This window comes from Abramis brama (assembly GCF_963993115.1).
Source record: "Abramis brama genome assembly, chromosome: 7".
Lineage (NCBI taxonomy): Eukaryota > Metazoa > Chordata > Actinopteri > Cypriniformes > Leuciscidae > Abramis > Abramis brama.
This window is the reverse complement of record NC_139969.1, coordinates 22,352,917-22,929,632: the sequence shown is the minus strand read 5'-3', so window position 1 is coordinate 22,929,632 and position 576,716 is coordinate 22,352,917. Positions and strand designations below refer to the sequence as shown.

At 38.1% G+C, this 576,716-nt stretch overlaps 27 protein-coding genes across 66 annotated transcripts; 11 read left to right on the top strand and 16 right to left on the bottom strand.

Annotated features, from left to right (window-relative positions):
• Positions 1-2,029: 2,029 nt before the first annotated feature.
• On the bottom strand, positions 2,030-50,778 carry tgfbr1a (transforming growth factor, beta receptor 1 a). Its single transcript, XM_084118937.1, has 9 exons — positions 50,623-50,778; positions 23,794-24,027; positions 18,790-19,029; positions 17,908-18,138; positions 15,636-15,803; positions 14,196-14,352; positions 7,422-7,546; positions 6,739-6,869; positions 2,030-4,959 (listed from the first exon to the last, which is right to left on the bottom strand). Exons 1-9 carry the CDS (start codon positions 50,744-50,746, stop codon positions 4,834-4,836), a joined length of 1,536 nt encoding a protein of 511 aa, XP_083975063.1. The 5' UTR covers positions 50,747-50,778; the 3' UTR covers positions 2,030-4,833.
• A 1,541-nt stretch (positions 50,779-52,319) lies between these two features.
• col15a1b (collagen, type XV, alpha 1b) lies at positions 52,320-104,410 on the bottom strand. 4 transcript variants are annotated; one of them, XM_084118929.1, is made up of 42 exons: positions 104,146-104,410; positions 103,986-104,056; positions 83,147-83,694; positions 80,550-80,624; positions 80,256-80,354; positions 74,308-74,416; positions 73,498-73,538; positions 72,593-72,766; positions 72,355-72,381; positions 69,880-69,933; positions 69,680-69,766; positions 69,444-69,506; positions 69,196-69,327; positions 67,086-67,139; positions 66,933-66,968; positions 66,414-66,551; positions 65,760-65,822; positions 65,532-65,567; positions 65,366-65,407; positions 65,180-65,242; positions 64,971-65,006; positions 64,682-64,765; positions 64,530-64,595; positions 64,231-64,266; positions 59,092-59,145; positions 58,907-58,996; positions 58,793-58,828; positions 58,647-58,700; positions 58,502-58,558; positions 58,360-58,419; positions 58,210-58,251; positions 57,626-57,650; positions 56,707-56,732; positions 56,257-56,355; positions 56,004-56,148; positions 55,766-55,830; positions 55,536-55,664; positions 55,332-55,433; positions 54,046-54,108; positions 53,757-53,954; positions 53,528-53,643; positions 52,320-53,439 (listed from the first exon to the last, which is right to left on the bottom strand). In XM_084118929.1, the coding sequence occupies exons 1-42, from the start codon at positions 104,175-104,177 to the stop codon at positions 53,223-53,225; spliced, it is 3,744 nt and encodes a 1,247-aa protein (XP_083975055.1). In that variant the 5' UTR covers positions 104,178-104,410; the 3' UTR covers positions 52,320-53,222. The 4 variants fall into 4 exon arrangements, with proteins under 4 accessions (XP_083975055.1, XP_083975056.1, XP_083975053.1 ...); XM_084118930.1 differs by lacking the exon at positions 58,210-58,251; XM_084118927.1 differs by lacking the exons at positions 103,986-104,056; positions 104,146-104,410 and adding an exon at positions 87,878-88,313.
• Positions 104,411-113,864: 9,454 nt separating this feature from the next.
• On the bottom strand, positions 113,865-139,792 carry slc12a7a (solute carrier family 12 member 7a). 4 transcript variants are annotated; one of them, XM_084119032.1, is made up of 26 exons: positions 139,452-139,718; positions 134,461-134,546; positions 134,168-134,299; positions 133,891-134,037; positions 127,442-127,496; positions 127,218-127,348; positions 126,789-127,009; positions 125,563-125,774; positions 125,187-125,351; positions 123,868-123,966; positions 123,692-123,749; positions 123,370-123,544; positions 123,041-123,159; positions 121,449-121,547; positions 121,088-121,207; positions 120,880-120,984; positions 120,622-120,790; positions 119,640-119,835; positions 119,155-119,324; positions 118,929-119,060; positions 118,660-118,767; positions 118,322-118,429; positions 116,619-116,788; positions 116,491-116,505; positions 114,953-115,086; positions 113,865-114,751 (listed from the first exon to the last, which is right to left on the bottom strand). In XM_084119032.1, exons 1-26 carry the CDS (start codon positions 139,573-139,575, stop codon positions 114,660-114,662), a joined length of 3,342 nt encoding a protein of 1,113 aa, XP_083975158.1. In that variant the 5' UTR covers positions 139,576-139,718; the 3' UTR covers positions 113,865-114,659. The 4 variants fall into 4 exon arrangements, 2 of the variants coding, with proteins under 2 accessions (XP_083975158.1, XP_083975159.1); XR_014607028.1 differs by lacking the exon at positions 116,491-116,505 and having other exon boundaries at positions 116,615-116,788; positions 139,452-139,792; XM_084119033.1 differs by lacking the exon at positions 118,322-118,429.
• A 15,645-nt stretch (positions 139,793-155,437) lies between these two features.
• kcnh2a (potassium voltage-gated channel, subfamily H (eag-related), member 2a) lies at positions 155,438-203,755 on the top strand. Of its 2 annotated transcripts, none has more exons than XM_084118932.1 (15): positions 155,438-155,911; positions 156,462-156,692; positions 170,700-170,867; positions 173,070-173,504; positions 173,710-173,918; positions 195,986-196,408; positions 196,706-197,102; positions 197,587-197,786; positions 197,924-198,176; positions 198,856-199,049; positions 199,147-199,267; positions 199,349-199,603; positions 201,806-202,001; positions 202,096-202,288; positions 202,390-203,755. In XM_084118932.1, the coding sequence occupies exons 1-15, from the start codon at positions 155,836-155,838 to the stop codon at positions 202,789-202,791; spliced, it is 3,753 nt and encodes a 1,250-aa protein (XP_083975058.1). In that variant the 5' UTR covers positions 155,438-155,835; the 3' UTR covers positions 202,792-203,755. The 2 variants fall into 2 exon arrangements, with proteins under 2 accessions (XP_083975058.1, XP_083975057.1); XM_084118931.1 differs by having other exon boundaries at positions 199,346-199,603.
• A 1,033-nt stretch (positions 203,756-204,788) lies between these two features.
• On the top strand, positions 204,789-244,048 carry map4l (microtubule associated protein 4 like). 16 transcript variants are annotated; one of them, XM_084119351.1, is made up of 17 exons: positions 204,789-204,893; positions 212,528-212,712; positions 217,752-217,841; positions 217,935-218,024; positions 218,139-218,333; positions 220,938-222,026; positions 229,267-229,700; positions 229,927-230,118; positions 231,917-232,031; positions 233,244-233,288; positions 234,348-234,604; positions 235,814-235,867; positions 237,747-237,839; positions 237,997-238,078; positions 238,182-238,288; positions 240,153-240,333; positions 240,994-244,048. In XM_084119351.1, the coding sequence occupies exons 2-17, from the start codon at positions 212,532-212,534 to the stop codon at positions 240,996-240,998; spliced, it is 3,210 nt and encodes a 1,069-aa protein (XP_083975477.1). In that variant the 5' UTR covers positions 204,789-204,893; positions 212,528-212,531; the 3' UTR covers positions 240,999-244,048. The 16 variants fall into 16 exon arrangements, with proteins under 16 accessions (XP_083975477.1, XP_083975480.1, XP_083975478.1 ...); XM_084119354.1 differs by having other exon boundaries at positions 217,731-217,841; positions 238,182-238,213; XM_084119352.1 differs by having other exon boundaries at positions 217,731-217,841; positions 238,182-238,255.
• A 35,328-nt stretch (positions 244,049-279,376) lies between these two features.
• On the bottom strand, positions 279,377-308,273 carry LOC311086281 (myosin-7-like). Of its 2 annotated transcripts, none has more exons than XM_084119084.1 (39): positions 290,947-290,999; positions 290,725-290,759; positions 290,336-290,547; positions 289,901-290,044; positions 289,597-289,753; positions 289,368-289,395; positions 289,175-289,280; positions 288,980-289,072; positions 288,462-288,525; positions 288,247-288,345; positions 288,063-288,166; positions 287,843-287,981; positions 287,616-287,734; positions 287,390-287,539; positions 287,115-287,285; positions 286,698-287,007; positions 286,515-286,591; positions 286,134-286,339; positions 285,924-286,047; positions 285,665-285,801; positions 285,312-285,567; positions 284,970-285,212; positions 284,676-284,852; positions 284,421-284,566; positions 284,247-284,337; positions 283,767-284,156; positions 283,558-283,684; positions 283,356-283,474; positions 283,067-283,263; positions 282,649-282,832; positions 282,399-282,564; positions 282,063-282,187; positions 281,594-281,902; positions 281,278-281,481; positions 280,494-280,790; positions 280,305-280,409; positions 280,092-280,187; positions 279,866-280,000; positions 279,377-279,621 (listed from the first exon to the last, which is right to left on the bottom strand). In XM_084119084.1, exons 3-39 carry the CDS (start codon positions 290,534-290,536, stop codon positions 279,601-279,603), a joined length of 5,817 nt encoding a protein of 1,938 aa, XP_083975210.1. In that variant the 5' UTR covers positions 290,537-290,547; positions 290,725-290,759; positions 290,947-290,999; the 3' UTR covers positions 279,377-279,600. The 2 variants fall into 2 exon arrangements, with proteins under 2 accessions (XP_083975210.1, XP_083975211.1); XM_084119085.1 differs by lacking the exons at positions 279,377-279,621; positions 279,866-280,000; positions 280,092-280,187; ... (34 more) ...; positions 290,725-290,759; positions 290,947-290,999 and adding exons at positions 296,483-296,998; positions 297,303-297,437; positions 297,530-297,625; ... (34 more) ...; positions 307,980-308,039; positions 308,146-308,273.
• A 5,731-nt stretch (positions 308,274-314,004) lies between these two features.
• On the top strand, positions 314,005-317,016 carry fitm1l (fat storage inducing transmembrane protein 1, like). 3 transcript variants are annotated; one of them, XM_084121062.1, is made up of 3 exons: positions 314,005-314,088; positions 315,116-315,197; positions 315,955-316,918. In XM_084121062.1, exons 1-3 carry the CDS (start codon positions 314,070-314,072, stop codon positions 316,652-316,654), a joined length of 801 nt encoding a protein of 266 aa, XP_083977188.1. In that variant the 5' UTR covers positions 314,005-314,069; the 3' UTR covers positions 316,655-316,918. The 3 variants fall into 3 exon arrangements, with proteins under 3 accessions (XP_083977188.1, XP_083977189.1, XP_083977187.1); XM_084121063.1 differs by lacking the exon at positions 315,116-315,197 and having other exon boundaries at positions 314,011-314,088; XM_084121061.1 differs by lacking the exon at positions 314,005-314,088 and having other exon boundaries at positions 314,431-315,197; positions 315,955-317,016.
• Positions 317,017-317,142: 126 nt separating this feature from the next.
• Positions 317,143-326,050, bottom strand: trnau1apb (tRNA selenocysteine 1 associated protein 1b). 2 transcript variants are annotated; one of them, XM_084121059.1, is made up of 10 exons: positions 325,889-326,050; positions 325,171-325,268; positions 323,876-323,975; positions 323,397-323,449; positions 322,347-322,388; positions 319,302-319,433; positions 318,759-318,878; positions 318,192-318,429; positions 318,044-318,086; positions 317,143-317,960 (listed from the first exon to the last, which is right to left on the bottom strand). In XM_084121059.1, exons 1-10 carry the CDS (start codon positions 325,922-325,924, stop codon positions 317,818-317,820), a joined length of 1,005 nt encoding a protein of 334 aa, XP_083977185.1. In that variant the 5' UTR covers positions 325,925-326,050; the 3' UTR covers positions 317,143-317,817. The 2 variants fall into 2 exon arrangements, with proteins under 2 accessions (XP_083977185.1, XP_083977186.1); XM_084121060.1 differs by lacking the exon at positions 322,347-322,388.
• Positions 326,051-326,270: 220 nt separating this feature from the next.
• mrpl34 (mitochondrial ribosomal protein L34) lies at positions 326,271-327,559 on the top strand. Its single transcript, XM_084121064.1, has 2 exons — positions 326,271-326,424; positions 326,893-327,559. The coding sequence occupies exons 1-2, from the start codon at positions 326,366-326,368 to the stop codon at positions 327,209-327,211; spliced, it is 378 nt and encodes a 125-aa protein (XP_083977190.1). The 5' UTR covers positions 326,271-326,365; the 3' UTR covers positions 327,212-327,559.
• A 2-nt stretch (positions 327,560-327,561) lies between these two features.
• ano8a (anoctamin 8a) lies at positions 327,562-336,001 on the bottom strand. The gene is made up of 17 exons (XM_084121058.1): positions 335,587-336,001; positions 334,037-334,147; positions 333,666-333,798; positions 333,372-333,510; positions 333,152-333,248; positions 332,932-333,048; positions 332,324-332,451; positions 332,038-332,199; positions 331,560-331,712; positions 331,298-331,424; positions 331,042-331,097; positions 330,881-330,955; positions 330,152-330,793; positions 329,795-329,986; positions 329,550-329,681; positions 328,970-329,080; positions 327,562-328,722 (listed from the first exon to the last, which is right to left on the bottom strand). The coding sequence occupies exons 1-17, from the start codon at positions 335,603-335,605 to the stop codon at positions 328,093-328,095; spliced, it is 3,024 nt and encodes a 1,007-aa protein (XP_083977184.1). The 5' UTR covers positions 335,606-336,001; the 3' UTR covers positions 327,562-328,092.
• A 4,576-nt stretch (positions 336,002-340,577) lies between these two features.
• plvapa (plasmalemma vesicle associated protein a) lies at positions 340,578-343,720 on the bottom strand. The gene is made up of 5 exons (XM_084119594.1): positions 343,082-343,720; positions 342,651-342,723; positions 341,735-342,447; positions 341,067-341,568; positions 340,578-340,945 (listed from the first exon to the last, which is right to left on the bottom strand). Exons 1-5 carry the CDS (start codon positions 343,466-343,468, stop codon positions 340,893-340,895), a joined length of 1,728 nt encoding a protein of 575 aa, XP_083975720.1. The 5' UTR covers positions 343,469-343,720; the 3' UTR covers positions 340,578-340,892.
• Positions 343,721-347,216: 3,496 nt separating this feature from the next.
• Positions 347,217-354,459, top strand: nr2f6a (nuclear receptor subfamily 2, group F, member 6a). Of its 2 annotated transcripts, none has more exons than XM_084120405.1 (5): positions 347,217-347,334; positions 348,310-348,912; positions 349,005-349,099; positions 350,338-350,898; positions 352,076-354,459. In XM_084120405.1, the coding sequence occupies exons 2-5, from the start codon at positions 348,641-348,643 to the stop codon at positions 352,348-352,350; spliced, it is 1,203 nt and encodes a 400-aa protein (XP_083976531.1). In that variant the 5' UTR covers positions 347,217-347,334; positions 348,310-348,640; the 3' UTR covers positions 352,351-354,459. The 2 variants fall into 2 exon arrangements, with proteins under 2 accessions (XP_083976531.1, XP_083976530.1); XM_084120404.1 differs by having other exon boundaries at positions 350,335-350,898.
• Positions 353,570-361,515, bottom strand: LOC311087140 (occludin). 2 transcript variants are annotated; one of them, XM_084120402.1, is made up of 8 exons: positions 360,885-361,515; positions 358,404-359,162; positions 357,413-357,577; positions 355,838-355,971; positions 355,543-355,749; positions 355,241-355,412; positions 355,055-355,096; positions 353,570-354,827 (listed from the first exon to the last, which is right to left on the bottom strand). In XM_084120402.1, exons 2-8 carry the CDS (start codon positions 359,145-359,147, stop codon positions 354,681-354,683), a joined length of 1,611 nt encoding a protein of 536 aa, XP_083976528.1. In that variant the 5' UTR covers positions 359,148-359,162; positions 360,885-361,515; the 3' UTR covers positions 353,570-354,680. The 2 variants fall into 2 exon arrangements, with proteins under 2 accessions (XP_083976528.1, XP_083976529.1); XM_084120403.1 differs by lacking the exon at positions 360,885-361,515 and adding an exon at positions 360,220-360,864.
• LOC311087138 (MARVEL domain-containing protein 2-like) lies at positions 361,406-366,389 on the bottom strand. Of its 3 annotated transcripts, none has more exons than XM_084120397.1 (6): positions 365,091-366,389; positions 363,593-364,981; positions 362,238-362,449; positions 361,770-361,941; positions 361,642-361,692; positions 361,406-361,544 (listed from the first exon to the last, which is right to left on the bottom strand). In XM_084120397.1, the coding sequence occupies exons 2-6, from the start codon at positions 364,655-364,657 to the stop codon at positions 361,425-361,427; spliced, it is 1,620 nt and encodes a 539-aa protein (XP_083976523.1). In that variant the 5' UTR covers positions 364,658-364,981; positions 365,091-366,389; the 3' UTR covers positions 361,406-361,424. The 3 variants fall into 3 exon arrangements, with proteins under 3 accessions (XP_083976523.1, XP_083976525.1, XP_083976524.1); XM_084120399.1 differs by having other exon boundaries at positions 363,593-364,720; XM_084120398.1 differs by lacking the exon at positions 365,091-366,389 and having other exon boundaries at positions 363,593-365,080.
• A 480-nt stretch (positions 366,390-366,869) lies between these two features.
• Positions 366,870-399,123, bottom strand: kcnn1a (potassium intermediate/small conductance calcium-activated channel, subfamily N, member 1a). Of its 4 annotated transcripts, none has more exons than XM_084120396.1 (9): positions 398,966-399,123; positions 385,098-385,547; positions 383,053-383,148; positions 379,487-379,905; positions 372,921-373,062; positions 372,666-372,776; positions 372,377-372,504; positions 370,516-370,585; positions 366,870-369,945 (listed from the first exon to the last, which is right to left on the bottom strand). In XM_084120396.1, exons 2-9 carry the CDS (start codon positions 385,461-385,463, stop codon positions 369,661-369,663), a joined length of 1,617 nt encoding a protein of 538 aa, XP_083976522.1. In that variant the 5' UTR covers positions 385,464-385,547; positions 398,966-399,123; the 3' UTR covers positions 366,870-369,660. The 4 variants fall into 4 exon arrangements, 3 of the variants coding, with proteins under 3 accessions (XP_083976522.1, XP_083976520.1, XP_083976521.1); XM_084120394.1 differs by lacking the exon at positions 398,966-399,123 and adding an exon at positions 393,610-395,379; XR_014607173.1 differs by lacking the exon at positions 398,966-399,123 and adding an exon at positions 393,610-395,379 and having other exon boundaries at positions 369,866-369,945; positions 370,516-370,755.
• Positions 399,124-408,694: 9,571 nt separating this feature from the next.
• Positions 408,695-409,245, bottom strand: insl3 (insulin-like 3 (Leydig cell); the record flags this gene model as incomplete). The annotated part of the gene is made up of 2 exons (XM_084121139.1): positions 408,695-408,954; positions 409,059-409,245. 2 exons carry the CDS (start codon positions 409,243-409,245, stop codon positions 408,695-408,697), a joined length of 447 nt encoding a protein of 148 aa, XP_083977265.1.
• Positions 409,246-410,210: 965 nt separating this feature from the next.
• LOC311087171 (potassium voltage-gated channel subfamily V member 2) lies at positions 410,211-415,259 on the bottom strand. The gene is made up of 2 exons (XM_084120444.1): positions 413,637-415,259; positions 410,211-412,213 (listed from the first exon to the last, which is right to left on the bottom strand). The coding sequence occupies exons 1-2, from the start codon at positions 414,954-414,956 to the stop codon at positions 411,914-411,916; spliced, it is 1,620 nt and encodes a 539-aa protein (XP_083976570.1). The 5' UTR covers positions 414,957-415,259; the 3' UTR covers positions 410,211-411,913.
• Positions 415,260-416,270: 1,011 nt separating this feature from the next.
• rps28 (ribosomal protein S28) lies at positions 416,271-417,744 on the top strand. 2 transcript variants are annotated; one of them, XM_084119384.1, is made up of 4 exons: positions 416,271-416,372; positions 416,651-416,698; positions 417,111-417,233; positions 417,624-417,744. In XM_084119384.1, exons 1-3 carry the CDS (start codon positions 416,334-416,336, stop codon positions 417,231-417,233), a joined length of 210 nt encoding a protein of 69 aa, XP_083975510.1. In that variant the 5' UTR covers positions 416,271-416,333; the 3' UTR covers positions 417,624-417,744. The 2 variants fall into 2 exon arrangements, with proteins under 2 accessions (XP_083975510.1, XP_083975511.1); XM_084119385.1 differs by having other exon boundaries at positions 417,621-417,744.
• Positions 417,745-435,095: 17,351 nt separating this feature from the next.
• On the top strand, positions 435,096-441,678 carry angptl4 (angiopoietin-like 4). Its single transcript, XM_084118762.1, has 7 exons — positions 435,096-435,676; positions 437,038-437,148; positions 437,256-437,346; positions 439,228-439,341; positions 439,481-439,576; positions 439,864-440,142; positions 440,231-441,678. Exons 1-7 carry the CDS (start codon positions 435,191-435,193, stop codon positions 440,413-440,415), a joined length of 1,362 nt encoding a protein of 453 aa, XP_083974888.1. The 5' UTR covers positions 435,096-435,190; the 3' UTR covers positions 440,416-441,678.
• A 2,000-nt stretch (positions 441,679-443,678) lies between these two features.
• Positions 443,679-449,245, bottom strand: cnn2 (calponin 2). The gene is made up of 7 exons (XM_084121057.1): positions 449,003-449,245; positions 448,167-448,288; positions 447,993-448,059; positions 447,043-447,180; positions 446,837-446,953; positions 446,537-446,683; positions 443,679-445,188 (listed from the first exon to the last, which is right to left on the bottom strand). The coding sequence occupies exons 1-7, from the start codon at positions 449,060-449,062 to the stop codon at positions 444,913-444,915; spliced, it is 927 nt and encodes a 308-aa protein (XP_083977183.1). The 5' UTR covers positions 449,063-449,245; the 3' UTR covers positions 443,679-444,912.
• Positions 449,246-451,173: 1,928 nt separating this feature from the next.
• Positions 451,174-457,506, bottom strand: crsp7 (cofactor required for Sp1 transcriptional activation, subunit 7). Its single transcript, XM_084120780.1, has 3 exons — positions 457,162-457,506; positions 455,143-455,217; positions 451,174-454,529 (listed from the first exon to the last, which is right to left on the bottom strand). The coding sequence occupies exons 1-3, from the start codon at positions 457,231-457,233 to the stop codon at positions 452,901-452,903; spliced, it is 1,776 nt and encodes a 591-aa protein (XP_083976906.1). The 5' UTR covers positions 457,234-457,506; the 3' UTR covers positions 451,174-452,900.
• A 4,805-nt stretch (positions 457,507-462,311) lies between these two features.
• crtc1a (CREB regulated transcription coactivator 1a) lies at positions 462,312-490,628 on the bottom strand. Of its 5 annotated transcripts, none has more exons than XM_084118919.1 (14): positions 490,368-490,628; positions 487,849-487,965; positions 486,651-486,776; positions 486,450-486,511; positions 484,537-484,625; positions 484,312-484,397; positions 484,184-484,227; positions 483,700-483,911; positions 482,644-482,783; positions 482,348-482,524; positions 480,845-480,949; positions 474,137-474,223; positions 466,728-466,908; positions 462,312-464,116 (listed from the first exon to the last, which is right to left on the bottom strand). In XM_084118919.1, exons 1-14 carry the CDS (start codon positions 490,584-490,586, stop codon positions 463,965-463,967), a joined length of 1,797 nt encoding a protein of 598 aa, XP_083975045.1. In that variant the 5' UTR covers positions 490,587-490,628; the 3' UTR covers positions 462,312-463,964. The 5 variants fall into 5 exon arrangements, with proteins under 5 accessions (XP_083975045.1, XP_083975046.1, XP_083975047.1 ...); XM_084118920.1 differs by having other exon boundaries at positions 484,312-484,376; positions 486,651-486,788; positions 490,368-490,615; XM_084118921.1 differs by having other exon boundaries at positions 486,651-486,788; positions 490,368-490,561.
• Positions 490,629-496,225: 5,597 nt separating this feature from the next.
• On the top strand, positions 496,226-497,989 carry LOC311086175 (uncharacterized protein). The gene is made up of 3 exons (XM_084118924.1): positions 496,226-496,348; positions 496,540-496,913; positions 497,247-497,989. Exons 1-3 carry the CDS (start codon positions 496,346-496,348, stop codon positions 497,368-497,370), a joined length of 501 nt encoding a protein of 166 aa, XP_083975050.1. The 5' UTR covers positions 496,226-496,345; the 3' UTR covers positions 497,371-497,989.
• A 3,757-nt stretch (positions 497,990-501,746) lies between these two features.
• Positions 501,747-503,824, bottom strand: gdf15 (Growth differentiation factor-15). The gene is made up of 2 exons (XM_084120471.1): positions 503,460-503,824; positions 501,747-502,971 (listed from the first exon to the last, which is right to left on the bottom strand). The coding sequence occupies exons 1-2, from the start codon at positions 503,776-503,778 to the stop codon at positions 502,223-502,225; spliced, it is 1,068 nt and encodes a 355-aa protein (XP_083976597.1). The 5' UTR covers positions 503,779-503,824; the 3' UTR covers positions 501,747-502,222.
• An 8,461-nt stretch (positions 503,825-512,285) lies between these two features.
• mast3a (microtubule associated serine/threonine kinase 3a) lies at positions 512,286-537,476 on the top strand. Its single transcript, XM_084118912.1, has 26 exons — positions 512,286-512,777; positions 515,172-515,248; positions 515,519-515,588; positions 516,834-516,909; positions 518,948-519,102; positions 520,240-520,315; positions 520,488-520,697; positions 522,930-523,031; positions 523,455-523,587; positions 523,723-523,787; positions 524,691-524,776; positions 526,796-527,004; positions 527,127-527,265; positions 527,361-527,493; positions 529,002-529,167; positions 529,407-529,508; positions 529,784-529,906; positions 529,996-530,099; positions 530,234-530,409; positions 531,576-531,700; positions 531,817-532,014; positions 532,292-532,518; positions 534,129-534,251; positions 534,354-534,490; positions 534,580-534,758; positions 535,150-537,476. Exons 1-26 carry the CDS (start codon positions 512,695-512,697, stop codon positions 535,947-535,949), a joined length of 4,074 nt encoding a protein of 1,357 aa, XP_083975038.1. The 5' UTR covers positions 512,286-512,694; the 3' UTR covers positions 535,950-537,476.
• A 578-nt stretch (positions 537,477-538,054) lies between these two features.
• pik3r2 (phosphoinositide-3-kinase, regulatory subunit 2 (beta)) lies at positions 538,055-571,227 on the top strand. 2 transcript variants are annotated; one of them, XM_084118913.1, is made up of 16 exons: positions 538,055-538,418; positions 543,207-543,910; positions 555,513-555,605; positions 556,173-556,244; positions 557,109-557,249; positions 557,409-557,607; positions 557,711-557,796; positions 558,708-558,813; positions 558,908-559,006; positions 559,112-559,292; positions 559,573-559,698; positions 559,784-559,926; positions 560,055-560,231; positions 561,126-561,197; positions 561,770-561,943; positions 566,984-571,227. In XM_084118913.1, the coding sequence occupies exons 2-16, from the start codon at positions 543,592-543,594 to the stop codon at positions 567,171-567,173; spliced, it is 2,178 nt and encodes a 725-aa protein (XP_083975039.1). In that variant the 5' UTR covers positions 538,055-538,418; positions 543,207-543,591; the 3' UTR covers positions 567,174-571,227. The 2 variants fall into 2 exon arrangements, with proteins under 2 accessions (XP_083975039.1, XP_083975040.1); XM_084118914.1 differs by having other exon boundaries at positions 538,079-538,331.
• A 2,832-nt stretch (positions 571,228-574,059) lies between these two features.
• On the top strand, positions 574,060-576,146 carry ifi30a (IFI30 lysosomal thiol reductase a). Its single transcript, XM_084118915.1, has 7 exons — positions 574,060-574,300; positions 574,561-574,743; positions 575,024-575,098; positions 575,228-575,320; positions 575,423-575,575; positions 575,659-575,727; positions 575,838-576,146. Exons 1-7 carry the CDS (start codon positions 574,166-574,168, stop codon positions 575,901-575,903), a joined length of 774 nt encoding a protein of 257 aa, XP_083975041.1. The 5' UTR covers positions 574,060-574,165; the 3' UTR covers positions 575,904-576,146.
• Positions 576,147-576,716: the final 570 nt, after the last annotated feature.

Sequence of the window (576,716 nt, the reverse complement as noted above, 5' to 3'; positions counted from 1 at the left end):
AAAATAAAATTCAAGTGCCCTCGTCTTTAATTAAAATAACTTGCAGCGATGTCTCTTCTCTTTTCTGATGTTGTTTACTGGCGCGAGGGCGGGACAACCTGTCACTCACATGACATCTCAGCAATAGCAAACCACAACCACACAATCAATTCCCGATGGATAAAATCAAGTTAAGCTCTACATTTTTTTTTTTTTTTTTTTCAGATATGTATCACAATAGGGAAGAAAATACCATCGCAAATTGCGTTTCATGCCGATTCAAGGTACAGCATTTAGGTTGTGTTTTCAGGTGCATGGGAGTAACGGAAAATAATGAATGAAACGTGCTTCGAATTTCCTGTGAGGACAACCTTATTTGACCTCCATCTCCTCTAACTTATTTGTAAAGCATACTTCATAAAAGTTTGAGCACAACTGAGTCCACAGTCCAGAATGTGGATGAGTTTATTCTCTTCACTTTCAAAGCACACAATATGAAGAGAGCTCTGAAAACAGACGGAACGTGAAATGTATTATACATCTACAAATGTTCTAGATGGAACAACAAAGGAAAGGTTTGAAAAGAAAATGTTTAAAAAATGTTCTTGTTTACCTGCTTGTCTCTGCAATTAATTTCTTTCATTTAAGCCCCTTTCACACAGCGCTTTGAATTGCCAGAGCTGCCTTCTGTGTGAATGCAAACACGACCCGGGATTTATGTTGGCGACCTAGTAACATTGCCGTGTTCAGTCCCGGAACTCGCGTTGTGTGAACAAAAGCCGTAATAATGCCGTGTCGTAGTGATGACGCTGAAGCCAGGATCGTTCCCCAGCTGTGAAACGGTGCGTAATGCGCAAGTTTATGATCGAATCAGAGAAAAAATGCACAAGCGTGGTTTTTCGAGAGAGAAATCGCAGCTCATAAGCAAACTTAAGACGCTGCTGAGACATTAAAGTCACATCGATGTCACATGTCTTTACGGGATTTTTATGGGTTGTGTGTGAACGCACTCTCTGATTCCGTAAAATCACTGGCAGTGTGAATGAACCAAAATCAAACGAACCCGGGTCAAATCCCGGGTCACTTTATCCGTGTATTTTCCGGAATCTCTGTGTGAAAGGGGCTTTATTGACATTAAATTGTAATGGTTGTTAGCAAAGAAAAGGGAAAAAAAATATGTCGGCTATATAGACAATAATCAGGACACAAGTGTAAGCAAATCCTCAGTTTGTGGAACATGAGACAGCACCATAGACTCGCACACAGTTAAATAGAGTCCGCCGGGATTAAATGAACTTGACTAGATGTTTACAGTGTAGCGAGTCAGCTTTTCAGATATGCTGTTTCTTTTTACATGCGATACATTTGTTCTGCTCTCCGTATCCTTGACTGTTGTGTTGTGTAGAGGTGAAAGCAGGAGATGGACTTTGGAAGTCTATCAGCTTATTTGTTTGTCTTCCACAACACGTCAGTGCACCAGAGGACCCCTAAGACAAGTGCAACACCTGAGAAAGTAAAATAGACAGTTACCACAGCTACACTTTACAGGAATCAGGCCCAAGTGCTTCAATGTATGTAGCTGTTAGATACACTCCCGTACAAATGTTGTTCTGCGGTGCTGCTCAAGAAACATTTCTTATTATCAATGCTGATAACAGTTGAGCTGCTTAATATTTTTGTGGAAACCTTAATGCATTTATTCAAGATTCTTTGATGAATAGAAAGTTCAAAAGATTTTTTTTTTGTAACATTGTAACCTTCACTTTAGATCAGATTAATGCACCCTTGCAGAATAAAATCTTACTGACCGCAATCGGGTTTGAGCGGTAGTGTATGAATGCTTTTCCTCAGCGGTATATTAGTGGAGAAATCTTAGTGGTTCACGTGATCCTGAACAATCGGAGAAGAAGAAAAACTGTGACAATTCTGCACATGTTCTCCGAGATGTTCAGCGCTGCAACAGAGAAATAAAACTACAGACATTCATACGAGAACATCGAGAAGACAATGTGTTGTCAGCTTTCATTACAAACAACACCAAACTCTTTTTCAGGTAAAATAAGTACCTATTTATTAACATGTATTCCAAATTTACAAGTTTAACAGACAGAAAATAAGACATATCCATTACAATTCTTTGAGCATTCATATTCTCGTCCAAATACAGCGATTCATCTCAGTGTGTCTTACAATTTTTCAATCAAACCTGTGAACACTACTCTGAATGATAATATGACAATGAAGAAGCAAACAAGACTCAAAAGCCTTGCATTTGTGTTTCAAATATTAAGGAGAGAACTAGAATACTAGCACTGACCATTTCTTCCAGAGAAACAAATAAAACAGAGACTTTTTTTCAATGCAAGCACTTTGTACAAATCAATGTCACATCTAAATGAATAAACCTTTATATACACTGAGGTAAATGATCACATTGGTCCGAAGAGGTAATATGCTTTGACATGAATCATGTTTGAGTTTTGCACAGTAGTGTTTTTCAAAATTATGTTTCTGGCTCTTGTAAGATGCTTCAACGTGACCCAAACTAATTACATTTACACCAACTGTAGTCGAGTAGGCACTCAATATAAAAAGGCTTCTGGAATGACTTCTATAGAGCTGAAGAGCAACATTTGTCTGCACATAAACAAAGACCTTGGAATGAACAGAGAAGGACAGAAATATGATGACCTTCAAATATCAGCAAATAGTTACAAATACAGAGTCAAGTTACATTTGGGGGCTTGTGAAAACTAATAGTTTGTGACTCCACAGAGAGCAGAACAAATCTTTATAAAATTGAGGCACTTGTATTGCATCATGCACTGGAGAACACAGTGAGATTGCATATCACAGCGAAAGTGTTCCTGGCTGTATCCTACATCATTTCCCACCCTTTCGTGCAATTCATTCATTCATTAAGGAAATGCCAGAGTCGGGAGAGTGATGAGAGAAACGAAAATTCTGTCATTAATTACTTACCCTCATGTTCTTCCAAACCTGTGTGACTTTTGTTCATCTTCGGAATACAAATGAAGTTCATTTTAATGGAATAAAATTCCTTTTAGTCCATTGGAAGTCTATTGCACCAGAGCTTTAATGCTTCAAAATGTTCATAAATACACTGTAAAAAAAATCCGCATAAATTGAGCGGTTTAATTCAAGTCTTCTGAACAGACACAATCACTTTATATGATAACAGCTCAATTCATATGGATTTTTTTAAATGATCCTTTTGTAAACTTTGAAGTGTCAAAGTTTTAATTACATGGACTTCATGTTCATTAAATCTCATTAAAAGTATCTTCATTTGTGTTTTCAAAGATGCACAAAAGCCTTATGGGTTTGAAATGTCACAAGGGTGAGTAACTGATGGCAATTTTCACAATTTTCTTTACATCTTAATCTTTCAGTGTCTTTGGCGCAGAGAATTTGAGATTTCCACCTGACGTAACTGAAGGACATTCCCAAAGATTTCATATTTGAATTTCCAAATAAAGACAGATTACTCAACAAAAAGTTTCGAGATCACAGAGATAGTTTGATAAGAGACAAAGCACATTCATTGACTCTCAGCACTCTTACTCTCCGGCTATGAAATAAAATAATCAATAATCAAAGGAGCACTTATTGCTTAACTTGATACAGACGCAGAGTTACGCGATACATCCACGAGATACACTGCAGCTCAATGACTGTTGCTCAACTACATGTGTGAGGTCACACTATTTAAAACAATCAAAATGGTGTCTCCATTAAAACAGTGCTTACAGCTAAACTACTAAGACTGGATAACTCAACCCAATGAACATGAACAGACTATATGCACAGAGAAAATACAATACAATACAATACAATAGATAGGTTTGCGACTTTCTGAGCTACATGTGTCAGTATTCTCTTAATGCCTCAAGGAGCATGAATGGAAACAGTAAATCGGACTACAGAAACGTATAATCGGATCTTCATCACAACAGTACCGTCTTTTCAAATGTGTATAAAAAAACGCACACTTTCTTTTTACATTAACACGGATTTGCTGTAGCTGGGTTGGCCTTTGTACAAATAGCTTTAATGACTAACCCAGTTTTGTGCCTGGGTTCTTTAAGGACTGGTCCCTTTAGGCAACACCACAGGCTGCTTCTAATATGCAGTATGATTGTGCTGAATGTGCTGCCCTCGCTTGCTCTGTCTGGAAAGCGAGTACGTCGGTGAAGTCACATTACAAAACCACTTCTGCATACTCAAGCGAGACTTTTGAGTCAATGTTACAGCAGAATATGATCCTTTAACTGCTGAGCTGTTTGCAAACAAGTGCTTGTGGTGAATCCGATGTCCACTGTAAATAGACGTAGTACTTGATACCTACAAAGATCCTTTTTTACCAAATATGGTAAACATGAATGATTCAGAGCAGTGGCACTTTCTGGGACAAAAAAAAAAAACACAGCACGGACTACATATACATAGTGTGTGGTTCTGTGTAGTATACCAGCATACAAATAAACACAAGCAAGTCCAGTCACATATGTACATCTATAGACAACAGGCTATATACAGAAATAAGTCCATAAAGGCTCAAGTCCAGCAAAGCGCATCAATGACACCGAATGGCTGTCTGTTGTTAGTTTGGTGACTCACCAGTTGAAGCATGGGTGACTGACTCCTGGTTAAGGTTGTTTGAGATGGTTTTGAGATATCTTTTCATGGATAACAGGGAACAGCACCAATTGCTTCTGGTTCCTCAATATCCCTGATTGAAGTAAACCTCCACAGAGGATGTAACACCCTCGCTCACCCCTCTAGATGAGTGGAGGGAGTGGATAGGTAGTGTAAAGATGATGAGTTGTTGCTCTATATCTTGATGCCCTCTTGTTGACTCAGCTGGGATAGCGACTTCTTCACGCGCAGCGCAGTGAGGCGAGCCCCACCGTTGGCGTACCAGCATTCCCTCATGATCTTTGCCATCACACGCAGGGCCTGCGGGCAGGAGGACATAGATGCTATCACAGATATAATTGCTATGCTACACACTTCCATTACCTTTCTTCTGCATCCTCACTCTCTTGCATACAAGCACAACTCTGAGCTTTTCAGGCAACATATTTCTGTTGTTGCCAATCGGTTAAAATCTATTTGCCATTGGTTACACAGAGAGTCAGGAAATCTTTGTGCACGTCCATATGAGTCAGATATCATCTTGTTGGAGTTCCTGCACATGAAGACATGATGTCCGATACTGGGAGTCAGTCTCACAAAACTGCGCTCGCTCATGAGTTAGTGGTTTGAATCAGACTCAATCATTCAGAGCCATTACAACGAACTCCCTTCACAGAATGGAGTTAAATAAATAAAACTAGAAAAAAACAACAATTATTAAGTTAAAGAAGTTATTAACTAAATCAACCAAAGCGCTTTATCAAGAAATTCTTTAATTTGTCATCTAAAAAGGTAATTTTGCTCCTATTCAAGTAATGAATGACTCCCTCGTCATTTTCATGACCTACATTCATGACTTGCAATAAGAAAGGTCATATAAAGAAATCAATGTAAAGCTAAGACGTGAAAGAACTCATAGCATTTAGCTGCTTCTGAAAACTCACCATTTAACAACGGTTGGGTTTGATATGTTTTCATTGTAGGACCTTTAAAGCAGAGAGCATGAAGCGTCTTGCCTGCTGTGGCCTTCTCTCGTCCTTTTCATTAAACAGCACAGTCTAGACAGCTCTTTATTTAAACATACGTGCAGACAGGAAAAAAGTTCAATTTTTTTTTGAACTCGCTATGAATTCGCTATGCTTTTGAAACTTTGTGAAAGTAATTTACGTGGATCAGTTCTCTGAGAGAGTGAGATGTGCAGGTTCTCTGGGTCACATCAGAATCGAAGGTTAGGGTGTCATGTGGGGCGTGGCTTTTCTCCACTGACTTACTATGATGTTCAAAGCGTTTCTAAGGATGCTGATTTTTTTAGAAAGCAGCTGTCTGACTCTGAGATGGCGAACGGGAACATAGTTTGTTTAACATTAGCATAACATTATTAAATGTTTGATAACAGTCAAGCCAAATGCTAATCATATCAATTACCGCTGTGTGTCCAACGCTGTAGAGAGCGATACATAAAACTCATTACCATTCTCTTACGACTTGTAGATGAGCCTGTATAATTTGTTCCTCCTCCTCTTCTTCTAAATCAGTTTCTGGTTCAAACATATGGCTGAATTAAACCAATTAAACCAATATTTCCACTTAGGTAGTCCGAGATGGTGTGATTGAATGTCATCAGATCTTCAACCAAAACCAGTGTCCAGACTGGTTGCCAGACTGACAGCATGTCAGTTCAGGCCTGATCTAATAAGCTTGTTCTCTGCATCTGCTTTCCCACAAATAACCATTTACAAAGTGTGAAAATCAGAGAGCAGCCATTTAATATTGGGCTACACAGTAATCAAATGTGTCTTTTACATCGGCAAGCTGTGATAGCTGTGCAGACAGATAGTTAGATTAGAGGCTTTTTAGGATTGCAAATTGAATGCAATTGAATCTTCCCTTTCACAGCAGTAAAAAGCACATCAAGATAGAGTGAGGAAAGAGTGGTGCCTCCACTTATGCTGATGGCATAGAAAAAATGATTGAAGAAATGAAAGAGGAAAAGCAATCTAAAGGAGATCAACAAGATTAAAATGGGCAGTTTTGGATGAATGCATTATCTACAAAACAGTCATCTATAAAAAATTTAAAAAAACCTGAAGGAATGCTCACCTCGCAGCTCTGCCACCTGTTAGGGATGTTGGCACGAAGCTTTTGGTCACAAACTACACGCTTCATATCCTCTACTGACGGATCGGATGGTACAAGGTCATAGTAGGGGAGCTGGTAGTCCTCATGGATGCCTGAGTGGAGAATTTAGCCCACAAGAGCACATATTTAATGACTTGTTACCATAAGAGGTTATTATTTCTAAGATTATTGTATGTAGAATATTGTAAGTGGGCTCCAAAAGTCTGAATCCAATCTGGGATTAATTATAATACATTATAATACAGTCACACTTTATATTAGGTGTCTTTAACTATTATGTACTTACATCAAAAAATAAGTACAATTGTATTACAAAACACTTTTGCTGCTATTGCGGTGGGATACAGGTAAGGTTAGGGACAGGTTTGGTGGTATGGGAAGGTTTAAGGGTGGGTTAAGGTGTAAGGGAAGGGTCAACAGTGTAATCAGATAATATAATTCCCAATGTGCTGTTTTAAAATAAAAACATTAAAGAAAATAATTTTAAATAGTGGTCTCAGACTTCAGGTCCCACCATAATTCACTAAACAAGTTGTATTTTTGCAATATACATATATAAAGATATATGTAAATGTTACCCATAACAATGCTATTATTATCATGCAACGGAAGGACAGAAAATAAATATCATCACAGTGTCCTACCTCCAATTGAACACCTGCGAGCAATCTCCCAGAACACCAGACCCAAGGCATAGATGTCTGCCCTTTTAAAAGACTCAAAGTGCTTCATGTTAATGGAGTCATCCAGCACCTCAGGGGCCATATACCTGTAAACATGACATGTCAACAGACGTCCCTCAGCGTAACATTATTCACACAACCTTACACATCTCTGTCCACATCTAAACATCCATTTCATCCTCCTTGGTTATGGCTGTTCATTTTGACAAGCTTTGGATGTAATTGAATTTTTCTTTTCACAGCAGTAAAAGAACATTCCACAGGAATGAATGGGACTTTTTGTCCTGTTAAGAGCAAGATTTACAGTAAAATGTGCTGATGAAATTTCGACATTTTCGCAATTATTCTTGCATGGGCATGATTACTACATAATTCAACAGGATTAAAAGCTGTGGAGAATGGGAATCAGAATCAAGGAAATCGCAGTCAAAAGAATAGAGATACTATTTAAAGCAATTATGAGATAATATTATTAGTGTGAGCAGAAATGTTCCCAACTTATCCAAATATGTAAATGAATTAACATTAGGTTATTAACAGTAATTTACCTTTGAACAAATATAGGCACTTATGATGTTATACATCAGTCCCTCCAGGATTTTCACAAGAATTAATGCAAATTCAAACAATTTCTTCATTATTTGCAGCAGCTTGAATTTCTTATTTATGCAAATGTTCTGCAAAAAATATAAACCTGATGGGGAAAAGCAAAATCCATAATTCTGATCGTGCAAGTGATCCTTTTGTGTTAAGCATTTTAGATGAAATTAACATTTATAGGCTACAGGTTTAATGATATTATTAAACTACTATATATATATATATATATATATATATATATATATATATATATATATTAGGGGTGTAACGGTACACAAAAATCACGGTTCGGTACGTACCTCGGTTTTAAAGTCACGGTTCGGTTTATTTTCGGTACAGTAAGGGAAAGAAATGCAAACATTAAACTGCAGGTTGTTTATTACTATAAACTTTTTTTTTAACAATTTGTTTACACTTTTTTTAAACACTTTTTAATAAAATATATATAAAATAAAAAAAAGAATAAGAAATAAAATACTGCTGCAAAGTTCTCCACTTAATAAAATACTCTCAGTCTCAAACCAATATCACATAATAAATTTAATGAAAAATATAAATAAATAACTATGATTACAGTGCAGCATTACCAATCCCAGCTTGTAGGCCTGCTCATAATTAATATAATAATTAAACTTAGAATCACCTAATTAAATGAAACACCAGGGAAAAAAGGAACAGAAAATAGCCCTATATTAAAATAATATTAAACATATATATCAATGTATTATTCTTTTTCAATAATCAATCAACAATCAATTTAAGATTTTTTTTCCCATTTTTTTTACTAATTATCAAAATAAAATATATTCCTACAAAGCTATTATTACCAGAGCATGTGATCAGAGCAGGTAATTTTACCATTGTTGCTAGCGTGACTATATCAGCTCAGCAAACAGAAGAAACTGAGAAACTACTACTAAGAAATTTCACCTTATTTGAGGGGACTTTGCTTTTCCAGTGCGTGATCGGTACATGATTGGAGTGTTTGGGCCGTTAACGACAGAGCAGAACGCGCAGCGCAAACACGGAGTCGAACATTGAGAAGAGAGCGCAGCGCGCAGACACACACACACACACACACACACACACACACACACACACACACACACACACACACACACACACACACACACACACACACACACACACACACACACACACACACACACGGAACGGAGAGTGCGGCGGCGCACACGGAGGCGGAGCGGAAAAGCTTTTTTTCGCCCTGCAGTCGATTTCATTGGTTTAGGTTACAGTGACGACGGGTAAAACTAAAACCAGACGGGCTCTGGTAAAACTTTAGAATCAGCTGCAGGGCGGAATTTGCGCTGAACGCGAAGGCTTCCGCCACTTAATATGTTCGTGTGGAAACACGAAAATGTACCTATGTTCCGCACACAAAATATTGCATTCAGTCATTCGGTACACACGTGCACCGAACCGAAAGCCCTGTACCGAAACGGTCCGGTACGAATACACGTACCGTTACACCCCTAATATATATATATATATATATATATATATATATATATATATATTAGGGCTAGGAATCGATTTAAAAAAATTAACTAATTAATTGCACAATTTGCTGTAATTAATTGCAATTAATTGTATTTCCCCCAAGCTTGTAATCATCAATATTTAAACTTAGAATCACAGAAAATAGCCCTATATTAAAATAATATTAAACATCAATACATTATTGCTATTATTACCAGAGCATGTGATCAGAGCAGGTCATTTTACCATTGTTGCCCAGCATGACTATACCAGCTCAGTAGGGCTATTGCAAACAGAAGTCTACTACAGAGAAATTTCATGTTATTTGAGCGGACTTTACTTTTCCAGTGCGTGATCGGTACATAATTGGAGTGTTTGGGCCGTGAACGACAGAGCAGAACGCGCAGCGCAAACACGGAGCGGAACATTGAGCAGAGAGCGCAGCGCGCCGACACACACACACACACACACACAACACGGAACGGAGAGCGCGGCGCACACACAGCCTTTTTTCTCTTTCAGTCAAAAACTCTTTTGGCCAAAAAAATGCCATTCGGCGGCATTCAAAACCAACTGGTATAGTATTTGAATTCAGCTTTGCTAATTGTAACGTACACAGCATCTTTGTTTTGTCAAACGCGCCATCAGGCAACTTTTTAAATGCAAACATTCCTCTTAAAACTCCATCCTTGTACTTCTCCATCATGACAGGGTGACTTGGTTTGGTACACTAGCAATAGGAGCCGCAACAGAAAGTCATTAAAACGAGGCAAAAAAAAAAAGAAAAAAAAAAAGAGCTGCGTTAATTGCGTCATTTTTTTAACACGTTAAACATCTCAAATTAATCGCAAAGATTAATGTGTTAATTCCCCCAGCCCTAATATATATATATATATATATATATATATATATATATATAAAATACTGAATATAATGTGGGGTTATTGATGATCATATTTTCTAGGACCACAGTTGTTTTCAGAAATTAAACAAAACATTTACTCTAACGGTCACTAATACTAATTATATTAAATTTATATTTTGCCCCTTTTCACAAGATGTAATATAAATCTATGGTGTCCCCAGAATGTGTCTGTGAAATTTCATCTCAAAATATCCCACAGATAATTTATTATAGCTCGACAAATTTGCCCCTTTTTGGGTGCGAGCAAAAACGCGCTGTTTTTGTGTGTGTCCCTTTAAATGCAAATGAGCTGCTGCTCCCCGCCTCTGTTCAGAAGACTGACGATTCTTTACACGCGCTTCAGATACAATAACAAAACACGCGAATAATCTCACTCATACAAAATCTCAGAAATAACCAGTAGCAGAGTGCAGCCTTACAGGGAGACTCAGGAAGAGGTTGCCACTTTTAGACTGCACCTGGACGTTTCTGAATGGTTAGTGGATACATTTATGTAGTTGTTGTGGATTTCCATTGATTCATCCGTTTCTGTGGGATTTCCGTTGAAAATAAAATTAATCCACGGCTCTCGTCTCATCTGAGGCTGGGACTCTAAATAGTCTCTTCTGTGCTTGTCTGTGCAGCCAACAACAGAACAGTTTGCATGTTTTGCTCGAACTTTTGCCATTGCGTTAGAACTGTTACACTGTTGTAAACCAAATGGCGTCGCCATGAGTGGAAACGTGCAGATTAAGGGGCGGTAATATTATAATAAGATCCCCTTCCAACAAGAAGGAGAGCGAAATATGATTGGCTTATTTTTGACATGCTTGCAGAGAAAGGCTTACCAAAACAAAAGTTACTGGGTTGTCACTTCACGTTTTCTGGGTTGGTAGATGCACAGGGACCAATTATAGCACTTAAACATGGAAAAAGTCAGATTTTCATGATATGTCACCTTTAATACATAAACAGAGCAATTCAAAGAGTGTCCTCACACCATTGGTGCTCGGGCCCTAAATATCAACGATTATTGGTGGGTTTTCACTGATAATCAACAATGCTGCAAATATCACCAACATTTTTTGAGAAAATCCGCAGCAAATTTAACAATTTTGGTCTGCAAAAATGTGACTATTTTTTAGTCGTTTATGCAAAATTCAATATAAAACCCTAATTCCAATAATATGGTAGACAGCAACAGTTGCTGAGGTAGGAATGCTCTGTCATGTGTTAAAGATGGAGCTTTAAAGGTGCAGCTGTCTTGTGGGTTGCATAGTGGCCTAAAACATGGTTTTCCTTTAGAAACCGAGACAACGTCACTCAAGTGAACGCAAGGGGGATAAGAAGGCTGTGAGGAAGCACCTTGACATTCAAAAGTCACATTCAGTTATGGTCACAGCAGGAGACGATGTACTGTATACTGGAATACTTGAGTGTCAGTGAGTGGGTGTCACAGCCTGTTACACCCGGGAGTAGTCTAGGGAAGTGTGTGTGCAAATGGTGTCCAGGGGGCACAGAAGCGAATGGGCGCACCGCTGAGAGCCTCTCGCTGTAGATGAGATGTGACACACTCCTGCAATAACAACAGGGTGAGTGGCGTCCCTGCAGCATTGTCCTTCACAACACACATCTCACCCTCTGAGTGTCCTCTAAATCAACTCAAGACTTCAGAACTGTGAGGGTGCCCGAGGAGTGAGGTCCCACTCCCAACAGAGTATGTCAAGAGACATGACAGTTTAGCATCAAGGAATGATGGGTCAACAACAAATAAGTGTCTTTAATGAAGGAAAATAAATTTTATTTGTAATTCTTTTTGTTTAGAACAATGCTGAATTCTTAGAAATGTACTCAATAGCCGCTTTCCGACCAAGTAGTTACAGGAACTTAGTTCTAGGAACTGTCCACTTCTAAACAGTTCTAAGAACTACTCTCCCCCAAACTCGGTTTTGCTGTTTGCGTTCGCACTGGCCAAGTGGCCATAGGAACTGGTAGGAGGGGTAAGGGAGTGATGCAAGCACGGTGACTTTTATTTTGACGGCGCAACGGACCTTTATTTTGGCGGCGCTGAGAACGCCAGAGCAAACAATGCTCGCATTCTCTGTGTTTATTAGTTAGCGATCTGTCTAACAGTACTGTTTAATATGTTATTAGATAGAACTGTTATAGAAAGTAGACAGTATATGAAAAAAAGGTTATTAGCCTATGCCGTGTGGTTGATGTCCAGTGTTGCTAGCTGGGCAGATAAACATAATCATGTTTGGCTTGGTCCCCTCAAAGTTGCGTTAGAGGTTTAGAGACCCATCTATCACTGTTTTCCATGTTTGTATAGTTAGTGTCTGGAGTAAATATATAGGCTATAATCTGTGTGTTTACATTATAGCTGTTTTAAAAATGGCGGGTGCTTGTGTTCCGCGTGCGTTCGGCCAATCAGCGTACACTAACGTCACGGGTAGTTCCTATAGTGCTGGTTTAGACCCTACTCTGAAGTAGGACCTAAATTTGTTCCTCCAAATGGAGTTCTTAGAACTAAAATCATTCCTAGTTCCTGCGGTGCGAACACGCCGACATCCGGGTACTTTAGCCAATAGTTCTAGGAACTGTGAAAAGGTTCCTCCGGACAGAAAGCGGCTTATGTATTCATGCTGGTTTCATATGGTATTAAAAAACTTCCAATACAATTTTTAAGAAATGTTTAAAGATGTCCTGAAATGGAAGTTGCATTAGTTGTTTCTTCCCTACTGTGGCATATATCCGAGTTCTGTCACGACAACTCTTGGGAGTGATTGGCATGGTAATGGGTATGACAATGTTGTATGTTTGGTCTTGGCGAAATAGATCTGCTACGCAGCTGCTGCTGTAGAGCTAGTACAGGACTTGCTACTGCCAATACATACACGACACGCCGCTTTGAGCAAGTAAGACATGCTGCTGCTGTACAATATAGCGTACATGAATTACCCGTAGCAGATCAATACAGGTAGAGCTGGGGAAGGTGGAGGGTTTCTGAAAGTGCGCTGCACTGCTAAGGCAAATGCTACCCAAGTATTTGAAGGTTGAGCAGCGAGCTCATTGGCTCCTGATACTGATACGGCAGCTATCACAAATGATTAATTCTTATACCATGGTCTGAATACTCAATTCTGATTGACTGGAAGGAGTGCAATAAAACCACGTAATGCAGAAACATTCAAGAAGACCACAGAAACTTGTTGTCAACGCTGTCCCAATATAAATTATGATGTAATAAATGAGCTTTATAACATTACATTTCTCAGCAATGAGACAGTCACATCGCTGTTTTTGAAGTAATTAATCTTGAAAAACAATCTCTTACTGCACTACTTTATCTCTAGTTGTGTCTCAAATGATACAGCAAAGCAGTTTTGTTGATTTTTCCCACAAAAAAATTATTACTAAATAAAAGTATTACTATTATTTTTACCCTCTACTTCACAGGAAAATACAGAGTAGACACGAAAGTAGGTGTGAAATTGACAATATGAAATTGACAGTCACTGAATTGCAACAAACAGCCGCAAAGTGCTATCTTATGAAATTACTCGCATTTCACTCTTGCATAAGCTTGAATCATTGACTGTTTCACAACACTAATATTCACAGGCACACAAAGCCCTCATCTCATGCAAACACTGTGGTAGAGCGCGAGTCTGTTAGCTGGATCTAGACATACGTCGCTGTTTGATGGTGCAGAGTGATGAATTACTGACCTTTTAGTGCCCACTCTGTGGTTGGGTGCAATGTCAATTGTGTCTGTGGCTGAGTCGTGGCGCACAGCCAATCCAAGGTCAGCGATGCAGCAGGAACCATTCTTCTTCACTAAAATGTTTTTGGATTTCAGATCACGATGGGCAATGGCGGGCTTACCTGAGGATTGGACAAGTTATAGTACAGCATTTACTCTATTACCATTCTCTTCCATTTAATTGAGTCTTTTTCTTAAACAGCAGGACATTTAGGGTGTGTTCACACTTTGCAGGTTTGGTTCGATTAAAATTAACTCTGGTGCAACCACTTTGTTAAGCCTAAAGTATACTTCGTTTTTTTATGCGTACAGTACGCGTACACGTAGCTTTTCAAATTAAACTCCATTTGATAGCGTGCACGAACGCAGGTGGTCGACACATGCGCTCTTGAAACTTTCATCTTTGTCCAGTGACTGCACTATTTTTCTCCAGAAGTTACGACCGATAGAAATGTCTTTGTATTCTTGTGTTCTTTGTACTACTGTGAAACAATGGCCCGGGTCAGTGTTGACACCTTGTGGAACAACTGATTAGGGCTAAACAAATTCAATGCACATGTGTGATCGATCTGCGCATACAAAGTATGCGTGGTTACAAAAATCAGGCAGTATGCATACTATTCTGGCGACGAAATTTGCATCACGTATGTGGACCCTAACATACCCATAAAAACGAAGTGTACTTTGGGCTTTAATACGGTTCATTTGAATAAGTGTAACCACTGCCATCCGTACCCTGGTGCGCACCAAACAAGATAGTCCGTGTTGCATTCATATTTCTGTTTAACTGCACCAGAGTTTGTTTGGAAGCAGACCCCACAAGAGAACCTAAAAAGGACAGAATGCTCAAGCATACCTGGTTCTTCTCCTCATAAAAGTTATGATGCCCATTATGGTTTGTACAGGCATCAGAAACAACATCGTCTCTTTTCAGCAGATCTTCGATTGTGTATGTGACGGAGTTTTGTGTTTTGACTCCTTTACACATTTTATAAGCTCTTCATGAGTTCTCAACAGGTAAAAATACCATTATATTTAGCTTAGCACACAGCATTGTTATACACATACATAATGAAAGCTGGGGGTTTTTGTATCTTAAGGTTTGGTAAAAAAAATGACAGTGTGAACGCTTAAGCGAACCAGGACTAAATGTATCGTTTTCTTTTTTGGTCCAGACCAAAAGAACCGAACTACAAGTGTGAACACACCCTCAGTCATACACTTTGTTTCTGTTACTGTCGTGTCACATTATATTACTGTATATAAAATATCACAAATTTGATTTGAGGAAACAAAGTGGACAGCCTAAAGCAGCATATTTATATGAAAATGTTTGCATGTTCATGTAAAAATGTCTGTGCTTCAGAAAGTATCAAAGAAAAGTGACTTCTGTATTGTGACTTACCCTGAGTCCCCACAATCTCCATATGCAGATGAGCAAGACCGCTGGCAGCGGAGAGAGACAGCTTGATCATGCCCTCCACTGTGACCGTGTACCTGTTCAGGTAGTCAAACAAGGAGCCGTGCTCATGGTAATCAGAAACCAGCCACAGCTGAGTCCACGTGCCGTTATCTGAGATGAATAGAAAGAGCAGAACCCCTCAATGCTTTAAACTTCTAAATACATCAATATCTGGCAGCTCAAAACACTTTTTGCTGAATGTTGGTTGAGTGGTTTGAGATCATTCCTGCATATTTTTCATGGACGAATCCAATGGCAAATTCTACATAGTAGAGCAGCTGATGTCTGATGCATGTAAATTATATAATTAGTGCGGTCAATCGATTAAATAAAATTAACAAATTAAATCGCAAATTTTTCCATAATTAATTGCGATTAATCACACCTAACATTAAAGTTTTTTAATATATTTTTTAATATTGTAATAATTTTGAATCAAATAATGAATCTCCATTATTGTTGAAACAACAAAAATTATATTTTAAATATTTGGGGCCCTATTTTAACGATCGAAGCGCATGGTCTAAAGCGCACGGTGCAAGTGCACTTAGTGCCTGTCCGAATGCAGTAGTTTTGCTAGTTTAACGACAGAAAAAATGGTCGGCGCGCCCAGCGCATGGTCTAAAAGGGTTGTCCCTATTCTATTTATGAGTAATGGGTGTGTTTTGGGCGTAACGTGCAAAAAAAACAGTCAGAGTCTGATCTTCCATTCCCTTTAAAAGCCAGTTGTGCTCGCGCCATGGCGGATTGCTACTTACATGGCGGAATTTGCAAGCGGAAAAACTGAACGTGTCTCCAGAGAGCAAACGGATCTGCTCGTGCGCGGGGTTAAAGCGCGCAAGCAGACCATCTACGGGACAAGCCGGATTCCATCAGAAGTTTTACTCTACATTGAAATTCACAAAGAGTAATATCTAGTTGATAAAAATTCTGCTAAAAATAGCAGAACTAGAACATTCCTTTAAAAATAACCTAAAATAATAATAATAATAATAATAATAGGAAAAAAAACTTCTATTTGGTACAGAAATTTTCCAATAATTTTTTGGGATTCCAATATATTTCTTCGGGCCTGGAAATCAAACTTTTAAAATTCCCTGATATCCTTTGAGATCCCTGACTGTAAAACATTGTAAATATAATAGAATTGACCAATAACACCACAAACAGAAATGTGAAGTACTACCTTCCTAAACGCACTTATGCTAGAGAGCAAATAATGTTAGGGCTGTAATCTCCCAGTTGATTAGTCGATTATTTGGTCGATACGTTCTTGCTCGACTAAAATTCTGATTGGACGATTTTTTGCCGCGTTCATTTCATTAGTTTTGCCGCGTTCATTTCATCAGTTTTTACCTATTTTTTGCCGCGTTCATTTCATCAGGTGGAAAGCACTAATTACTAATGGGGGTGTTTTCAGAGCACCCCTGTTTCACAGGTAACAGTCTGTCTTCAGAACACCCCCCTTGTTTTCACTTCTTTTGGATTAGCCCAACCCACTGGAGAAGAGAGACAGACAGATTGAAGAAAGTAGGCTACTAGAAGGTTTGCTGAATATTATTACTTGATCTGGTTTGTTTAATAAACATTCTTTTTTTATTATAGTGGACGTGACTTTTGTGTTTAAGAGTAAAAGCTTTAAGTTAATAGTTTATTCGTGTCTCAGCCGCGAAGCTGAGCTCCTATGTTCAGCCTCGCTCTGTGCGAGCTGCAATGAAATGATAGTGTCTGTCAGTTATTATAATACATATGACAAAAACAATTGTCTAAATTATGTTGCATATTCCTCAAAAGTTCTTGTGATGATATCACTAGTTGACAACATAGTACTATTTTCGGAAATCATAGGCTATGATATTGCGCGCAGATGCACGTGATGCAACGCTGCAGAGCCGACAGACTCGTGTGTCAGACTCATTTCAGTGCAAAATAATTAGGTCAAAAACAATTTAATATACTGCAAATAGCCTACTAGTTTTTTATGTATATTTATAATTAATTTAGGCGGACAACAAGCCTACCAAGTACTGCGCACATTGCGCAGCTAATTAATTTAAAGTTTTTTTTCCCTAACGTCATTTTTAGTCGATTTTTAGTCGAAAATTTCAGGACTTTAGTCGACCAAGATTTTCTTTGGTTGATTACAGCCCTAAATAATGTACAGTACAATAAAATGCAACTTAATGCAACTGAAGTGCTTTCAGTGTTGTGTGACCTTTGTTGTCTGCAGCAATAAAGCCCAGGATGTTCTCATGACGAAGCATGACAGTCTGGTAAATCTCCGCCTCACGGAACCAAGAGCGCTCCTCTCTGGAGGAGAAGATCTTCACTGCCACCTCTTCTCCACGCCAGCGGCCCCTCCACACCTCTCCAAATCGCCCCTTCCCTATGCTCTCCTGGAGAATGATGGTTCTGGCGATGGTCCTTTGCACTAGCAGTGGTAAACCTATAAAAGACAAGAAAAAGCAGTCAGGGAAAAATATTAAAAAAAGTAAAATACAAGCTTACAAATTATTACAACAAATTTTTTTTTTGTCAGAATACACAACAACGTCTAATGTCAATGTAGAAAGTTGCTCTTTGCCCTCAAAACAGTGTAGTTACGGCATCTGCCAGCAGGAGATAATAGAGCCATGCAAACAAGTCAAACCTTGAACCCTTGAGGAAGACTCACTGTCATGATTTCATAGTCATGCAGGTGCTAAAAACAAATATTCTATCTGAGACACTGCCAACAAAACCAGCTAGTGCAGCTTCTGGACTAAAATCCTAGACTAAAGATAAAGCCTAAAAGCCTACCAGCTTGGCGTGAGGCTCATAACTCACGGAAAGCATTAAACTGTCAATTTACACATCCTCAATTGCTCCCAAGGGGCTTTGAAAACAAAGTTATGGAAATGACATTGGCTTGAGCGTACTTTGGGGCTTATAATGGGCAATACAGGAAAAACATCCTGTAAATACATAAAAATGAAGGGGAATGTAATGATTTTAATTGAATCTTTGCATAGTAAATGGCATTAAAAAAACGGTACAGCTGGATTCATAGAAAGAAGAAAGGCAAACAATAATGTGATAATAATAGTATGTAAAATACCTGAGCCTGATCCAGAAGTGGTCATGTCATAAATGAGGTCCTTTAGCGTGGTGCCGTTAGCGAGGAATGGGTGGTTCATAGTGGGGTCTTCCTCACTTGGCACACGATGGTGGATGATGGAGCGATTATGGCACATGTAGAAGAGAAGCACCAGCATGAAGCTCAGCACGCAGATGGGGACGGCAATCACTGCAGCCAAAGCTACAGGACTCAGAGACTGGGGTTCAGTATCAGGCAACTCTGAAAGAGGAAGCAGCAAAGCACATGTTTTAAGCTGTAAACCAGTGGTTCCCAATCAGGGGACTGGGGCCCATATGTGGACCTCAGCAAACTTCCAGGGCCCCCCAATCGGTCTTAAACCCCACTAAAAAGAAACATGTACAACATTAAACGGATTGCTCATAATGTTGTTTTTATTACAACAGAAGTACCATCAACTTACAAGGTATATATCAAATTGTATAGGGAGACTTTTGAATATTGTCTCAGACAAAAGGGGGCTTTAGAGTCAAGATTTGAGAACCACTGCTGTAAACACTAATACAACACAAGTAATAAAAGGCAGTATTCACCTAGAGCCTTAGTCATCATGCTGAAACTATTTTCTGGCAAATGCGGATGACATTGAGAAAAAATAGCCTTTTTCATTTTTCAATAAGCACCATAGAATAGTGAGCCATTGAAAGTCATTCTTTTGAATTACAAGTCTAAAAGACTAAAAGTTTTAAGAGAGTAGCTATCCGACAATCAATTTGTCTGTGATGTTCATCCACTAACGCTAATGTCAGTCGCTGCTCCTCTGCATATTAATCTGAACTAACACCAGACAACTATTGAAACTCTTTAATATTAACATTTAAAAGCAAAGCACGTGAAATCCAAACTGTGTTGACGGCTATTATTGTTGTATGTTGTTTTATACGTGATATTTCCTCTGTGTTATTTGTCCTTTGTAAGAATGTTTTGAGCTCCCGTAGGGAAAAGTGGCTGCATCAATTTATACTAACAGCTTGTTTTGATTGATTTGTGACTTAAATACATTTAGAGAAGTGCAGTATTTTCATCTAGCCCATTTCTATTGCAAGGGATTTTTTTTGATATGTGGTCTAAAAGACCGATCTCAGGCAATTCTTCTGGCATGCACTAGCATAAAACAAATTAAATAATCGCCATTTGCGATACGGCATGGATCAGATCAGAAAAAAAAAGAAAAAAAAAAGAAAAAAAAGTTGTATGCTTAATTTAAAGGGCACCTATTATGCTACTTTTTACAAGATGTAAAATAAGTCTCTGATGACCCCAGAGTGTGTATGTGTCAAAATACCCCACAGATCATTTTTTATAGCATGTTGCCACTTTTGGGAGCGAACAAAAACGAGCCGTTTCTGTGTGTGTCCCTTTAAATGCAAATTAGCTGCTGCTGCCAGCCCCCTTTCAAGAAGAGGGCGGAGCTTCAAGAGCTCATTCTCTGGCACACCAGCAAAAAAAAACAGGACAATCTCACGCAATAAAATGTCTCAAACTGTACTAGCGGTGTTCAGTTCGAACCAGAGTCAGACAATGATGCCTACAGAGCCAGAGAATATATGCTGTGCATGGAGATAGAACAAGTATGGTTTAGTTTAATTACAGTTATAACTTATGTTGTCACCTTGCTTTTCCACTACAAGCCTGTTGTAGCAGAGTAGACCTCTGAATGATGGCCAAAACTTTACTACTGAGTTTTATGACGTTTATTGTACATCACACAAAAGATGAAGCGTCTGTTTTCACCCCAGAAAATCACCATAAGAGCTGAATAAAACTGTACAAGAAGTGTGCATAAGAGTATTATCCATAAACACTCGTTACAACTAACAGTAAACAAATATAAACAGACGTTATGCCTTTTCAGGGGGTGCTCAATAAACTGGTTAACAGTTATATCCGTAAAACAACTCCTAACTGTAATAAAGTGCGCCCTCTACCTTTCATTACTGCCTTGACCCGTAACGTTATAAGCTGGATAGTTGGTACTGATCCATCCTTGAGTAGCAACTTTTTAGCAAAGCCTGCCTTGTATTGCCCCTCGTTCACAAAGCAGTCTGGAGGGAAATGATTTGCGCAGACATTTAAACGAATTTAGGTATATTTTGGGGCACATTACCTTCAAAAGTAAAACTAATCCACTGCGTCCTCAGTGGCTCAGATGTTGGGAGAAAATGAAGACTCTTGTTCAATCTTACATCCAACAACAGAACTACAGCTGCTCCAGCGCAGAGAAAATACAATAAGCGCGGATAGCGTACAACTCGCTGAGGGTGGAAACTATGGTAATGCAGGACTGTCAGTCAGCGGCCATGGGCGGGGCCTGTGCAGTATGATGTCACACTGCTCAGATAATCAAAAAGGCATGCCTAATGAGTCTGCTTTGGTTTAATGGGGATTAAAAAAAAAAAAGAGTGGGTTGATTTTGATCATTGTAGGGTGATTTGTGTTCACACACTGGCAACACACATTTATGTCCAAACACCATGTAAAAGTGGATTTTGCATAATAGGTGCCCTTTAAGTGAATTTATGTATAGTATAGAAGATAAATGTAATAAATATTACTTTTGTAACCTGCTATAAAATAAGAGCTCATAATAAATGCTCATGAGGAGTTTCAGTAACATTAAAACAACATTAACAAACATTAATCAAGCTTTAGTACTATTTTTCCCCCAACAAAATGTCAAATACTGACTGATAAATATCCAATAACCGTAAATAAATGAATGATTTTTTTTTGTTTTGTTTTTTTGTGCTGACATATTGTGAATCCCTACTATTCAGAATTAATAACTGTGATGACAATAAGGGAAATTCACAAGTTTTTCCACAACTGTGCAGCCCCTAGTAAAAATCTAAAATGGAGACAGCTAAAATGATTAAGAGTAATAAGGGAGCTCAGGAGCAGGTCTGTGCAAAAGCAAAATAATAAAAAACACTGAGTTAGGCCTAAATGAGTTCGCTGAGTTTGTTAGCTCTGGTACATTACTGTAACTGTAGGCTACATCAAAGTCTCACATCACAATTTCTTTTAATCTAAACATATGGTTCAAACTAATGAAAAAATTAAGCAACAAAGCCAGCTTTGAAGAACCAAGCACTTGTGTCCCTAGCTTCATTGTAAAGTGAGAGCATGAGAGCTATATATTCATTCCTAAATGTCGCTATCTGTGACATATTAGCAGAGGTGGGTAGTAACGAAGTACGTTTACTTCGTTACATTTACTTGAGTATTTTTTTGGAAACTTTTTACTTTTAAGAGTAGATTTGAATGTGGGTACTTTTACTTTAACTCGAGTACATTTCTAATGAAAAAACTGTACTTTTACTTTGTTACGTTGGGCGACGTTCCTCTCGTTACTTTATTTTAATGCAATATGTGTTGTTAAATGCGTAATTTATTCCGAGCGCGATGTATCTTTTTTCTGGGCTTGAGCGATGCTCAATTCACAAATGAATCACTCTTTTGAGTCGATTCTGTTCAAAGACTTCAAACAAGTTGGCAGATCTGTCTAAATCGGTTCGCGAATCAGTTTGAATGATCTGTTCAGTTCCCTGCACGCACTGAATCGTCTGAAGCGATTTCAATTCACACTCGACTCGGAGTCGTAACAGGAAGATTTAAGAACATCAAGAGCGTTGGATGAAGTGGCCGTGGACCTAGAGTACAGTCAAGTGAGAGCAAATCTGCAAATGCATCATATTTTTGCCAGCGATGAAGATCTTTATTAGTTGAACATCTTCGTATGCTGTCTGTGAATGAATGATTCCACAAGACGATATATTCGATTTCATTTCATTATTTCAGGTAATACATTTTACAAACCAACAGATTATTACGCCACGATAGCACTACTAGAAAGTATGACATTACCCGTTTTTTGGACATTAATTTATACATTAAATAAGCTACCATTGTTCACAGTTTATGAACACCCGCCATCCCGCGGTAGTTTGTGTGTATTGTTGCGCAGTGGCGTGCGAACTCGACTTGAAAACGAATGCCTTTGCCTGCCGTAGACACAGTTAACCAGTTTAAACATGCTTGCAGAAATATACATTTGATTATATTTTGTAGAACAGACAGAAGAAGATCCGTCGATGTACTTTTGTTTGTTTTTTTGTGTTCAGATGTTCAGTCGCAGTCATGAGCGCGAGCACATGTGAAGAGTTTTAACTCTTCTCTGTGTCAATTACATGCCTTTGAATGCAACACTCTGCAGATTCACTTTATTTCGACATTGTCTAATAATCCAAATGTAGTTGTATAAAGTTACTATTATACAAACCAAAGGACAGGCAATGATTTTCGGACTACAGATGGCAGAAATAATGCTTGTCTCTTCTGTTTTTGTTGCAAAGATAGCCTATCTACTTATGATAATAATAGTCATTTAAATAAAAAAAAATCTAAATATATATGATGACTTCAGATGCAAAAGCCTCTAAGTACCATCTGAAATTTTCTTCTAAAATAGCATTTTTATCAAGCTTATATGTTTATGTTCAGTTATTTCACTTAAATGGCAATGAAAAGTACCTAATTGTCATTAAAGTGAAATTACTGAACTTAAATATACGAGCTTGATAAAAATGCTTGTTTTAGAAGAAAGTTTACCTCTGCATATTAGCCATTGTGCACTCCCAAGGTTTTCAGACTACTTCAGGAGGACACTATCTTTTATATACAACAGCGACATGGAAATAATTGACACAATGGGCCTTACGTCTGTAAGCTCAAGGTCAGAACAAAAAATTTAATTAAGCTGATGTAAAGCCATGTGGAACAAAGGATTTGGATGCCGCACTACAAAAACAGTCATTGTAAAATCATTATATTGTGCCAGACAAAATAACCCCAACCCAAATATGAACTTGGGTATTGTGACACTTTTATGACATACTGACGTTATAGAGTCACAAACTCTTGAAAGCCAACTCAAAAGTCATCATGATCACATTATTCTCTTACCTGGGCTGACTTTTGGGTTCTTGTTGCACATGTAAGTGTCGCAGCAGTACGGACGCCGGCCGTTGTTGGAAGAGGCGCACTGGAAAGGCCTGTCCGGTGGGTAAAGTTGATCTTGATTAATGCACTGACCCTCTTGTATTACGATCTGTCCGGCAGACTTTGTGACGACCGCAAAACACAGGCCGGTTGTGTTACATGTCCGATTCACACATCGCTCACAAAAACACAGCAATCCTGATTGAGAAGAGAGAGAAAGAGACTCCAGGTTAGGATACATTTAGATAGTCAGATTGTTAAACAGTACAGGAAGTGTCCTAGGCAGATTAGTGTTGGGTGATATGCTCCATAGTCATATCGTCAGCCTGTGAGATCGGTGATGCACTATAGAGAGCCTAAGTCCCTCCCCTTCCGGTTGACCACCATGGGACCTTACTTCGGAAAAATATTGTATGGTAGTCAATGGCGTGAGACAACAAATATTTTGATCTCGTTTGAATTGTGCCCTGAATTACACATATGATGTTTGTCAATTTAAAAGATACATTTTAAAGTCAAGAAAGTCGCAGTATGATGTAAAACTGTTGAGGTATAAGACTGTGAAAATACGTAATTACAGAGACTACAAACCCAAAAGGCGCACGTGTGACGCCATATCTTTTCTCTCAATGAATGAAGCTAACTTTACTGAAGCTAATGTCTGTCATTTTTTCTATAGTCTTACGTTATAATCGTAACGTTACGCCATCATGCCTGAGTGTTTTGTACCACACTGCACACATACGAGCAACGGATCTTATGACGTACATAGTGCGAGACGAGAGATGTAGTTCATTGAGCGATTTTCACATAAAACTAAATGTTACTCTTCTGTTTTATGACAAACTGCGACTTTCTTGACTTTCATAATTATCTTTTAAATTGACAAACATCATATGTGTAATTCAGGGCACAGTTCAGACGGAATAAAAAGATAAGTTGTCTCTCGCCATTGACTACCATACATATTTTTTCCGAAGTAAGGTCCCATGAGCCAGAAGCGGAGGGGAAGGACTTAGGCTCTCTATAGTATCACGCGGGGCGGGGTCTACAATAGTTTACATCATTTTACATCATCATCGTTTTGATCATTAATTAAATTTATTTATTTAATTACTTTATTTTATAAATCGCTGAGAATGATAATCTTTTCTATCATTTTGCAAGCAAAGATGGAGTTGAAAAAAGATGGAAAAATGTCACGTTGCATAAATATTTTACCCAGAAGGCGAGCCCGTGGATATCACACATGCAATTTGCCAACTTTGCACGAGAGTTACGCTGGTGAAGGAGTCTCAAACCACAGTCAATTATTCCCTGAAAGTGAAATCAAAAACTTAAGAGCTTTCGGCATCTGTCGCTGTACTAACGCCACATTCTCTCAGACACGACGAGAGATGAATTTGCCTCAACATAAGCTGGCAACGGTATATCAAATGTTAATTGACTGGCTTAATATTTCTCCTGTGGACCATACATTAATGATGGTAGCCCAGGTATGAGAAGCAGCAATATTTTTTGTTAAAGTTGTTTTTTTAAAAGTCTGTGTTTGAAGCTGCTTTTGATTTTCATCGATGACTGATTTGTGCTGTGTTCGGACCTTAAGACTTAAGTCATTAGGCCTATATAATTTTTAAAAATGTATTAATAATAATTTGTAATTGTATTTTTATTAGTGTTATTAAAATGTTTTGTTAATGTGCTGTGGAAACAAAATGCTGACAAACAAATCGCCTCGGCTTAAACAACAGCTATAAGAATGTATAAGAATGAATGATGCATCTCTTTTATAGCAAGCAGTCGTGACAATTTGTGAATAGATCATCTTGCAATTCAATTTTGATGTGGGATGTAGTTTTGTAGTCTCTTTTAAAAAATGTTTTCTTTGAGGAGTCCTCAGGGACGGATTATGGTGATGATGTGCCCTGGGCACAGATGTCTCAAAGGCCCCCTTCACCAATTTTTTGGGCAACAGTGTTGCACCTGTATGCACAGGCGCGCAATAGGGCATGCAAGCCAGGCATTTTAAGGGGGCTGATCATTTAAACAATCAGAAATGTTAATATAAAGATGCAGCAACATCTCTGCATCCCCCTTAGTGGGGCCCCTCTCTCGTTACGCTCGTTATGCTTTTACCTTTTTCAGACTGGTGTAGCGCTTACTCGCGGTAGGTAGAAAATGCATGATTTGATTTGTTAAACATGAAAAGGACTTATCCGTCTGGCATGGCAGCTCGCTCTAACTTTAACCTAGATAAATGCATATCCAAAGTGTTTGTGCGGAGTGTGCAGCACACTGCATTGCAGGCGTCGGCGCGAACACTTGCATTTTCCTATCAACAGTGGAAACAACTTGAAATACTTCTGGTCATATACAGAAAAGAATAATGCATCAGTCGCAAGTAGCTACTTTTATTTTTGTAAACTCACAATAACAAGAAAACGTTGTGCTTTTGTAAAATAAAAGAAAACAAACAGGGCGCGCTTTCATGGTCTCCGTGGCATGAACTGGAGCGCGTCTCAAAAAATGAACTGAAACAGAGTGTATAGCCTCACATGATGAATATTTCTATATAAAGCTTGAAATGTCCACTTTTAATCGAAAAAATTCGAATCGAAAGCAAATACCAGCTGATATGATATGAAAGGTGCATTTCTCTCTAAAGGTGCATCCACTTTACAGCGGAGATATATACATGTTTGCAGCCGACACTGATTTAGAAATATATATATTTTATTATTAAACAATTAAAATGCATATTATCATTAGCCTGATAGCCAGACATATTATCATTAGCCTGCTTTTGCCGGTGCTTTGCGGCAAGATTTATGCATGCGCTTGAGCGCGGAATAGGCTATATGCCTCCATGTACTCAGTATTTAAGCAGAAATTAATATTAACGTGAGATTAGTCGACTAATTGCTTAAATGAATGACTACTAGTCGACTAGAAAAATCTTTAGTCAATGGCAATTCTAATCAATGCATTTAGGCTAGCTGACATTTATTTAATTAGTAGTTCTAGTATCCAGGTCTTTACGTTAAATTAGTTGAGTTAACAATTAGTTAATGAACTAAAATAATAAAACAAAGATTAAATTAAGATGCTATATAGCATTGCTTGTTCCACCCCAAAAGACACTTTTTAAGGTGACAATCCGTTACACATTTGAAGATTTACTGTATCTTGAAGATTGTTGTATTGTATTTTATCGTCTGTTATAAAGATGAAGATTGACATTTCGTTAAAAAAAAGCTTTTGTAGTAATTGAGCTTCTCTTGCTTCTTTGTCATTTTTGTGCTTTCTTTTCATTGATCCACTTGGTTGTGGTTTTAAACTCATTTTTGTTTTGTTTTTTGAGTAACCGTCTTTTACGCGTGACTTTTATATTACGCAATGCTTTTCAGTCGCCTCTAGATGTCCCTCTCAACAGCGCAGCAATACATTCAAATTATTTATTTGATTTATTTACTAGTTAATACTTTGCAACTGCAAAAAAATAATCACATTATTCCTCAATATTTAACACAATTTTACTGAAAATAAAATTAAAATTAAAATAATTATTTGAAAAGAATAGACACAGTAAATTTGACAGGGCCCCCTGCTGGCCCAGTGCCCTGGGCAAGTGCCCAGTAGGCCCGTGCGTTAATCCGTGCCTGGGAGTCCTCAATTCTCGTACATGATTATCAATGTCGCAAGTGTGGTGATGTGGTTGAAATTACAGCACATGTCCTGTTGACCAGATTACACAGGAAGAGGAGACTGACAGCATAGCTCCCAGTTGGGCTTATCCATACCAGTCGAAGTCTGAAGCCTAGTGCTATGGAGATGCAAGGGCACAAACCTGCAGCGGCCAAACCTCAAGCAGCCCCAGGCTTCAAACTAGAAAGCGAAAGGTTTCTGCCTGGCGTGTTCTAGTCAAAACACACATGTACCGATTCAAAGTCTTTAATAAGAAATCCAAATCGCCGGAGATCACAACACACTCTACATTAAGACGACACGGAAAACAATGAACTGAGGAAACTAAGGGCTTAAATACACAAGGTAATGTAATGAGGTAACTAAATGAACAACAGGTAAACATAATCAGTAAGTAAGGGAACAAACTGGCACACACTACGAAACTAGGGCAGAGGGCACACAGGCAAACAGGAACAGGGAAAACAGATCCAACACACAATGAAACTAAACTTAAACAGAGCATACATGTTACAAGACAACTCGGAAATGAAATAAGCTGAGAGATGCACATTCTGAGAAAGCAACAACTCGCTGTGTGATTTAGCCTATAGAATGCTCCAAAACTTCAAGATATCAGTGCAAAAGTGCCCCTGTATGAGTTTTTGTTTCATGATATTTATATCATGATTAAAGGTGCATTGCGCAAGTCTCTGAGTTTTTGCAGAACTATGCCCCCTCTGGCGACAAGCGAAACTGCAACCAGAGGTGTGCACGCTCATGGACCACACGCACACGCACGCTTGCACGAGCTGTTCATAACCAAAGGAGCATCAGCCGCACAAATCTTTTGTTTACAGTCATAATGTCTTCAGAGGTAATAAAGTTATAAATCTGCAAGTCATTTTAAATATGTGAAAGGAAAGGCATTTGAGTAAATTACACACTTATGTGTGAGGGGAAAACGGGGGTAGTAGAAAACTTCGGTTTTTGTTTCCATCTATCTCCATGTTGAACTGTTTTATGTGTTTACTGTATCCACTTATGATTGTATTATTATGGAAACACGTTCATGAACAATATAAGTTATTACTTTGTTATTACTTTGTAAAAGCTCAAAATAATAATCATACCATACACAGTTGGTCAACAAAGTACACTCAAATGTCTCAAGGTAATATTCATAGATTATTACATCATTTGTTGTCATAGATTTGCCGTATCAGACATTAGAGACTGGGCTATATCTTACCGTTTTATCAAGAAAAAAGCCAACTGAGGATCCCGTTTGAGCCCTAGAGCAGACCGGAGATTCCAACGAACAGTATTTATATCGTTTTTACCTTTTGTACACAGCCACGTCCAAGTGATCTGAGGGCGCGGGCGCTTCCTAGTGTGTGCAGCAGACCGAAGATCTCTCCATTTGTTGAAAGCCTTCCCGATGTTGACTCTCGTCTTATTCCGACGCCTGTGGCACTAGACAAAAGTTTTTCTTTTCTTTGTCTTACGTGGAGTTTGCGTTGGGGTTTGGAATGAACTACAAGCCGGTCTCTTTGAATCCATCTTTTACTTTTGTCGAAAGTTGACTAAAGTTTTGTTTTGTCGCTCGAGTTTTCTTCGCTGATACGGAGAATGGCGGCGAATACACAAACCTGCCAGACATTACCAGGTGAGCGTGAGTCTCAAATTCCGTCCCGAATCCCTCTTATTTATTTTACTGTACAGGATTATAGAGGCAATCGCAGTGATCAAAGAAGGGCTCATTCAGCCCATCAGGCAATTGTTTAAGCATGTATGGGTTAGAAAAACGGGTATTTTTAACATGAAATGTTGCGCAATGCACCTTTAAGCAATACCACACGAGTGCTGTTTGTGTCCCGAATAGCACGAGTGCAAATGTGATATTCATTTTATACAGTTGTTCAATAAATAAGTTAATAATATTATAGTTTAGACACAATATTGTCTGCTTTTGCTCAATTTTGCTATTGAAAATATTACCTGTTAAGCCAGAGCAGAACTGTTGTGCATCTCGGAGCAACACATAGCAGTGCTTAGTTTCTGAATCAAAGTTTTGATTGAATCAACCGGGCTAGGCAATGATTCAATGGTCCATTCATAAAGAGAGACATTTACTTAATTCCTGAATGAATCAGCCGTTTGAATGAATGACTTAATGATTTAACGACGTACTAATTTCGAAATTTACCGCCACCTACTGGCAGTTTTAGTTTCGAATTTAGAGTATCATTTCATTAAAAAAATATTTAATATTTCCATATTAATAAAAAAACATTAAAGGTATAGTTCACCCAAAAATTAAAATTATGTCATCATTTACTCACCCTCACGGCCTTACATAAAAAGAAAAAAAAGAAAAAAAGAAAACAGTTACTTGAAATTGAAAATAAATGCAGCCTTTGTGAGCACACGATACCTCTTTCAAAATTATTAAAGAATGGTAGCGTATGGTTAAGATCTAAGTGAATGCACCTAGATACTGCTCTATTAAAGGTCCCGTATTATGCCCCTTTTCACAAGATGTAAAATAAGTCTCTGATGTCCCCAGAGTGTGTATGTGAAGTTTCAGCTCAAAATACCCAACAGATCATTTTTTACAGCATGTTTAAATTGTCATTTTTTGGGGCACAGAAAAACACGCTGTTTTAGTGTGTGCCCTTTAAATGCAAATAAGCTGCTGCTGGACGACCCAGGGGGCGGAGCTTCATGAGCTCGCGCTCAGTCTCTCAGGACAATTTCATCTCACGGAATGATGATAATATCAGAAACTCTCAGTAACGGTGTTCATTTCGAGTCGGACAATAATGCCTACAGAGTCAGAGTGCTGTATAACAGGTATAGTTTAGTAGTTTAATTACGGTTATTATAACGTATTTGTCATCTGCTTGTATGTATCCATTATTTATTAATAGCCTACAAGTCTGCTGTTTCTGACCAGGTCCGAATGATGATCAAACATATACTGATGAGTTTAATAAAGTTTATTGTACATCACACAAAAGATGAAGCATCAGTTTTACTTCAGAAAATCACCGTAAGAGCTGAGTAAACACAGTAAGTTATAAGAAGTGCGCAAGTACATAAACGAATTTCAGTAGAGTTGAGGGAGCATTCCTGTGGGCGGAGGTTAGTCAAAAAACGGTTCTACTGACGTCATTAAAGAAGGAAGTAGAGGGATGTAGTCCAAACGGGCCGTTCGATGTAGGCGACTTCTGTTAAATAAAATATCTCGCTTGGCATTGAACTTTGAGCTTTATAATTTTACAGATATTATTTATGCTCTAACAGCAACATTACACACTAACTAAAGTTTGAAACATGGGATCACGAAGAACGGGACCTTTAAAGAGATCATTCTGTCAATGATTCCAAACCTATGACTTTCTTCTGTGGAAAAAAATCTAGGGATGTCCCGATACCACTTTTTGCAGAACGAGTCCGATACCGATACTGTAATTTTTGGTACTCGCCGATACCGATACCGTAACCGATACCTGAATTTTCACTGCATTTGTAATTTTTAAATGTATTAGTAGATAAACCAAAATATTATAAATCATATTAGTTGGCTTAATTTGTTCATCAAATATATATATTTCTTTCAGTTATTTTCATGCTTAATTAAGCCTGCTAAAATGCATTGTATGAGCTTCTGTACTGTACTTCTGTACTGTCATTGTTCATTCTATTGCTCTATCATATTTTATCTTTCATTTAATAGCACAGCACATATTTAGAGCTGCTTCAGCAGGGCTCAGTGCTGAGGACTGGGTCAGCGGTTCAAATGTTTGTCAAAACCAGTGAAATATCAATTATTTAATCCAATTTTGAGACTACAACAAAAACTAGCAGCCTAATTAATGTGAATTTAAAACAAGTAAGCAGTCAGTAACAAAATAAAAACAATCAATCGAATTACAAATAGGATAAATATATACAATACAACAAAGAAAGGCTACAAATGAAATAAACAGTGTTTTTAGAGTTTTTTCAGGTAGATCTAACAGGTACAGACATTTGAATAAAGTAATCAAATGTGAAAAAAGCATATTCATTACTGTATAAATTATATATAGATGGATATTTTTGTAAAGTTGAAAAGGGTAGCCTATTTAGTCAAGAGCAGTCAGTATTTCTTTGTCCTTTGTTTGATTAACATTAAAACACAGAAGCAGGTTTATCAAACTGCTGCCCCTTTAAGACCGAGCGCACCAGAGCTCATTTGAACATGCTAAGTTCATTTGAGATATAACCGACTTTGTTTACTATAGGATACTCACCAAGACGGGCGTTATTACATAGTTGTGTGTGAATTCGTCCGTACAAGCGCAAGACGTGAAAGACAATTTAATTCAGTATTCGCGCGCTGAGACGCTGGTTTGTGAGGCGCGCGCTTCGGATGTTTGCGTTCATGAAACTTCTTAACCTGCACACGTCCTGTAATTATGTAGGGAACCACTCGTTATACTTCAGTCAGGTAACAGTTCATGTTTTACTTTACTTACATATACGATTTAGTTTTCATCCAAATAACATGTGCTGAGTGAGCCTGAGTCGATCAGCAAAGAGCATTCAACAGAAGTGCGCTTCTCGCTCTCTCTCTCTCTCTCTGTCTCTCTCTCTCGTCAGTTAACGTCAATAATAAGCTAAAGCTACATGCCTCGTTTAATTTCGTTGCCATTGACATCCGACTGAACAAACTTTCCACTAATGTCTGTTTAAACTAAGGGATGTGCTCGACCAGCTCGTGCGTCTTTGACTCAGTTCACCTCGACAAAGCACTCGCGGCGGCCAGTTTCGTTTCGCAAAATGTACGTGGTATCGGTGCGTGGTATCGGTGAATTTTTATGAGTACGAGTACGAGTATATGAGGACAGTATCGACCCGATACCCGATGCCAGTATCGGTATCGGGCCATCCCTAAATCTGTCTGTTTTTTTGTCCTTACAGTGAAAGTCAATTGGGTCCAATGTTGCTTGGACTTGAGGGTGAGTAAATGAGAGAATATTCATTTGTGGGTGATTTATCCCCTAACTTTACTTTTAGGATGTTATGGTAGTCACAAGTTATGCAGAGAACTAACAATACATTTACAGATTTCATTTAAAAATCACATCCATCCCTCCCCTTACACACTTTCCTCTCATCAGCTTAATCTCCTGATGCAATTTTGTTCACACCTCTGAAATGACTGACAAGCTCCTTAGTCCTTAACTCAGAATAATAAAGATGCAGCTGAAAAGCAGCAGAAGGGTTGAATAAAAACAATTTCACTTAGTATAAATGCAGTTCAAAATGGTTACGTTTTTTGCACAGGCTGTGCATACCGTATAAACATCTAGTGCCATCTTTGACTTCTGTTGTGGTTTTATTAAGAATGTAGAATGAACATTCTTCTTTGGTGTATTTGATATGACGCTCAGCATATTATGATAAACGTGATCTCTGGAGCACCAGCAGGATGTTGAAATGACTTCTATTAAATGCACTGAAGCTCATTTGTTGCAAGTGATTCTCTTTTGCTTGTTAACATGCCACAGGAAATAATCATAGATTCAGTCATAGATTCATGATGCACATAATAGCTGGTTTAGAAAGAAAAACAGCAGGAAGAAAATAAATAAATAAATCATACTTCAGTGGTAATTGGACCAACATTTCATGAAATGGAAAAAGAGACAAAGCTTCAAAACAGCACTTCATTTACCACTATGAGAAATTCACCGTAAGGAGGATGCATGTGGTAAAATGACTGGCATTTAAAAGAGGCAGAAAAAGATAAAAAAAGAAAAATAAATTTAAGGGTAGCACACAAACAACAAATTCTGTCATTATTTAACTCATTACTTTTAAACCTCTACGACTTTCTTCTGTGGAACACAAAAGGAGATATTTCGAATAATGTGCTGGTTGCTCTTTTGCATTTCACTGCAACGAATCAGAACTGTAGCTTTCAAACTTCAAAAAGGACACAAAACAACCATCAAAATATCATAAATGTGGTTCATACAGCTTATGACTTCCATAGCTTTGCGGAGCGAATGCAGAAACGTTTAAGTTGTTATTCACTGACAATCTTCCTTTTGCTATTTAGCAAAATTAAAGATATTTAGTAGTGATGCACCAAAATGAAAATTCTGGGTCAAAACCGAAACCGTTTTGTATAACTGTATTAATATAAGACTTTTAAATTAATTTCATGAACTTTACATAAACTGAAAAAATCTGCAATTGAAACACTGATTGAGAGATTAGGCTACATGAGTCATTATACATTTCATTAAGTCATTCTAAATCTTTCAACATACTGTTCTGAAGTTTATTTAGTGCCATAATGTGCGCTTGATCCGTGCTGCCGCTTGAACTGATGTGGCTACAGCGAGTGATCTGTCACGCCGTATTAAAGAGTGCCAAAATGACATTTATTCATTGAATTTCGTGATCAAATCTGTAAAACTGTTTCATATTAAAAGTAGCAAAGCACAAATCTTACTGCGATTATTGGATGGCAGGTAATGTTTAGTGAATTTTTATTTCAATCTTGAGATTTAAAATCAAGGAATTGATATTGTCACCCCAGCCCTACACAGCTGACATTAACTTGCAGTTTATCCACTTTGTGTGCACGAATTAGACTCTGAACAGTCAAAATACAGCATTGGAGAAGCGCTAATTAAATGTCAATGTTTCGGCCCTTCAAAACAATTTCAACCCAAAACCAAAAATTGTTGTTTCGGCAGGAAATTATCGGTAGCCAAAATTTCAGTGCATCTCTAATATTTAGTGAACTACAACTTAAATTTAAGTCTGTTTCTCACACAAATCTATCATATGGCTTTAGCGCATGAGTCATTAATGCATTTGTCCTTTTTTCACTTTCATTATTGGAAAGAGGATATTCTTCAAAATATCTCCTTTTGTACTCCACAGAAGAAATGTTTAAGAACTCCATGTAGGTAAGTAAATAGGGCTGGGAGACAAAACGATAACTATTGTGATATTATTTCCCTCAATACAACTATAACTATGCATGTTAATGTTAACACTATTAATTTTAATATAAGAGTCCTAACTCAATGTAATAAAGTATCCACTGAAGGCAAGCGTAAATGAGAACCCAAGTGCAGTTTATTATAACTAAAACAAAACATGGCATGGCATGGCATGGCGTGGCGTGGCGTGGCGTGGCGTGGCGTGGCATGAAAACAAAAAACAAAACATGCACTTACACAACAGCAGGAAACAATACTTGACAAAGACACATGGCAAACATGAGGGCTTAAATACACAGACTAATGACAAGACAAGGGACACCTGTGAACAATGATCAGACAATTATAGCAGGATCACATGACAAACAGGGAATCACATGACAGACATGGAAACATGACATGAACAAACCCAAAACGTGTCACTCAAACAGTCAGAATAATTAGTTAATAATTAAATAGGCTAGTTCTATTAAGATATTTCTCTTATCTCTTAAAAAAGACTGAAAAAGGATTTAATTTAGATCTGACTTGAACTTTAAGTTCTGAGAAGATAATGCATCAAACAGAGAAACAGTTGCATTGCCTTTTTATCACCAGCAAGTCAAACAAACATTCTCAAGAAAAGTCATTTTAAATGTTTAATAAAGTTAAAAGTTGTTATTTTAGTATCACTGAGATATTAGTATAGCTTTTATTAATATTTTCCAATTTCATTTGATTTTTTTTTTGTGTCATTTTGTCATTTGTATTATTTAATGTTTGTAAATGTCTTTATAGTTTGTAATGTTTTTTTTCTCAAATAAAAAGTAATTTTTTTACATTTTATTTTAAGTTCATGTTAATTTCATTTTCAAGTAACAAATAAGGATTTTTTGTAACTGGACTTTTGTGAATATGACCCAGAAAAAAAAAGAAAAAAAAAATCATTTGTATATCGGACATCAGTCTGACACACAAGAATTTCACAAGTATGTACCATTTTACCTTTTTCAAAATACAAATATAAATCACCTCCTTTGAACAGTTTTGTTGGCCTGACTGGAGAAAAACCGTGTCATGTTGCCAACTTTTACATTAATTGATTATAGGTGAGAGATTTTACATCACACAATGTTCCAATTAAGTGATTCCCTGAGAGAAGAGAAAAGGAGCAGAAAAGTCGAACAAAGTCTCACTCTGCACCCACTGGGGTCATTATGTATGCAATATATGCTGTGGGCTGTCACAGTCACTCATCTAAATGAAGCTGTAAGTTCAGTTGAGAGATTCTGACTAACCAATTTCAAAAGGTTTAATCAAAAGCTGCCATTAATAATTGCCATAATACACTATGGAGGCCTCTGCAGTTTTCTGCATTAATGGATGGGAATTGGTAGGCACCTTTATACAACACATTATGTATTATTGATTCAATTTTAATTAACACGCACCTAAAGAACAAAACAAATGGTGAATTCTTTTCAGCAAACAACCTAGCTAACTAAAGGATTGGTTTAGGTTTACATTGTTAATCTGTTTTCTGATGGAAAGCCCATGACACAATTGTTGTTGTTTTTTTGGTCCATCTCCATACTTACAATGCAACGAAAAAAAAAAAAAGAAAAAGAAAAAAAAAATCAATTACTTTTGTCGCTTAGCAACAGCACATGCTAAACCCATTGCATTCAGTTACCTTTAAAAATCCTATTAATCACTCTAATAATAGAGTCACCTCACCTCACCACTACAGCAATGCTTATAAAACATGGTAAAATATTAATGCAGGTATGTAATGTATTAACATTTTTGTTTGTTCTTCATCTTATATGGCCTATATTTCCACTCTTGCTTTTAAATTGTCTTTATTCAAGGTGTTTTTTCATTTAACCCTCATGTTGCGTTTGGGTCATTTTGACCCGAATATTTTATTTTTCCCGAAAATACTAGTTAATGTTATTGCATCGGACTAAAACTTAGTGACTTTGTTCACAAAGGATATAACTACTTCTCAAATGTTTTTTTTTGACAATTTACAAATAGTTTACAAAAAATAGCTTATAAATCTCTCATTATACTATATTATCACCCAATATTGGATTCAATCTTTTTGTCAACTTGTTTTCTTTAAACTTGCTCTGTGCCATTTTTTTTACAAAATAAAAGTTTTTCAAAACAAACTTCCTGGTGAAACATTTAAGTAGACTAGTGTGATCAACAGTGCAATTTTTTTTCATATTTATTTAATATTTCCAAAATGATTAAAAAATAATGCTTTTTTTACTAAAAAAGAAAAAGAAAAAGATGTCTACTTTCAGATAAATGAGGCCTACAATTAATCAGATGCAAATAGAAATATAAAACTAGTCCTAATTGAAAGAAAACAAGTTGCCAAAAAGAATGAATCCAATATTGGGTGATAATATAGCATAACAAGTGATTTATAAGCTAGGGTTAGGGTTTTTATAGGCCAGCCAAGTGTTATTGGGTTTTGAACAACACAAGGGTTAACATTGGATGAATGATGATGTTTGTTCAAATGTACTAAAAGACTAAACAAGATAAAGAGCTCATGTTATGGCTAGGCATTCTCTCACTTGCGATAGGATTGAAAATGCATCAGGCTAGAAAAAGAATAAGTGGGTGTGTCCAGACAGCCATGCCAGTGTAATGAGTAATCACTGAGTGTGCTGGCATTTCCATTAGTACTAAACACTAAATTAAAGCAAGTTTCCATTCTGGGTGACTGGAAAGGAAGGATCACATTCTTTTAATAGCACAGGAAATATTTAAGATGGTAAACAAAACAAAACACAACACAGACATGCAGATCTGAATCAGACTGTCACAGGTTAACCTGTTGACTCTATAAACTTGGACTAACAAACATACACCCATTTCACTGGTACTGTGCATCTGTGTACACATCAGGAAGGTGTTATGGAGTTTTTGTTTTGTTCAGTTTAAAGTTTGTTACTGCTGCACTGTAAAAACGAACTTTTTGGTATAGTAATATATATTAAATTAACCATCATAATTTTTACTTTATAAAATTAAAATTCAATGAGAACTAGAATTTTCTAAGTAAAATTTTAAATATCTACACATTTAATTCATGTAATAAATTAACTGGTTGGAAAGAGTAAATATTATTATATATTTGCTTGTAATATTTAAACATTTTATAGTCACTTCACATAAACATAGTAATTTTAAGTAAATTTTAATCGAAAAGTATAGCGCGTTTGAATCCGCACATGCGTGTTTGGACAAGACAGTCTAACTGCCACTTTGGGTCAGACGGATTGGTGAGCTGCTGCGTGGCTGCTTTTTGTCGTGTTTGAGGTAAGTTTGTCTTTATGTTTTACATTTAATAAAACATGGGTCTGTGTGGATTTTGATTGATGATTCTTGTTTACGTGACTCAATAAACATTAATGCTCATCTTATAACATGACCTCATATTAGTGTAACGCGTCTGGGTTATCCACAGTACATTAACGTTATAACATAAGTTACGTTAACCCTTACATTTCACTTCCTAAGTTACATTAGTTAACGTATATTTAATCGGAAAAGTTTTCAATAGTTTTATAGATAAAACACTGTTTTTCGTGTAAAAATTTCAAACTGATTGGATACCGTTGTAACTGCTAGTAGCTTGCTAACATGATTAGGCCTTAAAATTAACGTTAACCGCTTTCCTGCTGAAGTAGGCCTAACGTTACGTTAAGTTAACGTTATAAGTTACCGTTGACTGTTGTATGGAAAAGTTTGAATTTTCTTACTGAATACGGTGAAGTGGGAGAAAAAAAGAGAGTAAACTTTATAGTTACCTACACAATGTGTGTGGTAACTATACTTAGGTGTATTTAAATGCCTGAAATGCACTATATAATCACACCGGTTTAATCGTACGCATCAAAGGGTTAACATACTAAAAAAGACCATATGGTTTCGATTATGTATGTGTTCATTCTGTTATGATAATGAAGTCACTTTATATTTTTGTTTCTCAAAATAATTATATTTTTTCTTTTTCTAAACTGTATGCAGGAGGACAGCAGCAGTGACATCACTCAGCACATCATTAAAATACTGGTTGTCCATGGTGCTGATGGAGAAGATCCAATCGATGTATCCAGCCTTCTTAAAGGACAAGTTCGGTATTTTACACTTAAAGGGTTAGTTCACCCAAAAATGAAAATTCTGTCAGTAATTACTCACCCTCATGTTGTTCCAACCCCATAAGACCTTCGCTCATCTTCGGAACACAAATTAAGATATTTTTGATTAAATCTGAGTGCTGGATCACTCCTCCATAGGCTTCTAAGACACTATAACTTGCTGGCCCAGAAAATGTATTAAAGACATCGTTAATATAGTCCAAGTGACTACAGTGGCTCAATCTTAAGTTTATAAAGCGACGAGAATACTTTTTTCGTCACCACGTATCACACACATGACCAGCGTCGCCCAATAGTGAGCCTACGTGTGACATACAACACAGACGCACTGCGCTTAAACACTACGTGAAAAGACCCGAGGCCCAGAGAGAAGAAAATGAAAAGTGGAATAAAGTCGTTATTTTTGTTTGTTTTTGCGCACAAAAAGTATTCTCGTCGCTTTATAAACTTAAGATTGAGCCACTGTAGTCACTTGGACTATATTAACGATGTCTTTAATACATTTTCTGGGCCAGCAAGTTATAGTGTCTTAGAAGCCTATGGAGGAGTGATCCAGCTCTCAGATTTAATCAAAAATATCTTAATTTGTGTTCCGAAGATGAATGCATAGGTGCACTGGAACAATCCTTCCTAAAACGCATTAAACTTTCGTTTACAAAGACGTGAAACTCACCGAGTGGTCAGGGGTGTTCACTGATGTGCTCACACAAAAATCGCTGTAAAATATGCTTTCCAACAGGTTTTATCATAGTTTTTGTCTAACTCCATTGACTTGTATTGGATGTGCTGTGAGGTACGGTATTACTCCGCCAACGGAAATGTTTTTTTTTTTTTTTTGCTACCACAGAAACCGAAAATTCTCGGGCCAGAAGCATGTGTCCAAATTTCAATCTTAACCGTTCTATTTAATCAGAAACGATCTGAAAACAGGGCTTTATGTGTAAAATACCAACCTCGTCCTTTAAACTCTCCCCAAAAGTTCAAAGATTGAAGATGAAGTTGTATTAAATGCTATGGTATGATAGAACTGTTTAAACTTTCATTTGTTTCATTAAAGTTGTAATGGTATTCTTTAAAGTTCACTATTTCAGAGTGCTGTTTTGAATGTTGAATGTTTTGCATGAATTTTTTTTAAATACATTTTTATGTTTAAAACAAGGGTTACAGTATAATTCTGAAGTTTTACTGAATGCACCTGTGTCAAGAGATGACTGTGAATGTCCATTTTTGTATGAAGAATTTTTTGATGACTGAAAAATAAATAAACTGTTTAATTGTATTTTAATTGTGTGATTTGTGAAAAATATAGAGAAAATGTTAATTTATGTTCATGATTATTTATAAAAAAGAAATTAGCAATGTTTACATAATTGTGGGGAGTATTATAATTTCATAAAACTAAGTAAATGAAAACAAAAAAAACTTAAATAAAATCTACTTATTTACTTCATTAAATGGTAAGATTTACTTCATAATTTCATAAAAGCAAGCTTCCTAATTATAAAACAATAAATAAACTTTACTTAATTACTTTAAATAAATATAGCTTCTAAATGAAATGTAAATAGGTAATTTTTACTTAATTTCTTCATGAGCGTTACGTTCAATACTAAGTAGATTTTACTTGATAATGACACGTAAGTTGTACTTGATATTATGGCAGTAAAATTTACTTAAAATTTACTTGTGCAAATTGTTACGAGGATTTTATTAAGTAAATCTTACAAGTAGTTTTTTTCAGTGTGTGTTTTGTTAATAGTTTTCAACTCTTTATAGTTTTTCTTAAAGTTTGTCTTCTTTTTTTTTAAAGAACAGAATTCCAGAACACCTTTTATCAGAATGACCTAGATTATGGGTTTGGTTGTACAGAGTATGAACTGGGAAGTTTAACTGCAATAAGATTTGTGGGAAAAATAAAGGTAATTCTGATAAAAGGTGTTCTGGAATTCTGTTCTTTAAAAAAAATAATGACAAACTTTAAGAAAAACTATAAAGAGTTGAAAACTATAACAAAACACAGCAGTAACAAACTTAAGTAAACATCACTTCCTGTGGAAGCTACCTTTTAGGTGTTATGTCAGAGGGGGGAGACTTCAGAAACAGTTGTTTTTGCCATTTAATTTGTTGTTATACTCTTTCTCTGTTAATGGTTGTTGTATTAGCTGTTTGGAAGGAAGTGTTGTGTTGGGTGTTTATATTATTTAATCTGATCGTTACAAACTTTTTAGTTTGCTCCTGTTGTTGGTATGCCCTGTAGGTGGGGCTTCAGCCTATAAATAGACTTGATGGCTGAAAGGAATCCAACCGCCAATAAAAACAGAACAACAAGAAGAAGTAGAAGAAATAATTCAGTTCTGGGTATGGACTGTTGAGAACTTGGGCCATTTGGTTTAGCCAAAATTAGCACATTGTTGCTGTTTTGTTTTGGTAAAGTTTTTATTATTTTTGTAAATATTTTAGCACCTTCCAATAAAACTTTTTGGATTTTGCATCAACTTTTTGTACAGCATGTCATTTCCCTTTTCCACTCCAACTGGTTTGCCTCACTGGTCACTACACAGACAGTCTCCACATAACCAAGATAAAGGAACCTCACCTGACAAACACCTATTCTCATACACTACTGTCTGGGATTAGTTGGATTTAAAAAATATATACTTTTACTCAGGCGTTACTTGATCAAAAGTGAAAGTAAAGACATTTATAATGTTACAAAAGATTTTTATTTCAAATAAACTCTGAGCTTTCAAAGAATCCTGCTGTTTTCAACATTGATAATAATTAGAAATTATTCTTATTTAGCAACTTACAAAAAAAATCAGCTGTAGGAATACACTACATTTTAAAATACATTAAAATAGAAAACAGTTATTTTAATATTTCATCATATTACTGTTTTACTGTATTTTTGATCAAATAAATGCAGTCTTGGTGAAAAGAAAGCACTCGTTTCAAAAACATTAAAAATCTTACTGACCTCAAACTGTTAAACTGTAGTGTTTGGGAGTGTTCAATCGCTTTGATGCATGGTCTGGGTTTTCTGAAGTGAGGTATTATTATACTGCTGAAAAACATCTTAAACCAGCCTATGATGGTTTCCTGGTTTAATTTGATCTCCCAGCCTGGACAGGCTGCTCTATCCCATACACAAAAGAAATGTATTTGAAATATATTTTCAGAATATATTTTTAGAATATATGCAAATATTTGAAATTGGCCCAATAAATATATTTTAGTTAAATATATGTAAATATATTTTGAAATTTAAAAAGTCAACATTTTCACAAACAAACAGCACATTTTCAATTTATTTTTTAGATAAACCACTTCAGCCGTGGATGTGGGAGAGCAGTGCTCTACTTCACCCACCCACATTTTTCCTACTGGTCGGGAATCGAACCGGCAACCCTTCGTTTACAAGCCCAAAGCCCTAACCAGTAGGCCACAGCTGCCCCTTTAAATGACATTTACGTAGGAAACAACACACAAAATGCAGTTTCCCCCCTATTTTTACAGAATTACTATGAATTACTATGATCAAAATACATTTTCAACCCTTTTTTAGCAAGCTAAACATTTTATGACCATATATTTTGTCATATATTTTACATTACATGTTATAAATGTAAATATATTTCACACTTAACATCATATATTTTTGTTATATTTCAGAATATATTTCAAAATGATAAATATAAGTGGACAACGTCAATGTATTTGGAATATATGCCACATATATTTTTGACACTATAAAATATATTTACATATATTTCTTTTGTGTATGGGATTGCCTGGTTTTAGAAGGGTTTCATACACTTTTCAGCTGGTCAGGCTAGTTTCAGCATGTCTTTTTTTTTCAGCAGGGCGTGCAAGTAAAGTTTTTATTATTCAAACTTCCAACTCTGACATATGTTCTGCTAATATTGTGACAGAGATAATAAAAATACTTCAAGGGGTGGAAAAGACACTAAATTGTGTTATGTTGTATCAGAGAACACATATCCTTAGTCATTCGCACATTCAGCTTGTCTGGAGGAAAGAGTCAGACTTGACAAGCTGCCAAGTTTGGAGAACATTACGGGGCCAAATCAGTCGCCTGCTGTGAGTCACACTCAGAAAGACAGCAGCGCAACGCCACCAACTTAATTCAGATTACTGCAACAAACTGACACTCGATCCTTAACCATATGACCAAAACAATGACGAGGGAAAGAAACAAAACACTACTTAGAAGTCTAGAATTTATCCTACCCCAATTCTGGCCCACCGACGACTATCTTTTCAATCAGTGTAACCTGAAAAGGCATATTTGCTGACTGAATGGAACAACAATCATTGGCTGTTAATTTGTTGAATGAAAGGCTTTCTGAGAATTCAATTTCAGTTTATTTGCTGTTGTCTGAAGCATGGTACGAGTCAATAACCTGCTCCGTAAACATTCATGTTGACCCTCCGCTGCTATTTCTACATGAGAGAATATGCTCAGGCACGCACGAATCTCACTGTAAACCACAAACCAACTCCGCTCTCTATGGATTTTTCTTAGCAAAGGTTCATATCAGTCCATCAGTGACAGTGTTCATGGAGGTTACTCATTAATCACTGGATTTGATGTTAACTGGGGTGTGTTTTTGGCTTTTGGGGTGTGTTTAGGTCTGAAATTTTAGCACACATTCCATGATAGACTACATTTGGTCAATACCTGATGAATACCCAATTCACATATGAGTATGGATGGGCATTTTTGTCAATTTTTCATTTCGAGTACTGATAGATCTCAAAAATGAGTACTTGAGTACTCAGTATCAGTCATGGCGATAATGAAAATATTTTTAATTGAGACACTGTTATGAAAATTATTGCAGACAAATACAAATATGACATGGAATGTCTATCAAAATATGAAAATATGACTAGAAAAATAACTGCTAGATTTTCAATAACGCAATGTTTGCGAAAAAGTAATAGCTGCATGAAGTGAAGCTGAAGAGTGAATTAACAGGTAAACTGAAGCCCGTTCTATATGACACATATGAGATTAATCAGATGTCTTAGATGGACAACATAAACATACCATTACTGTAAACTCGAATAAGTTAGCAGAACTCAAAAAATGTAAGGCAATCGATTGCCTCAATTTTTTTAAGTTTTGAAATTCAAAGTTTAAGTAAGCAGAACTGGCAGATTTTAAGTTTGTACTTAAACATTTCAAGTTAAGAACAATTAAAATCAGAGTACACTATTTCATACATTTAACTTAAAACCTTCATGTAATCTCAATGTGAACACTTTCATTAGTATTAACTTATAGTTTTAACAAGCTAGTTTGCTAACATACTATTATGTTATCATGCTAACAATAGTATGTTATACAGCACTTGCTGTATGAGTGCAACAATATTTTTTTTTATTTGCTCTCAAATCAAGCTCATGCACAACTTGTCACCATGATGGTAACTATCCTAAAACCAGCATTAACAGAAATTCTTCTAAATTAGCATAACAAAACATTAATCAATACTCAATCTCCCACTTAACATTAATCTTGCACAAAAAAAACACCATTATATTACACTTAATTTTAGCATTTACTCTCCCATTCAAGTGCCATCGGCAAAGCATGCTGGGAAATAGACATCCCAGCCGTTTCAGTTAAACTTAAGTTTGTTTAAATTAAAATAAATCATTTTATAAAACTCAAAACAATGAAACAGTTCAGTTTACTTAAAATATATCAGTTCTGTGAACTTGAAAGAAAAATAAAGTGCTAAATACTCATAAAAGTTAATTTGACTGAACTAATTAGTTTAATTTAAGTTTGTCCTACTCAAACCAATTAATTATTTTGAGCGTTAGGGTTTACAGATATCTGCACTAAAAGGATGCAAAATTGAGTGAACTTGAACAAAGTTAGGCCTACATGCTAGCCCCGAAAGTGCACACTTCCTGTAACAATGCGCTAAAATTCAATTACAAAGAATTCACAACATTCTATAGTGTTCTCATTATAATGTTTTGTATATGATAGATTGGCATTGCACATCTTGCACTTAACTGTACTTTCATCTACTTTATCGAGTGATTCCAGTAATCCCTGACCGTTTTCGAAGTCATGATGAGAAACGATTTTAATTGAAACATAGGCCTATTGTAATTTAATGGCATCCCGGATCACGCTGAAGGGTTATATGTTTGTTCGGAGCATTTTGTTTTGAAAGCGAGGCGCAGTGTAATGGAGAGTTCGCAAAGAAACATTTGTTGAAAGATGAAGCACCCAACTGTAGCCCCTTTTTACACAGAGATCCCGGAAAATACACTGATAATGTGTCCTGGAATCGTTTGATTTTGGTTCATTTACACTGCCAGTGATTTTCTGGAATCTGTGTGTGCGTTCACACACATCCCGTAAAGATCCCATAAAGACACATGAAATCAGGATGTGACGTGAAATGTCTCGACTCTCCACAGCGTCAAAGTTTGCTTTTGTTCTGCGATTTCTCTCTCTCGCTCGTGCATTTTTTTTCTGATTCGATCATAAACTAGCATCGCATTGCGTACCATTCCACTAAGCTGACAACATCACTACGACACACCCCTTTCGGCATTGGTCCTGCCTTTTGTTCACACAGGGCGTGCTCCGGGACTGATCCCGGCAATGTTATTAGGTCCCCAGCCAGGGATTTTTCCCGGGATCAACCCCGTGACGTGTTTGCCCATACACAAAAGAAATATATTTTAAATATATTTTCAGAATATATTTTGAAATATATTTTCAGAATATATTTTGAAATATATTTTTGGAATATATGCAAATATTCGAAATTGGCCCAATAAATATATTTTAGTTAAATATATGTAAATATATTTTGTATTTTTTTGAAAATATATTTTAGTTAAATATGTGAATATATTTATATGTCAATATATTTACTAACAACATATATGTTCATATATGTTTTAACTTTTGCAAATTGTTATACTTGCATCATAAATATTGTGCATATTTTCAATATTTAAATGACTTCAGGAAAGATGTCAATAAAACACAACAATTAATCTAATAATTGCACTTAGTGTTAGGTACATGCCACCTAATATGGCCTAGTAAAGCAACTATCTGTCATTTTACATTGCAGTCATTTAAATGTAAGTACAGTATTTATTATAGCTGTGTGTCATAATACAGTAGTGAAATATGGTAGCCTACTGTTGTGTATAGGGGAAAAGGTAGAGGAATTACTATGATCAAAATACATTTTCGACCCTTCTTTAGCAAGCTAAACATTTTATGACCATATATTTTGTCATACATTTTACATTACATGTTATAAATGTAAATATATTTCACACTTAACATCATATATTTTTGTTATATTTCAGAATATATTTAAAAATGATAAATATAAGTGAACAACAATGCAAATATATTTCAATATATTTTTTTCTGTATGGGTGTGTTCACACAGAAGACACTGTAGCAATTTTATGGCAATTTTCTGGGATCAACGCTCTGTGTGAAAGGGGTTTATTGGATCTGACAGCACCTGCATCACAAACCTTAAGTAAATTATTTCATCATGCTTTATATGGATAACGTTTTCACAACACTTACTGACGTGCAATAGCGAGTGGGCGTTGATAGTTTCCCATGCAATGATGTTAGCCAATCAATGAGCCGCCCCTTAAAAATGGATCATTCCTGACAGAGGGTCAGAATGAAGGTTGAAAATAATTGTTTTTATCAGACTGTATAATGAAACTGCCACTGCCAGACACATCTGGTAGTCAAACGGACCATTAGTTTGTGAATGGCGGCCTGGAGTCATCTGATGTCTGTGTACTGTTCTGTCCCACACAGGTGTGCTATGGGGTGGAATGAGCAGAACCACACAGTAATTCACAGAAAAATGGGTAAAAATAGGGGGAGTGTCCCACTGAACCCTGTTTGCAATGGTAACCCCTGTGAAGTCAAAAATGAAGGAAACAGTATGTTGTGCACATTTCATTTGTAAAAATTCAAATGCTTAAAAGTCTAAAAAGACTTGTTTTTAATACTGCAAGAAATAATTTACAATAAAGTTAAAACAATCTGCTAGTGGTGTGAGAATAATAGAACTAATCAAGATACATTCTCTGAAAACAAGTCTTAATATATTATACAATTCTGCCTCCTTTTTAAAGGATATTCAGATAATTTACAGGAAAAAAATACATAAAATATATTTAAAAAAAATTTATATAAAGAATTTTTTTTTAGTACCAGTATCATGTGTCTGGATGGCAATATGCATATGAAAATTATATACAGATGAGATTATGCATAATAAAGATGTGAAAGAGGTGTCGTAAGCTCCATGTACGGTCATTTCTAGGATTTCAGAGTAAAAAATAAAGCTTGTGCATGTACGCATAATCTCCAGCTGGGATTTATAAAGTGTAAACAGACAGTTTAATAAGAAGATACTTTATAAAGACAGTACATTACGCGTTTATAGCCATTCGTCATCTTGGAAAACAGTCTCGACTAATCGAGTCACGAACGCCGTGCTAAGTGAGCTGGTCGATAGGAATTACGTTTGTGAAATCTAACGTAGCACGGCGTTCGTGACTCGATTAGTCGAGACTGTTCCAAGATGATGCCTGTAAACACGTAATGTACTGTCTTTATAAAGTATCTTCTTATTAAACTGTCTGTACACTTACAAAGTTCTCAATGCTTCGGTTGGCATGTAAGGACCCTCATTATGCTACCGTGTTAGTGTGAGGCTATTTTGAGCCTTGTTAGTGGTATTAACTAGCGATTTACTTTTACTTACTCTGTGCCCCATATACTAGCGTTATAAGCTAACGTTAATCTGTTTTTAGAGATAAAACTCTTTACATCCGATTTTCATGAAAACGCATCCCAGGGAATGATCGACTCGGTAACCATGTGTTAATTACCTCACATAATGTATTTAGTGCATCACTAAGTCATAAATTTTAGAAGGCAGGCAGCAAATGATGATTGAAAATGGTTTGTTGTAGCTTGATGGAATAGATGGATAGAATTAGGAGTGACCTTTGTCTTGTTTAATAATAATACAAATGATGATGATAATAATAATATCATCATCATTGATTTTTTAAAATTATTACTGTCAATATTAATAATAATAGTTGATTTTTTTTTTTCAAAGGACTTTAAGTTTCATATCTTAAGTTTGTATTTTTAATATACATTATATTTATCAGAACTTTAATATATTCTGTTCTGTTGTGACAAAGTTAATTTGTAAAATAATAAGTTTATTTTTAAACTGCATTATATTATTTTAGTAAGGCTGAGGACTCTTAAATAACTACAAATAACTGATGTTAGGGAAAATCTGTTCATGTTTTGTTACACGTTTCTGGATTTGTAAAAAAATATATATATCGGCCGATATATCGGAATATCGGATTTTTAAATCACCAAATATTTATATCGGTATCGGCCTTAAAAATCCTTTATCGGTCGGGCTCTAAAAACTAGGTCTCTCACAAAGACAAATCTTTAGAGATGCATGATGTGGTACAGCATGTACTTTATGCTTTACAATTACACAAGACACAAAAACAAGTAGACAAAAACTTTAGTATATTAATTTGTATTAATTTAAGTATATTTAGTATTAATTTGTATCGTACAGATTAGAAGTCGACCGATTGATTGGTTTTGCCGGGGTTTAGAATGACCCAGGTTAACTATTTCAAGTGTGAAAAGCCCTTTGGAGTATTTTGTTGTCATTCAGTAAAAAACTATCAGTTGGTTAACCGTTATCTGCCAGTGCGGTCCAACCTTATCATTATCAGTAAAAACTACTATCGGTCAACCTCTAAAACAGATGTACAGCTCACAAAGGGGAGGCCAAAATGTATGCATTTGGCATTTTATAAGTACAAAAGCGTACTAACAATATTAAAAGTTTGGCTGATATTTTCATGTTGTGGTCAATAACTAATAAATGGCCGATATTAAAATTAGCCTATATACTATTTTGTGGAAATTGGTGTTAAATAAAACACTAGCCTAAATACTAAAATCAACCAAATAAAATGCTACAGTTAAGGCAGCACAACATAATGCACAGAACTATTGAAAAATAGATATTCATTCTGAGATTTGCTAAATATTACATTTAATATGGGTTATTGAATTATGCGTGTTTTTAAAGATGAACTTAAATTCTGAGCATTTACATCCCTATTATTATGTTTAAAATATTGTACACCAATTTCTATAGATCAAGCTCAAATTTTGCCATGTATCGGGCCAGGTGATACTACCACGTAAGAAGATCCATTTCTTCTCTTTTGACTTTCAATCTGTTTTTGCGAATCTGCACAAGAACAAAAAATCTACATGAATGGAAGCAGGTAAAAGATTCAGACAAACACTACCTGTAATTTAAAACCACAGTTCACACAGCTCCGCAAACACAAACTAAATTTTTTTTCCTTCTGATATTTCAGGAAGAGACTGTATTATTAACAATAAATCTTTGTGTCAGAGGAAGCTCGGTGATGGAAGAGGAAGGGAGAGCTGGAGTAAATATAGGATGTTTCCTCTCTGCCTATCACAGTATGTGAATAGAGGACATCTCAGTTACATGCATGCATCACACAGGTAACACAAGAACAAATTAACCTTTATGAGTTTTGGGAAGTTTTACATTTATGTCTATGAATAAGAAATCAAAACACCTAGAATACCATGTTTGACATTATTTGTTAACATGTTTTCATCATTGCTTGTATACCCATCTCCCATTTTCCTCCCTTCTTCTTCTGTTAGGTTACCATATCCCTTGTTTATGTTGGATGTAGGAATAAAATATGTTTTATGTTGAATTTGCTTTAGTTAAAACTCCTTCATGCTTTGAATGAATGAAAAACAACAGGTTGAAGTAAAAGGCATTTGTTTGCGTGAAGGAACGCAGCTGCATTTAATCGAACAGTCTGAATACAAACTAGCCTCGTCATGTTATAATAATAAATACACATAAAAATCACACAAAAACATTTGAATGGCGTGTGTTCTACACAAAAGCATTCGTGAAAGGTTTAAAACGTAAGTGTCATTTTGTATCCTCGCGTGTATTGTTGTGGGACACGAGAAAACGCCTCTGAACAAACAAACTGTTGCATCCATTGACGTTCAGTCATATTAAATTTACTTAACTAAAAATAATGGATGGAAAATATCAGCTGGTATTCTGTGCGCCATCTGTTAAGAATAGCCTATGATATTTTGTAACGTACAGAAATAGTCCGATCTGTTATTACAACTCACGTAAACATGTAAAACAGGGTTTCTGTCAGTCCACAATCTCCACATAACTTAGATGCCTAGACATGAATCATTCGATGTCACTCGTGTGGGTTTATCGGTCTAGCATGTCCTAAAACTAAGAAAGAGTCTGGCATTTTACGATAGAGTTTTTAAATGTCGTCAAATGAAAAAAAAAAAATGTCGATCATCACAAAACACATGCGGAACAGGCGTGAAATAGAAACAGACTGAAAGTAAACTGCAGCTCGTCTCGCTCATGAAAGCAAATCTTGTCAACAGTTTCAGATGACTCAACATTTGATCTAGAGGTTGTTATAAATTAACAGGAGCTTTGAAGTATGGTAAATAAATACTGGGTCGCGATATCCAAACCTCGCGCGGTGCTCCGATTGCATGCGCGAGTCACTCCATCTCCCCGTCCGAAAAACGCACACTCTCGCAAACTGATGTCACGGCACAGAAAAAACAATAAACGTTCATGCCAGCGCGGCTTTCTAAGATCTGCGCCATATTTGAACACCCCTAGGTAGTATTGTGAAAAAAACGAAACGCGCGCGGATAAAACTTGAGAAATGTAGACGAGGGGAAACTAAGAAGTGTTACAGCCCCACGCACTTACCTCGCGCCTCTTGAGTCACCGAGAATACAAGTACAGCCAGCAGCAATGAGCGGCAAAGTAACGTTCCCGCGTCCATCGTGGTATAGATCATTCTTAAGGACTGGTCAGTTTTTTCCTCACACATTCAAGTAGTCGAGTCTCTGCTTCGAGAAAGGGAGCGCTCTGATTGGTCAGCACGGAAAAATAGGCCCCGCCCATATTGATCACTCGTCGTTACCCTGCCTCAGTTTAGCCGAGTTCAGCTTTATCTCAAAACTACTGCGAATCTGTCCTGTGAATGTTGTTACAAAAATGATCTGATCTGATCATCCCACATGCAGCTTTCATGATCAGGGATTCAAAATACTTAAGTCAATCTAACCGTAATCAGATATGTCATTTTTCTTTCTTTCTCTCTCTCTTTTTAACATAAAAATAAGATAACACACACTGAAAGAACATCTTTTAGCAGCCGAAGATTGTTTGCTGGCCTTAGCTGGTTTATATATAGTATATACTGGTCTCCCATTCTATTCTAATGTATTAATAGTCTAATAAATAATAACAATGCAATTAACATTATTTCTATATTAGTAGGCTATATAATACATATAATTATTATGTAATAAAATAAATAATACATTTACATCATTAATACCATAACATGCAAATGTATTTGCATTTTATGATGCCTCTATGCAGAATTAAACAGTTTAAACACTGTAAATGCACATTTTTGTGATACTTATGCTGCTTCGGATGCATCTTTGGTGGAGTAGTGTAAAGACATAAGAAAGAGAAAGATTTTTAATCATTATTGTGAACGAGATGAGGCTGTATATGGCCAGAAATGACATAACTATATGTCCTGAGAATGAAACAAGCCAGGGCAGACAGACAGCCTGAAGGCAGAGACTGAAGAGCAGCTATTGTCTGTGGTTAGTGCTCTATAGCAAACTCCTCTTTCCTGTTGGTAGAACTGAACCATTTGAATCAGGCTGACAGAGCATTTCTATTTGTCTGACTGCTCAGTAAACTAGTCTCTTTGGCGGACATACAAAACAGGCAATGACATGATGGAATGCAATAGAATGAGGCCAATGATGATTGGTTATTAAGACTAAGCTAAAACATTTTAGATACATTTTAGAGAAAACTTGGCATCAGCAAGGTTCAGCTTTGCAAAGAGTAACACTAAAATATTATGTGTGCCAAGCTTAGCGCAAAATCATATTAAAGTCATATTATACACATACAGTGAATCAAACTATGTGCTTTTTGATGATCACTTCCTGCTTTAGGTGTCTCCACTCTGCCCCCTTGTGACCTGATATACACTACTGTTCAAAAGTTTGGGGTCAGTAATATTTTTATTAAAAGAAATTAATACTTTTATTCATCAAGGATGCATTAATTGATTAAACGTGGCAGTAGGAAAACATTTTTTTTATTTTCTTCTTAACTTTTTATTCACCAAAGAATCCTGAAGAAATGCATGTTTCCACTTATAAAATATTCAGCATATTAGAATGATCCGATGTGACACGGAAGACAGGAGTAATGATTCTGAACATTTCAGACCCCAAACATTTGAACGGGAGTGTACATAGTCACATTTGCCCTTGACGAGACATCAGATTCATCAAATCTTTATTTTCCTCGTACAATGTCTGTATTGTTTTGAAACCTGCCACAACTTAGAGAAACAAAAGACATACTTATAAAACAAAACATTTATTCACTCAGCACCATTGAAATATGAAAAAAGAAAGGGGGAGGGTTCTCTCTATGATTGTTTCATACTCAAATCTGACTTCTAGAAGATAAACAATGTAATTTATTTTCTAGTTTGTCTTTCTAAATATGTCATTGAAAGTTTAAACACAGTGAAGACTTATAACGTGGTTGTGGCCACTGTCAACCTTTGAAATTAATGCCTATTTAAGTATGTACTTGGCACTGGGTTTTAGTTTTTATGTGCTTTTACATTATAAATTAGACATATTGCCATTAAATACTAGTTTAGATGCAAGTTCACAGAAAGTAGCTTCATGGGTGTGAAAAAACCTCTAAACAAAAGAAATTATTATTAGAAATTATTATTACAGTGCATTTAAACAACTTCCAAAACTCTGTGGTTTGATTATATCCAAATACTGACATCTAAATATTGGTATTTAATCTGATTAAAAGAAATTATCTTGTGTGTATCTATGTTTATGGTTTTAAATTTGCAGTTAATATTACACGCACAAAACTCTGTATTAGTAATTGTAAGGGAGGGACTAAGACCATCTGAGAAGACACACAGTAATGCAGTGAATTCAAACAATGGATCTACACTTGCTCGATGTCTGGCTGAGGTATTCTTTGGTATTCTAATAGTTGAATAAATGTCGTGGGTCGTCGATTGAACAATTTCAGTGGGTGATTTATACATATTTACATCATGCTCAGAGAAGCACTGAAACATGATTGCAGTGCCATTTTCCCTGGCTTGTCACTTCTCACAGGAACTCTCTCCCTAAAAATAACAAAGAGTAGATTGGATATTTCCCCTAGCAGTCCAGCTACTGCTGCTCCCTACATCTGCATTACTTTACTTTAAAATGGTCAGCTTTCTAGTTCCTTCCAGGGTCCTGGATGTAACTGTTCTCAATGCAAAGCACAATGAAGTGGTTTGAGCAGCTACGCGTGTGCTGCCCGAGCAATCTGCCGGTCTGCAGAAGAGATGCCTGTCCGGTCACCGCCATGTCACCCGTCCGCCATGCCTCACAGTAGTTAGTTGTCATTCGGATGCCCACCGCACTCGAGCCGTGCCACACCAGTTTCTGAGGCCTTGAGTCATAGTAACATATACAATTATTCACACTGTTAGAATTTAGTTTACATGTCTAAAAAAATTCAAAAGGAAAAAGCTGTTTACCAAGCCTGATCTGTCATGACATTTCGTCCATCGAAGGAGTAAATCGGAGTAAGTGGATCAAAAACAGCCCCGTTGCCGGAGAACATAGCCATCCAGCTGCCGAATAGCACTTCTCCCTAGAGAGGATGCACAAGAAGCTTAATTTAGACAGGCTAAACTTAGGCAAACTACATATAATGAGAACACATTGATCAAAAAATCTATCGTGCAAATATGCTCCTTTACATACTTTGAGGTTCACCACTGGCAAGTTGAAGCGGTCCCCTTTCTTGACGATGGTGGAGAGGTCTTGTAGGTGAGAGGAGAGGAAAGCTCTGTAAGTTGATGTCAGGCCCCTGGCACGGGCTTGCTGGTAACACTGATAATCTGCCCCTCGGATTCCGTGCATGTCTCCTGAAAATGGGGCATTGAGTGCCACCAGGTGCAACTGAGAAGTTCAAAGGTCAGAGGTCATGTCAAAGTGCACACCATTTCACATCAAACATTAAAACATGCAACAAGGTTTAAGCAATCCTTACCGCAGGCATCGAGTGTGCAGTGTGTGGAAGAACATTGTAGTCTGGCAGGAAGCTCTTTAACTCCTGCAAATAACGTTAGATGTTCACATCAGACACTAAGGTACAGTATATACCATTATTACTGAAATGAACATTTGATTCCAGAATATTTTAACATTTCTCTAGATCTTATAAATGGTACTGTAGACAAACGATGATCCTAAGGCCATACTAGGGGATATATTGGTACCATATCTGTCACGTTCTGGGTTTTGTTTCCTGTTCCTGGTTCTCGTCTTGTCATGTGAGTCCCTGTTTGTCATGTGATCCTGCCATGTGTCTTGTCATTGGTTAATCGTCTGATTATTATTCACAGGTGTCCCTTGTCTTGTCGTTAGTTTTGTGTATTTAAGCCCTCATGTTTGCCCTTTTCCTTTGTCTAGTATTGAATGTTTCTATGCATTTGTGCATTTGTGTTTATGCCATGTCCAGGTTCTTGTTTTGTGTTACCAGTTCACAGCCTTTATGTTTGATTTTCTTTATTATAATTAAAGTTGCATTTGGGTCCGCTCCATCTTGCCTCCAGAGGATTCATTCATTACAATATCGGTTTTCGTCGGATGTTAGGTATTTTATTATTTAACTATACGATATTGGATATTTAATTTTTTAATTTCCTTTAATTTCCCCTTTTTTTACATTTAAATTACCTTTACCATAATCTAACAATCTCTTATACTGAGCTTTCAAAAGTTAATTTAATAACATTGTTGAATGTAATCTTTAGCATATCTCAAATAGTGGTAACTAAAATTTAAAAAATATTAAAATAGCTTTTGGTAACTGAAAAAAAGTTAAAATAAAATACAATATAAACGTTACATGAAAAATGTAAACTTAAACTAAAATTTAAATAAAAAATTAGAGCTAAATAGAAATATTTTTAAAATAATAATAAATAATAATAATTAAAAAAAAAAAATCACATGGCAAAGATCACTAAAACTTAAACTAAAATTGAAATAACTGAAAATATAATTAAATTAAAAATATTAATAAATACTGTAGTACTATAGCATATAGATACTGAAATAACACTGATCTCAAAATGAATATCCATCTTTCAAACTACATTATAATTATTGTGATGCCTAAATTCACTTCTAACATTTAAAATCATTGATTGTAATTATTTATTTAGACAAAACAGCATAGAATTTTTTTTCCAGAAAAAATATCAGTTTATTAGAATCGCACACAATTTTAATATCTGTGCATCCCTAGACTACTGGATATGTTTGACGCACCTGGCTGTGAAGTCTGGGTACACTGCGGTCGCTGGGTCTGCTCAGGCCTTGTGACAAAGCAGATGAGGAACTGTCTTGGGGAACTGGGATAAGCTCTCCTAGCTAAAAACACAGTTACACATCAGAAAACATTAGAATAAGAAGACAAGACATCTTACTCTATTTATGTTTGTTTAGAAGGAAAATGTGAAAATAAGTAAATACCTCAACTTTCTTCCAGCCCCCTTGTACCCTGATGTACAGTTCACTCTTGTCTATAACAAATCCCAGTGTCCCTTCTGCAGCTTGACTGGTCTCTCTTATCATGGTCTGAATGTTTTTGTATGTGCTCACCTGGAAAGGCAAAGTAAGCAGTCACAATAAAAAAAACAAGGCACAATTCATCCTTTATGAGCTTGCTCCCCTACAGCTGAGCTCTGTGCCATCTGACTTACAGGGTTTCCATGGCCAGAAGCGCCGGGCGGCCCTGGAGGACCTGGAGGTCCAGGGAGACTCGCAGCTGAGAAAGAAAGTAAAGCAGAAGTTTGATGCCTGAGTAAGTTGTTGATAAAAAGTTCTTTGCCTCGATAAAGTCACTCAAAATAACTCTGTTTAAGAATGCCCTCAATCTAATCGTCTAAAAAGTTTGGAAAAGTTCACTATTTGAAGTCATGATAGAGTATTTGTTGTCACCTGAGCCATATGCCGATGGGGTACCTGGTGGCCCAGGTGGTCCTGGTGGCCCTTGTGGTCCTGAACTTCCATAACCAGGCAGTCCTGGCAGGCCTGGGGCACCAGTGTCCCCAGGAGGGCCAACAATAGAGTCCCCTTTAGGTCCCTGAAATGCAAAAATGCATGTCATATTAGGACTTAATCTTTATCTTATTAAAAAAAGGACAGACTTAGTTTATATTTGTTTTGAATTGATTATTTATTGTAGACTTACCACAAGGCCTGCTCTTCCAGGGATCCCTGGGGGGCCAGGCAAACCTGGATCCCCTTTCTCTCCTTTTTGTCCTTTGTAGCCATTCTCACCTTTAGCACCCTTAGAGACACATACTCAAAATCATACAAAATCATACATACATTTTAAGTTAAAAAAAACAAACAAAAAAAACAGCGATGGCAATTGCCTAATGAACAAGCACTTTTAAAAAAACTTTTTCCTTACTATTTGAATTTGAGTTTTTAAATGATATATATAAAAAAAAAATAATAATAAAAAACGCTCTTGAGGCCCCTTGGGCATCCCTGGACCCCAGTTTGAAACCTCCTGACCTACCTTACACATTTTGTGTGCAAAATTTGCCCATTTTAAGTATTTAGTGTGCTTCTATATGCAAATGCTAAAAAACATATTTTTCTGGGATATGTGAGATATTGAACAGGTGCTTACCACATAATCCTGAGGAAACATAGGCACTGTGAAGAAAGAAAACATAAAGATCAATTCAGCAGATATAGTTGACTACTATATACAGTAGTCAAAAATGGTTGATCTCTAGACAAAAAGTATTGATGTCTAGTCATTGGACTGTCTGCCAATCAATGTGTGCTATACAGAGTATGTGAGCAGAGCGGGGATCGCCTTTCTGAAGACTGCACTCCGCTCACTTGGTACACTCAGGGCCACTCGCTCAATGCAGAATGCCCTTTATGATATGCTGGTTCAAGAATCTGTGAAATAATCAATAGGTCTAAGCAGGTTATGGAGTTCAAAAATATTGAAGCTGTGAACCTTATACATAAATGCAGACTAAACATCCAAGTTAAGAATGAAGGAGGAGAAAAAATTGAAAGGGAGTGTGGAGAAACTAAGTTAGCAAAGATTTATTTAAGATATTTTTCGTTCTTTGCTTAGGGGTAAAAAGAAGTTTGAAATACCTTTGCACTGGTATACCATTAGTGAACTGCTAAGAGTTTAGATGAACGTAAATATTTGCTGTGTGCTTTCCACTCAATAACAAAACACAACAGAAATGACAGCGGTGAGAAAACAGCAGTAAAGAAAGCATCTGATCATGTGGATGTCGATGTGGATTATGTTTGCACAATCTCTGCAGTTCGGCACTCCAGTCAAATCACGTCATGTATAGTTATACCACTTTATACAATATATTGCTTTAAAGCTGCAAATATCATAACTGCTATCTATAGGCCTACTATCTGCTGTAAATGAGACATTTATTCAAGAAATTCATTACAAACAGAGAAATTTAGATATTTAACCTTTTAACCTCAAAAGTTATTTATTCATTAACTATTAAAAACAAATTGTTGAAAAAGCTGCTACATATAAAATCTGCTACACATACCTTGTTGTGAATTGTTGTTGTTGACCTATAAGACAAACATTTTTTTTGTATAAAATTAGACAATTTTGGACAGAATAGAAATGATTACGAAAATAATGTCTGATATGAAATAATAAAATTAATATGAACCCATGCCAGCTAATGTCAGCATATTCAGGAGTGAACAGTTTTGTTAGTGTGACATTTTAAAATGTACACAGCACACCAGATCCTACAATACCATGGAATCACTGCTGAGCCCAACAAATGTTAGAGCTCATGCAACATGCTTTGGTGAGCTTAGGAGAGCACATCAGATGAGATGAGATGAGATGAGATGAGATACTGGGTTAAAGGACCATAGAGAGACATTCCTGAATTTGTAAATGACAGCATAAGGCAGGCATAAATCAGTTGACAAAAAATAAATAAATTCTGTTTTGTAAATTAAGTCTATTCTATACTGTTTTGAAGGCCATGAACCCATGCACCTTAGAGAGCAAAGTAGGCAGGGCTAGTGTATTAGGGGGAGGAGCCGAGCCAGAATGACATGCGCCACACCCAAAGCCAAACCACCGATTGGAGAATTTCACTCATTAACTTACTGGTATTTTGCAGTGTGGTCTAGGAGGAACTGGGAAAACTGTCTTCAAGATTCAGAGCATAATCATTTCATAACTTTTGTGAAAATTGCACATTTTAGGATAAACCACACTGTGGTGCTCAATTTAATTTCGATATTTTACATAACTTACTCCATTGAGGCCAATCACTCGTCCTGGTGGCCCTGGAGATCCAGGTGGACCAGGTGGACCCTTGAATACAGGTAAGTTGTTATAAATAATTAGATAAAAAAAATTAAAACATAATGGAAGCAAAAAAAAAAAAAAAACTTACAGGGGGACCACTAGCATCTCCCTTGTCCCCTTTCCTTCCAACTACTCCAGGCCGACCCTAAAATAAATTTTTAGGGAGTGAGTAGAAATAAGCATTTATGAAATGTAAAACTATAAATAAACAGATAAAAATGAATAAAACTAACTGGTCGACCAGGAATTCCATATCCTCCTTTTAGTCCCGTTGGTCCAATCGGCCCCTAAAGATCGTAAAAAAAACATATATATTCTTAGTAGTATATATATATATTTATATGAATGCTTTTAGTTTGGTGTGAGAGATGCATCTCACCATAATCCCAGGCTGTCCAGTGGGACCGATATCTCCCTGCAAAGTACAACGACATCAATGTCAGACCACTGAGGAACAACAAAAAGATCAAGGTCAAAAGTAAATAGTTTCAACCTTGATTCCTTTCGGTCCTCTGGGTCCTCTCATGCCTGTTATTAGTGAGCCATCAGCAGCTATAGATGTGCCTGGCTCCCCCTTTTCTCCCTTTCAGACAATACAATAAATTGATGGTAGTTTAATTGAGTTTGTGCTTCATTATGGTACATCAGGTCACTTCTAATCACATGTTAAACCCATACCTTCAGTCCTAGAGGTCCAGGAAACCCAATTTCACCTTTTGGTCCCCTTGGGCCCTGAGCATGACAACATTCATGCAAGTTATTTCCACCAGTATAATGTTTTATTTATGAGTTTATAACCCCAAAAACCAGAGTAAGCACACATAATTTTGATTACCACAAAAAATTATTTAGACATGTTTCTCCTATTCTGTAAAAGCAGCAACAAATTTAAGTTACAGTGAGGAACTTCCAATGGAAGTAAATGGGGCCAATTTGTAAACATGAAAATACTCACTGTTTCAATAGTATAGCCAAAAGACATAAACGATATGCATTATAACAATTTTAGTGTGTTAAGTTATATCCAGTTTTCATTACCATTACAACGTAACACTGTAAAGATTTAAACAGATTTAAAACTCAAATAATACAGATGTCACGATCCCGGTTCTGTGTCTTTTGTTTTGTATGGACATTTATTTTGAAATGTATTCTCTGTTCTCATTGTTTTTGTACTCCCTACCAGTGTTTGGTTTCAGTTTCTCCTTGTTTACTTGTTAGTTTCTATAGTTACCATCATTAGTTACACGTCTTTAATTATCACTGATTTTGCCTTTTGCTATTAAAGTCGTGTATGCTTCTCTCTCCGCCTTGTCTCTCAGAACACGTAACAACAGAATGCATACTTTATACATAAGTCTGAACAGAAGATTTGCTATAAAAGTTATTTTATAATTACTTTTAAGCTTCATTTTTGCTTTTTGCAAACTGTCCCCATTTACTTTCATTGTAAGTGCCTCTATGTAACCTTGCACTGATTCTTGGGAATTTGGATAAAACAGGTTTTAATTTTGAAAATAAAAAGTTAGTAAAATTACAAAATCTGAAGATATATTATTATAGACCAAGGTCTTGGCTGTTCAGCAATATATCGGTGCAACCTCCTCATTTAGTATTTTTTTCATAAAATAGGCGTTTTTCCAGTTATTACTTTGTTTTTGTCAACACCGTCAGACACAATAAAAAGCAAATAATTTTTTATTTATTTGGTCTAATATGTATTTAGAGTTTTTAAATCATTATCTGGAATTCTTAGTACACATATTTGCTGTTAAGTGTTAAATATTCACTTTTTTTCATGTTTTATACTGTTTCACGTGTACTCCTTTAAAAGATCTAACATCATACAACGTTTACTTTAAGCCTAAATAGAAAAAGTTATGTTTTTTTATTTAACAAACATATTTTTTGTATTAAAAGATACCATTACTTTAATAACTCAACAGCACTGAAGAAACATATTGTAAGCATATTCATTTAAAACAAATAAAACTCCCTCTGACGGTGGTGACACTAATCTGACGGTGGTGACAGTGTCCTCATTACAACATACAATTCCAAAATTTATACAACTCAAGTCAATGGCTTCTTGCTTAACAACTTTATTTAACTATTTGGTCCAAAAAATAACAATCCTGAGCACTGTGATAAACATTTAGCCTGCCTACTCCGAGCTGGATCGTGTATGGCCTGATCCACCGGACTGTTTGGGGGAGTTTCTAGGTGATCTGAGCCCTTTCTCTTACGTTCTCTTGATACTTGTTGTCTATGTTTCCAAGCCTTTCTCTGACTTCTCTTTTCCCTTTCATTCAAGTCATTGCAATTTTTTTAGCTTCCCTTCCTCCACCCTCTTCTTCCATCTTTGCCTTTCCGTTCTGAGGTATTCCTCCTTTAAAGGAGAACTTGGCAACTTTTTTAACTTAATAAAACTGTCTAGAAATAATTTGGATGGTTAAACAACCTGTTCTGGTGATATTGGTGACTTTCCCCGCTCCCCCCAGCGTTCCCATGCGGAAAACCAACCTTGCAACTTGGGGACTACCGTCCCGGCAAGATAGAAATTGGAAGTCTTGTGAGAAGCGAGAACGAGAAGCGAGAAACACGAACTGCTTTACAGCAATTCGACATAAACACATGCCATATGATACTGTGTATGATGTATTACCCACCTCGGCCGGCTACGATAATAACATATGCACATGAGCAGTGGTAGAAAGGGGGAGGAGGGTGCCTCAAGTGAGTTTTTTTTATGACTGTGTTGTGAAATATACGGCCCACAGCTGTAGGGGGAGCTCTTTGAGAAAACACGCGACAAAAAAAGTGAAGATCAGTGAAGAAATTACTAGAGTTGCCGAGTTCTGCTTTAACTCTTCCTCACTGTGTATTATCTCTCTCCGCTTCTTTTGATATTCCCTGTTTCTTCTCCTCCACAGATAGCTGCTACCTAGCCATAACTTCCTAAAATACATAAAGTCAAAGTTGACCTAAAGTAATGACTATGAAATTGGGGGGGAATTACAGTGAATGTTAGATTTAATTAAATGTTGTCATGCCATTTTCATTTGGCTTTAGTCATGGGAGATGCATAGCCTACAAGGGATATTGTATGTGCTATATAGGTAGGTAGTAGGTGCACTATGTGCATTCCAAATGACGTAAGCCAAATGAACATGGCATAATAGTGAATTGAAAGAATGGTTACCAATGGTTATACTGCAGTTAGGTCCGGTCTAATTACACTGAACAAAATTATAAACGCAACACTTTTGTTTTTGCCCCCATTTTTCATGAGCTGAACTCAAAGATCTCAGACTTTTTCTATGTACACAAAAAGCCTGTTTCTCTCAAATATTGTTCACAAATCTGTCTAAATCTGTGTTAGTGAGCACTTCTCCTTTGCCGAGATAATCCATCCACCTCACAGGTGTGGCATATCAAGATGCTGATTAGACAGCATGATTATTGCACAGGTGTACCTTAGGCTGGCCAAAATAAAAGGCCACTCTAAAATGTGCAGTTTCATCGCACAGCACATTCCAACAGATGTCGCAAGTTTTGAGGGAGCCTGCAATTGGCATGCTGACTGCAGGAATGTCCAGCAGAGCTGTTTCCCATGAATTTAATGTTCATTTCTCTACCATAAGCAGTCTCCAAAGGCGTTTCAGAGAAACTCGTGTTCGTGAGGATGTTCATGGATATCCACGAACATCCTCACTCTCACTCGTGCTATATTGCTTAATAGTAGCATGCTGTGTAGGCCTGTATGGAAGAAATATAGGGAGAATTACATAAATACAAATATAAAACAGGTTAATGAAACATTACAGGCCATATTGGTATTTATTGTGATCAACAATTATATTCTAGCCTTTGTTGAGGACCATTTGGAGGTTTTTGTCACCACCGTCAGACTGTACGTCACCACCGTCAGACAGAAAACCTGACGGTGGTGACGTATGACGGTGGTGACAAAATCTACTCTTTCACATGATATGCATGAGTTGTTCACATTAGCCATCTTTTTTTCCCTCTGTTGCTATCTACTTCAGACCTCTTCTTAAAAAGTATACATTTATGTCATAATCTAATCTAATATTTTTTTATACAAAAGAGACGGTGTTGACATGTTATGGTTGTGACAGTAGCAGTGTCCAAAAATATGAACAAGTCTAAGAGAAATTAGCAAACTTACAGGAGCTTGAGTGATCTTGAAGCATGCAGAAGAGTTGAAGGTTTGAAAATGGGGTCCCCAGGAATTAAGTTGACCTTGTAGTTGCCTGATTTTATTGCTTTTTATAAATATCTGACGGTGGTGACGGATATGTGGGACACATTTTGAGCAACCACAAAATAATTGTAATATGTATTAAAAACTACAAACAGTGAGTTTTGAACAATATTTACTATGTACTCTTTCATGTGGTAAAGATATTTTTCAATTTAATTATTACGTTTTGTTTTTTTAATCAAGTTGAAATGATTATCTCCTATCCGAGGACAACTGATTTTGTAGGCAATGGGCCAGCATATAATCATTAAATTAATACAAATTAAAAATAAACCTATAAAATAACCTTACATATGTGCAAAGGACCCCCTGATTATAACCTTGATTCTTTTTATTCATTAAAATGTTATTAATTTCCAACAGAATTAGCACTTTTCTTCGTGGGACATGTTTTATCCAAATTCCCAAGAATCAGTGCTTGATTTCTTTTTTTTCTTTCTTTCTTTTTTAAATTGTACTTTTACTGAAACCAGAATCTTCCTTTAGTAGTGGTTTGTACCACACAATTTTAAGGTGAGAAAAATGTCAAAACCACCAAATTATGACCATTTTAGGAAACTGGAGTAAACTGGCAAAATCAAACACAGATAGATCATATGATAAGACTGAAACTGGTAAATACATGCACTATGATGATGGATCAATCCATCTCAAGTAAAGTTGGTTGCTTGACCTTTTTTTTATGATTATACAACTTTCTGTACTGCAAACCCTGCATGTTTTTATTTTGTATTTAATTTTACTTGGTTTAACCACAGCATCTGTATTTAAAATAAAATAATGGTCAAGCAAACTCTATTGGACCAGTTGAGATGGATTAACCCATGGGATCTGTTGCCCTAGGGTGTTCACATTTGGCAGGTTTGGTTCAGTTAAAACTCTGGTGCGATTGATCAGTTAGTGCGGAAGTGTGAACGCTGCCATCCGAAATTTGGTGTGCACCAAACATGCGTACCCACTGAAAAGATGGGTCTCGGTCTGCTTACAAACAAACTCTGGTGCAGTTCTGAAATACTGAAATATGAATGCAACACGGACCAAAGACATCTAAACGAACCAAAAACAGGATGTGATGTCACAAGATGTGAACCTAAAAAGGGCAGAATGCTCAAGCATTCTATTGCCCATTACAGTTCGGTACAGGCGTTGGAATCGCGTTTTCTTGCAGCAGATCTTTGCTTGTGTGTAAAGAATAAATTCCTGCCGCTGTTTTGACTCCTTTAGAAATTTTCTAAGCTCTTTGTAAGTTCTCAGCTGAATACCATCATGATTGAACATACATAGAGTGCATTTAGCCCTGCACACAGCATTTGTTTTGGATGTTGGTAAGTTCCATCGCAAAATATATGTCACAAAAGTGTGAATACTAAGCAAACCAGGACTAAATGTATAATTTTCTTTTTTGGTCTGGAACAAAAGAACCAAGAGAACTGAACTACAAGTGTGAACACACCCTTTTAGTTGCATCCTTTTATCGCCACAGTATATCATCTTGAAATAGTATAAAGAAAGATGAAGGACATTCTTACAGGGAATCCTGCTCTGCCAGGCAAGCCTTCAGGGCCCTGCAACATGCACCCCACACACAGACGCAAGCGAAAAAACATTAGTGATTATGTGATACATGATCAAAGAACAAACCCATTCCAGATCATGTGGACACGCCAAGCATTTAGCAATGTTGTGCCATCAGGCGCAGGAACTGTGACTGCTCCTAGACACGCTTCTTGCAAATTATAGTTTAAAAACAAACGTTTGTACTATCCATGTTAAACATGCTGCATCTTAAAAAGCATTTGAGGGGATAACAGTGAGCTGCTTTACGTACCATAGGGCCTGGCGGTCCTTGGATCTTAGTGAGGTTTAATTTGGCTGCTGTATCATTAAAAAGGAGCTAGAGGGGGGAACATCATTATCTTTTTAGGAACTCAGACATAATATTGTAGCAAAGCAGGCAATCACACTTCACACAGTACTTACATCCCGGAAATTAATAATTGGTCCAGGAGGGCCAGGGGGGCCAGGAGGCCCTGTGATGCTCAGCCCATCAAGACCTTGCTCACCCTGAGTAACAATTAATACAGCAAATTACAGAATATACACACAAACTGAATTTCTTCTCAGACTGCAAAAATCCCACAGTGTGCATTCGGCTTTGGGTGAATATCATCATCTATTATTCAATATCTGGAGTGAATAATGTGGGCCAAAGGTCACATCATCATGTCACATAACTGCTCAAAATATTCTCAGATAAAAAATGTAATACCTTCTCTCCTGGACTGCCTTTGTCTCCCTTTGGCCCCTGTTTACAGCAAGGTAGCAAAAACAACAGCAAAAAACATTACACGTTATATTGTGCCACAGCTACTACAATAATTTGTATCATTTTCTCGCTATGTATAAACTAACCAATCACTTACCACTGCTACAAAACTTATTTAGTACATATGATTTTGCAAGAAACAGAGAACTGACCCTGGCTCCCGGTAAACCAGCTAATCCGGGTTTTCCATCAGGTCCAGGGGACCCAGGTTCACCCTGGATAGAGAAGAGACAGGGGTCAGGAAACACACTCATGACATTGTGAAATGAATCAAACTCATTTGACTTTGAGGTATTTATAGTGTTTATATGTAGTGACTATAGTGGAGTCTGACAGACCTTTACAGACAAACCGGGGGCTCCGTCAGCTCCAGGAAGTCCCTACAGGGAGAACACAGAGCATGTATATTAATATATATATATATATATATATATATATATATATATATATATATATATATATATATATAAAATGCATATATAATATTTCTAAAGATAAAAAGACCTGAGATCCTGGTGGGCCAGGAAGACCAGGAGGCCCCTTAAATTGTAGGAGAGGAGAGGAGAAAAAAGGAGAAATATGAGGAAAAAACCTCAGAATAGGTCCATACAACAAATAGCTTTTGAGTGCACAATGTGGCATGCAATGATGCATCCAAGGTTGATGAAAGACCTTGATATGTGAATAGCATTTGAGAAGGACATAATAGTTGTAATGGTTTTGTACACTCACTTGATAGCCTTTTGAAATTCCGGCTCCGAGAAACAATCCGCTTCCCCCAGAACCCTCCAAATCCTGTCAGAATAAAACAACACCTATCCTTAGACTGACTATAAAAGACAGGCCAACTCAAAATTAATAATTAAGAGTTTTAATTGACTAAATGGTGCCCTGGCCGTGAAAAGTGATTTTTGAAGAATTTCAACCTCAAAGAACTGCTATTATGTCAAAAGCAAAACAGCTCTCTTTTAAGGGATTCATTCACATTTTAAACTAAAATTATCCTGTTCATGTCACGTGAATGTAGCTATTGAAAGCTTTTTTGCTTTGGACTCTCTTCATCAAAAAAGGCCTTCGACATGAAGTTTGTTTTCCACTAAATCATGCACTGAGTACATAACCCACTGAGGCTAAGTCTGACCAGTATTTATGTATAAAAGAAACAAGATGATTATCTCTGTACTCTTATCACAATAATGAATATGAATGAATATCAAAGTATTTCAGCAGGATCATTTCAAAACAGTAGTCTGTTGTTGACTGTAATATCCTGCATTTAGAATTTGAAATTCCAAAAAGGTGGTTAATCACAAATCTGCCTCTAAAATACCAAAAATGACTTCTGGGATATATATTGTTAAATTAATTGCTAGTAGATTTTCATACCTTCAAAGTGTCCACCTTAAAATTGTTGCTCGAGGGCCCTGGTGGGCCAGGAGGGCCAGGTGGTCCAGGTACACCCCTCGGCCCCATATGTCCATTAGGGCCAGGTGGACCTCTCAGGCCAGAGTCACCCTTTTCACCCTTTAGGAAAAGTAGGAATGAAACAAACAATACAATGAGAAATAAAATTTATCATAATGGTTGTTTCAATTTTATGCAGCTTTAAGGTGCAGTCACATTTTGGCAAAATTTCACAAGGAAAAAAAGGTCCATTGTCTATAGTCAATAGTGTAGCAATGTATGAAGCACAGCTCACACAGAAGTCACTTTTAAACCAAACAGGTTTCTGTTGATCAATGCAGCGAACCTGCATGACCAACTTGAACCTATCTGCATGGGGAAATCTTTCGCCCTCATGCGGAATTCCCAATTACTGGATTTCATCCGTGAAACATTGCCTGAACAGCGGTAAATGTGACCATACCTTTATACATCATATATTGTATATCATAAACATTATACCTTAAGTCCAGTGGGCCCTCTTATTCCTTGTTCACCCTATGAAAGAAAGTCATGAAGTGTAGAGTTCAAACTGGAACTTTTCTGAAGGATTTTATTTTCAGTTTTATATGACATTGAGTGAGTTCTTTCATCAAGATTGGGTCATTTTCATACCTTTGCTCCTTTCAGACCCTGTTGTCCATTTAAGCCCTTCTGACCAGGAACACCCTTTAAAGGTGAAACAGATCAAAACGCCAGCTTACGACATGACGTAACATCAATAAAACATTATAAAGGTCAGTATCTATACATGGGATGTCCAGTCCTGCTCCTGGAGGGCCGCTGTCCTGCAAAGTTTAGCTCTAACCCCAATTAAACACACCTGAACCAGCTCACAAGGCATACCGGAAACTTTCAGGCAGGTGTGTTGAGGCAAGAACAACTCTGTAGGACCGTCTTTGACACCCCTGGGGTCCGTTTTTCGTACCTTTCGTATTCGATTTCGTATTTGCATTAATAAAGTTTCTTAAGAGTCAAGAGTATTTACATGAAATTATGGACCTGTTGCTATGACAGCAACTCTGGGATGAGCTTCGAAGAACCTAACAATCCTGGATCAAATCAAATCATCAACAGTAAAATCCAGATAACTGAGTAATCCACGTACGAAGAACGGACCCCTTGTCTATACAGATACACAGCATTAAAAAAATTTTGCAGCAAGTATGAATTAAATATAGTATACATTTTTTGTTGAATAAAACTATTCATTACTTCAATGAGCTCATTGTTTCTGCCTTTAATTATTTCATTGTTTAAATTAATACATTTTTAGGTAACTGTGTATCTAATTTTGTATTTGTACATTTCTGAAATATATAACTTAGACAGTTACCTCTGATAACAGATCAAATTGTAATGTGGATGCATTTTCTGTAAAGCTGCTTTGAAACAATGTGTATTGTGAAAAGCGCTATACAAATAAATGTAATTTGAATTGAATTGTGTCTTTATATGACAAATATGATTATGTTGTTTCAACATAATGTTTTAAGTTGCCATTGCTGTTAGTACAAGCAGACAGTTCAAAATTAAAAAGACAGATTTTCTCCAACATTCAGAAAAAGGCAGCACAGTTTCAAGCTGTCCTGAAATGCAACCTTGCATGGACCACATAAACTAAAACCCCTGAAAAATATATCTGACAACTTCTAGAACATCTAACAGCAATAAGCTTGTCTCCAATAAGCTTGGCCACAGAATAAAAAATAAAACAGATAATTGTGACATTTATATATTATCTATCTCACAATTCCGACTTTTTTATATAAACTCACAATTGTGAGAAAAAAAGTTGCAATTACCTTTATTAATTGTGATTATTTTCTAACAATTCTGATTTTTTTATTCTTTTTTATTTTTATTCTTTATTTATTCATGAGTTTATATCTCACAATACATACATTATAACTTAGTTAGATAGAAACTCGCAATTGCAAGAAAAAATTTCGCCACTGTGAGATAAAAAGTCGCAATTACCTTTTTTAATTGCAATTTTAGATCTAGTTTATATCATCTCACAATTCTGTGGAAAAAAAACTCAAATTTGCAAGTTAGGTAATCGGAATTGCAAAAAACAAACAAAAAAAAATCTACTCAGAATAAACTCACAATTGTGAGAAATAAAGACAGAAATGGAAGATATAAAAAGGTTAACGTGTGACGGAAAGCCATGGTGAGTTTTTGCCTGGGTAACGGAGAAAATACATGCATAAATACAACACTGTAACCTAATCCAAATCTCAGATTGCATTTAGGCAAATGAGGAAAAGCAGAAATTGTTGGAGAGAAAATGCTGCCTTTTCCAACCTACTAGTTCAGTGACCTGAACGAACCAGGGCACTGCCTGTCCTTTACCAAAACCCGAGCCAAACCCTGAGTCAAACCCAGAGTCAGTGCCAGACCCACTAAACCAGTCCTCAAACTGCTGGGTTATCGAGAGAAGGAAAGAAGACAACATGAATCAGCTAAGGACTGTGGTTCAACCATTATTTACCAACTCTAGGTCTTGAGAAGTGCTTGATGGGGAATTAATCATTTATCTGCTGGCCTGCATTACTTATTTTACATAGCTTCATTTTAAGTTGTCTGAGTGCATTAGACATCAGAGGTAACTTGAGATGACAGTCACAACATAAGTACGTAGATGGGATATGAATTCTAACAAAATGTAAATTGAGACTTTCTTCAGCAACTGATTTAAAAGAAGAGAGAAAATACTCACAGGAAGTCCAGGTTGCCCATCTCTGCCATCCTTGCCAGGGGCACCTGGAGGTCCAGGGAGCAAACCCCCAAAGCGGCTGTTGGGACCAGGTGGGCCAGGTTTCCCAGGAGGGCCTGGAGGCCCAGGTGGACCCTAGAATACGACATTATCATATATAGAGATGGATAAACATTGACAATCCTTACTGTTAATTGCCATTAAATACATTATGTAACAATGTCTTCAAAACATGGTCAGATTTTACTCACTCTAAGACGTTCGGTATCAATGTCAACATCTCCAAATCCAGAGCCGAGAGCATCAAATCCATACTGTCAGTAAAAATTTAGATACATTTTAATAAACAAGAATCACAGTATGTGCACAGAATTGTACATCAGATTTAAAGTAGCCAAAGATTTGAAATATGCATGCTTTAGCAACAAATTCAGTTTTTCACCCAATATGAAGAAATACTACCACACATTTTGTTCAATGTACTCACTGAAACTTTAGTTGGGTTGGATGGCCCTGGTTGTCCGGGAGGCCCTGGTGGACCGGGCAATCCAGGTCGACCCATCCCAGGATCACCCTAAAAAAGATAGAAATACAGGATAAGAAACACAAGAGGGCATAGCAGGAAGTGCTTTCTACATTTTGGATAATCACATGTTTGGGAGGCAACTCAACTGCATTATCCCTCACCTTTTCTCCTTTAACTCCAGATTCTCCAGGTAATCCTGGAAGTCCTGGTGGTCCCTGTATTAAGATCAGCGAAAACAGATGTAAACATGAATCCATGAAACTTCACATAACATTCTATCCACCTTATTTTTTTAACGTGGAAATAATTCCTGTGAATGTATAAGACTTCTTATTCATTTATATTTTCTTTTTTATTAAAATATTAAAACAAAAATAAACCACAACATACAAACAAGGAACAAATACTGTCAGCACTATATATAAATATTGCAAATATCCACATAAAGAGACTTCTGATTTATTAGCCATTAACTAAAGACTAATAAAGTGCAGTAAAGCATTACAAAACAGCACGTTTATGATTACGATAATAAATTAAAATAATATGATAATAAAAAACAGTTAACAACATCAAGCAGCTGACACCGGAAGCACATTCAAGTTAAAAATGGTAGCGCCTGCTCTAACATTAAAAATAAGATGGATTAAATTCAAATTAGTAAATATTTATGCAAGCAAACAATGTTTTAAACGAAACAAATATGGGTATAAATCACAGGATATGAAACTATCAAATATGAAATATTTTTACTCTTTTTTTACATTAATTTTTATAATGATTTCATTTTATTTGGTTTGTAAATTGTAGGAATCAAATGATACTTTTCTTCTCTGTAATGCTAAAAAGACCAAAAGAGATTTCATGTGCTCTATTTGAATGTCATCTGGTTGAAAGATGTATGCTCTCTGTCCATGTTCATCCCCTCGTTTAGTTAATTATCCTGTTCACCTGTGGTCTCCTTAATCCTCTCATTAGTTCCCTTTGTGTGTACTGTACCATGTATTTAAACCCTGAGTTCTTCTTTAGGGGCTGTTTACACAACACCGTTTTCAACTAAAAACGTAAAACGTTTTTTCAACTAAAGCCCGCAACACTGTGCGTCGCCGAGGGAGTGTTAGTGAAGTGCAAGGGCTGGAATGAAAATCCCCAGCCACAACCCCACCACTGTGGATGTGATAGACATGGCCTCCGGAGACTAGAGAAATTGATGGAGGTGTTTGAGGATGTAAATTCCCTGTTTTATCCTACACCCACTGGTCCCGCCCAGCCCTTAACTTAATATTACCCCATTGGTTCTGCCCAGCCCTGAATATCCTGTCTCTCTGCTGGTTCTGCCTAGTCCCTTGTCACCTGTGATCACTCCCAGCGTTCCTCTCCCACCTTTTCTGACAGCCAGTTCCTCAGCTCCGCCTCCGCTAGTCCTCAACCCATCTGCATCTCCTACACCAGTTTGTGAGGAACTACCTTGGAGCTTCAGTCCTCCAGCGCCGCCTAAACCAGAGGATCTCCTGGCTCCACCTCCAGCCTCTGAACCCAACACTCCACCATGGCCTGTCAACCTGTCGGCTCCACCTTGGTTCCTCCCTCCGTCAGCTCCACCAGAAACCATCATCCTTACAACTCCACCGGGCTCACTCGCCCCACCGACTCCGTCTTGGTCAGACATCGTTCTGCCTGCACCTTCGGCGCCGCCTTCGTCCTTGGTTTCTCCAGCTTCGCCTCAGTCCTCTGGTTCCCTGGTTCCACCTCGGACGCTCATCGCCGCGGCTCCACCTCAGTCTCCAGTGCCAGGAGTGTTGCATGGGCTCTTCGGCTTCTCAGCTCCACCTGGGTCTCCATCTCCGGTAGGGTCTCTATCGGTCGTCCCCAGGTTTGCCAAACCTCCATCATGGCTCCTCCCTCCCTTGACTCCTGCTGCTCCTGGCTCCCCCCAGACTCCTCCCACCCTCCACTCCCCCATGGACTGTTTTGGTTTTCATTGACTAACTGTGTTTTTACCTCTCCTATTCCACGCCCTCATCCAGAGCCCCCTCCCTCTTCTGTTGGACAGTTTGCAGAGCGAGGACACGCCTTCCCGGGAGGGGGCGAACTGTAAGATGTATGCAATGTGTCATGTTTTTGTTTCAGTCAGTTGGTCAGTGTTCATGAGTTCATCCCCTCATTTAGTTAATTATCCTGTTCACGTTGTGGTCTCGTTAATCATATGTTCCCTTTGTTTGTACCATGTATTAAACCCGGAGTTCTCCTTTTATCACTGTTCGTTTTCATCTATGTTTTACATAGTTGTTTTCTCCTGTGTTTGGATTTGATCATTAAATACAAGTATTAAAAGTAAATAAAAGTATTAACCTTGGACTATGCATGTAGTGCACTTCATTCAACACACTGTATCGTGACACTGGTCATCTCAGAGCAATGCTAAGGTAGTTTTCTTTGTTCTTATGTTTCTAAAGAATCAAATAGTTATCATATATTGAGTCCTACCAGAAAGGATTTGTTCAATTAACAACAATAATGTGCATGATAATGTCAATATATTAATTCAACAAACTGTACTAAATGGATGTCCTTCATGCCTACATTCAGTACATATCAGTCTAATACTCTCTGTATCTAAGCAAATTGTTACTCACTGGTTTTCCATCTTCACCTTTGCTTCCCTGTAAAACAAGCAAGAGATTAATAAACTGTTAGCTCACTCAATCTGCTGTATACTACTGGGATATGAAATGTTTTATAATACTATGTTTACAGATAAAAGGTTAGACATCATTATCATATCCTAGTCTCACAAAGTAGCAAAAGTGTAATCAGTGCATATTCAATAACGTCTTATCATCATAGAGGAAAAAATACAGGAAATAATCATACAGGTTGCCCATCTTTCCCTGTTCTGCCTCGTCCTCCTGGTGGACCCATTGGTCCTTGTGGGCCTCTCTGTCCAGGCTGACCTGAATGTCTCGGTGGAAGAGATGGTCCAGGGGGTCCGGGGGGGCCTGCAGGTCCAGGTTCTCCACGCTCCCCTTTTTGTCCCTGGCCTGAACCCTGAGACATTTCAAGAGGAACCACTGTACTTGAACATGCAGGATTATTGCATAATTTTAAGAGCATTACTTGTATTCAAAAGTAAATATCCTTTTTGCTATTACAACCAGGGTTTGAAATGAACTTTTTCAGTACAAAGAACATAAAAAAATTAAGGATGTTGAAAAATAACAAAGACTGACAGTCATTTGTAGTGGTGTCCGAAACCATACTGGACATTATTGAGTGCACTCATTCTTTCCCACATTGCACCGCAATAACGAGTGTACAGCCGATGTACGCTCAATGGCTGTCCGAATTCGCTCACTCGTTTTCATTCACCTCTTCAAGTGAATTGTATTAGTGAACTAACTTGAGGGTTTAGGGGGGCGATTTCGGATTCAGTCCATGTCTTTTCTATCAACCAAATGCTTTGTAATCTTTGCTATTGCTTCAATGCAAATGAACAAGCATGCCGTTATTTGTTGCGTAGTGTTTACATGTTTAAGTAAGCCAGATATGCACAGATTCTGCGCAATACGTTGTATTTAATATATCATGATGATCCACGAGTTAGTCTGCGCAGATTTGGCTTACACGTACTTCCCCAGCAAAGTGAGTAAACATAATAAGTAACACGTCAAATTGGCTACTGATTTGACAGCGTTACCTGGCACAGTTGATTTTTACCCGCATTTGGCGGGTGTTAATTTCAAACCCTGATTACAACATAAATTAAGTGTATCACTTACATCCCCTGTACTCTCCCCCGTTCCATCTGTGTGGTAAGTCCCTGAAAGAATTTACAACAAGCACTTTACATAATCAGATATAGACCATTTTAATATTAATATTTAATTAGTTTGGAATAAAGATTTTGCAATATTTATGAAACTCTTATGCTCACCAAGGCTGTCTATTTAAATATATTTTAAAAAGTAAATTATCCTGTGATGGCAAAGTTGAATTTTCAGCATCGTTACGCCAGTCTTCAGTGTCACATGATCCTTCAGAAATCATTGGAATATATTTTTGGTGCTTGAGAAACGTTTCTTATTATTATCAATGTTTAAAACAGTTGAGCCGCTTAATATTTTTGTGGAAACCATACATATTACTAAGAATTCTTTGATAAATAGAAATTTCAAAAGAACAGCATTTATTTGAAAAAGGAATCTTTTGTAACATTATAAATGTATTTCCTGTCACTTTTAATCACTTCAATGTGTCTTCCATCCTTTCTGAATAAAAGTATTAATTTGTAAACTTTCTTACTCCAAACTTGTGAATGATGTAGTATAACAGTTTCCACAAATATATTAAGCAGCAAAAACAATGTTTTCAATATTAATAATAAGAAGAAATCAAATGTCATAATGAATTGTAGTTTATACTGATAAATAAATGCGGTCTTGGTGAGCATAAGAGACTTCTTTCAAAAACATTAAAAAAAAACTTTTGACCAGTAGTGTACTAATATCTAGAAAATAATCAATATGAACACTCACAAAAGAGGCAAAACAAAGCGAATTGTTTATCTTATTTAAAGAGTGTCCGCTCACCTCTAAGCAGCCTTTCGTCTTTAGGGGTCACATGTCCTGAGAACTCCCCCTCTTCCTCCTCAGGAGACACAGTGGGCGGGGCTTGCACAGGAGAGGTGGGTCTATGTATCTGTATGCAATAATACACCAACTGATACATACACTCTTACAACATAAACTGGAAATAATATATGTAGACTACACATCTATTTATGATGATTATTGTTTTTTTGTGTGGTAAAAAACACTTCATTAAAATTGTATTTAAAGGTCAAGTGTGTAATTTTTTCATGAGTAGTGGTACCACATGGAATTGCAGGTTTCTAAACACTCCTACCACCCCTATCTGATCCACGTCTTCCATCGTTTGAACAAACAAGTATCCCAGCCCTAAACACTGGCTATGAAACACCAGCGTTGCACTAGCCAACTTGAAAAAACTTAATAACAGTAAGAGAAGTCTCTGCCAGATGCTGTCAAACTCATTGATTAAAAACTTTCATGTCTCTTGTGACCAGTCGGCATTATTTTTACCCCTCTGTTTTGGAGTGCCATATTTGAATGTACAGTATGTGAATTTAAAGCAATCATATTGCTTCAGAAGACTTGTATTGAACAAAATTTATAGTGTTATTTGATCATGTGGGGACATATTTTTTGGTCCCTATCAGAAAAACAGCTAATAAATCATACTAAATTGTGTTTTTCTGAATGTAAAATGTAAAACAAAAGAATGTAAGGTAACACTTTATAATAACTGCACACTATTAATCATTAGCTAAGCATTAATAAACAGTTAATTCATCATTTATAAAGCATTAATATACATTAATAAGCTGTTTATAAATACAGCTATAAATGCTTTATTCTTGGTTTATAAGCATATATATAATGTTTAATAATTGTATTTTCATACTTTATTAATGATCAATTAATAACTTTATGAATAACTTTATATTAATAACTAAATGAAGTATTGCTTTATTTACAAACCAGTTATTCATGAGTTGTCTGATTCATAAGATCACTTAGAAAGTGTAAGTAAATTATTAATAAACTATTTAAATGTACATTCATACATCTTAAATATTTAAATGTTCTGTATCACTGTGTTATGTTTGTTTCCTTTTTCTGTTTAGAAGATAACTGAGCCTTTACATCTCCTTTGTAAATCTTAATGAGGCATAAATAGTCCTCACTTTAGATTAGCTCACATAGTAAACTGACCACTACTAAATGCTTTATAACTTTTATTAACATTTAGCATTTATTAACACACTAAGTGACTACTATGTCTGAATAATAAGATGTATGAATGTACATTTAAATAGTTTATTAATAATTTACTTGCACTTTCTAAGTGATCTTATGAACCACTGACAACTCATAAATAACTGGTTAGTAAATAATGCAATACTTCATTTAGAAATGATAAATGATTATTAATAAAGTATGAAAATACAATTATTAAACACATTATAGATATGCTTATAAATCAAGAACAAAGCATTTATAGCTGTATTTATAAACTGCTTATTAATGTTTATTAATGCTTTATAAATTATGAATTAACTATGAATGTTTACTAATGCTTAACTAATGATTAACTGTCAAATGTAATGAGTTGACTTTACTTAGAAAAAGTGAGGAAACTGATTGCCTTAAAATTTCTAAGTACAGTAGTGTATTCATTTTTAGTTGGCAAAATGTATTTAATTTAGCAAAGAAAACTTGTTGATCAAGTACTGTTAACTCAAAATCATTAGTTGTGTTAACTTATTATTAGTGTTCACATTACTAGGAAAATCTTAGGAAACCGATTGCCTTACCGTTTTCAAGTAAACTGAACTAAAAAAATAATAAAATATGTTAAGACAAAAAGCAACCACAGATCTTTGGTAAAACATTATTTATTTATTACTCATCAATTTTCTTCAGGCATTAAAATGTACCAAACAATGCCATTCTGGAACCCCTTACATTCGAAAAAATGTTAATTAATGTAAAAATATGCATTACAACAAATCATGACTGATGAATAAACAAAGAATACTGATAATCTTTTGACAAGAAACTGAATAGCTGACCCTGTAAAAATCAATGTTTGCTTAATTTTGACACTTAGAAAAACATATTTAACAGAAATAAGTAAAACGGTGCTGTTTAAAAAAAGAAGAAAAATTTCACCTAAGGTTGACGGGTGACAATTTAACACTTTAATTAAAAAGAATGTTGACTTCAGTGCAACAACAAGCTTTAAGGGTTAGTTCACCCAAAAATGTAAATTCTTTCATCATTTACTCTCCCTCATGACGTTCCAAACCCATAAGACTTTGGTTAAACTTTGAAATACAAATTAAGATACTTTTTAATGAAATCTAGGAGATTTCTGTCCCTCCATTGAAAGTCCAGGTTAACAAAACTTGAAAGATCCAAAAAGGTTATAAAAGGCATTGTAAAATGAATCTATTTGATTTTAGCATATTAATTCTTGGATCTTTTAAGTTTTGGTTACCTGGACTTTTAATGGAGGGTCAGAACAAAAATATCTAAATGCGTGTTTCAGAGACTAACCAAAGTCTTATGGGTTTGGAATAACATGAGAGTGACAAACTGATGACAGAATTTACATTTTTAGGTGAACAATACCTTAAACACAATCTCAAACAGCCTTCGCTTACATCAACAGAAGGTTTTTAAGTGAATGTAGGTTTGGTTTTAGAGATTTGTGTCCAAGGGAAAGAAAAACTCTGAATTTAGCGCATAAATCAACATGGCACCTGGAAAGTTTTCAAGATCATCCATGACTATGGCTCCGTCTAGAATAATGCTGTGCAAGAAGACTCCAAATACCGATAGTGCTTGTGGAGGGAGAATCCTGGCTGTTGTCCCTTGTCACGGTCAGAATCCTGATTAAAGAAGTTTTGGGTGTGTCAATCACAGTCCTAATAAAAACAGGAACAGCAACATTAAAATTACATTACAAATGTAAATCCATATCCAAAATACAAATAACAAAGTATCGGGTCTACATACAGCTAGCAGAGATGAATTATGCTTGTTTAAGTACTGTCTGAAACAGACAAAAAAAATAAAAATAAATAACAACAGTATAATAATTAAGAACTTGCATTCGACAAAATGTTGGAATAAAAAAAAGGAAAATAAAGATGCAGAGTTTGCATGTCTGATCCAAGATAAGAGAGTTGAATGAAGCATATTGAATGCCTATATGTAATGTGTGGAGAATCAAAGTTTTTAATGAAATATACAGAGAAAGTTACCTGTAAACATTTGTTTAAAAAAAAAAAAAAAAAAAAACAGGTTTCTTTTCCAAGAATGAGAGGAAGGCCATGAAGAACTGGGCATGTAGCGGTGATGATGCTAAAAAAAAAAATATTAAATTAGCTAAAAAATATAGTAACAAAAGAATTCAGTGATGTCAGCACTCTGATAAATATGTTACAACATAGAATGAAATAAGAAAAACTGAGCTAAAACAGTACCAGAGTTTTAAGAAAGAAGCATTGACAAGCTTACCATTTAATTTGCGCAAGAAACTCAGAAAGTCTCTTTTCAACTGCCACTTTTTTTAGTTTCGAGCAGCATGTTGATCAAGCGCTGAGAAGAATTATTGCTTGAGGCTTTTGATTGTGATGCGATTAAACTCTGCATTGATCTGTGAAAGAAAAAAAATAGTTAAATATACATTGGGTTTTTGGTTAATGTGTTAAAGGGATAATTGTTTGGTTTGCATCAACATGTTGGGAATGATTTCTTGTTAAATTCATCTTTAATGCATTAAATAATTTGAAGGAACACAAACAGTTTGTGTGAAGACATGGAATTGGACTAGTTCTGGTGCAGCTTCCATGTTTTAAGCGACACTGCCACAAAAACAAACACAATACTCACATTTCCATTGTATATCTCATTCCATAAAACAATTCCTGCAAATTAAGAAAATAATATTAATCTACATGTCTCATTCCACAAAATAAGCTCTGCAATTTAAGAAAATAATATAAACCTACTAAATTCTTACTATAAAGATTTATATTTTTTTTTATTACGTATCACTGCGTAGTGTTCAAACATATTGATCTAAAGAAATCTAAAAAAATTAAATAATATAAAATATAACATCCCTGTTCAACACATCTAAACATCCAATAGCTATACAATCAGAATAAACATTTTCCTCAGTCTAAATTGTACGCACAATAAAAACATCTAAAACATAAAAAAAGTTTCTTTACTGAATACATGCAGCCAAATATCAGTGACTTGCAAATGCTAGACTGCTAATTTCGATTAGCACAATCCAACAATTTCAATAAAATAACATCACATCCAATATCACCATGTAATGCTAAGTCATTTAATCTGATTACTACACGATCGATTAATGTATATTAGGCAATTCAGAAATAAAAAAACTGACAAACAAGCACCAACTCACCTTTCCATGTGCTTCTCCCCTCAGAATCCATTGTGAATTGACTCCACCTACATGTAGAACTGCGCATTGACCATTCGAAAATTTCACAATACTCATTATTTTAAGTAGAGGATAATTTAATCTATTAAGTTTAATAATTTTCCATGCTAAAAAGTTGTCGTTACTTAGTTAAACTCAGTAAGGTCAACAAACTTATTTAAAATAAGTTATAGTCACTAAATTTTATTTGTAAGATCATCAGTTACATTTGCAGTTATTATAAACGGTTACCGAATATGTAAATGCAGAAAGTTTTCTGTGAGGGTTGTGTTTAGGGGTAGAGTTAGGGTTAGGGGACAAAAAAAAAAAAAAAAAAAACAGTTTGTACATTATACAAATGTCTATGGAAAATCCTCATAAAACATGGAAAGCCAATAACATATATTTTGAAACAACATGATTTTTTTGTTTGTTTGTTTTTTGGGTGAACTATCCCTTTAGCATTAGAAAGAATGGCACACTTTACAAAGTGTGCAAAGAAAATAAAACTGCAACACTTTTGGCTCAACCCCGATGGATACTTCGAAGATTTAAACCCTTTTAATGTCTCTGAATATTGTAACAAAACTTAACCCCCTGGAGGGAGAATGAACCTCTTTGTTTCCTGTTTGGCAAAGATAAATAAAGCAAAATTTGTGCAAATAAATAATTACATTGACTAAAAACACACATTTAAAAAAAAAAAGAAAAAAAAAATACAACAATTATTCCTCCGAATGTTTATTTTGTTTATTTAATTTGTATCCTTTTTCTATTGTATTTGTCCTATTGATTGTAATTTTTTTAATGGTATTACAGACTGTTTCAACTCACTGTTTTTTGTTGACAGTGAAATTGCTCTGAAAGAACAGATTTAGGGGTTGGGGGTCATTTGGGGTCTTTTATGAACGCATTGACAGGGGACCCCTTACAACATTTTGCTTAGGGCCCCCAGAAGTCTAAGACCGGCATTGTGTGCTGCTTAATATTTTTGTGAAACAGGCGATAATTGTTTTTCAGGATTGTTTGATGAACAGAAAGTTCAAAAACAGCTTTAATTAAAAAAAAAAAAAAAAAAATTTTTGTAACAATATGTATTTACAGTAACTTGTGATCAATTAAATGCATCCTGCTGAATACAATTATTAATTTATCTCTTTTTAACTTACTGACCCCAAACTTTTTAACAGTAGGGTAAATGAATGCCTAATAACAAATAAAATCAATTAATTGTTAATGGTATTATGGTCCAGGATAAAGTATGGATTTAATAAATTACACCTTAATTTTTTTTTTGAAAGTACACAGTAAGTGCTAGTGATGGGAACACATTTTTTCATGACAAAACTAGGTAATTGGATTAATATAATTTATTTGTTTTTCTAAAAAAAAAAAAAAAAAAATCTAAAAATTAATTAATTTATATTTAATTTAATCTGGTTATTAGATAATATGTTGTAATGTGTGCAATGAGGTGCTTCTGTCTAACCTTTTCTTTATCTTCTTTCTCATTTGTCCGACCAAAGACTTCTTTATGTCTCCCATGCTCTTCTTCATCATCATAATCACCATCACCACTTCTGTCCCCCTGCAAAACATTCAGCAGTGAGTCTGCTGTGCACATCACGAACACCTCCACCACAAGAGGGAGTGCCAGCTCAAGAATCATCCCCTTTCAATCTACTATTAGAAATTTGCCTGTCTAAAAATGGTCCAAGACAGTGTCATTTTATTCTGAGATGAATAAGAGTAAAGAGACAGAGAGTAACGAAAATGCGCTCACGCTGGGGTCATCCTCCTCACATTGCTCTTCTGCTGGCCTGGGGTCTGGTTTTATCACCAGCTGTTGGATAGAGCCCTGACAGTACAGGAGAGAAAGAGAGAGACAAATGTGGGGGTTAGTTGTTCAGCCATTTAAAACAAAATCAAGTTGCTTGTGTAAAAGATTGCTGTGTACATATACCAAGTAACCAAGTGGTTACTCACAAGTGGTTACTCACACGGCAATCATAAGCGCTGCCTGGAGCTGTAAGAGCTCCTGTCAGAAGGAAATCTGTTATGTTATTTTCATTCTAACAGCACTTGCAGATGTGCCAGCAGCGCTTAAGGGAAGGTAATCAATTTTGTACAGTTATCAGCAGGCTTTCAGATGAAGCACCTCCTACTTTACTCATTAGGATAATGGGTTCTTTCGGCCATGCACATTCATTGAAATACAGCAGAGAATTATGATGGCCATTAGCTACTTTCATTATTAAAGACATTATGAAATGTCATGGTCCAAACAACCGTGAAACAATGACAATGACTTATTCAATTATAGCCATTACAGATAACACAATAACTTTCATTAGTATTACCTCCGATAGGAAATATGAAATAACAAAAGCTCAAGAACAAAACTGACAAACCTCACAACAAGGGCACAACAACAATTACAACTCTCTAGAAGTTTGAACCGGAGACATTTTGGGGTATACTAGCCATGTTTAAAAGTGTCATCATTTCTGTCTGCAACTGTACAGAAGTGTATGTGAGAGTTTCATTGTTCGTCGTGGTCTTCTTTTCCTGAGGGAGGCCCATTGCATTATACCATTCAACACAAAGGATTCTACCTTCCCGAAGTCTTCTCCATGCCAACAAGCCTCCATAAACACAATAACACACTCATGGGACAAAAGCTCCTCAGCTGGAATAGTTCAAATCATATGGGGCAGAGGACAAAACTTCTGAGAACTTTTTGAAATCATGTTTGATATGGTCGGTGTGGTAGAATTCGAATGTGAATAAATTAGGGAATGTTTTTTTATTTATAGTCAACTAATGATTTTGTAAAGTAATATTTTTAAATGTTTCATTATTATGTTATGTGTTATAATATATATATATATATATATATATATATATATATATATATATATATATATATATATAAATGCAATCAACAATGCCAACAAGTCAAAAATATTAAATTATCAAATTACTAAATGATTCTCCTGAAAGCTCCAAACAGGTATACAGTATGCACCAATATTAAAAGTCTGGGCGATAATGGCTAAAAAAAACTATTAAAGCTTAAAAGAAATCCAAGTTATGACATAAACAGGTTTTAATGTCATAATTATGACTTTTTGTCTCATAATGTTGAATTTTTAGTTCTTTTTTTAAAACTTTTTGTCATAATTATGATTTTTATCTCATAATGACTTTTGTTATTTAATCATTAATCAACTTTTTAACACATAATTTAAACTTTTCATGTCATAATAATGATTTACCAAAATTTTTAATGTGGCAGAAATAGGCTTCCTTAGAAAACCGATAGATAAATACTATTTAAATTCTGTACTATTTCGTTTAAATATACAAAATAAAACACTAAAACTAAAATCTGAGTTGGGCATCACAACATTATAATGTACAGTATGAGAAATGGATATTCAATTTGAGATTTGCTAAAGATTACATTTAATTTATTCACAGATTTAATTTATTTTACAGATTCACTTTGAGTGTTAGATGAGGGCAAAGGGAAAATGAGCATGCACAATTAATCCAATATCAACTGATAACAATAAATTAAAATGTCCCATCCCATTTCAGATTATAATCACAGTAAACATCATCACTCAAACAAATGACAGAACACTGCCTCTTTGAACAGTTCTTACTTCTCCCTGCCTATACAGTCTCATGTTGCTCTTCACTCTTAATAATAAAAGTTCCAAAAAGAGGTTTTCGCAGTGATGCCATTGAAGAACCATTTTAGGTTTCCCTAAGTTCCCTAAGTCCCTAAAAGAACCACGTGGCGAGCAGGACGAGGCCGAGGGCCGTGAGAGATACGAATCACGCCACCGGCCTCGCGCCGCTCTCTCGCGGCCCTCGGCCTCGTCCTGCTCGCCACAAACCATTTTTTCTTAGTGTGAAGAACATTTTAATAATCTGAAGAACCTTTTTCCACTAAAGGCTCCAATATGTTGAGCGTTTTGTGCAATGGAAAGGCTCCATGGAAGCTAAAGGTTCTTCATGGAACTATTGATGCCGATAAATAACCTTTATTTTTAAGTTTGTAGGTGGCTGTGAATAACCTCGAGCACCTTTTTGATCATGGATCAGTGATAGATGAAAAACTGTCAAGGTGAATGTGAATGTCATTGTGCCCCAGTCAATTTACTAAAAGCACATCATATGCATGAAATGCACATTATATCCCCAGTCAAAATCAAAACAAATTATGAGACTTAAAAGCAAAGAACAAGGTAAATATGCAAATTTGACTTTCAGCTCATCTTTTATCATCAGTTATGATTTGTGAGGTGTTTAAACAGTATTTCCTAAATAATGTTTCTGAGTTTTGTGAAAATGTAGATGGTGACATACCACAAATCTCTCCAGGCCAGTACTGCCCGCATTTGCCACAAAGATGCCTGAGCCCGGCTTAAAGCTGAGGGGCTGCTGGCTTCTCTTCAGGGGTGCGCTGTGGAACTGCTCACAGTCCATGTAGAGCCGAACTTCCTCATGCTCGACAGTCAGCGTGAAGCGGTTCCACTGCTGTGTCATGTCAGGCACTTTAAAGGAAGCCACCTCCACGGTGGCAGCAAACCCTGGCTCGCTGTAATACAGTACAATCCTCTGGGTCTTGTCCTCCACGGGCGTCAGGGCCAAGCCCAGGTGTACGATCTTCTGGGAGGGATCTGTGATGGCAAACACGACCCCTCCTCGAGAGCTGGAGGGCTTGAGGGTGATAATAATGGCAAAGTCCATGAAGAAGGGCTCAGGTACAAAGGACTGGGTCAGTCGACCTACATTAGCATTAGGCCCAAAATTGTAGGCAGGGAAACCCTCGTAGCCAGTGATGAAGGACACAGAAGGAGGAAGAGGGACGCCAACTAGCTCAGTGAGCACTAGATGACCCTTGGAACCTCGCTCTGAAAGAAATCACCCAGTAACAAGGGGAATGATTAAAATGAAGGACAATACACACAGTCATAATATTCCTTCTCACAATTTTGAAAATATGTCTCCTAATAAATGAACAGTCTAAAAAAGTGTTGCAATGAAGACTAGAAGGCCCTACACACACATATATAAATTCCATTGTTCTTTTAAACAGCATTTCATGTTTATTAAAGGAAAAGTTCACCAAAAAATGTACAACTTGTTTAAAATTTTCTTTCTTTTGTGGAACACAAAAGGAGAAATTCTGACTGTGCTGATTACTCTTTTCCCACTAAAAGAGTCATGAAAAAAATGTTTTTTGTGAGAAACAAGACAGAAAATTACAGTGATTTCCTGGTATTTTTTACCCTCCTGTGAGCTGTTAAACATTTGAACATTTGAGCTCATGAACTGATTTTTTTTTTATATTTATGATCAACTAAATTATTGAAAAGATTGAAAGTACGACTAGTTTCTGAGTACATTTAATCCTCCATGATTACACCGAGGAGAACAAGAGATGTTAACGTTCAATGACTGACAACTTAAAAATAATTTTAAAACTTAAATCGCATAGATTCAAAAGATTTATGAATGCAGCATACGAGTTGCATAAACAGCTTTGACACATTTTTTATATATGCTGCTTTTGCTTCCTTTTTAAGCTTTAAAGATTTAGCCCTCATTCATTGTAATTGCATAAAACAGAGCATGGAAATTAATCTTCAAAAATTCTGTTTTCATTGAACTGAAGTGCATTGAAGTGTTTTAATGACAGAATTTTACATTTAAAAAACTGTATGGTTTTTCAATTACAGAATTTTTATTTATTTATTTATGCATGTTTTTGTACGGTTCTCGGTAAAAAAATAACCCGCACCATTCTCAACCCATGGTTCTACTACCCGAATGACCTACTACTTCCATTAGTACATTAGACACTTTACTATCCCATAAGGCCATGGGAGAGGATTTATGAATGGCAGTGAAGCAACGCAACTGACGCAGGTAGCTCATGTGACAGTAACAAAATGGCAAATTTAGTACGTCCGAATTTCATTCATACTAGCCATATTCATACTATATAGAATTTTTTTTTTTTTACATTTCAATTGCATTTACATTTCAAATTCAAATGTAGTACCTACTCAAACAGTATGCAATTTCAAATGCACAGAGAGTTCTGCTAATGTATGTTTCTGATGATGGATAAACTCAGCATGTGTTTCACATGAGAGTTGCTGTCCAATCAATTATTAGTATGTAAATCTGTTGCTGACATCACTGTTCCTCACATTTTGGTGTGTTGCACACAGTTCAGCATGGCAAGCGAAATATCCTGTCTGGGAACTGGCTTCCCAATACATTACAACAGAGATGGTCAAAAAAAAAGTGGTCAAAACACGCTCTTTGTAAACTTTGTTAATTGTGAGTGCCATATGCAATGTACAACTATTATGACTAATTATTTACGGCATCATTACCCGGTTGTTGATAGCGCACAGGCGCACGTGAGACCAAGAAAGCACACCTTGCCTTCTGTGTACAAATAAAACATTCATCGCTAATTCGGACATACGCAAAACAATAACGAAAGTACTGGGCAGGGCTCGATGGCCCGGGGCCAGCGTAAACGACGCTCGGGACAGTGCAGCATCGTCACAATAGTTTATCATTTGCTCATGCTTCTAAGCCATGCCAGTCTAAACATTAATGTGCAAGAAGACGTGAAAGAGAACTTTTCTATGCGCAAACATCCTAAGTGCACACATGAAATGCTGCGCCTCAGTCAGCGTGCATATACTGAATTGAATTCTCTTTTACGTCTTCTTGCACTTAAAACAGACAAATTCACACAAAATGATGTCAACATCACCGTCTTGGTGGGTATCATAGCAAAACATAATTGATTATGTCTTAAATGAATGTAAACAGTTGAGAATGTGTACAGTATATTGGATCCGTGCATTGTCTTAAAGCGACAGCAACATATTATTCCTTCTGCTGTCTGTGTTTTTAATGTTAATCAAACAACAAAAGAAAAAGAGAAAATATCTCACTGCTCTTGACTTTTCACACCGATTTTGACAACATCCTTTGTCTAAATCCTAAATCCTTTGTCTGTTTCACATTATTATTATTATTATGAACACATTATATAGACAGTAAAACATTCTCATTATGGCAATGTCAAAGCTAAAGACTCCTCAAACTGACATTAAGAAATAATTGCTGTTTCAATCTGACATGAGTTCTAATGATGATAATGAGGAACAATAGCAAATAAACAGCTCTACAGGGCTGCAGGGCTTCTAGCAAATGCTCTATCTGACTGATAGTAAAGAGTTTCAGAACTCAGAACAGGAGATTAAGAGAGAGGATCCTCTTTATATATGCATATATCAGCCGTAGGTAATCACAGTCACACTGGCTGCCGGAGCTCATATAAGAGTTGCGAAATTGTTAGATTTGATGATGCATGTGGAATTTTGTCTGATCCTTGACGCTGATCCTCTGCGCTAATTTGATCAAATATATATATATATATATATATATATATATATATATATATATATATATTTAAATGTTGTAGATTTATGAAGCAAATGAGAATCTATAAAATTATTCACTAGGTATTATAAAAAGCTCATATCTTATAAGCAATGTGTAGCCTATAGGTAGCGGCGTAGTGCAACTCTATTCTGTGGCTGCTGGTCTGGGGCTTCTGTTCTGAAACTGCTGGCACAGTGGTTCTGCAGCTGGATATATCCCAGAACGTGCAGAGACAAGCGGAGTGATACAAACAGTGAACAGTCCCAGACAGTGCTTAAGATGCACAAATCTTAAGGAATAAATGAGATCTTAATTAAGGAACACGTCTGGACCCCAGGGTTAATTTCCCAATCTTCCTCTATGCCTGTAATCAGCAGGTGGACCTGTAACCGACGCCACCAGCGACCCCAATTTCCAGAAAACCTCCTGCTGCTAATCCTATTATTGTAATATCATGTGATAGGGATTTAGCGTTATTCTTTGAGAAAAGCGAGCTCATCAAACACCAGGCTGATCTCTCTCACACAACGGCACAATTAGAAACATTTTAGAGTTGGAGTTTCGAGTAAAGTTGCACTTATCTGTTAGCCTCATGGGTGAAACATTATCTCAGTAATGATTCAACTGCACAGTAAAATCCAAATTACATTTGAATAAGTTAAACTAACAAGACAGTAATGATACACAATAACACCTTGCGTAGAAAATCTCTCCAGTTGGTTTATAACAAAATATATTATGAAATCCTCAATAAAACTAATTACATTTAGTCAACGAGGATCTTTGAGTCTTTGGGTTAACATTGAAAATGGCCGTTCACTAACATGTTTCAAAACTTTCCACTTCCCTTCATCTCCCATTCCCACACAGTAAAAAAAAACATCTAGTTAAATTTACGGTAAAAAACTGTCAGCTGTGGTTGCCAGAAATTCACTGAAAAAATACTGTGAAAATGTTTCTAAACTTACAGGATGCCTGTATATTTGACAGTTTATAACCACACATTTCATTAAGTGATATCATTTTAATATACCTACCTACTTGAACTATAAAAATCTGCCTTTTTACCTTAAAACATACCGATAACCACAACAATACAGAAAGCCACAAGATGAATCAGAGTTCACTAAATGTGAGTTCAGTAAATGGCCTGTCCACTAAACATTGCCAATATTCATATGGTGCACAAGATATAACACACATCCAAAGATAAAACACCATCAGGGTAACACACAACACTAAAATAATGCAACAAACATTAACTTAACATAAAATGTAACACAAAACATACTAATATACATTAATGATAACAAAAATAAGAAGAAACCAAATTATTTAGTAATAAATTATAAATTATTTAAATACAATCATATTGCGAAATGCAGGGACTTCTGGGAATGTTCTTTTACTGTTTTTCACCATACATTTTATTTTTTTTTTTACTTGCAAAAACTTAAATTTTACAGTATTTTACAATTAAATTAAATATTATGCAATAAACTATGTACATTTTTCACCATATATGGTAGGGTGACGTACAATCAACAGGATTTATCGTAGCATTTTACAGTATTTTTCGGTAAAAATTACAAACATTTTTTAAAGCGCACCGACACTCACCACTCCACATTCTGAGAGTTTTCTTAGCTCTGGGTTTGCCGGATCCCTCTGTGGGCTGAGGAGGGGAGGTTGGGAGGGCTATGCTCTCCTCTGGTGCCATAGTGATGGGTGCTGGTGTTGTGACAGCAGGAGTGGGTGAGATCGTCTCTGAGGCCCATCGAATCCTGAACCACTGGATTTGAGAGGAGACACTGACCAGGCTCAGGAGCACCAGACAGGTCAGCGGCAGCACCGGGACCGCCATGCTGCTTGGCCGAGCAAGGTAGATGAGCGTTGCAAAACAGCCAGAACGTGCTATGTCGCTCCTCCCGCACGACTGCTCTCTGTACCCCCTAGGAACCCCCTCGGTACCCCAGTGCACCACGCAGACTTTGGTATTCAGCAGGGCAGCCAAATGTCCGATTCTCTACGCCATCATAATGGGATTGTTGAACACACACACAGGGAGAATGCACAGCCTTTGAACCCCACCTCGGCCCCCTCCTAAAACCCCCTCCACCTATTACCACCTCTGACAAACATTCAGCCCATGGCAATGAAGTTTGCTTACAAAAAAATTAGGATTTCACAACAGTGTGCAGCTATGGAGAGCTTTAAAGCTTGCTAAATGTTTTTCTTCATCTTATAAAGATATAGTGCAAGCAATGTCACACTGAATACAGGGAGAAGCACACTTCCATAAGAAGACATGCTGGTTGAATATTCAGTGCCACTAGGATTCAATTCTAGTAAAAGTTCAGGAAAGTAAAGAAAGTAATAAAACAGAGCAGCAGTGCAAGGATTCATTAAATTGATCAAAAGTGACAGTAAAGACTTCTATTTCTAATAAATGCTTTCTATTCATCAAAGAATCCTGGGAAAACTATCATGTTTTAAAAAAACAACAACATTGATAAGAAAACATGTTTCTTGAGACACTAAAGACACGGGTCAGTACAATTTTTACATAAGTCTCTTATGCTCACCAAGCCAGCATGTATTTGATCAGAAATACAGTAAAACAATAATATTGTGACAATGTCAATTTAAAATAATTGTTTTCTATTTGAATATATTTAAAATGTAATTTATTCCTGTGATGGCAAAGCTGAATTTTCAGCATCATTACTTCAGTGTCACATGATCCTTCAGAAATCATTCTAATATGCTGATTTAATGCTCATAAAACATTTATTATTATCAATGTTGAAAACTACGGAGCAATAGGGACCTTTGCAAAAATAAAAATATACAGACAAAGGTCCCTTTAGAAGCTCCATAGAAAACAGTTGTGCTGCTTAATTATTATTATTATTTTTTAATTGTAATACATTTATTTCAGGATTCTTTGATGAATAAAAAGTTTAAAAGAACAGCATTTTTTTTTATAAAAATTGTTTTTAACACTATAGATGTCTTTACTGCCATTTTTTAATCAGTTTAAAGGTGACATATTTTGCCCCTTTTCACAAGATGTAATATAAATCTATGGTGTCCCCAGAATGTGTCTGTGAAATTTCATCTCAAAATACCCCCCAGATAATTACAGCGCGGCAAATTTGCCCCTTTTTGGGTGTGAGCAATAACACGCCGTTTTTGTGTGTGTCCCTTTAAATGCAAATGAGCTGCTGCTCCCCGCCTCTGTTCAGAAGACGGTCGATTCTCTACACGCGCTTCAGATACAATAACAAAACACGCGAATAATCTCACTCATACAAAATCTCAGAAATAACCAGTAGCGGAGGGCAGCCTTACAGGGAGACTCCTGGGTTGCCACTTTTAGACTGCACCTGGACGTTTCTGAATGGTTAGTGGATACATTTTTGTAGTTGTTGTGGAGTTACATTAATTCATCTGTTTCTTCTGTGCTTGTCTGTGCAGCCAACAACAGAACAGTTTGCATGTTTTGCTCTAACTTTTGCCATTGCGTTAGAACTGTTACACTGTTGTAAACCAAATGGCGTCGCCGTGAGTGGAAACGTGCAGATTGAGGGGCGGTAATATTATAATAAGATCCCCTTCCTACAAGAAGGAGAGCGAAATATGATTGTCTTATTTTTTTGACATGCTTGCAGAGAAAGGCTTACCAAAACAAAGTTACTGGGTTGTCACTTTTCACGTTTTCTGGGTTGGTAGATGGACATGGACCCGATTATAGCACTTAAACATGGAAAAAGTCAGATTTTCATGATATGTCACCTTTAATGCATCCTTGCTGAATAAAAGTTTTAATGTTTTTCAAAATAATAATGATTAAAAAAAACTTTAGCCATCAGGCAGCTATCAGAAGGGCAGTCATATTCTGGAAGGCCTCTATGTCCAGGAACATGGGAAAAATAGGAGTTTGTATTCTGCAAGCACAGGGAAAAAACAGGGCATGGAAATATTGAGCCAAACTCATCAGCCAAGTCTCCACAGTTCAGTGATCACAGCACATCAATACAGTGACAAAGAGAGTCTGTTCTGATCCATAGAGTGACAGTGTGTGCTTGAGATTGTTGCAGATTGTTAAGGTTACAATCGCGTTGTTGGGAGAAGAAATGGATTCATCTTCACGTGGACCTGAAGGACCAATGGGGACATTTCCACTTAAACTATAAAACTATAACGATAACAAGCATATAGTGAAACGACATCATTGGAATCACTTTCAGAATATTTTTTTTCCAGCTGGTGATGAATGATAAAAACATTGACAGCCAATCAGAATCTGAGCTTAGGCATCTAAAGCGTAACACGACGAAACTGCAGAACGCGCTTAGAATAGACAGAACGCTATTGTTATAGTTATCTTTATGGTTCTTGGTGTGAATGGGCCTTAATACTTTAAGACTTTTATTTTTACAGTAAAACATTAAAGAGTGGACAACTCTGAGCTGAACAAATAAACTAGTCAGATTTTATTAACAGTTACTTGCCTTAATGCCCTTCAGCCTTTAAATCCACTAAATATATCCGATGTAATTTACCAATCTGATGCGTCTCTACATTCCTGTTCATCCCAGTATAATACATCCTGCTGTGTGTCAGCTTTTTATTTGGAGTGTAAAGGTCAATAATAAGGAAGGCAGAGGGTCAGCTTGCCATAGCGTCCCATAGGGCTGGGCGGTATGACGGTATATATCGTTACCGCGGTAGAAAATGTCAACGTAACAATTTTTTTTATTCCGTGATACCGCGACATGTAAATAAGTGGGCGTGGTTAACTCACGTGCAGCGTGCGAGAGACTGAGACACTGAGATTTGTCAAAGAAACATGGAGAAAGCAGATCAAGAGGATCCACAAAGGAATTACGTTTTCTAAAGGGTTGTTGTTAACGTGATATTTTCGGGGGGAAAGGTGCAGCAGTCAACTAGAGCAGTGCGGCACCCGTAGGCTACAGTTTAGAGGAGTGCACGATCGCAACGGGGAAAGCATGAAGCTTACTTGACAACAACAGTTCATATATCAATATTGTAACGAATAGAAATAACCTTAAATGATGTATAGTTATCTATCTGCATCTTTCTGTCTCTTATGTTTAGTTACTTTTTAAACACGAAAGCATTCAGTATGACACGTGAGCGGTTGCCGTGGTAATGAACAACCTGCTTGTTAAAGCAAATGTATAAATTATGCTGTATCTGAGGCAAAATTACTAAATATGCAGCGCGAGTTATACATTTCTAACTCCAAACAATTGGCCACTGAAACAGCTGATAAAATCTTGCTTCGACTCAATGCGTGATTACAACGTGTCACTCAAATTCCGATCGCATTTTACTGATGCAAAAGACGCGCGCGTGCACACGCACTGAGAGGAAGCGCGGTGTGTCGGTGTTCACCGAGCTATGTAAAATAATGACGCAGTTACAAGGTGTGTATAATTTACACTAACTTAGTCAACACTAACAGTAGCTGCTGTTCGGTTTTCATACTGCTGTTCTCAAGTCACTTCTGTTCTGAACTTGATGAACTTGAGACTTCTGAACCTCTCTTGATTAAAGCTTTAGGTGACGGGTTGCCAGATATCACAAAAAGAACAAAACAAGCCCTTTAAAAGCAGACATGGCAAAAATGTACCGGGAAAACATTTAAACATAACTAGTATCTACTAATATCCTACCAAATTAAAAGGAAGTAACTGAATAGAATAGTTCAATATAAAATATTTAGATATTATAAACTGATTGGTGAAGTAAAGCAATAACATGAGATTGAAAAATTATTCAGCAACAATTTAAAGTTTAATTGCACATATGAGTTGTATTTAATATCAATCAGTTGGGGGCAGTTCATCTAAAAGTTGATGAGAGTGTTTTGTTTAATATATTTAGCTATTAAAAATAGATTACCAAAGAAATAATTTACCAAATAAAAGAAAAAGAAAATTCAAACAAAGTGAAGTATACTTTTCATTTCTAAAGTAGCCTATTTGGGTTTATTTATTATACAAAGCCCTTTTTGATGATTTTTCGAGAATAACTACAGATATAAATAACTATATCGTGAAATATATCGTTACCGTGAAATAAAATTAGTCATACCGTGAAACAGAATTTTGGTCATACCGCCCACCCCTAGCGTCCCATCATGTGAACATGAAGGAACTCAAACTGTTAGCCTTTATTTGAGACCCAAAGGTTAAGCAGGAGAGATGATGTTCCCATCCAACCAACCACACTCTACCCTTTCCTGTACCCCAATAACATTCAGTAATTGGTTTATTGTCAAAAGCCATCAGCTGTGCAATACTGTGAATTTCTTGTCTATAGAAAAGTCTCAATTAGCAGCCGTGGCCTCCGCTCAAGGGCATTATGCCTAATAGAGCAATTAGACAGTACCGTCCTCTAAATGCCAGAGCCTGAATTAAGAGCTAGACACAAATTAAGTCCTAGACACCTTAATTGCATCACATTTCTCTTACTGAAAAAGCCAGTATTTATACAGATAAAATATATTCTAATAGCCAATTACTGCAAAATTCAACCTCGCAAAGCACTTACTGTGGTATTCAGGCACTACAGATTATATCACATATTGTGAAGGTTCTGTGAATGGAATGGAGCGAACCCTTTCAACAATCAAACTGACTAGCATGTCAGAAACCTTGTAAGATCACAAACAGTGATCATCCAGCTCTCCCTAGTGGTGAATTACAGAAACTCACCACTAAAGATCTAACAAGTAACTCAAACAGACTTACTGAAATGACACAAAATGGCTCAAGTATCAGTGTGGTGGTCCGTCATGTCGACTGATTGGTCGTAAATGCATGTGAGGGTCTTAGTGCTGAGGGATTAGCATCAGCACTAGTGAGAGAACAGGAGCTGACAGTAGTCGGGCTTCAGTAATCAATTAGCAAAATGAAGGAGGCTTTGTGGGTGAACAAAAACAGTGCTTAGCCACATTAAATCAAAATCACACTCCAGAGGCTTTTCAGTAAAATCTGCACTCGTCTGTTTTTTAGTGACTCCATGGGCTGTTACTCAAGGGCAGTAGCATACTGATGTCAGACAGTATTTTGTGGCCTGTTGTCTGATTAGTTGTTTACATCTTCATCTCCAACTGTTTAAGAGTAGAAACCACACACTGTAAAAAATGATTGTGGATTATTATTATGTGGAAAAATACTGTTAATTGGTTAACAGAAAAGAAAGTTTCCAAACTATATACGGTGAATAACTGTGATAGATCTAACCATACCTTTTACAGTTACCTTTAAATGTACAGTTTTTGGACGTGAAAAAGAACAAATCATTGTATAATTTACAGTGAAAACACATAAATTAACACTACCACAATTCCCTCCGTGACATTTCACATTTGATGTATTTTTGTTGAAATATCTTTTCTGTAAATTTAACGCATCTATATATATTTTTTTTTATTTTTGATTATTATTATTATTATTTCTTTTTACAGTGCACAGTTATAACCTGGGGAAACAATCAATGGGCACTGGCTGTTTGTGAGGTACTGAATTAGGTATTAAAAGGGATATCTTTATATCCTATACACTTAATGTCTGAATGTCATTGCATAGAAATACCAAGTGACAACTGCAAACAAATGACAAATGAGCTTTTCGCACAACTAACTTCACTTTCTGAGCCTTTTTTGTAATGACTTATAAGCAACTGGTTGCAAGGTGATTTTTTTTGTGAATATATTAAGTCAGTTCCTCTTAATTTGGTTTAATCTTAATCTTTGGTTTAATTTTTGTTCTCTCAAAAAACTCCTGTTTGTAAAGTGCTTTTAAAGTGTACTTTTGCACTCATTCTTTAATAAATGAAAGAAATACTAAAAACACTAAAATACTAAAAATAAATAAATAAACAAATAAAAAGCTACTTCAGTTGTGCTGTTTTATAACAGGCAAATTCAAGCATGAACTGAATCAGAAATAAGTAGCTAATGCATCCACCCACCTAGTACAGTAACAGTAAATTCCTCCTCATAGGCAGTGTAAGCACTGCCCTTTACTCTGAACTTATTTAAGAGAAAGAACTTTCACTTAAATAATGTGCCATGAGATGAATCCTTTACCAGGTACACATATGTTTGGACACCGTCAAAACGGGCACCTCCTCACTAAAGTGAGATCTTGCCAAATAATTTGGTAGTCAAGCCAATCTTTATCTTGCAGCAATATGTATTTGTGGGTGTTTTCTTTGGTACCATGACATAAGGCACAGCGTGACATCACAGAAAGTCAGTTTTTTTTAACCAATCAGATTGAGCTTCTGGGTGGGAGGGAGGAACTGTGTCCGAGCAGACAGTGGCCTAGTGTTCTTAACTCTGACTCAGGTCATTATAACCTCCTCACACACCTATAAGAGTAGAAAGAAGCTCAAACTCAATGCTGCTTCTGTGTAATATTTCCTTTACGGCAACAGTCCCCACCCGTTTTTTTCTTGTTGTACATATGCAAGTAAGCACAGCTTGTTGAGAGCAGGAAATGTTCGGTTTTATGCGTTTACAGTGACCAATCCATTCCTCCATTTAACTGCTTAACTTATATAACTTATTAAACTATGAAACATTTCAAATAACAATGAACCACTATGTAACTGTTTGCCATACATGGATGGTGTAGCATCAGAAAGTTACACCTTGTTATACAAATATAAACAGGAGTTCAGCATGAATGTGGCAACAGCAGGACATGTTATACATTATAACTCCCTCTTATGACTGAGTATCAGTGAAGTCTGCACTCAGCAGGTATTGTTTTAAGGGAGTTTACCATGCTCAATGTAATGCAGAGTTCCTAACGGTCAGTGATAGGCTCGACTCCTGGGCAGAGAATGATAGGAATGTCCAGGCCCCCACGATCTGTCCAACCTAAATCTTTCAATCACCCACCTGGAGCTCACAGTTGATTGACAATAGAGGAGGAGGCTCCCCAAAAGTAATTACAAACCTGCATGAAGAAGGAAAGCAAGGCAAAGAATATTCACAGAGAGAGAAAAGGTGGCCCTCAAAAGGTTTTTTGGGGTGGTCACTGATTTAAAATATATTAAATAAATAAACAGCTTCCATGTTTTCATACTGAATGGACATAATGTCTTGATCTATATTTGGTTTATTATTCTTTCTTTCTTTCTTCTTTGAAAGTTCCTCTGTGGGAGGACAGATGTGAAGTGGAGCAATTTTATGTGATGCTTCATGTTGAAATTAATTCTGGGAAACGGGGTTTGTGACTGGATCAACCGAGACGGATGTTAATAGGGTGTTAATATCAAAATGCTAAGTTAACATTAGAGTCTAAAGTGTGCATACGATGGACACTTTACTATCCCATGAGGCCACAGGAGAGGAATTATGAATGGCAGTGAAATGACGTAACTGACGCTGCTAGGTCACATGATAATGATAACATGGCGAATGTAGTATGTCCAGATTACATTCATATTACACACACTCATACTATATAGAACATACTTTTTTAGTGGTCGTGAAGTAATTACTACTTTAAAAAAAATACCTACAGTACTCGAGAGTATGTGATTTTGGACGCAGCCAATGACTTGATCTCTTTGAAAAAGTCCACTATATAGTGCACACGTGCCGAATGAGTCTCTTCACACTTTTTTTTAGACTCATTATTATTATTATATAAAGTAAAATCATTTATTTATTTGGTCATAGCGATTCTACTCCGCATTGTGATTTCATACAAACACAATTGCAAACTCAGACTAACATGCATACCTTTATTTCCAGGATTATTATACTGTGTCTGTAGAAATTAGGTAATTACGTAAATCAGCAAGGAAGAAAGCACAACAGTGGGCAACGGCTATCCATTCAGACCATTCTCAAACTCAGTCTGACCCTTACCCAGACTTCCCTGCACTGCAAAAAATGCTTTTCTTACTTAGTATTTTTGTCTGGTTTCCAGTCCAAATATCTAAAAATTCTTAAATCAAGATGCATTTACTAGATAGGCCTAAGTAAAATTAGATAAGATATTACTGGTATGTCTTGTTTTCCGGGGGAATTAATCAAAATGAAGTGAGTTTTTGCTTAAAACAAGCAAAATTATCTGTCCATGGGGTAAGAAAAATAATCTTAATTCAAAATGAAACAAGATTATTTTTCTTATCCCATGGACAGATAATTTTGCTTGTTTTAAGCAAAAGCTCACTTAATTTTTATTTATTTCCCCAGAAAACAAGACAAAATATCTTATGGTATTACTACTTTAGTAAATGCATCTTGATTTAAGAATTATTTTGATATTTGGACTGGAAACAAGACAAAAATACTAAGTAAGAAAAGCATTTTTTTGCAGTGTGGGAAAGATGAGTTTGATGGGGGTGGGGGGCTGGAGGGGTGATGTGTTTTTTCCATGCTGTGTATTTTCCGATGTGTGTAATATATCACTGTAAGGGCTAAATGGATGTATTGTATATCAGAAAAACTGCAGAGCGGAACTTCCTTGTAAAATGATGATGTCACTTTTAGGGTCAATGTGCTTTTTCAGCGTATTACAGTATACAGTATCTGTATCTATTACGTATTACAGTATCTGACTCATTTGAAGGAAACAAAGGAAAGATGCAACTAACTCTTCTAAGGTGATCCGTCTGCTGCAGTGTTGTGGCCAGAAAGATCCATGAACAGAGCCATTTACTCAACAGAGCAAAGTGTGACAAGAATAAGCAACAGACCACAATGAACACATGGTGACAAACAGTGCAAAACAGAGAAAAGCATTATATTTTATATTTCTCTTATCACTTGGCTAAAAATGTCACATTCTTTGCTTTGCTTTGCTATATTTAGCGGACTTCCCCGGCTGGGGTTATCATAGCAGGAAAGAGAACAAAGATTCTCCACTAAAGAATTGTGTGTGTGTGGCTATTGTGAGTGTTTGATTGAAGCTGAATTTGATTAATGCTGGTTTTAGCTGGGTTCCTTCCTCTCAATTCAGTGACGACCCCCAGCAAATAAATTATGCCAACAAATCCAAAACAAGCCACGGTAAAAACATACAGATAACCATCTTTACATAACTTACTATATCAGGTAGAGGACAAAGCCATGTATAACATGCACAGTGCAAAAATGAATCAAACTGCAGCAGCAGCACCAGCCTTCACTTCAACAATCTCTGTATGAAATTTAAGTCACGCTGAAAAGAATATGTGGACCAGTGAGAAAATGTCAAGAGGTCATTTTACTAGTGGAATAGTGGCTAAAAAAAGAGTGCCTGATCTCTCCTCAGACAGCTTCACTGCTGAAGCGGAACTTAAAAAAACACAACATTCAAAAGCCTCTCTTTTAATGGCTCAAATTCCACAAACACAGAATATGAAACAACTCATCTTCATGGGATATCACAGGAAAACGATAAGTATTTGGCCACAAGTTAGTGAATGTTCTCTTAACCAAGTTAGTAGTTAGACAATCCCAGACAAATGACACAGATATTCTATATCTTTATATATTTATTATCTACTACACTATACAAATATTCTGTCACTACTATACTAATACTTTTAACCCTTACCTTCATTATAAGGTGAATGGGAGAGATCAACCCATGTACGATATAACAAACTTAATATGAAAAGTTTTTGAACCAATAGGAACTAAATATGTTTCGATTAGTGTGTATTAAAGGCACCCAGAAAATTAAACATCTAAATAATATTCAATATAACCAGATTGGAGGAGAAATTAAGTACAATTAGCTTCCTAAAATAATGAACAGAATGAGGAACAGCATCTCACACTCTCTTTCTCTCAGTGTTCACTTACTTCCAATAAAAATTAAATATTAAACAGATGTTTAGCTGCTTGTTTAAAATTGCTCATTTTCTCTCTCATTATTTTTTGTCCTTTTCATCTGAGGATTTAATCTATGATCTGAAAGAGCAAAACAATTTTTTGCAGCATCAAATGTAATTTACAATCTATTTTTGTTTCATCCATGAGACAGTAAGATTATTTTTTTATTTTTTTTATTAATACTTTTATTTTGCAAGGACTCCTTAAAATGATCAAATGTGATAGTCAAGACATTTATAATGTTAAAAACTATTTCTATTCAAATAAATGCTGTTCTTCTTAACTTTCTATTTATCAAAGACTCCTAAAAATGCATATCAAGGTTTCCACAAAAATATTAAGCAGCACAACTGTTTTCAACATTGATAAGACATGTTTCTTGAGCATCAAATCAGCATATTAGAATGATTTCTGAATGATAATGTGACGTGGACAGCTTTGCCATCACAGAAATACATTATATTTTAAAATATATTCAAATAGAAAACAATTATTTTAAATAATAACTTTTCACAATATTACTGTCTTTACAGTTTTTTTTAATCAAATAAATGCAGTCTTGGTGACCATAAGAGACTTCTTTCAAAAGCATCACAAAAGCCTCAACGACCCCAAACTTTCAATAGTACAATTTTTTTTTTTTTACAGTTGCGAACATTGCAATCAGTTGAAGTAATGAAGTTGTCATGGTCATGTCTAGTTTCATTGTCTTGTTTAGTTTCTAGTTATGGTTTTCTTTGTCTCTTGAGCCGTTTACACGACACCATTTTTAACTAAAAACAGAAAACTTTTAATGCGTTAGCCATTCATTTACACAACAATGGCATTTGGGGATCTGAAAACAAACTTTTCAAAACTTTTCAAAGTGCAGGTTTTTGAAAAGGATACCGTTATTGTCTCCGTGTAAACTACAAAAACGTGAATTTGTGAAAACGGTGACGTCATGTGTTGTCATGCATAATACAGCATTTTAATCAGTTTTGCAGATTAGTGTGAACAGGGATACTTTTGACAACGTTGTCGTCTGTACGTGAAAAACACAAACAAAAAACCTTTTCCATTTTAGTACATTTTTTTCATGTAAACACGCTCTGTTTTGCCTGTTTTCTAGTTCCTTATTAGTCGTCATGTTTTCTGATGAGTACACACCTGCTCCCTGTTCTGTTTAGGGGTGGGGGAAAAAATCGATTCTTCGATGCATCGCGATGCGGACGTGGACGATTCTGAATCGATTCACAAATGTCAAAAAATCGATTTTCTAAAAAAAATATATATTTTTTTTTTCTAATAACGTAATATTGACGGAACGCAAAAGGCGGAACTATAAAGCCGCTTGTCCACCAGCGTCGAGATTTCTGACGCGACGCCAAAGCCCATTCATTTCCTATGGAACTACGTCAGGCAGCAAGAACGCCCCCGCAAAGCATGATGGGTCGCGTCGCGTCGATTTGGTCAACAGCGGCGCTGCAAAAAAGTATCTCGGTGGATACTTTATGCAAATGAGAGCGTCAAAACGCGGGGCAGCAGCCAATGGAAACTCGGCGGCGAGAGTTTGTGTATGGCCGTTGCTATGGTTTCACATTTAAAGTACACACAAACCCCCGGCCCCAAGCAGCGAAAACGTCACAGGCGTCGCGTCGGAACAAAAATTGATCGGACGCTGGTGGACAAGCGGCTTAAGCGGACGTGCAGTGCGCGGACAGTCTGTGGCGTGCACATAACAGAGTCGCGCACATACATAACAGACTCATGATGGCTGAGCGCCAAATTCGAACGGCACCTTCTTCGTTAAAAGCTAACGTATGTAAAATTGGCAATTTCATTGTTACCTATTTAGTATTTTTGTATGAGAGCTGCTTTCTGTATTGTTTAGTTTTCACATCAGTACACTGTGTAAACCGATCTGTTATATGTACGTTACAGTAACTTACTACTGACGTTTCAGTATTATGGTTTACACATGTAATGTTCATGTTGTTTTGTAATGTTCATGCACTTTTATCTGTCTAGATGTACAGTGTTTACATTTAAGACCAGGAGGCAGTGAGTTATTATGCAAATGCATATTTCTTTGCACAATGTTGGAAATGTTGGCATTAATAAATGCATAAAATTTCCTTATTTCCTTATTCCTTCTTTTTCTTTTCAGTCACATATATCGTGATATATCGTTGATGAAATTTCTTCCAATATATTTAATATCGTAGACAGTGTTTCCCCTTGGTTTACAGGTTTGGGGGGGGGGGGGGGTTGGTGAAAATTGACACAGACACTATCTATCTATCTATCTATCTATCTATCTATCTATCTGTCACATTAATTGGTTGTCTGGGAGGGTAATGCTTTGTAAAAGTTAACATAAAACACAAATGTTTAAAAAAAAATTAACATAAGATATCTCTTTAAAAAAATAAAATAAACATATTTAAATCTTTTTAAAATTGACTTTTGCAAATAACCTTTGTTAAATTTATAGAAGTATTTGTTAATATTAATGGACCAGAGCTTAAATAGTTTTATTTTTTAACTAACAACTAAAAAAAACAAATTTTAAATGGGCTTTTTTTGTGAGAAGTTTTTATTTCTATGATGCATTTATTGGAGAGAATAATCCTGTCAGACGCAGCACTGCTGTGAACGCGCGTTCACGTTTAAACACAATTTAAACAATGTACTATTCAATGCATTACTTCTATATAATTAGGCTATATATTAAGTTGCTCAAGCAAGTGGTAAAATATTTAACCATGTATTTATATTAAAATCTTTTGCATTTCAATTTTAATACAATAAATCTTGCATGTCACAGAGAACTTGTTTTTCCACCTCCACGAATGTCATTATGTCGCCTTGTTAAGGTAAATTGTAGTTTTCCTTGCTTTACCCCGTTTTTAAAATGAAAAAAGTAGTATTTAATTAAATAAATTTATGGTATAAATACATACATTTTATTTAATTAATCGCACTTATGGTGAAATGACTACATTTTCAGGTCAATCTGTGTTCATTTTGACCACGAAACATGCGCTGTCACTTTAATTCAGCGTTTGCAGCACAGCAAAAATCATAGACAGTATATAAACGGCAAAAATAGACTCGGTGCGGAAACGATCGCTGCACTGCTGTATACGCACCGCAACTGGAACGGATCGATCATCGACGGACTGCATCTGCGTGCAGTGTGAAAGCTCTGTAAACATGGGTACGGAAAACAATACTCACCGCATACACACTGCAAACGAAATATGTGTGAAACGGGCATTAGACTTGGAGCAGGAGAGCTACTCCGGCTGCTACTCGCAGTAGAGTGAGTGTTGCCATCTTCAGTTCAGCGACATATTTCCCGCCGCGCGCTCTCTGTCCGCTAGTGCTCATCTGTATTTGACGCAAGTGTTTGTTTGTGTGCGAGTGTGCGCGCTTGCGCACTCATTGGAATAATTGTAAACGCGCAAACACAGACAGAAAAGACATGCCATCGTGGAAATAAGATAAATAACATATTACTTAAGGGCTATTTAGTTTTTGTAATAAAAAAAAAAAACTTTAATCTGGCGCTATAAAGAAAATCAAATCAAATTTACTTGACCTTCAAGGGGGGCGGGGGGAGCCGTTAGGAGGGCGGGGCGCCCCCCTTATATAATGGTAGGGGAAACACTGGTAGATATCGCGAATCGTGATATTATCATATCGTGGACCACATATCGCCACAGAATTGAATCGTGAGGTACCTGTATCGTCCCACCCCTAGTTCTGTTAATGATCTTCCTTTGTGTTTTAAATCCTCAGTTCGAATTAATGTTGTCTTGAATGTGTAGCTTCTGATATATCTTCTTGTTCATTAAAAGTTGCTTGTTATTCGTTCATTCTGCGTCACGCATTGTCTGTTGGACTTAAACTACACACACTCTGAAAGAAGTAATATGATCTAACAATGAGCAATAACAATAACAGGACTAATAAATGCTGTTCAAAAATGGTATTGTGCAGTCATGATACTTAATGCAATAACTAACATTAACAAGTAAAACCTTATTATAAAGTGCTGAAAAAATGTTTAGACATTTATTACTTAAAATTACTAAGGATTTTAAAAGTGCTAGCAGTTAAAAGAGATAAAAAAATCAGACTGATGAGGTTCTTCAGGTCAGTGGAGAGCATCTAAAGTTACACGGCTGTTTGGATGATTGCCTTTTGAAGACAGTGAGCTCTTTAACTAACTAACCTGCACAGAGAGGATATGAAGGATTTACTTTATTCTAATAGTTTATCCCTCAATTTTCGGCCACTCTAGATGTCTGAGCACATAATTGTGTTGAAAAAAAGTAGGCCGTGATACTATTCCAAGCTCGATGGAAGCATATGCAAAAATATCTCCATAAAAGAGAGGTCACCTGCCTTCTACGAACAGTTCTATAGGTGCTGTCAGAAACTGACATCAGACAACACAATGTTTACCTATGCATTTACCCGTGCATGTCACTTAATTCAGGGTTTTCACAGCCGGCCACATAAAACCTGATGACAAGCAGACACACACAGACACTTTGTTCTCTATACGAAATATGCTGTTAAATGGTTGGTGGGGCACTGGACCGATATGCAGGGACAGATTATGATGCTGTCGTAACGGACCTGTCTAAAGGCTCCCTGGCGGTCCGATGATTTTTTTTAAGTTATGGGGTAGGGAGATGCGGTGTGGTGCGGCGCTCCGATTTCTTGTTGCATACGTGTTTAGCTAAGCGGAGCTCTGATTTCTCATCTCAGCTTGTCTGGGCCAACCTCTGGTCTAGTGCCCTGGGCACGTGCCCGGCAGGCCCGTGCATTAATCTGTCTGCCTAATATGCACTATAACCTCTACAAGTGCTTCCATAAGACACATACAAAGTTTCTTTTAACTTAAATATTTACAGTACAAAAAAAAAAAACTTTTTTTGTGTAATCACAATGTCTAGGCCTGGAGAACAAAACCTGCATACCAAAAATAAAATAACAGAAGCATTTGCTTTATAATACAACACTGGAAAAATACCTGAAAGATACATCTATCTAGATTTAAAATCACATGCATGTCCAGGAATTCAATAAATGTATTGATCTAATAGGATTTTAAGATCTGATTAGAATTTTGCCAAGTGTCCATAGGTGATCATAAGAACTAACTGATGTAGCATCTCTTTCTCTCTCACTCACACAGACACACACACACACACACACACACACAGACACACCAGCCAAAATGTCCTCACTTTACTCTCTTTGTCTTCACTCCGATGGTCCAAAATTCAAACCGGTCCTCACAAAGATAGTTGTACAAATACACACAAAAACACAGGCACACACACACATTCATTTAAGCTTAAGCATGGCTGGTTTCGTTTGATTTTATCTATTCTAAATCATCACTAAAAATTATAAGTAAAATAAATAAATCATATCAAGTATGCATGGTGACCTCGGTCATCATCTTAACTGTCTACAACTGCCATGTTCTTTACATCACACAAAGGCCTACAGGTGTTGGATTTGCCAGTTTTTCTGTAAAGTCTGATTTCCCATTAACACTGTAAAACTTTGTCAAAAACCTTAAGGCTACATATACTTCATGTTTGATTTAAGTCAAATATATTATTTAAAATGACTAAATCAACCAAAATATATATTGTACAACATCATTAAAAGTTATTTTAAGGGTCATATCAGGTATAGTTTAGTGGGCTATAACTGTACTGTGGGCTATTTACTTTTTACAAACAAAATGCTGAATAAGTTCAACGCTATGACCTACATGATAAATGTGCACTTAAATTTAATTACATTTTTTAAATATATGTAAAAGCATTAACCTACCTTCCATCACATGAAGCGCAGATGAGAGACAACTCAAGGCGAGATGCGCACCAACGAGCCACGACAGGAGGCTAAACGAATGCAGTGATGTTAAACGCAAATACAGTACATATCCATATCTGTTTGCATGATGAATTATATATTCATCCCATCAACTTACCGAAGATTCATTTTCTTCAGAATTTTGAGCATAATATTAGCGCAAAAACGTGGATATCAACACTTCCAGAGTGTTGTCACCCACTCTCTCTCTCTCTATCTCACTCTCTCCTCCTGACTGACTCTCCAGTCTCTCACTTCAGACTGGCTGAACAAAGACTGCCTCAGTCTCCGCACTATACAGCGCTGCGGACTGCTGAAATCCGACCCCGAAAATTCTCCGAGAAGCGACGGTCTCCACTCTTTCAAATCCGTTTTAGTGCAGTGACCCCATAAACAGCTCGGCTGTTCAATCCCTTTACAAATATGTTTTTTTTTTCTTCCAATCATCCTTGGCTGTCAGAACACGCGTCGGTGTTGCTCACGAATTTTCTCATGTGGCACCGCTGAGGAAAACATTAAATGTGTGGGTTTTTTTAGGACAAAATGTTTCCTTAGAGTATATTTAGCCTACGAGGTGATTATCGACGAAATGCTCACATCTATAATAAATATCTACAATAATACTCTTTAGGGAAACAATTCAACGCCGTTCAAAAAATTACGTTCAATATCAACGCCAAACCGGAAAGAAAGTTTTTTTTAGGCCTTTATGCTGATAATAAGTTGCTAATGTTGTCTAATCAGTCTAGTAGGTAAACGCAATTCCTTGTGACCTAGTTGTAGTAGGCAATATTTACATTATACCGTTCAAAAGTTTGGAGTCTGTAGATTTTCTGCAAGGCAAAGCTGAATTTTCATCATCATCACTTCCAGTCTTCAGTGTCATATGATCATTCACTTACAGATATCAATCAATGCTGATTTTGTGCTTAAGAAACATTTTTTATTAATGTCAATGTTGAAAACAGTTGTGCTTCTTAATATTTTATATGTATACTGTGATATAGCCTACTTTTTAGGATTCTTTGATGAATAGAAAGTTCAAAATAACATTTATTTGAAATAGAAATCTAACATTATAGATGTAGGCCTTTACTGTCCCTTTTGGCCAATAATTTAATGCATCCTCCTTGCTGAAATTTTAGTTTGAACAGAAGTGTATGTTTACATGAACAACAGACCTAATTGCATTTGGCAGATGCTTTTAACAACTTGCATTACATTCAAGATAAATTTATTTCAATTCATGCATTCCATGAGAATCGAACAATGACAAATGAAGTTTTATTTATTTTACTCATAAATAAAACTGCTATTCCAAAAACCCATTGGAAATTCCCTGGCTCGAAAATGCTAATTCACTTCCGGGTTTAAGGACTGCAGTTTCTTATGATAGATGTGATATTTGGGACAGATTCAATTTAGAAGCCTTACTTTTTGTATTCATCTTCCACATTTCAAAATGTGTAAGTTACAAAAGTTAATATTTTGAGTTATTGGCCTATAGTTAATATTTCCTATTAACATGCAAGAACAACTATCTATTGATTTATCAAACAAGAGTTTAACAAAAGTTAAAATGATTTCCTCTTTATTCCCTGGTGCTTTAAAGACAAGAGTATGCTCAGGGAATCCATGTACCATACTGAGCAAACTGCTGAGAGACCAACTTAAAAAAAAACTGCAGATAACGTCCATGAAGGACCACCCGGGAAGCAAAAGCTTTTCTTTTTTTTTTTGACTTTCACCAGGGGATTTTAAACCCCATACTGTCCCCTCAGAGACTTGCAGAGCTGCCTCAAGGCACTCATACCTCTCTCTGCAATGCAAGAAATCAAGGACACAGATCCGGTGTCAGACAAAACATCTTTGGAAGTCCTTGGTCCCGAACAAAAGATCCTGCTCCACAAGAGACCTTCCTATTCTTCACCAGCACACTCTTTCTGTTATCATCACAAGAGTCCTCATCCCGGTACGGTTAAGCTCTCACATTTCAGCCCACAAAAGTCTACACGATAAAGCGTTTTGTTAAGGTGATAAATTAATGGGTGATTATTGTCAACAGCCTGCAATTAGCTAGTCTTGAAATGATAATGGTTTAGTGGGAAAGCCTTTGATATCCTGGAGAATGCAGATGACCTGACATGACCCAGCACTAATTGGAGAACTCATGCTCGGAGAATGAACAATTCCTGTGTTACACATATTCAGTTATGTTTGTTCTTATAGTTTCGTTTTCATGGACTTTTAGTTTGTATTCGGTAGTTCCTGTCTTCCTTTGTTTCAGTTTCCCGCTTCTCATTTGTTGTCATGGACATTCATTAATCTTCACAGGTGTTAATCATTAGTTCCCTTATTTGCCCTGTATTTAAGTTGCTCTGTTCTACTCTTCAGTTGTTGGTTGTTATTTGTGTTATGTGCATTCTGTTACACCTTCTGGATTTACCTGAGTTTATTTAATTGTTTAATCAATTGTATTAGAACCAATTGACTCTTCTTCATCTTTGGACTTTTATCTTTGTAACAGAACAACCAACCTTATAATAGAATATGCAACAAAGTTTGCTGCCATGGCTCATATGAGCCACAATTTACTGGATTCATTGGAATATTTCTGCAACGATGAGACCCTGAAATCATTGTTCTGGATTTGGATGAACTACCACTGTCCAAGCGACCATCAGGTGTCTGGAGAGCATCTGTCCACGATCTAGGACAGATCCAAAGCCCAGCCTACCACCACCCTCGGTCGCAGAGAATTTGCTAGAGCGCCCCGCAGATGGAGAACGACCACACGCTGTGATGAGTGAGCCAGAGCCAGAAGAGGAAGGGACAGCGCCGACCATCGCCCTGGAACCCCAGCCCCAGAGTGAGTCTGACCAGGAGTGTGAGCCAGTTACATTAGCAGTTTTGGGGGTAATTCATTACAAGTAACTTGTATAAGTAATCAGATTACTTTTTCAAGTAACTAGTGAAGTAATGCATTACTTTTAAAGTTTACAACAAAATATCTGAGTTACTTTTTCAAATAAGTAACGCAAGTTACTTTCCCATTTATTGACTGACCGCTCTCTTGTCCCCATGTTGAGACAAATCGAAGTGCAGAGGTGTTCTGTGTAAACATGATGGTTATTGTAGTTCTAGACTAAATGTGAGCGTGCATTTACTCATCTCCCTTTTGAAAAGATTCGATATTCCTCAAATCAGTGAAATGTAGAATAAGAATACTATGCAAACCTCCAATAACTAAATGTTAAATAAAACTTAAATTTGTATGCATTTAATCTCACTTTATTGACCAATGTACTTTTTTCTGACCCTCGATATTCCATTAAACCATAAACAAAAATTTACATTTATTAATTTAGCAGATGCTTTTATTCAAATCGACTTACAAATGAGAACAATAGAAGCAGTTAAACTAACAATAGGACAACAATATGCAAGTGCTATGACCCTTCCCAGTTTAATCTAACGCAGTACGTGTTTAAAAGATAATAGATCTAGAATAGAAGATAGTGTTAGTATTAATGGATCAAGTGGTGCCGAATAACTCCAAGTCGAACCTTGGAGTAATGATGACGAACCTAGCTGAATGAAGGTTGTGGTGTAGTAAATGACTGGTTGTTTTGTTTTTATTGGTAAAGTGAGTGTTAAACTTTTTTTTTTTTTTTTTTTTTTTTTTTTCTTCTCCTGCATCCTATTCTTTCGTTATCCATGGCAGCAAAGCTGAAAGGTTTGCTTGAGCTGCACCCTCTACTGTACACACGTGAATTTGCATTTCCTTCAGCCTGAGGCTTATTTCACTTTTGGTGTGAAAAGGTCTTTACATTTGCCAAAAAATAGAACCTTTTGTTATTAAAAAAAACAAGCCCAGCCCAGGTGGGAAAAAGTAATGCAAAAGTAACGTAAAGCATTACTTTTCTAAATAACTAACACAATTTACTTTTAAGGGAGTAACGCAATATTGTAATGCATTACTTTCAAAGTAACTTTCCCCAACACTGGACATCAGTGGCAGAGGGATTTCTGGTGGAATTGGACAACGAGGACTGGCTGATGGATTTGGACATGGAGTTACTGCCTCCCACTCGGTATTTTCTGTCTGTTCTGAATCGTCTCTTTTTCAAGACAGCACTGACACTGTTGTTGACCTGTTGGGAACTGGCCACCAACTCTGTCACCCTTACAGCAAAGCTCCTCCAGTCTTCCAGCCCCACCTCTGATGGATGCCTGCAGCCCTTTGTCTTCCCTGGGAACGCCTTTCTGCGACGTGAAGCTTCAGTTCGTGCAGCCACCAGCCTTCTCTGTCGGGTGTCGCACGGATGTCTTCGGCCCCATCTACATCTTGGATCCTCCCACCCTCGATTCTGCAGTGGGCTGTCATCTCTGCCATGCTCTGGGTATGCGTCAGCGGGCATGTTCAATCTTCGCAGCTGGGGTTTCGTCGTCCTCATGTCACCTCTTGTCCTCCGACGCAGTCTCCTTCTCTTTATGTCGCACATCTTCAGTTGTTTGTTAATTTTGTTTTCATGGACTTTGGATCTTTGGAACTTTCTTTGTAACACCCTGTAGTGTATACTTTTGCAGTTTAGCTGCTCTTAAGTTTGTTCTCAAATGGTAAATCCTCCAGCTTCACAATCATACATCAGTACATCCATGTTTTACTTGGCTTTTTTTACTTGTGAAATTTAGCCATTTCTGAGGGATTTTTTTTTTTCTCTTTTTTTTGTGTATGTATTGTCTTTCAAGAACTTGAATACGTTAACAAACAATTCATTATTTTATAGTTCTTAATTTCAACACGGTTTAACCTAGAATGTGTCTGTCCAACATTATCCTAGTGCTTTGGTTTGTTAACCCAGCCATTTTGAGTTTAATAAAATTAATAAGCTTTGGGATCTTAAATTTATAATGCGTCTAATGATATCTGAAGATATATTGTTCAAATGTGACCCATGACCAGTTTGACCAATGTGTGTAAATTGTACCTAGGTTAATCTCTGACAGAACTCAAACATACAGTAATCTGTTGTTGACAAGGTCAGCTGACCTCAGCACTAGTACACAGACGCCAAGTTTAGATGACCTAACACTGTCTAAGCCTTGCTGCATATACAGCTTGTACAGGCTCCCCAAAAGAAGGTAATGTGCAACACCAAAGCATCCAGTATTCTTGTGAGAGTGAGAACAAGATTTTAGCATGATCTTTCAGTCATCAGATCAGTATTGAGGGGAACAGTTAACCCACAATATTAATCTTTTTACCCAAATTTCTATTTTCCCAAGTTATGTAGATTAGTGGAACAAAATGTGGAAGTCTGGTCTCAGAGCAGTCAGTTCCTCGATTTGTTAAAGAAAACTCATTTTCATTCATGTTTACAAACAAACACTGATGGATGTGTTTCCCAGCCTCCTGATGACTCAATATGTTTGATGACTAACATGAGATTGTTATGAGATTGAACATTTTTATGTTGATATGTTGTCTGATCAACTTCCACATCTTCAAAGTCAGTGTCTCTCATCTAAACATGGGAAACGGATGCTTTCCTTGTTCTCATAAGTCTCTAGTGACTAACTATTGAAAGCTTTGACATGGTTTTCATTTAAATTCATCAGCTTCAGAAATTAATTCAAACTTAAATCTCATAAATGGACGCCAGGGGTATTTAGGCATTCAGTGTTGACATTATATACTTTCATACTCTTAACACACATAAACGTTGGTGCATATATCATTATGAGGACATTCCATAGGCGTAATGTTTTTTATACTGTACAGACTGTATATTCTATCCCCCTACTACACTAACCCCCAACCTACACACAATCACAAAAAACTTTCATTTTGTTTAATAAAACACTTAGTATGTTTGAGGACTCAGGAAATGTCCTCACAAACATTTACATTGTAATACCAGTCTAATAGCCATGTCATTATACAAATCATATTTGTGTCCTTATAAATCATATAAACAAGCATACACACCCTCATTAATTCTAATTATTGATTAACCTTTAACACTAAATGTTTGTTGTTTAATAAGACATAATTTCGTGCCTTTATAGGGCTGTTTTTTTTTTTTTTTTAATGAAGCACACATTATGATTTCTGTCAAAATCTGACAGACACAAACACAATAGGAACATCTATTAAATAAAATTGTCTTAGATTTATCATAATGTTAAATTGGACTCTCATTATTTGAGGTGTCTAGGTTATTCTTTAGATATACAATACAGCACAAAAGTTTAAGGTCGGTAAGATTTTTTGTCATAGATTTTCTCCAAGGATGCATAAAATTTACCAAAAATTTAAAATGTATAACGGTTTCCACAAAAATATAAAGCAGTACAACTGTTATCAACATTGATAATAATAAGAAATGTTTCTTGAGCACCAAATCAGTATATTAGAATGATTTCTGAAAGGATCATGTGACACTGAAGACTGAAGTAATGATGCAGAAAATTCAGCTTTGACATCACAGGAATATGACAGTTATTTTAAATTGTAATAATGTTTCACAATATTAATGTTTATTTGATCAAGTAAATGCAGCCTTGGTGAACATTCATTCATACAATTCATTCTAACGGACTCTAATGGTAACACTTTACAATAAGGTTCATTAGTTAGCTACATTAGTTAGCATGAACTAATAATGAACAGCACTTACACAGCATTTATTCATCTTTGTTAATGTTCATTTCATCATTTACTAATACTTAATTAAAATCTTGTTAACATTAGTTAATGCACTGTGAACTAACACGAACAAACAAAGAACAGCTGTATTTTTGTTAAGTAATGTTATCAAAGAATAATAAATACAGTAACAAATGTATTGCTCATTGTTAGTAAAAGGGATGGTTCGGAGTAAAATCAACCTAGGGTCCTTTGCACCATGACCTCGAGCCAAACACCCCCCCAGAAGCCTTTTTCCCTTGGTTGAACATTAACTAATGTTAACTAATGAACCTTATTGTAAAGTGTTACCAAGTCATTTTATTTTCATGCTCCAGAACTGCTCTGCTGATGTGTAACTAGGAAGCCTTTAGAAACACTGATGTCCCAATGGTGCACCAGGCTGTTTAACTAGCTTAACTAGCATAAAGAGCAGCATGGTCAACTAGCTATAGGCTTTGCTGGAGCACCAAATCTAGTCCATCAGCAGCGCTAAACCAGCACAAACCCTTCTGGCCCTCTAAGCTGATTTTCTTTTTTCAGCATTGCATCTGAACATTAAGAGATGTTGTGTACCTTGCACTGTTTACTGCTATAGTAACAAAATAATATCATAAGTTCAGAAGAGGGAACAGACTCTGCATTCACAGGGCTGGAAGCACTGACACAGTGTGACTCGAGAGGAATTTCATTTCGTGGGATGTGACTGTATTGGCTGCATGAGGGCTGTGTATAGGGCAACACGAGCTATGGTGAGGATGTCAATTACACAAAATACTGACCTCACGCAGCATGCACCATTTATTACCGTAGTCAAGCCCAAAATGTAGTCTATAATCACAGAGGAGACCTTGTGTCTTACTGTGGATTAATCTGAAAGAGTGGTCTTAATTTAAAAATATAAAATGCAAATTAAGTCAAAACATCCTAGTGAATTGGGGAATGTTATTCACTGATTGAATCAGAGCTGTTGAAGAATATAACATGCCAAAGAATGTAAATGTTTTTTGTTGTAAAGTTGTTCGAGAAGCCGTTTCACTGGGATATCTGTACGTCACAATAGGGAAGCGTTTCTTAGTCAGAGTGAATAGTCACATGGGCTGCGTCTGAAATCGCATAGGCCTACTCTCATGATTAAGTACTTATTTTGAATAAGTAATTACTTCACGACCGCAAAAAACTAAAAAAGTATGTTTTATATATAGTATTAGTGTGTAGTATGAGTGCAATCCGGACGTACTACATTTCCCATGTTGTCATTATCATGCGACCTACCAGCGTCAGTTATGTCGCTTCACTGCCATTCACAAATCCTCTGCCGTGGCCTCATGGGATAGTTAAGTGTCCATCGTAGGCTATGCACACTTCAGAATCTCGCCGGAAGTAGGTCATCCGGGTACCTTTTGCCTACTCTTTTATGAGTACTGTGAATTCAGATACATGTGAATTTTTGTCACATACTGTTTTTCTACTATATAGGGAAGTATGTGATTTCGGATGCAGCCATGGCCTTTACAGCTCGAGTGATTAGCGCAAAAATATTTAAAATCAGAAAAGCTAATGATTTCATGAGGCATTGAAACCTTTTTATCTCATTAGACAGAATTTTCGAGTACTTATGAGGTCTTTGTTGTAATAGAACCTTGTGAAAAAGTATAATGGACTAAGGCAAAACAAACAAACAAACAAACAAACAAACAAAAACCCTAGAGAATAAAAAGTTCATTACGGGACAAAGTGATGCCTATTGCATCAGTGGTGAAACACTCTTTAGCTCTATTTATATCTTTTATTTTTAAGACTATTCCACCTACATTTTACCCTAGCATGAAAGAGACAGATTGTTATTATGTTCTGACTTTGTGGACTGGGAAGAAAAAGACATTCATGCCACAGCTAGTGTGTTGACCCTGGTCAAATCTAGGATCTTCAGTGTGACATTCACTTGACACCTATACAATACCTTTGCTCATTCTCAAGAAGATCAAAGAAACGAGGGGAAAGGCACAGGAAATGTGCTAAGATTCCCCTTTCTTTCTTTCTTTCTTTCTTTCTTTCTTTCTTTCTTTCTTTCTTTCTTTCTTTCTTTTTCTTTCTTTCAATGACTTTCAGTTCAGCATTGCTATGGACTTATAATTAATAGAATTATAGAATTATGTTGCAGAATATTAATATATGATATTGATAAAACTATGTGGCATAATCATTAAATCATTTTGAATGTTCAATATGAAAAGCTTGAGAGGCTTTGGCACAAGGAACCATCTTAAAACACTTGTATCCTTTAGTGCTGTGAACAGAAAAACCATTGTGTTGAGCGCACATGGTATGTGGAAATGACTGGAAAAGTAGATGCGGAATCCTGGATGAATGTTTTTATTCTTTTCAAAATAACAATTAATGGCACAAAAGTTGTGAAAATTAATTTTATTAATTGAGTAACCTTATCACCATTTAACTTAATTATTTTGAAATTTTGAAACTTTTGCATGTTCTTGCTGAATACCACATGAATTAAGCAGAAAGCTCTATTGGTAAAGTTCATGTTAAAGATATAACTACCCCTACATGAAGGCACAGTGAGATATATGGATAGCTTGGGATACTGTGTCTTTTTGTACTGGGGTGCATTAGGACTATCACTATCAAGCTGTTGAAATTAGTCATTTCAAACCACATGACAAGAAAACTTGCCAAGGGAATTAACTGAAAATAGAGCCTCGTGTGAAACACAAGAAGCATATCAAGCAAGAAGTTACGGTTTTACAGGGTAAAGGGATTAGTTATTCCCTAAAAGTATATTCTACCATGGTCAGTATTCTTTGGTAAGTGTAGACAATATTTTGTGGTTACAATAAATCTTTGATACAGTGTCTAGGACTGCACCTACAGAAAACTAAATATAAAACATATCAAGTATTTCAGTCCTGTCTGGCAATAGTACTGACAGCTGAGATGTCACTGTCAAAACAATGCATCACAATGGGAGTGTTTAATGGTTTGTGTTCATCCCCCTCTACTGGAGAGGAGGGTGTGCATTGTACATCAGGCCTGTCTGCAAGAGTTGATTGTAAGCTCCATGTTTGTTGATAAAAAAAAAAACATTAACAGAAATTATTCAGCAACACATAGCCTACATATATATATATATATATATATATATATATTTATTTACACTTTTTCCAACAAGGAGTGTAATCATTTAAGAGAGTACATGAACTCTGAATTTACCTTTAGGACGGACACTTGTGAAAGCCTTTTTAATATAAAATATGTAAAAAAAAACATTCATATAAATTATACATGTTTGTTTTGAGAAAAATATTGCCAGAGTCATGAAAAGAATAGCAAACATTTTTAGGGGAAAAAAAGTAGTATTAAAACTATGAAATATTCAATACTGACAGATTTAAGGTTTGGCTGATGATATATCATACTGCACTGTGAGCAACATTGATATCAAAACTTCACAAAATCTAATGAATCAAACTAACATCACACATTACATAAAGCTCAGCAGAGGAATGCGATGAGATGAAAAGCTACATATTTAACACATATAAATTACAAATATAAACACTTTAATGATTCAAACACTGTCCCTTAGAGTTACATATCTCAGCAATAAGACAGCTGATGCCACTCTCTTCAAGTCTTATTGGATAAATCTAGGTCTTTGGCCTGTGTCTATTTAAATGATTAAAATGGACCGCATCCAAGGGCTCCGTTTACACCTGGTATTTAAAATGCATTTTCATCGATCTGATCACAAGTGGACAACGTTAAATGAGAAGGAAAAGAGAAGAATCCTCAAATGTGCAGTGCTGGCCTGTAGCTGGAGTGGGACTTCCTGCCTTGAGCCCATTTGTACAGGATCTGCGCAGCTCTGGACAGCTTCTCCTTACAGAAATGCTCTCCTCAGTGTATGTTCCTGCATGATGCTACGAGTAAATGGTGATGACCTCCCTGCCGCCACCTCGGACCAGCAGCACCCGCTCCAATCCCTCTGTGAGCACCTCCAGGAACTCCATGTCTGAACTCAGAGTGAAGGAAAAGTGTGGAGAACTGCAACTGCTCTTCAAAAGTATATGAAGGTGACATTTAAAGAACAACTCTCAGTCTGAAAGAAAATGAGAGACTATGTTATCATGATTCTCTCCATTACCCTTCAGCTACATAACAGCCCCTTTAAGTAGATGTGCCACTGTCTGCATTTCAGCTGATGAAAGGATACAGTTCTCATCCCCGCCCTGGTTTTTGGGTGGTCCTGGCATGTTCAGCAGCACCAGTTGGGCTCCCTGGGATTTGTTAACTACAACTTCATTCAGTTTCACTGCAGTGTGCATTCTTCTCACATTAGTCTGATCCCTGTGAAAAAATCAGTCATTCACATTTAGCATCAAAACTTTGTTTTTAAGACTTCACACTTTGATAAATATGATAAATCGTATATATATATTGTACATTATATAATGAAAAGACCAATAACAACTCAAAATGCAAATAAATGTAAGAAAGAAAGAAAGAAAGAAAATATTGGTATATGTCATTTAAATATTTTTTACAAGCACTATCATTCAAAAGTTTAGGGTCAGTAAGATTTTCCTATGAAGAAATAAGAAGTCTCTTATGTTCACCAGACCAACATGTATTTGATCAACAATACAGTGAAAGCCGTAATATTGTGAAATATTATTACAATTTAAAATAACTGTTTCCTATTTTAGTACATTTTAACATTTTATTGATTCCTGTGATGGATCAGTGTCACATGATCCTTCAGAAATAAATCTAATATGCCGATTTGCTGCTCAAGAAACATTTCTTATTATTATCAATAGTTGTGCTGCTTAATATTTGTTGTGGAAACTGGTGATTTTATTCTTCGGGATTCTTTGATTAATCGAAAGTTAAAAAGAACAGCATTTATTTGAAAAATATTTTTTTTTGCAACATTATAAAAGTGTTGTTACTTTTTATCAATTCAATTCATCCTTGTTGAATAAAAGTATTAATATCTTAAAAATAGTAATACTATTAATCCTATTGACCCCAAAGTTTAGAGTTTTAGTGTATGTTTGTAGTTAGTAGAGTATGTCTGAAGAATTCATTGGTAAAGTTACTTTAGCAGAGATTCATACTTGTTTGTTAATGATATCAGTGAGTATATTTTGTTGCATTTCCTTTGAAATATGTTTGAAATATGATGGGGATCCATTGCTAGGAATTATTGATAACCTCATTGACAGAGATGTGAAGAAGTATTAGACTTCAGAATTCTCAAAGGCTAGTTTTTGCAAAGGAATATATGAAACAACCATCTTCTCCTAAATGAGTGAAATGTAAAATCCATGTACATGTTAATATTTAACATGAATTAATAACCAAAAACATCTCAACAGCAAAAAAAAACAAACAAATGGGTTATTCTTATTAATACAATTAAATGGACTTAGCACTAAACATAATTAATAGCACAACGATAGCTGACAAACTGTAGATGTTATCTCTAGTAAGCACAAAGTTATTGTTGACACACATGCAAACAGAAACATCTCTGTCACAATTCTTCATGCTGACACATGCTGTGACTATGACTCACACTGACTTAAGCAGGCCACACACAGAGACGCACACCAACTCATGCTGCATGTTTAGTGTGACACACGTGCAACACATCCTGTTTACATCTACTACAGTAACACAGACCACACAATTAATGCAGACCCTTTAAGTACATCAACCACTTGCATAAGAGTCAAAGTAACTTACAGATTCTCCCACTCTCTGGAAGGACAAAACAAAATATCTTGGTGTGAAAAAAACGAAACCATTTAATTATGAAACATGATAAAACCGTTCAGATAAACTGCAAAAATGGACTTGATCTATGAACTCACGGTTTCATATTGAAGATGTCCCGCACAGTCATGTTGGCCTCCCGAAGGCGGTTGCGCTCACTAATCAGCTTCTCTTTGGTCCAGGTCATATGGACCCGGTCGGACGTGGGCGTGGGCTTGTCGTTCTGAACTGCATGTGACTTAGTGTTCTTGTCATGAATCAGCTGAGGCTGAAAGAGCAAGACACACACTGCTTACAACAATAAACTGCATTAACATTAGGTGAAAATGCTGCTGGAAAGCAGGTTGACGGGACCTAGATAGACAAACTTTGTTAAAAGACTGTGCTGAAAAGATCAGCTTGGGCCAGTGTGAATTTCCATGGTGGTCCAGGCTGGTTTATGCTGGTTGCAGATCAAGGTGGTTGAAAGTAAGAAAGTTTTGCTCAATAAGCAATCAGTATTTAAAACCAGTTGTGCTGATCTTTTCAGCAGGGGAATGAGTGTTGCAGGAAGGTTGCGATACCCACAAACACAAGTTATGGATTAGTAACCAGACTAAGAGTCACTGACAGTCAAGACCAAACACTCTACAGTACATAATATACAATTAAATAAATGTATACACTACTAATCAAAAGTTTTGGGGTCAGTATGATTTATTTGAAAGAAATGAATACTTTTATTTGATAAGTATGCATTTAACTGATCAGAAATGACAGTAAAAACATTTAAAAGTCTTTCAAATAAATGCTGTTCTTTTGAACTTACTATTAATCAAAGAATAAATAAAAAAGTTCACAGTTTCCACAAAAATATTAAGCAGCACAACTGTAATAACAAGAAATGTTTCTTGAGCAGCAAATCGGCATATCTGAAGACTGGAGTACTGGCTGCGGATAATTCAGCTTTGCTATCACAGGGATAAATCACATTTTAAAATATGTTCAAATAGAAAACAGTTATTTTAAATTGTAATTATATTTTACAATATTACGGTTTTACTGTATTTTTGATCAAATAAATGCAGCTCTGGTCAGCATAGAGACTTCTTTCAAAAACTTTAAAAAAATCTATTCAACCCCAAACTTTTGAATGGTAGTGTAGTTCGATTAAATACACAATCTTATAACAAAGCAGTATAATTAGTGGAGCTGCATGTTTTCACTCAAAATTCAAAAGACGACAGACTCTCTTAACTCATGCTCTATAATGACATGCAGACATGCTGTAAACAAATAAAATCTTGACATTTTCAGGGCCACAGTCATTTTCATTGCCCTGCTTTGCTTATTGCTAAATAATAAGGAATTTTCAAACATATGATGTGAAAACCATAGTAGAATTATAGTTGCAAAAGGCAGCTCTTGATGAAAGCTGTGGCTCTGTCATGTCTTACAATGTAAATGGTTTACCACTTTTCAACTGGGGCTGGTGCCAGAGCCATTGCCCAATCTGGAACAGAGATGCGCTTTTACACACAAAAACCCTGATGTACAAATCCTAGTCTCTCGATCAAGAGAACCTGTGATGTCAGTGGGCAGAAATTCCACAGCTCCCAAATCGGTGGAAACACAAGTCATTTCTGAGCAAGTACCAACCATAGTCAAGCACCGGCTCCAGCTCAGGCACCAGCCCCAGTAGAAAAGAGGAGGTTTGGATGGAGCAGTTCAGCAGAGTTATACAGGATGGTTATCTAATGGTAGTAGCCTTGACAGAGAGTGAAAATAGGTGATCAGTAAGAGTTAAACTCCCGAGCTATACCTCATCCTGATTTACAGTTGGCACATGTAACTTATTCTTGTGAGATGTTTTCTGGCCGCAGGGCTTCCTCCTGATGGAATTCCGGGATTCATCTGAGATGCTTTGAATCTGGCAGTCACCACAGAGCAAACAATCCAAAATTGTTAAGTAGGAGGAAGAGGCTTTATGTAAAACAGTGCTCTAACTTACTCTAATGCAAGTAATGCCTTAAAACTGCATCTAAAACTTATGATTCTGTGTGAAGTGTATTGACTGCAACCATACTGATTTATTCCTCGCATAGTCCCATAATAACCTGACAACAATGCCAAAAGAACAGATTGCTAAAGAAATATTACCTCTCTCTCCCGCTCTGTCTTAGAAAGCTGCATCTGCTTCAGCATCTGAGAGCGTTGTTCCATCACAAGGGTCTTCTCATAGGTGAAGGCCGAGATATCGCCTGCATGCTACAGAGATAATGACATAGTGGCCAGTGAAGTCATACCTAACAATGCAATTCCAGTATCTTGCAAACATTCCATCATTATAATATAATATATATAATATAATATAATATAATAATTAAAACTATATTAAAACATGATAATGGGTCAAAATTGTATCCCACCATTTCCACAACTTCCACCTTCGCTTCAAGACGCAGGTGGTACAAGAACGTCTGCAGGTCTTTCTTCATCTGGATGCTGTTGTCATCCATCTGAGCCACTGTGAAGATCCTCATCTTACACTTTCTCCAAACCTACATGATTTCAGGGCAGGGAAAAGCACTGTGTGAAATCTCTAGGTGAATAAAAGAGCAGCGCTGCTGTATCAGACATTCTGTCGCCTTCTACCTTGTGCTGGCGGAGCAGGAACGGAAGAAGCATGAGTAGACCACCATCATGGACAATCCACCAGACATCAATGGTACCCTCAGCTAACCGGTCCTGGTTTGTGGGAAATGTATCAATGTTTTTCGCCACTAACAGTGCCTGGTGGGCAGCTGTTGTCTCTCTGATGGTTTCTTTGGGGGAAAAATTTTTTAATAATTTTTACTATTCTGTCAAACTGATTGATATTTCATGCAATGTTTTCACACCATTGTGAACAACATAATATTTCACAAACTGATCTGGAATTATTTGAATTACTCCTCTTTAACCAGCTTTTTTTTTTTTCTCGGTACTTTAAGACCTAAAGCCTTCAACAGTTCACTCATAATAAAGCTCAGCTACCGTCTCAACTCTTATAATCATCATCAATAATCCCTGACCTCATTGCCTTAAGCTGATTATCTGACTTTCTAGCAGCTTAGTATCAGAAAATGTCAAGTGCACACCAATGAAGTTCTTCCAGGAGAGGGAGCTCTCTGACTGTTTCCAGTTGGCGGGCCAGGCCACCAGCACAGCATTGTGTTTCATGCCACCCAGGCCTGCGGACTGGATCAAGTGAGAGAAACCATCCCGCTGGTTAGAGGATACCACCACATGACAGAAACCCTTAGTTTTCTCTTTTGCCATGGCTGCTTTGATATTCTGCGAAGTACAAAAACAAAAACATGGATATATGTTAATAAAACTCAATGTGTAATACATTTGAATACAAAATATGAATTCAAAATGTACTGACTACCAAAAATGGGAGCTGACTGAGAGCATATGCTGTCAGAAAGGCATATGCATAAGCATATGTCTAGTTTAATTACTACTAATCTCCAGAACTTTGTTTAACATAAAGACAACATTGACTACAGGTAGATTAAAAATGACTTAAAGGTCAGGATTCTAAAGGGGAATTTGTTTTTCTGACTGTCATGCCCTGTCACCATAAGCCATAAACTTATTACAAGGACTCTTGTGCAATCTGCAGAGGGTTAGGTTAGGCGAAGTGTCTTGCTCAATGGCACAATGGTCATGGGTTGCTTCTTGCAGAGTTTGAGACAGCAACCTTCTGGTAACCAGCACTGAGTATTAAAATGTTCCATAAACTGTGTTAATCTTTCATGTGATAGTAAATTGGTGAAAAAATGTTCAACAAATAATATTGTCAGCATTTTTTAATGGAGAAATGTAGTTATCTAGGAAAGCCCTGACATGCAAGGTGACTTTTTTTCTGCCCTGTGAAAAAAAATCCCAAATGATTATTATTATTTGTCTTATGGTTGGAAGGTGACAAAAACTATGCAGTAAATTAGAAGAATGTAAGAATTCTTTTATTTCCCCCATTTGCTGACAATAGTGGTACAGAAATTACACACTTAATTGGATGACAGAATCATCTCTGTATTTGACAATCATTTGGCTTTAAGCTTATGCCTTCACCTGTTCAGAGAGCTTAGCATCTGCCCCACGAGCCATGTAGGTGCCCTCCAGCACTGAGCAGACGATAGTCAGGCCTTTCCCAGCCTTCAGTTGTGAGGTAAAGGAAAGCAGACATGGATGCTTTACCCCCAAGTCAGAGTCCAACTTTAGGAGCACCAGCAGCTGAGGTCTGGAATATGAGTTAAATGATATTTGCCTTAGATTTTTTCAAGTTTGTGGATGTTTATATAGCACTGAGGATGTGCTGGGAATGCTTGCCTCCAGTTCTTTGTGTGAGGTGGCGCCTCCTCCAGTTTTATTAAGGCATAACGAGCTGCGTTAAGGGATAATCCTCGAATCCCATCTCCCCATTCCTTCTCTGCCCTGAGGGGTGTTGGGGAAATGACATAGTCATCAATCATCTCTTGAGTTAGTTTAGAACATTTAACCTAAAAAAAAACAGTGAGTCTGATGGACACTTGCTTACCCTCTGTATTCAATGTACTTGTAAATGCATCCAGCAATCAGTATGACAAACAAAGCATAGAACCAAGATGAGACAAACATGAGGGAGAGACTCAGGCTCATCCCAAGGAAAGAGAGGGACCTGCAGACATCCAATGGTGCATTTAATGGTAGTTAATACAAGCAAACATTAACTCTGACTGCTCCAGTATACCTCAATTCACATGTAGATGGAACTAATAACCATTACACTACACCTATTTGGTTAATGAAAAACCCATGTCCATGTAACAGCATGACATTGTTAGCATGTAGGAAAACAGAATGTGCACTTCTAACAAAGCTGTTCATTGTTCCTTTGGAAATCATTAAGTGTGACTTGCCAGTGGTAGAACTTGAATCTTGGCCTCCAATTTGGGGTGCGTAGAAGTGTTTGGACAGCACAGGCCAGGTTTACAAAGAGGTAACACATCAAGAAAAACCTATAAAGTAGACATTGAAACCAAGGTTATTATAGTTAGATAAAACTAAAACCATAAAAAACTTGAATTAAATACTAGCTGAAATAAAATAAAATTAAAAACATGTATTTTATTTCAGCTAGTTGCCAAGGAAACATTTCTTATTTTCATTTCGTATATCTTGATGTACAAAACAACCAAAACTAAAATAAAAATGCATGAAAACTATAAACTATATAGACATTAAAAGAATAACATGGTGGACAAAAATTTAAATGAAAACATTCCTCAATGATACTAAAACACGAAATTCACAAACTGAGTAGCAAAACTGCATGTAATGGCCACATTTAGAGTGCAGGCACAAGTACTGTACAGAATTTCACTGACACACATTTTTATAATTATTCATAAAAATGATACATATTTATAAAATATATTAAATTATACATTTTAAAATAAAAATCACTTAAAAGTAATGGTGAGTCATCAAACATAATTTTGACACAAATCTCTATTTGCCTAAAAGCTAAAATGATATTTGTGTAATGGCTCAACGCTAAGGATTTTTTTCTTCTGGCCTGGTCGGGCCAGTGGTTACAATTTTTACTTGACCTGCCAAAAATGTTAAAAACCACAAAAAAAGTTATATAAAGTAATAATCAAATTACGACCAACAGCACAAATAATTACAATAGAACAAATATACAAATGAAATAAACAGTGCTTTTCAGGTTTTTCAGGTAGGTCTAACAATAGTTTTAAGGTAGAGAAATTTAATAATCAAATGTAAAATAACACTGCAGTCTTCACTGAATAAATTAAATATAGATTAATCCTGTTATATACTGTAATATACTGTTACACATGCGTTTTACTTCTCAACTGTTTATGTTCACTTAAGACATAACCGACAATGTTACGAGGATACTCACCAATACGGGCATGTTGACATATTTTTGTGTGAATATGTCCATTCAAGTGCACAAAGACATAAAAGAGAACTCAATTCAGTATTCACGTGCTGAGAGGCGGCTTTATGGGCAAGAGCTTTGGATGTGTGTTGCGCACAAAACTTCTCACACAGCGAGTAGCTACCGAATTGAGTTCTCTTTCGTGTCCTTCTTGCGTTTGAATATTTAAAATGGCTTACAAGACTTAAAAACACATGCAAATGATAAACTTTTGTGATGATGCAGCACTGGCCCAATCGGGACAGATGACGGATGTCTTTTACGCTGGCCCCGGGCCATCGGGCAGTCCTTGTCGAGCCCTACACATAACTATAGCCTTTTTTACACTTTTTTTGAAATTGTAATTTTCCAGCCAAAATCAGAACATATTAAAAATAATAATAATTACAATAATCCCCCCCCCCCAACACACACACACACACACACACACACACACACACACACACACACACACACACACACACAGATTCCGCCTATAATGTGATATAACTAGGGTGGAATATTATAAGTAAAAAGTGAAAGCAAGGGGAACACACTCACATTGACAGGATGGGAGCAACATCATCTAGGGAAGCGATGAGGATCCCAATCTCACAAATGGCTGCAGTTAGGAGTAAGGCCCAGGTTGGCTCACCATTAGCTTTACTATGACCAAACACCTGCCAGTGAGACATAGGTCATGTAAGTTACATCACAGGATTATAGTCAAGAAGACTATTCTCTCAACTGTGTTGCACACTTTCTCTTCTTTCTTTGTATACAATTTTTATGAGCAAGAACATTTCAAACAAACACCTGTGCCTCAAGACACGTAAAGGTCCGTTCAACTAATACAACATAACAAAAGGAAAGCCAGGGCATGTTGTTACCTGTAAGAATGGCATGATACCATCTCTAGCTATAGCCTGAAGGATCCTGGGAGCACCAGTGAGGCTCTGTAGGCCCGCCCCACAACATGAGAAAAATGAGCCAATCACAATCACCCATGAAGAAGGCCAAGCTAGTGTTGAAACAACTAGAGTGTTCTTAACTGAGGCTCCATACCTATTACGAAAGCAAGCATGCAAAAACAAGAAGAATGCATTACATGCGAAAACTGTGACTGCAGGTCTTATCTGAATGGATTTATAAAGCATTTTTGTAACCCACTGTTATTACATATTATTATTATCATTACCAAATAGCACTTACTTGTCTCGCAACACCACACCTTCAATACATGCTCCAAATAACACTACACAGGAAATGTCTGTTTAGCATAATTAAGGGGGTAATCTTGTTAAATAGTAAATTATAAAATTGTTTATAGAATGGACCATTTAAAATGTTTTCCCTAGAGGCTTTATTTTTTTGCAGCAAAAAGATACAGATTAAGGAGGTGGTTACAATAGCCAGAATTGTGCCAGTGGGAATGGACCTCTGAGGGTCTCTAAGATCTCCAGACCTGTTCGATCCAGCCATGATTCCTGTGAAAATCAGAGAAAAACATTTTATATGTTTCATAATACTTTTAAAAGACCTTTTCCACAATTACAAATGGTGAAGCCATTAATTTAACTACATTTTTTCAGTAGGGTTTTTAAACCACATCGTTTTTATACCACATAGTATTTTAAGTAGCGAAGCTATTTGACTTATTTTAGGTAGCCAGTTAATGTTGACAGATTCTATAATGTCACATTTATTCCTTGACAATATTTCAGCAATTCCTGCCAGAGATGCCCAACTAATGAATCACTTCCTTTCAAAGGATCAGCCAAGGTATCTTGAAATAAGTTTGCGATTCAGTCTGAATCTTTATAGATCACTCATATACTGAATCATTTGGAATGGTTTCTAACTCTGTGAAAAGTTCTAATTTTGAAAACAAATAGAGTGCTAGATGAACTGGATATTTACCCACAATCCTTTGAAACCAAAACTACAGATGCATCCTATCGTTTGTAAGTGGTGAAGATCTTTGTTATGTTTAACACCTGCATACACTTTGAGGACAACCCTGAGCTGCAGGTAAATGTGATTTGCAGCCAATAGAGTATAAAACACTAAAAATCCCAAAAAGCACAAGTACAAAGCTGTGTTCCCTTTCAAATGGGAACTCGCACTGCCTCCTAAGACGCTACTGGGAACGCCTCAGAATGACTGGTGTCTGAAGCACGCAGGACACAGTGTCTCATTCCCCTTCTCAGGGAACCAAGGTTACATTTGTAACCAGAGACGATTTGAGACATGAAGATTACACATTTAAGATATTTCTACCAACACAAAAACATGCATTAGATCAAAAATAACCTCAAAATGAAAGTTCATCATTCAAACACATATTACTTTCTTTTTTCCATGTGTAGCAAAATAATTTTGAGTCACATAGGCCCTCTGGTCACTTTCCCATGCTCCATGTGACCGTATAATTTGTTGAACTCATGAACCAGACCAACTGAACTGATTTATGGAAAAGATCTGTGGTCACCACTATTATGGGGCTTTTTGTCATTTTGGAAATTGAAAATCATAGTCCACACGCATCTTCATTATACTGAAAATGGGCAGTACTAAAAAAATTTGCCTTTCTACAGAAGAAAGTCATAAAGGCTTGGAATGACGTGGTAAAGGTGAGTAAATAAAATACATTTACGTTTTCTATTTCTATTTCTATTTCTTTCTCCTTTTTTTGTGTAAACTATACCTGTAACTGAGGGGAAGTAGATTCCAACCAGAAGGGTAAAGAAGGTGGTGATGTCATTGAAGACATAAGGCATTGAAATGTCCATATTGTTATCTGAAGCCCCTTCTGATTTCTGTTCCTTCTCCACTATCTCCATGTACTGTCCATAGTGTCCCCACATGTTATCTAGGAAGGACAAACATCAATACTTAGCAACACTTGATTACCACTGAGTTACCTGACTGAAGTCTTATGTTTGAGAAAATGCATCATATGATAAAACAAATCAGCTGACTTTGCTTAATTTTGTTATCATTAAATGAGGTGGTGTATAACTACTTGTTTGAGTAAAATAAGAAGTGTATAGTTTGCTGTGTATTTGTATTTGAGAATTCACCTGATATGACCCCACTGAGCAAGCCAGGAACAGCTGGAATCTCTGTCAAATTGTTAAGGGTGAAGTACTCATCACAGGTTTCATTTCCTAACATACCGTTGCAAAAATAATTCCTCAGTTTGGTAGAGTGGGTTACGTTGTTGATTACCTCCGTCTTTAGACACTTGTCAAATTCAGAACTTTTCAAGGTGCGGTTGCCTAGTAGACAGATTCTGTTGATGCACAAGAGAGCATGGGCTAGTTAATTGTGTAATAAAAGATGCTCCATAACATCTCATATAGGCTATCTTAAAATTTTAAACACTTTCATCATATTTCAATCAAATACTAAGGCATAGGCATTTCTAGTTTTTATTTAGTTTTTTTGGGTTAGGTTTTTGTTGTAACGTCACGCCAGGTAGCCCCGCCCTCAATGACGATCGTGTATACCAACATCAAACATGGACGTTGAGAGAATGAATGTGGAAGTTTCGAATCGGATATTTGACAAATTTCTCAAGTTCCTCAAGGAAAACCATAAAGGCCTATCGTGTCTTCCAGTCAAGCCTCAGGGACGTCATGAGAATACGAATGTGTTCTGTTTTGTTTTTACACTCTTCAACAGCACCACTGAGGCTCCTGTGCGAGAGAGCACGCACAAACGGCGAGAACTGCTCTGATTGGCTGTTTTGTGATTGATTGCATTGCGTCGCTCTCAGTGGAGATGGACAGATTGCTTGTACACTTATCGCTTATTCGCGTCACTTTTGTTTAGGACACAACATAACAATTTTGCTTTCCACTGCGCAGCTTTTATTTATTTATTTTCTATATAAATATACGCTAGACAAATGTATACGTCTAAAACGCCTCTGGAGACTGTTAATCTTTACCATTTAGCTGTGCTGCGGATAATATTGTATTGATAATATCATATGTAATCTCTTTATATTTAGAGAGTGTGCGCAAAGCTAGTCTGTAGCAAATGGTCTTCTTTCACCGTTTGCTTATTGTGATAACATAAATGATAGAAATTGATATTTTTCATCATTTTGATTTTAGATGTATTTATTTGGGTTTATTGTTCAACATAAAGAAAAAAAGTTTCTATTTCCATGTAGTTTTGATTCTATTTCTATGTAATATTTCGGGCTTGAATGTGAGACATAATTTGTACTTGAAGACAACATAACGTTTTCCACCATTGTGTTTAAATGTCCATGTAAAAAAATCACTGCATTACTCACTGAAAACTGGGAGGCTTGATTGCGCTTTGGATGACGCCTGCGTAAATTGCCATAATTGACAGCACCACACAGGACAGGAAGATCAAGGCCAGTTTGTTGACATATTTCACTCCAACAAACACTACCAGGGTCATGATAGCTAAACAGCATGTGCCATAAATACGCATGTTATTTTTCATCAATTCTTCTTCAAACACTTTGGCAGTGGGCATGATGTATATCTGTAGCAGGGTATAAAAGGAAAGAGAGAAAAGTTTTTAAGTTAATCTGATTTTTGAGTTTATGTGACTAGGGCAATGAAAGGGTAAGTTGATCAAATCTGCTGACTCGAGTTAGCTCAGTGCTGACACAAACTCTTCTGCAGTGCCAAATGAGCACTGTATTTGCTCACAAGAAATTGTTAGTATTGGTGCATAAGGTTTGACTCACCAAAAAAATTTCCATGGTTCCTAATATGTACATAGAACCTGCAAATGTGGTGCCCAGGTAGAAACACAGACCCACTGCTCCTCCAAACTCTGGACCTAATGCTCTGGAGATCATGTAGTATGAGCCACCAGCTAAAGTGGGAAGAGAATCAAGTTGACTTGAAACAAATATGGAGCAAATAAAAATAACATATACAAGAGTGACATAACAGATTGAAATCATACCAGGCACTACACCATTAGTTGCAATGGCACTCATTGAAATTGCAGTCAGCATGGTCTATGGATGAAGAAAAAGACTGATGTAAAACAAAACTTATATATGCTTGCTTGCAGGGTAATTATACTTTTTAGTTTCGTTTTTATTTTCTATTTTACTCACAATTTGGTTTAATTGTTGTTAGGTTTCACTATCGTCAGTTTTAACTGTTTCAGGGCTTTCTAGTTTCAGTTTTTGTTTTAGTATTAGTATTTTAGGGCTAATGTTAAGTTAATGCAAGTACATTTTTCAGCAGGGTCTAATGTTATTGCTATCCTATGTAACTTTTCACTCTAGTGGTTAAAAAAAACCCTTCATCTTGCAGAAGAACATTGTTAGATTATTACATTATTATAGTTTTATCAAAGTTTATTTAGGTAAAGACATGATTAAAGATGGATATTTTTACACTCACATTAATACAATTTTGTTCATTTTTATAAAAAAGTTACATAGTATAGCTTTAATGCATACGAGTTGCAATTGTAATGATACAGGAGATTGAGAAGGATCCATTTGCAGCTTTATTGAAGGAACGTCAAACAGGCAGGGGTCAGAGAACAGCAAACAGGGAAATCAGAGGTCAACACAGAGAGAGTAGTCAGGTAACAGGCAGAAGATCGGGGCAGGCAGCAAGAGACAATAATCCAAAGGCAATCCAAGTCAAGACAGGCAGCAAGCAGGCAGAAGTGAGGTAACAATCCAAGGTCGGCAACAAGATCAGTAGACTAGGGTAAACGCTCAGAAATTACAGGCCGTGGCAATGCAATACTTCGCACTGATCTTCTATTTGAGTGTGGTTTAAATAGAGAGTCTGAATGAGGTGCAGGTGTGTGCGCAATCAGTCCCAGGTATGAAGCATTATGGGGATTAGAGTTCCCGAGAGAACTAGTATTCCGGTGAAGGCTCCCTCAGGTGGTGGAGAGGAGGCGGTGCGGGAGCCCGCTCTGTAACAGAGCCCCCCCCCTGCGAGCAGCTCCTGAGGCGAGAAGGCAGACGACGCCGGGGTCTTCCACGGGGTCTAGGGGCCGGTTTTCCCGGGTATGTTTGATGAAACTCTTCAGTGAGTGATGGGTCCAGGATATCTCCGGCATTGACCCAAGATTGTTCCTCCGGACCGTACCCCTCCCAGTCCACCAGGTATTGGAGGACGTTACCCCGGCGTCTGGAGTCCAGCACTTCGTGCACCCGATACGCCTCCTCGCCGTCAATCAGGATGGATGAGGGGTCTGGAGCTGCAGCTCCCACCTCCGACGCTCCTCTTGGCCCACCGGCAGGTTTCAACAGAGATACATGAAATGTGGGAGAGATGCGGTAGTCAGCAGGCAAATCCAAACGAAAAGATACAGGAGAAACTTGTTTTAATATCTGAAATGGTCCAACATACCTGGGGCTGAGTTTGCGGCAGGGAAGTCGAAGTCTCAGATCTCTTGTGGAGAGCCACACCCACTGACCAGCGCTGTACTTCGGAGCAGGGCGCCGATGACGATTGGCCTGTTGTTCTTGTCGTCTGACTGCATGAAGGAGATGTATATGAGCCTGATCCCAGATCACCTCGCTCTTGCGTAGCCACTCTGTGACAGATGGTAGTTCCGTTGGTTCCCCTGTCCAAGGGAACAATGGTGGTTGAAAGCCCAAGACGCATTTAAAAGGAGTGATACCTGTGGCAGGTTTGATCAGTGAATTTTGTGCGTATTCGGCCCAGAATAGATACCGGCTCCACTCGGCTTGTTCCCTCTGGCAGTAGGATCTTAGGAAACGTGTGACATCCTGGTTCAGACGTTCTGTCTGTCCGTTGGATTGTGGATGGTACCCTGAGGTCAAACTGATGTTGACATTTAGATTTTTGAAGAATGCAGTCCAAACTCTGGATGTGAACTGAGGACCCCGGTCGGAAACAATATCCTCAGGTAAACCATACAAGCGGAACACTTGGTTGCACATAATTTCAGCTGTTTCTAGAGCAGTGGGGAGTTTGGGTAAAGGTATGAGACGGCATGCTTTGGAGAATCGGTCGACAATGGTGAGTATGGTGGTGTGTCCTTGCGATTTAGGTAGATCTGTGATGAAGTCAATTGCAATATGGGACCAGGGGCGGCGAGGTGTGGGAAGTGGTGTTAACAGCCCAGCAGGTAATTGTCTGGGTGATTTGGACGTATTGCAGCTGACACAGTTCTTTACATGTATAGTGGTGTCGACCCGTAGCGTCGGCCACCAGAAGCGATTCTGCAAGAGATGAATGGTAGCCGTGATTCCTGGATGCCCTGAACTGGGATTGGAGTGCACGTGATCAAGGAGCCGGGAGCGGAGAGTTTCTGGAACAAACAGTAAATTATCCGGACATTCAGAAGGGGGTCTCACCTGACTGTTCGCTTGTTGAATCTCCGTGACCAAATCCCACTGTACTGGAGCTAACAGTAGATTTGTCTGAATTATGTTCTCTGGAGTGTGGTTCTGAATTGTACCTTCTGTTTGACGTGATAGAGCATCTGCTTTGATATTCTTGGTTCCTGGTCGATATGTGACAGTGAATTGAAATCTAGTAAAGAATAGTGCCCATCTGGCTTGTCGTGGATTTAGGCGTTTAGCTGACCGGAGATACTCCAGGTTCTTATGATCGGTTAGGATGACAAAGGGTTGGTTTGCTCCTTCCAGCCAGTGTCGCCATTCTTCCAGTGCCAATTTCATTGCGAGCAATTCTCTGTTCCCCACGTCATAATTTTGTTCAGCTGGCGAAAGTTTGCGGGAGAAGAAGGCGCATGGATACATTTTTTCTGGGTTACCCTGTCGCTGTGATAGTACAGCCCCAACTCCTGTGTTAGAAGCGTCTACCTCCACAATGAATTGGCGTTCAGGGTCTGGATGATGGAGGATGGGTGCAGAAGTAAATCGGGATTTGAGTTCCTTGAAAGCCTGTTCTGCCTCCTCTGACCACTTTAATCTAGTCGAATGACGTTTGGTCATTGCGGTTAAAGGAGCCGCGATGATGCTGAAATTTCTAATGAACCTTCTGTAGAAGTTGGCGAACCCCAGGAAACGTTGTAATTCTTTGAGGGTTTGAGGTAGCGGCCAGTCCAGAACTCCTTTTACCTTTCTTTCGTCCATAGCGACCCCTTCCTGACCGATAATGTAACCCAAGAAGGATGTTCTTGTCTGATGAAATTCACATTTCTCAGCTTTGGCGTAGAGTTGATGTTGTATGAGTCGCTCAAGGACCAGCCTGACCTGCTGAATGTGTTCCTCTATGGAATTGGAATAAATTAGAATGTCGTCAATGTAAACGATCACCCATTTGTCCAGCATGTCTCGGAAGACGTCGTTCATGAAGGATTGAAACACGGATGGACTGTTGGATAAACCGAAAGGCATGACCAGATATTCGTAGTGCCCACTAGTGGTGGAAAACGCCGTCTTCCACTCGTCCCCCTCACGAATACGGATCAGATTATAGGCGTTGCGTAAGTCCAGTTTAGTGAAATACTGGGCTTTGCGGAGTTGTTCAAGTGCCGCGGGCACGAGTGGTAGGGGGTAGCGGAACTTGACTGTGATATCATTTAGTGCCCGGTAGTCAATGCAGGGTCGTAGACCACCGTCCTTCTTCTTGACAAAGAAAAACCCAGCGGCAGCAGGGGAAGTTGAGGGTCTGATGAAACCTTTGGATAATTCCTCATGGATGTAGTTTTTCATGGCTTCGGATTCAGGTTGGGATAGAGGAAATATCCGTCCACGAGACGGAGAAGCACCCGGAAGGAGGTCTATGGCACAATCAGTAGGGCGATGTTCGGGGAGCTGGGATGCCTTCTTCTTGCTAAAGGCTTCGAGGAGGTCTGTGTATACAGCAGGTATGTTAGGTTCCTTGTTAGCTGAGGATTCAGGCTCTGTGTTTTGCAAAGGAATGTGATTCACCCTAGGTAGTCGGTGAGTTGGGCTGGTGGGATTCGAGGGCTCACTTTTCGTCTCTTGAAGCGATATGCGAGTCACAGGAGTCAGGCAGCGGTTCTGGCATGAAGCATCCCAATGTATGATTTGACCCTCCTTCCAGGAAATGTGTGGGTTATGAGCGTGTAACCAAGGATGCCCCAATATGATGGGATGATGGGGTGATTGAATGACATAAAAACTGATGATCTCTGTGTGCAATGTGCCAACGTGAAGTTTAATCTCTTCGGTGATGTCCTGAATCCTTCCCTCTCCGAGGGGTCGGCCGTCTAACGCCTCCACTGCCAAGGAGGAAAGACAAGGCGTTAGATTGAGTCTGCATTGTTCAGCAAAAGTACGGGACATGAAGTTTCCAGCAGCCCCGGAGTCAATGAGAGCTATGGTTCTAAAAATCTCTCCTCTTATCGTGATAATTACTGGCAATTGGAAACTGGATGGATTCATAGAAATCTTAATGCGTGGACTCACCGCACGGGAACTGGCAGAAGGACGGGTTGGGCATGCAAATTTCATGTGTCCTGATTGACCACAATACAAGCACAATCGGTGTTGTATGCGGCGCTCTCTCTCCTCTGGAGTGATGTGAGTAACACCAATCTGCATGGGTTCATGTTGAGTGAGTGTTTCGTGATGATATAGCTGCAAGGGTCGAACTGATCGTCGTGAGCGAATTAGATTATCCACTTGGATAGCTAGATCAATGTATTCTGTCAGAGTTCTCCCTTCATCACGGCAGGCTAGTTCGGACTGGAGTTCCATGGTGAGACCTTTGCGAAAGAGAGTTTTCAGAGTGCTCTCGACCCAGTCAGTTTGTGCTGCGAGTGTGCGGAAAGTTAGAGCATATTCGGCTGCAGTTTTATTCCCTTGAGTGAGAGATAGTAGTTGTTCCCCTGCGTCTCCTCTCTCAGTAGAATGTTCGAAAACCTGGCGGAATTGTTGCAAAAATTCACTAAATGAAGCGAAGGAAGACCCATCAGTTCTCCACACAGCTGTAGCCCATTCTAGCGCTCGCCCCGTGAGCAGTGAACAAACAAACGCAATCCGGCTTGCGTTGGTGGTGTATAATGACGGTTGCTGCTCCACAAAGAGAGTACATTGAAGCAGAAATCCCTTGCATTTCGTGGGGTTTCCATCGAACTTCTCGGGGAAAGCCAGCCGTGGATTTACTGAGGAAGTGGCAGCCGGTGGAGGATTTTCTGGGAAAGAACTGGCAGGTGCAGCAGGAGGATTTGTGATCGCAGTTTGTAGTTCTTGCAGACCCTGAACCAGTTTCTCGGTGAGTGAAGTCAAATGACTAAGTTGATGGTGATGTAGATCCAGACGAGATGCTTGAGAGGTAAGTTCAGTGGATATCTGCAGAACAGCTGCTGGATCAGTTGATGGCGAAGTATTCTGTAATGATACAGGAGATTGAGAAGGATCCATTTGCAGCTTTATTGAAGGAACGTCAAACAGGCAGGGGTCAGAGAACAGCAAACAGGGAAATCAGAGGTCAACACAGAGAGAGTAGTCAGGTAACAGGCAGAAGATCGGGGCAGGCAGCAAGAGACAATAATCCAAAGGCAATCCAAGTCAAGACAGGCAGCAAGCAGGCAGAAGTGAGGTAACAATCCAAGGTCGGCAACAAGATCAGTAGACTAGGGTAAACGCTCAGAAATTACAGGCCGTGGCAATGCAATACTTCGCACTGATCTTCTATTTGAGTGTGGTTTAAATAGAGAGTCTGAATGAGGTGCAGGTGTGTGCGCAATCAGTCCCAGGTATGAAGCATTATGGGGATTAGAGTTCCCGAGAGAACTAGTATTCCGGTGAAGGCTCCCTCAGGTGGTGGAGAGGAGGCGGTGCGGGAGCCCGCTCTGTAACAGCAATTATTTAATTGTCTTAATTATTAAGTTTTATAGGATACCAGGCATAGACAAAAACTCAAAATGAAATTAATTTGTGATCATTTATATTTTATAAAATTAGCTTGAGTTTATCACTGTCATGTTAATCTTCAATTTTAAAAACCCAACACCAGGCTTTGAGCAGGCCAGTAAAATTCTTCCACACACCAGACCCTGTTAGCCATATCAATCTAGATCTGGATTTGAGTCATGCTGAAACTGTTGCCACAATGTTTGAAGCACATAGTTCTGTAGAATGTGTGTGTTCTATAGAATCAAGATTTGTCTTCACTTGAAGAGGAAGTGTTGACATACTTTGGGCTATGTCACATTTTTCCTTTTGTGTGTGAGACAAAATGGCATTAAAGCAATGATCTTTAAGAAATGCCTTCATGTGCCTTTACATACAGCCATCAACTAACACTTATCGCCAGGTTGTATAGCCCTACTCCTCTACGCCTCCCCTGACATGCCATCGTCTCGCGCCAGGTCCACCCCACACTTTTGAACTTTGAAAACCCCTGATCTAGGTAAACCAGGTTAGTGTGTCCAAAAAAAGATCTTTTAAATTGTCAATGGGAAAAACTCACACAAGAACAGCACATAAAGATGACAGCAAGGGCCTCCATGATTCCCGCGGTACCCACTATCCACGTGAGCCGCAGGAACAGAATCACACCCAGAATGTTCTGCATGCAGGGCAGGAACACTCCTATAAATGTGCCCATCTGAGGGCCCTTCAAACAGATTGACACACAAAGCAAAAAAAAATTAAGCCATGTAGGGCAAAATGTCTGTTGAAGCTGAATTCAATGTGTGTTTGAGTCTCCTATAATCATCTCAGTGTGAGTCTGGTTGGAGACTCACCTTCACGGTGACTCTCTGAATCCCATCCTCACTCTCAGCCTCCTCATGCTCGATGACCCCCTGGGTTATGTTGGTGTAGTTGGCAAGTTTGTTGAGGAGGGATGACACCATTGGAGTGCTGTCCATCTCGTCCTGTGAGTAAAGACATGGAGGAGCTAAATAGTTTAATATATACAGCAGTGTGTTGTAACTTGGTGAAAAAAATAAATTCATCTCATAATTTGAAGCATTTAATTTTAATATAAAGTGCTCCAACAGCGATAGAGGTGTATGGGTTTCAAGCAGTTTGTTACCTCATAGAGAGCCATATTCTTGCCGTAGATGCTGTCATCATGATCTGTACTGATTAAGGAGCTGGTTTCCCTGGGGGTATCCTCACCTGGCAAATGACAGGAAACATATATTTTAGTTTTGAGATAGGTTGATTTTCAGCGTAAAGGCTAGAATATGCTATAACACTAGCATAATCGCTGAAGAGATTTTAAAACATTAGGCAGAATGCACTCACTGAAAACTGGCGATCATATGAGGATCATACTACCAGACTTTCAAGTTGTTCTAAAACAACAAACTCATGTAAACACATTCCTCACTTCTAGATGCAATACAGATGAAAACAATAAGTGTTCTAAAATAAAAAAATATGTTTCTGAAGCTTAAAAAACCCAACTCTGTGACCATCATAGAACTACCGGTATGTGATTTTCTCTGAAATCTGTCAACTCCAACTGGCCAAAAACTTGCTCTGACTTTCAGCAACTAAATTCGACTCGCTCATTTAGACTGCAAATCTGAGCAAAAGACATGAAATGTAGGCCTACAAGTAAAAAAAAAACAATAAAACCGAAAGTGTCAACTGTATTAGACAAGACATGTTTATTCTTGTCTTGGAAAAAACATTACAAAACCAGCATATTTTCACATAGGCTATCTCCTTATCGTTTTAGTCAAGAAATAAAATTAAAACCTTTAATTTACTAGATGCAGTTGATATGTTTAACAACCGTATGCTCACGCATAACTCTTTTAATATATTTTAATTTGTTTATATCTAAACCTAAACCCTCACAGAAGCAAGTCTGTGAGCTGTACACGTCTACCGCACATGTGAATACCTCTGCCTGAAGGTAAGAAACTGTAAAAATGAAATTGATTGAAACGTTTTTCCACTATATAAAATCCCAAACGCTCAACAAAACACTAATGCAAAGTTGATTTAAAATTTTAAGCTTATTCGTGACATTTTAGTGATCTTTTGATGATCCACATCAATGAGATTTAAACTCACCTATCGTCTCTGCATTCAACTCTGATTCGCCATCCATGCTGAGAGAGGGCGTGAATGTGTCTGACGGACTAGTGAGAACCTTTTTACCTAGTCTCTAGTTTAATTAAAACAGGATACACTGTGCCTCAGCAAAATTCCGTAGTCTCCTCTGATGTAAAGCTGTCTTTTGAACAGCACTACCGCAGCTGATCTCATTTGAATTTCGATGCACTGCTAAACGGACGTTGGACCGTCTGAGTGGGATTTGTGTTCCAGCAGTTGTCCAAGTCTTGTACTTCTCGTATCGGATTGTCTCACTCTCTCTCTCTTCTTTGCTCATTTTTTGGCTCTAGTATGCTGTAGGCTATGGTGACATCAGCCTCTCCCTGCCCTCCAGTTTGTTTTGTGCTTTCTGAGGTGTAATAGCAGACTGACTGGTGGCACTGAGCGCAAGTCTTATAACTAAGCTTAACTTGCGATATGTGATTGCACATTATTTAATGCGATACTCGATATGCGATACGATAATGCTTAAAGTGAGTAAAATAAACTTAAATTATCTTTAAAATATATTTAAAATGATATAACCTACATACTTGTTTCATTTTTGTTTTGCTGCAGTGTTTTACTGTAGCATAAGAAGTGTTATTTTAACATCAGTGTAAACCACGGGGTTTAGGGTTTCAGGTAGGCCTAGATTTATTTAACAACAGAAATTGAATAATCAAATGTAAAAATAAAACAGTGCTTAGTTTTCACTGTATGAATTATACTGATTCTTATTAAAGCTACAAAAGTTATTCAGCCAAGAGCAGTGAGTGATTTTCTCTTTCTTTTATTCATGACCCCAGTTATTCACTGTAAAAAGTGAACAGTTGGATCAACTTAAAAAAATTACTTCAATTGGTAACACCTAAAGAAATTAAGTTTTCTCAACTTAAATTATCACATTTTATCGTGAAAAACGTGATAATTTAAGTTGAGAAAACTTAATTTCTTTAGGTGTTACCAATTGAAGTAATTTTTTTAAGTTGATCCAACTGTTCACTTTTTACAGTGTTGCAAGCTGTTGGAATATGCATATCGTGATATATACATTTGCGATATTACGATCATTTCGATATATTGTGCACTGTGCAGCCCTACTAGATAATTTGTGTTATTCCAGAAACATTTGTGGAATGAGAGGAAGAGTCTCAAGTGTCTCAACATTTAAAGATTTGAATGATGAGCATTTAAAGATTTATATTTAATTCAAAACAATCTGTATAAAATAATTATATTTATTAGTTTATAAGAAAGCAGATTTTAAAAAAGTAAATTGGGAAATAGGCTATCTACAGTATTTAATTTCAGTATTCTATTTTCACATCTTTTTCCACAGTGAGAACAGAACAATAACAGCGAAGGTTCATCAAAGGCTTTCAAGGCTTATATCCTTTTCCTGTGAATTCCTTCCGTGTGGCTTGTAAATTGTGTTTATAATCCTCTGCGCAGATAGTTTTGTATATGAATGATGAAATCCCAAAGGGACTAATTTGTGATGTTTTGGAAAAGCTCATATATTTATCAAGACCGGAATTGAAATCTATAACAGATTCAGCCAAATCCAGCTTTGAAAACAGGGTATACACTACAGTTCAAAAGTTTGGGGTCGGTAAGATTTTGAAATGTTTCTTAACAAGGCTGCATGTATTTTGATCAATACAGTGAAAACCGTAATATTGTGAAATATTGTTATAATTTAAAATAACTGTTTTCTATTATTTATTTTTTTTATATTATAAATGTATTTTATTCCTGCAATAGCAAAGCTGAATTTTCAGCATAATTATTCCAGTCTTCAGTGTCACACAAACCTTCAGAAATCATTCTGATATGCTGATTTCATGTTTAAGAAACATTTCTTATTATTATAAGCTTCAGAAGTTGCTTCAGTCCAGTATGGCTGGTATAAAGCACGTGATGTGGGAAATACTATAACACCTGTCTTTAATATCACACTTAGGAAATGACAGGAGAATCAACTAACACAACCACTTAACTCACAGACGACACATGCAGGACAAAGAACTAAGGAGAACTCAGGGCTTATATACAAACTGGGTAATCAAAAACAGAACCGGTGCGGGGAACTAATTAACCACCTAGGAGACTAACTAGTGAACTAATGACCGAGAACTTCAGCAAACAGAACCAGAAACTGAACAGAAACAGAACATACACACTACAATGACCTGAAGGTGTTTTACAGTACTATTGTGTTAAAAGGCCTTTTACATGTTAAAAACATATGAACTTTCATATGAACATATGAACTAATGACCGAGCACATCGGCAAACAGAACCAGAAACTGAACAGAAAACAGAACATACACGCTACAATGACCTGAAGGTGAACATTTTTACTATTGTGTTAACAGGCCTTTTACATGCACATATGCACTTTCAATCAGAGGGTAGAAAGCATGTAGAAAATTGTGTACAACAGGTTTTTCAGCAATGTTATGTCCATGTTGATGATATATAGGCCTTAGAAATTCATGTACTGCACCAGAAGAAAAGGTTCTATATAGAACCTTAAAGGGTTCTGTCAGGTGCCTCATATACAGAACCTTTAATAATGAGATTTTTTGATGGATTTAGTTTTAATTAAATAATTTAGTTTTAATAAATGTTTTATTTTGATTCAATTTGATGAATTAAACAGCTTGTAAACATACTATATCACTAAAGGAAATGAAACATGAAAGTATTATGTGGTCATTTAAGACATTTACTCCTTATACAGAGCCTTTTTGGCATAAAGGGTTCTTTACCATTGAGTCTAGAACCCCACTGAATCTTTTTTTCTAAGATATGATAAAGTAAAATATTTGATAAAAAAATTATACAGTAGGCTTTATAGGGTTAATGAGGGTTATATCAACTGATAACGCAATCTATACAAAACGCCTTCACAGCACGAGAAGGTATTTTCGCCAAGCTCCGTTTATTTTAAAAAAGGGAACGGCGTAATTAAACTTATTTTTGTCATGGAATGTTTTAAATAGGCCAATTTATAGGAAGAGGACAAATTTCATAATGATGAGCCACAAGCTCTGCTACACGCCTATGTACACACATAAAAGAAAACATCTGGATTATGCAATTCTTATGTGAAAGTAAATGGATAACTATAAACTTTAAAATGATTACGCCTGTTCCAATTGTGTGCCAAAAACAGAATATAAAGGATCATTGACCAATTGGCTCTTGGCACCAGACCAAAACTTCTACTTTTTATGTAAATAATGATACAACACCACAACAATGAGAAACCGGATGCGGCTTAAATACCTTATGAATAAACTGACTCTCATTTAGCTCTGATTTAAATTCTGTCATCATTTGCACCCTCATCAAACCCGTCTCACTTTCTTCTGTGGAATATAAAATATAATTTTCACAATGTCTCAAGGTTATTTATTTATTTTTGTCCATACAATCAAAGTCAGTGCTCACCAAAACGGTTAGGTTACCAATATTCTTTAAATATCTTTTTTTATGTGCTCCAACATGAGGATCGACACGAGGGTGAATAAATGATGACAGAACTTTCTATCTCTTTAACTTTGAATGTAATCCACAAATTAAAGAAGTTCAGAATATCCAGAATAGAAGAATACTCTAGAGTAGTACAACGTGGCTTTAAGGTCTCTTTTGTTATGCACAAAAAAGTGGCGGAACAGTGTGTTGCAATTTATCTAAAGATAAACACTGAAAAGACGTCAGAGTAAGAGAGAAACAGGAAAGTGGAAAAAGGGCAACAGGAAACTGCCACTTGTTTACACTCCATGAGGATATGATTTCACAAACACATGTCAGTAAACAAGACTCTCATTTGCTTTTGAGGATGCACTTACAAATACACTTGTGTTTAAAAAACCAAGCCTTTAACAGGAAGCCTTTAAAAGTTCTGCTCTTCTGTTTGCACATGTCTAGGCAGGATTTTTTTTCCCCCCAGAAAGCTCTCACCTGAGTAGGGTTCTGCTAAAATATCTGGCTCCTCCTTGTCCTCTTCTTTCAGTATCTCTCCATCATAGTCTGCATCTGATAATGGGGTGTCCTCCACCGGCACCACTGTAAAGTTGGTGGGCATTTTCCCCTCACACCATGTGCTCTGTGTTTTGTTTTTTGAGTCTTTTTCTCTCTGTCTCACCCCAAGTCTCCTTGGCTCGGCAGAGTTCGAAGTTCTCTGACTTCTTCACAACTGTTGTTCAGACGCATCAGCCCATGTGATCTCTTTCCACCAAATAAGGAGCATTACACAACTCCTCCCTCTGGGCGACGGGCCGTTCTGTCCTGCCACATAGCTCTGAGCTGGTGCTTCCTGTTTTGTGTTAACTGCCCTTCTCATTGTACCCGTGAAGGCTGGGAGGGAGGTGATTGTTTGCCGTGTCAGAGTCATCTGAGACTGCACAAAGTGATGGGAACAAAAGGCTTAACACAATGTGGCATTCCTCAACCCCAGCCCAATTCCCTGCCCCACCCCCTCCTGACGTTCCTAGCCTCAAAGGAAACGTGCAACAATCACTCCATTCAAGAACCATTAGGACTGGAGAGGAGTTAAAGGGACAGTTCACCCAAAAATTTTAATTCTGTCAGTAATTACTCACCCTCATGTTGTTCCAATGCCGTAAGGCTTGCTTTCATCTTCAGAACACAAATTAAGATATTTTTGATGAAATCTGAGAGCTGGCTCAGTCCTCCATAGGCTTCTATGGGATTGAAACTTGCCGGCCCAGAAAAGTTATTAAAGACCTCGTTAAAATAGTCCAAGTGACTACAGTGGCTCAACCACAAGTTTATTAAGTGACGAGAATACTTTTTGCATGCAAAAAACAACAAAAATAACGACTTTATTCAACTATTCATTTTCGTCTATGTGGGCCTTAATGAATTCACGCAGTGTAACAGAGCAGCGCTTCTGTGTTGTACGTCAGAACGTAGGCTCACTATTGGCCGAAGCTGGTCATGTGTGTGATGCGTGTGACGTACAACACAGAAGCAAAAGTTGAAAGTCTTACGGGGTTGGAACAACATGAGTTTGAGTAATTACTGACAGAATTTTCATTTTTGGGTGAACCTTTAATGCTGAAAATAACTTTTCCTGAAAAGACTACCACTGCAACTGCATGAATTTTTGGGTGGACACTATCCCTTTGCACATCATATTTGAATGTCGATCAATCAAATTCTTCTGAAAGTATGTGTGTGTGCATTTATTTGAAATATGCCTTGACTATGACTTGTTCTGTTTTCTGCTTCAAGGGTGGATACACGCTGACAACACGTCCATCAGTCATGTGAGAGTGGCTGATAAGGGTCTCAACAGTGGAATTTTGCTGAATTCACAGGAACAACCTGCATAGCAGCTATTCAGCTATGGTGAAACCTGTTGTGACTACAAACTAAGTTTGTTCTGTGGGGTCCAGCACATGATCACAACTATGGATTATGGAAAATATTTTGTTGTTAGCAACAGACTATAATACTTTTTCAGTGAAAACGTTTTTTTTTTTCATGCTTACATAGGCTGCCCTGTGGGTTGAAAGACTACAGTACCCTGTCTGTTTATGTGATTGACTGTGCAACCAGCAGGTGGCAGCAGATACAGTTTTTGGGCTCTTGAAGAAGTTTCCAACTCCAGCACAAAAAAAAAACAAAACAAAAAAACAACAACTACAGAACCAACTCCAATGAAGGTGAAATAAAACAGTATGGTAAAAATAATAAAGTAAACAGTATAAACTACTAGAATGTGCTTTGTTTAAAGACACTGAACAAAATATAAACTGGAGTTTTCAGTTCAGTCTGTCTCTGTCCTATAGAGCTGGTAAGTCCCGCCCATCCGTAAAACCCCACTGGACCTCTAGGTTGAAAAATCGTCAATGCAAGTGAATGTGAGAAAATAATTATTTTCTGGTCCCGTTTGAATTGTGCCATGAATGTGAACATATGTTGTCTGTGAATTTTTTATATAATTTTTCATGTTACGAGTTTGACAGTATATTGTAAGATTCTTTGGCTAGCAGTTGTGGAAAAGACATAACGAGAAAGACTACATGTCGCGTATGTGACGTCACCCCATAACACATTTTCCCTCCACTTGTCAAATCACGGTGCTAATGCTGCGATAATCTATGGAGACAGATCGAGATGCCTGTGTGTTTTGTACCCAAATGTCACCATTCAAACCAAATGGGCTGTTCTTTCTTCAGATTCCCGTCTGATGTAAAAACTAGTTGTAGTCCACAAAGTGCTCTCACACAAAGTCTAACCATATCAAACTTCTACCTGCTAAATTGTAGCATTCTTCACACGAAAAATTATATTAAAAATTCACAGACAACATATTTCAACATGCGAAATACAATAAACGTACAAATAAATATTACAAATTAAAAACCGATCGGAAATGTCGTCCAATTTTCTAATACTATTATTTGGTGACAACAATACATTTGGAAAACAAAATACAGCCATTTCTGCTTTTTTTCTTTTAAACAAAAAAACAAGCTGCACCCTTTTTTAAATTTCATCTTTCATTACGAAATAGAATAATGAATGAACGAAAAAGTACACGGACCGCCTATGTAGGCTATCATCTGATCATTTCATTTCCTATTTGGAATGGAATAACGAGAAATGAAAAGACGGATCGTTTACTTGTTTTTTTTTCGTTTAGTTTAATAAACGGAAAATGAGATTTCGGCTCGATTTTTCAGTTTTCGTTTGTGGTTTACAAATCGGTTTATGGCTTTGATATTTCGTTCGCTCATGTGGGCGGCGCTGAAACGCCCCTTTCATCTGATTGGTCAAACCGCTTCGTCTTCGGTACAGCCAGAACAAGAGTCCATATCCCACTTTAATAAGCCACTCGCTGACATTTGATGCAGAAATATGTTGCTGGGAACACAATTAGTGCTGCTGCGAAGCTTCGTTTCTAATGTACGACACTTGATAGATCGCAAGCCATAGGCTACAATATGGTGACATGGAGTTTGGTGTTTTATATATTACTTCTATAGACTTAAGAGCAACATATGATTTATTTATTTATTTTAGTAGGTGAGGTCCTAGCCTACCCTTCGATAAATGAAAATAGTTCAGCATCTCTAAACTTAAAATGTAGGCTAATTTTTTTTTTTTACTCTAGGCTATAATTACTGTATGAGCAACAAGGATAAAAAATATCATAATAGCCTACACATGACCATGATAACATGTCTAACCTTTCTGTCTTTGGGCCCTATCTCGCACCCAGCGCAATTGACTTTGTACACCGACGCATGTATCATTCCTATTTTGCACCTGCACACAGTGGACTTTTCCCTCCACAGACGCACGTCGGTAAATTAGGGAATGAACTTGCGCTCCCGGGGGCGGTTCAGCGAAAAGAGGAGGCGTGTTCCGGGGCAAACGTTCCCTGGTGCTATTTTGCAGGTTTAGAAAACAATTCCGCCACTGACCAGGAAAAACCTAGTCTAAAGTCAGTAGTCTAAAGTCATGTTATTCATATGCTATTTTAAGGGCGCATGCTTGGCCATAATCAATGTAGCCTGTGCACAACGCGCATACACTTTGCTTATCTCATCTCACACAGACGCAACAGTTCTCATTTTTAGAAAACCATACATTATTACAAGGAAAAATATTAACACACGAGGGAGATCATTGTTGTGTCTATGAAGATGCGAAAAAATAGGCATAAACCTGAATAAATAATTGTGAAAATAGATAGACATGTAACTAAGCGTTGAGTACTCAGTTCACACAAATAGAATGAGATAAAAAAGATAATTGAATCCGTTGAACTTGTAGGCTACTGAATAGGCTACCTGACAAAATTAGCACGGTTGGAGAGTAACAGTGTTAAATTGAAATATGAATAGGAACTGTACTGTTAAAGTTATAGGCTAGAATACACTGTAAATCGCTGGTTATAAAAATGTTATTAATAGTTTACTTTGGATAAGAAATGCAATCCAATACAAATAGCAATTAATGAATTGTGATCTGTGGAGAGTTTCTGCAGTGGTTCAAAATAAAATCAGTGTTAAACAAATAATTCAAAATGAATTAGATCATGCTGCTTTAAGTAGGCTAATTAACCAATACAGTAATCTACAAATTACATTTAACAGATTTTATATGTGGGATACAATTTAAAACCAAGCCTCTTAACATTGTAAATTATAAGACAGCACTTTTTAAGTTATTATTGTTACATGCTTAATTGGTTGATGTTTCTCTGAGATTTGCTAATTTCTTTCAAGGTATTATTTACTCCTACTGCTTTATGCATGTTTGTCCAGCAAAGCTCTGGTAGTATTTTCTAACAACTAAAATACTTTATTTTATGTTTTCATTTGTCATGAGCTCTATATTTTAAGATGTACTAGGTGTTGATAAATCACATTCAATTAATGTGAAGGGCTTATGTCAGGGGTGTCCTGGTCCTGGAGAGTCAATCTCCTGCAAACTTTAGCTTCAACCCAGTAAATACACCTGAACCAGCTAAGCAAGGTCTTCAGGATTACTAGAAATATCCAGGCTACACTCTCAGAAAAAAATGGTACAAAAGCCATCACTGGGATATTACCCTTTAAAAGTACCTTTTTATTATTAGTAGCCTTTAAGGTATAATAATATGCACTATAGGGTTTACCTTGTGAAAGGCTACCACCTCAGTTACAGCTTTTGTACCTGATGAATTGTGTTGGAATAGGCTGGAGCTAAACTGCAGGACATTGGCCCTCCAGAAGCTGAATTGGTCACCACTGGCTTGGGTTAAATGTTGTTAAATCTATAAATGAATCTGCACAGCTGGGTGTCTGCAGGCAGATGTGTGAGTCAGTCAATACAATGGAAAATGTAATGTGCAAAATGTTATTTTATCTTCACAACAGTGCATGCAATGCAACCAAAACTGAACATGATTTGAGAGCGACAACACGTTAACACATCCACATTGAGGAATGCTTACCCAAAACACAAACAACTCCACCCCCAAAAGTCATCCATAGGATTGCTCTCAGTTACATTTTTTGTCAAAAAAGAAAAAACAGCTCAATGCGGAGCAGACACAGAAATGAAGGGGTGACATCATAAAACATCCACAATGCAGAACAAATACAAAAACACACACACATATATAACACCATGTTCAGGGTTGACTGTATTGTAAAAAACAATGATACTTCAGATACTTTGACCAAAGATAATTTTTTATTGTTAAAATAATGATTTTATAATGTCTAAACACAAATCTAAATGAAAACTTGTATAAAGATGAATACCTAAAATATGTGGAAATGGCAAACGAGCCAGTGAGTGATGCTCTGCAGCCATCTAGTGGCTGTCCTTGAAATGTCATGTTATTTTAATTTTAAATGTGTTTGCTTTCCAGTAGATGGCAGTAATCTTCCACTAAAACATGGCACACTGTCCGTGCTATCTCCATGAGCGAAATTAAGAAATTACATTAGATATAAATTATAACAAATGCAAATACATTTTAAAAAGCACCATACGAGAGTATGTGTGTCTGTGTGTGTGTGTGTGTGTGTGTGACACCAGAAGCTGCTGTGTGCTCTTTCTAATTGAATGCAAGTATTATTTCTACAAACTGAGCTTATAACAATACTTGCATTCAATTAGAAAGAGCACACAGCAGCTTCTGGTGTCACACACACACACACACACACACACACACACACATCTACTGATCTCATTAAAAGGCGAGTGGGAAATTTTATGTAGGCCTACATTTTATCACGGTCATGTTTATCATTGTTTTTACGTCCATTCCTTGTTGCCCATACAATAATACAGTAAATCATTTTAGTTTTATCCATATTATATAAAATATTTTCATTGCATTTTAAATAGGCTATAATAAAACACCACACCATGTCAGCATATTGTAGCCTATGGCTTGCGATCTCTCAAGTGTCGTACATTAGAAACGAAGCCTCGCAGCAGCACTAATTGTGTTCCCAGCAACATATTTCTGCATCAAATGTCAGTGAGTGGTGCAAAAGCTTATTAAAGTGGGATTTGAGTTGTCCTATGGACTCTTGTTCTGGCTGTACTGAAGACGAAGCGGTTTGACCAATCAGATGAAAGGGGCATTTCAGCGGTGCACACATGTGCGAATGAAATATCAAACCGATTTGTAAACCACAAACGAAAACTGAGAAATCGAGCCTAAATCTCATTTTCCGTTTATTAAACTAAACGAAAAAACAAATAAACGATCCGTCTTTTCATTTCTCGTTATTCCATTCCAAATAGGAATTGAAATGATCAGATGATACACGGACCGGTATTGCATGTGGTTCCCTATCAAGGCGGAACTTCGACATTACGGATGTCGTATATGGGAACTCCTCCCCTACTTCACTTCTGCTGCAAGCGAAGCTACTTAAGTCTTTGGATGGCACCGCCTCGGTAGATGCTGGCGTTATCCGAGACCTGCACTCAGCGACGGACCTCGCGCTCGTGGCCACCAAACGCTCGGCTCAGGCTATCGGCCACTCGATGGGGTACCTGGTGGTCCTCCACAGGCACCTCTGGCTCACCCTATCGGATGTGAAGGACGCCGATAGGAAGGCGCTACTTAACGCGCCGATCACCTCGACCGGCCTGTTCGGAGATGCGGTGGATAAAGTTACCGAGCGCTACTCCGAGATGCAGAAAAAAGCGAAGGTGATGAGTCACGTCATCCCTCGCCGGGCACCGCCGCCTCAGCCACGCTCCCGCTCTTCGTCGGCCTCGCGCCGCCCTCAAGCACCTGCCAGGCAGCCAACAACCCCCGCACCGATCCGGATGGCCGTGGCGGTCGAATCGGCCAGTGGCAAGGCGTCGGGAAAAGGAGGATAGCCCGAAGGAGTTGCCCGCGCAGAGGGGGGAAGCCAGCGATGAACTCAGCGGCTTCAAAGCAGTCGTCCTGACGGCCCGGGCAAGAGGGAGAAAGAGCACCAGGGAGGTCCCTCTCCCAAGTATTGTGCTCTAACGCATTTGGTCCCTCAGAGTTTGAGTCTGAGCGACGCGTGTTCAAAATGTGTGAATGTTGTTGCTTGTGTTCCAAAACAATTTTCATTAAAGCAAATTATCTCTTCACAAAAAGAGCCTTTTCTCCCTCTTGCACCCTACACTGTGTCACTCGCCCTGCCCTCAAGCAGCGCAGAATCACGGTTCATAACTATAAGGCCACCTCGTGGGCGCGAGGTGCCCCCCCCCACTCACAACCCTCCGGTAGCGGCGATGGCCGCAGCGGCGATGACCACAGCGGCGATGACCGCAGGTTTAGAAACGCGCCCACTGAATAATTTTCTAGCTGCATGGGAAGCTATTCCGGGCATTTCGCCGTGGGTGTTAAACATAATTCGCCACGGGTATACACTTCAGTTCAAACGCAGACCACCCCGCTTCCGCGGCGTGATCCCGTCATTAACTTTGCCCCAAAACGCTCACATTCTGAGGCAGGAAGTGTGCAGCTTGCTAGAGAAGGGAGCGATAGAACCGGTTCCCCCGAGCGAACGGGAAAACGGCTTCTATAGTCGCTACTTTGTAGTCCCAAAGAAAGGAGGAGGTCTCCGCCCAATCCTGGACTTGAGACCCGTGAACAGAGCGCTTCACAAGCGCGCTTTCAAAATTACGACACTGAAGCAGATCCTGGCGCAGGTTCGTCCCGGGGACTGGTTCGCTTCAGTGGACTTAAGGACACGTACTTTCATATTCAGATAGTGAAGCATCACAGACGTTTCCTGAGGTTCGCGTTCGAGGATGCAGCGTACATTCTTGGGGGTGTGTCTGGACTCGGTAAGGATGCGAGCCCGTGTCTCCACGGAGCGAGTAGAGGCTCTAAGATCATCTCTGGGTCTCTTCAGACCAGGCAACCCTGTTCCGCTGAATGATTTTCAGAGACTGTTGGGACGGATGACGGCGGCTTCCTCAGTGTGTCACCTGGGTCTGCTGCATATGAGACCGCTTCAACTCTGGCTGAAAGCTTGTGTCCCCCCGAGAGCGTGGTCCTTCGGCCACAAGCGTATCATGGTTACCCACAGCTGCATTCGTGCTCTGGCACCATGGAGAAACCTGGGGTTATTCAGCTCAGGAGTCCCATTGGGCATCGTGACACGACGCATAGAGGTTTTGACAGACGCGTCAGACTCAGGCTGGGGAGCGGTCTGCTTGGGCCAGCCCGCTTCGGGTCAGTGGTCGGAGCCGGAGAAGGGATGGCATATAAACCGCCTGGAGCTAAAGGCGGTCTCCCTAGCCCTTGAAGCCTTCAAGCCCCTGTTGGTACAACGGCATGTGCTGATTCGGACCGACAACACATCCGTGGTTTCATACATAAATCGCCAGGGAGGCGTTCATTCCAGAGCCCTTTTCAAGCAGGCGGAGACTCTCCTGCTATGGGCGGACAGGCACTTTCTCTCCGTAAGAGCAGAGCACATCCCCGGTGTTCTGAATCGCGGGGTGGATATGCTGTCGAGGAGCGGGATCCCTCAAGGAGAGTGGAGGCTTCACCCAGGGACAGTTCAGCTGATCTGGAACCGTTTCGGCAGAGCGATGAGAACACGCACTGTCAGACGTTCTTCTTGCTGACTCGCTCCCCGCTGGGGGGAGACGCGCTGTCTTCGCGCTGGCCGGAAGCCAGACTCTATACCGACATCGACCCAGGGAGCTGTTCTGTGTCGGATGTTCTGCGCTTCCTTCAGTACAGGATGGACAACGGGAGTTTGACGTCCACTCTGAAGGTTTACGTGGCCTCCATTGCCGCGTTTCATTCCCCGGTCGATGGACAGTCTATCGGTAGACACGCGTTGGTGATCGGTTTCCTCAGGGGAGCTAGGAGATTATGCCCGGCGCGGCCGCCTTCGGTGCCGCTGTGGGATCTGGCCCGGGTTTTGAAGGCTTTGTCTCTTCCGCCATTTGAACCCCTAGCTTCGATCGCCATCAAGGAGCTTTCCATCAAAACAGCTCTACTTCTCACTCTCGCACCGGCGAAGCGGGTCGGGGATCTACAGGCATTCTCTGTAAGCAACGACTGCATTAGCTTCGGACCGGGAGACTGTAATGTTACTCTCAGACCGAGACCAGGTTATGTCCCTAAGTCGCTCAATACTCCGTTTAGGGCGCAGATTGTTACCTTGCCGGCCTTATCTACTGAGCCGTCAGCCTCGCGGGATTCTGACGCTCAGAGTTCCGTTTGCCCAGTCAGAACGCTGCGGGCGTACATTAATCGCTCGGCCGCTTTTAGACAATCGGACCAGCTGTTTGTGTGCTTTGGCGGGTGTAACAAGGGACGGGGGGTCTCGAAGCAGAGGCTCGCTCACTGGATTGTGGACGCTATCGTTTTGGCTTATGATAGCCTAGGTCAGGAATGCCCCCTTAACATCAGGGCCCATTCGACTATGGCGGTTGCCTCTTCTTGGGCCTGGACCAAGGGTATGTCTATTCAGGATTTATGCCTTGCGGCTGGCTGGTCTTCTCAGAACACGTTTGCCAGATTTTACAAGTTGGATATACCCTCTGTAGCGTCTCAAGTACTCTCGGTGAGTTGAGTTGAACCTTATGCACAACAACAGTTATCTACTCTGCGCTTTGCTCATGAGTTGTTCTGTTTGTATGAAATGTGTATGCTTAGTGCACTGTCACCGCTATGCGTTGGCTTGTTCTCTTCAACTGTTGTTGCCCTGAATGTTATACTGCTCGGTATATGCAAATTCACGCAGGGTATGGTAAAGCAGTGATTGGTTCACCTCGGCCTATCAGGATTAGAAGCTCGCTATTGGCCAGCTTCGGCCTATCAGGCGCGTGCATTCCGGGGGGGCGGAGATTGGTCGTGGGTTCTGTCAGTCAGTGGTATGTTTCATGCTTCCACGGCGGGATTCTATACAGTTCCCATAAACGACATCCGTAATGTCGAAGTTCCGCCTTGATAGGGAACGTCTTTGGTTACTTTCGTAACCTCGGTTCCCTGAAAGGCAGGAACGAGACATTACGCTCGCCGCTGTGTTCGTTGCTTGATTCGAGCGTTTCGTTTTGATTCGTTTTGATACGACATCCGTAATGTCTCGTTCCTGCCTTTCAGGGAACTGAGGTTACGAAAGTAACGAAAGTAACCGGAGACGTTTTGCTTACAGTCTGGGGATCCGGCTGTGTTCACTCATGTTTGGTTCTTTTGATCTGGACCAAAAAAACATTTGGTCTGCTTAGCGGTTTAAAAAAACAAAACAAATTTTTGTTTTGTTTACATGTCTTGGTCCGTGTTGAGTTTATATTTCATTCGAACCGCACCTGAGTTCGTTTGGAAGCTTGGTGCAAACCAGTGGCCTGTTGCACAAAACTGGTTTGGTTTCAGTTCCTACCCAGGTAACTTTGAGATTAGTTGAAGCAAACTCTGGTTTTTCAGGCTCAAGAATGTTGATTAGTTTTTAGCCATGTTCATCGTCACGGTAATTTAGGCTACATGGCTAATCTGATCCAGAGTGGGTTTTATTCTGGGTTAGAGATCGCAAACCCAAACTGGACCAGTCTGATCCAATAAAGCCACTCCCTCTGTATCTCTTGCTTAACCCCCAGGTTGTGTTCAAAACCCTATAACACTTTTTTTGTTCCCGGTCAAAAATGACCGGCCTATAAAAAATAGCTTATAAATCACTTGTTATGCTATATTATCACCCAATATTGGATTCAATCTTTTTGTCAACTTGTTCTCTTTCAATCAGGACTGGTTTTATATTTCTATTTGCATCTGATTAATCGTAGGCCTCATTTATCTGAGAGTAAACATCTCATTTCGGTCAAAAATGGCCGGCCATTGAAAGTGAATGGGAGAGACTGAAAATAAGAGAAAAATTTAGTTTTCAGGAGCATGTTCATTATGTTCATGTACACATATGTGCATGTGTGCTTGCAAACATCGAGCCCTTGGACCTGTGCATGTGTGGATACATGCATACACACGCTACCCAAACACACACACACACGTTAAAACACACAAACTATTTTGAGTATTACACACATTCTTTTTCACAGAGAGAAACTTTATCCTACCCTGAACTGCATCTAATATCCATCTGACACACACACACACACACACACACACACACGTATGCGCGAACTGGATTTAGTCCGGAGTGACCCTGTTTCAAAATAATCTTTCATGTTCTTTGTTTCATCACAGTTTTCAGACAAAATATTATGACATATTGTTTTGGGACTAAAATGTACAAATATAGATGTTATAGCACAGACGCATATAAATGCTTCATAGTGTCTTGCTTGTCATTCATTTTGTAGCAGCACAATGGCGAAGAAGCTCTTTGTGCATGATGTTCTTCATCAGATAATTGATCGAGACACTAGTGAGGAGGAGGTGATGCAGGATGAATCTCAGAAGAAAAACTACCTTGCCTCATAGGTGGGGATGAAGACCAGGACAAAGTTCCATCTTTTGACCAGAACACCAAGTGGGCCCTCATCATCGGAAGACTGCTGCTCATCATTTGTTTCAAGGTCTGTAGCATGTGGTGCCTTCTTCTTCTGATACATCTTCTAATGCTCCTTCACTGCAAGATTCATTCTGCGTCGCCTCCTCCTCACTAGCATCTTGATCAATTATCTGATGAAGAACATCATGCACAGAGAGCTTCTTCGCCATTGAGCTGCTACAAAATAAATGCCAAGCAAGGCACTGTGAGGCATTTATATGTGTCTGTGCTATAACATCTATATTTGTAAATTTTTCTCCCAAAACAATATGTCATAATATTTTGTCTGAAAACTGTGATGAAACAAAGAACATGAAAAAGATTATTTTGAAACAGGGTCACTGCGGACTAAATCCAGTTTGCGCATACGTGTGTGTGTTTGTGTGTGTGTGTGTGAGAGAGAGAGAATGTCAGATGGATATTAGATGCAGTTCAGGGCAGGATCAAGTTTCTCTCTGTGAAAAAGAATGTGTGTAATACTCAAAATAGTTTGTGTGGATTAACGTGTGTGTGTTTGTGTTTGGGTAGCGTGTGTATGCATGTATCCACACAATCACAGGTCCAAGGGCTCGATGTTTGCAAGCACACATGCACATGTGTACATGAACATAGTGAACATGCTCCTGAAAACTAAATTAGTCTCTTATTCTCAGTCTCTCCCATTCACTTTCAATGGCCGGCCATTTTTGACCGGGAACACCATAAGTATAACTCAAGTATGTGCCATTTTGTACAAAATAAAAGTTTTTCAAAACAAATTTCCTTGTGAAACATTAAAGTAGACTAGTGTGATCAACAGTGCATTTGTTCATATTTTATTTAATGTCTCCAAAAATATTCATAAATTATGCTTTTTTTACTCAAAAAATGATATGCCTACTCTCAGATAAATGAAGCCTACGATTAATCAGATGCAAATAGAAATATAAAACCAGTCCTAATTGAAAGAGAACAAGTTGACAAAAAAATTGAATCCAATATTGGGTGATAATATAGCATAACAAGTGATTTATAAGCTATTTTTTGTTGGCCGGTCATTTTTGACCGGGAACACCACAAGTGTGACTGTGCCATTTTGTACAAAATAAAAGCATTTCAAAACAAACACCCTAATTAAACATTAAAGCACAATAGTGTGATGAACAGAGCAATTTTTTTTTCCCATATTTTATTTAATATTGTGAAAATTATTCATAAATAATGCTTTTTTTTACTAAAAAAATGATATGCCTACTCTCAGATAAATGAGGCCTACGATTAATTAGATGCAAATAGAAATATAAAACCAGTCCTAATTGAAAGAAAACAAGTTGACAAAAAGATTGAATCCAATTTTGGGTGATAATATAGTATAATGAGATATTTATAAGCTATTTTTTTAGGCCGGTCATTTTTGACCGGGAACACAACAAGTGTAACAAGGTGACAAAACCCTCCCTAAAAAAGTATGAAAATTTTCAAAAAACATTTGAGAAGTAGTTATACTCTTTGTGAACAAAGTCACTAAGTTTCAGTCCAATGGGATGACATTAACTAGTATTTTCGGGAAAAAGAAAATCTTCTCCGGGTCAAAATGACCCGAACACAACCTTATAGTGAAAAAACTTTATAGACACAATTGCTCATCTTTTGCTAATTAGACTATGAATTTTAATTACTTTTAATTAATATAATATTCATATAACTATAGTCTATTATTTGACAAGTAATATTAAACTTTGCTTTTAAATTAATATAAATGCAATGCATTAATATATAGTGCCGTTAGACAACATGTATTCATTTGAGCTCTTTGTGAATCTATAATTATTAGGCCTATTTCTTTGATTCACATCATGCATTGATATAGTCAGACATTTTCTTTCAACTGCCTTGAAATACCGAGGTTTGTGAGACCGCTGAACCTGATGTAAACCAGGTTGGATTTACCTGGATTTGTCAATTCTAAACCTACTCTGAAACTCAGAGTATGTTCAGCTAGCTTCGTGCAACAGGCCACAGGGTTCGGTCGGCAGCTTTCACACTTATTCAAATGAACTGCACTAACAGAGAAATCACACCAGGGTTCGTTTTAATTAGGCCCCGTTTACACGTACATGGTTATTTTGAAAAACGGAGACATTTCCCTTCGTTTGTGCCCTTCGTTTACACGCAAACAGAGAATTTACCTCTGAAAACGATTCTTTCTAAAAACTCCGGCCAGAGTGGAGATTTTGGAAAACTTTGTTTGCACGTTTGCATGTAAACTGAGAAAAATTTAGTTTTAGGCAGCCGACGTCACAGTATGCGACAGAACTTGCACTTGCGTCAAAAGTGCGACCTATGTTTACATTTTCATTTGGCTAAATCTTTGTTCAAAAGAGAAAGAAGAAGTGATTTGTTGCTGTTGTTGCTATTTTTGGGATTCTGATTGGCTAACGTGGGCTTGAGCTTCTCGTTACACTGCCATCTACAGGTTTGGCATGCTTTTGATGGCATATATACACGGGTTTGTGTAAACGAACACTTTTCTGAAAACTGACAGTTGTGCACAATGTTATTTTTGAAAACGGAGAGGGTGAAATGTCAGTTAATGAAAATAGCAGGCCACGTGTAAACATAGCCTGAAACCAACATGCCAAGTGTGAACAAACCCTATAAGACCTTGTCCACACTAATATGGTTTCGGTTGAAAACACATCTTTTTCTTTCTGTTTTGGCCTTCCGTCCACACTGAGACAGCGTTTTTATTAATGAAAACGAACATTTTTGAAAATGCTCTCCAAAGTGGATACATTTGAAAACGCCGTTTTCACATTGGAGTGTGGACTGTCAAAATGGAGGTAATTAAAAACGATGACGTAAATTTTGTCATGTGACACATATTGTACCAATAGATATTCATGTTTATACTGGTATTGTGCCATTTATGTGCTATTCACTTTCACATTGTTGCTAAAATATGTGACTTTGCACACTCTTCATATCACAGTCCTGCAAAAATGATAGAAAATGTACTCACATTTGCTGTCCTGCGGAAATACATGAGAGCAGTTGCGTTTTAGACCAAACATACAGTGACTTTTGTGAGGTTTTACACATGCACAGTAAGGTGAATTTAGCGTTTTCTGACATTTCAGTGTGGATGAGAAACTTTTGAGAAACGCCTAAAAACACTAGTGTGGACGGAGAGCTTTTTTAAAATGAAAACACAGTTTTCAAATATATCTGGATTAATGTAGACGTAAGTGTGAATGCTGCCATGAAACACATGACCAAAAAAAACAATCAGAACATGACACATTAGACAAGGGAAGCACATTACATGATCACATGTGTAACATCAACGGGTGGATGAAGAAGACGAAGGTCAAGCAAAGATACAAAATACTCAATATTTATTTCCATAGGCAAGATCCAAACAAACACGAAACAGTGTGCAAGTGCACAAACAATAAACGACAATGAAAAGGAGTGAGAGGGGAACTTAAATACACAGATAATGACAAGGACAACAGGTGACGGTGATGATGATGATGAGGGTGATGAGGAGCAGGTGCAGGTGATAGAGGATTCTGGGAAGTGTAGTGAAGACACAGACGATGACAGACGGTGAATGTGACAACATGAGGGAAATGGAAACACTTGACAAGGAACCAGAAAACATGACTGTGGCAATACAAAATAAAAAACATGAAACTTAAATGTGATACCAAAACCAAACATGACAGGAACCCCCAACCAGATTGTCAACCTATTAAAATTATATATTTTACACTAGCCTATCTAATAACTCTTAATAATAACAAAAGCAAATAATGATGGTTCATTTTTGTTGTTAATATGCTAATAGATAATACAGATATTTGAATATTCATACTAGTATTGTTAATATGCTAAAAAAAGTGTTCATTTAATTTACAAGTGAAGACAATAATGTCAATGTAAATAAATAAATCAATGTACTTTAAGCAGTCCGCAAGAATATTGACAATTCAAGCTGCCTATTGTGTCTTTTAAAATTCACATTTTCTATTTCCACATTTAGAAAACTTTTTTAAATCTACAGTTCCTCCTTGGATCCCCAGGGGTCTGTGGACCCACTGGTTCCAAACAAACAGATATTATAGCATAAGCCTATATCAAGCATATTATATCATCTATATGTTGAATTTATACATACTTTAAAGGTCATTTGCAAATACATGAAAATCATCTAGAGGTCACTGTCCATGTTGGCCAAACACAGTACTAAAACATTTTCTTAGCTATTCTGCTACCACTGTGAGTATTATAGTTTGCTCTCAACCTGGTCTAACTTACAATCGCGGAATGACACTCTAAATCGGATTTGAACTCGCTGAACATCGGCACACTGAAAGGTAACATCAGGATGAATGAATCATGCGGTCCTCCACACCCTTGACTCCTTCCCCCTCCCCATCCATCATCTCACTTGCCTCTCCAGCCTCCATATTCGCTATCAGTCTACTACTAGTCAATTTTTTTTGTAAGCGCTCCCAAAAAGAGGAACTGTTTCACAGCGCGTAGGAGCAAGTGATTGGGAAACTGGGACAGAAAGTTGATTTGCATCAATTTGCAAAAAAGGAAGCAGGTGACGTGAGGTAATTGGACAGACAGATGAATTACTGAGCGCGAGGACTCGCGCACTGACAGATTCAATGCGTAATTACTGTGAGATTTTCAAAGAGGCGCGCGCTCGTGTTGCTTTTACGTCGACGAGGTGTACACGAAAAGCTTGTGTGCATGTATGAGACCTGGCGGTAGAGTCCATATATCGCGCTTATATAGATAAACACAAGCTGAGGAAGAACTTGCAGAACTTTTTGGCCCCACCGAAATAGGACATAATGCCTGTTCGACGGGGACACGTTGCGCCTCAGAACACCTTTCTGGACACCATCATTCGCAAATTCGAGGGACAGAGTAAGTGAAGACATGTTTATTTATTTATTGTCAAAAGTGCACTGAATGATGATGATTGACGACGATGATTTTTAAATGATTGTTATTAGGATTTGTAGATTATTACGATTTTTTAAAAAGTGTCAGAATAGCTGTATTGTTAAAGGTTTAACATTTTGAAACGTTAACTTTTTAGGATTTTTCTCTCTCTCTCTCTCTCTCTCTCTCTCTCTATATATATATATATATGTGTGTGTGTGTGTGTGTGTGTGTATATATATATATATATATATATATATATATATATATATATATATATATATATAGGCCCTAATATATATATCAACTCTTGAGCATTCTTGTCTCAAATATTTGAGTTTTTTTTTTTTTTTTTTGGTTCATTTACTGTAAGTTAAACCACAACAAAATGTCATATAGTATATCACTCTTTCAGCAAGTCAAGTTAAAACAGACATCCTTTCATCCAGAATGTCGGCTTTTTTTTCCTTTTTTTTTTTGGTTCTACATGGATGTGATTAATGAATATCTTATTTTTAATGTCCCTCAACAGATCGCAAATTCATCATCGCCAATGCTCGAGTTGAAAACTGTGCCATTATCTTCTGTAATGATGGCTTTTGCAGCATGTGCGGCTACACACGAGCAGAGGTCATGCAAAAGCCGTGTACGTGCAGTTTTCTGTATGGGCCACATACTGGACGACCAGCGATGGCCCAGATGGCCAAAGCCTTACTGGGCTCTGAAGAAAGGAAAGTGGAGATCTGCCTATACAGAAAAGATGGTACGTTTATGTGGGGGGTGTTTCTTTAATTTGCATATTTAAACGTTCATTTTGTAGAAGTCATTACAGTGACACTTAAAAATTGTCATAGGCCTTTTATGCTATGACAACAGGCAATAACAAGTTCCTTTGACCACAAGTTAAGAAAGCAAATTTATTCACTTGCATTCATTTAGTTTCATAGTTTTGTCTATGAATTGCAACCTGCATTCAGAGTGTTTCGTTGGACCCACTACTACTCATTCCCTGAACATAACATTATTTCATTTAGCTGAATCCTTCTATGTGACATTTGATGTGTCCCATGAAAATTGATCTTTGAGTATAGCATCCTTTATTGTAGATGCTCAACTTACTGAAAGTGCTATTCTAATTATTTCTATTTATGTCCTTTCCTATTTAAAGACATCATTTATGGATGATGTATTGATTTCCAGGACAGCTGGGAGTTTGAGAATAGGAACAATAGACATAGAAGACATAATTGCAAAGGACAATTTCTCACTATCCAGATCAATTCCCAGTGCTGTCCAAATGGTTGCATAAGGGCATCACAACATTGTGTCCTCTAGTGGTGCTCAGGACAGAGGGCAATGCAGTGGGGATTTACAAGATAGCAACATTACAACATCCATGAGCTCCTATATAGAAATGCTCCTATATGACTATTTATTTAGAGAATATGCTAAAATGTTAACAGAGCTGACAGGGGCGGTTTCTTCATTAGGGCGATTGGGCGTCGCACCACCAAAGTGTGAAAGGGACTTTTTCAATCACATTCGCATTCAACCACAGAGTTACGCTAGCAGTCACTGTTGTTCTGCCTCTGGATATAGTCCAGTCAGCATCAAGTCACGTTCTGTGGAGTACCACCTCTTTTTGGGCGATTTCACTCTGGCCGAGAATTGCCCAGAGTGTTCCCGTAGACTTCCATACAAAGATTTTTTTTTTTGAACTGCAGGGACTGCAATGCACTCTCTATGGGTTCCGGGAGGGCTCGCACTAACGTGCTTTCACATCATATGGAAACTTCACTTGTGCAGCGATTGGTGGAAACAAATATACCTCTATTAATAATCTTTAAGCTGAAGTGACATCCAATAATTTCCTAAGTGCATAACTTACATTTCACGGACATATTCGCCATCTGTTAATGTTAGAAAGTCAAGCAAATATTTTCATTTTGCTGTCATGAGTGGACGAGCTAAACTCGTAGCTAAACTTCCGTGAAGGAGCGCCGCTGTGACAGATGGAGGGCAATAGAATAGGAGCGCAATAATTCTGACTAAAATATACATTGACACTAAAAAAGACCTACAGCTGTATTTTTATGATATCAGTTTTGTTTTTTATTTATTTTCATTTTAAGTTTAGTAAATTTAACTACTTCTTTAAAAATCATTATTTTGTTTTTAGATTGTACTGTTGCAATGTTAGAATGTAATGTGATTTGACCCCTTTTTTTGGATAGACTGCAAGGTAGACAGACTGCAAGGTCACATTCACTGTGTTTGTTTTCATATAGCCTTCAATATGAACATTGTTTGTAGGACAATATTGATCAGGATATGAAATATTTTTTTAAAAAATTAAATACAGTTTAAAAAAAAAAATTCAAATAGAAAAAGAAAATGTAAATACTGAGATTATACCATACATTGCCATTTAGCCCAAAGATTCAGATTTCTTTGGCAATTGGCTATTGCCAAACCCTATACCTTAAACCCTATACCTATATATACCCTATAACCCTATACCTCCAATTAATTTTTTTTAGCACCAGCCGCCACTGAGAGCTGATAAACATATTCATAATCCATCCTAAGGTTTAGAATGTCCCAGCACAGGGTATTTTTCCACTGATCTGGATGTTAGAAATACTTCCCAATGTGACCCTGTGTAACCAAACCACTCTAAATTTCTCAGGTGTGCTCAGGCTACATTTAGTCATTCCGAAATATGAGACCTTCTCTTTTCTGACTTTCTTACATTGACGTCTAAATCTCATTACAGTATGTCATTGGTAACAGTAAACTTTAGGATATATATGTGTACAATCATGCTAATGTTCAGACTTTTATCAGGGTCTGTGGTACTGTAACAGTATATAAACCTGTATGTCAAATCCATCACCCTGCACCTACCAAGATTGGACGTCATGTTCACTATGCATATTGGAATTAATAGCCAGAGGCGTTGCAATAGGGCAGGCAAGCCAGCCAGCCTTTTTCAACCTTGAGCAGCACTTACTCACGGTATGTAGAAAATGCATGATTTGATTTGTTAAACATAAAAAGGACTTATCCGCCTGATCCAAGTGTTTGTGCGGAGTGTGGAGCGCGCTCTGCATGACATGGAGGCGCAGGCGCGATTACTTGCATTTTCCTATAAACAGTGGAAACAACTTAAAATACTCCATCATTTCTGGCCATACAGAAAAGAATAATGCATCAGTCGCAACTACTTTTATTTGTGTAAACTCACAATAACAAGAAAACGTTGTGCTTTTGTAAAATAAAACAAAACAATCAGGGCGCGCTTTCATGGTCTCAAAAATAAACCGAAACACAGCGTATACTAGCCTCACGTACATGAGAAATATATCTATATAAAGCTTGAAATGTCCACTTTTAAACGAAAAAATTTGTATCGAAAGCAAATACCGTCTGATTATGTAATCCGGATCTACTTTACAGCGGAGATGTATGGAGATGTTTGTAGTCGACACTGTTTTAGAAAACACTAGTTTATTGTTAAACAATTAAAATGCCTCGCTATTTTTAAGACATATTTATTATCATTAGCCTGCTTTTGCAGCCAGATTTATGCATGCGTTTGAGCGCAGAATAGGCTATATTCCTCCATGCACCCAGTATTTAAGCAGAAATTAATTTAAAAGTGCGATTAGTCGACTAATTGCTTAAATGAATGACTACTAGTCACTAGAAAAATCTTTAGTCTATGGCAACTCTAATCAATACATTTAATATAGTTTACATTATTTAATTAGTAATAAGTATCCAGCTCTTTACATTCAATTAGTTAAGTTAACAATTAGTTAATGAACTAATTAAATAATAAAACAAAGATTAAATTAAGATGCTAACTATATGTTTCTTGCTTATTCCACCACGCAAATTACTGTTTTTAAGGTGACAATCTGTTACACATTTGAAGATTTATTGTATCTTGAAGATTGTTGTATTGTATCTTATAAAGATGAAGAGTGACATTTCGTTAATTAAAAAAACAAGCACATAATGTTGTAAAAATTAAACAACTTATGTTCTGTTAGATGTTCTGTGTTTTGACTTGAATTTTGTATAATAATATCTTTAGGTAATGATGATATATTAACAAAAAAATCATAAAACATATATAAAATACACACACACACACACACACACAAATATATATAGAGGGGCGTAGCACAAGATCCCGGGCCCTATAGGCAGTCCTGATGGGCCCCCATGTTCCAAATAAAATATATTCCAGACTTTTCAAGGGCCCTCTCTCCCCTTGGGGCCCTGGTAATCAGTACTGGTTTTACCCCCAGTCCGACACCCCTGTATATATATATATAAAGGGCCTCATTGATTAATTTTGCCAATGAGGGGGCCCCACTCAGTGTTGGTTTGCCTCTGTCAATAGCCATATAAATATAAACTATTGTTAGGGTTCAGATGCCATGTTTAAAGGTTTAAAGGGTTAGTTCACCCAAAAATGAAAATTCTGTCAGTAATTCTGTCAGCCTTCTTCAACAGCCTTCAACAGTAAATATAAATGATGATGCAGTTTTGTGTGCGAGTCCCAAAACAACCTTAAAAATGGTTGAGAATTAATCAGCAGAAAGACTTTGCACTAAGATTTTTTAGTTACTCTAAAGCATAAATACAAGAAGATGTGGACGTGTTATAAATGTGTAGATGGCTATAGTCCAGAGGATCATTTATTACTGAAAACTAATGCGAGGTAATGAAGGTGTCATGGTCAGTAATGACGTCCTACAGTCTGGAGAGGACTACTGGAAGTTTCTACACAAATTACCTGCTGGAAGGACACACGAAAAGCTCCTCCGAGGGAACTTTGAAGGATAATGATGCTTCAGCAAAAAGCTGCAATACATAGAAAGGCCATGGGGAAATATTCAAAACCTTCTAAGGATAAAACTAGTTTAATCAGCATATAACAGTTTTGTTACCCAGTGCACAAATGTCTGTTTTCCCGTAAAGGACTCTTGTTGCCACAAAGATCCTTGCCTCTGAAGACAGTTCTTGGGAAGGACGTTGAAAGCATGAGCGTGGAACTAATGGTGGTTGCACAAGTAATCCTTCAACACAAAAGAGCAATTCCAAAGTCGACTCAATTAGTGAATGCCCATCCCTTTTTAAAGTATGTTGGCCCTATGAGGTTTAACTGTGAAGAAAATGACGGTGAACTGTATAAAGCATAGCAGATTATCCCTTAATAATGACCCCTGGGGCAGTTTGTGCTCTTGCAGTAAATGATCTGGGGCGACTTTTAATAAGAACTCCCCATTTCAAACTTTTCTTACATTTTTTTCTTTTATATTTAATAAAAAATAATGGTATTATTCTTTTCACTTCAAGGAATACTTCACCAAAATTAAAATTCTGTCATTTATTTGTTGCATGCCTTCATGATGAGTTATTTATAGTAGAATAACCAAGCTGCTTTTTCTTAATCAAACCTAACGCCCGTTTCACACATACTCCGTTTGCAGTGCGTATGCGGTGCGTATTTTTTTCCGTACCCATGTTAACAGGTTAGAGCTTTCACACTGCACGCGGTTGCAGTCCGTCGATCCGTTCCAGTTGCGGTGCGTATACAGCAGTGCAGAGATCGTTTCCGCACCGAGTCTATTTTTGCTGTGCTGCAAACGCTGAATTAAAGTGACAGCGCATGTTTCGTGGTCAAAATGAACACATATTGACCTGAAAATGTAGAAATTTCACCATAAATGCGATTAATGAAATAAAATGTAGTAATCTCACCATAAATGTATTTAATTAAATACTACTTTTTCCACAAGACCGGGGTAAAGCAAGGAAAGCTACAATTTACCTCAACAAGGCGACATACAACACTTGTCTCATTCGTGGAGGTAAAAAAAAACAAGTTCTTTGTGACATGCAAGATTTATTGTATTAAAATTTAAATGAAAAAGAAAAGGCATGCGAGTGGGCTGTTTTTGTCAATTTTAAGTTTTAATTTAAAATGTTTGCGATTTAATATGTAGGCTACATGGTTAAATTTTATCACTTGCTTGAGCAACTTAATATAAGTAGAAGTAGGCTATGCATTGAATAATAGGCTGCCGTTGTTTAAATTGTGTTTAAACGTGCATACGTCTATTAAAGAGTGTATGTACAAAGAGAATCGCAATGCTGAGACGTTAAGACCGGGGTAAATCAATGGAAAATACAATTTACCTCAACAAGGCGACATAATGAACAACACTCGTCTCATTCGTGGAGGTGGAAAAACAAGTTCTTTGTGACATGCAAGATTTATTATATAAAGATTTAAATTATGCAAGGAAAGGGTATGAGTCTGATGTTTTTGTCAATTTTACGTTTTAATTTAAAATGTAGGCTTTGCGATTTTAAGTAGGCTACATGGTAAAATATTTTACCACTTGCTTGAGCAACTTAATATATAATTATATAGAAGTAATGTATTTAATAATATGTTGTTTAAATTGTGTTTAAACGTGAATACATCTATTAAAGAGTGTAGGCTATATGTGTACAAAGAGAATCGCAATGCTGACAAAAAAACATTTTTTAAATAAAAGTTGCTGATAACTTCTTGATTTGAAATACAAATTGAGAGTAGGCCTATGTATTTGTGGTATAGCCAGCAGCGGATCAGTTACGCACTGCAAACGCAGCATATGTGAAAGCACTATTGCGCGTGCTGCTCCTGCACTGCATACGCAATGCAACACGCACCGCACACGCACTGCACACGGAGTATGTGTGAAACGGGCGTAATGGTGAGCACGTATGTCAAGCATGGGCAAAATTTTTATCTGTTCTTCACACACACACACACACACACAGGGCCGTTTGAAGGAATTTGGGGGCCCCAAGCAAAATGGACATGGAGGCCCCCCCAATAAAAAACATATTATAATTCCGTCCGTTCGAAAAAAAAGTTGCACTAACTGTTTGTTACAAGCAGCATTTGCCATCAGGCAGGTAGCTAACATAAACATATTTTTTCTAGCCTACCTGCTGCAAAATTACACCATTTGTACAAGACAAGTGGAGCTATTTTATCCAGTGTAATTTATCACTTACCACTAGGGGTGTAACAAAATTCACGGTTCGGTTCAATACGATACACACGGTTTGGTATGTTTTCGATACAGCAAAAAGAAAGAAATGCCAATTTCCTTGATTTATTTATTTTTCTTCTTTTTTTAATTAAAACTAGCATCATAAAATATGATTTCTTTTTACTTTGAGCAATTCTGGAGCTATAATTGACTCTTCTTAGGAGCATATAAAACAAAACAGCTCCTTGGAAAAAATTAAATGTAATATTGTAGTAGTTATAAACAAATGTTTATTTTAGTTAAGATTAACATTTGAGGGCATTGTATTCATAATGTCAAAATAAAACCGACGTAATGTTACTTGAAGGCATTATAGCCTACTATTCCTGCCAAACTATGTGAATGTTTCTCACTACATCTCGCAGCGATGTTATTACTTCTGTGGCGAATTCAAATGCTTTCTTTACTGGATCTCTTATTAGCGCTGTGTAGTAACAGTGTCGCATGATCACGATCGGCTCGCGCTGCACTGGTCCAAACTGATAAACAACGGTCCGTCAACCACACAATAACGAGTAGCCCAGTTTCGTTCCGCTTGCATTACGTTTGCACATTTGATGCTGGGCAATGTTGTCTCTACATTATGAGCGCGCTTGCCACGCGCAACGCGCCTACATTTGAAATAACGAAATTTTGGTCGGCAGGAAAATTGATCCAACGAACCGTTCGGTTTGAAAATGCATACCGAACACTGAACCGAAAGCCTCGTACCGAACACTGAACCGAAAACCTCGTACCGAACGGTTCAATACGAATACGTGTATCGTTACACCCCTACTTACCACTATCTTGTTTTTTCTTATCCTCCTCTTCCTTTCTCTTCATTCTTTTCTGGCTTCCTGAAGCATAATTCCGCTTCATGATGACTGCCGAGGAGTTTTTGTATTTTGCCGGCAGCAGAGATCGCGTGGTTGGCTGTCAGCGACTACTGAGAGGGGCCCCCTTGAGGGGGATCCCGATAACAGTGTCATTGCACTTTACTGCATTGACTATCAAAGGGGCGCTCACACAGTTTGTCGTTGCATTTTATTCTTAACAAGTCGTTGTCTTGGGGCCCCAGGCCAGCTCGGGGCCCCAAGCAATTGCTTGGTTTGCCTGCCTTGTCGCGACGGGCCTGCACACACACACACACACTGTTCACACTGTATCGCAACTGTTCAGATCAGATTTCTGTGTCCTGTGGTGCTCGTTTTCCAGAATATCTGCATTGGTTTCTATGGCAATGACGTTGCGTTCGTAGGCATACGCCAAAAACAACAACAACAACAGAAACATGGAGGGGTTTGCAATACAGATGTTGCCTTATTTACAATATGACAATGTGTAGCCGATGCGCTGGACTACCGCATCTTAATAATAATAATTCATTACATTTATATAGCGCTTTTCTCTGCACTTAAAGCGAGAATACATATGGAAGGGGGGAATCTCCTCAACCACCACCAATGTGCAGCATCCACCTAGATGAAGCGACGGCAGCCATATACTGCGCCAGAACCCCCACCACACACCAGCTTATTGGTGGAGAGGAGACAGAGTGATGAAGCGAATTAGTGTATATATATATATATATATATATATATATATATATATATATGAAGACTTCAGATGCAAAAGCCTCTAAGTGCCATCTGAAATTTCCTTCTAGAATGATCATTTTTTATCAAGCTTGTATGTTTATGTTCACTTATTTCACTTTAATGGCAATGAAAATTACCTATTAATTGTCATTAAAGTGAAATTACTGAACTTAAATATGAGCTTGATAAAAATACAAATTTTAGAATAAAATTTCAGATGGCACTTAGAGGCTTTTGCATCTGAAGTCTTCATATATATATATATATATATATATATATATATATATATATATATATATATATATATATATACACAGTGGGGAGAACAAGTATTTGATACACTGCCGATTTTGCAGGTTTTCCTACTTACAAAGCATGTAGAGGTCTGTAATCTTTATCATATGTACTCATCAACTGTGAGTGACGGAATCTAAAACAAAAATCCAGAAAATCACATTGTATTATTTTTAAGTAATTAATTTGCATTTTATTGCATGACATAAGTATTTGATCACCTACCAACCAGTAAGAAATCCGGCTCTCACAGACCTGTTAGTTTTTCTTTAAGAAGCCCTCCTGTTCTCCACTCATTACCTGTATTAACTGCACCTGTTTGAACTCGTTACCTGTATAAAAGACACCTATCCACACACTCAATCAAACAGACTCCAACCTCTCCACAATGGCCAAGACCAGAGAGCTGTGTAAGGACATCAGGGATAAAATTGTAGACCTGCACAAGGCTGGGATGGGCTACAGGACAATAGGCAAGCAGCTTGGTGAGAAGGCAACAACTGTTGGCGCAATTATTAGAAAATGGAAGAAGTTCAAGATGACAGTCAATCTCCCTCAGTCTGGGGCACCATGCAAGATCTCACCTCGTGGGGCATCAATGATCATGAGGAAGGTGAGGGATCAGCCCAGAACTACACGGCAGGACCTGGTCAATGACCTGAAGAGAGCTGGGACCACAGTCTCAAAGAAAACCATTAGTAACACACTACGCCGTCATGGATTAAAATCCTGCAGCGCACGCAAGGTCCCCCTGCTCAAGCCAGCGCATGTCCAGGCCCGTCTGAAGTTTGCCAAAGACCATCTGGATGATCCAGAGGAGGAATGGGAGAAGGTCATGTGGTCTGATGAGACAAAAATAGAGCTTTTTGGTCTAAACTCCACTCGCCGTGTTTGGAGGAAGAAGAAGGATGAGTACAACTCCAAGAACACCATCCCAACCGTGAAGCATGGAGGTGGAAACATCATTCTTTGGGGATGCTTTTCTGCAAAGGGGACAGGACGACTGCATCGTATTGAGGGGAGGATGGATGGGGCCATGTATCGTGAGATCTTGGCCAACAACCTCCTTCCTTCAGTAAGGGCATTGAAGATGGGTCGTGGCTGGGTCTTCCAGCATGACAACGACCCGAAACACACAGCCAGGGCAACTAAGGAGTGGCTCCGTAAGAAGCATCTCAAGGTCCTGGAGTGGCCTAGCCAGTCTCCAGACCTGAACCCAATAGAAAATCTTTGGAGGGAGCTGAAAGTCCGTATTGCCCAGTGACAGCCCTGAAACCTGAAGGATCTGGAGAAGGTCTGTATGGAGGAGTGGGCCAAAATCCCTGCTGCAGTGTGTGCAAACCTGGTCAAGAACTACTGGAAATGTATGATCTCTGTAATTGCAAACAAAGGTTTCTGTACCAAATATTAAAGGATTAGTTCACTTTTAATAAAAACTTTTGCTGATAATTTACTCACCCCCATGTCATCCAAGATGTCCATGTCTTTCTTTCTTCAGTCGAAAAGAAATTAAGGTTTTTGATGAAAACATTCCAGGATTTTTCTCCATATAATGGACTTCAATGGGCCCCAAATGGTTCAAGGTCCAAATGACAGTTTCAGTGCAGCTTCAAAGGGCTTTAAACGATACCAGACGATGAATAAGGGTCTTATCTAGCGAAACGATCGGTCATTTCCAAAATAAATAAAAAAGTTTAAGTTTTATAAGCACAAATGCTCGCCTTGCTCTGTTCTGTGATGCGCGTTAGTGATGTCATGTAATACGCAATTACGTTGAAAAGGTCACGCTTGATGTAGGTGGAAGTACATTATGTGATTTTCTGGATTTTTGTTTTAGATTCCGTCACTCACAGTTGAAGAGTACCTATGATAAAAAACTTCTATATGCTTTGTAAGTGGGAAAACCTGCAAAATCGGCAGTGTATCAAATACTTGTTCTCCCCACTGTATATATATATACACCCCAACCCCAACTTTCGAAAGACATCTTGGGATTTTTAATGACCACAGGGAGTCAGGACCTCGGTTTAAACGTCTCATCCGAAGGACGCTGCTCTTTGACAGTATAGTGTCCCCATCACTTTACTGGGGCGTTAGGACCCACACAGACCACAGGGTGAGCGCCCCCTGCTGGCCCCACTAACACCTCTTCCAGCAGCAACCTGGTTTTCTCAGGAGGTCTCCCATCCAGGTACTGACCAGCCTCAACCCTGCTTAGCTTCAGTGGGCAACTAGTCTTGGGCTACAGGGTGATATGGCTGCTGTCTTATGAGGCAGCGGCAGAAACGCAGGAGGCTGATATGCGTGGCTTTATGCGTCTCAAAATTCAACGTGTCTCCATTATTGTAATTTTCTGCTCAACTTGCTCTGCAACGACACAACCTTGTTTATGCAGTGGCTTTCAGCATGTTTCCTATAACAGCGTCTGACATGTTTACGTTTTACGTGGCGTGAGAAAGTGACATAAACCAAATGAAATCTGATTAGACAGATCTGAGATTTCAATAGAACTTCAAACCACATATGAATGCAGCTCAAAATGAATTGGTAGACATTTCATGTGATTTTTTTGTTGTTGTTGTTTTTGTTGTTGTCATTCAAACTTGCTAAATGTGATCAGATTTGGACTGACAGTCTGAACGAAGTCTCTGGTCCCCATTCACTTTCATTGAACTTAAGTTAAAGGCTGTTCACATTTAGCCTGATTAAGCAATGTGAATGTGCAATGCAATGATGCTCTTGAATCGAAACAATAGATCCCTATGTAGCTATTCACACTGGGCGTGGTCAATCACGGCATGATTAAAGTGTTTTTTTTTTTTTACCAGTGTGTCTGTGGCAAGGAATTGCAGAGAAAATGGGAATCGATGATGAGTTTAAAGTCTTAAGCATTATAGATAGTTGTGTTGCTGGTGTAGTACCAAACTTTATTTATCTTAATTTAAGCCTAATGTTGTATGTTGTGCAGTAGACAAGGTTTAAGCCAAATGTGCAAATGTGTTAAACCCTAGTGTGGAGGCATGAAATGTGAAACATTGCTTTATAAAAGATAAAATAATCTAAATATTATAACATGAGCAGTAACAACCACATTAATTATAATAATGCAGAACTGCTGAATAATCAAACATTCTAAAACATGACCCATTTATGAGTGTAACAAGGAGAGGTCCAATGGAAAACCTCCGTTCAACGCATAAGACAGAGGATGACCCTGCTCATCAGTCTTCATATTCTGGTAATGGCCTCCTCTGCTATAATTAGACAGAGTAATGACTGAAACCATCTCTAGGAGTTAATTATTTAAATGTCCGTTCTTCATCCCTGAACTCTCATAGGAGAGTCTATCAGAAAGCCCTCTTCAGCATTCAGCTGAGTTTGGAATTTCTTACTTAAAAGATGCTGATAGACTTTATTGACTTTTTCTGTTTGCATGTTGCTAACCTGATCTTGCAGTTTATATAACCATAGGATCAAAGTTAGAGTCAAACTTTCTGAATGCCTTATAAGTGAAAATGATCAAATATTATGCATTGTATATGTTGAAATATCATCCTGTAGTTTAATTCTGTTTTTATCTACAGTTTATTTATTTATATATATATATATATATATATAAAATATTTTAATTTTTATTATTATTATTTTATTGTAGAGCATTGTATTTAAAGCTTTTGTTTGGCACTTTGATTTATTGATTACGTTGTGTTTGCTTTGATGTGCCAACGGTTCAAAATTTGTTTCACATGTCAAATTCCAGGGTATTTTCAGAGCTACCAGTGTAACATGAACTTTGGCAAGCTTGTAGTTGCTGTTTTTCTGAAAGGAGTCATGTATATGGCAGCAGTTTAACTCAAACCTCAGGCTATTATCTAAATTTGCATGCAATTTGTTTTATTATGATATTCAAATCTTACGAGTAAATTGAGAGGATAAGGAAGCACAAGGACACATACTGGCGATACAGAGCTGCCTGCTACATCTCGCTTTCTTTATGTTATTGCAGCAGGTATTCAAAATAATAAATTCTTGTCCAACATGCAAGTAGAAAAGTTGCATGAGATATATGCCTGTAGAGTTCTGCAAATTTCTGTAGAACTTATATGCAACTCGTTCATGAAGTTGCATAAATCCCTTGGCCAATGTGTATTTGATTATTAAGTTTCCTATAGCTAATTTGATAGTACTTGCATAGATGTGACTTTTATGTAATGTATACAGGTAAAGATGGAATATATTTTTGCTTTCTTGGTGATGCAGCAAGTAAAAGTGGTCTAATGGAAAACAAAGTAATGATTCATTGACATGAAACCTGTAGTTCAGTAAGTGAGTCATATGTTGGTTCACTAAAGGCTGTGACAGATTCTATGTAGGCCTCTACATGGAATGTAAAACACTGAAAACAACACTTCAACATTGCCAGGACACTAAATGCCTTGTTAATCTGCAAATGATTAACCTTAGTGATAGACCAAGGTCACAAAAAGCATTTTAAACTGATCAATTATTCTTTTCTCTCTATAACCACCACTTCCAAAAGGACTTGTGGTTTTCAAATTGTAATGGATGGTTTTCCGTAATATCTAGCTGAAAGCACAGGATGAAAATGATACAGTGCATCTAAAACTGAATCCTCATGACAGACAAGAGGATGTGGTGGAGAGGAGGAGAAAGATGAGGGTGTGTGTCAGGCTTTAGAGCCACTAAATCCCATTATTAATTTCAGTTTTCTATGGTGCTTATGTTCTTATGAAAACAATACAATTTCCTCTGGTGGCATTAACCTCCCTCGTCCTAATAGCCGCCTCTGTCCTTGGTACTGAAAAAGTCAAAATCCGATTTAGTTTGTAAGGTTTGCAAATGAAAGCTTGTCTTTTTTTCATGGATGTAAACAGACATACCTTGACATTTGCAAATTAAAGCACGAGTAAATCTTGAGAATGTGTGTGAGCATCTCTTAAAAGGCTTGAACTTGCAAATTAGGCACATTGACCTGGTCACACCCTTTTGTGTTTCACTTGCAATGTTGTATCTTGCGACATTTCAATATAAAATGTATTTATGGAGCACTTAACCTGTATAATAACACATCAGCATTTGTTCTTACCTGTATTGGTCTGGTATCTTATACACTGTGAAGATTATGACGCAGAAGATGCTCGTGTTAAGCAGCAGATGGTTATGCTCTCTGTGACTGTGTTTTACAGTAGCAGATGCTGCTGGTATGAATGAAATGATTTACAGAGGAATAGAGAAGTGTTTCACTTTTTAATCCCTGAGAGATGGCACCATGTTCCCGGTTGAATTGTCGTCCTGCCTGCCCTTGAGTTCATCTCTGTTGTGAACCACTCCTGGCTATCAATGCTGGCCCATCAAACTGGCACAGAGAGGGGCTGATTGGTTTGGCAGTGTGAGAGAGCAGGAACCACAGTGCCAATGTGGGACGGCTATCAGTTGCCACAGTGAACAGTCAGGGCTCAGGACTTCTGCCAAGCTGGTCATCACAGACCTTAACACAGACCTTCTACGCACTCATAGATTGTGATAGCTTTTGTGGTAAACGTGTTGTAAAAAATAATAAATCCACTTAAATACTTGTCATCTGTTTGAATCAACTGTGTTTGGAATCTATTGTTGTATGCTGTCCTCTAGTGGTGACAAACATATGAAGAGCTTTTTCTGTACTGATGTCAAGTGACCCCAGAATTTTTTAGTCTCTGAATGTGTGGCCATTATTGCAAATGTTCAGATTTCCCCATCTCAACGCAGGTGTGTGTTTGCCGTGCCTTGTGGATGTGGTTCCAGTTAAGAATGAGGATGGTTTAGTCATCATGTTCATCCTGAACTTTGAGCTGGCAGGTCAGCCGGACAGACCCATCGACAGCTCACCGGGCAGAGACATCAACCACAAACACACCATCCCCTGGCTCTCTAAAGGTACTCAGATCGGACTGACAGATTTAATTCATTACATTATACTGTATTTGAATTTCAGATTTGGTGTTGCTTCCTCACATTTGTAAAGAATGTGTGACAATTATGTTCAGGAATATTTTGTATTGTACAATTAATTGATGCACTTTAGTAGTAGTTCCTTGTAACTTAAAGGATTGTAAGTATAAATTCGAGACAATCATAATTTTTTTTAATGATCAATGAAATTGTTTCTTTACGTTTACATCTCCCATAACCAAAATACTGTTTTTTTACAGTACAATACAACAATAAAAAACAGGCATTATAAATATTATAAGTCTTATGAAGATGCATGAATATTTGAGTAATAAAATAAAGAACAATTTTATTAGATATTTTGACATTTTTATTTTTAGATTCTATCTATCTATCTATCTATCTATCTATCTATCTATCTATCTATCTATCTATCTATCTATCTATCTATCTATCTATCTATCTATCTATCTATCTATCTATCTATCTATCTATCTATCTATCTATCTATCTATCTATCTATCTATGTTATGGAAGCTTGTTTCCGCCATTGAATAAAACATTTGAAAAGATAATTGTGACATTTTATCTCACTTTTTTCTCAGAATTGCGAGATATAAACTCGCAATTGCATGTTATAAAGTCAGAATTGCGAGATGTAAACTGCAATAAATTGATAAAAAGTCGCAATTACCTTTGTTATTTTTTATTCTGTGGCAGAAACAAGCTTCCGTAGTCTGCCTATCTGGCTCTTACTGAAAATGTTGAGTAATTTATGTAAAGTTACTTGTCCTGTGAACACCGTTGTATCCTGCTTTTCTTTAGAGACCAAATGGTGGTATTTATTGGTAGACTTGTTAGACTATTGTCATAATCCATTTGAATTATAATTTCATGTTTTTGCTGGCAAAACATGTATATCTAATATAATGGCATATTTATAAGCTGCTTGCAAAACATTTTATGGTGTCACAATACACACCTATTTTTAAATGGCCATCAATGAAGATGTATTTAGACAGCAGGATGGTTACAGCATAGCTATTCATACTTTGCAGTCACGTGACTACCATGGATACCTGGCGGGCAACAAACTGGTATTTTCAACGTAGAATCCTGTAGTTCCAGGTCTTTCTAGTAGCTATCAAGTCTGTTAGTGAGCTAGCTGCATAACTAGGGACTAGGATTAACTCCAAGGTAGCTAAATTGTGTAAAGCAGACAAGGTTTTTTAAGATAATCGAGCAGTAATAATTCCTCCGTAAATAATCTAGCTCTACTGTTGGGTCATCTCTGGTTCTCATTGAAAATCATAGATATCACAAACCTCAAAACAACCTATCACACACTTTTGTTGTTGTTAGCAAAAGACGACAGCTGTTACTGTGCGTTCACACCGCCACCGTCGAGAGCATCAAAGTGCCCAGAAGTCATTCATTTTCAATGAATTTTGCCGCTCTCGCCGGCGGCGGTGTGAACGTACAGTTAGCCTAGCTTAGACTCATAACACAAACAGCTGACTCGCTGAACCAGCTGGTGGTGTTGATTGACGAAACTACAGGGTAACTTAAAGACACGATTAATTACATGATCATACACCCATTGTATTCAAACAAATGTTGAAATTACCTTTGATGGAGTGATGGAATGATCACTGCACAGACGTGTAATGTTATACTGTGAAGGTTGCTTATCTCATCTGCGGTTAGTGCAGTGGTTCTCAATTCCAGTCCTCGTGACCCACTGCTCTGCACATTTTGTATGTCTCCCTTATTTAACACACCTGAACCAGATCATCAGCTCATTAGGAGAGACTCCATGAACTGAACTGAGTGTGTCAGATAAGAGAGACATACAAAATGTGCAGAGCAGTGGGTCACGAGGACTGGAATTGAGAACCACTGGGTTAGTGCATCCAATCACACAACAACTATCTGGCATGTCGTTTACACCTCAAAACACCAACTTTTGTATAGTAAAACTGGTGACGTCCTGGCAAGATCCTTGATTAGTTTACTGGGTTTCGTTGCTGGAGAACGACGTTCTTGCCCGCCAGCCAGTACTTGTGACGTCACGTGCAAAGTATGAATAGCATGTATGGGACCCCAATTCATGAGCTACCATTATTGTGTTTGAATTATGCAATGTAATGATGATCTGATAAAATACTTAACTTCCTATGTCCTCAGCAAGAAGACACAGACTCAGGCTGCCTTTGCCCCTGCTGCGCTCCCTGAGTGGCAGTAAACAGTCTCTGCATGAAGATTCTGAAAAAGGCTACATGCAGCCGATGCCCCATATGGGCCATGAGTCTGTAGCCCTGGACAAACTGCTCTCCCTGCCTGAACGCTCTGCACTCGGGGGATCTCAGCTGTTGTTGTGGGAAGATAAGGCTCAAAATGAGCCTGAAAGTGAGCCACGGCCATCAGAAGTGTCCCCTCCCCTGCCTCAGGGCTTCTCCCAGTCCTCCCCGCGTCTGCACAACCTCACCTCAGAGGCCTGTCCGTCCAGCTGCAGTATGGCCCACAGCCGCTCCTGTGAGAGCTTGTGTGGCATGCGCCCCTCACCCTCCACCACTGACTTCAACTGGGACAGGAAGCTGCCCGTCAGACCTAGTAGCACAGGTGATGATAGAACCAATTGGCCAATTAGCTAAAGACCATGGAGTGATATAAGATAGTAGCACCGACATGTTGCCATGTACAGTCCAATAAACAGTACAACAGTCATTATACTAGTATTCCAGAGAGCCATGTAATAATTGAAAACAAATACATGCAACATTAGTTGATGAGATTAATTAGACCTTTGTTATTTTTTTCCTTCTAGGCGCCATGCACCGCAAAGCCAGCTTACAGAATTCTACTTCTGACTCAGATCTCGTTCGGCTCCGGACCTCAGTTCGGGGTCCTCAGATATCACACAACTTAGATATGAAGCCGGACCCCTTAATTGCTGTTCCGCCCAGTGAGATTGACATCATCGCCCCCTGCAAACTAATAGACCGGACCCATAATGTGACAGAGAAGGTCACTCAGGTGAGGTTTTTCACTCATACGGTTGCAGGGTGGAAGTCTATTGTGAGCAAAAAGCATTGTGACTTATTAAGAATGTGTTTTATTAAGAATCTTTGAGAATGTGATGTTTTAAAACTGATCAATGACAAAATAGGGAATTTGCAGGAATGTTAAATAATGATCTTTAATCCTGAAAATATCAGATGTAGAGCACAACAATTCTCTGTGGTATGAACTTCTGTTCTGAGTATTGTTTTACTGAGGCTGCGTTTACACTTGGCATTAACATGTGACCCTTATCCGGATGTTGTCCACATACGCATTGAATAGACAAGTGTAAACGCACTTCTGATCGGAATGTTATCCGATCAGCGTGTCCAGGTTCGGAGGTAGTCGAGGACGCATTGTGATCGGTTCTCAGTGTAATGTAAACGCAATCCAGTCATCTTGTCTGCATTCACAGGTGGACGTCACACAAAACCCCGCCACTGTCATTATTCCCCCTCCTCTCTCCAGGAATTACTGCACGTAGCTGTGTGGTTTTGCAATACAGTCGAGTGCGAAGTACATCGCAAATATACTGAAATGTTTGCCTTAGCCCCCGAAAGTTGCAGAATCATTAATTTTCTGTAAGCAACGTGCATTTTTCCCAGCACAGCTGGCAACGTTCTCGGACCCACGTTTCTCTGTACCATACGTTTCTCTGTGTTTCCATTATGGCATCTATCCACATTATTAGTACTTGCAGCCTCTTCATCCTCCTCATTTTGCGAGATTTGTAAAATGTCCCCCGACTGAAAACTGTTTTTAAAAGAAAACCCACCACTTCAGGTCGATTTTGCACCGCAGCCATCCTTTTTTTTTGCGGGAATACGAGATCCAATCTATTATCCAGATACAGAAGCCACTTGATGTGGACAGGTATAAAAGCACCATGTCCTGATTGGCTTATGATCCGATCTGCTTGATCGGATCACAGTGATCGCATGTTAATGCCAAGTGTAAACGCAGCCAGATATTTTGGGGTTTTCAATGGCTGTTGTCTACACTACCGTTTACAAGTTTGGGGTTGGTAAGATTCTATAATATGTTTGAAAGAAAACCCTTATGCTCACCAAGACTGCATTTCATATAATCAAAAATACAGTAAAACCATAATATTGTGAAGTATTATTATGCAGCAATAATATATTAAGCAGCACTGCTACTTTCAGCTTTCGGTTGCAAATGAGGAGGAAACGGATCTAAATGCAGCGGTTATAGATTTATTAAACAAAACCCTCAGAACACTAGAAAACTAGGAATCAGAACAATCGATTAAAGCGCAACGAGACAGAAAGAAATCTAGAGTTAAATACACAGACAAACCAATCAACCAAATGAATAACAGGTACACATTATTCAAAGCATGAAAAACCATGGAAACGAACTGAAAACTAGGGCTGTGTCCGAAATCACCCCTTATACCCTTAAATAGGGCATTATTTGAGGGAACAGCCGTTTGTAGTGGTGTCCGAAACCATAGTGGATGTTATCATTCAATCCCACAATGAACTGCAATAGTGAATGTACAACCGATGTATGCTCAGCGGCTAGAGAGAATACCCATAATGCACTGTGACAGAGTGCATCTGTTTATCTTACTACTGGAGCTGCCAGTTTGATAAGTTTCAAATAATTATTAAACAGCAAGCACAAACTTCTAGCGCACTCAGTGTCCGAATTAACTCACTCGTTTTCATTCACTCCCTCAAGTGAACTATATTAGTGGACTAATATAGGGAATAGTGAATGAGTGTGTAGGGGACGATTTCGGACACAGCCTAGGACACAGAACTAAAACATGTGACAAACCCACCCAACACAGAGACAAACCCAGATTATCCCATTAAGATATAAATTGGTCTGACTGATATATATAGGCCTATCACCAGTTTTTTTTTTCTATCCAGTTGGTGGCAGTAGAAACAGCTTTATGGAATACATGTGCATGTAGCAGTGAATATTTAGGATTTTGGTAACACTTAAAGCCTTTCTGTATAATGCATTATAATGGTATTCATAATATAATGCATTATATCTTTTCATAAATAATTGTAGCCAATGTTAAAATGCATTGTAATTTTGCAGATTCCTTGTAATAATCCCAGACATCTGAAATTGTCCGTTTGCCATGTGATTTATTGCATTATACTTTCATAAGGTATGTTATGAGGTAGTATTACAATGTATTATAACTGTGGTTACAATTATTCATGAGACCATACAAGGCACTATAAGGTGCATAACAAGGCATAATTAATGCATTATATATAAATGCTTCAGGCAAAGTGTTACCAAGAATTTAAACTGTGGTCTCAGGGAATTCTCCAAAGCAATGTAAAAAAAAAAAAAAAAAAAAAAAAATAGATAATACATATGCAGTTCACTCGTCGTGCAGTCTTTTATAATTGTTCCACTGGAATATCTCATACCTGGGATTAATGTAGCGTCCTTGTCAGTCATATAGGCCGCTGCACACGGCTGGCTGAACAGACACTTGCCCTGCATTCCCATTTGAAGGGCATTACAACAGAGCACAGAGGGAGAATGAGGTCATGCCAAGGGTCACATGGCACATGCCGCGAGGTGTCCTTCCATTTTCAGCTGAGTTATCTGGATGCCCCATGACAGAAAGATCTATATCTCCTCAACTGAGCAGCCATTAGCACTCATGTGAGTGTGTGTTCAGAGATGCTTAGTCATTTGTCTCTGTTTAGACCAGTGCCCTGTTGACATAATCGGTATTATCACTATTTAGGAGTAGATTTGATTTAATTGAAGTTCATTCACCCATTATAAAATTATAATAAAAATTATAATAATTATCTAAATATTATTTTAAAAAGTGTTTTTCATATTAGTATTTTATTTTTTTCAGTCACATTTTTATCACAAGCTTTTTCGTTTGTATATTCTAATAAATAAGTCTTGCATATCAGATTTTTTCTTTTTAAAGTAATACTTTTATTCAGCAAGGATGCATTAAATTAATCAAAAGGGATAGTAAAGATTTTCATTATAATGTTACAAAAGATTTCAATTTCAAATAAATGCTGTTCTTTTGAACTTTCTGTTCATCAAAGAATCCTATAAAAGGTGGTTTCCACAAAAATGTTAAACAGCACAACTGTTTTCAACATTGATAATAATAACAACTGCTTCTTGAGCAACAAATCAGCATATTAGAATGATTTCTGAAGGATCATGTGATACTGAACACTGGCGTAATAATGCTGAAAATTCAGTTTCACCATTCCCACCAGGAATAAATAATATTTTAAAATACATTCAAATAGAAAACAGTTATTGTATATTGTAATAATATTTTACAATATTAATGCTTTATACTGTATTTTTGACAAATAAATACAACATTGGGGAGCATTTAAAAAAAACATTAAATCTTACCAAAACCAAACTTTAAATTTTTTTACTTGAATAAAACCGATTCATTTAGCTTTTTTCAGTGCAGACACAGTGTTTTTGTTTCTTGTAAGGGAGGTGTTTTCACAGAGTTGTGTTTTGCACAGGTGACTCGCAGCTGCTAGTTGTGAATTTGCTAATATCTTTGCCAGGGGAACTTCTGACTATCCTTAACTTAAATTAACTATTTTGGTTAATGTAATGCTGTAGGGAAATAGAGGGATACCTCATCCCCTTCCTCTTCCTCTGTCTGTCCTATCGTAGAAGTGGCATCCCTCTGGTGCTTCTCTCAGAGCCCCAACCCAATTAAAGTGTCATTAGCTCATTAATCACAATGACACACTCATAGGAGGCCTGAGCTCTCACCTGACCTGCTGGAACCACCACCCTAAACAACAAGCCTATTCTCTTTCCATCAGAAACTCTTCATTATTTCTCAGTTTTTGTATGTTTGGGTGGGTGGGTGGAATTGTTGGGTAGAACGACAAAAACTGTTTATTTAGTTAATGAATTATGCAGTATGGAAATGCTACTGTGCCGATCAAGCTGTATTTGATCGTAGACAAAAATCATGAGAGATTGCCCTGCAGTCCTTTGCGTGCACTTTCGCATGCACACATTTCTCATCCCTTCTACTCACTGAAAATGTGCTGTCTCCTTAGCCTCCACTAACCATATGGCTAATCCTGAAATGATGCTGATTGAGATTCATTCAGAGATCATGCAAATGGAGAATAGCTAATGAAGCCACTGAGCCACCTCAGGTGATGTTGTGTCTGAAATGGCTCCCCATTATGAGCTTTTCGCAGGATGCGTTTTTGCATTTAAAAACAACTAGAGGAAGCAAAATGGACTGAACAGTTTTAAAAAGACATTTTAAAGTCTGATTCTGAACCACTTTTAACTTGACACAGTGCCTTATTGCAGTGCTCATGAAGGGAGATAACAGTGAATGAAAAAACAGTGAAACCTTCTCTCCAAATGAGCGGTTCCAGATTACGCAAGAGTAGGGGGAAGCCCCGCCCATGACAATCTGCCCTATTAGCATAGATACCGCACTGAGTGGGCCGCAACAGTCCGCTATTTCTGTTTCCTCAGTGTAGCAGCTGGAGATATACAATGGCTGCACCAAAAACAAATGTTCTGTTATTGGATGTTCCAATGAACATAAGAGTCTCCATAGGCTCCCGGCATCTGAGCCACTGAGAACACCCTGGTTGAATTTCATTTATGAAGGAAATGTACCACAGAAATTCGTTAAAGTGTTATATATTTACGCAAATAATTTTACGCCTGACTGCTTCATAAAAGAGGGTCAGTTAAATGCTGGATTAGCACAAAAGTTGTTTCTGAAAGATTTTTTGATTAACATGATGGTACATGCTAGTTGATGAGTTGAGTCAACTTAACTCCACAACAACTACATAAATGTATCAGGGTTCTCAAGTCTCACGCATTGGCCGTGAGACACGCAATTCAACCAGTTCACACGCTCACACGCCACACCGTGTATTTCTCACGCTGAAAAGGCAATGCCAACCAAGTTGTCCTGCAAGCTTTATATATAACGTTGTATACGAGGCGCAGGCACACGTGAAGTTTCCTGCCGCCAGCACGTATCTCGGCCAGATTGCATTCGTTACTAGGCAACATAGATGCGCGAACACACGGAAGTTGACGGAACATTCTCGGCCACCATACGTTCGTTACTAGGTAACCAACAACATCGCGCGAACACACGCCGTGATGGAGAAGGTAAGTTGGAAGAAAGCTCGTCTAACATTTTTAGGCTAGAACATTTAATATATAGCCCATCGTATACATTATTATTGATGCAGTCAAAAATTCTACACCTACTTTGCAACCAGGCCAGAAGCTTTGGCTCAGTTTGGCTAGCTTACGTTATCTGAAACTAAGGGAAATGTTATTGGGTATGGGAAGGAATGAAGATGTATTTCTTCATTTTATTTTAAATTATATATTATACTGTATTAATAGTCTTTCTAGTTACATTAAGGCTACATGTATTAAAGCAAGAGTGCTCTGGGTAATATTTTATATCCTGTCAAAACATACATTAATCATTGCCATTGCATTTGTATTTTTCAAATAAATCATTATACCATTTCGACTGGTACCATCAGAGGCTTGATATTGCGGGGCAGTGCTATGGTAGAGTATTTTAAACAAAATCCTAATATTAAATAGCCCAAACAAAAGTTGAGTACAGAGTTATGTGAGAACGCTCAGAACTCATGATACATTTTAAAAAGCACAGCACACAAATCTGCATAATTACCTTATGGTAGGCTACTCACTCAGGAGTGCCGGTTCACACAGAAATCAAATCTATTATAATCTTTCAAAGAGAAAATGCAAGACGCCAAACGCGGGCAGTGGAACGGGGGGAAAATGCAAGGTCTCGAGGCGCGTTGTAGTTGAACTTATTTTAACTTGAGTGCTACGTTTTGAGAATGCTGTGTCATGCGCGAGACGCTAGACGCGAGCACAACAGTTAAACACGAGTAGTGCATTCACACTGAAAAACAATGGAAAAGTAGCAGAGTGGAATGGTTGACGTTCTGTGTGAACAGCCCCTAATGCCGATGAATGCTTTAATCAATACATCTATATTTATGGCGCTTTTCCATTACCAGTACCAGCTCAGCTCGACTCGACTTGACTTGACTTGACTTGACTTGACTTGACTCGACTCGACTCGACTCGACTCGACTCGACTCGCCTCGGCTTGGCTTGGCTCGCTTTTCGCTCCGTTTTCCATTGCAGATAGTACCTCCACAATAGTACCTGGTCGTCATAGCGACGCCGCAGGAAAATGCTGTGACTTAATCTTCTACGCGAGGCACCCGCTACCCAAACACACAGGACAATGGAGGAAATCGAGTGTATGCTGTTTTTGTTTTTGCTGTTTTTTATTCAGGATATTCCGTCTGGCGCGTGCAATGATGACGCAGTGAATAGTGACGATTCTCTCTGACCAATCAGCAGTCTGCCGTGTTTTCACGTCACATTTTAATATCGCCTCAGCTCACTTAGAACCTCGCCGGAGGTGGTACGAAAAAAAGTACCTGGAAGCAGGTACAGGTACAACTTTTACACAGTGGAAAACCAAACAAAGCCGAGTCGAGTCGAGGCGAGGCGAGCCGAGGCGAGCTGGTACTGTGTAGTGGAAAAGCGCCATTCGTTTTTTCACATGCATTAAACGAGTGTCAAATCAGTTCTGAGATGCTGGTCCTCAACCAGTGTCATGTCACTCACTCCATGTGAGATCGGCTTATTGCCTTATGATATATTAATTTATTTTAGAGTCATAAAACCCTATTCAACAACATATAAAAACAAAATAATCTTTAGAGTAATTTTATAAAGGTTGAAGGTTGAAGGTTTTTTGTTCTTAAAAAACAGGTTGAAAAACAAAAAGTTATTTAAAAGTCATGTCATCTTAAATTACAATGTAGTGAAACAGCTGTCGTCAGGGGTGCTGCAGCACCCTCAGCACTCCTAGTTCCCGCGGCCATGGGGCTGCCTGCAGAAATTACAAATGTTTTGATGGTACTTGCTCCAATGGTAGAAAAAAAATGGAATTATGTTGAGCTGAGCTCAGCTCAGAAAGCATAATTAATAAAAAAATCACATCGTTTTTTTTAAATAAATTGTAGTAGATTAATATGTTAAATTAAGGGGAGACACCCCAGGTGAATGGGGAAAAAAATTAACTAATAGATATCAGCATGAAACTTCCCCAGTTGATTACTGACATTAAGACAAATATCTTTTGTATTACAAGTTTTTAGAATATTTATGTTTAAATATGCAAATTAGGTAGTATCTCAATAAATATGCACTAATTTGCATATATTTCCAGAAGAGAAATCTGAACATTGGATAAAGCCAGATTAAAAATTCTTGTTTCATTTTGTTGACATATTAGAGTCAAATGTTTTTACAGAGGGGATATCTCTATCTTTATCTATCTCTTTTTATCACTCCATTAATCAGAAAAAAACTGTCGTTTTTAAGTATAAAATGTTGTATAAATCAGAATCTGAATGATATATGAACAAACCCCTCTGTAAAAACCTTAAGAATATAGATAGGAATACAACTGGAAAGTTTGGTGTACCGGTATGTAAGTGCTCCTGGAGTGGAGATTTCTGGCTCAGAGTGAGAAAAAACACATTTTGAGAAAACGGCCTTTAAAATTGACATCAGCCAATGAGATTTCGCCTTTAGAGTTAAATGCCCCATCGTACTTTCACGATTGGTTGCTGATAAAAAAGGAAGTGACCATATTTGGATCCGACAACATTGTACAGGAGAAAGAGAACTTTCCAACGGTATATGTGGTGACAGGGTGCAGACAGTGATCGCGGAGCAGCATGTTGATTTAGAACGCCAACTTTTTTTGAATTTAGGAGAAATCTACAGACGCAAATAGACAAAGTGTAGTAAAATAAAGACCTAAATGTGTATTTTGGACTTTTTTCACCACAAGTCTGAAAGAAGACATGTTATTGAAGACAAATAGCCCAAAATCTCAAAACTGACCAGTGAAAAAAAAACTATGTTTTTGCCTGCTGTGTCTCCCCTTAACAGCCCAAATATAAATAAAGCTGGGCAGCAGCACTTTGTTTGTATGATTCTGAACTCTAGTTCTTAATTAATAGATTCATTATTTAGATGTTTAAATAATTTTATAGAAACTAGAGAAACAAAGTTTGTGTTTGTAACGAAAATTTTGATTGGTTTATTTGCTTATCAAGCATTAGACGAAAATATCTCTTTAGTAATGATGCTTTCTCTTCTGGACACGGGCCTCATAGTTGCTAATATATTCACATTTATTTATGCGTGCCATCCATAAATCTTTTCTATAATGAGGGTACGTTTTTTTTAACTTGCTCTTTGTGGAGTCGGCCCATTTGGAGTTGTAAGTTAATGAGACAGCATGGAGGATCTAGTATCTTTCTTTGTCTTGACTCTAAAGTGTATTTAAACCATAGAGATTTTCAGATGTAATCGTGCTATCCTATTTTCACCACTAATGTGTTTCTGAATGGTCATTTTGTATAAATGCATTAATGCATTATGCTTCTAATTATTACTTAATGTATAAATCAGCCCAAACTGCAGAAACTCCACAAAGTAATGTTAATCTTTGCAGGTTTCTAAGAATTTAGCAGGAAAGGATGATCAATTTCCTTGTAGAAGCAATTATGGCATTTTTTCACCAAAATTATCTCAATAGTGCCCCATTCCATAATACATCACGAAGGATCTGCAAGGTTTTTCATTATTCACCATGAAATGTGCCTTTAGCTAAGAGTATCTCAAGCAAGGTCATTTCAAGTTTCTGTCTAATGGGAAACTGAGTAGTTTTAGAACAATGACTACTCAGTGCCTTTAGACATGTTGTTCATTTTTAAATTATGTACATCTCCCAACATACAGCTGAGAGTTTTTATTATTTTAATAGTTTACAGGATACAGGCAATATGGCAATATGAGAGTAGCCATTGACACAAACGTCTGACATTTAAAACATGTAAAAATGAATGATGTGAATCAAAATTATATATTGCAATGCAATGCAGAGTGGATGGTAAATTCAACTTGGACCATGACATAAAGAAATACTTAAGGATAAATTTTATTCCAAACCATTTAAAAAAGGCTATGACTGAACTCCATTATTATCTTTACTGCTGGCTCAGTGTAGTGGCAGTAATCATGTCTGTTACACTTCACTGAATGCCTTCAGAGTGAAAACATCATAAGTCACATTAAAAACAGGTTAATGTGGTATTGCATATTCAGAGAGGTCTTATTATCTTTGCCAATGCTTTTTGACTCACTTTAATGAAAGGGATTAGTCATCGTCACCTAGAAAGCAGAGACTTACAGTACATTGTGTCTTAGAATAATATCAGCCTTTTCTTTTGATATTTTGGTAACACTTCAGGATTCAATTAGTTAATGCATTTGGTATCATGAACTAACAAGGAACACTACTTTTACTGCATTCATTAAGGTAGGTTAATGTAATTTTTTGCATACAATAACTTTCAAAACCTTTGGGTCAGTATATTTTTTATTCAACATGGACACATTTAATAAAAAATGTGTATTCCATCACAGGAATATATTTCATTTTAAAATATAATGAAATAGAAAACTTGTAAAAATTGTTAAATACAAAGTTCTGTCATGAAGTTCACATCATTCTCTTTCGGGCACAGCTGCATTCTCAGCATTTGCTCTAGCAGTTGGAGCGTGCTTTCAGAAACCCTCCATTAGAGATGCGCGGTTGGCGGTTACAGCCGCGGACTCCGCGGATAAACCGCGGATCGGGCGGATGACGTGACGAAAAATAATATTTTAATTCAATTCGGGCGGGTGGCGGGCGGTTGAACCAATCAAATGAAAAATATTATGTATACAGCAATCAGCGGATGGCGGGCGGGTGCGGTTTTGAAAATTGGTCAAAAACGTTGGTGCGGATGGATGGCGGATGGATGATGAGTTTTGTGATGCGGTTGCGGATGAAATAATAGCCCATCCGCGGATCTCTGCCCTCCACCTCTCCCAACTCCACCTGTTTAGATCTGCTATTGGTAATTCATGCACGCTATATTGTACAGCAGCAGCATGTCTTACTTGCTCACGTGTTGTATATGTATTGGCAGTAGCAAGTCCCTTGCTTGCTCTGCAGCAGCAGCGTAACAGATCTATTCTGCCAAGACCAAACATATAATCAGTCATATCCAGCCACATCCATTACCATGCCAAACACTCCGAGAGTTTCACAATTTTGATCAAATAAATGCAGCCTTGCTTAGCATAAGGGCTTTCTTTCAAAAACATTATAAAATCTTACAGACCCCAAACCTTTGAACAGTAGTGTATATCAATACATTTTTAACACTTCAAGTTGTGTAAATTAACGGAAGTTAATGCATTATGAAGGAGCATAAATTAACAATGAACAATGGTATATTTATAAATGATCATTAACCTAGATTAATAAATGCTGTAAAAATGCTGTTCATTGTTAGTTCACAATACCCGATGTTAACACACTGAAGCTAAGTATTACAGTAAGTATTATCTTTTAATTGAGAATAATCATACAAATGTGTATTGTGTGAGCAGTGACCCACGTTTGGCAGAAAGCGGTTATTCACCGCATACACTGGCTTCCATTTTATACATGTATTTTAAGTATGGTTAAAACTAACGTGGGTGAAAATGATCATAAGAGAAGCGAGTGAGAGGTGAGGGTCTGTAAAACGCCTGGGAGCTGGGCACAGAGAGAAAAAAAACAGCATTTTTTTAGCATGTTTGTATCTATCAGGGGAATGGAGGATATCCATCAAGCCCTGCTGGGCTACTGAGAGTGAGGAGGTGGATCAGTCAGCCAGCTGCAATTACAGCTCTTCTCGAGTGGGACTTCCACAGAAGAGAGAGAGAGAGAGAGAGAGAAACATACACAAACACAGTGTGAGAAACAAAGCGAGAGAGGGAGGGATGGAGAGGGATACCACAGGCAGTTTACTCTCTTTAAAAGGCAAAGCGTGGAAAAAGTGGAACAGCTGCACTGACAGCGTGACGATGGATCCGTGCTGCTCCTTTTCAGAATCGTATTCCGTTTTCGGATTTTTGTGTGAGAAACCAATGTTAAGATCAGCAGTTTACTCATATTGTTGTGTTTATTGCTGAGCAGAAATTGGACGGGACAACTTTGAAGCGTGGAAATAGTGAGCGAACTGCTCTGAAATTTAAAGACCAATCAGGCTTTTATTGGAAGCCATTGAAGAGATACATCTGAAAGAGAAGCCTTCACACTGACGGAAGTGATCCACCTCAGAGGATGACAGTGTTGGTTGTTCCTGTGAGCAGTAGGTGAGGTGAGATGAACAGTGGTGATCAGTGATAGTCTAGGCAGCCATCTATATGGAGTAGAAACATGTCCTTTAGTGCCAGAGGCAGCATTCCTCAGGAGGGGGCGCAAGGGAGCAATGAGCGGAGAAACTCGCGGGTCAAGAGGGCTGTTCGCATCTCTAGTATTGTCGCACAGGAGGTGAGTTCCCTATATCCTTTGTTTTTAGCGTTTGATATACAGTACTGTTCAAAAGTTTGGGGTCTGTAAGAATTTTTATTTTAAGAATTAATCACTTTCATTCATCAAGGAAACATTAAATGGATCTAAAGTGAGAGTAAAGACATTTATAATGTTACAAAAGATTTATTTTTCAAAAACATGCTATTCTTTTGAAATTTCTATTCATTAAAGAATCCTGGGGAACAAAGTATCACGATTTATATGCAGCAAATAAGCATATTAGAATGATTTCTGAAGGAATCATGTGACACTGAAGATTGGAGTAATTATGATGCATTACATATAAATGTATTATCAGTGTTAGCATTATTTCAGTATTTACTTCAGGTGTTGTTCTGGGACAGTGCACATGAGAGCAGGGTTTTCCCATAATTATGGTTGTCACAAATTTGAAACTTTTTATATTCGCTGCATAAAATTTATAGAAAGAAAAATCCAGATTGTATTTTTGCTTTCTCAAATTGTGCAATTTTAAGAGACCACCCAGAAATGAAAATAGTAATTTTAGGGTGAACTATCCCTTTAAATTCTTACAGTAGAATGCGCCTGTTCTTGTATGTAATGTGATGAAAGTGATGCCACAGGACATGAAGACTGGCACAGGATGGAAATACTGTCATTTGTCTCTGCCCAGAGCCTCTCGTTGGCGGCATGTAAGATTGGTGTTGTGGTGTCAGAACTGGGCCCTGCTCACCACAGTCACAGCAGTCAGGTCAAGCACCCTACATTCATCTCAACACAAGGATGCCCTTGACTGCCACACCACCGTCTGTGAGGCACTGAGACAATCACTCGCTGCAAATGGCAGTGCCCTATGGGCTGTAGCGCTTCCTTGATCCATGGTTGCCCTCTCTGACTGCTTCCCCATGAGATTAACTTCCATGTTTCAACTGACAGATTTCTCACAGCCTTCTTAAGCTTGATACATCTGAACTCTGAACCCTGAATTAATTTCTTCACAAGCAGATAAGGACACCCTGGGGCTGGATGCAGGGCCGGAGTGGGGCCACTTTTCAGCCCAGGAGTTTCAGGCCCAAGACCGGCCCACTTTTTCAATGGTGGAATTCCAAATTAGCACTTTTTCCAAATTGGATAAATGAAGCAACAGTTCAGCTCTTACTATGGTGTAGTTTGTAGCCTATTAATACCATGGTTCAACAAATAATGTAAAGGTTAAATAATAATTCACTTAGACTTTATAAGAAGCAATTGCGACTTTATTTCACGCAAATCTGACTTTATAACACGCAATTGCGACTTTATTTCACGCAATTCTGACTTTATATCTTGCAAATCTGACTTTATAACACGCAATTGCGACTTTATTTCACGCAATTCTGACTTTATATCTTGCAATTCTGACTTTATAACACGCAATTGCGAATTTATTTCACGCAATTCTGACTTTATATCTCGCAGTTCTGAGAAATAAAGTCAGAATTGCGAGATGTAAACTCGCAATTGTGAGATAAAAAGTCGCAATTATCTTTTAAAATGTTTTATTCTGTGACGGAAACAAGCTTCCATACCTCCTGGCCTCTTCCTCCCATCCATCCTCCCTGACGCGTACCGTTACGGTAGGGCCGGCCCAGCTATCGGTAGGCGCCGGCGGTGCCGCGGTAGCCTACCTGAGAAAACGTTTTGGAAAAGACGGGCTATCGACCCAACCAACTCTATAGGAGGGGAGGGGAGAACTCCCTCACATGGTAACTTGTTACAACCCATGCAGAGGCTGCGCGCTGCGGTGTCAGAATGCGGAACGTGTGTAGCCTAATGTAACTAACGTGACAAATGTGAAAGAAAAAAATCCTCGACCGGTCCAAAAGTGAAGCGGCCCACCGGGAATTCTCCCTATTACCCACCCCGGGCCTGGCTGGATGTTGGCTGGTTGCTCTGTGAAGGCAGTTGAGAAGCATTGTTAATTGATCCGAGGGAGATTCGTTAATAGTCTTTTAATGGAGGGGTCTTTTGTGTGAGGACTCCATGTCATGACATTGGTGGACAGCTGGTGCGAGGTAGGACATCAGGAAAGTTTTTGCCTTGAAGCATGTACAGTATAAGCCTGAAACAACACACAAGGGATGGACATAGCATAGGTGAATGTTCTGTCAAACAGAGCAAAGGATAGAGATAAGATCAAGTTTTTGTTTTTTTAAATATGAGGATCAATACAGTACTTTATATTAGTGGTACAAATTAGTTGTTGACCAATATAGATTTTTTTTTTAAAAGGGTGGTTGATTTGATTTCTCCAATCCTAAATACACATTTTTATTATTATTTATACAATGTATAACAAAATTTATGGAATACATTCACAATTTGAAGTCGGCATGAAATGGAAATTGCGAGTCTTTTTTTCCATATTGTAACGAATATCCAAGTGACACTGCTTCTTAAACGAAAAATCGTTGTGATTGTTGTGGTTTGCTGTTGTTGTGATTTCATGTAAGTGAAAGGTTGTCCCGCATGTCAAAATAATCATATTTTTTTGTTTTCTTTAAGCTGTATGTTCAGAATTTACAGGAATCTATGTTTCTATCACTGGTACTCAACCAGGGCACCGGGGGCCTGGATTTAAAATAGGAAAAAACAAGATTTCAAATAAGCTAGAAAAGCATACAATCAAAATATTTCTTATTTTAAATTATTCCTTTTTCTTTGAAAAACCAGCCTTACAAAAAAATAAGTACATTTTGTAAGTATATGGCAGGACTCTTTTCTATAATGAGGGTACAGGACTTGGAAAACCTGGACATATGAGGTAGTATGATTTCTAGACCTGTAAAAGTCATACATTTTAAAATTCTTAAAGTGCCATGTGCATTATATTTTATTAAATCCCTATTCTTAATCATTATCCAGTAAATCAAATTAAAAGAAAAAAGGTTTTTGGAGGCCTTCGAATATTTTTGTGAACAATGTAAGAAGTCAGAAAGATTGAGAACCACAATTTTGTATTTATTTATTGATCGCAGATTCCCTGCCAACATGGCTCTTCTAATCTGATAAATTAAAAGTATGTTTAAATAGATTTTACTGCACAGAGCTCTGTAAGGTAGTAGATGTCTTGGCTGTAGATCAAATCTGTAAATTGTCTGGTGAGTCAGAGAACAAGGAGCCAGTCAGGGTAACAGTGTTTTATGGTTTGTTGGAGCTTCAATGCAGTTCCATCCCAGAAGGCTATTTTCAGTCCCAAGGCCGGTTCCTTCACCCTTATGTCCTCTCTCTTTCCTACCCCTGCTGTGGTACTGGCCTTGGACTGACATGTCCCCACCCACCCCTTCACCCCAACAAGCTCACACACAGCTAATTCACAAGGACAGTGTAACCATGCCACAGGACCCAAAAATGTTTATCACCAATTTTGGGAGACATAGGGTGAATAAACATGATTTGAAATCTTATGTTTGCTCATTTATGAATGCATATAGACCCAGCAGCAGCCTTGTAATTTCATGCGAGTTGATGCTGCTTAATCAGCACTGAGGGTGAATCAATCTATGTGAGGAACACAGAAGGATTTTGATGTAATTTATTATCCGAAGTGACAGAAAAGGTCTCAAAGTAACTCCTCCTTCACTCTGGATATTAATAAATCAAGGTAGAAAATTTAGAAGCCTTTTACTAAAGATGAAATACAATTAGGATCTTTGAAGAAAAATATAACACACAATTTGTATTTCCTTTTTTGCATAAAATAAACACTTTTCTTATAGCATTGCACTGTTGCCATTCAACACTAGCAAATCATTTATATTTGTTCACTTTTTTTGTAAGTCAATAACAAATCTGCCAAGATCTGTATAAATATATATAAACATACTTCTAAATTAGTGGTTCTCAACCAAATATGACTCAAAAATTATTTGATTATATTAAAAACATTATATTAAAAGACTTCATTTAAATGCTAAAAAAAAAGATGTAAACTGAAATATTTCCCTCCTCAATAGCTATTATTTTTATTGGGGGAAAAAAACAAGAATTAAAATCTTATAAAATCACAAAATAGTGTTTAACTATTCAGTATTCAAATTGAAAAGATTGAGAACTATTGTACTAAAAGGAATGTCACTGGGATGTGATGAATTCTGGTTTAATCACAAGATTTTGGTGTGCCCTCTTCCTGTGGTCGGTCTCTTCTCTCTCTCTCTCTCTCTCTCTCTCTCTCTCTCTCTCTCTCTCTCTCTCTCTCTCTCTCTCTCTCTCTCTCTCTCTCATTCTGTATGTATGTTTAAGTGACTGGCAGCTATTTTGCATCTGAATCAGAGCAATAGCACAAACAGGTCTTTCAGTTCTAAAAATGGCTTTACCTCAGAACTTTTAAACTTTCTTGCTAAATGTTGTAGGGCAGTAGCACAAAGCATAGGAGTAGATGGACTACAAGAACCCGGAGAACTACTACTAAATGGACAAATCCAGAAGACAGCAGAAAATAAACTGAGAGAATTGGGAATTGGGGTTGGACAGATCCTGGATCCTGCAGCTTCTGTGCTCACCATTCCCCATGCAGACATGTAGAGGAGTCATGGATTCTGCCACTTGAGCCATGAGCAGTGGCAGTCAGAAGATTATTGGATCATGATTCTGACCTTGGTGCTGAAGCCACTGAACAAGCTCTTCCAGTCTTCCAGTCCTGTTCTCCTGTTCAGCCTCAGCCTTCATTTCAGATACACATGCCTTGCAAACAAAGCTCCCTGAGCCTTCACTTTTGTGACAAGACGAGTCCCATTCTTGGCCAAGAGAGCAGAGAGGTAAGAGCAGCCAGAGACTTTAAGGTTGAGAAGGTTTCTTTTATATTTATATATATATATATATTTGGACAATTTATTCTAGAACCACTTTATGTATTATGCATATTTTAAGGTCATTTGTTATTGTCTGACTATGTTTTGCTGTTCCACACAAATTACTGAGTGCTAAGGCAAGTCATGGATGGAAACTACATCAGCCTTTTCATAGATTTTTAACCTAGTTATAAAAATAGATGCATTAATTAAACATAATTAATCTGGAAGCTAACTTAGATTTTGATTTTATTAGCTGTTTAGTGCAGGCGTTATTTGTGAGGACAAGTGTCAGTGTAATGAGGTTTTTTGAATATGAAAATTGCCTGACTTTAATTTCCATAAACAAATGAAGTCTAGAAGATGTTTTTTTTCCTCCCGCTTGCTTTTCAGTCTTCTGTGGATATGTTTCTTCATTCTAATGGTACATAATGAGCAAGAGAAAGATTAACGTAAATTAATTATGATTCTGCATCATTGGCCTTTGGTAGAATAAGTTCAAGGCTGTCTTAAAACAAGAAATTGTTTGATCCTGTATTTATATTTAATAAATCATAATGTACATTTATACCTGAGCTAAAGAATGGTTTATATAGTTATGTTGTGAGTAATATTTGTGTGTTCTTGTAATCTACTGCCTTAATTATTCTAATAAACACAAGTAAGAGTAATAAAAACTCACCGGAGCTTTGAGCAAATGACTAAACATTGGTCACATCTTTAGGGGCCTGGAAAAAATAATGAGATGAAGTTTGCTGCCTAGAGGGTGTTTACAAGTGTGAAGCATTAATGTTCTCCCTGCAGTGATGTGTACTCAGTGGATATCTCAGAGACTAAACATGGCTTCATTACTTCACCCACACTGAGTTACAGCCCACTCAGTTCCTGTCAGGAACATATGATAATATTTCTGCCTTACAGCAAGCTTTGTAAAAGGTTTCTACAATTAAATGAGGAGAATGGACTGAACATGTTTTGGTTTAACTGTCTAGTCTATGAAACGTACAATTGAGGTTGTTGATAACTCAGAACATCTAGGAATATGTGCTCATAAAGTGGTAGCCTATAACATAAATATTTATATGCTGTTTTTCTTTGAATATTTTTGTATTTTTATTTTTTTTACAATTATGCAGCATTGAAATATAAAAACTGTGGAGACAGCAAAAACTTGAAAATGGCTGATGGCAACAGCCGTTAAGGTAGAATTTATCAGAAACATTTTTAAATCTTAGCGAAGGATAAATTGGAACCAACCAATTATTTGTGATTTATAATTATATTATATCTACTTCAAATGAATAATTATTCATATAATTGTACATTACTATTTAAAAGTTTCGGTCAGTATGTTTTTTTATGTTTTTGAAAGAAGTCTCTTATACTACCAATTTGATCAAAAATAATTTATTTGACCAAAGTACAATAAAAACATTAATATTGTAAATTTCACGGTTCTGTTACTTTGGACTTTTTGTGTTTCGCCACCTTCTGCCTGAGTTTATCATTTGTTGTCACAGTCACTCATTATGTTCAGCTGTTCACTCATTAATCTACTCATTATCACGTGTATATATCTTAAGTTCTGTTTGAGTTTAGTTGTCCGGTGTTGTCAGTTTATGGATGTGTTGTATGTTACTCTGTTCTTGTGGATTATTCTATGGATTCATTAAATATTACCTTTTTGCCATTATCTTCACTTGCGATTATACAACCACCCTTGCGTTTATAAACCAAAATGGTTTAATTTACATGACAGTAAAATATTTTATAATTAAAAATAACTGTTTTCCATTTTAATATATTATAAAATATATTTGATTGCTGTGATGTCAAAGCTGGATTATCAGCATCATTACTCCAGTCTTCAGTGCCACATGATCCTTCAGAAATCATTATAATATGCTGATTTTGATGCTCAAAAAACATTTCAACACAAATATTTTGAGAACAGTTGTTCAGGATTCTCTGATGAATATAAAGTTCGAAAGAACAGCCTTTATTTAAAATAGAATATTTTGTAACAATGTAAATCTTTATTGTCAATTGAATTCCTCCTTGCTGAATAAAATAATTCATGTTTAAAAAAAAAAAAAACTTTTAAAATCTTAACTTAATAAAAACTAATAAAACTTAAAATCCATTAAAATCATGTTGATAATGTGACTGTGTAAAAGTGGTTTTGCTGCAGATGTGCAGCAGCAGGTGCTTAGGTGAAATATGTCATGAGAAAAGCACTTCGACAGAGACTTAAGTCATAATTCATGTCACAATCAAGTGCCATGATTAGATAAGCGTTTCAGACACCGGTTCACGCAGACGCATTCCCCATAGCGTTTTGACGCAGTGTCTCGTTCCCTGTTATCAGGGAACATAGGTTACAGTCGTAACCTGAGACGTTCCCTTTCGAAAGGGAACTCGCACTGCGTCAGAATGCTATGGGGAACGATCTACCCACGCTGCCATGCTGAGGGGCGTGCATGCCAAATTATGTCTGTGACAAAAATGTCAAAAAACGGCAGTTCCACTGTAATGCCAAAAACACTCCCCCTTCGGGTCACATACTTAGCTGTCAGTGACAATATTCCCTACAGCCACTGCCCAAGCTATAAGCCTCAAAGAGGCCTCCGATACAGTGAAGGCCTACCAAGGCTGCTCAAAGGCTTTGGAACCAACAACTTCTGTGGAAGGGGTTCCTTTAAGGGAATATAGGCAGGGGGTCCAAAGGAGTCCCGTCCAGTCACTTTCTGAGGGGGACATAAAGTCAACCCGACATGCCACCAGGGAGGCTGACCTGGTCTAATTTAATGACCTAGTCTTGCCAACAACCTGTCTGTTTCCTAAACAGAGTCTCCAGCATATTTTGCCTCACTTGTGGAGGCATCCGATAGGGAGGACTGCAGGTAGTGTCAGTGATCGCTCACAGACTGGATCATAGAGACGGGCATCCTGGAAAGTAGAACTCAGCATAGCGCTTTCTAACCCTTGCAAACGAGGGGAGTAACTCTACCCAATCCTGGATCTACACAGTGCTTCAAAGCCATGTAGAGGCTGGGCACTCTGAAAGGTACCCTCATAGGGGAGCGCCTTCAGCTCTAGGGCTGATCTAACAGGAAGGCCTTGTGAGAGTCCTTCGACCTTCCGGCGAGATTTAGGGAGCTAAGTATTCATACAGAATGATCCTCAGATAGATTCTGGAACACTCTACTCAAAACCTGATAAGTATTGACCAGGCTCTAGGCTAGGTTTTGCCTTTGCAATACTAAGCATCCAACTCGTTGGGGATTCGCCTTCAAGGGGGCCTGTCAAGGCCTAACTACTTGATAGCGGAACTGTTAGCAGAGCTAGTCACAGAAGTCAGGTGCTCTCACAGACATCTCTGTGGGCCTGGTTATACTTATTTGACATTGCCAATTATTTGACATAGACCCTTTAAAGCAAGGGGAGTACAATCTTACGCTACTGGACTATCGAGGAGGCCTATTGTAAGGCCTACAGCTCCGAATGTCATGGGCGTCAGCCCAGGCAGTGCTTTGGCTCAACCAACCCGCGTGGGAGGGAGTAACTAATCTGTCTATACCTGAGCCTGGGTGGTGAAGGGTGATATCATATGAGCTATGGGTAGCAAAGACCCTAACAAGGGGAGTACTATCAGCATGACACTGAGGAATGTATCAGGGTCGAGGCCTAGTATCTTGTATTTTTACAAGACAGATTTTACATTCTCTACTAAACCCAAGGAAATGGAAGCCACAATAAGCGGCCAACGACATTCAACCTTATGACTTGAATTTTTTTATCCAAGGGGCTCAGCGGAATTTTTTTTTTTTTTTTTTCAATTTTAAGGCCTAGCTGGATAAACTAGCTACAATACTCAGTTCTAAAGGGCGGAGGCCTGAGCATACTGCTTCTTACTTTCTAGAGAGAAAAGTCCTGACAACGCCCATGAGATATCTGCATGGGAGGCTATCCTATCTACCCTGTAACACCTCTGGCACCTAGTGCAAAAGGTGGGCCTTGGCTAGACGACTCTTGTAGTAAGAAGAGGCCAGTACTAGGAACAACTAGATTTACAGGAGGAAATTATCCTGATGGGCTCTAGCTCTAAGGAGCCTACACTCAAATACTGAGAAGTTTGAGGTGAGAATGCTTAGCAAACTGCCACCAATTTCCTATTTACTAAGCCTAAGCCAAAAATCGAGACACACATATAAAGTATATACACAAATATAAAGTAAAACTTCAGGGCCCTAATTTCACCATCCTATGAAAACCATATTTAACACTCCCTAAATACTTCCTAACAGGGAGCCGTGGCCTATCATTCATAAAGGGAGAAGACCTACAGAGCTCAACCTGCTGCCCATAGAGCGATGGCCTAAGCGACATTCACAAAATGGAGGTCTATCACCATAAGAGCACGAAAGAGCGCACTTACTACCATACCCGACGCCAGACTTACTGGAGGGTTCCAAATTGAAGGAATAACTCATAATAGGTCCAGCCTCAGGCTGATGCAAGAAGCACTTGGGGTGAGAGATTTAAATGCTTCAAATCTGTCAGCAGATCAGCCTGGTATGCTTGCAAAATCTCCAGCCAGAACCGCCACCGTGTATGCCCTGCCATTTAAGCGTGCTGTCACATTTTAGTGGCTTAAGAGACAGGGCCGGAGCACTTAGGACACATACCCGTGTTCGCGGATCCCCTCAACATCAGCGTAGTTCGCTGATGGCGATGAATGCCTGCTGAATACGGGTTCTTCCAAGCCTTTCCGATCTCATTGTGTAGATCCGGCAGAAATGGAAGGCTCACGAGAGCTGGAGCTTTATGGCTGGAAAGAAACCATTTGTGAAGTCTGTCACAAGCGGTCTCTTCCCTCACGCGGTCCAATGACGGCAGAAGCCTTGTTGAAGCGCGTTCCACAACACTCAACAGCTTAACATACGCGTGCAGGGTGGCTGTGAGGGTTTGGGTTGTAAATCCTCTTCACCCTCATCAGCCATCTCGTGCTCTCTTGGGCTGGTTGTTTTTATACACAGCAGAGTACTCACTGCTGGATCACTCATCCTGCAGCTCACTCTTGCGAGTCTCTGAAGGGCGTGAGAGATTAACAACTCTCTCAACCTCCTCAGCGAGCTCCCTCTGAAAAAAACCCAGATTCCAGTCTCTGCTCTGCCTCAGCGCGAGCGGGACCTGAATCGCCTGGTACAGATGTCTGTCCCCCCCGAGAAGAGAGCAGACGAGAGTGGAGTTTTCTCAAGGGAAAAAACTCACAGTGGCAAAGCAGATCCCTCAGGAACTGATCATGCATGCTCTGAGCCCAAACAATAAACACACAAGTTGTGTGTCATCAAGTATCAATATCTTAGATACGGATGCACACTCTTCCTGAAGCGTTTTTCACAAGCCATGATTATCTTTTTGAAGTTTCAGGTTGAAGCGTAGAAACAAAACAGTCCCTGAAGACGAAAAGATGTTGACATGTTCTCCAGGCTCCCCTTATATACTTCAGGGTCGCACTAGTGATGATATCATAGGCTGTCGCCGGCCAATAGGATTGCCGTGATTAGATAAGTGTTTCAGACACCGGTTCACGCGGAGGCGTTCCCCATAACGTTCTGACGCAGTGTGAGTTCATTTTCGAAAGGGAACTGAAAAGACTTCTCATTGTGAATTATATTCCTCCTCAGGTGCTGTCTCTGGGTGCAGATGTCCTTCCTGAGTATAAGCTGCAGGCTCCCCGTATCCACAAATGGACCATCTTACACTACAGCCCCTTCAAGGCAGTCTGGGACTGGGTCATCTTGCTGCTGGTCATCTATACAGCAATCTTCACACCTTATTCGGCTTCGTTTCTGCTCAGCGACGAAGAAGAGGCCGCCATGCAGCGCTGCGGTTACTCCTGCAGTCCACTCAACGTGGTGGACCTCATTGTGGATATCATGTTCGTAGTAGACATTGTGATTAACTTTCGCACAACCTATGTAAACAGCAACGACGAAGTAGTTAGTCAACCCGGACGGATAGCCATCTACTATTTTAAAGGCTGGTTCCTTATTGACATGGTGGCTGCCATTCCCTTCGACTTGCTCATTTATCGTTCAGGAGAAGAGGTGAGTGAGCTCATGGGTAATTTTGATTTTAAAAGTTGGCATGAAACGAAAGTTGCGATAGTCTTTTACTTCCCTATTGTGACGTGCAGTATATCAACAGTGAAACAGCTTCTTGAACAAGAAAAAATGTCAGGTGGGACTTGATATTTCCATTTCTAAACCATTTATAATAAATACTGCAATATTCCATTAAAAAAAATAAGAATTGCAAATTTTGATTTCATGGTGACTTTAATATTCTGTCATAGATGCTAACAACCATCTCATTACCTTTTGATCGTTTTCATGTATTGGCAGACGACGACTCTGATTGGCCTTCTGAAGACTGCTCGACTGCTGCGATTGGTGCGTGTGGCACGTAAACTCGATCGCTACTCTGAGTATGGAGCTGCGGTGCTTTTTCTCCTCATGTGCACCTTTGCACTTATCGCCCACTGGCTGGCCTGCATCTGGTATGCTATTGGGAACGTGGAGAGGAGCAGTCATTCTCGGATCGGTTGGCTTGAGTCTTTGGGTGATCAGCTGGGGAAGCCGTATAATGTGTCGATACCTGGCTCAGGACCCTCGATTAAAGATAAATATGTCACTGCCCTCTACTTCACCTTCAGTAGCCTCACCAGCGTGGGCTTTGGAAACGTCTCCCCAAACACCAATTCTGAGAAGATCTTTTCTATCTGTGTCATGCTTATTGGAGGTTAGTCTTTATTATTGAATGTTAGTATGATTTACAGCTTTAACCCGCTATGACTGGATCATTTATTTTGAGAACTCAAAAACAAAATGTTTTCTATTTTAATGTATTTTTAAAATATAGTTTGTTCCTGTGATAGCAAAGCTGAATTTTTCCAGTCTTCAGAAATCATTCTAATATGCTATAATTAATATAATATAATATAATATAATATAATATAATATAATATAATATAATATAATATAATATAATATAATTATCAATGTAAAAAATGTTATCATTAATATTCTAATATTTTCATGGCCCTACTGATAAAGAACCAATGATTGTATTAAACTTCCCAACTAATCATACTTTAGTGACTTACTTGTGAAATTTGGTGGAATTTTGAAGATTAAGTGGATAAATATTTATCTTTGATTAATCTGAGGGGAATAAAATGCTTTGCTCTAAAATAGAATGTTTTTTGTTGTTGTTTTATTTACAGCGCTGATGTATGCTAGCATATTTGGAAATGTGTCAGCCATCATCCAGAGGCTGTACTCTGGCACCGCACGTTACCACACTCAGATGCTGCGGGTTCGGGAATTTATCCGTTTCCACCAGATCCCCAACCCACTCAGACAAAAACTGGAGGAGTACTTTCAGCATGCTTGGTCCTACACGAACGGCATTGACATGAATGCTGTGAGTCACAGTCACATACAAATTGCCTTGTGAACACCTGAGCATACTCTATTTTTTCCCCACTCTCTTCATTCTTGCATACACATATGACAGGCGCTGTATCATTTATCACATTAGCCTGTTTTATCTCATTGCAGGTGCTGAAGGGGTTCCCAGAGTGCTTACAAGCAGACATCTGTTTGCATCTAAATCGTACATTGCTGCAGAACTGTAAAGCTTTCAAGGGTTCCACTAAAGGCTGCTTACGTGCTTTGGCTATGAAGTTCAAGACCACACACGCCCCACCAGGAGACACCTTGGTCCATGCTGGCGATGTGATTCCAGCGCTATACTTCATTTCTCGTGGCTCCATTGAGATCTTAAAAGGAGATGTGGTAGTGGCCATTTTAGGTAAAGGAAGAGAGTTTGGGTCACAAAAACTGACATTGTGATCATATGCATATTCCAAATGTTTTATTCCATGGACCACCCCAAAAAACCCTTTTGACAGGGAAACCCCTTCCTAAAATATAAAGACATATATGTATTTTCAACTTTAAAGACCCATTTAATAACAATATTATAAATGTATGGAAAATATAATGGAAAATATATACTTTATATTACATAGACACATTTTTTTTTCTATCCACCTTTAGAGTACTTTTAGATGTATAAAATTGTGAAACTGTTTTCTTTTATTGTATTATATTTTTTTTTTTTACTCAGAGACAAAGTCCAAGTACTCATCCTGAGAATTCAAAGGAGAAAACTGTTGTTGTGTAGCTCCACCTTGTGGACGTTTCTATTTTTTCTGTTATGTTTCTTTTAATGCCATGCAGCGCCATCTGTTGTTGATGCAAAATATTTGTTTCTGTTTTCTAAGGTTGAATTTGAAATAGCATACCACATACTAGCATATTACTCTTACTGTTCATATGGGAAAAATAGTGAGATTTGTGTGGTAGTATGCTTTTATGAATTCAAAGTGTTTAGTGTTTGTTAACTGAGGGAAGATTCATTATGAGTCACATTTTGAGCGTTCTTTTAAAGCTTATGGTCAATATCGCTTCCCTTTGCTTATCCTCAGGCAAGAATGATATATTCGGAGAGCCCATTAACTTATTTGCACGTCCTGGAAAGTCAAGTTCTGATGTGAGAGCACTGACGTACTGTGACCTGCACAAAATCCACAGAGATGATGTACTGGAAGTCTTGGACATGTATCCAGAGTTCTCAGATTACTTCTGGAGCAACCTGGAGATCACTTTCAATTTGAGAGACGTAATCTCACACATGTCTCTGTAACTTGATAATAGGTTTACATTATAGTACATGCCAGAATAAGTGTGCTTTTAAACATTTGTTATCTCCTCAACAGACTAACACTAAAGCCGGGTCAACGAGCAGTGACCCTGATGATTCTGACCATGGCTGTCTTGACCATCACACACGAAGAGCAAAGCTGTTGTTTCGTTCCATAAGAAACTCCAGCGCACAAGGTAAGAGCTAACACTGTGTGATAGTTTATAGATTCTTCCAGATTCTTGGATTTCAATAACTACTGCAATTTCTCTTAGTAGCAGATACAGAGTGGACAGAAGACAAACTCAGTAGGATGACTCTCCAAACACAGGATCCAAGCAAACAGCACGAGGACAGACAAGCCGCTCATCGGGAGCCGGATATCTTTGCTTCCCATTCCAGCAGTGATGAAGAGGAAGAGACTCGACGGCCCACTACGATAGTGGACTGCTCTCAGAGCCATATCACTAGCATAAGCAATGCTAAAAGGGACAAGAACCTCAACACCAGTAACTCTTTCAACGTGCTGTCAGGTAGGAGGATTCTGATAATATCTTTCCTGTTATTACTGGCTTTCTGTCGAATTTACATGAGGTGTATTATATAAGTATTATGTATTAGCTTGCCTAGCTGAGAAAAGTGGACATAAAAAGACGTAAAATAACAAAGATCCTAACATTTATGTTCATTTGAATATAATTGGAATAATTTTCACTTAAAGGGTTAGTTCAGACAAAAAATTTAAATTCTATAATCATTTACTTAACCTACATTTTTTTCCGAACCCATTAGACTTTCCTTCATCTTCGAAACAGAAATAAAGATGTTTTTAATGAACCCTGAGTCATTTCTGTTCCTCCAATGAATGTCCGTTCACCCAAAAATTCTATGGTTCAAAAAATTCAAAGAGATTGCAAAAGAAATTCATATGAATCAAGCGGTTTAATCCATAAACTGTACAGTGCCTAGCTAAAGTATTATTACCTCTTAATTTTTTCTGCATTTTATGTTTTTTCCACATCAATCTACACTAAAAAAAAAAACAGATTTGTGATTACTTTGTAAATGTATTAAATATAAAAAAACTGAAATAATTACATTGCATAAGTATTCATAACCTTTTCTGGGACACTTGAAATTTAGCTCAGGAGCATTCCTATTTCATTTGTAGATGTCACTACACTTAGAGTGGGGTTAACCAAATGGCAAATACAATTGAATGGGTATGATTTGGAAAGACAAATGAAACCTCTCAATAAAAGGTCTAACAGCTAAAAATGCATATCAGAGCAAAAACCAAGTCATGAGAACTGCCTGTAGAGCTCAGACACTGCTTGTGTCAAGACACAGATCTGGGGAAAACTACAAAAATATTCTGCTTCATTGAAGGTTCACAGAAGCATGCAGCCTTCATAACCCTTAATGGAAGAAGTTTGAAACAACCAGGACTCTTCCTAGAGCTGGCATCCTGGCCAAAATGAGCAATCAATGGAGGAATTTGCGAAAAAGCACCTAAAGGACTCGACTGAGAAACAATATTCTCTTGTCTGATGAACCTCAGTTCCAAGCATCATGTACAGTATGGAGGAAACCAGGCACTGCTCATCACCTGCACAATACCATCCCAACCGATAAGTGTGGTGGTAGCAAACATCATGCTGTGAGGGTGTTTTTCAGCTGCAGTCACTGGGGGACTCTTCAGAGTAGAAGGAAAGCTCAACACAGCAAAATATAGAGTTTGCCTTAATGAAAACCTAGCCTGGAGCATTCAGAACCTCGGACTGGGCAGAAGGTTCACCTCCCAACAGGACAATGACCTTAACCACACAGCTAAGACAATGCAAGAGTGTCTCATGGACAACTCTGAATGTCCTTGAGTGGCCCAGCCAGAGCCTGGGCTTGAACCCAATCGAACATCTCTGGAGAAACCTGACAATTTCTGTCCACTGATGATGGTTCCCATCCAACCTGACAGAGCTTTAGAGGATCTGAGGAGAAGAATGGTAGAAAAGCTTGGTGTGCAAAGCTTGGTGCATCATACCCAAAAAAGACTTGAGGCTGTAATCTTTGCCAAAGGTGCTTCAACTAAGTAGTGAGTTAAGGGTATGAATATTTATGCAATGGTATTATTTAAGTTTTTAATTTTTAATATATTTGCAGTTATCACAAATCTGTTTTTTGCTTTGTTGTTATGGTGTATGAAGTGTAGATTGAAAGTGAAAAAGTGATTTAAAGCGGTTTAACATAAGGCTTGCAACATAACAAAATGTGAAATTAATGAATGGGTATGAATAATTTCACAAGGCACTTTATGAATTGCTTCTTATAATGAATAGATTTGAAGGCTTTTATTTACTTGTAAACAACACACATAAAACTTATTGAATATTGTAAACAAGAAGCTCAAATGTGCTTGAGAACAAACACGTGAGAACAAACTTCATTGCTCAGCTTCTGTTTGCCATATTTGATGTGCTGTATATGTATGTTGTTTGTATTTGAATCAAAGCCTAAATAAAATATGTTCATAAATTGATTGTGTCTCTTCAGAATACATGAATATACATTCAGTGGACTGACAGAAATCTTCAAAATATCTTCATTTTCTCTTTCAGAAATGAAAGAAAGTCTTATGGGTTTGGAGCAACATAAATAATGTCTGAATTTTCACTTTTGGGTGAAATCTTCCCTTGCAGTGAATGCATCATTTTGACATTACCCTTAATTCAAATTAGGAGCTCTTTCGGGGGTTTCTAACGCCTTCAGCTTTTGGGGGGACAGTCATGGCCATCAGTACCAGGAAGTACCCAGCCACAGCATGTCTTTCCCCTCATCTTCGGTTCCCTCCAATACCGTCCTGCACAATGTCACCCATCGTCAATGCACTGAGGTAGAGAACAGACTGGAAATGATGCATAGACAACTCCAGCGGTGAGATCAAATTACAGGATTGTTGTTATCATGATGTCCTTTACTCATTATAGGTATGCTTTGAGCTGTGTTTGTTGTCTTGTTTTTTTCAAAGATTGGAGAAGCGTATGTCAACAGACATCGGGGCCATAATGCAGTTGCTTCAGAGGCAGATGGTGCTGGTTCCACCAACCTATAGCTCTGTGACGTCCCCTATAGAAGCATCTCCAAATCCACCCAAACCAGGCCAGAAACTGGTCCAGCCTGTCAACCCTTTAGAGACAGAAACGCCAGCCATTCTCTCTGAGGTATTTCACGAACTTTCACATTACAGTCATCAATTTGTATTGAATCTAATGATAGGCACTACAAACTCCAATCATTAATTCATCCTCTTTGATTTTCCCAGATACTTGATCCCCACGACTTTGCTGGCAGTCCCATAAAGTCCAGTGAAAGTCTGTCAGGTGCAGTGGAGCTCCAGCTCCTGGACTGTTCCTTACAGCCCTCCTTTGAGACTCCTTCTAGGGCTTATACAGGGAGATGGCCACGTACCATGAGCCACAATGCAGGGAACGCATCTGGTGATCTCACAGCACAAACCGATCGCCAACAAACAGTCATGGCTGATCAAGGTAGTTATCGTTTTATAGATGCAGAGCCTATTGGAACTGTTCACCATCCACAGGCTGATCCGAGGTCAGATTTGGAGTCCTCCGAGTGTTCAAGACGCCTGTCATTGCCAGTGCAACATCAGGTAGAGGATGATTCCTCAATCCAAAAAAGACATGGCTCTGATCCTAGGTGTTAAGAGTGAAACTTTTTTGCACCATCTCAGTGGAAAACAATTCATACAACCTGACGGACCACCACAGTGATGGCAGGATGTTTTGAAGATCTTCTACTTCAGGTTCATATTGATTACCTCAGAAAGTCTATTGTAGAGGCATCATTAATGTCCCTGTAGTTTGGTACATTTGTGTTAGCTGGTCTAACGACACTCATTGTTTTTACCAGCCTCTCAGTGAAAACGTTGTCTTTTAAGAAAGTGTTCACTTGTTATTTTGAGGTGTAAATGTAATGATATGCATTATGATTTGCATATCAGTTTTTTTTTAACAGTGCGGTTTTGTGTTGAATTGATGATTGTTTGTTTGTTTGTTTATTTGGAGAAAAGGTCTTGGACATACTGTAGCAATACACTGGAAAGGCCCATCAGAGTATGATTTAGAAAATGTATCTCAGGTGGAAGAACCCCAAGCTGATCTCTACAGTAGTAGCTCAAATACCTCTGAGTGAGTTAACCCAGGGAACACTGGTGAATCCTGCTGAATAACATGCCAGTAATTTACATGAAAGCATGTGTTTATTTCTTTCAAATATCCACAGCACAGATTTTCCCATGACAATATTTTATCACTCTAAATATATAATCATCTGTTTGGCCAAAGGGTCAGATTATAATGAAAAATCCATTTAGAATATAATCCATATCATTAATAGAATTAGTAATACACATATATAATACATATGTAATCAGTTGCCGCTGGTTTATGCCAAGCACATCCAGTAGTAAGACATATATAAATGTGCTAGAAAGATATTTATAGGGAATGTGGTATGTGTAGCTTGGAATGTTCAAATGTAATATAACATGTAATTTATTGCAATCTTAAGTAGGAATATTTATTGTTAGCTTACTATAGATTGATTATTGTGCACATTTTACCTCCTATGAACTTGTAATCATATTCACATTGAATAAATTAATTCACAAAATTCACAAGTCTATAAAAGTTTATTAAAGAACATATCTGACTGAATGAAAGAAAACCATCATCCTTTTCCTTGTTTCTCTGGTGTCAAAAAGGACATTTTTCTTTTTTCAAATGTCACCACCTCTGCAATGCTGCTGCCAGCAAAAGCTAGTGAAATCTATTTTCAAGGCTCTGATATTTATGTCAGTGTATTAAATCTATAGAGCTAGAGGGCAAATTGAAAGTCCACGTCATGCTCAGGCTCTGCCCAATTTCCATTGCACTGCTTAATTAAAACAGAAGGTTGATGAGTGTCTAAAAATGAATTGAATCGTTCTGCTCATACTTGTTGTTTTGCTCTCAACCAAAAGTGTAACCGTCCTTTGAAATATCTTTTCAGCATCAAATAACACTGAGTATAAGCAAACACAAATAACTTTGTGTAAATAATAGGATATACTTCAGCCAAAACGTAGACAAACCCTTCCCGCTTCCCACAGGAAAAGGCAAATATAGAAATACATTCATTCAATAATGCAAAAAACACAGTTCAACCTGTCAATGTTTCTTTAAGACCTGTACTCTATTAGATAGAGTAGAAAGGACAATTCATTGAACTGTTTATTCAAGTGTAGCTCCTGAAAGGAAACACGGGTTCAGTGTAATGGGAAACCAGCCGAATGAGAAACACCCTCTTAAAAAAAGGGCCTGCACTAAGCCTATTGTTATATATTTTTTATATTAACGCTTCAACTGCGCTCCTTAATCGTGTTCCAGAACCGGATAAAGAGCACAATAGAGGAATTCCCTACTTCCACAACACTTTATGCTCTTTTCGCAGCCTATTTTTATAAGGGTGTCATGTAGGCCTATGAAGTTACATTCAGGGGATTTTCAAATGAATCTTCCCATAAAGGCCTGCATGGAAACTACGCATGTAAGGAACGAGAGGATGCTCAGGATGCAAGAGCAGCATAGTGGTGCTTTGGCTAGACTATAGAGTAGCCTACAATTTTCCTGAATTGTGATTGGTCAAGGAGAATAAGGGGCGGGGCGTCGCCTGCGATCACAGAGGCGCACTGTATGAGAGGGCGGATCTGACTGTGCACATCGGCCAACACTACAGAGTACTGAATTTTAAAAACAACAACAACGGGTAAGTGCACTTTGACATTGTGATTAGTGCTCACATTTTATCGCTTCACTATAGGTATACAATCAAGGCATATGTGCATTAAGAAAGGCTAACCGTAATGGAGACAAAAATTGACAACGAATTGGCGTGCACGCTTAGATTTTGATACAGTCGCAGTCCCTGGATGACAGGCATTAGTTATTGTTATACGCACGCGAGATAATGATGCGATGCAAAAACAGAGTGGCTATGACTCATCGCTCTCTCGTTTTCAAACGTTCAAAAATATGTCGACCTGTCGAGATTTCTTTGTTTAGGCACTGCCGCAGTTAGGATGCTCTGGACAGGTGCCCTCCGCAGCAAACCTCTATAAAAAGCTACTACAGTTACATAACTTCAGCAGTGCCACATATTGTTTTAACAATGTGAACATTTTGGAATGAGGAAATCGTGAAAGGTTCCATATAAGGACGATTTAAGCTTTACACCCCATGTAAACTGCAAACGAACGACGCGAAAAAAAAAACAGAACGAGTCAGTTCTAATAAATGAAGCTGGCTTTGATTATAATGGGCGCGTTCTAGTTCGTCGCGTCTCATCGCATTGTTCTCATCCGTACTGGCAATGTAGCGCGTTCAGTGCCTGTGCATCGCGTGCTCGGCTCTCTGCATTGCATCTCTTCAACATGCTTCATGGACATGCGTCATACTGTAAAATTCAATTGAGATTAAACACACGATCCGAAACTGACGCATTGAGGGTCATGTATGGATACCTGGCATTGTGGGACAGGTTCATTTGTGTAATGAGACATCATGTGCACGTTTTCTCATTTGATATTCTGAATGGTTGCATTATAGAGGGACAGAGGAACACTTTGACCACACCCCCTTAAATCTTAATAATTCCTTATTCAGTTAATGCATATATTTCTCCTTCTTTGCACTGTGACTGGCTGTGTTTGCTTTGCATACAGGTCATGAACAAATGTCACAGTAGTGTTTATTCAGTTAAACCAAGTGTGAAGGACAAGGAGGTGTCTCTCTTGGGTTTGTGTTCTTGTCTGTTGTATTTAATTATTTTTGTATGGGTGAGGCCGGTAAAAGTGTGGTGACAGGTAAGCTGAGACGGATATGTTTAAAGTATCAGGAGATGATCAAATGTAATGGTGATTAATGCAGCAACGGTCATTGTCATTCAGCAAATGTTTTCATAGTGGGTGTGATCATGCTTCATCATGTAAATAATTAGCCTGGAAATCCAGACCTAAATCTAAAAGATTAATGGTCTGGCATCGACTAATGAAAATCGGCCAGCTCGAGGGGCGGCACCAAGCATGCATTTTAAAATCTCACTGCACGCAACTGGATAACACAACGACCAATCACAACAATAAACCCCATACGCTTAGCTACCAGCGGAGCTAACTGGTAGATTATACTCTTACCATATCCGGTCGACAAAACAGCAAAAACGTCCTTCTTGGAAAGGAACGATTCGAGCGCCGTCTTCTGTTCCTGTTTTAGATAAAAAGCCAAGTCTAACTCGTTCATTGTAGCGGCCAAAGCCGTTTCAAACAACTGGTATTCATCCATAGCCATCTTGCAATGTTTACTAATGACTCCGACGTCACAGCGCTGTCGTCATTAGCTCGCCTCTGGTGTGATTGGTGCAGCTCAGATCGAGGGGCATATTTAATGAGCATTATTACTCGACACCAGAGTAACTCGCTGAGCAAATTCAACTTGTGCTCTCGCGAGAACTCTGGATTACCAGGGTAGTAAATAATCCCAGGAAGCACATGCATAATCCACTGGTAAATGAGAATGTTGTTCTTAAAGGGTTAGTTAACCCAAAAATTTAAATTCTATCAGTAATTACTCACCCTCATGTAGACTTTCGTTCATCTTCGGAACACAAATTAAGATATTTTTGATGAAATCTGAGAGCTGGATCACTCCTTCATAGGCTACAATGTAATTGATATCTGCCAGCCCAGAAAAGTTAGTAAAGACATCGTTAAAATAGTCCAAGTGACTACAGTGGCTCAACCTTAAGTAAAAAACAAACAAAAATAACAACTTTATTCAACCATCTCTTCTCTTCCATGTTATTCTCCTAAGATGTTGACGTAGTGTAACAGCGCAGTGCTTCTGGGTTGTACGTCAGAACGTAGGCTCACTATTGGCCAACGCTGGTCATGTGTGTGATGCGTGTGATGCTGGCCAATAGTGAGTTCTGATGTACAACCCAGAAGCGCTGCGCTGTTACACTACGTGAACTCACTCAGAGGCCCACACAGAAGAAAATGAGTAGTTGAATAAAGTCGTTATTTTTGTTTTTTTTGCGCACAAAAAGTATTCTTGTCGCTTGATAAACTTAAGATTGAGCCACTGTAGTCACTTGGACTATATTAACAAGGTCTTTACTAACTTTTCTGGGATGGCAGATATCAATTACCTTGCAGCCTATGAAGGAGTGAGACAGCTCTCAGATTTCATAAAAAATATCTTAATTTGTGTTCCGAAGATGAACGAACGCTTACGGGGTTGGAACAACATGAGGGTGAGTAATTACTGACAGAATTTTGGGTGAATTAACCCTTTCAACATAAGCCTCTACAAATAATATAAAATCACTTGCTCTAAACTATTGTGCATTGCAATATTGTAATCCATATTGAATGGATTTTGATCATTAATACCTTAACTGCAAAATTTAAAATCTGGATAATATTTAATGAATGATAGCTTAGTTGTAGCTAGGTTAGGATTAAGCTGATAGAACTTGATAAAACGGGTTCGAGCTTGTAGACCATGTTAAACTGGTAACAAACCAGCTACCATGTCCAAAAAAAAAAAAAAGAGCAGCTTGGGCACCATAAACAGATGTGATGCAATTTTACAGCAGGGATACAGACCTAGTTTGACAGAATTGTCACTATTTATAGATGAACATTTCAATAGAGCTTTTTTTAAGCTATTTCCACAGTGCAGTAAAAATATGTTTGACTGTTTAACAGTGAAATGCAGTGGCTAACCTTGTTCAAAAGTGTATCATCATCTCATATAACTTCTTTGATACATGATACATTTACACTCAGTCATCGCAAAAAAAAGAGTATACAAAGCTTTTTTCTGTGATCCATCGTGAATGTAACAAAAAAATGTCCCACTTTTGCATTGTTTTTACATAATGTGTTTGACCTTGTCTTCTTGTCTAAACTCTTCAGACATATTTTCTCATTCGACTGAGAAGAGAATGAAATAAAATATAAAATAAAACATATAAAACCTTTACCATTCAGTAAAATGAAAAAATGTAAATGAACTGGGGTGAACCCACAGTGTCATCATATGTCGCTGGGAAAGGGAAGCTCAGTAAGATGGTATGCGGTTTCTGGACTGTCGTGATTCTGGGGTGCCCAGTCAGGGCTTGCTGGCCTGTTGTGATGCCCTGCGTCCCGTCATACATAATCCCCATTCCCCTCACTGATGGCCTCTGACTCTAATCCGCACAGACACCCCCCCTCCGTTGTTATGCTGTGACCATGGGCATGCCAATAGCACTCTCCCCATTTTAGGATGATGATGTAAGCTGATTACAGTATTGGGGTGAGAAATATACAAGATCATACTTTGTCTTTACCATTCAGTAAAATGAATATGAATATATCATTATTGTTGATGGCTCCAGTAGGCTAAGGTTACCTGATACTCCAGTCTGACTGACATCAGTTTGACAGTTGAAGGTGCTTTATTTTTGGATGCCTCATTTTTACTCAGAATAAGAGATAGACAGAGATTGGTAGTGCTGCAGATACATAAACCCAGTCACAATGAGTGGCAGCAAGTAGCCGCATGCTCAGTGGCTTTGGCACACAATGGAACACATTGAGCCAGACCCTCATCCCACGTTCTGTGTGCATTCATACAGGAATGTTTGGAATACAGAGTTTACACAGCAACACAAATGGCTGCCAAATACCAGCCTGGTCTCTGCTCAAAAACTCTTGTGAGCTCGCCATTCTCCTTTAAACCGCACGAGGACAGCGTGTGCTTCTGTCAGAATCTGTTTCGATTTTGGACCATTTGTTTTGAGCGACATTTGAAGAGATGTATCTGGTTCATTGTTGAATTGCTGTAGTTACACATATTTTTGCTCAAACAATTTGAATTTAAAAATTCACATGAATTCAGGATGTCTCAGTATTTGGTTTCTCTCTCTCTCTTTTTATACTTCACCCAAAAAATCTGTCATTACTGTATACTCTCCCTCATGTTGTTCCAAAATGGTATGCATTTCTTTCTTCTGTTGAGCACAAAATAAGATATTTTGAAGAACGGTGTGAACCAAAGACAACTGAAACCCATTGACCCTCTTATTTTATGGACAAAACCAGAGAAATTTCTCCAAATATATTCTTTATGTTCCACAGAAGAAAGAAAGTCATACAGGTCTGGAACGACATGAAGGTGAAAAAATTATGACAGAATTTTCATTTTTGGGTGCAGTAGCCCTATTCCTTCCCAGAAAGCAATAGCCGTCATTTCACCATCTCGCTTAGCTATAGACCCCACCCGATATAGTCTGGCTATGAGTAACCCACTTCTAGCCAAAATAACCTTGAATTTGGTTACATGTCGTTTTGCCAAAATAACTTGCTAGTATGATATTCCAACATGTAAGCAAAGTAAACCGTGATTACAATTTGTTTGGTTTCATTTCTTTGACATGTTCTATGCGTAGCCTGTGCGTCTATTCTTGGGCTATGGTTAGACGTCTACTAAATATTTACTGACAGCCCAAATTTTGTCTTGTTTTAGCCTAGAAGTCAGGGCTGTGTTTGGATGGTTATTAGACATCTTTTAAATGCAAAATTGCTTGCTGGGTTTTAAGACAGCAGCAGTCAAGCTCCATTAACTTTTCCGTTTGTTCAGTTCAGTTCAGTTCACATTTATTTGTATAGCGCCTTTCACAATACACATCGTTTTAAAGCAGTTATTATCTGTAGTAAAGCAGTTATTATCTGTAGTATTAGCAGTAAATTGATCTGTTTTTAGAGGTAACTGTCTAAGTTATGTATTTCAGAAATGGACATATACAAAATCACAGTTAGCTAAAAATTTATTCATTTTAAACAATGTAATAATTCAAGGCAGAAACAATGAGCTCATTGAAGTAATGAATACTTGTTTGTTAACAAATGATTATGGCATTTAGTAAAATGTAGCATTGGTGCATGTTGATTCAGAGTTTGCGTTGATTTGTGTCAAACCTGATGATTGTGTTCTCCAGCGTGATACTGGAACTTCAGTGGAAGAAGAGAATGTGACTCTATACAAAGAGTCACATGATCAGTGCCACTTACATACACGATTAGTGACCTAAAATAGTGCAGAATCTTTCATATTTCTTCTTCATTTTAATTTATTAAATGTATTAACATTTATTTATTTTTAAATTATTGCATCACAGATGTTTAATAGTCTCAGACCTTTGGACCCAACTGTACTTAACATACATACACATTTATACCCACTCACAGTGTTCAGGCCTCTTGACTCAAATGAATGAATAAGTGAACAAGAGTGTCCCTCCTAAACAGAAAGTGATGGCACTCTGTGAGATGCCACTCTGTGCCAGGCCTGGTGACATCATCCAAGGCGCAAAGAAAAACTGCTGAATCACAGCAGGACACAGGGCCGTGTCAGAGTCAGAGCGGTAAAAGTGCAGGGATGTACCTGTGTCTCATTTGCCATGGTCTGATGAATAAGCCTTAGGAGACTGCACCATATGACCTGCCATATGACATGTTTTATTCTCTCTGAAAAACTAACGTTTGGTCTTTTTTTTCCTTTTTTGAATAAATAATATGAATAAGCAACAGTGATGTTACTGTAAACTAAAACTATTTAAAAAAAACATTAAAAAAAATGAAAACGAACATTAGGAATGTTGACTTAGCAGCTAATTGAAATTAATAACTTTAAGAAGAATTAAAATGACTAAATCTAAAACTAAATAAATAAAAAGAAAAGAAAATCACAATTACAAGCAAATCACTTAAACTAAAATGAAAACTGAAATTATAAAAATAAAAGCTACTTCAAAATTGTTATGAATACTATACAAGTAAATAAATAATACTGAAATAGTGAATCAGATCATTCTTTGTTTCTGAGGAAAATATGCCCACAAATATGACTTGTCAATAAAACTGAATGGGATGTTGCACAATCATTCCTGTCATTTCAAGGCTTTTTTATGCTCTTACTGTCTAATGTCATACTGTACATCACTGTGTGCTGCTGTACAGTAACAGCTGAGTACAGTAAGTGTTTCAGGCTGATTATGTGACGTCAGCAGGGACAAATACGAGGGGGAATCACACTGCCTCTAATCTCTTCATTTTTTCGACCAGCTGGGCCTCTTACCATTCATCAGGATATCATCAGAATTACACTTTACATCCATATACATGCAGGGGGATGGGAAAGACAAGGAGAGGAGGGAGGAAATGCAAAGTCAAAGCTGTGGATAAGTAATAAAAGTGAATAGGAAAGACCAAGGGAGGAAGATTCAGGGGGAGGAGATGGATTCTGGGTAGGTTTTGGGGCAGCAGCATTTTAATCCCATGTTTAGCCTTGACAGACTTGCATAATCATATTAATGTCTAAACTGAATAGATCAAAACCGCTGTAGAGATTTGTTTGGCTCTTAACTCATTTGCCCCCTGCTGTCAAAATGCATGATGGTTTGATTTGGTTTGTGATGGTTTGAGTGTTTGTCACGTAACAGTGTTGCAGCTTTTTTGGACATTTGTTGAACAGGACAGTGTGTAATTGTGTTAATCTGAGTTCTCTGAATGTGGATAGTGTGGCAGCTAGAGAAACAATGAGACACAGTTAAACTCATGCGATGGCAAACAAACTGAAGCTCTGAAGCTCTCACAATGAAGCTCTCTCTCTCTCTCTCTCTCAAACCCTTTCTTTCTCTCACTATCCCTTTCTGACGTTTCCTCCTTCATTTCTCTCACTGACACTGTTTATATGCACAATACATAGTTTACTGTGTGTAAAGGGACAGATCTGAGCAAATCAAGAACTTGAATTTTAGTTTTTATGTTACGTGACACCTGATGTCCCACAGGTTCACATGCTCGCAGTACACAATTGTGTCACATACTCTCACGTTTTGCCTTTATAGAAGAAGGAAATCATTGTTTTAAGTAACCTTAGGATATAGTTAAAGTGCAACTTATATGACAGCTGTTCATTTGGCATGCAGCCACATTCTTTAAAATGGCAGTTGATCTTAATATATAGTGCACAGGGCAGGCGCATGATCAGATTTGTCTAGGTCTGAACATCTGGCCACATTTACATGTTGAAAGCCTCCATACGAGAGTTCTTTCAGTGCATGACCTTTCTGAGTGTAGCATAAATTGGACACTGATTTGAAGATATGAATTGTTATCTGTTAACTAGATGTTGGGATCAAACATAGGCCACACATTTTTTATTGCACTAGTATCTAGGGCAAGAGTATATAGAGTATATACTGTACATGCACTTTTAGCTGCATTACTTTTTAATTGAGAAGGTCCAGGGCTGCTTTGTTTTGACTGATTGCCCCTCATTTTTTTTCTACAGGAGGATGGACTTCAGTTTACGTGATGCCTTCACAGACGGAGCATCTAAGGCAACCCAGGACAGCCTACTGAAGAGGGATTTTGTGGCCGGGTTGGAGGCACAGACCTTTGATGATAAAGTGGGCGAGACTGTTGGGAAGACAGACTACCGCCCCCTTCTGGATGGGATGGATGGGAAAAGGGAAGGTATGTCCCTCAGAACTAGACAGTCTTCCATAAAAGTAATCTATATTACTTGTGACATTTATAATGTTAAAAAATAAATCTATTTAAAATAAATCCTGTTCTTTTGAACACCAAATCAGCATATTAGAAGGATTTCCGAAGGATCATGTGACACTAAAGACAGGAGTAATGATGCTGAAAATTCAGCTTTGCTATCTCAGGAATAAATTTTATTTTACATTACATTAGAAAACAGTTATTTTAAATTATAATAATATTTCATAATTTTTACTAGTTTTTTTTTAAAGACATAAAAACATCTTGCCAACCCAAGCTTTTGAACATTTACACAATCAATTTTTTTAAAAACATTTTGCACAGTTATTTGCTGCTTTATTTATTTTTTTATTTTTTATTTTTTTATTTAGATATGTTGGGTATATTGTGTAGTTGTGCAATGCAACATCAGGAACAGGCTTTTATTTTACTGTCTTCCTTCTGCATTGGATTGTGATCTGATGTGTTTAATCTGAAGTATTTATTTGTGTATTTCTTATCTCTATCTGCCACAACATATAATGGTGAGTGGAAGAAGCACATTTTATTCCTTTACTTTGGTTTCACATCCTGTTCATGGTTTTATGAGGAAAAACACATTGATATTCTGAGGTATTTTCGGGTTGCTTTTGTGTTTGTTTGTCTAGGACAAACGCCTGATCATGGTTGGCAACATCTCTGATCTAATAATTTTTTTCCGCCTCAAACCGTGCTGTCTTCTGCCAAGAACCATTCCGAGTGAACTCTAGGTTCAGTTAGGCGGACAGCCTTCCTCTTGGGTTACAATCATCACAGTTATTTATTCTCAAATGTGTTTGTTATTTATTCAGGCACATTTTCACAGTTTAATCACCTGGTATGCATGAGGGCACTAATAATGTCTGAATAAATACGTTAAAATCTGTTGTTGTTGTTGTTTAACTGGTGCGTTTTGTGAAGTTAGTCATTCATAAATCATCTAAAAACAAACTATTTTAGTAAAGGTTACACGAAATGGCTATAGATTAACTATCAAAGCTTTATGGACTTTCAGCTTCTGGGTTTGGGCCATTAGTTCTGGGGAATGTTTTTGTTTTTTTGCATACTGTACTGTAGGCCTACCTGACACCATCCCATTCTGTTTAACTTTATCCTACATTAGTCATATGAAAGTATTGTTTGTTATGTTTTCTACTTGTAGAAGAATATGCAGAAATGTCTTTTATAATATTGGGCTTGTGCTTGACAGAATGCTTAGACATCAGTACAGCAGGATGCACTCTCAACAAGAGCAAGGTATATGTATATGTGTGCAGCACTGAGCTGTATATAGATGCTGGTATCAGCAGATCTGTCCACAGCAGATGTGACGGATACTTTTAATAGCTTCAGTTCCGTGCAAAAATATGAAATTCAATTACTGCCTTCATTAAGAGAGAGAAATGCCATTTATTTGATGTTACTGTAAAGATTAGCACTCTCGTTATGGCAAGGCTGTTGCATATCACAGTTAGCATATAGCAAAAGTGTGTGTTTCTATGGTGGTTTCTCATCAGATCATTGTATGGACTTGCTGGAAAAATTGAAATTACTAAGCAAGTTGTCAGTACTGACAAATACATTACGGCCAGCTAGCAGGCAGTATATTTTCCTGCCACGCTTTTTCCACTGAAAAGGTTGTGTGAGATAATAAAGCTTTTTTTATTGACAAAGTAATAAAGATTTATGGAAATTGTAAGTTGTCTGTTGATAAGCGCTTAGAGGCTCATTTCCAAAGAACAAAGTACAAGTAAAGATGATTAATCAATAACTATGATGCAATTACAGGCTGTGAAACGTCTTGGAAAGATAATAATATTACACGTGCAGTCCATTATCATGTATTTTCATCTTGCATCTATAAACTGAAGAAATAATTGGATTATTTGTCCTCCTCTACTATCATATGACCTTTCTTTTTCAATGGATAAATGTTGAAGACATCAAGGGCATCTGCATTCTAATGTGTGTTAGGAATATATATTTTTTTCATATATTTTAACTGCATTGTTTATCATTGTGCAGTATAACATACAAATGTCAGTTTAATATTTTTTAACATACTGCTATAATAAATTTGACTTGGGTTACCATTCAAAATTTTTGCTAAATATATATGCTACAAACAGTGTACATTTCTAAAAGGATTTTAGGTTTGAGATATGTGGGAACGTTGATATACTGTAGGAAGACTTGTCACTAGTCTTAGTTTTATTTTTAAATGGAATACTGTACATTTTCAACAAAATGTCCAAAATAATTTGTAGTTAAAGGGATAGTTCACCCAAAAATTATGCCCCATTGACTTTGGTCATCAACTGTTTGGTTACTGACATTCTTCAAAAAAATCTTCTTTTGTGATCAGTAGAAGAAAGAATTTCATACAGTTTTGGAACAACTTGAGTGTGAGTAAATGATGACAGAATTATAATTTTTGGTTGAGCTATCCCTTTAATATCTTAGTTTTTTACCCTCTCTAGTTCTTATACATGTTACATTGTACTTATTTTTTTTAAATACATGCATGTAATTACACCTGTAATTATTTTTTGTAATTACATCTATAATTACACTGTTGACCCTTCCCTTACACCTTAACCCATACCATCAAACCTGTCCCTAACCTTACCTGTATCCCACTGCAATAGCAGCAAAAGTAGTTTGTAATAGAATATGAACACAATAAGTACTGTATATTGTACTTATTTTTTGATGTAAGCACATAATAGTTAAAGACACCGAATATCAAGTGTGATTGAAATACTGATCAAGCAAAGAAATAAAAAGAAAAGATACAGAAATAAAAAGCTTTTGTCAACTGAATAGTTGGCATATAAACATGGCTTAGTAAATGGAGTATATATATATATATATATATATATATATTATATATATATTTTTTATTTTTATTTTTTTTATTATTATTATTATTATTTTTTTTTCTTTTTCTTTTTTCATTTAATGGACGTCAGTGGGGTCCAGTGATGTTTGGTTCTAAGTGTTTGTCAAAATATCTTCTTTAATTAGTTTTAAAACTATTTCTGTAAAATTGTCACACTGTACTCATTTTAACACAAAACATATAATATATTGAACAACTATAAAACAAATATAATACATAACATATAATATATAATATAATATCGATAAAAAAATTAAGAAATGCAGAAAATTGTGTAGTACATCTTTCATGTTTGTGTGCTTTTGTAACCATATTGCACATATCTTTTCTTTGTCTGTGCTTCTGGTACTCTCAGTACAGCACTGGTTTATGACATTATGTAAGCGATTCTGTGCTGAATGGGATGTCTGCTCCCCCCTTTTTAACTGCAAAAGGAGGCTCTCTACCACAGCATGACTTGGCAGTCTGTACCTCAAGTGCCTCGTGTCTGGGACAAAAATTACTATTTTTAGTTCCTCTTCCATTTAGCATGTTTTCAGGTTCATATGCTTCTCTTTGTGAGGCTATTGCTCCTGCTCAGGTTTAGTTTAGTACATCATCAGCATCTCAAAACATAAAGAAGATGAAAAATGTGCTACTTGAGGCATAAACATACAAATAACCTTGAAGACGAATTGGGGTCGATTCCCCTCTACTTTATCAACATGAAACACAAAGGCCTGGCTGAACGATTCCTATTGCATCCTTGGTAATATAACAGCGTGACTCACAGTGACATATATACCAGTCCTGTTCCACAAAGAGGATAATTGCATGGAGCTGGTGCAGCCCAGCCCTGTGGGAGCATGATGATCATTAATCCAGGACTGGTATCTGAGCTAAGGCTGGTTCAGTGCTGGCTCCTCTTGTCAGTCAGTCTTGATGCTGACAGAGTGCTTTGCCTAGGGAACGTAGAGCAGCCTCAGCTGGTTGTGTAACTACGGTAACAGGCCTGCAGTCCCAGCCTGTCCCATCGTCTCAGCATCACTTATCTCTGCTTGCCCTTCTCATAATATCTAAATATCAGAATGGATGGGAGGAGGCCTATTTTCATGGATACCCCTCCCCGCTGCCTTTGACAGTGGACATATTAATCTAGACAGTCAATCAGATTTCATGAAAGTTACTTGTTTACAGGACCTAATTAATGTCACTAAATCACTTAGTTACCAATGAAGAGTGTGTGTTCATCTCACTCTTTTCCACAGATGGTTCATTCGAAGGTGAGTGTTGTGAACTATGTCCAAGCAATTTGTCATTTCAAAATTACAATTTAAAATCATTATTAAACCATTTATGTTTTCGATTTATTCATTCAAAATTAGATTTATTTATTTTTGTATATAATACATTTCAACAGATCATGAAAAATAACTCATGGGGTATTTTTGACAATTTCATTACATTCATTTAAATTCACAGATCTTTTGGAACCAAAAATGTGGTTATTAATGTCCCACTTGGATATTAATAATTAGTAAAAATGCATTACAGTTCTATTAAATTTTCAGTCTCTGAAGATTCAATATCCTGTCTTTTATCATGTTTTAAAAAATAGTCAGAGAGAATCTTTAAAGCATTTAGTAGGTCTGATTATACCTCCTTTTTTGTCTAAAATTCAGAAAACTACCTGTCACATTTTTATTTATTTTTCATGACAAATAGTAAAAGTACATGAATATTTCATATTTTCACAAGCTCTTAGCTAACATACAGTAACATACAGTAGCTAGTGTTTGTAGTTATTGAAGAAATTGTCATTTTTATATGCTAATGTCTTTGGTGTTGCCATCTGTAATTTAAAAAAAAACATCACACTTTGAAATTTATGAAAGATTGATGGTGAAATTACAAATGCTGCAAATGTAGTACCATTAAATGTAGATCAAAGGTCTTTAGCCCTTTTCTTACTCTTTGATTGTATTCTTTAATGAATTACATAGCTTTTAAAAAGCCTACAACATTTCCTGCACAAATCTCTTGATCTTTAGTTTTAAAATTATACACTACACTCTTTTCTCAGGGTCTGGGTTTATGTTTGCAGGCCAGATTGGAGGCCAACGTCAGGACCCTCAGGGAGAGATTCGTCCCAGCCCTCCTGGACAATATGTCCATAAGCATGACTTTCAGTCAGGTATGATCATTGCATATGTCGGGCTTGAGAACTGAATAAAGCAATTCAACAAGAATCCAATCATGTACTAGATATTAGTCTTTCTAATTCCAGGTCCAACATCAATGATTGGAATGCCTGGCCAATTGGGAAACCAGCAGATGGGATCTACGGTGAAGGATAACAGCATGGACTCCTTTCTGGGTAAACACTGCAGTGTTTGATCTTGTTGACTTCAGACCGTGGGTTCGATTCAGTTAATTTCCTCAGGCTCTGTTAAGTTTTAATGCGATACCGCTCTGCTGCTCTATGCTTCAGGGTTCTCTCAGCCTGGGATGAATATTGGTATGAATATGAATGTTGGCATGGCCCCTTTCCAGAGCTCCAAACCCCCCAGCATGGTTGAACCTCAGAAGACCTCACCCTTGTTTGCCAATGAACCACCCAAACCATCCCAGATAACTGCTAATCCAAGTGAAACAAGCCCTCGTAACAGCCAGGATAATTCTGCAGGTAAAGTCTATCACCACTTAAGGCACCTCAATGCAGGCTAGAACAGGTAAGACAGACTTTAAACCCAGATATTAAGGTACTGAATGATTATTATGTCACAGAATGTCTCTATGATCTCAGCTCTCATGTCATTCCACTCTGTCTGGTCAAGGCATGGATGCCTCATCAATACTTTTTCATAACACAATTACTTCATACTTTTCATGGTCAGTTACCTCTGATATGAGACCGATTTTACTGTTCTGACCAGCAATAGTGAGGATGTCAGCTGTTATATTAAATGTCATGAGTATATATAGCCTACCTTGAAAAACAGACATGTTTTTTTAGTTAGTGACTTGACTAAATATCTTGCACACTATGATTTCCAAATAAAATCCAAATTTGTTCTTTTTACATGACGGATCATAACAGCCAATGATCATTATTCAAAATTGATTAAGACTGCCCGTCTTAATCTTCAAGTGTGCATTATGGTGGAAGGCATTTTAAAGATTTATCCTCGGCCTCTCTGTAATATTACTCTTTGAGCAAGATGGCCATGAAACTAGGAGAGAAATGTGTCTTCTGGCTCAGAGCCAGTTTAGAAAGCCATTTCACATTTTAGACAACATATCTGAAATATAGATGTTACTGCCACTCAAAGTGACTGTTTATAACCATTTGATCAGTGAAGAGGACAGGCATGGGTTAGTGATCATATTATGTAAAACAGAAAAATACAATTTGTTTAGGTCTAGAAATTTATTTATTTCTTCATCTTGATATGCCTTGATGGCTGGACTAATGCTACCTTCACGTGCTATTGGAAATTTCCTACTTTCCACTTCTGAAATCGTGAATACGATCTCACCACATTCACATTTTGACTTGAGAGGGTGTTCATGTCCATTTTTTTAACTAGGAAACTAGTATTTACGATAATTCCAATAGCACGCGAAGGCAGCATGCAGTCTAGTTAAACATAATCCAAATTTAGTTAATAATAGATTTTGATTCCTTTTCAATGTAATATGTTTTGATGTTGTCAACCATTGTGTGTTCAGTGTCTGTCTTGTTGATTTTGGTTCATTTCAGTGACATTTATTGTCCTCAGTGCTGGGATTTGTATTGGGTATTCCATGTCATGTGACTCTTCTCTGTTGCTTTTCTTTGAGTCAGTCTCTCTGTGACTTGCCTCTGTTGTTATCCCTGCCTGTTATTTCTCCATGAGTTAATTTGCCCATTTGCACTTCACTTGATGTGCTCTCAGGTGAGCACATCATCGTCTCAGCACATTCTCTCTCAGCCACTGTTGAAACTATTACACCCATTTAACTGCTCTGTGCTGTAAGTATGAGCATGATACCCTCAGATATGTTATCTTACAATAAGAACCTATTTAGGAAACAGTAGTGATAGGCCTTTATCAGGATGCAAACAGACATATAAGAATTGAAAAGTCATTTTGTTTCCTAGAGCTGTTTAGTTTATCTGCCTACTTTGAAGGTTAATTCACTACTTGGGAATTTCCTCTGGGTTTTCTTTTGTTCTGCAACTTAAATTACAAACTGTCATACATCAAACTTGAATTCTGAAGTTGATAATAAGTTGCTAGATAGGGAATACAACAACTGTCCAAATATAATGTCAAGCATAAACACTCTTGTTGTTGTTGTAGTCTCTGTTAGTAACTTGCTAGCAACTTAGGACAGGTGTACACAGTACAAGTTCTGGCAGTCAGGAGGTCACAAGTCCTTGCACACCTTAAAGCAGGGGTTCTCAGCTCTGGCACATCGACCACTTTTTCTGCAGAGTTTAGCTCCAACCTTGATCAAACTTATCTGCCTATAACTGTCTAGTAATTCTAAAGAGCTTGATTAGCTTGTTCAGGTGTGTTTGATTAGGGTTGAAGCTCTGCAGTAAAGTGGACCTTAAGGGCCACAGCTGAGAACCCCTGCTTAACAGTCTACCTGATAATCATACAGAAGGCTCATGGTCCATGACACGTCTGTACAACCTTGGAAGTTCTGAGGGACAACACATTTTTCACATAAATTTTTGCACCAATTTTAGCATTTGAAAACATTGATTCAGGTGAGGACTGCATATGCTTCATTAACAGAATTTTGGGATCCGAAGCTAGAATGTGCTAGTCTCCACTCATAATATTTCACACAATGCAAGCTGGACCATATGAGCATCAGCAGTTTCCACACGATGGGGAACATGTATATTTAGCTTGTAAAACAAAATGTGAAAGTCTCCTCAAGTAATGTTACCCGGAGACCTTTCAATCATAAAAATAACTATTCTAAAAACCCACTGGAAATTCCTAAGGGAACCGATGGCTAATGCTAATTATCTTCTGAGTTAAGGACTACATATTCAATGATTCTATTCATTGTGAATTTGTGAATAGTGAATTTTGTCTGTCCTCATATCACCTCCTAGTGTAACGCACCATATGATGCAAGTGATCAGTGGTTCATATAGGTAGCTGACCTAATGTCTCTTTGAACACTTATTCAAAGCTTTTATGAGTTGGAGATGCACAAACTTTGTTGTCCGATCATTTGTATGGTAGTCAGTGACACTTCCTCTTCCTCTCTGTACACAAACAAGTTTGTGGGAGCCCTTGGACAGGTGAGGAAATGCTCTCAACGGAGCAGTCCCATGCTTCCAACAAGGCAGAACAGAGGCGCACTGATGCCTTGGGTTCCCAGAGTCAAGATGCAGCGTCTGGTGAGGAAAAGTCCATTGAGGAAGGAACCGAGAAGCAACAGAAGCGGAAAAAAAAGAAACGCAAGAACAGGGAAGAAATGTATGACTTTCTGGACAGTCTTGGTTCCCCAGATTCAGAAGAGACTCCTTCCGAAAGCTCCAACCACGACTGCCCCTCACCTCCCAGTAAGGATGAAGAGATTTGGGAAAGCGAGATCCAGGAGAGAGGGGGAGGACGCATCATGGCCAGGAAGAGCAAGACCAGGAAGAAGCTTCCAGAAGAATGGAGTGCTCCCTCAACCGTAATGGGCATGGACTTTAGCGGCCCTAATTTGGGTAATTTTAAGCCCCCATCCACTGCTAGCATAGATCAGGGAAGTACACCACCCTCACTCACTCCTGAACCTCTGCACCTGACGGACACCCAAGCATGCAGACCACAACCGACCGGGCAGGCAAACACCTCTATATTCTCAAATTACCCCAGCTCCACTGCGATTACCATAGATGACTCAACATTCAAGATTGACAGGGATATGCTTGATAAGGATAAATCTAAAGATGATATTAATAAGACTAACCTAGAGTTGCCTGGTATTCACCGTTCAGATCAGTTACCCATGGACTCAAAGACTGACCCTACTCACCCAACTGATCCCAACCAGAAGTCAACCCTTGCCCTCAGTCCAACTCAGACTGTTATGTTCCTTGACTCTGTGCTGCAGGCACAGACCCCAGATGCAAGCCCCCCATCCCAGAGCACCCCTGTGAAAACCCCCATCCCTCACACCACTGCCCCCAATGTGACCTCTGGCCCACTGTCCGTCGGCACAGACTTCCCTGCCTCTCAGAGTGCACCAGCTGTTAGTCACTGCACCCCAACAATTCCCCACAGCACTGCAGTGAGCTTAAACTCAGAAGCTATGCCTTTCATCCCATCAATCACAGAGCAGCAGGAGCCCCCGCTGGCACAGCCCCCCCTACTGGAAGGTTGGTGATAATGAAGACTGTATGGAGATGATTTACATAATGCATGGCTCAATGAAGTGGGCCCTCCTCTGCTTAGCTATATCTGTAGCAAAAAATACTGTAGCAGGTCACTAAGTACTCCATGCTTTTCTTTCTTTCTTTCTTTCTTTCTTTCTTTCTTTCTTTCTTTCTTTCTTTCTTTCTTTCTTTCTTTCTTTCTTTCTTTCTTTCTTTCTTTCTTTCTTTTCTTTCTTTCTTTCTGTCTGTCCTTCTGTCTGTACTTTTTTGTGTCAGTCCTCTATAGCTTGGACCTCTGCTGCATGTAAACATTTCAATGCAGTCATAACACACTGATCGCTATGCATCGCGACTGGCAGCCAACTAACTGTTACTCTTTAGTTTACAATCATCTGGATTTCAATACAATTTCTCTTGGTCACAGCATCCCTCAAAATACACGTCTTGTAGATATGTGTCAACTAGTCAACTGTCTATGTGGGATTTTACATTTGCTTATCGTTCTGTGGGTGAAAGCTTTCTGTATGTCACTCCTTGTCATCTTATGCTACATGACTCTTTATTCTGCTTTTTTATTCTTGTTCAAAACTGTCAATCCAATGTTTATGAGATTAAGATGTCTGTCTGCCAATTCACCTGCTACACATAGATTTTGAAATCTTTAGATTTAGCTCTTCCATACCCATAACCTTTCATTTCTAGCAGTTGCAAGTATGTGTTAATGATGTTCTTTTATTCTTCTTTTCATGTTCATCATTGTTTGAACAACACTGTACATCAACCAGGTAAGAAAATCTCATTATCATTATCAATGAAGTGTGGGTACAGCCCCTATCAGTGGTATATCCATTAATATGAAAGAAATTTCAGTTTTCTTATTAAAACCTTTATATGGGTGGTATCCAGCATTCTCAGTAATCCCTGACATAGAATATGAAATGTTGGATTGATTTAGTTTAGTTTGAATGAAAGAAGCTTTTAACTTAATGTGAAAAGAAATGTTCCATAAACTAAATTGTTTAGGTAAATTGTTCAAATAAACAGCTGATTCAAGCACATAATATTTAAGAACAGTTATTTTTAGTTGGTGGTATTTATAGGCTGAATTCATACTCCCTATAGTATTTTTGTGGCTTTCTCTGTCTTTCATCTCTCTCACACACACATCTCTTCCTCTCTCTCCCATCCTCTTGCAACAGCTCATGTAAAATTGATGGCTCTGCCGTTCGCCATTATATAAGACTTACAGAGTTGTTCTTTTTATAGCAAGCGATTAGGGTGTGTTCAGAGGCGTTTGAGAGGTGCTGTGCTCCGGCAGGGATATTGAGAGATATTGAGTACTGGGCGGTAGCTTTAGATTAAATGCTAACACAGAAGATCCCTGATGCCATCTTTAATGACGTAATGAGTCTGGAAATTCTTTGTTTTTTATCTGTTCGGGTTTGTTCACCAAGCTAAAGTCACAAGAGCAAAAGCAAAACTTGATGAAATGCTTTTGCATGTAATGCCACTTCCTGCCTGTTGTGAGCAAATGTGATATTTTTCTGCTCGTCTTCTTTATGAGTTATACTTAATTAATATTTGCAAATGCATTCAAATATAATTTGGTCACTTTTCAGCTAGACATTGGCCTGTTGATTTTTTTTGACACAGCACTTGGTCTTCTCTGGATTTCAGTCTTCAAAATGCAAAAAATAGGAAATGCCCCTCTTGGCCCTTTATTCCCTCCCTTTACTCGCATCAGCCATCTCGTCCTTTCTTGCCCTTGCTCACTCACTTCCTCTCCCTCCCCTCGGTTGGTTCCGACCACACAGGACCCTAAATATCAGCAGCTGCATTGACGGGGAGACTGTTGCTATGGATATGGTAGGCGGTTTCCTTGGTGATGCAGCGAATAGGACCTGCCAAAGAACAAGCTAGGGTGTAACTGTAGGATATGTTCCAGAAATAGAAACTCTGTGACATCCCGATTACTCAATGAGCATACATGTTCTACCCCACGCTGAATGTGTTAAATTGCATTTCTAATGCTGTGTTTTCATTACTGAAAAGAACATTGTGATAGAGGTTGGCACTAGCATAAAATTGCTCCATTTGTCCAAAAGCTCTATATTTATAGTCATCATGAAACTCTTCTGAATATATAATATAATATAATATAATATAATATAATATAATATAATGTAATGTAATGTAATGTAATAACTTTTTGTATTCAGAAATGGTCATTGCTGTGCCCATGTTAAATGCATTAATTTATTGTCTAATTGTCAAATAGTGACAAGAAAAAGGATTATATAGACAAATTTGAAGACTAAAAATGCATAAACAAATGCAACAGTGACAAAGTTTTAATATCCTCTGTATATTGAACCATATGATGTGGTGCAGTGTGTTCTCAAGGGAATGTAAACAATAAAATACATCTGACATGTCCTTATGCAACAAAATCCATTCACAAGAATCTGGCCCATTATAGAAACGAGACAGGCAGAGAGAAAAGATTCCTTTTATATCTGTCAGTGGCCTGGAATGGCTCTGCAGTAGATGCATTGTAGTTTGTGTGTGGAAAGCTCACTCTAATTAAGGTGCCTTAGCCAATCAGATCACACGCGTATTACGACATCACACTCTTCTACTCAAGTCTGGAAGGGCGGATGTAGTGGATTTTGCGGTTTTGTGGTGTCTCTGATATAATTTTGAAAACCACAGTTTTTACTGCTCACATTTTTCATGGTAGGACTACCATGTAATTAAATGGTCGAATAGGTTACCTAATATAGAAGTTTAACTGTTAGTGCTATTTCTGTGCAGATACACACTGTAAAGTTCTGAATAATGCAAAACTTTTCTGTTGTGACTGATTTTGGAAGTGATTTATGTAGCTCAGTTTAATGATTTTATTTCTTTTTCCATGAATAATTGTCTTGCTTGAGATAATCACCAGGTGTTTGTCATTATAAAAAACATCATTTCTCAGAGACAGAAGACAGTGAGAGGACATGACTGAACTGTTTTTTTTTGTTGTTGTTGTTTTGGTTTTTTTGAAGGGCTAGTGTCTGAAATCTGATTTATCTGTTGAGTTTAAGAAAAATAGTTTTTGATGCTTTCTTGGCCTCAACAAGCCACAAACACATTGTGATCTGAATGCACAAAACAAGTTTATCCATTGCAAGTAAATATGTCTATACTGGGTCACATTTTCTTTTACCTTGTGTTGTTCATGGTGTTTAAGGATGAGGAGATTTCTGCTGCTACCTGTCTATGTTGGCATTGGTTTGACTGGCTTGAGCAGTAAATACTTTAGAGTTTGATTGGACACAGAACTTTTGGACCCCATTGTCTTTCATTGTATTGGCAAATACATTCTTTAGAGTGGATTCTTTTGTTTTGCACAGGAGATAGAAAGTCCTACAGGTTTGATAAAACATGAGTGAGTAAATTATGACAGACTTTTCATTTTTTGGTGAACAATCCCTTTAATACACTCTCATAAGGAACATGGGGCCATATTTACAGTTTGCGCCAGCATAAACCCTCTTTTGGCATAAAAAAACTACTGTCAGGATTTTCTAAAGACACGCAATGAAAAAAATTAGCGCTGAAAAGGCATGTACAGGGTTATTTTTGCAGCTGACCTTAATGCATATGCATTTGTAGGAGTTTCCCTTTCAGATGCAAAATTTATGGGAGGAGAGTATTTAAATGAATCAAGCAAAGGGGAATTACTACTGTTTGCGCTAGTCAATTTGCCGCCCCAAAAAGCTAATTTGCGCTGCTCTTGGTAGATTGCGTTGTCATTATGGAAATAATCCGGCTGCGTCTGTGTTCTTTAATTTGCGTGTCGTCAGTAAATCACGCACATAACTTTCCACTCCCATCTGCGTTTTTTTGGGAATTGCGCTCTCACGCTAATTTGCCCTGTTTAGTAAATTGGACCCATAGTATCTCTAGAGAGTGAAAGGCACAATAAACAACAGAGGTCACACTTCCATCAGCCTCTCATATGTGAGAGACAGAGAAATATAATGGTTCAGATCTCCAATAAGCTGATATACGATTAAATGTGATTGATACCAACGTTATTGTGTTCAGTAAGGGACACAGCACCTGAGGACCAGGCAATGATGACATCCTCCATCACCACCACTAAGGGTAAAGGTGAACGCTTGTGTCTGCTAGAACATTCTGAGTGCCAAATGAGACAATGTGTGAGTGCGAGAGAGAGAAAGGGGTATTTATAAACACGCTGGATGCTAAAAGCAAGGGTTTTCAATGCAGGGCAGCCAATAAGGACGCAGCTCACGCAATCACGTGATTGAAGACTTGGAAGGAATGTGCGGACAGAATTAGGGTGAGAGAGAGAATCAGAGAGAGGAGGGGGATTTGGGAGAGAGACGCAGAGTCATCTCAGCCTCGGCGTTGAGGGAGGTTTAGAGACCGGCGCTATAGACTAACTCATCTCAGTCAATGCCATTTACTGACGGATAGACACATTGATACAGGACAAATATATCTAGAGAGGTAAGGATGTCATCCCAGCGCTCAGAGTGCAGAGATCTGTGCTCAGTGCCACCCTCCATGCCAAGCTTGGCATCGTCAACAGCTGCCCAGGGCTGGAACTGGCAGCAGGGGCAGCCAGGCAGTCTGCAATCCTCCAGAATGTTAGAGGACGACAAGCAGGACCTTTCCAAATCGACAGCACTCAGCCAGAAGGCGGACCAATGGGCAACCAGTCACCCATGTGGCAGGGACGGAAAGAATTTGGGCAGTACAGCAGAAAGCCCCACAAGTCTCTCTTCCTCTCCGTCACCTCTGTCTCCAGGGAAAGCCCTTTCCACCAACGGGGTGACATCTAGACCTTCACCGCCAAGTGCCATCTTGACATCTTCAGACAGTGATTGGGATCCGCCCCGAGGCATCTCGAAAACAGGCCCGACGCCGAATTATTGCGTGATCGGCGTGGTGAATGACAGCTACATGGAGGGCACGGTTGAGGGCAAAACGGAGACATGCCCACCCATATCACCCCCCATGCAACAGAACCGCGTAGTCCAGCGCACAATGTCAGACAGTACCCACCTGACAGTGCCCGCTAGCCTCCCGCTACCTGATAAATATCCAGGCAAGGATGTGCCGCCACCACAGACCGCTGTCAAATACTTCACTGTAGAGGACAAACAAAGCGTTCTACCATCCACGGCGAGTATCCCATCAAACCCTACTACAAAGAAAGAACAGCCTGCTGGTGTGTCACAGAGTTCTGCCAGGATACAGTTACCGCAACAGCTGTCGGAAAGTGGGAATGCTGTTTCATCCCGTGAAATTCAGCCTAAAGGTGTTTGTAATGGTAGGTGAGATCAGCTGCTCTAATCTCAATGGTGCCGGTTTCAAGGTCTGCAGTGGTCTACAATCCAGTGTAGGTTTGTGATCTCTAGATCCTAACTAGTCCCTATACGCATTAACAGATGTATCATAATCAGATTTTCTGTCTTTACGTTGTATCTGTGACAGAGCTGAACATACACTGCAATTCAAAAGTTTGGGGTAGATGGCAATTAAAAATAACTATTTTGTATTTTAATATAATTTACAATGTAGTTTATTTCTTTGGCAAAGCTGAATTTTCAGCATCATTACTCCAGTTTTCAGTGTCACATGATCCTTCAGAAATCATTCTGATATACTGATTTGCTGCTCAAGAAACATTTCTTATTCTTTGAATAGAAATCTTTTGTAACAATGTAAAAGTGATAGTCTTTACTAATTATTTTGATAAATGTAATGTGTCCTTGCTGAATGAAATACATTTTTAAAAAACTCACTAAAAAACTCACTTACTAAATCCAGACTTTTGAGCAGTAGTGTATTTAGTTTTTTTGCAAACATGCTCTCAGTGGTCTGTTATAGATGGTTGTCATTGAAAATTTATATTAAGCACAGCTGAGAGTGAAATAAAAAGAGAGGGTTAGGGTTATGTTATTTAGCTAACTCTTCAATGTGGATTTAAATTTGAGCCAGAATTGTGTCTTGTGTTTTATTTCAGAACTGTGCAAAATAAAACACAAGACACAATTCTGGCTCAAATTTAAATCCACATTGAAGAGTTAGCTAAATAACATAACCCTAACCCTCTCTTTTTATTTCACTCTCAGCTGTGCTTAATATAAATTTTCAATGACAACCATCTATAACAGACCATTGAGAGCATGTTTGCAAGTTAAGTCTAACAGTTTTTAGCTTGTCATGTACATTTTAAGACACTTAAAGGCACAATATGTTATTGTGATATAAGATATTGGGATTAAAACATCCAAAAACCACTAGAACAATGTTATATATTTTGTTGACTTGTGGGGTTTTCATCTGGGTTTTCATCTAGGCATCCCTAAAGGTACCCTAGGGCATCTGTTCCAAATGTTCATAACATTTCTATTATTAACTATTATTATCTATTCACAAATTTCTAATTTTCTAATTAATGATCTCTTAAGAATTATCAGCATTATATTCTTCAAGAACATTATTAAAAATGTTACAGAGAAAATCTAGCTGATATTAGTTTGAAAATCAGCTGCTATAGAGGACAAAATCGTCTGGTACAAAAGACAAAAGAGACCTATAAAATTCCATTTCATCTAATTAAAAAGGAAACAGACATATGTTGTTTGTGTATCAATGTAACATACAATAAAGTCACAGTATAAAAATATAATAAAAGTATACTTTACATAAATATTGCTAGAATTTAACAATATATATATATTAAACTGGATGTCTGTGAAACGAGTATGAGTATTCAATAAGTATTTGTCATCCTGTCTAAGGAGCAAAGGACTTTCTTTCTTTCTTTATTTCTTTTCCTCTCTCTCTCTTTGTTTTTTGTTTTGTTTTGGTCCTCCGTTGGCCATTGATTTTTTCACTTTGTGGAGAGAATGGTGCCAAGTTACATAAGGCATCCAGGCTGACAATGTGCTTTTCTGTCTGTCCGCTCAAGGCACTTTCTGTGCCCTTTTCCATGACCTCTCATGCTCATCTACTCTCATTCTTATTGTCAGAATGTACTGAGACTGAGGCATCAAGTGCAGCTTACTGTTAATTTATGTCCCCATAAATATATTTAAACAAGCTACAACCAAAAGCCCTGTGTGAACAAACATTGTAATGCTCATAATGATAATAATTGCAAATACACATTTGTTTGATTAAATATGGATATTTCAAATTTGTCTTTTTTTTTAAGTAAAAGAAGATAAGACAGCCAAGGAGAAAATGGAGAATGTGCAAACTGCTTCAAAGATGGAAAACATCAACATAATTGAGAAGCAAGACAAGCCTGAGAAGATGGAGAAGATCGATCACCTGAACAAGAAAGATGAGATTACAAAGAAAACAGACAGTGTGGATAAGACTCAGAAGAGTGAGCAGATCATCAAAGATGAGAAGAAAGTCGAGAAAGAGGAGAAACAGGATAATAAAGCTGAGAAAAAGGAGAAAGTTGAGAAAGCAGACAAACCTGAGAAGACGAACAAGGAGACAGAGGAGAAGAAAGACAACAGGGAAAAAGTAGACAAGACAGCCAAAGCTGAGAAGAACATGACGGCTGCTAAAGGACCTGCTAAGTCTCCAACAGCAAATGGGAGCAAGGAGGTGACCAGCCTGGACAGTAAGACCAAGGTAAGTCTGAAAAACAGAGGGATTTCATTCATCAGATATGCTACTCTGACTTTGATTTAAACTGCCACATTTGAGAAGAGGGGTTTGCTCTCATTTTTCCATCTTTATAAGGATTAATAATTTATAATGGTTGTTTGTACAACCATTGCTGCTACTTTGATTTTATCATGCTCCCACGTTAGCATCTAGTTTTTCTTTTGTGCTTTTTGCAAATACATGCATATAGCCTTCAGTTGGGTCAACCAAACAAAGCTCAGCAAGACCAAACTCGCTGTCCACTGGAGACAGTGCTGGTGCCACCAAACGCACCTCTCCCAACTCTGCCAGTAAAAAAAGCCCTATACCCAAGGCAACAACCCCCACTACTGGTACCAAGAAAACCCCCACCACCACATCTACTCTTGAGACTAAGGCCAAGGTGAGTTAACACCATTTCCCCCATCTGTGGTTTGGCACCCAGCCAACGATCCACAGGGGAGACTTTTGTGACTTTCTCCGGTGCCCATCTCTTCTATTAAAATCAACTCATGGCTTGCCGTCTGTGTCATTGTCAACTCAAAATTTCAATCACCAGCAAAATCACAAGAAAGAGGCATGTTTTTAGGCCACTGATAAAATATGAGGTCCAGTTATGTTCCTTCAATTAAATTTCCCAATGACAGACAGATATCAGATTAGGACTAATTATATGCTTCTCTATTGTGATTAGGTTCTAAACTGCTTTTTCTCAAACTTTCATGCATGGAGCTTGTGGAATATAATTAAAGGTAGGGTAGGCAATTTTTGGAGCAGCTAGCAATAGCAAGCTAGCTTTGAAAGCTCAGAGTGTTCTGCAAAGCCACGCCTTCTTCAAAACACATGAACGCACACCGCAGATTCTGCAAAGCATCACAAGAGACGGCGTTAAACTACCTCATGTCACAAAGCACATAACATTACAATAATAATGAATGTAAACAACTTACAGAGCACTGACCTATACCACCTGACTGCTACAGATTAATTTCACTGTAGATAGTGTTGACATAGAAATGCATAAATTCGAGTATAGCGTCACTAGTTTCCATCTCTTGTAAATTACAGTAGTTATAACGCAGCATAAGTTTGTTGTTTTGGCTCAGGAGGAACTGTAAAAGGTGGCTGCCGTTTCGGTTGCGGTGCTCGTGACTAGCGTCTAACTCTGCCTAGCATTAAAACCGCTGATGACGTGTGATGTCTGCGCGAGCAGGGTGAGCAGAGGTATGAAAATACATACGTTGACAGGCAGGTAGGGCATCGTACCATTGCAATGATTGGATGAACATTTTATGGTCCTACACCTTCAACAGACGACATATATACATATAAATACATTTAGACCTTAGTGATTGCTATCAGGATGTGAAGACACTTTCAACCAGTATAACAAAAAAAAAAATCTGGAACAAATCGCCTACTCTGCCTTTAATCTATTATTCATTATCACCTTTCAATTGAGTGTCATCTCTTCTCTGCTTGTCTTTATGGGTGATTTTTCAGTTAGGGTATTTTTTTATTATTATTACTGTTTCAACAAATTATTTTGTAAAGAGATTATATGCTTTAAATCTTAATATGGAAACCATTTATGAATTCAAGTTAAAGGGATAGTTCACCAAAAAATGAAAATTCTGTCATCATTTACTCACCCTCAAGTTGTTCCAAACCTGTATGAATTTCTTTCCTCTGCTGAACACAAATTAAGATATTTTGAAGAATGTCGGTAACCAAACAGCTGATGGGCCCCATTGACTTCCATAGTATTTTTCCCCATCAACTGTTTGTTTACCAATATTATTCAGCAGAAGAAAGAAATTCAAACAGGTTTGGAACAACTTGAGAGTGAGTAAATTATGACAGAATTTTAAGTTTTGGGTGAAGTATCGCAGTATTGAGTGGTAGCAAACTACAAAGTCATTACCATCACATACAGCATCAAAAATCCACACCAACACCCACTATACCAAAATTCACCTGTAGGTTGATCAAGGTCATGATCTGATCTTTCATCAGGGTCATGTGATGAAACATCTTTTAATCAAGATTTCAAGTCAAACTCTGCCTTAATTGGACAATCACCCTCAAGCATTGAGCCACCCTTAAGCCACTGTGTATGTAACTCATCTAATCAACCTCTTGTCTTGACGTCAACTCATCCCTGGTCATTCAGCTTTCTGAAATCGTATTGTTTCCATCAGTCTTCTGAGACTGGCACACCAACCCAGCGTCGCCCTCCAGTGCCAAAGGCTAAAGCTGCATCTGGTACCAACTCTAAAAACGGCACAAGCACCACCTCTGCCCGACGCTCCTCCGGTGAGTTGTTCCGTCATATAGAATTTAGACAGCAGATTGAAATATACATGGATGAAAATGAGGCTGTGAGTCATAGACTTACAGTCTTTACAATGGCATTCATAGTATGAAGGTCAAAACTGTTTTTGTCTACTGAAAGACTTTGTAAAGGTGTTTCGTCAGCCAAACAATTGGCATGCTGTTATACAACAGTACAACCAATTGAATATACTGTACTCCTGTCCCTCACAGCCTCATTTTGATTCCTGTTAAAAAAAATTATATGGCACTACCTACTGAATCAACATTGGACAGATTAAATGCCTGGAAAATGGATATACAGGAAGATATAGATGAGGCAGACTGGAAAGATGCATGTCTTAAAGCACAAACACAGACAATAAATACAAGGTTTAAATTACTTCAATATAAATGGTTAATGAGAACTTATATAACACCTGTCAAACTTCATCAAATGTCTGGTAATATTCCAGATATGTGCTCTAAATGCTTGGATGATAAAGGTACATTATATCATTGCCTCTGGGAATGCCCAAAAATACAAAACTTCTGGAAGGAGGTTATAAAATGTATGTCAGACATGTTTAACATTAAAATTCCTTTGAATGTAAAACTTTGTATTCTTGGAATATATCCAATGGACTTTATACAAACATCAAGACCGATTAAACTTGTAGACTTTGGTCTGCTTCAAGCCAGAAGAGCTATTGCATTATGCTGGAAGAATATGGATGCTCCATCCATGAAAATGTGGATAAAGGTATCAAACTGTATCGGACTGGAAAGGCTAACTTATATTGCTAAGTGCAAGAGGAAAAACTTTGATCAGCTGTGGGAGCCATACTAAATATCATGTAAACTGGGAATGTAGACCTTACAGGAAAAGACTTTGTAAACACTGTCTGTAACAAATTCATTATTATTTACTTATTTATTATTATTTATTTATCTTTATTTGTTTTTACTTTTTTATGCATTTCTTCCTTTAAGAAGTGTAAACTGAATATGTATATGTGAAAGGTGTAAGCATGTCTTGTTCTGTGGTTATAAAACTAAAAAAGGACAATAAATATATTTTAAAAAATTAAATAAATTATGGCACTACCAAGACTAAGGTGCAGTATATAGGATCTCGGGTTAAGGTTAAGTGAGGCATAATGATGTAATGACTTTTAAATTTACATAATGTAATTTGATTGCATGTTTTTATAGCTACAAAGACTGAAAACCAAGCAGGAGAGGTGAAAAAGGCACCAGGTGAGAATGATGCAGTTTTCTTACCTATCTTACCTATCTTATTCTTATCGAGAAATATTTTGGTACAATAGTGTTAGACTTTGGTGTATAGTAAATTACACATAGGAAATTCAACTACATGAAATGTTAAAAGACCTGGCAATGATATTTACTACATACAGTAATAAGATTGTGTCAGATTTCAATGAGTAGTTATTTCTCTGCTTATTGTTGCAGTGTTGTACCTTGTAAACAAAATTCCCAGCGAGCTAATAAATTCTAACTCTTGTGCATTTTAACTCCCAGAAGTTGCTTTAGGGCAGCCAGGAAGATTGGAACTTGTGATTTCCGAACGGTCTTACCATTTTTAGGTGCAATATAAATTGTTAAACCATCTTAAGCTTTGAGACTGGATGTAATATAAAGTGTGATTAACATGTTTGTTCTCCCAATTTAGAACAAACAAGCCATCAAGATATTAAGGCAAACATTTCAAATAGCAGAGACTATATAACAACTTGACTTGAATAACAAGTCAACCAATGAAATATAATAATGTAGAGAATCCTGGGCAAGTAAACAGAGACAATCCAAAAAAAAAAGAGATTCAAAAGTGGAGAGATCATCTTTACAGTGGTCAGGTGCTTATGTGCAAATAAAGGTGCTTACCTGTCTGTAGCTGTTACTAAATTCTGCTTTGATGGAGGCTTAAAGAGCGGGGTGAGAACTTTACCTCTACTGTTTCCTGAAAACACAGCAGTTCTGAGCTAATACACACTGACTAGTGCAGTTTGTTAGTCATCAAATCTGAAGATGCTGACATAGTCAGGGATAGACTTACTCACAGAGGCTTGTGTCAAATCATCACACTGATAGAGCCTTCAACTCCTCTCTTCATCTCTTTGTACACAACAGCAGAAAACCTTGTCACTTTTGTAGTGGCTTAGGAAGAAGAAACATTCATGAGGTCAATGACAACAGGAATTACCTGTGCATACTGTATTAAACCTACTGTGGTGTGCTGTTTTCTGCTGCAGTACTTAATTGTTATTTTACTTTATTTGCTTCATGTTTTCACAGTTAAAACAACTCCAAGGACAACTCGCACACCAACCTCTGCCACCAGCACAGCAGCCACCAATGGAACCCCGACCCCTCGACCATCCCGCATCACCAAACCCCCCGTGCCCAAGCAGACTCCCCTTGAGAGGAAGCCTCCTGTGCCTCGAGCCCCCCGAAACGTCCGGACCACCAACGCACCGCTGCCAGATCTAAAAAACGTGCGCTCCAAGATCGGTTCCACTGATAACATGAAGTACCAGCCTGGAGGAGGCAAGGTGAGTTGATTGGTCAGGACAGAACCAGGAGAATTTGCATGTGTGCAAGGAAAGAAATAATCTAGGCTTTAGAGACACACATAGATACTGCTCTTGACCTCATTGTTTTCTTTACAGATTTAGAATCAATTTGATGCATTATTTGGCAACACATGATCATAAGCTCTTGTGCTGCACTATTGCTGCCATTAAACGCATTAAGAAATCTCAAATTCTGTAATAGTTGTTTCTCATTCGTATGTCTCATATCGCTGCTGCTCAATGTAAATTCCATTATTCATCTGATTGATCCTTAACTTTAAGATACAGACAGTTTTGCCTGAGCTCATGGATCCATGGATCCAACAATTTTTTGTGATTGACGTCCACCATGGAAAACAAAGCCTTCAATTTTTCATTGTACACTGAGATTTTCTTACAAAATTTATGTAGAATGAATTTGTCTGTTTTCTATAGCCATCTCCTTGGCAACTATCTTACCCCATCTCTTTGAAATAAAAAGGACCATATAACAGGATTCCATAAAGAGTTTTCTCTTATCGGCAAGGATCTGGTAAAGACAAAGCATTTGGATTTCAGACGGTGACTGTCAACTAAAGGCCACAATACATCATTTAAATTAAAATGTCTTTTTATAAAACCTTCCATTAATTATGTTTGCTCTTTGGATTTATGCTTCCATTAATATTTAAATGCATAGTTCACCCCAAAAAATGTTGTCATTTATTCACCCTCTTGTCGTTCTAAACGTGTACGACTTTCTGTCTTCTGTGCAACACAAAAGAAGATATTTTGAATAATGTTTTTGCCAGTCTAAAACAGCATTGTGCCCCAATGACTTTCATTGTATGGACACCAGACAACACAAAATATCATCTTTTCTTGTTCCATAGTAAAAAGTTGTACAGGTTTGGAACAAAGTGAGGGTGAGTAAATGAAAAAAAAAAAAATTTTTTGGGTGAACTATCCTAGTTTCAATGATGCCATAGATCTGCTTTGTAGTTAGTTGAACAGACACACAGTTAAATACACTATCTCCTGCACAATTCATTAGACACAGACTGCCAGGTGATTCTTCCGGATTCAAAAGTAACCTTAGCATACTGACTCACTCATTGTGATACATCCTATTCCTCCGACCCTGCGACCCTGGGCTTTCTGTACCTCCTCCCTGCACTGCACTGACTAAAGGGGTGCTTGTCTCCTCAGGTCTCTGCAGCCCAGGGCAAGACCGATGCTCTGCCAAAGACCAGCCAGGGCAAAGTGAGTCCCTCCCAATGACATCTCCCTGACTCGCTGCCTCAGTATCACTCTGTCTCCTGCTCTTGCTCTCGCTGTCTTTCCAAAGATCCTCTAGAAACTGGTTTAACAAACCCACATTTTTATGAGTGTACACAGAAACACTAAACACTTAAAGACTGACAATTTGTGAACTGAAATTAGGGTAAAATGGTTTTCTGAATTAACATGCGATCACAGTTGTTGTAGATAAACTTGTCCACATACACTTGTTAGAAAAATATCATTAGAGCAATGCAGCTTTGTCCCTGTATGTCTTCTGTGGATTTAACACCATACCATTCTGTCTCTCATTAGTTCACCAATGAACATTGTGCCACTCTTTGTGGAATATTTGTAGAGTCTGCTTTACCATTGTTACCAGTTAAATGTTTTTGTTCTTAAGCTTTGCAGTAACCACGTCCATAAAAAGCATAACTGCATGTTGTACAGACTCAGCAATTGTATTAACACTCTGTATTGCCATTAATTTCTTACCCTACTTTGGATTATTTGCACTCTTGCTTTTGCTTTTAAGGGGGGAAAATGTGTTGACACAGCACATATAATATGTGCTATTTATCTCACCTTTCTTACAACTTTTTGCAAAGGAGGCTGTGGCTATTCTTGGAGAACGTATGAAATGAAAAATGGGACAGTTCCTTTCCATAAATTTATTTTTTAAAATTTGTACACAAAATAGAACAAAAATGTCTCAAAAAATATTATATTATATTATATTATATTATATTATATTATATTATATTATATTATATTATATTATATTATATTATATTATATTATATTATATATATGTTTTACATTATATTGCTTAATATTAGGGCTATGTTATATTATTGACTGGTTATTAAAACAAGACCAACCTTATGTCTTCATTCCAAAGCATTCTTGAGTTAGAACTATTTAAGTTTGCATAGTGCATTTTCATATCTATGCAAAAAAATGGAGGGTGACGGTTAAGGGGTTAAAAAAACGTTTCCTTACATTAAAAAATACTGTGTATTACAAAATGTGTTTTTAGCTCCCAAGATCACCTACAGCCTCCTGTTGTTTCACAATGCCAGATGTGTTTTGAGAAATTGTGCCTCTTTATAACTTTATAACTCTTTATCCTTACTCTATCATGTTTGCAGTTCCATAGAAATTATTTAGCAGCATTTTGCATGTTAATTACTAAATAGTGCTACTGGTGTTTTTTTGCTGCTCAAAGAATCATCATGGTCATGTTTTTTGTTTTCAGCAAATGCATCAGTTTTCGGCACAGCCTGTGAGCTATGCAGTTAACTCCAAATCACATTTGCTTTTCCTGGAGTGGTCTGTTACAAGAGGTCAAATGAAATATATTTAGACAGCAAGTCCCTCGAGTTTTTAAGCAATACCTGAGATTAACGCAATAAAGTGAGCTTTAGGCTGTGAAAAACACACTCTGAGTCAGACAAAGTGTTCCTGGCCTGCTATTACTCTGTCCAAACAAATATATGAGTCATACAAACAAATACTGCACCAAACAGCACAGTAGACAATGAACATTTATTTGAGTCTACCAGAGGGCGGCCATAAAACGTTAAGGAATTAGCTTACATCCTCAAATACAAGAAAGAGAAAATAAATGTTTTGTGCAAATAAATTAGTGGCTTGATCATTAAAATTCAACTACTTGACATGAACATGATGATTTTGTATTTTCAGTGTCGTCGTGCTACTTTTTACTTTTGATTTCCAAAAGTACAATATTGTTTAACACACTCACAGCCTTCATAGCTTCTGTGTCGATCTGTTTTGCATGTGTTACAGTAGAATAACCTATGACCATGTGTCCTCTTTGCTATTGTGCTATGTTCAGGTTCAGATAGTCCACAAAAAGCTGGACTTCAGCCATGTGACCTCCCGATGCGGCTCCAAGGACAATATCAAGCATGTACCCGGTGGAGGAAATGTAAGTGTACAGTGTCACCTCTCTTTTATAAAACTGTGTTAACTCATTTCATAACAATGTGCTGCTCATAGAAGTACAAAAGAAGTACCTCTAAAGACATCCATCATAAGAATCAAATGACACTTCAATCTAGCAACTCTTTACTCATGGTCTCCAGGTTCAGATTTTAAATAAAAAGGTTGACTTGAGCAAAGTGACCGCAAAATGTGGATCCAAGGACAACATGAAGCACAAGCCAGGTATGGGATGGATCGATTTTAATGTTGCCTATTACTGTGAATGCAATCTCATTGTGAGTACATGCAATAAATAGCCATGTGAATGATGATTGATCTCTCTCAGGTGGTGGTGATGTGAAGATTGAATCCCATAAGGTGAATGTCAATGCCAAGGCCAAAGTGGGATCACTGGACAATGTAGGCCATGAACCAGGAAGTAACAATGTAAAGGTGGTCATAAATAATAGAGGATATTACATATTAGGAATGTGCATCCCTCTTTCATTATTGATATTACGTTTTCATGGGGTTCTTTCAAAAGCAAGTAAAGTACCTACCTTCAATTAATAATTAGTTATAGCAGAGAATTTATTTAATGTACTGCACACCAATGCCATACAGTAGACACGTGATGTGGTCCAATATGCACCCCAAACACATGCAGGGTAATATAATACTTTACAGACCATATTAAATATGCCCACTAAAGGGCGAGCATAACAACCAATGTATAATATAATTCCTTATCCACATGGAAAAGAGAATATAAGCAAGACAGTTTGTAAACAGGTTCAACCCCCTCAGCATATAGAAGTGTGGTCAGGTTTATGGCACCTCACATGGCTGAGTACCACTCATTTAGTCTGTGTGCAAGTTATTTGATATTTCCTAGTGAAGGTTTTAATGACCTTAATATGTGGCCTTGTTAGGAGATCAATGATATTCACTTCACCTGTGACTGGTCATAATGTTTTGGCTTATGTTGAAAAATCCAGCAGTGCTGGGACCAGCATAAGGTGTGTTTTGCATGCTGGGACCAGCATGGGATGCTGTTTGCTGGTTCCCAGCATGGGATGCTGGTTGATGATTTGCTGGTTCCCATCATGGGAAGCGGGTGTGCTGGTGGACCAGCATATGATATCTTCTGGGTGGTGGTATAATCCCAGCAAAACCACAACATAACTTGTGTATGTGTTGCATATCATGTTTCTTAATATGTGTTCATAGTTAAATAAAGACAAAGGCAATTATCCAATTAACTTTAATAAATTATTTAATAAAGAAAAACACATGATGTAGGTTACATGTTTATTGACAGAGCAAAGTCATCAGTGTTAAACTATTACAAAGGAACACTGAAGCAGTGAAATAAAATAGATTCACTCTACAAGTGATGACCATTTGTAACGACACCCTTTAGTTGGGCACTTGGCCCTCGACTTTGGTCGAATTAATTATCTTTTAGCAGTTGATGAAAGTGCATGCTATCACTATTGTCTACAATATTTCATGCTCCTGTCTGCAATGATATACCTTGTACTATGTACACTTTTTGGAATCAGTGACTTAACAGCTGGATTGTGACACTTGAGTTTCCAAATAAGCATGAAAGTCTTTAAAAACAGCAAATTTTATTTTTGAACTTTCATTGTCAAGTTGCTATTAACTGTTCCATTGAAAGAACTCTTCTCAAAGCCCATGTTATTGAGCAAACTACTTTATTATGCCGTTAATTGGCACTTTTCTTTGTTTTCATAACTCTAAAAGTTTTTGTTTTGCAATGTACGCAAGCTCTTTTTAACTGTTTTTAACTGATTTGTGTACAGATCCTTTGAAACAGGAGACAAATCCCTTGATCCTTTGAAATGTTGAATGACTATGCTGATCCACCAGCTAAACCAGCACTAACCAGCTCTAAACCAACGCAAACCCGCATAAACCAGCCTCGACCAGCATGGAATTCATGCTGGTTTATGCTGGATTTTTCAGCAGAGAATATTACTGTTTACTGTATTTTTGATCAAATAAATGCATGAGACCTTTTTCAAAAACATGGGGAAAAAATCATACCTACCCGAAACGTTTGAACGGCTGTGTATCTTGTGTACTTGTTCAGCGCAAAAAGTATATAAAGTATTGTCAAATTTATTCACTCTTAACACAGCTGTTAAGGGTTAACACAATGGTTTTTATGTTTCACATATGCATTTGTGTTTCATATCATATATGCTCCTTACATTCTTGCACACAGACCGATAAATGCATCTTTGTCTCCTTTCTATTTTTTGACCTTGCATTTGCAATGTGTTTCCAGGCTGATGGGGTTCAGCAGATATCTGAGGGAAGTCCATCTCCCCCTGTCGTCTCTCCACCCTTGCAGGCAGGCAATGGGGCAAAAGAGAATGGGCTGAAAGAGAACTCTCCTACTCCCGTACCTTCTTTGGGAGAAGGGCCCCGGGACACCCAGGGCCTGGACAAGCGCATCCCGGGGACAAGTAAGTGCAAAATTGGCAGATTCAGCCCTTATATGATACCTTATAAAGACAAACATGGAAAGACATAATATATTGTGGATATAAGAATTCAAGAATTGTCTCCCTTTCAATTCTTGAGTTGGAATTTGAATTGAATTGGCCACACCACAATTTGAACTGAAATTTTATTTGGAATGACAGGATGAAGAATTTACTGAATTACAATTCAAGAACTTCACAGGTAATGCATTCTCAAATAAAGAGTTCGTAAACCCTGGTGTATATTTTTTTCACAAATTTCAAAATATATCTATTTAATTTTCTATTTTTCATTTACACTGACTATAAGGGCTATAAAATAAAAAGACTTTTTATAATATTTGTTCAAAAAATTCGAACAAGGATTTCAATTCGATTAGCAATCCTGTTTTCTTACCCCAATTCAAATTAACGAACTAAACTGAAATTTAAAAGACATTCTCAGTTCAATTCTGAGTTACCACACAAGCCTTGTTTATACTGGGAACAGATTAGGTTAGGGAGGAAAAGATTTTGAAGTTGACAAATGTATTGCGACGTACGAATCTGTGCCCAGCTATTTGTGGGGATTTATCCCTGACAATATCTATAAAATTTAGTTTTTAGCTTTTTAATATAGCTTTTCCATTTCTTTGCCTCCAGACTGAGCCCTACAAGCTGAACTTCCGCGAGAACGCACGAGCTCGCACGGACCACGACGCTAAAATCATCTCCTGGTCCCTCCTGAGTGGCAGCCACCCCCACCCACATCGCAGCACCTCTCTCAGTGTTTCTCTGGGGTCCGCCATGTCCTCACACTCAACCCAGCTTATCCCATTCACTCAGCCATGAGATGTGTGCAAACCAGCAGGAGAAGGGCATGTCAACACAGCTTGTCCCTTTTAAATCCATCTTCTCATTAGCTTCTTCTCTTGTTTTCAGTTTTCTTTGTTTATTCCTTGCTGGGAAAGCACCTATAAAATCATGTTTTGAGAATGACTTAATTTACAGTGCTGCTGTTCGAACGCAGGGATTGGTTTGAGGCTAGATTTGAGATGAAGTCTCCAGATGTTTGGAGATGGTCGGATGGTTGTCCAGCCGCATAGCTCTTTGTGTCATCTTTGTTAAAACCACAGCATTTATCCCGTCAACACCGAGTTTCTTTCCTACAAGCCTGTGTTGTCCCTTAGACAGACCTAAATTTAGATGCAAATCCCTCTTTTCTGTCTGTATCTGTTTGGCAATATATGTTCTCCAATGGGAACCCCAGAACTCACTCGAGATGTAGCTTATTACATCGTGTTATGGCAGTTAAGCTCCCTGTATTGTTAGTATGTGGGGCTGTCTTAAATCCCAGTCAAAAGGGACGAACCAGCCGCCATCCATCCATCTGCTTCCTTTGCTCCTCTGACCTTGTCCACCTCACACAAATTATAAACCCTGGTCTCCCCTAGTATTTAAATGAGCACTTAATCATTTGAAACATATAGGCTGTTCAAACAATAGCATATTTACATCTTCAAATTAGTTTGCTGTCTCGTGTTAATCGTAAATTACTGTAACGATGAGCTGTATCCTTATGATGTCTAACCATCTGATTACATCTTCCACTTTCCATTTCCCTCAAAGCGTCTTGTGAACTAATAGGACACATGACACACTTAAACTACAGCATGATACAGGAAGAGCAAAAGGCAGTGGCACGCAAGCTAAACAAACTGGATGGAAAGGAATATAGATGGATAAAGAAAGATTTCAGAAAGTTAGAATGGATATGTTTACACTCTGTACACAGGTCATGATTATTTGCTCAAAGGTCCAAATCATCCCTCACCTTGAATTAAGTATCGTTCTTCCAAGTTCAAAAAGTAGAAGACTTTTGCACTGAACATATAAACTGGCATGTGGGAGGGCCCATTACATTAACAGTAAATGTATCCTAACTGAGCATTGCAATGCAGTGCATTTCCCTATTATTTATTCAATGGCAATTGATAAATTGTTGTTTAGAAATTACTATTTAATCGAACATAGTAGGAAATGCAATTTGTTTTTGTTTTTTTACCAAGTGATGTATTATTCACAAAGTAGTTGAATATCATAGTTTTAAACTCTCTAAACCTACTATTGTAGGGCTGCTGTTTTTGAAGCTCATGACTAGTGACACTGTTAACAGTGAATTTGTGGGCACTTTATTGGTAGTAATATTACTCTAGATAGCTTTGGCTCCACAATGCCTGCAGAGAAAATACAAAAGTTGCTGTTGTTGGTTAAAAGGTTATGTTTGTATACAGGGTTTGATTCCCTACATGTTGTGACATTTTTTCCTGGTATTTTACTGTGATGTTATGGCAGATAATTTATGGTAGTAATGTTGTAACATCAAAGAAAATCCCATTTAAAACTGAACAAGAGACCAGGAAGTATTAAATTATGCAAATATCTTATTAAATAATTAGCTGATGCGCATTTTAAATGCACTTTATGATGGATGTTTTATACAACAAAGAGAGCGAAATGATTGACTGAGCACATCTTCCTAAATTGTGTCCCATGAAAAAGAGCCCTAGTTACTCAGAAATGCAAAACATGTACCTGTGTCTCATATAGCATTCTGTAAATACAGTTTGTACAAGTGTGAGCCAGTGTGCTTAGCGTAGAGCAGTTGCGCTTGGCCAAACGGTCCTGTCTGTAGTTCCTTTTGTGATTAGTGTGTACTGTTCAGGGGCTGTGCCAGTAAACTTCAGTGTTGTACTCTTGATACAGTGATCATAACCTTTCATGCCTTCAGACAGCTCTATTTTGTCCTTTCCATAATGAATGAACACTCTCACTGTGTTAGTACACTTCTCACGTCCCCCGCACCAGTCCGCTCAAAAGCAGTTTTGTAAATACACGTTTCACACTTTATACCCCACAGAGGGAAAACACTTCTTGATTGGGTTGTATAGAGAAGCAAAGTGAAGATTTTGCATCTATGAATATTTCTCCAGATAGTATTTTATTGTTAAGTGAGACTGCCTTTTTTTTCTTTAAAAAAGGGCTGGCAAACAAGAATGTTTTTAAAATGTTATGTATTCAGGAAGCAAAGAATATTTATTATGTGTGTAACTTTTTCTCTTTGTCATCACAGGTCACATACTAAATACAGTGTAATCAATAGAAGGGGGAGGAGTGTGATTTTGACTGATGACCGAAAAACTCAATGGACTCTGAGGATGTCCTTCTCTAGGCTATAGATAAGGCACAGAATTCTGGTAATGACTTGAGTAGCCTGAGACAGGATGCAAAAAGTGGGGTGAAAGGTTAGAGCTAATCAGTAACCACAGGAACAATGATTCCGCCCACAAAACTACACCTGACACATAGACCTTGAATGTTGTTTGGATATCCATGCTGCACATCTGTATGAGACTAGCTGTCACTGGTAGGCTAATCGGCATGTTAAAAAGTAGATAGAGCACTCCAAAGTTAGGCAGCAAAGAGCCCTCTAGTGTGTCTGTTAGGACTCACAATGTGTGTGTACTACCCACTGAACACAACAAAAGAGCATGCTTACAACATGGACTACAGACATGGTCCTAAATTTGATTTACTGTCTCCCCTCTTATTTAAGATGTTTTTTTGTTTTTGTTTTTGTATGAAAGAAATAATTGTGATTAATTGTTAACTAGTGTTGTGGATATTTAATCATGAATAAATAAAAAGTCAAGCAACATGGGTGTGTATTTATTTATTTATTGTTGTTGATGGGTGAAACTGAGCTTTTCAAAACTGAATCAATTGAACAGGGCTGTCGCTACTGGGGTGAAAGGTGGTGACAATTATATGGGCCCCCGCTGCCTGTCTTTTTACACTATTGTAAATAGAGTTAAAAAATTGACACGAGTCACAACGCATTGCATTATGCACCTGACCTGCCGGCTGATGATACACGAATACAACACACTGCACTTGTATGAACACATTTATTAGCTTTATTTAATAATATTACCAGTTCCATATTATCTTTATTAAAAAATACATGATTTTATTTTTGAAATTTGACTGCATTCTTGTCAATTTCTAAATGTTTACTTTTTGATTTATGAATTATGAAAAAAACATTATTTTGCTGTTATTTTTTAAAAATTGTTTTTATTATTATTTAACAATTTCTTGCTTGTAGTTAGTTTTTATTAGTTGTAATTTTTATATAAACATTTAACTTTTAAAATAAAGGTTTTACAACAACATCACCATCTTCTGTTATATGTGGGCCTCCATACTCATCTAGTGTACAGTATATGATATTGGTGGAGGGTGGTGGGGGCCCACATCAATATTTTTTCAGGGGGCCCCGAATCCTCTAGCTACGGCCCTGCAACTGAACCAATTGCATCGCAAAATGATTCTCTGTTTCGAAGCGTTCAACACGGTCAAAGGGAATGCAACAAAAACTCATTTTGCAAACCAACTGCAAATGTGTTATTTAAAGTGTAATCTATTAAATGAAATTAACAAATCATCTAATATGTGAGCCTGGACCACAAAACCAGTCACATAGGTCAACATTTTTTTTAAATTAAGATTTATACATCATAATATATGGCCGAGATACAACTATTTGAAAATCTGGAATCTGAGGGGGAAAAAAATCGAAACATTGAGAAAATCGCCTTTAAAAGTTGTCCATTCACGATTGTGCAGCATTCACTCACAAAAATAAATGTTCTGTATATTTACCGTAGGAAATTTACAAAATATCTTCATGGAACATGATCTTTTCTTAATATCCTAATGATTTTTGGCATAAAAGAAAAAATTATAATTTTGACGAGACAATGTATAATTGGCTATTGCCACAAATATACCCGTGCCGGTTTTGTGATCCAGGGTCACATAGCCTATATGTTATTTTATTAAATTATAGGGCTTGTTTTATGGAGTGCTTGGTTAGTGAGGCCAATAAGAGACTATATTAACTAAAACTAAAACTCTAAAAATTAAAACTCTACAAATTTATAAAAACTCGATCGGTGTATGACTTCAAAGTACCGCGAGAGCGATAATGAGCATATGAAGCCGTCTGCTCTCTAATCGCTCTCGTGTGTGTGAGGACCACCCTGAGGGCAAAGAGAACTGAGGAGAAGTTCCAGGAGATATACAGCCACGCAACTGAGATGATTACCAAGCTAAATATTCAGCCCATAACCAAGCCCCACATCCGCCGTCCAACTAAACGCTCCATTGGCAATGTCATACTGCACACACACCTACAACCCCAGAAGAACACTACAGAGCTGACTTCTTCAAGGTGCTGGATACTGAAGGAGAGGTTTGATCAGGTTGGTCTGAAAACACTGCTGTGGTGGAGTATCCTGAATTTAAACCAAAGGTCACTGAAGGTGCAGCTGAACATGTTTAAGCTCCAAAACACATACCCATCCACTTCAGAGGCCGCAACTATTCTGAGGAATCAGTTGCCGGAACTTCGTGGCCTTTTCAACCAAGTAGAAGCACTTGTACGACTTCTTGTGGTTGTTCCTATGCCTCTGCTGAAGAGGAGAGGAGCTTCGGAGCTCTGAGGAGGTTGAAGACCTGGCTGAGAAGCACAATGTTGCAGATTCACATTAACAGTGTATCAGTCTGTCACATTCACAAAGAAATACTGGATAAAGTCAGCAAGGAAAACATTTGCCAGGTCATCATCCTGGTGAATGAGTACAGGAAGCATGTGTTCGGTTCTTTCGTGTGAGAAAACGAGACAGGACAGTATAGAAGGGTGGATAGTTAGGATATATGGAGAGATGGGATTGAATGGATAGATGGAGGACAATGAAAAATGTTCTTTATATTAAAGTTAAATGTTTGTTTTTATGTTTGTGAGATAGTGTGACAATATTGCAGCTTGTGTCCCAAATAAGTAGTGCATCTATTGTTTTATCAATTTTCCCATCCTTTTGGATTACAGAAGTAATGATTACAGATCGTTTATATTTTCAGGTACAGCGGTTAGTTTGAAATAAAAGTTTATTTAACAGAGGAAATTGAGTCTCACATTTTTTTTTGTTCACACACACACACACACACACACACACACACAAATTGGATTCAAATAAAACATTTGGAGTTGGCTAACATTAGTAATGTCAACAGAGCATAAACAATTAGCCTAAGTATATGAACTTATTTTAACTAAGTTAACAGTGCATCATTTTTTACAGTGAGAAGCAGCATGAAAGTTCTTTGATTCTTTATTTTCCCCTCATTAATTCCACACAGCTTCAATAAAGGTTCAGCACATAAGCGCAAATGAGTACACTGGTGTTTTCATGGGTGTGTGGTCTAAAGCAAAGCATATAATAATATAAATCAATATATAACATAACAGAAACACAATTCAATAGGCTAACTAAACAGATGCATACAATGAGATGTAGCAGAAACACTTTCATGAACAATAAGCAACATCATTTGAATACATGAACACAAATCAATCACTACTTCTATGTAAAGCTTCCTTAAACAAGGAATATCAACCAACATAATAAACTGACTTAATCAAACAGTTAACATGAGCTGAAGTACATAAACCAACTTGGTAGCCTATATACGCACATTGCCGCGAGTCCACGAGGGCGCATTGAGAGGTATTTTTGGGACAGACTCGATCGGCACGCCGGAAATAACGGCCTGGTTGTTGTTGTTGGCCAGGATAAATCACATTTTTGCGCTCCGACGTCTTATCTGCATCTATACATCCTAATTTTACAGTTCTATATTTTGATATTGTGCATATCACCTGGGCATTAAACAATAGATATATCATGCTTATTTAAATGATGTATACAGTTGTACATAATAATAGGCTACATAATGTTCCATTTGAACTAAGATTACAATTTTAAAACATAATTTAAACATAATTTTTTCAATTTACAGGTTTCAATATTCATACTATGTTTACATTGATATGACTCAGTAAAGCCCTGACATTCGGTTCTATTTATTTAATGAATCATAATGCGATCGTATTATTAAACGCGCTATTATTATGTTTGAGACATCAACCACTGGTCGATGACCATAATGTTTGTAAACTGTAGGTAACAACTGGTAAAATGTAGCCTACATTTAGGTCATAAAAACCGTAATATTTTCTTCTCAGCCATGTCAACAATTATCCGTGAGTGAAATCTCCTCCCATCCGTTGTCTGATTGGCCTTTCGCAAGGATTCCTGGGTAGTTAAAGTGCGTGGAGCCTGTTTCTATGCGGGCTTCGCGGAAGAAGCGGGCGCTGCTGAGCACACTTCAGAGCGGTAAAATGCTGAATGGGTATGGAGTTATTCTTGAGCCAATAATAATGAACGTAGCTTTTCAAGAAATTAATGAAAATATAAATTGAAACTAAATAAATTATCTCTGAAACTGAAAAAGAATAAATCGCAGGCAAATTTTTTGACTTCGTTTTTAATACACTGCATGTTTTGCTAACTATTTCTCATATTTCAATCGCTGATCTGAACTTACAAATGCGCTTGCAGAGTTTTCATTTACGCTTCTGAAGTTTTCGTTTACGCTCCCAGAGTTTTCGTTCGCCGTTCTGACACAATTCTCTCGTGGGGGCGGGGCTAGTAGCAGTGTGTTCTCATTGGTTACTGAGCTTTTGATTGACAGCTTCGTGACCTGGAAGTGAAGACGTCAGTGGTGTGTTTATGTGTGGATGTGAGCGTCTGTAATCGCAGCTTTCTATTTCATTTTAGTGATATTAAGTTATGTTTGTTTTTTAATTTTATCTGTATTTACCTGCTGCTACTACTTAGTTGGCAGAAGCTTTTATGAGCACAAGAGATCTATTCAGTCTATTCAGGTGTAATTGCACATTAAAGTACTAATACTTAAAATATTGTAGTGTCCAATGTTTTCGAAGAATATTTGTTTATTCCTGATGATTATTTTGCATGTTAGGCTCTGATTAGGTTCAGCTGTTACAATTTAAAGAGAATACTAGCAAACGTGTGTGATATATTCAGCCGTCAAGAAAGTCAAACTTCAACCAGGTAATCAAGGTTGGCAACCATGGCCATCACACTACTCATTGTTAGCATGATATACGTTTACACCATCAAAATGAATGATCACTAAATATAGATCACGATACTAAAATGTGACGTGAAAACACTGCAGATCACTGATTGGTCAGACAGAATCATCACTACCAGCGTCATTGTATTTACGACACGAGACACTAAACCCGCTAGATTTAAATAGCCAGTAGACAACAGCCAGCGCTGTAGCGCCTGTTTTAAAAGTAGCCTATTTGCTTTAAAAAAAAGAAAAAAGAAAAAAAAGAGTATAAACTTCAAAAAAAGAAATGGCTGAATCGTGGTCAGTGGACGAATATTATCGGCTCAATAATATTATTGCAAGTAATGAAGAAACATGGAGTAATGTGAAAAAGGGCTTGTTATTGAGGTTCCCTTTCAAGGGAACTCGCGTTGCGTCGAGAATGACGCTATGGAGAACGCTTTGCGTGATGACGTCTTGAAGCACATGTAAAATCAGTCCAATGGTGTGGCGGAACGTCAGAGGCGGGTGACGTCACGTACCAGGAAGCTATAAAAGCCGGCCTGAAACAGAAAACGAAAGCTTTCTGAGTCTTCAGTCGCGCTCTGTGTTGAAATCTGTCCTTGTTATTTGGTGTTGTCTGTCTATATTATATATATATTCAGTATGGCGAGCAATCAGCAGTTTAGAGTGTGTGTTCATCCCTGCCCGCGTTATTTAACGGGAGGTGACACACACACTCTTTGTGTTGTTTGTTTGGGAGAGGAGCATGCCCAGTCAGCACTCGAGGGTGGTGACTGTGTGCATTGCGACGCGCTTCCATTGCGTACGCTCCGATCCCGCCTGGCTCGATTTAGTCAGGATTACGTTCCCCAGGGCTCGGGTCCCGCCGCTGCTGAGGCTCGGCGTCGATCTCAGACCTGGGGTTCGCAAATGGATCTGTCAGTGGATGTTGAGACGGGCTCTGCCTTATCTCAGCCTCCTTCTGACAGATCCAGTGCCTCTCATCAGGGTGTGGAAGCACGCGTTGCGGTTTCTTCCCCCCCGATGGAGGCACCAACACTGCAATTGTCCAGCTCTGAGGAGTTGGACGTTGTTAGTGTTGCCGCTGAGTCTGAGGATTCGCCACCTCAGTCTCATGCGTTTGAAGAATTGCTCGACGTGGTTACAAGGGCCGTTGAGCGATTATCTATTGAGTGGCCAGAAGATAGGCAGGACGTTCGTTCGAAAAGTAAGCTCGACGAACGCTTCCTGCCATCTCGTACACAGCCTCAGCGCAGAAGCCTTCCGTTTTTCCCCGATCTCCACACCGAGGTGTCGAGATCGTGGGGGAAACCCATGTCTTACAGAGTATACACACCACAAACATCACACTACTCTTCCATTTATAAATATAAAGATTATGGTTATGGGGAGATGCCGAAGGTGGAGGAGACGCTTGCGAGCTATCTTTCTCCAGCAACGGCATCTTCCCTGAAGGCTTCTACACTTCCCTCTAAGCCAGTTAAGTTTACTTCTGCCCTGGTTCATAAATCGTATGCAGCCGCTGGTCAAGCTGCAGCGTGTCTGCATACGATGTCCCTTATGCAGGCATATCAGGCCGAATTACTGGGTGATTTAGAGGAGGGCGGGGGAATTGGCCCTGACACAGTAGCCGAACTGCGCAGAGCCACAGATCTGTCTCTCAGGGCCACCAAGGAGACCGCTAAATCAATCGGGCGGTCTATGGCAGCCCTGGTGGCCACTGAGAGGCATCTGTGGCTCAATCTAAGCGACATAAAAGATAAAGAGAAACATGTTCTCTTAGATGCTCCGGTCTCCACTGTTGGGTTATTTGGTGATGCTGTAAACAGTGCTGTAGCTAAGTCACAAGAAGCTGCAAAACAGACAGCTGCACTTCAGAAAATTCTCCCCCGCCGTTCTTTTGTTGAGGCTGCTGAGCGGGAGCAGCCTCACTCCTCTAAAAAGAGCGCTGAATATCGTGCCACTCAAAAACAGAGTGTGTCCTCTCGTGCTCCCCCACAAAAATCACGGGGACACGGAGGGCGCTCTCAAACCCAGCAGTCTTCGAGGGGTAAAACGGATCTGCGGACCGTTATTACCGCCAAGAAGGCTGCTGGGAAAAAGTCCTGATGTCCGTGGGCTCAGGACGAATGAGGGTAGTCCCCCCCGAAGCAGAGCGGTTAACACCTCTTTTTACGGTGCCTGTCTCTCTTCGGTACCCTCAGGGGACCGTTCTGCTAACCCTGCCGCCTCCGGTGTTACAGGGCGCAGCGGTCTCCGGCGAGCACATATCTCAAGGACCACCCGGAAACGTAGTGGCCTCGGGATGCCCGCCCCCTCTGAGGAGGGTGTTAGAGCAGTCTGTTCAGTCGTTCCCTGCCGGTGCGCCGTTACAGGGCGACGAACCGACTACTCAGCAACAACAAAATCCAGAAACCAGTCTCGAGAGGCTGGTACCTCTAGTAGAATCTTTGACAGCGTGGAAGCTACTGTCAAATGTTTCTCGTTGGGTCCTGCAGACCGTAGAAAAAGGGTATCAGATACAATTCAAGAAACGCCCACCTCGGTTTATGGGGGTCCTGCCCACAGTGGTGGGCCCCGAGCAGGTTCTGGTTATGGAACAGGAAGTAAACACTCTGTTAGAGAAAGGGGCCATAGAATATGTACCTCCCTCCAGCAGGGAAACCGGTACTTCATAGTTCCAAAGAAGGACGGGGGATTGCGTCCCATTTTAGATCTTCGAGTTCTGAACGAGTCAGTCATGCAGCTCAAGTTCAAAATGTTAACATTGAGACAGATCGTGCCACAGATCAGGTCCGAGGACTGGTTTGTCACGATAGATCTCAAGGACGCATATTTCCACATTTCCATCCGTCCATGTCACTGGAAGTTCCTGAGGTTTGCTTTCGGGGGCAAAGCATACCAATATCGAGTTCTTCCATTCGGCCTAGCTTTATCACCCCGCACTTTCACGAAATGCGTGGATGCAGCTCTGGCGCCTCTGCGCCTCCAGGGCATTCGCATAATGAACTACATCGACGATTGGTTGATTTTAGCTCAGTCGCATCAGTTGGCGGTTCGACATCGAGATGTCGTTCTCGCCCATATGAAAGAGTTGGGGTTACGGTTGAACGCCAAGAAGAGTGTGCTTTCTCCACTACAGAGGACCACTTTCTTAGGCGTGGTTTGGGATTCTGTGTCGATGCAGGCGCGCCTGTCACCGCCACGTATAGAATCCATCCTTGCAGCTGTGAAAAGTGTAAAGCTAGGCCAGCTACTCACTGTCAAACAGTTCCAGAGACTGTTGGGTCTCATGGCAGCAGCTTCCAACGTGATACCTTTTGGACTACTGCACATGAGGCCCCTGCAGTGGTGGCTCAGGACCAGGGGGTTTTCCCCGAGGGGCAACCCATTTTGCACAATCAAGGTCACGCGGCGATGCTTACGTGCCCTGGTTATGTGGAAGAAACCTTGGTTCCTGTCCCAGGGCCCAGTGTTGGGAGCTCCTTGTCGTCGCAAACTGCTAACGACGGATGCTTCCCTCACGGGTTGGGGAGCGATCCTGGAGGGTCGCTCATCTCAAGGTCTGTGGGAAGACCATCATCGTTCCTGGCATATCAATTGCCTAGAGATGTTAGCTGTCTTCCGGGCTCTGAGGAGCTTTATCACAGATCTCAGGGGACACCATGTGTTAGTACACACGGACAACACGTCGGTAGTCGCCTATGTCAACCACCAAGGGGGTTTGCGCTCGCGCCCGTTATCCAACTTGGCACGCCATATCCTCTTGTGGTCCCAGGGGAAGTTACTGTCACTCAGGGCAGCTTACATCCCCGGGGTCCAGAATATAGGAGCAGACACTCTGTCGAGACAGGGGCCGAGGCCCGGGGAATGGAGGCTCCACCCCGAGGTGGTGGAGCTGATATGGAGGGAGTTTGGCCAAGCTCAAGTGGATCTGTTTGCGTCTCGAGAGACGTCTCACTGTCCACTTTGGTTCTCCCTCACGCATCCAGCTCCTCTGGGACTGGATGCTATGGTACAGGCGTGGCCGAGGCTACGTCTGCACGCCTTTCCCCCAGTTGCTCTGCTCCCGGGAGTTCTGGAGAGAGTTCGCAGGGACCGGGTTTGCCTGCTTCTTATAGCCCCGCGCTGGCCGGGCAGAGTATGGTTTCCCGATCTTGTGTCCCTCCTCGACGGGCATCCTCTGGAGCTTCCTGTCAGGAGGGACCTTCTGTCCCAAGCAGGGGGCTCAATATTTCACCCCCGCCCAGAACTGTGGAACCTGTGGGCTTGGCCTCTGAGGGGGCCCAGCTCATAGAGTCAGGTCTCTCAACTGAGGTTGTTGAGACCATTCTACAGTCCAGAGCTCCCTCCACGAGGAAACTTTATGCCCTGAAGTGGAGAGTCTTCACTTCTTGGTGTAGTGACCGTCGGTTGGATCCAGTCAACTGCCCAATTGGTACAGTTCTGGAGTTCCTGCAGGACCGGTTCACTGCAGGTCTGACCCCGTCCACCTTAAAGGTTTATGTGGCGGCCATAGGTGCTTACCACATTCCTTTGGGTGGAATGTCTGTGGGGAAAGACCCTTTGGTATCTCGTTTCCTTCGTGGCACTTGGAGGCTGAGGCCTGCAGTTCGCTCTAGGGTGCCACCATGGGACTTGTCCATTGCATTACAAGGCTTGTCCCTGGCCCCCTTTGAGCCCATTGAGGAGGTTCCTGAGAAGTTTCTAACTCTGAAAGCTCTTTTCCTTCTTGCTATTTCTTCTCTCAAGAGAATAGGGGATCTGCAAGCATTGTCGGTTGCTCCGTCATGCTTAGAGTTTGCACCGGGTATGGTTAAAGCTTTTCTACATCCGAGACCGGGTTATATCCCCAAGGTCCCCAATAATGTGGCCAGACCTATTGTTCTGCAGGCCTTTTGTCCTCCTCCTTTTCAGAATGCGGACCAGGAGGCTAATAATTTGCTTTGCCCAGTTCGGGCGTTAGACGCTTATGTCCACAGAGCTGCCCTGTGGCGTAAAAGTGATCAGTTATTTGTATGCTTTGGGTCCCCTAACAAGGCAGGTCCGGTGTCTAAGCAAAGAATGAGCAAGTGGGTGGTCGAGGCTATCTCACTTGCTTATGAGGCGGCTGGGCAGCCTTCTCCTTTGGCTGTCCGCTCACACTCTACGAGGAGTATGGCGGCCTCTAAGGCCCTTATTTCAGGAGTGTCCTTACAGGACGTCTGTGATGCGGCAGGTTGGTCCTCACCGCACACCTTCGTCAGGTTCTACTCTTTGGATCTAGACTCTGCTCCAGGGTCTCATGTTCTGTCTTCCTAGTGCTGCTCTCCAGATTTCACACAGGACAGACACTTGTAGCTATGGAGGCGTTGGTATAGACGTTCCCCATAGCGTCATTCTCGACGCAACGCGAGTTCCCTTGAAAGGGAACGCCTCGGTTACGACTGTAACCTCGGTTCCCTGAAGAGGGAACGAGCGTTGCGTCGCCCTGCCATATCTCCTTCATGCCTGTCAGCCCGACTTCAGACTATACGAAGCTTTCGTTTTCTGTTTCAGGCCGGCTTTTATAGCTTCCTGGTACGTGACGTCACCCGCCTCTGACGTTCCGCCACACCATTGGACTGATTTTACATGTGCTTCAAGACGTCATCACGCAAAGCGTTCCCCATAGCGTCATTCTCGACGCAACGCTCGTTCCCTCTTCAGGGAACCGAGGTTACAGTCGTAACCGAGGCGTTTTGTTAGATAGGTGCAGACGTTCCTCTCGTTGGTTGCCGAGGAGTGGATGGGGAAACACGGAATGAAAAATTCGCATTTAATATGATGATATCATGGCAGTAGAGACGGCAACTATAACGATCAGTCCCACCCACTTTGAAGCGGTAGGCTACTAACTGCAGTGGAAAAGCAACCGAGCTAAAGCGAACCGAACCGTGCCGTACCGAGTCGAGTCGTACCACGCAGTGGAAAAGCGAAGCGAGCCGAACCGTTCCGCGGCGAGTCGAACCGTACCGAGCCGTACCATGCAGTGGAAAAGCGCCATTTGTGTGGATGTGAGCGTCTGTAATCGCAGCTTTCTATTTCATTTTAGTGATATTAAGTTTATATCTGTATTTATTTGCTGCTACACTATATTGTTGAGATGATTTCTTATAGAAGGAATAGTAGGCCTACAGACGAATGATATTTATCATTAGTCATTGTCGCTATATCAGGAGGATACTGGATAACGTTAGCCTACTCGTGGTAGTCTGATTTTTTCCCCCTTTATTAATACTATACTAATACTATTTATAATACAGTAGGCCTACTGGCTTTTTTCAGGTGGAGAGGCATTTTAGAGCTCAGTGAGAGCCCATAACATTATACAGCTGTGTTGTCTTGATTTAACTGTTAGCCCAATCATTACATGACTTGTTTATCTACATTCGGTTACAGTCTTCGATTAGATCATATTTGCTTCGATTAGATCATATTTCCCCCCAGCCACCCCAAACAACATTGGGCTAGAGTACTGTACAGTATCTGTAGCCTACTGTATCAGTCAATGACCGATGCCATAGGACCAGAGCGCTGTCAATCACTGCCTGATTCAACTTTGGCAATGTAAAGCCTTTTTTACCATGCCAATAAAGCTATTTAAACATGAATTTCTCAATTTGCTGATTAATTTGCGATGCAGAGTTTTTGAAAGAGGAGAGACACGACTTGACCACAGACCACGTCTCTGTTCGTAATATGTAAACACTCAATTATTTTGAAGTATCGCCCTGGGGCCTGTTTCAGAAAGGAGGTTAAGTGAAAACTCTGAGTATGTTAACCCTGAAATGAGGGAAACTCTGAGTTTTCTGTTTCAGAATGGGAGGTATGTTAAACCTGAGAAAGCAGAGTAAGTCAAGCCCGTTTCTGAAAGAGAGGTAACTTATACTCAGAGTCAGTTACCATGGTAACTTACTCTGTGAACCTAACCTGGTCGGGAGCAGGTTTTCTTCGGTAAACCCAGAGTTTCTATCGGTCTCCTCCCCTTTTTTAAAGGGGAAGCGGTGTTTAAACACCTCATTCATTCTTTCAGTAAATTTTTATTAATAAAATTAATATTTTATTAATAAATAAAATATTGCTATTTTTACTACAGTTTTTTTCTATTTTTTTTTAATAAGATGAAGTCTATATAACTCCTTAACTGGCAACTGAAAATACAGTAGTAGATTAGAGTTATATAATGTAGTTCTAAACAAATTCTACAGAATTAAACTGTGGCATTTACTGGAAATCACTGAAATGTGTTCATCTGTGCAACAGAAGTTGATGGACCGTCCTCCTGCTGTTCTTCCACACTCTGAGGGCGGAGGGAGAGATAAGAATACCCGTTTATACTTAGATTTAAACTTAGATTATCCACATAAAAATTTGAAAAAATCTGAATGGGTAGATTGTTTGATGTGTAGACACATAATATTAACATTACCTCTGTAGGCCTCTCTGTGGCAGCAGAAACTATTTATCCTCATCGTCCTGTGAAGATGAGCATTTGGTCGAGTGCACTTTATAACACTATTTAATTTCTGGTGTATTGAGTAGGCGACTTACAACTACCTGGGGTTCTGTTGGGACAGGAGGCTCCAAAAGACAGATATTACCATCAGAATCTGTTAGGACCAACAAAAAACCCAACCTCAAAGTAAAATAAACGGAAATATCAAAAATAGCCTATCTAAAAAAATAACACATATGTAAACCTCTTACATTTTATGAAGGCCCTTGGATCTTTGGGAGTGACTGGCTCTGAAGTCCCTCCTGGAATTCCCTCAGCCAAAAATGCTGCTACACTGCTAGACACTGGATGCTATTTAGTTATTTAATATGTCAAATGTTTGTAAAGTCAGGTAGCCTTCACCCATGATATGCTCAAGCCTTACCTGATTGAATTATGTTTTTATATTTAATTTTCAGCTGCTGCCATGGTCTTTTAATGCCTGCAGGATTGCTCCACATGAAAATTAAAATTAGGTTGAATAACATAGGCCTACTGTTCTTCCAGTTTCACCTCTGATATTATAACAGTTGGGTAAGTTACTCTAAAATAGTTATCAATGTTATCTTCAACAGTGTAATTAGATTAATGTAATAATTACTATCTTTAGAAAGTATTGGTCTACTTATTACTAATTACTAAATCCCATATCAACCTCAACCACTTGAACAATACAAGGAGAGACAAGAAACTGCACTTTTAATGCTTTCAAATAAACAATATACAATTGCATGAACTATTCTTGATTTGACCAAAGTGTGTAGAGGGAGAAGGTTACATAAAAAATATACCTATTAAAAATGTATGTTAAATCCACTATTGTTTTATACATAATTGTTCTCTATAGTCTATGCAGTAGCCTATTTAATGTAATTACATCAGATTTTATTTTAAATTACAGAAGAATTAAGAGTTATCCCTTTAATTAAATCAAATCACAATATTTAGATTACTTGGTAATTAATTACACCCAACACTGTATAACAGTAATTCCTCTTTTTGTTTGGCGCTGTTACCATGGTGACTCGTAATATCTGCGCTCCATTGATAATGGCTTTTTATAGTTGTGGTGCACGCGCTTAACTCAGAGTAGGTCAACTCAGAGTTGATTGAACTAACTCATTTCAGCTGTTCTGTAACCGAAAACTCAGAGTTTTCCATCTCAGGGTAAGTCAACTCAGAGTTCAAGTTTTAACTCAGAGTTGGTTGAACCTCCTTATTGAAACAGGCCCCTGGTTGCAATATTTATTCTGATTACTTTTGTGTGATAAAGATGACTGATAAAGCTATTATATGTATCTAGTATGAGTAACACTTCAAATGAACATTTCTGAGAAAAATGTTTAATCTTTAATAGTCTTTAATACTAAATATATGTCCAAATTAAAAACTTAATACATGCAAGTAATTATGACTGAAAACATCCAGCAACTAAGGAATACACAGCCATATGTTTATATATAGGGCAATACAGCCATCTACTGGTTACACAACAGTATTACAGATGATAAATGCTGCTTGACTCCGAGGTATAATTTCCTCTAGATTAAAACAAACATAGTTCACAAGTACACAAGAGGTTTCACTTTATTTTTATTAATCTATGCTGATCTTGGATTAGCATACCAACAGCATATGAATGTTGAGGGGATAGTTCAACCAAAAATACAATTCTCTCTTATTTTACTCACCCTCATGCTGTCCCAGATGCATTTTACTTTCTTTCTACAGATAAACACGAATTAAGATTAATTAATCCATCTCTGCGAGTCCTAAAGACGCTTTAAAAACCACACACAGTGAGCGTGACGGTAATCCATGCAACCTCAGTGGATGAATCAATGCCTTCTGAAGTAAAACAATAGGCTAGATAAGAAAAATACTAATAATGTGACTGTTTTAACTATTAAAAATCACTTCCGACCAACTGTCTTGCGTACATGGGTTACAATCCACTTGTATTATGAACTCACAGAGATGGATTATTTCCTTAAAAATCTTTGTCTATGTTTCAGTGGCGTAGGTTTGATTTTGAAATTGGTGGGGATGGGCACATCAATATAAATATATTTTAAGTTTTGATCGAAATTATTGCTAAGGATATATCAGTGTCACTGGATATTGGTAGGGACACGTCCCTAGCGTCCCTACTAAATTCTACGCCCCTGCTATGTTTATGTCAAGAAGAAAGTCATATACATCTGGGATGGCATGAAGAAGAGTAAATGATGAGAGAATGCTCATGTTTTGGGTGGACTATCCTTGTATAGGCCGGGAGCCAGGTCCACTCCTCAGGATGTTTTTTGCTACCTTTTTTTCACTATCATTTCCTATTGTCTTATACCTTGGGCCATCACAAGTTGATAATGACCACCCCCAACTCGGCCCCGTTTGGTCTCAGGGGCCAAAAAACACCCTTTTTGGGAAAAGCTTTTGGCGGAATGATGTAATTGTGAATATAAAGGTACTGCAGCTACATAAATGGCCATATAACCCTAAAATTTTGCATGGTGTATCGTGACACATAGTGGAAACTAGCAGAAAAAGATTCTGGGCATTGCTGCCTTTTTTCTGTCAAATATCACCCTCAACATACCCCAAAAGACTAAAAAATGGCTGTCCGCCTGACAAATTGTCATCAAAAGTGATCATTTTCAAGCATTTTATTATATATATCACTGCCTCAAATGTACATGAAAAACTTCCCAAGTTTATAAGCTTCAATTTAAGTCCAAGATGACCTTTCTATCTAGAGGATTATAGCTGGCATAACCAAAGTTCTCCACTGTACCTCAAATCGGAGAAAACAGAAATTTCAAGCATTACCATTCCATATGGGATTAAGCATATTTTTTGCATATGAACAATGTCTTAAACAAGAGTTGAGACTTGACTTATGAGCTATACTATATGAAATGAATTGCATGAAAAGTGAGCAGTGTTATGCCCCTAGGTCAGGGCTATTCAATTAGCTTCATTCAAGGGCCGGATTATTAAATCGATATGCTGAGGAGGGCCGGTGGGTTTAGCTTATTTATTGAAACATTATTTATGACTTATTGAAACATAACAGTATCAATAAATAAGCTAAAGTAAACCTAAAAAAAGTATTGTATTTACTTGGAAATGTGGTACCCAACAGTATGCAGATTTATGAGTATTTAATAAATAACTTATTTACAGCTATGTACAAAAATATGAATTATACAAGATCATAGCTATTGGTAAGAATTATTTTATTTATAATTATTATAGGCTTAAATGAAAATATTCTGACAGTGAGACGTGATAACCACAGGTAAAACCATACGTGGTTACTCACTCACTACCACTGTATAACAAAATGCTTAAACACAGGTAAAAACTATACACAAAATGAATTGTATATTTCTCTACCAACCTAATTAATCTACTGCAATATAGGCCTAAATGACTATAAGTTAGTATTCAGTATAAATATTCCACATTTCTGAAACATAGGACGTGCGTATGCACAGAAATATTCGGATTTATAAAACCGTGCGCACGCACATTCTACGCAGTTTTCCCTTAATAAATCACAATCAATTCTAAATGTAGCGCAGCTTTTGCGGCTTCATGTCACGCCCATAGTTGCCCATAAATAGTCCGTGAAACACCCACAAGTTAATATTCATAGATTGCGAAATCATGGCAAACACAGAGGAAAACCAAGAAACGTAACTTCACTCACGCGCAAGCGTGAAGCGCAAGATCAGCCATTGTGCGTCATTACGCATTGTGATGGCATCATGGCATTTTATTACCATCCATTTGATTGCATCTGACAAGCTACAGATGTGTTATGAGGATGAATTGCATAACATGCCAATATTATTGCAAATATACATGCAAATATGTGTTAATTTGCATTTCTGTTGTAATCTTCGTTTGATTTTGTTTGTTTTACACTGCAGATCGATCAAACGGGTGTTCGTGTAGGCTGTTAATTGTAAGACTTGCTTTGTGAAGTCTTCATGTTATTTATGAGAAGCAGTATTGCCATTTCTTTTACACAACGGTCTACAGTTTCACACACTTTCACGTGTTTCTTCCATCTGCCGACGGTGTCGCCATTTCTCATTTCACCCGTTTTTGTGCGTACGCCTGGGTCAGAGTTGGCGTGAAGGACCGCACATTTTCCCGTCAAGTTTGCTTTTTATTAATACCAATTATTGCGTAGAGAGCGGCGTATGCCTTCTTTTGTGCGTACGCAACGTTTATAAATGAGGCCCCAGAACCGGGAGTAAATGCAACTCCTTTAAGCTTGCGTTCCGTTATCCACTGGGTGGTGCTGCGTAGTTCAAAGTAAACTAAACTGCGAGTTGAACTGAAACTAAACTGAAAACAGCGCTATTTGTTCTATATTTGTTGTTACTGACCAAGAAACAGCTTCAGATGATTCAGTGACAGAGCGGTCCGAACGAATCTGAATCGTTTCAGACCATAATGCAAGCGCATTTAGCCAATTCATGTAAAGGAAATAATTGAACCAAAGATCGAACAAAATATTCGCACCATTCACAAATGATTGGTATCGCTGGTTCAGTCGACAGAAATACGGGACACACATAATAATTGGTGAAATATTCGGACTGAAAATGTTTCTCAGGTTAGTCGGAGCATTCATGGTATGCACAGTGCGTATAGACGTACAGCTGCACGCGCCACTACGGCCACTCGCATATCTAACCAAATGTAGCCACACCGCCAGGAAAAGAGACGGAGGGAGGTTGGAGTGCCTTTGGGACAGATAGAGATGATTGGCGGGCCGTATGTGGCCCACAGGCTGCCAATTGAATAGCCCTGCCCTAGGTGGACTGGGGTCAGGGTGCAACATAGGGTACATTCACACTAAATCAATTAGCCAAATGTGAGATTTATTAAAGTCCACAAAGTCCTCACAACACAAGGAATAAAGATGACCCTAGTGTGCTGTCTGTTATCAAAAAGCCAACCTTCAATAGAGTAAACGTTAGTAACCTTCTGTACAGGTAAACATTGTTTACAGCCAAATGGTGAAACGTCTCGGTTACACATGGTAACCCTCGTTCCCTGAGGGAGGGAACGGAGACGTACGTCGTGACCGACTGATAGGAATCTCGCTAGAGAGGCCAATCTACTTTGAGTAAAACTAAAATGAGCCAATACACATTGGCATGCAGTCATTTGCATCAACTGTTAAGCCTCGCAGTGCAGGTATATAATGAGCAGCAGGTGCGAGGTGAGCTCCTTTTTTGCTGAGGAGCCAAGCCTGATAAGCCGCCCCCGTGGGCAGCAGCAGATGTGATGATGGGATGTACGTCTCCGTTCCCTCCCTCAGGGAACGACGGTTACCATATGTAACCAAGACGTTCCCTTATCGGTCGGTCACTCTCGACGTATGTCTTGACCGACTGATAGGAATCCCTACCAAAGCGCCACAGCTGCTGCACCCCATCCAGCGCCCGGTGTAAGCCTGTACCCCTTCTTGCCTGGACGGACGATAGGAAAGGGCTTACACAGAGCGTATCCATCACTGTTGTTCCATGATAACCCATACAGTGAGATTATTGGATAACACTGGGAAAGCGTGCTCATTCTATGGAAGGGGAACGCTGCGGAAGCCACTTTCTTCAAGGGAGTTATGTGGAAAAATACATATGGACTAGCCCGAAGGTTGTACTGCATATGAATATTGGGTAACTTAGCCCAAGGGAAAGACACGGGGCTTCGATTAGAAGCAGCCATGGAAGTATACACATATGGAACCCAGCCTAACACCTGATCTCTGAAGGGAGTGGTAGGAACCTTGGGCACATAGCCAGGCCGGGTCTCAGTACAACATGGTTTTCACCCGGCCCGAACTCTAGGCACGATTCGTCGACCGAAAATGCTTGCAGGCCCCCTACCCTCTTGATAGAGGCCAGTGCAATCAGCAGCAAAATCTTCAAAGAGAGAAGCTTTAAGTCTGCTGACTTCAAAGGCTCAAAGGGAGCATCCTGAAGAGCTTGAAGCACCAGGGAAAGGTCCCAAGAGGGTATGGAGGGGGGACGAGGAGGGTTTAACCTTCTCGCCCCCCTAAGGAACCTGACGACCAGTTCGTGCTTTCCATAGATGGCACATAGATGGCAACTGATTTGGCTCTATCGCGTCCTAGTAGGACTGCGATCTCTGCTCGCAAGACATGGGCATCGGCTGCTCTCACTGTAGTGGAGTGAATGGCCCAATCCATCTCCGGGTCGCCCGTCCTAGGGCTGCTTGCTCTTGGCTTTACCGCCCTGCTTGGCAGGGGCCTGGACGGGTGGGGGGGGCCTGCCTGTGACTGGCTCCTTGGCTCTGCTTAGGTGGAGGCTGCTGCTGCGGCACAGGAGCAAGGGCAGACACAGAAGGCCACCCTGGCGACGAGCAGACTGAGAGGCTGCGGGCAATGGGGTGGAGGCAGCAGCTGACCGCCGCGGCAGGATGTGCTTGATGGTCTCAGTCTGCTTTTCAGCCAGTTTCTGCTGGGCAAAGTTCTCGACCACGTTGCCTTTGAGTGCTCTCAAGTGCACCTTACCAGCTGTGAGAACAGCTTTTGTTTGCTCAAGTCAAAACAAAAGCAAAAAGAAAAGAAAGAGAGAGAAAAAAGACCGCTCGCGCTGCTGTGCTGTCACCCGCACCAGTGTGGAGAGGTCCAAAGAAGAAGAAGCTCGCTCAGTTTCACAATCTCCTTGAAGGTATGTAGAACACATCGAAGTGCTTGGCTCCAAAAACTGATGAAATCCATACAAATATAGATGAAGATGAGGAAAATGATGATTAAGAGTTTATATTCTACACTAATACAACACACTAACATGACCAGTCGTCGAAGTACAGCATGGATAAGCAGCAAAAAGATCTAAGAACCAAATAAATGTTTTCTATTTTATGTTTGAGCTGTATTTTAGTTTCGCCATTTGGCTGTAAAGAATGTTTACCTGTACAGAAGGTTACTAACGTTTACTCTATTGAAGGTTGGTTTTTTGATAACAGACTACACACTAGAGTCATCTTTATTCCTTGTGTTGCGAGGACTTTGTGGACTTATGGAACCCATAAGGAATGGTAATGCTTGAAAGTACTGTTTTCTCCGATTTGAGGTACAGTGGAGAACTTTGGTTATACCAGCTATAATCCTCTAGATAGAAAGGTCATCTTGGACTTAAATTAAAGCTTAGAAACTTGGGAAGTTTTTCATGTACATTTGAGGCAGTGATATATATAATAAAATGCTTGAAAATGATCACTTTTGATGACAATTTGTCAGGCGGACAGCCATTTTTTAGTCTTTTGGGGTATGTTGAGGGTGATATTTGACAGAAAAAAGGCAGCAATGCCCAGAATCTTTTTTCTGCTAGTTTCCCCTATGTGTCACGATACACCATGCAAAATTTTAGGGTTATATGGCCATTTATGTAGCTGCAGTACCTTTATATTCACAATTACATCATTCCGCCAAAAGCTTTTCCCAAAAAGGGTGTTTTTTGGCCCCTGAGACCAAACAGGGCCGAGTTGAGGGTGCTCATTATCAACTTGTGATGGCCCAAGGTATAAGATAATAGGAAATAATAGTGAAAAAAAGGTAGCAAAAACATCCTGAGGAGTGGACCTGGCTCCCGGCCTAGTACTGCTTGTGTCCAGTCACTGCTTTGTTACTTGTACTGCAACAGGAACTGCTCAAAGAATCATTGCAACATTTAAAATGTATATGAATTTTTAAAATGTATTCTGTATTTGTAATTGTGCATTTTGTATAGTAATGTATATCATGAGAATACTGTGCATTACATATTATGCAGTTAATATTTTGTGGATTCTGGTCTTTCCGGTCACAACATAATTGCATCCACCTTCACTCTGATACTTGTGTATATGCTTTAGTGACAATAAAGAATGTACATTTATTTGAATTCATATTTTCAATTACATTCATTTAACTGGTTGTATAAGTCACGATTGAAACGGTTGATGATTGTTAACATATATTTACAATTTTAAATGTTAGAAGATAGTGTTAATTAAATTAAATAACTAAATACAATTATCAATTAAAAAAATGGCAACAAGAACATTCTTTGTGTGACATATGTAATGCAATGCCCTTTGAGGTCTGTATCTGACAGCAGGCCACGACTGTAATTTTCATATTGTTTAAATTCCTCTTATTTAAGTGATCATTCATTTTGATGGTGTAAACGTATATCATGCTAACGATGAGTAGTGTGATGGCCATGGTTGCCAACCTTGATTACCTGGTTGAAGTTTGACTTTCTTGACGGCTGAATATATCACACACGTTTGCTAGTATTCTCTTTAAATTGTAACAGCTGAACCTAATCAGAGCCTAACATGCAAAATAATCATCAGGAATAAAAAAATATTCTTCGAAAACATTGGACACTACAATATTTTAAGTATTATATACAGTACTTTAATGTGCAATTACACCTGAATAGACTGAATAGATCTCTTGTGCTCATAAAAGCTTCTGCCAACTAAGTAGTATCAGCAGGTAAATACAGATAAAATTAAAAAACAAACATAACTTAATATCACTAAAATGAAATAGAAAGCTGCGATTACAGACGCTCACATCCACACATAAACACACCACTGACGTCTTCACTTCCAGGTCACGAAGCTGTCAATCAAAAGCTCAGTAACCAATGAGAACACACTGCTACTAGCCCCGCCCCCACGAGAGAATTGTGTCAGAACGGAACGAACGAACGAAAACTCTGGGAGCCTAAACGAAAACTTCAGGGCCCGTATTCATAAAGATTCTAAGAATCCTCTCAGAAAACTCTTAATTTAGCTTAAAAACTTTTACGTAGGAGTCTTTGCTTAAAAGCGATTCGGGACCGATCTGAGAGCAACTGAGAGTAAGGAAAAGACAAAAACTTTTATCTTAGTGAGGAGGCGGGGTTGACCCCGTTGCTATGTATGACACTATCTTTTGACGACTGTGATTGGTTGGTTGTCCAAGAAGGAAAAAAAAAAGTGATTTTAAGTATAGGGTCTATTCTAAGCCTTCACTTTGAAATTACATGCGTAATTTTTCCTATTTGACCGTTCTCTCAGAGTCACACACACACACACACACACACACACACACATTATAGGCCTATATGTGTATATAAATCCTTTTTTTATTTTCCATGCTGTTAATTTCCTATAAGGTATTTGATTGCTTAGAATGATAAAAATTGTTCCACTCTTTCCAATTACACTGATTGTTGGCATGTCTATTTAAGTGGTGGTTTGAATGTTGGTTTTAATGTATCAAACATGGAATTTTCCCAGTTGCCAAATATCGTAATGTAGTGATTACTTTCATTTCTGGCGCTATGGCATTTCTGCGCTGTGCTGGAGATATTAGCGTGTCTCTAAAAAGATCTGTCACAAACATGATCCCTGCACGATCTAATCTATAGTGTCTTATTAACTCACTGTCATCCATTGTCTGCAACACATTTCTTCTCCCTCTTCGTCTTTCTGCCATTTTCTCCTCTGCTACAGAAACTCTTAAGCCTCTTAAAAGTCCTCGTCCGTGCTCCTAACAATTTTAACCTTAAAACCTCTTTTAAGGGTTAAGATGCTTCCTGAATTACTTTTTTCTTTACTAGGATTTTTTCTTTAATTTTAACAGTAAACGCCCACATTTCTAAGAATTTTCTTAGAATTTTGTCACTAGGAGCTACTCTTTGCATTAAGATTCTTTATGAATATGGGCCCAGAAGCGTAAATTAAAACTCTGGAAGCGCATTTGTAAGTTCAGATCAGCGATTGAAATATGAGAAATAGTTAGCAAAACATGCAGTGTATTAAAAACGAAGTCAAAAAATTTGCCTACGATTTATTCTTTTTCAGTTTCAGAGATAATTTATTTAGTTTCAATTTATATTTTCATTAGTTTCTTGAAAAGCTACGTTCATTATTATTGGCTCAAGAATAATTCCATAATATGGGACGGCCTACGGACTCGTAGACTCAGCGAGCACGCGCAATTCAAGTCCACGAGACCGAAAGTCCGCATGAAGTGCGCCATTTGGGACAGGGCCTCTGTTTGCTACACTCACTCACTCCCTCCATGCGGAGGTATTTTCTATCGATGCTAATACTGAACGCCCCCTGCTGGAGATTAGCGGAGCAGTCTTAACGTGCTTTGACAGCGCGCTCTGTTTTTAGCTCAGTTTTTAGTTTTTATGTGTTCCTCCTGGACTCAAAAAACTGTAGCAAAATCTCCTGAAAGTCGAACAAACATATTAGGCTACAGTACAGATGAGGATTAGTCGGTGCACATGATGAACAATGAATTATGATATATTTTAAATATGTGATGTGTGGATTTTTAATTGAATCGACACACTAGCCTACCTTTGATTATTGAAAAAAAAAAAGTTTAGAAATTGTTTGATTTCTTCCTGCCGTCGACTAACGTAGCCTACTCAATGAAAGAACCATTATATCGAGAGCATCGGTTCCCGAGCAGACTGTGGAACATCTACGTTTACACTAGTAGTGCATTTTCATTTTAAAACGCATACATTTTGCTACGGTTAAGCCTGCCGTCCATACTACTCCGGAGTTTTAATGGCGTGATTATTTCATAGACTATTTAGACCCTCGAAAACGGAGACTGACCCCGTCAGTCAAGTCCGAAGCAAGACACACGCAAGTACAACCCACTGCAACGCGTTATCGCAACGAAGTCTCAGACTGACAGATATAAAGATAAAGGTGAACTTAGGCTACTTTAGTTTTGCACGTAGCCTATACGTTGTCATGTTAATTATAATCAAATTGATTTTGTTTTATTGACCACAATATTATTACTGATATCATATTTGTTTGAGAGGGGCACATTTGATTAATTTTGGGGGAAAATGAATGCACAGCTAGCCGTGGATTATCCCTTACATATAAGTTTATAAAGATATACATTTTCTGTCAAAACAACAGCAGTTATCTTTGTAAGTTTCATTCGAAAAAAAACATTCGAAAAAATCCCTTGGCAAATGGCCAACGCGCGTCACTACTTATGACGTCACAGTAGGAGTCGCCTATGGAACTCTGCTCAGGTATTTGAGTAGTTCAGTTGGTTTCTGGTAGTACAAGCGATCTGATCTGAATAGTATTTTTTGTTATATCTGTGGTGAAAAATTGCTCAAATTGTTTTATATCTCTCGATCTGTGTTTTATCTCTTGATTTTTAGTATTTCATTCGATCTGTGAACTTTGTGTACGTTCAGTGAACTTGTGATAAGTTAGTGACAGAACATCAGACAGACATCTGGAGCAATGGGTCAGTGCAAATCTCAAGATGCTGCTGCATCTATGTCACCAAGGCCTGTCCCAGAGAGAGTAGAGAAGAAGAAGAAGAAGAAAGGGAGATTCTTTAGATGGGCTTTGTCTCAGAAATCCAAGAAAACTTCCACCGAAGCCCAACAGAGTCAGTGCAGAAATGACAGCAGCCAACAGCCTGAGAGATGCTCTGATGGTGAAGCTGAACAGAACAGCGACACTGAACACAACTCGGTGTACAGCAGGCACAGCTGTGTGTCTTCTCTCACCAGTGCGCAGGATGATGATAAAGACATTCCCAGGCAAGAGCAAAGGGACATCAGCTCATACAACAGCAGTCCATCTCTAACTGTGCCATCTATGACTGAGGAGAGCAACAATTCAGTGTACAGCAAAGACATTCCCAGGCAAGAGCAAAGGGACATCAGCACACACAACAGCAGTCCTTCTCTGACTGTGCCATCTATGACTGAGGAGAGCAACAACTCAGTGTACAGCTGGCACACCTGTGTGTCTTCTCTCTCCAGTGTGCATGATGATGATAAAGACATTCCCAGGCAAGAGCAAAGGGGGATCAGCACACACAACAGCAGTCCTTCTCTGACTGTGCCATCTATGACTGAGGAGAACATCAACTCAGTGTACAGCAAAGACATTCCCAGCCAAGAGCAAAGGGACATCAGCACACACAACAGCAGTCCTTCTCTGACCGTGCCATCTATGACTGAGGAGAGCAACAACTCAGTGTACAGCTGGCACACCTGTGTGTCTTCTCTTTCCAGTGTGCAGGATGATGATAACGACATTCCCAGGCAAGAGCAAAGGGGGATCAGCACACACAACAGCAGTCCTTCTCTGACTGTGCCATCTATGACTGAGGAGAGCAACAACTCAGTGTACAGCTGGCACACCTGTGTGTCTTCCCTCTCCAGTGTGCAGGATGATGATAAAGACATTCCCAGGCAAGAGCAAAGGGGGATCAGCACACACAACAGCAGTCCTTCTCTGACTGTGCCATCTATGACTGAGGAGAACATCAACTCAGTGTACAGCAAAGACATTCCCAGCCAAGAGCAAAGGGACATCAGCACACACAACAGCAGTCCTTCTCTGACCGTGCCATCTGAGGAGAGCAACAACTCAGCTTCGACATCGGATGACATTTCTTGGAAGAATGAGGATGAAATTATCCATTTAAGTTTAAAGGGAAAGACAGGTCAGTTTATATAACAAGCCCCAACATGACTCATAAAATGTGCAAAAATGTTTTAACATCTTTTTCTGGACATTGTCTTTATTATCCAAATGAAAATGTGAACTGAGGATGGATTTTGGTTGTATGAGGCACCACAATAATGTGTCCATTCTACTATCTTTAATCTGCATTTTTTTTTTTTTTTGGTTTATACTGTAAATTAAGTATGTCCCTCTTTTTTTTTTAACAGGGAACGTCTTTCAGCACTATAAAGTTATGAAAATGCTGGGTCAAGGATCATATGGATCTGTCTACGAAGGGATCCGTTTGTCTGATTCACGAAAGGTTGTTTTTTTGCACTCTTGGAAGGTGGAATTTAAATTCATTAAAAGTTACATCAAGGTTAATTACTGGAATCATGTGACCTCTGCACATATAGTTAATTCATTGTAAAACATTCTAACAAAAAAATCTTATTTTTTCTTTCCCTTGGAGAACAGGTGGCACTCAAATATGTGCTGAAGAGAGAATGCATGGAAAATGTCCGTATTGTAAGTAGGCAATTCGTCTCTTCGTTTTATTACTCTATGAGTACACAGTCACATTAATAATAGGACATTTTAACAAAATTTTGCAGTCAAAAAAGGACCATTGTCAATAGCGTATGAACTTTCGAACAAAGCAGCTTTCTGTTAGTCAGCACGGTTAATTCGCGTGACTTTACCCTCACGCAAAAATTCCCATTAAAATGACTAAATTTTGCCCTGAAAAATTTTGCCGGTCGACAGTAAAAGTGACCGAAACTTTAGTAACTATTTCCAGTATTTCAATTACTTAACTCTTCAAACCTATACTTACCCAAATGCAGGACATAATTCTGTTGTAATTCATTTAAATTAAACCATGTCCCCTAATTATCTCACTTTTGTATAACTATTATCTCTCCTGTAGGGTCTATTTGGCAAATCCCTTCCAGCTGAGGTCGCTATGATGGTTCTTATGAACAAAGGTCCCAGTGTTCCTCAAATAATAAAGCTGTTGGACTGGTACGAGACACCAAAGGAATATATCCTGGTCTTAGAGCGGCCCACGCCATGTGAAGATATGAGGCGTTTTCTTCTGCAAAATGGTAGCATATTCAAGGAATCGACGGCACGAGCTGTGATGCGTCAGGTTGTCACTGCTGCAAGAATATGCAGTGAGAGGGGCGTCTTCCACAGCGACATCAAGCTGGAAAACCTGCTTATTAACCAAAACACCTTGCAGGTCAAATTAATAGACTTCGGTTGTAGCAGACGCTTGAAGAAGAGTTCTTATTCGAAATTCAGTGGTACGTATTATTCCACAAATCTATGGTGAATAAATCGACAAAAAGCTATGGAAATACAAATTCATTGCAATAGACGAAATCTTGTTCTTTCTTCCAGGCACAAGAGTTTATGCTTCCCCTGAGTGGGTCAAGCATCAAAGGTATCATGGCAAACCTGCAACAGTGTATTCTTTAGGCGTACTGATGTTCAAGATGCTGTCTGGGATGTATCCTTACGGCAACCTCGATCAGATGTTTGGTGAGCCCTGGTACACAGAAGACATTTCCAAAGGTGAGAGCATGTGGACGGGTCATACAGGAACTTTTATTACTGCTTAAAATAATATGATCAGTTACACAAAGTATGGACATCTCTCCCCTCTTCACAGAATGCAGAGATCTGATCTCTTCATGCATGGAAAGGAATCCAGCCAAGCGGATTAATATGGAAAAGATCCTCCTCCACAACTGGTTCCAGGTATCAATCCTCACCTAAAATGTTTGGAAATAAGATACTGTCATGAGAGAAAGAACGAGAAACAAAAGAAACCCAGAGAGTAGGTAAAGAAAAAACCTTATGTGCCTAAAAGAAAAATGGTAAGGAAAGGAAGTATATATGTGTATATATCCATAGATGCAATCACAGGTCAAAGCACAGCTTACATGCACATGCAAATGAAGAAAAATATATTTATTTAAAAATATATATTTTTATTTATAATTAACTGTTATATAATTCAAAGCAGCTATTACATGTTACATGCTTCTTTTAAAAGTATTTATAATTATATTTTAGCAATATGTAAGGCTCAAGGAAGGAGGAGGCAGGAACCGTCAAACGTTCAACAAACTTTAATCCAAAAGTAAACAGACAACAAAACGTAAGTAAGCCCCTAACGGACGAGTGAGGTGAGTAGGATCAGTCAACAAACACGGTAAGTCATGTCATCTTCTCCTCTTATTGTTACTTGCACCTCATGTAACATGTTTAGCATATCCTTCTATGTCAGCACAGGATTTACATGTGATAAATGCAGGGAGATAGTAAAGCTGACTGTGCCATCTATGACTGAGGAGAACATCAACTCAGTGTACAGCAAAGACATTCCCAGGCAAGAGCAAAGGGGCATCAGCAGGTGAGAGCATGTGGACGGGTCATACAGGAACTTTTATTACTGCTTAAAATAATATGATCAGTTACACAAAGTATGGACATCTCTCCCCTCTTCACAGAATGCAGAGATCTGATCTCTTCATGCATGGAAAGGGATCCAGCCAAGCGGATTAATATGGAAAAGATCCTCCTCCACAACTGGTTCCAGGTATCGATCCTCACCTAAAAATGTTTGGAAATAAGATACCGTCATGAGAGAAAGAACGAGAAACAAAAGAAACCCAGAGAGTAGGTAAAGAAAAAACCTTATGTGCCTAAAAGAAAAAAGGTAAGGAAAGGAAGTATATATGTGTATATATCCATAGTAGTGCAGCAGATTTGTAAAAAAAATCGTTCACTTGGGTATAGAAGCATGAAATTTGGCACAGATACTCTCTAAGGGCCACTATTTTGGAAAAAGGCGTTGGCCACTCAAAAATTCAATATGGCCGCCATTGCTATTCAATGCTTATTATATCAATTATTCAAACAGTGATCCAAGCATAAAATTTGATACAAATATACTCTCTAAAGGACATGTTAATAGAAAAAGATGCTTGTCCCTCAAAAATTCAAGATGGCCGCCATTTTTAAAGATGGCCACCGTTCCTGTCGAATATTAAGGCGGGACACGGCATACTGGCACGGGACACTGTTTTTTTTTAACTGGTCAATTTTGAGATTTTTGGATATTTGTCTTCAATAACATGTCTTCTTTCAGACTGTGGTGAAAAAAAGTCCGAAATACACATTTAGGTCTTTATTTTACTACACTTTGTCTGTTTGCGTCTGTAGATTTCGCGTAAATTCAACAAAAGTTGTCGTTGTAAATCCTCCCGCCGATCCACGATCTCTGTCTGCTCTCTGTCATCACAGGCACCGCTGGAAAGCTCTCTCTTCACTGTACAATGCTGTCGGATCCAAATATGGTCATTTCCTTTTTATCAGCAACCAATCGCGAAAGTAAAAGGGCTGAATGCGCAATCTCATTGGCTGATGATAAATCTTTAAAGCCCGTTTTCTCAAAATGACCTTTCTCTCATACTCCAAGTCTGAAATCTCCACTTCAGTAGCACCTATATACACCAATCTTTCCAGTCTTGTACCTAGTTATATTATGAAGACATTTACAGAGGGATTTGTAAATATATTATTCCTAGCCTGATTTATATAACATTTTATTCCAAAAAACATGGCGAAAATCATTTTTTTAAGGCTATTGACAGTATATTATGATTTACAGGATAACAAAAGTAGATATCCATAAATCCCTCTGTAATTTTTCCCCATCTAATATGTGAACACAATGAAAAAATAATTTTTAATCTGGCTTTATCCAATACTCAGATTTTGTTTTTTTAAATATATACAAATTAGCGCATATTTAATTAGATATTGCCTAATTTGCATATTTAAACATTAAATTACAGAAAACTTGTAATACATTTTTTTCTCGTCTTAATGTAGGTAATCAACTGGGAAAGTTTCATGGTGATATCTGCTAGTTAAAATTTTTACCCTATTCACCTGTAGTGTCTCGCCTTTATTTAAATTGTTCAAATGGTGATGCAAGCATAAAATTAGGCAGAAATACTCTTCAAGGAACACTCTTTTGGAAAAAGGTATGTGCCACTCAAAAATTCAGGATGGCCACCATTTTCAAGATGGCCACCATTTCTGTCAAATAGTCATAATGTCTGCTTTGTCTGCCTCCTCTCCTTTGACCTTTCCAGCTTAGTTAAACTTGCCAGGGATATAAAATCCCTGCCGGCATAGCTCTCAGGTTCATTGGAGTTCATACACTAGCCTCTCCACCACGGCAAGGTGTAGTCCACAGAGAGGAAGGGCCACTGTTAGAAAAAAGGATACGCTGCTGGTAGAGGTTTGAAGGGTTACAAATTTAAGAATATATTTCAAATATGCTTCTGTATATTTGGAATGTATATAACTACAATGCATACTGTATTAGAGTTAGATCATGTTGGAAGTTCTACAGCAACGTACAGCGGAGTTCTCAATAAAGAATAACCTGCACATACAGTGGGGAGAACAAGTATTTGATACACTGCTGATTTTGAAGGTTTTCCTACTTACAAAGCATGTAGAGGTCTGTAATTTTTATCATAGGTACACTTCAACTGTGAGAGACGGAATCTAAAACAAAAATCCAGAAAATCACATTGTATGATTTTTAAATAATTAATTTGCATTTTATTGCAAGACATAAGTATTTGATCACCTACCAACCAGTAAGAATTCCGACTCTCACAGACCTGTTAGTTTTTCTTTAAGAAGCCCTCCTGTTCTCCACTCATTACCTGTATTAACGGCACCTGTTTGAACTCGTTACCTGTATACCTGTCCACACACTCAATCAAACAGACTCCAACCTCTCCACAATGGCCAAGACCAGAGAGCTGTGTAAGGGCTGAGCTGAGCTGTAAAAAATTGTAGACCTGCACAAGGCTGGGATGGGCTACAGGACAATAGGCAAGCAGCTTGGTGAGAAGGCAACAACTATTAGATTAGATTGCAATTATTAGAAAATGGAAGAAGTTCAAGATGACGGTCAATCTCCCTCGATCTGGGGCACCATGCAAGCTCTCACCTCATGGTGAGGGATCAGCCCAGAACTACAAGGCAGGACCTGGTCAATGACCTGAAGAGAGCTGGGACGACAGTCTCAAAGAAAACCATTAGTAACACACTACGCCGTCATGGATTAAAATCCTGCAGCGCACTCAAGGTCCCCCTGCTCAAGCCAGCGCATGTCCAGGCCCGTCTGAAGTTTGCCCATGACCATCTGGATGATCCAGAGGAGGAATGGGAGAAGGTCATGTGGTCTGATGAGACAAAAATAGAGCTTTTTGGTCTAAACTCCACTCGCCGTGTTTGGAGGAAGAAGAAGGATGAGTACAACCCCAAGAACACCATCCCAACCGTGAAGCATGGAGGTGGAAACATCATTCTTTGGGGATGCTTTTCTGCAAAGGGGACATGACGACTGCACCGTATTGAAGGGAGGATGGATGGGGCCATGTATTGCGAGATCTTGGCCAACAACCTCCTTCCCTCAGTAAGAGCATTGAAGATGGGTCGTGGCTGGGTCTTCCAGCATGACAATGACCCGAAACACACAGCCAGGGCAACTAAGGAGTGGCTCCGTAAGAAGCATCTCAAGTTCCTGGAGTGGCCTTGACAGTCTCCAGACCTGAACCCAATAGAAAATCTTTTGAGGGAGCTGAAAGTCCGTATTGCCCAGTGACAGCCCCGAAACCTGAGGGATCTGGAGAAGGTCTGTATGGAAGAGTGGGCCAAAATCCCTGCTGCAGTGTGTGCAAACCTGGTCAAGAACTACAGGAAACGTATGATCTCTGTAATTGCAAACAAAGGTTTCTGTACCAAATATTAAGTTCTGCTTTTCTGATGTATCAAATACTTATGTCTTGCAATAAAATGCAAATTAATTACTTAAAAATCATACAATGTGATTTTCTGGATTTTTGTTTTAGATTCCATCACTCACAGTTGAAGAGTACCTATGATAAAAAATACAGACTTCTACATGCTTTGTAAGTGGGAAAACCTGCAAAATCAGCAGTGTATCAAATACTTGTTCTCCCCACTGTATCTGCGAGACGGAAGGCGGAAGGACCATCAGAATTGAGACTGGTTTCAACAATATAGGTGACCAGTTCAGAAAGAGCCATAAGAAAGATGGCTGATAAAATCATTTCACTCTGTGACTCTTTCTCAAGCCTTCTGAGGTGGAGTTTCTCTCTGTTGTAAAGATGAATGAGACACAAATTATGGTATTTCAGCTCCTGTGCAATGGCATCAGCACCACTTAGTTGAGACAATAATTTAGCATCATTCAGTGTTTGTGCACATTCATGTAGTCTGTCATTCAGTTGCAGTGTCATTACCTGACGTAGGTCAGATTCAGGAGATATGTTATCACAAAGAAAGCAAACCTGATCATCTAGACTTTTCTGCATCATGGTTCTGCGATGCTTTGTTTGGCCTTCATCTGTCTCACTACATTGAGCATCGGATTGTTGCTTCTGGGTACGAAGTAACTTTGTGTTGTTGAACCGAAGTCGACAATTGTAGTGATACTTTGCTGGTTCCTTCTCAAAGTAGCTTCTATACCACCACCTTCATCCAATCGTTCCAGGTCCAGGGTCATTGGCATTTTGTTCATCTTGTGAAAGAGTGGAATGTTGGTGGCAATCATTTTATAGCCATCATGTTGAAAAACATGATGGGTAGGTGGTGATTGGAGGGGTTCCTTTGTGTCTGTCTGACAAAGACAACATTTCATCCAATCAGTTGGCCTCTTGGCTGACATGGGATTTTCATCTGCCATTTTGGAGGTTTGTTGTCTGATTAAGGGCCGAGGGGTTATCCTTTTACCACCTCAATCATAGACATAGTACACATTCAGTTATGGGATACAACTAGGTACGGGTCACCTACACCTAGCCCAATCATTCATCCAGTGCCATTTAAGTCCCATGTGATCTGTACACCTTCCAGGTAAGCATACATGAACAAGTCATGTATTGCCCCGCTTACCCTTGGCTCGGCTCTCCCGCGCTGGCACAACCTGTCAATTCAGGTGCGGCTATCTAACTACATCTATTACTAGCTAATTGATGAAGGGCTGTTAGACAGCATTTGGGACACTAAACTTAGCTATACTATTACTACTAGTCAAGAACTACAGTGTAAGTAAAACTAGATCAGCTGACACTGAACCCCATGCTGAGTTCCACAGCAGTGAAGTCACCAGTGTGCCCTGGTTGTGTGATGACGTTCACTCTGTTAAACAAAACCTTCCTTAACACATTAAATTGAGCTCTGACAGAAATGGTCGCCATCTTGAATTTTTGAGTGGCACACATCTTTTTCCACGATAATGTTCCTTTAAGAATATTTGTACCAAATTTCATGATAGCATCACCATTTGAAAAAAAAATGTAAGGATTCAAGAAAAATGGCGGCCATCTTGAAAAATGGTTGCCATCTTGAATTTTTGAGGGACAAGCACCGTTTTCCAAAAAAACATTCTGAAGAGAGTATTTTCACAAAATGTTATGCCTACATCACTGTTTGAACGATTGACATAATGAGCATTTGACAGAAATAGCGGCCATCTTGAAAAAATGGCCGCCATGTTGAATTTTTGGATGGCCAACGCCTTTTTCCCAAAAAGTGACCCTTAGAGAGTATCTGTGCAAAATTTCATGCTTTTATACCAATTTGAACGATTCTCTTGAAATATGCCATTAATCTGCTGCACTAAAAATGATTCGAAAAGGTTTCGAAGCTTCAAGAAAGCACTAGCATACAGCACTCCAACAACTCCCATTAAGACAGTAACAACCTGTTGACAAACTTTTAGGTCACAGTCTAGACTAGACTATTGAGGATACAATTTAAATGTCCTATTTCTGGAGAGAATGGATGTAAAGAGCAAGTAGGCTATATTTTGTGTTCTAGAGCAGTGGTTTTGACATACGAACTGGTATGGCCTATTTATTTACCCCCTGAAGTATTATTAAAAATGCAATTTAATGACATATTTTTCTATACAATATTAAAATGTTACAATTAATATGATAGATTAGTAGCCTAGATATATTTTTCCTCCCACAAAGTAGTGTTAAAGTGCCCCTATTATGTCTTTTTGAAAATTACCTTTCATGTGTGTAACATAGCTGATTGAAAACATCCTGCAAAGTTTTAAAAATGAAAGTGCACCGTATATAAAGTTATTGTCTTTCGAAAGTAAGAGTCGACTCTGAGTCAATGAAATGAATCGTTTTTCAAACGAGTCATAAGCAGTTTCGTTGTTTTCACTGCCCAAGGACCAGCATGTGAAGTATCAGTGGTTAAAATTAATCTTTACCATGATACCATCCTAATCTTTTGCTGTGTTCCCTTTATTTTACTGACGACTGCTTCTCAAATCTCGGAGTTCAGTGTTGCATTCGCAAACTCTTGAAAGATGGTGTTCAAAATACTTAGTTTTGAGTTTTATTTTGTTTAGGTCTCCTGCTAACTGGTTAACTCACATTATTACTGTCTTACTGAAATACTTCTGCTAATCAGTTGTGGGACTATTACCTAAAACTGTGTCAATTGATGCAGATTGTCTGTCGTTCTCACTACTTTGACGAAAGATTAAGCATGGAGCAAGATTTGTTTTACCAAAGTTTACTTTACATAAGTCATTCATGCTAGAGCTCAGCTAATGCACTGTTATTGATACAGTTTCCAGATGTTCACCGCAATAAATTAGAAAAATACTCGGTAAATAAAAAAAAGTACAAGTAAAATAATCTGTTTGTTGATGGACATGCACTTGTTATTGATGATGGTGAGGAATTACAGTTGGAACATCTCGTAATGTACCTCAAACTGAGTCACTGAGAAACGTCCTCGAGTCGTCCTTGCGATGGAGGTTTAGGTTGAATAACTAGCTCTTCCAATGTTTTATCATCGCACTCGCGGTCGGATTGAGATGGTAAAATCAACGTCATTGTTCGTTAAGAGGCTTGAGGTGCGCTTTGCCTCGCCTGAAATGTATGCGAGAGTAGGCGGCTGCAGTGAGGGGAGGAGTGAAAAAAGCTCAGGCAAGGACAGTTTTCTCTTCTCGTAGTGGATCAGACACCTGTGAGATCAAAGATGGATTTCACGGGATTCACGTCGTGCATAATAAACTGGATGTAATTGAAGTTCTGTTGCTTTTATATGAAAATAAATATAATGAACAAGACACCCAAAGTACTTGTTATTTTATAAAGGTAATATGATGCCATAAAGAATTGCATGGGCAGGGTAAGATTTGTGAAAGTGTACATAAGATTGTACATAAGAAAAAAATATTTTCAGCATTTTACTGTTATTCGTAAGTGTAATTCATGTATTGTGAAACTGCAGCTTCATGCTAACGCAAAATAAATAGGATCAAATTTAATTTACGCTTGCAATCTTAAATACACTTTCACAAATCTTACCCTGCGCATGCAATTCTTTATGGCATCATATTACCTTCATATTATTTAATCTCATTCCAAATACGTGTTTATCAATAATTTTTTTCTTTAATACAGACGTGTTTTTATATATATATATATTTTTTAAATTACATCACATAGAGATCGCACTGTCAGAGAGTTTGGGAGTATTCACACATAATTTATACACATAAAACATGATATCAGAGTTTTAAAATCAAACATTATAAAATAGAACAATACATTATGGTTGTTTAAACCAATGAGCATTAAGCTGTGTCGTCAGCAAGTCGTTTCCCATCGTGCTTTTGATCAGCGCAGTATGGTCGGTGGAGAGCAACCATAGACAGTATAAGAAATGGACACAGCGAAGAGAAAGTGAAGTCAATTAGAAGCACTCACTTCCTAATGGCTGAGCGTACTGCGCAGCCTCAAACTGAGCTTGACGACGTAGATGTGACATGAGCAACCTGTCTGACAGTTGTAAGTCTTCTAGTAGCTGTGCCAAGAGAAATCTGAATCATTCCCTTCCGAATCTTGCAGAGACGGAGAGCGTGAGTAGGAGCTGTCCATGAGCTAGGAGCAGGAGCAACTTTATGACTCTCTATGGGCTTCTCCCTTGACTTTATCGAACTTTATGCCTCCACGTCTCCCAGATTGCCTGCGAGCTTCTCCTCCTGTCTATACGGTAATTTCTGTAATGTGCGACAGAGACTCGCGTGGTTATGACGCAATCGTTAGCCTATTTTTACAAAAAGCTTCTACGGGGCCATAACGTAAGATACAAGGTAATGGAGCCTTTTATACATTGTTTATTTCTAAAGAAACACGACAATGGATAAATAGAGTCTTTAAACGCCTCAGTTGTAAAGTTATTCGCTGTCAAAGTGACGCCAAAATGAATGGGAGTCAATGAAATTCTAACAGAAGGTGATGGCTTGCTAACCAATGGCGGCCCCCAGGGAAGGTATGCTTTCCGGGTGCTGGATTACCCCCTTGAGTGCAACTGCGCGTAACTGCAGAATCCGACAAGTCCGCCTTGCGCTTGCAAGGGTTTTTTGACACACGTCAGCATGACATCAGAGCAAGGTGAACCGCATCGGACACATTTCTAACCGGCATGCATCTCGCGGTGATCACTGGTGATCGGTTTTGCGCAGATTTTGCACATCTCAAACAAGCCTACTGTGTTTAGTTTGCGGTGTAGGAAGCCTCAGGACAAGCAGAGCTGACGTTGTTATGGCAATGGGCGGTTTTGTTTTCGACACATGCGCTTCACGCAGTAGACCAATCACAACAGACTGAGCCGTCTGGCCAATCAGAGCAGAGCAGCTCGTGGAAAGGAGGGATTTAGAGAGATTGATTCATCTGACGAGTCATTTGAGAATCATTGAAAATGGGTTGATTTACAAATGTATATTATGAGAAAATTAAACTGTTTTTTTTTTTTACCTTTGATGCATGAAAACCTGTTGTAGGAGACTCCAAAACAACATTAGGAAAGTTTAAAATAGCATAATAGGGGCACTTTAATATATAATTTCAATGCACAACTCAATCACAACACAGATATAATGCAATTCAACTTTATTCTACTGTGTGACTGAAAAAGAGCTCGACTGAGTGGATAACTAATTCAACATATGGGAGACATGCAGAAGGTCCATTTGAGGTTTACTCTTCATCATGTCCCTTCTGTATGAAAAAGATAAGAGGAAGAGATTATCAGTTGTGGTAAATGATTCAATTGCATAAGTATGTCTCTAAAAATGAATTATATATCAATGTGACTATATATTTAGACCATATATCCATATATAAACTTTTGTTTCTACAGTAGGCCTATACTTGGAAACTGGGTAAATTAAAACTACATGTGACTTAATTGGCTTGAATCAGAATGGATCACAAATAAATATCAGTCTTCTTAAGCACTGACCTTAGAACCAACATCACGACTTTTGGCACGCAGTTTATTGACTTGTGACTCTGCAATGTCAGCTCTTTCTTCTGCTTCATCAAGTTCATGCTGGATTTTCCGGAACTTGCTAAGATTTGTGTTTGCTTGTTCCTCCTATGAAGCAGGATTAGCAGTTCTGAGACTAGAGCCTTAACTGAATAGTATGATTTATCATCAAAAGTGTGATATTTAGTCCAATACTTACAGCTTCCTCTGCAGCCCTCTTGTAAGCTTTGACCTTTAGCTGAAGCTTGTCAACTAGATCTTGCAGACGAGCCATATTCTTGCGGTCCTCCTCAGTCTTTTAAGACAAATAATAACAAAAAGATATTATTTGATGTTTGAAAGTGTTGTCGTAACATTTTCTATTGGTGTATTCAGTAATAAAATTAGATGTTTTTTGTTGTTGTTGTAGTACCTGGTAGGTCAGTTCTTTAATACGTCTCTCATATTTGCGAATTCCTTTCACTGCCTCGCTGCTCTTCTTCTGTTCTGATTCTACTTCATTCTCCAGCTCCCTCACCTGTTGGCATCGTATGAATGTTTTTACAGCATACCACTTTCAACAGTCAGAAAACATTGTTGGGATTTGAGGTAGGTCACTCACCCGAGCTTCTAGTTTCTGGATTTGTTTCTTGCCTCCCTTCATAGCAATTTGTTCTGCTTCATCCAGACGGTGCTGCAGATCTTTAATGGTCTGCTCCATGTTCTTCTTCATACGCTCCAGGTGAGAACTTGTATCCTGCTCCTTCTTCAGTTCCTCAGCCATCATGGCAGCATCAGTGATGGCCTTCTTGGCTTTTTCTTCAGCATTCCTGCATTCTTGCACTGCCTCTTCCACCTCACTCTGAAGCTGGGATGTGTCAGCCTCCAGCTTCTTCTTCTGATTCAATAGGCTTGTATTCTAGACAAATTAGGTATTTGCATTAAATTAGAAACTGAATAAGAATGGATCTGTTCAAAATGAAGATTAAGTCAGGTTGAGTATCACTTGAATTTTAGCGATTCAGATTCCAATATCGGTTCTGCTTATTGATTCCCAGTTTCATTTCCAATATGGGGGGGGGGGGGGAATGAAAACATTTAGAACATTTAGATATCAATCCTATTTATTCTGTGACTTTTTATTCTTTTGTAACATTCTGTTGCAGCTCAATACCATGAACAAAAGATAGTCTGGATGTGCCCAGCACAGAAAACAGCGTGCAAATGCTGAATTGAGTTCTCTTTCACATCTTCTTGCTCTCTAATGTTTTAAAACCACATTACAATGCGCACACAGGAATCAATAAGCGGATCGATCAATTTAAATTTTATAACAAGTATCCGATTCCAGAATTGGAATTGATTTTCCATTCCCAACCTTAAGAATAAGCATCCATTCGCTTTACCTGGGAGTGCAGTAGCTGCACTCTTTCACTGGTATCCAGCAGTTCTTGCTCAGCAAGCTTACGGCCTCTCTCATTTTGCTCAAGAGCGGCTCTCAGCTCCTCCAGTTCAGCTTGCAGAAGGTTGTTGCGTCTCTCTAAAATCGCAATGTTCTCCTTGAGATCATCATTTGTTCTCAGAGAGTCATCCAGCTGAAGCTGAGCATCCTGAAAGATGAGTGCAAACTAATTAAGACTAACCCTTCAACAGCTCTACCCTTTCAAAAGCTTTCATTCTTTGCCTAACTGATTCACAGTATTGATTCTGAGTGCATCTTACTTTCAGATGTGCTTGGACACTCTTGAGTTGTTTTTGAGCCTCTGCTGCTTGTCGGTTTGCCTGACTAAGCTGGATCTCCATCTCATTCAGATCTCCTTCCATCTTCTTTTTTATTCTGAGGGCCTCATTCCTGCTTCGTGTTTCTGACTCCAAGGAGCTTTGCAGAGTGTCAATGGTCCTCTGCAAATTCCGTTTGCTCTGTTCCATCTCTTCATCCTTCTCAGCTAGTTTGCGCTCAATATCAGCCTTAATTTGTCCAAATTCTAGCTGAGCTCGCAGAATCTTACCCTCCTCGTGCTCCAATGAGGCCTTTTAAACATAACATTTTGTGATCTATAACTTGGTTTGCAGTACTTTAAAAATATTATTAATTTTAAACAATAGTAAAAATACAATTTAATCAGCTGTTGTTTTTATATGTTTTATTTTTCTTCAAAATTAAGAAATCGAGCTTCATCTGAAAACTTACCTCTGCCTCTTCCAGAGCAGACTGAATCTCACTTTTTTCTTGCTCCAGCTGTTTTCTCATTTTCTCCAGCTCATGAATGCTCTTTCCTCCTTCACCAAGTTGCTCAGTGAGATCAGAAATTTCCTCTAGATGAAAAAAAAAACAAAAAAACATTTTAACATATTGCCATATTTTCCCCAGTGATATAAATATAAATGTCTCTACAATACTATAAATTCTTCTTCCACCACCCCAATACACCATAAAGTCCTATTGTACTACTTGTATTGTCTTTCCAGTATCTCCATTTATCTATTAAGATTATTTGCCAATAAAAAGTTATTTTGGTTTATTTACCTTGGAGATTTTTATTTTCTCTCTTCATGGTCTCCAGGTGATCCAAAGATTCTTCATAGGAGTTCTTCAGCTTAAAAAGTTCAGTACTCAGACATCTGGCTTCCTTCTGAGAGCTCTCTAGCTCAGCCTGTGACTCTTCGTACTTCTGCTTCCACTCAGTCAGGACCTAAAAGCATCATTTCTCATTTAAGTAGGATGACAGGTATTCAGAAAGAATTTTTTAGCTTAATCCCAAATAAAGTTTGGTTACCTTATCAAAGTTTCTTTGCTTCTTGTCCAGTGCTGCTGCAGCTGCATTAGACCTCTCCAGGTCCACCATAAGATCTTCAATCTCATTCTGGAGTCTGTGTTTGGTCTTTTCAAGAGAAGAACATTTCGCATTAACTGCTTCAACAGCTTCTTCAGCCTCCTGCAAACGTTGAGCCAGTTTCTTCCTGTTTTAGGAAACGGAACAATATTGAGGAATGTAACTGTGTGAGTGCACACTCTAGTGGATAGATTATATTTTACCCTCTGTTTGGTGAAGCTTGGCCAACTAACAGAAAAACTTTTTGTTCGTCTTACATTTTAAAAGAAACATAACACAAACAAAAAGCTTATCTGTCAGTAGAGAAGTTACATGGAAAAGTCAAAATGTCTATGAAATTTGAAATAGAAACATATCTTACTTGGCTTCTTCCAGCTCCTCAGTCCTCTGAATGGCATCAGTTTCATACTTGGTTCTCCACTGAGCCACCTCAGAATTAGCTTTAGACATGCTTCGCTGTAGCTCTGCTTTGGCTTCCTGCTCCTCCTCATACTGCTCTCTGAGCAGATCTGTGTCATGACGGGAGGACTGTACAGCATGGGCGAGGGCATTCTTCGCCTGGAGGACACATTGTTATTTAGCAGATCAACAAAATTAATGCAATTCATTTTTGAAATATTAATCAGGCAATGTTCATACTCAGTTCACACCTTAGTTTCCTCCTCGAATTGCCTTTTAAGATCTTCAATTTGCTGAGTGTAAGACATCTTGCTTCTGGTTAGCTGGGTGACAAGAGAGTCTTTCTCCTCCAGCTGTCTTGAAAGTTCACCTACATGTGTCATCAAGTATTTTATTATTGTCGGTGTTCTGTCAGTCATAAGAATTAAACAAGACAGTTATTGGCAGCCTTACCATTTTCAGATTGTAGCTTAGATTTTTGCATTGTGAAGTCATTGATACAACGCTGGCCCTCCTCAAATTTTGTTCTGTATTCATTCATTTGATCTTCCAAAGACCTGCAGGTCTTTTCAAGATTTGCCTGTACAACGTACATAATTTGGCTAGAAAATTACTTTCCATCAAAGACGACAAATATAAAAAAATATTTGTATTAATAATACCTTTGTCTTAACAACATGTTCCATGTTTGAGACCACATCATCCAGCTCCAGCCTGAGTTCACTTTTCTCCTTTTCCAGTTTTTGCTTGACTCTCTGCAAATTGTCTATTTGCTCTCCAAGTTCAGCCACACTGTCAGCCTGTTTCTTTCTCAGTGTGGCGGCAGTGGCCTCGTGCTGCAGAGTAGCCTCTTCAAGGTCTCTGCGAAGTTTCTGAAACTCTGCCTCTCGTTTCTTATTCATCTCAATCTGAGCAGATGTAGCTCCTCCAGCCTCCTCCAGTCTCTCACTGATCTCTTCCAGCTCTCTAGCTAAATCTGCTCTCTGTTTCTCCACCTTGGCTCTGGCAGCTCTTTCTGCCTCAAGCTCTTCCTCCAGCTCCTCAATACGCGCCTAGAATTGAACATATGTCATGGTTGTCATTGTCTCATTTAAAAAAAAAAATTCAGTGGCAATATGCTCTATCTGTTTATTTTTTCATACCTGAAGTTCCTTCAGTTTTTTCTGTAGCTGAATGCAAATAGTTTGTTCATCCTCGATTTTCCCATTGAGCTGACTAATCTCAAAGTCTTTCCTATATTTACAAGAGAGATATTTACAGTCCTTTGTCTTGAACAAACAAATTGGACTATGAAAGAATGGGAGAAATGGCCTTACTTCTTCAGTCGTTCTTCCATTTGCTGCTTGTCATTCTCCAGGTCCATTAAATTTTCCTGGGTTAACTTCAAGTCTCCTTCTAGTTTCCTCTTAGCTCTTTCTAGATCCATACGGATCTTCTTTTCTTGCTCAAGAGATCCTTCCAACTGGTTTAAATAATTAAACATGTTTGATTTATTGAGCATGTCAATATTGGCTGCATAGCATTTGCTTGCATCAAGAATCCTAAAGGTAGATGTAAATTGTAACACTCACATCATCCACTTGCTGCTCCAGCTTTGCTTTTGCCTTAGTGAGGGTGTTGACTTTGTCCTCCTCACTCTGCAGGTCATCCAGTGCCTGCTGATGAGCTTCCTGCAAGGCCTTTTTCTCCTTGGTTAGCTTTGCGATGATGTCGTCCAAAGCTGCCATTTCCTCTGTCAGATTCTTCACCTGTGAAAGACCATGGATCATTAAGTTCTAAGTGTTTATACTGTGTGTGTGTGTGTGTGTGTGTGTGTGTGTGTGTGTGTGTGTGTGTGTGTTTTTGTGTAGAAAGACATCCCAGACCTTGTTCTCAGTAGCATGCTTTTCTTTCTCCACTTTAGCCAGAGTCAGCTCCAGGTCATCAATATCTTTCTTCAGCTCAGAGCACTCATCCTCCAGCTTTCTCTTCTTAGCTGTCATCTCTGCGTTCATCTCCTCCTCATCCTCAAGCCGCTCTGTGAGCTCTTTGGCTTTTGCCTCAAGCTGGATCTTGTTTTTGATGAGCTGATCGCATCGCTCCTCTGCATCACATAGATTGTCTTGCTCCTGTTGAAAAGTTAAAAAATTCAAAAATTACAGTGATTTCTGTGCTGTGGAAAACACATTTACTTGTCACATTTTATATGCACAAAATTATTAACTGACCGCTTGGACTTGAAGCTGTAGGTCATTCTTCTCTTGGAGAAGAGAAACCATTTTTTCTTCTAGTTCTTTCCTTCGTGCTTCAGATTTAGCATAAGCCTCTTTGAGCTTGGCAAATTCATCTTTCATATTTGCCATCTCTTTTTCTGCTTCTGCTGACTTGAGTAGAGGTTTGATTTTGAAGAAGAGCTTCATCCAGGGCCAATTCTTCACCCCCATGAAGGCACGGACATTCCACTGGATAACCAGTAGGGCATCTCTGTGAGAATATTAATTTTTTTATGTCAGCAAATATCACAAAATAGTGTTTTTAAAACGTAGTACAGTGTACAAATTGTAATATATGGAATTCTTGCCTTCTTTCAACTATCTTTTGGAACTCAATCCTTGCCAGGAGTCCTCTGGATCTAGCTTGAATTCCAGAAATAATTAGAGAGAGTCTGTCATCTCTCATTTCTTCCAGCTGACCCAGTAAACCAGCCTTAAAGAACACCTAGGCATAATTCATTTTAGAAACATGCACTTTACTTACAGAACAACATGATCACTTTCATATTTGCTCCCATATTAAATTATGGATATAAAATTATTATTCAGTTTAATCTAAGTTTTCACCTTTGTGTGTCCAAATTTATATTGATTGTGATCAATATCCAATGATCCCAACAGTTTCTCAGCTCCTTTCCTGCTATCTATGAACTGACCTTCAGGTATGGCTGCAGGATTTAGGATTCGGTACCTGTATATAAGTACAGAATGTCTGTAATAATGGAAAGTGTTGTTTTAAATTTAGAGTTTAAGTATCAAAGAACCAATAATAATTACCTCTGTTTAAAATCCCCATAGAGGATTCTGTTGGGGAAGCCCTTCCTGCAAATCCTAATGCCCTCTAGTACACCGTTACAACGTAGCTGGTGCATGACCAAAGGGTTCTCCATCGCACCAGGAGTCTTTGTCTCATTAGGAATGATGCACCGTACAAAATGAGGATGTGTTGATCTCAGGTTTGTCATTAACTTATTCAAATTTTCCTGTTGGGATAAATGCACAGAATGTAAAGCTATTCAAAGCTATTCAAAGGATTGCTTTTAAAAAATATTGACATATGTTCACTGGAGACAAGCTTGATATCATTAGTACACATTATCTATTCTTTTTTATTTTATTTTCATTGTGTATGATCATTTGAGTCTGAAACTCAATTACCCTGTGAAGCGCAGACACAGTTTGGAAGGAGGAGCCCTTCTTCTTACTTCCGCCTCCTTTACCTCCCTTACCACCATCTGGTCAAAACAAGGCACAATAATTACTTATAACTGGTAGTACTCAAACCACTCATAAGTGCATTTGAGATTCTAATTGTGCATACATAATTTTTCTCATACATACCAGATTCTGACCCAGCATAATTAGCAAATAGCATTGACAGGAGCTTGAGTGTAGACTTTTGAAAGAGACCAACAACAGTCTCATTCAGTGGGTCTTTGTTCTTCACCAGCCAGTTGTTAATATTATAGTCAACTGTACCAGCATAGTGAACTAGAGAAAAATGAGACTCCGGCTTTCCTTTTATTACTCTTGGTTTCTGGAAGTTATTTGATTTCCCAAGGTGGTTGTCATAAAGCTTTGCTTTAAATGTTGCATCACTGGCTTTGGGAAACATGCATTCCTCTTCAAGTATTGACATGATGCCCATAGGCTGAATAAAGAAGTTGATAGGATTGAGTTACTGACTGTAGACAATTGTTTTGTTAAATAGTTAAAGCACTATTCATGTATGAAAGCTTTATCGTCAGCACTACTTACTTTCTCAATGAGATCGATGCAGGCCTGTAAGTCCATGCCAAAGTCAATGAACTTCCATTCGATCCCTTCTTTCTTGTACTCCTCTTGTTCCAGCACAAACATGTGGTGGTTGAAAAACTGTTGCAGTTTCTCATTGGTAAAGTTTATACAGAGTTGCTCAAAGGTGTTGAACTGTTGTTTTAAATCAGAATGAATGAAATTTTAAGTTTTTGTAAGTTGCATAGTAATATGCATTTTAAACATGACAACATGAGGATCTTTCCACAAAGACTTACATCAAAGATCTCAAAACCAGCAATGTCCAGCACTCCAATGAAGTACTGGCGAGGTTGTCTGGTGTCCAGAGATTGATTGATTCTTACAACCATCCAAAGGAACATCTTTTCATACACTGCCTTGGCCAGTGCACCAATAGCATAGTACACCTGAACACAAATAAGCATTTAGTTTGCCATTACTTGTCTAAATGGACACCATTTAATTAATGCCACTCCATCTCACCTGCTGGACATTTTGCCCTTTGGTGACCCACTCATTTCCTACTTTCACTCTTGGATGGCATAGACCCTTGATTAAGTCAGCAGAGTTTAGGCCCATCAGATATGCAACTTTGTCTGCATCTGTAAAATAAATAAGATTTCTCTATTTTCAAGGAAAACACTGCTATGCATAAGAGATAAGATAGTGTTGCATTTAGTTTTCTGCTTCAGGAATTATACTCTACACACCTTCAGTCCCATCAGCTTCTGCTTGCTCCTCCCTCTGCTTTTGTTTGAACTTCATATTGCCATAGTGCATAATGGCTCCAGTCAGTTTATAGATGCCATTTTTCTCCTCCTGAGTGAAGCCTAGTACATCAAATGCTTCCTAAAGTTTACATAATTATAGATGTCATTTGAGAACTTTACAGTGACAGAAAAACTAAAATATAATATGTTTCATTCTTACATCAGTAGCAAGTAGTTCGTCTCCATCATTAATTGAGGCTACGGTTGTTTCGCCTTGGGAGATGTAAGCGTAGTCATAGGGGTTATTGGTGATGAGCAGCATCTCTATTTCAGGAGAAAGAAAGAACTGTCAGTTTGTGACGATCCGGCACTACTGTAAAAGGCCTTTGATTACTGCATCTTACCCAGCAGCTCAGGTTTCCGCTGAGAGAGGATTTGATAGAAAATGTGATAGTCCCTTTCAGCCTTAAGCTGAAAAGACACCCTTGACTTCTCCAGAAGATCTGATATATATAAAAATAAAATAAAATAAAATTAAAAAAAAAAATTTTTTAGTGACATTCAGTGTTTTATGAAACCACACATAGAGTCCAGATATCAAAATGAAATTAATTCTTACATGTCTCAATGTCAGCAGAGGCCAACTTTCCACTGGCACCAAAATGAATTCGGATAAATTTTCCCTATAGAATTTAAATAAAAAACAATGATCATATTAAGAAGTTAAGCACAATGAATGCAATAATAATTGTATAAACTACTGAAAATCAATCAGTTTGGCTTAGAAATACCTAATGCCTGTGTTAAGAGGTACTTGATTCAGATTAATTTAACTGCATTAACCTCTTACAACTTCTAACATAACATAACTTCTGATTAAGGCCTTTTTTTTTGTTTTTTGTTTTTTTTTGTTGCTGATTTCAATGTTTTGTACCATAATTATATAAATACTAAATACACTATCATATTTATGATGGCTCCGGATGCTGCCATCTGTTATCCTTATGTTCTCTTTATATCATTTTGATTTATCCAGCAGAGGGTGTTCTCACACTATATTTGTGATAGTTGTGACATGAATGCTATTACATTAGCTTCACTAAAAGTTTTACATAAATGTTCAATGCTGAAGCTTACAAATCTTGAGGAGTTGTCATTTCTGATGGTCTTTGCATTGCCAAAAGCTTCCAAAGCAGGGTTAGCCTGGATGATTTGGTCCTCCAGGGTTCCCTTTAATGACAAGGTAAATGCTTTGGCATGGTGTAATTGAGTTAAATGTCTTTTTTTCTAGTTAATGCAGAAACAGATGACACATATGAAAATGACACTTACCTTCTTTTCTGACCCATCTTTCTTTGCTGAGCCCCCAGCTGCAATACTTGCAAAATATTGAATAACTCTCTTCGTGTTTACAGTCTTTCCTGCACCAGATTCTCCACTACAGAGAACAACAATCTGATTATTAAAAGTGGCATGAAGTACTGAATTAACTAAGGAATTATATTAAAAGAAAAATTATACTTACGTGATCAGAATTGACTGGTTTTCCCTGTCTGAAACGGAGAAGAATTCTTCAGTTACGGCTTCTATATTATCTATATTATAAGGCTCATCCAGAGATTTGTGCAAAATACAAAAAAGGTTCCTCACACTTTGCATGTTTGTTTATGAAACATGTTGCCCAATTTGATAATGCTTTCAGCTAGAATACGAGTACTCTCAGATCTTCAGAGCAGAACAGATTTTGTCCATACCTGTTAGCATGTACTGGTAGGCATTATCAGAGATGGAAAAGATGTGGGGAGGAGCTTCACTCCTCTTCTTCCCTCTATAGGCTATAACCACCTCCTGATTGTATACTGGCAGCCACTTGTAAGGGTTGACAGTGACACAGAACAGCCCTGAATAGGTCTGTGGGAAAGGACAAATAAAGTTCAGTAATTGAAGCTAATTAGGTTGTGGTCGAGTATTGTGTATTGTGTATTGAGTATTGAGTATTGAGTATTGTGGTCAAGTAATTAGCTTAGGTCGAGTGATATTGAACTGGTCTGGTCTTACATAGATCATCCATGCTGCATAGCGCTCTTTGAGGTTAAACAGCACGGCAGGCTCATGGAGAAAGGTGAACATTGCCATGTCTTCAATTTTATCAAACTTTGGTGGGTTCTGGGGATGAATGTCAGCTTCCTTTACAGTGACAGTCTATTAGAAGCATAAAAAATGTAAGCATTAGAGTAATACTCTTGTGTAAAGTGGCATCAAATTTGCTGTTTTGTCAAGATTGTATTATAGCACTGTTCCAAAGGCAAATCATATTGAAGCTAACATTTAAATAATGAAGACCTCACTAATGCTCAGTGGTTTCTAATTAACAATTATCATAATGTATCAGCAACCACATTGAAAATGTACCATTGAAATAGCTCTGTCATTGAATCTGTCCCGCCTTTGAAAAAGCATCTTCTCAAAATGCTCATTATTAGTTGAGCCTACCTTGTTTTTCTCAGTCTGTACAGTGACTTTGTCACCTTCACGGCTGATAATTGAAGCTTTCACATACTCTTCATCTGGATCAGGCACAAAACACTCCTTTTTCATATCAAATGGACGAGTTTGTGCTTCCAGACGCTCTCGATCTGACTTCCGCAGGTAAGAAGCCGCTGCTCCAAACTGTGCCATATGAGCGTCCCCCATGATTGCCTTGTCTGGAGATGGCATGGTTAAGTCCATGTTAATGTGAAGTTTTAAGAATTGGCAATATCAGACATGCTATGATCAACATTCCCATACAGATTTCTAAATACTACACAATCATATAAAACCAGCTTTGACATACCGGTATGAATAAAAATATTCTCATAGAAAATAAGCATGACTCTTACCTGATGTGAACAAGGTGCAGCAGCTGAAGAAGAACCTGTTAATGTAAATATAATTTTATTGTTACTCCTTAAGACTCAGATGTGAATTAACACTTTTTAGTCTTTGTCACGTCACTAATAATGAGAAGTAAAATGGATTTATCGTGAATGAAGTTGTAGTAGAAATTTGAATTCTCTAATATTAAATGTAACTTCACTATGCAGTTTTGGCTCAAATCTTACCCTCAGATAAAACGTCTGACTTGTCTGGACACCAACCATGAGAACTCTTTATAAAGGAACTCACCCTCCCAAATTTGGGGAAGGCATCCTACAAGGCAGGAATGCTATTGCGCCTGATCACTAGGGTTCAACAAGGGTACTTATGGGTATTAGGGAGAAGCAAGAACCTGCTAGTTGAGTTAAGTCTTATCTTTGTTAAGACTGGTCAGTGCTCCATATTAGGCTCTCGTTGATAGCTGAGTGCTAATTTAGTCTAGCGAGTTAAGTGGTTTTCACTTAAATTAAATGTGAATGATTAAAACCAGAGAGTGTACAGTGTACACTGAAGAATATGCATCTGATATGAATATTACTCCAAAACTTAAGGCAAAGGAGCAAGATATTTATGGGAAATTCTATTTTCGTGTTCTTGTGGTAAGCCATCACTACATTCACGGCACTTTAGCGCCCCATGAGGGTTTAACAGGCAACAAAGGAATTTGAATTCTGTCTTAACAAACTTTAGATGGAATTCTATATTTGTCATCCAGCATTGTTTAGAATACTCAAGAGAAGGTATCAGATTTCTGTAAAGAGATTTGTTTGAACTGCATGCCATATGGGCTCTCAATTACCCAGAGAGCTTATGGGGGGTTAATATGCGACATTGTGTTTTTTGTCATCATAGCCCAGACTTGGCAGGGACGCAAACAACAATATCAGATGCCCTCTGAGTCTGCATCTATATTAAGCATCTTAGTCTGCGGGATTTACCAGGCGGCAAGTGTCGAACAGCACTCATATGAGGGGTCATACCTCAGATTCAGTAAAATTAGATAATAATAATACAATAAAAATGTAAAGAAGAGAGAACTGGAGTTATCTCCTTGGTGGGGAACAATGTTGGTTATTGCTGTACCATCCTTCATTATCATCTACCAGCCAGCAAGTGTCTCCCCCCACAAGACATGTTGTTGACAACCCATTGTTTCTTTGAGGACAAAGATAACCCTGTGAAATTCCTGCTGAGTGGATCTCACTGATTGAGGAGTGAAACCACATCATACTGTGAGCCGGACCTTACTTTATGTCTCTGCCTGGGATCAACTATAGTCTGTCAACTTGCCATTATAGGTGGTTTTCCTCATAAATAAAACCAAGTGACAGGTATACACAGAGACCCATGAATATTTTATGGTATACTGAAATTCTTGTAATTGTATAGAGTCCTGTACTCATATTAAATCTTTTTTTGAGGGTCCACATGTTGGTGTCAGTGTCCTTGGAATGTGTTGCAACTGTGAGTGATGAAAGGGACACTAATCCATTGGCCTCATGGGTAGACATATTCTTCTTATAGTACAAATATATGCAGACAGAAACATTAAAGGTAAGTACAATTTTATTTTTTTATTTTTTTACTTGACAATAAACTCACAATTTTGGAAAATAATCCATGTTGGGTTTGTTGTGTTTCTATAGATGTTTGTCCATTTTAAGATTGTTTGAATAAGATTTTTTAGGATTCAATACATACAACTGGCAGACATAACTGAAAGGTGAGTACCCTTGACAATTACCACACGGGAAGGGTCGACAGATAAACAAGGAGTTAAGTGCCCATGACAAGTGCCCATGATAATACTGTTCTATTCTGACACCCAGCCAAATCTTTTAAACGATGACTGGCGTCAAAGTGCAAAAGGATGTGAGAAATGCCAAGCCATTGCTAAAGTCTCAGTAAAGATAACGGTGACCTTTTTAGTCAGATAAGCACTTAACATAATGAACATCACTCCGACACAAAGGTAACATGCATTTAGTTCCCACTGGTCATAAAATTAGATCACTGCCATTTATAAATGTGTATGCCTACCTATTAGCTGGCTGCTTAATTACACTTGTTGTGAATTTTACATGTTCTAATGCGTAATGTTACATAATTGGCCATGTTATCAAGATTTACAAATACATATGCAATTTGTGCATTTAAAATGTTGCGCATTTTACATTTACACATCCCTAAAGATTTATGAGTGCAAGTGTGCCTAATACAACCGTGATAGAGCCAAAGATTTGTTTTGCTGCTCTCTCACCTCTCTCGGTGGTGTGTGTCTCACCTACTCATTAATACCTGTGAGAAACCTGCTCTGAGGTGAGTTGATTTATTTTTGATTTGATTTATTTTTTTATTTTCACAATTTTACATACAAACTGAAAAGCAATTTGCCAATAACAATAATACATTGTGAAAAAAGGACTCCCTCTGAAGCTACAAGCTTATAAAACAGGGATCCTAGACACCACCACCCGACATACAGCATGTCCTAACACAACGCTGTGTTAACGCACGCCAAAAGTAAGATCCCATCTCTCAGTCACAGTCCATAGAACCTTCAATAACAATTTCAATACAATGATAAAGTATATATATACTCGTAACCTCCCTCTAATCCATATACAAGGAGAGAACCCTGTTTGCATGCCCAAAACAAAAATCCCGTCTCTCAATCATGGTTCATAAATCCTTCAATTCAGTAAATACAATGCAATACAATCATTTCAATATAATCATAAACGATACATAGCTACACATCACCTCCCTCATATACAGGTAGAAAGTTTCAACCTTATGAATGTCAAACCTCGAAACCATCGGACGCATAACTCCCCAGTAGACAGTGCTTTAAATTTCTTTTAAATATAGAAAATGTAGTAGATTGTTTTATGTTGTTTTCCAACTCATTCCATATTTGTGGTCCTCTAAAACCTATGGAGGAAAACCTCCTGGAGTCCGTGATGGGGAGGTGGACCGGGTGTAGATGGACGGACTCCAGGATGGTCCAGATGGCCATGGCGGAGAAGGCTGAGGAGGTGGCCATGGCGAAGAGGACCCTTCGGGTGGCCATGGCGGAGAGGACTTATAGCCCCCCCCAAAAAATATCCTTGGGGAAATTATCAGGCTTTGACACTGGGCTGGATGAGGCAGGGGGCGAAAGTGGCTCTGGGCTGGACAGGACCAGTGACGAAGGCGGCTCTGAGCTGGGCGGAACCAGCGGCGAAGAGGGCTCTGAGCTGGGCGGGACCAGCAATGAAGAGGGCGTTGAGCTGGACGGGACCAGCGGCGAAGAGGGCTCTGAGCTGGGCGGGACCAGCAATGAAGAGGGCGTTGAGCTGGACGGGACCAGCGGCGAAGAGGGCTCTGAGCTGGGCGGGACCAGCAATGAAGAGGGCGTTGAGCTGGACGGGACCAGCGGCGAAGGCTCTGTGCTGGACGGGACCAGCGGCGAAGGCGGCTCTGTGCTGGACGGTACCAGCGGCGAAGGCGGCTCTGTGCTGGACGGTACCAGCGGCGAAGGCGGCTCTGTGCTGGACGGGACCAGCGGCGAAGGCGGCTCTGTGCTGGACGGGACCAGCGGCGAAGAAGGCTTTGAGCTGGGCGGAACCAGCGGTGAAGGCTCTGGGCTGGACGGGACCAGCGGTGAAGAGGGCTTTGAGCTGGGCAAGATCAGCTGTGAAGAGGGCTTTGAGCTGGACGGAACCAGCGGTGAAGAGGGCTTCGTGCTGTCGCTGTGAGCAGTCTCGGCTGGGTAGTCGCTGTGAGCAGTATCGACTGGGCAGACCCTTGCTGGCTCTGGCTCGACTAGGCAGACGCTTGCGGGCTCTGGTTCGACTGGGCAGACGCTTGCAGACTCTGGTTCAGCTGGGCAGACACTTGAAGGCTCGATATGGTTCTGGATGAGGATGGGTGAGGAAGTGAAGATGACTGGTGGCTGTGGATCAACTGGGCCGATGAGAGGAGGGAGATCGGAGAAGTCATCCTCCTTGAGTTGCGTTTCGGACCCGAACTGAAATGCCGGCTCGGCTGGACACAACTGTATGATGAACGGGGCTGCGTAGAATAATGAAAGCTGACTCATTCTGGAATACGAAGGATTCTGCATCTTGGTCTGGTCTTCTGTCAGGGTTTACAGATGAAGCAGACAAGATGGTAAGTTTAAATCTTTAATTGCAGAATGAACGGAGATGCAGATAAATGGTGAGTATCAGCAACACAGATAAACAGAGAATGCTTAGCTGGATGGTAATGTCTCTCTTTCTTTCTTTCTTGTAGGTGACCAAGGATGGAAGATCAAAGAAGATGGCAGGCTGGCTGAAGGATGGTGATGCATCTCAGGTAAGGATCCAGGTAAGTGCTCAGGGAGTCTGTGAGTCATGTAATGACATGTATAGACAAGACCAGACGATGACTGAAGGTTGAGTGCTGAATATAAAGGGGTGAGAAGACGAGGTACAGGTGATGATGATAATTACTTAGAGGAGAGAGGAGAGTGAGTGCAGGTGTGCGTCAAGGAGGATTCTGGGGAGTGTAGTGCAAAGACAGAGGAGGAAGACAGACGGTGGATGTGACACACATATTGTTGCCTACCATAAACATAGTCCTTGAACCAATGAAGTGCTATGCCCCTGACACCATAATGACATAACTTTCCAAGTAAAATTTTATGATCGATTGTATCAAAAGCCTTTGAGAGATCAAGAAATACTCCAATACTAAATTCTCCTCTATCAAAAGCATCATTAATTTTTTCAACCAGATCTAAAATGGCCATATATGTACTACTGTGTTTCCGAAAGCCATATTGTGAAGGTACCAAAATATTGTGTTTTTCCAGATATTCCATCAATCTTGAACAGACCACTCTTTCAAGAACTTTAGACAAGGTTGGTAAGATCGATATAGGTCGGTAATTTTGAACATCATTTTTATCCCCAGACTTATATATTGGTATTATTTTTGCCACTTTAGACAGTTTTGGTAAGTGGCTCAGCAATCACATCTACTATGGCTTTGAGAATCTTACTGCAGATTCCGTCAGCACTGGCTGTATAGGAACATTTCATTTTATTTATGATGTTGGTTACTTCCATTTTACAGGTAGGTTTAAAAAAGCATGAGCTGGGATAACTATTTTTAAGAAAGAAACTATAATTTTCAGCCCCTGATGGATTTATTTGTTGAGACAAATTTTTACCAATAGATGCAAAGTTACATCTAGACAGCATTTAAAGGACCCACTGGACAAAATAAATGACTAATTATTTAAAAATGACTGTTGATTTGTTAATGAACTACGACTTATAGAACTGTAAAGTAGTATCATTTTCATAATATTTGTAGCATTATAGATGTTGTGTTCTTGTTGTACAGCATAATCTCCCTTGGAAGTTCCTACGGGATTTTTCCTGTAATATCTGTACATGAAATGCATCTAAGTGCAAAGATGATCTGGCACATTGAAAGTATCAGTGCTGTTGTCTGAGATAATTGACATGTTAAGTACTTCAGAGTAGCTCATTGAGCATGAGCCTTTATCCCTTTTATCCAATCTATTTCAAGAACCAAAGGCTTTGTTATATCCTTTTCCATTTTAGACATCAGCACTTCCATTTCTGAAGCTTAAAACCTGATTACTGAAGTTCTGCTCAGTACACTGAGTCATTGACGCTCATTGGTTACCTTAAATTCATTTAAAATCATTGTTCAGGCAGTTTGAAAAGCACATTTAAACTCAGTTGTGATTTATTATTTATACTCCCAAGTTAGTTTTCACTTGCCACAGGACATGTTCAGCATAAGAGAGTTCTGTATGTTTGAGGCAAAGCTAAAATCTACAAAAGAGAAGCTGTTATATGCACTGCGGGATTACTGTGTATCTTTGATAAACATTCTCAGGGGATACAAATGTTTATTTGCTTTATTGTAAAATGTCAAATTAATAATATGATAAATAGATGTAGATGTTACTTAATTTATATTTAAGTAAACTAAATGTTCTTCTGAGAATTTAATTTTAGAGTAATTGTACAATGTGATATAACTTGGGCCAAATAAAAACAGCACAATAGTAGTCTCCATAAACATATAAGACAACAAATTAGATGCAGAGTGACTTTATTTCATGTAAGTGAGGAAATAGTGAACAGTGTACAATGGTGTACAGAGAGAAAGGCAAGCAAATAAAGATGATTTCAGAAGATTTCCAGGACTTCACTCTTCATCAAATCCTTTCTGTGAGAGAAGAATGTTGATGAGGGGAAAAAAGACTTCATTAGTTATTAAGGAAAGATGTTGTAAAATATTAACAGCCAAAAACATTGATGACTTAACCTGTCCTTAAAGATTTCTGTCCAATCAGATGCTCTCTAGAATGAGATAGTCACTCCCAATTATAAACACCTGGCTAGCAAGTAGCAAATCTGACTGCCTGACTGACATGTTGACTATTAAAAGAGTGGGATCCAAACTGAAGTTATGCAATTTCATGAGCTCTTTAACATTTCAATTAGTGATTATTTAATTGTGTCCACTGTACCTTTGGCCCCACATCACGACTTTTGGCACGTAGTTTGTTCACTTGAGATTCAGAAATATCAGCCCTTTCGACTGCTTCATCTAGTTCATGCTGCAGCTTACGGAATTTGCTGAGGTGAGTGTTTGCCTGTTCTTCCTATTACAGGAGGCAAACAAAACACATCAGTATACTTTACACAACACCATCCACAGCGACTAGTTCTGTCTCTGAATTTCAAGAGCACTTACAGCTTCCTCTGCAGCTCTTTTGTAAGCTTTGACTTTTAGTTGCAGCTTGTCAACCAAATCCTGAAGACGGGCTATGTTTTTACGGTCCTCTTCAGTCTAGATTCATTAATTAAAGATTAATTCTGTGTAGATGATTTATTTTAATCATTATCAAACTTATTCACTTGCCCATGAAATCTAAATATTTTAATCCCACCTGATATGTAAGCTCTTTGATGCGGCGTTCATATTTACGGATTCCCTTCACAGATTCACTGCTTCTCTTCTGTTCAGCTTCAACTTCACATTCCAGCTCTCTTACCTAGGAGTGATGCAGTAGACTTACATTAGACATTGCTTTATTCATGTCTTCTTAAATGAACAAGTGCCACAAGAATAGCAGATGACTGTAATTACTCACCCTAGCCTCCAGTTTCTGAACTTGTTTCTTGCCTCCCTTCATAGCAATTTGTTCTGCTTCATCCAGACGGTGCTGCAGATCTTTAATGGTCTGCTCCATGTTCTTCTTCATACGCTCCAGGTGAGAACTTGTATCCTGCTCCTTCTTCAGTTCCTCAGCCATCATGGCAGCATCAGTGATGGCCTTCTTGGCTTTTTCTTCAGCATTCCTGCATTCTTGCACTGCCTCTTCCACCTCACTCTGAAGCTGGGATGCGTCAGCCTCCAGCTTCTTCCTCTGGTTTATGAGGCTGGTGTTCTGTATGAGAAAGTTTCTGATAGAGTGATCGTTTGAAATGGAATCTTTCGACAAAAATACAAAAAGACTCTTCATGGTTTACCTGAGAATGCAAAAGCTGTACTCTCTCAGTGACATCGAGCAGCTCTTGCTCAGAAAGTTTGCGTCCACGCTCTGTTTGTTCCAGAACAGCCCTAAGCTCCTCCAGTTCGGCCTGAAGCAAGGTATTGCGTCTCTCTACAAGTGCACTGTTCTCCTTCAGATCATCATTGGCTCGAAGAGAGTCATCAAGCTGAAGCTGGGAGTCCTACAAGATTTTCAGTTAAGGAAAGCCAAGGTTACTTTTGTAGATAAAGAAAGTGAATTATTAAATGGTAACACTTTTTACCTTCAGATGGGCCTGGACAGACTTGAGTTGTTTTTGAGCCTCAGCTGCCTGTCTGTTAGCCTGGCTCAGCTGGATCTCCATTTCATTTAAATCTCCTTCCATCTTCTTCTTTATCCTGAGAGCCTCATTCCTGCTACGAGTTTCAGACTCCAAAGCACTTTGTAAGGTGTCTATGGTCCTCTGTTGGTTTCTCTTTGACTGCTCCATTTCCTCATCTTTCTCAGTCAGCTTGCGCTCAATGTCAGCTTTTATTTGGTTAAATTCTAGCTGGGCCCTCAGAATTTTACCCTCCTCATGCTCCAGAGAACCCTGTAAAAACAGAATAAGCTTACTCATGTCATCATTGCACTTCTTTCAATTCGTTTTTTTGTGGCCAAGCTCCTACCTCAGCCTCTTCCAGAGCAGCTTGTATCTCTGCTTTTTCTTGTTCCAGCTGCTTACGGACCTTCTCCAACTCATGGATTGTCTTCCCGCTCTCGCCAAGCTGTTCGGACAGATCAGAGATCTCCTCTAAAGGAAAAATTACATTATCATTTGGATTATCCATAGAGACTTAAATACAAAAACAAATACATGTAATTTTATGCAAACATGAACAAAGTAGCAGAATTTCGTATAGCAAGAACCTTGCAGGATCTTGTTCTCTCTCTTCAAGGTCTCCAGGTGATCCAAAGATTCCTCATAGGAGTTCTTCAGCTTGAACAGTTCTGTGCTCAAAGATCTTGCCTCCTTCTGAGAGCTCTCCAGTTCACACTGAGACTCCTCATACTTCTGTTTCCATTCAGATAAGACCTGAAAGGAAAAAAATGGATTAAGTCGATTTTTGATAATGAATGTTGATCTAATAAAAATGTAATAAAATGAATTGAATACATTTTTTAAACTAATAATTTGGAATGGAGACTGTGGCAAAGGGTGGATTTACAAGAGAAAATTTGCAATCTAAAATGTTTTATTTGCTTAACATTTTTTTGGCCATGCAAGTTCCATACTTCCATTGGTTTTATTTCAGAATTCTGATTATTTTACCATTAATCTAAAGAGTGGAAAATAGGAATAATAAAGAATGAGTATAGGTGTGTCAAGACTTTTGACTGAATTTTGAGTTTTCTCTTTTTCTCTTTCTCTATATATAAAGGTGAATTCATACAATTATAAATGTTGTCTAAATGTTTTAGTCTCTCGTTTAAATACTACCTTATCAAAGTTTCTTTGTTTCTTGTCTAAAGCTGCAGCAGCAGTGTTGGATCTCTCCACATCCACCATCAAATCTTCGATTTCATTCTGGAGTCTGTGTTTAGTCTTTTCAAGGGAAGAGCATTTAGCATTAACTGCCTCCACTGCCTCCTCGGCCTCCTGCAAACGCTGTGCCAGTTTCTTCCTGCATGGAATTAAAAGTAAATAAAAAGTAATTAGTAATTAAAAGAACAGTCTTCCCTGCTGAAACATCCAGCATCGCTGGTTACCAGCATAAGGTAGTTTTTTCATGCTGGATTTTTCAGCAGGGTTTTGAAAAGTGGAACTCAAAAAAACCTGGCAGAACAGAGAAAATGTGATGTCAAATCCAAATGTTTTAGAGATCAATACAAGAAACACAAGCAGTCATTGCTGGGTCCTTTTGAATGTTTCCTAATATCATGTACATTTATGTACTTAGAGTTATAAAGGTTTCATATCTTACTTGGCTTCTTCCAGTTCCTCAGTCCTCTGAATGGCATCAGTTTCATACTTGGTTCTCCACTGAGCCACCTCAGAATTAGCTTTAGACATGCTTCGCTGTAGCTCTGCTTTGGCTTCCTGCTCCTCCTCATACTGCTCTCTGAGCATATCTGTGTCATGACGGGAGGACTGTACAGCATGGGCGAGAGCATTCTTCGCCTATAAAAATATTTGTTTGATCACTTTGTTATAGAAGATTATAAATTACTTGAAGGACAAGCGGTAGTGGAAATATAAGGGAAGTGGACAAGTGTATGTTACCTTCATTTCTTCATCTAACTGCCTTTTCAGGTCCTCCATTTGTTGACTAAAGGAGTTCTTACCCCTGGTCAGCTGAGAGATTAATGATTCCTTTTCTTCTAACTGTCTAGCAAATTCATCTGTTTTGAAAGAAACAGGTAAATAAATTGTTGTTGTCTTATAAAATCATCACCATTTTATAGTCAAGACAAGACTGCTGATTTACCATTTTCTGCCTGAAGCTTTGCCTTCTGAGTTGTAAAGTCATTTAGGGCCCTTTGAGTGTCTTCATACCTGTTACGGAATTCATTCAGTTGATCTTCCAGAGTTCGGTTCATTTTCTCCATATTAGTCTATTATGAGTAAATATTGTATTAGTATAGACATTCTCCAGAAGTAAAAACAAAACAAACAAACAGATAATTAAATATCTTTATTCTAAGGTCAATATTTATGAATATTTATGAATAAATAAAATCATGCCCCCCCCCCCCAAAAAAAAGGGAAAAAATCAGCCAATTCACCTTGGACTTGACAATATGCTCCATGCTGGAGGCCACATCATCCAGCTCCAGTCTGAGTTCACTTTTCTCCTTTTCCAGTTTTTGCTTGACTCTCTGCAAATTGTCTATTTGCTCTCCAAGTTCAGCCACACTGTCAGCCTGTTTCTTTCTCAGTGTGGCGGCAGTGGCCTCGTGCTGCAGAGTAGCCTCTTCAAGGTCTCTGCGAAGTTTCTGAAACTCTGCCTCTCGTTTCTTATTCATCTCAATCTGAGCAGATGTAGCTCCTCCAGCCTCCTCCAGTCTCTCACTGATCTCTTCCAGCTCTCTAGCTAAATCTGCTCTCTGTTTCTCCACCTTGGCTCTGGCAGCTCTTTCTGCCTCAAGCTCTTCCTCCAGCTCCTCAACTCGAGCCTAGTATAAAGAGAAGTAGAGTTTTTCCCTTCAAAATGCACATTACAATGATCAACAGAACCGATCATTAAGTAATGTATTATAAAGTACCTGCAGCTCCTTGAGTTTCTTTTGTAGTTGGATAATTATATTTTGTTCATCATCAATTTTACTGTTGAGCTGACTGATTTCAAAGTCTTTTCTGAAAATGAAATTATGGAATTTATTTTATTATGATGTTCAAACATTCAAAACAACAATAATACACTAATAATAAAGTAGTTTGTCTTACTTCTTCAGTCGTTCTTCCATTTGCTGCTTGTCATTCTCCAGGTCCATTAAACTTTCCTGGGTTAACTTCAAATCTCCTTCAAGTTTCCTCTTAGCTCTTTCTAGATCCATTCGGATTTTCTTTTCTTGCTCTAGAGATCCTTCAAGCTAACGGATTTAACAAATTAAATTATTAATGTGCTGTAACAAACATTCTTGTTTCTTCACAAAACAACAACAACAAAGTATCTACACATCACGTACAAGGAGCTTGGCTTACTTACATCATCCACCTGCTGCTCCAGCTTTGCTTTTGCCTTAGTGAGGGTGTTGACTTTGTCCTCCTCACTTTGCAAGTCATCCAGTGTCTGCTGATGAGCTTCCATCAGGGCTTTTTTCTCTTTTGTCAGCTTGGCAATAATATCATCTAAAGCTGCCATTTCTTCTGTCAGGTTCTTCACCTGTGTGTATAAAGCTAATATTAATTAAACATTTTATTAGAGATGGACATTTCCTTTTCACAGTTAATTACAGTTTGTATGAAACCTTGTTCTCAGTAGCATGCTTTTCTTTCTCCACTTTCGCCAGAGTCAGCTCCAGGTCATCAATATCTTTCTTCAGCTCAGAGCACTCATCCTCCAGCTTTCTCTTCTTAGCTGTCAGCTCTGCGTTCATCTCCTCCTCATCCTCAAGCCGCTCTGTGAGCTCTTTGGTTTTAGCCTCCATCTGAATCTTGTTTTTGATCAGACCTTCACACCTCTCTTCAGCATCACAGAGATTATCTTGTTCCTGTTTGCATTGAAAACATTACAAAGATTCATGCATAAAATTACATACTGTTTATTCCAATCTTTTATTTATGAAATTTGACAAACTTACAGCCTGAACTTGAAGTTGAAGGTCATTCTTTTCTTGAAGAAGAGTCACCATTTTTTCCTCAAGTTCTTTTTTACGAGCCTCAGACTTTGCATAAGCTTCCTTGAGTTTCAAGAACTCCTCTTTCATATTGGCCATTTCCTTCTCTGCTTCAGCAGATCTCAGCAATGGTTTAATTTTAAAGAAGAGTTTCATCCAGGGCCAATTCTTGACACACATGAATGCACGTACATTCCACTGAATCACAAGCAGGGCATCCCTTTTTTTGGCAGAGAATCCATAAAAAATACATTCAAACACCATTTAAAATTTAACAGCATATATAAACACACATCGCTAATATAGTTTAATATAATCTGTGAGATAAGCATTACCTGCGTTCTACCATCTTTTGGTACTCAGCCCTTGAGAGAAGACCACGAGACTTTGCTTGAATCCCAGTGATTATTTTTGATAGACGCTCATCTCTCATCTCCTCCAGTTGGCCAAGAAGACCAGCCTTAAAAAATACCTGATGTAATAGCAGACATTAAGTTATCGCAACCTTTTCCTTTTACAGCATTTCACATATTCCTAGTAGGTAGTGATACATGACTTACCTTAGTGTGCCCAAACCTGTACTGCTGGTGGTCGATATCCAGAGAACCCAACAGTTTCTCTGCTCCTTTCTTGCTGTCTATGAACTGTCCCTCAGGGATAGATGCAGGGTTTAAGATGCGATATCTGAAAATTAAAAAAAATTAAAACAAGCAGGTGTTGCAGTTAATTCTAGTAATATTTTTCCTTCCCTGAACTCATGGTACCTCTGTTTAAAGTCCCCATAGAGGATTCTGTTGGGGAAGCCCTTCCTGCAGATCCTAATGCCTTCTAGTACACCGTTACAGCGTAGCTGGTGCATGACCAAAGGGTTCTCCATCGCACCAGGTGTCTTTGTCTCATTGGGGATGATGCACCGTACAAAGTGAGGATGTGTTGATCTCAGGTTTGTCATTAGCTTGTTAAGGTTCTCCTGTAAGGAATCACTTGTTAGCAAATTTTGACTAGGATAGAACAAATAGTTTTTTGGTATTGACAGGCATTGGCATACCCTGTGAAGTGCAGACACTGTCTGGAATGATGACCCTTTCTTCTTCTTTTCTTTTTTACCACTTGCACTTTCTGCTCGACAAAATATAATCAAAAGTTTGAGTTTTTGTAATTTGTGAGTTATTCATAAATGTTTAATGATGGAGCTAAAATACCATGCAATTTCCTTGATACAGTGTGGACACTATTGATTTATAGCTTGATTTTCACATTTCGTATGACCTCACATTACTTAAAGTAGACGGTTCATCAAATTTATAATGTCAATTTTTTTAAATACATTACAAGCTCACCTGAATCTGCACTTGCATAGTTGGCAAACAATAAAGCCAACAACTTCAGTGAGGATTTCTGGTACAACCCAACCACGGTTTCATTGAGGGGGTCCTTATTCTTTATCAGCCAGTTGTTGATGTTGTAATCCACTGTACCAGCGTAGTGAACCAGGGCAAAGTGAGACTCTGGCTTGCCCTTCATAAGCCTGGGTTTCTGGAAGTTATTTGATTTCCCAAGGTGGTTGTCATAAAGCTTTGCTTTAAAGGTTGTATCACTGGCTTTGGGAAACATGCATTCCTCTTCAAGGATCGACATGATGCCCATAGGCTGAAGGAATCAGGAATATGGAGAAATGCTAATATCAAAGAAACACATATATTCTTGCTGTAATTAAAACTTGTTGTAGCAATTATTGGTGACTCACTTTCTCAATGAGATCGATGCAGGCCTGTAAGTCCATGCCGAAGTCAATGAACTCCCATTCAATCCCTTCTTTCTTGTACTCCTCTTGTTCCAGCACAAACATGTGGTGGTTGAAGAACTGTTGCAGTTTCTCATTGGTAAAGTTTATGCAGAGTTGCTCAAAGGTGTTGAACTGTACATGAATTTGTAATAGTATTTAGTTGCAGTAACAGTTTTATATGAAAATATATAGAAATTTGAAATGCTGAGGTGTAACTTGTGTGTTAAGCATTCAGTACTCACATCAAAAATCTCAAAGCCAGCAATATCCAACACTCCAATGAAGTACTGGCGAGGCTGCTTTGTCTCCAGAGACTGGTTGATTCTCACCACCATCCAGAGGAACATTTTCTCATACACTGATTTTGATAAGGCACCAATAGCAGAGTTCACCTGAAATAACCAGCGCATAAAAGTTTTGTTTGTTTTACTTTTCGTTCTCTCATTGTTGTCAGCTTGGATTAAGTACTTACTTGCTGGACACTTTGTCCCTTGGTGACCCACTCATTTCCAACTTTGACCCTTGGGTGGCATAGACCCTTAATAAGGTCAGCAGAATTTAGACCCATTAGATATGCTGCTTTGTCAGCATCTGGAAATCAAGATTCATTACATAAAGAATGACTAAAATAAAGAAATTCACAGAGGTGGTGACATTTGAATTTGCTGCATTTTGATGTGAGGTTCAATTCCTTACCTTCAGTTCCATCTGATTCTGCTTGTTCCTCTCGCTGCTTTTGCTTGAACTTCATGTTGCCGAAGTGCATAATGGCTCCAGTCAGCTTGTACACAGAGTTCTTTTCTTCTTGTGTGAAGCCCAATACATCAAAGGCACTCTGTGAAAGTAGAATGCTTGGGTATGTTAGTGCCTTAAGACATGAATGTTATGTGGCCAAAGATCATTATGGTTTTTATCCAGCTTTAATGGCAAGAAACTTACATCGGTGGCCATTAACTCCTCAGCATCATCAATAGAAGCAACTGTGGTCTCTCCCTGAGAGATGAATGCGTAGTCATATGGGTTTGCTGTCACTAGCATCATCTCTGTTTATACAGTTTAAATAGAAGAGAGAGAGCACAAGATTATATTCAAGTCTATCTAGGTTTTGTATTATTTATTGAGTATCTGAAGTTACTTTATTTGCTCACCAAGGAGCTCAGGTTTTTTGTTGGATAAGATTTGATAGAAGATGTGATAGTCTCTCTCAGCCTTTAACTGAAAGACCACACGAGACTTCTCCAGGAGATCTAGACAAATAGAAAGAACATAGTTTTATAATGTACAAGTAGTCCACTATAATTTGTCATTTTCATTTGTACAGGGATCGTTTTGACAAAATTGTCATCTATACAAAAAAAAGCAAAGGAATAACTTTTCCATTTTAGTATATCATTATCAAGTAAACTTACACTATGACATGAAATGTTTGCAAAAAGAAAGCAATGACATACATGTTTCAATGTCAGCAGATGCCAGTTTCCCCCTTGTATCAAAGTGAATTCGAATAAATTTTCCCTATAGAAAAATATGTTGAACAGCCTTCTTACACCATGTTGCATAAAACTGAATATGCTCTGCAATTTTTATTTAGTACACTTTTATTTAGTACACGTTCACTTACAAATCTTGAGGAGTTGTCATTTCTGATGGTCTTAGCATTACCAAAGGCCTCCAATGCAGGGTTAGCCTGGATAATTTGATCCTCCAGGGTTCCCTAGATAAGGAGATCACAAACCCAGAAGAAGGTAAAAACATATTTAAAACATTAGGCATCAAAGGCTTTGTCAGCACATCTATATTTGTCCCTTTCTTAAAATAACACCTTGTTCTGAGCAGCCAAGTCCTTCTTCCCTCCACTTGCTGCAATGCTGGCAAAGTACTGAATTACTCTTTTAGTATTCACAGTTTTCCCAGCACCGGACTCTCCACTAGGATCAAAAATAAACAAAGTTAGATATATTACTTATGTAATAGTTTTAGAGTATTGAATTGTATGGACAAGAGCTGCATGGACATTCTACAATATATCTTTGTGGAAGAAGTCATTTGACTTTCATCAACATGTAGATGTGTAAATGACAGAATTGTAATTTTTGGGTGAACTATCCATTTAATGCATTGCCAGAAGATTACTGTAGCTAAGTTAGCAGAAATACAGAAGACTTCTCTGTACTGTAACAAAAGTTAAGTGGCAATATAGTGACATGCGGTGTGCTTTGTCACTTACGTGATAAGAATGGACTGGTTTTCTCGGTCTGTTCAAGGACAGAATAAGAAATATCCATTTTTGTTTTGTTTTGTTTTATTTGTTGGTGCTGATTTCATTATCTGTACATTTTTTGTATTTTTGTGAGTATTACCTGACAGCATGTACTGGTAGGCGTTATCAGAGATGGAATAGATGTGGGGAGGAGCTTCACTCCTCTTCTTCCCTCTATAGGCTTGAACCACCTCCTGATTGTACACTGGCAGCCACTTGTAAGGGTTGACAGTGACACAGAACAGCCCTGAGTACGTCTGTAGAAAAGAAGTATAAATGTATAAATAAATGTATACTTAAAGTATAAATGTTTGGTTTCAGAGAAGCAGCTGAAACTCCTGTATACTCACATAAATCATCCATGCTGCATAGCGCTCTTTGAGGTTAAACAGCACGGCAGGCTCATGGAGAAAGGTCAGCATTGCCATGTCTTCAATTTTATCAAATTTGGGGGGATTCTGTTGCATAATGTCACTCTCTTTGACAGTGACAGTCTGTACAAATAAAGGATAAATTTTAGAGCAGGGTTCTCCAACCGAAAAGCCCAAGGGAACTGTAGGAGGACAGTAAGATTGTACTGGAAACATCAATGCCAAATTAAATTTTAATAATTTTTAAAACACCATTTTTTTATACAATTAAAACATGCACCCTCAGAGGGTTCAGCTAACAAGGCTTGTCAAAAAAAAAAAAAAAATCTGGTTTAGATAATTCTCGACTTAGTTGTACAATGTTCAGCATAAATTATTTGAGTATACTGTTTATCTGTTCAATGCATTGTTTATTATGTAGCCTATGAGACTTTGAGAAATGAAGCCTGCTTAAAAAATGCTACCATGTTTTAGAATGTATGTGTGTGTAAAAGAAGTTACCCAGTAATAATTTTGGCTGATATAAAATATCAAAATTACATAGTGGCTGATCAAATATTCACAAAAGCCTCATAAAAGGTCATAAAAGATGGAAATCATGTTCTTTTTTCACTGACCTTCCCTCCCTGTGTCTCCACAGTGACTTTGCCACCCTCTCGACTCGTGATGCTGGCTTTAACAAACTCCTCCACTGAATCCGGCACAAAGCATTCCTTCTTTAAGTCGAATAGTTTTGTTTGCGCCTCTAGACGCTCCCTGTCAGACTTCCGCAGGAAAGGGGCAGCGGGCCCAAAAACTGACATTTCAGCATCACCCATAGTTAACCTTAAATTATAAAAAACAAAGGACTTGTGAACTAGAAAGAAGAACTAATGCAGTTTAAGTGATTTTCAATGCAATTGTCCAGTGCTTGCATCGTAACATAAATTTACCTATTAGGTTAATGACCGACAGCAGATGCAGATGGAGGCTCCAGGTGTTTGCGATTCCTCCTAAAATACAGAGAAAAATGTACACATGAAGTATATGTAGTGATAAATATAACACAAAAGCAGTACAGCAATAGCACAACACACATAGTCATAGGAAAGAACGTACACACGAAAAACCACAAAGGGTCCCGGTCCGGTGTACAGTATGCTGAGATTCAGCACAATAGCAGAGATGGGATTTATAACCTCGATTGCACTAACCCTATAAGGCCAAGGACATCTGACCTGTGAGCCCCCCTCCTGACGTAAGCACATCAAAGACACTAAAACAAGCCAATCTTTTGGTGTCCTGGCACTTAGAGGTGCTCCATTGTAAGCGTTCAGGCTGATGGCCAGGAATGCTGAATATCTTTTGTGTGAGTCACAGGAATACATATTCTCCATCTCTGATTCTTTGGCCCTTCACCTATCACTCACACATTGATTTTATCTAGGCCCCTCTCTTATCTGTAGTTTTGTTACGGTCCAGGACACTGTGTTTCAAAGGTGTGGGTGTCTGGCCTTTCCTCAGGGCAGCGTCCACTATGCTGATACTGTGGTTAAATCAAGCCAAGTGCTTTAGTCCTTTAGTTTCCATCCTTCCCCTCTTGTGCCCCACCCTGTCAGCTGAACACAAGGTCTAGAGAACACAAGGTCATTTGGACTGTTGCTCCCAGCACACGACAAACTATACATGATCACATTTACTGCTCGATATACAGTTTACTGTAGCTAAAGCCATAATTTGCCAAATTACTTCTCTTTTTATGGTACTACACTGCAGACTTGGGCAAAATTCTGAATCTAAGAACTGGCTCCCTTTTGTCTTACATCTTACACACAGGAGGTTAAATTAGAATGACAGGAACTTACTAAATTCAAAGAATTTAAAGAAATTCAACACAGGTAATACATTCTGGGAAATTAAGAGTTCTTCCATACTGAAGTTAAAGGGATAGTCCACCACAAATATATAATTATGTCGTCATTTACTCCCCCTCACAATCACGTTAAGCTGTTTTCAGCATGTATAATCATAAGAAATGTTTCTTGAGCAGCAAATCAGCATATTAGAATGATTTCTGAAGGATCATGTGACACTTAAGACTGGAGTAATAATGCTAAAAATTCAGCTTTGCCATCACAGGAATAAATTACATTTACATGTGTGACCCTGGATCACAAAACCAGTCACAAGTCGCACGGGTATATTTGTGGCAATAACTAACAATACATTGCATGGGTCAAAATGATCTTATATTTTATAATATTTTTATAATTATATTATTTTTCTTTTATGACAAAAATCATTAGGATATTAAGTAAAGATTATGTTCCATGAAGATATTTTTGAAAATTTCCTACCATAAATATATAAAACATTTAGTTGTGTGATTGAATGCATCAGAATCGCGAACATAAATGGACAACTTTAAAAGCGATTTTCTCAATGTTTCAATTTTTTTGCACGCTCAGATTCCAGATTTTCAAATAGTTGTATCTCGGCCAAATATCCTAACAAACCATACATCAATGGAAAGCTTATTTATTCAGCTTTCATGTGATGTATAAATCTCATGTGACAAAATAGTAAAGTTTTTTTTATTGTAATAATATTTCACAATATTAATGTTTTACTGTATTTTTATATTATTATATTATAATAATATATTAAGTTATATTATTAAATAAATGCAGCACTTTAAAACATAAAAAACATTTACCCCAAACTTTTTAATAATTTTCTTTAAGAAAGTCTGCAAAAGACTTAGATTCTGTTTCAACATTACAAAATCCAGCATCCTAAATGTTGCCCTTGCATTGTTTTGTATTGAAACTGACAAAGATGTGGATTTAGATATAGAAAAGCTTCATAAGAGGCCATAGTGGTGTCCTGTGATATGGTGGCGGGCAGGGGTGCTGATGGTTCTTGTTAGGGGAGATTATCAGGGGACGTCACTAATGCAGCAGATTCCCAGCCAACTCGAAGTGTTCATCAGAGAGACCTTTCAACACCATGTCATGTTCCTGTCACTGCAGAACAGTGGTAACCTGTGGGATTTATTTTACACACACTTATTGTGCCAATACTGGACATCCATCTGAACTGACTCTTAAGCAGGTACTGTTTTAGTATTCATCTTTAAATAATAAAAAAATGGCTAACACTTTTCAATAAGGTTAAGGCAGTATAAAGAACTAACAATGATAATTTTGTTGTAGCATTTATGGATGTCAGTTAAAGTTAATTTATGAAAATACTTTTCTAAATCACAAATTACGATGTTTTATAATTTATAAGGAATTTAAATAATTGTATATAATTTATAAATGTACTATCAATTATTGTTAGTCATTATACTGTACATACAACATATACAACTTTAAATGTTATACATTTATTAGTAGGCCTATATGTGGTAATTAACATTAAACAAGATCATTATTATAATTATGTATGATTTTTAATAAGAAACTATAAAACGTATGCTTTAAAAGTAATGTGTATTATTACTTCATGTTAATCTATACTACCTTACTACTAGGTTTTACCAAACCGAGATGGAAATTTTTTTTTACTTGCATCAGGCCTGTACCTATGTTTTCTTAAAAGGAATCACAACATAGGCACCCTCATCATTCCAGCTTCAACAAGAGACAGCTGAGATAAAAGCAGTTATTGAAAGGTTTCTGACAGCATTAAGCAGAGGATAACTAGGTGCTAGATGTAACCATACATCTAGTGGCTATTAGCCATAGTAGCATTCCTGAGAGGTCTCACAGTCACTCCCATTCCCTGAACAGCACACATTCACAATAGACAACTTATATATGGCCGTTAAACAGTCCTAATGTTCCAAACAAAAAGTAACAGGATAACAGGTTGTCATAACAATGTCGACCCTCCATTTAATAAACAGGATGTCTGAAAGCACAAAGAGCAGCGCTTGAATAGTGTGAATGTCTTTTATTAGCACTTTGTATGTTGAATTCTTTATAAAGATCTACATCAAGTTCTTTTAATAAAATGTGGCATCTGAGATCAAGAGCTTTTAGCATGTATATTTACAACGTAACAATATTAAATAAATACTAATATACAGTATAGACGGATGACCTTAGCACAACCCCAAATTCATTCAACTTTGATTCAGGATTGCCAATACTATTTTCAATAAAGTGAATGAAAATAATCCTGTTTAATGGCATTCTCTCATCTTGAAAGTTCAGTATTTGAGACAATGCCTTTAAGTGTCTCGTGACTGATTGTATGATGCTGGGCATGACGCATGTCAGTCCGTATGAACTGTATGGATTTAGCAGTTATTCCAGCCCAGCGGCGGGACGAAGCACACCCAGCCTTGCAGCTGCCCTGGATGCCAATCAAAGCTTTAGCAGAGGAAGAAGCCAGGGATGACTGTGCTCTTCAGTCAAGAGAACAGACAGCATACTTTATCTGGGTATCATAATAACCTATTAAAAGGTTAAATGTAGTAATGAAGCAAAATGGTCTCCAAATCCCATTAATAATTTAAGCCTTTACACATAAAAAGCAACATTAAAAGTGATCAACAGTTACAGTGGATAATTTACTATGAAAACAGGCCAGGTATAGTAGATCTATTACCATGCTATGCAAATTTGCATGCACTGATTATAAAAAAAGGTTTACAGGCCAAGAATATGATACAAGAATAAAGGTGAAATAACATTTTAATGTGTTTGTAATTGGTATTTTTTGAGCATTAGAATGTGTGATGGGTTTCATATACTGCGTTTCATATACTGTGTAACTGCAGGATGTCTTAAAGGTACTATTGTGTGGCTATTTAAAGCATAAGGGCAGCTGATAAACCGCAGACATGCTGTTCATTCTATGAGAATGACACAGTGACTCCAGCCATTCCCAAGAGCCCATTTTAAATGTGTCATATTTTAAGAGTCGGTGAACGCCTGGGACATCAGTAAGTAATATTTGTGTATTGTATTTTTTAGCAAATCCTAATCTGTATTTTCAGTTTACACAATGAAATAGCGATTATTGTTAAGATTCATTATATGGCTCACTTTTATGTATTCTGGTGTAACCCAAAAGAACATTGCATGCAGTTAAATATGATACATTAATTTGAATGATTAAATGAAGTATATACTAGCACATTCTTACTGTATAAAAAAACACGGATGAGCATCTATATGTGCATAAGGTGCATAAGGCTTGTACCTGTACGGATCACTTTAGATGAGATGAAGAGAATATAAATCAAGAACAATTTCTTTGAGAGAATATCTCAAAAGGCCATGTAGACCATCTAAATAAATACAGGATTCATAGATTTATAAACTCCATTAATAATGGTCTGACATCAGCAGCAATACACAATACAATACACAAGCTGTTAATGATATGAAGTGTAAATCTTTAATATTAATGCATTGTATTCAGTATTAATAGGCATAATCTTTTGTGTATGTGTGAACAATTGTTTTTATTGAGCAGTCAGTTCAATATAAGAAAAAATATACAACATATTAAAATGTAACCCATTCCCCCCACCCACCCACCCACCAACTAGGTAGACTTATACTGTGCTGAGGAATTGTAAGACATTGCTGTGGAAAAAGGTAAAAAATAAATAAAAATAGGCATAATCTTATGATTTTATGTTTACTTACCAACCATAAATTTGAAATATTATCTAAATAATTCAGTATAATGATAATGATAATAATAATAACTCTTATTTTAAAAGATATTCTGACTTCATACAGCACAACTTCAAATTTGACTTGAATCCTGTGAAACCTCAATTCAAGATCCAGGGGGCGTCATTGCATAAGATACCGTAATCGAGTAAGCTCATCCTTGAAAAGAGAGGGTTTTTAAACTCCTTTAAAGCGCCTCCTTCTGGTAAACAGTTCTATCCAATGAGCACAAGTTTTCTGTGAGGGTTTTGTATAGGGCAATAATACAGTTTGACCACATGTAGCCTACAGTATAAAAATCATGTATATGGAAAGTCCCCATAAGACATGGAAATCCAATGTGTGTGTTCTTGTTTATATGATTCATTAGGACACAAATTTGTATAATGGCATGGGTATTACACTGGTATTACAACATAAATGTGGTTTATGGGGACATTTCCTGAGTCCTTGTAATTAAAATGGCTTAAAAAAACATACTAAACAATGTTTTATTAAAATGTGAAAATGCAGACATTTTTCTGTGATGGGTAGTTTTAGGGGTTAGAGTATGCGTTGGGGGATAGAATATACAGTTTGTACAATATAAAAAACCCTTACATCTATGGAATGTCCTCATAATGATAGATTTGTCACCAACTTTGTGTGTGTGTGTGTGTGTGTGTGAGATGTGATGAGCTGAAACATTCTTGGCTTGAATATAGACTTAAGTCAGGGTAATTTTTGACAGGAATGAAAATGAGGCTATGACAGATAAACAGTTTGTTAAATGCATTGTTATTTAACAGCATGCCCATTGTTCTTTAGAAAAAAATGCAGTTCATAGAAACTCCATTAAACAGTTTTGTTGTGTTTTGTTAAATGCTGTGATTTGTTAAAATTTCCATGTGATCTAGGACCTATCCCTCACATCCTTGTTTTCATTTGTGTAAAATTCAATATGACATCTACCCATAAGGTCTATAACTTGCTTTCCTTCTAATAGAAGGTTCCATTCTAAACATGATCTATATAATCATATAAAATCCTTTATATTGTGGAAATATGGACGTGTCTTCAATTTCATAAGAAGAAACAGTAGGAGAGGAATACATTTATTTACAGGAATACTTCACCAGTGTGTACACACTGCATGCTCTTAAAACACATACCAAACGCACTACATTTTTCTTAATATGGAGCTACTTCAAGAAAGCCGGGAGAGAGAGCAGACGGGTGTTTGAAAGAGCCAGAGAAGATAATGCAGCTGGTGCAGACAGTGGAGGCCATAAAGGGACTCAGTGATTGACAGAGACAGGCAGCACCAACAGCTGAATCTAAGAATGGAGAAAGCAGCGGAGAGGGATGAAGAAACAGTACAAAGGTTAGAGCTAAATATGGCTGAATTGAAAAGCACCCCAGTAACTGTACATAGCATTTACTGACATTTATACAGCAGTGAACCACTGACATTTTAAGAGCACTGCTTTAAACTCATCCACCGAAAAAGAGCACTAAAATTTGTTACCGAAATGTTTAAGGTTTAGATTCACATTTGCTGTTGTGAACACTTATTCACATTTGTCATTTTTGTCAAGTTTTTTGAGCAACAATCATTTAGTCCACTAACGACAACAGTTACAGAGCATTCTCACACAGAACCGTCTAATTGCAACATGACACCCGCCAACACAAACGTATAGAAGGCAACAACATTTCTTTTTCTGTTCTGAGGGGGTGGGGAGTGAGTGGGCCATGTGAAAGGTGCAAGAGACCCTCTTAGAGCAGTTGTGCTGCTAGAGAAATGAAAGAGACCAACGGATTCAAAGAACTTGGAAATCAGGAATGAACTGGATTTTCTTTCTCTTGGATGCAAGGCGTAAACGGAAGTTGTTGGCTGCAAGCACATAAAGGGGGAGTACTTCCAGAAAGATAAAGATCAGAAGAGAGACAGGCCATGAAAATCACCTGAAGGTTAGAGGACACCAAGTATAAGAGGAAACTACTAAAGTAGCACATGCCATTTTTATACCAGGTTTAAATGCATCAATATATGTGACTAAAACATATATTGCTAGAAAAGTGATTCCAGTGAATGAGAACATCATATTGCAAACAGTCAATTGGAAAAGACATTCGAATGTATCATTAGACATTGTTTGATAACGTACATAAATTCATTGTGTATTTTACAACTCTGACACAATGCAGCTGTCACTGAGGAAGTTTTTGTAGGATTCTGAGAGAAACTGGACTCTAACTACAACCAATCCATATTAACTGTAATTTGCTGGTGTGGTTACGGAAAAATACAATGTTTCTAAACTCTATCCTTGTGGTCATTACTGACCTGGCAGCTGGACTTCTCGGCAATGCATCTTTTCGACGTCATTTTCATTTGTTGCTTTCAGCATTGCTTTTGTTTGGGCCCCTCCTGAGTCTATGGGTTTCCCATTATAGTGTGTTTGCAAAGAGGACTCACTTTCTCTACAGGTAAGCAGCACAAACACAAATATGTGCAAATGAATGTCTTTAAAATTCAATAATTCAATTAAGCAATACCACACTAGCAAGCACGCTGGTGTTCTGCGGCCTCGTGCCAATCACAACAACATGATTGCGCGTGTGACATTGCTTCAACACAACAGTTCAATAAACAAGAAGTTAATATTGAGTAACTTACATTTTTTAACCTATATTGCTTATTCTTTTTGTATATTTTTGCACTGCACATGAAAATACTTCCAAAAGAATCGAAAGAAAAATCAAACCATCGCGTTTCCGTGCAACGCACAATAGTAACTTTTCGGAACTGTTTTTAATTAATCGGTTTGAGTGAATGATTCAATGACTCACTCATAAAGACAGCTAAATCCGAATATGCATGTTTCCCTACTGTTCAGTAGGCGAAAACAGTATGAGTAGGTACTTATTTTACTATTAACTTCGCAACCTTTAAAAAGTGCTCTGTATAGTATGAATCAGGGGCATTTCTAACTAGAGGCACAGGCCCCCCATTAAAAAAAGTGTACTTATAATTTGAGGCTCTTTTTCGATATTGTTATGGAAATACAGTGTATATATATATATATATATATATATATTTATTGTCTTTTCCTGAAGTCGTTCACAAGCTGCACATGCAATAAAGAACTCCATCACTGAATTGCACTTCCAAATGAGTGAAAACTAAATGCAAGACTGTGCTCAATATTAATAGAGTAATATGTCATTCACCATTCATTTGTAGGGTTTTCCTGCGCTCAGGCTGGGGCTGGACCTGCATCTTTGTTGGCTCTTTTGTCTTTGTCCTCTCTTTCTCAGTTCGTCGCTCACTCACACTTTCCCTGCGACACCTTTCTCGGCTAGCTGTGGCAGGTGGATTGTGGCTGGGCTTCCGCAAACTGCTTTGTCTATTGGAGAATGCCACCGGGAGCTGTTATGAACCCCTCAGCTCCAGTCTTGAGCTGGCTTCAGGGACCAATGGAGATGGCCAACCTTTATTGCTTTTACGGGAAGGTGAAACAAAGGAGGCCTGTGTCCGCTCTGGCATGTTGTGGCGTGGCTATGAAGTATCTGAAGATGCCCTCCTGCTGTGTTTGTGCTGCCTGCTTCTAGCTGAAGAGACTGCAGTATTTGGGCCGTACCTTTGCCTGGGTGGACCCTCTGAAGCCCCGCTGCGCATCCTCTTCCTGTTCTGTGTCCTTCTGTTGAGTCTCTGGGTGTTCCTGCTGCTCTGTCTGCTGGCTTACTTCCCAGAGTTTCCTACTCAGCTTCTGGGAGGCGCTCTGGGTTGTTTGAGCTGGAGAGCATTGTATCAGGGCTGGTACCGACTTGGACCTAGTTGGTACTGCCCCGGGAGGCCAGGGGTTGGACTTTTGTCAACACAGCGCAAACAGGATGAGACAACTGAGACGCTGTGTGAAACTAATGATAAAGACATCAACTAGAGAAGGCTTGAGGAATTAAAACTTGGCTGAATTTGGACTAATTATAGAGTGCTTTATTACACCAGTGAAACGTAAAGAATATACACCCAAATCTGTCAATGCAAAATTAATGTATATTTGATAAAATTGCTGGTATTTATACAATTCATTCATGCTGATTATATTCTCACTCAGACCCTGACAATGAAAAAATGGAATCACAGGTGGGGTTTGAGAAGGTACAGGGGTAGCTCAGTCCAAAATAAAAAGTAATCATTTATTCCGAGTTCCAAACCTGTATGAATTTATTTTTGGTATGACTTCCAAATTGTCTGTTATTGACTGTTTGAACCTCTGTGGCCAACAAAATATATTTTGCATTCAAAGAAAAAAAAGTTTCAAACACACTTGGAACAACAGGTGAACTATCCCTATTTTTTGCCAATAGTTTTGACCCTAATACAGTACTAATTTCATAGAAAATTATTCCAAACAAATGAAGAAACAAATGAGACACCAAATTAATTTATTAGGCTCATCCTTGACCATCTCAATTTGTTTTTTTTATTACAAAAATACTCCAGAATTTCTGAAAATCTCAGCTTTAAATAAAAAACTTGTGATTCAATTATGATCAAACTCGTATGTAATTTAAGGACAGACAGATTAATTTTAGGTCAGTGTGGCAATCATTTTTACACAGTTGTCTCGCTTTGCAAACATTGCTAAAAATGACCCATCTCTTGAACAAAGCTTTCAAAAACCTTCAGTGGTCTCATAAAAAGACAATAAGGGATATATTCAAAGAGATATAAATGCCAATGTAGACCACACAATTTTAGTTTTAGTACCCACAAAGCATGCTTCAAATTTCTATAATGGAAAAGTTTAATAAGGCAAGAGCAGGAATGGCTCCTGGTTAAAATGACAATGGTAATGAAGTAGATTCTTTCCATCTATCTTAAAAAAAATCTGTTCAACAAAACTTTAACTACATAACTCAGAAAAGAAGAAAAAAGGTGATGGACACGCACATAGAAAAACGTCTTGTCTGCTGGGAGGAAGCTCCAAATAAAAAGCTGAAAAGGAGGAAAAACATTCTCTGAAAACTTGCTCAGAGCATTATAAAAAGGCATGTTCCTTCACAAAGTATAATAATCCTGGACAGTGGTTGGTACAGTCAGTCAAGAACCATTCATCATAGGAATTTCAGATGTGACACTGTCCAATGGCTGCCAGTGGCAATCCATGAGTGAATCATAGAGCTCCTCACTACGCTCCATGTATTGCTTATTTAATGCATCCACATCCACCTGCAGGTTTGGGTCTGAGGGAGAAGAAAGATGGTGAGTAACTCACTGATGTTCATTCTTGCTATAATCAAAACTAATCAGTGGAACTAAATATTACCTTCAGCAGGGTCCTCCTCAACATCCTCAGTGCCATCATGGGACTGCAAGAGCAAAATAAAAAAAATGGTCAATTTTAGAACAGAAACGTTTTTTATTAACAACAAAAATGCTTTGCATTGATCTTGTGTTTGCGGCTGTTAAGATACCTCTGTGGATCCCTGCATGTCAGCGGGGTTGGGGGGCACCCCCATAGGTGGGGGTACTCCCATCATCCCATGTGGAACTGGTGGGGGGGTAGCATACGGGTTATATCCGTAGTTGTAACCACTGTACTGATCATAGCCCCACTGTGGATAGTAATTGTTATAGGGCTGTTGATAGTACTGCTGTTGATAGTTGCTGTTGTAGCTGTTATTCTGGTTGTGGTAACTGCTTGATTTGTTGCTAAAATGTAAAAGAGAGAATATAACAAGATTTCATGTGGATTTGTCAGGTGAAAGTTAAAACATCAAGTCTCACTGACCACACAAAACTTAATCACAATGAATATACAGTAATAAACATTTGAAATGTATAAAAAAAGTTAATCAAAGCTGTCCTAAGACAAGAACGGGTATTGATCAAAATTCAAATGTTGACTACTATACATCAAAATAAAAGAATATTACTTATTAAATATTTAAAAAATTGATATTTTTTGCATATATGTAGTTATTTAATTTATTTCTTAAACCCATGAGTTAAACATTAATCAAAAATTGTATGAAATATACCCTTTGTTGACGGCGATGCTTATCCTGATGGATTTTCCTCCCAGGCCTGATGCGTTCTGAAACTCCTCAAGGGCTTTCTTCTGTTCATTCTCATCACTAAACTTCACAAAGCCATAACCCCTGTTTGAAAGAACTAGATCATCAGCACCCGTTCTCTCACTCTTCATGCGCCTCATCATGCAGTATATGCATATTTCAATATGTATTCAGAAAGTAAAATATTTATTTGATGGTAGAACTGAAACTTCACTTTTACTTTTAACATGAAGTAGCATCACTTCAATTGTGAGTTGCTCTTGCTTACCCTATATGGGGAAAACAATAGTTTTAGCAGATTTGTAACAACGGCAAATCACATCCATGTATTGTCTGGCCCTTTTTAGGAGAGGGAGGGTAAAGAGTATCGACTGAAAATAAGCTTTTAAAAAATATAAAATAAAATGTAAAGGAGACCTCATTCTGTGGTGAAGATCAGTAGGTCGAACTGTCAGAGAAAGCCAAGTAAGGTTATGCAGTACATGTGATGGCTAAAACATTTCATACCTGGAGTTCCCATAAGGATCAGTGACAACTTTGGCTCCTTTGCATGAAGGGAATTTTTTCAGAAAAAACTGATGAAGCTGGTAGTCATCCACTTCTGATGTGAGATCTCCAACAAAGACAGAGAATTCTGGGCTGAGAAAAAAGTAAACCATATAAAGTGAAATAAATAAAAAAACCTCCACAATTTAAATGTATTTATTTATTGTAAAAATGTAATATTTAAGCACAAAAAAAGCAGCTGGGTCATTCAGTGTTAAATAAACCAAAATTTGGAAACTTCCCCAGCTACATTTTTTTATTTTGTTAATATTTTTCTGAAGAAAGGTAAACAATAGTGATAAAAGCCAAACTATTAAATGTCATGGATGAATATTTACTGAATAACTCACTATTTTGCAAGGGGGGGCCAAAATGACCATTTTCACCTGAGATTTGAAGCCTAAATACACTTGGAGGCGAAAATGAATTTAGTTTTCAGTTCATTCCTATGGAAGTTGAGCTTCACTCTCACGCGTGAAGCTCAACTTCCATAGGAATTAACTGAAAGCGCTTGCTCTGCTCCGCGCCAGTGGACACGCACTAGATTACACCAGATTTCTTGGCTGACTATTGGGAGGTGTTTGATGACTCCACTGCGTTTATCAGTCCTGGGGGGAACACTCGTTTTGCACATATTTGGCGCTCCCTATTGTTGAGGGTGTATTATTGACATGTGAAAGTCTAGACCCTGAATATAAGACGACTCAATTTTTTCTTATCTTATCTTCGGGACAATACGGTATGTGAAAATGCACTATCCAAACTTAAATGGCTGTAATTCATGAAAGCCGTGGAATAGAGACCTACGGATGGTCTCTTTTTAAAGAAGACACAAAGCGGATTATTGCTGAAGTGTAAGCAAAAAAAAAAAGTTAAGTTTAAATTTTTTTAATGCATTATCGCGTCACAGACCTTTACAACGATATGCATTTTCCCAAGATTAGAAAAAGTTGAGATTATAAAATAGTGCAGTAAATTTTGTAATATGAAACATGACACTGCACAATGGGGGGGGGGGACTGTTAAAGTACTGTTTTCATGGTAACACAAGGTCTGATTCTAAAATGGTTTTCACAGAATACTGAGGGTGTAAGCTTTTGAAAGAGATCTAATTTGATGATTAATAAAAATATGTGATGGTAAACAAAGACGATAAGAAAGCACCAAGCGTCCCGCTACCAGGACACTGACAGTAAGGACCTATATGGTTCAATCCCAGAGATATAGAGATTTCAATGTGGCTCCATGAGTAAATTGTACACATTTTCAGTGGTCAAAAACCAAATATGGGTCATTTTGCATAAAATGTATACTTTTTTCTTTTAAAGTGGAATGTCTGAAGAACAAATTAGGTTGAAACTACAAATGCATCTCATTTCCTTCTATCAAAACAACTGCATAGAACAGTGGTTCCCAACCTTTTCCAACTCACGGCCCACAGAACCAAACACGTACGTTTTTGGTTGAATTTTAACAGACCTGACTATTTGTGTCTCGTTGGTTAATGGGGACTTAGAAACGGAGATTGTTAACACAGACTTTATGGAATAAACTGGCAATGAACAAAAAAATGCAGATAATGGGTTACCGGGCCCAGGCCCCATTCCAGAATGAAATTGGGTTCTCTAGCTGTAATACACATATATCAGACTTCTGTCCTGTCCATTGCTATGGTCACTAAATCAGTTTACAAATAACTGCACACCGACAGTTACGGCTAGAGATTCACTGATTACAATTTTCTAGGCCGATTCCGATTTCTCAATGAGTTTGACCTGCTGATACCGATTTTAGCCAATTCCGATTTAATTTTTTTTCTAACCACTTTACAGCACACACAAATATTTATTTTCGATCTTTTCTTTAACCCTTTCACGCGCAAGTTTAAAATATTCTAACTGACACCCCCACCGTGAGTTTTTTCAAGGCGAACGTTCCCTTTAATGTTTCCATGGCGACGCGTCCCGCGATACACCGCAGCCACAATAATACTGTATGACAGATGTGTCGCTTTTATTTTGCTTTTCCTTTTTTATTCAAAATATTCACAAACTTGCTTACCATGTCATCAACTAGCCTATATGATATTCCGATTCTCAAATACGTGTAAGTGAGTGTGTTTGGTCGTTTAAAAACCTTTATAAATAATCTTGATCTATAACATGAGATGGGCGCCGCAATGTTGTCCTGTCAGTCGGATTTACAGCAGTTTCACCTGAAATAAATGCAAGAAAGTGGCCGGTGAACTGAGAAGAATAGAATAAACTTTATAGTTAACGTTACTTCCACTATGTTTGTCTGATATGAATAACACTGTCGGCAAATTATATTTGAATAGATTGTTATTGCTGCTTCCACAGACATCAGTGTGTATTTTACAAACTCCAAATGTATTGTTTTACTCGTGCTTATGTGTATTTAAATATCTGAAACCTAAAATAAACATTATGAGGTTGAAAACACTGCTTAGTTGTGATATATGACAGCGCTGAACGCGTCCGACTCTGGCTCAGCGCCAGCCAACGCGCGAAAGCACAGTTTGACTCTGGCAGTGATGCGACGTCACTGAACATTCTAAATGTGGCACTCTTACTCTCAGGGGCACAGAAATAAAAATCCCATATATGAGACCGTACCGCTGAAAAGGTTAATCATGCGGCGCCCAAGTGCATTTGACGGGCATAAAATCGGCATATGTCAGACTGACCGGCCGGTTGCCGGTCATGGCCGATCACGTGAAAATCGGCCAATTCCGGTCACCAGCCGATCAATCGGTGCATTTCTGGTTACGGCTAATGAGCCTCCATCAGATTCAGGGGTGTCATCGTTGGTGTGCGGTTATTTGTAAACTGATTTTAATTGCCTAAACCATGACTAAATAAAGGCTTTTTATATATTTAGTTAAATTCTCGAGTGCCTTGGCTTGATAAATTTTTACTGTTTTTTCTTCGTTTAGCTTTATTTTGGTCTTTTTGATGTCAGGCATTGCTAAAGATTTATCCTTACTTGTAGATGAAGAAAGATCTGCATTTATCCTTTTCAGCGACCCTGTTGATAACCATTTATCCATGTTTAAATCTGTTGTAGCCCACAGTTACTGTATACAGCAAAAGTATGGTAGATAAATAGGTGGCTTATTCTTAACATAATTGAACAGCCAGCTTAAATAGTGAATACACAGTAACAGTTTAATATTTATGTTTTATTTCATTATATATTTAATTATTATATTAAATTAGACATTTTTACATACATTAACAAAATTATAATTTTTAGTAACAGTAGGCTAAATAGCGGCCCCCTCCTGCAATATCGTCGCAACCCACTGGGGGGCCGCAGCCTACAGGTTGAAAACCACTGGCACAGAAATATTATTTTTCCAAAGTTTGCCTGCCTTTTTTTTTGTGTATTATTATAGATATCTCACTATCCTTATAGATTCTGGTTCTTTAACTTGTCTGGAGCTACCAAGAGTTAACAGACCTAAGTTTCATCGACAAATGTTAAATACACAAATAGAATGTTTAGGTTACAACTGTATCTGTCTGAAAATAAAACAGCAGTGATTGACTTTATTATTTTCAAACTTTTCAATGTTTTTGTATTATAAAATGTAATAAAAACGTTCTTAACATTTATTTGGTTCTAACAAGTAACCTTTTGCTAAGGAAACCTCAGAACTCTGAAACCAGAATGGAAAGATACAGTTTTTGCTCAATACTAACAAATGAAAAAGAATGAATTATAATTCCTGCACACAAGAGACTTGGTGTTGTTTCCAAACAAAGGAAAAAAGATATGTATATTGGTAAATAGTCACTTTTACCCCCCCTCTACAAAATAATGGATTACTCAGTAAATATTGATCCATGGCATTTTATATTTTGGCTTTTTTTGACTATTTTTGTTAGTCTTTCTTCAGAAAAAAATATTAACAAAATTTAAATTGTACCGGGCACCTCTGGTTGAGTTGTCAGAATGAACCAACTGCTTTCTGTTTGGTTTCTCAAAAAGAGATCAGAAACCAAAATGTTATTATGGACATTGTGTGCTTACCCAGGCTCTGGCCTTTTCCCATATGTTGCATAGTTTAGCTTGAACTTCCTGGGCTGAAAAGAAAAGAAATACAACCATTGAGCAAATGGATTAACACTTTGCCTGTAGTATGGACATAATTCGCTAACAAAGTGTCTTATTATTTGAGTAAGGAAGCTATTATTTCCACATACCTCCACCAATCAGTACTGGCTTTATCCCATTCGTCAGCTAGTTCCTAACAGAGTTTATTCACCAGCTTCAAACAAAGTCATTTTATAAACAGCCTCAACCACCTTCCTTAGGGAAGAAATTGAGCTCTGTAACTTGCTCATCACTAGTAATGTATAGAGTAATAACTGAAATGTCTAATATGAGGTGGGGGCCATGCTGGATATGCCTTCCTATAATAATCTAAATATATGAATGTATTGAATTCAAATAGATTAAATTGTATAGATAAACTATACAATTTAATGGATGCAAGTTTGGCGTCTCACCGGATTTGATCCTGGAACCAGCTTCCCATTAAGCCTCTGCACACAACGATCAACGCTAGCCTCATCTGCCATCTCCACAAAACAGTATCCAGCCGAGCCTCTGAGGAAACACAGAACAGTTATTTGAAAATTGGACAAAAGGTATAAGACTGGGTACCCTTTGCCTTGAATGAGGAAAAGAACTACAATCCTAAGCATGGTAAAATACAAAATAATGAACAGAAATATAAAAATAGTGATATATAGATGTTTATTATATAGACTAACAACATTTTACACTTTTTTTTTAAAACTATGTATATTTAGCTTGATAATGTAGGGAAACTGACTGTCATTTGCATTGCTTCATGATAGTGAGCGGTGCTAAAAATTGGTGTGATTTGCTTGCCACGATTCTGATTGGTGGAGATTTTTCTGCAGAATCATGGGTAATGAGATTTTTCACCAGGAACTCCACTGTTAAACAAATTATTAAAAAAATTAAATTGAAATGATGCAGGCTCGATGGCTTCAACCTCGTGGCTCATAGTAGGTCTATCAGTAGGCTTGGATTTGGGTTGCCAAATGTCAGTTTCATTGGTGCCAACAATGCAAAACTGCAAATCTTAGGCTGTGGACAATGTGAAACATATATTGTTCTCAAATGAGTCCACCTCCACTGTCCCACATGTGGAGAAGCCCCGAAGAGGCCTAAAACCCGGACCGTTGCTGTCCAGAGTGAAGCACAGGGTGGATCTGTGATGGTTTGGGCATCAGTATCATGGCATTCCCTACTGTGTTTGATGGGCACTGCCAAAGGTCTACCCAACCATTCTGGAGGACAATGTGCACCTAATGATTAAAACATTGTACCCTGAAGGGGATGTATCACCATAATGCACATTATGTATCACACAGCAAGACTTGTTGTGACAGAACGGTTTGATGAACATGAAAGTGAAGTCGAACATCTCCCATGACCTGCACTGCCACCAGATCATCAAACATTTTCCCCCACCAGCATCACATAGTGACCTGGCCAATATTCTGGAAGAGGATTGGCTCAAAATCCCTCTGGCCACTGTGAAGGACTTGTATTTGTCATTACCAAGATGAATTGATGCTGTTTGGCCGCAAAAGGAGGCCCTACACCATACTAATAAATGATTGTGGTCTAAAACCAGGTGTTTCAGTTTCATTGTCTAACCCGTGTAAATTACCATTAAAAAATCCCTTTGGAGAAAATGAATGGGCTTTTTTTTTTTTTTACTTCCGGAACAGACGTTGCACTATTTAGAAAAGAGATGTAATCTTACCCAGTAACTCGATGTGTAATAATTTTGACACCGTAGGCAGTCTCTCCCATTGTGCTGAAAGCTTGCTTAATGAAGTTTTCATCCATGTATGGGTCTAACTGAAAAACAAATAATACAATTAATGGCCTAAGTTCAAGCAGATCCATGTCAGCATATTTTATATACATAAAACGTTAATAATTTACAAGAAAAGCAAACGTCTGCGTCACGTGTCCGTTTACAGCGCAATCACCGGCGATATAAAACTTTAACGATCAAGTTGACTTAGTTAACTTACGGTTTAGTGCACTACACTGTTGTTTAACGTTAGTTGGTAAGTTCATAAACCGGACATGCAGTTTGTCTCAATATTTAAAACTACGACACAAAAGCACTTGTGCAAATATGACCGGACATGCAGTTTGTCTCAATATTTAATTTAAACTGCGACACAAAAGCACTTGTGCAAGTATGAGGAGCTTCTCGAGAATAAACATGAGGAAACAAACTATTAATCAGCACTATGTTTACATATTACGATATAATAGTATTTTGATTCGATGTACATTAAGTATTTATTTCTGTAGTGACTTGTTCTGTTTAGTGTTTACTTGTTCTGGCCTGTTGGTCGTGCTTGCGTAACATCGAGCTAAAACCACATGCTGCTGGTTTCTAACCGAACGTTACATACATACTCGCTGAATTATCGAAGAAAAGTAAGCAAAAACAGAATACTTACATCACCCATCCATAAGCTTGTCATTCTGTTAAACATCTTGGCGGCTAAAAGTGTTGCACCTCACAGGTTTGTGAAATTAAACGACTGTTGGCTGCTTATTTTGCCTGTTGTGATTCGTGAAGCTAGCAGAATGTCGTTTACTCAGACTCACTTCCGCTTCCGGCCGCGCAGCTCTCAGATCCAGTGAGTTCACTCCCAGTCCCTCCTGGAACTGGAAGTCTCAGGTCTGTCTGTTTGGTTCACTCATGGTTTAGCACACTGAACCACAGTACTATCTCTGGAAAGAATTTATGCATGGTTTCCCTTCCAAAATTAAGTAAATATTACTAGTGTGCAGCTGCGCATATGTTATTCGGAGTTTGACTTCAAGGGGCAGTAGTGAGTTTTGAAAACTCCTTCCAGTCTTCCAGCAGAAGAAGAGATGCAAAGCACGTGATGACTTTGGTATGATATTGATGGAAGGAAGCTGTAGCCGAAATGAACACGACGTTACGAACAGCTTTTTTGCGCCTTTCTGGGTCACACAGTTTGCGTTGGTATGTGGCACCACTCATTTCTTTAAAAACAAGTTGTGGTAAATTAGTTTGCTGAACGTTCCGTTAATTGTGAGTTTAACCATCAGCTGTGGTGATAACCTCACTTTGAAACACATGCGCCAATGTTATTAATCTAATTAGAATATATTGCAAAACTAGATTAAATATAAATTGCACTAAAACATAGTGAAAAACATTAAAAGAGTGCAATGATATTTTTATCGTGCATATATGCATTATGAAATGCAGTGCAATAAATGCTGATCTCTTTCTTTTTAAGAGCGACAATATGTTTATATTCATATTACCTTTCATTTTTCATTAGTCATTCAAGTCAGACCAATGTACAAAGTCATCTGTACATTGTCACTCTGCCATTCAGTTTTGAGGCACACTGGGTTGCAGTCTTCAGTGCATGCATGCATGTGTAAATATTTAACATTATATTATGTTCTAATTCTATTACAGGAGTAATGGCAGTCACCCTACCATATTCAGCTGCAGTCAACTACGCTCTATCGGTTCCTTGGTTCTGTCAAGGGCAGGGGGCGAGCAGAAAACTTTCCTGCAAGGAAACCTGGACATCAAAGCAGAGGGAGCCAGTGTTTTCCAGCAACCACTCTGGCACCATCAACAAGTCCGCACAGTCAAGCGTGGGACAGAATATCAACCAAAGAACATCAAACGAAAGAGGACCCATGGCTGGATCAAAAGAATTAGCGCTCCAGGTGGAATCGAAGTAATCCTGCGCCGAATGCTCAAAGGACGAAAATCCCTCACACATTGAGACTCTGACCGGACAGTTGCTTTGATACACCTTTGTAGTGAATCTCAGTTGAATGTCAGCTGTGCAGTAGAGCATTTGGGGTTCTATAAAATAGTTAAATTAAATCAAATTAAATAAATTAATGCACAGTAGCATCATTTTTTTTTTTTTTAATGGATCTCATCCTTCTTCACACTTCCAGTTTAGTATTTCTTTTCATGTTAAAGGATCCGCTGTATGCAGTGTTAATCAGATCAGATCAATTACCGTTTGTTTCATAAATGACATCAGCTCACGTTGAAGTATTCAAGTTAGGACAAGTTTAAAATCACAATAATCATATTGAAATAAAAACTACATTTGTCATGATGTATGGTATCATATTTTATTTAAGCATTTGATGTGCATTTACTTTGTATTACGATGATAGTACAAACGTTTAAAAAAAACAGGGCTCTGAAGTAACTGTGTATATTGTGTCTGATATACTGTTTAAATATATTTTCACAGTAATTCCATTTTATTGCATTAGGGGTTCACATTCATAAGATCAAAATAAGCAAGGATAATACAATATTTTTAGATTGTCATATTTACGGTTTCATACAAAAAAAAAAAAAATGCGTAGAAAAATAGAAAATCTTTTTACAATTTGTATGATTACAGTGCTCATTCAAACGTCCTTTCTTGCTTGCCCATGCCTAAACAGATTTGATCATGCAGGTGTTTTAGCATGCCGCCTTCAGTGAGTAAACAATATGGAGAACTCAGATTAATATATTGTATTAAAATGATCTTTGACATGCAGTTCCAATCACTACATGGTTGCTTTATGATATTTAAGCAAATGTTAAGCATCACAATCAGTGCTATATATTAACTGAGTTGTATAACCATTTCATTCACTGTTTTTTTGAAAGATTATTACCAAAGTCTGAGCTCTCACTCTTTTCAAGCTCAGATGAAAGCTCTTCTGATGAGGGATTTTGGTCATTTGTGTGTTGGGCATTAGTGGCCCTTGAGGCATCTTCTGGTTTCGCTTGCTGTTCAGAACCAGCACCAGAACATGGATTTTCTTTTCCAAAGTTGAAGAGTTTGCCTGGGTTGAAGGACTTGCTGGGAGACTGTGATTTCTCGTGGCTCCCATGTGTAGCTGCTGGCGCAACTGCTGCAGCGCCTTCCTTTTTTATCTCTTGAGACTTGAGGAACTTCAGAAAACCTGGAAGTTTGGCCTCACCACTTGTGGGAGAAGTGGTAGAGGTGAATTTACCCTGGAGTGGGATTATCTGTTTGAGTTTCATTACGTTATTGTTGCCTAAAAGGGAGCTGGGTCTCTTGAGTTTATCTCCTCCAGAGCTGAACTTGGCCCCTGGGCTTTTTTCATGGTGATGGTCCTCACCCCCTCTGAGATCAGACTTGTCTTGCTCACTGTCTTGTCGTGCCAATTCCTCTGCCAGTTTTTGATGTTCCTCTTCTTCTTCAGACTTCCTCCGTTGCTGCTGTTGGTGTTGCTGAGCGAGGCGTTCATGTTTCTGATGCACAAACAACACATTGTAAAAGACAATCACCAAGCACCAGAACATGGATTTTCTTTTCCAAAGTTGAAGAGTTTGCCTGGGTTGAAGGCCAGGAAGCAATATTCACTCACCAAACCGAGAAATTACATTTATTAGCCATAACATGATAATAATTAATGACTTATCAGTATCAGCTAAAAAATGTATATCTATACATTAAAAATATTTGGTTATTGTTTATGCTCATCATGTGCTGTGCTACCTTGAGAGCTTCTCTCCGCTGGTATTCAAGTTTGGCCATCTCATCTGCCACCCAATTTGGAATATCAGGAATTGCAACATGAATTACATATTTGAGCAGAATGGCAAAGTGCTGAAAACCATATAAGAAACAGTTATATTCCATTTACAACACGTATATATATACTGTATATACATACATGCATACAGTTTTATTTTATATCACAGTTTTCAGACAAATATTTAGGTGCTCAACTGTTTTCAGCATTGATAATAAGATATGCTTTCTGAGCACCAAATCAGTATATTAGAATGATTTCTGAAGGATCATGTGACACTGAAGACTGGAGTAATGATGCTGAAAATTCTGATTTGCCATCGCAAAAATAAATTACAATTCAAAATATATTTGAATATTTTTTCAAAAGAAGTAAGTTAGTTATTTTAAATTGTAATAATATTTCACCTTACTGTTTTGACTGTATTTTTTATCAGATAAATGCAGCTTTGGTTAAAAAATTCTTTCAAAATAATTCTAAAAAAAGATTATTATTTTTTTGCAATCAGTTTTTTACTATTCAAATATATTACTTGTCCTTTACCTCTAATACTACAACAAAGACGATGGCCGCCTCAGGGCTCATCCAGGGGAAGAGTCGTTGCAGCTGTCCACACTGACCAATAAGGTAACAGTTCACAATTATAGCAATCAGACCCATTGCCTCCATTGCGGTCTGTTTAAATTTTAATAAACAAAAGTGAGAGAACACAAACAAGTTCAACCAATAAGAAATACAATCTGCTATGAACTATTTATTAAGCTATTAATCTGAATAGATCTCCTGACCTGCCATTGTCCAATGTTTTCAACCCTTTGCCCAAAGGGTCTCTGGAGGCCTGTACAAAGTTTTAAGGCATCACTTCGGATCTCTACAATGTTGTTTATGAGGGCACACATGGCTGCCAGAGGAAATGCAGAAGAGAAAAGCACGACATAGCCAAACTGTATGAACATCTCCTGGTAATCTTGGAGAGTATCCTGCAAGTCAAAAGAAAATAGTCTTGTTTTTGATATAATTTGTAAAAATGCCATGATTGGGTTCAGAAAGTAGCACATACTGTACGTGTCAAAAATAGTATTTATAAACTTGTATTATTAACAATGGCATCAGCTGACTGATGATCAAGATGGACGGGCACAGACCTCATAAATTAGCATGCAACTTTCAATTTCCGGTTGGGTCAAAACAGTAGATTCAGTCTCCTCTGGAGGGTCCATCCAGGACATTTTCTTTTCCATACTGTTGTTGTCCGGAGCAGATTTTGTCTTTCTTCTCTGGGGTCCTAGGGGTTTCCTCACAGAATCATCCATTTCTCTGTCATCATCATCATCATCATCATCACGTATATCAAATACTAGGGATGGATCCATTCCTTCCTCCACAAGGGTAGGACTGCCATCATCCTGTAAGCTGGCCTGTGTTGGCACTTCTACAACCTTGTCTTTGTATTCCACCTTCTCAGTGAAGCTGACCTTCCTTTGCTTCAGACCAGCATCATCATCCCCTTCCTCTGTTTTGGGAACTCTGTAGCTGCCGATTAAACTCCTCCTCTCTCTCTTCTCTGATTGCTCAGGAGGTGTGCCACTTTTTTTCATGTCCAGACTGGCTTGGCAAGTCAGTCGTATTCTTTGCACTATCAAATGGCTATAGTTCAGGAGCATGGTTTGAATTAAGTCCCATAACGTCCTCAGAGCACCTAATTTATGGTGCTCATAGAGATATGGCTGTAACACTTCTTTGATATTTTGTAGAATTTGGCGGAAGATCAATAACGTAGCCAGCATCTGTAAATTAAAGAATTTTTGTATGGGGTGCAGAATGAATTATTTATGACACATTGTTGCTTTAATATCATCTGTCGTCTATGTTACCTCTTTTAACCGCTCCATGTCTTTGAGATAAAATCCAATGTAGAAAAGGCTGAGGTAAGAATTTATGAACTGAAACTTTAAAATGCAAAACACAATATTTAACCATTACAGACACACTTCATACATTTATCAAAATATATGAAATAAAGAGTTAAACTTACTAAAACAGTTTTGAGGATGAGATTATTGTCATAAGTGCTTTGAAGTCTGTAATTTTCTGTTAAAATGGAAAGATTAATAAACAGGCGTCACTAAATAAAAAACAATAATGAACAAACAAGCAGTGAAATAACCAAGAATGCAAGTTTGCTGCTAATTTAATGACCCAATTTATGATTCAGATGCACACATATTGTAAAATGAAAATCCAAAAAAATTTGTAAATGCTATTATGTTGTAAGCTGATATAAGACTTACCCATATCATTGAGCCAGAGAGCTATTTTCTTGTACACTTCATCACATACAGTAACAGTTATAGCCAGTAGAATTTTTGGAATAAATCTACATATGCTTGGCAACTCTTTCGTTTCCATGACAAATTCCTGTAAAAGACATGAAATCCTGAATCCTAAATATCTTGGGACAATTGCATAACTAATATATTTGAAACTTAGTTGCAGAAGATATTTTAAATAACCTGTTGTAGTAAGATTTGTAGCAAAGTTTAGAGTCCTTACTTGAAGTTCCAGGCACATAAACATGGCCAAGCAGACGAAGCAGAGACAGAGGATGCAGATGGGAAAGCTGACCAACCAGCGGAACATTCTCCTCTTCCAGGGTGGGTAGAAAAACTCCTCACAGCCTGTCACTGGACTGCAACGTTTAATTCCCTGATATTCATGTTGCAAAAGGAGTCAAAAATTACAGTTCAGTCCAGGGGTTGATTTAAACACTGGTGGGAAACCAATATATAATGATCAAATTCTAAACTTACAATCCTGAAACACATTCTATCACTGTTTCCACAAAAATATTAAGCAATAGTAAACTGTTTTCAACACTCATAATAAAAAAATATTATTATTATTTAGCACCAAATCAGCATACTTGAATAAAATTCATCTTTGGGCAGAGATGACCATCAATAACTTTCACCTGCTGTTATCATTAATTTTGTGTTAAATATAAGGTCATGTAAAAATGTTGTCAGCATACCCGAAACTGTGGACGGGGTTCCTCTAGTGACTCTGTGGGGGTGTCCAGCGTTCCCCACCTGTATGCCAGTTCTGCTTCCCTTCGCTTCCATCTCTCCAGGAACAGTGTAGCCCACACCACATTGAAAAGGGCGAATACCACACAGCAGATATCCTGACTTGTCTACATATGAAAAAAAAAGTTGGTTATAAAAACCAGGCCTCATTACCAAATGAAAAACTCTTGTATACTTTTTATACTTCCATTATAAAAGTGTAGGACTCTTATATCAAGGAAAATAACCTGCCTGATCAGACTCAGCAAAGATCCAGAGCAGAAAGCCAATCACTGCTGGATACAGCATAGAGTTGGTGTAAAAGCCCAACCATGCAAAGTACATGCCAATCTTCACACCAAAATAATCACACACATCATCTGTCAAGAATAGGACAACCAAACGATCAGCATTTGAATAAGCCATTTTACAATATGCAATTAGAATGAAAGTTTATAGGGAAAATTTATTTTTCCCCAAAACATGGTAAAGTCCGATTGAGACAGATTGTTAGATTGGGACTGGGGTAAAATACAAAACGTCTGAACTGCAATACAGTCAAATATGCCTAGACTAACATCATATCTTCACAATGAAGATTGGCTCCTTTTTAGAGCTCTAATTACACATAACAAGACATGTAGTGACTGGTAGTTCATACTGCAGCACTTCATATTTGCTTAGAGCAAATCAGTCAGCACTGTAGAAAGTAGGTAGATACACATGAGTTTGTTTGCTAAAGGAAGAGCCGTGGCCTGGAGGAATCTCATTACACAAACACTGAAAAGCACTAGCCATCTCAGAACAACTAAAAGTTAGTCGCCTCTTGTGCATGTTGGTGAAAATATAGGAGTTCTCACCTAGAGGTTGCCTCTCACAGACTGCCTGAACCCAGGACGTCATCAACTGGTTCAGGATTCTCTGCTCATGAAGGGGAAACATTTGAAGAATCACGCCCCTGGTTATAAGCTCTGGTACTGCCAAGGACACACAAAATTGTGTTCAGATTTGTGAAAAAAACATGAATTCTTAAACTAAAAACAAAACATTTTAGAAGTAAAGAATTGCTAAAATATCTACTTATTGGTTGACCCGCCAGGAAGTGAATATTATGAAGGGCATCGCCCTGTTTGGCACGCAGATTATCCAACCAATATTTGATAATACTCTGACGCTCCTAAAAAAAATAACAGAGAAAAACAATCTCATGAGTGTGTTGGTAAAACCTTTATGACATCAGACATTCATGATTTCACATGAGGAAATTGCGTAAGGTAGGAAATGACAGATTAAAACAGACCTGTGATGTGAAGAAACACAGCTCACTCTCAATGTTTTCATAGATGTCATCCTCCTCACACGAAAACCTGCGAGTGCCGCCTCCATAGCGTGGCTTCACTTCCTTTTGCATCCCCATCTGTTCAGCTCCACGCAACAAGCTTCAGACAAAAATCAAAGATGATTCTGCTGCTGTATTTATTTAGGACCGAGAGACCATCCGTCAAACGTTTCAGACTTTTCATATGGAAAAATACAATACAATAACTGCGGTGAGATACTTCTAGAGTCAAGTAGGTTGTCTACAGTGTCTTACTTCTCAAAGGTTGAGGCAATGAAGAATGCATAGGTGTGCGTGTATTTATGCTGTCGGATCTGGATTCTGATTTGTGGAATTCCCAACCGGATTTGGTTCAGTAGCCATAACAGCGTATGGTCATCTGTGGTGTCTGTGGAAAAGATAACAAGCTGAATATGTTTATCAGTAGATCTAATAAAAATAATTACGTTAAAATTCACATTTTATTATCACTCTTTATTTTTTTCTATAATGTAAAATAGATGTTATACAAAATGCACATTTACATTCATATTATAAGGTAGCAAATATTACATACTATTTAAGATGTAAAGCTGAGAAAACACAAAAAACTGCATTAGTGCAAAACTGAAATATAAACTCAGTACCTGGGAATGTCATAAGAATATCACAGTTTTCAGTGGGTGCCATTGCGATGGAAGATGTATGCCCCATGAGGTACTGCCTGGCATGAAAGAGACGACCTCTGAGCAATTTCTCTGTTTGCAAGAGGAAAGAAATTATTGTTGTGGTGTGTGTATATATATATATATATATATATATAGGTCAAAACACATGACTGGTTTTGGCTTGTTCATTTGGTTAGCCTAGTTCAATGTTACCAACAAGCCAAATCCAGTATTGTGTTTTGACCCAAAAAGATGAACCCATCTTTTTTTTAATAATAGTTATATATTTAGTAGACAAAATATGACACCTGAAACGTCTGCACTCTGCACATGTGGTCACAAACCACTTCAGCTTTACATTTGAGCTATCAACCTATTGAGGTCAAACCACACTGACAATTCTACAGAGTCGTTGTCTACCAAACTTTACACTTATAAGTCACTTTACACTTATAAATCCTTAAAGCTTTAAAGCTCAGCATTATGCCCAGAAATATGGTTAAATGAGGGGTTGCTGGCAGTATGCTTTTGTATGGAAACTGTTCCTTTCAATCGAATAAGAGGATTATTGCTAATGTGCCAAATTAAATCAAGTTGTTCGTTTATTTACCAGAGCCAATATGTTAAATGCAGCTTTCCTCATGTGGAAGCCCTTGTTCTAAGCTTAAGCAGTTATTTGGAGGAAACAGAGTCCCTGTGTGAAAGATGTCATCAATTTTGTTACCACTGTGTCACAAACTGTGCTCTTTTTTTAACAACAGTTACATGAAGTGTGAAGAAAATGACAGCTGAAGTTTTAACATTATTCACTTTGGCAGCCTATAAGGGCTAAAATTACATTTCATGCCTGAATTTGTTGAAGAATAAATAAATAAATAAATAAATAACACACTATGGTGCCATTCTGTGATATTACCGAATTGCAAGAGCTAGATAAGGAGGACAGAAAAGAACTAGACAAAACGATGTAGCTCGATGTAGCATTTAACAGTGTGACATTACAAATATGCATTTCACTTACTATAGCTCTAGTAGCTTTTAAAGCACAATTATAGATTCAAGTGACTGCATTCAAACATAATGATGTTGTCAAGCATAACATGCAGGAATCAATGGACATATCATGAGAATGGTTTTGCCTCAAATACATAGGGTCAAATGTTAAGATGACATAATGGTAACAACTTGAATGAGCACAGTTACAAATAATTTCATAAATATGTAGGAAATATTTAAGTGTATTAGGTGTTTATGTGCCAACCACATACAGGTGAAGCGTCTATACCATTTAACACACTTACGAACAATATCAACAGTAGATAACGAACAGGCAAATGATGTCTACTGGGCAAATATCAGACCTTCAGATATCAACCTTTAGTTTTGTATCCTGCCCCAATAGCTATCAATCTTGTCATACACAAGAAAGAAAACACAGCGATGCTGAAACAAGAATATTTTAGATTTGAACTAACCTAGGACAGCTGGATAACAACATGCAAGCGTCTGGTATGTGTAGTGTCACTCACCTAATACCGCCGAGGACATCGCGTGAGATCTTCGCTTTGCTCTGCTTTATGAATACGTCAGCTGTGCTGATGCCGTCGTCGGCGCTGGTGCTGAAACTGCTCGGCCGGAACCAGCGAGGCTTCCCCAGCGGCGAGAGCCTTTTTTCTGATGCAAACAGGTGCAGAAAGTCCATTGACCGCTACATAAATCGCCAATCACATGTTGGCATTGATCATCCATGGCGCTGTCAACACTCAGCGGATTTCCTCATCATTTGACACGAGCTGTTTCGGCTATTATTTGGCCGCGTAGCTCTATTTCGCTGTGTTTGTTTTCCAGTAACTTGTCAGTAAGTTGCATGCGCCATCTGTCTCCTCTTGACTGGAAAATTACGCAACGTGAGGTGCATAATTCATAGATGTTCTGAAACGAACCAATCACATTGACTGCGCAAAGCGTAACTCGGCGTACAAAGAGGTGGAAATTCAGTACAGGTACATGACAAAAGACTTCTCATGAATTCATAGCGATCTAGACTGAACATATACTGAACATACAGGCCGAGTCTTGCTGAGGGTTTTATGATTGAGCTATATTTCAGACAATGTTGATCACTTGTAATGTTGTATGTCCCATATGAACTTGTTTAATGACTAACAATAAAAAGCTGACATGTGTTATTATAGGAATTTCTTCCCAACACATCAATACAAATCCAGTAAATCCTATAAAGTATTTTATACTTTTTATTTTACTTTTTTTTTCACGAGGATGCCTTGTTTATCATGTGTTACCGAATTCACTAGCACTAGAAAATATTCACATTTTAATTAAAAAAAAAATAATATTCTTTAACTACATTTTATTAGATTTTAGTGCATATAACATTTACGTTGTGTTACCATCCCAGTTACCATCATAACTCCCCTTTATTAAAGTGTATTGCATAATTTAAAAAAAGAAAAAGATATTTAAAGCTGCAGCCTGCAGTCTGTGACTTTTTTGGGTTAAAAATTATCCAAAATAAATTTTTGAGTGCTCAAGTACATAACCAGCCAGTGTTCAAAACTATCTGCTTGCCTTAGCTCGATTCAAAACGGTAAACTTCTAATAATATTTTTAATTCCAGTGGTACTGGTGGATTTCCGCAGGAAATTCGAGCATGTCTTTGCGTCATTACGTCACATCTGTACACCTAAAGAGTCTCGGCTAGTAGGCTATCATAGATATATACAGTACACAGATGTGTATCTATGGTAGGCTATATTGCCTTTGAGGATGTTGGAGGTGGAGAACAGTGGCGGTCTTAGTAGGGGGGCCCCCCAACCAACCTAAAAAAGAAAAAGAAAAAGCCACTTATCATCATTGACGTTTCAAAAGCATGGTAAATTTTCTTAATATTCTTAAGAAATACGTTGAAACGTTGAAGTAGTAGTTAAAATGTCCAGTTCGGTTATCTGTCCCTACACATACACCCCCTACTTTCACAATGAAATGGACTAGTCCGTAATGTTGCGCGGCGCGAAAGATAAACACGAAGTGACAGGAGGACTGGGAAGTAACTTACACAAACAGAGAAGAAGCAAGATGAGTCTAAATGTGAAAATGAAACGAAGTTACCCAAGCGGCTCAAATAAAAGAAAAAAGCGAAAAAACGCCGATAAGTATTTGGCAACGCTGCCAAAGATTACAAACTTTTTTACGGCTAAGTTACTGTTGGGGATACAGACAGGAACAACAACGTCCACAAAGTGTTGAACATGCCGCTACAGCAGCAGCTGTGAAGTGGCGCTAGGTGAGGAAAACGTTAACACACTCACGTGGATATACACTCACATATAGGTGGATTTGCTTAGGGGGGGGGGGGGCATACCTTCACCTTGGGCCCCCAATTTGCTAAATCCGCGACTGGTGGAGAATTATAGCCTTTTCTCACAGCACTTGATATAATTAAACTTATCAATTTGATAGCGGATCCAGAAAGGTTCAAATGACAATGACTAGATTCACCCGTTGTAAAATGCAAAAGACTTCGGACTTCGGAGTGGCTACAGAAAAAAAGAGACTGCATCCGGACCCATGCGAAAATAAGGATAAATATCGGATGGGGCATTAAATGTAGTCACACAGTGCTGATGTTATTAACATTAACAACTTGAGAACAAAGTATAATTTGCATGGTTTGATGTGATAAGTCATCGTTAGATTTAATCAGCGTGATTTACTGCAATGTTTTTTTTCTCTTTTTTTTTTCTTAGTTGGTCAGAACAAAAGTGGATGTTACTTACTTGTTCAGACGACATTTTCCGGTGAAAATTCTTATGTTGGTCATACTTCCAAAAAGTAGAATCTGTGATTGCGAATGACAGTATCCACACCGGCGCGGTGACTGACAGCCGCACATTCTCCTCAAAACATTGGATTCATCCGCGCTGTGCCGTGCCGAGGCACAACCCACATAAAGTTGATAGTTCCGCGAATAACTGCAATTGCAGATTTCGAACAGAGATGGCGACAAAGAGGAAAACTATGGACTGCAGCTTTTAAAACAACATCAAGGACAAAATGTCACTTTATCTCATATTTTGCTATTTTTGTTAGTAAGGGCCGATCTTAAATCGTCAACCTTATTACCATGATTTTGGTCACTAAACATCTTATTATTAAAATCGTGATATTTGTATATATATATTTGTATAGATTTTATAATTGGTTTACGGATGGCTGTTCAGCTTGACAAGTATGTAGGCCTATAATTATAATAATCACATGGTATGTTTGATGCTTTACTGTTTCCCCTAATATGGAAACATAATTCAGGTTGATTGGGGCACTTTTTGCCGTTGTCCAAATCAACCTAAATTCACCCCAATATATATTTATATGTTCTGTCACGACGACTGACCAAATTTAAGGCTGCACTGATATCTTAGACAAACACACAAATATTATTTTTTACTTTTTCTATTTACATTTTGTATGTGTCTGTAATTTTAATGTCTATTATATCAGAATGAAGCATATGGAGTAAGTTCTGCAGATCCAAATAAAAGAAAATATCAGATGAAAATGATTAAAATGTATTTTAAAGGGAATTTATTTTCTCACAGCTGCAAAGCATATACATTTCATAAACCAGACTGTTGCATTTTACCTGACATTGTCAGTGAAAAGTTCCATGTAGTGGTGTAAATTAATATTTTTAGTACATCTTAAACAACAAAATGTTTTAAATAGCACTTGCTGTTTTCATCATTTTGAAAAATTGCATAATCTAGACCCTCAAGAGACCATGTGTAGAGGTCAACAACAGAAGTGTTTTGGCCTTAGATGTCTTTACCAGAATGGTGGGCACAGAAGGGCCAAGCAAATAGGAAATGCAATTAGTGCTTTGGGGGAACAAAGAATCTGCGCTTTTAGAGACAAAAGGTGATGAGTTCTATGACCTAGGTAGGAAGGATATAATAATAATAAGCACTAATGCGTTTCCTGGTGGAGGGTGGAGACGGGATATTTACCTCGAGATGCGGAGCGGGAACGCCATGATTATTTTCAAAATCGTGATATTTGTATATATTTTATAATTGGTTTACGGATGGGTGTTCAGCTTGATAAGTATGTAGGCCTATAATTATAATAATCACATGGTATGTTTGATGCTTTACTGTTTCCCCTAATATGGAAACATAATTCAGGTTGATTGGAACACTCTTTGCCATTGAGTTTCCTGCGAAAAAGTGTCCAAATCAACCTAAATTCACACCAATATATATTTATATGTTCTGTCATGACGACTGACCAAATTTAAGGCTGATATCTTAGACAAACACACAAATATTCTTTTTTTACTTTTTCTACTGTTTTAGTGCTACTGTTTCAATGGGGCATGCTGGAAATAAAAAGGCTAAGTAACATCCGAGTTCAGAGACACTGGCACTTAACATTCCACACCCGCAAACAATAATCGCATTGTCTACAATAGATGTCTCTGTGTCTTTACAAAGATCTTTCAAAGAAGTTGACAAGACGTCAGAGCCACCAAAAACCTGTCTACTCTCTTTGAGAACAGGAGATCTTACTGTCTTAAGTGGAAAATCACTAATGTCAAACAAAGGATATCCTCTAACCTGGATAGCAGGCTCCTTCTGTGACGCCTCTATATATTAATTGGCGCCCTGTTTCTTTGCTTTTGTCTGATCCACCTTTTTGGCGTTTCAACAAGCATCCTGTCACTTGGTGACAGGATGCTTGTTGACATGGGACATTATTTTAATTGTTTTACATTATGTTCACATGGTGCAGGTTGCCAGTACCTACATTTCTTTCTTTATTCACAATACACACTGGCAGCATATTTAATATTAATCATATTTAAGGTTAATTATTTCACAGCATATTTATCGTCAGTCGATAAATATCGATCACTTTACTGAGTTTAGCTTTCCTGCACGTTGGTTGAGTGATGACTCCGTATGGCACTTAAAAGGATTTGCTTTGGTTGGAGAGCGGCTCTGTTTTAAATAGTGCTTCCCATTGACGCAAAACAATGACAATAGCCTGATGGTTAGCCAGAGCTATTTTAAGCTTAATGTGAAGTGGACCTATTGAAAATTTCATTGATAGTTCTTCTTGTACGCATGTTCATTTTACTGCATTGGTGTCATACACCTGTGGCCTGGAGTCATTGTATTTTTCTGTAAACACATTTGTGTAGTTTGTTTACAGCTTGTTTGGTGGCTGAAAGAATGCAAAACATTTTAGGCATTTACTTATATCAGGTTCTGTAATTATTAGTAAGGCATATACACTTATTAGTATATTGCAATTTAATATAATTAACTGCAATATTATATTAATATTACATCCAAGCCACATTTACCTTTTTATAAGCAGATAAGTCTTTACTAGTGCGACATGATTTCTGTTTGAATTATTTGAGCAATTATTTAACGGACTAAAATAAAAATAAAAAATAATAAAATGAATAAAACATGTTGACATGAATTTTTTTTGTACATTTACTTTTTTATTCCACCAAGACAACAACAACAAAAATATTACTATGAAAGACAACTATAGTGATAGACTAATTTTTTATATACAAGATATATATTTATATACGATATATACAAGCATAAATGCACAAAATACATGATCAACTTCACCCCACAAAAAAAAAAAATGTATATTAATATTCATAATTAGTATTCACATTACAAACTTGCAGGGTCAGTACATTTAGGTTTTCTATTTTCAAACAGTTAAATCAATCTATATATCAACACTCCTGGCTTATCCTGATTTTACCAGGACTTTGTTCATTCCCTCAATTTGGGATTGAATAACGAAGCAGCTCCTTCAGATGGAGATTTATTTGGGCTGTAAATTGAACACAAAAGGTTATGCATTGTGAAAATAAGCCGAAAACACTATGAGTAAATAAAAGAGAATCTATTAGTTTAAAGCGTGCAGAATCATACCACTTCTGCTTGGTTTTTACCTTGGCTTATTGTTTGACCGTCACTCCCACCCGCTGTTGTTCTTGCTCCTCCAAGAGTCGCTCCATATCCAGGTGCATTAGACCCGACTGAGTCAAAACCTGCACCTCCTACAGCTGGTTTTCCCATCCCTACTCCAATTGATCCTGGACTGTTGAATGCTGTTGACCCTGGACTTACTCCACCCAAACTGCTTGTCCCTGTCTGAGCTAGACCTGTTCTACTTAGACCTGACCCACCTAATCCTGTGCTGCCCAGTCCACTTGAAAGGGTCCCTGTCCCGCCTGGAGCTAATGATCCTGTCGCACCTGTTCCTATGCTGCCCAATCTTGTATTTGATCCTGCACCGTTAAAATTGGGAAATACTGGCCCGGCGGAGCCTGTCCCTGGCCATGGCACGTTTGGTTTGCTCAGTCCTGTTGAACTCAGACCAGTTCCACCCGCATTTGGCATGTTTGGTGAAGCCCAGGAATTTTGCATGAATGGGTTTGATCGGATTAGTGGCTGAAAAGGAGAGAATTTAAAGAATAAAAACAAATATTATAAATATAAACACAATCATTTACAACTGCAAACATAATTGTTTATAGCATTACAATAAAATACAATAATTTATTTAAAAAGAGAGTAAAACTTAGTTTATTTAAAAGTTGAAAGACCATAACCTCACCTTACAGTTGACAAGTGAGGTATTGAGAGTCTCAATGGTGTGTGAGAGCGTTTTTATTGATTTTTCTCTCACAGAAATAAGATCATCTTTCATCTTGTTCTCTCCTTTTAGTTTTTTGTTCTCCAGCAGAAGTTTTTCACTGACTTGGTCAGTCTTGAGCTGGAATTGCTCAAGATTCTTGCGATTCTCGCCAATCATGGCACTGCGATTCCGATTGCACCACTCAGCGTCCTCTTTCAGGCGTTTGTTCTCTGTCTCAAATTTGGCATTTTCTCCATTAATTTTTGTGAACTGGTTCCCCACTATGTCCAGATATGACTGGAGCTTGTTCTCAACTTCTCTTGAAAGACTGCTACAGTTTTCCCTAATGTCTTGAAGCTGATTTTTTTGTTTATCGCACGTTAGCTGGAAAGAAATGTGTTTTGAGAAGAGGTCATCGATCCTTTTGAGGAATTCTTTGGTGATGTTGGGGATTCCTCGTAAAGAATCGACAAAATCCTCTTTGCACTTCTTTTGATACAAGTTGAGTTCTTTCTCAAGGAAAGCCTTGTCTCGTCTCAGTTCAATTGCATCTAAGTGATACCTATCCTTGTCTCTGTTGGAGTGGTCTAACTCGGTTCTCATAATGGCCATCGTCTGAGTAAAGTTCGCTTTGATCAGCTTGAGCATTTCCTCTGACTGCTGGAGCATACTTTGCAAACGTCTGTTGTTGTCTGGAAAAGCAAATTTGATCTATATGTTTATTGAACCCAAGATTTCTACATTTACTGACCGAAAACTCATTTTCATATTTAGTTTTATGGGGTAACAGGCAATGTGTTAAATTAACAAAATTCAGAATTTTTGTACTGATCTACCTAAAAGTAAAAGTAAAGTAAATATTCAGTGTAAAAAAAAATCTGAACAACAATCTCACCATTTGGATCTGGACAGAACATAGGAGGGCATGCGCGAGGTGCAGCCGTTTTTCTTTCCATCTCACATCGAAACTGTAAAAACAAAGCAAAAAAAATTTCTTATGTATTTTGATGCTCTGAATATCTGTCTGCTCTAAAACTCATGTAAGTATAAAAGTTTACCATTAACATTCTGCTAACGTTTTCCAGAATGTTCATATAACCAAGGAAAAACATTCTTAAAACAAAGTTGACAGAAATTACGGAAATTACTGTTTCATAGCCTATTGGAAACGTTAAGAAAACATTATTAGAACACCACCCATCATGCAATTATTAAATGCACCTTTTTTTAGCATCTACCTTCTCACTAGGGCATTCTCTTTTGTATGAAACCTATCTGCAACCAATCAATTTGTTGAATACATTTTAACTTTGTCCCAAATCTCACCATCATTCTGTTGATGTTCTGTATTGTCGTAGATGAGGTGTTTGCCAGTCTGCGTAATTCAGACAGAGCTTTGTCGTTGCTCAGCTTCGCAGTGAGAGTGACGTTCAGAACTTTGGTGAGGTTCTTTTCCTTCCCACGGAGAATGAAGTTTTCCATCGTGAGTTTGCTGACACTTTGGTCCAACTCTTGCAGTCTTTTTTCCTCCACCGTATGCTCGGGTTGTCCGTACACCAGAAAGAGCACCAGACTCGCAATGATCAAAGACTGGATGAGTGAGGAGAAAAAGAAGACAATCTTCATGTAGTAACCACAGCTCTTGCCTTTCGACTTGTGCATCTTCTTGGCAGCCAAGCCAAAGTTGGCCTGAGAATAACCACCGTTGTACATCACTGCTTAAATGTGACCTTATCAATGAAGCCCCAGGTTCATTCACTATGCGAAAGTGTTCTCCTAAAACATCAAAGGCAAAATAAGAAGTGAAATATATTAACGCTGCCAGCTTATATTATTTCCCTGCACCTCCCATTGCATGACGCGTCCCTGGTCCACCCTATGGTCATGATTCCGGAGGTTAGAACAACATCACGCACTGCTGAAGGGCTGGCCCGAACCTACACTCTACATTGTTCTAATATGTATGTCCTGCCAAAGCAGATCCTTTTGTTTGACAGCATGCTGGCACTTGAGAAAGCACATGGTTGACGGTTTGACTACGTGCTGTTTTGAACAGTCATTCTGGATTTAGATCTAGGTTAATGTTTACGACGTTATGCGATTATTTTTATTCCAGAAATAATTATCATGTAAAAGATGCTCTAAAGAATTCTGATTGACTCATATTCTGATACACCACATTCCTACATGCTGTCTAAGATTCTTCCTGACGTATGAGGATGTGGTTTGTATATTGTGCCTTACTAAAACATTACCTTTGACCAAAGCATTTCAGTCAATGGCCAGTTTTAGTTTTAAACATAATGTAATTTGGAGTTACTCACCATAACTTTGTGCTTTTATATATTATTCTAGTTGTTGAGCCATGTTTCTAAACATTGTAGTTATTTTTTCTGATGTCTTATATCTAAAGAGCCAGATAATAAGAATAATATGAAAGCATGTGGCTTTCCTGCCAGGAATTGTTGATGTGCCACCCCGGTTCCAAGAGGAAGGAGTAATTCATAGCTGTGTCTCAGAGTGACAAACGCAGAAGGCACTGTCACTTCTTAGGTAAACTACTGAACAAATGAAGGAAATCAGCAATAAACACAGATGCATACACATCTGCTGACATTATCAAGAATTAATCGTCCTGTTTATCTGTTTCTAAAATACGCCTGACGTTAAAATTATCATCATCTAACAAGATTCCCTCACGCTGTTGTTTCAAATGTTTCCAAAATCCCATAAGCTTGCCAAAGAACACATTACCTCATTAACCTTAAAACATCTGTGCTTGTATTATGTTACTAACAAGACTTTACATAACAACAAAAAAGAAAATAGAAATACATTTAAACACAATTTAAAAGTGTGATTCAGGTTGTTTGATCTTTTTTTACACAGTAATTTAGGGATGCACCCTTAACGCAATATTTGAATGGCATCAGGAATTATTGGTGATTCATGGTTTAATGGTTAGCTATACCTAAACTGCCATTGAGATTGCCATTATAGTTCTCTCCAGGTATTGTAGACTTCATTTGAATAATCAAAAAACAGAGTTATGTTTTTAGCCACAGTGTCAGCATTTAAACTTTTCAGATAAATCAGAGAAATAATGACTTAGTCTGCTAGTAAACTTGAAAACAAGTATTTTAACACAATAGATTTACATCAACTTTAAGACCTTTGAATGTAGCATCTGAATCTCACCACTAGAGGGGGATGTTTCCATATATCACTGAACAACACTGCTACAGCATTTTGTCATTTAACAGACTAAACTAAAATTAGATTAAAAATGTCATTAAAAATAATTAAATTGTAATTAAATAAATATTTAATTGCAAAATAAAATAAAATACTAAAATAAATTATTCCCTAAAATAAAATAAAACTTTTTTTTTTAAATATAAAATAAATATATTATTTTATTGCAAAAGAAAATAAACATTTTATTAAACTGCCTTGATGTTCCAACACGCTTTCAGGGATCAGTAAAGTCAGTAAGTAACAGCTGCAACTCTACCCCACATCCTAATAGAGATCAATCACATTCCTGAACCTTGGGGTCAAAGGTCAAATAAACACCCAGTTTGTGCAATGCACATAACACAAGAAAGCACTCTCGGAGCTGTGCTCCCCTTTTCTTTTGTGCACTCTCTCTCACACACATGCTTGCTGACATAAAAACAATATTTCTGGGGGGGAAACCATTTTACATGCTGCAAATAAATAAATAAATAAGAAGTAATAAGGACCAAATCCTAAAAAAAGAGTTGATATACATGAATGATGCCAAATCAGCTTGCTGCTGGTTTCGGTGAGCAAGCAGGGTTTAGTTTCTGTTAGCTAAGAATATGATTTCCCAAAAAGAGTTGAGAAGGAAGCAGAGGTTGAGTGAGGGCAGCAAATGAAATGTTTTTCTCTTGAGTGTGACCCCTGAATAATTATACGAACTGGTGGCCAAGATCTAAATCTCAAAACAAAAGACAGCTGTCTCCTGGATCAACAACAAGATGTATAGCCTGGATGGCTTTCTCATTGTTCGAAAGTAATAAAAAATGTAACGTAAAGAAATTGTACTTTCCTTTTTATACAGGAAACAGAGCTGAAACTAAATCTTTGGCTGAACCTGTGACCTTGTAAAGCTCACCAGCATTTTTTGATAATTGCATAAGACATTATTATTATACAAAATGATGCCTTTCCTAACCTCTGACCTCTTGCTGCAGAAATTATGATTGAATTCAAGCCTTACCTTACCTATAGGCTCCCGGGTTACCTAGTAACTGCTATTAACATATTTGTACTTTTTAAATCACTTTGAGTGTAAAGAATCTCAAGGCGTTTAAAAATGTGTTCCATAAAATTAGTGTATTTTTTTTTTACATTCGGTTTTTATTTTTAATTACTACTATCCAGTAGTGACTCCTTGTCAATTTCACTAGTACTTCAGGACATACTAGTACTCAGTGAAAAGTATAGTAACACATATTTTGAATTCCATTTGGGATCTGTAGTTCCTTCTCTTCCAACTAGCATGTATATCAAATTCTTACCAGCATTCCCATTGTTCCTGTCAATTTATATTTATATTACCATCTATATTCATTAGGTAGGCCTAATGATTTCTAATCTTACTTAACATATTTACTACATGTTAGTAGCAATCATTAGACATTACACTGTAAAAAGTGGTGACCGGAAATTGTTACTTTAAAGAGCTATTTCTTCCTGATCCATAATATTTCATTTTATTGATATAAGTTAATGTAGGCTTAGGTAGATTCAGCAATATTAAATAATATTTTTGACTTGAATAAATAACCAATGAACTTAGATGTTACCATTTTGTTCCCAGTGTAGTTGTATTCCACTTGTAACATTGCAATATTTGCAATATTTTTATAGAGAGAGTATTAGTACAGTAATCTAATTACACTGTTGAAAATATAATTAGCTAGTAGTTTACTTTTTTAACTCAACACTGTTACTAATAACTATTGAGAATTTAGGATAGATACTATTGTCTTATACAGAGACACTTTCTAATATATAAAGCTGGAATAGATACTAGTAGGCCTACATACTGGAATAGATACCTACTAGTATCATCTAATTTTTTCTTACTTGTAAAAAAAAAAAAAAATCACAATTGCCAGTAACAAAAATCATACTAGTTTAAATACTTCCTACAAACATAAATGTTTTGTCCGATTTAAAATCATTAACGCTATTATTAACCGACTACATTCTCTCACGGTATTTACAGGTTTGGCGTCCTGTATGCATATTTGCAGTTCTTTGAAGCACGCCCGAGGTCACTGATCTCTCAGGAGCAAAACACCACATTCTTTTTTGTGTGCCCAGCAGTGCTGCTCTTTGACTTCTTTGCCCATATAAGGCAGGAGATACCATGGCAACCGTGGGCTTGAATAGCTGTGTCAAATCCCTCCGAACCCCTCCCGCCCCTCACACACACACACACACACTCCCTCACAGGCACGCGGCGCGCGCACTCTACTGGACACTGGCTCGCGCTCTCTCTTGTCCTTCTCAAGCCCGCGCGACTTTTGCACTCCCAAAAGCAGGTAGGTTAATTGAAATATTCCCGGGGTTTCGCCGCCGTTAACGACACGCTAGCTTAACATTCGAAGCGTCAAAGGTGAGCGGAAATAAAAACAGTGTTCGCCGAAGTCAGGAGTGAGGTATGTCGCTAAGCTATGGCTCCACCCCTCCCCCTGCTTGATGATCGCTGGAGGTTAGGCCGCATGCCTATTACTAGCTCTCATAAAAAATAAAAACAAGAAACAGGTCATTTAGCTCCGGATCACGGCGAAACCATTAACACAGGCTTACGTTAGGGTTTCACCCGTTTCGTTTTTGATTTAACGTTACTCGTTCAGCGCCACGGTTACTGTTAGAGGGACTCCAAAAGTCTGTCCTCATTTCACAACAAACAAGCGCAGAGACCACTTCCTTGAACATTCAGTATCGTGCTGCTATTTACCGAGATGTTTTTATTAGTATGTGATTTTTTTGTATACTTAAGAGGTTTATCTTTTGTAATATCAGTATTCTGCTCTTCATTACTTGGTCTGGCAAGGAATATCAAAAGGTTAGACATTTTTGTAAAATTCATTGCTAATCTACTCTGGCTACAAGTGAAATTATCAAAAAAATAATGTGTGTGGGGGTATATATATATATATATGTATGTGTGTGTGTGTGTGTGTGTGTGTGTGTAATCTGTATTATCTATACATTTAGTAAAGGGCACATTATATAGAGCAAAACTAGTTAACTGTCAGGGTGAAATATTCAGGGCAAGAAAAGTCATGGAAATAGGTGACACAAATGTTTTTTGTTAATTTGCCATTACTTATTAAGTGCTTTCTAGGCTAGTAATTACTTTTTTGAAGTGGAATTTAGATTTTAAAATTTCAGTAATAACAATAGAAAGACAGAGAAATTCAGTGGTCTGAAAGCGTGGAAACTCTGAACTGCTTGATCACAAGTGAAGAACAATTCCATGGTTTTGAGTAACTTCTTTTTTTTCTTCACAGGTCTTTGATTGAATTGGAAACTAGCTTCCAAATGACACGTTTTCCGAGGTGTAACTAAAGAAGCGGGAGCAAAAGGTGAATATGGTCAGTCAAGGAGGCAAAACAACATGCACAGCCTGCTGCATGAAGAACAAAGTTGACTGACTCAGACGATGATTGTCTGAGCCTAAATGTGTCAGACGAAGCTGTGGACAATTAGCAGATCTAACGGCCTTCATAGCTTCTCATTTTAGAACACACAGCTGTCAAAAAAAGGGGTCATCTGAAACTGTCTGTGCCAACAGCACGTTTGGGAGTATTTTTCCTCCTTGGTTGTGCTGAGAACTAAGCTATGGCCATGGTGAGAGGGGGGTGGGGAGATCCCAATGGGGAGACTAATGGACTTGGTGGTGACAAGGGTTACCTGAGGGGAGATGAGGATGACGGGTCACCACAAGGAGGCGGCAGCGACATGGAGGCCGGGGACGATGATAAAAGTTGTGTGGTGGACTGTGTGGTCTGTGGTGACAAGTCCAGTGGGAAACACTACGGTGTGTTTACCTGCGAGGGTTGCAAGAGCTTCTTCAAACGGAGCGTCCGGCGAAACCTCAACTACACCTGCAGGTAATGGAGGGAACTTCAGCGCTGTTTATGTACACGCTGTTTTCAGCATGTTAACTTCCGTCTCAACATTGAGCTTTTCTGGTTCTTTTCAGATCGAACCGAGACTGTCAGATTGACCAACATCACCGCAACCAGTGTCAGTACTGCCGTTTAAAAAAGTGTTTCCGAGTTGGAATGCGCAAAGAAGGTAACTGTCTATCCCGCTCGTCATGAAACCAGTCGGGAATGGCTTTCCGTCATTGTTTAATGCACACAGATTTAGTCAACTGATCCACTGATGTGTCAACATGTTATAGAATGTATAGTAAACAAAGGGGCTGATTCTGTCATAGACTGCATTTTTGAGCTCACAGTCTGTTTTTTGAAAGAAATCTCTTATGCTCACTGCTTAATTTATTCGACCAAAAAAATTATATTGTGAATATTACAATTTTAAAAAGCTGTTTTCTATTGAAATGTATTTTAAAATGTAATTTACTCCTAATTTACTTTTTGCATCATTACTCCAGTCTTCAGTGTCACATGATCTTTCAGAAATCATTCTAATATGCTGATTTGGTCCTCAAGTAAATACTATTATCTGTTAAAAAGTTGTGTTTCTTAATATTAGACATTATACATGTCTGCTGTCACTTTGATAAAAAATGAATGCATCTTTTGTGAATAAAAGAATTCATTTCTTTTAAAAAAAATCGTACTGACCCAAAACTTTTGAACAGTATTTCCTGGAGCACAGGTGCTTTAACTCTACTGAGTCTAGCGTAAATTATATACACAAATTGTGAGTTTGCAGTCTGAACTACTGAATATGACTGGGTGCCACAAATTTATGCAAAGACAATAATCAGTCTTTTTACTGCATTGTTTTTACGGACTACATGCAAAAACAAGCATGCCGCACAATTAGTGTAGTCCAGTTTACAAACATGACACTTAGGAACAGGTTCTTTTAATTAGACTCACAAGTTACTGGTTTGAATCAGTCTTACTAAAGTAATGGGTTGGTTAAGCAAAATGCTGCAGGAAACACTGTTTATATTTAATAGTTAAAGGGAAGAGAGAGCTGTACTTTATTTTAAGCCGACCCTGATGGTGTTTGTTTACCACATTTGCCAATGCGCGTGATGAAACTTGCATTGATGACCTATATATTTTAGGTTTTGCTTTTAAACTAGCTATATTGAACATTTTCATTGCTCATTTATAAAGTCTCTGGGGGTTTGACTTTAACAGTGTTTCCAGTTTCCTTTTTCATTTTTTGAGTGCTTGTGTAATCAGGAATTAGATGTTTCTAATCCCTTCAGACTCTGCCAGATGTTGCATGATAGCAAAAGAAAGGGGTTGTTAGAAGTTGGAAAAGGCGTCTATCAAGCATTTCAACTCCATCACGACTCTCCCCTTCTCTTCCCTCTCCCCCTTTAGCAGTTCAGCGTGGACGCATCCCACCTTCGCATTCGAGCCTCAGTCCATCCACGACTCCAGTGGGCGGTAATGCCGGGAGCGGGGTGAGCGAGTTCTACAACGGGCAGCCGGTGTCCGAGCTCATCTCCCAGCTCTTGCGGGCAGAGCCCTACCCCAACAGCCGCTACAGCCATCAGTACAGCCAGCAGATGCAGGGGGGCGGAGGATCGACCATGGGCATCGACAGCATCTGTGAGCTAGCTGCGAGACTCCTGTTTAGCACCATCGAATGGGCCCGAAACATTCCTTATTTCCCTGAGCTGCCTGTATCTGATCAGGTGGCCCTTCTGCGGCTCAGCTGGAGTGAACTGTTTATCCTTAACGCAGCCCAATCTGCCCTGCCCCTGCACATGGCCCCGCTGCTCGCCGCCGCGGGCTTTCACTCCTCTCCCATGTCTGCCGAGAGGGTGGTGTCCTTCATGGACCAGGTGCGCATCTTCCAGGACCAAGTGGAGAAGCTGACCCGCCTGCAAGTGGATACAGCAGAGTACAGCTGTCTAAAGGCCATAGCGCTCTTCTCACCAGGTGCGTCAGACACATTACTCTGATTAAACTGCATTTAACCGAACACAATTGGATCAAAGAAGGTGTAATACATCTATGTTACATCCAAAATGGTAGAGAATAATAATGAATAGAATAATGAATAATGAGAATAATAATGGCAGTCAAGTTTCTTGCTACTTAAAACTACTGGCACCCCTCTACTGGATAAGAGAAAATCTCTGCTTTCCTTAATGTTTCTTAGATGCATTTTGAAGCATCTTTATACCCAACATATTGTTAGGAATAAGGCAAATTTAATAAATAAATAAATTCATTATTTAGAACTTATATTCTTAATATAACTTAATATTCTTTTTTTTCCCTGTACTATCATGTTTTTATTTTGAGTTTTTAATTTATATGCTTCAAACATTTGGAGAATGTATGTGCCCTTGGAAAATAACCTATGCAGGGCTGCAATAGTTTATTTATATATATATATATATATATATATATATATATATAAATATATTATATATATATATAAATATATTATATATATATATATATTATTTGATCATATATTTAAATACATTTACAGAATTTCACACATATATTTAAAATGTTTTTTTCCTCAGATCAAAGTTTATTTTACAAAGAAAATTTGCTGGAATACAAAATAATTACTGGAGATTATACAGTTGTAATATAATTCCAAGACGGCCATAAATTCATAAAAACCTCTGTCTGTTTATTTGTAAAGCATTCTTCCAATTTCTCCAAAACTTGCTAGCCAGCTAGATAATTTTTCCTTGGTGTTCCTTTAAGTTTCGGCAGACTGTGCAACCAAATGTTTGTTACTAAAGCATAATAACAAATGTAAGAAATGACTGGTCATCACCTGGCCACAAAGTCTGGTCACCCTTCCACTATCCAACATTTGCATATGATTGGTCATGAAACAGCAGTTTCCCGCATCTTATTCTCACCCTATTAACTAAGAATAATCAATCAATGTTTGTAATTATGTAGTAATTACAGACTTAATTATTCATTACAGTCCATCTTACAGATATCTAATCTAATAAAAAAATTCCACATACACCTGTACTAATCTTTATTGTTGAGCCCTGCATCATACTTTACAAGTTGAGTTACACAAAATCTAGTTTGAAACCTGTAAGTAATATCTGCTGTTGCTCATGTTTATCTTTAGATGCGTGTGGGCTGACAGACCCAGCTCATGTGGAAAGCCTGCAGGAAAAAGCTCAGGTGGCCCTGACCGAGTACGAGCGCATGCAGTACCCCGGACAGCCCCAGCGCTTTGGACGGCTCCTTCTGCGACTGCCCGCTCTGAGGGCGGTGCCCGCCAGCCTCATTTCTCAGCTCTTCTTCATGCGCCTTGTGGGGAAAACGCCCATTGAGACGCTCATCCGTGACATGCAGCTGTCTGGCAGCTCCATCAGTTGGCCGTATGCTCCAGGACAATAATCATGATCAGATGTGACCACAGAACCAGTCTGGAAGTCTCGGTCTGAATTATTTTTTTTAAAACTACACATTCACATCTGATATTGACTGTATTACCTAATGCAACAGGGTCAACAGTAATAGGGTGAATTCAGTAGTACATTGCAGATGGCGTGATTTATGTTCTGTGAACTGTTTTATGATGCCCAGAAGCGTTCTTTAAAATTACTTGAGAAATACTGGTTATCTGCCAGCCAAAGGTAAGATGTTAGGTACAGTTTAATCACCAGTTATTAGTTATTGCGTGAAAATTGGTTAAGACCACTGATCTATATAATGCTCGTTCTTATATGCACTCTATCCACTGATCTAAATAATTCGTTGTTACGACGACTTATTGTTCCCTTGTTTAAATAAATCGGGGACACGTTGAACTAATTCCCTCCCTCATTTTGATTTAACGAATTACAACGTGGCCACAATATATTAAAATGAGGGAACAAATTAGTAAAACGTGCTGAGATATTAATTCGTAGCCACGAAACAATATTCACCTGAATATTCACCAATTCACAAAAATATAGGTCTTTAGCATTCACTATTTAATTAATAGTATCAAACTGTTTTTCTTACCTGTGAAGATGGCTCTTCAGTGAAGGCCAACTAGTGTTCTTGTACAGCTTTTTATTCCTTTTGCAAAGAAATTGCCGTTTTAGTTAACGTTTTGGGGTTTTAACTAGCTATATCACTGATCTTAAGCTACACCTGCTGTTAGCCTAGAGACAGACACTCTCCAAGCTCCTCTCCCCAGTATCAAAGCAATTTTTAATAAGCAGGAAAAGTTTCCGACTTTAAACAAATACCCATTTAAATGCTTAGGGTGTTTGCGTTGTAAGAATGTACAGGGATACTTTAGATTTAAAAACGGTGTCTCATTAGGCAATGTTTTCTCAGTCAAATCCTCACTAGGGAATACCAATATGGCGGCGCGGTGGCTTCACTGTTTATGACGTCATGAGCTATCCAGTCATTCTATATAGATCAGTGGTTAAAACCCAAAACAACAAGCTCTGTCAGTTGGGTGTGAACATAAGTCACTTTGGACTGTCCCTGGAGACACCAGGAAATCAAGTCCCACTCATTCTCTGTTCTGCCCTGTCCTTGTGAACCAGAAAGCCTGAAGGAGGAGGAAGTAGACATGATGACATCCAAAAACCCAAACCGAAACAGTCAGAATTGGGACTTGAGCATTTGTTTTGCCAGTGATAACTACTTGGCATGTATTGTTTATCTCTTTTACCCTATCAATGCTAATGCATTTCTTTGAGGAGAGACTGAAATTTGCAAAAGCTAGTGCAAAGATTGGATTATGTTTTGTGAAATTTCCATTTGACAGAATACTTGCGGACTGTATTTTTACGTTGCGTTAAGATACAAACTTTTATCTTCAAGAATTATTCCTATTTCTATAACGCACATTTGAGATAAATGACAGATGAAGTAGTCATGGCTTATTTTTTCTCCCCCAGATAGAAACCAGTTAACATTCTTCATGGAAGTGGTGTTCATCTACATGCATAAGACGCCATGTCTTCTTATACATGGTTTCTATTCTGCTTTTATTATTTCATATACTAACCAGTTTATGCTAAACTGGTAATAGTCACATTATGTATTGTCGACCAAAAGAAATACCTCTACAGCCTGTTGAGACTCAAACGGACTTTGTCATTCACAGCTGTGTCAGTTTATTTCAAATATATCTACACACTTGAGCTGCTCACTTTACACTAAAGAGGAGTGATTGGATCTATCTGTCTGTTATGTGTGTTACGAAGGCTGTTTTTGGCAAGAAACTGGCACTTCCTGTTTTGTCTTTTGTGCTCTGGTGTGGCGTTTCACCGATGACAGCATGTTGTTTTGGCTCTAGTTGTGAGATGTAAGTTTTCTAGCCTTATCATACATCTGAATGACTAATATTACCTCATATTTAGGCCTTGAAACATATCAGGCGGTCTAATATACATAAACGCATCAAAACGGCAACATGTACAGTTTTCATTTTAATATCTTTGTCTTTTTAAATACTTGTGTATGACAGCTTGATTAAACAAAAGTATCATACATGGAGTTGTGTGCTTATGAGACTTTTTTGCCTGTTACCTATCAAATTACAAAGGACATGTTTCCTATTGGAGTTTTTACATTCAAATTGCAACGATCATTGAATTCTACAGGAACATTGAAAATATTTACAATACCTTTTGCAACTTTACAGACAACTTGCCCGGCTTATAAAAGCCTATACCGACAGCGATGTATACATTGGACGTGCATACATGTGTACAGTCTCAAACAAAGAAATCCTGAGGATCAGAGACATTAGTCTTCTCTCTCCTTGTAAAGCCTCTGTCATAATTTTTCACTAGTTGCTTGATATGACACAGTTCCTGCCTTAGCTTCTTACACCGGAGCTTCTTAGCCTGGTATTCTGGAGACTATGAGAAAAGATATGGGCATTAGGGATCTACAGACAAACACAGTGACTAAAGGCCTGTTCACACCAAAGACGATAACTATAACAATAAAGATATAGTTCTAAAAATCTTTCACTAGTGTGGACGCTAGTATAGTTATTGTTCTTGGTGTGAACAGGCCTTAAATTTATTAGTGCCTAATAATGATGTGTAAAAACTGATCTGTATTGAGAAATATTTTTCTTTACCCGCTTCAGATCCTTTAGTCGATTATATTCATCAGCTACAGCCTGTTATACAAAGACAAAAGATATGGGTTGTATTGAGTTTATATCATACTTCATACACCAAAAAGGACTTAACACAGCAATGCCATAGAATAACCATTTTTGGTTTAATTTATTTTTTCTTTATTAATGTTTTGTGTTGCCTACCTGGAACTTGGTGGACTCCTCATGGAGGGTGTCTAGCTCTCGGCTCAGTTTATTCATTTGATCACTGATATCATCCATTTCTGCACAAAGGTTCTTGTAAACGGCGAGGGTGAAATCAAACTGTTTCTTGTACTGTCTGCGCTGTTCGTCTGTTGAAATTTCTGAATAAGAGCTGTGGCATAAAAAAAGAAAATCAACAAGTAACAAGCGATCTTGCAAAGCATTCTGCTCTTAAAGTAATCAGGCTTTTAGAGCAGCACAACATGAAGGATAATTAAGAAGTATTCCTGATGGAAACTCACTCCTCCATCTCAGATGTGTATAATTCAGTGGCTGAATCTCCACCAGTGGTGTAGCCTGTCTCACAGAGAACATCCTCAACCTCGTACGTTTCCGGTTTCTCTTGCACTGAGCTGCTTTGCACCTCAACCTCCTCTACAGGGCTGGAGCTCATCCACCGATTCTGGTACAACGGCTCCGGGGAGCAGCTGTTCACGTTCTCAGAATACCTTTAAAACAAAATGCAACGAGAATAAAACTAGTGTGCATTTGTAAGAATTTCTACTCCTGATATAAAGGAAAGGAGGCCGCACTCACGCGTTGCCTTTGTACGCAGCCTCGCTGTAGACGCTCACTGTTCCCTCAGTGTAGGAGGTGAAGCTGTTGTCTGCTTTCAGGTGAGGTGAAGCCTTCTCTGATAAAACCACAGTGGGGGTGTATTGAGTGTTTCGCTGGAACATACAATGTATAAGTGTTAATGGAGCCAGAGAATTAAATCAATTTGACTCTCAGACTAAAACTACAAAATGACCCAAGCAACAGGCGCCCACTGATGGGAAACGAGACCAGACCGGAGGACGATCAGAGATAACATTGCAGATGTCTCTGAACAATACTGTATCTTAAGAGGCCACTTGAGAAGTTGTACATCACACAATACACCAAGACACTGTAAATCCGTCACAACACAATTATCCCACCCTCGTGCACATGCTTCCTCTAATGAAGCGTGATTGTTATAGCTTTCAGGAAACACTTGATGAGTGCTGTACATGGCACTGCCTGTGGCTGACAAACAACATCTGAGGTCATTTCTGGGAAAGTCACTGCATATTCCAAGAATTTGGAATAACCAAGTTTGGAAGCTCACCTCACAGTGAACCAAATAAAATAAACTTGATCTGTAAGTGTCTTTTAGTGAAAAATGTGTTATGTATACTATATGTATTTATTTCTCATAATTACACCAGATAGCAAGTTTAGGCCTACATTTAGATGAAAATATCACTTAATGGTCATGCTGTATCCATAAAATCTATAAAAATCCGTTAAATCTCTGCCTATATCAACCATAACTATACTATTACTATAACTGGCAACGCAAGTTATCAGTGACTGTCGAGAGGTCACAATTTGCTTACCGACCTTTATTCAGTATTCATTATGACGATAGTATAAAAGCTATTCCCTTCTTCAGAATCATTGTAAATCAGTGAATGATTAACAAAAACAATGCAGGTCATGTGATTGATTTCATTGTATGGCACTGGTGGTGACTGGTGTCACAGGTTTAGGCTACACTATATTCAAATAATGTGGTCCACAAATTCAATTCGTTAAACCTTCTCAAAATATATTACCATAGTCAAAATAAATGAATACATTTATAAATTAATGAATTAAATTAAAATATAAAATATTTTAAACTTTTAAATTTTAAGAAGAATTCTGAAAAAAACATGGTTTCCACAAAAAATATTCAGCAGCAAATCAGCATATTAGAATGATTTCTGAAGGATCATGTGACACTGAATGAGTAATGATGCTGAAAATTCAGCTTTGCCATCAGAGAAATAAACTACATTTAAAATACATTACAATAAAAAAGTCATTTTAAATCAATATTTTTAATCAAATAAATGCAGCCTTGGTGAGCATAAGCCTTGGTGACAGGTGTTTTTTCTTCTTTTTTTTCGTGACAATTTCTCATATCACAGATATTTAGCTGCCTATAGTAACATAAGGCATAAGACAATTAAATAACCAAGTTTATGTTCAACTTTAAATTGTGAACAGATGATCCATGCAAATACAGTCCTACACAGAATGTTTCGCAAAAAAACAAATTTCATAATACATTACCGCAGACTACATCTTGTGAAATTTACTCACCCAGTCTTGTGAATTCTGGCTCCTGTCTGTTCTGAGGATAGGTGGTTCCTCCCAGTAGATATTAGGTTTGCCATGATGCCATATTTTGCTTCGAGTCTTATAGGCAAAATAGGCTGCAACAGCCAGAGCAATCATGACAAACAGCCCACAAACCAGAGCCACAGCCTAAAATTCAGCAGAAACACTTGTTTATAAAAAGATTCATGTAGCATTCATGTGACACTAGACTGCAAAAAAAATATTTTCTTTCAGAGTAAAAATCTCAACATTCTTAAATCAAAGATACATTTATTTGACAAGTATTAACGGGATAGTTCCCCAAAAATGAAAATTCTGTCATTAATTACTAACACTCATGTCACTGCTGGGTGCAAAAAAGAACATAATTTACCACTTTTTTTACAAAATATTAATCTCTATTTAAGATTAATATAGTAAACAAAGTGGTAAATTATGCTTTTTGTTTGTTTGTTTTTTTGCGCCAACAAAGCACTGGCGTCGCTTCATAAAATGAAGGTTAAACCACTGGAGTCACATGGATTACTTTTATGTCTGTACTACCTTTCTGGGGCTTGAATGTGGTAGTTGCGTAGCTGTCAATGGAGGGACAAAAAGTTCTCAGATTTCATTAAAAAGATCATCATTTGTGTTCCGAAGATGAACAAATGTGGGTGAGTAATTACTGACAGAATATTCATTTTTGGGTGAACTATCCCTTTAAGCCTTGTTTTCTGAAATGAATTATGAAACTTAAGTGAGTTTATACTTAAAACAAGAAAAAATATCTGGAAATGGGGTAAGACAAACATAATTGAAAGCAAATAAGTTTTTTTTTTCTCACCCCATTGGTAGATATATGTTATTGTTTTAAGCACAAAGTCACTTCTTCTTCTTTCAGAAAACAAGACTTCAAGTAATTGTATGTTAACTTTGTTTAGAAAATATATATTTTTTCCATTGTACAGTGAGAATTGTGTCTTGTCAAACTGACCTCCTCAGGATCCATGAAGCAGTAGTGATAGAGATATCGATTAAAGGATGGATATGCACCCGGGAAGCCTGTGCCGACTCCAGCGCTGATGCTGGGATTCCCTAATGAGGTCTGACACATCATCAGGATCGGGTTGTACAAGATGCTTTGTGAACTCTGGGCCATGGGATTCACCCCAATGACGAATATGATGTCTATAATACACTGAAGAATCGCCAGAACCACGTCCACCACAAAAACCGTCAGGTAAAACGTTTTTCCGCGCACACACCATAACTTTGAGAAACTAACCACTAAGATGGCCAAAGATACTACAAAATTAAGGGCTGCCATTGAGATCATGGCTGACTTTGCTGAGTAGGGTGTCATGTAAGAGCTTTGATAGCCATAGGTTCCTCCATAATACCCAGATCCCATGCCATAGCCCCCAGATCCAGCAACATAGGCCCCGATACTGCCCTCGTAGCCATGCATGTCCCAAACTAGAGTGGAAGCAACACAGGCAAAAATAACAAAACAGAGCAGAGCAGTCAGTCCCTCCATAGTTTTCACGATGCCAGGTGGTGAGAACCATCTGTAGAAGTGCTGAGGGTTTCCCTCAGTTTGAGGAGCATCAGGCACTGAAGAGAACAAGCCATACTCGCTCCTTTGAGAGTAGAAACTTCTGGATGTGTACATATTTGATGGGGCAATGTAGTGCGGACTGTACTGAGGTGGGCTGTCATACTGCTGTGTTTCATACATGATTCATGAGAGAATCTGAAAAGAGAAAATGAGATCAAATTTAGATCATAAGATCATCTGGGTACAGTGCTAGCTATGTAGCTTTCTGAAGCCAAAAAAGAGCTGCTGTCATTTATTGTTTTACATTTTAATCTCCTAAAACTATATGGACTAATAGCACTCTTATAGTGGTATAAGAAGAGCAATTATTTTTATTGTTAACTAAAAATATTAAAATACTTGAATTGAAATAAAGCTAAAATCAAATAAAAAATAAAAATGAAAAAGTTCAACTTAAACTTAAAATTAGAAATGTTGCCTTGGCAACAAACTGAAATAAGTTTAAGTGAAGTATACAAATTATTAAAACTAAAATTGAAATAAAATATAGAAATAAGCACAAAGCAAATATTAAAATATAGTAAAAGAACACTGAGACCACATTTCCACTTGACACAAATCTGATGCCCTCAGTTAACACCCACATATTCTCAATTATACATCTGATAATCATTTAATCCCAGTTTATAAAAGTAATCAGACATCACTTCTGATTGGTCAATACTGTGCTCCAATAAAACCCGCACTTGAGAAAGTGATATTGCTTTTATATAACAGTTCAGTAAGTTGATATTGATCAACATACATTGTAGACACAATATTGCTAGTTACTTTGTCTATTTTGCGAAACGATTTCACAATGGGACAAAGCATTAGCCTGTCTGTCTCCAGAGCTATTCACAGCCTTACAGAATCGGTAAGTGTTTTTTAAAGAATTGGTTTAATGAATGATTCAGTGACTAACTCATAAAACCATTCACTTGTTATGTTTCTGAATGAATCATTGTGATTGAAGGAATCATTTGAATGAACGATTCAATGACTCACTCACAAAGACAGTCACTTGTTCAATGTAACCTGCAGAAAGAGTCAATGAAAAATCTCTATCACTAATATACAGACCGACAATCTAGAACACGCAAACAAATACAAAACAAAACATCTAAAATGATATAAATGTGATACAAACAGCTAAAAGTATACATTTTATCACTACTCGTAAAGCTACAGGAACATTTAAGATGGAACACACCTCTTCATTGCACTAACAACGTTCTCACTCTGGTAGAGTCCATCTTAAAACAACACTCCCTTCATCAGGCTACTGCAATTCAGGCGAGATGCTCTGAATAATTCAGAGAAACATGAACAGATGCAGTCATTGGGGGTTTCCATGCTGTAAGTTTTCTTCTTCACGTTTCTGTTGCATCCCCCAAGAGCTATTTACAGTCATTATATGTGAATAAAAGAGGTGAGGAGTTGTACCACTAACCGGAATATCATACCCTCTTAGTTAATTATGCTTTGGATAGAGGCTGAGCTGCACACCTGTGGTAACTTGAAAAGAGTGAATAAATAATTCAAGAGCTGAAACTCAACCTAGCCAGCTTCATAGAGCCTCACAGGTGCATGTTGAATGGGCAGCTATTCTAGAATAAAATAAAAAATAAAAAAACAAGCAGGAGAAAGCTTTTTTTTTTTCAACATTGAATATAACTGTACAACTTTCCTCCTGAAAATAAACAGCTATTATTTTAGATTGTTCCGATCATATAGCCGTCACAACATCTCATCGGTGACATCGGAAGATTCACAAAGTACTAGATGTCAGTGTTTTTGTACTGACTACAATCCATTCTAAAAAAAGTCTATCATTTTGCAGTAAATAAATGTTGCATAAAACATTATGTAACTTACCGTAACACAACAGCCACTGATCTTTTCCTTGTTTTCCTTAGTCCAGCTTTTCAAAGCTTGACAGTTTTTTGTCAAGTATTGTTTAGTGTTTGAGTTTATCCGTTTGATGTGAATACCTGTGACAGCTGCTGCTCATGGTGATTTGTGTGGAAGACCTGGGCCTGAAACTCTAAACCCGTTGTTACTGACACAATCAGTCTTATTGGCTCCTCAGTAGGTCGAAAGTTAAGGTGGATAGAGAAGCTGAGTTAATGATTGTTAATCTTCTAAAGTGTTTTAAAGCAACAGTCCAAGTCTGATTTCAGGCCATTTTGTTTTCTATAAAATAGGATTACAATTTTAAGAGCCATAAAAACAGTTGCAGTAAAAAAAAACAAAAAAAAAAAAAACATGATCTGTGAAAGTAACGTTTGTAGATTAGTTTAAGCCAAATGGCCTAATTTCTTTTTGTGTAATTTGTAAACATAATAATACAATAGAGGAATCTTAATTATACAGAATAAATCATATTTTAGTAATTTAGTATTTTAGTAAAATCTTTTAGTAATTGCTGTCCTTTGCAGTGGAATTTTGATCAAAATCACGAATCCTCATCTTGATGTGGCTTAGTTTTGCTTTTAGATATTCACACCGTTCCTTCTTCTCCAGAAAGTAGGGATCCTTGGGGAAGTTAAAATGAACAGCATTAAATAATTAGGCTACATCTCTTGTTTCTCACTTAGTTTTTGAAGCATTTTAAAGTCAAGAGTTGACTTACGTTCTTTTTTTGCTCATATGTTTTCAGTAAGCCATTGATTCTCATTCTCTCCTAAGTAAAACATCCACAAACAATTGAAACAACTGTAATACAGAGACAATCCAAACGACTCTAATATGACGTCTCACCTCAGGGTGTCTCTTGTTATTGATGAGTCGGCTCATCATGGTGTCTAATTCCTGAAACTTCATTAATGTGGCTGTGATCTCTCTGTGCAGTTCCTTGTACTCCTGGTATTGGTCATTAAAGACTGCTTTGTATTGCTCTCTGTCTTCTATTGAATGAATTTCAGGATATTTTCTGTTTAAAAAGAAATGTAAAAATACAATAAAAAAATCATAGAATCCAATGCAAGGATTGAGATAAGGGGTTTTGCCTACACATGGTGCATTTCAAAGTAAATACCCAGAAACGGCAGCATGAATCAAACAACACCACATTACACATTATCCATAAAGCTGTTAAAAGCCCTTTCTAAGGTTGTCTACATATATAACAATTGGTTTTAAACCATTTATAACACCTGTTAAGTTTGTTTGTCCTAAATATATCATTTATTTTTATAAGACCAGAAATACACAATGAAGAATACTAACATTATAAAATCAGCGATGACTCTGGGTTTAGGAATGTGTCCAATTGGAATAGCTCCAGTTAAAATCTTTCGCTCTTCAGCTCTCTCTGAGACATAAGCCAGTCTGCTCTCATTCGCAAAGCTTTGATCCATTTCATCTTTGAATGAAATTTTCTTGGATCTGGTCGAGGAGCTGCCCATATTGGATGTGGATTTCAGAGTCTGCTGCTGTAACTGAAAGATAACAGCCATTGCAATTAGTTCAACTTGATAAGAATAGTGAGAATTTTGTGGAAACCGGAAATTTCATTTGTTAGTTAAAAGTGAAGCAAAAACCCTGTGATCACTATTATAGCGTTTTTATGAGGTTAAAGGGTTAGTTCACCCAAAAATGAAAATTCTGTCATTACTCACCCTCATGTTGTTCCAACCCCGTAAGACCTTCGTTCATCTTCGGAACACAAATTAAGATATTTTTTATTAAATCTGAGAGCTGGATCACTCCTCCATAGGCTTCTAAGACATTATAACTTGCTGGCCCAGAAAATGTATTAAAGACATCATTAATATAGTCCAAGTGACTTAAGTCAATCTTAAGTTTATAAAGCGACGAGAATACTTTTTGTGCGCAAAACCCCCCAAAAATAACGACTTTATTCCACTATTCATTTCCTTCTCTCTGGGCCTCGAGATGCACGTCACACGCATCACACACATGACCAGCGTCGGCCAATAGTGAGCCTACGTGTGATGTGCAACACAGATGCGCTGCGCAGCGCAGTTATACTACGTGAAAAAACTCGAGGCCCAGAGAGAAGGAAATGAAAAGTGGAATAAAGTCGTTATTTTTGGGGGGTTTTGCGCACAAAAAGATTGAGCCACTGTAGTCACTTGGACTATTTTAACGATGTAAAATGATGCATTTTCTGGGCCAGCAAGTTATAATGTCTTAGAAGCCTATGGAGGAGTGATCCAGCTCTCAGATTTAATCAAAAATATCTTAATTTGTGTTCCGAAGATGAACAAAGGTCTTACGGGGTTGGAAGAACATGAGGGTGAGTAATTACTGACAGAATTTTCATTTTTGGGTGAATTAACCCTTTAAGAACCATTCAAATGTCTCTTATGCTCCCCAGGCGTTTATTTATTTTTTAAAATAGTAAAAACATTTCCAATTATTATCAATGGTAAAACAAATTGTGCTGCTTAATATTTTAGTGGGAACTGCAATACATTTTTTTAGGGATTCTCTGATAAAAAAAATAACGTTCAAAAGAAATCTTTTGTAACTTTATAAATGTATTTTGGTAATTTAGTTTATTTATTTTTTCTTACAGACTCCATACTTTTGGGCAGTGATTTAAAATGTGCATATACCTGGCTGTTCAGCTGGCTGGTCATGGCCTTCCTCTGACGGCGGGCGGCTTCATGCTTCCACATTTTAAGGCATGCCAGGAAGCTTATGAAGTACATGAGCAGGTTAATAAATATAAACGAAGTCCCAGCCATCTGACCCCCCTCAACACGACACAGATTAGACAGGACTGGGTTGACGCCAACCGTCATGAAGCAAAGCCCACCACGATTCAAATCATTCACGTAGACGATACCCGCTGTCATGTACAACAACGAAAGGACTAGGTTCATAACAGCCTCGGTGAGAGGCCACCATTTGGAATCCAGAAGGATCGTTCGGTAATACATTGTTAATCCCAAAACCATCAGGATAACGGTGAGCATCCATGAGAGTCCAACAATGACCAACACAAAGGTTGTCATTGGTCCAGTGTAACGGTATCCTTTCACATCAGTGAATCCATAATTTGGCCTGTAATAGTTGGACCACTCACTGTCTCTCTGAATATAGGCACATACACAGGCAAAAACCATCCCGCCGAATACAAGTTGAAGGCCAGCGAGCAGCCTTAAGAGGCCAGGCCAAGACTTCAGGTAGGAGTATTTTAACTGGTATACTTCTAACTTCTCAGCGTAGTACTCTGCCGGATGGATACTGGTCAGTTCGGAATCAAGGGTGTCATATGTGTACCCCACTGAACCTGGGGGGAAGTTTGGCTTGAGGTCACCAGAAAGCGCATCCCAATGTTTTCTGTCCAGCGATGGAGAAACAGGCGGACTACATCTTGTGCCGTTAGGTAGTATTTTAAATTCCCCTGAAGATGTTGAAAGTGATTCAGAATCTGCCCTCTTCCATTTCTTCAACATACCAGTCCATGGTTTCAGAAAGATGCTTTTTTTAGTCTTCTCAGCTTCCATGTTTTCCTTCTGCTTGGCTGAACCACCCTTATCATGAGAAGAGAAGCTTGAGTCCTCATTGTCATCATCATGAATTTTTGTAGGATCCTCCTCCGCATGTGCTCTGTTGAAATCTTCACTTTGAGAGGACGAGACGTCATCTGAATATAATCTACTGAGGTCCGTCATTTTGTTGTAGCTGGTGAGGAAATCAGGGTCTAGTACACAGTCATCTTAGAGAACTCTATCAAACTAAGAACAAGACCTTTTTATTGTAATCTCACTTCACAAGTTATCATTCACAAAAATATTCAAAATTGTATGAATTATGAATAATAACAAAACATAACTTATGCCTATGTTGTGTTTGAGAAGCTGGTGTAAGCATTTTAGTAATCCAGTCCAACAGCTTCACCAACTAGACTTTGCTGATGGTCTTTTCAGCAGGTCCGGTTAAAAGTAGTATTTGCAATCAAAGTGCATCGAGTACAGTCATAAACATACTCGTATAGCCTATACACAACAGTTTCTGATTATCAACTGTAAGCTGAACTTTGCTCTCTTAAGCATTTGTTCTGTAAAACATCAGAAACATCAGACAAACAACAACAAGAATGCTCACCTTGTTGTCAGTACAGACTGATTTGCTGTTAGTGAGTGTGGCTGTGTTAAAATGGCTTCAGAAAGTAAAAAGTGAGTCAGAAGCACTGTGGCAGGAAGCCGGAGAGGAGATTAAACATTAAACCTGCAGAGGCCAAGTCTGGTGACAGACACAGGCTGGCATTCAACTACCTGCTGCTGCCAATGAATGTTTCCCCACAGAAACTGGACTTGATAACATTCCTGAAACCCTCGAAGGAAATTATCCAAAACGACTGATATTATTTCACCGGAATCATGTAACTACTTTAAAATGTATTAATTGTGTCGTGTTTAGCCATCGCGTCTTTTTCTGTTACTCAGCACCTAATCACTAGAGGGCAGTAGATGAGTATTGACCAGCATAGTTCCTCATGAATCAATGTACGGCAAGCTACATTTAATGGATATGTGTTGTTACTTGTGTTGTCTGTAAAAAGAATTTCACTCCTCCCATATGAAGAAATGCATAAGCTGTCTCAATGATAGTCAGCAGGAAAAAGAGGAAATATGTTGCACAGTTATACAGATTTTTCATGTGAACACAGAAGCAGTCAGTCTATTTACTGTTGATGTTGCTTTGCATTTGGTAACTGACTACATTCATTTTTAAGGGCTGTACAAACACTCTTATCACTGTGGAGAAGGAATGCTTTATCAGTAATTTGTCCTTTAGCAAAATAGATCAAAATAGATCATGAGGCCTGTGAATTATATTTCAATACTCCTGTAGGCTATGATTTCACGTTTCTTATTTTAACCTCAAAAACTTTAGATGAAGGCCTAATAATTGAGAAATACTCATTAGATTAATAAACAAACATCATGACATCTTGCATGTTTGAATTGGTAAAATATTGGTAATTCCAAATGAATATGGAAGAAAATGGCAAGTCGTTGAACAATTTAAATAGTTCAAAAGTTCATTCAAAAATTTAAATACTCCATTTGGGCTCCTCAGATTGCAAGACTGGTGAAATCCTGTGGAGAACCTAAAACTTTAGGGTCCCTTAAATGTCCTATTATGTGCTTAATGAGCTCCAGTACATATTGTCTCTCATATTTATTTATTTTAGGTTACTGGAGGAGTCTTTCAACTTCTTGTAGAAACTTATGGACACCTGCCCTTTTTAAAAGGGGGCCTAGAGGTTCTCCAGAGGGTTTTGCAAGTGTGGCGATCTGAGGAGCCACAAATTACCAGAACACTTTAAATGGTATTCAGCTATAATTACATAAATCTGTAATAAATTTCAATGGTCATCAATCATTCTGTGTTCTGTTAACGATATGTGTCTGAATTCACCTTGGAAAATGGCCTAAGGGCCGTTTTTGTCCCAAGACAGTTGCCTGTGGTTTATCTTCATTCCTCTTCAATTAAATGTTTATGAGGTCCGCTCCACTGTTAATGGGCATATGTCTTGCTCTCACATGCTGTCATTACCAACTTGATGTGGCCCATTTTCTTCTCTCTTTTGGGATTGCCTCGAATGTCCCTGTGCACCATTCTCACACTTCAGAATCTAGGTCTGCCTCCTTCAGCACATCAAACACATCAAGAATATATATTTATTTTTATGAGGGATGATGCATTGCATATTGACTTAATTGCTAAGACAAGACGTTCACACGTTATTTAAAAATAATTGTGCTGGAAGTATGGTACTTTAATATCACTTATCCACAGAAGGCGGCTCTGGTAGGCTCCTTCATGTTTTCATCTTCATTTGAACATGTTCATCCAATATCACAGTGCCACAGTGTATTTCTCAAGAATTTGATGTTTATTATCTGAAACATGGGCAGATTTTGTCCACACTGTAGCTTCTTGGGCTATATGTAAACAAAATAAGAGGATCTCAACATACGAGACCAAGATAACCCATGCCTTTATGTACAGTCAACCTGGGAGGATACAAAATGCAAGTCTTCTCTCCGTATTTAATCATTCACAGGTATTTCACAAAGAAAGGCAATTAGGAAGAAAAAAAAACAAGAAAGAAAATGAAATCATGTAATCCAATAAAATACGTTCTAGTGATTTGGTGTCCCATCTACTCGTGTATGCAGTTTGACATCAGAAGGCATCTGAGTCTTACTTCATAATTGGCACATTACAACATTTAGACTGTGTTGACAGTGAAAGAGAGAGAAAGGCATGAACAAGGGTCATGGTCATGTTGTTAAAAAACCATGCAATCATCAAATTATTTTTGATTTTAATCAGGATCTAAATTGCACTTGATTTTGGTCATCAACAGCAGCTTAAATATTAAAGCAGTCTGTTCCTCTATTTTTGTCTACATTATGAATTGAATGTTATGACTGGCTTTCTCAGTTCTTCTTTAATCTTTGTTTTATCAAAATGTGCTAGAAGTGTCAAGTATATTTCAACAATGAAAGCTGTGAGAATTCTCCATCCTTTTTTCCCCCCATCATCCAAGGTTTCAGTTTAAATGTAGTCATTTTTGTTTGGCAAAATTGCTAATTTTAGGCATCGTTTGTACACAAGAACAGAGGACTAGAAATACACAAGACCTAAACGCAGTATTGACAAGACTGAAACAAGCTGGATAGGAGTTGTGATGAAATAGTAAATTATGTAAATCTTTTTCTCATTTAATAATTTTTTAACAAATGTTTTACAAGCAAATCAGAAAAAAATCAAACATGCATTATTTGAAGTATTTTGGCAAGAATTTGGCTTCAATCTCACAAGAAATGTGCACAAAGTCTGTGTCTTTAAGTGTGTAAATACATTTCCATGTGATCATAGGCTGTATAAAAACATATACGTTTTTTAACTAAGGGTATTTAGACTTTGGTTAGGAATAGAATGTCTTGCAGAATAAAAGTCTAATGATTTATAAATATTAAATCAAGCACAAATAATTAATACCCCATTTTTGCCTGATCTTATATAGGTTTCTCCAAACAATTAGAATTAAATAGCTAAAATAATAAAAAATAAAGCTTTTCTAAAGCAAGTTGCAATGAGATGGTTTGCAGTCATTTACCATTGGTTCTAATCGGTGACAATTACATCGTCAAGCACATAACATTGTCAGTTGCTTTAAGGTTATGCGATTATTTAAAACCATAGATGTCAGTAAAATACATGTGAACAGGAGAGACAGATTTTTAATCTAAGCTGCCTTAACGGTATATTTTGAAAAGTGCAAATGTGAGCCACAATAATGTCTTCCATAAGCATCTCTTTCTGCTCTATCAGATGTATTCTCTCAGAGAAGATCCTCTCATGATTATAGAAAGATTCATTTTGTGTTAATCCTATTTTTTTACTGATTCATCAATCACTTGGTCGAGAAATTCATTTAGGTAGAACAAGGAATGCATTTAACAAACATAACCACATTACTGCACCGCTATATTCGCAACTCTAAAAATACTATCCAACGTTAAAAAGGAATCTCTGTGTAAAAAATAAATGAAATAAAACGAAAAGAACACACACACACACACACACACACAAACACACGTTTGAAAAACCATCCATAATCCATTCGTCACATTTGCACTGAAACATGCAAGGTTTAAATCTCAGTCCTGTCATACATTTGTGCCTACCACAGCATTTAGCACTCAGTGCTGTCATTTCAAAATCAAAAATGCAGCCTTTCGGTAATGTGAAGACTTCTGGAAGCTCAGATTTCATTAAAATGAAGAAAGTGTTACCAGCTTGAATAGAAACAATTACTTTTTGTATTCCTTCCTTCCTATATTTCTTTCATTTGTATCCTTCCTTCCTTCAATTCCTCTTTTCCCCCACTCTTCCTTTCTGTCTTTCCTTGCTTTTCTAACTGATGGAAGTATTGAAAGGCTTTGGAAAATAAGAGAAGACTGCGACAGAGTTAATGGTGTTTGTTAAGACAGACGAGTTAAATGTCTTCAAGAGGAATGTATCTGAAAAAGGAATGCAATGCTTGTGTTAACATTGTACAAAAACTCGCTCCAAAATTTGTAAATGGACAACCCTCCACAATCTATACATTCAGGCACTGAAAAAAATAACATGCCAATTTGTAACTAAAAAAGGTTAGTTGCACCCAATTTCCCTTAAAGGAGCAAGGGAACTGAATCCTTAAGGTTGGCATTCCTGCATTATTCTACTCAGTAGTAAGGTCATGTGCTCCTCCGTCTCCAGCTGAACGCTGAAGTGATCGCAAAGCACCCAGAAGCGCTCTCGGTGCTCATCCTGGCACAGATGTCTTATAGGACCAGTGAATCTCTTCTATGTGGGTGCGTCGCTCCTTTGTGGTCTACGTTGGTTTACCTTCCTGTGGACCCCATGATGTCGCAGTTTGAAGGACCAGTTTCCTGGACTCACTCTAGCTTCCTGAACTCAGTCTTGTAAATATATGAGGGCTTTACAAAAAAGCTAACTTGAACAGCCATACAATGGCTAAACATAAACCATATATCTACTATTTTTGAATTCTTCTCTACTTATTAATACGAGTCCTCAATCTCGGCTTGATCATCTTACGTGATTAAGTCTGAGACCTTTGGAAGCGGCGAGGGGGTCCAGGTCGGCGTTAGCCACTGTCAGAGGAAGTGTGCGGGGCAGTGGAAGGGGAGCGACGCCGTCTGGAGGGGGTCCAGGAGCGTTCTGAGCCCAGTGAAGCGGGGCGGAAGCGGTGCATGAAGCCATCCAGGAGGTCCTGCTGCTGCTGAGTTATGGCTTGGGAGATCAGACAGGGCAGAGCCTGCAGGCTGCCGGTGACTGCGTCCAGTTTGTCCTCCAGCGTGCCAATACGCTTGTCCAGCTCCTCGCTGCGTTCCTGCAGCTCTGACACCAGGTCGTACATCACATTCTGTGTCTAAAAGAGAGCGTAGAGAAAGAGTGAGATCGAATGAAATCAATCAATATCAACCCATCCATCCATTTATTCCTACATCTTATTTAGATTAAATATTTGGTTTCACTTTATTTTGATGGTCTCTTTTGAACAATCTGTTGACTATTATTGGCATTGCACCTACATGTCTACTAACTCTCATTAGAGTGTTAGTCGAGTATTAGTAGACTGGTAGGGTTAGAGTAAGTTGAGGTAGTTGCAAAGTTACTTATAGTCAGTAGAATGTCTGTTGGGGGACCAACAAAATAAAGTTAGCAGATATTAAGCAGACACTCTGCTAATACTCCAATGAAAGATAGTTGACACATAGGTGCAACGTTACTTAGTCAACAGAATGTTCAAAAGGGACCATCAAAATAAAGTGTTAACATTTTATTTATTTATTTACTTTAGTACCACCCTTTAGAAGAAACTCGTAAGTTTCCCAGACACCAAAAACAGGTACAATTTACCCAGATCATCAAAGGTTTTCATTTAATTTATTTATTTCACATTTCATTTGATTTTCACATTATGAAGCCTTTAACGTACCTTCGCCAAGTCCACCAGAGTGTTGGCCTGGTCATTGAGTTTCCTCTGCTCCATTTTCACACTGCGGAGCCTGGGAGGAGGCAGGGTTATGGAGGGATGGGGGGTTGGGAGGAGGGGGACATTAGGGAAGAGTAACAGATTCCTGTCAGGAAGACTTGATAAGGATGAAGGATAGAGAGAGAGTGGCCTGCATGCAAGCATTCACAGTCCTGTTTGCCATACCAGTCATGCAAACCCAATCTATGAAATGTAAAGAAGAGAAAACTCTTAACTTAACGTTCAAACATGACACATCTCCTTTTGCCCCTGCAGGCACGCGTCAACCATTCACAAAAAAAGCCATCCGAGAGCCTCGTTTGTGGATGAGGTCAAAGGAAGTGGCAAACAGCTGAGGTAGAGGTATATGTGACACCGCTGAAAATGCTTGTGAGAATGGCATTGCTTGCTGTGGGCTTGCTTCTGAACAAAATTTTAAAAGAATGTGTTAATGAAGTTTTTTTTATTTGTGCCATAGCAACTATGAAAGAGTACAGGGATGACTCTGACCATGAGGAGACATTGTAAGAAAGGCTGCCTTAATATCCTGCCCGTTAAGTGTCGTAATTAAAACAATGCGAGTCTTCCGCTCCGATTTGTCATTCATTAGCTAAATGCCAAGCTTTGAAAAATGTTAGCTTTTTTTTTTTTTGTCTTTTCAAGCTTAAGGATTTATTTTGGAGTATCCAAAAATAAAAATCTGGAGATGCAGGACATGGTCAGCATTCTTTCTAATGCAAAAACTCCATATCATCTTGCATCAAAGCCCTGGATGACCCTAAATGTCTTTAGCTTAAGTTAGTGCCTGAGGTGGAAGGGAACACGGCATCAACCGAATACATGCTTTATCAATAGACAAAGTCTATAGAGGTTAATTGCAAGACTATTTAATGAAAGTCAATCTTTAAAGGTGCTGTTTCTGAATGTCCTGAACATCCTGTCCCACATACTGTGCTTAGTTTTCCTCTGGACACATGAGGCGGGGCTATCAATGCAAGTTAATACAGAGATTTACGCTTTTGAATAATGGATTTGGTGCAAATGAACAAATCAACAGTTCCAAAGATGCTTCTCCTTCAGAAGGTTACATAAAACCATACAGCATTAAGTAATGTTGCATCTTTTTCATTCTAGACTTAGAATGGAGAGAAGCAATATAGGTAACCAAAATCGGCATTCAGCTTCCGACTCCATGCATATGAAACAAAGACAGGGAGGATGTGAGGAGAAAAACACAGAGGACAAAACTTACTTCTGAGCTCTGCAGTGATAGAGCAGAACGAAGACAAAACACAGTTTAAGTTTAGAAACCACAACATATACACAACATGTGAGCCATTACACTGCACTAACCATAACCACAACGTAAGGGTTTGGGGAAGGAGAGGGGAGAAGGACAATCATCACATTACAAAGAATAACATGCTGACTGATTCTCCTGAGAAGGTTCAGAAATCAATCCTAATGTCTTTGACACTTGATTGACAAGAACTTGTGATGCAATATGGGCATCAATGATTTTGGCAACCGGATTACCAAATACCTTCCGCTTCTTATTTAACGTGACTTTAAAAAATATACAACAGTTCCTTAAAAAAAAAAAAAGACACAAAACCAAAACGTTCAAAACATGAAAGAGTAGTTTCTCAAATTAGTGAAGACAAACAAAACATACAGTTGAACATCCATTATAAATGTATATACAAAATTACCACATTTTAACTTTTAATCATACTGATCGTTCAAGGGACAATTAATCATAACTGCAGTTTATCATTAATAAATAGCCTGCAAAAAATCTGAATTGTATCAACATTTTGCTTACTGGTGAATGGCCTGCAAGAACTTGCGCTGATGTTTGCGCACTTTGGCATGATCTATCTTCTTCACTAATTTTGTGTGTTTGTAGATGAGCCATGTTTCCCTGAGTACATTGGCAGCTGTGTTCTTTACCTGGAAGAAAAAGATGAAAATTCAACATTACTACAGAATTGCAATACATGACCATTATGCATTTTCCAGAGAAACTGGGAAAGTAAAAAACAAAAAACAAATAAAACATCAGGATTGGTTAAAATACATATTATTTTTTAATAAATACTCTTATCACTTACTCGTTTACAAAGTTGGGTGTCCATCATGAAATTGTGGACGTGTTTCTCAGCTTTTGTCAATTCTAACTTTCTGGCCACCACCGCGACTACAAGTGCAGTGCAACCAGCTCCCTACAGGAAGAGATAATGAATAGTATCTGTTTTCAACATAAATATTACCACTCAAAATGGGACAAAAAAGTTCATTTCACAAATGCAAACAAAATTTTATTTGAAATACTACATTTAAATATAATTCCTTTTTTAAAGACATACCATGATTCCTGTAAGAAGACAGACCCCTTTCCCACAGTATGTATGAGGGACCATATCTCCATATCCAATTGATAGGAAAGTTATGGAAATTAGCCACATAGCGCCAAGAAAGTTACTAGTGACTTCCTGTTTGTCATGATACCTAGAATAGTAAGAACAGAACAGGCAGAGAATCTAAATCAGGCTGTGGAAAAAAGGCTAAAAGTTTAATTATGAACATTTTGCCCATCTGACAAAATATATGTAGAAATAGAATTGGGTAAAATTAAATCTCAACATCAGGTCTTTGATGCTTTTTTCCCCAATAAAGACAATAATGGGAAAAAAACCCCCACAAACTAATAGAAAAATGACCAAAAGCAGTAAATACCGGACAACATCTAATATTATTTTAAATATTTACATGGTAATGTTTTTGACCATACAACATTCTGTACCTTCCCAGACTCAAAACAAAATGCTCAATGTTCTGCTGGAATATTTATAAAGTGAAAGCAATAATAAATGAAAGAATGAATGAATAAAGAAAGAAATAATAAAATTCAAAGTTTTTAAACATTTATGAAAATTAATAATTCCTTTAAAACACAAATTATTTTGTATTTTCAATAGGAAATTAAACAACCAGCACAAATGGTCCAATAAATTCTCTGTTACTTTTCACTTTGCATATCAGCAATGCTTGACTGTGAAATGCAGTCCACAAGTCAGTGGAAGGATGATCCAGATCAGCTATAGAAATGTTTAAAAATCCCCAGAGACCAATTCAAATGACCTAACTTATTGGTCCCAGACTAGACTATTGCTAGCAGCTCATCCACATATCTGCAGGAGGTTGACCTTTTCAGCAGCCTGTCAAAGAGGAGCTAAGCACAGGTCAGAAGACATTTATCTGATGAGGAATAACAAAACAAGGCCCAGGCTCTTCAACGGTCACTTTGAGTAGCCGGACTGAACGAAAGTGACCCACAATGTTAATTCAGTATCTAATCAAACACATTTATTACATAAAAAATTAAATGTTCCTCAATATCCACTCTAAGACCGCATACTCAAAACACAAGAGATGACATGCCACCATCAGTTGCACCTGTCTACAGCACAATTCATCTCTGTAGTCATGCTCTAAGAGCAGGAGCGTTGTAATTGTTTTTTATTGTTCAGTGTAATGGGAGAGTCCCGTTATCACATGCGAAAAGCATAGTTACCATGCAGGCATTTTAAAGAAGAAATCCACATCCTGCATGCTGAATAAGCCAGTATATTGAGAGCAAAAATGCGAACCCTATAGTAAAACAGTATATGCAAGTTGATCACAGTATATGCAAGTTGTTAAAAATTTGTTCTAGTGAGGGATTATTCACAGCAATTAGGATGTTTGCCCATGTGCTACATAACTATTGTAAAACAACGCACAGTGCTGGCACAAACCATTCTCATATAGGTTTAGTCATTTTCAATGATCTTTTTTGAAGCTGGTGTCAGATCTCAGAGGTGAACAAGTCCTTGGCATACCAGATTTTACTCTCGAAGAGCTCTGGTAAAGACCCTCTTTTACATCAGACTTGCATTCTACAATTATCTTAACAATATGCTTGCTCCTAGAAATCTATTAGATGCTAATAATTCACACGGCACAATTTTGGAAAGAGGTCGTGTCCTGTGAGGTCTGTTTGCACACATGAACATGAATATGCAATGCAAATCTGATCATGACTATGCACACTGTCTTAATCATTAGCTTGCCTTTGTTTTGACAGTGAAGAAGTGGATTAACATTTCCCTCAATGCTGGTAATCGAAAGCAAAAAGCTACATACTGGCCTTCTAAAGCTCTCAATATACTGTATGCAATACTGGCATAAAATGGAGAAGAGCTGGCACCACCTTCAACTTAGATCAAGAACTCTATCTGAAAAAAGATGTTTCCCCAAATACCCGTCATATCCCAATTTCACATAAAAACCCATACAGTTGTTTCGTAGAAAAATTCACAGAACCCAGCAATCCCATACCTTTAATGACTCGTACCCTGACAGCATGGTTAAAGGATGCAATGATGGAGCAAATATAAAGCCACTTAAATGTATTTACCTATCAAAATGCACGAATACTGATTTTTGTGTTATGGCCAATAATTAATAAATGGCCAATAATAAAATTCTGTTAGACGTTTTAAATGCCTCAAGTGAATTTAGGCATCACATCATTAAAATGCACAGCATGAAAAATGGATATTCAATATAAAATTTGCTAAAGATTACATTTAACAGTGTAATTAAATTAGTAATTATTATTGTTTTTACAGAAAACTTAAGCGAGCATTAGATGATGGACATCTAAGGGAAATGATTATGCACAATGAAATATTCAATATATCTTGATTCAATAATAATAATAAAAAAAAAATAACATCGGTTGATAACCAATACAATACCAATATATTGTGCAAAATCTAAAAATAAAAATAGGGGAAATAAGTATGCACAATTAAATATTCAATATAACCTGATACAAATACATAAAAAAATAAAAAGTATCAACATCAATTGATAACCGATATGGTACCGATATATTGTTCAAAATCTAAAAATGAAACAATAGGGTAAAGTAAGTATGCATAAATACATATTCAATATAGACAGATACAAAAAAAAAAAAAAAAAAAAAAAAAGCACTAACATCGGTTGACAACCGATATTGTACCGATTGTGCATCCCTAATGTTAATTAAGTCTCACACAGAGGCAACGCCCAACAAATATAATACCATAGTTTAGTCCCCCATTCCCTTACATAGTAGTTCACTTCATTGTCCGCTCACACTGCAAGTTACAGGCCTCAGTGTGACATTAAAACCAGACAAGGTTCAGACACAATATTACAGTTCTCTGGAGGAAGGTAAGATGCTTTGGGCACAAGTTAAACCATCATCAGGACACGTTTTGTAGAAACAGTCCTTCTAGCACTAACTAAACATATGCTGTCAGTGAGCTGGTGTTTATTCATCTTCTGAATATCCATCCTTAACACAACACTCCAGTAACTGTGTGCACTAAAGACAGCATTCATGATGGAGATATTGTGGAGCATCTTGATAAAATGGAAGGTATTGTACTATAATGCACCTTCTCATATACTCTATTTCCTATCCAAGAATATCATGCTTTTCTGCTATTGTACTTTCAGCTACACGAAAACGTTATCTTTTGAGAAGAAGATAAAGATGGAATGATGCATGGAATTGTACGTACATTTGGGGAAAGGGCCTAAGAGAAGGAAACTGCCTGACTCATGCAAAATATTCAGGGAAAAGTGGGCAGGGAGGGGGCGGAAACAGGACCAAGAGATGTGAAGCGATGAACAGGGGGTGCATGAATTCAAGTGTGAATGAATGATAAGCCAACGTTGCAAATAGCAGCAATGTTCCTCCAATGTCCCAGCCCTTCCTTCATTTTCCCATCCCTCCCATTCCAGACGGACTCCGTGCTCGTCCAGTCTCACACCGTTCTGCCCTTTGGGCTGGCCAGTGTGCTTAGAGAAAAGAAAAAAGTGCAGTAAAAGGTCCAATTTAGCAGCACTTTGGAGAAACAAGCGCCTCTTTTGAATGACAACAGAGCAGTAAACATGAAGACTACCATGCTGTTTCATAGTTTACCAGAAGTGGGTACCCAGTAGTCTAGCATTCCAAAACCTTGCTATCTCTCGTCTCTGAGGAGACTGTGCTAGAATGGACAGCAACATTTCACCTTTATGTGCTCAATTTGTCATCAATAAGCGGCCCAGTGTTGTTCAACTGCTTGCACACATTGTCCGTGTGGTAATCGTTTAGATTTAAGCTAAACAAATGTGCGATCAAACGTTTGACCTGACCTGTTATAGCAACCTATATTTGAACACTACAAAGATGCAAAGATAAGCACATGTACAGTATCAGGTAAAATTCAAAGGTTTGTTACACAGGTTTTGCTGAAGATCTCTTTTGTGCTGGGGCGTATTACAGTTCAATAACAGCTGCTGAAGGAATAATCGGGGGGGAAAAAGAGTTGCCCTCAGGCCTGTTTGTAAAGGTGATTTGAAGGAGCTGCTCCATTTTAACACAAACTCCCTCCTCCTCCCTCCCTCCTACTCCTGAGCACTTTAGAAAGAGACGCTTGATTCACAGTGCTGCGCAAATCATAGCTTTTGAAACCATTAGTGCATTTGCTATCAACAAACTTCTCCTTTGCGGATGGTGCCACATTCACACATGTTTTTTTCCCTTCGTTTTTACCAATAAATTAATCTAATCGAGTTTTTATTTTTCGGTCAGAGCTGCTGAATCCCACCCCCTCCCCCCTCTTAGAGCAGCAGTGGCACCAGCTCAATGAACAATGATAGGTTTTCCACGGCTAGAGAACGAGGACTCACATGGCATCCCTATGGAGCAGCATAGAGGGGAAATAGAAAGTACAACAGTGAATTATAGTCACACACACACTCGAAACCTCCCATTCGCTCATACAGACACGCACACGCAACGCAAATTACTCACGCAAGAAAAAACCAGAGTGTGGGCAGCATCGTGTCGTGCATTGCAGCCGATGAGACTGGGGTGCAGAGTGCTGGGTAGTGGTATGGTGTAACATCAAAACCTTCACCTCGTTTACCACTCCAAACTCTTCATTGTTGCCTGTTCAGTCTCTTGTAAACCCACCAAAGTGAAATATAGCCAGAGACTGATCCTTTTGTGAACCACCTTTCAGAGTGAACCATCTTTCTGCCACAGAGATGAGAGTTACTGACACCTCTTCTTGTCATCTCTTTTCTTTTGCAAGGCATTTCTTTGGCTTAGATGGAACAGCTGTGTTTATTAGGGCTATTAGGGCTGGGTGCCAATACATATTTCTCAGTTCAGATCAATTTTGATTCACAAGCACTCAATGCAGTTTGATAACAATTTTGATTCTTTTTCATTTGATCGCAATTCATTTGGGGATATATCAATTATAATTTCCATTTCGCTAATACATGAAAAAATTTACTGCGTGTTTTTGATCCACTCAAAAGAGTCATTTGTTTGTGAATTTAACTATACTGGATATTATTGCAGTCCAACTCATGGTACCCCTGGTGAAAAAGACGCACTGTTAAATGTATTAAAAATGCATTATAGTATATTTGTATTGTACTAAAAACATACTCAAGTACATTTTTAATACATTTAAATGTATTATGTCTAGCCTTTTTAACACATTACATTCACTGCAAACTGATAAAATATAACTTTCTTTGTTGGGGCTTAGAGTAAAAGACCTATGGTTTTTAAGAACCAATTTCATGATTGTTCAAATGAAGATCGCAATTAATCTGAAAATAAATACTTTTTACCCAGCCCTATTATATAAGCATACTTAATTTCTAGTGCCTCATTCACACTGACAGCTTTTTGTATCAGCTTTTGAAAATCTGACTACAAATTAAATGTATAGCCGTTAAAAATGTCAGTTTTCTTGCTGCAGGGGAAAACGTTTGTATATTATTTGCAGCAGTGCATAAATGCGTCATATCATGAACAAGACGAAAGATTATCAGTGCATGAATCTATGAATCTATGAATAGCATGAACTAATGTAGAATGACGTCAAGTTCTGGATCGGTTTTCCTCGCATGATTTTTTATTGTATTGCTGCACGTGGGCAAATGCAGATCATATAGATCAGTGAAATCACTCACAGTAATATTAACGCTATAGTCGACTACAGCATCTCACAGGAGATGAATCAAGTGCATCTCCGCTGTACTCCTATTGGTTGTCACCGCATTGCATCACCTCATTTCGTTTGCACAGAATAAACATTACTTAACTTTGTCATATCGCTGGAGATTTGCAGTTCTCACTGAAAAACAATAACTTACGGTTGGTTTGTCGTTGTGAGTTGCTGGCGGTGTGAATGAGGCTTAAAGAAGTTTCTGCACAGCCCTATTTATTCAGATATGTTTGAAAGATTAATTCTGGTTAAATTAATTCTGGTACAAGGCATGTGTTGGAGAGGTAAAGGTGAGGAGAAGCAGATAACGTAGGCAGGAATGGCAAAGACAGTACAGATAAAACAGTTAATGATCATTGTCTTTTGAATCTAACCCATTCATCATCACAGTGCTGCTTTAGCCCAACAAGGCTGTGTATGTCCATACCCTAATGTGCATTAATATGTCGAAATCTACACTGCCTCATGGGATGAGATCATGATGATGCAGTTTTTTTGAAGTGGGTATCCTCGAGGCTCCTCAAAATTACCAAAACAAACCATTCCGCAAACAAACAATTAAGCAGTCATGAATTATTTAACAATTGCTAATACAGCTTACAAAACATGGACTGGGATTTGTGGTGCAATCGCAGAGCTGATGGGAGAAAAGCTCTTCATACAGGCAGAGTGAGGCTGTTGGAGATGCTCCTGGAGGGAATGAGTGAGTGGGAGATGCAGAGAGAAGAAGAGCGAAAGACAGAAAAATAGAGCGAGAACGAGTGAAGGGGAGGGGTGTAGCTGTGTAGCTTGGGATCACAGTCGCTGTGGTGCCATACCTCTCACAAACCCGAACGGTCCAGGCTGCGATGATCCAGGAGGAGATGCTGAAGACCAGCAGCACGGTGCCCGGGCAGATGGTCATGAGGGTCTTCATGACGAAGCGTGTGTTGAAGTTGATCTTGTTGAGGGCACCTATACTTCGCGAGGATGCGTCGGTGAAGAGCTTGCTATGAAGGAGCATGACCCGGCCAATCAGGTAGAGGCGGAGGAACATCGGGATGGAAAGAATGATGTCTACGTCGGCATCGGCCACAGAGGGCACGTAGGTGAAAGCCAGCCGGGCCGTCCATGTGAACACATACTGGCCCGGGATCGGGTGAATGGCACACACCAGCAGCTCCAGGACAATAAAGAAGATGCGCTCATATGTCATGGCTATCCTCCAGTCATCCGCCCCATTGTCCACCATGAACAGCTGCAGGAAACAGGAGAAGAACGGGGTGTATTAGCAGAGAAGTCGAGAGGAACTCTCTGTTCCTCTGGAAAACACATATAAGCAGTGGCGGAGCCAGGATTTTTTCATAGGGGTGGCCAGGCAAGGGCCAGCAACCAGTTTGGGGTGGCACAGAAATCTTAATTATTTTTTGATAAAAAATAATTTGAATATAATGTATTGGACTGTTTTAGTGCCTACACAACTGAATAAAGTTAATTTGTACTTAATTGTAATTGAGTTAGTAGTGAATTAGGAATCATGGAATACTGAGTGAATTTTATATTTTTTTTATTATTACCCACCACCTCATATTAAAATTAATTAAATAGTAATAAAAGGGCACACACTATAGCTAAAGTTCAACTTGCTTGTTCTACATTGTTGCATCTTCATGGATGAGATAGCATGCAGATAAATACTGTAGTCCAAAGATTATTCAACCTTCAATGCGTTTTTTATAATCAATGAACTCTTCAACCAATTCCGAGTTTGTCAAAAAAGTTTAACTTTCTATATCTGTTGTCAAAATAAATAATTGCAACAGTTCTATCATACCTAAATTAAAAAGGAAAACAAAAGTTCTCTTTTGAATCCCCATGTGCAAGAATGTGAACAAGGCGGAAGTCAACAGCACATAATGTAAAATTAACAAATTACAAATTTTTACAAATTAACAAATTAACGCAAAATGAATGCATATCTTCTAGTACAAATGCACAGTGCTCACATTTATTTGGACATTAAAATATTACATATCAGTTTGTGCCTTATATTGTGATCTCACATTGCAGAATAATTTAATCCAGACACATGTGACGCATAGTATAACAAATGCATGCAGTTTTGACAGCTTTAATCGCCTTTTTGATTCTTACATGAGTTAATTAACGGCAACTACGGCTACAGCACGCCGCATTTGCGCGTAATGTGCAAGCACAGTACAACGGCTGTCAGCCATATGACAGAAAAGTTAGTTTTACTGACATTTGGCCTGATAACATCTCATTTTACCAAAGATAGCCAACTGAATAAGGACAACGCCGTTTTCTCAGCATCTGACAGAAGTGTCACAAGCTTTCACACACACCTTCTAAAATAAAAGTAGCATGAGAAAAAAAGAGAACTACGTTTGTTGTTGACTGCACTCTATTCGACTTACTCAAAACGGTCTTGCAACCAACCAGTTGAGAAAGATTGACTCTATATTTACTATGTGCGTGAGAAAAGTCTCACGTTTTTTGTGGTCTTAAAGAGACGGTTCAGTGTTTTAAAAAAGAAAATTTTTGTCAATAAAAAAAGAGACAGAAACAGCAGTTGTGAGAGAAGTGGCCAAAGGGGTGGCCAAGCTTAGACCAAGGGTGGCCATGGCCACCCCTGGCCACCCCCTAGCTCCGCCAGTGCATATAAGTGGATGTAATGTCAGGTGATGACAAAGGTGAAGTGTGCCATTTTTTCAATGGTAAAAAACGTATTCCAGCTTGTACGAAGAGACAATTATAAGACCGGGCTGATTCCCTCAAAAAGTGTAAACACTCTGTAATAAAGGAATTGTAAAAAAATAAATAAATAAAGGCAACATGATGGATTAAGAGTTGTGTCAGACTACTTCATTAATTAAATTTTAATTTATCTAAATGCAAAATCTTGTTCAGCCCAAAAACTCTTGTCAAAGCCAGGGTTATTATAGTTGACTAAAACTAAAACCATTTAGAATCTGTTACTTCAGATAAAATATACAGTAGTGCAAAAGTCTTAGGCACGTTAGTATTTTTACCCCCCATCTTTTGCTGTAGTGTCAAGGAGTCTGACAACAGCCGGTCTGCTCCACACGGAGATCTGATCTCACCATCATCGAGTCCATCTGGGCTTACATGAAGAAACTGAAAAAACTGAGACTAAATCCAGAAGAACTGCGGAAACGCTTGAAGAAACCTACCTGCAAAGCTACAGTACTATGAAAAGTTTTAGGTACTTCTGTAAAAATGCTGTAAAGTGAGGATGCTTTCAAAAATAATGTCAGGAATAGATTTTATTTATCAATTAACTTCTATTAAGTAAATCAAATCAATATTTGGTCTGACCACCCTTTGCGTTTGAAACAGCTTTTTTTTAGGCACAATTGCACATAGTTTTTCAGGTAGAATTGCAGGAAGGTTTCTTCAAGCGTCTTGGAGATGTTGCCGCAGTTCTTCTGGATTTATTCTGTCTCAGTTTTTCTCCTTCTTCATGTAAATCACAGACCGACTCGATGATGGTGAGATCAGATCTCCATGTGGATCATACCGGCTGCTGTCAGACTCCTTGTGCATACAAAAATCTCACTAGATTACTACAATTAATAGCAAAAGGAATGTTTGGAAATGTAAACTAATATTTCCCACTACAGTAAAACTACAAGTAACTGGCTTAAAACCATTTTTTTTTTTTTTTGTGTGAAAATAATAAAGCGCCCAAGACACAGTACTGTGTCTGTACTGTACTGTGCATTAACTGAAATAAACTAAAACATAAAAAACCTTAAACATTTTATTTCAGCTAGTTGCCAAGGCAACATTTCTCATTTTACTAAAACAACTAAAAGTAAAACTAATAAAAATGACACGACACAAAACACAATTACTAAAACTAACTAAAATTAAACTGAAAATGGAAAATATAGCCTAAAAATAATACAATTTAATCTCAATGATTCTAAAATAAAAACTATGGATTTCAGGTTCATCAAAAATTAAATTAATAACATTTTTGTTACAACGATAAATGTGTACGTTTTCTTTATCAGCATTTTACACATAAATCTCAACTGTGTATGACTAAATCAACAATAACAGGATAAAAATCAGCATAAACAGCAAAACAATAATACTATAACAGTAACAATCAAATGTAGCCATGCTGAAATGTCCAGCACATTTCAATGTCATTAATTTGGAGGCGGGACTATCAGTATGGCCAGCCAATGGCAGATAGGGGGAGTGTTTTAGAAGCCTGCTTGAAAATGTTTTTGAATTCTGTTTGTTGATGTTAGTGACACAAAAATGTACACATTTCACCTTAGAATTATCATTAACAGAACATTCAAATACAAGACAATCAAGTTTTTATTCTTTATAATCAAGAACTAACCTGTATTTCCCGAGCGTGGTACATTATTATAAGACCAAGCAAAATAACAGTGGAAAGGCTGATAAGGCATTTCAGTGCAAATGAATATGAAGATTCCTGCAGCAAGAGAAACAAAACACACCATTAGTATGACCATACATAACCACAGTCTTTCAGCTTATGCTAAAGTTATGAAATCATGCTTACTAAATGAAACATTTTTGGATGAATAGATGCTGTCTAAACCATCTGCGTCACACAATACACTGCATTGCTTCACCATGGAGGAGTTAATCCCCACTGTGTCAGGAAAAAAAATCACTTTCCATAATATTCCCCATGGCAACAAATGAACCTTATGCATTTGGGAACCAAACCATCTGATTAGGTTTGATATTAGGTTTACTTTCGGCATAAACTCCCTATGACATACAGTACATGGACAATCACGCTATGCACGTGGGTGTATTTGATGTGAATACTTGAACATGTTTTTCGGCACTGTCCTGTCATCTCAGCTTAAATGTGTTGGTGGGAGTGAGGGACTTGTTAGTTGAAATGTTAGTGTTGTACAACAGAATGAGGATTGCAGATCGGCATGTTTCAGAGACTGATAATAAACGGAAAGGTATAATGTAGTTCAGTACATAAAATACCCATTTAGCCCATCCAAGCATATCAGTCAATATTGAAATACCGTAAACCTGTATTTTTTTTATGTTACACTTAAAAGCTAGTAATTTAGTGTTAGTTAAATTAGTTTTTTTAGCTTACTTTGATGTTATGGTAGGTACAAAACCGGCTATTCCTCTGTTAAACATCTGTCATGTCAAAATAATTCTATTCTAAATATACAAAAATGATTGACTTTTTTTAAAGAAACTAGCTGTATGCAAAGATTCACAAATCAAAATTTTATGTTCTGTCAGAATGAGGAAGTGAGGAAAGTGTGCATAATTTATGTAACCACAGAAAAGCAATTAAAAGATTCAATTTTAACAGTGAAATTAGACTCCCTTCTCCCTTACCCCTTCTAATTTAACCCCAGGTCCCAATGGTCCCTCTGCGAAAAAATTAGGTCTGAAATTGTTATAAATTTCCCGTGTGACAAATTACACAGTAAACTAATTATTGCACCTGTTGGTCACTGGAAGGTTTTTTTTCAAAGGTCAGATTCCTAACAAACACATCTTGAGTGACTTTCTTTCCTGCTGACATTCACATGCCATTGTTCCTCGCTTTTCTTTTCTTTTCTTTTCGTGCAAGATCAAGCCATGTGATAATTCTGTTAATCCAGCTGAATGTGACAGTAGCAGTGTAGCAGTTCTCTCCCACAGGGCTAGAAATAGCACAACCATTACAAAATCCACATCTCAAGGGAACTGAGTGGTCACAGTACCAAACACCTCATTTTGTGGACCCCACATTAAGAATCGCTTTGGGAGTTTTCTGTAATAGGCCTACCACAAAGTTTATAGCATTTCAGCCCTCCAGTACTGCTTGTGAAAAAGACTACAAAACAGTAAGGAGATGAGAAGAGCTACATCCCAGAGTAGATCGATGCGGTTTAGAGGACAAATATTAATATGATATCTGTATGTACTACAATGGTGGCTATTTATGCCAAAGGTTATGAGGGATGACATGAGGAATAGTGGGCTCCTAGGACTGGGACCACTAGTGAAAATTTCACTATTTTACATTTTAATATTAAGATTTCTTTATTAAAAATCCTATTATCAGCATAATAATTTTCTTGAAAATTTTAATTGAAAAATGATCATGAATTCCAGAATGTCTTTTTGTTTGTCCTTTTTGCTGTATTGACAGCAGCGCTCAAGTTGATAATTTCACAAATGTATTAATTTTTTTCATGTACAAATGCGTAGTGACCTATATACATAGTGCAGACAATTACTTATTACTTATTTATTTTAGATTTATCTAGATCATATAATTTCTGTTTAATTTTAGGTTGAGATTTTTAATCCCAGAATTTCACTGTGGTCTCAACCATTTGGATCCCACTGCTTATCATGGGGAACATGAAAAGAGGAAGCACCTACCTTAGTGTAAACCCCCCAGGATAGTTCAGTCTCAGTTACCATGACAACGATCCCAAACATACCGAATATTAGGGCATAGTCACTTAGCCGCTTGCGCTTCTCAAAAAGTGCCCTCCTGTGGCCCAACTTGTAGCCAATATCTTTATTTTTTTTCTGTGGTGCGTTGCCACTCTCTCGGACCAGGCTCTCATTGGACGCCTTGCTGGGGTCCTCGCCACCTCCCTTGGAGACGACCACTTCCAGGCCGGAGCTGTGAAGAGTCTGGAGCGGCTGGGTCTCAGAGTCATGCTCTGCTAGGTTGCGTCGTGACGCCGCCAGGCTGCCCAGTGGTCTTACCACTCCTCCATTGTACTTGCAGCTGTTCATGGCTATCTGAGGGAGTGAGTGACTGCTCTCAGAGAGGGAGGGCTTGGATCCAGCATGGCTCAGCTTTGTTCGCTCAGCATGTGCCTGTCAGCAAAAATCAAATACAGACAAATAGGTGTCAGCAGCATATACACTGAAACCCAGCATTAATCTACTCTATTGGCCCTGCTCCATGACCGGAGTGTCCCAAGGTTCATTTCATCAGAAAACTACTGTAGCATCTTCACACCTCAGTGTATCGCAATGACTAAATGTAATTTGGACAGTAAACAAGTATAAATCGATACACTTTAATATAGTTGTGTGTGAATGATCTAATTTTATAATGAGCAAACTGTGAGGTCTGATAAACTGTCTACTGCTCTGACAATATGGATAAAACAAATAAAAAAAGATAGTATTTCTTTTTAGTTCAGCCCTCTGAAGGAATACAATGGCAGAAATTACCCACACAGAACAGATGTGCAGCAATCGTGATGGTTGGCGGCTAAACATCCCAATATGGAGAGGTATAATGACGTTTGGATGTTTCACTGTTAGCCTGGAGTGAGGAGTGGGCTTTGTGAAAGCTGTGGCACTGGTGTTCTCTCACACTCCTGGATCCATGTTTCTCTCACAGACGAGCAACCAGTGGAAAATAAAGTGGAGCTAAAACTGGAATACTCGCAATTAGGCCCGTTAAGATCATGAATTTTGTGCTGACGATTAATTGTAATACAAAAATAGCTGTGATTAACGTTTAATCTGTTTTGTTCATGTAAGCCTAATTTATTATATTTGTATATTTTCGGCGTCTTGGAATTATATAATAACATTTTTAAGGTAAAATATTTAAATATTTCTTCTTGGTCCATTTTATGTTCCACTTTATGTTCACACTGGAGCCCAGAAAACATATAATATCTGTGTGAAACTGTAAGGACCAACTTTACACGAATGCTGGCATTTCTTTACACACTTAAATTTACTTTAATTTATTTGAATGACAAAATGTGACTGAAATTTAAACTGTAAAATTATCACAGTTATCCAGCCATCTCAAATAATTGTGATTATTAATTAACTTATATACTTATTGTTTATAAAGATAAGTTTTATTTGTTGGATGATGGAAAATCTAAAATTAAAAATCAAGGAAATAAGCATGAACTAAAAATTCAGTATTGGTCAATACTGATAAATAAGAATATTGATAATTTAAAAAATGTCTTCATGCTCATGTCCTGAACATCAGTGCCACAAGAAATCATCACAGAGATTACAACAGAACAGAATATTCCGGTCTTTTCTGTAGCATTGTTTTGGACCTGCTCTCTACATTCTTGAACAAAAGAGAAAAAAAATGGCAAAATCTTGCTTTAGCAGAAACTTCTTCACAAATTAATGATGTTGACTACAAATGTGTGTTAGCTGTCACCTCACATTTGCACTGGGTAATCAAAACCCAATATATTTCCAAAGAACCTATTCATTAGCGCTCATTTTCAAGCGGTTCAAATGGCTATTGAGGAAACAATGCAAATTCAAGACTCAATCCAAACTGAAAACATTGTTTATGTAATTCTAATCAAATGAATATGGAATAGATACTCTGATTACAAACAATTCAACTGTTGAGGAATGTAAAATATCATCCAGACATCAGACACTAAAGATATGTACACATTTGACCACTCCAGACATGTTGACGCATCCGCCATCTTGGAACAGTCAACACGCCGATGCTGTCATCACTCACAGTAAAAATCAATACGTTTTCCAAGATGCCACAATATTGTGCAGCCTCTAAAAAACACTGAGATTTAGGCCACATCCACACAAAGCCAGAGCTTTCCCTATCCGATCTTTTTTTCCCTCATTCTAAAAAAAAATTCTGTGAACAAACCGACTCAAAACGAAAAACAAGTAGTATACTTATCGACCAGTATGTGGCGCTGTACTTTTGCCACAGAGATACACTAAAAACGGAGAAGACTTGGAGCATGCGCATAAACCTTGCGTGCTGTATAGAACACATATAAGGCTCAGTAGCTTCTTCTTCCTCTTCTTTTTTTTTTAACAAGAACTTTATTGAACAATATAAACAACAATAAATGGCCTGGTACAAAATATGAAATGTCTTAATCAAGGCATATGAAAGAAAATATAAATAAATAAATTAAATAAATAAAAAAATTAAAATGCATTCAAGTAAATAATAAATAAAGAAATAAAAAAGGCTCAGTAGCTTCTGCAGCACGAGTACACAAGCATGTAGTCCGCAGTGTGTTTTTGCTGTTACGTGACGTAGCGGTGTCTGACTAGGGTCGACACGTGGGGTGATGACATAATCGTTTCACAAAATATACTAATTGGCTATACGCACGAAAACGCAAGGATGTCGTTTTCAGATTTATCCACTCTGGGACCCGGTTTCAAAAAATAGCGTTTTCAGGCTCCCAAAAAGCCAAATCCGTCTGGACGAAACGCCAATACAATACAAAATGTTTACGTATACAACTGAATGCGTCTCCGTGTGGACAAGGCCTTAATTTCCCCCAAAAAATGGCATAACATGTTCACAGGTGACATGTTGGTTTGTGTTTTTATATGTATTAACTGGATATTACAGATTTTTAAACTATGGTAACTTTTTAATGTTGTGTTAACTAACGCCTTCATCTTGTTTTATTAAATCCTAAATCATCTGCTGAAGACTATTGCAGATGTAGATATTCATACATGCATATTACTACAGTTGCAGACATAGTCAACTTGCTCTCGAGTATTCACAGACCGGCTTTGACCGTTCTAATATTGCGGATGGCTTAGCTTACGTATAGCGGCCAACAGAAGCAGACTCTGAGGCATCTATGTATATCTATGATGGACACACACTTACACAGGCCCGTCACAGTGGCTTTTCAAGTCTAACAACTTGGCTTTACATGCAACTGCCATATCACTTCTTTCCTAGCTATTCTGAACTTAATACAACACCATTTCCAAACACCCCATCAGCTAATGCAAGTTTGAGTGTGTCAAATTTTTAATGTCAGTACTATTAATAGGAGGCTCTGAACACAGAAGAGGCCACTTTGAAAGTGATGGTATTAAAAAAAATCACTGCATTAGTGACGGGAGAATATGCCAACAGAATCATCTACCTTTGTATGAAAGCTATAATGCAAAACCACATCACTAGTAGGCATGTTTTCAAAAAGGACACATTTTGCACTGGAGGACCAAGAGAGGGTACTTGCAGTGCATTATACAAATTCACACTGTTTGCTTTGCTTACATGCGTTACGCAACCTTTCAGTGTTTCATTCTAACGCAACTGGGACTGACCTGAAAAGGTCACATTCAAAAAGAATTCACTGTAAAAAAAAAAAAAAAAGAATTATATATATAAAATAAAAAACAATATAAAACCATAACCCCAGTGTACAAACTAGTGTGGAATACAAAAATGATAATGATAATGATAGTTTGCATGCTAATAATCTAGCTAGAGGTTTAGAGACTAAAATAATTTCTTTCCTTTAACATTTTGATTTCAGGTTTAATCATTTCTATTTAGATGTTCTTACCAAGACATTTCCATATCTTGATATTTGCATATTTAAAAAAACAACTTTCGAATACCAGCTGAGGTGAAATGTTTTCTCATATTCTCACTTTAAGCAACACCCTGTTTTACACATTTCCTGTTATAACACTGGCATTTTGACCATTAGGTATCACTAGTGAATGAAAAGTAATAATTCCATTTTCACCAACATCATGCAATAGCCTGTGGGGGTCAACTGAGATTAAACTACGCACTTCATGACATTATTAAACGCACAAAGAAACAAAACGCAAAGAATGTGCCAAGACACTGAACGCCTCTGTGATTCTTTTCTGTATGATGGGCTGTTGTGGTTGAATGTCCTCCGTAAAACCTTTAGCGTAAACTGATCCCATTTAAATGGACCTTTTAATAATAATAATAATAAACTATTTTATATAGCGCCTTTAAAAGTAGCATCTCAAAGCACTTTACGTAAAAATATTAAATTAAAAGATACACATAACAGTGCAGGCAGTAAAAAACTAACCAAACAATCAAAATAAAAAGTCAATAAAATAACAAAGTAATCACATGAATCACATAAAAGCTACCCTAAAAAAGTACGTTTTAAGGGACGATTTAAAAACACTAAGGGATTCTGCATTCTAATCTCAGAGGGCAGGGAATTCCACAATTTAGGAGCCAAAGAAGAAAATTCAGAAGCACAGTATTCAGTATTTTAGTCATAGAGGAAATGAGGTGGCTAGGAAGATAAAGGAAGAATGAAAGACTTTATTAGAAGGAGACTTTAAATGGTTAAAGACAGCCCTTTCCTTGTCCTCTTTCTTACAACTGTTTTTCCGAAGCAGACTTTCATGGCTTTTGGAAGAACAGCATTAAACCCTGAGGCGGTAAACCCCTTTATAAACAGGAGAACATCAGTGACACATGCTGCTATAATGAGTTTATTCATTAAAACGATAAATTAGACTTTATCGCTTTCTGATAGCTCTCTGTCTCTCTTTTTCATATGTTAAAGATGACACAAATAATGCAGAGAATTAACACCAGGCCTGTTTTCATTATAGATAAAGAGAAGCCATGGCAGTAATACATTCAGATATTGGTGCTTAATTATATCAAACACTGCCCATAGACAGTTTGATAACAGCGATATTGTGTTAATATGGAGATAGGACTGATATGACACTAAATTGCTGATTGTTTTCATTCACAAAGTCTTTAATTTTTCATCATATAATCTATTAATTAATTATATTAGAGAGGTTTATCAGATGGTTCGCATGACATTATTCCAACACCAGAGCAGGGATCACTGAGCAAGCAAAGAGGGGCCAGTCAAAAGGGAACTAAACACTGACAAGAAGGAAGAATAAGAAAGCATTTACAAGTAAACCGCAGTTTTATACATGTTAAGCCTTTCAGAGCACAGTGTCTGTGCTTGTGGAACTGTGGTGTCACACGCCCAGGGGCGTAATTTGTGGGGGGGTTGGGGGGGAGATAACCCCCCCAATATTTAAATCTATGCATTACAACCCCCCCCAATATTTATACCATGATCACATGAAAAATATGCAGACCCAAACTTCAACCCCCCCAATGTTCAAACCAAATCTACGCCCTTGCGCGACACGCCACAATACCAAACTACTATTAGGTTTCAGTTTGTGTCACAGGATATTGTAACTGTATATACTTGATTGGTCCCTCTTAGCCAAAATAGTTTTTGTTTAAGCAATTAGCCAGAACAGTGTGGTTGAACAAAATGTTACAAATACACCGGTAAGTAAGTAAACAGTTATTTTTATAAAGAGCACCAGAAAAATGTTATGCATGTTGATTCAAAGTTATTTATTAAACAATATCTCACAAAAAACAATATCAAATTCAGTTTAATTGTCCGATAAAAAAAAAAATAAAAAAAAAGAACTATACATGATGTCTTCCCTCATTTTTCTGTTGGGAAAACTGCCAGTGTGTCTGCAGGGTACAGCTAGACACATCTTGAGTGAGGCAATCGTGAGCTGAGGATCAAAGCTTAATTTAATGATACAATTAAATTAAATGGAGCATCAATAAATGGGCGTGTGGGACAGATATCGAAGGTTATTTGTTGCAGTTCTTCAGATGAAAAATAATGTAAGGTTTATGTATTCCAAAAGTCCTTTTGTTTGCGTTACTGGAGCAACATGTCTCCCATTAACAAAGCTTGTACACAATAGAGCACAGTATTCAGAAGCACTAAAGGTCTCTGACTCCACCCTGCCCGCTATATTCTGCCCAACTGATAAGACTCTCTGCCTACATGAATTTCCTTTGACTGTATACTCTCATTAGTATCCTTCCTTTCAACTATCTAGCATCAGATATCAAGAGTTTTTTTTTTCTTTTAAAAGGTCAGTTTATTTTTCTTCCTTTGTTAGCTTTCTTCCTGTCGTACCGGTGCTGCGCTCGGGTTTAACCCAACCTTGAAACTCTGAAAACAGCTAAAAAGAAAAGGTCTGTATTTGGGATGATTGGTGAACCGTAGTACAACATTTTAGCTAAAGGTGCTGAGTGTAACTTGTTCGGGAAACACATTTGAAAATTCTTTTTTTTTTTTTTTTTTTTAGTTTTCTAGATTATTTTTACAAATCCATTTGGTGAGACTAGTGCACTGAAAAATATTATATGATCAATAAGTTATGACAACATATTTTTTACATTGCTTTAACTCACCAAAATAAGTTAAGCAATTTTCAACTTTTTTTTAAAAGTTATACAAGATTCAACTCATTTTTTAAAGTCAGTTTAAAGTCCAACTGAAATCAAAATTGACCCTATTTACTTTGTTAGCGCATATTACTAGTCTTGTGGTGAACAATTAATCCGTGCAAGTTAAAACACAGAAAAAAATTGTTTGCCGTCGTAATCTTTAATCAAAGTCTGAAAAGTTACTTCCGGTCTGGAATGGCGTCCCTTCTCTGATGACGTAGGTTTGAGGACTTGGGTTGGGAAACGCTTAACCACTCCCCTCAAACCGTTAGTCTGTAATGAGTGAGAGATGGAGAGGAGGAGCGCTAGAGTAAAACCCTGCCCTCTGTTCAATATTCCGTTTCACTGGGAAATACGTCACAGCACTGGAGAAAAGTCGTTTGCAACTTCCGGTTCACGCGGACTTTAATGTAATTTAAGTTGAATTGACTTAAACATCCAAGTTGATTTAAGGCAGCAACTTTTTTTTTACAGTGTGGTGCAGAAATTACACGGTTAAAAGTGAATTATTAACCACGACACAGAAAGAAGAGAATCTAAACAAATGTTTTCCTGTGCACAAAAATGTATCCTTTGCATTAGAGATACCTGTGATATGGCGTGTTTTACTGAATGGACAATTATGCTTCTCGATGAAGAACAATGATAAGCCAAAGTACTACTGCAGGAAATGGATTTGTGCTGATTTTGATCTAATCCACATTTTAATCACCACATTATTTGTCCAAATATTCTGTGTATAAGCCCTTACTTTACGAGCCTTGGCTACTACCACCCAAGCAGATAAGCCACTGTGATTGACCAATTAAAAGGTATTTCAGGACCTATGAGAGAGCATGAAGGAGAATGGAGACATGAATGGAGCCTCGGTGAGTGGCATCAGATAACAGGGTCAGAAAAATAAATGGAGCCCTGGGAGCTGTTCGAGTCTTTTGAATGATCTGCAGATGAAGGCACTGGCACGGCAAATAATGAGGGCATCATTTCGGCACGCTGTAAAAGTGGCACAGATTCATATAACACAGATTTCTGCAGTGGTTTTAATTCGTTTTAATTCTGTACATGTAAAGAAAGATTGAAGATTCAAAAGAAAAAATGAAGTAACTGGGTAAATCATAATTGAGTTATGAGCGAAATAGGATCTCATTTCAGATGTTCTGTCCTGTGGCAGACGGGTGCTCAGACTCAGAGGAAACCAAGAGTGAAAATTTATATCAAATTCAATCAAAGTTTCAGCGCTGGATTACTTACTATGTCGTTATGCCTTTGTATGGCTGTAAATTGTATATTAAGAGCTTAATTGAAGACTTAAATTAATTTTCTGAATTTTCAAATGCCATGATTGTCCAACCTTTTCATAGTTTTTTTTCCTAATTTGAATGATCATATTTAACTATAATTGTATTCATTTATTAATACAGATTTGGGCACTGCAATAAGACCCTTTAAACGAAGAGAAATTTCAAGTTTTGATATGCTGTCAAATTTAACAAACGTCTGTGTGTGTGTGTGTGTGTGTGTGTGTGTGTGTGTGTGTGTGTGTGTGAGAGAGAGAGAGAGAGAGAGAGAGAGATGTGAAAGGCACAGTGGGTTTTTATGTCCGCGTGAGTGTAGGCTATGCATGAGATGCAGTGTGCTTGATGTCATCATGTTGATAGGCTGCTTACGAATACACGTTTTAGCAAATCAAATTAGCCTACTCAAAAGCTTAACCTCACGATTATTCGCAACATAATAAAAACAACAACAGGCGTGGTCGCATATAACGCAGCGTATTCTATATGAGTGGCATACTGAAAGCTGTGCTGGTGTCCATACATATAAAAAAAAAACTACCTTGTGTTTGCCTGCTCGATTTTTCCTTTCCTCCTTGTCGTGGGGCTCTGGCCACAGTTGACTGCTGGAGCCGTACGGGGGGCTGCTGTTTTCACCACTAGACACCGACGAGTTTCTCTCTAGCGCGCGCTCGCATTGATACGGCTGACAGAGTGCGATTCCCCCCTCCTGGTACCTGCCGTCTCGCTCACTCTGCTGCCGCTGGAGGCTGTGTTCCTGATGCTGATGCTGCAACAGCAGCTCCTGCTGGTTTCTGTACACTTGCTCCGATCTGCTGATGCAGTAGTTGATGGGCAAGCTGCTGCCTAACAGTAACTGAGCCTGGGGCTCAATTAATTGCCTCTCCTTCTCGGCTTCCTCGCGTGCATTTATCTGTCCTTGAACAGAGTTTGGCAAGAGTAGCTCAAAGGAGGGGTCCCTTTGTTGATTATAACAAGGTTGCTGCAGCAACTGGTTTTGGTCTCGACGCCCCCCCTCCCCGACGCCACGTTGTACAATCTCTTGTTTGTAATTAGCACTCTTTTGGCGCGTATCCCGCGTATAAGAAATGTGCGAAGGCAGAGGCGGCGGCAGCAGATCAGATGGGGAGGGCTGCGGGGAAACGGAAGATTTCTGCTGAGGAGAATGGCTGCTCTGTGAGAGCCCCTCAGTATGACACTGATAGCCAGATGAGGCCCCTGGAAACGGATGCGGCTGCTTGTCGTAAGACTGACGGTCACTGTGCGCTCCCTGTGCGAGGATGCAGCGGCCGGTCAAAGGCAGGCACTCGCCGTTCCTGGTGCCGCGGTCCGGACAAGACTGTACATGTCGGCTATGATGTGAGGAGGTGGATCGCTCCTTTATCGATGGCGGTGGGGGCGGCAGACTAAAGAGCGGGGCGACTGGACTAGATCCTTCCTTCTGACTGTCACGAGCGTCCGCGTCGTTGGTGTGCTGCTGGTGGACAGCTCCCGCGTGCCGATGCCGCATCCCCTCAATATCCGCGTCTTGTTGTGGTTGCTCCTTTGCCTTGTAAAGCACCGACACCCATTCATTGCGACGTACCCCAAAAGAACCAATCTGACTTGTCTCATTGGTGGGCTTGAGCAAGACCTGCCTCGTGACGTCATCACCGAGATGAACACCGCCCTCGTGTGAAAACCGCTTTATGTTTACAGTTGATAAGATTAAACCTGAAATGTGAATTGGGTATTAGCAAGGTCATGCACGCGGCGAAAGCTGAATGTCTTGGCGGGATTTTCTTTTTCAAGCCTTTGCCATTGCATGGCAATATTAAAAAATAACGAGCATCACTTCACATGACAGGTGCACCGCTGTTATAAACTGGTTAATGTTACGACGTAAAGCCTGTGTCCAAACCTCCGCGTGCATAATGATAACGGAGGGTTTAGTGCAACTTGCAAGACAATGAGGCAATATCTGACGGGCAGAATCAGTCAGGACGATTGCGAGTCTGATATGGCTTTTAATTAAAATTATCATTAAGTTTTAATGGACAAATAAACTGATCTGTTTATCAGTGAATCAATTTAGAGAACATACCCAAAAGAAAATGTTGCTCACAAAGACCAGCAAGAGTTAGCAAAGATAGGCTAATCATTGAAAAGCATAAAATTAGTAAATTCACTATAGAGGTTTCCATGGAATATTATTTGTAAGATTGTATTCATTTCCAGGTTTTCTGTCAGCCCTGTTTTATATAACACTATAGGTTCTGTAAACAAATAATGAGCCTAACCTGTTTTAAGAAAAAGATGTTTGAATAAATTCTGCTCCAAAAAAACAACACTGGTACTTTGACTTCCTTCTCTCCAACAACCTCTGTTCACTACTCTGACTGACTGTTGCATAATGTGGAATAAATAATACTTAAAGGTAGGCCTACAATATGTAAGAATTTTGTATCAAAATATCCAAAAACCACTTGCACAGTGTTATATATTTCTTTCAATTGTGTACTTACATTATCCTAAATGTTTCCAAGAATATGTCAATTCAGAGAAATTCACAATTTTAAATAGTCACAAGTCCCTTGTCACTTGTCGCCTGTCAATGACGTAATATCCGCGTTATCCCTGGTTTCTGCTTGTACTGCCATAGTAACTATGGCGACAGACGTGGACAACTGCGTAACGTCTAGCAGCACTCTGTTGTTGTTTCGTTCAAACATTATGGACCACGGCAAGACTTTGGGACAAAAGGAGAAACAAAACGAGGATCAATATCGGCGTGGCGTTTTCGAGATGCCAAGAGCTCCGCGTCCGCGACAAACTTCGACTTGACAGAGACGGCACTCTTGCATGTACTTTATTAGACAGGTTTATTGAGCAAATGTACATAAAACGAATCAATGTTAAGCTCAACATGATGAAATGTTAGAATCAGTGTTATTCTAATGTTGATATAGCTTACTGCTAGTCTCATACAGCCAACAAACTAACACATATAACATAACTTTCAACACACTCATGCAGTTTAGTATGATAGTGTAGACCAAGTAAAACAGCGCTGCGTTACCTCACAACTGACCAGTTTAAGTATTAATTCAGCACTTGCAGGTAGTTCGGTCAGTAGAACGAAATGTCCTCATTCCTTTATATCCGTGGGACTCGCATGTGGCGCTGATATCTGTCTCTCATCAGCAATCGCAGGTCGCTTCATACCACAGTCATGTTAAAAACATGAATGTATTCACTCATCCATAAACATTATTTCCCATAAACATTATTAGATCCATCGGCATGACGACAAGTTCCATGATTCCGCTTATTCACTGCGTCATCAATCTACGCCTTTGTTATTGTAAGAGGTTAGCGACCCCTAGCAGTGAAAAAATTTACATATTGTAGCTTTAATAAAATAAATAAAACACAAGGATGACTAATAAAGAATGGGTCTTCCGTTTGTCGTTTCGATATTTATGCTCCTTGACTGACACACACACTTATCAGAAACAGTTCAGTGGTTTATTCTTGAATAAATTTTAATATACTGTTGTCAAGCTGATATTTTTGCATAAAAGCATAAGATGTGTATTCCAATACCAAAAATACATTATGGCATATCAAAGAGATGGACACTGGAAAAATTACAATTTTTTTGCAGATTCACTGCTGTCATGTACCACAGCGACATTTTTTTTAATAGTTAGAATCCTTTATGCACGTGTAAATATGATTGTTAAATATTTCAAAAAGTGCAGACAAACAGTTGTTAAATATAATTTTTTGTTTGTAATTTTGTATCTTTGAATACATTTTCCACCTACACACACTCGTAGCTTGTGCAATAAGAGGTCTCAGTATAATTTTCAATCCTCAATCACTGAATGCCACTTCATCATCCAATTTCTGTGTGATAAAAGTCTACATTTAGCATGTTAGAGATAAAAGACTTAAAGCATTTGTGAATGGCCAGGTATGCCTTTCCTCAATAATATCAATGATAGTTTACTGAGGACATCCCATTATGCTGGATAATGAGAATGGAGATGAGTGTTGGAAAGAGTGAGCAAAAAGATGGGTTTACATTGTGAGGATCAAATGTCCCCTGAAATCACCTACAAAGAAAAACTGTCATCACATGATAAATGGCTTAATATACAAAAATATATTAAATAACTTTACACATTTTAAATTAAAATCTATAAATGAAGAAAGATTTTGTTTGAGGGTTAGGTTTGTGGAACAGATTTAAAAGAAAAAAGCTGTCGCGAAAAGCCAAAAACAAACAAACATGGCTGATAGCATCTGCCTTTACCAAAGAAACCCTGAGAATTTAGGCCAAATTACTGTGAATGAATAAACTGATGTCTGAATGAAAGATGACAGAGCATTTACAGAAACTCATTCCTTGCAATGCAATAAAAATATCAGCAAACTATAAAATGAGAAATTGTGTAAAAATTTAACTGTTGTAATATCTTGATACATCATATACCCCAATGTTTTGAGTATAGCTTTTTAGTAAAAACAAAACTTTCCAAATCCCATTATTTATAACCAGTTTTACTCACGCTGTCAGATAGCAAAAGATATGCACAGTAAATGTCAAGGCATTTTGCAATCCATATCTGTATTTTTTGCACAATATTCTCATGCACCATTATTGTATTATTATTAATAATTATAATAAAAATTAATGTGTTATACACACTGTTATCAAAAATATCAAATATAGTGTTTAGTAAAATATGAAGAGAACAATTTATCAGTGAGAGTCAATTTATAGAGCATCCTAAAATGAAGGGCGACAGCCTGCTTGCACGAAAAAGTAACCTGAATCTCTCTCTCTCTCACACACACACACACACACACACACACACGTCTAATGATTCAAATGCCTCTAATTTTAAAAAGAATCAGGCAGACATTTCTGTCAGTTTGCAAATGGACAGTATGCACAATTCAATATGCAGCATACAGTCCCTAACGTCTGATAGACACCTCTGAAACACTCATCACAGAGCAATACAATCTATGAATGTAATGAGAATGATACAACAAATCATCTCTTTCACATACAAGGATATTTTGAGGGGAAATGAAGGACCTAAACTGAGCCGACAAGAGTCGTGATCCACAAAGATTATTATAAATGCCTAGTGGGAGAGGACGAGAACCAGACTTAATGCACCAGACATGCTTGCTTTTTAAAACAGAAATTACATTGAATTTGCTCAAGCACATATTCAAATTGTACATTTTATGCAATGAAATCTAGAGTTGAAAGATTTGTTTGTTAAAAATAGACAGCCTTAATGTAGTATTTGCATTGTAGCTTGAATCATTTAGGACCCTTTCAGCCTAGATCTATCACTCACACTGGTTTTGATTTTTTTTTTTAAATTAATTTACAATTTAGTATTTGCTTTTTGCTCCTTTATTAATGTTGCCGTTGTTACGAACAATGAGGAGAGAATATGTTCATACTGATCAGCTTGCTACTATGTAAAGACCTGATTTTTTCTGGTTGAAAAAACAACCAACAAAAAAATGTAGCCTAAACAGCATATAAGAAAGAAAAAGAAAACCTTGCCAAATTTGATTATAAAACAAACATGTAGTAAACGGCCCCTGGATTTATGGAGGGGTGGAGGGTGTCACATATTTTTCATCTTCCCTGACAAAGGTTGTCAGTAGGCTATAAATGAAAGGGCAACACGAAGATAGGTCAGAATAAATCATCACAAAGATATGCTTCAAAGGCCTTGAGAAATCTTCTTTCATCACATCTGGTCTGCCATTTTAAGTCTAATACTAACAGAGGGAACCACATGAAATACCAAACGTGAGGCAGTGAGTTGTGGCATTAAAACTTAAATGTCCAGTAAGTTACAGAATCTCCACTCTCTTACCTTACACTTTACACATCTTCATTCGGATCCCTTTGAAGGCTCTTGACAATGACATCAGCACAACATTAATAATAATAATACAAATATAAATAAGAAGCGCACGTAATTTCCAAGACTAAAAAAAGCAAGTCCACACAGACACAATTCCTCGTTGTGACGGTCTAGTGACGGGCATGCCCTCCAGCGCGTGAATATGCATGCGACCGATGGCGCGAGAAATCTCTGTGTTTCCCCTTCACTTTCATCTCCAGATGCTGAACGTTTACCTCTTGAAAGGCATCTCTAAACGGAATATAATATAAAACACGTCCACCGCAGTTAATTAGGCTACACGTCGTATTTAATTGAGGTGGGGGGGGGGGAGCAAAAATCCACGCGAAAGTGTGTTTCACGTACAGCACACTGTTGGTTGCAACATCTACTGGACCGTCACGCCGTAGTATTGATCGAAGATCGTGAGAGGAGGGTTATATGACCTTGTGACGTGTTGTAAATTGATGGGGGGATCCCTGTTCTATTTTTAGATCTTGGTTGTTGAGAGACTAGCGGGGGTGGATGAATAGGGTGGGGGCTCGGGGGTTCCCGTGCACGCACAAACCACAGCAAAATTGATCTTAAAATGATGCATGCAGCATTCGAATAAAGGGATTCTATATGGACGCATCACTGGAGACACCATTTTGCCGTTCTCTTAAATTGACTATTGTTGCTTTTACATCGTGGTCTTTATAAATGATAATTAAATAACAAATACATTTTAGTAGCACGAGGACAGAAATGTTTCAGCGATATAGCATGTTTGATGAAAGCAAATATATGTTAACAAAGCAAAGATGTTAGAATTTAATCCTGGGATATTATGTTAATTTTATTATGCTTACAATGTTGGATTTTTGAGTATCATTAGGAGTCATTGTAACATGAATCTGTGCTGATCAGATGCTGATACATAACAACCATAAAGGTTTACACACTGCTGCTGTGGACTCTATATTGCGCATACAGCCGAATATCGGCAGTGCAGTGGATGAGTGTTTGGAAACCAGCTCTCATCTCACAAGGATGGAAATCTTGCATTTGTTTACAGCCGGACAGAGTATTTCTTTTTAATCTGGAGGCAACTTTAGTATCTGACATCAGCTCAGTGGCATGTGAACCAATTTACTGGAAAATTTTACAGATCCAGGCTCAGTCATGAAAATATCATATCTACGGTGTAATCAGTGTACTGCTGTCAGTCATTTCTGCTTATTTCAATTATCTCTTGATTGTCACTATTAATGAATTTGCTGTAGGTTTAGTCATACAAGAAAAAGAATGCATTTCAGCCCAAAATTAGCCTACTCAACACAATTGTAGCCTATACGGTGCAAGGTGCATCAGAGTCAAGAATAAAGCACAACTCCTTTTTCAATTATCTTTAAGAGGATTAGGAACGTTTATGCACCATGTTTGCCTAGGGGCCATTATTTGACATGAGAAGCCCGTCACTTAAAACAGAATTGAATGGGATTCCTTTGTTTGTGTTAAGCAACCTCAGAGTGACTTTATTACCAAAGAGGGTGCAAATATTTTGAAGGGGAAACAGCAGGTTCCCACTGTCTGACGAGGCTGGGAATAAATCCAAAATCAGCCGTTTGCATCAGGAGCGAATGTGAGTGAGCCATATGTTCAGTTTTTTAATGCCATATCTGATTAAAATCCATCTGATTTCACCTTCCCACAATTCCATTCTCCTTTCACTGAAGAAATTCCATGGTAGGGACACACTGACTTATATTTAGGATATGTTTAACCTTGAATACCTACAATGCAGTGAGACTAAGACTTTATGCATGACTTTTGCACAAAGTTAGGCAGGTACTCAGTGTCATGGTTGGTGTTCTTTTCTTGTGTGGAATTTACCCTTACATTAAGCCTCAGCATCAGTAATATACTCTCATGTTTGGAGTGAAATCTGCTTTCACACAAGATTAAGTGACTGTACTCAACATGAATTCATGATGTCCTAATTAAGCCCTGAGCACACCTGAAGGAGAGTGAGTCAGTCATCTTAAAATTCACCTCACTGGAGTGGAAGGCATTCAAGATGTCACCTGATGTCATTCAATGTATTTTCATTATCTGGACAGACATCCTATTTTACTATTGTAGACCTCCAAGCAGTAACAACAACAAAAAAAATCACCCAAAAAATTAAACTTCTGTCATCATTTACTCACCCTCATGAATGAATGAAGCATTTATATAGAGCTTTATTGTACTATTATTACAATCATATTACAATCAGTCTCTCCTCAATCACCACCAATGTGCAGCACCTGGATGATGCGACGGCAGCCACAGTACGGCGCCAATGCGCTCATCACACGTCAGCTATAGGTGAACTTTTATTTTCTGTGGAACATAAAGGATATTTTGAAGAACTGTTTTTGTTCATAAAATGAGTCAACAAAGTCCAAAACAACATTCTTGAAGTCAATGGTCTCCATTGGCTTTCACTGTACGGACTAAAACACTTTTTCAGAGGAAAGAAAGTTATACAGGTTTGGAACAACATGGTGAGTAAATGATGACAGAATTTTCCTTTGCAGGTGAATTATCCCTTTAAAATTAAGCATTTGAGGGGTAGATACCTGTAAAACCTGCAAGAAATTGTAATATATTGAGATTTCGGGGGCCTATAAATTCACTGAAATCAATGCAATAAATTGTAGGATTTAAAAATCAAGCAAAATGTCTGTGAATGTAAATTTATCTGGTGATGCTCTGCAAGGAGGCTCTGAAAACCATGCATTGGGCTGCATTTAAATCTCAGAATTGTCTTTGTTCATTTTGGGGACTTCTACATATCGTATATTGTTTAACATTTTGTATAAATCTCTAAATTACAAGGATTGACACCTGATGTATAAATACAAATCCTCTAATCTCTATACAATAACTTTATGTACTTTATAATACATATTCGGTAATCAGACAAAATCTGCTAAGGGGTAATAAAATCTAACAAATCGTGTAAATATTTATCACCTTTTGTTGGAAAATTAAACATTTTATCAAACTAATACAGAATATAGTGATCAAACTACAGTTTATAAAAATTATTATATATATAAAAAATGTATATGAACTAGTGAGTCTTGAAGCTGAGGTTCTGCCTGATGAACCTGCAAACTATCTTCAGTAAAACTTTTCTTTAATTTATTATAATTCTGACTCTTGTCTTAATTGACTACAGCTTCTAACTCCTGGTCTTAATTAATCATATGGTCTTTGGTCTTTAACTGTAAAAACCCCTAACAGAGCATAAAAAATGTTCGTCAAAACCAACACGCTGAACGATGTTCACTAACCAGTTGTTAGTGAGTTTTTCAATTGGATTGGCTTTTTTCTCTTTAGCATGCAGAGTGAAGTATTTCACTCAGTTCCCTGATCATTCAGATTCAATTTCAGAAAGTGAAGAACAAATTTAACTCACATGCTTTATGTATTATGCACGTTATTGTCTCTGACAGACAACATGTTAAAGCCGCTCAGGCCGCTATTTTCTCCCTCTTCTTGGAAAGCGATGACGCATTAAAAGCATTAGGTAGTGTAGATTTTCCAGAAAATGCGTGCACTCCCTGGACCTCTGCTTCTTGTTGAAAGGGGTGGATTGGAATCCACTGCTGCTTCAATGTATATGTAATGAGTGATTATAATCAAGGTATTAATCAATATTTTTCCTTCTAAATATCACGAGTTGAATTACTTCTCTGGAGATTTTTATTTTGTTATTGAAGTTACCAGTGTGATTACTGAAATGGTCTTTTCATGTATTCTTTAATGTCAGTATTTGATATCTGAATGCAGTAACAGTGCTTGCTGATTTATCCCGGCTTCCAGAAATGAAATAGGGACTGGTTTTGTGTTTGAGAAAGGTCTTCAACGTGTTAAAACATATAGGGGTCATTGAAGCCAATAGTTTAAGGGACCTTTTCTCAGTTAAAGCCTCACTTTCCATTTAGACTAAAGTGTCCTATCCTTGAGAGAAAGAACGCATTATCTTGATGTTTTGAGACGAGACTCCTGTTTATAGTTAGAGCCTGGCCAAATTCAACCTTGGAAATGGCTGTGCGTTGGTGTGTGTGTTAGTCTTCTTGCTTACAGGTTAAGGAACCACTGGCATTGTTGGAGATTGACTGAGTTGTTGTTCGAGACAGCATCCCAAATCTGTGACCTGGAAGGTGACAACGTGCCTAACTTCAGGGTCCAAGTGTCAGCTGCATAATCAATGGAGATATGCTTCAGTCTATCTGTATATGTGTGGAAAATTACTATGTTTATCAATTTCTTGGCCAATGAGAATCATTCAACCTGTAAGCAATGACGTAGCTTAGACCTTGGAAATGATATAACTGCTGTGATCTTTGTAACTGTAAGCGGGGCGGCCTACGAACTCCTGTGTGAGTCTTGAAGCTGACTTCTGCTGATGAAACTGCAAACTATCTTCAGTAAAACTTTTCTTCAATTTTTTATAATTCTGACTCCGGGTCTTCTTTCAAACATCTGGTCCTTGGGTCCTAAACTGTTAACCCCTAACATTGTAAATACTAAAATGTATTGTGCGTGCACGTTATGTTTTCACAGACATCAATGTTGTGATATTCAAATGTGGATTTGAAAACAGATAGATTGTAAGGTAATAATTATTTATTTCTTAGTCAGCGAGTATTCGGTGAAGTGATTGAGGCCCATGAGTGTGTTATGTCAGTGTTTTTAGTTCTAATATTCTAACAGATGATTTTTGGGTAGTTCTTAATACTTGTTTTACGGAATGAAGTTTATTTTGTTTACATGTTACTCAGAGACTGGCATGTTTGGCTTGTCAAAATTTTTACATTTAGTAGATTTTGAAAAGCCATGGAAAATTCATTGGTCTAATAATAGTTGTATAATAATAGATTTCTTCCAGAACAGCAGTTGCATCATGTTTGTTTTTGTTTTTTTTATTACAGAAGAAAACATTCATCCCTGGCAGCAATTGGAAGAGTCATCAGGTCATAGCTGATGAAAAAATATTCAGCACTGTACCGCAGTAGTCTATAACATATGCATGCAAGACAGCATCCAATTAATATTAATGGATTGTGTTCTCTTGATTGCTGAGAGAGACCACACGTTGTGATCAAGTCTCAGTGGTGAAGCAGAGCCTATTAAGAGATCTCCTGCGAGGACATCCCTCACAGTGTGTGCATTATATAATTGCAAGTAGTGCTTGTCAGGGTGTCAGGCAGTGAGCCAGTTTGTGTATACAATCCAAAATCTTTGTTGAATTCAATGATCTGCATTGTCTGCATTAAATAGCAGCAATCTAAACTGGGCTCAGCACAGTTAAGCATCCTGCTTGTTCTCTGAGCAGCTACTGAGGGAATACATGCGTGAAACAGGGATCTCCGGTGCTCTGGTGTTTAACACGGTCACTTGTGAGGCACAAGCGTTGCAGCGGCCTGTAATGGTGTTGCAGCTCAGCACCACTGCAGTACACCTCCACTGCATCCTTAATTATGCATGGCAGCTGTAGTGAGAACACCCACTCACTCACAAGGGAAGTGCAGGGGCAGGAAAGCAGATAAGAGGAGTGTGGAGTGGGAGTGGGTGAAGTCTGTTTGCACTGCTGCTGATGGGATGTAGGATTTGAAAAAACAGAGACCAATGCTGATAAGCTCAAATCAAGTTTTTACACGATGTCTTCTTTCTTTAATGAATCTGATTGATCAGATTTGATTATAATAATTCTATGTAAATTACCTAAATAACATTATTGATTTCAATACATTTCGTCAATGCATTCAGTTCCTTTATAAGGAAAAGAAAACCTAAGAGACAATTTATAATACAAGTTAAAATGAACCAATTTCCTATTTGGTATTCATAAAGGGCCTTACTGGACCGAGGGGTACATAAAAAAATACCCTGGCAAACGCTGGCTTAAAGGGTAACTCTCGCCAAAATTTAACCTAGGCTCTTTTTGTTAATCTACCTGCCTCAAACTTTTGTGTAAAAGCATAATTACAATGGAAACGCCACTTTTAAGATTCACCGTATTTTCGTTTTAGGTCAAAATGCCTTTTGAATGGGAGTGCTTGGGGCACTTCTATGATAGCATCAAAATCGCTATTTTTAAAACACTAAGAAGGCTCGACACAACATAAAACTGTGCTCGAAGTATCACCAGGGGCTCTACACATGAACTTGAGCATTGACTACATTGTTTGTGTACACAAAGTTTACTAAAAAGAAAGGTTTTGAACAACTCACTGTAGCTGTTGTTCTTCCCGGCCGCCGGCATTTTGTCAGTCAAAAATAGTCGATCTGTATCATTTCATTATTATATAAGGATCCTTTTTCAAATACAAGGTCAATATTGATTTTCACTAATGACAAAACAACAAATTATCCGTGAATTTATATGGAACTAAGCTTTAGAAGCTTTCCATCTTTACTCTACTCCCGATTACGTTGCATTCGGAGATCGACTATTTTTGACTGACAAAATGGAAACACTAACTGATAAAGTGAGTCGTACAAAACCTTTCTTTTTAGAAAACTTTGTGTACACAAACAATGTAGTCAATGCTCAAGTTCATGTGTAGAGCCCCTGGTGATACTTCGGGCACAGTTTTATGTTGTGTCGAGCCTTCTTAGTGTTTTAAAAATAGCGATTTTGATGCTATCATAGAAGTGCCCCAAGCACTCCCATTCAAAAGGCATTTTGACCTACAACGAAAATACGGTCCAACTTAAAAGTGGAGTTTCCATTCTAATTATGCCTTTACACGAAAGTTTGACTCGGATAGATTAACAAAAAGAGCCTAGGTTCAATTTTGGCGAGAGTTACCCTTTAACACAAGAAAAAGTGCTGTAAAACATCACTCAATTTTCGCCACATTACGTAACCATGGTAGTTTTACCCATAGACATATGGTTCATACCTGTCAACCCCGGTGTCTGTTTTCACAAGCACTTTGAGGCTCTCATCTCTCCCCAGCGATTAAGCTTCTCGTCTTGCTTTCTTTTTGGTCCCATCGCTTTTTTGTCTCTTTATAAACCTCTGCATTTATACTTCTTTAAGGACGTTTTGCTGCGTAAACCGTTGTTGACAGGTAAAAAATCGTACACATTTCGCACCCTATGAACACCGCTTCACGTTCAATCTTCGCGCTCTTTATTTTCCGGTTTCCCATATATGGACTATGCGCTGTGAACGTGTAGAATGATTGACAGATAGAAAACACCTCAAAACAAAACCCTTCTGATTGGCTAAACAAAAAACTGTCACAGAGATTGTTGTGATGTTTACATACATTGATCTCTTCTATAGTAGTATAATTTTTTTACTATTTCATAAAAAAAACACCTTTTGTGCTGTTCCTGTGCTCGGTTTCAGTCATTCTGTTACCTTGAATAGCCTATAGCTGGAACAAGACGCTGGTGGCACTTTTGTGTTTTGCAGTGTAATTGGATATTTTGGAGATTACTAAATTCTTTGATATTCACTTATCATGGTAAAACGTAGCCTACCTGATGATGTTAGAGAACAATAATTCTCAGCATCGGATATTTATGCATCCAATTCTATTCATTTATACAGATCCCTCTATTAGGCCACACACCATAAGTCCCTTATCTTCATTTGTCCTGGACTGTTGAATAAGTGACAGTAATAGACCGATGCCTAGAGGAGCAAAATGAAGACGTGCTATCAAGAGCAGCTGTGGCACAGCAGCTGGTCTGACAGTGTCTGTGTAGCCTGAATACACATCTACTCATCTAAGGTGCTATTAGAAGGTGACTGTGTGTGTGTTTGCATACGTGTTAGCATTGATTATGTTTGAAACAGTAGCATATTTGAGTTGTTGTGCCCTGTGTCAAACAGCATCAATGCATTTTGTTGTAGGCTGCAGTAGGCTATACTGAAATGATGTTTCCTGAGCATTTCAAGCAAATCACTTTGATCTGAAGCATTCTAAAGATATGAAAACGTGTTCGGTACTGATTTAGATCACTGTAAGCAATAACACGCTTTGTTGTTGTTGTATTTTTTTTATAAGGTTTGATGTAGAAAGTTATTTTTAAGTAATAACAGATAGGCTTAGCTTTTGCTAGTGGTTCTCCCTCTAGCGGTAAATTTGTAATAGCATGTTGAACTACTCGAAAGAAAAATAATTAAAGAAAAGAAAAGTAATTCACAGTGATCAAATTAAATCATAAAATGTTAAAATGTAGTGAACCATTAACTACATTTTTATTCTGAATTCTGATTTTTTTATTTAGTGTCATTGATCAAACATGCATCCTGCAAGTTCAATTATCTAAAAAAAAGTACATTTTCCTAAGATATTGTCTTTGATTATTTGGATTCATTGCACAAAGTTCCCTCTGATCAATCAAATAACCTGTCTATGATTTCTGTAAAGACTATGAGCCATCTAAAATATTTATTTAAACATATATCACAACTGATTAACTATAATCAAAAGCTTACACTATAAAATACAAAATAACACTCTTTTCAGTAGTGTCATACATCCTACACCAACATGGTAATGCTTTACAAAAAGTTCATTAGGAAATACATTAACCACCAATGAGAAATACATTTGTTACAATATGTAGGCTATTCATCTTTGTTAACGTTAGTTAACTGTTCATAGTTCATGTTAGCTCAATTCTATTAAATAACATAATAACAATAAATACACTTTTGATTTTAATATTGGGGTGAGCGAAATCTTTGGAAGATATCACTGAACATTTATTTAACCATTGCAAAAATAAATTTCTTATGCTATTTTTTCATCTCTGTTTTTTGTGTTTATTTAAAATTAGACATATCTGATATTATTTTAATCTCCAATCTGTTATTTAACAGTTGAGATAGTTCTTTAATGCTTAACTAACTAGAAGACACTAGCCGGGTTTAAATCCTAGTTGTGCAGGTGGGGCACGTTGTAACACTGCCTTACAATGTGCCCCTATTAGAACTATGCTATTCTTTGATTTTTAGCGATATAATTCACACATATAAGTTTTATGAATTGTGTTGAGGAAGAGGTGAATAAAGACTGAGAATCAATGTTCAGATATTATTAATTATTATTATGTTTTGTACTATATTGTATAGCTGTGTTTTCGGGTGTGTTCGTTGTCAAACTCAAAAATGAGTTTATTTTTAATTATTAAAAAATGCCATTATTTTATATGAAAAAGTAAATAACTGTATTTTATTGAGAACATATTTTAGTTTTTTCTTGGATCATTTTTTTATTAGATCAGATAACATTTTAAGCTGTCAAATGGTCATGTTACAATGTGTGAATGTGCCCCTCACATGGGGCATGTTGTCACATTTCACTTCCATTCTTTCAAGAAAAAGTATACACTGTATTAATGAAACAAAACCACATAATTGTACTAGACATGTGAAACTAATGCGAGAAAAAATAAATACTCTGAACCCTGAGTAGGTTTACAAAAACTGAGAAAGTCAAAAAGTGTTAGGTTGTGCCCCGCTCTCCCCTAGTAATGTTGAAATTAACAATAACTAATAAATGCTTTAGAAGAATTTTTTATTGTTAGCTGAGTTCATGTTAACTAATTCAATTTAACAAATGGACCCTTGTTCTAACTTGTGAAGTGTTAATTATGTATCTATATATCTGTCCTAATAGATCTGGTGTGAGCTTAGCAGTACTGAATCAGTTCACTCATGGTACATCCAGAAGTACAGCAGACGCCCGCTGGCCCGACATCGCGACGGGTCCTGGAGGACATGCTGAGATCCTGCACAGTGGTGGGGTGTTCCGGAAGCTCTGCAGGTGGGCTCGTGTGCTGGTGGGGGGCTGGATGCTCTGTCACGCTCTCAGGGGACTGCTTGTCCTCAGCACTCAGGGTCCCTTTCTGGTGTGCAAAGAGATCTCTGTCCAGCCAGTTTTGTAGGTTCCCTGAAAAATGGCAGATGGTGCATCAAAATGAGAGGATGCATTAATATACATATAAAGTAGGAAAATGAATGGATAACACCAATGTCTGAAGAATGCAAACCTACTATGGTGGTTTGCAAAGTGAAGGTCTGAATCAAGCACATTCCGTTTGAGTCGGGAGCTCCCACATGATGTAACCACCATCCGAATGAACTCACGACCACAGAGTTTCACTCGTGCATCTTGACTCTCAGTCTTGGAAGTCTCGAGGAGGATTAATAAAGCTAAAGAAGCAAACCACTTAATGTTCATGGTGTTTCTTGGGGTGATCAAATTAGAATACGCAATATTCAAGTGTGTTCAGGTACTTCAGGCTACTTAGCAAAACCACATTTGGGGGTTTTTATACTTCCTATCATACCTTTGGCATGCATGGTTTTACAAGAATCTATCTGGCCTTGAATGAAGAAAATCATGTTCTGATCTTTGAGGCCTTCAAAGCTGGAACGTATTTCAGATAAAACATGTCAGCTGTGATATATGATATTGCCTGAGGTCAAGGAAAATTGTGATAGCTGGTCACATTTTTCGTATTTTCATATAATATCTCTTTTATGAGTTTACAGAAATACGGCAATGAACATGTACTATTTTATATTAGGGGAAAATGGGTAAGATGCCTCCGTCATGAATATCACTAAATGTCATCTAAACACATTTATTTAATGCTCTTATTAATCTTAACACTAACATTTTTGAGATTTATTCCATCTGCAAAGTTCTAATCTAATTGTATTCTTGGATAATAGTCGTTTATGAATTTAATTATGCTGGATATTAAATGTTTTAATGTTTATTTGTTAATAGAGGATTTGTGGACACATTTACTCATTTAGATTGCTAGGGTAAAAAAGTATGTTGTTTTTATTTTGAAGTGAAACGTGAATGGGACAGAATCCCCCTAGTGGAATGTTGTTGCATGTGTTTCTTCTTCTTGTTTTTTTTGAATAATTATTATTAAAATGAATGTAGTTATTATTTAATAATTTCGTGAATTAGACACACATTTCCCTATGGGACAACGGATTATATCAGAGAAAAAAATGACAAGATTTATTCATTTTATAATGTTGTGAATTAGATCAGGGAAGATGTCCACAAAGGGAATTGTATCTTTAAATGTTTCAATACAACAGGAAATTGCCACTGTGGGCAACTTCCCTCATCTGCACTGTTACGCATCAACAACTTCAAAAAGTAAACATTTTGCAAATAAATATGGTTGGAAGTCAGTTTATTGAGTGATATTTAGCACTGATCATTTATTTGTTTTAAATGTTGCAGGTGGGATAAGCTCAGTTGGGTTGAACATAAATAACAAACAAATACATTAGTTATTCCAGTCTGAATTCACTGTAGATGATCCCATAATTGACCGTTATGCAGTAAATCCCTGCTGTACGTGGCAAAGGCTGATCTTTCCCGTACAACAAAAGCCACAAACATGCAGCTGTCAAGGGCTCTTGTCTTTACATTCCCTTAATTGAAGTTGAACATTTCATGGCATCATGAGTCCTCTTGATCCTAAAATCCTGTTAGACATGAAGTCAGATGACTTGACTTCTCACCGACGGTATAGTACGTGCTTGCTTAGCACTTACATTGTTTTCAGAGATGACAAAAAAAATGAAGATGTTCATGGGAAAACTCTGAAAACAATACAAACAAAGCCTTTTATAATAAGCCAAAGGAAAGCAACTCCTCTGATATTTGCATTGTGCATGGGCTAAATACAAAAGATGTTAGGCCTATTGGTCTCTTTTGCATCAGGGAGCCTAAAGCTTTTTATTAATGATTGTATTAAATTATTTATGTAGCGACATACATACAGTGAACTAGTTCTCTCTTAAAGAAACCGTTTTCATACGCATTATTCATTTTTTAATATATACAAGTTGCAGGAGTATATGTTATGTAATGCAGACCAAAGGTGAACCATATATAATGTAAAAGTTTCAGAATGGGGGGGGGGGGGGGGGGGTATACTTGTAATCGTATGGCTCTGCAGATAAACAACAATCATTACAAATAATGAAACAAACGAGGAAATCACCCTTCATACCTTCCAAAAACAGTTAAAATGTGAGTTGGGCTAATCTGAAAGGGTGATAAAGTGCTTACTGGAGTATATACAAATACAATGTTCATAAATTAATTTAGTTGAGAAATGTCATGGTATCCAAATGCACTTCACCTATACAGAAACATTGTGAAAGCAACACTCTAAATATACCAAAGGTGTCTGAAGGCCACATAAGTCTCACTTGATCCTCTGAAATCCTTTATGTTTTAATTGAGGAAGAAAAATCTCAGGATTCTTGTCTGTAGTATACAGTGCTTTCCACTTCCTTTCTTTTTTCTGCTGAACACAAAGGAAGATATTTTGAAGGATGCCGGTAAACAGACAGTTGATTTACCCCATTGACTTCCATAGTAGGAAAAAAAAAATACTATGGAAGTCAATGGGGTCCATCAACTGTCTGGTTACCGACATCCTTCAAAATATCTTCCTTTGTGTTCAGCAGAAGACAGAAATTCATACAGGTTTGAAACAACTTGAGGGTGAGTAAATGATGACACAATTTTCATTTTGAAGTGAACTATTTCTTTAAATCGTTTTAACACAGATTGTGTTGATGATACAAATAATAGTTTGCAGTCTGTAATAACATTTTATTTGAATCCACTTGATGCCTGAAATTATTTGACAACTGAATAGATACTGCTAAAAAACTAGCACAAAGTAGTTCACCAAAGATCCTCAGCGACATGCCATTTGTAAGCCATCTTAAAGCTAATGGCTTAATTTTCTTCAACCTGGCGTTCACCCATCTTTTAAATCCCTATTTAATTCAAGGCAGGCTGGGAACCTGAGCTGTCTGTTCAAGGGCAGTGAAGGCAGGGTGGATGACAAGGACATTCAGTGATGACACTGGCCAATGTGATGTCTATTGTCCTCATCAGTCTCCTCAGCTAGAGGCTCAAAGCAGTTCTCAAATTTCTTTTGAAATCTTTTCTTGATGTTCAATCCACGCTGGATTTTTGTGTTAGTGCACTCCTGGGCCTTCAGCTTGGCGTAATAGTCAGAAAATTTGTTAAATAGGATGGAGATTGGCATTCCGTTCAAAATAATGCCGAAAGATATGCACCCGAAGGCCACCACTCGACCAGAGTACGATATAGGCACCACATCTCCATAGCCCACCGTAGAGATGCTCACCTGTAACAGCATAAAAAAAAACAATGTTTATTTATATATTGCAAATGAGGACCAGAACACTGCAAAATACACAACAAAGACCAGCTTTTTCTTAATGAAAAGGAAAGAAGCAAAAGAGAGTTATGTTTCCAAGTCAGTTTATCAGATTGGTGATTAAAGTCAAAATTGTGCATGCAAGTCTTGTATAACTTAGTAAGCCTCCAGGAAGTTCTAAACTAATCTAACTTTTCCAATCAGCATGGATGCCTCCAATTGAGCGGCATTACAAGGTATTATATAAGATTAAACACAGCTGCCAGAGGATAAAGACTAACAATTTAAAGAGGATAGAGGGATACAACAGGCAGCCACAGCAAATGATGATAATGATAACAATCATTAAAAAAAAAAAAACATTCACACGCAAGTGATACTACTAAAAACACACATAATGATGCCCACTGGTTTAATATTTGAGCAACAAAGTTATGTAAGTAGTCTATGTAAGCTGTGAGCCTTTTGAATCTAAACGTGGACAACCCAATAAAATTAGGTTTGGATATTTTCAGTAAATCAAGAATACAGCCATACAGTCTCCTAAGAGAATTATTATTTATTTATTTTTGTAAAATGGGGCATAGCAAAGAACTTCAGAAACGAATGAAACTGTTTATTGAGTCTAGTGCAGTGTTGATTTAGCATTATTAGGCCTATTTATTCATATTTTGAATTAGCAAAAATTAGCATTTTCTGTTGTCATTTTATTTTTAGTTTAATTTTTAGTAATTTTGTTATGTGCTGTTGCCATTTTTATTGTTTTCTTAACATTACTTACTAACTAGTACTTCGTTTTTCATCTAACATTTATATTGTATTTTAACTTCTGTGAGACCACTCCATCTGTGGGAAGATGGAGTGGGCTCACAGGGGACCAATGGTGATTAGGTTTGGGCTTTGTACTGGTCAGTCTTCCACACCAGACCAGTGTTGTTATTGTTATCTAAAACTACAACAATAACAACACTGGTCTGGTGTGGAAGACTGACCAGTACAAAGCCCAAACCTAATCACCATTGGTCCCCTGTGAGCCCACTCCATCTTCCCACATCAGGGTCTGACCTCACTGATGCTCTAGTAAATCTCCACATCCATGTTCTAACACTGAGTTGAAAGCATTCCCAGAACAGATGAAGCTAATATAGCAGCAACATCCTAATAATAGCCATGGTTTTAAGACTATTTGCTTAGTTAATACATGGGTCAATTCAGGGTGATTGGGACACTTTTTGCCATTGAGATGACTTGGAAAAAGTGTCCCCACCAACCTGATTTCGCCCCTACAGGTGTGCCGTTTGGATGTCCACATGCTTTTGGCCATTTGTATTAATATATGAATCATACTGTAGTTGTGCTAATTGTGGTGAATGTTTTGAGATATACTCACCGCTGCCCACCACCAGGCATCTGGTATACTGCTAAAAGGTGTTCCTACAGCATCCTGCTCCACTGAGTGCATTAGGGCGGAGAAGGTGAAGATCCCCATGATAATGAACAGAAACAGACAGCAGACCTGTTCAAAACACTGGCGAAGAGTGAAGCCAAATGCCCGCATCCCTGTCGAGTGCCTCGCCAGTTTCAGAATGCGAAAGATGCGCATGAGTTTGACAACTTTAAGCACTTTGCTAATTTTGCTAACCCTCGCCATGGTTTTCAGGTCATCTTGAACGCTGAGATCTTCCTGGTTAGCAAAAGCCTCAAATACCAGCTGGATAAAGTAAGGCATGACAGCCACTAAGTCTACAAAATTAAGTGCACTCTTCAAAAAATGCTTGACGTCACAAGTTGTCAGCAGGCGAAGGAAGTACTCAAAGGTGAAGAAGAGAATTGAGGTGATCTCCACGCACTCCATATAGGTTCTTCCATAGATTTTATAATCTTTCAGTTCGCTTACAGTATTCAGAGTCATTGCTACTATGGAGATGAGCACAAAGAGGCTGGAGAACACAGCAAAAGCCTTAGCAGTCAACGAGGAGTATGGGTTCTCCATTAGGTCCCATAGAATCTTACGAACACCACCCAAAAACATTGACTTGAAACCCTCCTCATTGTGCTGAGGCTCAATTTCCGCCATAAGCTCCCTGTTCACTTTCAGCTGGTCTCTTATCTCGTCTATTTTCTCCTCATAGAGAATGCGGCAACAGCGGGGACTGTCCCTCAAGTGAAGGCCCCAAAAACGCATTTCCTCCTCAAAATTGACAGGGCAAAGACTCTCCATTACCCATAACACATTGCTATAATAAAAGTGGAAGATGTAGTGGAAGAAAGTAGGATCTCGGTCAAAGAAAAACTCGTTAGTGAGCACACAATAGTCATCGCAGAGTGTTAGCTGCTTGACGGGATCTTTGCACAGGGCTAAGCGGCCTATTCTGGTTTTAGGGTATTTGATAGCCAGCTGCTTGGGAATGGTAAAGACTTTCCCACCTATATTTACATTTATCTCATTTGAATGGCGGTGTGGCATCTTTGCTGCTTCTGTCTCACTGCTTTTCCTCTTTTCTTGATCTCTTTTGTCACTTGCCTGAGGTGATGGTGTATCAAGGTTGTCCATCGACGTCCAAGGTTTCACAGAGCTGTCTTGTGAAAAAGGAAAGGCAATGTCTTCTTCCTCTATACTCTGCGAAAAGCTGGCATTAAGTTTGACACTTGCAAATAGACTTGAACGTCTCTTTTTCAGAATTTTAAGATGTCTTCTTGGTTGATCCATTTTTACGGTAACTTAAATGATGACGAATGTGGAAAAATGTTATAGAACTGAAAGATGTAGAAATAAATGTAACACACAAAAAAAAACTAACTTCTTGTTAGAAATAAAAACAGAAAAAGGCAGATTCTACATTCCAACACGTCCCACTTTCCTTTAAAATGCGCATTGGTTTGAAGCTTCGAATAAATGTTCAGACAGATGGAGAAAACATATTCCACTGCTTCTAGCTTTTTAGAGTTTGCAATATAGCTAAAAAGACAGAAAGAAAAAGCACCTGTATTTGTTTCGGCTCAACTGAAGATCAGGAGTTGGGATTTGCCCCACCTCACTGATGCCATAATCCCATTGCTGTTCTTTCTGTCCTCAACAGAGTTAAAAATACAGTCATGAGGATTAGTGTAGTGATTTAAGGATTGAGCTCTAGGAGGAGGAATGGCAAAGGATAAATAGCAGTTGCAAGGATACTAAGGTTATTAAATGCTCACAGAAAAGTTAAATTTATGTTGCTTTTAATCAACAATATTGTGCTCAGTTTAAACAATTCAGTGCAAATCCATTGAGAAAATCTTTTAATCCCATAATTTCCTTATTTTGTAAATAACTTTCAGGAAAGAAAACGGTTTAAGAATTTTTGCATTTCTTTTTGAATTAAATTTATGGACAATTACTATTTTTGTCCAACTAGAGTAAATGTAATATAAATGTAAAAAAAATGTAATATGTCTATTCTGGTTTTAGGGTGTGTGCTGAATTGTTGACATTTCAAACTACACTATGATATTATTTTAACTTTATTTAGCCTAGTATACTACTTTTTATCTACTAACCACAGATGAACGATTCAAAGAAATGTATTTAAAAAGGAAAGAGATTTTAATGATAAAAATGAAAACACTTCCATGCAATATTTTATTTATTCACATTTTTTATTTATTTTTTTGCATGACACCTCTACACAAACCTTTGGTTTAAAAACAGATTATCCCCTTACTTTAAAAAAAATCTTATAGACCAATATCTATTTTTTATTTTAGGGTCGAATTAACGTTTAAAAATAATTGTACTGACATAATCAAAGACCACAGCTTCAGAAGTCTTATTATTATATGTGATTTCTGCAATTGTAGCCTACATACAGCTGGATCTGCAATATAAAAGTTCCCCCTTATGATCCCGGAACCGGAAACAGAGTTGTTATAACTGCAAAACCATCTTTTATTAATATAAAGTCAAATTTTTTGGTCTGTTTCCATTTTTAACAATAATATCAAAATGTAACATGTAATAAAACCTGATAAATTGAAAATACGCATTTTACTGTGGATACATAAAAGCCGACGAGACCACGTGACTTCCTTTCCGAACGAAGCTGAAATCATGGATGCCAGCCGCGTGCAGCCCATCAAGCTCGCTAGAGTAAGAAAATAATATTTTATTGAATATTTCCCTTTGAATTATGCAATTTAATACTTGTAAGATTAAAAGTATACAATTTCAATTCTTTTTGGGAAATGGTAGCCTTTAATAATCGTATAATCCTCTCACAACACTATAGCGGTGTTTGTCGTTAGGCCTTTAACATTAGCATTAGCATCCTGCAATCCAGCAGTTTGGATATCGATTGTCGTTTCCACCACATGTGCCGTTTAATAATGTCAGTTATAATTACCTTTAATTGTGTATCTTCATTACAGGTTACAAAAGTGCTGGGAAGAACCGGCTCCCAGGGACAGTGTACCCAGGTGAGTTCAGAATTAACTCATGCTCCGTTAACGTACATGTGGAATATGATTAGCGACTTCATTAGAAAAACATTTATATTTGTGATGTGCATGAACTGAGTTGAGATGCCTTATATATTTAAGTGAATTTTGCGGGAGGCAAATAAAACTGCTTGTAGCCACAGCTCTTGTGCGTGATCAGTTTAGTAAATATTGAAACCGTTGTAATCAGTATGACACGTTATGCGAAAATGCCTTTTTAATTGTGTGAAAAAAATCTCGTTGTTGGTCATTTCTTATAAGATCTAGATAATGTTTATTGTAGTTGGATAAAAACAAATTGTGGCTGTCAAAATTTGTATGTAATTGAGTTATTTTTAAAGTACAAGTTTTGATCCACACTCATAAGACTTAAAATATTGTGCTTCCATAGGTGCGTGTTGAGTTCATGGATGACAGCAACAGATCCATTATCAGGAACGTGAAGGGCCCAGTAAGAGAAGGAGATGTTCTGACACTTCTGGAGTCTGAAAGAGAGGCCAGGAGGCTTCGCTAGGTAGTATACATCATTCACTGCTGTAAATGCATTGATCACCTCAGATTTATTTGTTGTATTTTAGAAGGAAAGACAAACACTTTCAGCAAAAAAAAAAAAAGTATTGTGTGCACAGGTTTTGTGTGGGAAGACAATGTCAAGTTATGTTTAACGTATCTGACTGAAAAGTCTCTGAATATTTAAATGCATTAATCTTAGTTTTTTCTCAGTGTTTAAATTATTTTAAATATTTTCTTTACTGTCTTTTGTGTGCTAGATGACTCCTATTCCTCACATCATATGTAAATTAAGGCAGTATCATCCATATTAAAATGCAGCAGACTTATCACAGATTTCCAGTCAGTTGCTGCTTGATGTAAGTTCTAACCATTTGTCTGTTTCCCCCAGCAGTGCACGTGTGAAGACCTGCCATCGCCAAACCAGTACTTGTGGAGCACATCAACACCAGCTCTACAGTTTGCCGTACAATATAATATGTGCGCAGTTTGAAATAAAATGTCTTTGTGAATAAGTTGATCTCCATTTCATGCTAATTATTGTTTAAGGTGTTACCTTGAGTTTTACAATTACTCTAATGCAGTAGAATTCAAATGGTGGACTTGGTTCCATCTGGACCGTGGGACATAATTGCGCCATTTTACAGTTAAAAGTGAGCCGTGCATCAAAACAACAGAGCAGTACATGCCACAAGCGCTCAGGGTCGTTTATGCTACATCCTCTTATATGTTTATCTAGAGCCAAATATGCCTCGTTCAAGCCCAGACCAGGTTTGTGCCAAGTGTGGCACCTTTAGTCCCCCCCCCCCCCCCCCCCATACATTTTTCATTATTAATAAGCATATTAAGACCATTTCATAAATGTTATAATTTGTACAAATTATTTAGAGATGGGAAAGAAAGACCAAAAACTTTATGTGCTCGATGAGAGTTTTAATTATAAATTATGTATGGTGTTTGTTTTTAGTAGTTAAGAGTAAAAACTTAACGGCCCATTCTTTTTCCAAGAATAAAAACTAAACGGCCCATACTTTGCTTAAGAAATAAACTACTCCCAGTATGTTTTCTCAGTCCCAAGGCCTTGAATATGTGCCATTCATGTAGGTGTCTAAAGTGTAAAAAATAAAATAAAAAAGCCTGATAAAACATCTGATCTAACCTTTTTATATTAATATCCAGTTGAGAGAAATATATACCTTTTTTTTGGTAAATAATTATTAGACATCACTGATTTCCAATATTCTCATCTTTGATGACTATTTTGAGTGTTTAGAATTTTTTCTTTTACAAAGTACTAAGGCTGTTCAATTGTTTAAAAAACTATTGTCCGGACCTCTGCTGGGAAGGTAATATAGAGACCGGACCTCTTGGAACTTTAATTGAATACCCCAACTCTAGAGAACTAGTGGCAAGTTTCCCCAGTTTATTGTGAGGTTCGGTCAGTTCTGGCAAGACATTTTAGATTGTCATTTAAAAAAACATCTTGCCTGACACATGTAAGCATTATTATGTTTCTGAATACATTATAGGCCTATATTTCTAATGTATAAGCTTAGAAACAACACTAAAATTCAACATGACTCAAATAATACCGTGAAAACAGTCTAAAAAAATGTGATATTGCTCGGATATCTTGTATATTAAAGGGTATGTTTCTTGGTTCTAAGTTGTCACTATGTGATATGCCAACGCATTCCCATCCTAGGGCGTCATATACTGACGCTTTTGACATTTCGTCCACATTCAACGCACATGGCACCCTTTAGCAACAATATGACACGCACAGAGCTTTGTTCGGTTATGGGTAGGTTAAGGTTTAGGTCTGGGTTAGGGTTAGACCGCTAGGAGGCGCCTTCTGGCCCATATCTATCTGCGTCTCATATTGACGCTAAAGGGTGCCATGTGCGTTGAATGTAGACGAAATGTCAAAAGCGTCAGTATACGGGTGTAGGTGTAACTTAACATTTTAACATGTAACACTTAACATTCAAGCGAGGACATGATGCTTGTTTTCCAAAGCAATATAAGCGGTAAATGAAGACTTGGCTAACTGCCTTATTTTACTGATGTCCTTGTTAAAAAACTATAATTTCGTTTAGAGTTTATCTTAAAATGTTTTAGTACATTTTCTGTTCATTCAACACGAAGTGTTTGAGTCACTGTTCGTTGGATGTCCACGAGAGGGCACTATCACTCCTCCTCCTAACTATGCCCTGTTCCAGAGATTTGCCAGTGTAATCTTGAGCTGCTGGTGGGTAGAAACCAGCTGTCGAACTGTGTGATCCTGCTATAAGCACTGAACACATTTGCAGATGTTTAGGTCAGAGGCTCATGGTTTATTTTGATTACAGTTTTTGACCACCCCTGGTTCTCTTGCAAAAGAAAAGCATCTGCACTCGCGGTTGTCGCCTTTTACTTTGAATGCTGCAAAAATCAAAATGGAAAATTCTTATTTTTCATGGAATATTGCAGTATTTATTATAAATGATTTATGTGTGCACATCATTATTTTATTAAAGTCACGTGCCCTCGTAATCATCAATTAAAATAACTGATGATGTGTTTAAGGTCGGGACAACTTGTCACTCATGAGATCACAGCTACAGCAAACCACAACAATCCAATCAATTCCAGTGGAACTTTCGTAGGATAGACTAAATAAGATAGTCCCTCGGTTTTTGACAAAAGAATCCTATGAGAGATAAATCCATATCAATATCAAATTTCTATTTTCATTTTCAACATAAGGGGTTGGGAACTGGATTGTACTCTATCTGACTGATTTTTACAGGTTCTGCAGGGACCGATTCAAGAACTCGCAGGTCTAGGATTGGTCATAACCCACTGCCTTTCTTTGGCACGATTAAGTAAGGACTGTAGAAACCCAGAGGAACAGGCTCTATTGCGTCCTTCGCCACCACATTTCTGCATGCAGGATATTATATGCTTGGTTCACTCTGTCAATCCTTCTTGTTTCTGACAATAAGGGAATCTCACAACCGCATGCTTCTCAGTGCTTCCACTTTACTTCATGTGCTTGCGCAACTCAATGACGTCACACACAGAACTCTCAATTCAACCATACATGGTCTGTCCCATCCTGCTGACCATAATATGTTGCAACATCCTCCTTTTTTAAAACAGTTCTATAGGCACAGTATGGAATAACTACATCATACATGTCAAGTCAAGTATATTTGTATAGCGCTTTTCACAATACAGATTGTATCAAAGCAGCTTCACAGTATTAAATTAAAATAATACAACAAGGTTTGTTTCTAGTGGAATTTATTGAATGATAAAATTAAATTAAATATCCCCAAAATATCCATCTGTACACTGTTACACTGTTATCCATCTGTACACAGATATACATCTGTATACTGTTGCTCTTAGGTGTCATTAGAACAATTAAACAGATTTAAACAAAAACTTTCACGTGTGTTGGTCTCTTGACTATTCTGCCACATCTGGTTGTCACAACACTGTTGCTGTTATCTGAATGTTGTGTGCATTGTGTATGTGTGTGTGTTGTGCGTGTCTCTCGTACTGTCCTTGAATGTCCCTCATTCAGATGAATCTTCTGATTAGTCTGTTCAGTCTTGACACTTGTCTTTTGTGTGTCTGCTCTCAGGCACAGTCCTGAGACATTTCCGATTTCTCCTTACAACAGTTCCATTTTCCAGCTTGACAGTGTATGATCTGTTACTGGGCATTCTTATAACATTTGCTGGTGTCCAGTATGTTCTGTGCTACTTGAACATATCCTTCCTGAAGAGGTCTAAGATCTTTTGCTCCTCTATTGTATTAATAGGCCTTTTTGCGTTGGTTGCCTTTTACTGCATGTTCTGTGTTTTCAACACCTGACAGCAGGAGGCTATCATGCTTTGGCAGTAATGTTTTAGTTTTTCTGCTCATTAGTCTTTGTGCAGGACTGGCATTGAATCCCTGCCACAGAGGTAAAGAGGACAGCATTGAACCTGGGCAGGTGCCTAGCGAACTGAATCACATTGCTAGGTCTGATTGTCCTGATAAGCCAGCGCAATGGGTTAGGAAGTGCCAACCAGGCTTCCAAACTCCGCACAAGTGGTACCAGAGGAACAACGATTTTTGACATACCTGCAATGGGGCGACGTAGCGAGCATTGGCCGCCATGTCTGGAAGTTGTGTGTGCCGACCCTGTGGCTGTACAGGAACACTTACCTCGCTACGTGAACCCCACTTGAAACCGGCCACTGACCTGTGAGGGGTTTTGTTTTATTGTGTGCTGCGGCCAGACATGATGAAGCGAGGGGCTCGAGTCCATCATGTCAGGGCCGCAGGCAGTGTGACCCTGAGAATGCGAAATCTGCGCTTTCTTTGAAAATTTGGGTACTGCTGCCACTTGAGTGAGCGGCAGGACACAAAAAAAAGGAAACTCTCAACCCGGCCCTCCACCAGGGGAACGAGCAGTGTGCTCACCATCTCATAGATAAGAGCAGCTCTTGCCATCCCTGGTTCGCCCGTCTCAGGGGCGCTTTGGGTTCTTAGCGGTCGCCTGACGAGCGGGCTGTGCCGCTTTCCAGTGGGCAGCTCGACTCTGCGGCCTGGCGTTGTGGGTTCGGGTGGCAGCCAAGATGTGTTTAATCACCTCGGTCTGCTTATTTACTGCTGAGAACTGCTGGGCAAAGTCTTAGGCAGTGTTGCCGAAAAGGCCACCTTGCGAGATGAAGTTGACGAGAAAGTGCACTTTGTCAACATCCCTAATCTTAGCAAGGTTCAGCCAGAGATGGCGTTCCCAGACCACTACTGTGGACATCGTCTGGCCAAGAGCCCCTCCGAGAGTGATGTCAGTCGCCGAACATTTCCTGTATCAATCCCGGCTCAGAGCTACACTCATGCAGTTCTATGAGTGTTTTGGCCTGATGGACCTGCTGAACAGCCATGGCATGCAGGGTGGAGGTAGCCTGTCCAGCGGCACTGTGAGCCTTTGCCGTCAGAGACAAAGTGAACTTACAGGCCCTGGATGGGAGCCTAGGACGATTCTACAAGGTGGTGGCGTTTTGCAGGCATAAATGCACCACAACTGCAAGGTCCATCTGAGGAACCTTCATATACCACTTCACTTCACTGGCCACCCCAACGTTGAGGGTAGTGAGGGTGGAAGAGCCTGTGAAGCGTGATCTGGCACTAAAAGTTGCCTTTTACAATTTTGTGAGCTCCTCATGCTCTTCCAGGAAGAAGGGCACTGGTGCAGGTGCAGCTGTAAGTCTTGCTCCGAGTCCCAGATACCAATCATCCAACGGAGAGCACTCGGGAAAGGGGGGATGATTCCATTCCAGCCCAATGCTCTCGGTCGGCCTGGGCAAGCATGGCTGCCAACTCTGCGTCCAGACCACTCAGGCCATACTCAGGGCCACTGCACCTTAGGGTGGGAGCCCAGTCGAGTCCTCTGTGTCGGAAGGCACTGGCCCGCACTCCGAAGCTGCTGTCAACAGCTCCTCCTCATCCAGAGCCCCAAATGAGAAATCAGGTGCATCATGTGACGCAACGTCAAACTCATCTGGAAGCGCAAAGTGTGTGGCAAGAAACAGAAGGCCCGTGGGGATTGACCAGGCCGAAACACTCTCGTTGTTGACCTCATATTGACCTCAGCGCTAGCCATCGCAGCCTTGTGGATTCTAGAAGGATCAGCGCGGGGAGCAGCTGAGGTGACTCCCTCTCAAACCAGAAAGGAGAGTCACGATCGCAACGTCGCTGTGGTCATGTTCTCACAGTGAGAACATGAGCCATCCACGAAAGCTTTCTCAGTGTTTGAATGACCCAGACAGCGACCGTGGCCGTCCAAGGTGGACAGGTATCAACTGCAACCAGAAATACACAGGTGGAAAGGCATCTTTAAAAAGAAGCTCTTCACCAACGTTTTGCTCTTTTAGAATAAAACTGCTCTTTTCAGATTGCTGAAGCACTACACCTAGCTGTGGTGCTAAGTGTGGTCCCAAGTTTTTTTTCCTCCATTCTGTCACCTGATGGAGTTTTGGTTCCTTGCCACTGTTGCCTTTGTCGCCTTTGGCTTGCTTAGTTGGTTGATCTGGATATTAATCTTGTTATCACAGGTCGAGATTTGCCATCCTCTCTCCACCCGATCCTATGGCTTATGTCAATTTGGGAGCGTAGATCTTCTTTGGGGTCTTGAATGACTACCTTAAGCCCGGGACACACCAAGCCGACGGTCGGCCGTGAAGGAAATGTAGTGAAATAATTTTTTTTTTTTTTTTTACCTTGGTCTCTTGATCTTTTGTCTGTCATCTTTGATTTGTCATCTAACTGTGTTAGAACACTTTGGGCCAGATTTACTAAACAGTTCGCGTAAGAGTGCATTTCCAAAAAAGCACAGATGGGAGTGGAAAGTTAGCATGTGATCCACTGATGACGCGCAAATTAAAGAACACAGACACAGCTGGATCATTTCCATAATGACCAATGCATAATGACGCAAATTAGCGTCTGGTTTAAGACATGCTTTTTGGAGAGGTAAATAATGGCACAAATACCAGTAAATTGACTAGCACAAACCTTAGTAAATCACCTTGCATGATTCATTTAAATACTCTCCTCCCATAAATTTTGCATCTGAAAGGGAAACTCCAACAAATGCAATAAGATCAGCCGCAAAAATAACTGTGCCCACGCCTTTTCAGCATAATTTTTCACTGCATGTCTTTAGTAAATCCTGACGGTAGTTTTTTAACGCCAAAAGAGGGTTTGCACTTTACTCATCAATAGCATTCTTTCTTTCTTTGAATTGAAAATATTGGGTTCATTCATGACATGTACAAGGGTGAATCAAATACAAGTGTTTGCTAATATTTACACAAAGGCAATAGCGGTTTAACTAGACCAAAGTAGGTCATTTCAACCTAATTTGGAGATTTAAGAAGACACTATAGGATACGTTTGGCACAGCAGTGTTTGCTGATTATTTTATATTTTACATACTGACATATAATGTCTTCACAGCAGATACGTGCATGGCATAGCATACATGTTTACCCGGATACAAATCCCCCCGCCTTGATGTCCCTGAGGTCTCATCTTTCTCTCAGGTGGAAAAAACAGGGGTTACTGTCGGACAAACCCACCAGTGTTTGTCATTTGCAGTAAACACCCTCATGGTGTATAATGAATAAATACAGGAAGCAATTGATGTTGTATTATTTAGTGCTTCTTTTATATTTATTAGATTAAAATATTTTGCACTGTTATTCCTGATTATTAAATAGGCTCATGTAATATATGTTTTTTCCAATGATGAAGAAAATGTGAAGTTTTGATTTATTTTTTGCATTACTGTGCTTTCTTTTAAACAAACTTAAATTGTTAATGTGAGAATCGACCCTGACCTGTTGCATCATAGACGCATAACCTTTGTTCAATGTAAGTGGAGCAGCTGTGCCTCCACATCCGTTGAATAACAACACTGTGTCACTGGAGCGTTGAGCTTCTCTTGGGTCAGTGAGGAGACGGCTGACCCTGATTTACTGCTGCTGATTCTGTGACTGACCCATGTTTATGATGTTCATTTTGAGTAGCGAAGGCCCCAAGGACAGTTTTAATCATTTTCACAGAGGACCGAGGTTACTGTAGGACATGTGGAGCAACCTTTGACCTTTAAATAAAACTTTTTGCAAAAAAATAATATAATATAATATAATAATATTTCTATTGGGCCCTGATCTTTCCAAGTACACTACCGTAAAAGTTTGGGCACAGTACAATTTTTTGGAAAGAATTGGTAAAAAGTAACATTTGTCACAGTCATGCCATGTTTAGTTTCATTGTTTTTTCTTGTTCAGTTTCTAGTCACGGTTTTCTTTGTCTTTGTTTTCCCTGTGTTCGAGTTTAACATTAGTTGTCATGGTTTCTGATTAGTTCACAACTGTCCCCTGTTCCGTTAATCATCTAGCCCTGTGGATTTAAGCCCTCTGTTTCTTCTGTTCAGTGTTCTGCGTTAACATTTATGGTTCTTGTGTACTGTTTTTTTATTTGTCAATTAATGTCTATTATCATTGTTAATTCTGTGTCATCATCCTCCCATCACCCTTGGGATTTAAACTACACGCACCCCCTATAACAACGCAGAACCCAAAAGACAAGATTAATACTGTGATTTTTGCTATGGATATTCCAGCAGATAACTTCCTCTAGCTGAAGCAGGTGGATCGCTCCCTCAAGGATCACACGAGGGATGGCCTGCACATGGATGGTCCTCGAGGGAGCTTCGCTGACTATGTGGAGTGGGTGCTGGTGCGAAATGACTCACCATTTACCATCTGCCTGCAGGACATTGCAAGCCCAGTTCCAAGTAGTCTCAGTCATCGCTGGATATGCCAAGTTCCAAGTCATTTTGGTATCCGATGGTTCAGCCCAGCAACAAGTCTTCATCATCCAGCACCAATTCTTCCTCGTCCTGCCCTATGTCTCCTTCGTTGTGGATGGTCCCGCCCAACTCCCTCTCCCACCTCCGCTGCCAAAGCCATCCAGTTCCTCTGCCTCGCCTCTGCTGTCTCCTTTCAGCCCCTGGGTTCCTCCAGTCGTTCCACTCTGCTGCACAAGTCCACCTGGGGCTTCCCAGTCATCAGCTTTGCCTTGGCCTGTGGATCCCTTAACTCCTCCACAAGCTTCCAAGCCCTGGACTCCACCATGGCCCTCCGAACTTGGATTGCCATCCCTCAGGCTCTACCAGGCTACCTCGTCCCTCTGGCTCCACCTTGGTCTATCGTCGCTCTGGCTCCACGTCGGACTTCCGAGTCAGCAGCTGCACCTCGACCCTCTACCCCTCTGGCTCTGCCGGGCTTCTCCTTCCCTCTGGTTCCATCATTGTCCTCACTTGTCCACCCTGGTCTGGCAAGCCAATGCATCCACCTTGGCCATGCCCGCCTTCAGCTCCACTGTGGCCCTCCAGGCTGGCTGTCAGTGTTACGCTGGGTCTTCGGCTCTGCCTTGGTCTCAACCTCCACGGGTTCCTTCTCAGTCTATCGTCTCCCTGGTTCCACTCGGCCTCTCCACCAAGGCTCCACCATGGCTCCACCGTGAGCCTTCATCTTGTCATGACTCTGGGTCATCCTCTGGTTTCTCCCATCTCCGTTCTGGCTCCTCCCTGGTTCCTCCGGTCATCTTCTTCTTAATGTCTCTTTCTGCCTGTTCTTCATCCTCCTCCAAAACCCCCTCTCTCCCTCTTCAATTTGAACTCTTGTGTGCAGCGTGAGGTTCCAGAGGTTCAGGTTTATGTTAATAGTTCTTGTGTAGTGTTACTGCTCTTTGTGTTAAAGTCTATTATCATAATTTATTCTGCGTCTCGCATCATCGTTAGGATTTACATGACATGCAGCACCTGACAACAGCAGATTTTTACACTGTTACAAATAAATTCTATTTCAAAGAAATGCTGTTCTTTTGAAGTTTCTATTTATCAAAAAATCATTGAGCAACAAATCAGGATCATGTGACACTGGAGATTGGAGTAATTATGCTGAAAATTCAGCTTTGCCATCACAGAAATTGTCCTAAATTTCATTTTTAAAATATATTAAAATAGAAAACAATAATTTTAAATTGTACTAATATTTTACAATATTACTGTTTTTACTATATTTGTGATCAAATGAATGCAGCCTTGGTGAGCATAAGAGATTTCTTTCAAAAACATATAAAAACCCAAAACTTTTGAGCAGTAGTGGACATTAACATGTTACTTCAGCAAAATATTTATTTAATCTTAGAATTGTATTGTTTTCACTATGATGAGAAACCAAATGCACTGATTTGAAGTTCTTGTTTTTTCTTAAGATGACAACAAAATGTTTTTCAAGCTAAGCCATATAATTGAAACAAGGCAAGGTTCATGGCCACTTCTGATGTTATGGTGAACATTCTAATGTTGAGAAGTACAAAACAAGCCGCATTAGACAATACAAGGCCTTACAAAAAAGAAAAAGTATAATCGACAATGCATGTTTTATCTCTGGAAAACAAGTCTGTTATCTAGACTTTACTGTTATTGCTTTAGATCACTTAGAGTTTATAACTTTAGGCACAACTCTGCTATGTGTGTTATAAAGGAATGAATGATAATGATAATAATAATGTGTGAGTTTAATAAAAATAAGGTGTTGCTGTAATCTAGTTATTTAACAGTGTTTGCACATAATATAATGTCATAAATCTCTACGACAATCACAAGCTCTTTTATTATTTGACACATTAGCTTGCTGGCGCTCAGTCTTTGTTTTGATTTCATGTACAGGTTACTAGGCAGTAGGCACAAAAAGGAACATGTGACTGGAAACAAAAACCACAGTATTTCAATAACTGGCTGTCACGTTAGACAAAGCAGACAGCATGAACTCATGCATGAATCAATTGTTGCTCTTGACCTTTTTTCTTATTTTTCATTGTGGTGTTTTTTGAAAGTGGCATCAATGATTTTGACTGTACAAGTTAATGCTTACAGTATGAAATTTGCTGGAATATAAGTATGTGCATGTCCATACATGTACTTTATCACGTTTTATTCATAAGTTATTTCCGGTACACTCTTAGAAATAAAGGTTCCAAAAAGGTTTTGTTTGCAGCGTTGCAATAGAATAGACATTTTTGGTTACCCAAAAAACTTTCAGTGGACAGTTATAAGAAGAACCATTTCTTCTTAGTCTGAATATCATTTTAATAATCAGAAGAGCCTTTTTTCACTATAAAAAACCTTATGTGCATTGAAAAGGTTCCATTAATGTTAAAGGTTCTTCATGGAGCCATAGATGGAAATAAAGAATGTTTAAAAGTGTACTGTGTGTATTATTCCGCTTGTCTATGTTTGCAGGTTTCAGAAAGTCATTAGCAGTGGAGATTTTTCAGTGACTCTTTCTGCAGGTTACATTGTTACGCCAGTAGGTGGCAACAAGTTTAAAGGGATAGTTCGGCCAAAAATGATATTTAACCCATGATTTACTCACCCTCAAGCCGTTCAAAATCCATATGTCAATCTTTTTTCAGACGAACACATTTTCAGTTATTTTAGAAAATGTCTTAGATCTTTCAGTGGTTATAATGTGAAGCAATGGGGTCCAGCTCCTCCAAGTCCCAAAATGTGCATGCATCCTTCACAAAAGTAATCCATCCGGCTCCAGGGGGATAAACGAAGGCCTTCTGGGGGTAATCCGTGCGGTTTTGTCGTAAAAATATACATATTTAAAACTTTATAAACAAAAATAACTGGCTTCCGGTAGCGGTCGACGCGCGTTCACAGAGATGGATGCTGGCGTATGACGTAGCGTAGGAAGCGTCGTGACGTAGAACGAACGTCGAGTTTTGTTTTGCTCTGCTCTCTGGCTGCGCTGTCACGTTCGTTCTACGTCACGACGCATCCATCTCTGTGAACACACGTTGACCGCTACCGGAAGCCAGTTATTTTCATTTATAAAGTTTTAAATATGTATATTTTTACGACAATAGATGGCAGAAGGCCTTCGTTTATCCCCCTGGAGCCGGATGGATTACTTTTGTGAAGGATGCATGCACATTTTGGGACTTGGAGGAGCTGGACCCCATTGCTTCACATTATAACCACTGAAAGATCTAAGACATTTTCTAAAATAACTGAAAATGTGTTCGTCTGAAAAAAGATTGACATATGGATCTTGAACGGCTTGAGGGTGAGTAAATCATGGGTTAAATATCATTTTTGGCCGAACTATCCCTTTAAGAGCGAGTCATTGAATCATTCAATGGATTTGTTCAAAACGCTGATTCATTTCGGAATCAAACAATACCTCTACTGTGACGGCCTATGTCAGTGAGTCATTGAATCAAATGATTTACTGATTCATTCAGGAATGAAACTGTACTAATGTGCATTGCTCAGAGGCGTGATGGTTGATTCTGCTTTGGATTTGTTTGGAACATTTATGGTTTGCAGAGCAAAATTTGAAAGTACACAGTGTAGGGTATAAAGAAAATATGGATATATAAACATAGCATCTAAATGTAGTGAACGTAAAAGCAGTAAACAAAAAGACAGAGATACGTAAGATGTCACGCTGGGCTAAATCTTAATAGTTGTCTAAAAAAGTTGGCGCCAATGTGTGAGGATATAGGCTGATGTAGACTACATTTTCTGTATATCCCATGTCATTATTCTCTTAGAAACAGTTCCCACAGAGTTAAATATCTTTCCACTTCTGGAATATGTATAGACATGTGGCATATCATCTTTGCAGATCATGGAAAAATGCACTGCCTGCACGCTCCCAGTTCTCCAGTTGTTTTGCTGTCTTAGGGGATGAAAGGTTAACAATTCCCTAATGTTGTTTATTTTTAAAGTCACAGGGGGTTGCCTATAGCAGATGTTCTGAAAGTTAAATAGGTCCCAACGAGAAAAGTGTTTTATAACATGTTGGAATCCGACCAAACTTAACTGACAGAAATGTTACATGATGGGATGCAACCTGATTCTAGAACTTACAGGGCATCCGGAGGTGAATATGCAAGAAAAATAATATTGTTTACTGATACTCAAAGCATACATTCATTAATATGGCTAAATGAATGGGACTATTAAACTTTGGCTCATTACATCTAAAAAGCAAACAATTTATAGTTTCAATAACACAATATACGTTTCCCTTTACGCAGAAGTATTATGTGTTGCACAAGTCATTTCTAGAAATGGCTAGAATTACTTTTAAGGAGTTTCGTGTTCAAAGAACCAGTTTTAACTAGTTAAAACTGGTTCTTTGAACACAAAACACCTTAAAAGTAATTCTTTAAGTGTCTCAGGAAATTACAAAGGAAAATGGCTTATTTTAAAATAAAAGAGAAGTGAAGCTTGTCTGGGGCGAGTGAATGAACATTCACATCCATAAAACCCAATTGTGCCACCAGCATCCGAATGAGAAAATAAATAATGAGAGCTAAATGCATCAAATGTGTAAATTATGAATTAGTTTCGGTTTCAGTTTCTACAAACAGCATATGATATTTTTTTTTTTTTTCCAATACTGCCAATATTTTTCTTTGTTGTTAAAAAAAAAAGTCTTTTTTTGTTTGAAAGTGCTGTGTTTAAACTTGTCTGGATCTTCAGTATGACTGAACATAGCTGCAGCTGTTTATACATTTATGCATCTGCAAAGTATGTACATCCTGTCCTTTCCCAGTCTCATGAGTTACACACTAACAGATTCAGCTATGCACCGTGCATTTCAGCCTGAATGCTCATAAGACTGCATTTTAAGTCAGTTTGTCTTTCATCTTTCCAGGATCTGAATGAATGCTCAACCAAATTAGTGCCATGCCATGCACTAAAAACAGAGAATATCAGATGCCTGCAAGAGTTCAGAATGTAAATAAGCAACAGCTGCTGCATTGTCATATCAGAGTGTCATATTAAATGAACCTGATGGTGACAAGCTGCTGTCCTCTGCTGATTATTCAGTCTTTAACTGTTGATTGAGATAAAGCTTTGCACAGTCACTCTGATTTCTTTATTTAGTGCTACCCTAAAGAAGCAATTTGACATATACCACAAAACAAAATAATCTCAAATATCCAAATTATCCTGTTTAAAAGTTTTGATGATTCTCTACAAAATGGGAATTCCAAAGTTATGATCATAACTGATTTTTTTTTTTTTAAATGTGAACTGATCATGTAAACCCACATTTATTATGATTTATTTTTATTATATGCTTTATGGAATCTTGAGCAATAAATTACTTTATTGTCATGCTCTGAGTGACTATATTTTGCAAAGTTGTTTTGTGAAAAATAAATCATAACATTAAGATGTAAGCTACAAATTTTGGGACTGAAAAACCTGAAGCTAAATATTAATTTTGGGCCTAGGATTGGGTACAAAAGAAGTCGCACAGTCACACTAGAAAAAAACAGTAAAAAGTAAAAAAAAAATATATATATATATAGAATGTATATCACAATGAGGAGGAAACAACACAATTGTTCTATAAATACAATCATGTTTGTCCATATACAGAAAGCACATCAGAGATTCACAGCAGGCCATTTTCACACTGTATGTGTAGTGAGAAAATGTGTTGTGTTATTTCCAGTGCTTTAGGAGCGTTTGAGTAACAGACCTTGAGGTGGTGATGAAGGCCATGAGCTGATCTGTGGGATTTTGGCAGAGGGGAGATAACCTCTATATTTGACCACAAGGAGGCAGAAGAACTTTCTCTGGACGGTCCCAAAATGCACTCCTTTCAAGCACGTATGCGGTTGAATGCATGCCCAGATGTGGTTTAGTGTACACTCAGAACAAACTGTTCTGGAGAAGTTGAGCTCTGCTCTGAGCAAAGAAGTTTCAGCAACAGTTATCTTTCAGTTTGTCTTTTCATTGTTTCTTAATCTTTCATTTCATTATTATCAAGCATGCAACATGTAGTGATCTATGTGTGATAAATAGACCACAACAAATTGGCCCTTGTTCTGGAAAAGTCTGAAAGATGTCTCAAAAGATTGCCTTCCACAGTAACAGGTGTAGTTACTCGTCGGACATGGTTTTACACAGTCATCAACATCACAATCACAGAAATACTACAATCCTTACATCCAGAAGAGGACAACCATACTATGACAGTACAAATCTTATGACTGAAGTCATGCTCAGGACATTTAAAGTCACATTTAATCATACCTCAGCATGGTTCCAGTATACACTACCTTCTACCTTCACTTTCTATTCATCAAGGAATCCTGAAATATTATATATTAAGCAACACAACTGTTTTCAACTGATAACAATAAGAAATGTTTCTTGAGCAGCAAATCAGCATATTAGAATGATTTCTGAAGGATCATGTGACACTGAAAACTGTAATCATGCTGGAAATTCAGCTATGTCATCACAGGAATAAATGATTTTTTAAATAAAATAGAAAACAGTTATTTTAAATAATTTAATATTATTTCACAATATTACTGTTTTTTTATTTTTTATTTTTTTTAAACACAGCTTTGGTGAGCATATAAGAGACATGCTCATATGCCAGTGTTCATCTCACTCTGGATATGACATGTGAACAATATACAGAGGAACAATAAAAAAGAGGTAGTGTTAAAAATGAGTCATGCGTGTAGTATATGGACGGGAGGTAACTGTTATTATGCAATCACCCAAAATACAACCACATCTATAGTTAAAGCTAGAACAAAACAGATCAGATAGTATTTAGATCTCTTACTGTAAATATAATGTACTGTCAATACAGTTCAACATCACATATGCAAATCAAAATGTTTCTGATGTATGATTGAATGAAAATGAAGGCAAATATCTTAACAGGAGATATCCAAGAAAGAGTCCTGTGTTAATCATGTGACAGCTAACAAGGGCATGATTTATGTGTTGTCTATTGAAGTGTGACCTCTGTAATGCTTTTGTTAACAACTGGTGACCAAAACATAATTGTATTAACAAAACTTCTTCAAGACTTCTTAAGTTTGTTTAAAAAAAAAAAATTTTCGACAATGATTCTGTTATAATTTCCTTAGACATCCATAGCTTATTCACCTATAGTGCCTCTTTCACATAAATCTTGATGTTCTAGTGTGATGCAGATGTTACGTATTTAGAATGTGGGTAAAAGGTTGTCCTGCCGGGAGCACATTAGAGTCAAAAATGCAGCTGTTTCTTTTTTCCGGCATGTGATTCGGGCAGATGACTAACTGCTGTCATCAGTGTTTCTGGGAAACTCGTAGACAGGGCAGATACTGAATATCCCTGTCATTCATATGCTAATCACTGACTTCAGGGCTACTCAGCATCTGAAAAGACTTTGGCTAGGAGAGATGGATACACACTGTGCTTCGCAGATGATGCGTACATTAAAATCCCATGCCAAATGTTCTGACCCGTCATTATAAAGAGCAGTAGGTCAGCTGATTTAAGATGTCACCCCGTCTTGTAGCTATGCAAGTACCAAACAAAACAGTGTTAAAGAGTGTTAAAACAATGACATGTTATGTGATTCAATTAGAGTGATCCGCCAAAAGGCGTGCATATGAAACAACTCAATAAGTGTTTGTGTTATTGCTTGCTTCACGTCATTGGCATTGAGAAGCAAACACACCCTGAGAGTTGGTTTACAAGCACTGGAACAAGTAGAAAATGCTTTGTCAATCCAGCATTAACCATGAAGCACCCTTCAAGCTTGAAATTCAAGTGAAATATTTAGCTAGATGCATCACATTAAAGATTACACAGGCATTTAAAGGCATGGTTTGGATGGCGTTTTCTGCATTTGATTAATGCCCAAGTCATACACTGCCTTTCAAAAGTTTGGGGTCGGTACTTTTAAAAAGTTTTTGAAAGAAGTCTCTAATCCTATTAATTTGATTAAAAAAAGGTAATACTGTGATTATAATACAAAAAGACAGTTGTAATATATTTTAAAATGTAATTTGTTCCTGTGATGGCATCTTTACTTCTTTACTCCAATCTTTAGTCACATGATACTTCAGAAATCCTTCTAATATGCTGATTTGCTGCTCAGAAAACATTTCTTTCTATTATAAATGTTGAACAGTTGTGAACAGTTGTGCTGCTAAGTATTTTTCTGTAAATAGTGATTATTTTTCCCCACAGAAATCTTTGACGTTAGAAAAGTTCAAAAGAACAGTATTTATTTGAAATATATTTTTATAACAATTTGCAATTATTTACTGTCACTTTTGATCAAAATAATTAAAAGTATTACTTTCTTTAAAAAATAAATAAAAATTCTGACCCTAAACTTTTGAGCAATAGTGTCATTCATAAAAGACCTATATTTATATTAGAGATATAATTCCAGTCGTGACCGAGTTCAGCTTCATCAACAATCAAGTCCTGGCTTCTGCTCCACTTACCAGAACTTCAAATCCTGTTTTGACCATGTCAGCAAAGTACACTGTAAAAACAAGCAAATCTCTCTCTGAAAACCTGAAAAAGCTTTCGAATACTAAAGGGTAAACCCTGTAACACTTGTACTCTGATATCACCTAACTGGAATACACACCTAATCCTTTGTATCACAAGAAAAAATAACAACAACAACAACAACAACTAAATAGGAGTATTGCTTTTCTATGGGTGTGGCAAAATCTAAGGCATCACTTGAAGAGGTAACCGAGTATAGTCTTCAGAAGGCTCTAGTGAATGCTGGCTTTCTGTGAGCATGAACTTTCCCCTAATTCTCACACTGCTCTGTGCTCAGAGGAACAGACCACAGTGCTCAACTACGGCACGTTCACCTCGTCGCTCCACACAAAGCCTCTGCCACAATGATGACTTCACACAGGGAAAACCCTGATTTCCATTCAGACCAAAGAAACTAAACATTTTCTCTCTAAACTATGTAGTTTCTATGTATTTTTCTAATTGAACATTAACAGTGGGTAGGATGTACCAAACTGAAATCAATACTGGTTTGTACGATTGTACTTCACACCTTAATTGTCTCAGTAGGATTGTTTGTGTGAAACAATGTGCAAAAAAAGAAACACTTAAATTAAACAATAATAATATAATCAATGAAACCACTGACCAAAAGTCATACTGATTAGGTACACATACAAACATATGAATCACATAAATTGCTCAATATTCATTACTGTTGTACGCCTACACTCAATTTTCAAAATCTTAAAAATAATTTGAAATCGATAGGCTTTCTGGTTGCAACCGTGTCCATTCTTACATCATGGTCCACATTAGAAGCAAATACGGTTAAGGGGGAGGAGGCTGAAATCTGAGCAGACACACTCCCTCCACATAGCCAGCCAATCAGATCATGCTAGACAGCTCAGAAGGGTATAAAATCAAGTTAGCCCTTCAACAGCATGAGCTTGTGCTCTTCAGAATACTGCGACAGCTAACCGGTCTCTACTACAAGTTAGAATAACCAGACAACCAAAGACAAAACAAGCAAGATGAAGGTCCCACTGGCAAATCTGCTATGCATCACAGTCTTGGCAAGCTCCGGGTCAAGCTTCCCGCTGGAGAGGAGAGGAGCTGCTGCTGGAAAAGAGAAGAGAGTTCAGTATGCAGCATGGGATGATGTTAATGTGCTTGCACATGGGTTGCTGCAGCTAGGTCAGGGTCTTAAAGAACATGTGGACAAGACCAAAGGCCAGGTGAGAGACATCACCATTAAGATGAAGGTGTTCAACGTCACCGTATCCGAGCTTGGCAAGCTGACTCAACGGCTTCAAGAAGACAGCATGGCGCTGAAAGCAAAAGCCCAGAGTTTGGAAGAAAGTGGGAGGCTGGTCCTAAACGTGTCCACGGAGCTGCTCAAAGACAGGCAGAAGGACCACGAGAGAATGAATAAGATAGAAGAAAAAGTAGATGGCTTGATGCAAGGAGAGGGTTCGGAAGCTGCCAACGGCAACAACAGTGATGCGCGGACCATTCAGGTATGTGTAAAAACCTTATTTCAGGGCTAAAAGAATGTGAAGCATTTTGTCTTTGTTTTAGCCATAGGCTAACCACATCTCTGCCTGACATGCATTGTAATGTTTGCTTTGATGTGTATTTGCATATATCTGTTAACTTAAAGGCAGGGTAGGTAGGATTTATTAAAAATTAAAGATCCAAATTTGTTAAAACTTTCTATATATATCAATACATAATTAAAATGTAAGAACTCTGAAAAAAAGAGTATAAAAATCAAGTGACTCTAGACCGTATAATCTGTATTAAACACAGCTCATTATTTCGATTCGGGACGAATCAAAGGATTGGCTTAGGCGACTGTCACTCTCTCGCAACCATGGCAACCACCCTTTTGCCACACAGCACCTACCCACTTGCGCGCGACCGTTTGATTTGAGGAGTGCGAGAGGCACGGAACCTGATCACACCTCCGTCCAGTAGATGGCGGTAATGCACTATGTTTGCAAGCTGCCAATAAAATCTATCGAAGAAGAAGAAGAAGGCACTGAACCTAGGAATACCAAAACAATGGCAGAGAAAGAGCAATCTAAATTTACAGTACCGGCATATGCAGTTAGTGAAGGCAAACCAGGCAAAAAAATGCCCCTTCCCCTCCGCTTGTCTCAGGTAAATAATGCGTCCTCTAGCTCAGCGGTCGGAGTCGCGCGTTCATGTGTTTTGGGGACGTGGCTTTGGAAGAAGCACAGAAATGAGGGGGTGGAGTGAATGGAAATAATGAGATGTCTTTAAAACAGTCGTGAGAGGTCTACAGACACTCGATTTTGATACTTTCTTTTTCAGAGTACTTACATTTTAATTATGTATTGATATGTACATAAAGTTTAAACAAATTTGAAAAATAAAATTTTTAGACCATTTCTACCTACCCTGCCTTTAAATTAAGTAAACAAGAATTAATTGGGTTGGTTTAAGTGATTTGAAAAGCCTGCATTTCCATTAGACTACTGACCCGCACATAACAGAAAAGTTTGTGGGCGTGCACCCGCTTCATGGCATGAACTCAATGTCGTGCTGTACGTGCAAGGTAGCAGTTATCCATGTCCGGACAAAGAAAAATGTCCGAGGCACTGACCTCCTGGAAAGTTTACCTGCCCCTTGATTCACGTTTCAGCAATAAACAAGCTGTTTAGATCTTCATTGTCTGCGCGAACTTCATTACGATGCAGAAGAAAAGCTGTGTCGTTTGAAAAGATTATACAGGACCGGTTATACAGGAATTTAATTGTCAACACTGTAACTATCGTTTCGGCCTGCTGAGGTTTGGAAAAGCCCCCGTTTTGAGTTTGATTAAAGACTGATCTCAAACCATTTCTGATTTCAGTGGATGCTGGAGGCGCAGAATAAACGCATTGATGACCTAGTCGAGCGCATCAAGCAACAGCAAGAAAAAATGGATAAACAAAATATTCGAATTCGAACTCTCCAAAACCAGGTAATAAAAAATACTATGATACAAAATATACGTACAAAATAGTGTGGTTATTAATATTAAATCTAAGACTACAAACTTATTCAAAATATTCATGTGATGTGAACTAGATTCAAATGAAAAACGAACGATCTTCTCTCAAACGGAAGGAGGATGAAGTTCATTTGAACGCGAGCTCTGAACAGCGAGATTCCCCTGATGGTAAGTTTTTTTTATTTTTATTTTTTTATACATATAATTGTTTTAAAAGAAACTGTGTTTCAGTAAACACACAAAATAAATACATTATAAGTTAGTAAGAGTGCTCTAAATGTATATGCTCGCTTATAGAAGTCGTTACAAATTCTCCCATTCACATTTAAGTGGACCATCTCTGCCAAAACAGTCTCTAACACACTATATTATAATTGCATCAATACTGAAGTAAAACATACAAGATTAAGTTTTGCCCTTGTCAGCGGCATGCTGGGACTTGTTTTGCACATAGATAGTGATGTAATGAACTGCATAATGTTGATTAACATGTCCAAATAGGAGAATAATCTTGAAAACCTTTAGAAAATGCCTCATGGAAATTAGGCAATATCTCAAACATTTAACCTTGAATATTATAATTATGTTTTTAATTCTGTAGGTGTGTGATGGTAGGAAATGGTACATTTATAAGAAACTCCATTTCAGAGCAATGGCTGCCTCTAAGTAGGTGAAAGGTGAACCTAGCAGAAACACATGGGCCAGAACAGTCATCCAAACCAACACAATAAAGCCTTTAATGGCAAGTTCTGACATCAGTGGGATCCGAAGAATGCTTTAAAAGAAACAGTTTCCCTGGACTCCTTCCAATTGTGTGCAAGTTCATCAGTCTCGGACTGTGTTAAATCAGGGTCACAAGCACGCAGAGATTTGTTACAAATCTGGCCAAGACCAAAGGGAGTGCTTATTTTTTTTCAGATTATAGTATATCCTGTACCTTAGATTTCCTGGCTTTAATCCAGTGAAAACTATAATATACAGAGTGCATATTTTTGGACCGTGAACTTTGTACAGACTTTCCCTGTCGTGTGCAGCACTCCAAAAACACGTCATTTCTCTCAGAAAACATGTAACCTTTACCCTAGATCTGTCAGAGCCAGACTATCCCCCTCAGACCCCCCCTGCCTCCACACAGACAACCCCTTTTATTGTAGTGAATGAGAAGTGTGCCAGACTAGAGAAGACCACTTTGCTTAATGCCATATGCTTTGAGCCGAGCCTTAAATTACAATATATATATATATATATTACACTGTTTTAGAAAACTACGCATATATATGACTATATGACTTATATTACGTTATATTATATATAGTTGTATATATATTAGTCATTTAAAGTACAGCATCCAATTTTATCAGGATAGACAGCACCAAACTTTTTTGGGGGGTATCTGTCTCCTCTCACTTATAGCGCCTTGAGGGCCTTTGCAGTTGCTTCTCAAATAGCAGCAGCAGCCTCGCATTCCCGGATCACTCGCTGTCCATGCATTGTGATGTCAGAAGAGGGGTGCTGTGCACGTGAAGAACGCATGAAGGGCTGGACTAAAGGGGGGCAGGGAAGAGGGAATGCTTGTAGAGGTCTGAAGCAATTGAGGGAAGTCTCTGCTTGGGAACTGGGGGAAAGGTCATGTTTACACCCTCAATTGTTCCAGCCAGGTCAGAATTCTCTTGTGAAACTGCCTTTGTTTGGCAGATGTTTGTGAAGTGAGCCACATAGCGCACCTTTTAAGCGTCAGTGTCTGAGAAATATATGCCAATGCGTATAGCATTGAACGCTCTTTTGTAGCAATACGACATTTTTGGACTATTGCCGTGCAGTTCAAAACAAACTCCATGTTGTCTTCTGTGTGCTTGGGTTGACACGTTCAAGGTTCAGTGTTTGAGATAAGGGTTTAGTTCACCATTAAACAATGTGATAAACACTTATCCTGTACGTGTGAGCAATATCCATCGTGTGCCAACTTTAAAATCCCTGTTTGGATACAGGCTTGGATAAAGGTCATTTGTAGACATGTGAATATATTTGTGGTGTTTTTGTGTCTTTCAGCTATGGCTTCTGACTGTCATGAACTGTTCCTGAGGGGTGAGACCTCAAGCGGGCTGTACACCATCCAACCCACTGACTCCCAGCCTTTTGAGGTCTTCTGCGAAATGACACCCGGTAGGTGGTACCTTTATGTGTTTTGAGCCTCTAAGGCTTCTTTGTTGGTAAAGCACGCTGCATATTGCTTCCCCACCCCCCAAAACTATCACTCAGGAGAACAGCTTTTAATCATTTGGTTTTGTGCTTAAATCCACAGAAGGAGGATGGACAGTCATCCAGAGACGACAGGATGGATCTGTAGACTTCGATCAACTATGGCAGGCATATCAAGCTGGCTTTGGGAGCCTGAATGGTAAGAATCCAATGTGAACCAACTCTGTTTTTCATGTGAGCAACAGGCTCTGAGCAAACAGCCACTTCTGTCAGTAGACTTTGATTAAGGCAAAGTGATTACCTACTAATAATGGATGTAGAGTGGCAGATTAAGGATAGAGGATCAGATCAATCCTGGCTGGAGAGGAAACATTGTCAAATCCTGTATCCCTAATGCCTTTAAATGATTTAACTGCAGAGTGACTAAATCTCCTGGCCTATTCCTAGACCAGTCTCTTAAATATCCTTCTTAAATGTCGCTTTCAGGTGAGTTCTGGCTCGGCCTGGAGAAGATTCATTCTGTGTCCAAAGGCGGCAACTACATCCTCAAAGTGCAGTTCTCTGATTGGCGGGATGAGATTCAGAGCATCAACTACCCTTTCCATCTGAACGGTGAGGAGAACAACTATTCCCTTCGCATTCTGGAGAGGCGCGCTGGGAACCTGGAGAGCTCTCTGTCTACCGAAACATCCGGAGTGCCCTTCTCCACCCGCGACAAAGACAATGACCAGAAAAATGACCTCAACTGTGCCAAACAGCTATCAGGTAACATCATGATGCCGTTGACCATAAGTTTAATCTTTCTATGTGGGTGATGTTGTCATTTTAATAGGTTTCCTTTTTGGCTTTCCAGGTGGTTGGTGGTTTAGCAACTGTGGTCGCTCTAACCTAAACGGCAGGTATTTTGTTACTCCTGCGCCAAAGCAAAGGCACCAGAGAAAACAAGGAGTGTTCTGGAAAACCTGGCGTGGCCGCTACTACCCGCTGAAAACCACCACCATGATGATTGCGCCCGCCGAGATCGAGAACAAGTCATAGAGGATGTCCGCTGTCTAAATCAATCACACACGAGACCTTAACCAATGACGTGGGAGGAGAAACCACCATTCGTAACCTGCCAAAATAACATACTGGTGCTGAAAAGGTCTAAAGCACTTTTAGGAGTGTCTTCCAATTGTTTGTTATAACAGACAATGTCTGAATCATGTATGTGGTGGACACTCAAATCCCAGTCTGTGCAAAAATAGGCTCTTTTATTTAATCAGAATGGAAATAACTAAATGTGCCTGGAACTCTGCAAGCAGCAGCATGTGTTATATGGTGCAGGCCACTGCAAGGATCTGCTACATGTTTAGACAAATCTGGCAGGGTGACGTCAAAAGACCTGATGGTTAGGCACCATTGCGAGTGCTTCCCATAACTAAAAGGCTTGGGGAAGAAATTAAATAACCTTACCACTAAAATACGGACCAAATAAGCTACATGAGCTTGAGCCAGTACTTTTGAGAACGCTTATTGTAAAGGCACTATTTATCTTAAGGCATTATCCACAGACAAAGACATGCATTAGTAAATCTGCAGAACATTGAAAGATTTGTTGCCCGTCAAGTCATTTCAAGTATCCAAACATGGAAGTTATTTTATGGTACACACACGCTGTCTTTCAAAAGCTTAAATGATCTGAGACTACTTGTGTATTTTCCTGTTTTGAAATCAAATGAGGAGTTCCTGTGGAGATTTATTTTCTCAGTCACATTGACTGCCTTTAAATGTCTAGAGCTGTCACTTCTCTGTAAATAAGAGAAATGTACATTTTCTTCATAGCATTACAGCTGTATTCTTGCCAACTTCAAAACGGTCATGCTCTGATTTCCATAATATTTAAGTGTTGTACAAAAAATCATTATGTATTTCTTTATCTTTTTGCTTATAATTTATGTTACTTTTTGTTACTGTTTTTATGAAAAGATGTTTGGTCTTGAAGAGACCAATAAAAATTGATTTTATTTAAAAAACAAACAAACTCCGTGTCACTGAAGTTCTTGCACTACACACAAACAGTATGAAGTATGAAGTGCTAAGCAGATGTACGCAGCTCTTATCAGACCCGAGGGTTACGTTTATCTACACGGCAGGTGATGCTGGAATGTCCTGGCGGTGCTCGAGCTTGCACAGTGCCCCAGAGACAAGAAACATGGCAACAAATATAACTGAGCAGATGGCTGCAAATATACCTGCGAGACATCCGTACAGTTGAAATGCTGTGATTTCTGTTAAACCAAAAATAAACTTTTATCATAGAAAAAAAAGTAAAAAATACTATGTCCTTGAATGTTCCTAGGAGTGTTGCCATATGGTCTTAAACACACGTGAACCTTGCTTAGCGGAAATCAGCTTATTCTTCTGACTTGCCTATAAGTAACTAAGTTGTGTTGGCTTCTGAGTGTCACACTCAATGTTTCACACCTGAAAGAAGTCGTCACTAATGTGCTTTCAGTTACTTCTAGATGAGTTTACTGTATTTAACACTCAAGTGCTTTACGGTTTAGGAAAAGAACAACTGTCTTATCACCTTTGAAATAAAGTTTTAATCTTTTTAGCTGTGATAAATAGAAACATTGTAATGTGCTACATTTGAAATCCTGGTTTACAACAAATAAGATGCTGTTGACCTTCACAGGTTTAAAGATTCAACAAGATTTTGCACTTCATATTGACAAAAGCTTATGAAATGCCATGGGTCAAGTGGAACTGAGTGATATTATAAGAAAAGGACACTGCATATAGTTATAAGTACAGTATACATGGAGTTATTAAGAGCATTACAGAACCAACAGAAAATGAGGCCATTGCACAAACATAAAGACATGTTTCGTCATATAACAGCCATTATGTTTAGCCATTATGATTTTTAAAGCTTCATTCATCGTCATCCTGCCTAATGTATTGTTACTTTATTTAGAGCCACTGAAGCAGAACAGTACCAAAGAACAAATATTATTCCGTTATATAACATTTGATTGTCATTAATCATGATGAGGACCCCTCAGTATACCCTTTTGGTTGTTTTATAATTGTATTTAATTTTAGCCTATCTTATCTGTTTTGCATTTCACTAAAATACTTTTTGCAACCCCCAACCTGAAGGCAAAAACTAATACATTGGAAATACATTTGTTAATTTTGAACTAATAAGAAAAGTAGATTTGTTTTAATGGTTAAAACTAATTTTAATGTGAGACATATTTTTGCCGACATGAGGGGATTATTGTTGACAGAATTTCCATTTTCGGGTGAGCTCTCCCTTTAAGGAGAAAAATGCATAGATTACCCGTGTAATATAATGTTTGCACAATGCTGTCTGTGTGACAGGTTACCTGCTTCAACAGGAGTCATGAAAGTAAATCAGTCTGAAGCGTGAGGGAGGTGAGCGGCGTGTCAACATGGAATGTGGCATTTCATTAACAAGAAGAGAACCTTTTTGACAAGCTTACAGCAGGGCTGTTTGAGAAGAGGCACAAGTAAGGCCTTAACAGCACAAATCTGCACATGTGTCGACAAAGTGAGGTTGTAAAAAAAATCTCAACCTCAGGCAGCAAAAACTGGCGAGAACCGGAGAAACTGGTGAGACCTTGTTAAGCAGCGCCACCTGGTGCAAGATTGAGTCATTTCGATTGAGACTCGCAGTAAAAATATCTTTATTGAATGTATTGGTAACACTAAAACGTTCCATTAGTTAGCCTCGTTTAATGCATTAACTACATAAATTAGGGTTAACTTGAAAATATGAACTAAATAATAAAATAATTAGTTCTACCTCCAGTTTTACAATCAGCATTTTCCCAGCGTTAAGTACATCCTTTCACTTACCCTTTGTTAAAAATTAAATAACATTTCTTTTCGTTAGGAGCTTTATAGACTATTCTTAATGTGTAGTTAATAATACCATGCTGTCCTTTTCACTCAGTGCCAGATGATGGCAGTGTTGAGTAATTTAAAAAATTTTGAAGACAAGTCCCCTCTTCAGATTTATTAGGTACCATTAAGGATATTAGTGGGCCCTGCTCCAGTGTCTGAGGATGTAGTACATCAGCTTCATTATCTGACTCAACACTGCTTGATCATTTTTCTTATCAGATCATTGATTAATGGATCAGGATTTCCATTGGGAAGTAAGCAAGTGATTTCAAATGTTATCTTCCTCTTGTATAGGACTGAAAATTAAATACTAGCTTTGTTATATACTAATTGTTTCAGAGAGCAAAAGGCTATCAAATTAAGTGAATCCTGACAACAGTACCTCTTGTTCATCATCTTTTATTATAAACCCAGTATTTACTACATTCATCTAACCATGATATTCCACGAGAAAGGTTTAAAAAAGCAGACCTAAAATGTTCCAATGTCTAGTACAAAAGGTTTAGCCATTTGGAATGAGAACAAATACTGTGGAATAAAAGTAGTGAATCCAGTTCCTAATTTGGAATGTTCAAGGCTCACAATGTTATACTTCAATTTCCATTTACAATACTATAATCCAAAGAAAACAAGACATGCTCCAGTTGGTCTGGCTCTACAAACAGTAAAATATTTGATGAGAAAATGAAACACTAATACAAAGATGAACTATTTAAAACACATTACAGATTGTATGTGAGACAGTTAAGTGTATTATAAAACCACATTCATCTCCTCACATCAACTGAGGAAGTCAAATGTTTAGAATGTCAAAAGCAGAAATGACTCAAAAAATGCTGCTGAAATGATAGATAACCCCTTCCTTTTTGTGCATGTCAAGAATGTGCTCTAAATTTCCAGCCTAAAAACACAATAACAAAAATATTACTGGGAAAATAAGCTCTTAAATTAACAAAATGGACCACATAACTCCAGTAAAGGTTCACCATATAGAAACCCTCACTGTTTTAACTTTGCATCTTTCAACTGTAACAGCAAAAATTCTCCTTCACATGCTCGACTGACAAGAAAAAGCATTTTGCAGAGTGGTTTAAAACCCCCGGAGCATGTTCTATATTCAATAAATGAATCAGACTCACGTAACGCTCTTTCTCGTCCATACTTAATATCAAATTTCCTCACAAGGCGGCTTGATTAGAAAAGAAGAAAATTCATTATTTGGGATTATGTAAATGTAACTTTACAATTACCCCCGTCACACTTGCATTTAAGATCAGCGTTTTGAACAAATAAAAAAAATCAAATAAAATGTACATTAAACTAAACCTAATTAAGCAAATACTAAATATTATCATGAGAGGTTGTTCAATTAAATGACTGTCAAATGAACCATATAAAATACAAGAAATATCAACACAAATAACACTTAAAATATTTTGTTGGGCTCTCGTTTTAAATGAACCAAACATACTGTTTATAAAAAGAACATTGATATAGTTAAAAAATAAGTGATATGTTTCATATGGGTCACTTTCATGTTTTGGGTCTTTTGTTTACAAGGAAGTATCAACTTCCCTTTAGCTTCTTATTCAGACTCATAGCCTGCGATTGGTCGATTCAGTAATCTTGACCGTCATCCTGATAACCCTGGTAGCCCTCGTCTTGGTAATCCGTGTAGCCAACAGCATCAGCTCCTTCTCCAGTCGCATCGGGTGCACTTTTGGGGCAGTATTTGGCATCGTAGATCTGACGGCCAAGCCCAAAATTTTGCCCGCTCTGGTTGGCGCCTTGAGTGTAGCCCATTTGTAGAGACATTGTGGAGTTGTCGCATTTGTCGGTGCCAATTTTCTGGTCGTAGATGGCACGGCGGGTCCCTGGAGCTGTCATACCAGACTACAAGGAACAGATCAGATTCAGAACCGTTTTACATTTTATTATATTTTTATTTTCAGTTTTCATTTTAACTGTAGTTTAAAGTGCCCTTATTATGCCATTTTAAAGGTTTCTCATTTTGTTTCCAACAATAGGTTTATATGCATCAAAGGTAAAAAATGGAAATAAAACTTTCATTTTCTCATACTGTACATGGGACATCACCTAATTTTTCAAAGAGTCTGAAAACCAAACCCCTCCTTTCCGTGAGCCTAGCCTGCTTGAGGCATAAATTGCTTGGCTTCATTGCTGTCATTAGTTGTTGCCAACCATCTCCGAAACCGGTAATCTTCGAGCTATTGAGAGTTAAATTTGCATTTATGTTGCTCGAATTTTCCCGCTCTCTTCTTCCAAGCGACTCACCCTCACTGATTCATCTCTGGTGAAGCGTGCACTGTGACGCACTACGTAAAAAGACACATGTAACACGAAGTTGCAAAATGGGTAGGCAACTTCCAAAGAACTGGGGCCGGTTGCATAAACTGCTTAGACCAGTCTTAAGTTAGTGCTAACTTTTTAAAGTCAGTTACATAAAAAGGTAGATCGGTCTAATTTGAATCAGAAAAGTAAGTAGCCTACCTCTTGACTAATTTCTAGTTGGCCAAATTAGTTCTTAAGACAGTCTTAACACAGTGGCTAAGTTTATGCAACTGGTGCTACACAGCCTAAAAGCATATTTTTCAATCAGATGTAAGACCTTGTCTTAAAATTGAATGCCTAGCAGAAAAAACAAAAACAATATTTAAGACTTTTTAAATGGACTTAGAATCAGGAGATAATAATTTTCAGACTTAAGACTTTTTAATGTCCTGCAAGAACCCCATTTAGGAGACAATAACTGTATTTGTGGTGCACTTTGATCTTTAAAACTTTGCAGACCTTTTATAATCACAAACAGCTATATTACACACTGCATGAAAGGTAATATTAAATAAAAATAAAAAAAGCACAATAGGGGCACTAAGTATTCGTAATTTTATGTTTTTGACATTTTTTTTTAGTTTTAGTTTATTTCTATTTAGCTTTATTTTCATTTCAGTTTAAGTCATTTTAGTCCTTCAAACTAAGTAAAAACATTGTTATTTTGTCAAAACATTTTAATTTTTGTTTTTGTAAATATGGTTTTGTATATTTATTTATTTAATTATATACATTATTATTATTATTTTTTTATTTTTTTTGTTTAAGCGTCATTTCAAGTAGCCAAGTAGTTCAAGTAGTTTTTTGTTTTAGTTAACAATAACAACACTTGATCAGAATGAGTTAGTAATAAGAGAAAATTATCAATATCATGGGAGGTGGTACTCACTTGGCTAGCACCCTTGTTAGTGCCCATCTGAAGACTGATGGTTGAATGGTCCATTGGTGGTAGAATATGTGACTTGGGATCATACAGGTGTCTTCTGGTACCGTAGGCATTCATTCCAGCTTGACTTGCACATTTATTTGTTCCCATCTATAAAGAGACGCGCACACAAGCTACATACATGAGCTATTTTCATGCCACTTTCCAGATAAAGCCATATCAGTTTTGGATTACAGATTGTGAATAAATTATATTCAGATAGTTTAAGAGAATGACAGAAACTTGTACAAAGTTCAGCCATACCTGTAGTCCAATGACACATTGCCCCGCTTTCATTTTCTCTTCATCGAAAGCCCTCTCCTGTCTCTCTGCATACTTCACTCCAATGTCTACACTTGAGTGGATGCCCTTGGTTTTAGCCTGTAAACAGTGAGAATCTATAATTACAGACTGAAATAAAATCAGTTAGGCTGTTCTCCTGTGAAATTATATCATTAAACGGGGCCTACCATGCCAGCAAGAGCCAGAAGTGTGGTCTGAACCTGTGTCATGTTTCCATTCTCAAACAGATCATTGGCCTCAAAAGTATCGTGAGGTTTGAGTCCATAGGTGGTGATTGCTTTAATGAAGTTGGTCAGGTTCTCTAGCTGCAACAAAATGAAATAGCTGAATGAGAACAGACAAAACATAACCTTCATGCTGGACGTTCATTTCAACTACAAAAGATAATCTTATCCGGAATTTAAAGGGTTAGTTCACCCAAAAATAAATTCTGTCAGTAATTACTCACCCTCATGTTGTTCCAACCCCGCAAGACTTTTGTTCATTTTCGGAACACAAATTAAGATATTTCTGATGAAATCTGAGAGCTGGCTCACTTCTGGGTTGTACGTCAGAACGTAGGCTCACTATTGGCCAGCATCACACACATGACCAGCATCGGTCAATAGTGAGCCTACGTTCTGACGTACAACCCAGAAGCGCTGCGCTGTTACACTCTGTAAATTCATTCAGGCCCACACAGAAGAAAATGAATAGTTGAATAAAGTCATTATTTTTGTTTTGGCGCACAAAAAGTATTCTCGTTGCTTGATAAACTTAAGGTTGAGCCACTGTAGTCACTTGGACTATTTTAACGATGTCTTTACTAACATTTCTGGAACAGCAGATATCAATTACCTTGCAGCCTATGGAGAAGTGAGCCAGCTCTCAGATGTCATCAAAAATATCTTAATTTGTGTTCCGAAGATGAACGAACGCTTACGTGGTTGGAACAACATGAGGGTGAGTAATTACTGACAGAATTTTCATTTTTGGGTGAACTAAACCTTTAAGTGAACACATTAGACAACTATGTTCTCAGAAAGAAAAAAAGGTTCAATGTCAGAACATTTTATCTCCAGCTTTCCTAAAACATTTGGGAATAAACATTTTAGAGGAGCGTAAAACGTCAGCTCACCTGATGCCAGTTTTGGGACGACTGGTTAATCTTCTTCACAGACCCCGGCTGAAGTTTGTTTACAAGCCTTTAAGGAAAGATCAAGACCCGCACGGTTATGCAAAGTTATATTGTAAAATAGTCTTTGAAAAGAATTAATGGGAGTTACATAAACATACATAAATGCAAACTTACTCGCAGAGTATTACACCATTTTTCAACCCTTTCTGGAAGTCATCTCCAATTGACCGCCCAGTGATGCCCTCAATCCAAATTCGTAATTCTTCTTCTTTTTGGGGGTCATATTTCTGTGCAATCTAGAGGAAAGATTAATGTGACATCGTTCAATAATCATACTATATGCTCATTATTTCAATGAGATCTACATGATCACCGAATGCCCTACATTGCATAAATAAACAATATGTAGGTGAGTCAGTTAATCGCATGCATGCCTTAATATATAATCATATACCGAAATGAAAGACCTTTCTATCACCATAAATCTGGCTGTCACGGTAATGTCATGGCTGCTAACCGATACTAAGTGTGCTACAAACACATCAACACCTTCGAGGAGGAGGAATGTGAACGAACGGCAGGGTTTGTAGTTTTTTTTTTTTAGCGCAAGCTGTGCGTTTTCTTTCAGGCCAGATCACAATGACATATTTGAGGACTGGAGGCAACGCCCCAAGAGCTTCTTGAGAACTTTCTTTACCGTTTCCGTGACTTCTTTTGCGTTTTACTTAGTTTCACTTTACAGCTACTTGTAATAGCTGTAAAGTGATACTAAATAATATAATTCAATATGCATTACATGGAGCACAATTGTTATTTAACTTTGTATCGTTACACGTGTTACATGTTAACACACCAGGAAGTCTGCGAAACATTTGTTAAAACAATTTTGAATTCATCAGAACGAGACAGAGAGACTTCCGTTACATATAAGATACAATATGCCAAACAAAATAAGTCTGTGTTTTAACGAAGGTTTTGAAATAGTTTATAAATAATTCCACGTAATTTACCTTGCTCTTCACTTCCGCTGAAAACCCGTATGCTGGGCCTCTGTTGAACTGTGAAGACATTGTCAGCAACAAGAGCAGAATAAGTTTCAAAACAGATTGTCGAGAACTGAAAGAAAGACTTCGGTAAAGTTAGGTAGTTTTGTCTTCTTTTCCTATTTTAGCGTATGCATATCCAGAACTTCCCCTTGTTTACCTCGCAACCAATGAGAACACGCGCTCAATGCAGGCCACGCCCCTTTCTCTCCTTCTTGGCCGTGATTGATATCAAAAACTCCATATATGGCACTAAAGTACCAAATTCCTTTATAATGGGAGTATCCCTGTGTCCATCCTGGTATTCCAGACTCGCGGTAGCTGAGGATTGAGTCACCTCTGGGAATACGGCAGGCTACTGAATGATGTCACTAACATTCATGGAATATCTCTGTAATGCTGAGGAAGCAAGGCAAGATAGGATATCATGCTAATAAGTCATACATGTAATCAGTCACATGATTTTGAACAGGTACTGACGCACACTTTAAAGCAATCCAGTGGAAAACATTAAGGCCTGGTTTCACAGACAAGGCTTAGATTAAGCCAGGATTAGGCCTTAGTTAAAATAGGCCATTTCAGTAGCTTTTTTAAACATCCCTTAGAAAAAAACATTATGGTGTGCATCTTGAGACAAAATAATGGCAGTGGCATGTTTTAAGATATGCCAGTGCAAGTTACTTTAATTTAAAACAGCTCAAACATGCATTTTAGTCTGGGACTATATTAAGCCTTGTCTGTGAAACCGACCATAAATGTACTAATTTCCGCTGAGTAAAAATAATGAAATGTGTAGGCACAATTTTCTAAGAAAGAGACATGGATAGTGATCATGATAAATGTGACTTTACAGAGTAGACAGACATGGCTCAGCCAAATATGAAAATTCCATCATTAACTTAATGTTGTTCCTATGTTTTCGGGTGACTAAAGGCCTGTTTACACTAAGAATTACAACTATAACGGTGACTATACCAATAATTATTTTGGCGTCCACACCAAGGGCTGATAACATATGCCGCTTTAAATGCTCAAGCTCTTTAAAGTTGGGTGGTTTCCGTTTAGCTGTAAATGTTTTTTCTGGTCATCATCGAATGGAAAAAAAGGTAACACTATTTTATAGTGACCTTGTTACATATGTTACATGTACTTACCATAGTTATAAGAATAAATTATCCATGGATAAATACATGCAATTAACCCTAAACCAAAACCTAATCCTACCCTAACCCTATAGTAAGTACATGTTGTTAATTATTATTACTCCGTACTTAAATATATAATTACACTGTAACAATGACACCTTAAAATAAAGTGTAACTGAAAAAAATCTATTTGAATGTTAGAATGATTATTATAGTTAGCCTATGCCTTTGATGTAAACTTCGGTGTATAAGGGGCAATTCACACAGAATGCGTTTTTTGCATTTAAAAATGAAATTAAAAAAGGCAATGTCAGGAAACAAGTTTTTTTTTTTTTTTTTAATTGAACAACTTTTAACTTGAGCATTTTTACGATGCTGTGTTTCCACGAAATCAAACACTTTTCACTGAGAGTAGATTCTAAAATGTTTAGAATTTGGCATTCTAAAAATGCAGCACTCAAGGTTAAATAAGCTCAACCTTAAAAACATGGTTTATGTTTTTCCCCCATTCCACTGTGCGAGTTGTGTGAATGGCCCCTTCTACCCAATTACTAAAGAACATATTTTTTAAAGAAATGTCTTTTTTTTTTTTTTTTTCATACAACGAAACTAAATGGGGACCAGTTTTTTTCTGAACTACATTGACAAAAATATGTTGAAACATGCTTCAAAATCCACTGTTGGGTCCAACAGAAGAAAGAAAAGCATACAGGTTTGGAACAGCATGAGGGTGTTAATGAAAGGTGAACTGTCCCTTTAAGACTAGGTTGATTGCGTGTATATACTGCAACCACTTTTGGTTAGCCTTGTCAACTTCAGTTAAAGGGGGTTTCCATGACACACCAAGCATGCAAAGAGACTACAGCAATTTTATTGATTAAGAGCTAAATAGTTTCCTGAAAAAGTACAGAAAACATTTGCTCTCATGAACATGTCAATCATGTAGATTTGGGACAGATAACCTTGATGGAAGAAAGGGTACCATGATGCAAAGAGTTTTGATTATTTTATTTTTTTCGAACAAACGAGTGATGTTAAACACTGAACAAATATACTGATCAAAAATGATCAAAGAAGTCTCTCCTCTAGTTTTAAATTGCAAATTATATTTGCAATACCCTAACCAAGTATTGAGCTCTTAGATGGCCTTTGCTTCAGAAACAATGTATATCCCTGGAATATCTGACATGGTTTGAAGAAAACATATGCTGTACTTTTTGAAACCAAGTGAAGCTAGCGGAAGCCTTTCCAAACTTTTTACATCAAAGGCACATTGGTAGGACGAAGGTAGCAGAGCACACAGTGTTTGCAAGTCGGCAGCAAATAGGTTTCACCCCCTTCACAAGACGTTTTTCTTCAAAACAATGGCAAGGCATTAAAAAAAATATTGAATGAAAAAAAAAAAAAAAAAAATCAATATGATGTCAAACTGAAAACACTGAATGAATAATAGGACCACAACCTATTCATCTAGGTCTATAGACTCCTGTGAACAGTAACACAAACGATTGGGTCTTTCATTCCAAATGCTTCATTTCCTCCAAAAATAATTACATTCACACTAAAAAAAAAATGACTTAGAAAGGTTTTACATGGATTGCAAGAACTATGTACAGACAAGCAGGATAACGCGCATATTTATTGACACATTTATAGCACAATGCGTCCATTTGAGAAAAAAAAAAGACCATATGGCAGATGCCTAGAGGGGTTTCCTTCTGTACCACCTAAACAAAAGACTAAATGCCATACATTCACTAAGGCTCTTGAAATAAAGTCATCGTAGAATGGTTTCAGTAAGGCAAACAATATCTAAAGGAATGGTAACAAGTATATTTCCAGCATATTAACATTTTCCTGCTTTTCTGTCCTCACAGTATGAAGATGAAAAGTAGCACCCTCTGTGGCCATTCACTGCGTTTTCTTCTAGCGCATGAATATTTCTCTTTTTCGACATATTTATCCATATTTTTTTCTTTTTACAATTATCTAGGCAAACAGATTTGTTTAAAATAGTTTTATTTAACATCTAAAAAATAGATTGCTTTTCTCTCGTATGAAAAATCACGTATTTTAGATAAATCGAGAAAGAAATGTGAAGCGAGAAATGTTCAGTTCAGAATGGAATGTCGGTATCTACTGCGATCAGCACATGTACATGAGAGCCGCTGTGGGGGAAAATGTATTTATATATGCCTCGTGTACATCACAAATAAGGGGACAAGTGTGTGATGCGAACAGAAAAGCCTCAGACATATCTGCACATCTTAGTGGATAACCTTCTAGAAAAAAAAAAGAAAAAAAGGAAAACATGGTCAAATAAATAGATGCATACATAAGAAACTTTTATAATTTATTCTTTGTCACATAAAGCTTTTTGTAACTGCCAAAAAGTGTTCTCGACTTGCTTTCAAACATATCTGTACTGCTCAATGCTTGCTCGGACCCTCTTATTCACACACTGTGCGAGAACTGGCCCAGTTAAATCCCTGCGAGCCATTATATACAACCCTTGTTTGCAAATTCTTGTTGGTAGCAGCACATTACAAACAGGACATCTTTTCATCTCCTTCTTATGGAAAACCGAACTCGGAACAACTGCTGTTGGGTTTGCTCGTTACACCTGTAAGATGAACCTTGCACAGAGCGACAAGGAGAGTCGGTTCGATCCCCTTTGACTCACAGTGGGAACATTGAAAGCTTTTCCAAACCCTGTCCTCTCAGTCTAGGCAAACATATGGCAAGATGTTCAATTTGCTCTCATCGCCATGAGGATCCAATGATATGCACTCTGTCCAATCGAACCAGGCTCCTTCGGTGTCATAGCAACCGTTCACCCCAGGCCAGTGTTCTTTGTGTATTCTGAGAAGGTCCTCGTTTGTTACGTCCCGAGTCACCCCAGGTAGTTCTTTCGGGGAGCTGCTCTGTACTAAAACGTGCATTTTTCTGGGCTCTTTGACATCGTGTTCCTCTCTTTTCAAATATTCAGTCATGAAAAAGTGCGCCCCGTGGGTCTGTGCTCCAGAGGATGTAAGAACATTGCTCTGAAGATTAAGGTACGATTGAATGATTTCATTTCTGGACAGCTCTTTCCAGTTCGTCTGCTGAAAGGGGTTGGGAACCGACGTAGGGGTCTTTTGCTGCGGCGCCTCAGTCCTCACCGAGGGCATTGCAATCGGCGGACCTTGGCACTCTTCCTCATGGTGGGATTCCTTCGGAGTGAGGGGCTTTATCTGTCCGGTCACGGGGTCGAACGTCAACCTGCGCTCTTTTAACCGCACAGGTTTGTTCCTGTCCTCCGAGGGCTGCCCCTGAAGATTTACCGTGTAGTCTCTGGGTCTGTATTTCTTCCTCTTTTTGCCCTCCAAGTTGGAGGTCGCTCCCTCCCGCTCACCCTTGGTCTCAGCGCCCTCTAAGCTGTGTGCGGTGAGTGGGGAGCTGGAGAGCGGCTCCAGTTTTGCAGTGCTGTGCGGAGGCTGGGAGACTCTATCCGACAATCTGTGCAAGTGCATGGAGCCTTCCAGCCCCACAGATGACGGACCGTCCCCGATGCACACCTGGGCCGGTGACGTTAAAGGCTGCAGTGTGGGCAAAGGAGAGGGCACTTGGGCAGAATTCTGAGACGGGCTCGAGAGAGTCCCTTTTGGTGCATATGTTGAAGACCTCTTTGCCATCGCCTCGTGCGTTATGCTGCGTGGACTCGAGGTGTACCGAGGGCTTTTGGGTTGATTCTGCCCGCCTCCGTCCATTCTCGCATGCTGCTGTAACACTGATGTTTTGAGTAGGGAGGAAGTGCTAGGTAGTTTGGTAAGCCCCGGAGAGCTTGGATGAGGCTTCACAGCATTGACAGGGATTTTGTTGTGCCTGTCATTCTCTAGGTGTTCCGGGCGGATCCTGTCAGACGCCGCGTCATCCTCTTTCTCCGGAAGCAGCTCGGGACTTCCCCTAATTCCATTTGATGGTGGGTAAGAGGAACACACTGGCTCGTAAAGGGACGTTTTTGTCATTTTGGCCGGCAGATGCGGACTATCCCTTGGCTCCCCCCGCCGCTTTCGGCTGCTGGATTTCTCCGCCTTTGGGGAGTACGTGTTATGGATGTCATTCCTGGTTTTAAGCTCAGGAGCAACCTTGCTTGGAGGGGGGACCACTGGAGGTGTGTCTGTCCGGCAGGGGTGAGCACCTCCATTGGCAGAGCCCGGGACGTTTGGCACTCCCCTCGCCGGAGTGTCACTTTGGCCAGGCTCAATCAGCTTCTGCCAGTTCCGCAGGAGTTTCTTGGCACGTTTGGCAAGGTCCTCATCTTTTGTTTTCTTTCTCACATCATTAATCAGCTTTCCCAAGCGGGTTTCCTGCAATGAAAATGAAACAGAGAAAAGTCTCAAAATTGCATATTACAATCATATCACACAGCTTTCACAAATGTATTTTTCTGTTGAACATAAAATAAACAATGACTATTTATTTCAAACTGCACGAAAAAATAACTAAGAGTAATACTAAATAAGATATTAGTCGGCTGTTAAGTCAGACGTCACGCATCACTGTTTCCTGGTACAGATCAACAGCTCAGATCAGATCAGATCAACAGCAAACAACAAACAGTGCTAAAATACACTCATGGTGCTGTATTACTAACAAAAAAAATGAACTAAAATCACGACCCTCACTTTTTATCTTCCAAAATCTCCAGACAGTGATTTATCTTTTCTAAATCATTAAAATATTGGTGTCTGGGACACGGTGAGCCTTGAAATTGTAGTGTACACTGAGTTTTTAAAAACTTAGCTTAAAGGTGTGCTATTTAAACGCACAGTGCTCATAAATGGCTTTTAAGATAGTATTCTCACTGGAATCTGAGTAGAGACTTGGACCCAGAAACAGTATTCGATATGCCATGACTTGTCTTAAGCAGATTTATACCAACAAATATATTATTGATGATGAGAATAATTAAGTACCAACCTCAAGTGCTTCTTTGGTGATAGGGTATTTCTCCAAATTGGTGATAACATCAAGAACTGCAACCATGTTACAGATCTGTACAGGAAGAGGGACAATTTAACATGAAACCTTAATGGCAGTATGAAATATCTAAAATAACGGGTAAATCATGTTCTAAAGATAGGTAGTGTTCAAAATGAATACTGGAATACACAACAACTTTTGTGACCCTGATTTGTGGTCTAGGAGTCAACACTAGTTGCTGAAAGTCAGTCAGCCTCCAGGTTTTGGGCAGTTAGAGAAGACAAATTTCACAGAAAATACCGTAGTGCATGATGGGCACAGACTTTGATTTATAACTTCAGACTATGAATCTGTCCAGTCAGAGGATATCAAACATGTTTCGTGCTCACCGATTTTAGAGCACGTTTTCATACATCATGCATCTTCTAGAAGTGAGGTGCGTTTCTGCATGAGTTGGTTGCGTTTGGAACGACTTGTAAGTCTGACAGTGTGTGATCCTCAGTTATTTAGTGTATGATGCCCAATTTTCTTCAGTAACGATCTACAAAGTCTGCAAGTGACAGCGTATCCCAGTCTTTAGCTATAGAGCATGGAGTTGCTCAAAGTTTAATATAAAGAAACCAATGAAAAGACACATTGACATAACTTGGCACACAAAAACTAAAAACATTACATCATTTCTACACCCTCTTGTACCTTTCACATGTAAAAATATTATAACAAAAGTGATGCACTATAGTTTACTATATGATGTCCGAGACATCTCACCTCTCATTGAAAAAGTATTTTAACCTGTGGTAGTAGAAGCTCAGCCTGTTCATGAGTGCTTCAATCAATAGACAACGGGTTTAACCTTCATTTACTACAGGGCAGCATACTGACCCTCCTGACCCTAACCTACCAATTTAGCCCCAAGAGACCAGTAACAATGCACTAAACTATGTATGGACATGTATAGCCAAACAAAACCCAACGGTGTAACTTGCATAAATAATCAAAGTGTGTATGAAATGAACTTGGACTTAAACATATTTTAGGGGTTAATCAAACCTTAACAGTGTTTACTTACCATAAAAGCTCCAGTGAAAACAGACTCATTGAACCCTTAAAGTAGGGAATATTTATTGCGACGGCAATTACACGGACTGTTTATTTCCTTAAACCTCTAACGTTACACTGATTATTTCTATACTGCTCTTCATTAGTCATTTTATGGCGAGGTGTTAGCTTAGCAAAACATTCAATGTGGCTGTCACATTTTCCAGTCAGCCAGCAGGCTAGCTCTAGATGGTCTGAGTGCCCAGTTAGCACCGCAACGTTGCCGTAACACCAACCAGCTGTGTGCTCAGGTTAGTCCACACACACACACAGAAACACCCAGGACTGTTTGAAGGCACCAAAACAGCTTTAATCTCTCTTGGTGATACAGAATCAATCAAGCTAACGTTAACTCACGCATAAATTCACTTGCTAGCGCTTTGCTAATGCCACTGTGTCAGCTAGCCACGTAAGTTACACCTAGCTCATTTTAACCAAGATGTGCCATGTTTAAGCAGGAAACAACAGACAATGTACACTGGCGTCATTAGAGATATTGTTTAGAGATACGGTGAGCGAGCAGAGAATTCTTTAAATCTCCTCCAGAGCTCAATAGCAGATAGCTTGGCATGAAACCGCTAACAGGCTTCACACAACATGTCATCTGTGACTGATCGAATCATACACCTTAAATCGAGATGGCAGGTTTTTTTAAAATCTCTCACTGCATGCTTATGTTTGAAATCAGGGCAATCTGGTGCCTGTCCGACTGTTATGTTGTGTTGTGTTAGCGCAGCGCGCGGGGTAAATGTGCCTCCCGTCAGTTAACGTTAGCGGGCAGCTAATGGGAGCTCCACATCTGCTCTGCCACACATTCAGGCGCTCGGTACGGCGTTTGGCGGCTTCAGATAAGGCTCTAACTGTATCGTGTCGGGGAAAGTGAGCTCTGGTCGGCAGGAGAGTGAGCGGGTTACTCACATTGCTGTGGCTATCGATGGCCTGCAGCAGCCGGTCTCTCATCTGCTGCGGGGTTGCGGAGGCCGTTGTCATTGCCTGCTCGGTGCGAATCGGCCGACGGGGGAAAAATCCTCCGGATTCAAGGGCTTAATGGATAGCAGGAACTCACAGACCTCTCGGGAGGATTGAGAAGTTGCGGAACCACATGTTTCTGATGTGATTGTTGGCTTGAGAAATGGTGTATGTGTGTGTTCAGTTTGGAGATGAAGGTTCGACGGCTGTCGTGTCTCTCCGCCTCATTGCGTCGAGCGCTCTCACCGATCTCATGAACTCCACTGGATCAAAACCTCAGGCCCGCTGCATTATGGGAGAGCGCGACGCCGCGTGACGCCATCACGCAGGTTCAAATCAATTCAACCAGACAGACAAATTATGCAAACCGGTTACTACAATATATATTTGTGCATGTGTGTAAAAAGTAAAACATTGTTTGTCTGGCTGAATTGATATAGCTATAATAAAAAAATATTTATTTTTGTATCCCACGTCTATTGAAATACATTTATGACTTAAAAACAGTTGTACAAATTGAACAATATTACTACAATATGCATGGAGCACATTCAAATAGTTATAAGAGCAGTCCCAACTGCTCTATGATCACAATGTTTTTGAACACAGAAGGAAACAGAGAGAAACATACAAATAAATATGCTTTTTAAAACATTTTTATTCAATTCAATAAACAAATATTAATGCAAAGGTACAAAGACTTAAGCTTCCACACAGAAAAATACAATAAGGACAATGGAATTTAAGCTTGATAACATTTTGTTTTAAATAAGTAGCACACTTACAAAGCCCACAATGTTTCATATTCATTTTTTATTTTGTCTTCTATATTTCATAGAAAACTAATAGGAACATATTTTCCTTTTTGTTTTAAAGGGTCAGGTAAACCAAACCACAGAGCTGCAAAGCTATGTTCCTGAAAGCTAGTTTTGCATATTTAGTTAGTATAGTTATGTTTTGTTGCAAAAAAAAAAACTGGATTAACGTCTGAACTTTGCAGTCAAATGTATGTGCAACATCTGAATGATCATACACTGAAAAAAATAGAAATTAGCTGCCTTTGTATAGATATGAACCACCGAGACAGTTCACATTCATTAAATGCACATACTGTAAGAGTATTTTTAAAGTTTTGTGGTGTATACGTTTCAGTTCCACTGGGTTGCATTATCATGTTGTCTCTTTAACACTCTAACAAATGTTTTTTGTACATAAAGAAAGATACAAAACCACTTTGTCAAAAATGATATTTCCAGTTGCAAATGTTTTAGTAATGCACTAGCAAAGAGTTTCGATATACTTAGAGCTTGATAACTGCAAAAAAGCAGGACATCACATCAAGACTTTCGGGTATTTTAATACTCCGTACCATCATGCAGCAAAAGTTCACCCAATATAAAGGCTGAAGACATACATAGTCTCATGTAAATGATTGGCCCTGGGAGAGATTAAACATCAAGGTAGATATCTGCTTGATTTTTAAATACTGTTGTCCTAAAGTACCAAAGTGCATTTTAACCACTGGTCAACAAAAACAGAGCCTAGCCAGTGAGGCACACTGACAATTACTCAAGAACATCTTCATATTGAAGACATAACAGTAACAGACCATAGCCGAAGCATGACTTTAATTTAAAAAGTTACAAACAACAAACTTTGGCTTTTTTTCAATGGCTTGTCAATTATAGAGAAAGAATGCAAGTAAAATATACAAGCAAACCTTCTGCACAATTTATTTTTCTGGCCGTTTTGGCAAATGACTGATATGAAAACAAATTTCCTGGAATTAATAATATAAATGAGGCCTTAGCTTAAAAAAAAAATGTTGCGAAACATTTTTTACTAGATTAAAAATGGCTACAAATCTATTGGCACCCTCATAAAAACCATCTACACAATTAAAAACTACCCTGTAATTGTTTGGGACAAACAGAAACTCTATTTTATATTAAAAGTGTATTTACTGGAGCAAATTATGGGGAAATCCTTCCTCAAATCATTACTCAGCATATTTCGGTTCCATCCAAGATATGTTAAACAGCCAACAGGATATCTTCAGATTTCAGATAGAAATTTTGTTTAAATTGTCATTTGTTTACTTTCTTTACTTTGCTTAAGATTTGTAAGTTAACAAGATGCTCAATGCTGAGAAAAAGAAAAAGATTGGAGTTTTCAAATGCGTACTATGAAGCCCTGCACATGACATGCGGGGTACAAAATGAATATCATGGCCACAAATTAACAATTCATTCCCACGACTTACTAACACGTTAGCACGTTTTGTTCCCTCGTTTTAGTTCAATCAAAATGAGGGAACAAATTAGTTCAACATGGCAACGATTTACTTTAGTTTTAATTAAAGGGTTAGATCCCCAAAAATGACATTTCTGTCATTAATTACTCTCCCTCATGTCATTCCAAACCCGTAAGACTTATCTGAGAGCTTTCTGTCCCTCCATTGACAGCTACGCAACTACCACATTCAAGGTCCAGAACAGTCGTAAAGACATAAAAGTAATCCATGACTCCAGTGCTTTGTTTGCACCAAAAAAAACAAAAAAAGCTTTTTTTTACAGATTTATTTACAAAATAATATTATCTAAAGTGCGTTCACGGAACTACATCAGCTCTCGAGCCAACACAACACACATGCGTCATGGTGCTCTCCCTACTGGGTTGCAGGTCAATATTTTTGTAAATAAAGTGGTAAATTATAATTTTTGCACAAACAAAGCACTCGCGTTGCTTCATTAAATTGAGGTTAAACCACTGAAGTCACATGGATTACTTTAATGATGTCTTTCCAACCGTTCTGGAGCTTGACAAGAAAGAAAGCTCTCTGATTTCATTAAAAAGATCTAAAGATATGTGTTCTGAAGACGAACGAAAGCCTTACTAAAATGAGTGAACAAATTAGTAAATCATGCCCATGATTTAGTAAAATGAGAGAATGAATTCTGAATTTGTGGCCACAATACATTTTTGTCCGCATATTATGTGCGGGGCTCCGTAATATCCTGCAAAACAGTTATCTTATGTTTTTGCCCAAGGAGGACTCTTGTGAAAATATTTTTGATTCAAAGAAATCTGGCCTACAAATCAGATATTTGGAAATCTAGGAACTGAGTGGATAAAGCAACCACAGCAAAGAAATCACAGATCTACGACACACTGAAGCAAACAGACCTTGAGCATGTGAAGACAACTTTTACAGTACTTAAACATCAATTCCCAATGCACACACATACAAAACACAAAATAAAAGGATATCAGCCAGCAACAAATAGTTCTACTGCAAATACTACAAAACAAAGACATAAGAGAATATTATTTCACAAAGCTTCAACAATGTTCAGTGTATAGAGGCTGAAAAGCAAAACTGCATGTACATTTGCAACAGGGATTCTTTTATGATTTGGCTAGAAGTGTGAGCACACTTGATAGTGTATTTAAAACATGAGTTCGAGGAAAGTGTGAAACCCCTGAACGGAGGGACAGTATAGTGTCCACTTCAAGCATTTTAAAATGTAAAAACATACACAGTTCCATATTATTCATTTCATTTATTTATATATATATATATATATATATATTTATTTATTTATTTATTTATTTTTACAGACTCCTGATATTTTGCGCTCTACTCTTACATTTTAAAATATAGAAATGTATAAGTGTAGTATTTATGTACATGAAGGCTGTGCATACATTAGATACTGAATAAGTACAATGATGAAGGACCTTTTTTTCTGCATGCTCTCCTTTCTGGACCAGAAATGTTCTGGATTGGTTCAATTCATGGTAACGATACACTATGATCCACAGATGAAGCTTTATAAAAGGTAAACTGGTCTATGGTAAATTGACACAGAAAGGTAACCTGCCTTCATTTCTTAAATATCGGGGAACTTTCATACTTTCCTAACACTACATAAAAAAGTTGTTTAGTTTTTTTTGCGCTGACCAAGTATAAAATCATAAATAGACAACAGATACTTTTATCCTTTTCAAAAATACTTGTCTTAGAATAGAAGGCAAAATCGGCCAAACAGTGGGGGGAAATAGACCCAGTGCACTTAACAGTCACTCAGAGGGTAATGAAAAGAATGGGGGGGGGGGGGTGGATTGGGTATCGATTAAAGTGCCAAGTAAATGTAGGAAGTGTTCTCATGTAGTACGTTCACAAATGCAGAACACATAGATAGAGATGTAAAATAAAATATCAAAAAGATAAAAGTGCACAGCTTATCAATCACCAATACTTGTGATGTTCAGACATGCAAAATAAAAATAAAACCACTCACAGCTCAATAGCTCTGAGCCTCTGTACAATGCAGCCTCTTGCAAATGAAATGGAGGGGCCACAATAATGCAGAGGGCAACTATTAAACACATGGAAAGGTACACAAACATCACAGTAACACAAATAATGCTAGTTTCAGTAATATGTTTGGTCCTACAAGTGTCAAAATACATTCTGGTTTAAGCAATGCTGTTCTTTTTGATGAGGCAATCAAATAAAGGAATATAGCAGTAACTGATTACCTGACACATCCTTCCCGTCAATTATTTTACATTTTGAACACACGAAGCATGATCCTCATGAAAACAGTTGTCAGAGACAAAGCACATGTAGGTCATGCTTTTTTATACAGGAAATTTACACAGTGCAATCAGATGCCTTACAAAAAGAATCCCTTACGGAGAATCCAAACGTTTTTCATGCATTAACGGCTTCTCTTTTTTTTTCCTTTTTGCTGACAACAGACACACAAGTAAAATTCAGCTGCACGGACTCAGAACCCACAGATGCTGTAAAAGCCGTGCGGCTGTTTGAGCCTTTTCTTTAGTATTTTTGTGATCTAGTATGTTTGATTATGCTTTGCATAGATATTAATCCAAATCCGATTATCCCCTTGTACGTAGAGAAGTTTTACACGGATAACACAATTTCTTAAAATATATATATATATATATATATATATATATATATATATATATATATATATATATATATATATATATATATATATATATATATATATATATTATCAGCATTTCAATAATTTAAACATTAAGATGTTTTCAATTTTGTAAACAAAATTCTCACACTTACAAAAGTGGTTAGAGTATAAAAGTCTGAGGAAAATGAGATAAAGATGAATGTGACAGGATTTAAAAAGAGTAGTAAACCTCCCCTTTTGGGCATTTGATATCACGAGGCTACCAGAAGACGAATGAGAACAACCTCATGAGATACAGCAACTTTTACAGTACCAGAAAACACCTTCAGCAACGGAGAACAAAACGGACAAAAACTGCATCTTCAGTGTAAGGCAGAATCTGGTTATCACAGTGACTAGTTCTGATACATATATGCAAACGATCGCCATGATCACATACTATCTCCATGCGTCTTTTAGAGTAAACCGAAGGAACTTACAAGTAATGTTAAAGTTTGCAGCATCATTTTGACTATACCAGTTACCATGGCTGAGCTTATAGGCCATATTGTAATATTACATACTGTACATTGAATATGTAAAGTCTGTTGATTTAAAACACCACCATTTCACTGGCACGAAAAAGTATAAAGCAGTCATTCACTAGTTACTGCCTTTTGAATCTTTTCAAATCATATGACACAGTTAATTAATCTCTTTGAGTCATATATTGCACATTTTAAATGGATAGTTCACCCAAAGATTAAAGTTCTGTCATCATCACCTCATGTCGTTTCAAAACCTGTACGAATTTCTTTTTGTGTGGAACACATAATATAATAAAGTCTCAGTGTGTGTGGCCTTTTCTTTTTTTTTTCTCTCTCTCTCTCCATACAAAGTCAATGGGGTCCAAATGTATTGTTTTAGACCTCACTGACTTTTATTGTATGGACAAAAACATTTCTTCAAAATATCGTCTGTTTTGCACAGAAAAAGTCATACAGGTTTGGATCAGCATGACGGTGAGTCATCGATGACAAGATTTTCATTTTTGGGTGAACTATCCCTTTTAAACTGTATCAAATGTATCCTTTGATATTAGGATTTCCAGTCAGACACTTTTCAACTGGATTAATTTGATCATCTTGAGCCACATTAGCACTGTTTAAGCTGTACAGCTATCTGAGCACGGTTAGACGAAACTAGACATCTATAAAACATTACAATCATATGTTCAGACTGCACTGAAGTACATTAGTGTTCATGTCTAAAAGCCCTTAAAATGGGGAGGATTAACACTCCTTTTTAACCATTACTGCTCTTAAAAGCAAGAAACATTAGTGTAGGAAAATGAATCAGATCATGACAAACAATGCTTTTGGTGATATATGCATGTATAAAAGTGCATAAAATAAATATTTGTAGTAAAAGAAAAAAAGGAAAGTAACAGGCATGTACGGTGTGCATCAGGAGGAGGAGGAGGGGCTTCGACAGGAAATGAAATGGAAGAACACATGATTGAACCACGAGGGATCGTATGTAGTGTCACATTCTCTCACATAGAGCTAAAGGAATCCATGATTGCTGAGGTGTGAGTGTATTATCCTAAGAAATGATGGGCTGCTTGCTCAAAAGGTCGAGGCAGCACTGCTTTGCCATTTTTCCCTAGCATGTGGTGGCAACATTCTCAGCAATCTCTTCCCAGAGGATGGACTTTGAGAAACAGGGTCAAGTGTCCTACAGACATGCTGCTCCCTCTTAATCACACCGATCTCAAAGAAGGACAAATGAACATCATATACCTAAAGATTACAGCCTGTCCATCCGGAAAGCGTCTTCTGTTGCAGGGTCGGCCAGAACCATGTCTGGATCGTTGAGCATGTGCAGGCCGTCCAGGGTCAGCGGATCGATTTTCAGCTCATCCAGGGGGAACTGGGAATCTGCGTCAAAGCTCATGTCACCTGTTAGGGAGTTGGACAACTCTTTGGATAGGCTTGGAGGACTTAAACTTAAATATTAAAAATTAAGTTAAATATTAACTATTAAAAATTTTAACTTAAATATGCTTAATATAATAGGTTAAACTTTTAGAGCAGGGGTCTCCAACACACTGCAAGTAGCTCATGGCCTGATTCGAGGTAGTTCGCCAAGACGTACTTATATCAGAGTGAGCTAAAATTGACAGGTGTCTCACCCCCTCCAATGCAAATCAAGTATTTATTTGACACATCAGCCATGAGGTTTTTTTTTATTTAACATGCAGATGCAATTACAACATAACAGAATAACAACCAACAATAGAAGAAAAAAATACCGGGACGGCGAAGTTTCAACCAAGCATGTCATCACGCTTACACGTCTACAAGGCAGTATTAGCTACAAAACTTGGTTTGTATCAGGATGAGTAAAGACAGCATTCAAGCAAAAAAAAAGTAAATAAAAAAAACATACGATTTTCATGAGGAATGGGATTTTTTTTTTACAAATGTTGGCGAAAGATGTTTGTGCCTAATTTGCGGCGCTAGTGTAACAGACGTATGCCAGTGAGAGCTGTGCATGTAAACCTCACTCCCCGAATCTCAAGAGGCGCTCTATCAACTGACGCTAGAGACTGTGGTCTTTAGCCTCCTTGTTAGAGCGCTCGGGTCCGAGTCCCGCTTAGAGCAGGCAGTTCGAATTAAAATCGTATTTGATTATCGTTATCTGAAAAAATTGCAGTAAAAACTGTCCAGCATTAAGCAAAGTTAAAGGGTAACTAAACCCCTGGTCAGAGCCTGACTCCACCCACTGGCAATATTTAAAAAATGCTGGCAAAGTGGGCAGACCCCAGCGGAGATAGAGGGAACGAACCGAGGGCTGGGCTGAGCGGGGGGGCGTGCACCTGAGACCCGCACTGACGGATTAATTGACAGCTGCTGTCAGACTCTAAAATTGAGAGTGACTCACAGGGTTGCAATGCATCTGATGAGTTTTATCGAGTTGATGTCAATAGCGCGCGCTCTCTGTAGGCATATTCATATTTTGCCGCTATGTGAAAAAATCCAGCAAAATGCGCCGGCGCGTTTGTCAGCCCCAGAGGATTAACTTTAGCCTAATCATAAATTGTGATTATATGATCACTCACATCAAGACGCCGCTGCGGTGGTGGAGTCTATGCAGGAGGAGCAGCGTTTGGCACTGCGTCGCTTTTCAGAGCGAGTTGTGTGGAGAAGCCCATTTCCACCTCTATTGCGTTGCAGAAGCAATCCCGCGTAAAATTCAGGTTGCACACTTGAGCTCCACTGGTGTCTAATTTCCAAGTCTGCTGGAAAGCTATGCAGTCCAGCAGTGCTGTTGCAACCAGCAAACCTACACCTACGTACCCTCCTGACCACTGTACTAAATACAGATAAATCTACGCTAACTTGAAGCTATCCTAACTGATGCAATACTTTGCGTGGTAGCTCGTACCAAGGGAGGGCGTGGTGAACTGGAACCTGAACAGCATTAATAAAGCCCCATTCTTACAGATCATTAACTAAAAAAAGTTGGTTTAGGGTTTAGTTACCCTTTAAACACAGTCTCGCACAGGCACAGCATGGAGCGTAGGTTTTAGTTTTGTGTGAAAACATGACGGAAGACAGAGTGCTGAGAGGAATTACATGAAAGAATGTATGAATTATATGAATGTATCTCTAAGGGGGAACCAACTGTCTTCAGAAAAGTTTCGATAGCATTTGCTTTTCATCTTCCCTCCGTGTAATGCCTAATAAAGTAGTGTTTATAAGCGCAGCTGCTTTGTTTACAGAGGTTACCAGGGAAACAGCTCTATTTCTCCTGTTCCATAAGCGGCACCTACTGCCACCTACAGTGGACTTACATTTTCATTCAGCCTGTCTGACATTTTTGTTCAGACCAATGTGAAAATCAGACCAATTTCTTTTTACATTTTAACCGGTAGATGGAAATTAAGCTAATGTGCGTTCTCAAAATTTCAACACTTCAGATAATAACGCACCCTATGTTGAATTGTTTATGAATTGTTTATGGAGCAGATAGATGCCTATAATTTATCATTTTGACCTTTTCATTAAAATGATTTAAAGGCTGAAATGTGAGGTTTATCATTTTCTAAAACTTTTTTTTTGAAACTTTATTTTATATATACACTACATTACATTATACATGTAGTACAGGTTAGTAGATAACATGTTATGTTGTAAGGCACCCGTATGTTATAAGTTTTTATTAGAATATTTATGCAACCAAAAAGTGTATAGTGCCGTTCATTTTATTTGTTAGTCGGTTTTCGGCATAAAACTTTAAATGACTTTAGTGTGTCGTAGCAGTACTTTTTAAATGTTTCCAGCACATTTAACAATACCGTGATAACAGTGATCATTTTGGTCACTATGATTGTGATATGGAATTTTTTATACCATTTTATAGTAGCTCTCAAATGAAATGAAAGTTTGGAGACCCCTGTTTTAGAGGGACCTCTGTGATGCTAGACTTCCCGGCAGCATCATCAGTACATGTACAACAAAGGATCATGCAATATTATGCAATCTCTAACTGGGGCAGGTGCAATACCTGTGAGAATGATGTTGGGGATGTTCCCATGGCTGCTGTAGCTTAGCTGCTGCATATCCTGCAGGTTGCCGTGGCACCCAGTGAGGTTGAGCATCGCCGCTTGAGAGTAGTTTAGGGTGGATCCCTCACTGTACAGACTGTTTGAGCTGATGGAATTCTCAATCATGTTGAACTGCTCCAGCTAAGGAATCAAAACAAACTCAATGACTATAAAGTGAAGGTTGAAGGAGACAATCAAAGGAAAGAAACATACAGTTCTTCTGTTAAGATAAAAATGAAAATACAGTCCTTGTCACTGGGTATGCACAAACCAAAAACAAAAGACATTTAGCATATAATCACATTTATTAAATGCAGTAGCATTTAATTTTTCTTTTTCTTTTAATATATATTAGACGCAGCACAAACCGTTTTCAACACTGATGATAATAAGAAATGATTCTTGAGCAGCAAATCATCATATTATAATGATTTCTGAAGGATCATGCTGAAGAGTAATCATGCTGAAAATTCAGTTGTGTCATCACAGAAATAAATTACACTTAAAAATATATCAGAATAGAAAAAAGTTGTCAATATTTATATGTAAATATATATTGTAAATATATTTATAAATATGGAAATTGTAATATTTCACAGTAACTTTTTTTTTATCAAATAAATGCAGCCTTTGTGATCATGAGAGACTTCTTTCAAAAACATTTAGAAAATCTTACCAACCCCAAACTTTTGAACTGTAGTATTTATATACACCATACTTAACAGAGATATATATATATACAGTGAGGAAAATAAGTATTTGAACACCCTGCTATTCTGCAAGTTCTCCCACTTGGAAATCATGGAGGGGTCTGAAATTGTCATCGTAGGTGCATGTCCACTGTGAGAGACATAATCTAAAAAAAAAAATCCAGAAATCACAATATATGATTTTTTAACTATTTATTTGTATGATACAGCTGCAAATAAGTATTTGAACACCTGTCTATCAGCTAGAATTCTGACCCTCAAAGACCTGTTAGTCTGCCTTTAAAATGTCCACCTCCACTCCATTTATTATCCTAAATTAGATGCACCTGTTTGAGGTCGTTAGCTGCATAAAGACACCTGTCCACCCCATACAATCAGTAAGAATCCAACTACTAACATGGCCAAGACCAAAGAGCTGTCCAAAGACACTAGAGACAAAATTGTACACCTCCACAAGGCTGGAAAGGGCAACGGGGAAATTGCCAAGCAGCTTGGTGAAAAAAGGTCCACTGTTGGAGCAATCATTAGAAAATGGAAGAAGCTAAACATGACTGTCAATCTCCCTCGGACTGGGGCTCCATGCAAGATCTCACCTCGTGGGGTCTCAATGATCCTAAGAAAGGTGAGAAATCAGCCCAGAACTACACGGGAGGAGCTGGTCAATGACCTGAAAAGAGCTGGGACCACCGTTTCCAAGGTTACTGTTGGTAATACACTAAGACGTCATGGTTTGAAGTCATGCATGGCACGGAAGGTTCCCCTGCTTAAACCAGCACATGTCAAGGCCCGTCTTAAGTTTGCCAATGACCATTTGGATGATCCAGAGGAGTCATGGGAGAAAGTCATGTGGTCAGATGAGACCAAAATAGAACTTTTTGGTCATAATTCCACTAAACGTGTTTGGAGGAAGAAGAATGATGAGTACCATCCCAAGAACACCATCCCTACTGTGAAGCATGGGGGTGGTAGCATCATGCTTTGGGGGGTGTTTTTCTGCACATGGGACAGGGCGACTGCACTGTATTAAGGAGAGGATGACCAGGGCCATGTATTGCGAGATTTTGGGGAACAACCTCCTTCCCTCAGTTAGAGCATTGAAGATGGGTCAAGGCTGGGTCTTCCAACATGACAATGACCCGAAGCACACAGCCAGGATAACCAAGGAGTGGCTCTGTAAGAAGCATATCAAGGTTCTGGCGTGGCCTAGCCAGTCTCCAGACCTAAACCCAATAGATAATCTTTGGAGGGAGCTCAAACTCCGTGTTTCTCAGTGACAGCCCAGAAACCTGACTGATCTAGAGAAGATCTGTGTGGAGGAGTGGGCCAAAATCCCTCCTGCAGTGTGTGCAAACCTGGTGAAAAACTACAGGAAACGTTTGACCTCTGTAATTGCAAACAAAGGCTACTGTACCAAATATTAACATTGATTTTCTCAGGTGTTCAAATACTTATTTGCAGCTGTATCATACAAATAAATAGTTAAAAAATCATACATTGTGATTTCTGGATTTTTTTTTTTAGATTATGTCTCTCACAGTGGACATGCACCTACGATGACAATTTCAGACCCCTCCATGATTTCTAAGTGGGAGAACTTGCAAAATAGCAGGGTGTTCAAATACTTATTTTCCTCACTGTATATATATATATATATATATATATATACACACACACACACTCACCTAAAGGATTATTAGGAACACCTGTTCAATTTCTCATTAATGCAATTATCTAATCAACCAATCACATGGCAGTTGCTTCAATGCATTTAGGGCTGTGGTCCTGGTCAAGACAATCTCCTGAACTCCAAACTGAATGTCAGAATGGGAAAGAAAGGTGATTTAAGCAATTTTGAGCGTGGCATGGTTGTTGGTGCCAGACGGGCCGGTCTGAGTATTTCACAATCTGCTCAGTTACTGGGATTTTCACGCACAACCATTTCTAGGGTTTACAAAGAATGGTGTGAAAAGGGAAAAACATCCAGTATGCGGCAGTCTTGTGGGCGAAAATGCCTTGTTGATGCTAGAGGTCAGAGGAGAATGGGCCGACTGATTCAAGCTGATAGAAGAGCAACTTTGACTGAAATAACCACTCGTTACAACCGAGGTATGCAGCAAAGCATTTGTGAAGCCACAACACGCACAACCTTGAGGCGGATGGGCTACAACAGCAGAAGACCCTACCGGGTACCACTCATTTCCACTACAAATAGGAAAAAGAGGCTACAATTTGCACGAGCTCACCAAAATTGGACAGTTGAAGACTGGAAAAATGTTGCCTGGTCTGATGAGTCTCGATTTCTGTTGAGACATTCAGATGGTAGAGTCAGAATTTGGCGTAAACAGAATGAGAACATGGATCCATCATGCCTTGTTACCACTGTGCAGGTTGGTGGTGGTGGTGTAATGGTGTGGGGGATGTTTTCTTGGCACACTTTAGGCCCCTTAGTGCCAATTGGGCATCGTTTAAATGCCACGGCCTACCTGAGCATTGTTTCTGACCATGTCCATCCCTTTATGACCACCATTTACCCATCCTCTGATGGCTACTTCCAGCAGGATAATGCACCATGTCACAAAGCTCGAATCATTTCAAATTGGTTTCTTGAACATGACAATGAGTTCACTGTACTAAAATGGCCCCCACAGTCACCAGATCTCAACCCAATAGAGCATCTTTGGGATGTGGTGGAACGGGAGCTTCGTGCCCTGGATGTGCATCCCACAAATCTCCATCAACTGCAAGATGCTATCCTATCAATATGGGCCAACATTTCTAAAGAATGCTTTCAGCACCTTGTTGAATCAATGCCACGTAGAATTAAGGCAGTTCTGAAGGCGAAAGGGGTTCAAACACAGTATTAGTATGGTGTTCCTAATAATCCTTTAGGTGAGTGTATATACATACATATATATATATATATATATATATATATATATATATATTAGGGGTGGAGCCGAACCCGAATACGGTATTCGGAAAGGCACAAATAATGTGTTTTTTACGAATACTTATTTCGAACAAATACTTTAAAAATATTTGTATTCGGGAACAAGAAAAACTTTATTTCAAAAAGCTGCGTTTCCTGACCGGCGGTGCTGCTGATGTGGTGGCTGTAAATCCACTTGTTGATAAGAAAGGAGGAAAGAGCCACATATGGAAATATTTTGGATTAGGCTAATGTCACGTTGTCATACGGGCCGTTCACATAGCGCGTTTTTTGCGCGTGCAGATTTCAAATGAGCGGCGCGGTTGCATAGCAACAACAGACGCCACGAGAGAGCAAGCGCTTGTGGAAAGGGGAAAGCGGTGCGAACTCATAGTGCGAACTGCGCTCTCAATGATGACGAGGAAGTATCAGCAAAGAATTCATTGATTTCTACCCCTTGCATTAGCTTTATATTTATGGAGATGAGAAATGAAATAAAAAGCCGTCATTATGTTATTAATATCAGTCCGTCAGAAAAGCAGTTCGGCTTATTCTTGGCTGGATAACTCTTAGCAGGTTTAAAAAGCCCTTTTAAAATGAAATATGAATGCAGTTTTGGATTAAATAAAAGTACAGTCAAGTCAAATAAAACACGTTTTATCTCCTGTATAGTTTGGTAACACTACAATAAGATACCATTCATTAACATTACTTAATGCGTTGTCTAACATCAACACATTGAGTGAACAATATATTTTTACAACATAAATTAATGTTTTGAATGTTATTTAATACAAACACTTGATTGGTCATGTTTGTTCACTTCATTCATTGTGCATTAAATAATGTTAACATAAATAATGTTAACTTTTGATTTAAAAAATGTATTTTTAAATTAACCCCAAGGAGAATAATTGCGACAGTAGCCTATATAGGCCTAACTATTGTTTATTGTTAGGTCATTTTATCTAATGTTATCTAACAAATGGAATCTTATTGTAAAGTGTTTTTAATACTACAGTTTCCATCTTTGTAAACGATACACTTTAATATATGTAAACTTAATCTAAATTAAGCTTTGGTACCGAAATTGGTACCGAGAACCGTGGATTTTCACTGGTATTGGTACCGTGACAACACTAGTAGCTCTGTTAGCTCGGTAATTTAGACAAGGCTGTTGACAGAGTAACGTTAACGTAGGTAATGGCTGTTATGTTATTATTATTTTTTAATGACATTCGTTGTTACATGTTCATTGCTGGATTTAAGGAAAAACATCAACCAATATTGCATATACATAATTATTATAATTAAAGAATACTTACACTATAACGTAAATTAGAAGTGTAACGCAAAGAAATGGATTTTTACACCTATTTAGAATTTTACTCGAATACAAATACAAATACAAATACAAATACTTTTCCCCCCTCAACAAATACAAATACAGATACAAATACCGGCTGCTTTGCACATCCCTAATATATATATATATATATATATATATATATATTAGTCATCATTACAAATAATTACATGAATTATTTAATGAGTCATCACATATCACAATTTTCTTCAATATCACGCAGCCCTAAAATATATATTAGGGCTGCACAATATTGAAGAAAATTGTGATGACTCATTAAATAATGTGATATTCGATATGCGATACGATAATGCTTAAAGTGTATTAAATTATCTCAAAAACATATTGAAAATTATATAACCTACATGCATGTTTCACATTCTTTTTGTGACAAGAAAACATCCCTACAACTTCTGAAAGCGAACAGCAGTGTTTTACTGTAGCATAAGTAGTGTTATTTTAACATCAGTGTAAATCACGGGGTTTAGGGTTTCAGGTAGGCCTACATTAGGTTTATTTAACAGAAACTGAATAATCAAATGTAAAAATAAAACACTGCTTAGTTTTCACTGTATGAATTAACTATATAATGATTCTTATAAAAGCTACAAAAGATATTCAGCCAAGAGCAGTGAGTGATTTTCTTTTTGTCTTTTGTTCATGACCCCAGTTATTGCAAGCCGTTGCGATATGCATATTGCGATATATACATTTGCGATATTCCGATATATTGTGCAGCCCTAATATATAAATATAGATCTGTAGACCTCAAGGCATTTTGAGGACACAACATCGTAAGGTAAGTAACTTTAACTAATGTTACAGTCTCCACTGTAGTTGTCCACTAGTAAAAACAGTTTTATCATTATCAGTGTACGACAGCAAACATATAACGTTACCTCACAAAGTTAGCCATCAGTCTCCATGCTTATATTGATTAGACCAAATTGCAGGGCTGGGCCGCAATACCTACCTACACGATAGATTGGTATAAATGTGAAAACCAGTATAATTTTGTATCATCGTTTACGATTGCGGTCTAACAGACGGTGGTTTTCTGTGCACACACAAATTTTTACCCTTATTTTCAGATCAAATTAGACCTTCATAACAGATTGCACAGAGATCGCCTGGCAGCCAGCTTGAGGGTCTCCATCAATGGGCCAAGCCCAGAAGAATCCAATGATAAAAGGGCTTTAGAACTGTTTTTCTCATGAGCGTTGTTCAAATTCAGGGTGCAAAGTTTGCCAATAGGAATTGTATAATAATAAATGAAATAAATATGTATTACAGGCCCCCATTCATTACTCTAGAAATAAATTAGTTCAAAAGTAACATCTTTTGATACATATTTTTGATGGTTCAAATGTATACTCTACATGTTTGACCATTATAAACTATCATTTACTATATGTTGTGTAATGTTCCCAACCATCACCATTCATATCTATGCAACCAATAAATAAATTACTAAAGCACAAAATTCTTTACAGGAGAACAAATTTCTTCACTGATCTAGTTACTTAATTTTGCTCTCAAAATGCACCAGATTTATGCATTTAGATTTAAAATGTACAAAATTTTCTTACAGGGGAGGCATGCCCCCGGAGTCCGAACAAAAAATTATGCAGGTCGGATTCAAATCTATGTCCCAGAACATCTCTTTTGTGTCTCTTATGTGCCACTACTAAAGAATAGCTCACAGGGAACCCTAAACTTGTCATCCTAAAGCTTTCAGCTGCCCTCTAGTGGCTCGTACATGTAAAGAGAAAGGTAAGAATTGTTCCTGGACAGGTTAGTTCTTCACATATTTCTTATATTTCAGATTTTCTCCATTTCTAATCTCCTGAGAGAATGCTTAGATCCTCCTCCCAGCTATTATTGATTGTTCCAAAATGGGGTGACAGGGCTATCTCAGTTCTTGGTCCAAAGCTCTGGAATTCCTTATCTTTTTCCATTTGATCATCCCCTACGCTATCCATATTTAAATCATCTCTAAAAACAGTTTTTTCTCAGGCTTATGCTTAATCCGATTACACTTTTAGTTTTAATTGTTTTATTTGCTTGATGATGTTTTGTATTAAATCTATTATTTTCTGATGTTTTTCTTCTGATATAATTTATTAGTATTTAAATGCCATTGTATGATGATATTTTGTTATGTCTGTTGTGCAGCACTTTGGTCAGCATTCATGTTGTTTTAAGGTGTTATATAAATAAATTTGACCTTGACATATTTAGATGAACAGATAGAACTGTGTTAAAACTTTATATGTACTGTCTGTATGTGTCTTAAAAATTCCAGATGGGCTGGAGCAGCTAAAGTACAATTCAACTTATTTATACTGGACATAGTGGCCTCACCTGCTGAGACAAAGCGCTGGTCTGCCGAGGAGACAGCTGCTGGTCGTAAAAGGCATCACCAAAGACACTTCCGAGAATGGACGAGTGCTAAAATGAGAACATATTATTATTAAATCACCATCCATGAAAAGGCTAAAGATAATCAATACAAATCACTGACTATCACAAAGGCCTTAAAATAATATTCCCAGCCCATGACAGGATCAAAATCAATAGAAAAATTGACATGTCAATTGTCAATTCATGATGCAAGAAAATTGACAACATCAATTCTGTATCACCATGTTTGACGAAGACATTTTGGCTAATTTCAAACACAAAAACATGTTGCACTGTATGGAGATATCACACCTTGTTAAAGCAACAGATAAGCAAAAAGCTAAACCTAACCCAGTATCTACAAGAAAGAAACGAAAAAAACAATTCACATAATGCACATCACTACAGTCATATTCTCTAACTCAGTTTGTGACTATATTTTTGGAATGGCTTTTAGAGACAAAAGGAAGAAGCAGATATTAAGACAGAGCAGATATACCGTTACATATTGTATAAATCTCAATGTTGCATTTTAGGTCTGGCTTATAATAACATGCATATAGTACAATATTAATTTATATTAATTAGATTGCAGAGCCATTAAAAATAATCATTATTAATGATTTATAGAGTAATTTATTTTTATATTAAAGCTGCAGTTTTTCCTCTTTGTCGCCATCTCTGTCCGAAATCTGCAATTGCAGTTATTCGCGTAATTATCAACTTTACGTGGGTTGTGCCTCGGCACGGCACAGCGTGGATGAATCCAATGTTTTGAGGAGAATGTGGCTGTCAGTCACCGCGCCGGTGTGGATACTGTCATTCGGAATCACAGATTCTACTTTTTGGAAGTTTGACCAACATAAGAATTTTCACTGGAAAATGTCATCTGAACAAGTAAGTAACATCCACTTTCCTCCACCAAAGAAAAAAAAAAAAGCATTGCAGTAAATCGCGCTGCTTAAATCTAACGATCGCTTATCATATCACGTCAAACCGTGCAAATTATAATTTGTTCTCAAGTTGTTAATGTTAACAACATCAGCATTGTGTGACTACATTTAATACCCTTCCGATATTTATCCTTGTTTTCGCATGGGCCCGCGTTGCAGTCTCTTTTTTTCTGTAGCCACTCCGAAGTCCAAAGTCTTTAGCGTTTACAACGGGTGAATCTCTAGTTGTCACTGGTGATTGTCGTTTGAACCTTTCTGGATCCGCATCAAATTAATAAGTTTAATTATATCAAGTGCTGTGAGAAAAGGCTATAAATCTCCACCTCAACATCCTCACCCTCATAGCCTACTAGCCGAGACACCTTCTTTATGTGTACAGATGTGACGTAATGACGCAAAGACATGCGCTAATGTCCCGTGGAAATCAACCAGTACCACTGGAATTAAAAACATTATTACAAGCTTCTTGAACTGCCACCTTAACGTGGTGGAGGGGTTTGAGTACCCGAATGACCCTAGAAGCTATGTTGTCCGGGGCTATATGCCCCTGGTAGGGTCTCCCAAGGCAAACAGGTCCTAGGCGACGGGTCAGACTAAGAGCGGTTCAGAAACCCCTTATGAAGAGATTAAATCAAAGGACCGTGACGTCGCCCGGTATGGCGCAGCCGGGGCCCCACCCTGGAGCCAGGTCTGGGGTTGGGGCTCGTATGCGAGCGCCTGGTGGCCGGGCCTCCCCCCACGGGGTCCGGCCGGGCTCAGCCCGAAGGAGCGACGTGGGGCCGCCTTCCCGTGGGCTCACCACCTACAGGAGGGACCGTAAGGGGCCGGTGCTTAGAGAATCGGGCGGCAGTCGAAGGTGGGGGCCTCGACAGCCCGATCCCTGGACACGGAAACTATCTCTAGGGACGTGGAACGTCACCTCGCTGGCGGGGAAGGAGCCCGAGATTGTGCGTGAGGTTGAGAGGTTCCGACTAGCGATAGTCGGGATCACCTCTACGCACAGCTTGGGCTCTGGAACCACACTCCTCGAGAGAGGATGGACTCTTCACCACTCTGGAGTTGCCCATGGTGAGAGGCGGCGGGCTGGTGTGGGTTTGCTTATAGCCCCCCAGCTCAGCTGCCATGTGTTGGAGTTTACCCCGGTGAACGAGAGGGTCGCTTCCCTGCGCCTTCGGGTCGGGGATAGGTCTCTCACTGTCGTTTGTGCCTACGGGCCAAACGGCAGTGCAGAGTACCCGGCCTTCTTGGAGTCTCTGGGAGGGGTGCTGGAAAGTGCTCCGACTGGGGACTCCGTCGTTTTACTGGGGGACTTCAACGCCCACGTGGGCAACGACAGTGACACCTGGAGGGGCGTGATTGGGAGGAACGGCCCCCCTGATCTGAACCCGAGCGGTGTTCAGTTATTGGACTTCTGTGCTAGTTACAGCTTGTCCATAACGAACACCATGTTCAAGCATAAGGGTGTCCATCAGTACACGTGGCACCAGGACACCCTAGGCCGTAGGTCGATGATCGACTTTGTGGTCGTTTCATCTGACCTCCGGCCGTATGTTTTGGACACTCGGGTGAAGAGAGGGGCGGAGCTGTCAACTGATCACCACCTGGTGGTGAGTTGGATCCGATGGCGGGGGAGGAAGCTGGACAGACTCGGCAGACCCAAGCGTACTGTAAGGGTCTGCTGGGAACGTTTGGCCGAGTCTCCTGTCAGAGAGATCTTCAACTCCCACCTCCGGCAGAGCTTCGACCGGATCCCGAGGGAGGCTGGAGATATTGAGTCCGAGTGGACCATGTTCTCCACCTCCATTGTCGAAGCGGCCGCTCTGAGCTGTGGCCGTAAGGTCTCCGGTGCCTGTCGAGGCGGCAATCCCTGAACCCGGTGGTGGACACCGGAAGTAAGGGATGCCGTCAAGCTGAAGAAGGAGTCCTATCGGGCCTGGTTGGCTTGTGGGACTCCTGAGGCAGCTGACAGGTACCGGCAGGCCAAGCGTACTGCAGCCCGGGTGGTTGTGGAGGCAAAAACTCGGGCCTGGGAGGAGTTCGGTGAGGCCATGGAGAAGGACTATCGGCTGGCCTCGAAGAGATTCTGGCAAACCGTCCGGCGCCTCAGGAGAGGGAAGCAGTGCCCTACCAACGCTGTTTACAGTAGATGTGGGGAGCTGTTGACCTCAACTGGGGATGTCGTTGGACGGTGGAAGGAATACTTCGAGGATCTCCTCAATCCCGCTGTCACGTCTTCCATTGAGGAAGCAGAGGCTGAGGGCTCAGATGTGGACTCGTCCATCACCCAAGCTGAAGTCACCGAGGTAGTCAAGAAACTCCTCGGTGGCAAGGCACCGGGGGTGGATGAGATCCGCCCTGAATACCTCAAGTCTCTGGATGTTGTGGGGCTGTCTTGGCTGACACGCCTCTGCAGCATCGCGTGGCAGTCGGGGACAGTGCCTCTGGGATGGCAGACCGGGGTGGTGGTCCCTCTTTTTAAGAAGGGGGACCGGAGGGTGTGTTCCAACTACAGGGGGATCACACTTCTCAGCCTCCCTGGGAAAGTCTATGCCAGGGTACTGGAGAGGAGAATCCGGCCGATAGTAGAACCTCGGATTCAGGAGGAACAGTGTGGTTTTCGTCCAGGCCGTGGAACACTGGACCAGCTCTATACCCTCTACAGGGTGCTGGAGGGTTCATGGGAGTTTGCCCAACCAGTCCACATGTGCTTTGTGGATTTGGAGAAGGCATTCGACTGTGTCCCTCGCGGCAGCCTGTGGAGGGTGCTCCGGGAGTATGGGGTCCGGGGCCCTTTGCTAAGGGCTATCCGGTCCCTGTACGACCGAAGCAGGAGCTTGGTTCGTATTGCCAGCAGTAAGTCAGACTTGTTCCCGGTGCGTGTTGGACTCCGGCAGGGCTGCCCTTTGTCGCCGGTTCTGTTCATGATTTTTATGGACAGAATTTCTAGGCGCAGCCAGGGGCCAGAGGGTGTCAGGTTTGGTGACAACACGATTTCGTCTCTGCTCTTTGCGGATGATGTTGTCGTGTTGGCCTCATCAAGCCAGGACCTTCAGCATGCACTGGGACGGTTTGCAGCCGAGTGTGAAGCGGCTGGGATGAGAATCAGCACCTCCAAATCCGAGGCCATGGTCCTCAGTCGGAAAAGGGTGGCTTGCCCACTTCAGGTTGGTGGAGAGTTCCTGCCTCAAGTGGAGGAGTTTAAGTATCTTGGGGTTTTGTTCACGAGTGAGGGAAGGATGGAACGGGAGATTGACAGACGGATCGGTGCAGCTTCTGCAGTAATGCGGTTGATGTACCAGTCTATCGTGGTGAAGAAAGAGCTGAGCCGCAAGGCGAAGCTCTCGATTTACCGGTCAATCTACGTTCCTACTCTCACCTATGGTCATGAGCTTTGGGTCATGACCGAAAGGACAAGATCCCGGATACAGGCGGCCGAAATGAGCTTTCTCCGCAGGGTGGCTGGGTGATCCCTTAGAGATAGGGTGAGAAGCTCGGTCACTCGGGAGGAGCTCAGAGTAGAGCCGCTGCTCCTCCACATCGAGAGGGGTCAGCTGAGGTGGCTCGGGCATCTGTTCCGGATGCCTCCTGGACGCCTTCCCGGGAAGGTGTTCCGGGCGCGTCCCACTGGGAGGAGACCCCGGGGAAGACCTAGGACACGCTGGAGAGACTATGTCTCCCGGCTGGCCTGGGAACGCCTCGGTGTCCCCCCAGAAGAGCTGGAGGAAGTGTCTAGGGAGAGGGAAGTCTGGGGATCTCTGCTTAGACTGCTGCCCCCGCGACCCGGCCCCGGATAAGCGGAAGAAGATGGATGGATGGATGGATGGTATTACAAGCTTACCGTTTTGAAGCGAGCTAAGGCAAGCAGATAGTTTTGAACACTGGCTGGTTATGTATTTGCGCAAAAATTTATTTTGGATAATTTTTAACCCCAAAAAGTTACGGACTGCAGCTTTAAATTTTTAATTTTAAAGCTAGTGTAGGCAAGTTAGCTTTGAAGTTAGCAAAGCATCAAGCGACGGCGTTAAATTACCTCATGTCTCAAAGCACATAACATTACAATAATAATGAACGTAAAAAACTTACAGAGCTCCACTTGTACCACCTGACTACTACAGACTGATTTCGGTATTGACCGTGTTAACATAGAAACGCATAAATCACAGCTCAGTGTAGAATGTCACGGGTTGCCATCTCGTATTTACGACATGGCGTGAACGCAGCATAAGCTTGTTGTTTTAGTTCAGGAGGGACTGTAAATGGTGTCTGCTGTTTGTTTTCGGCGCTCGGTGACTGTCTGTCTACAGCTGCGTCCGAAAGCTTAGGTTGCTTACTTGTTGCATCGCTGCCCTGTCAGGCAATGACTTTGCAGGCAGTGTTTGTGCATGAATGTACCTCATGAAACAGCTTTAAGCGTTATGCTTCAACTCAAATGACAAGGAAATTTGTATTTTAGAAGCAAATTCCCAGCCCACATTCACCCTCTCGAATGGCACGGTTATTGCAGAGCGTAGTTGAAGCGAGAAAACGCACCAGGTTCCGAAACAAACGCTCCAAACGAGCCAGGTTTGAAAACGGCCTATGTGGAGCGATCGCCGCTGCTGCACGCACCAATATTCTGGAGGGTTTGGTTATAAAATAAAAATTAAAACGCGTATTGACAGAGAAGGGGATAATAATATTTTCATAGAATTATTTAATATGTATTTGTTTAAATAAAATATTGTTAAACTCCTGAAATGAATAGTGGAAAGTTGGTATATTTTTTACCATTCGGTAAAAACACATTTACAAATATATCAAGACCCAACCCGTGTCCAGGGCACTCCTCAAAGTTTTGGACCCGATCCGGCTCGGGTCTCACCCTGGGTTTTCAGTGTTTTTCAAAAATGTTTGGTCCTGAGACTTCCACAGAAGATACATGTGCATTTTTTTTTTTTTATATTTAGACCACTTCTTTTATTGATTGCTCTCAGGATGTGAAAAGAGTTTCAACCAGTATAACTAAAAGTGTTTATGAAAAACATTGCCTACCCTAGCTTTAATGTAATATTGTATTTTTTAAACACATTTTTGTTTTTTCACAAAAACAAGGAGAGTTCTGCACTCTATTCTAAAAGATTTTTTGCCTAAAACTGTTTTTTAATTCTCTTGCTCCAAAATAATAAAAGATTCTTAGGAAAGACATTTTTCAGAGTGAGGCCCTCTTCTTAGATTTTTGGCTGATTGCTCGCAGAGATGTAAAAAATTTATTCTAACAATATCAAGTGGTACCAGATACAGGGAGTTAAAGACCCCTGAATTACCAAGTCAGATACAAAGAACTATCCAAAAGTCTAATTTCTCATTATTACTCTCTAAATCTGCAAGTCATTAATTCAAAGCATCAACATTTCATTTAAAAATACATTTTAAAGGACAATAATCTTGTGTCAAACTGACACAATCAGCAGTTCAAAATGCACAATATCAACATGATCCGGTGAGAGGATATGTAACAGCAATGGCACTTTCAATGAAACTGGCCTATATCGCTACTCAGCATGATACACAGAACGACGAAGTGGTGCTCAGACACACAGCGAAGCAGCCAGGATCAGAGAGACTGGGAGACATGACTGGACTAGGACACACAGAGCGGCTAAAGGGACAGGCTCCAGATCGGCTCCAAACAAAACAAACTACAGGGTGGAAGCAGCGGCTGCTGGGATCGCCTTACTTGAGGCGAGCCCCCCGGTGAGAAGCCTTGATTGGAGACCGGAGAGGTCGGAGACTGATTGGCCGAAGACCCCACCCTACAGCGGTACTGCTGGAGGGAAGCAGCCTATATGGAACAACACCAAGTTAGACCAATGGAGCCCCTACAGGGGACCTCTGAGACTTTGGCCTGTGGCTCCCAATTTAGTCAGGAAATAATTTACTACAATGTCTCTGATTATTTGGCCATTTAAACTGTTCAGTCTTTACTTGATAGTACCAGTCCTGTCAAGACTGAGGAGATGTTTAAAACAGAATAAGCTGAGAACTTAAATGAGAAAGAAAGAACACTGCTTGTTGAAATGTATTGTTTACACTACCAGTCAAAAGTCTGGACATGTATAATTTAAATGCTTTTTTCATTATTTTGAATGTGAGGCTATATGTAAAGCGCTTTGGTGGCCATAGGTCTGTGAAAGCGCTATATAAATGCTGTCCATTTACCATTATTTTAAAATCCCGTCTAAAGGCTTATCCCTAAATTCTTTATTAGCTCTATAGATAAATATATATAAGTTTGTCTACATACACTACTGTTCAGAAGTTTGAGGTAGGATTTTTTTTTAAATGTTTTTGGGGGAAAAAAGTCTCATGCTTATTAACAAGGCTGCATTTATTTGATTAAAAAAAAAGAAAAAAAAAAAGAGTAAAACAGTAATATTGTGAAATACTATTACAATTTACTACACCTGCTTTCTGTTTTATCATATTTTAAAGTGTAATTTATTCCTGTGATAGCAAAGCTGAATTTTCAGCATCATTACTCCAGTCTTCAGTGTCACATGATCCTTCAGAAATCATTCTAATATGCTGATTTGATGCTCAAGAAACATTTCTTAATATTATCAGTTGAAAACAGCTGCTTTTTTAAAACTTCTGATATTTTTTTTCAGGATTATATGATGAATAGAAAGTTGAAAAGAAAAGCATTCATTTCAAACAGAAATCTTTTGTAACTATGTATTTACTGTCACTTTTAAATCAATGTAATGCAGCTGAATAAATTTCTTTTTTTAAAAACACTTTTGAATGGTAGGGTAATTTTCTTTCTTTTTTATGTTATTTTTCTTTATGTTTTTAAATGGATAAAGATGGACCAGAAGGTATGGAAGTCATATCTCACAACTGTGACTATATCACAGTTTATGTTTTTTACAAAATGTTTGTAAAATTGTGAGAATGAACAGGTTGTGCAGAGGGAAAGGGAGGTGATTTAAAAGAATCTAAAATATAGGACAATTTTCATATATATATATATTTTTTATATATATATTCTCTATTATTACAGTTTTTTTACATTTGTGTATAATGGGTAGGTATGCCCAAACAGTTGACTGGTACTGTGTTCGTGATTATTTTGAATGTCATTTAGTGCCCTGTATGATCTTATTGACAGACCGTACATATCCAATATCTAGAAATGCACTGCAGCTCTATGGAGGTAAGTGCTGAGATGTGATCTTACCGTGTTAATATCCATGCCCACAGAGGTTTGCGTCTGGCTTCCTGAGACAGGTGGCAGCTGGGTGTTCTGCTGGAGCTGAGGAAGTCCACCCACAGTCTGTGTCTGTGTGGATGGCTGACTGAAGAAAGCATACTGAGCCAACTGCTGCTCAAGCGTCATAGCATCTATCGCCACCTCCTATTTACCATAGGTCCAGATTGAGACAGTCTATTAGCATCTGAGTAAGTAATGTTCCTCCTGTAACACCACCTTAAATCTGTCCTTCTCAGCAGCTGGAGGTATGAGAGCAGTGTTACCTGTGCTGATAGAGAGAGCGGAGGAGAGAGGGTGGGCGACAGCTGCTGAAGACTTGGATGCTGCTGGGAGTCTGTGTTAAGGATCAGAGGAACTACATTCTCATGCCGGCGCTGAAAGCTCACTGTCGCTGTGGACTGGGCTGAAAAAACATGTCACACATCAAATGCTGAATAAATAGATAAATAAATAAATAAATAAATAAATACTAATAATTTTCAATACAAGTGAGATATATTATAGTATATATTATGATATTATTATGATATATCAATACAAGTATAGAAATATTAGACACTTGCAGACACCGTTATTAGTTTTACCCAGAAAGAGAGACAAAGCATTAATAGATATTATTTAATACAATATATCTTGCCCATAAATGTTCAAAAAGTCTCAAGGTTAGTCCTCGTAATCATCATTAACGAATATTATGACAGCAACAGCACAGGACATCTTTACACACAGAGTGCATATACTAATTCATATCCAATTTTATCGAATATAAATTGTGAGTAAAAACATTTGGTAACACTTTACTTAAAGCCCTTAAATAATGTATAAGGTATTCATAATGTAAGATTTAATGCATTATATCTTTTCATAAATAATTGTAACCAAAGTTAAAACGCGTTATTATATTTGCAGATTCCGTGTTACATCTGAAATTGGTTGTTTGTCATCTGTTTTAATGCATTATACTTTAATAAGGTGTGTTCAATGAATAGATAAGTATTATAATGTATTATACTTTTATGATGTATTATACACAAAGGTTTTAAGTAAAGTGTTACCAAACATTTTGTTTAAATCCTTACCCAGTAAATTACAAAACGGTTAAAAACTGTAAATTCATTGATTTAAAATGAGTGGGATCCCTGAAGAACATTCAGCTATTAAAATTTCTGGAACTGTAAAACTTTAATTAGAGATTCTTTTCAACTTTGTCATTACAGCAGATGTACCAGAGGAAACCTATTAGCCTAAATGGTGGGGACCTCCGAATACTGGTCAAGGGGAAGAACCACTGTCCTAATGCGTATGCTTGTCAGAATCACCTTGGCTGGCAGACGTCAGGCCCATGTGAGTGTTGGACAGGTTGCCAGTGCTGTTGGAGGCACTGAGAGAGGATGAGGAGTCATCAGGGTCCAGAGGTGTGGGGAGAGGAGGGGGAATCTGGATGTTGGTCAGGTCTGGCAGAGAGCCGCCCGTGTTGTGTGCCACTGGGCTTAGAGATGAAGTCATTTCCTGATCTGGAGACGGAAATATGCTGGGGAAATGACACAAGGGACATTAAAACGAACCGGGATAAATAGATATGTCAACAGAAAAAGCCCATTGTACTGATTATGATATGATAAAACAAGGCTGCTATAAAGGAGTAGGTCTGTCTAGATAGCTGTTGGGTTGAACAATAAATGGATAATTGTTTGCTCAAATGAACCTTTGACTCTCCAAATTGAATAGTCCTTCAATATTCACCTATCCTCTACTTTAAACTTTATCAGCTTCAAAAAGAAAATCCAATGAAACCACACTTACTTGATTCCAGGTATTTTGTTTGACTTGTGCCTTGGTGAAGTATTCTACGAAGAAGAAAAAATGACAAATAATTCGTTTATAAAAGATCACATGAAAACCATAGTAAAGAAATCTATTTTAAAATGTACCTTTTTATGATCCCATATCAGCTTTTGACATTCTTTGTCCATGTCACTTTCAGCTTCCCCTGTTCCTGGCATAGTGAGAAGAAAAACTAGTACATAGAGAGGGATGAAATCATACGCTGAAACAAGTGTGGGGAAAACTCTACAGGATATAGTTCACAGCAACCTTTAACCTGCCATTAGATCATAGATGAGAGCATTTAATAAGATCATAAATAAAATATAAACCTTGTTTTGGCTGAAAATCTTGAGACCCTCCTGCAAATGCATCTTGTGGGTTCAAAGTGCTCTGGTGCAGGGCAGAGTCTGAGTTGGTCCTACAGAACAAGCACAAAGAAATTCAAGAATCACATGATGTAAAAGTCTCCTCTAACTAAAATTACAAGATTATATTGTACCACAACATGCTGATTCAAATGCACAATAGTGGTTAGAAGGTATAAACAAACATTTGATAATTACTGACATTAAATAAGCAAACTACCTTTCAGTAAGATATCTTAGAAAATGTTACCATCACATTTTTAACTGTAAAAAACAAAAATAAAAAGTAAATAAGATCATACATATTATGGATGCTCTTTCATTTTAAGAAGCTATTAAGGATGATCATATTTTATTGCAATATTAGTATCAAAGGCCATATTCATGGTAAAAAATCATAAAACAAATAATACACAATTTACAAATAATGGGGCTATATGTAAGATTTTTCTTGTGTTAATCATTTTTTGTATTGCCAATGTGTAATTTGAATTACCTCATCTGTCAACATAATGCCGGTGAATAGCTGAGCTTGTGCACTCATATCCACATCTCTATGATCAGACGCTTTCTTAACTGCCTCTTTCTCACCGGGCTTGTATCATAAATGTTTAAAAACTGCTCTCTTTTTTATTTTATATTGCCTGCACATAAATTCACTGGCTTCCACAGCAGATCACACTATAAATAAACGCGTAATCACTTACTTTAATGTTCTCCGTGTTTACTTCTGTATGGCAGCGTGCTGCGTGACGCCTTTTTAATTGTTCTTTTGCGCATGCGGGTCAGTTCAGGACCAGGATCGGTTCACATTGGAATCTGATATTGGCCACATTTAAAACAACGTGAACAGCTAAACTAAAATTAGAGATTAAGAAATTAAGCACTAAGGATCGCAGTGTAAACGTAGCCTAAAAGTCGCTCTCAGCAGCCTGGAAGCGTTTGAATGTCCGTTAACAGTAGGCTATATCGCTGCAAAGGTATTAAGCGAAGAACGAAAAAGAATTTCGGCATGAGTATATCTGGGCCTTGAATCACATTCAGTTTCTTGTACGTTATGCCTGCTACAGACTGTGCGATTAACCCTATAAGATCATCACAAATCACACTGTACGACATGGATCTAATAAACTTACGAAATGCATGTAGACTGTATGATGATGACACCTATTGAATCGTAGGGTATGATGCAAGTTAGTATAGAAAAATAAAACGTCATCAGCATGAGCTAGTGGTAAACAAATAGAGAAAGATTGGTGGTAAGTAGTTTTAGCGCCATGTCGCGTTGATCAATACGTTATTTCATGTTGCATTTTTATTGGCTAGTCAGCAGACGTAGGTCGTAGCAGCAAACACACTGTGAGATGATCATGCTAAATTTCTGACGCTGTCAGAAAATTATCGCCAGCTATCTTTGTAGGACCGTGACTTTGTTTGTGAGACTGTGACAACGGCCGTTTTTGAACCTCTCTCACTGTACTACATAGGACCACAGTTTAGGAGCCACAACCACAGAAATCGCCACGATTGGGCATCTTTCGTCTGGGACAGTCCAAAATCCTACAACGTGTACCTGCATTACATGTGCACGAGTGCGAGCACGGCCAATAATTTGATGGCTGCAGTTCACTTAATGGCGGTGTCGCTAAAAAACAAGGGTTTCTGAATTCTAGCCTACATACAGCCCCTTTAAACAACTTAAAAATTACAATGTTACAATAACAACTATATAAACTATATCGGAGTTTATTATTTGAGCTATCAAAGAGCAATGAAGAATAATTATTGACGTGCAATTTTAACAGCTATCTAGCATATTAGTCCAGCACATACAGTATGTACAATCTTTAGCAGACTGTGTGAGTATAAACTCTCACCTCCTCCAGCTGGTATCAGGTGGTGGTGACAGATACACAGAGGCATATGGACAGCTATCAATGTGAGATTCAGCATTAAGGACTTCATAATGCCAGTATAAGTAAATCAGAAACTTCGAACAACTATGTTTTTGTATGGCACACAGAGCAAAGCAGTGCAATAATTCTGTCTGCATTCATGACTAGACACATCAAGGATATTTGACGGCCATGTTTGTCCACAGAGAGGGGTCTGCGGTGTGGCGACGTGATGCGATTCCTGTCCCGATAGACCCTGTCCACCAACCCATGGTGACGAGTCGTTCTACTTGTGTCCAATACTGAATTCTGAAAAGGAGTCTGATAAATGCCAACAAACATGAAGTAGAGCTGCACGATTAATCGTTAAAAGATCACAATTTTGATTCAGACACCCACGCGATCTTATTCCTAAATGACAATGATTTGGCAATGTCTATTAAACCTTTGATAAGTACGATCACAGTGAACATTCAAATCTGCATTGGAGCTGCCGCTGAGCCAGAGAGAGCAGCTCTCATGTATAGGCAGGGCCTAAAACTACTTTTTTGCCACAGCTGCCAATGGCCAGTGACTTAAGAAACTTGACCTGCCATAAAGATTTTTTACCAACCATGAAACATAGATTAATTAATTAGATAATTAATCCTTAAAGTTACAAAAGTTGCAATCAAGAGCAAGAGCAATGAGTGATTGTTCTGTCTTTTGTTGTTTGACTAACATTAAAAAGACAGACAGTAGCAGGAACATTAGAATGCTGTCACTTCATGAGCTAACACATGGGTCCAATATACCAGGGGTTGGCAACCGATGGGACACATGCTTCACAAACAGTCTTTTCAACCACACAGTATCGTTATTTTTGTGTAATATAGAAATATTAAAATGATCACAGAAGTACTGGGATAAAAGTTTATAGTTTGGATATAAACACTGATGCCTACAGTAGCAATCAAAATAAAGTAAATCACCTTTTGAAAGTAACTTGATACTTCAAATAAAGATTAATTACATTGTTACACCAGTAGGTGGTGACAAGTGACTGTTAAAAAATGTATTTGTCATCAAGAGATTTGTTCAAAAAGACTGATTAATCCAGTAATTAAATTATTCATTCAAATAAATTTTAAAAAAATCATTTGTTCAAAATAATTAAATAGACTGCAGTAATCAACATTTTGTCAGGAGCTTTAGTAAATTACATGTTATTTTGTTTAGTTGTCTATTCAGAATGGTGGGAGAATCGTGATCTCTATTTTAAACAAAAATTTGTGATTCTCAATTTTATCAAGAATCATGAAGCTCTATCATGAAGATAACATTTCCGTACACAACTTGTTTTCCACACATCTATTCATTCTCAACATCACCTGCTCCTTACCTGAAAGGAAAGGTCAATGGTGGCATTTCCAATCTGATTGACATTTGGCAAAGAGCCGCCATAGTACTGTCCTCGGTTCTGACCGAGCTGTAAATACTGGGTCTTCTGTAACTGTAACTGCAAGACAGAAAACAAACATCCAATCAATAAAACTGTGAGATACTAGTTAAAGTAAAACTGCCCTGCTGTAAACAACATTCAAGGTTTCCGGGAGTGATATTTCTTAATTGAAAAAGAGGCTACTTCCAATTATAAGTAAGGACACGAGGAAGGAAACCTTGTAACAATAACCATGACTATATTAGCGTCCACACCAACATACATTAACGGTCTGATTATAAGTGTTTTCTGCAGTTATGTCGCCTGCCGCTTTAAATTAGGGATGCACGATATATCGGCCACCATATCGGTATCGGCCAATATATATTCATATTTAATGTTATCGCCCTCAGGGCTCTACAGTGCGACCATTTCAGTCACATTTGCGACTTTACTGCGTGCGACTGTCAAATAGTATTTAGGAGTACCAGTGCGACTGACCCAATCAGGCCCGGAGGGGGTGCTATAGAGACCACCCTCAGTTGTTTTTGCAGCATTGAGTAATGTAGCCAATCACAGACACATCTGTTGATTTCCTGAACAGAATGGCCAATCAGAGGAGTTTAAGTTAAAGTCCACTCACTGTCCAAAACGCTGAAGTATGTACAGTACTGAGTTATGCAAGCTCGCGAATCCTCTCATTGCAAAAACGTACAGACACGATGTAAATAAAAGATTCATTGTGTAGTGTAGACAACTTCATTGATTATAAGGGAAGTTTGTGAGATTGCGCTGATTTTATACAACAATTCAATAAACATAAAGTTAATATTAAGTGACTCACATTTTAGGAACAGTATTGTCAGATTTTGCTCTATTTCGTCAACGAAAATAGTTCCAAACAAAATCACAGCTGAACCACTGCGCATCTCCAAACACACACGGGTGTTTCGTTTATGAATGAATCTGCGTTTTAAAACAAATCTAGTGAGTCAGTGATTCAATGACCCATTCATAAAGACTGTCACTTGCTTTGTTCCTGAATGAATCAGCCGTTCGAATGAATCGATTGAATGAACGATACAGTGACAAAGACAGTGACTTGCTGCCCCCTACTGGCAGTTTTAGATACATTTTTAAAGTATAATTTCCGTTATTTAAATCATTTAAAAAAAAATATTCAAAACCTTCTATTTAAAACATTAATCTCATAACATTGTTATCATGAATTCGAATGCATTCATCCCACTTCCATGACTATTTTCATTAAATAGTCTGTAAATATACCTAAACGCCACCTTTTTGTTTTTCTAATTTGGCCAATATATTAAAGCCGATAAATAATGGATTATTTCCTTCAGCTGAGACACTTCAGATGCGCACTGTTCGTCATGACAGTTTTGAATTGCTTGAAATATGAGTAGAATCACTTTTTTAAAAAAAAGGAAAATACAGTTAAGAGCAACATGTGCAATGCAAGTCTGTCAACTAGGCTACATAAAATTAGAACTTGTGTGCTTGGGACATGGCTTTTAATGGTGAGACTTTTGTTTTTATAATCAGGCTCTCGAATTTTATAAAATTTTATTTATATTTATCAGCCAATATATCGGTTATCGGCTTTCAAATATAAAGAATTACTGGTTTTCGGCCCAAATTTTCATATCAGTGCATCCCTACTTTAAATGCTCGAGCCGAATGGATTCTGATCAGCCGTCAATATTTTTTTATCGTTCATCGGATGGAAAAAGAGCAGCATTAATACATCACACTGAGGCATACATATGTTACCACGCGTATGCTGCAGATTTTATATAATGTTAGAAGCACCAGAATTTAAACAGTAACAAGAGAAGAGAAAAAAACAACAAAAACAAAACAGAAAAACTGTGAGCATAACTTTGAAATGATGTTAGTAAAGCAGTGCAGGCTAGGTCTGTGTGATCACAACCCTGTCATCAGTTTGCTGGAGTCCTTATTTTGGCATAAGTGCACAGGGCAATAATGCTGAACTGAGCTAATAGCCTACATTGTTGTTTATTGCTAAATTATTCATTGAGAGCATGTAAACATAAATACAAACATTGAGGTTTAGCTCTTCAGTAAGAAATTAAAATTTAGATTTAGAACTCTGGAAATGGCCTTGATTAAGTTACATTCCAGCTATAATGGCAAGAGACTGTAATGTGGCTGTCAAAACACATGCTCAATCCATTCACACTCATCCACTGCAGATGTGAGCATGGCAACTTTTGTAAGGCCTCGTCGTGACCGTCTGTTATTATCAAACATCTCAACAGCGTCCATTGGAAGGCAATCCATTAATCAACGCTAGAGACAAACGCGCACTAGAGAGGGGCGTTTGTTATTGTTTACGTCCAGACAGGCGGGTTCCGTGCGTGTCGTATCAACATAAATTCTGCCCCGCACCTCGGGCTGCAAACGAATGCTGCCATAAGAGAGAAAACAGACACACTTACACGGGCCGCCCGAGTAATACTCAGGTCTTTCATCACCTCCTCGAACGCAGCTGTCTCTTCCGCTTGCTTCTGGTTGTGTAACGCGATCTTCTCGCTGAATTTTCGCGGATTATTCGAGGTCGCCATGTTTCTCTCCTCCTGAGCTCCGCTCTGGTGGTTCAATGAGACGCTGCTGCGTGCGCGCGTCCGTGCGCGTGGGCGTATGAACAACACGCACATCTGGAGCGCGCGGGTTCTCCTCGTCTGTTGCCAATATTCGAGGATTATTATTATGTGTGCTGTGAATGAATGAAGATTAGGAATGGGAATAAGGTGATGCTGATTCTGACTCATTCGGTTCCATAAACGATTCTTTAATACCTTTGAGGAAGAAATATTAGGAAAAAATCTATAGGCTAGGCTATGCACTCACCAGTCTGTTAATAAATTATGACATTATTCCCGATTTAAACAGATGGGCTATAAAAAAATCTAAATATTGCAAATGTGTTTTTCTTAGACGTTTCTGCAATACAATTATTGACCCTAACTACAAAATAAAACAAACAAAAATGTAGTAGGCTATATATCTTCGTAAAAATATAGCCACCGAAAAGTCGAGTCTTTATTAACGCACACACGCACACAACACAGTAGCCATTACCTCAAACAACCTTTGTTCTTTGATGGATTAATTCCTAACTGTTTTGATTAGCTAAAATATTTTTTATTTTATTTTTTTATCATAGCCGTTCGTTCGGGAATCACACTGGTCGCCAAGTTTTGCTCATTCTGTAAAAAGAACCGGCCCATGGGAACGGACTACACATTCTGATCTGTGTTTGCTCAGTGTAAATCAGACTCTGTTGCTGATTCACTTCCGACTCTTAAGAGCCATTCGCAGTGGTGTAGTCTACGTGATACGCAGGTATACGCCGTATACCCACTAGAAAAGGCCAAGGATTTCCGTATACCCACTTAAAAAATCGTGAGGATACTTAACAACTTCGTTTTGTGTCAGAACTTTCACACTTTCATTCATAAATTCACCCCGTCAGTGTTTGCGAAGCGACACCGAATCGCGGAATCCAGTCACAAATGGAGCTTGCTAAGCAGAACGTCATCACGGAATTTGGCTATTTTTGAATTAATAAATCAAAAGTAGGGATATGATATGGATGGACTAGTGTCTGTGAATATTAAAGTTAAAAGAGACTGCAATTGTTCTACGCGTCTCCGGGAATGAGCGCTCAATGTGTGCTCCACTACGCACGCACACACACACACACACACACACACACACACACACTGAAGCACGCGTGACTCACGCTCGTGGTGTTTTCAGCGTTTCACTGTATTGAGACATGATGTAGGATAGGATACACATGTGCACTTTCATCGCAGAGCTGCTATGAGAGTCAATGCACGAGAATTTCACCATTTAATTTGACAAAACTATCATCATTCATTCGTTTCATATAGCCTACACATAGAAACTGTAATGTCTTCAAAACAACCTGTCAAAATAAAAGTTCGGTATAACTTGAAGAAATTATAACAGAAATATATTACTATTGCACAGTAGAGTATACTTCAAGTAGGCCTAATAATAATAATAATAATAATAGTTTATTAAAACACACAGAAACTCAAATGTCTACAACCCACCAAAATAAAAGTTTGGTCTAACTCAAAGAAATTAGAAAGAAATTGCACAGTAAAATGAATTTTAAAATAATAATAATAATAATAAAATCTATTAAAACGTTATTTTAAGGGAATATCACACAAGTTTTCATACATGTTATAATTTAAACAGTAAACTTGCCAAAACAATAACACCTTTTTTTTTTCTTTTCTTTTTTTTAAACACCATTTCTAAAGGTAAATTTGTATTTGTGCCTATAATGTTTCATTATTTTTTTTTTTTATTTTTTTTTTTTAAATTGTCAGCTGATAAAACCTGTGCTTCAGGGACCATATTCATATAACATCTAAGGCTAAATGTAGCTCTTAACTGGCTAAATTAGCCAGATTCCCAGTGAAATGCTCTCAGACAACAAGTGCAGTGAGTTTGCTTCTTTCTTCTCTGAGAAAATCAATAATATCAGAAAGGTGATCAGCACATCCTTGAGTTGCCCTGGGGTCAGACAGATCAAACCGCCTGAGAAAGTAGTTACTATGTCTGATTTCAAAGAAATTGATGGCAAAATTTTGGAAGAAACCGTACAGCACCTTAAAACATCAACCTGCGCTCTTGACACACTTCCCACATCATTTTTCAAAAGTGTGTTAAACTGTTTAGAAGCAGATCTCCTAGAAGTGGTAAATGCCTCACTTCTCTCTGGGAGTTTTCCAAACTCCCTGAAAACTGCTGTTGTCAAGCCCCTCCTGAAAAAGAGCAATCTGGATAAGACCATATTAAGCAACTATAGACCGATCTCAAATCTTCCTTTCATAGGCAAGATCGTTGAAAAAGTTGTCTTCAATCAGCTGAACAAATTCTTATGCTCGAATGGATACTTTGACAATTTTCAATCTGGTTTCCGACCGCACCACAGCACAGAGACAGCGCTCATAAAGATAATAAACAATATTCGCTTAAATACTGATTCAGGCAAAATATCAGTGCTGGTACTACTCGACCTCAGTGCTGCATTTGACACTGTCGATCATAACATACTTCTTGACAGGCTGGAAAACTGGGTGGGGCTTTCTGGGATAGTCCTAAAATGGTTCAGGTCATACTTAGATGGGAGAGGTTATTATGTGAGTATAGGAGACCATAAGTCTGAGTGGACATCCATGACATGCTTGAGTCCCTCAAGGCTCAATTCTTGCGCCACTCCTGTTTAACCTGTATATGCTCCCAATGAGCCAAATAATGAGAAAGAACCAAATTGCTTACCACAGCTATGCAGACGATACACAGCTCTACTTAGCCCTATCGCCTAACGATTACAGCCCCATTGACTGCCTGTGCCGATGCATTGACGAAGTCAACAGTTGGATGTGTCAAAACTTTCTTCAATTAAACAAAGACAAAACTGAAGTCATTGCGTTTGGAAACAAGGATGAAGTTCTCAAGGTGAATGCATACCTTCACTCTAGGGGTCAAACAACTAAACATCAAGTCAGGAATCTTGGTGTGACACTAGAGTCAGACCTTAGTTTCAGTAGTCATGTCAAAGCAATAACTAAATCAGCATACTATCATCTGAAAAATATTGCAAGAATTAGATGCTTTGTTTCCAGACAAGACTTAGAGAAACTTGTTCATGCTTTCATCACCAGCAGGGTGGATTATTGTAATGGACTCCTCACTGGCCTTCCCAAAAAGACCATAAGACAGTTGCAGCTCATACAGAACGCTGCTGCCAGGATTCTGAGCAGAACCAGAAAATATGAACACATCACACCAGTCCTCAGGTCTTTACACTGGCTCCCAGTTAAATTTAGGATTGATTTTAAAGTATTATTACTGGTATATAAATCATTCAATGGCCTAGGACCTCAATACATTGCAGATATGCTCACTGAATATAAACCCAGCAGATCACTTAGATCACTAGGATCATATCAGCTAGAAATACCAAGGGTTCACTCTAAGCATGGCGAGTCCGCTTTTAGCTATTATGCCAGCCGCAGCTGGAACCAGCTTCCAGAGGAGATCAGATGTGCTCCTACAGTAGTCACATTCAAATCCAGACTCAAAACACATCTGTTTAGCTATGCATTTAATGAATGAGCACTGTGCCAATGCTCGTCCGACTATCTGTACTGTACTGTACTGTATTTTATTTTTTATTTTTCTAAACTGTTTTAATTATTCTTATTTCTTTTTATTATTTTAATTTCTTCTATGTAAAGCACTTTGAATTGCCATTGTGTATGAAATGTGCTATATAAATAAACTTGCCTTGCCTTGCCTAAATTAGATGGTGATTAACAATAAACAGTAGAAAATCAGTCCAGTCTCCCCAGCTGTAAATGTCATTGGCTGTTAAAGTCTTGTGTTGCTTATAATAAATTGACATGTTGATAACACCTAATACTTCATAATGCTCTCAATTTCATGTCGATGCATACTGTATGCATTAGTGAGTGTGGTGGTGCTTATGGGGTGACGCTCTGGGATGGGTGAGTATGAGGCGGTATATTACAGTATACTCACTACAAAAAACTAGACTACACCACTGGCCATTCGTTTGGCAATTAGACGGCGCTAGTGGTCGCGTGTGTTGAGAATGAAATGTCAGGAGATCCTTCGGTTCCCATATTTATTTTTAATTTAAATGTTTCTGAATAAGAACAATTCTCGGTTCCCAACTCTAATTAAAAAAAAAAAAAAACTATCTACCTGGAGTTGTTAGATGCCGGGTCCACCCAGACGTGTCATTATGCATAATTATATTTAATATTTATAGGCTAGAATTGTTAAATGCTTCGCGACTTGCAGCCCTCACTGTCATTTGGATCAGTGTGAAATGAAACTCATTTTAACTATAGGCTTAAATTAAACAGAACCATGCAAGCATGTGGAAGGAAGTGTTTTACAGCAGTGGGGGGTATTTTTAATTGAGAAACAGAAGTATAGCTATCAGAGATATCAGATGTTGCATAATGCAGTTACATGTCAGTTTCGGTTAGGCATATGCAGTGGTTAACCATTAAATATTTACACACGTTTCTCATCAGACAGATATTTTTATTATTAGTGATATTTAAATAAAAATAGAGGCAAAGAAGAGGTCAAATTCTTGCAACCTGAAGGTGGAGTTTTTGTTTTCTAAAACAGTGAAGAACCCATTTAGCTTTTGTTTATCTGTCTAGAGCAAACCTAGCACTGGAAAATCGAGTTTCTTAGTTTAGTGTTCTAGTTTAGGATAAGTAGTTAAACAGAGCTGTCTGTTTGACATACTAACACAACATACTGTACATAAAAAGCATTTTCCATTGAACCCGGAATCATTTTCCATAAATTTTGTGGATTTGAATTAGGGGTTTTCCAGCTTCATGCTAGTCAACATTACTGAGAATGGGTCTCAAAGTGACACAATAAGTGGCTTTTTTAATCAGTAATTATGTAGTTCTTTCCTAAATAATAATTACACTATTTCATCCTCACAGTTTGCCCACTAACAAAAATAAACAATCATGCAAACATGTTAGTTTGAAGGCAAATGCATTACTTTTAACACCAGGGGGTGATATAAGCACAAGCGACCAGGACAGTGCCCGCGACTTGCTTGTTTCTTTTTTACATTAAGCTGCCATTGTTTTTGAAACCACATATTACATACATATACATGTACATTAGTCCCAGTAAAAACTGTTAGCTTTATTATAACATAACTTTATTATGCTGACTGGTCTTGCAATGTTAGCATAACTAAGTTCCTCTTTTTCTAGAGGATGTCTAACAGCATTGCCCACAACATCTGAGCTACTTTCACATTTTCCATTTTTTGTTTCTAATGTTGAGCCTCAGTTTGAAGTCTTGATCTTGTTAGCCAACTTTCATTTCTGTATATTAAAACTAGTCACGTTCAATGATTCAGGCTACTGCTATAGCCTACATTTATGGGCCAGTCTAGCATAGATTGTTACCAATAGCTTTCATACATTTGCTTTTATAGCATGATTTAAACTCTATTATTTCTGACAGCTGTGTGATCAACATTAGATGAAAATAGGCTACAGATTTTATGAACAACTGGTAAATTTTGAGAGGTCATGCTCAGCTATTATTATTTGAATATCATTTATAGCTCCTATTATCATGAACCCACAAATCTTATTTTCAGAGCAAATAACTGTTTATAAGAAGACAACAGGAAGAATGATTATGTGGGGGTGTGCATTTCCAGGTTGCATGACTGCTGCACTGAAAGAGGAACTTTAGGGCTTTTTGCAAAAAGAAACACCAAACGGCAGCTTGACCATTTCTGCCAGCTGCTGCGATACAGACGTAGGATATAAAGTTTCACCCACACAATATGGTAAGGCCATTTCTATTATGAACGATACATTTGGGTTACATTAGTGCAAGGTTAATTTAATTAATATCAATATATCACTTTCTCTTGTTGTGAAATACATTGATGTGGATGTTTTCTGCTTTAAATGCTTGAGTGTTTTGCTGTCATTTTAGATAGGGCATATCATAACATAATTTTTTTATCTTTTTTAGGCCACGGATAGCAGTAGGCCTTCTTCCACTGAAAGTAATTCTACAGACTCCACGACACCTGCCCCGATACCTGCCAACGGCCCGTCACTTGGACTTGCTGTTGGTTTGCCTATATTCTTTGTGGCTCTGCTTCTGGCGGGGATAGCAGTGCTACTCTGGTTTCGACACAGAAAATCAGTTGATATTGAGTCATCTAATAAACTTAAGAGCCAAGATAAGAGCCACGATGGTCATTCCAGAGAGTCTCCGTACAGTGAATATGCTGGAGGACTTCAACCTGCACCGCAGAGCCCAATCTATGAGAACTTTCAGAGTGGACAGTCCAATCTGCACGAATTTCAGAGGAGTGATGTTCAAAGCGAGGACACACACTGGTAAAGTACAAAAGTCAAATTTGTCGTAATGTAGATCATCAGAAATTGGGTGATGAGAAGGCTGCAATAAGTCTTTGAAGTAGTAATGGAATTTCCTGCTAAGTTCTGTTTGCTGAGTTTTGCAAGATCACAGTGACATTATGAATGTGTGGCAATAGTGGCATAACAGTCATCGAAAGTAACGTTAAAGGAGTTTTTATTTTGCCGCAATATTTATTGGATAATGTGTTGGTGCAAATTTTGCAATTCACCTTGTTATAACGTTTTTTAATGCTTTATTTGAGGATTTAATTGAGTTTTCAAGAACTGAATTTCACTTTTGCCCCCATTTAGGCCCCATCAAGCATACCTGCAGTGTGAGCCGCATGATGATGCAATCTACAGCAATGATCCTGCCCTCTTCCATCCAGATCAGGCAGAAATCTCAGAGGATGTTTACATCATGCCAGATGCTTGAAAGTCTGAAGTGTTTTGCTGTCCAATATTAATCCTTAAGTAAAATAATTTGTGCTGGCATGATGTGGAACAATAACATCCTTATTTTCAGATGGTAAAATTAAGGGCAAAACATTCTGCCCAAGAAATAGACTTGACCTGAGCAATGCAGTGCCTTTACAAACATTACATGAGCCAGTCTAGTTTAGTGACTGAACTCAGTGAGACAGCAAAACATAATCATGACCTCATTGATCACACTTTAACAGGTGTCTCTGCCGATTGCAAACAACCCCTGCTGAAAAGACCAGCTCTGACCAGAGTAAATGTTCCATGCTGGTACAGACTGGTTCTTTCTGGTTTGGTGGACCAACATAGCTAAGTTGTTCTAGTTGAGATGCTGGTCCATATGCTGGACCTTTCAGCAAGGGGCTTTTCACATGTGCCTCTATCATGTTTTTATTATTATCATTATTTACTACTACTGTTAAAAAGTTTGGTTAAAAAGATTTTTTTTTCTCCAAAGAATTCAATACTTTTATTTAGCAAGGATGCATTAAATTGGTCAAAAGTGACAGTAAAGACATTTATAATTGTACAAAATATGTATATTTCAAATAAATGCTGTTTTTTTTTCTGTTTGTTTGTTTTTTACTTTCAATTCATTAAAGAATCCTGATAAAAATGTATCACGGTTTCCACAAAAACTTTAAGCAGCATATTTGATTTCTAAAGGATCATGTGGCACTGTCTGGAGCAATGACTGATGAAAATTTTGTGAATAAATTATATTTTAGAATATATTTTATTTTAAAATATATTTTAAGAGACTTTAAAACAGTAGAAAATCTTACAGAACCTAATCTTTTGAATGGAAATGTATGAGCAGTGCATGTCACATGCCTCATATTTCATAAGATTTATGCTTACATCTATACAAAACGTGTTTTTTAAGCTTTCGTATCAATTAGGTGACAGAAATAACTATTCATCCTGACTGTGCCTTGTGATTTTTTTTATGTCACTGTGACCCACTGAAATCTTCTCTCTCAGCGATTAGCTACAAATTAGCTGAGAGTGTCTTTTCCACTTCCACAACTATACGAAACAAGTGGAACATTAGACAAGTAGGTGGGTTTATGGCACTAAGAAGCCGTCAGAATGTCACAATCAAAAATGCACAATGCCATAATAGTCTTGGTGTTGTTCATACACATCTCTCTGAAAAAGTATAATACAGTTGCTGCATATCCTGTTGGCAAGTCACTGTTTCCGGATATATTTCTCAGACTCAGATCTCAGATGAGATTGTTGTTGACTTTACATAACTTTTAATTAACCTACAGTCAATTAATGGCCATTGATCGAAGTTTAAATATTACATTGGATAAATCCCACTAAACTGCATTCTTCATAGTATATAGCTTTAGGGTTCGGAAACAGGGCTCAAATATGTGAGAGATTCAGTTGCACTATATCTTATCTATATTTTTTGACCGTGAATATGCATTTTTATGCCTTGCAAACCTAAATATTTGGTTTGTGAAGTGTGCTTGAAGTGTAAAGAAACATTTTCAGTGAGCTAAGATTATCTACTGTTGACAGATAAGGTTTTGAGGAAATTGTAAGAATGACTTAGTCATTGGCGAATGGTCTTGGTAGCTTTAGTAAGAATGGGTTGGAAAGTTAAAACTAATCATCAATGTCATGTACAGTATGCCATCATTTTCCAATAAAAGTGTTTATGAATTCTCTGAGTTTTCTGTCATTTCCAGCTATTGAAAATTGTCTTTGTAAAGAAAACGTACCATATTTATCACACTGGCTACTTTATTAGGTACACCTTGCTAGTACGCTACCCCTTTTGCTTTCAGAACTGCCTTAATTCATAGATTCAACAAGGTGCTTGAAACATTTCTCAGAGATTTTGGTCCATATTGACATGATATTATCACACAATTACTGCAGATTTCCCGGCTGCTCATCCATGATGTGAATCTCCTGTTTCACCACATCCCAAAGGTGCTCTATTGGATTGAGATCTGATGACTGTGGAGACCATTTGTGAACTCAGTCACTGTCATGTTCAAGAAACCAGTTTGAGATCATTTGAGCTTTGTGAGATGGTGCGTTATCCTGCTGGAACTAAGTAGCCATCAAGGGTATACTGTGGTAATAAAGGGATGGACATGGTCAGCAATAATCAGGTAGGTTGCTGCGTTTAAACGATGCTCAATTGGTACAAAAGTGCCCAAAGTGTGCCGAGAAAATCTCCCCCACACCATTACACCACCAGCAGCAGTGGATCCATGCTTTCATGTTTACATCAAATTCTGACCCTACCATGAATGTCGCAGCAGAAATTGAAACTCATCAGACCAGGCAACAGTTTTATCCAATTTTGTCCGCAGTTCTTACAGTATACAGGAGTGACACCTGGCGTAGCCCATCTGCTTCAAGGTTCGACGTGTTGCTCGTAAAAAGTGGTTATTTGAGTTACTGTTGCCTTTCTATCAGCTCGAATCAGTCTGGTCATTCTCCTCTGAGATTTATCAGAGGTCTGGTTTCAGGTATAATTTTTTCAAAGTGATGGTGCTTTGTATAATGTTATTTAGCGTGATAAGTAATACATCCGTTTGACATTTGTTCTGGCTACTGTATACAGACCACCAGGGCATCCACTCTGGCATCAACAAACACAGACCTGCCTAGGACTGTATATATCTTCTCTTTTTCGGACCATTGTCTGTAAACCGGTTGAGATGGTTGTGCATGAAAATCCCAGTTTTTGAAATACTCAGACCAGCCATCTGGCGCCAACGACCATGCCTTGTTCAAAGTTACTTAAAGGGATAGTTCACCCAAAAATGAAAATGCTGTCATCATTTACTCTTCCTCAAGTTGTTCCAAACCTGTATGACTTTCTTTCTTCTGTTGAACACGAAAGAAGATATTTTAAAGAAAGTCGGTAACCAAACGACTGATGGACCCCATTGACTTCCATAGTAGGAAAAAAAAATACTATGGAAGTCAATGGGGACCAGCAACTGTTTAATTACCAACCTTCTTTAAAATATCTTCTTTCGTGTTCAACAGAAGAAAGAAAGTCATACAGGTTTGGAACAACTTGAGGAAGAGTAAATGATGACAGCATTTTCATTTTTGGGTGAACTATCCCTTTAAATCACCTTTCTTCCCCATTCTAATGATCAGTTTGAACTTAAATGCAAAGAGTTGCTGCCATGTTATTGGCTGATTAGATTTGCGTTAACGAGTAGTTTAACAGGTGTACCTAATAAAGTATACTAATATATATATATATATATATATATAATCATTTACATGTAAAATATTACAAATTATAATACATAAAAAAAAAAAAATTAAATAAGAAAAAATTTACAAAATAAGAAAAGTATGCTTAAAATGTATAGCTACATATTCAATACAAAATTTCAAATAAAGAAAATCCTGGATATATGCAAATAGTCTATATTACAATCCTGGCAGCAAAACCTTTGTTTAGTGACTTTCTAGCGGCATTCAATCGTCGCAGACTACTGACACACATCTTATCCAAACTATGTTTCCAGGTTAATGGCACAGCCAGATATGCAAAGGTGAATTTCCTTATAGTTCTACTGTACCCACATACTTAATAAAGAGCAATTTCTTGTTTATTTTGCCCCATTGTTTTATCCAAACCTACTAAGACAGTTTTATTGATGTATGAGCCGGTGCTTTCTCTGTTTGAAGCAGATAAAGTGATAGTAATGAGAAGTACAAGGAAGTCAGTTTGTTTATCGCTTTATGATTGATTGTGTGATGATTACAAATTATTATTGTTCTTATCAATGAAATGATTACATTGTGTCAAAACAATACATCAGTTAATGTATCTCAAAAAATATTTACAGTCAGCAAAATCCTGCAGAGTCAATAGGCAACAAATTTTTTATGGACTATCGTGACAGTATTATGTAAACACTGAGTCACAAATGAACTCTCCACTGTGCTTGCTTTAGAGAGCATTCACTCTCTGGTCAAGGCCAATGAAACTTATGTGTGCTTTCAAGGCTACAGATGTAAGAACTGGGATATCTTTATAGATGTGATAAATACGCATATTATTGGATGACATGGATAAATATCTTTTATGCATATTTATGGCATGACCTCACCTTGAAAATTATCTATAACTGAGTGGGTATTGTAAAATGTTAAGTGTAATTTAAAAGTTTACACTTAAAACGTTTTGTAAATTCATTTTATAGTTCATTGTTATATCATCTGAGTGAGTCATACACAAATAATTAATTCTGATGACATATTTTCCGCAATTTAATAGCAAGAAGAGGTCATTTCAATGTGGATTCAAAGCTTTTTAACCACATACAGAGTTTTCATAGCAGCTCAAACTTGACTTGGTTTCACAAAAAACGTTTGAGGATGTTGAATCGTCTTTGTTGAAATGAACAGTGAACATACATACTGAAAATAGATAATTTCCTTGAAGGAATACAACTACTTTATTTACATTCTTTCAAAAATACAAAAGATTTCTTGATTCATTCGCAACACAGTAACAAACTAAAAAAGACGGTACAAAACTTTTCAAATAAATTACAATAAATAACTTGATATTCCAGTATGTCAATCATGTGAAAATACAGTAGCCTACCCAACATGTCAGTGTATGCAGGAAAGCAGGCATCTGGTTTCAGAAGAAGTCAAACTACTATAAACCAGAGGAATGTAACCAAAGGTGTGTGAGAACATTTATTTGTATTTCATCGGCTAGATATTTTGCCTCCTTTTCGTCTTGAGATTATAATGTTCAGTTATTAATAAGTCTCCTTTAATGCCAATGTTGCTTATGCACAGTGGCATTTACTAACTATCAAATCGTTGAAAGGCGTGAGTTTCAGCTTTCCACGACTGTCATAGTGCATGAGAACCATTGGCTCATAGGCAGCTGGTACGCAGCAAGGCCCGGGTGTTGTTCCTTTGGACATAAGATGCAGACGAGACTTAACCTGAGTGTGCATACTGGCGGGTTTATAATTATGCGGACAGGAACCATCACAATAGTGCATAGTATAGCCTGAAGGAGCAATAACCCAGTCTGACCAGCCGATCTCTTTGAAGGAAACATTTAATGACTTTCTCCTACAGTGACTTTCATCCTCAACACTTTCCTCCTTAGTAGAGACAGCTCTCCTGCTTCTCCTCACTGCTTGGTCAAGTTGTAAAATAAGCCGAGGCATGGATTGTGTACTCACTTCTTGTTTTTTGAGAAGGCAAATTTCAACAACTAAAAGTTCAGCACTCGTGTCCTTAAGCCACTTCTCAACCGCAACTGTTAAATCCAACGTGACATCCCGAGAGCTCAAGTCCCTCGTGTGAAATACAGTCTCTTTATGAAAACCAGGAGGTTTATGCATTCTAACCACAATGTCTTTTGATAGCCATGGCTGGCCGGGTGAAATTTTGTACATGTGCGGTCTCTTAATTTGCAGCCTTGCATGTTTAAGGTTGACTCCAGTTTTGATGCGCGAGTTCTTGTGGAAAGCAGCTCTGAACCACTGGTGCCTTGAATCCATGCTTGAATTCAGAGGCTGTACTGTTAGGAAAATAATAAAGAAAGGCTGAAATTAGACAATGCAAAACAAATGTGTATATGCAAACATATACCAAATAAATGAATTATATATTTTAATCTTTAATCCACTTGAGTACAGTGAATAAATGTAAAACAAATGTAGCCTACATATGTGTAAATATGTTTTGTGTGTGTATGTATATACTGATAGACACCACCACAAACACGCACACACATAACAAATATTGACTTTACTACATTCAGTTCAGGGGGAAAGGTGAGAAATTAGACAATGCAAACTACATACACGTTTTTATTTTTAGTCCAATAAATATATACATACTATCTTTACTATACTATCTTTAAACCAATATATATATATATATATATATATATATATATATATATATATATATATATATGCGTGTATTTTTTTAAACAAATTTACTCATGCTTTCAAATTACACAATTAAACGTTTTTATTTTAAAATATTATAATAAAAACGTACCTGTTGTGGGAAAGAGCACCGTAGAGGCTCTTCTTGCAGGCTGAAGCTCCGGCCCTTCACTGGAATTCCCTTGAAGCAGCTGTCCAATTCTCCTATACTGACGGTACATCCTGACCAGGTCCTGGTGAGACGCTCTTCCACCAGGCCTGGGTGGTTCCTCCATCCCCAGGTACTCCAGAATAATGGTTTTCAGAGCCTCAAGCTGCAGGCCCATGAACATTTCCCCATGCTCCCGTTGAGCTGTAGACTCACTCAGGCAAGAGCTAAAAATAACAGCCCCAACAGAAAGGAGAAAGCACTGTGCTACCGAGTTCTGCATGGCAAGTTCTTTTTGTTTGTGCTGTCTTTGTGTTGGTCAGTGGAATGAATGACATTCCAGGCATGTTTTCATTTATACAGGTACAGGCCACGCCTCACCAGAGAGGATTGCTCATCTACACCCACAATGAAACTACACATAAAGTAGTCATTCCCTATAGGCAATGACATCATATCAGTAGGATTTTAGAATAATACTGTCAACCCAAAGTGAAATTCGTCTTGGACTTGGGACTTGCTGGATAATATGTATACAAATATAAAAATCTATAATGAGCCCAAAAAGACAAGAATAGTTGGAGAGTATTTTTTATTAAAATTAATGTCTGTGCTATGCTTCTCCATTATGTAATTCTACATTTGAATAGATCTAAATTATGTGTACAGTATATTACAAATTATCTTAAGTCCACACACAGTCTGCATCAAATTCATAATAACAAAGGATAATCTATAATTATGGGACCACCACTATATGTGTGGTCTTGCCTAAACTTGCTTTTGTCTTTATAAATAAACGACTTTCATATGATCATTTAAAAAAAAAAAAAAAAAATCTGTTTTCAGATAGGACACATTTCTGTTTACATGTGGAACGATAGATGGCAGTACAATAAAACTCACATATGGTAATGAAATAAAGCAAGACAGAAAGGTTGAATAATTTGCATAAATGGCTAAGCTAAGGCAACTCGTCACGTGTTGTGTGTCACATGCTCAGATGACTCTCCTAAGGTAAAAGTGTGTGAAAGGTTCTTAGGTATGTTTCAAACAAACATTGTGGTGTGTGTCAGAATGCCAAGAGCACCACACTGAGTAATGGAGCATTTCGATTATTTAAAACATGAAGGAAGGTTGTCATTCAATACACACCCACAATGAACTCTCAAGAACACAGTATGTTACACCAGAAAAATTGCATTTATTGACCTATCTATGTACTGTATATATTTTACACACCACTGCAACAGGTTAAAGGGCACGTTTGAGTGTTTTGGACGTGCCTCTTTGTCAAGTTCATCCAGTTAATTTACAACTAAATTACAAAAATACACACTAACAATGAATTCCATAATTCCAAGAGACCTGTCCACATTTAGATCACAGATAAACAAGCCTTTCTGTAATCTGTGATAATACATGTCAGTGAGGCTACTGTGATGACATTTTACAGCAGAATTGCATCATAAGACACCCACATTTAGGGCAGTTGTGTGTTCACAATAGTAAGGGTTACTGGGTCATTCTAGCAATGCTATTTAAAAAGTAGTAAAAATGTTTGTCTGTTCCCCTGTGGTCCATACATTATATGAGATATGAGGAGATAAAAATGTTTCCATCGTCGAAGATGATTGACAGTTCGCATACAGTCAGGATTGGCGATATGGTTATGTTCTGGGCAAGAACTCCCTGCCCATCCATAGGAGCAGCAGAACAGGGGTAAACAGAACCAAATCAACATAAATGTATTGCGGATATTATTAATGTTCAATGATTTATGTATAACATGATTCAAGAAAATGAGTCTGATTCAAAGTGGAATATCAGAAGGCCAAGTCCTGACTGGACGAGACGAGGAGCTGGGGATGGAGGAGGGTAATTAGCTCCTGAGCAACGAGATAAAGCTGCTGATAATTCTGAATGGATAGAGATAGGCATAGAATTCCTATAGGTAGACATGGATCAGCTGAGAGTCAGCTGATGCAAGCTTGACTGATGTGACCTGCCAGAACTGATGCTATTGACAAGTGTAAAAGCAAGAGTGTCACAAACCACTATAAATAAAAAAAGAGCATCATCTCATTTTTGGTGTCAGACATAAGCTTCCTGAAGATGAATATAGATAAATGACTCCCTCTAGTGGTTACTATGGAAAATAACAAAATCTGAAAACAGGGGGGATATATATATATAAAAGTTAAAATATTAAACCGTTACATATTTTTAGAGACAGGATGGCTTGCTTTAAAAGACAATATCACTATATTAGACAATATACATTATAAAATATCTTATATATATGTCAATACAAACTGAAAGACAATGAAAGTTACATGTAACAAAAAAGCAATGAAGGTTAATAAAGAAATTATGGAAATTAAACACCAACAACAACGGAATCACAGCAAAGTCAGAGCTCCTCTCTAAATTCTGTCACAACAAATACCTATTATCAAACTAGAATCTACTGAAAACTAAAACTGACATAAATTTGTCATAAACAATTTCATGAATTGGGAAGGAAGCAGGGAAAAGCTCAGCCTCAAAAGCTGGATATAATATAATCATTGTCGTGCTCAAACAACTCTAACAAGCACAAACGATCCTGCCTTTGTTCCAGGAACACAGTGCATCAGGCGCACACAGTAATAGGAAAGGACAAAAAGCAGTGGACTGTAAAGGCCACACTCCCTTTGATTTACCACAGCAAGTAACTGCACAGAAAATAAATACATAAATAAATGTGCAAAAATTTACTATAGGAAACTATCATGGTTCATTTAAAAAAAGCACACTAAATGTGCACTCAAGCATTTGAATATTAAAAACAACCAAGAATTCACATTGTAAGATCATTTAAAGACCATTTAAAGATTGTGTTCTGTGCATAAAAGGAGAGCAGACAGCCTAGACAAAGAGTGACTCATGCAGTGTTGTGATGTTTTTCAATCAATGTTCCATTGTTACATCAAAGCATCGTGGTGCCACTTGGAGACAGACAATAATCAGCCAAGAGACAACATCCCACATGACTGACAGTGCCAGGCTACCTGCCCAAATGATTCCAGCATGCTTCTGAAAATTTCAATATCGGAAAGTTTCATCGGCAAACAGAGCTGAATTTTTCATAAATCAAAGGTCTTTTATATTTAGCAAAAGACAAAGAATCAAATACAACAAATACTTACATGACAGAGGGGGTCATGCATCAGTATCTTGGATGCCCCCAGTACTCAATATAATTACATCCTTGGTGTAAAATATGATTTTATTTGCCAGCTTTCACTCAAAGCTAAACATTAACACCAGAAAATGCATTGCCCATACATTCATGTTTTAGCCCAGCATATAGCCTATCAACTGTGAACCTTAAGGGTACCAGATATAAACATTTCTGTAAATTACCTCTATGGATCTTCAGAACTTCTAAGCTAAAGTTACTCTTAAAAAATCAACCAATTAACAGCCATGCTAATTATTCATTCATTTGACGCAACAGTAGCCTACTCAGTCAAATAGCTTCACATAGTTACATTTTGGTTAAGATTTTTCTTTAAATTAACTACACCGTCTACAAAGCAGCCTAAATTAATATGAAAGACAGCACTTCGAGAAGCTACAGCACAACAACAACCTGATTCACGTCGCTACCGCCTTAATTGTACAGATTCGTGTTTTGATTGGTTCCTCGCAGACTCTCACATCCTCTAGTCAGGTGACAGAGTGCTCGCTTTTTTTAGGGGCTGAGTGAGAGATATCATGAGTAAAAGACATTTATCCCTACGGGATAGGTTAAATTAACGATAGGAAACCTACAACACATATTCATAATGGATGAGCCAAATATACTGAGGCGGCGTGGTCTCCAGGTAAGAGTGCATGAGTGATACATACCGTAGTAGACTATTATGAGGATATATATGGATATTTAACAACACAAATACAGTGGTTTATCAGTATCAGTATGTTTTATTATATTTTTGTAAAGTGAACGGTGCATCTTAGTTGCAACCACTTATTTATTTCACACGTTTAGCAATCCGTTTGTTTGTATACATTGAACAGAATCTCGTAGTGTTTGAAATGGGTTGATTTGACGTGGCGAGTGTTGGAAATAAACGGTTTTTGGATTAAATACTTGGTAAGTATGCATCATGAATATAATATATGTATTTATAAGCGCGACATTTTATGCATGTTTCGGTTTTTACAAAACCAGTGAAGTCACACGTTTCATCAGCAGTTACCATGGTGATTACTGCATTTGTTATGCTTCGATCTGTTTATGATGGAAAGACCTGCCTTTGCGCCCTTGAATCTGTCTAAAAAAATCTGTCTAAATTGATTTTTTTTTTAAAGGTGTGTTGGGCTGTATTTGCCTGAAAATCGGAACGACAGTAAAAATGAGACCGGGGAGTGAACGAAAATATATTTTGTTTTAAAATCTGTAACAGTTTTTTAAGCTATGCGTCCAAAACTCTGATATAGCCATGTCCCCATGTTTGAGAGCAACAAATTACATAATTTAGAAATCTTCAATTTACCCCTAATACCCCTACCCTTAACACAAAACTGTAAACATATGAAATATTTTAATTTTATATATATATATATATATATATATATATATATATATATATACACACATTATTATGAATGCAAATAACATTTGATGCCAGACATGAAAGTTTTTTTAATTTTATTTTTATATCATTATTGTTTTTGTTAATCATCCTGTTAATCCTTTATATTTCTAATTTCTTGACCTCAGGTGGAGGTAATTACGTATAATTACGTCATAATTACGTTCTATTAAGTATTTATTATGGAAAGCACATATTCTCTTTCTCCCACTCAAACGCTCACACATACAGTACGGACACACACTCACACAGAAACCTGTTGTCAGCGCTGCTCTGATGATTTTATTAGTAAACTAGTTTAGCAGCTAGTCTAATTGAAATTTTTCACTAGCGAGGTAATAACGGCGCTGTTCTTTGAGCAGATAAACTTACAGCTGTTGACAAACACTGTTGAGAGACACAGATTCAGGTAGGCTAATTCATACACGCTTGTTTAATCTGTCTCTCTGTCTCTCTGTCTCTCTCTATCTCTCTTTGTCGCTGTCTTTGTCTCTCTCTCTCTCTCTCTCTCTCTCTCTCTCTCTCTCTCTCTCTCTCTCTCTCTCTCTCTCTCTCTCTCTCTCTCTCTCTCTCTCTCTCTCTAATAACTGCATTAATCTGCGTTAGTCTGCTATCAGTGGCTCAAGCTGGAATGAGATGAAAAATAATGCACACCCGAGGTGTCTTCTCCGCTTTGCCGCATCACCATGTGCATTATGTTTCTAATAATTCAACGGTCTGGAGTCAATTGTTCCTTACATATACTCACCTAAAGGATTATTAGGAACACCTGTTCAATTTCTCATTAATGCAATTATCTAATCAACCAATCACATGGCAGTTGCTTCAATGCATTTAGGGGTGTGGTCCTGGTCAAGACAATCTCCTGAACTCCAAACTGAATGTCAGAATGGGAAAGAAAGGTGATTTAAGCAATTTTGAGCGTGGCATGGTTGTTGGTGCCAGACGGGCCGGTCTGAGTATTTCACAATCTGCTCAGTTACTGGGATTTTCACGCACAACCATTTCTAGGGTTTACAAAGAATGGTGTGAAAAGGGAAAAACATCCAGTATGCGGCAGTCCTGTGGGCGAAAATGCCTTGTTGATGCTAGAGGTCAGAGGAGAATGGGCTGACTGATTCAAGCTGATAGAAGAGCAACTTTGACTGAAATAACCACTCGTTACAACCGAGGTATGCAGCAAAGCATTTGTGAAGCCACAACACGCACAACCTTGAGGCGGATGGGCTACAACAGCAGAAGACCCTACCGGGTACCACTCATCTCCACTACAAATAGGAAAAAGAGGCTACAATTTGCACGAGCTCACCAAAATTGGACAGTTGAAGACTGGAAAAATGTTGCCTGGTCTGATGAGTCTCGATTTCTGTTGAGACATTCAGATGGTAGAGTCAGAATTTGACGTAAACAGAATGAGAACATGGATCCATCATGCCTTGTTACCACTGTGCAGGCTGGTGGTGGTGGTGGTGTAATGGTGTGGGGGATGTTTTCTTGGCACACTTTAGGCCCCTTAGTGCCAATTGGGCATCGTTTAAATGCCACGGCCTACCTGAGCATTGTTTCTGACCATGTCCATCCCTTTATGACCACCATGTACCCATCCTCTGATGGCTACTTCCAGCAGGATAATGCACTATGTCACAAAGCTCGAATCATTTCAAATTGGTTTCTTGAACATGACAATGAGTTCACTGTACTAAAATGGCCCCCACAGTCACCAGATCTCAACCCAATAGAGCATCTTTGGGATGTGGTGGAACGGGAGCTTCGTGCCCTGGATGTGCATCCCACAAATCTCCATCAACTGCAAGATGCTATCCTATCAATATGGGCCAACATTTCTAAAGAATGCTTTCAGCACCTTGTTGAATCAATGCCACGTAGAATTAAGGCAGTTCTGAAGGCGAAAGGGGGTCAAACACAGTATTAGTATGGTGTTCCTAATAATCCTTTAGGTGAGTGTATATTTGTTGACAGGATGAATTTTTATTATGAAGCCCAACTTGAATTCAGTGCACTTCTGAGCTTTACTTTAGCAGAGACCATGAGTACTGTGAAAGATAAAAAGATATATTGTTTATTTTTTAAGAAAGAGTAGCTTATTTCTTAGTTCATAAAAAGTGTATACATCCTTGAGGAAAGGCACAAAACTATTGGAGAATAAACAAGACAACCTTTGTTATTGGTCATTTACAAGACACTCATTCAAAGCGACAAAGTACACTACATTGACAGTCCCCTTGGACACGATAGCCCAGTAAAACAAAAAATGAGCTGACACAAACATCTCCCACTTCTGAGGGCTGACAAATTTATATCCAAAAGCAGAAGAGTATATAGGCCTAGTTGTCCATAAGGCTGAGCTTTGGATCTCAATAATGTATTTATTAATGGTATAGTCATTCCACCATCACAAATGATTTTATGGAAATGTTTTTTGCATTATTTGTAATGGAGCTAAAGAAGAAAGCAAGGGACTGGCTCCATGTAAGCACTTGAGCTTTTTAAGAGAAACTTTTGTACCATGCATAAACTGAACTCTTTTATGAGTTTTAGGATTATACACTCCAACCTTGCAACTAATGAAGTATTAATTTGGCCTCATACATCCTGATTATCTTCGGATGTCCATCCAAATATTCAGTGGCATTGAGCCTACTGACAGTGATTCTCCAGCCAAAAAGGGACAATGAGACATTGAGTAGCTTCAGTTTTCAGATTTTGCCAGGAACTTGGCTATTACCAAGGAATTTTGTGAGGTCACAGCATCATTTTATTACAATAATTATGATTTAAGACCTTGAAGTTTTATAAGGATTAAATCAAGAGTCAGTGACAATACTAAAAACACTGACAGCTTTCAACGAATCCAGAAATGCAAAAACATAATTGCTCTATTTTTTTTTTGTACAATTATTATTATTATTTTTATTAGCTGTGTAACATTTATGTGGGCTGCCGTTTTTAAGGCTTTTAAACTCTGTAAACGTGAATGCTTTCCCTCTATAAGACAAATCTTGAATCTCCCTCAGTGTTGAGCTCTAAGTGGACTGGAGAATTTGTTTCTGGTTTAAAAGTTGCGCTAAGAATTAAACAAGGCAATGTCACAAAGATCAGTGGTTTAGTGTTTAAAATTCATTAAATGACTATTGTTGTGTATGATCATATTTGATTCTTTTGAAATCCAAGGCTCTTCTTACTCATGCTTTGTATTTTCATTAAATCCAATACATTAAAACATACTTGGTTGATGCTTTGCTAAAAAAAAGAAGAAAGGGTGGCAGGCCATTGGTTTCTGCAACAGTGTATTATGTTGTACATGACCTATAGGCTATAACACAATATTTCTTTCTTTCCAGAAGGAACTAAGCCTTCCACGCAGAGGAAATATGTGAGTATAGTCTTCTTACTCTAATATAAAATGTTGTCAGGGTCATAGCTTTCAGTAACGTTTTTTGACATTTCTAGTAGCCTAATATAAAAAAATAAAATAAAATATCCAAAAAATCTGCATTGAAAATGAAAATAAAATAAGTTTTTCAGTCCCATGGAGAGCAAATGAAATTCACATTTTTTTTGTGTAACTAATATATGATATCATAATTCAAAAAAATATATCAAACCTATTACATTTCTAGTATCTATATTGTATTTTACAACAAAAAATGTGTAGTCAAAATATTTAAGGGCAGTGAGGTCAAATGTTGTGGTTTTAAGCATTATTATTACTTTGTCAGAAACAAATGGAAATGAGTTATTTATTTATCTGTCTGCAACATCTTAAAGATGCACTCAATATTTTTTGGATTCCTTATGTATTAGATAGCCTAGTTATTTACTATTTAATGTATTTAATAAATGTGTATTAACATTCATACAGAGTTATAAGAAGAAATTAATTGGCATGAATGAATTTACATCCTCGTGACGCTCATATGAATATTAGTCGTAAAGCCATGTCAGAGGAGGGCGTTTCTTTAGAGAGTTTGGGAGTGTTTTCATTACTATATCCTCAAGATTAGTAGCCTATTACTCGGGCTTACCAGTATGGGACACTCTAAGCATGTAAAGTGAAAGAAGGCGGGTTCAGTTGTCCGGCGCGGTGACGTTCAAACCCCACCATGACCCCTTCTTTCAGTCAGACTCTATGACAACTTCCTCCACTCCGCACACCCGCATTTCTTTTATTGTTTCCCTAAACTTGCAATCGCTACAGTTGTGTTGCTATACCTTTAAACCAGCGAGCAGCATCCGTTTCGCAGTGACAGGGCTTGAGTATAACCAGGCGATGGCATTTTCCAAACCCATGTGGCATTGTGTCACTTGTGAGAAAATAACGCGATGATGGCATCGTCGCTGCTGTTTCTTAGGCGCTTTCTGTGACTGTCTACTCCCCCGCATTGAATGCAATGGATTCTGTGTCGACATGAAGTTCGTCTGGGAATGATATTAGACCTCACTGCGTTTACTCGTCGCAATGCTGCGGTGCGGTGTACCATCGATGAGGATTTGATTACTGTGGGCAGAACGAAGACGAATACACCGACATCATGTCTGATCGGAATTACTGGACGGTGTGTCCGAGTTATAAAAGTCAGTTCGTTTCTGGAGGCTTAGTCAAACGACCCAAAAGGTAACGACGAATTTAAGCATATTACTGTATATTTCCATTGCGATGATTTAATAATCGACAAGGTTGGTCCGCAAAACTTGGTCTAACTTGAAAAAATTCCACAAGCGCTACCGCGAGCAATGTGCTTGATAAAGTAGATCGAGAAATAACTACTATAATGTTAGAAAATATATGTCTTAACACTCTCGGTCTCGTTGTGGACAGCATACACACTGTTTTTCCACCCAGTCCGTTTTTGTTTCCGATAGTAAACGTGGCCCATGTACGGCTGAGCGTCTGCTGCTCATTGTCCTGTTGGCGGTGGATGGTCATATTCTGTTTCTAGTCTTCACATAATGTTTACACAGTTTAACCGTCTGTAAGTTATGTTGGGTCTGTGATGACTGTGTCATTGTTATGTCGGTTTGACGCCTTTGTCAACAAAGTATAGTTAGTGTACGCAATAGTAGGCTATAATCTGTCGCCAAAAGTTATACGAGCGTTGAGGTTAATTAAGGCGGTTTTTAATGTTTATTTTTTCTTATTATAAGTCTTAAGCATTATATTTTGCTATAACGTTTTGTGAGGAAAAAGTGTAAGAAGCATTTTAAAAATGTGTATCTGTTGAACTGCAACATTTTAGGTGCACATTTTTGCTAATTAAAAAGTTGTACACATTAAAAAATAAACAGTGCTTTAAAAATGTCTCATTAAACTGATGTATGCTCATATGAGATGAATACTCAGTCATTTCAGTCTTGTAGATAAGTGTTTTATTATGTTTATATCTACATAGTGAGGGTCGCCCTCTCATGGGTGCTGCCATTTTGATGTCACATGACCAGCCTTGTTATTCATTTGAGTGGGTAACTACTAGAGATGCACTGACTGATGTATCGGCCGCTGATATTTAGTGGCCTAATTTTGATCAACTTAAAACCATTGGCATTTCAGCTATAGCACGAAAAAGGCAGATAGATGGTTTTGATTAATTAACTGCATGAAGGCATTGAGTTATGTCTAGCTATGTTTCCATCGCCCTGTTTTTATGCGCATTTTGAAGTATTGCATCAGAAACGAGTGATGGAAATGGCAAAAAAAACCCAAATTCCTTAATTCACAAAAAAGTTTTTACGCTTGAGGTGGTTTTTGACTTGTGAGAAAAATAGTTCATGCGAATAATGGGAGATTGAAACTCTGATAAATTCTGATGTAGCGAACATTAGGGGTGTAACGGTACACAAAGCTGACAGTTCGGTACCTCGGTTTTGACGTCACGGTTCGGTACACAAGGGGGGGGGGAGAAAACTAAACATACATTTTTTTTCATATTAACCATTAAAACAGTGATTGAGTGATTACACAAGAGATAAGTTTCAGTAAGTTGTACTGTATGTTTCAACATTCAGATGTTCATTCATATTTATTAGGATGAGATGATCGCGTTCACTCGTGCTGCTGCTTGCACTGAGGCACCTATATAGTGATCTGTCACGCCATGTAAAAGAGCGTCAAAACGTCAAAAATCGCTACACCCCTAGCGAACATTAAACCCACGTGACGAATCGGCTGTTTCCACTGATGGTGTTTTATTTACTGTTGGTTACTAGGTTACCAATACAACTGTCATCCACTCGAACAACTTAATGGAAATGCAACTAATTATTTCATAAGTATCTTTGTTATGTTGTATTATGTTGTCCTGTTGAATGTTAAATTGATCCTATCCTTGTTCAATGAAGATGATTTGATGTTGCGGCAATAAACTAGCTAGTATACCTTAATGCATGCGTTTTTGAACTTTGCTAATTTTAAACATGATCAAAACAGCAATCCATTTTAATGACAAAAGTTATAGCCTATCGGTATCGGTTTTGGAATTGGAATCGGCCAAAAAAAATTATATGGGTGCATCCCTAGTAACAACTTGTAAAAGCTGCAGTGCCGCAAAATGCCTCCATTCAACAAACAGTTATTAAAAATTATATTAATTATATAATAATTATAGAGGAATAGAACATAAAACCTCATGCATCCAGGCCAATAGGTGGCACTGTAAATTCCAAAACCACTGGTACTATTGCACTGTTGGGATGAATAAGAGCCAGCAGAACAAAACTTTACTGAATTCACCTTTAAATTCAATGCCTTTTTCAAAGGCAATTTATGTACTTGTAATACAAACAATCTACATTTCTAATCAATTTATACAGGCCTGTTAGTGTTAACAGAAACCAAAAACACTCAGTGTTGATTTAGGTTCGCCAGCTCAAAGGAAAGGTTTTAGTAAACCCAAGTTGTGTTCCAGTACCAAGGACATTAACAGAGCATCCCTATAGATGGCTTTAATAGGGGTTGTGAAATTGAGGTTGAATATTTTTGCCTTTAACAAGAACAAGAGTTTTCTTTCCACAGTAACCGGAACAAGAGGAAGAGTCTGGCTCCCTCACCTACTCTATCAAGACCGCTCTCACCCCTTCCTTTCCCAGCTGGTAGCTATAATTACTTTGTTTTGCTTCTCTCCCAATTAAGATAATGATAGATGTGTGATTTACACTGTGCCTGATTATAAACACCAGGTAGTGTACCATGCTTCGACATCTAGCCCACTGTTTGAATATGCCAATGGCCAATGCCAGTAACACTCTGTCAACAAAGCCTCTTAGAGGAGCGCCACTTAGTACACAACCACTTTGGCATCCAATGACAGTGTAAAGCAACCATAATGTGCGTGTTGCTCATGGAATGTGCATTTTCTACAGGCAGCAGTCCGCTGGACAGTCCCAGAAATGTCTCCAACAGTCCTTCGGTCAATTTCCCGTTCATACGGAGGTAAGAGCTGAGCAGAATAAGGCTTCACACTACAAACATGTCCAAATTTATACACATTAGTAATTTATGTTATATCTTGTCTGCCCTTTCATAATGGCAGTGTATAAAAGCAAGACATAAGTGTGGAAAAATGTCTAGCTGGCAAACAATAAGATTGAGCGTTCACTGCAGCTGCCCTTAAGGCTGTGTCAGGGATGGGAAGCTTGGCATTTGTCACAGCAATTATAGTGAAGTCAGCGTGTAGCCTCATTACTTTACACTGCTGTGATTATGTACTGAGGCTCCATCCACTTTTATTAATGCTTGCTTAAAATGATGTGACCCTACCAGCCTCCTTGTACAGCTCAACGAAGATTGAATGAGTTGTTGTTTTTTGTTTGTGTCCTTAATGTACCCTAAAAGCATACATCTATTTGTAGATAAATTATATGACTGGGTAGAGGATGTTCAAGATCTTAAAATAAGTGAAATGTGTTCTAGTTTTTTATTTTTTATTTTTTTTATTTTATTTAATTAGAAAGACACAAGCTTTATCATATAATAGCATTTTAAATGTTTCAGACAAACATGTAAATCTGTCTGGTATATACAATACTGTTTAAAAGTGTAGGGTCAGTAAGATCATTTTAAAATAAGAAACCGATACATTTATTCAGCAAGGATGAATTAATGTGATCAAAAGTAACCGTAAAGACATTTATAATGTTACAAAAGATTTCTATTTAAAATAAAGGCTGTTTTTTTTTTTTAACTTTTGATTCATCAAAGAAAGAATCCTTAAAAAATGTATCTCATTTTCTACAAAATATTAAGTAATTAAATGTTTCTTGAGCACCAAATTAGCATATTAGAATGATTTCTGAAGGATCATGTGACACTGAAGCCTGGAGTATTGATGCTGAAAATTCAGCTTTGCCATCAGAGGGATAAATTACATTTTAAAATATATTCAAATAGAAAACAGTTTTTTTTTAAATGGTAAATACTAGTATTTCAGAATAGTACTGTTTTTACTGCCTTGGTGAGCATAAGAGACTTCTTTCAAAAACATTAAAACAATCTTGCGACCCCAAAACAAAATGGTAATCTATATGTATAAAGGAGTACACTGTCATTTGTTGATGGTTGAGGAGTATTGTTGTGCAGCCATTAAAATAACCAGCACTTTGATCCATATCAAATATCTGAATGGAGACTCCTTACCTGCATATAAAATTGACTTCCTGTATCTCTGCCCTATTTCAGACCGGACACACGAAGGTGGTCTGTGGCGTCTGTCTCGTCAGGATATGGAACCAATCCACCCAGTTCTGCTGTTTCAGTGAGTGGGCCCCTCTCAGTTATTCTGAAAAAAAAACCTCCTTGTTTTCCTTTTCTTTAGCCATCAATCCATTTCATCCGCAGTGTTTTTCTGTATAGCTGTATATATATTCTGTATATATATAATTGTTATCTATACACTATTTGCTTTTGGAGTGCAATTTATTGGTGGTACAAGTGCAGAGTCTGCAGACAGTTGGAAAAGAGACTAACAAGTACACAGCATGCTAGATTTTCTCATTAATATTGATTAACTTGACAGTGTTAAAGTATTCATGGTCCCCACAGCCACCTTAAAATATCAGGGAATGGAAAACTTGTGATTTCCACGCTTTAAAAAAAAATCACGGAAAAAGCTGGGGAATTTCTATAATGAATATACTTTTTCCTCATGCTCTAAACAGTTTTTTGGCTAGATCAGGTATTCTTAAACTTTTGGGGGCAGAAGATTTTCCAGGGACTTCACTCGTGTCCCAATATCCATGTTTGGAATACCGGCACAGCCTACATATTGTACAACAGACAATTTAAATTGAGGCAAATAAATTTTGATGATGAATAGACTAGCTGCGTTTCCGTTGCCGATTTGCGCAAAACTTTTGCGATATTTTCTAAATTTCGATGAAAAACTATTGCGAAATGACGGTGTTTCCATTAACTGTTGTTATGCGACTAAAACGTCATTTTTTCCTCTCACGATAAGTCATTAGAAAAAGGATGGCAACGGATGTTGGTAGGTTTATGTCTATCCCAGCCGCCACACTAGTCATTATTTTTAATGGAAGGAGACGTAGGCGTGTTATCCAAGCATTAATGGCAAGGAAAGCCCTTATACTTATGAGCGGTGCATATGAGGTGTATCTCATTAGAATCCAGTATTCCTGTAAATCTTTTGTCTTTTTAATTATAAACTCTGTCTCGTTTTCTGTCCAAACATTTCGCGTCATCTTTAAAAAATGATCCTTTTTCGAATTCCCTGAAAACCACATCATGCGAGCGTAAACACTTTTTTTGCGATATATGGGAGTTTTTGTGAAATTGACGTGTTTCCATTGGCCGTATTTTCAATTTGCGCAATTTGAAGGGTAATGGAAACGCAGCTTGTTATGTCCAGTTAGCAATGCTAGAACTGATATGTTGTGTGTGTGTGTGTGCGCGCTTGAGGCACTGGCGTGATCACCCTTTAAGTGTCTACATTTTGCTTATTTGACGCTATAAGCATTATATAATTCACTCTGCACATGCAGAGTTAAGTCGCTGCACGTTTCAGGTGATAAAAAATTTGACTTGTAGTCCGGAAAATACGATATAGCAAATGATTTTGCACACCCCCTGGCTATTGGTTGCGAACCCCACTTTGAGAACCCCTGTGCTAGATATTGCTTTATATTAAATTAATTGTTGAAATCATAGTAGTAATCGGTATCTTTTATATCCTTTGTCATTTTGGGTAATTCTCAGTATACAGTTCATATTGTAAATTAATTTGTAGATCTATTTTGAAAAATAGCCTCTTTCTCTGATTTGAATTTTTAAATGGCCATTCATGGCTCATGCGATGAGGTCAGCCTTGTTCAACAATGTCCTATTGAGCCAGTGTCAGTGAAGACTTTATTCAGAGGGAAGCTGTGAAGCTTCTCTGGTTTCCTCCTTCGAGCACTGGTCCTGTCATGTGTTCCTCTGCTCATTCTCCTTCCCTGAGATTTCAGTTTATGCTTAGTCTTGAATTACCCTCTGTAACATAGACTACTGCAAACCAGAGTGGAAAGTGTCCCGTCCTATAGTTGTCTTGCATAATTGCACAGGCTAATAAGCAGCTTTAGATTGTCAGATGCTCACTATTTGTGTTTCATGTAATCTGAGCATATGTGCCCCACCTTGCTAATGCAGACTGTTGTGTGTTCATTGCTCAACAACTGTTACATTTTTAAATGACAGATTTACTTGTCATGAAAAGGCTTAATGTCGAGCCCTGTAAATGTGATTTTGTTGTCTGAATCTTGCTGCGTTTCTGTCTCTCTCTCTCTCTTCTGCACTAGTCTTCCTCCTCCTCTCAGGAGCTCCTGCACCAGCTGCCCTCTCAGCCAACCCCAGATGACCTCCATCGCCTCTTCAAGCATTTCAGGAGTTCAGAGAGTGTGACAGATGAGGATGGACAGCCCTCTCCCTTCCGTGCTCGCTCACGAAGTCTTAGGTCTCTGCTTGTTGTAGAGATAAAACAGGATTGAGAGAAAATCAATATATAAATGAAATGCAACATTTTCATAGAGAGAAAGCAATTCTGTTAGACATATGTTTGCTTGCATAGAAAATGTGAAATCCCATTTGTAACTTCTGAAACCAAATGAATAAGAATAAAGTATTAGTTTGGCTTGTATGTGCCAGAGCAGGGAAAAAGTTAGCAAACACCATATTTTAATTAGCTAATCCTTAAAATTCTGCTTAGTGCAACAATCTATACAGATTTGATGTTTTATACAATTATAATGATTTATTACTCTGGCAACATTGTCCTAAACTGTAAGAAATTAAAAAATATGACCCAACTAAAATTACATTACTTTAATGAATTTACTTTAGTAAATCTTTATCTTTCATTTACTCACCTTCATGTTCTTCCAAACCTATATAATTTACTGTACTTTGAGGAACACAATTTTAGGGAAAATTTTGTAAGACATTTTTCATGTTCATTTCCATGTAATTATAATGAAGCTTTCAAGTTTCAAAAAAGGGGGCAAAAGCACCATAAAAGTGTTATATATTTTGTCTTTTGGTCGCACAAAGTTATCTTAAGGTCCCCGGAGACTTCAAATATACTGTACTGCAGCGTTATTTTAGTATTTTTTTTAAAATACTATTATAGTATTTATTAATATTTTGAATTAGCTTTAATTTTTATATTTTCTGTTTTCATTTCAATTTGAGTTTTTATCAGTTTTTTTCCATTATATTTAGCTTTTTTACATTTCAGTTTTAGTAATTTTTGTACTTCAGCTTTAACTTATTTTAGTCAGTTATTTTCATTTAAGTTTTTTTAAGCGTAATGTTTTCATCTAATATTTATATTTTATTTCAGTTTTATTTCCAATTACTGAAAATGATTTTTAATAGTTTTAGTTATCAATAACAACACTAGTATGCAAGTCATACAGGGAACATTTATGATTATTTTATGATGCTTTTGTATACGTCTTTTAAGCTGAAAAACTTGTTCGGCATTCAGTGTAATTTCACAGAAAAAAGCTTGTTGAGTAAATAATGACAGAATTTTCATTGTGAAGTAAACTCTTGCTTTAATGTTATTTGTTTGTGCAAAATTGTTTTGTAGTCCTGGACGGACATGTGGCTCCTTTGATAACGAGATTGTGATGATGAATCACGTCTACAAAGAACGGTTTCCAAAGGTAATTGAGCTCTGACATTTACATTTTGTTTTTCATCATAGACGTGGGCGCCACGTCATGTCATCACATGTTGTTTACTTTGTTTAAATTGTGGCTGTGGGAAAATTGACGGCCTGGTCTGTCTAAACAAAACAAATGACAATTGTCACCTACAATTTTATCACTCTTCCAGGCCACGGCTCAGATGGAGGGGCGTTTGCTGGCAGTGATCGCAGACTATTCCCCAGACAGCGCTCCCGCTCTTGCTGATGGAGTGCTGGGCTTCATTCAACACCAGCTGGTCGAGCTCGTCCGAGACTGTCTGGAGAAGTCCAGAAAGGGGCTTATCACATCCGACTACTTTGTGGAACTTCAGGAAAAATTAGAAAATTTTCTACATGAGGTAGAAAACATGCCACATTTATTGTTATGTTAATATTTGTATCTGGGGAAAAAAAAGTCGTTTGCATAGATCCATAGTTTACAATGTCACAAAATTGTAACTTTACGCTAAGTATTAATGTAAATAATTATATTAATAGTAATTATATTAAAACAATGCAGTACGCTACCAGTCATATCTTTGCAGTTGGTAAGATTTTTTTTCTTTTGAAAAATTAATATTTTTATTCCACATTTATTGATTGAAACTGACAGTAAAGACATTTTTAATGTTACGGAAGATTTCTGTAGATTTCTTCAAGATCCTGGGGAAAAAAATCATAGAACAAAAAGATTAAGCATCTCCTATATACTATACTATTACTATCTTATATACTATATATTTTATACTATTATAGTATTTATTAATATTTTGAATTAGCTTTAATTTTAATATTTTCTGTTTTCATTTCAATTTGAGTTTTTATCAGTTTTTTTCCATTTAGCTTTTTTCCATTTCAGTTTTAGTAATTTTTGTACTTCAGCTTAAACTTATTTTAGTCAGTTATTTTCATTTGTTTTTTTAAGCGTAATGTTTTCATCTATTATTTATATTTTATTTCAGTTTTATTTCCAGTTACTGAAAATTATTTTTAATAGTTTTAGTTATCAATAACAACACTAGTATGCATTATAACATAAATTATACAAAAGTAATCATTTTCAATAAAACTGCTAAAATTATTGACAGTACTGAAATATATTACATTCACAGTGATTTGATGGTGGTAAAGTTGGGCAGCATCAAAGCATTTCTTAAAGTTAATTGTGTGTTACAGCTACTGAAGTTTCAAAAGAAGTTCAATCCAAAAGCAATGAAAGTGTTTTTTTCTTTAGTCAGTGTTGTTGTTTGATCAATATTAGCTACATAATACACACGTGTGTATTAGGCTGCTTTTTAAACTGCAGGGCCTAATGCATAGATTTTGAGACTATTCAAATATATATTTTTTTATTTGCCCTGGCTGTTTACAATGCACTTAGGCCAAACTGACTGTGCTTATGTTAAGACCTTACCAAGACTGGCCTTTTGACCATAGAAGTGCTTTTCACACGCTCCCTTCACAGAGTGCACACATATCATGCATGCGTTCAAAAGCAGTTTCCTTTCTCTGTATTCCATATGACTTGTTTTTAGTATCGACGCACATTTGACATCCTTAGTTTGCATTTGTTCATACTGAGAGGTTTAATCCTCTCTTTTCAACCATCAGCTGAATCAGTTAAACTGCTGCAGCCCGTCTCCTTTATAAGAGAGGCATTATTACTAAATGATCACTGACTGAGAGCCTCATGGCTTTAGACATAAGACCCCTGAAGTCCTGAGTAATTCTTTTAATAAGCACTGTTCCTGTCATGCTGCTTCTCAAAATGACATTTAGTGAACTGCTGTACTGAAGCACTGTGGTCTTTTCCTTTGTGGAGATGAAACTGTGTTGCATCTACACAGGCACGTGTTTGTGTGTGTTTGTTTTAAAATAAACTTGCTTCTTTCATTCCTCATACCAAGCTGCTGTTGTCACGTGCAGTTTTTCAGGAAAGACATGAAGAGAGCAGCAGTATCGCAATGCACAGTAGTCATCTGCAGTGTCTGTGTGCTCCAGCAGTAATGTCGACACTGTGGAGGGAAGGGTGGTTAATTAGGGCAAGTGAGAGACTGTTTTGTCTCCCCGAGGAGCTTTTGCTTCATGCTTCTGAAGTCATGAAAAGCAAATGAAGGAAAGAGGCTGATCAAATTAAGCAAGGGGAAACAGGTCGCGGTGCATTTTCCAAGTTGCTTGCTTATGGTTGATTTTGGTTTAAATATTTTAAATGAATGAAATGTTCTATGGAAAAGTAAAAAATAATATTTTTATTTTGGGTTCCACAGAAAAAAAATGCTGTCATACGGGTTTGGAATGACATGAGGGTAAATTAATAATGACAAAAAAATATATTTTTGGGTGAACTAACCCTTTAAATGACTTGTTTATGTGAAATGTCATTAGGAGACTATTTTTATGGTCTTTTTCCATTATTACTTCTCTCTGTCCTCTCACAGTCAATTGGGTGGCTTATTTCTGTAACTTTTACCATTTTGAGAATTGGCTTCATGTTAACGTCTACCAAATGTCATGCAAAAATGTAGGTTGTTTTGTTTTGCGCTCGTAAAGTTAATTTGCATTGGCCCTGTATGTGTTCTTTTTACCCATAGGCATATGATCGGTCTGAGAGTGAGGAAGTGACTGTTATTGCCAAACTCGTGAAGAAGATTCTCATCATTATTTCCAGGCCAGCAAGACTTCTGGAATGTCTGGTAAAATTATGATTAATACTGATTCTTTTTTTTATTTTGGGTCTAATAGACCCCAAATTATACCAATTTTAATTAATGGCTCTGAACTGCTTACTACAGTGACTCACTTAATTGAAATGCTTTTAAAAATAATGTAAAAATCCCAATTTTATTGAATAAATGGTTATTTTGCAATTAACCTCTTTAATGTTTTTCCTTTAATAATAATAAAAATTGCTCACATCATTGGGGTCTCTGGGAGCGTAATCTCAGCAGAATAAGAAGGTTTAAATTGAGTTTTTTCCCATCAGAGTTCCAGATCATGTTGAAAAACGCCTGCGCCCTAGTAATCTACCGTTTCTAATTAATTACTGTGTGAAGACTGGGACTCATTCTGATGCCGTTTATATAATGCTTACTTACCATTTTTCTATTAACCAACAGGAGTTTGATCCTGAGGAGTTTTATCAACGTCTTGAAGTTGCCGAAGGCCATGCAAAAGTTGACCAGGGGATCAAGACTGACATCCCCCGATACATCATCAGCCAACTGGGTCTCACTCGAGACCCCCTGGAGGGTATAATTATGATTTATCTAGCACCCCACCCTTAAATTATATGTTTTTGTCTATGTTGTAAAAGGTAATTAAATATTAGCTTTAGGCAAACAAGTGATTGATTTATTTGTTTCTTCTTCTTGTCTGTGGGTTCAGATATGGTGCAGCGTGAGCATAATAACTCAGGCGGCCCAAGCAGAGAACTGGATGACACTGCAGAGGTAAGAAAATAAACCAATAGGCTTGGCATAAAATCTTAAAGTGGCTCACTGTTTCTCTAGACTGCTGGAGGTCTCATACCTTCCTTTCCAAGAGGTCCAGTCTCTAAATTGGTGCAACTTCATGTAGTAATGACCTGTAGTCATGTAGTAATCAAATCAGGCCATTTGATTTTCTCTCAGTTGAACTTTTTTTTGCTAACATGTCATCATATGAATAAGTCTGGCATCAAAATAACTTCTTAATGCAACACTTGAATTATAAAAAGTCTCACAACAGCAATACATTATAATTGAGATTAGATGAGTCAAATTTAAAGTGGTAAATTATAATATGTGCTACCATTCAAAAGTTTGGGGTTATTTTACTTATGCTTACCAAGACTGCATTTATTTGATCAAAAATACAGTGAAACGGTAATATTGTGAAATATTATTTCTATTCAAAATAACCATTTTTTATGTTGATATATTTTAAAATGCATTTTATTCCTGTGATGGCAAAGCTTAATTTACAGTTTTCAGTGTCACATGATCCTTCAGAAATCAATCTAATATGCTGATTTGATGCTCAAGAAACATTTCTTATTATCATTAATGTTGAACACATTTGTGCTGCTTAATATATTTGTGGAAACTGTGATGCATAACCCCCCCACCCAAACTTTGGAACTGTAGTGTACACTACATTTATATATTTCTTCAAATTTCAGTGTTAAGAATAAGAGGGCTTAACTGTTACTTGTGGGGGGAAAGCCCAGCAGTTTAAGATACTGTCAACTTTAAGAAACAGAGAAATAATTAGTGGATCTAGACCATCGCCTGCTAACTTGTGACTCATGACTTTGACTCAAATAGATGTTGTATTGTTCTGTTCTTCAGAGGTTTCTGTGTTTTGTGCCCCAGAATCGAACTGGAACCACGACACCTCGAAGAAAACCTCTGGAAAGAGATTTTGAGACCATAAAGCTCATTAGCAATGGGGCTTATGGGTGAGCTCACATTTATTGCTATTTTCTTTAAATAAGGAATTGTCTGTTTTATAGTCACAAGAATTTAGGCCACCAGTTGATTAAAGGCTGGAATACACTACACAATCTAGATTGGTTTGCCTAGACTTTCACCCAGATTTGCAGTCTGGACGAGTCAAAACTAGTTGCCAAAAGTCAGAGCAAGTCTGCAGATTTCGGGCAGTCGGATTTGACAGATTTAGCAGATAATCGTGTAGCTTATGATGGGCACATACACTCATAGATTTTTTTTTTTTAGCTTCAGACAAGTTCATCCAGTTGGAGGAGATCAGACATGTTTGATATATGTTTCACATTTTTTCCATTTGTCATGGTCTCCTAGCATACGTTAACAGTGTGTTGTGTTCAGAATGACTTGGAAGTCTAATAGTGTGTGATCTTCAGTCATTTAATTTATGATGTAAAGTTTTTCTCTACAACAATTTACAAAATCAACAAGTGACTGATTTTAAAGTGCCCTTATTATGCTATCTTAAAGGCTCCTGATTTAGTTTTGGAGGTCTCCTACAACAGGCTAACATGCATCAAAGGTCAAAAAAACACTTTCTCATAATATACATTGCACATCACCACATTTTTCAATGATTCTCAAACGACTCGTTGGATGAATCAGTCTCTCTAAATCTTTTCCGCTAGCCTACTCTGCTCTGATTGGCCAGACGGGCCCAGTCTGTTGTGATTGGTCTACCATTCACAGCACACGTTGGAAACAAAACGCCCATTAAAATAAACTTCAGCTCCTAGGTGGCTTTCTAAAGCTCAGCGATTGTACTACACACTGTAAAGACATTAACCATGACGTCGATTTTACCGTATCAATCCAAGCGCTGTCCGATGAGTCCGATGATGAAACATTGGAAGAACTAGTTATTGAACCCAAACCTCCATCGCAAGGATGAAATGAGCAGGAGCATTAATAGACACAGTTTTAGGTAATTGTGGCCCACAGCTGATTAGCAGAACTATTTCAGTAAGACAGCAATAACGTGGGTTAGCAGGAAACTTACATTATACAAAACACAAAACTAAGTATTTTGAACACATGGTAGAAAATATATCCATCAATAATTAATTATTCATACTTACAGGCTGTGATTCTTAGGAACAAGCTGATCAAATTAAACTGGGTTCTGACCCATCTTTCACGAGCTAGCGTTTTGCAAATCCCAAATTTGCATTGCATGAAAGGGAATTTTTGAAAAACTATAATGGGGCACTTTAAATGTGTTGAGATTTTAAGGGTGTTCACACTTGTTTGGTCGTTTGGTCCGGACAAAAAAAACAAAAACATTCATTCATGGTCTGCAAAGCGTTAACATTGGCATTTTTATCACCAAACCTGAAGGCATAGGGATACTTTCACAACCTGATTGGTCGGCTTTTATGATGTATTGCCTATTTTGAGACGTAACTTACCAAACATCCAAAACAATGCTGTGTGCTAGGCTAAATGCCATCGTTTTATGTGCGTAGCCTGCATATGATGGTATTCTGACCAGCTGTGAACTCGTGAAGAGCTTATAAAATGTGTAAAAGAGTCAAAACAGTGGCAGGAGTCCCTCCGTCACACAAACGATCTGCTGCGAGGAGACGCAGTTCTGATGCCTGTACTGAACTGTGATGGCAACATAGTTCGGTATCTTCGGTATCAGAGTCTCATCTTCCTGTTTTTGGTTTGTTTACATGTCTTTGGTCTGTGTTGCATTCATATATAATTCGAACCGCACCAGATTTCAATTGGAAGCGAACCGAGACCCATCTTTTCAGCGGGCTTGGTCCTCTTGTTTGTGTGCACCAGGGTTCGGATGGCAGCGTTCACACTAATTTAAATGAACCTGCATTAATGTGGTAGGCAATCACACCAGAGTTTGGTTAATCAAACTAAACATGCCAAGTGTAAACACACTAAATGTTGTGTAGTGTGTTCCAGCCTTAAGAATATCAATCAGCTTTGATCCTGATTTGAGCATTGACTCGCAGGGCTGTGTACCTGGTAAGGCACCGTGGGACACGGCAGAGGTTTGCCATGAAGAAGATCAACCGGCAGAACTTGATCCTGAGGAACCAGATCCAGCAGGTGTTTGTGGAGCGTGACATTCTGACATTTGCAGAGAATCCTTTTGTGGTCAGCATGTTCTGCTCTTTTGAGACAAGACGGCACCTCTGCATGGTCATGGAGTATGTGGAGGGTGAGTCAGAAGAGTGATGCATTGTTTTTCTTGGTCTAATCTTATGACACACATATGCATCATTTCTTGTGTACTATCTGATTCTGCAGCTGTAATGTTTTAATATGAAATTCTCTTTGCAGGTGGAGACTGTGCAAATTTGCTGAAGAATATGGGTCCCTTGCCGGTGGATATGACCAGAATGTACTTTGCAGAGACAGTTCTGGCACTAGAGTATCTTCATAATTATGGCATTGTGCACAGGGATCTCAAACCTGACAAGTAAGAGCTACTCTGAATCTGATGCTATCGTGCAGTTATGCATGACTCCACATCCTGAGAATATTGCTTTCACAGTGTTTGTTTCCTGTCTTCAGCCTACTCATTACATCAATGGGGCACATTAAACTGACTGACTTTGGTTTGTCTAAAATCGGTTTAATGAACATGACCACAAACCTGTATGAGGAGCACATGGAGAAAGACACAAGAGAGTTCATTGATAAACAGGTCAGTCTACCCATACATGCAGTTTTTAAGTTGTACTAGTTTTAAGTGTTCACATTAAAAGGCTAGTTTTGTCTTCATTTGTTTGAGTAATTTCTACCCCATATTTTTTTTATTTCTTCCATAAAACAAAGTTTCCATTCAGCAAAATGTCCAAGCAACTATTTTATTTTACTTTAATTGACTGCCAAATCGATAAAGGGGAAAAACAGCTGGAAAAAGGGTGAAATTACTTTAAAAAAAGGGAATAATGGCATTTTCAATTATACATTTTATTTTATATTATTTTTTTACTGCCAAGTTCCAGAAAGGACAAAACAGCATTTTAAAGGGGTGGTTGATTATGATTTCACTTTTTTAACTTTAGTTAGTGTGTAATGTTGCTGTTTGAGCATAAACAACATCTGCAAAGTTACAATGCTTCAAAGCAAAGGGAGATATTTGCTTGTAAAGAAATTGCTTTTTAAGGACTACAAAAAATGGCTGGTTGGGAGTACACAACATTCCTCCCGGTAGTGACATCATTAACCCTAAAATTTACATGAACCCCGCCCCCGGAATGCAATTTAGAGATTATCAAGTCAGAATATGCTAATCAATGACTAGAAGATAACTACACATAAGCTACATAAATTGCATTCTACATGTTGTCACTTCTTGATTCTCTCCATCATTGTCTGAATCCGATTTGAACATAAAAGGCTAAAAGTTTTTGAAATTTTCAGTGCATGTCTGTGTGAGTGCAAGCTGTTGAAGCTCCGCCCTCTGTGCTGGTAGCAGCAGCTCATTTGCATTTAAAGGGACACACACAAAACTGCGTTTTTGCTCACCCTCATCTGGGGTATTTTGAGCTAAAACTTCACATACACACTCTGGGGACATCAAAGACTTATTTTACATCTCGTGAAAAGGGCATTATACCACCCCTTTAAAATGAGATTTGAGTTAAGGGGAATGGAAGATTTTGATTAAGTAATGTCTTAGATTAGTTACTGATTTTTATTTTATTTATTTTATTTTTCATTCCAGAAAGGACAAAACAGCAATATACATTTCTGTTTTTGTTTCAAATTTCATATGATAGCTTTGTGTTGGAAACTTAAGTCATTATTCAATTTTGTAATCTTTCCTATTGCTGTATTTCTCAAATTTAATTTGTGGCCAAGTATATTCAAATTTGCAATGTTCTGATCGCTCACAAGATGCAACATAACCTCTCATGTCAAGTTTAAATATAAAATTAGATTTTCAAGTTGTGTGATGAGGACGACGATTTTGAGTGAATTATAAAGTTAAATTAGTGATGTTTTTCACGACAACTATTCAATGGCTTCAGAAGACTTGACACGTTTGACATTTGACTTTTATGGTATTTTTATGGTACCAGTGAAAATTACCATTCCCTTTTGATACATGATAGAGGATTGCTTAGACATTCTCTTTTTCCAATCTCATTTTGTGTTTCATGGCAGACAGAAATGATGACAATATTTTCCTCTGTTGTTTTCTAGGTCTGTGGCACTCCAGAGTACATTGCACCAGAGGTGATCCTGAGGCAAGGTTATGGGAAACCTGTGGATTGGTGGGCCATGGGCATTATCCTGTATGAGTTCCTGGTGGGTTGTGTGCCATTCTTTGGAGACACCCCAGAAGAGCTCTTTGGCCAGGTGGTCAGTGGTAAGGATCGATCCCTAACCCTGCGTATTAAATTATAATTGATAAGATTTCTGCCTGGTGGATGATTAAACGAGTGGGAAAAAGCTCCCATTTCCCTATATAACCTGAGCCTTATCTAGGAATCAAAATATCCTAAGAACTTGTGGGTGTGTGGGCATTTTTAACTTGGGACAGTACGTAACGTAACCTCCTTGCAGTCCTTTAGTTAATGTTGTGTCCTTATCTCTGTCACTGCATAGATGAAATCGAGTGGCCAGAGGGTGATGATACATTACTTGCTGAGTCTCAAGACCTAATCACAAAACTGCTGAGACAAAGTCCCTTGGAGCGCTTGGGAACAGGTTGGTGTTTTGCCTGTTTAGCCTGTGTTATTTTAATATTATTTATATACTATTATAGTATTTATATTTTACATTTTATTTAATTTTAATATTTTCAGTTTTTATTTGAATTCTATTTTAGTTTTTGTTATGTGCTTTTGTAATTTTTTAATAGTTCTTAAATTTTTTTAAACAAAATACCTTTTTTTTTTTTTTACTTTAACAACACTGCTGTTAATAAAATTAAAAAGTTGCCATAATGTAGCCAGCATTGAATCGTGTGGTATGACCTACAGGAGGTGCAGCAGAGGTCAAACATCACGTCTTCTTCCATGGTCTGGACTGGAGTGGACTGCTAAGACAAAAAGCTGAGTTTATTCCACAGCTTGAAACTGAAGATGACACAAGCTACTTCGACAGTAGGTGGCTCCCTTGCTCTTTTATGACATCTGCTGAATCATAAATATAATGTAGATGCAACTTAAGTTTCTATTAATCTGCTGTCCAGCACGCTCTGACCGTTACCAACACTCTGAGGAGGACGATGAGACAAACGATGATGAATCTTATCAGGATATCAAGTTCTCTTCCTGCTCGCATCGCTTCAGCAAGGTGAAATAGCTGAATGTGCACAACATTTTCTTTTAGTGATGCCTGTCAGTCAGTTATATTTTGTTCTCATGGTAGACTGAGACATTTAACACATTAAGGAGTAGATTATGACTTGTTTTTGTCATGTGAACTAGGTGTACAGTAGCTCTGAGCAGCTGGCTTCTCCCTCTAACTTGAGCCTGTCCTCCTCTGAGCGGAGCTGCAGTGAGGAGAAGGAGGACCGGTGGGATGGTCATTCATTGCTGTCTCCAGTAGAAACCCCCAGACAGCTTGCAAGTAGCGACAGGAAGCAGGATGCCCACAGGTGGAGGTGAGCACAAGGCTGTGTATGGAATAGGTTACTGACACACAAAATACTATTTCTCCAGTATATATTGTTTGTATGTTGCAGACATATTGGGTATGCATAGAGTTCCTGAAAAAGCTTGCAAGGAATGCTATAATACTAACAATGCAATGCACTCTACTTTAGGTTCATTAATCACAATGGAATTAGAAAATCAAATAATTAAAACCACTAATTTAAATTTAAATTTTTATTTTTTTAATTATTTCTCGACAGAACTGAATCAAAAATGCAAAATAAATTTTAATCTACAAACTGATGACTGAACTTCACATGTAACATGTGATGTGATGAACAGTGTTGTTATCGTTAACTAAAACAATAAAAAAACATTATTTTTGTTCATTAAAATAAAGCTGAAATAAAATATTAATAGTAGATTTTTAGATTTACTATACTAAACTAAACAAAAATAAGAAAAGTGACATTTGGCAACTAACTGAAATAAGATTAAGATGAAGTATTAAAATAAATAACTGAAATAAAACTAAAACTTAAATAATTTTTTTTTTAATGTATAGATTTCTTTAAAAAAATAAAATAACTAAAAGAAATGACAAAACCACAGTAACAAAATTACTAAAAATGAAACAAAAATCTATGTGAAAATAAAAATCTATAAAGAAAATAAAGTTCCTGAAAAAGCTTGCAAGGAATGCTATAATACTAACAATGCAATGCACTCTACTTTAGGTTCATTAATCACAATGGAATTAGAAAATCAAATAATTAATTTAAATTAAATTTTTATTTTTTTAATTATTTCTCGACAGAACTGAATCATAAAAATCATAAAGAATCATAAAAAATCTATAAAGAAAATAAATACTTATTTTCCTCACTGTATATACATATATGTCATACACATATACATACATATATATATATATATATATATATATATATATATATATATATATATATATATATATATATATATATATATATATATATATATATATATATATATATATATATATATACACACACTTTTTTTTTTTTTACAAGCAATGTGCCCAAGGGGTTTAGTGAATTTTAAAATAAATACTAAGAAATATGTAAAAATGGTCATTTTTAAAATGCTGTTGAGTTGCTTAAAGTCAAAGTTTGTAATATCTCTTCTCACTCAGTCCAAGTCCGAGGCCGAGAGCATCATCCAGTTCATCTCAGCCTGATAGGGGCAGTAGTCCTCTTATTTTAAACAGCACTCAGAGTCTGGAGGCCATGCCACACTTTGCCTTTCCTGAGGATGAGGGTAACTTTTTTTATGCATATGAATCTGACATTAGGTGAAATTAAAGGACAGCTTTTGAATGGGTCAGTCTGTAAATTCTCAATTTTGAGATTTCTTATACATTTGTTTCCTTTTAGAATGTCTTGTCTCAAATCTTCAGCGAATTCGTCTACGCAGCAATTCCACTGGAACAAGACCTACTAATCGCAGGGACCACAAGGGTCCACGTCGCCTCGGGCTTCAGCAGGAGACCCCCGAGAAGCCACGACCACCATTTACATGCAAAGTCCCCAAGTCTGCATCTGTGTCTGGCCTTTCCCTCATCGTCACAGCAGGTAAAGGGAGCTCAGATGTGTTCATGTAGATGATGTACCATCATGTGATACCATCACATTGAAGGCAACTGAAATTCATGTGACTAAAACAATAAACAAGTGAAGCAGGTGGTTTCAAGAGAACAATGAACAGTTGAGAGGAACAGAGAGCTTATTGACAAAGATGAAAGAAACATTACTTGACATAAATAAACTGTGTTAGATATTTAGTACAATAATGTGGATACTGCAGATATTATGAGGCGTTTCATTTATATATGATCCTTTATCGGCATAGATGACATCCCTGGTGGGCTCCAGACAAGCCCCATGTCTTCACACTCCCTTTCATCCAACCCTTCATCTCGGGACTCTTCCCCCAACCGTGACCTCTCTCTCAGCGTATGCAGTCTTCGTCCTCCTGTGGTCATCCACAGCTCTGGGAGGAAGTACGGCTTTGCGCTTCGTGCCATTCGGGTCTACATGGGCGACACAGATGTCTACACAGTGCACCACATGGTCTGGGTGGGTATTATGAATGTAGTGTGAATCATTCCATTTTATTCCATTAACAACTAGTGATGTGCCAAAACTTCAGCAACCGAAAATATTTGACTACAAAATGTTTATCCGAAACAATTCGGGAGGGCCAAAATCACGTTTAATCGTGCTTCTCCAATGGCGCGTTTTGCTGTATCAGTGTCTAATTTGTGCACACAACATGGATAACCTACAACATTTAAACATAAGCTGCATAGACGGTAGGGCTGGGTTAACAATATCAATTTGCCTTTATTAATCTTCATTTTGTAGTGCCTACCATGCAGTAATCACAGTAAATTAAGTTTTGATGCTCTTTAATATTGCGTGATAGATCTCTGTATCTGTCAGTTCAATAGGCATGTGAACTGACCATCTCTTCTCTTTACTAGTTATAACACAAAATAAACATAAATAAACATCAGAAGGTATGTTGAAAGAAACAGTACAACTTGCCGAAATGCATCAGGTCTCACGTTAATGCTCAATCAGTTTCAACAGCGGAAAGATGTCAATAAAACAGCTTGTAAACAATGTCACATAATGTTACATTATATTCCACATAGCCATTCAATATTCATAAATTTGTTGGTTAGCTAGAATTAACAATAAAGAGTTAGAAATAATAACATTTTGCTAAATACATGCACTATATTACTACATATTCCTTATATTTTTCTTGACCTGTTGTATTTTTATTATTTAATTTTTATTATTTTAATCAAATTTTTATTTCAGCCACAGTTTAAATGTTTATATTTCAACAAATTAATACTGTATATTATTAAAAGTTGATATAATAGCAAATCGGTGCTCGTTCACGTGAGTGACAATCCTTCTGTGTGAATGTGTTCTGACTGAAAACTACATAGGCGATGACCTACAGCCAATGAGAGAGCAAGAAACAGGACAGCGGGATGTTTGGGGAGGAGTTATAGACCAGAATATCAGTATTTTAATAGATATATTTACAATTATATCAAACAGAAACAAAGCACCCCCCCCCAACTCTCTTTGCAGATATTAGTCCTTGATCCCCCGTTTCTCCCCAACCATTTCTTCCTACAAAATCTTTTTTTTTTCTTCTCCTTTTCGCTCCAAATCAGCACACAGACAATTTGGATCGCAATCTTCTTGCAGGCTATCATTTTTAATAACATTTTCAGTATCGCGCGAGAACTCCGGTCTCACACATGCGTGATCTTGCGTTATTTCCTTATCACTTCTCGCGTGTGTTTGGTTGTGAAACGTAGGCCTAGTTTGTGGACCAAACAGAAGTTGTCTGCGATTTTTTTTTTTTTTTTTTTTTTTTTTTTTTTTTTTTGTAAAGTCATGCAGTGTGAAACCTCCTGTCGCCGATCCATCGTGCAGTGTGAACACAGCAGCAACTGAATGTTACCTCAGATAGTCGTGCAGTGTGAAAAGAACAGTGACCCAAGTACTTTGAAAATCGTGCAGTGTGAACTCGGCATAAGTGAAAACTAATTTAAAAAAAAATAATTTCGGTGCATCACTTTGGTTAGCCATATTGAGAACCCAGTGTATAGAGATTACATTTCATTTAAATGTGCTTTTATGTGTTACCTTTTATCTAGAGCGTTGAAGACGGCAGCCCTGCTCACGAAGCCGGACTGAGGGCTGGTGACCTCATCACTCATGTGAATGGAGAGTGTATTCAGGGTCTAGTGCACACGGAAGTGGTGGAGCTTCTGCTGAAGGTGAGATTCTCAAATAGATCTGGAAATGAAGGTGGCCCATTCGCTTAAAAAAAAAAAAAAGGATGGGAGTAGATAGTTGATTTCTTGATTTTCTGCTTGTAGAGTGGCAGTAAAGTGACTCTGCAGACGACTCCTCTTGAGAATACATCCATTAAAACCGGGCCTGCGAGAAAGACCAGCTCAAAGGGGAAAATGGCACGACGCAGTAAAAAGAGCAAAAGGAAAGATGGTCAAGACAGGTTGGAAAGATGTTTTATAGCATTTTCTGGAACATTTTAAACCTGTTACATCAAATTTAAGCCCAACTTTTATATCATAAATTTTCCAGCAAACGGCGTAACCTTTTGAAGAAGCTGCCCAAACACAGTCCAGGGATTCAGAACAGTCGCAGTTTCTCTGCGGGGTTTCAGCACTCTCCTAACGACAGCCTGTCTGACTCCCCAACTCCAAGCCTGTCTCCTGGGCCCAACACCCCATGCAGAAGCCCAGCTCCGGACCTGTCATGTGGTATGACTCAGTCTGTCTCTCTCTGTCAGATCCAGCCTTTATATGCTACGGCTTGTAATTAGTCACGCCTCAAAGAATAACGCCTCATTCAAGGAATCAAATTCTTGAAAAAATTAGTTTGGCATGATTTTTTTTTTTTTTTTTATATTATTTCTTTAGAAAATTTAACAAACTGCTTCACTGCTCATTAATATTTGAAAAACTTTTGTTTATAGTGCAGGCTATTTCTAAGATTTTTCCACTGTATGATAGTGTATTGGTGGAGCATTACAGCTCCAAAATAAATTGTCTTTACATTCTTCTACTGATGAATAAAAATAAAGAAGGACTTTATCATTGATATTTTCAAGTAGTCTGTGATTGATTGGCATTGCTTGTACTCTCTCCACAGATTCAAACTCTCCACAGAGTTCCTCACCCTGCTCAAGCTCTCCAAATTCACCCATCCCTCAAAGTCGACCAAGTTCCCTTCACGTTTTGGGATCCAAGATTGGCCTTCGCTATAGCAAAGCAGGACGCTGCAAGTCCAGCAACAGTATTCCCCCCTCTCCCCTCGCCTGCAATCCCTCCTCTCAGCCTCTGTCTCCGCAGTGTTCTCCATCTTCCCTCGCTGGAGTTCCCAAAAGCCTCCACTCATTTCATAATAAGATGATGTCCCCACCGACCATCGTGAGACAGACGGTGTGTCCCCGCAGTGCAGAATCGCCCCGTTCACCACTGCTGAAAAGGGTTCAGTCATCTGAGAGGCTCTCCGGTGCCCAACACGGAGACAAAAAGGCATTCTCCATTCGAAGACACACTGTGGAGGGTTCTCAGTGTGAGGCCGAAGGGTTTGAGTCACAAGCTAGTGACATTGCCTCAGGTTTTGTGTGTGTTGGTGACCATGCTAGACAAGGGTTGTACCTGGCTGGTCAACGAGTGAGGGACTCCGGCGGTGTGGTTATGAGGAAGCTAAACTTATCTGAAAGGCGAGATTCGTTTAAAAAGCAGGAAGCCGTTCAAGAGGTCAGCTTTGATGACTCTGATGACAAGGAGGTCGCAACATCTACACCAGTGCCATCTCATCCACGTTTCAAAGTGGCATGGATCAGCGCAACGCAGGCTGAGGGAAGCTCAGAGAATTCAGAGAGGAAGACCAATGAGCTTGGATCCAGGCTAAAAGAACAGAAGAAACAAGAGGATGGGTGTTAGCCTTAGATATGTCCAGAAAACTGTGAGACTCCGATGTACAGGTGCTTCCATGATCATTTGAAACATACTCAGAGAAAAGACAGGGGTTCAAAGTCTTTGTTTAGTATCATTTATTCATAAGTTAGAAGTCATTCACCTGCCAAACTGTCCTTTAATGGGATAGTTCACCCAAAATGGAAAATTCTGTTGTTCCAAGCCTGTATGATTTTCTTCCTTTTGTGGGACATAAAAGAAGATCTTTGGGAAATTGTCTCAATGTTGTTTTTGGGCCCTACTGACTTCCAGAAACTGTTTAAACTTTCTTGAAACAAAATATTTCTGTTCCCCCGAAGAAAGTCATACAGGTTTGGGATGCCATGAGGGTGAGTAAATGATGAATTTTCATTTTTGAGTGGACTATCCAATAAAATTAGTTTTACCAGGTAGCACAGTGAACTTTTGTAGATTTTGAATTTTTTTTATTTATTGTGTTTTCTTTTATACGAGACAGGAATAGAAAGGTCACACAGTAGGATCGCTTTCTGAGAATTTGCACATATGTGGTCCTGCTGAGGAATTACTCAATTACTGTTTTTTTTTTTCTTCTTTTTTTTTTCATTCTCATAAATATCAGTATCATATAATGTCTATTTGGTCAACAAAATGTAGTTATATGTTGAGTTCCATTTTGTCAAACTCGGATGTACAGGAAATGAATCTTGTGTTCTGTCGGTCATACCCAATGTTATTCCAGCACCTAAATAATGAATTTTAAGAAGCCATTCAGCCAATGTTGGCGTTGTGGTGTATCATGTTTACCTGAGTGTACTTTTTCTCATTACTTGGAAAGAACAAATTGGCGTACGAATACTAATTTGGTAATAACTTTTTATTTCTAATATTTTGGGTATGGTGTAGCAGTGTTGTACAACTGAAATCATTTGACCTATGTAACCTTTAACAAATGGTGGTTTTCTGTCTCAGTGTTTTGAAGTCTGACTTGAGGAAATGTCTTTTCTCTTGAATTCACACAACAGCCATATGGCTTTGTTTTTGTGACTACCCTATATAAATGTCATAGATTTAATCTGCCTGATAGCCTTCTGCAGTGTTGTCATCTGCTTGTTTGCTTGGAAAGAAATGGCAGAAATCATTGTTACTTCACTTGTAACATGAGCTTTTTGTGCAATGGTTTGGTTAAACTGGATTGCTTCCTGATTCATTAATCAGAACTATAGAGACAGAAGTTCAGATACTTGTGAATTATAACTTGCACTCCCAGTCTGACTAGTCTGTCTTTCTCTTTTTCTGTATCTCAGATGTGGCACTATGTCCTCGAGTTCACACACTACCTTCATATTTTTTTGTATGGTACTGTTCTTTTTTTAAGTAGAAGTTCTCTGTAATCATTTTTTTGTTATTAACACAACCTGATTTAAAGGACTCAAAAAGATCATAGACTCTCAAACTAAATCCATTCACCCACAACTGCATTTGTAAAGTTTGGATTTAACAGTGATTAAATGTGTACATAATTGCTGATAATCATTTCAGTGTCAGTGCTTTTCCTGTTGTGACTGTGAATAGGTTTTCTACTAAAGTGTTACTGGCCTCTGGTATATCTATTGCCTCAAGGATTGATCAAAATACTCTACTGTTTAAAAGTTTGGGGTCTGTAAAAAGTTCCTTATTCTCACCAAGCTGCATTTGGTCGAAAATAAAGCACAAAGTTATATTGTGAAATATTTTTGCAGTTTAAGTAACTTTTAAAATATTTTCTAAACTGTTTTCAGGATTCTTTAATGAAGAGTTAAAAATACAAATAAATTAGAAATTGATTTTTTTTTTTTTACACAATTTAATGCATCCTTGCTAACTAAAATTATTTATTTTAAAACAAAATTACTGACCCCAAACTTTTCAATGTTTGAATACATTTTATGTATTGCTTGCTGAGTTACATAAATCAGAATGTTTTAATGCTGCTTTTGAAATGTCTCAGTAGTAACGATAACAAAACTAGTGGCCATTTCGAAGAATAGCGTAATTTGAGATGTTTTTTTATTTATTTTTATCACTAGTACATCTACATTTTTTTTCTGAACGTTTTTTTTGTTTGTTTTTTTACACTAACGTTACCTTGCCTAACCACAGCAGGATGGCGCAATAGGGAGCGCAAGAATGTGGAACGCTTCATGTGTTAAACGAGATTTACTCTTTCGGACGTTTTCGGCTTATTCCGCTATTTTCCGTCGAGCTTTCATTAGTTCTCACGCAGTCCTGCCCCGTTTTGTGCTGTGCTGGAAAATGGCAGTTCGGCAAGTTGAAAAGATACGTGCGGAATGAAAAGGAAAATGATATCAATCCTGTACTCTGCTGGGGGAGTGGATGGAAGTTAAAAACGTAAGTCCATCCGAGTGTTAAAGATCGCACATTTAATTCGCACGCGCGAAAGAAAACCGTCAAAGCCTTTGCAACGACTTGCCACGGGTAAGTTTTCCCAAGTTTTGCACATTGCGTTGCTGTAGTCTACTAAACTGAAAGGCTAGCTAGCAGTTTCCAAATGTGGGGAAATGGTGGAAAAGACACGAAGTGTGCTTCTACAATATAGAATATGTGGAGTGTCTGCTTCTAACGATAAGCCAACGTTGTATTTCTTTGCAAAATTTCGGGATAGCCGTTTGCTAAAATCTCGGATTTAGTGGGCGACAGAAATGTGCAAACCGATATGCGTTAGGTTTGCAAGATGCACATGCATGTTCGCCTTGTCTGTTCAAGGCAGCACAGTTAACATTAACAGCCTGCAAGAGCTTCAGCGCGTGACAATGACTGAGCCTTAATAGTGCTCGAGCAGTTTCTGAAAGTATTTATTCCACAAACTGAACTTTTATAGCAAATTTAGACGGTTCTGAATTTGAAGTGTCCATTTTTTTTAGACACTGCTTATATTCGACGCTTATATTCCACAACAGCAGTTAGTTCTAGCTAATGGTGGTAGTGTTTTTTTATTATTATTTATTATTAGCACGGGGATTTTTTTCACAGTTTGTCTCAGAGCGAGTTTCTCTCAGGATTGTGCGAAATGAAGTGAGAAATGAAAACACGGAGTGGAGCTGGAGCTGGATCCGGGAGGGTAAAGCTCTGCCGCTCTGTTCCACTGGGGTTGAGTCTGTGCGTCGCGTCAGACTTTACGATTCTGGCCACGATTTGGCCGTCTGAGACAAATCTTAAGATTCCTCTGCTTTTAAGCCGGGTGCACACTCTGCGATTTATAATAGTCCTTTACAATTGTTGCTTGTCAGACTGTACGAACAAGATCCTCACCTTAAGCCATGTCACACTGTAAGATCTCAGTTGTCATTAATTTCAGACTGTATGACAGTCAAGACGCATTAAAAACGGACGCACGCAAAAAAAGTTTTCCGGAGTTTTACATCATCAATCAATGACACGTTCGGTGATGTCAGCTGCATTTACACGCGGGATTGAAATGGTGGCTACAAATAAATCTCTAACGTTTATTTTGGTCATAATTGTCTTGAAAAATGAAGACAATTTGACGGTCGTCGTAGAAGTCACACTGCAGGACTGTGAGCCAAATCTTCTGTTCTGACACTGCCAGAATTTCGTCAGACGTAAAATTTGATCGCAATCGTCATTAATCGGCTGTCGGTGAACACGCCAAACTAACGATCAAAAATTGTCTCAGACGGCCAAATCGTGGCCAAAATCGCACAGTGTGCACCCGGCTTTAGGCTAAAATCTGTAGTCTTTGATCGATAGTGTGACATGTTCGCCGACAGCCGGTTAATGACCATTGCGATCAAATTTTACCTTATTTGGGGCCACAGTCCTGCAGTGTGGCTTCTATGAAAATCCAAAACCAATATGACCGGTTCACACAGATGTGGGCAGTGGATGGGGAAAAACCGCAAGGTCTCGAGACACGTGCACATCTTTTAAAGTTTAACTTATTTTAACTTGAGCGCCGCATTTTTAGAACGGCGTATCATACGCAAGACGCGAGAACTTTCAGAATGCTGCAAGCGCACCGCAGGTCATGTGACAAGAACCAGCTTCACACCACAAATGACAGCAAGCTTGCATTAATTTTTGAGTGCAACGCCCACATGGATAGGACCAAGCCCCACCCTACTTTTTTTTTTTTTCTTTGTCAATAATCCGTTGCACTCAAATGGACGTCACAATAAGAAAGAAAATATTTAGGTTACTCTTAAATAACTTGTCAAATATCCTTAAAATAGCATAAAACATTTCTAGATATTTTTCAATGCGAATTAAAATTATAGGTGCAAACATTTTAATACTTAATGACAATACAACAATAAGAAATGTGAGGTAGCAATCATTTTCCCTCTCATCCACCATTAATGGGACGGGAGTGTGTAGTCCCATCCCAAACTTACACCATTGCTTGAGCCAATGTTACTGCATCGGGCTGGTCAGGATGCTCACACAAAGAGAGCAATGTTTTGAAAGCACCACCGTGTTTACACTTTTCGTAGGAATGAACATGCAAATGGCTTACTTCAAATTCACTGCACATTAACTTGAGAAAGTATTGTAAAATAAAGGCACACTTCAACTTTAATTAGCAACGTTGTCCTTATCCTATCCTGTCCTATATCCAGAGGGTTTGTTCCGCATGCCGTTCCTTCAGTCCTGCACACTCCAAGCTTTAAAAGGACATATTGTTTGGAGAACACTGTCTGTCACCAGACTCATGGGCATTAGTCAAGGTACTTCGGCCAATGAAACGAAAGGAAAAAAATATTGCATAAGCTTTTCATACCCAGACAATCTCATCGTTTTCCTTCTCGACACACATTTGCAAAAAAACCAGACTGTCCTAATTTCTATATCTTACACGCGTCCCATGGATAGATTAAACTCCTACCTCGGTAGCCTGAGGCTGAAGACATGCACGTCACGATAGAGAATCCTTATACTGTTTTCTCACTTGAACTCCAAACAGAATCCAGTCCTCTGCGTTTTCCTTGCGTTTTAAAAATCCTAATGATCCTAATAATTTGCCATAGTCCTGATTAGACAACCCTCATTCAACATTTTTTGTTTGATTTTGCATAGCTTGTCTCATTCAAAATACTCATAAGCCTGCCATACAGGCTTAAACGTATTCCTGTTAATGGCAAAAAAGTGATCCACCGAAGAAAAGCAGTATAGTTTAAGGGTTTTTGGGTTTGATCACTGCCTAGATACATTTTCTAATATTAGAACGTTTGCTTGATTTGCCCCAGCTTCTCTGGTGATTCTTGAGCACATGGCCATATGCTGCCCAATAGGAATGCAGGATTACCTTTTCCCTTCTGTAGCAACAGTGAGTTTCCTGGCTCAATTCATTAATTATTTTGTGCTCTGCCTTGGTCACAGTGTTTTGCGAACTGCTCTTCTCTGGCTGAATGAAGGGGAGGAAAGGATGCGTACAAATCAGCCAGCTGCTGTCCTGCAGTTTAAGCCGTGTGCTTGACTGTAAAGATGAAGATTTCTCTCAGCAGAACTTTTAGTTTCAGAACTTGTACTCAGAATGGACCTTTTCTCTTTTCCTGAATGAACTTCTTCCTACAGCAGCAGTAACATTACACGTACTTTAGTTAAAATGATGAAAAGGCGGAAAGGGGGATGACGTTTTTCGAAGGGGGTGTTTCAGTGGTGTGAGGATTGCGGGTTGTGGTTGGGTATGTCAGTGCCACGTGTCTGCGCTTGCACCTCTCTTCTCTACACAGAGGATGTCGGACTGAGACCTTAGTGCGCCTGGTCAAAGTGGGGTGAGTGCTGCCCTGTCATGCCTGCGAACACTTTGATAGTGTTTATTCGATTGCAATCCTTCCACAGGTTTTGCAAACCTTTAATGTGCCTCTTTCTTGGTATATGAGCATAAACCCCTGGTTCAAAGGTGCGCATGCGCATGAAAAAATTATATGTTTTGCTCTTCCGTCAAATAAGTGATGCATATTGCAAAAAAGCTTAAACAAAATCGACTACGCACTGTATTATTTGGGTTCTTAGACAAGCATGGACTTTATATTGGATGAATTTGAAACTTGAGTGACCGGCACTCATTTAGCAATGCTATTTCCACAAACACCACCCCTCAACTGTGACGATTTTTTGGCAGACAGTTATCGTTTTTTGATAATTTGCTGAGATTTTAAATATTTGGTTACTTGCTGTGCTATGAAATTAAGGGTGCTGATATTTCTAGCTTTCATTTTTTTCAAGGTAAGTAGAGTTGCTTGTTTCTCGGTTTAGTTTGCCTTTAGATTATGGTGTTAAAAAATTACAGAATGACTTAACGTGTCCATCATATGACGCATGTATGAGGTGCATCGTGGTTGGTGCATTTATACAGTATGCACTTTAAAAGTTTGATTGTTACAGTCAATCGTTACAACAAAATGTAAACGCTTTAGTCCATCTAGTCTGGGTTTTTTGGTTTTTTTTTTTGGGAAGTCTGACTAACAGACCAAGATAATGCATTTAGAGCTCGTCTTTGTTAAGCATGTATAATCGGACTACAGTAGGCCTTGGTGTTGTGCACTTTCTCTGAAAGACAAGTGTATTTAATCTTTGTAATATTTCATTGCGCATTCTGTCATGTCCAGTAGTGGTCAAAAGTGATGTCCAGAAGGGATATTTGTTCTTAATGACCCTACCAGTCTGATTAAACCATCATAATATGAGGGAAGAACATAATGCTAAACTTGGTTTTTATCTGACAAAATTATTTGGCAAAAAACTACAACTACAAGTACTATGCAAAAAAAAATAAAAAAAAAATAGAAAAACAAAAAGATCACAGGAATTGATACATTGACTACAACATAATTAGGTATTAATATTGCATTGATTCTCTTGTGTTTGCATGTGTTAGCAAAAAACAATTGTCACCACAAGTTGCCATGTTTACTTGCATTATCACAAATATAACAATTGAATCTAAGCACAACTACACAATATGCTTAGAAAATCTTTAAAAAAAAATTTAATAATATTTGAATATAGGGTGAAGATGTCAATTTTCCTTGGCCGTTATTCACTTTTAGCCACTACTGTACACTTGGACTGAGATGAAAGCTGTAGCTGGACTATGCAAAAGCCTGCGGTAGCTCGTTTGTAACTGTGCATGTAAACACACCAATTTAGTTGTGAGTATTTTGTTATTTATTCTTTTAGAAAGAAAGCCTCTGTGTGAGTTATTTTGCTCTTATTAATATACTTCTGTCTTTTTTCTTACAGTCATCACGTTACACTGGGAGGATCACATCTTGAGAGGGAATGTTGAGCAACCTGCTATAAGACGACACCAGCTGATTTGGCGAAAGAAATCTGCAAAGGACTTCATTCTTTATTTCTTTTCCGGTGCCTGAATGAGCATGCTGCATTCCCTTTGTTCCATCATTTGGTTGAACCGCGGGTTCAAGTTGAGAAAAGTGGCCTGTTCGGCTAACACCGGCCAGGTCTAAGCCTTTCCTACCGCGCATGCCCGCTTATGAGCTCCGATCAGTAGTGCTTAGCTTTCAACGAAACGTCCCACTGTACGACATCATTCGCACCCTCGCAAAGTTTCACCCCCAGTCCGACACTCTTCTGCCAGGGGTGATTGTCATTTCACACTCTGAAAATGGCTGCTGATGGCTTCCAGTACAGATCTCTGTATGCCTACTGTAAGGACTGGGAGGATGACATTGACCTTGAGCCTGGTGATATCCTGACGGTCGACAAAGCGTCTCTGCTGTCACTGGGCATCAAAGAGGGAGATGAGCAGCACCCGGAATGCATCGGCTGGATCTTAGGGTTTAACGAGCGTACCAAACAGAGGGGAGACTTTCCGGGGACGTACGTGCAGTATGTGGGACCTGTGAAAATGTCGATGCCGTCCTGCCAGCCTCGTTCTCAGAGACCGCTTCCTGCTGTTCCCAGACCTGAGCCAACTTTGCAGGGTAAGACTGGCTGCTTTTTTTTATTGGCTTTTAATGTGTTGACCAATGACTAACCTGCTTAATGTGTGCTAGAGAGGTCAAAACCCGTTTTGTTTTGGGAACTGACTGATATGCTTGTTGAATCAAACCTCAGATCTCTCATAATAAACATTTGTGGATTTCCCCCCCTTTTCTGTTGAAGGAAAATGGGGATTTTGCTTTTGACAGCTGGCTTCTTCTACAGCAATATTAGTTAGGCATTGAATCATCAGAGATCTTTCTTATTTTTTGTCATCTAGCATGACCATCTAATTCTTTAAAGAGGCTATATGAAGATTTCAAAAACCCTTGTTGTTAGCGACACCGGTGGCCATTATGCCAACAGATGAGCTAATTAAAATTACACTGTTATGAGAGTTTGATTCTAAATTATATTTGAGACTACAGATCAGTGGTATTCAAATGGCAGACCGCGGTCTGGTTCCGGACCCTGGCTTGGTTATGCGGAACATAATTGCGGCGTTTTACTGTTTGAGCAGCACGTCGAAACAAGCGCTCAGGGTCGTTTACGGTAATGGTCTTTCAGCGTATATCCTGTAATATTTTTTATGTATATTAATATTAATAACATGTTATCTAGAGCCAAACGCACTTCATTCAAGCCCTTTCCGTTCTGTGCGCATCACTTCTTCTTTCTCCTGCTAAAGGCGTAAAGTGCCACATTAAGAGCTGCAGATGACGCGGTCGTTTTTAACAACAGTAGCAGAAACACTGTAGATAGATAAATAGATACTTTTTGCTAAAACACTGCCGAAAACAAAAAAACTACAGCACCCCCTGTTTTCACAGGATTGTAAATGTTTAACATTTATCATTTATCATTAACGTTTACTCATTTTTAGCATTTAGTCATTTATTTGTAATAAACTCTTTAAGTGGGTTATTAAAAAGTGTTAATAATTATATGTTGAATTATGTTTTTTAAAATGCACACAGAATGTTGACGTCATATTGTGACCGTTGCAGTGTGCATTAAAAGAATTTGTCCGCTTTACTCCAGAGCACTAGTCCACCTTCGGTGTTGTGTAAGCTAGGCAGGTTTTTATGTTCATTTTTATTTCCTGTCGCTGTGCTGGCTCTTCTATTGTGTCAGTGTAAACAGCTCAATAACTTAAAATCTTAATTTATGTCCTGTAGACCGGTACAAAACAGCATCCCCATCCAAAAACATCTTCCCGCACCCCTGCACGTAGGTCTCTAAATGTAAAATAATAATCATTATAGCCTGATAAAACATCTGATCTAGCCTAACCTTTTTATATTAATATCCAGTTGAGAGAAATATTAACTTTTTTGGGGGGGTAAATATTGAAAAAGATTCTTGGACATCACTGCTTTGGCTCTCTGGGCCCTGATGACTATTTTGAGTGTTTAGGATTTTTTTCTTTTACAAAGCACTACGGCTGCCCCGATGGAAATGTATAACTGTTCCAAAAAAGTATTGTCTGGACCTCCGCTGGGAAGGTAATATAGAGACCGGACCACTAATGGGAACTTTAATTTAATACCCCTGCTATAGACTATATAGATATGGCTATGTGAGACTATAGTTTGAATTAATCCCTTTTCTTTGCATGACACATTGACATTACAGTACAGAATGGCTCTTTCAGCATTATCCTGACCTGAACATTGTATAAGCATTCATTTCTTGGGTCATTAAATGGAAGAGAGGCTCTCGGGAGCTTGCGTAACCATCATATTCTTTTGATTTTCCCGGTTAAAATGTCCCAAGTCCTTCACATAAATATCAGTCTACAGGCTCTTCATAGATAACGTAGGAAGTTGGGGAAGGTCTTGTTTTTTAAGTTTCATTACAAGCTGTTCACACATTGACATTAAAAAGCGGTTAATACATGAACATTTTTACACATAATATATAGTCTCTTTGGACAAACTGTCTTTGCTCCTGTATTTCTCTGGCACTTTCCTCGAACCCTCTCTCCTCCTCCCTTTATGCCCTCAGGAAGCAGTAAATTATAGTATGTTTGGAGGCCTGGCAGTTTACCAGGCCAATTTGGAGAGTTATATGTATCAGGTAGGGCTTTCAGCTTCATCTGCACATTCCCACTCCATCAGGTGATTCTTGCTTCAATGTCTCCTTTGTGTCCCTTTTTTTGGACTGTTAAAAGTCTGCAGTACACACTAAAAAAGTTGTCATATTCAATCTGTGATGCTCACTGACTAAAAAGAAAAAGTATGAGAAGTGTTGGTGTACTTCGAAGTGTTGAATTACAGGACGTCAGGAGGACCAGACATGCACCATTTTAGCTGCTGCTTCTGAGTAAGATCCAGACTTTTTTCACATTTTCAAGGCAAATCTGAGGAATACAGAGTTTTGAGTATTTAAACATTTAAGAGGTCACCATGATCATTGAAAACATGGAAGAATCTGTGAATTTTTAAAATTGTGATTTCCAGGTCTGAAAAGTTCATCTCTAATATATATATTTTTAGCTAGAAATCTTAAAATCTTAAAAAACAACTGGACAGTTTATGGAAATTCATTGGTCAAAATTTTTGGCACTAGTGTTGCTTTAGAGTCTGCTTGCTGTAAACAGTAAGTAAACAGTAGCTAAAATCAGCTAACTTACTGTTTTTCTTGTTATGTAGCTGTAGGGAATTAACCTACATGCCTGAGACATTTGCCTGGTGCTTGAAATGGATTTGCTTGAAAATGTAGCATCGAACAAAGAGGAATATAGAAATGATGCTCTATTAAGAAACTAAAAATGTCATGTCAGATTAATAAAGCTAATTACATTTTCAAGTCCAGTATTTTGACATTCTGTGATGTTTTCAAAAATGTTTCACCAGTAATAATCCTAAAAAAATGTTACCAAATATTGAAAAAAAATCGTATATAATGTTTGTTATAATGATCAAAAGACCGCCTACTCTTCGCCTACTGACTTAATGTGTAAACAATATGGGAAGTGCGCTAGCCAGACGAGATATAAAGCAGGGCTATGCAGTTTCGGGAATTTCTTTGCTGTATTCTCGCTTTTTGCTCGCAGGTTTCTCTCTAGAGCTCCCCCCACAGCTTCGGAATAGATATTTGACAACACTGTCGAAAAACTTGTTGGCGACTCTCAGATACCAGAGGCTAGTAGATCAACGACATCAAAGCAGATGGGACATTCTTTAAAACGTCTTCTTCATTCGGGTTCGAACAGTGTGAGGGAGCGCAATAATGACAGAATTTTAGCAGATTTTTTTTGCCGTAAAGCAATTTGTTACATCGCGAGACCTGATATCACGCAATACTTCCTGGCGCTTAGGCGGCCCGCCGGCCTAAAGTTGCAATGGTGGTTTTTCGGCTCACAGGCGCTTGGGGAGTCGAGACGACCACCATTCAACCCGACAAAAGTCATATAACTATTCCAGTGACTCCGAAGCTGTTCGGTTAAGGTAAAAAAGTTACTTAGTTCACCTTTAAACTTTGTCGGCTGGAGACCCAAGTTTGGTTTGAAGGAGGAAAACGTACCAAGCTCAATGTTCTTTCACCATTCCTGATTTCTAAAACACACTCACCGCGTTCGCCGTGGTCTTGCGTCTGTCAGAGCAGAAACGAAATCTGCTTCTCTCCGTATGTTTTTCTGTCGTGTCCGGGTGCGTTCATATGTTCTTTCCGTGAGTTTATTTTGTCCATTAGATCAAATGTGAAAAAACTCATACATTTACCCGGCCATAGGCCATAAAAGTGAACAAAAGAGACGGATTAAAACACCAGGTGTAACCGGGTATGTTTCTCCCTCGTCTCCTTAGTGAACCGAGCGGCCAAAACGCCCCTTAATACCAGGTGTAAACAGGGCCATAGACACTGGTATGGCAATAAAAACAAATAATATACCAAGTTGCTTTTAAAGGTTTTATTTTATCATAATATTTTTGTTCAAGAACAAAGTTTTTTATAATAGTTTTTTATCAAGAAAATTTTATTTTCTTTATTGACAAAATACACTCTATTCCACATCCTTCCCAATGCTGTCCTTCAAACAAACACACCAACTGAATGTTATGAAAACATAGGCCTATATGGTATATCTATATCTATGCCAATGTGCAAAAGAGCTATAAAGCAAAAGAATAGTTTAAAAATGAAGATAATAAAGATAAAAACTCATGTGTGAGTTTGCTCGTGCTTCAGACTGCCATGACGATCGTTTTGCTTCGTAAGACCTCAGAGTATCGTCTGAGCCACGGGTATTAATATTGTTTTGTCTGTATATGTTTTTTTGACTAAAAGTGGTAGCCATTGACTTGTATTATATGAATAAAAAAGGACTACGGTATTTCTACTGAAGAAAAAAAGACCCCTACATATTGGATGGCCTGAGGGTGAATAAATTAACAGCAAATGTAAATTTTTGGGGTGAACTATCCCTTTAATATGGCAGAAAAGCATCTGCACAGAAAATGTGAAAATAATTCTGTGGTGTTTTCCCATGTCTTATTCAGTGTGAGAAAGATTTCATGTGATTTAATTGAAATCCACCAACATTGTCCTCACTGAAACGTTGCACTATGGCAGAAGTTCTCCCTCTATTTTTTCCCCTCTTTTTCTTTTCCTGGCCTCAGTTTTACTGCTTGTTGAAGTGAACCATGGCTTGGCATTTGTACAATCTCCGCCTGTTCCTCCTCCCCTGTTTCACAGACTCTTCTGATACTGTCTCCAGGCAGCTATAAACTATCCACTCACTACAATTCTCAGAAAGAGAAGGCCCCTTGAATTTTCCCCCGGCTCCTTACCCTGAACTTTCTTTCACAGAATTAGTAGAAGGCTAGTAAGGCCTCCGATCTGAGTCCGTATTAAAGAATCTTTCCCATGGTGCTTTGGCCTATGTTCAAATGCTAGGCATATTGTTACTTGACTGTACAGCATGCTTTATCAGCACATTATATAGTGCTGCACGATTAATTGAAATTAAACCGAAATCGCGATTTGGCTTAGTGTGATTATATTTATATGTATTTTTTTCCGATTTTTAATTAAATGAATATATGCACAGCATGTTGGTGAAGCACAGCTCTGTGATTGGTGCATTTTTATACTAAAATCAGGGGCTGTTTTTTAGTAAATGCTGCTCCATCTCTACAAGTACTGCGAGTTTGAGTCGCTTATGACGTGAATTTGAAAAAGCGACATGCGTGAAATATCTTCCCAAACTTGTAATGCGAAGCGTTCATAAACCTGTTGTCCAACAAAATACGACTCCAGACTCTCTTCATAACGTCAGTTGAGTGTTTGAAATAAATTCCTTTTGTGAGTTGATGTGGCTTATCGTAGAATGAGGCACACACACAAGATATCATTTTATAGTACTATACAGTGATACAGGCATTGCATTGTAAATATACTTTATTATAATGAAAATACCCGAGAAGGCTTGAAGAACTCAAATACACCATATATTGCGGCAATCGTGTGTTTATTGGCTGCGTTTAATTCCACTTTTGGGATTAATGGCACCCTAAGTAAGCACTTGCGGTCTTCCTACGAGCCCGCACTTTTGTGACGTAACGTCGCTTTGACTGTCGGGAAAAAGTCTGTTGCGGAGCTCGCGTCAATGCGGGCTCTAGTACTCTATTTTTTTATTTTTAATAATGGAAGTGTTATTACAATAGTAATATTTCTTATTTTGTTTAATATTTTTATTTGGCAACAATAATAATCATCATAATAATAATTATTAGTCATATTATAAGAAATAAATGTTGGACCAAATTAGGGCTGCACGATTAATCGTATTTTAATCGCGAGAACGATATCTGCCTCTCTCGATTAATTTTAATTTTAAAAAATCGTCGCGATATTTGCCCGCTCGTTTTTTTATCCTGAAAACGCTTTTTTATTAGACATTTGCATTATCTTGTATTGTAAACAAGTCCCCACTAGCACCGACTAGCACTGATGTTTGTGGTTGCCAGATCTGAATAGCTTAAATCTCCCAAATTACCCAAACAGAGCTTTTCTCTTACATGTTATGCCTCGTGTTTTACTTAATCGGTGCAATCTGGCAACCCTGCGCGCGCGCTCTACACTGCGGGAAAAGTACTGATATTCTGTTTGCATGAAATTGTTACACAGCCAATCTGTTTCTTCACAAGCCACTTGTGCCGTTTGTGTGACTAAATCTGTTTCTAAATGAGTTTCGCTGTTCTATTTTTTGAAGTTTACGGTTTTACCAGTTTTCATGATGTGAATCAGTTGAAAACGACAGCCACTGACCGTTTTCAGTGTGTATCAACAAGTAGACTATTTTTCTTTGCAGTACGAATTTGCTGAGCGATCTGGATCTGTAGCCTGCTTTGCCTCATTTTCAACCGAAATGTGTCGCTTAGAAGATCTAATGTGAAGACGCATCACAAAGCGCTCAACGTTAAATCATGCCATTTGTATTGACTTGCTGTCTGAGGAAGTTGTAGTTGGTTAAATTAAAGGAACTGTATGTAAGATTGTGGCCAAAACTGGTACTGCAATCACTTTCAAATTACTGTAGAGCGGTGTATCCCCTCCCCCTCCCCCCTGACTCGAGGTTGCCAGATATGCTGCAGAATCCAGCAGGAACGTAGGCTGACACGTTTGTAGCTGCAGCTGTGGTAACTAGAGCAGAGCTGGCAACCCGGATGCTGAAACACTACTGACTTCGTGATTGGTAGATAGGTGGAGGGTGGAGCATCAGGCCAAAACACAAGATGACAACATCAACATCAGTTGAGGGCTGCAACTATCACTTTTAACTGACAATATCCTGGCCGGACTACTGTTGTCAGTGATATAAGTATTTGAAATGAACATGATTTCTTAATGTCTAGTGACACATCAGGGCCATTTTATGATTAATTGAAATACATTTCTTACATACAGCTCCTTTAAGTCTGATGGTTTGAAATTAACACCCGCCAACCCGCCAAATGCGGCTAAAAATGAACTTTGGCGGGTATCGCTGTCAAATCACTGGCCAATTTGGCATGTTATGTTTACTGACTTTGCTGGGGAAATTCGTGTAACGTTAAACCAAATCTGCGCGGATTTTGCGCAAATACTCGTGCAAAAGCGTTAACTGTCTCTTCTCTTTCTCTGTAGTTTCTCAAATGAGAATAATCGTGATTAATTATCGCGATTATAATTTTGAGCAAAATAATCGGGATTATCATTTTAACCATTATCGTGCAGCCCTAGACCAAATTGTGCAGCCCTACAAACAAGCACAACAAACCGGCTGTTTGCATTTTAAATCGTGCATCGCAAATTTAACCAGAAAAATTGCAATTAAATTTCCCCCCCAAATCGTGCAGCCCTAATATTATGCATTTTATTGTGACTGACTAAATTCCAGAAAGATCCTCGGTTTAATAATTGCACTAGGTTGATTGCACTGATTGCAATTTTTTTATTTATTAAATGTGAAGCCCTAACTGAGAGTAAAAAGTTGCGAATGATGCACAATATTACATTTCTGGCTGATACCAATAAGCTGATAATAATTTTCATAATCAATAAAAGGCCGATATTAAAATTCTATAATATTTTGTCAGAATTCAAATAAAACACTGAAAACTAAAATCAATCATTTAAATTCCATAAAAGTGAATTTAGGCGTTACAACATTATAATTAGCAGTATAACAAGTAGATATTCATTTTAGGTTTTGCTAAAGATTACTTTTAACAATGTAATTAAATCAGTGTTTTAAAGATTAACTTTAAGTGCATTAATCTAAGATGACAAATGGTTCTTTCAAAAACATAAAAAAATCTTACCGACCTCAAACCTTTGAACAGTAGTGTACATGTGATATATTTTTGATATTTTAGTCTATCAAAATCTTTTCTTCCTTTTTTCCTTTCATGCTGCACTCTGTCTGTGCAGTGTGTAGAAATCCTGTCAGGCCTGAAGCCGATTTTGCTCAACAAAAAGAAACTTGAGCTTTATAAGACTGTCTAATGTAGTTGCAGCTTTGGTGTGTTGTGTTTCTTAATACCGTTTGCACTGCATTAAGATTAAAACATGTCGAGAGGTTTAGAGATCCAGTGAAAGGAAATGGGCAAGGCCTTCGGTTAGCTATGAATGAGGTGCCCAGATTACTGAATGCGGGTGAAAGTTGTCTTACATAATCATATTCACAGAGCACAAAGACATCATTTTCCATTTGTAGAGCATGGCCGAATCGAAGTTAATGAAGAGCACATCAGAGCACAAGTCAACCAAAAAACCACACACACAAACAATTGCAAACTAGTCGAGCACTTTGGCCTACCAAAATGTAGGCTGTTAAATTAAACTCAGCAAGCGTAAAAATGATAAACAACAGAAGAAAAGTTGCTGACTTTTGTTAGACAACCATTTATACATAGATAAGATCATTTTTGCCTCGACAGTGCAGCCGTGAAGAAGTGACAGCTGAATAAAGTAATCATAGCATTAGTTGTTGCAGTTGTTTTTTCCCAGGGCACGTTCAGTTGCAGGCCAGCCAGATTGCAGACTACCAAGACGACTATAATTGGGTAATGATTAGTTGGTTCTCTCTCCAAAAACCAACAATGACTTCAGGGCCACAGCTGTTTTTCCTAAAAGCTGTATTTTGCACAAAAACCCCTGCTGCGGGTTTGACTATTTGTGCCAGTGAGTTTGCAGCTATACCGTAGTTTAGTTTGTTTATTAGTACAGGAATATAATCAGTTTTTTTGTTTTGTTATGGATGACCACACAAGCACAAGCAGCCATTTTGTAAATGACAAATAAGAGTGTCCAAGATAAAAAAGGAAAGCGCTTTTAAATTTTTTGTTGTTGTTTAAAGCACATCGTGTGCGAAGTTCTTAGCAACGTAATCTTTGTATTCATGTTGGTTTTATGTGGTTTTGAGAAACATTTTTGCCCTGCCATAAAAAGGTCAAATTATCTGAGACTATTGATCTTGACGCACATTAACAGTCGAGGGGGTCTGCATCATTTCCTGTTTTTTTTTTTGTTGTTGTTGTTGTTGTTGTTGTTTTCTCAGCGTGTTATGCATGAGTGTGTTAAGCAGTGGAGCGGTTTTATTAAATTCTAAGAAATAATAAACTACTTTTCATAAATTTCATTCTTTTAAAGAAAAACAATACATTACAAAAATCATTATGAGACATGCAACTTTTTATTATTTGTATTACTACATTTTTGCTTAGTTAAAGCCTCTTGGACATTTTGGATGTACTCCCCAAAAATGAACCTAATTTAAATTCAGAAATTAAAAACTTGGTCATCAGAAGAAGTGATAGGTCTGGGGAAAAAAACAACAATGCTGTCATTTTACCTTAAGACAAAAAGTATTGTAAGTAAAGACATTTGCTAAATTATATGTGTACAAAATAGTAAATATCATTGTTAATGTTTTTTAAAACAGCCATTTGGCTTCAGGAGTAAATCTCAGCCTAAAGTTGAAAATGAAAAAGATTAATTTAGTTGTTCTTCAGGGGCTGTATTACAGAAACATCCTAACTTAGAATCTCATTCTATCTGTTTAGTAACCATGGTAACTTGACTTAGGAAATAAAAATCATAATTCAAAAATTAAGTTAGGAAGTCTCTGCAATGCATCCCTAGGATATAGATATAATATGGATTAAGGATAGGACATGGATTCATGTTGAGGTAACTGTGTGAGATGAGGAAAGATTGAGGGCGTAAGAGGCAGGCTTCGTGTCCGTAAGAGGGAAAAGCGAGCAGAGTTCCATGTTTAACGTGCAGTGGAAAAGTGGAATGTGCTGACATGGCACTTCGTCTGAACTCCAGAATTAATAATCAGACGTGGTTTAGCCTTGCACTGCCAGGAGGCGAAGGCAGCCAAGCTCTGGCCTCTTTGTGGTGGGCCTGAAAAGGAGGGTCTGGCACACGGCCAGTGGGGTTTTGCTTGTTCAGGATTTTTGATTAAATAGTTTATTGTGCTCCACTCACGCAAAGGGCCAAGGCAGCGCTCGCTCCAGAAGGGGTGGATAAGACAGAAGGAAACGGAGGGCTTTTTTCACCAGCTTAAAGCTTTTGTATGATAAAGACATTTTTTTCTTTGTTTTCTTCAGTGTAGCTCCATCTATTTTAATACAATATTTTACTATTTAATTTTGAAATGTGTTCTAATGTCTACTTAATGTTATTCTAAATAGTTTTTGAATGAATTCAAGAGGGTTTTTTAACCAATAGAGCAAGCAAGGAAGGAAGCACAATATAAAAACCATATGCAATTATACATCCCACAGTCATCACACCCCTAAAACAGAAGAGAAGCGGGAGACGTGGCCTGCGTTGAGTTTAGCACAGGCTCTGAAGTCTGAGGTGCAAAAATACACAGATTTTATAGAATAGCCTTCTCATTATATCATATCAACAGCCTTCTCCGCTAGACAGTTGCTGCTTTTGGCAGCTTTAGTATTCCACGAAGGACTGCACATTTAGCGCTATATTTAAAAAAGGTAACGGGCAAGTCAAAGTCAAATTTAAAACATTGGCCTCGGGACACTGAGTCACAACAGTAGGTAGAGAAGGCTGTAATCTTGCAAACCACAATTCAAAAATGAGAAAGAAGAGTGCCAGAGTAAATGCTGGTGTAAAGGCACATTTTTCTTAGGATTTGGTTTTTACAGTATTTATGGCATTAATTTTATTTATAAAAAAGGAAACCGTTAAATGTGATCCCATGGGTCCATGGTATGATGCTTTTTTTTTTTTTTTTTGTCTGGATCTATTTAAAAAAAACAACAACATAAAAATGCAATTCATTCAGTAAATTGAATACACATTAAAATTCACTCTGATCATTTTTGTTTTGGGGAATAAAAACTAAATATAGAAAATATAAATAGAGAGAACCACCACATGAAAAGAAAACCATTTTAAAAAAAGCATAATCGTGGATTATTTCTCTAGTGGAAAAACCCTGCTTATTAATATTAACCCTGATTAATATTTAAAAAGCAATTTCCAAAGTCATATGGTGCAACCAAGCTGGAGGGAAAAAAACATGCAACAGGAAATGATGTCATAGAGTGGAACCCTGCAGACCATTTTATGACAGTCACCAAGTCTCTTAAAATAAATATCAGATAATTTGAGATTGTGACAAAGCAGTTATTTAAGGTTGAAAAGTGTCATGTGGTGTGACTCCCCAAAAACGTAATATATTTATGAGTTTATAATTCTTGATATTTGTAAAAATATATATATTTTTTTGTTACCTTGAAAAATATATTAAGAATGTGAATTATAATGAATAAGATGTGTGCACTCATTCATTCAAGGTGTAAGGAAAATGGTATTACTTTTTACTTGATGGTTACACCACATGACAGTTGAGTGATTAAATGTCAACTTTTGTTGAAAATGGTATAAGAACTTTGTGCTTGGCTTTCTTAAAAAAATAATATATATTTGTCATTGACCCCTGTACAAAATGTTCAGTAAGTGATATAATTTAGTTGTTGGTTTTGATGTTCATTAAATAAGCTGCTTCTTATTTTCAGCTGTTGTTTGGAAGCACATAAGCAAAGGTTTGATTTGAATTCTCCTCTTTCTCTGCCGTTTCAGTTGCTCCAGTCCTGGACTTGACCAAACAGTTCACACACCTAGAAACTGCTCCCCCAAATCTTATTAAGTTGGTTGAAGCAATTGAGCAGACAGGTAATACTTTTGTGTCATTGAATGTCATGTAAAGGGCTTTATTGTTTGTGGTTTGTTCGTTAGAGAACCTGACACATGATATTTCAAATCCAGAGTGAGCAGGAGTCCTGCAGAGCGCCTCCAAACACAAGAAAGAAGAAAAATAAAAAGTTACCTTGGATTTCTCTTTTAAAATTGATTGTATCTTTACTAGATATTTCCACATTGAAAATAATATTGGAAGCAGAAGTGTGAAAAATGTTTCTTATTGCACCATATGGCAGTTATTACCACCCAGATTTCCTCTTTCGCTGTGAGCCGTCCCTCTCTTTCTCCCCTTGAGCGAGAGACTGAGTGACGCTCGGACTGTCTGGCTTGACTGAAGCCGTCTTCTCACTTCTTCACAGACTAAAACAGAGCTCAGGGATTCAGCTGGGCTGTTTTCCCAGTTCTCCCGATAGCATGACTGGATATATTTATATCTCCGGGCTTTTACATTTAATGTTTAGATGTGACTGCTTCTCTAATCCAAGCTGGCATGGAAGATCTATTTTTGAGAGATGAACTAATGCCTCGATTTTCTGCTAGGTCTGGACTCTATGACACTTTACAGGACATCCACCGCTTCAGCCTCTGACAGTCAACGACAGAGCCTCACTGGTAAGTTAAATCCGCTGTTCTCATCTTTTGACTCTCTTCTCTTTCGCAGAAGTGGAAAAGTTTTATTCACGTACTTGGAAACATGTACAGCGGCAGGGCTTTAGTGTTTTTGCGCGTTATTCTTAGTAGCTGTAAGTCTTTCTGTTTGTCTCATTTTAGTGTTGATGTTAGCCTGTGTACATTGTTTAAATATTTTATCTATTTAACTAGGTTTTTTATTGATAACATTGTTTTTCAGCTGTAACATTGCTGAGAAATTATTAAAATGTCTTTTACATTTTAAATGTAACTTTTTAATTAAATTATTACATTGGAAAAAAATATGCATTAAATAATAAAACAACAAAATATGACTTTTTGCTTGTGATTGATTTTTTTAATAATTCTGAGATGATAAATTAAATAGTTCTGTGTAATTATCCATCCATCTACCTAAAATACATTTATTTATTTAATAAATATTATATAATGTATTGTATAATAATAAATATTATATAAGTATAATATTTGCTTGTAATAATACTACTAATTAGTAATAAAATGTAATAGATATTTATAGTTCATTTTACATTTTCTTGTTTTTATTTTTTAATCCTAAAATGATATTTCCAGGTTTAAATTAGATTTTTTTTTAACTTCACTATATATACACCATATAAACATAATCACAAAAGTGTGATAACCAGGAGTGATACGGTTAAGGGTAGGATAAAATTACCCAGCAATATGCTAATTGGTTACAATAAGTAACAACATATTTATTTAACTCTGTGTAACTCTAAAGTGCTTGAAAGGGATGTATTGGATTAGATCTATTGGATTAGTGCGTGGATCATGATGTGACCGGACATTTGTCTTGTGCAGAGCTGCAGGAGTTGGACGTGGGACAGTGGGACATTCATGCACTCTCGGAGGCTCTTATTCGGTACCTGCAGGAACTTCCTGCCCCCATCATCCCACCCTCTGTTTATACAGACCTTCAGGCAGCAGTGAAACTAGAATCAGGTATGTGCCACTTTTCACTTATCCGTGCAGGACGAAAGAGCACCGTGTATAGAAAGTAACAGAATTATATGAACTCAGCGAACAAACAGCTCAAATGTGCTGAGTGTCTGCCCTGTCTTTGCCTGCGCATGCGCTCACGGTGATGTCATTCATGAATAGACGTTCCCTCCGTGAGGCGACGAGAGCAGCTGTGGGAGGCACTGGGGAAACCTGAAGTTCCACTGCAGAACATCCTGACGCTGCATTATTTGCTCAGACACCTGGAGAAGGTCTGCCAGTGCGCGGAGCACAACGGCCTCGACATTCACACCCTCGGCCAAATCTTTGGCCCTCTGCTGATCAGGGGCCCTGTGAGCGGGTGAGCGTGATGTTTCTATTGGCTGGAGACAAATTCTGGAAATGTGTTGCTGAAAATTTGCACGTGTGCAAACTATCTCCATTTCTATTCGTTTGATTTTCAGGTCAGAGGAAGATGAGGGGTTTCCTGCGGTTGCAGTTGAGAGACTTCTTTTGGAGAGAATTTGGGAACAAGAGCCGACCCCTCCCGGTGAGTTACCTGTTGTATATAATAGTAATGCTTTTGAGGCGTTTTCACACCTGAAAGTCCACACCAAGGTCAGAACCAAAGTTCATGTTTTGATAGATTTTATACATTTGGTAAGTTTTGGTTTGGTTTCACATTGCAATTATGCAAGCGCACTAAAGAACTCTGATTATTTATAACATGCCACTAATGCAGTATATTATAGACATAAGATGGAAATGTTCAGCTCTGGATGTGTGTGTGTGTATGTGTATATATACACACACGCACTAACGTTCAAAACTGTCAGTCAGTAAGATTTTTTTCAAAGAAATTAATACTTTTATTTTAGCAAGGATGCTTTAAATTGATCAAAAGTGACATTTATAATGTTACAAAAGATTTTTATTTCAAATAAATTCTGTTTTTTAAACTATTCATCAAAGCATCCTGAAAAAAAACATCAAGGTTTACACAAAAATTTAAAAACTGTTTTTAACATTGATGATATTAGGAAATGTTTCTTGAGCAGCATATTAGAATGATTTCATGTGACACTGAAGACTGGAGTAATGATGCTGAAAATTCAGCTTTGCCATCACAAAAATGAAAAAAAGAAAGAAATCAAAAGAGCTTTGTCTTCCCTGTAGTTTAGACATAAACCCTACTCCAGAAGAGAAAACATCATGTCATTGCTAAATATCTAAGCTGGTAGCTGAAAGGTTGTAGGGCTGTTCCCGGGGCGATCACCATTACGCCCTTGAGCAAGACAGGTGGCTCCAGAGACACTGTCGCTGTAATATAACATTGCACGTTTCTATGGTGACGATGCATGAAAGTCGTGAAAGCAGATGATGCCCTCAGTCGTGTGGGGGTAAACAAAGATTTATTTATTTTTATCGTAAATATTTGTCTTATTTGTCTTGTTTAATTAGCTCTCCCTCCTAAACCGCCCAAAGCCAAAGCCATGGCCTCATCTGTGACCAATGGAAACAACAGCTTACTGAGTGACGCTGAATGGTACTGGGGAGACATTTCCAGGTAAACCGCTGATATAATTACCTGGTCAGCTGTTATTAAGATCGTCACACATTTCTGTATATGACGAATCTTTGTTTGGTGCACACGGGTTTAGAGAGGAAGTGAATGAGAAGATGAGAGACACTCCTGATGGTACGTTCCTGGTGCGGGACGCTTCAAGCAAAGTGCAGGGAGAGTACACCTTGACCCTCAGGTGAGCGCTTCCTTAGGCCAAATCATTTGTTTACTATGCATGATTAAAAAGTGGAATGTCTAACAGGGACACAACATGATCAAAGGGTTGTGTTGTTTATTCCAGGAAAGGAGGAAATAACAAACTGATCAAGGTTTTTTACCGCGGGGGGAAGTATGGATTCTCAGAACCTCTTACTTTTTTCTCTGTGGTGGAGCTCATCAACCACTACCGACATGAGTCACTGACTCAGTACAACGCCAAGCTGGACACTCGCCTGCTCTTCCCCGTGTCTAAATATCAGCAGGTGCGATGCCTCCGCTCTTCACAATGCTCAAACTGATGCTGTCTTTTCGCATTAATGGTATAATTTGCCTAAAATTGACATTTCTGTCATTATTTACTTGCCTTCATAACGTACATAAGAATATTCTTAAAGATCTTTTCCATACAATGGCTGTTCATAGCAACCACAAATTGTCAGTTTCCAAAAAAATCATACAAATACCTTAAAAGTGGTCCACATGATATTAGATTCACATTTAAATATTTTAGGGCTTGTGAACACATTTTCTTGTGTTCTGCAGGATCAGGTGGTGAAAGAGGACAGTATTGAGGCGGTAGGAGAGCAGCTGAAGGTTTATCACGAGCAGTTTCAGGAGAAGAGTCGTGAATATGATGTACTGTATGAAGAATACACACGCACATCACAAGTAGGCCGCATTTCATCTCTCCTTTAAATGCATTGGGATCTTATTAACTGAGTCACTAATAGATATGGTCTGTTCAATCTCTCAGGAGCTGCAGATGAAGCGAACAGCCATAGAGGCCTTTAACGAGACCATCAAGATCTTTGAGGAGCAGTGTGAGACCCAGGAGCGCCTCAGCAGAGAGAACATTGAGAAGTTTCGCAGAGAAGGCAATGACAAGGAGATTGAGAGGTAGTCTTGTTTTTCATTACACATCAGAGCACTATATCCATAGAATCCATAATTGCCTGGTGTAACTTTGAATTCGAGTCATGTTTTGGCTTCTATATCAGAGAGAAACTTTTTCACTGTCTATTCAGAATTCAGAGCAACTCTGAAAAGCTGAAGTCCAGAGTGACAGAGATTCATGACAGCAAGAGGAAATTGGAACTGGACTTAAAGAGGCAAGCCACAGACAATCGAGAGATAGACAAGAGGATGAACAGCTTGAAACCAGACCTCATACAGCTGAGGAAGCTAAGGGACCAATACCTTGTGTAAGAACAGCCCCCATATATTTCTATTTTAATATATGTTAAAATGTTATTTATTCCTGTGATGGCAAAGCTGAATTTTCAGCAGCCATTACTCAGATGATCCTTCAGAAATCATACTTGTATGCTGATTTTTTTGCTCAAGAAACATTTCTTATTATTATCAATGTTGAAAACAGTTGTGCTGCTTAATATAATTTTTTCAGGATTCTTTGATGAGTAGAAAGTTCAGAAGAACAGTATTTATTTGAAGTAGAAATCTTTTGTTACATTATAAATGCCTTTACTGTCTCATTTGATCTATTTAATGTATCCTTAAATGTATTTTGTGTATTTTCTATTTAATGTAATTTGTTGAAAAAATCTGTTTTTTGCCATTGTTGAGTGAAGCCAGTAAAGACAACGCAATATAAAAACGTTATTTTGCGGTACACGGGCATTACTGCAAGCTCACAATAAATAAAAAAATCTGTGATGCTGTAGATTCAGGATACTCTGTACACTGGTTATTTATTCACAGGTAACCGCTGGTGATGTTAAAGGAATAGTTCACTTTAAAATGAAAATTCTGTCATCATAAACTCACCCTCATGTTGTTTCAAACCTGTATGAATTTCTTTCTTCTGCTGAACAGAAAGGAAGATATTTAGAAGAATGTCAGTAACCAGGCAGTTTCTGGGTCCCATTGACTTCCATAGTAGGAAAAAAATATACTATGGAAGTCAATGGGACCCAAAACTGTCTTGTTACTGACATTCTTCTAAATATCTTCCTTTCTATTCAGCAGAAGAAAGAAATTCATACAGGTTTGAAACAACATGAGGGTGAGTAAATGATGACAGAATTTTAATTTTAAAGTGAACTATTCCTTTAACAATACTGATATTGTCTTTGCAGATGGTTGACTCAGAAAGGCACAAGGCAAAGGAAGATCAATGAATGGCTGGGTTTAATGAATGAATCAGAAGAGTAAGTTCTGTTCAGTCTGTCTTCAGAAGTGCAAATAGGATGTATGAAGCCAGGCCCAGGTACATTAGTCATTTTGGGATACCCATAGAACACCACTTTGACAATCTGAACATTAATTTGGACATCACAGAGAATTTGGACATCTTTACACAGACAAATTATAAAAAGGTTAACATCATCATGAACTTGACTCAACATTTATATCTTATCTGTAAGATTCCACTGTCAAGCATATGGCATAAAGGTTTTATTCTGATTTATTTTATTTTTTTCCTCAAATTTAGAGAGTCTGTCAAATATTAAATTAAGATTTTACCTTGTAATTCTACAGAGATATGAGTTTTATGTATTGTTTGCCTTTGTATGTTAAACCACAGTTTTTGCCATGAAAATTGTCTTTTTGGTGATGACATGGCATAAAGATTTTAAATAAACAACAAGCAGGAATGTTAACTAAATTATCTTATTGCACAAAGCACATAAATTAAATAAAATCATGATAATTTGGATAGATAAATCAGGTATTATTAGTCATTATAGTCATAGTCATTATTCCACTTCTGAACTTTCAGCTTCTATTCTCTGTTGGACGACGATGACGATCAAGCACATCACGACGAGTGCTCCTGGTACGTAGGGGACATCAAGCGCACACAGGCGGAGGATCTCCTGAGAGGCAAACGAGACGGCACCTTCCTCATCAGAGAGAGCCAGACCCAGAAAGGCTCCTACGCATGCTCTGTTGTGTGAGTTACTGAAGCAATGCTCTATTCACCTCATCTAGATTCACATTTGCAACAGCTAGGGTTTGCTCCATATTCAGAACCGGTTCCATTTTTAATCAAACAACTTTCGGTTCTGTTAGTGGTTCTAAAATGTGTATTCTTCCACTACTTATTCAGTGGCACCGCATCACCAAATCTATAGCGCAAAACATTCAGTTTGACTAGAAAACAAATGATTCTAATGAATCGGTTCTTATTTTAGTGAATCAGAAACATTCAGTTCATACAGTGTAGTCCGACTCCTGAAAAAAAAAAAAAAGACTCTTGTGATCCATTTCTTTAGTGAATCAAACATACGGCTTTCAACTAGCTGAGACTTCATATGACATGACAATATGCAGTTATTTGTTCGTAGTATTTCATTTTTTGTATTGCTGTTTAATATTATTGGATTCAATTTATGTAGTCTCTAAAAAGACTTTAAAGAATTTTGCGTAAATTGTTCTGAATGGGTCCTTTAAAAAGTACTATTCTTAGTTATTCAATTAAATTAAAGCTATTGATTAAATTAAATATCTTAACAAAATACAGCCTAATGGGATTTTATTAAACTTCAAAATGCTATGAATTAAATAAATGTGAGTGCTGCATGTTCAGAGTCTAAATGCAGTGCAGTTTCAGAGCAGTTTGCAATTAATAAATATAGCACAATTATGCCAAGCATTTGCTTATGATCTAATGTTGATGAATTATAATAATGTTTACTTCATGATGTAGATGGTTAAAACAGTGTATATTTTATCTCCCTCATCTTTTTGAACTAGCAGCTGGAAGTAGTAAATCATAGACATCTAAAAATAAGAGTCCTGGTGTATTTTGGGCTTGTTTATTATTTTCATTCACAATTTGATTGGTATTTTAGTTACACAATAAACTGTATCTAACATTTAATTCAATAGAAACTCTTGTAGCTTCTCTCTGGGCCGCCTCGTCACAGGAACGAAAGATTAAGAATATTATTTAACACATTCAGTATATAGACATAGGCGAAGGGTGAATGCACTTCCCCTTAAAAAAAAAAGATTTAATAATCATAATAATCCTTTAAAAGTAGCGATTCATTTTAAGAAAAGTAGCGATTCTTTTTGGAAAAGTATTGATTCTTTTTGGAAAAGTAGCAATTCATCTTAAGTAGCGATTCACTAAGATAAGTAGCAATTCTTTTTCGAAAAGTATTGATTCTTTTTAGGAAAAGTAGCAATTCATCTTAAGAAGCAATTCTTTTTGAGAAAAGTAGGGATTCTTTTTAAGAGAAGTAGCGATTCTTTTTGGAAAAGTAGCAATTCACTTTAAGAAAAGTAGCGATTCCCGATCAATTATTTGTTATTATTACACGGCTCTGTGGAATACTTGATTCTGATTGGTCAATAGCGCCATCCAGCACTAAGGCTACGTTCACACTGCAGGCTGAAACGACCCAATTCCGATTTTTTTGCCCCTATGCGACCTGTATCTGATCTTTTCATGACAGTCTGAACGACACAGATCCGATCTTTTCAAATGCGACCCAGGCCACTTGGGTATTTGAAATGCGACTTCAGTCTGAACGGCCAGGTCGCATGTATCCGACCCGCACGTCATTGATACGCGAAAAACGTCATAATTCTGCGTTGAAGTAGTTGTCGGTTTGAAAACGGACTGCATATTCGTCGAGCTGAGGTAAGTCTGCCGAACGGGTCGACCTCGACGAGCCCGTTAATTAAATAAATAAATAAAATCCCGCGGCCACCATCATTATATATGACTAACGTTATGTTAACTTATTTGTGCTGATATTAGATAGGTCAGCGGCTGCTGTCTGGCTCTTGTGTAACGGTCACTGCGCACGCTCGTGTGTGTGTGACGGCGTTGATCCACTTGTCCGACACAACTGTCGCGTGGTGTCGCGACGCCTCCCCACATTGGTGCGTTGATGGGCGTTTACTGCTATGGGCGTGGTTTTGACCGAGCGGGAAATGTAGCGTATTAAAACAGAGGACCTGCGAGAGACTTCCCTCCATCTCCATATGCTCTACTTCTATTGGATAGCCGCGTCGCGTTCAACAGAATTCATTTGCATAAAGATGGGCATCGGCCAGCTTTTTGACGCGCAGCATTTTTTCAAATGAAGCGCCGCCTTCCCGGAATGCTTTGCGGGCGCGTCAAAGTCGCTTGACATCACCCATAGGAATATAGTGGAGCGCGGCGCGACAGAAGTGTCGCACGGACAAGTGGATCAGCGCTGTGAGAATCACAGTTAGTTGAAGTTTAGCTACTTCCGCAAACAACAAGTGACGTCGTTGACCGTTGAGTACTCTTCTGCGCATGCGGGTCACTTCTGGGTCATTTCACGTTCACACAGGAGATCACAAAAGGTCGCATTTAATTGGAAATGTGAACGGCCTTGCAAAAAAATCTAATTTTTTCAAAAAATCGGAATTGAGCATTAAGCCCTGTAGTGTGAACTAAGTTATTCCCAGATAACAACCGCTCAAAACAGATAGCAGGCTCATCCGGGTTACTGAAGTCAGCAGTGCTATACGCCTGCTAGGAACGTTTTATCTTCGTGGAAGTTTTGCGTTTGGTGAGCTAATAAAATATTAAAACTCAGTCAAATCAATATTTTGTGTACAGTTATTTAATTATGCCATCCAGTATCATGGACTCGCTCTCTCTTGTTTCATACAAACGCAGCTGCTGCCATTTTGTGACTATTGTTTTGTACACTGTTGGATTATGAGATACAAACAGGTACAATTTTAAAACGGTTTAATCTGAAATCAATATTACCTCCATAATTATTTATGTGGCGAAATGCTGTGTAATAAGTAGTATGAATGACTGTATACCGTATCTCTTAAATGTCCGTTTAGTTTGAACTTGCCGCTGCAACTGCTCTCACCACGGAAGCTCCTCCGCCATCGACATGCGATCAGTGAACTGTGATTCCTGCTGCACTTTGCGACTGCAGCTCGTGCTGGATGAGCAAAGCAGACGTTTACAATGGTTTTTATTTTTATAAAACAGCAAAACGGCAGTGGAGGCGATGCCGCGGTGGGCACCGTAATGTAATGTGAATGTTGCGGTGGGATATTCTATGCCAGGGGTGTCCAATCCTGCTCCTGCCAATCGACTGTCCTGCACAGTTCATCTCCAACCCTAATCAAACACACCTAAAGCAACCAATTAATGTCTTCAGGATCACTTGAAAATTAAAGGCAGGTGTGTTTGATTAGGGTTGGAGATGAACTGTGTAGGACAGTCGATCGGTAGGAGCAGGATTGGGCACCCCTGTTCTATGCTAATTTCACCCTCACGCTCCATTCCTCACTCCACTCCATTCTCCATTCCTCCAATTTGCTATTATTACGGAGAAAACTGATCCTAGACCAGCAGTTATGTGCAGCTCTTCTCTCTAAAAGCAGTCAGAAGCAGCAGCAGTCAGTGGTTTGAGTGAGAAAATTCCACGCTAGTGTAAGACTGGAAAAACTGGAATAGAGGGCAACTCTCTGAGAGAAAGGAAATTAACATTTGAACTCACTTGTGATGCTTTGTGATGCTTTGAGTGGCCGAGACTCTCAGCATCATGTATTTTCTGGTGTCAGGCTCGCAGAGCATTTGATGTTTTGTATTTATTATCTTTGAACTGATTATGAAATTGGCATGATACATTTACCTGACACAATAAATTGTTACATTTGATTTTATTCCGACTGACTCTGAAATAGTTTTCCCAAGTAGATTAAACGGATTAGTATGTTCCCACAAGTTTTGTGCCAGATTAGTGACGACTAATATTTGGCATCATTTCAAGTGTACTTGGTTTGCAAAGACAAGAAGTGAATTTCCGTTTAGAACAGCAAATGCTGCTTGACCAATCTAAATTTGTGTGTGTCTTACCTCTGTTTTAATTTAATGTTACTTTAGATAAGTGTACGTAGGAAACCACGGCATGGCCAATCCAAAGCTATTATAAAACAAGTAATGTTGGTCAGCTTATATCTGTAATAGTGGCCATACCTCTACTGAAGTAAACGTTTAAGTTAAATTCAAGTGTATGCAATTGCATGGGGGCTACACCAAAGTATCTTTGATTGTGTAAACGTGAATGTGACCGATCTCAGGTATATAGCAATTACATCTGTTTGGTGATCAAAACTGGTGAGCTTGTGTACGTGAGACCCGCGGTAAACAGAAGAAGTGAGGACCTCTGAGCAACATAGTTTCCTTATCTGGAACGGGTAAAATATACTTAGAGTTTAAAAATAATAATCAAACATTCGCTCACTTTTAATGATGCTCAGATATCATTAAAACCGTTTTCATTTATGGAGTCAGATGAAATGACGAGGTAATACATATGAGAAAATGTATTTCATTTAATCTTGTTGTGTTGCGTAAAAGGAAAGACAGTAACGCGCAGAAACCTTCCCCGTATTATTGGAGACCGCCATTGGACCTTTAGTCAGGCTTACACTAGTCTCGAATCCATGGCCATGGGAAGGTTAAGCCTTGCCCAGCTTGACACACGCTTTGCTTATGTAAATAGATTTAGTAGTATCAGCACAATAATCTTTTTAGGTTGCCTTTTCTTACACATTATTATTGTATCAGCAAAATACAATATCGATCAACTTCTTAATTCATATATTGATATATTAGTACAAACCAATTTCATCACGTGTAAATATTGAATAAAACAAGTCAGTTGCAGTTGAATGTGTGCTTTAGCCTGTTTAAGTAAAAGAATCTGAGATATAGGATATAATTAGAAATTGTATATGTTTGTTTAAATGGACATATGGTATTCATTTTATTTGTGCAGGTCTCAAAAAGTGTAACATTTTATTTTAAAAACTCGTCTGAAATGACCTTTTTACTAAAAGAATCATATATGTAACCAGAAGTGTTAAGAGGAACTGGAACTGGTTTCGTCAAATGCTTTACGGTTCTCTTCCCCAGTTGTGACCTACTCTTCCTTAATATCTCCCTCTCGCATAACACGTTCTTCTTTTTCAACAGAGTGGATGGAGAGATCAAGCATTGCATGGTTTACAAGACGGCCACAGGTTTTGGATTTGCTGAGCCCTACAACCTTTACGGTTCCTTGAAAGACTTGGTCCTGCACTACAAACACACCTCTCTGGTCCAGCACAACGACTCACTGAATGTAACCCTGGCCTACCCGGTCCTCGCACAGCCGCCTAGATGAGCACCGTGACACGACACTGCCGAGGACACGCATATAAAGCATGATTAAGCACATTATACAGAGCAAACTATACTAACACCGAACTTTTACGTTTATCATAGAGAACAGATAAGCACAGTATATTATCGTAAGTAAGCGTACGGCTTTTTTGTAAGCCCATAGTTTTCCGTATCAATCAAAGTCAGCTGCAGTAATTACGGTAAGATCACAGCTTGTGTACTCTGTATTTGTTGTCACAGTACAAGAGAGAGGCAAGTGTCACATGACTCCATGAAAGCTCGAACTAGCGCCGTAGTCCTGGATATTTTTGATTAGGACGTGGGTCAGGGACGAGATGAGGAATTAACTGAAAGTTGCAGCTGTTGATAATCTTTTAGCTGTTACGCTGCGTTCAAGCCATGTCGTAATTACCGTAGTCTTGAGATGACAACATGGGATGTTCTATTCTGAGCTGTACCGTAATCTTGTAATTACGGTAATAACGACATGGCCTGAACGCACCTTTATGTCACTGTGTATTTGTTTGGTAGTTCGCTTCTGCCAACCATATCAATAGATTCCTCTTTATGTGAGTTGTCCTGTAGAAGATGTGAAATTGTTTTATATATCAGATGTGGTTGAGGGACTCTGAAGTCCTTTTAGCTTCTAATCTGCCTCTTTAAAAGCTAGTCGTCATGGTGAGAATAAATAGCCATCAACAATTGTGTACTTTTATTTGAGTTTACGCCACAGCGCCGAAGTCTGGCATCTTAATGTTTTCTGTGGGCTGGTATTGGTGCTTCCTGCTATATTTTTGATTCTTGTAATTTGAGAATGATGCATAGCTAGCGAACCGTTAAGATCCAGAGCAAAACAAACGTGATCCCAAAGCAATGACGCGCGTGCACAGGAACTTTCACTCGCTTAGAACGGTTTCAAGGGGCTAAGCAGGTTATTCAACAGGCGCAAGCAAAAATGGAACGGAAAAACACCTGGACATGATTACAGATTTTTTTAGGTAATTATCAGGTGCAAGTTGATATATTGTGGTAGTAAAAAAAGTCCTAATGGTGGTTGGGCGTTTTGTAACTGTACTTCCCCTAGTGTTTCATGGCATCTTGGGCTTGTGCTGTGGCTCATCTTGTCAGATGATACACTACATCATAGAGTCAGCTGGATCAGAAAGTACCATTTTTTTTTGTGAGTGATCATAAGCAGAACCATAGCAATTTTATGTTTGCTTACTAAGAATCAGTGATTAAATTACATTTTTGAAGAGGAAGTTGTTTTAAAGTGCCTTCTGCCCATGTGTCCTTGAGGAGCTTTCCTGGGATTGGGGCAGTACAGAATGCTTCACTTCCATAGATTGACTAATCAGATATTCATGCCACACACACACACACACACTCCTCGAACCCAACAACCAAAAGGAGGATCATCCCATCAAAGGCATTCTGTTCAGTACTTTAAAATAAAATGCTTTCTAATTGCAGGTGCATTGGGAATAGCAAGTTAGAGAAGACCTCTTTTTTGTAATTAAATATAACTCTTATTTGTTAGCTTGTATGCTTTTAATGAGGTTTGGTCTTAACCAGAATGCACTTTCGTGGTTGTTAATTTGAGGTACCTTTTTAACAACAGGAGTAATTTCATCCATTTTTAAGGCCTGTTCACACCAAGACAAAAATTTAATGTGATAAAGATTTTAATTTGATTGAATGGCTGGTAATGCTTTCAGACTGGCATGAACATTCACATGCCAATAGTAGTTTTTTTCCCCCTAATCTCTTATCTATCGCACTGAGAATAAAGCTATTCAACCACACTTTTGGTCACATGACCAGAGCCGCTGCCACTGTTACATAAAACTACAATTTGGTGGCTCTTACAGAGTACAGTTTGGTTTCGGAAGTAAAAAATCACATCGCAACTTTTTTTCTCTGAATTCTAAGTTTATATTTCACAGTTGTTGTTTTTTACGAAAATAAAAAGGGTAATTGCAACTTTTTTGTTGTTTATATCATACAATTTGGACTTTTCTTCTCAGAATTGTGAGTGCATGTGACTTAACCGTGTAATTCTGAGATATAAACTCGCATCGATAAAAAGTCACAATTTCCTTTCTAATTTGTTTTATTCAGTGGCAGAAATAACCTTGCATATTTAACAATAACTTATAAACTGCTAAAGACAGACCTAGGAAAAGTTGCAGAACAACAAAAAGTTTGGTACATGGTAACCGGAGCATTTCTTCCTTTTCCAAAATGCCACAACTGTCAAAGAGTGAAATTACATTTTTATTCAGCCCATTTGTGGTTTTATAAGCATTGGTCTAAACTGTTCCGAACATTCATGTTGGTGTGAACAGGCTTTTATTCTGGATACATTTTAATAAATACAAAAGGCTATCAAACTATCATATACAGATGCAGTGTATTTCAGTTCATTTAAAGGGCAAGTTGAAATTAAAACTTTGTTAAAACCTTGAAACTTTAAATTTGCCTAAATCTAGTATATTAATTCTTCGCTTTTGACATCCTCCTTTTAGATGGATTCGTTTTTGTTTATAAATCCACAACAGACAAAAAAGAGGAGCAGGTTTTAGTTTTGTAAGCGTGTTTGTCTGTGTACTCCAGTTCGTTTCATCCTATCGATAGGATGAAGTTGTTTTGCTATGACGGTGTGGAGTGGAGCGAAAACAGAGACACTGGTTATGATTCCTTGAATGTTCAGACTGACTGACGTCGGGTCTTTGAGAGCACAGAGAATGAGCCAGAGTGTTGGATGGGACGAGTTTGTGTGAGAGAAAGCAGTGGAGTAAACTCCTCTAAATGCACTATACAAGCACATCTTGAGGTGATTATGAGTGAGAATTATTAAAGCTTGACAGCCTTTATGAGCAACAGAAATAGGTTAGGTACACATTTTAGTTACAGGCCTATAATGTCATAACGTGTTATGATCGTGCCGTAGTGGGTCTGTTCTTTGTTTTTATTTTCTTTAACTCCTTTTTAAAGAGAAACTATAATTGTATGTCAAAGTTTTGTTTTTTTCATTGTAAGTAATGACCTTACCGATTCAAAGATAAGCTAGCTTGAATATCTCTCTTCCATTCAGTACAGTTACAAATGTTTACAGTATCTAATTAACCAAATAGAAGATGTTTTCAAATGTGCTCTGTCTGTCAGACAGGGATTCTTGTCTTTTTTTTTTTTTTGCCTCTGTTGTTTTAAACTTGAAGATTTTGTTTCCCTTCTTTGTTCACTTTAAACAGTGCTCCCTCACCTCACAACATTTTCTCTGAATAAAAATGCAGCTATGGCCAAGAGCAGGTTTGCCAGCTTTCTTTTCCTTTCCATAGCAGACATATTTTTTCAAGTTTCATATAACGTTTCATTTTTTGACTTTAATCATTCTGACAATTATATCCTGATTTCTTCCCTCTGTAGAGTCTCAGTTAAAGCAAGAACTAAAATTAGCAGTTCTTTTTTTCCCCTTTCTTCTTTCTAAGACAAGATATACAGTACAACGAAAAGTAAGATACAGCAGGGCCAAATGTTTAATAGACATATATTTTTGTATTTAGTGGTTATGACATGACCACTAATTATCCTTCACCTCTTTAAACTAAATGATACCTTTCCCCTTAGTGCATGAAGTAGCCTGTTGAAGATAATGCACACCAAAGTGCCATTAGACATGGAGGATGGGGAGCACTGTTTGTTACCCAGTACATTTCTACTGGATGTGTGTGTGTGTGTGTGTGTGTGTGTGTGTGTGTGTGTGTGTGTGTGTGTGTGTGTGTGTGTGTGTGTGTGTGTGTGTGTGTGTGTGTGTGTGTGTGTGTGTGTGTGTGTGTGTGTGTGTGTGTGCACAAACTTTATGTACATACTTTTTTTCCTTTTACTACTTCTGTTCTCTCCAATCTGTTTTTGGGTGCAGATTTTTTCAGTGTTCAGTTTGCATCAGTGTTGTTTGTCTCTCAAACAGGTACACAAGCATTACAGAGATATGGCTCTTTAATAGATAGATGGAATTATTTTTAAGACAATAAAAAGATATTGAGTCTATTGCACCTTCTGGTCTGTCGTCATCAGTTTGATCTTGTGATGTGTGATGTTATCCTGTTGCTTTTACAGGGAATGTTATGCTGAAGCAGCAGAAAGTGTCATACCTCAAACTGGTTGAATCAGTTGTCCTTTGACAAACACTTTGGCATGTGTCCTTAGATTACCTGGGGGTGGAAAATCTGTCCTAATATAGCGGCAACCTAGAGAATGTTTTGAATTCAAATTGACCAACAGCTGGATCAGGATGGTTTTAAATCATTAAATATACTGACCATCAACAATACTTTTAAAGTTGTGTGAAACAGAACTTGAATGAGGAAAACAAATTAGAGCAGGACTTGATTTTGTCCATCGGGATGGATTGTTTGGTTGGGTCATTGGCGTTTATGCCTTTAATTAAAGATTACGAGGGCATATGAATGAAACAAATTAAATATATTCCAAGTTTTGATTATAGTGTTTTTAAATCTTCAATTTTATAATATGGATCAGTCAGTTATGTATTCAAAAATGTGGCTTTGTGTGAACATTTATATGCTACATGTATACAAACATTACATTGTTTCCATTTATAGAGCTTTGACACTGACGTCATTGTTCAGAGGAGCAAACTGGCATAAACAGCCCATGTGATTGTTTACACCAGTCATTATGTATAAAGGTCACTCAGAAACAAGACGAGTCTGCATTTTCATTATATTTGACACTTTTCTGTAAAATACAACTCATTTTAGAACCTTCAAACTCAAGAAGTCAGTTTTTGTCATACATGTTGTGATGCAGTGTGATCCAGGCAGACGAGCAATGATTATGTCAGTGATCAAATTTTAAACAAGAAATAAAATGTTATTATATAATGGAAAATTATAAAGACAACAAACTGACCAAGTAAATATTAAAATTGTTAGCAAATAAGTTTCAAGATAATAAATTTATCTTAGTCAATAGATAATAAAATCCAAAGTAGTGTATCTAACGGATGAAGATTGTGACAATCGGAATATAAAGAAAGGCCCAAAAGAAGGAAGATATTGCTGAATGAAAATAGACCAGAAAAAAGCCCTGCGTCTTCTGAAACCAAACATTTTATATGCTATGTATGCGTTAAAGGAAGGGACTAGGGGAAAGTCCCTGTTCAAATTGTACTTCTCTTCCAACCAACAAGGATGCAGTCGACAAAAGGCACCCTTACCATGTCCTCGTAAGAAATTGTGGTTTTAAGACCTAGAAGGGAATGTAGCAGATCTTACATTACTCGTGTGCAGAGATAAAAACGGATGTACTTTGATACCCTGGCACATCATGCAATCAAGTATGAAGGAAAATGCACACTAAGCAAGTAAGCCTATTTATATAGCACTTTTAAAGCTGCAACGCACAAAGTGCTTTACACAAAATAACACAATCATTAAGAATACATTCATAAAGAGGTATACACCATATATGAACAAACAAAATGTAATAAAAAATATAAAATAACCAAAAACACAAAAAGACATCATAAAATACTAAAAGAACGTCTATACAAACAAGTTTCGAAATGACATATAGCTCTTAGTGGATATTAGATTTAATAGGGACACTTCTGCCTCTGCCAGTCAAATGGTCCAGATAGAACATCCTCTGTATTTACAGAACTGCTTTTGGCTGTAAATGGAGACCTAAATTAAAATGCTTTTGTTAGAGACAACATACTGTATATCACCCTGTCAAGTCCTTGGGGTGACCTGTGAAAATTCATGTGGGTTGAGGGCTGTCCATACTACTACTACAATACATTGAACAGGGTTTGAACCCATGGCATTATTCACTCAATCAATATCATACATGATTTGGTTTTGATTATATGATTTTCTTTGCTGTTTTTAAATGATTCCATTATCATCAAATAACTGCTTAGCCATCCTATTTCTTATTCATAGTTTTTACTTGGAAAACATTCACCCCATTTTTAACATAATCACAATACAATATTTTATACATTTGGAACAGAATCAGTTCCTTTCGATGGACATGCTGCAAAAGAAACAAAAGTTAAGTATGGGGTGCACTTTAAAAAAACTGCATGATCAATAAGTTGTGACAACATAAGTTTTTACATTGCTTTAACTCTTCAAAATAATTTTCAACTTTTTTCATAAGTTATACAAGATTCAGCTCATTTTTTAAGTCAGTTTAATGTAATTGTAATTAAGTTGAAATGACTTAAACATCCAAGTTGACTGTACTTAAAAAAATAAGGCAGCACAATGTTTGTTTTTGATTTTACAGTGTGGACAGGTCAAATTTGCTTGCACTCTACCTTTATTTTATTCAGCATTATCCATATTGTGAGCCCGCTTAGAAAATTTGAATTCAGCTGTTCATGGCATTTTGTCTGCCTTGGTGCACCATCATTTACACACTTTTACACCTCTCTGGCCAGAGTATAATCTCTTTTTTGTTTTGTTCTACCTCTGCAGTGCAGACAGTAACTCAATGGGGAATGTATTAAGGGTGGAATACCATCAAGTCTAATCGAATAAAACTGTTTCGATGACGGCAGAAACTATTGAACGTATAGGCACTATGACTGTCACCCACTGTGGCATTACCCGTGCAACAGTGTGAGTTCACAAATCCCAAATTTAATAATGTTGCCATTTTGGTAGTTCAATTGGGAAACATGTAAATTTCACGGTCAACTATCATAAAGTTTCACTGCAAAAAAAAGTCAACTTTTCAGCGAAGTATTCCTCGTGATAGCAATCATATTTTGTGGCCATAATAAAAGTATCCAGCATTTGCAGTGTTGGGTTTTGCCGGATTTTAATGACGTCACGTAAATACACCAATCAAAATCTCGGCCCTTTGATTTCCGTAAGAGGAAGAAAGTTTAAAATGTTGAACACATAGGCTACACATTATCATTCAGAGAACAAGGCAAGCAGGTGACCAGGAATCATGTTCGGCTTTAAACTGTCTGTGTTGTTCTTCGCTGTATTGTCACTGAGTAAATGCAGCGGTAGGTTTGTTTACTCCTGTAAGTATCCGCCTTCACAATGGTGCGACTCTGAAGACATTGCAGCCGAATGTGGGGTAAGTATCGAAAAAAACGTACGACTTACTCCTTAAATTTCCTAATATGAAACTATTAGATGGCCTATGTTTTTGTATTGCTTTATTGACAATAATTTTACTTGCACGAAAAAGTGGAACCGCGCATTTGAATTAATACATTAGCCTATGCAAATTGCCCTGACGTATACTTAAGCTTCTCGTTTTGTTTTCCTCTATCTGGGAAATCCCGAACTTTTTTTGGGGCACTGATCATTTCCCTTTATTCTCTTCTTTCTTAGGTACTTGAACAATGCATGAAGTTTAACGTGACAAAGCCCAACGCTGACAAAGTGAATGTGAGCCTGTACTATGAGTCTTTGTGTCCTGGATGCAGAGGTTTTCTTGTAGGACAGCTCATACCAACCTACATTATGCTGGCAAACATCATGAACATTGATCTGGTTCCATATGGAAATGCACAGGTATATTTACACTGCCCACTGCTGCTCAGACAATGTACCCTTTGTACAAACAGCACATAACTGTTATTTACACTTTTTGTGAATAGAATCTATTGCTATTTGCATTCAACATGCAAACTAGATTATATTTATTGTATTTGACACAATGCAAATATAGTACCTACAATTTACACTGCAAATAGCAACCAATTTATTTTACATTAAAAGTTAAAAAAGGCTCACATTAATGTAAGTTACATTAATGTTAAATGCTGTTGCTCATAATTAGTTTTCATAATAGGAGAAAGAAGATCAGGGGAAGTACACCTTCATCTGTCAGCACGGAGAGGGTGAATGTCAAGGTAACATGATTGAGGTGAGGTTTTGCTATTTATTTCACCACTCAAACATTTTTAAAAGCAGAAGTGGATTGGTGTTGTTAACATTGAATACATCTTGTTTAGAGCTAAAATAGAGGTATACTAATTATAATCTTTCCTGTCAGACCTGCCTGTTGAATCAATTAGAGCTGGATGATGCTCTTCTGGTCATTTTTTGCATGGAATCAGGAGCAGATGTGCTGAAAGCAGCCCAGCTTGTAAGTAGTCATTTCTATTTTGCATGCTGTTATTCTTTCCATCCATCCATCCATCCATCAACCCTGTTGCAATGCAATGCTAATCTGTACCTTCCATCTCAGTGTCTCGGAGTCTACAAGCCCGAAATAACATGGGATTCAGTCATGAAGTGTGTGACGGGAGACCAGGGCAATAAATTAATGCATGGAAATGCAGTGAAAACAAATTCTCTGAAGCCCCCTCATGAGTATGTGCCTTGGATAACCATTAATGGAGTAAGGAAGTTTTTTTTGTTGTTTATTATTTATAAGGATTTTTTGTATCCATGTAATTAAATGGCTCAATGTTGTTCCTGCAGGAACACACAGATGCTCTTCAGGATAAAGCAATGAGTTCTCTCTTCAATCTTGTGTGCAGTTTGTACAAGGTTTGTTTGCAACCTGAAAGGTGCCTGTTAGTGTTTATTACCATTTCAGTGTCTTATCCTATCAAAGAGGAGTCCATCACATGACCTCTTCTTTCTTTGTGTTCATGTAGGGTGAAAAGCCAGCTGCTTGTACTCTAGGGTTGAAGAAGAAAACCACCAGTTACTGCATGAATTAATCACTAAATCTGATAACAACACTATTCATGTCAGGAATGGAGAGATTATGTATAAAACATACATGCTGAAATGTATTTGAATATTTTTGTTGTTGTTATTTCTTTATGCTTATATGTATATGAAAGAGTCATTTTGAACATGGTTTTCTGATGCTGACTACAACTGGTGACAAGACCATATTTTTATAGTTACGTTTTAAACCACTTTGTATGCAAACAAAATTAAAAAGTACATTTCCATCACTTTTGCACTTTTTAAATCTCATTTGCTTGTGTGTTACTGATTAAGAGGGAAAAATCATTGCTGAAGTGGACTTTACTCAAGAGAAATGCCTCCTCGATGGTTTTAATTTTTGCTTGTCTACATGTTTGCTTATCATTAACCTGAGTCTTTCCACATTATTTTGACCAACAAAGTGAAAATACTTAAGGGTTTTTAATAAAATGATATTCTATACTATTAATAAAAAAAAACGTCCGAAGATCAAGAAATTATGTCCTAATAGCAGGTATTAAAACGGGACGAGATTATTGATAGGGGTCAAACTGATGTAGAGACGTTCTGCGCACGTGACGCAATCTTGATGCTTGTGAGCGCAACGCCATTACGCGCGTGACTCATTACGCGCGTGACTCGTCACCAAGCGGGAAGGAAGTCGACCGGAAGTTGAAGTCGGCCGGGTGCCGCCATCTTGAGCGGAACTTCACTTGCGTTAGCAATCCCATTGACTTCCATTCATTTTGGCGTCACTTTGACAGCGAATAACTTTACATCTGAGGCGTTTGAAGACTCCATTTGTCCATTTTTTATTT

Bases quoted from the DNA above. Each gene is read 5' to 3' on its own strand.
- tgfbr1a (XM_084118937.1), bottom strand. From the start codon at position 50,746: ATGTGTGAGGAAAAAACTGACCAGTCCTTAAGAATGATCTATACCACG. The intron at 14,353-15,635 runs GTAAGTCACAAT...TCCAATCCTCAG, and splicing joins GGAGATTGTGGGGACTCAGG to GTAAGCCCGCCATTGCCCAT. The intron at 4,960-6,738 runs GTGAGCATTCCT...TCCTGCCCGCAG, and splicing joins ACAGGTGGCAGAGCTGCGAG to GCCCTGCGTGTGATGGCAAA.
- col15a1b (XM_084118927.1), bottom strand. From the start codon at position 88,121: ATGGCGGTCCCGGTGCTGCCGCTGACCTGTCTGGTGCTCCTGAGCCTG. The intron at 65,823-66,413 runs GTATGAAAATCT...TTATTCTGACAG, and splicing joins TTAAGGTGGACACTTTGAAG to GATTTGGAGGGTTCTGGGGG. The intron at 65,408-65,531 runs GTCTTTTTATCT...TTCTCCCTGTAG, and splicing joins CTGGCCCACCAGGATCTCAG to GGACTTCCTGGAGCTGACGG.
- slc12a7a (XM_084119032.1), bottom strand. From the start codon at position 139,575: ATGCCCACCAACTTTACAGTGGTGCCGGTGGAGGACACCCCATTATCA. The intron at 125,775-126,788 runs GTGAGTAATGCA...GTGCATCAACAG, and splicing joins ATCAAGCCTCCCAGTTTTCA to AATCTGTCTACTAGGCAACC. The intron at 123,967-125,186 runs GTATAGTTTACA...TGATTTTCACAG, and splicing joins CTACTTCCCCTCAGTTACAG to GAATCATGGCTGGATCGAAC.
- kcnh2a (XM_084118931.1), top strand. From the start codon at position 155,836: ATGCCTGTTCGACGGGGACACGTTGCGCCTCAGAACACCTTTCTGGAC. The intron at 155,912-156,461 runs GTAAGTGAAGAC...GTCCCTCAACAG, and splicing joins TCGCAAATTCGAGGGACAGA to ATCGCAAATTCATCATCGCC. The intron at 202,289-202,389 runs GTATTTCACGAA...TGATTTTCCCAG, and splicing joins CGCCAGCCATTCTCTCTGAG to ATACTTGATCCCCACGACTT.
- map4l (XM_084119343.1), top strand. From the start codon at position 212,532: ATGGACTTCAGTTTACGTGATGCCTTCACAGACGGAGCATCTAAGGCA. The intron at 232,032-233,243 runs GTGAGTTGTTCC...ATGTTTTTATAG, and splicing joins CTCTGCCCGACGCTCCTCCG to CTACAAAGACTGAAAACCAA. The intron at 233,289-234,347 runs GTGAGAATGATG...ATGTTTTCACAG, and splicing joins AGAGGTGAAAAAGGCACCAG to TTAAAACAACTCCAAGGACA.
- LOC311086281 (XM_084119084.1), bottom strand. From the start codon at position 290,536: ATGGGGGACGCTCATATGGCACAGTTTGGAGCAGCGGCTTCTTACCTG. The intron at 287,540-287,615 runs GTGAGATGGAGT...ATTTGTGTTCAG, and splicing joins AAGGGCAAAATGTCCAGCAG to GTGTACTATGCTATTGGTGC. The intron at 280,001-280,091 runs GTAAGTATTGGA...CCTGCTTCATAG, and splicing joins AGAGGGCTGCAGAGGAAGCT to GAGGAACAAGCAAACACAAA.
- fitm1l (XM_084121061.1), top strand. From the start codon at position 315,019: ATGTTTCTAAACTCTATCCTTGTGGTCATTACTGACCTGGCAGCTGGA. The intron at 315,198-315,954 runs GTAAGCAGCACA...ATTCATTTGTAG, and splicing joins AGGACTCACTTTCTCTACAG to GGTTTTCCTGCGCTCAGGCT.
- trnau1apb (XM_084121059.1), bottom strand. From the start codon at position 325,924: ATGTTTAACAGAATGACAAGCTTATGGATGGGTGAT. The intron at 319,434-322,346 runs GTAAGGATAAAT...CTTTTTTCTCAG, and splicing joins AGATCTTTCTTCATCTACAA to CCCAGAATTCTCTGTCTTTG. The intron at 318,879-319,301 runs GTATGAAATGTT...TCTTTCAAACAG, and splicing joins GATCCTTATGGGAACTCCAG to GGGTTATGGCTTTGTGAAGT.
- mrpl34 (XM_084121064.1), top strand. From the start codon at position 326,366: ATGAACACGACGTTACGAACAGCTTTTTTGCGCCTTTCTGGGTCACAC. The intron at 326,425-326,892 runs GTATGTGGCACC...ATTCTATTACAG, and splicing joins GGGTCACACAGTTTGCGTTG to GAGTAATGGCAGTCACCCTA.
- ano8a (XM_084121058.1), bottom strand. The intron at 332,200-332,323 runs GCAGGTTATTTT...TTTCATATGTAG, and splicing joins TCTTTGCTGAGTCTGATCAG to ACAAGTCAGGATATCTGCTG. The intron at 331,713-332,037 runs GTATGCTGACAA...CATGAATATCAG, and splicing joins AACCCCGTCCACAGTTTCGG to GGAATTAAACGTTGCAGTCC.
- plvapa (XM_084119594.1), bottom strand. From the start codon at position 343,468: ATGTACAACGGTGGTTATTCTCAGGCCAACTTTGGCTTGGCTGCCAAG. The intron at 342,724-343,081 runs GTGAGATTTGGG...TTGTTTTTACAG, and splicing joins AGAACATCAACAGAATGATG to TTTCGATGTGAGATGGAAAG. The intron at 340,946-341,066 runs GTAAAAACCAAG...TTCAATTTACAG, and splicing joins CGGTCAAACAATAAGCCAAG to CCCAAATAAATCTCCATCTG.
- nr2f6a (XM_084120404.1), top strand. From the start codon at position 348,641: ATGGCCATGGTGAGAGGGGGGTGGGGAGATCCCAATGGGGAGACTAAT. The intron at 348,913-349,004 runs GTAATGGAGGGA...GGTTCTTTTCAG, and splicing joins AACCTCAACTACACCTGCAG to ATCGAACCGAGACTGTCAGA. The intron at 350,899-352,075 runs GTGCGTCAGACA...GTTTATCTTTAG, and splicing joins CATAGCGCTCTTCTCACCAG to ATGCGTGTGGGCTGACAGAC.
- LOC311087140 (XM_084120402.1), bottom strand. From the start codon at position 359,147: ATGTATGAAACACAGCAGTATGACAGCCCACCTCAGTACAGTCCGCAC. The intron at 355,972-357,412 runs GTGAGTAAATTT...TGTATGTTCCAG, and splicing joins GCCAGAATTCACAAGACTGG to CGAAACACTCAATACACCCC. The intron at 355,750-355,837 runs GTGAGTGCGGCC...TTTGTTTTAAAG, and splicing joins GCTGCGTACAAAGGCAACGC to GTATTCTGAGAACGTGAACA.
- LOC311087138 (XM_084120397.1), bottom strand. From the start codon at position 364,657: ATGACGGACCTCAGTAGATTATATTCAGATGACGTCTCGTCCTCTCAA. The intron at 362,450-363,592 runs GTATATGCACAT...GTTATCTTTCAG, and splicing joins CCAGCCAGCTGAACAGCCAG to TTACAGCAGCAGACTCTGAA. The intron at 361,942-362,237 runs GTTAGTATTCTT...CTTTTTAAACAG, and splicing joins GTCATCGCTGATTTTATAAT to AAAATATCCTGAAATTCATT.
- kcnn1a (XM_084120394.1), bottom strand. From the start codon at position 394,578: ATGCGGCATCGGCACGCGGGAGCTGTCCACCAGCAGCACACCAACGAC. The intron at 373,063-379,486 runs GTATGGCACCAC...TTACTATTCTAG, and splicing joins ACCGTTCGGGTTTGTGAGAG to GTATCATGACAAACAGGAAG. The intron at 369,946-370,515 runs GTACGTTAAAGG...GCTCTCTTTTAG, and splicing joins CTCTGGTGGACTTGGCGAAG to ACACAGAATGTGATGTACGA.
- LOC311087171 (XM_084120444.1), bottom strand. From the start codon at position 414,956: ATGGATCAACCAAGAAGACATCTTAAAATTCTGAAAAAGAGACGTTCA. The intron at 412,214-413,636 runs GTGAGTATATCT...ATGCTGTTACAG, and splicing joins ATGCCTGGTGGTGGGCAGCG to GTGAGCATCTCTACGGTGGG.
- rps28 (XM_084119384.1), top strand. From the start codon at position 416,334: ATGGATGCCAGCCGCGTGCAGCCCATCAAGCTCGCTAGA. The intron at 416,373-416,650 runs GTAAGAAAATAA...TCTTCATTACAG, and splicing joins AGCCCATCAAGCTCGCTAGA to GTTACAAAAGTGCTGGGAAG. The intron at 416,699-417,110 runs GTGAGTTCAGAA...GTGCTTCCATAG, and splicing joins CCCAGGGACAGTGTACCCAG to GTGCGTGTTGAGTTCATGGA.
- angptl4 (XM_084118762.1), top strand. From the start codon at position 435,191: ATGAAGGTCCCACTGGCAAATCTGCTATGCATCACAGTCTTGGCAAGC. The intron at 435,677-437,037 runs GTATGTGTAAAA...TTCTGATTTCAG, and splicing joins GTGATGCGCGGACCATTCAG to TGGATGCTGGAGGCGCAGAA. The intron at 439,577-439,863 runs GTAAGAATCCAA...TGTCGCTTTCAG, and splicing joins TGGCTTTGGGAGCCTGAATG to GTGAGTTCTGGCTCGGCCTG.
- cnn2 (XM_084121057.1), bottom strand. From the start codon at position 449,062: ATGTCTTCACAGTTCAACAGAGGCCCAGCATACGGGTTTTCAGCGGAA. The intron at 448,060-448,166 runs GTAAGTTTGCAT...CTTTCCTTAAAG, and splicing joins AATGGTGTAATACTCTGCGA to GCTTGTAAACAAACTTCAGC. The intron at 446,954-447,042 runs GTAGGCCCCGTT...CACTGTTTACAG, and splicing joins TTCTGGCTCTTGCTGGCATG to GCTAAAACCAAGGGCATCCA.
- crsp7 (XM_084120780.1), bottom strand. From the start codon at position 457,233: ATGACAACGGCCTCCGCAACCCCGCAGCAGATGAGAGACCGGCTGCTG. The intron at 455,218-457,161 runs GTGAGTAACCCG...CTTCCTGTACAG, and splicing joins CCATCGATAGCCACAGCAAT to ATCTGTAACATGGTTGCAGT. The intron at 454,530-455,142 runs GTTGGTACTTAA...TTTTCATTGCAG, and splicing joins TCACCAAAGAAGCACTTGAG to GAAACCCGCTTGGGAAAGCT.
- crtc1a (XM_084118919.1), bottom strand. From the start codon at position 490,586: ATGTGCGTGTTGTTCATACGCCCACGCGCACGGACGCGCGCACGCAGC. The intron at 484,398-484,536 runs GTTTATATTTTA...TCTATGTACTAG, and splicing joins AGATTTTCAGCCAAAACAAG to TTTTTCTTCTCACTATGCCA. The intron at 483,912-484,183 runs GTAAGTGTGGTT...TCATTTCCCCAG, and splicing joins AACAAAATACCTGGAATCAA to CATATTTCCGTCTCCAGATC.
- LOC311086175 (XM_084118924.1), top strand. The intron at 496,914-497,246 runs GTAAAGTACAAA...GCCCCCATTTAG, and splicing joins CAAAGCGAGGACACACACTG to GCCCCATCAAGCATACCTGC.
- gdf15 (XM_084120471.1), bottom strand. From the start codon at position 503,778: ATGCAGAACTCGGTAGCACAGTGCTTTCTCCTTTCTGTTGGGGCTGTT. The intron at 502,972-503,459 runs GTACGTTTTTAT...TTTTCCTAACAG, and splicing joins GGTGCTCTTTCCCACAACAG to TACAGCCTCTGAATTCAAGC.
- mast3a (XM_084118912.1), top strand. From the start codon at position 512,695: ATGTCTGATCGGAATTACTGGACGGTGTGTCCGAGTTATAAAAGTCAG. The intron at 515,249-515,518 runs GTAGCTATAATT...CATTTTCTACAG, and splicing joins ACCCCTTCCTTTCCCAGCTG to GCAGCAGTCCGCTGGACAGT. The intron at 519,103-520,239 runs GTCTCTGCTTGT...ATTGTTTTGTAG, and splicing joins GCTCGCTCACGAAGTCTTAG to TCCTGGACGGACATGTGGCT.
- pik3r2 (XM_084118913.1), top strand. From the start codon at position 543,592: ATGGCTGCTGATGGCTTCCAGTACAGATCTCTGTATGCCTACTGTAAG. The intron at 557,797-558,707 runs GTGAGTTACCTG...TTGTTTAATTAG, and splicing joins ACAAGAGCCGACCCCTCCCG to CTCTCCCTCCTAAACCGCCC. The intron at 559,007-559,111 runs GTGAGCGCTTCC...TGTTTATTCCAG, and splicing joins GAGTACACCTTGACCCTCAG to GAAAGGAGGAAATAACAAAC.
- ifi30a (XM_084118915.1), top strand. From the start codon at position 574,166: ATGTTCGGCTTTAAACTGTCTGTGTTGTTCTTCGCTGTATTGTCACTG. The intron at 574,301-574,560 runs GTAAGTATCGAA...CTTCTTTCTTAG, and splicing joins ACATTGCAGCCGAATGTGGG to GTACTTGAACAATGCATGAA. The intron at 575,576-575,658 runs GTAAGGAAGTTT...TTGTTCCTGCAG, and splicing joins CTTGGATAACCATTAATGGA to GAACACACAGATGCTCTTCA.